Genomic DNA, 576716 nt, shown 5'->3' with positions numbered 1-576716 from the left:
CACTAATATAGGTGGTGAAAATAGCCACAAAGCAATAGAAAATGAATGCTGTGAAAATGTAAAGAACAAATTTGGACTCAAGGTAAAGATATGAGAAGATACCTCTTCCTTCTTCCTGTCCCCTTTCGCAGGAATTGGGGTCCACAGTCATTGAAAACTGTATATGACACTACATTGTTGATGTTACTTGATTTTAATGATTTCTCTTATAATCTTTCTCTTTTTCCTTAAGATCAAATGAGACAAAAAATGAAAAGCATTTTGAAAACCTTAAGGCAATAACTATTAACCATCATCATTCTTCTTTTCCTTCTCCTCATAATGTGTATCTCTCTGACAGGGGTGAGAGGGAAGGATACAGGAGCAAATCTCAACAATATTTAAAAAAAAAATAATTATGTAGGGAGGATTATTCTGGGAAGATGGTGTAGTAGGTCAGTAAATTTCAAGCTCTCCAGAGATTCCCTACACACAGAACAAATTCATGCCTCAGAGCAAATATAGACTATGGAAAAATCAAGAAGACTTGGGACAGAACAGGGATCTTCTTGGTATAACCCAAGAAGACTCAAAGAAAGACCCTAGGTTGGGGATTGACCCATGTGAAGTGCAAATACTTCTGGGCTAGCTGCCCTAAAATAGAAAGTGCAGACCCCTAGGGCAAGCTGGGTTTGGCTGGAGCCTAAGTAAAAAACAAAACAAAACAAAACAAAACAAAAAACCCTTTCACCTTCTAGACTACATGAGGAGTCAGAGGTCTGAATCCAGAAAGACTGAGGGAACCTCTGCTGATTAGGATGCCGGGCTCAACTATGCAGCAGAGATGGGGCCTCAGGTAAGGAGGAACCAGCACACCTACTGAGTGCAGAAGCAATAGGGCAGAGATGCCTTTGCTGGCTGCAGGCACTTGCATGAGGAAGGACCTCTTGGTTTTTGGTTCCAGATCAAAGGAAAGAGCTGAAGTGAAGCTAGAGATACCAACCCCTCTTCCTCTCCCTCTCCCCCTTCCCCCCTACTCTATAATTAGAGGTGCTTATACTAATATTTCTCATTAAAAAAAAAGTGATGAACTGGCAAAGAAGAATCTGGTCATAGAAACTTTATGAAAATAGGGAAGACCAGGGTTCATCTTCAGAAGAGGACACTGAAGTTTAAAAAAAAAAAAAAAAAAAAAAAAAGTTCCTTGCCTAGAGAGAATTTATAGAACTCAAAAAAAAGAATTTAAAAATCAAATGAGAGACACTGAGGAAAGGAATTAGAAATTGAGTGGATGCTCATTATTTGGGGGATGGCTAATAAATTATGGCATATGAATGTTATATGGAATATTATTGTTGCATAAGAAATGATCAGCATAATGATTTTATTTTTACTTATTGATTTATTTATTATAACTTTTTTTTTTAACAAGATATATGCATGGGTAAATTTTTTAGCATTGACAATTGCAAAACCTTTTGTTCCAACTTTTCCCTTCCTTCTCCCAGACCATTACATGTTAAATATATTAGAGTAAAAGTTAAATACAATATATGTATACACATCCATACAGTTATTTTGCTGTACAAAAAGAATCAGACTTTGAAACAGTGTATAATTATCCTGTGAAGGAAATAAAAAAAAAAACAGCATAATGATTGTAGAAAAGCCTGGAGAGATTTACGTGAACTGATGTTAAGTGAAGTGAGTAGAACCAAGAGAACATTGTACATAACATGGGGGAAAGCCATCTTCATCCAGAGAGAGGACTATGGAGAATGAATTTGCATTATAATATAGTATTTCATTTTGTTGTTGTTGTTTATCTGCTTGGTTTTTTTTTTTTTTTTTGTTGTTGTTCTCTCTCTCTCTTTTTTTTTCCCTCCTTTTGGATTTGATTTTTCTTGTGCAACATGATAAATGAGGAAATATCTTTTTTTTTTTAATTTTTTTTATTATATATATATTTTTTATAATATTATCCCTTGTATTCATTTTTCCAAATTACCCCCCCTCCCTTATTCCCTCCCCCCAACGACAGGCAATACCATACATTTTACATGTGTTACAATATAGTCTAAGTACAATACATGTGTGTGAATATCATTTTCTTGTTGCACAATAAACATTAGAATCCGAAGGTACATGCAACCTGGGCAGACAGATATTAGTGCTAACAATTTACATTCACTTCCCAGTGTTTCTTCTCTGGGTGTAGCTACCTCTGTCCATCATTGATCAACTGGAAGTGAGTTGGATCTTCTTTATGTTGAAGATTTCCACTTCCATCAGAATACATCCTCATACAGTATTGTTGTTGAAGTGTACAGTGATCTTCTGGTTCTGCTCATTTCACTCAGCATCAGTTGATTTAAGTCTCTCCAGGCCTCTCTGTATTCCTCCTGCTGGTCATTTCTTACAGAGCAATAATATTCCATAACCTTCATATACCACAATTTACCCAACCATTCTCCAACTGATGGACATCCATTCATCTTCCAGTTTCTAGCTACAACAAAAAGAGCTGCCACAAACATTTTGGCACATATATGTCTCTTTCTGCTCTTTAGTATTTCTTTGGGATATAAGCCCAGTAGTAGCACTGCTGGGTCAAAGGGTATGCACACTTTGATAACTTTTTGGGCATAATTCCAGATTGCTCTCCAGAATGGCCTGATTCTTTCGCAATTCCACCAGCAATGTATTAGTGTCCCAGTTTCCCCACATCCCCTCCAACATTCATCATTATTTGTTCCTGTCATCTTAGCCAATCTGACAGGTGTGTAGTGGTATCTCAGAGTGGTCTTAATTTGCATTTCTCTGATCAGTAGTGATTTGGAACACTCTTTCATGTGAGTGGATATAGTTTCAATTTCTTCCTCTGAGAATTGTCTGTTCATATCCTTTGACCATTTATCAATTGGAGAATGGTTCGGTTTCTTATAAATTAGGGTCAGTTCTCTATATATTTTGGAAATGAGACCTTTGTCAGAACCTTTGTTTTTAAAAATATTTTCCCAATTTGTTACTTCCCTTCTAATCTTGTTTGCATTAGTATTATTTGTACAGAAACTTTTTAGTTTGATGTAATCAAAATCTTCTATTTTGTGATCAATAATGATCTCTAGTTCTCCTCTGGTCATAAATTCCTTCCTCCTCCACAGGTCTGAGAGGTAGACTATTCTCTGTTCCTCTAATCTATTTATGATCTCCTTCTTTATGCCTAGATCATGGACCCATTTTGATCTTATCTTGGAATATGGTGTTAAGTGTGGATCCATATCTAATTTCTGCGATACTAATTTCCAGTTTTCCCAACAGTTTTTTCCGAATAATGAATTTTTATCCCTAATGTTGGTATCTTTGGGTTTGTCAAAGATTAGGTTGCTATTTATGTATCCTTTTTTGTCCTTTGTATCTAATCTGTTCCACTGATCTACCGGTCTATTTCTTAGCCAATACCAAATGGTTTTGGTGACTGCTGCTATATAATATAGTTTTAGATCAGGTACACTTAGACCACCTTCCTCTGAGTTTTTTTTTCATTAGTTCCCTTGCAATTCTCGACCTTTTATTCTTCCATATGAATTTTGTTGTTATTTTTTCTAGGTCATTGAAATAGTTTCTTGGGAGTCTGATTGGTATAGCACTAAATAAATAGATTAGTTTGGGGAGTATTGTCATCTTTATTATATTCGCTCAGCCTATCTAAGAGCACTGAATGTCTTTCCAATTATTTAAATCTGACTTTATTTTTGTGGCAAGTGTTTTGTAATTTTTCTCATATAATTCCTGACTTTTCTTTGGTAGATGGATTCCCAAATACTTTATACTCTCAACATTTGTTTGGAATGGAATTTCTCTTTGTATCTCTTGCTGTTGCATTTTGTTAGTGATATATAAAAATGCCGAGGATTTATGTGGATTTATTTTGTATCCTGCCACTTTGCTGAAATTTTGAATTATTTCTAGTAGCTTTTTAGCAGAGTCTTTGGGGTTCTCTAAGTATACCATCATGTCATCTGCAAAAAGTGATAGTTTAATTTCCTCATTTCCTACTCTAATTCCTTGAATCTCTTTCTCGGCTCTTATTGCTGAGGCTAGCGTTTCTAGTACTATATTGAATAGTAATGGTGATAGTGGGCAACCTTGTTTCACTCCTGATCTTACTGGGAAAGGTTGCAGTTTATTTCTATTGCATATTATGCTTACTGAAGGTCTTAAATATATGCTCCTGATTATTCTAAGGAATAGTCCATTTATTCCTATACTCTCAAGAGTTTTTAGTAGGAATGGATGTTGGATTTTGTCAAATGCTTTTTCTGCATCTATTGAGATGATCATATGGTTCTTATTAATTTGATTATTAATATGGTCAATTATATTAATAGTTTTCCTAATATTAAACCAGCCCTGCATTCCTGGAATAAATCCTACTTGATCATAGTGTATTATCCTGGAGATGATTTTCTGAAGTCTTTTTGCTAATATCTTATTTAAGATTTTAGCATCAATATTCATTAAGGATATTGGTCTATAATTTTCTTTCTCAGTTTTCGATCTACCTGGTTTAGGTATCAGTACCATGTCTGTGTCATAAAAGGAGTTTGGTAGGACTCCTTCATCCCCTATTTTTTCAAATAATTTATATAACATTGGGGCTAATTGCTCTTTAAATGTTTGGTAGAATTCACATGTGAATCCATCTAGCCCTGGGGATTTTTTCCTGGGGAGTTGATTAATAGCTTGTTCTATTTCTTTTTCTGAAATGGGACTATTTAAGCAATTTATCTCCTCCTCTGTTAATCTAGGGAGCCTATATTTTTGGAGGAAGTCATCCATTTCACTTAAGTTATCAAATTTATTGGCATAAAGTTGGTCAAAGTAACTCCTTATTATTTCTCTAATTTCCTCTTCATTGGTGGAAAGATCCCCCTTTTCATTTGTAAGACTATCAATTTGATTTTCCTCTTTCTTTTTTTTTATCAAATTTACCAAAGGTTTATCTATTTTATTGGTTTTCATAAAACCAACTCTTGGTTTTATTTATTAATTCAATAGTTTTTTTACTTTCAATATTATTGATTTCTCCTTTTAATTTTTGTATTTCAAGTTTAATTTTTGGTTGGGGGTTAATGAGGAAATATCTTTAGAAGAAATACACATTATTTAACCTATATTGGATTACTTCCTATATAGGGGAGAGGATGAATAGGGAGGGATGAAGAAAAATTTGGAACACAAGGTTTTGTAAGGGTGAATGTTGAAAACTATATTTGCATGCAAATATATATATATATGTAAATAATTGGCCAAGGGGAAGCCAGTGAAAGCTATAAGAGATAAAAAAAGAACAAAACAAAATATAATGAAAAAATAGAATAAAATGTGAAACATCTTATAAGAAAAACAATAGATCTTGAAAACAGATCAAGAAGATAACACATAAAAATAATTAGACTGCCTGAGAGTTGGGAACCAAAAAGGAATTTTGACACAATAATATAAGAAATAATCCAAGAAAATTGTTCTAATGTGATAAAAGTTGAATTATGTATTTTGAATCCTCCTTGCTATTCTATTGAGCATATGACAACATTCTGTTCTATTCTGTTTTGTTTAGCTTTATTTTTCTTTTCTATTTTTTATATTCTGTTTTTAAACAGAAAAAAAATAGTAAAATTAAATTAAATTTGAAAAAAAAGTATTTAAAAATAATTATATATCTACATACTATATACAGAATATATGGAAGATTAACTAAAAGAGAACACACTAGTAATAAAGATAACTTGAGCTAAGTTTTAAAGGAAGAAAATGAAACCAGGAAATTGAGGTAAGGAAAGAAAGTATTATTCCAGGAAGGAGGGATCACCAGTGAAAATGCCTGAACTTAGGAGAGAGAATGTTATTTATGTAGAACAACAGAAATATAGGTCAATATAGCTGGAATATGGAGTAAATAGAAACTAAATGTAATGATTAGCAAGGTAGGAAGAAGCTATGATGTAAGAGGTTTAATTACCAAACAGAGGGCTTTATATTTGATCCTCCAGGTAATAATGAGCTAGTGGATATAATTGAGCAGAGGAGAGACATAGTTCAATATATACCTGAGGAGAATTACTTTGGCCGTTAAGTGGAAAATAGTGTTCCTATCATTTTTTTTTTTTTTTTGGTGGTATTTGGAAATACTAAGCTAGAAATACTCCATTAATTAGGAAATAGAAGTTTAATTGTAGTTTTCTAAAGAAAAACTTCTGGAGGAATGCATCATAATCTGCCTTAGATGATACAAAACCAGTTATATATAAATTTGACACAAAGCAGATCTGTATTCTGAAAGACAATGCAAAAAAAAAAAAAAAAAAAAAAGAACACATGGTTCAATGAGATGGGAGGAAAGGGAAAATGGAGAAAATTTGGAACTCAAAATTTAAAAAAACAATTGTTTAAAAAAAAAGCTTTTTAACATATAATTGAAAATATATATATATATATATATATATATATATATATATATATATATATATAAATTTTAAAAGAATGATTACAAAGGGGTTTGTTTCAGTAAGGAAAAGTACTAGCTCCTCCTCAGACAATATAGAAAGAAATATTGAGAAGAAATATCTGAACAATGTGAAATGGGAGAGGCTAAAAAAAGAAACTTAGCAAATGGGTTCTTTTATTATTTTTAGTAATTTATTGATTTATTTTAATATTTATCGATTTATGTTGGGAGAGAAAAATCAGAGCAAAAGGGAAAAAAACATGGGAGGAAGAAAAAAAAACATAGTTTTTCAAATAGTTTACATAGTATTGAAATTAATCCTTGTTTAAATATTTGATAGAATTAACTTGTGAATCTATCTGGTTCCAGAGATTTTTTCTTAGGAAGTTCATTAATAACTTGTTTAATTTCCTTTTCTAAAATGGGACTAAAGTAATTTATTTCCTCTTCTGTTAACTTGGGCAATTTATATTTTTGTAAATATTCATCCATTTCAGTTAGATTATCAGATTTGCCACATTACAATTGGGCAAAGTAGCTCCTAATTATTGCTTTAGTTTCTTAGTCATTGGTGTTAAATTCACCCTTTTCGATTTTGATGTTGGTGATTTGGCTTTTTTCTTTACTTTTTTGGATCAAATTAACAAAATGTTTATCTATTTTGTTTTTCTTTTTTTCACAAAACCAACTTTTAGTTTTATTTATTAATTCAAAAGTTTTCTTAGTTTCAATTTTATTAGTCTCTTCTTTGAGTTTCAGTATTTCCAATTTGGCATTTAATTGGGGGTTTTTAATTTGTTCTTTTTCTATCTTTTTAAATTGTATGCCTAATTTACTGATCTCCTCTTTCTCCATTTTATTAATATAGGTATTTGGAAATATAAAAATTTCCCTAAGAACTACTTTTGCTACATCCCACAGATTTTGACATATATTGTTTCATTTCAAGAGAATGAAAGAAATTGTGGACTGTTTCTATGGTTTGTTGTTTGACCCCCTCGTTCTTTAAAATTAGATTGTTTAATTTCCAATTGGTTTTTAGTCTATCTTCTTTTGACTCTATTGAACATAATTTTTCTTTTTGCATTGTGGTATGTAAAGGAAACATTTACTATATCTGCCTTTCTGCATTTGATTATAAGGGTTTTATGTCTTAATGCATGGTCAGTTTTTGTGTAGGTATCATGTACTGCTGAGAAAAGTGTATTCCTTTCTGTTCTTATTCAATTTTCTCCAGAGGTCTATCATATCTAGGTTTTCTAGGATCTAGTTTCTTTCTTGTTTATATTGTGATTAAATTTGCCTGACTCTGAGAGGGGAAGATTGAGGTCCCCCACTAAAATAGTTTTACTATTTCTTCCTGTAATTGGCTTAAAATCTTCTCTAGGAATTTGCCTTCTGTACTATTTAATACATAGTATTACTTTATTACTTATGGTACCCTTTGTCAAGATGCACTTTCCTTCCATATTTCTTTTAATAAGATTTATTTTTACTTTTGCTTTACCTGAAATCAGAATTGCTACCATTGCATAATAATTTCTATTCCAGCCTATTATCTTTACTCTGTATGTCTCTTTATGTCAAATGTGTTTCTTGTAAAAGAACATATTGTAGGATTCTATTTTTTTAATCCATTCTGCTGTTATCTTCTGTTTTATGGGAGAGTTCATTCCATTCACATTAAGTTATCATTACTAGTTCTTTATTTCCCTCCATCCTATTTTATTCCCTGAAAATACTTTTGTTCTCCCTTTCCACCCTGTCCTTAGTCCTGTGTTTTTTCCCCACCCTATTTTATTTCCTATCAACACTCCCTCTTCTCTTACTTGTGTTTTTCTCCACCCCACCCAATACCTATCTCCTCTCACTCCTTCCCCTTCTGTTAGTAATGTTTTTTTAACCCACTCCATTCACTATCTTATCTTCTATTATCATTTCCCCATTTCTCTTACCTTTTCCCCTAGAGTTTCTGCCCTCTCTTCTAGCTTCTTCCTTCCTTTTCTTTTCCTTTTCTCTTTCTACTACTTTATAGCATTAGATAAATTTCTGAATGATTAAGTTATTCCCTCTTAGAGTCAAAATTTATGAGATCAAACTTCAGATAATGCTCCTTGCCCTCCCTTCTTTTCCTGAATTTTAATAGGTCTTTTGCATCTCTTCATGTGAACTAATTATTCCATTGTACCTCCCCTTCCCCCCCCCTTTTTTTCCTTACAGATCTTTTTCTACCCTTTAATGTCTTTTTCTTTGATGTCATTACATCAGAGTCTGTAATGTTCTTCTCTAAAATATAATCATTCTCTGGGTGTAGGTTTCTTGGGGAGCTTTTGGAGGCAGGTTAGTTTCAGTTCAGTTCAATCACCCCCAAATGCAGCCAGAAGTTAAAGTCCAGATCATTTACTGTCTCTTTCCAAATCTCATCTCCTTCACTTAGGCTTGACTAATTTTCTGGAGGCCTTCCAGATCTTGGTTTCAGTGTTCTCCTGCCACCACTTCTCAGTCTTCCTTCTTTCTGCCCGACTTGTGAATTTCCTCGACTGAATCCTGGTTCTGAATCTCCCAAAGTCCCCAGCCAGCACAAAGGTGGAAGTTGGAATGAATCTGACTCTACCTTCCTGAGAGTGGGCTTGTGGGCTTGTGACTTGTGAATCTCCTGGAAGTCCATCCTAGTTGAGGCTCCTAGCTGATATAGGCTTTCTAAAGGTGTGAACTCTAATGTGTGAACTCCTTTAAAGATGTGAACAAAATACATAAGCATTAGCACCTTGTTTCAAGTTCTGGCCCATAACAAGAGTACATTCACAACCACATCCTTAGTCCACAGTGATGCCCCTCTCTGTCTGTCCCAATGACAGATTCAATTCTCTAGAGTTGGAGATATTGTTTTTTCATCTAGGGATGTAAACAGTTTAACATTTAAATCGATATGTATTCTCCCTCTATTTAGTTTTCTATGCTTCTCTTGAACTCTATGATTGTAGATTAAATGTTCTGTTTGGTTCTGTTTTTTTCAATAGAAATGATTAAAAGTCTCTTACTTCATTGAAACTCCATTGCCTCCCCTGAAAGATGATGCTGAATCTTGCTGGATAGTTAATTCTTGGTTCTAACCCTAGGTCCTTTGCCTTCAAAATATGGTATTCTGGGGGCAGCTAGGTGGTACAGTGGATAGAGCAACAGCCTTGAAGTCAGGAAGACCTGAGTTCAAATTTGGCCTCAAATACTTAATACTTCCTAGCTGTGTGACCCTGGGCAAGTCACTTAACCCCAATTGCCTCAGCCAAAAAAAAAAAAAATAAATAAATATATATATTCCATCCCCTCAGATCCTTTATTGAAGAAGCTGCTAGATCCTGGGTAATCCTGATCCTGTCTTGAAATACCTTATCTGAAAGCTTGAAGTATTTTTACCTTGAGACTGTAGTTTTGGAATTTCACAACAATATTCCTTGGAGTTTTTCTTGTGGAATCACTTTCCAAAGGTGATTGATAATTCTTTCAAAGAGTATTTCCCCCTTTGTTTCTAGAATCTTGAGGCAATTTTCCTTAATGATCTCTTCTAGAATGCTATCCCAACTCTTTTTTTTGGTCATGGCTTTCAGATATGCTACTAATTTTAAAATTGTCTCTTCTGGATCTATTTTCTAGGTTGGCTGTTTTTCCAATGAGGTATTTCTCATTTTCTTCCATTTTTTCATTCTTTTTAGTTTGACTGATTCTTGCGGTCTCAAAAAGTCACTAGCTTCCATTTGCACTGGTCAAGTTTTTAATGTGTGATTTTCTTCAGTTAACTTTTGAATATCTTTTTCCTTTTGGTTAATTCTATAGTTTAAGGAATTGTTTTCTTCAGACAACTTTTTCTTTCCTTTTCTAAATTGCTAACTCTCTCATGTATACCTCTTATTTCTTTTCTCATTTTTTTCTTCCATTTCTCTTATTTGCCTTTTAAAGTCTTTTATAAGCAATTCCAAGAAGCCTCTTTGGGTTTGAGAGCAATTTCTTTGAAACCATTCTTTGAGATTCTCTTTCTGGACATTCTGTCCTTATTTGAACTGATTTTGATTTTGGTTTGCCCTGTCACCATATAGCTTTGTATAACCAAAGTTCTTTTCTGTTTCTTGCTCATTTTCTTTCCTTTTTTTTTGATATTTCCTCCTCCTTTTTTTTTTTTTTTTTTTTTTTTTTTTTTTAATTTTAATGTTAAGCATTGCTCCTGTTCCTGTTCAGTTCTGATCCTTGGCTTTGAGCATAGAAGCCCTTTGTGTTTGCAGAAGGTAGTTTTTTTTAGGGAAACAGTTTGGTTTCCCAGAGTTTGTCTTCTGAGCTGGGACTAGAAGCTGCCTCACTGATTTGCTCTTCCACCAAGCCAGGACTGAGTGTCTTAGTTGCTGATTTTCTATGATTAAGATCCTCTAACCAGCTTTCCATAACCTTTTCACCTCAATGAGACTGATCTTTCTTGAAGTTTTTGCAGTCTATCTTAAGATAGAGAGTGGTTTCTTTCCATTAGACTGTCCAGAGACGCCTGGTTTCATGTTTAAGGGGAACTGGGAGAACTCTAGTAACTTCCTGACTTTACTCTGTTATCTTGGCTCTACCTTTGGATCAAGGTGGGCATAACAATAAGTAGCTGGGAAAAAGTTTTTCAAATGATTTGATACTGGACTCACTTTTTAAAGTGAAGCATGAGATGAGACCCCGAGATGAACCTTAAGTGTGAGGCTTAAGGAGAGATGAAATTGTTTGGAAATAGTTACTGTGATAAGTAAGATAGCAAATTGACAAGAGTAGTTCCGAAGTATTGAGGAGAACACTTAGGTATGAAGGGGTGGGTCAACTCTCTGAAAGCCCCCAAAGCTAGGAATCATAACATACTTGAAGAAATTAATTGCAAATCAGCCTTTATTGATGCAGATGTTGCTTGTGAGCTGGGAATGAAATAAATGAGAGGTTAGATGGAAGAGGAGAGAGGTCAGAGAGTGCACCTGCCTCTCAGTCTCCTTGTATATTATCATCCTCTAACATGAAGGGATCTATTGTGCTGGTGAGAATTAGATCCCCAGCAGCCACTAGCAGGAGGCTCCCGTAACACAGAAGAAACTTATTACTGCAGTGAGGGCCCAGTTATATTACATAAATCAAATTTGAACTTGACCCCATCTATATTCAGCAACACATGAATAAGAATTATTCTTATTCTTGTGACAGAAGATAGGAATAACCTAGACTTGGGATTTGGCAAAGTATGATTAGCAATAGGACAAAAAGTAATGGGAGTCTCTAGGTAAAGGGCAGTGTGGCATTCATTGAACTGATTCTCCAAAGGATGGGAAGTAAGAAGTGAAGGAAGTGAGAAAAGTTGTAACTTCAGGGGGAATGATAGCTTAGAAAAGAAATAAAGGATAAAAGGAATGGTCATGTCTGTGAAAATTGAGAATAAGATGGGGGTCATAAGATATAGTTGGGAAATTTGGAAAGATTGTGATGGGATAAAGTGATCTCTAGCTTTATAAATCTGAAAGTGCAGCACTAGAAAGTATATAAACCATCTCTTTGCATATCTGAGGAGGAGGAAAGGAGCAGATTTACTTATTGCTACTAATTCTGCCCTTAGGGGACAAACAGGATAAATCTAATTACTTTTCTACATGTTAATCTTTCAAACAATTGAATTTAGCTATCAGGTTCCTCATTCTTATCCTCCCCAGATTTCTCTGGACTAAACATACCTTATTAAGCATATCTTATTTTCAAATGATCCTCATATGGTAATAAAAAAAAAAAAAACAAAAAAAACCAACTTCATTGATCTCCTCTGGAACGCTCTCTAATTTATTAATGCCATTTCTAATTTGCATTATCCAATCTAGACTATGGAGAGCACAGACCTTTAAAAAACCCTCTACACCATCCAAAAGAACTGGAGGGGATTGGCCCCCAAACAAAATTTCCATCCAAGAACTAAAGCTGAAAATATGAATAAACAGGAAAAACCATCAAATACAATGAATAAATTATATAGACAAAGAGAAGCCCAAAAGATAAACTAATAAGAAGAATGTGACCCTACAACAACTATGAGGAGAGCCTCAACAGAAGAAAAAAAAAAAAAAAAAAAGGTTTCTCCAAAAGAACTAAAAGAGGAGAAGAGAGGAAAGGAAAGAAAAAAGGAAAAGAAAAAGAAAGGGAAAGAAAAGGAAAAAAGAAAGGAAAGGAAAAGAAAGATGAAGTTATGAAAGAAGAAGATTGAAAAAAGGAAAGGAAGAGAAAGTTAGTAAAACTCTGTAAATTTGCTCCCAACCAAAATCTAAATTCTGGAAATTGATTTGTCCAATGACATCTAGAAGAACACATTTATTTGCATTATTTACTTATAGGATATATATTAGGAAATTTTATTCTAGCTTTTATATTAATGTCACACTTCAAATGTATTTAAATTCCTACTGGTCTTTTTGCCTCTATTAATTTTAACATAATTTACTGATTATTGGTAAAGGCAATCAACATTTAGCCAAACAGTTAAAGGCATCAAAAATCTTCACAACATCTATACTCAAATTGAGGCTAATTTATGATATATTAAAACCTAGTTGTATTTTTAAACACAGGTAGAGAGGAATTAGCTTTCAGTAAGATTTATTAGATTGGAGAGTGGGTTGCTGACTTAGCAATAAGGGCCTGATCTGCAACTGAATGAGCTTGAGTGGAATTGAAGCCCACTAGGTTAGGAAGGCTAGCTATGAAGAAAGTATTTTATAGTTTGGGCTGAATTGGCCATTTGCAAAATTCCAAAAGCATATTTTTTTCCTTTTTTATTAATTTTTATAATTATAACATTTTCTTTGACAGTACATATGCATAGGTAATTTTTTTTTTTTTTTTTTACAACATTATCCCTTGTACTCCCTTCTGTTCCAAGTTTTTCCCCTCCTTCCCTCCACACCCTCCCCTAGATGGCAGGCATTCCCATATATATTAAATATCTTATAGTATATCCTAGGTACAATATATATGTGCAGAACCGAATGTTGTTGTTGTTGCTGTTGCAAAAGAAGGATTGTATTTGGAAGGTAAAACTAATCTGAGAATAGAAACAAAACAAAACAAACAAACAAAAAAACCAATGCTCACAGTTCACCTTCATTTCCTAGTGTTCCTTTTCTGGATGTAGCTGATTCTGTCCATCATTGATCAATTGGAATTGGATTAGCTCTTCTCTATGTTGAAGATATCCACTTCCATCAGAATACCTCCTCATACAGTATCATTGTTGAAGTGTATAATGATCCCCTAGTTCTGCTCATTTCACTCAGCATCAGTTGATGTAAGTCTCTCCAAGCCTCTCTGTATTCCTCCTGTTGGTCATTTCTTACAGAACAATAATATTCCATAACATTCATATACCATAATTTACCCAACCATTCTCCAATTGATGGACATCCATTCATTTTCCAGTTTCTAGACACTATGAAAAGGGCTGCCACAAACATTTTGGCACATATAGGTCCCTTTCCCTTTTTTAGTATTTCCTTGGGATATAAGCTCAATAGTAGTACTGCTGGGTCAAAGGGTATGCACATTTTGATAACTTTTTGGGCATAATTCCAGATTGCTCTCCAGAATGGTTGGATTCTTTCACAACTCCACCAACAATGCATCAGTGTCCCAGTTTTCCCACAGCCCTCCAACATTCATCATTATTTGTTCCTGTCATCTTAGCCAATCTGACAGGTGTGTAATGATATCTCAGAGTTGTCTTAATTTGCATTTCTCTGATCAGTAGTGATTTGGAACACTTTCATATGAGTGGAAATAGTTTTAATTTCATCATCTGAAAATTGTCTGTTCATATCCTTTGACCATTTATCAATTGGAGAATTGCTTGATTTCTTATAAATTAAAGTCAGTTCTCTGTATATTTTGGAAATGAGGCCTTTATCAGAACCTTTAACTGTAAAAATATTTTCCCAATTTGTTACTTCTCTTCTAATCTTGTTTGCATTAGTTTTGTTTGTGCAGAAACTTTTTAATTTGGTGTAATCAAAATTTTCTATTTTGTGATCAATAATGGTCTCTAGTTCTCCCTTGGACACAAACTCCTTCCTCCTCCCAAGTCCGAGAGGTAAACAATCCCATGTTCCTCCAATTTATTTATGATTTTGTTCTTTATGCCTAAATCTTGGACCCATTTTGATCTTATCTTAGTATGTGGTGTTAAATGTGGGTCCATGCCTAGATTCTGCCATACTAATTTCCAGTTTTCCCAGCAGTTTTTGTCAAATAATGAATTCTTATCCCAAAAGTTGGGATCTTTGGGTTTGTCAAACACTAGATTGCTATTTTTATTCACTATCTTGCCCTGTGAACCTAACCTATGCCACTGATCAACTAATTTATTTCTTAGCCAATACCAAATGGTTTTGGTGACTGTTGCTTTATAATATAGTTCTAGATCAGGTACAGCTAGACCACCTTCATTTAATTTTTTTTTTCATTACTTCCCTGGAAATTCTTGACCTTTTGTTGTTCCATATGAATTCTGTTGTCATTTTTTCTAGGTCATTAAAATAGTTTCTTGGAAGTCTGATTGGTATAGCACTAAATAAATAGATTAATTTAGGGAGTATTGTCATCTTAATTATATTCGCTTGACCTATCCAAGAGCACTGAATATCTTTCCAATTATTTAAATCTGACTTTATTTTTGTGGCAAGTGTTTCGTAATTTTGCTCATATAATTCCTGACTTTCCTTTGGTAGATATATTCCCAAATATTTTATACTATCGACCATTATTTTGAATGGAATTTTTCTTTGTATCTCTTGCTATTGGATTGTGTTGGTAATGTACAAAAATGCTGAGGATTTATGTGGATTTATTTTGTATCCTGCAACTTTGCTAAAACTCTGAATTATTTCTAATAGCCAAAAGCATAATTTAATATTATTAGTACTTTATTTCAATGTTTAGGTGAGAAGATTGAAACAAACAGATTCAACAATATTTGTTTAGCTTCCAGATTTCTTTTTATAGTCATTGTTTAGCAGTAGAAGTAATAACTGCAGAAGCATTAGTTAGACAGAAATAGTATCACTTAGAAAGTCAGACTTAAAGAACTGGGTTGAAGTCCCACTTTGGACACATATTGGCTTTGTTATCCTGAATAAGTAGCTTTACTTCTCAGGCTTCAAGGAATTTGTCTAGGCCTGCATGGATATAGGGACCTTTCTCACCTTGAAGTCTCCTGTCCTAATAGAATAACAAGTCTGATTCCTATATTCATTATTGTTACTGCTGTTTTTATTATTGTTAAAGAGTAGGTATTAATATATGATATACCTGGATAACATGAAGTTATTTGAGTCCCTCCACCCACCCACTTCAAACATATCAAATTGTCCTTCATCTTACAGAATTTCTCCAATGATATTAAAATATCATTTAGACTCAATAAGTATAAAATTCTTAACATCTGCCAAGGAAAGATAAAGATTAAAACTTTTTAGCCTGAGTTTGAACCTCATACTGAATCTCTGTATAAAGGCAATACCTACAAATTCTTGGTTTTCTTTGGGCAAAATACATTGAGTATAAAGGTATCAAAGAGAAAACTGTGGTCAGAGTATGCAAAGATAACTTGTTAAAGTCCTAAAATCAAAGGAATGGAAAAAACAAAAACAAAAACAAAAACATGTTTAAAGAAATATTTTCCTGCCTGTACAATCTCAGTCTCAATTTCCTTTTGGATAATAACAAATTTGGAAAGGATAATAACAGAAACATGCATAATAGTAATGAAACTTAGAGCCCATCACTCCAAGGATAAACATTAACATTCTCTTGCCAAAAATAAAAGGAGAAAGAGTATTGACATTCATAGAACACATTATAAAATCATTTAAAGAAATCTACAGAAATACTAGTGAAACAATCTGATATTAGTTCACTTAGCAATAGCAAATGAGTAAATGTCATTGTTTCAGTTAAATGTAACACAAAGATGGTTTTCCTCTTGATGGATTATATGAACTGCTAAGGTTCAAGACTAGAATTAAAATCTTCTTCATGTGTGACATCTCTATGAAGTCGGTCAATAATATATTAGAACCCCTGGGACTCTGGCTCTTGTAGGTAGCTTTCTCCTTATATTCCACACTTAGCACTCTTAAGCATTCAAGACACTATTCCTATCCTGGGGGCCTCTTTCTGCATACCCCATACCATGGATTTGAAAGAGAAGCAGCAGGGAATGGAGATAAACATCCTATCTTCACCATCAAAATTCAGAGCTTTAAATCAAAAATTTTACTGGTGGTGAACCCTAAAAACGGCCCTCGAGTACAATATTTACCAGTTCTTCTTATCAATCCCTGCTATCCTCACCATTAAGCTACGGAGAAAAAGTCTGAGGAATAGAAACAACAGAGAAAGACCAAAGGGAAATGCTGAGCTTTCTTTTTCCTTTCTTTTTATTTCTATCCAAGAGTCTTCTTGGCCTCTTAATTGTTCTTAATAAACTATGATATCAGTTATGTTCTTCTCAAATCCATGTTAATTAAAACATTTATACTTGTTTATTTGCCTTTTTTCTACCTCTTCTCATGTTATCACTCGTTACTTTGTCAGATTTATTGTCATACCTTTTCATTACACTCTTTTATGATATCTCACCAATTATTTCATATTCAAAATTTATTTCCCTCAATTGCCATGTCTTTTAATTTGACCAAAACATCAAGTGCTTTCTGACTTTGGTGTTTTCTAGGTTCTTTTGACTTCCTATTATAGTGATTGTTTTGTATCAGCTAAATTTCTGAAGGGAATGGTGATAAACGCAGTCAGTATCATTATATTTTTTCTTTTTCTCATAATTTACTAGTAGAACTTATATGAAACATCTTCTAATTTGTGTCCCTTCTCTGAATTTGAAATTAATTTTGGCTTTTGCTCTGACTTGTAAGTGGTCTGCCTGCATAAAGACAATTTAACATGATACACCTTTTACATCTGTAATGAACTGGTTACTGTAAGTTAAAATCTCAATTTTATTTCCTTGATGATATTTGTTGTTCATCATTTATAATGCTTTCTACCTCTCCTCTCTTTTTAAAAATAGTATTTTATTTTTTCTAAATACATGCAAAGATAATTTTCAACATTTATCTCCGCAAAATCTTGTGTTCCAAATTTTTCTCCCTCCTTCCCTCTCCCCCATCCCCTTCCCCAAGACAGCAAGCAATCCAGTATAGGTTAAACATGTGCAATTCTTCTAAAAATGTTTTCATATTTGTCATATTGTGCAAGAAAAATCAGATGAGGGAAACAAAATAGGAGAAAGAAGAAATAAACAAGCAAATAAACAAAAAAGATGCTTTGATCCACACTCAGTCTAAATAGTTCTCTTTCTGGATGCAGATGGCATTTTTCATTTCAAATACATTGGAATTGCCTTGAATCATCTCATTGCTAAAAAGAGTGAAATCCATCACAGCTGATCATAACATAATTTTATTGCTGTTGTGTACAATGCCCTCTTCGTTCTGTTCACTTTCTCAGCATCAGTTATGTAAATTTTACCCAGGCTTTTCTGAAATCAGCCTGCTCATAATTTCTTAGAGAACAATAATATTCCATTACATTCTTATGCCATAAGGTATTTAGCCATTCCCCAATTAATAGATATCCGCTGAATTTTCAGTTCCTTGCTGCTGCAAGCATTTTTGCACATATGGGTCCTTTTTCCTTTTTTATGATCTCTTTGGGATATAGACTCAATAGAGACACTGCTGGATCAAAAGATATGCAAACTTTTAATTTTTTGGTTAAAAGTTCCATGGTTCTGAATAGCTCTCCAGAATGGTTGGATCATTTTACAACTCACCAACCATGCATCAATGTCCCAGTTTTCCTACATCCACTCCAACATTATCTTTTCCTGTCAGTCTTAGCCAACCAGAGAGGTGTGAAGTCTACCTTTCTTTTCAAAGAAAGTATTCACTGTGTATGAGATATGATGCCTGGTCTCTTTAGTTTCTTAAAGCTGAAGAATATTATCTAGTATGCTTTCCAATATCCTGTACTGATCTTTGCTATTGAGTTTAATCTCAAAATATATGTTGATTTGATTTTGAAGATCTGGCATCTTTCTATCTCTTCATCTTTTGCAAGGCGGATAAGCTACAACTTTTCACAATAGTCTTTGCTTATGTTCAGTGACAGCATTGCAAGATAAGAGCATCATAAAGTTTTTTTGTTGCCTTTGGGCACATAGTGAAATTAACTCCAACTTCTATGTTTACTTCTACTAGGCTTTAATTTCTCTGTCTTTTGGTTTAACTTACAGAATGTGAATCTTGATCTAATTCTGCTGAGTGAATAAAGTTAATGAAAAAAGAATTTACTAGGCATTTATTATGTACTAAGCATTGTACTAAGTCCTGGGGATGATACTGGAAAAGCAAGACAGTTACTGTTCTTAAGGAGCTTGTATTCTAATAGGAAAACAAGGCATATAGAAGATTTCAAATGAGGGGCAGATGGAAAGCTTATCTATAGGTCCTTAGTGCTTAGCAGCAAAACAGATGCCTTCTACTTAGTATTACTTCCATGGATGAAACCATTGCCTTGTCTGATATTGAATTATTATGTAATACTAGGGAACATAGTGATAAGAATTTTCCTTTTTTAATGTCTTGCTATCTAAAAATAAATAATCATAAGCAACAACAATAGTTTATATTTAAATAAATAATATTTCAAATAATGATAAATATTGCAGAAGTGGAAAGTCTTCCTTATTTCCCTCCTTTTAGGTTAATTTGTTGCTTTAGTTAGGTTGTTCTGAGACATTATTAGCAATGGCTGTTAGGGGTGGTGGAGTTCTCCATAGGAGTTATTCCTCTGAAAGAAGTTTGTGGGATAAGACCAGCAACAAGGCCAAAGCAGGCCTATTTCTTTCAAATATATAGTTTCTCAGTAAACTAGACCAATGTTAGAACTCATCAACTCTCCAGGATCCAGTTTTATTCAATCTGAAATTCTGTTGTTGCTATATAATAACTATCACTAGCCCATTGCTAGTTATATGTAAAGTGTGTCAAATATAAAGTAATTTGTATTCATGTATTAGCTGGGCACATAGGTTTAATAATATTGACATCACAGTGACATGCTGGGCACATAGGTTTAATAATATTGACATCACAGTGACATGCTTACTTAGAGTCATTAAAAATGGAAAGCTGAAAGTATATATAGTGGTGTTATGATCTCAAAGATGCAGTGAAAAGGGAAACATACAAATGCTGACTGATAGAGGTTTAAATATCTTCTTTTATAAAATAAATTTCACATTCATATATTTCCTTTGCTCAAGAAATTTTCAGCTCATTGGTCACATGCCATAAGACATCTTTCAAACCTTAGCCCACAAGACTACAAACCATTTTTTTGGAAAAATGATTCCCCCCCTCAAAAAAAAAAAATTGTTTTCTGGGTTGGAAATCTTGGAAATTCTAGTCCTTGTTTTTTTTTTTTTTTTTTTTTTTTTTTTTTGTTGTTGTTATTTTAAATAAAGCATCTTACATGCTTCTTAGAATATTCTTGTGGAAATGATGAAGAGATGTGGACTAGATAATAATATAGATAAATGGATTAAAACTTGTTTGGCTAGATTCTTATATATAGTTCTTGTTAAATGAAAACTGAACTAGAGGTCTCCAGTAGAGTACAAAGGATTGGTGTTTGGCCCTACTCTTTGACATTGTTATTAGTGACTAGGATAAAGGCACAGATGAAATGCTTATCAGATTTGTACACCATATATAACTGGGAATTATAGCTGATACAATGACTGAGAGTCCAGATGAAAAAAAAATAAGAGATTCTGACAGGCTGGAGCACTGGGCTTACACTAAGAAGCTGAAATTCAGTAGGAATAAGCAGTAAAAAGTTTTCTTTCAAACATCATCTCCAAAAATACAAAATTTTGAGGCATGGTTAGCAGTTTGTCTGAAAAAGATCTGGAGGTTGAAGTGCACTTAAAAGTCAATATGACAATGTCACATGGAAGCAAATAACAAACACACACACGTGTGTGTGTGTGTATAAAAAAAATAAATATAATACATTTTAGATGTTGCATTAAGAGGCATAACTTTGAGAAATAAAAAAAAAAAAAAATACTACCACCACTGTACTATCCTGTAGTCAAACCCCATTAAGAGTATTAAGTTCTAAACACTACAATTCAGGCAGGATATGACCGCGTGGGAGAATGGCTCCACCAAGGCTCCTAATTGTTCTTAGTCCTATGCCCAATGAAGTACACTGATCTGCCACCTTCCACCCTTCAATGAGCTGGGCTTGAGTCTTGCTAGATTTGTCCTGAGCCAGCAAACGAAACTGCTGAACTATGGGACCAGGAGGTGGGGAACCTGACTCACCTGCAGGCCCAGGTAGGATGGCAGTAGGACATAAAGAATCCATGACATGTGCGACTTCTGCAAGAAAGTCTTTTGAAACAGTTAACACTCGGCCTTTCTTATGGTGAGTGGCCCTGAGGAAAGGCTGTCCCTGCCTTTCCTCAGAGAATCAATGCCTGACCATGGGCTCATCCCCGCTTCCCCAGTCCCAATCTAATTCATGTTCTTTGGCCTCTAAGAAACACTGAACTATTCCAGTAACAATGTGGAAAATTGGGAAACGACAACTGATCAGGATATGAACCCAACAGCTCCCCAACCATAAGTTTTTGGGGGAGTGGTGATAATAATATTTTTCTTGATGTTTTTCTTTTTGTTGTAGTTGGATTTTTCTTTATTGGGTAGTGGTGGGGGAACTATTTGTAGTGAAGTGGACAGAACAATAATGATATTGAATATAATGAAATAAGTAAGAGTACTCTATTCTTTGGTGATAAAAACAACAATAATAAAAAAGGATAGAAATTATTGCTAACTTCGGATGTTTGGAAGATCCTGGAAGGTGAAAGAGAAATCACAGAATTTGAAACTAGCAAAAGTAATCTTTGATCTATAGTTTATTTCTCTTGACTTTAATTCCTAAAATGAATTATTAAAGGAATAGTTTGTAAATAACTAAAAAAGGCAATGATCTTGTCAAGGCATCAGCAAGATTTAAGAATAAGCCATGTTGCACTGAAGTTATTCCCACTTTTGACTGGATTTGACAAAATCTGCTCTATTATTCTTATGGAAAAGGTACAGAGAAGTAAGCCATGTGATAATTAATTAGGTGTATTTGGCAATTTTATGGTTAGTTTCAAATAATGTTATTAATAATAGATCAATTTGTAAGTCTTGGATCAGAGGGCATCTGGGGAATTGCCCTTGGGATTTGTGCTTGCCTTTAAGTCAAGATCTGCTTGTGTCAACTGTATGATATGGCACTCAAGAAAGCTAATGTAATCTTATGCACCACTGAAAGAAGTAAAATTACAAAGATGGTCTTTTTAGTCTGGTAAGATTAAATCTAGGGGACAGCTAGGTGGCGAAGTGGATAGAGCACCAGCCTTGAATTCAGGAGGACCTGAGTTCAAATCTCGTCTCAGACACTTAATACTTCCTAGCTGTGTGACCCTGGGCAAGTCACTTAACCCCAGCCTCAAAAAAAAAAAAAAAAAAAAAAAAAAGATTAAATCTATAGGCTTGTGTTCAGATTTGGTTAGCCCATTTAGAATAGGCATTAATAAAGTGGAGAATATAAAAAAGGACCAAAGGATTTGAACTGAGGTGTGTGTGATTTAGAAGACCCTTACCCAATGACTACTCAGAGTTCACTCAAAATAGAAAGCAGAAAGGTTATTTATTAAACCTCTGGAGGATGAGCCGTCCCATCACGAGATAAGGGAAAGAGAAAGCTCGTGGTAGGAGGGCTAAAGAAGTAGTAAAGATACACAGATTTTATACAAGAGATTACATCACAGTAAGAGAGCACTGAAAAGGGGAGGAGGAGGCATCTAATTTGTTGTTGATATCTGAAGAGATTGGAATGGAAGGTTTCTGTTTCCCCAAAATCACCTGATTTGTAGGAAACAGAAAATCAAGCCTTGAGGCTTCAGATATAGCTGGCCAAGGCTCAAGTAAATATGGGCCTGCACATAATCAAGCAGACAGTGGGCAAGCTAATAGACTAAATATCAGTAAATGTCAAATACTGATAAATGTCATCAGCTCAGGTTAAGTAAATATGTTTATAGCTGGCCAAGGCTCAAGTACATATGGGCCTGCACATATTATATAGGTCATAGAAGAAACATTATAATGAAAATAAAATACAGAAAAAAGAATTCACATATTCCTGTAAGTTCTTCACCTTATCTCTCTATTCCACACAGAAAGAAATAGGAATTTTAAGTCTGAAGCAAAAAAGATTTAGGACATTAAAAATATCTTTAAATATTTGAAGTTTTATCATGTGGAAAGAAGCTTAGATTTGTTCTCTTTGGCTCCAGAAGACAACTAGAAGCCAAGGTGAAAGAGGTAAAGAAGCAAATTTAGGCCTATTATCAGGAATGAGAAAGAAATCTAACAAAGTTGCCATAAAGTAAAATCAACTCTGAAGAATTTTTGGATTCTCTCACATATGAGGTCCTCAAGGAAAGACTGAATGTTCACTTGTCAGATATGCACAGAGATTCCAGTAGAAGAATATTTTGTTGTTGTTATTCAGGTATATATGAGAATTAATGACTTTTGAGATTCTTTCCAAGACTGAGTGAGAGTTTGCATCTATTATTCTTTTAGTATTATTTTTGAGAAGATTGTAAAATGCTATTTTTTTTTTTCCTTCCCTACAGGATACACAAGCCCTGGATAACAACATGTCAGTGGACTCCTAAATGGGGAGAATGTAGCTCACTCTTCATTCCATCTCAGTCTCAGGCCTATCTGCTGATACTGTCAACTAGAGGAAAGTCAATGCCAAATGTGGCTGTGAATTTTATGACCTGGACATCTGTCTAATATGTACTAAACTAAGACTACTGTTTCAGTCACATAAACCATGGAAAAGCTGCCAGATGGTAATGAACTTTAGACACTGCTGACTTCAGCTGGACATAAACCAGTGACCTGAAATTACCAGATTCCAGAGAAGAGTTAAATCATATATTTTTGAACAAAACTTGACTAAGACCTTGTAACTTTTAAAAAGTGTTTTTTGGTTCTTTAAATAATTATCTAAAAGGAATGGAAACAGATATGACAACATTTTCCCTCAAAATGCTTACCTTTTATGCTTTAAGGGTTAACAAAAGTGGAAATTCAGCAATCATTAAGAATTGCTTTGTTTATATAATAAAAGGGATTTTTCATGAATAAGGCAATAGGCACTGGACATGTGATTGGTATAGCAAACTCTCACATGAGGAAATTCAGCTAACAATGCAGCTCAGCACTTTTTGTAATGAGTTAGGTGACTTACCTAAGTTTAGCTAGTTTTTGTCAAAGGCATAACTTGAAATTAGATCTTCATCCAAGGCAAGCCCTTTATCCTTTATGCCACACTACCTCTTTGATGAATTAAATGTTTTATTGAGCTTTGTTTTTAACTGAAGATCCCCTTTTTGTTTTAACTTCCATTATTGAAAGTTCGTCTAAAACACATTAGTCTATTTTCTAGTTTTAAGTAGAGTGTGAGAATTTTAACTTAATTTTAATTTGATGATTTTGTAGATATTGAGGTTATCATTATGGAACTCCATTCTTAATAAAGTATTGAATTGTAAATGTAAAATCTGAGGAACTAGGATTGGCGTAACTTCAGGATATAAGCTTAAATGTTTTCAGACTAAATCCCAAATGAAGTTTTGTTTTGATTTTACTCTTTTGAGGTTGCGTAAAGAAAAAATAGTTGAATGAGAGTTTTGCTTCAGTCAGGTCAATTCACATATGTTTACTATGTGTCAGGCATTGTGCTTAGCATGGAAATTACAAAGAAATTCAAAAACTGTCTTGACCACAGTAAATTTACATTTTAATGGGGGAGACAAACATGTAAATTAATAGGCATATATGTGACCAATAGAGAGAAATAAAATGTAAGAAGACTGGAAATGTATACAGTGTCAGGATGATGAAGAATACTTGAAATGGACAATGGAATTTATATTTGATCCTGGAGTTCACTAGTATGTGTAGAGAGGATGTATGATTAAACCTATTCTTTTTTTTTTTTAATTAATTTTATAATTATAGTTCTCCTTTGGTCACAAATTCCTTCCTCCTCCACAAGTCTGAGAGGCAAACTATCCTATGTTCCTCTAATTTATTTATGATCTCATTCTTTATGCCTAAATCATGGACCCATTTTGATCTTATCTTGATATGAGGTGTTAAGTGTGGGTCCATGCCTAATTTCTGCCATACTAATTTCCAGTTTTCCCAGCAATTTTTGTCAAATAATGAATTCTTATCCCAAAAGTTGGGATCTTTGGGTTTATCAAACACTAGATTGGTATAGTTGCACACTATTTTGTCCTGTGAACCTAACCTATTCCACTGATCAACTAGTCTATTTCTTAGCCAATACCAAATGGTCTTGGTGACTGCTGCTTTGTAATATAGACTTTAGATCAGGTACATCTAGGTCACCTTCATTTGATTTTTTTTTTTCATTAATTGCCTTGAAATTCTTGACCTTTTGTTCTTCCACATGAATTTTGTTGTTATTTTTTCTAGGTCATTAAAATAGTTTCTTGGGAGTCTGATTGGTATAGCACTAAATAAATAGATTAGTTTAGGGAGTATTGTCATTGGTTAAATCTATTCTTTAGAAGTGTGTCAAACTCAAATAAATAGAAGATTCCTGAATACCACATATTGACTTAGGAAGTCACAAAATAAGATCAACCTCTTTTGTTTGTTAACTATTTCCAAATTACATTTTTTATCTGGTTTAGGTCAATTTGGAAGTGTTGTGGACCACATGCACCCCAGCTAGTTTGACACTTCTGGTTTATAGCTTTATCAGCTACATAGCCTAATGCAGTAGAATATAACCCACATTACTTTGAGTTTTGTTTTATTGTTATATCTTCATGTATTCATGGTGCCTTGTGCATAGAAAGCATTTAAACATTGAATTGGAAGGTACTATATCATAATCACGGAAGAGTATTTAAAGTCTTTTGATGACACTTTTTTTTTTTTTTTTTTAATTCCTTCCCAAGGTATAAAAATCCAGCTCAGTCTAGGGGAGTCAGAGATAATTTCTTAGATGAGCCAGCAACTAGGATGAACTTTGGAGGAAGATACATATACAGAAAAGCAGAATTAGAAATGAACTGCAATCCAGATTTAGGAATACATTGTGAAAATCTAATAGAGATAAAACGTAAAGTATAGAGAATAGCTACTAGTCCAATTTGTCTGAAAAATTGAATATATAAAAAATTTACACATAAAGTAAAGTTCAAAAAGTAAAGTTGGAACCAACATTGGAAATCTATAAATGAGAAATTTGTGTTTTATACTATATTCCAGAAGTGTTCAATATGCAAAAAGGTATTGTCAAGTGTGATTTGAACCAGATTAAAATGTAATTGGGTAATATTAACAAAATAAACAACAAAAAAAAATACAATAAACTATAAATAATGTTACTATATGGTTTTCCAAGTCAATATATGTCAGATTTGGTGGCCCTGTTCCTATTTCAATTTAATATCACTGCTAAGGACAGTAATATTTGAGAAAAGAGATTATTCTGTCAGCTGTATAGAGAAACAGTTGTACAAAGAAAGAAATGAAAGCAAGGATCAATTTGGAGTCCTTTTTTTTTTTTTTTCCCTGAATCTGGGGTTAAGTGACTTGCCCAGGGTCACACAGCTAGGAAGTGTTAAGTGTCTGAGACCAGATTTGAACTCCGGTCCTCCTGAATTCAGGGCTGGGGCTCTATCCACTGTGCCATCTAGCTGTCCCAATTTGGATACAAACATAATAAATGATACAGACAAAAACAATGATTGGGCCTGAAGGTAAGGAGTTAGCTATAAAAAAGTGAAAAGAAGATTCATGTAAAAAATTTTGTGGAAATAGGATTAAGGGGATTTGAGGACTCATTGTATATAATGAGGCTTGTCATGAAGTAAGTTCTGAGAGAAAACGAGGAGCTCAAGCAGCTGTCTGCCTCCACGCTGCCATCTTGGCCGGAAGTTCATTGTATATAATGAAAAATAAAGAGGAAAGTATACCTTCAGAGTTATGAATTTGAGTTACTGACTTAAATTTGGAAGAGGTCATGACATGTTTAGAGACAGGGTTGTAGGGAGAGAACTGAAACCATTGGATTGAATAATTGAGATATTATCATTAACTTTGAAGGCAGAGTTTTAGTATGATTAAGATCAAAAACTAAATGCCAAGAAACTGAAGAGAAGCTTTATGAAGTAAGGGTTACCTCATATACTATAATGGGGCACTCAGTAGGACTTTTTGGCTTATGATGTGGTTCTCCTGTTTTGATTTTGTTCAAAAAATAAATAAAATTTTATGAATTATTTTAGAACTTAAGTTATGATGTACTTTCATTTCTCATAAGGAACTAATATATAATAATTATTATTACTTATTTGGTGGTTGCAAAGAACTTTACAAATATTATTTCATTTGATCTTCATAATAACACTAAGATGTAGATGTTGTCATTATCCTACTTTTATAATCAGGAAACTGAAGAAGTTAGAGGTTAAAAGACTTTCCCAGAGTCATAGTTATCAGAGTGCCTGAGGCTGGCTTTGAACTTGTCTTATGAATTCCAGGTCTAGCTCTCTATTCGCTATATCATCTCACTGCTTCTAATAGAATATGTGAATCAAATTATTAAAGTTTAAGCTATGTTACATATTTTCTTGCTTTTCCACATTATCTTAGGCCCTTAACATTAGTGAATTTCCAGACTATTTTAATTCATTAGTCATGTGCTATCAGTTTTCAATGTAATTACTATAATTTCATCAAATGACCTAATTATAGTAAATACTTCAATGTAATTATCATAAATATAGAAAAAAAGATACCTAAAAGTGTAATAATGTTACAAAGGTATTTTTGATGTTTAGGTAAAATCATGATGAATTTATGACATGTAGTAACATCATAGAATTTTATCTTTATATGGTATAATGCTACTCATGTCATATAAAATTATATTATGCATTATATAGTTTTTCTAAATAATACAGAAACAAAAGAGACTTGCTATAATTCCAAGCTCAGAGAGATCATTGTTAAAATATTTTCTCTTTACATTTGAAAAAAAAAGAAACTATATTTTCTAGAAGTGAAGGGATAGAACAAAAGGACTGTATGAGAAAGTTAATATTTTCACTACTTATACAAATTTTGCATAAAATATAGGAAAAGCATATACAAATATATAATGATTAGTGGGTTAGACTTTGAGTACACTAGAAACTTAGTTCATATTTTGTCTCAGCCATTTACTAGCTATATGACCCTGAGCATATCATTTAACCTGCTTCAATTTCTTCTGTAAATTGATAATAAAAGTGAAATCTAATTTGCAGTGCTCATGATGTATAAACTGATTGGTTATTTTGCAAAATTTAAATCTGTTCAAATCCTAGGTGTTATGTTATAATGGCAAAGGAGGGCAGGGAAGTGGCTATGGCTCTGGAGTCAAGGGAGAGTATATTTAACATACTTGGCTGATCAAATCGCAAACGTAGAAGGGAGAAGAACCTGCTGCTGGGAGAATTGTGATATTGTGTAATAGATGTGCTTTTTAGAAACTTTGAAACATGTATAATTATTCAGTAACTGGTTCTAGCCTGCTAACTATGTAGCAGAGATTATCTTCTTTGGCAACAATTATAAAATCAAAACCCTGGATATCTTCAAAAGACCTCTTCTTTCTTAGTTGAACCTCTGTTCTCCACAACAACTTCTTTGTTCTTATCATCTAGTAAGGAACAATGCCATGAATCCTCTCCTTGGATTGAAAACTGGTCCCATGACTACAAACCTTAGATGCTTTGGTGTTTGTTCTTTTCTATTTTAGGTGAAGGAAGTTTCAGTCTGTGACCTTGTGAGTTTTGAAAGGAAATCTGAGAAATGCCCAAGAAAAATAGGAAATCTAGGAGAATAAGGAGCTGAATCTATACCAGTTTATACCTAAGGAAAGTGTAAAGAGATAACAAGATATAGGTACACAATATTGATGTATCCCATCATTTTTAGTATTTGGATCAGATTATTTTGATATATTATATAGCTTGTTTTTCCTTGCTTGCTTGATTAGTTGGTGATTTTTTTTTTTTTTTTTAAGAGCTCTTATTATGGTATAAGAGGAAAAGTATTTTATTTTATTTATTTATTTATTTATTTTTTTGTCTAGACCTCTTAATTCATCAGTGTAGGAAGTTCTCAGTGAAGAAACTCTTCCTATCAATGCAGATCATTAATTGTCCTTCAATTTATTGTCTTTCTTAGAGAGTTTCCTGGATGACTAATTTAGTAAATTGCTCAAAGTCCCACAATCAAAAGGTGTCAAAAGCAGGACAACAACATTGTAAGGGGGAAAAAAAAATACAAAAAATTTAAGAACTCTTATCAATTCAATGACCAACTATGATTTGGAGGACTGAAGATGAAGCATGCCATCTACCTCCTGACAGAGGGGTTATCTACTCATACAGAATGAGACATACATTTTCAGACAAGCCTAATCCAGAAACTTATTTTGTTTTGTCATATGTTACAAAGTGCTTTTTTTTTTTTTTTTTAAAGAATGTATTTAAAGGAGTTAGGGGAAGGTAGTACAATGAAGGATTTTCATCTATGAAAACACAAAGGCCAGAAGGAAATAAAACACATTGGACAGCCTTATTTTCTTATAGATTTAAAAGAAAAAGCAAGCTGTATATAATATATAGAGAGTATATAATATAATATAATATAATATAATATAATATAATATAGATTTATAGCTTCATTTACAATTTTATCTTTATGTTCTAATTTGTTTACAGAAATCTTAACTTTATTTGGTGTCTGTTAAGTTCATAATGAAAAGAAGAAAATTAATGAAAAGAAAACTCTTTCTATCCTTTGACTTTTTTCCATTGGGGAATGATTCCTAATCATATATTTGTCATTATACAATATCTGATATTTGACATGAAGTTTTCTCTCTTTTTAAGCTTTTCTTTTTATTCTATATTCATTTAATTTTTTTTTAATCAGGCAAAAAAAAAAGACTTTTAAAAAATTCATTGTCACTTTTTTAGCCTTGTTCCCATTTTTTCAAATGTATAAATTGTTGAATTAGTTCTTTTTGCATTCACTTTGAACTTTATGCAATTGTGCCCTTATCTTCTCACTTGAATATTTTCTTTTGTTTCTTCAGGCTTTCATTCTTGTGAGTTCCTCTCTCCATATTTTGTACATTAAAAAAACAAACAAACAAACAAACAAAAAAACAGCAGTGCAATTCCTGTTATTATCTGGGAAGAAGAACAAAGGTAGATTTAGTCTCTTCACAGATTATGAAACAATGCCAAGCTTGTTATCTGTTTCTTTATATATGGGTGCATATTCCTATGACAACACTGCTTCTGTTTTTTGTTTTGTTTTTTTGTTATATTATCATTATACTTCCCCACTACTTTCTAATTTTCCCTCATATAAATTTTAATATGTAATGTTATTCTCACTTTTTGCTGTATCTCCCCATAGCACTACCTCTTCTACCTATTAGTTTATACATATGCTATCATATAAATTATTTTTCCATATTATTCATAGTTGTAAAAGAAACAGATCAGAAGAAAAAATAAGGGAAAATATGGCATATAAAAAAAATGCTTCTATGTGCATTTAGAATTTATCAGTTCTTTACCTGCATATGGATAGCATTTTTTTTCTCATGAGTCCTTTGTACTTGTCTTGGATCATTGTGTTGCTAAGAAGAATTGAGTTATTCATAATTGATTATCCCACAATATTGTTGATGTTGTATACTATGTTTCCCTGGTTTCATTCTTTTTATTTTGCATCATTTTGTACAAGTCTTTACAGATTTTTCTGAAATCTGCCTATTCATCATTTCTTATTGAATAATAGTATTATGTTACATTTCTATATCACAGCTTTTTCAGCCATTCCCCAATTGATGGGCATCCTCTCAATTTTCAATGCTTTGACCCCCACAAAAAAGGCTATGAGCATTTTTTTCATATGTGGGTCCTTTACTCACCCACCCTTTTAAAAAATGATTTCCTTGGGATTCAGATTTAATTATGGTATTACTAAATCAAAGGGCATACAATTTGGTTTTGGGGAATACTTCCAAATAACCTTGTACATATTAAAAAATTATTTCATTTATTACTTTAATTTCTTCCAATTTTTAAAAGACTACCTCTTCATATTATTTGTCATGTTAAAGTGACAAAAGAAAGCTCAGATTTTTCAAGTTTCTTTGTATAAAAGACATTATATGGGTGCAAAGATTTTATTTGATTTGATTTGAACATGTGGAAGTGTTTAATTCAAGCATCAAAACTTGGTGATGCTACATCAGAAATAGAAGGATGGGTTGTGCATTCAGGAACTAAGAATTCTCAATATTACTTTCCTCCTGATCAATCATCTTAGTAAATTATTTAACCTCTTTCTCCTCTGATTTCTTCATCCATTAAATTTGGATGGATGAATCACATACTTGTCAAAGTGTCTGTGCTATAACAGTGATGTTTTTGAAACTGGGGGAAATTGTTATGTCCCTTCTTGCTCAGAAAAATGAAACAAGTTCCTATTATGTTTAAAGAGTGAGCTGTATTGCCTGATTTATATTGCCACATGTTTTCAAAGAAGGCAAATTGATTTTTGTTCAAAATAGATTGGAACACCAAAGGTCTTGCCAAACTCTAAATGTTTAATCAGTCTGGTAAAGCTAAACCAAACTCATGGAATTCAGGGACTATAAGCTTATAAATCATATGCTTACAGAAGGAAATTCCAGCCAGTAACATGTCACTGAGTCAAGCTAATTCTAAGCCATGAAAACAAAAGGGAATTCTTTCTAGGAGTTCATTAGTTGTTTTTTTGTAAATCTGTTTGACATGCAGTATTACTAGGGTGAAAGAATGCTACTTTGAACATATTTTGCTTATGAAAATCAATATCCAAAGGCAGTTATGCAAACCTAAAATGGGGATCTGGACCAAATGGCTCAGTATTGTTGTGAGATATCCACCATTGTGGTTTCCTATCCAGAAACTACTATTACAGTCATGCCCAATTCCCAGGCTTTCAAAAAAATCTCTGGCCACTGTCTCAGTCAGAGGTCTTCAGAGATCTCTGGCCACTACCTCATCAAGCAATGGTTCTATGTTCAGCAGAGCACCCAAGAACAGCCACATGAAAGCTTAAGATCTTTTATTTGACTTGTTCACATCCTGCCCTAGCTGACCTGCTCACTACTAGTGAGCTCCAGAGGAATTCCTAGTAAATTGCTAGGAAAACTCCACCTATTTCCTGGTCCCCACAGCTTATATAGGGTCTATGTGGTCACAGGCACAGCCAATTAAAGAAGCAGACTCCTCCCATTGATGATGTGGATCTCAATGTGACCACAGCTTCCCACGAGGCAGTCCGTGTTGGTCACAGAAAACCACATACAGGGGTCTCAGGCTTTAAGGCCTTTGTACTTCCTATTGTACCATGCAAGGCTCCCACCCCCCCAACACCCCGTCCCCTGACCCTTACACACTATTCATCTTAGATTTTTGTAAATCTGGTGAATGATTTCATAATAATACGATAGTACTTTTACATTTATGTAGCATATTTTAAAATTTCAAAGTTTTGATTATTATTTTTATTTTATAAATATGCTTTCAAATTAATTTAAAATTTTCAGTTGACAAATATTTAATTTCTCTTCTTCACTATCCATCCTAATACAAACACAGAAAAAGTAAAGAAAAACTAAAATCTCCTAGAAAAATCCAAATTGCTAATAATTCCAGGCATTTTATATCATATACTTTGTTAAAATTCAAATGGATAGATGGTTTATTCAGTAAGTCGAATTATAAATGTTACAGCAGTAAAGAAGAAAATATCAAATGCAGCTAAGATTAGAAGGAAAACAGTTAACTTGGGGAAAAAATATCTGCAATAAGTTTCTCTGCTTGTTATTGTCACTCAGTTGTAACTGACTCTTCTTGACTTCTTGGAACAACTATCCATGGAGTTTTTTTTTTTGACAAAAATACTGGGGTGGTTTGCCATTTCCATCTCCAGTTTTAGGTAGTAATTACATGGCTTGTCCAATTGGGTCAAATTTGAACTCTTGTCTTTCTGACACCAGACTCAGTGCTTTCTCCACTGTACCACATAGCTGCCCCACCTTTTTCTTCTAAAGATCTCATTTCTAGGATATATGAGAAAATAATTCAAGTCAACAAAATTTCCCTATCTATTAGGCACCCGTGTTCTAAAATTTAAAGCCCAAAGAAAACAGGTCATTTTCAAAGATTTGTGATTACACTTTCACCTTTCCATGAACTTTTTTGTTTTTCTTCAGAAATCACCCATTTAGCCAAATTAGTTTTTTCATGTTCATTACCTAGCCCCGTCCTTTCACATTTTTTAGAGGCTTTTCAGTTTCAACTATGGGTGAAGCATAAGGAAAGGCTCTAAGTAGTGCATTTCCATTCCTTTGCTTTGGAACTCACAAGATTAAAAAACATGCCTACTATAGTCTTTCAGGGGCAGAGTACTGTATTTCCTAATCATACCCTAAATTATCTAAAGAACTAATCTTCCCTTGTATTTCTCTTTTGTAATTTAGCAAAAACAAACAAAAAATCCCTCAATTTGAAACAATCTCATTTAATAGCAAACTAGTATTTTTTGGTCCTATAAGGACTTCTAATTTGCCTAACCAATTAATTCCATTATGGAAAGCCTTTAAAATGCTAAAGCTTCTCAAAAGACATTTCTAATTCTTTGTTACCTCCCTCCTTTAGGTCATTGTGAATATCTATCTCCATTATTCAAGACAAAAGGGTCTGAGCCTAGGAAATGGAAGAGATAGAGTAGGCAGTCCCTCCTCACTGATCCTTTTTTGTTATAAATCTCACTTTCCATACTTTTATTACATTTTATCATTTTAACCTTCTCCCTGATTTAAACAATCTTTTTTTCTTTTTGTGGGCAAGAAGAGGTTAACAAGACAGAGCTATTAAATTCCAGATAAATTTACAATGCCAATCATATAGTTATTTTTTTCTTTACTCTAGGATTACTTTCAAACTAGCTATCTTCATTCATTATGCTAAAATAATGGATCTATCAAATTTTTTTTCTTCTTGAATGTAAATTTCCAATTACATGTAAAAATAGTTTTTAATGTACATTTGAAACAAATGGAATTCTAAATTCTCCCCTTTCCCCCATGACAAGCAATTTGATATAGGTTTCACACACACATACACACACACACACACACACACACACACACACACACACACACATAATCATGTAAAATATATTTCCATATTATGTATTTTGTGGAAGAAAACACAAACAAAAGACCCCACAAAAAAATAAAGCAAGTAAAAAATAGTATGATTTGATCTGCATTCAAACTCTGGAGATGGATAGCATTTTTCATAAATCTTTTGACATTGTCTTGGAGCTGAAAATAGCTAAGTCATTGTATAATATCATTGTATGATATGCTTTCATATAATATTCTTCTAGTTCTACTCAATTCACTTTATCTCAGTTCATATAAGTCTTTCCAGGTATTTCTGAAAGCATCCTGCTCATCATTTCCTATAGCACAATAGTATTAAATTACAATTGTATGTAACAACTTGTTCAGTCATTCCCCAATTGATGGTTATTCAGTTGATTTCCAATTCTTTGTGGATCAGCAAAACAATCTGATGTTGGCAAAGAAACAGAGTGGTGGATTAGTGGAATAGATTAGGTATCCAATGTCTATACATAGCAAATGACTATAGTAATGTAGTGTTTGACAGACACTGTGAGAATAAGATTGATATGCCTACTCAATTTAATCTGTATTTACTCAGATCATTGTGAGTTAAGGGTATTAGTGTTTATATTAGTAAATTGAGGAAAGCATAATTAAGTTTGGGTTGATTATACTGAAAAATTAAGTTTGGGTTGGTTACACTGGTTAATGTGATAACATATATCCCAAAGACATCAAAGAAAAGGGAAGAGGATCTAGTTATCTAGCTGTTTTTATGGCAACAAAAATTTGGAAATTAAGAGATTGTCTATCAATTGGGAAATGGCTGGATGAGTTAAGGCATATGATTATGATGGAATATTAGGTACTATAAAACAAGATGAACAAGATGGTTTCAGAAAAACCTGATAAGGTATGCAACTTGCAAAATCTGATGCAAATTGAAGAAAATAGTGCCATGAAACCATAATACAGAGTAACAACAATATTGTAAGGATTGGAGGGAAGAACAGCTACAAGGGGGTGGGGGTGAGAAAATAGATACAAGAAATCCTACTGGCTACTAATGCAAGGAAAGGAAAACACACCTAGTTGCATCTGGCAAGTAAAGTAAAGCCTTATGAAGGTGGCTTCCATCTAAAATGGAAAGAGATAAAGAAATCTCTTCAAGCTACTAATCAAGTCAACCTTATCTCATAACAAATATTATAAATGAAAAATAAAAAGTTGAGATTGGGTTTTATACTACTGGAATAGATTATTGACACTAAAACAGTCATGGATTAAAGAGTGAAAATGATTCTTTTCCTTTAGAGATCCCTGAAGTAAACAAAAGACTGAACAAGAAAGAAGCTAAAGGGCAAGTACTCAGACTCAGTTTCTCTCTCTCTCCCTACCCCCCTTGACATTATCACCTTATTCACCTCATATTTTTTAGGAAATCCACATGGAATCAATTGAACTAAATTCCTTGTTTAAAGATGAATCTGCCTTCTCTCACTCTGTGTAGAGTGGTTTCAAGTGCTGCTAGTGGGGCACATAGGTTAAAAGGTGCCATTATTGGCTCTAATTTGAAGAAATGTTAGGCTGGTATATATACCCAGGAACTGACTTAGTAGAAAGCCTGTTTGGTGTTTTCTAGGCAGTTTTTAAAACCAAAGTTACATCTGAAACCATTAAACTTAGCCCCTGTGTTGACTGGGCATGTACCCAAATGGGGGGAAAAATCCTAGTTCTTCACTTGCCCTAGACTGTCTTGGTAAGCAGTTTGCAAATTGCAGAATTACATCTGTTCTTTGGAAATGATTACTCAGCTTTTTCTTTGAGAGAAAAAACTGAGGCCAAACTATCTCTTCCCTAATTAATGGAGACTATTAAATGAAATGGCTCTGTTGTAAGCCTCTGTGCATGTGTCTTTTTTAATTTATGATTTATTAATTTAATATTTTAATTTGTTTTCTTATGTAAAAATATGTTTATTTTTTCAATATCTTAGATGGAAAAAGCTATTGAGCAAGACAGATAAAATTCTACCTTAGAAAATATGTTTCCTGAATAATGAAAACTATTATGGTCTGTTAACTTGAACAATTTGGGCACATTATACTAAAGGTGAATTGAAGATTTGAAGGCATGATGACATGATCAGTCGGTACTTGTATGTGATAGAGATTTTTTTAAGTATTAATAAGGTTCAGGTTCTGTTTGTGTTTTTCATGTTTTATCCAAATCCATAATCAACATCAAACTTCCATAGCCTAGGGGGGAAAAGGACAAAATTGAGGTCTAGCTTGCAAATAAAATAGCTCTATTTTGATCTTTTCAAATAAATTACTGATAATGAAAAATGGGAAATAGATAAAAGAATGGACACCAATGTAGACTATATTATTTCCCATAGAATATAAACTCAAGAAAAATGATGACAATATATATCACTTAATGTGATCTCCTGCCAATCACAGATGTGGTAAAACTAAGCATAATTTTGGCTTAGAACATTAACTTATTTGGGCAGCTAAGTGGCAAAGACTTGAGTCTAATCTAACTTCAGATTACTAGTTGTGTACTCTGGACAAGCCATTTAATCCTGTTTGCTTCAGTTTTTTCTATTAAAAGTAAGTTGAAGGTAGAGAGGAAACTGCAAACCACTTCTCTCTCTTTGCCAAGAAAACTCCAAACGGGCTCATGGAGAATTAGATATGACTGAAAAGACTCATCAACAAATATACATATTTGCAAAACCTCATGCAAAAGATGGTAGAAAATTATGAATAGTATCACATCATAAAAGTCAGAAGCAGTGGAAGACAAAGCAAGTAAACAAAGTCAAGCAAAGTGTGTATTAGATAAACAAAGCTATCACAAGTGTTTTTAAAAAATGAAATCTGAAAGACAATAGATAAGAAGAAAAAAATATGAAAAGCAATTTGTTATATCCAACTCTTGAATTCTCAAGGCAAAAAAGGAAGTTATTTTGATAAAGAAAAATGGGAATTTTTTAAAAGGACTTATAGCAGATAGATGTGTAGGAAACTTATCAACCAACTTACTTTAAAAAAAAAAAAAAGAAATGTAAAGGAAAAATTCTATAAGACTGGAGAAGTGAGAATTTTTTCTTAAGGGCAGATTTTTCATCATGCACTAAATAATAAAAGGAAACAGCCAAAAATTTGGCCTTGACTAGAGAAATGGTAAAGGAATCCAAAACAAGGTAGTTTTTATAAAAATAAATTTAAAAAAAATGACAACTACCCCACCAGTCTCATAATTCATGGTACTCCCCTGGCACTTCCATGCCCACATCTGCCCACTTTTAAAAATCAGAGTACTTCATGGCAGACCTGCTATTCTTATTATTGGAATCAATTTAGGTTTCATAATTTTGAGGCAAATGCCTTGCCATTTTGCCAAGGGAAGCCCTGCTACTAAATCAAATTGATTATTGTGGACACTGAGAATATATAAGTACAATAAATAAAATAAAGAAGGAGGGATATATTTAGAAACAAAAATCATGTAAAATATCATTAAATATACACAGAGAAAATGAATGAAACAATCCTCACTTGCAAGAAGGTTACTTATAAATGAGTAGGTACAAGCAATACATATATATATATATATATATATATATATATATATATATATATATATGCATGGACACTAGACCTGTGTTTTCATAGAGAACTCCCAGACAAGAAAATTCCCTCTAGCCATGTAGGTTGACACTTTCTCTGGAACTTATAGTTTTTAAATAGTTACCTAGAACACTGGGATGTTTTGTGATTGGTCCAGAGTCCTGTAGTCATTATGTGACAGAGGCAGGTCCTAAATCTGTGCCCTTCTTGCTTTTAGGCTAGTGCTCCATTTCCTGTACAATGTTGCCTCTGTATAATTCATTCATTCATTCATTCATTCATAGAGGCAGTATTTATAGAACAAGGGAGCCAGTGCTGTTGTATTTGGCTCTGCTCAGACCACATCTGCAATATCATGTTAAATTCTGATCACCATGTTTAAGAAAAGGTATTGAGAAATGATTCAAGAACAGAGTGACTCAAATGGTGAAAAGAATCAAAACTATGTCATAAAAGCATAACTTGAAAGAATTGAAAATATATAGCATGGAGAAGAGAAGATTCATGGAGGATGAAATATTTATTTTTAAAATATTGGGAAGACTGTCCCTCCAAAGGACACAATAAAGAATGTAAGATGCAAAAAATAGACTTTGCTTTTTCTCCTTTCTCATCCATCTTCTTTCTTCCTTTCTCCTCCCAGTGCTTTCTGCCCTTCCTTCTATCCTTTCCTCTCCCTCCCTTCTTCCTTGCTTGCATGATATGCACACATATGTATATATTTGCATTGCATTATACTTAAATAATATAAAGGAAAAAAGAAAATCTTTTATTAAAAATGTTAAAGAATTTTTTTTTTTTTTTTATGGCCAAGGAAAGTAAATTGGATATCTAGGATTAAAAAGTAGAGTTTGTTATCTCAGGAGATAGTGACACCTGCCACTGAAGGTCTTCCAGTAAAGATTTAATGATGAGTTAATTGTTAGAGATATTATAAAGGGGATTCTTCTTCAGGAATAGTTCAGACTAGAAAATCTTGAAGACTCTTACAATTCTGAATTTATGTGATTCTCTAGTACACACAATTTTCTGCACAGAAATACACATACATGCATACAGAGGCATGTGGAGATGAGGCTGGAAGACATGTGAAAAACATTTTTTGAAGGTCTAACGTAGGGTAGAGATCTAAAGTTGTCATCCTTCACTATTGATTGTGTTACTTTCCTTGTTGGGACAAAAAAATCTACCAGAAGCATTTTAAATTCATTTAAATTCTAACAATTTTTTTTTTTGAAGCAGTAGACTTTTCCTAGAAATTTTCTCCAGTCTAATAAATAAAATTCTATGTAGTCATAATCAAAAAAGAAAGTATTTGCATTGATATGGTCAACAGTGAGACTAACTAATGGGTCAGGATCTCATGGGTTTCACTTCTGCCTGCAGAAGGAACCATCATTATTTAACCATTTTTCAATCATATTTGAGTCTGTGTCTTTTTGGAATTTTCTTGGGTAAAGATACTGGAAAAATTGCTATTTCCTTTTCTAGCAAACTATACAATTAGTTTCTTTCCAATTTAAGAGAAGAGGCTGGAAATATGGCCATCCTTTGGAAATGAACGTATCTGAACACTAAGGGATTATTAAGTGAAGGGACTGAGCATTGGAGCATGGTGGGGAGAGTTGGGTCATTGACCCAAGGGGAATCTGAAGACACAAACAAGATTCTGAAACCAAAGCAAGACAGAGATAGAGGCTGGACAAAAGCCAAATTGATTCCTGATGGGATTAAGACTGATGAGAGCTATCTGACTTAATGATAGCTTTAGATGATCCAGTCTCCTTTGATTCTAAAAGTCAGATCTTGCTACATATCTGTTTCCTTACACAAAGGCCTTTAAAACCACTAGAGGAATAATGTAATGAGATGAACACCAAAACCACTTTTAACCTTCATTCTTTTGTCCTCATGTTTTAGGGAATCCTTGTGGTCTACTGATTCTCTTGATTGTCTATTCTAGGAAAAGAAATGTCAGGATATTGAGCTTTAACTTAATGAATCTGGGAATGTGTTATGCTGTTATTTGGCTTCATCTTTTTTAGAAAACTTTGCTTAGACTAAAGAGAGTAAGTTGGATATCTATGATTCAAAAGGCAATAGAAAAACCCCGCTGTTGCAGGAAAAAAATTCACATCTACATGAATAAAAATATTCAGCAACACAAGGGGAGCATAGCACATTTTAAAATATCAGAACAGACAGACCAGGTTATTCTTTCTCCATTCTGCTATATACAGCTCCTGTTAGATTGTGTGCTAATGGAATCCTCACTCACAGGATGTCATCCACATGAAGAAATTCTAAGAAAATTGAAAAATGCAACTTGGGTTTCCTGGCAGGCATGGCTAAAGCTTTTCTAGTTTGAATGTTCTGAATGTTACCCTCAATTTCAGCACTTCTCTCATTTAAATTTCCTCTACTAGCATATCTTTATTTAATCATTTCACTTTGAAAGTCATATACTTTGTCCATTTCAAGCATTTTTTCTTTTTTCTTTCTGCTCTGAGGTTGAAAGAGTATTTTCTCTGACTCATTTTTAGTAAGGAAATAAAAGACCTTTACATTCTTTAAAAGTCAAGATACCTCCCTCTTCCCAGGGCTATTTGCCATCATATGTTCAGCTGATACCACACACACAAAGTCATATCTTAAACTTGTATACTTGATAGATGCTTCTATGCAGGTATGTAAGAGTTTTGATTTCTTAATTTTAAAACTAGGTCAGCTCAGGGAAACATTTCAATAAAACATGCACTTGGAACTATTTGTCTTACAAAAAATTAATTGCTATTTACTAGAGCAAGATCAACTCCTAAGTTGTAGAAAAGATCTACTAAGATATTGATGGGTCTACTAAGATAAGATTTGAGTGTATGCAATGGAAGGGACTTCTTGTGATTTCAAAAATCATGAAAACTTTGAAGTAACAAGTAAGCCATGACAGTTCTCTAATTTTTTATCCTGGACTCACTGCTATTTTAGGATGTGCTTTATTCATAGTAATTTGAGTAAACATTTCCACTGAAGTTCTACTTTGATATCTCTTAAACAGAGATATCTTCTGTAACAGAAAAGATAAAACTCTCCTGGAAAAATTTCAAATACAGGTCCAATTAAAGATTGTTGGATATGTTGAAGTTTTGAGAGGTTAATTTTCAAATGTTCTGGAAATGATTTTTAATTTTTAACTAGGTATATATAGATGAACAAATCTTAGTCCAATTTTCAAAAGAAAGAGGGGGATATAATTTTCAAACCAGTTAGTATTCAGTTTTTGGAGAAAATTCTAGAGTGAATTGTACTATTGGATGGATTCTAAGAATCTAGAAAGACATGTGGCAATTACAAAGAAACAATATACTCATGCCATCTTAACCTCATTTCCTTTTTTGACAAATCAAGGAAATATTTCATATATATAGCAAAGGAACATATACTTCCTTATATTTTTGTGGACGTTTGGAAAGAGATTGGATGATGTAATGTTATGGGCCAGTACTCTGAACTTGAAACAAAGATTCTTACAAAGTGCTAACTCAGGAGAATTGATAAAGACAATGGTTAACTAGTTTAACATGGCCTTAATAGTTTTCCAGTTCAGTACATGTACTTAGTACTTAATATAGTTCTACAAGATTCACACCTATGATAATGTAATTATAAGAGAGCATATAAGCTGGTACAAACTCAGCCAGAGTGAGAGCCAGAGACAGACTCAGAAGGGCCAGATACAGACTCAGAAGGGACCCAGTGACAGATTCATTCCATTGTCCACCTTTGTGGTGGCTGGAGGCTGAAGTACAAGCCTGGGGATTCAGAGACAGATTCATTCACTTCATCTCACACCAAGGTGGTAGCTGACCTTGTGCACTTCCCCCACTGAGCCCAAAGGCTCTCCAGAAAGCTGGCCCAGGCCCCAGGCAAGGAAACTAGATTGTGAAGGACATAATAAAGGATTTGGATTAATATTTGGCTATTCTTGTGGTGACTACTGAACTGAAAAGAAGGCTGCTCCCAAGACCTCCAGAAAACCAAATAAGAACATTACAATGTAATGCCGGGGCTAGCTTTCTGGAGGGCCTTGGGACCAGCCTTGGTCTCAGCAGAATAATCATCATGAGAATAGTCAGGAATAAACTCTAAAGTTTTTATTGTATCTTTCAGTCTCCCAGTCTGAATCAGCAGTCTCAGTCAGTCAACCAGTCTACAGTCTCTTGTCTCTTCCAGTCAGCCAGTCAGCCAATCAGCCAATCAGCAGTCTGCAAAACTTAGTCTCTGACTTTGGTCTGCCGCTGACCTCTTAAATACTCTATTACAATTACATCAATTTATCATGAATATAAGCCAATCATTATATCACTAGGAAGCTATTATCTCATCAATTCCACGGAGTTAATATCTTGTTGTAAGATCACATCAATCATACTGAGTCTTAAGTACACCTTTTCAGAGTTCCTTCCCTCTACAGTATGATAATGTATCTTAGCAGATTCAAAGATGCTTATTGGTAGACTACCTGGAGTCCTTTCTTGGGATCTGTATATTGAATGACTTTCATGAGGTCGCATATATATCATCTTTAGCAAATTTGTAGTTGGCAGCTTTGGGAAAGGGACTGGACCTATGATTTCATTTGTATAGGGAACCCCTAGGTAAGGAAATTCCCTCTACCAATGTGGATAGGAATTTTCTCTACATCTCACAGGCTTATAGAGTTACTTAGGGCAACATAGGATAAAGTGACCAAGTTCATATGGGCAATATGTGTCAGAAACATGATTTGAAGATAGGACTTCCTGGTTTCTAGGCCATTTCACAACCTGCCTCACTAAAAGGAATGACTATCATCTATACCAAGATTTTTATTAAAAAAAAAAAAAAAAGGGAAAAAACCCCTCTAGGTTAGAACAGTAGACCTAATCAGTAGATCTAATCAGATGTAGACTGAAAGAGTATTTTTTACTTTTTTTCTTGGTTTGAGTTTTCTTGCACAAAATGACTTAGATGGAATTATTGTTTTATATCATTGCACATGTAGAACCTATATCAGATTGCTTACTGTCTCAGGGAAAGGGAAGGAAAGGAAAAAGAAAGAGGGATAGAATTTGGAACTCAAAACTTTATAGAACTAAATCTTAGCAAACTACCCAGACTAAGTAAAGGATATACAGCCCTAATGAAGCAGGGTCTTACTTCTAGCTCCTATGCTTGTTTGGTATTTAAAAATAAAGTACATTGGTTAAAAATAAGGTGCAGGGTCAATGGTAATATTGATTTGAGTTATATTCCCACAGTTGAAAAGTACAATTGATCTGGGAGAGGGATATGTGTATTAAACACAAGGAAGAAGATTGTAGGGGCACAAAGGAATTTGAATCTAGCATTGATATTTTGTAATAATATATTTTTTGCATGCAACATATTAATGATTTTTTTCAAGGCATTCTCTTTGTTTTTTTTTAATGGGAAACTCTAAACTATTTATTTTTATAAGTAATTGCTTTGATTTGTCCTTTGTATCCATTTATTACACCTGATGTTACTGAAGGGTAAAGAGGAAGAATAACTTCTGTATCTCTTTTACTATTTAAACTGTATTTTTTTTGTTTCTTTTTTTTTTTTTTTAGCTAATAAGTGGTAAATAAAAAGATGTTTCTGAGTTTCATGTCAAATCTCCTGAGATTGTCACTTTTTTTTTAAAACAGAGATGCTTGGACTTTGGGATAGATAGCATATTTCCATTCCATTTTTTTTTTCCTTCTCTCCCCTTTTCAGTCATCGCTAATATTTCAAGTATAATATTAAACAACAGGGGTGATAATCCTGATTTTTATTGGGAAGATTTATAGTTTATCCCCATTACAGATAATGCTTGCTGATAGTTTTAGATACCTCTTATCATTTTAAGAAACACTCCACTTATTCCTATGCTCTCTAGTGTTTTTTAATGGGAATGGATATTGTATTTTGTTAGTCTTTTTCTGCATCTTTTGAGATATTTATATAATTTCTGTTAATTTTGTTATTGTTATGGTCAGGTATGTGGATAGTTTTCCTAATATTAAATGAGCCTTGAATTCTTGCTATAAATTCCACCTATTCATTGAATATAATCCTTGTGATGTATTGCTGTAATCTAGTGTTTTATTTAAAGTTTTTGCATCAACTATATTGCATCAATATTCATTAAAGAAATTTCCTTTTTTTTTTTTTTCTGTTTTTTTCTATTCCATGTTTAGGTATCAAAATCATATTTGTGTTTCAAAAACAAATTGTTTTTCCAAATAGTTTATATAGTATCGACATAAATCAACAAATATAAATTATATAATATCAACATACATTTTTAAATGTTCAATGGAATTCTATTTTGTGCTTTATCTAACTATAAATACTAATAAACTTTAACTTTATTATCATGTCTAATGATTACTTATTCTATCGCTGGATTTCCTCATACTGCTTTTAGGAGGGAAGATCACTCTGGAATCATAGGAGGTGGATTTAAATCTTACTTTCTCTCTTTCTATTGTTTTACTTTGGGCAAATTATTTAACCTCATTGAACCTAAATTTTTCCATATGTAAAATGAAATTGAAGTAGATGGTCTCTGAAGTCTTTGTTAATATTATATAATTTCTGGTTTGAAGTCCTTTTTTTGCCCTTGAAGTAAATTCTTCTTTTCAAATTATATTGTTATATTTGGTAAATTTATAAATTTGGAATCCTATATTCTATTTTATTCCACAGTTAATATTTTTCCATTTTTAAAAAAAGTTTGTTATTTAATATGGAATTTTTTTTTAAAAAGAACATTTTCTTTCACAACATTTTAATATATTTCTTTATAATTGTGTAGTTTAACAATTATGTGCCTTAGTGAATTATAAATAGCATTTCTCCTTTCTATTCTCCTATAACATCACTCAGCTTGGAGTTTTTTCTATCTTGTCTACTCTGGAAATTTTTCTTTATTGAAACCTTCATGTATGTCTTTAAACAAACAATTATGTTACTTTTAAAATCCCATCGAAGCCAATATTTGTGGTTGTTTTGTCTTCCAAATTTTCTCTTATATATCAAATAATTGATTTTTTGATTTGGTACAGGTCAGGTACATCTACAATTTTATTGATGTTATCTAGTGATCTTTGTTCAGTTTTAATTTTTGTTATTCACAGCTTTCACTGATATGTTTAGCAACTGAATGACATTGTATAATTTCCTAATTGCCCTTTCATCTCTCTTTGTGCTAAATGAAACTAATTTCTTTAATATGTTATGATCTAATTTCTTCTTTGACATTTCTTTCACTTTATCAACCGATATTTCTCTTTAGTTCTCTTTAAAAATTTTCTCCCTTAAATCTTTTAAATTATCTAAATTTTTTGTTGTTACATTATTTTAAAACATACTGCTCATTTCACTTTTCAAGGACTTGCAAATATGATCTGTATGTGAACTGGTCTGGCTGCTCCTGGGGAATGAATTAGTTAGCATTCATTAAACATCTACTATATGCCTGGCAATTTTGCTAAGATTGAGGGTTAGGGGAAACAAAAGAGGCAAAAGATAGACCCCTGCCCTCAAGGATCTTGTAATATAATTGGGGACACAACATGGGAACAACTATATAAGGATCAAGCTATTTACAGGATAAATAAGTAATAATTAACAAAAGGAACGCTTTAGAATTAAGAGGCTGGAAAAGCTTCCAGTAAAAGGTGGGATTTAGTTGGGATTTAAAAGAAGACAGAAAAAAAATGAGTAGCCAGTGCTAAGAGATGCAATGTCTAGTTTGTGCAACATTCAACTTTCTATGAGACATTAAGATAGAATATTTAAGAGAATCTTTATAACTCAGATCTAGTGTCAGTACAAGCTATAGACTCAAGAGCTAGGTCAAAGCAGAGTAATCCTTTGGGGGAGAGGGTGAATGAAAGAAGCTTTATTGATAATCTCAAAGTAATTTTCCAGGGATTTCCTTCATCCACTTACTGTATTTTTGGTTATTTTCCCCATCCTTTTTGGTCAGTTGTCAAAAGTGTTAGAAGGTGTTTTACAATCAGTAAGGAAATTTATTCAGTGTTGGTTACACTGGATTCTACTTAATTCTTTCTATGGGGCAAGTAGAATATAGCATATGTTTTATATTTTAAAATTTATTAAATGTGGTTAAGTAAACTATTATGCTAAGAATGATAGAATGATAATAATCTCATAATCATGACAATAATAGATAACATTTATTTGCTACCTACTATGTGCAAGACATGGTGCTAAGTGCTTTACAATTATCTCATTTAATCCTCACAACAACCGCTGCAAGATAGGTCCTGTTAATCCTATTTTCCTCCCAAATTAATTTTATTTAAATAAATAAAATAAGAAAAAAGAAAAACAGAAAAGGAATGCAAAACAAAAGAGAACATTGTCATGTGCCCCGAAGAACATCAGGGAGGAGTCAAAATATATAACAACAAATACCAGTTCAAGAAAAAAAAAATATATATATATATATATATATATTATATATATACATATATATATATATATATACATATTAGTAGAAGAAATTATATTCATGAGTGTCCATCTTTGGACACTGTAAGCTGTTCTTTTGTTCTCTTCTGCATACCTTACTTTATTTTGTTTTTCATTCTTTCATATCCCTCCTCTCTCTAAGAAGGGTATAGTTAAGATATATTTTTATATACATATGTAGATATATACACACACACAGAGGCACAAATCTTTCCTATGCCTGCTGATTCTTTGCATTAGTTCTGCTACTAATTTGTCTTGTTATTACTTAACCTCTCCCCACCCATGAATCCCTTTCTTATCTTCCCTCATCCTTTCCTTCCCTGTTGGCTCATTTTCCCCTCTTATTTCTTTATAGATTTTGGAGGGTGCTATACCCTTCATAGTATATATGTAATGTCTATTTAATCCATTCCCAATGTGAGTAGGTTTTCAGAACTATGAGTCCCTTCCTTTCCTCTCTAATGCCTCTATTTTTCCTCTTACTTCATTTGTATGACATAATTATCTTAACTCTGCCCCAATCTTTCTTTTGAGCTGTTGTATTGCTAATGACACTCTTAAGTATATGCTATGAATTTTCCATGTTAAAAAAAAATTATCCATGTTGAATTCCTTGAAATTTCTCTTTGATATTGACTCTTACATGTTAAATTTTCTAGTTAAGTTTGGGTTTGTTTGATAGAAAGTCTTGAAAATCTGCAAGCTTTGTTTGTTTACTTTTTTGATGTTTACTTTTTAAAAATTCATATTATAGATAATTTTACTGGATGTGATATTTTTGGCCACAGGCCTAATTCTTTTGATTGTAGGTAAATATGATTACAGGACCTGAGGTTTTTTATTATGACTGCTGATAAGTCCAGTACAATTCTAATCAGGGCTCTAACACATTTGAATTGTTTTTTTTTTTTTTTTTTTTCTTGCTTCTTACGAAAATTTTCCCTTTGATCTGGGGGTTTCAAAATTTAGCAATAATGTTCCTAATTGTTTTCCATAAAAGATTTCATTGAGGTGGTGATAGATGGGTTTGATTTTTTTTTTCTATTTCTACTTTCCCTTCATGTTTTATCACTCCAGGACAATTTTCTTTCTTTCTTTTTATTTTTTTATTTTTAAAATTTTAAAATTTATTTTTTTTCTGAGGCTGGGGTTAAGTGACTTGCCTAGGGTCACAAAGCTAGGAAGTGTTAAGTGTCTGAGATCACATTTGAACTTGGGTCCTCCTGAATTCAAGGCTGGTGCTCTATCCACTGTGCCACCTAGCTGCCCCTGACAATTTTCTTGGATTAATTCTTGCATTATTGTGTTAAAGTCCTTTTTTTTTTTTTTTTGGCCACAACTTTCAGGCAGTCCAATTATTCTTACACTTTTTCTTCTTGATCTGTTCTCCAGATCTATCATTTTTCTTATAAGATGTTTCATATTCTGTTTTATTTTTTAATTCTGTATAATCTGTTATGTTCTTTCTTGGTTTCTTATAGCTTTATTGGCTTTCCCTTGCCCAATTCTAATTTTCAAAGTTATTTTTGTCTTTGAGATTCTATCTCCTTTTCTAGTTGGTTAAATTTTTTTCATAATATTCTTGTTTTTCTTGCATTTTTTTTTTAAGTTTTTCTTCAAAATCTCTCATTTGACTTCTAAATTCTTTTTTGGGTTCTCTTTTTTTGGGTTCTAAATTCTTTTTTGGGTTCTCTCTGGGCAGGGAGCTATTTCATGTAACTCTTTGAGGTGAAAGCTTTTTTTTTTTTTAAATTTCAGTGGCCTCCTCTGAAGATGAACCCCAGTCTTTCCTGTTCCCAAAGTATGTTTCTGTGGTGGGATTCTTTCTTCTTTGATGGCTCTTTTTTTTTTTTTTTTTTTTTTTTTTTTTTTTAAATAAGAGTTATTAGGGTAAGTACCTTTACTTACTGTGGGGAGGATGGTACTTCGGGCTTAACTTCAGCTCTCCCCTCTAACCAGGAACCTCAAACCAAAAGCTCCACTCTCCAGCAACTGTTGGCAGCCAGCAGCATCCCTCCCCCACTGTCCCTGAATTCATGGGTACCACATCTAAGCAGCACAGTTGGGCCTGGCATTCCTAATCATCTGAGGTTCACTCAGTCTTCCTGGACTCAGAGCCAGACTCAACAAACAGCCCAGGAGGTGAAAGTTTCTATATGTGGCTCCAGCCACACCCAGCTTACTTGGTGTTTCTGTGGAGCCAACCTGAAGGTGTTTGGACTTCATATGGGTTAATTGGGCAATGGGTCTTTCTTTGAAACTTTTTGAGTTGTATCAGTAGAACCCCTGTTCTACTCCAAGTCTTCTTGATTTTTAGGAGTTTATGTTTACCCTCAGGTACAAATTTTTTCTATTTATGAAGGGAATTGAAAGAGCTTGAAATTTACCAGTCTACTCTGCTGTCTTTCCAGAATCCTCTCAACTTGTCATCCCTATTTTACAAATGAAGAAATTGAGACAAACAGAAGTTGAGTAATTTACCAGGGTCATGTAGCTACTAAATGTATGAAGCTGGATTTGAAGTCAAATCTTACTGTTTCTAAACACAGCCCTCTCTTTATTGTGCTACACAGCTGTCCTAATGGATGGTTTAATATAAGGAATATAATAATATAAAAATAGTATTAGTCAAAAAATGCAAATCACAATTATATGAATAGATGTAGAAAATACCTTTAACAAATAGAAAACTCATCTTTGTTAAGACAAAAAATAATTGTAAGAATGGAAAAGTGTCCTGGGCTAGTCTTGACTTAGGTCAAATTTAGATTTGATATTCAAACAAAATGAGACATTTGTAGGTCATTTAAAAATTAACAACAACAAAAGATTTACTAATCCATAGCAGTGCAAGGATATTTAATAAAGATAGAAATTAAGATACTTTCAATTAAATTAAATCCCTTGCCTCAGTTACCCATGGTGATCTACCAATCAACCATCAGACATTCTTGTAGCTCATCAATTATTTGTACCAAGACAGTTAGGATATGATGTCAGCAGTCAGAGTGTTTAATTTTCTGGGACAACTAAGTCTTAAGTGCTAAAAGGAAGGTTTAGCATATTGGTCTTAACACAGAAGATTATTCTCTAATATGATATAATGAATTTATGATTTAGAATTATATGCTTATAGAGAAACATTAGATACTCCCCCCCATGAAATGAAGGAATAAAGCAATGCTATTACTTTGACCATTGCTATTTCACACATATTTAATATGTATTAAATAAAATGAACATGTTTAATTATAGCAATAGCAAAAAATTAGAAGATTTTAATGAAGATGGAGATCCCTAAACAAGGTAACAAAAATGGAAATTTTATTTTAGCAGACAGGAAATGAATCATTACTCATGTGTGAATCATACCTAAATCAGCTATTTGTGTAGAGTAAGAACATCAGCTAAATAGAGCAAAGGAAAAAATGAATACAAAATTAGAAGAAAAATAAAAATATATTACAGTATTACCTAATTTTAAATTTTTTATTTTTTAATAATAGTTTTTTTATTTTTCCAAATACATGCAAGATAGTTTTCAGCATTCATCTTTGCAAAACTTTGTGTTTCAAATTCTTTTCAGTCCTTCCCTTCCTCCCCTTCCCCTAGTTAGCAAGCAATTCAATATAGGTTAAACATGTGCAATTCTTCTAAACATATTTCCATATTCCTTACACTTTGCAAGAAAAATCAAATCAAAAGGGAAAAGGAAACACACACACACACATACACACACACACACACACACACACAAATAACAGCAACAAAGAAAAAGGTGAAAATACTATGCTTTGATCCACATTCATAACATGTTATAGACTTCTTGAGTTAAGATGTCTGTCTAATTTGAGAAGTTAAAAAAAGCAATTGACCATATGAAAGTAGAGATCAAGTTATAAAAATCTTGTATTCACCTGTATAGAGATGGTAATTAAATTCATGGGAGATAATGAGATTATAAAGCTAGATTTTCATTTTTTGCTACCTTGTTTAGGGCTCTCCATCTTAGCTAACACCTCCTAATTTCTTGCTACTGCTATCATTATTAAACATGTTTACAAATATGTATGTGTATACATATATATATGTATACACATATACACATGTAAAGAGAAAGAAAGGAGGGAGGCAAAGAGGAAGAAGAAAATGAAGGAAGGAAGAGAGAGAGAGAGAGAGAGAGAGAGAGAGAGAGAGAGAGAGAGAGAGAGAGAGAGAGAGAGAGAGAATGAGAGAGAGAAAGGAAGAAAGAAAGAGAAAGAAAGAAGTAAGGAAAATTAAGTATAGATGGTAATTAAATTCATGGGAGATAATGAGATAGGTGTGCTTAATGGATAGGATCTGGATGAATATCCAGCCTAGTACAAAGACAGGGAGTTATCACAAAGAAAATCAAATATAAATAGTGTCATGAAAAATCTAGAGAAGATAGGAGTATCCAAGAGAAGAGGATCAAAATAGTGTCAAAAAATGCAGAGGTCAAGAAGAATGAGAATTGAGAAAACACCATTAGATTTGGTAATTAAATGATTATTGCTATCTTTTGAGGAAGCAAGTTCAGAGAGTTTAGGAGACTGAGAGAATGCACTGATTATAAAAGATTTTCTCAAGTACTTTAGCCAGGAAAGGGAGATAGGATGGTAGGTAGAAGTGATGCTCAGGTCAAGTGAAGGTTTTTTAAAGGAGTCGTGTCAAGCTCTAATAGAAATGACCTATGTAGGCCACATGCTGACTGAGAAACTCACAAATGAACATTCTCAATGTTGTGTTGTATTTTTATGTATTTTGTTAACGATTTCTCAGTTATATTTTAATCTCCTTTGGCTGCACTAGGTAGATTTGCCTGTCTTAGGTGGCCAGTGAATTTGAAACCTCTGTAAAGAATGGGAAAGACACACAAATAAAATCAGATTTAATCAATTGGAAAAATATCAAGTGCTCATGATTAGGCCTAGTGAATATAATAAAAATGATAATACTACCTTAATTAATCTACTTACTCAGTGCCATACTGTATTGTCCAGACTAGTTCTCTGGAGAATCTCTGGATGAGCCTTGGTCTTAGGTGGAGGAGAGATGACGGCAGGAGAGCCACCAGGAGGATCTGTTTCTGTCTCTGTCTTCTTTGTTTTCTCTGTGTCCTTGTTTGTTCTCCTCCTATTCATGCCTGATTTCTGCCCTTAAATACCTCACTATGATTACAAGATTATATCACACTAAATATGTATGAACTATTATCTCATCAATCACACTGAATAGTGCTTCAGTATAAACAGCCTGCAGTAAGTATCCTTGCTTCAAGTAGAACACAAGTAGTCATGTCCTCCCTTATTTCTCAGGGAGGGAGGTGAGAAATTCCATAGGGAAAATGGGGAGCTGAACTAGATATTTTTAGCAGGTTTCCTCTGGGATGAAGGGTCTTATACTTCACTCAGAATTCCCCCACTGTTTGTGGCCTTCTTTACCAATCAGACTCCCAAGAAATTATTTTACAGATCTAGAAAAAATAAGAACAAAGTTCATCTGGAAGAACAAAAGGTCAAGAATTTCAAGGGAATTAATGAAAAAAATTGCAAATGAAGGTGGCCTAGCTATGCCAGACCTAAAACTATATTACAAAGCAGGAAACTGGAAACTGAGTAGATGTCCATCAGTTAGAGGATGGTTGAATTAGTTATGGTAAATGAATGTTATGGAATATTATTGTTCTATAAGAAACGATCAGCAGGGTGATTTCAGAGAGGTCTGGAGAGATTTACATGGACTGATGCTAAGTGAAATGAGCAGAATCAGGAGATCATTGCATATGGCAACAACAAAATTATACAACGATCAATTCTGATGGATGTGACTCTTCACAACAATGAGATGATTCAGGCCACTTCCAATGATTTTGTGATTAAGAGAGCCATCTGCATCCAGAGAGAGGATTGTGGGAACTGAGTGTGGATCACAACATAGCATTTCACTGTTTTTGTTGTTCTTTGCTTGCATTTTATTTTCTTTCTGATTTTTCTCGTGCAGCAAGATAATTGTATAAATATGAATGCATATATTGGATTTTACATATTTTTGCTATGTTTAACATATATTGAATTACTTGCTTTTTAGGAGGCAGGACGGGGGGAAAGGGAGGACAATTGGAACACAAAGTTTTGCAAGGGTCAATATTGAAAAATTATCCATGCATACATTTTGAAAATAAAAAGCTTTCATAAAAAATGACTTTCCAAGTATAAGGGAAAAAAAAGAATGGGAAAGACATAGACATAATTGTCTGCAGCAGAGAAGTAGCTAATAGACCTGGAGAGAGAAAATATTAATAAGGAAGGGAGGATGACAGAGAGAAGACAATATATCAGAGAAAACATGATGGAATGGGATGAAGGATATTTTTGTCAAGGTTTGCTTGGCAAGGAGAAGGACTGTCTCTTTATGTGAGGCAGAAGTAAAAGAATAGTTGCAAGGGAAGGCATCTGGGTCATATGAGATGAAGAGGAGGGGTGAAGACCAATGAATGCTCTCATTTTTTTTCAATGAAATGTAAAGTAAATTGAGAGGATGAATGAAGGAGGTGCTGTGATATGCTTGAGGAGAAATGAAAAGGTTTGTAGAAGGTTGGTTAATGAATCAATTTGGAAAGTATAAAAGAATTGTCTTGCTTCAGTGAAGGTCAAATTGAGATTATATAACAGAACATTTTTAGGGAACCCAATCAGTACAGTTTTAGGATTTTTTTTTTGCAGCTCCATTTAGTACCATGTGAATAGGAGCAAAGCCCACAGATAGTGGAGGACTACAAGGTTTAACAATTTCACCCAGAAGTCATAATAGGGAAGGGATTAGATTGCTACCTGTACAAATATGATGGCCTCGGAAAGTACTGAGGGATGGAAGGACAGAAGCTCATAGTGAAAATGAAGAGCAGTGTTAAGAGTCAGAATGCAAAGAGAAAAATAGAACACAAAAAAATTATGATGAGATAAAGAATTTTTTTCAGAGTTCATGACCACAGAAGGGGAAAACTTATGAGTGATAGTAAGATCAAGAGAATTACTACCCTTGTCTCAGTGAAATAGAGTAGAAGAATAGGTTATAGGAAATGAATAGGTTGAGGATAGTATGCGTTCAGAAATTGAAATGGAGAGAAAATCTTTGAACTAGGTTCTGAAGTCATTGGGGAAAGAAGACTGTCCTGGCAGTTAGTAGGTAACAAGTATCAAAATCTTGTTTGGATGACAAGATGAATAGAATGAATCATAGAGAAGCAGAGATCATTCAGTGATGAAGATGATCGAAACATCTCAATGTGCTGTTGAGGAGCAGAGTTTTTCTATGTGATATAAAATGTGAAATGAATAAAAAAGTGAAATAAAAAGCATGAGTGAAAGTGAAAATGGTAATATAAAAGGTAGCCAAAGATGCTATGTTATCAGGAGCAAGCCAGATGTCAGTGAGAGACAGAAAATGAAGGAGTAGGAGAGAAAAAGGTTTAAGAAGAAAGCAAATCTATTAACTAAAGAGTAGGCATTCCAGAGAACACAGTAGAAAATATCTTCATTTATGTCATTGCTTTGATCAGAGTTCTTAAGTCTTTCGATTTTTTCCTTTTTAATGTTACTTTCTTTGTATAATTTGTTCTGGTTCTAATTATTCCATTTTGCATCAGTCCATTGTTCTGTAAAATGGTCTCTTTTTAATCATATCTTTTGGCTCAATAATATTCTATTGTCATATATCTTAATTTGTTTAGCTGGTATTCCCACATTATCTAAGAGGCAATCTGAAGTATCCACTTAGATTCTAATCTCACCCCCCCCCATCCTTTTCTCTAAGCTTTTTATTATATTTCTTATTCTTTCATAAAGAAATTTTTACTTTTTATCCATTGTTCATTTCTTCTAGGTATTCATATAGTCTGTACCATGTATTCTTAGTATAGAAAATACACTTTTTCCTATCAGCCTCTGTTTACAGTTATTATTGCCTCTTCTTTGGAGGGATCTCTAGATCTGTGGTGATTTTTCATTTAGATTAGTTTTTTTCTTTAGTTTACTCAGGCTTCAGCCAGTGCTACACTTTTGGTGGAATGGTTAACTTTAATTTATTGCTTTCTGGATTCTCTGGATTTCTTGGCTACTCTTCACCCATTGTGGTCAGTCAGACCTGGATATTTGACCTTCATAGTATTAGATCTTCAGACCCTTTTTGAGTATCTTAGAAGAATTTTCTGGTAACAGCCTCTATAGTTTTGGGCTCTCATGGTCTGAGCCATGCTGAATGCTGTCTACTGCTATTCCTTCGTACTTATCTTGTGACTTTTTGATGACCTTCACATTTTTTCAGATCATGGGTGTGGGGGGAAGGGTGGGAGGATGGGGGAATGAGGGAGGGGGTGTTTCTTGAGTGTCCTTGCCTTTGTATGCAAATCTTACAGACTGCATGTGTCCTTGGTCTTTCTCTGATAGTGTTAGGTGACTAGTCTGTGTTGGTGCTGACTTTTCCAGTGGTCCCTTTTCTAATTGCCCTTAGGCTTTTAGATATACTTTTGTGAAATTCTCAGTTGGAAGAAGTCACTTGCTATAATTTCTCGGTGATCATTTTAAGTGCAATGGAAACCCCAGAGTTTTGTTAAACTTTGAGTTCAGTTAACCTTCTAGGCTAGATGTCTCACTGTTAAATAGTTTGGATAATTATAGTATCCTTTGAGGTATGGTTTTAATATGCTCCTTTTATCCTTAATTCTTTTTCACTATTTTTGCCTTCTGATTCTAAATTGTTTATCCATGTGAACTTTGAATTATTTTTCTGGATGCACAAAATATTTCATTTATAGTTTAATTGGTATAGCTCTAAGTTTTTCAATTTATATAGTAATGCCACTTTTAGTCCAGACATAATCATTGAATATCCTTCATTATGGGCTTCTGATCAGACTATTGCATTTATATATTTCATACTTTACTTCTTTATAATGACCATTTCATAATTCTGTATATAGATTTTTAATATATCTTGACTAATGCTAAGATATTTTATGCATTTGTAGTTATTTTGAGTGGGGCTTTCCTTTAATTTTTTTTTTTTTTTTTTTTTAGAAAACAATAGTTTTCTCTAATTACATGTCAAGAAATTTTTTAAAATTCATTTTTACAAGATTTTAATTTCAAAATTTTTCTCCCTTTCTCCCTTCCCTGTTCCAAAAATGGTTGGGAGATTTTTATAGTTTATACATGTGCTATCATGTAAAATAGATTTCCATAGTAATCACATTTGTGAATGAAGAAACAGACCAAAGGGAAAAGAAAAAAAAAAGAACCATGAAAAGGAATAAAGTAAGTGAAAAAAATGTGCTTCATTCAGAACCCATCAGTTCTTTTTTTTTTTTTCCTGAAAAAAATTTCCCTTTCTAACTTCTTTATACTTGCTGAGAACAGTTGATTATCATACAATCTTGCTTGTGCTGTATACAATGTTTTCCTGTTTCTGCTCATTTCACTTTGTATCAGTTTGTACAAATCTTTCCAGGTTTTTCTGAAATCTGCCTGTTTACTATTTCTTCTTACATAGTTTTAATAAATTATATAAATATAAATTATTCATATATTTATTTAATTAATTTTATTAATAAAATATTATAAATAAATAAAAATAAAGTGTATATAATATAATATATTTAATTAATTTTATAATTAAATTATTAAAATTATAATTGATTATTTAATTATAACATAATTAATAATATATTTATATATTATTATTTAACAATTATATACTATATATAAATTATTATATATTATATTTATATGAATAATAAAATTATGTAAAAATACATATAAATAATAATTAATTAATTAATTTACTTAAAACACTAAACTTAAATTATTCATTTAACAAAAAGAAGGTTGCTATAAATATTTTTTCACTTATAGGTCCTTTCCTCTTTTTAATGATCTTTTTGGAATACAGACCTAGTCGCAGTATTGTTGGATCAGAGTATCAAACTATTTGGTTGCCCATTGGGCTTAATACCAAATTACTTTCCAGAATGGTTGAATCAGTTCACAACTCTACCAACAGTCCCGATTTTCCCACATCTTCTCCAACATTTATGACTTTCCTCTTAAGTCAGATTAGCCAGTTTGATAGATATGAGGTAATACTTCAGGGTTCTTTTAATTTGCTTTTCTTTAATCAAAAGTGATTTATAACACTTCTTCATAGTTATAGATAGTTTTGATTTCTTCATTTGCAACCTTCCTATTCATATCCTTGGGCTATTTATATGTTTAATAACTTTTCATTTTTTCAAAATACATGCAAAGATAGTTTTCAACATTCACCCTTGCAAAACCTTGTATTTCCTATTTTTCTCCTTCCCTTTTTCTCCTCTCCTAAACAATTCCACATTTATTATTGGGCTGTTCATTAATTGGAGAATAGTTTGTACTCTTATAAATTTGACTCAGTTCCCTATATATTTGAGAAATGAGGCCTTTTCAGTGACAATTGATGTAAAGCTTGCTTCTCAGCTTTCTGCTTTCCTTCTAATTTTGGTTGCAATGATTTTATGCAAAAGCTTTTTAATATAATCAAAATTATTTGTTTTCCATTTCATAATGCTCTCTAACTCTTGTTTGGTCATGAATTCTTTTTTACCTCATAGATATGACAGGTAGACTATTCCTTGCTCTTCTAATTTGCACATTCACAATTATGATTACTACTTGCATATTTTTCTCCATCCTATTTTTCCTATTGTCTGTCCTCTCTCTCCTTTCATCCTTTCCTTTTTCATCAGTGTTTTACTTCTAAAACCTTCCCTAATCTATCTTCCCTTCTATCAATTTCCTCCCTTTCTCTCCCTTCACTTAATCTCCTTCTCTCTTACTTCCTTGTTAGATGAAATAGATTATCTATATTATTGACTGTTTATCCTTTAGTGACATGATGCTCATTGTCCACTTTCCCATATTTCCTTCCACCATAATAAGTCTTTTGCACCTCTTCATGTGAAATAACTTGTACCATGTTACTTCTCCCTTCCTTTTGCACTCCACTTTCTCATTCCTTAATATTTTTACTGTCATACCCTTAAATTCAATTTATACCCATACCTTCTATTTATGTATATTCCTTCTAGCTGTACTATTAGTGATAACATTTTTGAGAATTACAAGTATTATCTTATGTAAGGGTATAAACAGTTTAGCTTTATTAAATACCTTATCTTTTATTTTCCCTTTTTACCTGTTTATACTTCTCGAAGGACTTGATATTGGAGATCAAATTTTGGTTTAGGGCTGGAATTCTTATGAAAACATGAAATCCTTCTATTTCTTTGACCATTTTCCCCTTTGATATTATGTTTAATTTTTCTGGGTAAGTGAATCTTGATTGTATTTCTGACTCCTTTGACTTTGGGAATATTATGTTCTATGACCTCTGATCTTTTAATGTAATGGCTGCCAAGTCCTGTGTAGTCCTCTTTGTTACTCCCTAATATTTGAATTGTTCTTTCAGTCTACTTGTAGTATTTTTTCCTTGACATGATAGTTCTGAAATTTGGCTCTAATATTTCTTGGAGTTTTTATTTTGGGATCTCTTTCCTGAGGTATTTGATGGATTCTTTCAAGGGCTTACTTTCCCCTCTGGTTCTAGGATATCATGACAATTTTCCTTGATAATTTCTTGAAAGATGTTGTGTAGTTTTCCTTTGAATTATTGCTTGCAGGTAGTCCATGTGATTCTCATATCGTTTCTCCTCAATCTGTTTTTCAGGTCAATTGTTTTTTCATTTTTCCCATTTCTATTTCCATTTTATATTTTTAAAATTTTCTTCCTTTTTTCATTCTTTTGAATTTGATTGATTCTCAATGTCTCATAGAGTTCCTTCCATTTGCCCAGTTCTAACTTTTAAGGAGTTTTTTTCTCAATAAGCTTTTGTACTTTTTTTTCCCCCCTATTTAGCCAATTGTATTCTTTAAGGAATTATTTTCTTCTATGAATTTTGGCATCTGGTTTTCCATTTGTCCAATTATATATTTTAAATCAAGTTACTACCTTTTTTTCATAATTCTTTTGCATCACTCTCATTTATTTTCCAAGTTTTTCTTCTATATCACTTGGGTGATTTTTAAGTTCCTTTTTGAGCTCTTCCATGAGTTTTCTGGGTTTCAGACCATTTCCAATTTTCTTTGGGATTTTGTTCATTAGTGTTTTGACATTGTTGTCCTCTTCTGGGTTTGTGTCTTAATATTCCCTGTTTCATAATAACTTTCCATGTTCAGATTCTTTGTTTTTATTTTTTGTTATTATTATTATTATTATTTTGCGTTAAAAAAAAAAAGAGCTCTACTTCCAAGGTGGAAGGAGTATTGTCTCAGGGTTCTTGTGCCAGTGGCTTTAGGTCCTGGCTGTTTACCTGGAATTACACTGATTTTGCTCTGATCCTACAAGAGACCTTTGTGTTTTGTGTTATGCTGAAAGTCTGAGGTGGTGGGTGGCTGATAGTGCTGGAGGCTGTGGGGATCTGGCAGATTACCTGGTGCTGAGCAGGATTCCTTGTGGTAGTGTCTAGAGGTGTGCTGAAGTCTAGTAAGGTGTTTCTTTCTCAGGGTTTAGTGAAATTTAGCTTTATTGAATACCTTAACTTTTAATTTCAATTTTTACCTGTTTATACTTCTCTCAGGGTCTGGCCTCTAAAGGCTTTTGGTTTGCTCAGGGATACACTGAACTGTGGTAGAGTTTGTGCCAGTGGCTGCACATTTGCTTAGGCATCCTAGGATTGGCATCCATTTGCCATTCACAGAAGCATGGAGTTCCCTGAGTCCAAGGCCTCCCTGGCTATGCTAAGACACCTGGAGGATCCTTGTGTGGGCCTTTGTCTACTCCAGTATATTGCAACTCACTATCTCCTGCTGTTTTGTTGAAATGGGGCTCCCTGCTAGCAAACTGGGAAGCATCCTCTCCTGAACTGTACCCCTACCTTCCCCTTTACTCAAATGAAATGGACTCCTTTTGCCAATCTTTCAAGGTTCCTAGGCTAAAATATTATTTTACCCTGCATACTTGATGGTTTTGCTATTACAGAATCTGTTTTGGGATTCTATTTTAAAGTTGCCTGGAGGGGAACTTGAGAACTACAGGGATTTGTGGCTTAGTCTGCCACCTTGGATCCTAGAAATTGTTCCCATTTTATTATTTTTTATTGCCATTTAGAAATGACTCTTCTTTCCCCCCCCCCAAGTTCTATTCATTTCACTTTGTATTTATTTTGTACATGTCTTTTGAGAGTTTTTTCTTAATACTATTTTAGTTTTCCAAATGCTCATAAAGATACTTTCTAACAGTTGGTTTTTATTTATTTATTTATTATTATTATTATATATTTTTATTTACAAAACATATACATGGGTTATTTTTTCAACATCAACCCTTGCAAAACGTTCTGTTCCAAATTTTCCCCTCCTTCCCCCAAACCCTCCCATAGATGGTAGGTAGTCCAATACGTGTTAAATATGTTAAATTATATGTTAAATCCAATATATGTATGCATATTTATACAATTATCTTGCTGCACAAGAGAAATCAGATCTAGAAAAAGAAAAACCTGAGAAAGGAAACAAAAATGCAAGCAAATAATAACAGAAAGAGTGAAAATGTTATGTGATGGTCCACACTCATTCCCCATGCTCCTCTCTCTGGGTGTAGATGGCTCTTTTTATTATTGGACAGTTGGAACTGGTTTGAATCAATTCATTGTTGAACAGAGCCACGTCCATCAGAATTGATCATCGTATAGTCTTAGTTGTTGCAGTGTATAATGATCTCCTGGTTCTATTCATTTCACTTAGCATCAATTCATGTAAGTCTTTCCAAGCCTCTCTGAAATCATTCTGTTGGTCATTTCTTACAAAACAATAATATTCCATAACATTCATATAATTAGACATTCTCCAATTTATGGGCACCCATTTAGTTTCCAGTTTCTAGCCACTATGAAAAGGGCTGCCACAAACATTTTTGCATATGTGGGTCCCTTTCCCTCCCTTAAGATCTCTTTGGGATACAAGCCCAGTAGATACCCTGGGTCAAAGGGTATGCACAGTTTGATAATTTTTGAGCATAGTTCCAAATTGCTTTCTAGAATGGTTAGTTTGTTCACAATTCCACCAACAATGTATCAATGTCTCCCCTCCAACATTAGTCATTATCTTTTCCTATCATTTTAGCCAATCTGAGAGGTATGTAGTGGTATCTCAGAGTTGTCTTAATTTGCATTTCTCTGATCAATAGTGATGTGGAGCACCTTTTCATATGATTAGAAATAGTTTCAATTTCTTCATCTAAAAATTGTCTGTTCATATCCTTTGACTGTTTATCAATTGAAGAATGATTTCTTAAAAATTTGAGTCAATTCTCTTTTGGAAATAAGGCTTTTATCAGAACATTTGAATGTAAAAATGTTTTCCCACTTTATTGCTTCCCTTCTAATCTTATCTGCATTAGTCTTGTTTGTACAAAACCTTTTTAACTTAATATAATCAAAATTATCTATTTTGTGAGCAATAATGATCTCTAGTTCTTCTTTAGTCACAAATTCCTTCTTCCCCCATAGATCTGAGAGGTAAACTATCCTATGTTCTTCTAATTTATTTAATTTAATTTATTTTTTATTTATTTTAATTTTTTGCTGAGGCAATTGGGGTTAAGTGACTTGCCCATGGTCACATAGCTAAGAAGTGTTAAGTGTCTGAGACCAGATTTGAACTCAGGTCCTTCTGACTTCAGAGCTACTGCTCCATCTACTGCACCACCTAGCTGCCCCTCTTCTAATATATTTATAATCTCATTCTTTATTCCCAGATCATGAATCCATTTTGACCTTAAGTTAAGTGTGGGTCAGTGCCTAGTTTCTGTCATACAAGTTTCCAATTTTCCTAGAAATTTTTTGCCAGAGTGAATTCTTATCCCAAAATCTGGGGTGTTTGGGTTTGATAAACACTCAATTGCTATAGTTATTAATCCTTGAACCTAATCTATTCCATGATCAAGATCCACTGATCTTAGCCAGTACCAAATGGTTTTGGTTACCATTGATTTATAATATAGTTTTATATCTGGTACAGACACTTTCATTTGATTTTTTTTTTCATTAGTTCCCTTGAAATTCTTGATCTTTTCATCTTCCAGATGAATTCTATTGCGATTTTTCTAGGTCAATAAAATAGTTTCTTGGGAGTTTGATTGGTAGAGCACTAAATAAATAGATTAGTTTAGGTAGTATTGTCATCTTTATTATAATTGCTTGACCTATCCAAGAGCACTTAATATTTTTCCAATTGATTAGATCTGACTTTATTTGTGTGGAAAGTGTTTTATAGTTTTGCTCATATAGTTCTGACTTTCCCTTGGCAGATAGATTCCCAAATATTTTATAGTATCAACAGTTATCTTAAATTGAATTTCTCTTTGTATCTCTTGCTGTTGGATTTTGTTAGTGATGTGTAAAAATGCTGATGATTTATGTGGATTTATTTTGTATCCTGCAACTTTGCTAAAGTTGTGGACTATTTCTAATAGCTTTTTAGTAGAATCTTTGGGGTTCTCCAAGTATACCATCATATCATCTGCAAAGAGTGATAATTTGGTTTCCTCATTACCTACTCTAATTCCTTTAATCTCTTATTGCCAAAGCTAGCATTTCTAATACAATATTGAATAGTAATGGTGACAGTGGGCAACTTTGTTTCACTTCTGATTTTATTGGGAATTTATCACCATTACATGTGATGCTTAGTGATGGTTTTAAATAGATGCTACTATTTTAGGGGAAAGTCCATTTATTCCTATACTCTCTAGAATTTTTCATAGGAATGGGTATTGGATTTTATAGAATGCTTTTTCTGCATCTATTGAGAGAATCATGTGGTTTTTGTTAATTTGGTTATTGATATAGTCAATTATGCTAATAGTTTTCCTAATATTGAACGAACTCTGCATTCCTGGTTTAAATCCTACTTGGTCATGATGTATTATCCTGGGGATGATTTTCTGTAATCCTTTTGCTAATATTTAATTTAAGATTTTTGCATCAATATTCATTAGGGAGATTGGTCTATAATTTTCTTTCTCTATTTTCATCTTACCTATTATAAGTATCAGTACCACGTCTGTGCCATAAAAGGAACTTGGTAGGAGTCCTTCATTCCTTATTTTTTCAAATAGTTTATATAATATTGGAGTTAGTTATTCTTTAAAAGTATGGTAGAATTCACATGTAAATCCATCTGGTCCTGGGGATTTTTCTTAGGGAGTTCATTAATAGCTTGTTCTATTTCTTTTTCTAAAATGGGACTATTTAAGCAATTTACTTCCTCCTCTATAAATCTGGGCAATCTATATTTTTGTAGTAATTCCTCCATTTCACTTAGTTTGTCAAATTTATTGGCATAAAGTTGGGCAAAGTAACTCCTGATTATTGCTCTAATTTCTTCTTCATTGGTGGAAAGTTCTCCCCTTTCTTTTTTGAGACTAACAATTTGATTTTCCTCTTTCCTTTTTCTAATCAAATTTACTAAAAGCTTATTTTGTTGGTTTTTTCATAAAACCAACTCTTACTTTTATTTATTCAATAGGTTTTTTTTCCTCTCAATTTTATTAATCTCTCCTTTTATTTTTAGAATTTCAAGTTTGCTATTTGATTGGGGGGATTTTAATTTCCTTTTTTTTCTAGCTTTTTTAGTTGCAAGCCCAATTTATTGATCTTCCCTTTATTTTATGCAAGTAAGCATCTAAAGATATAACATTTTCCCTTATTACCACTTTGGCTGCATTCCATAAATTTTGGTATGTTTTTTCATTATTGTCATTCTCTTGGATTAAATTATTGTGTCTATGATTTGCTGTTTCACACATTCGTTCTTTAGGACGAGATTGTTTAGTTTCCAATTGCTTTTTGGTCTATTTTCTCCTGGCTTTTTATTTAATATAATTTTATTGCATTGTGATCTGTAAAAAAATGCATTTACTATTTTTGCCTTTCTGCATTTGATTTTGAGGTCTTTATTTACTAATATATGGTTAGTTTTTGTACAGGTTTCATGAACTGCTGAGAAGAATGTATACTTCTGTCTCCATTCAATTTTCTCCAAAGATCTATCATACCTAATTTTTCTAGTATTCTATTTAGCTCTTTAACTTCTTTCTTGTTTATTTTGTGATTTGATTTATTTAGTTCTAAGAGAACAAGTTTGGGATCTTCCACTATTGCTGTTTTGCTGTCTATTTCTTCTTGCAACTCTCTTAACTTCTCCTTTAGAAATTTCCATGCTACACCACTTGGTGCATATATGTTTAATATTGATATTGCTTCATTATCTATGGTACTCTTTAGCAAGATATAGTTTTGTGCCTTATCTCTTTTAATTAGATCAATTTTTGCTTTTGCTTAATCTGAGATCAGGATGGCTACACCTACTTTTTTTTTACTTCACCTGAAGCATAATAGATTCTGCTTTAGCCTTTTACCTTTACTCTGCATATATTATTCTGCTTTAAATGTGTTTCTTGTAAACAACATATTATAGGATTCTGGCTTTTAATCCAGTCTGCTATCTGTTTCCACTTTATGGGAGAGTTTACTCCATTCACATTTATGGTTAAAACTACTAATTCTATATTTCCTGCCATCTTATTATCCCCAGATTATACTTTTCTTTTTCCATTTCCCCTTTCCCTTCTACCCAGTATTTAACTTATAAGCACCACTTGTCTCAAGCAGCCCTCCCCCCTTTAGAGTTACTCCCTCTTTCTTATACCTTTTCCCTACTATTTGTTTTCCCCTTCTATTTAGCCTTCCCCCTTTCCTTTTCCCCTTTCCCCTTTCACTTTTCAAAAAGGTAAGAGAAGTTTCTCTGTAAACAAACATGTCTAATATTTTCTTTTTGAGCCAAATCTGATGAGATAAGATTCATACAATGTTCATCCCCCTCCCTTATTTTCCTCAAATATAATAGGTTTCCTTTGCTTCTTAGTGAGATGTGATTTCCCTCATTTTACCTCCAGTTTTCCCTTTTTCTGATCCCTTCCTACCTCTAGTTCCTTTTTTATATTGTAACAATAAAATCAAATTATACATGCACTCTCTATGTTATACCTATAACAGAAATACAGTTCTCCAGAGTTCTTTTTACCTTTTTATGCTTCTCTTGAGTCCTATATTTGGAGGTCAAATTTTTTGTTTAGCTCTGGGTCTTTTCATCAGAAATAAATGGAATTCGCCTGTTTCATTGAATGTCCATCTTCTTCCCTGGAAGAATGATAAAATAGATTGTGTATGCACTGCATATCCTGTGCCTGGCCACCTCCCTCTATGCCCAACCAATCTTCGAAATTATCTTCTGATAGTAATTTGCTGCAGTTCCTATATTTGTGAATTCTGCCAGTCTAGAACTAATTCAGAGGTTGAATTTGCTAATTAGTTGAGAGTCGTTGGAGAAGGTCAGAAAGAAATGTTTGTCCTTTCCACCATCTTGGATCCACTCCCTCAACATTTATTTTAATAAGATTTTGGGTTTAAATTATTTCTCTCTCCCTCCCTTACCTCTCCCTAAGACAGCAAGCAATATGGCACATGTTAAACATGTACAATCCTTTTAAATATAATTCCATAGTTGTCATGTTATGCAAAACAAAAATAATTAGACCAATAATGGGGGGGGGAGGACTATGAAAAAGAAAAAGCAAACAAAAGTGCTCTCTTAGAATTAAATAAATCAAATCACAAAATAAATAAGAAAGAAATTAAAGAAGTAAATAGAATATTAGAAAAATTAGGTATGATAGATCTTTGGAGAAAATTGAATGGAGACAGAAGTATACATTCTTCTCAGCAGTTCATGAAATGGAGGCAGATGGCATTTTTTATCACAAGTTTATTGAAGTTGTCTTGAACCACTGCATTGCTAAAAAGAGCTACATAAATCACAACTGATTATCACATAATCTTGTTATCTCTTGGTTCTTCTTACCTCAGTCAACATCAGTTCATGTAAGTCTTTCCAGGCTTTTCTGAAATCAGCCTGCTCATTATTTCTTTTAGAACAATAATATTCCATTACATTCATATACCATAACCTATTCAGTCATTCCCCAACTGATGGGCATCTATTCACTTTCCAATTCCTTGCCACTACAAAGAGAGCTGCTACAAACATTTTTGCGCATGTGGGTCTTTCCCCCCTTCTTTTATGATCTTTTTTGGGACACAGACCTAATAGTGACACTGCTAAATCAAAAGGTATACACAGTTTTATAGCCCTCTGAGCAGAGTTCTAAATTGCTTTCCCAAATGGTTGGATTATTTCACAGCTTCACCAACAATGCATTAGTGTCACAGTTTTCCCATATTCCCTCAAACATTTGTCTTTACATGACATTTTAGCCAATCTGAGAGGTATAAAGTGGTAAAGAGGTAAAGAGGTATAAATTTCAGAGTTGTCTTAATCTGCACAAAAATGCTTTTTATTTTTTGTGGTTTATTTTATATTCTGTTACTTAACTGAAGTTTTGGTTCAATTAGTTCATTTACTCATTTAGTTCCTTTGATTTTATAATTAAACAATCACTAAATAGTAATAGTTTTTTTTCTTTTTTGCCTATATTTATCCTCTATTACTGTTATATCTAGAACTATATCAAATAGAAAGAACCAAAGAGAGATAATTTTGCTGTGTTTTAATATTTACTATGAAACAGTAAATGATAGTCCTTTACCATTGTATATAATGCTAGCTTCGGGTTTTAGATGTATATTATTTTATAATATTTAATATTATGTTTTGGCCTAAATTAGTTTTATATTTTATCAAAAATATTTTTCTATGTCAATTGTCATAATTATTTGGTTTTGAATTTTAAAAATATTGCATCATTTTGGGCTATTCTTGTTTCCCTAATTTGTAACCAACTTAATCATAAGAAATTTTTTTGATGTATTGCTGTTATCTCTTTGTCTGTTGAATTTTTTTTACTTGATATTCTGTATCTTGATACTCTGTAGCTTTTTTTCATTGCTTTGTATTGATCTCACTTATATGTCAGAACTATGCTATAAAAAAAGGTTGTTATGTAGTCTCTTTTAATTTTTGTGAATAATTTAATAAAACAATTACTGGTACAAAAGAAAATGAGAAATTAATAGAAAATGGATACTAATTAGATACATTTCCCAGAAAAGCTTAACCAATATGAGTTACTTGTCATAATGTTATAAAATCTTTCACTCCAGAACAATAGAAGATTATGATCAATATTGTCTCTTAAAATAGAAGTAATAGAAGGAAAAAAACAAAAAAAAATTCATCATCAAGGACACAATACATTTAGACTCTCATATCTGTCTCATCTTTGCTACAAAGTGGAAATGGCAGTGAAGAAGGCAAAAGTGGAAAAAGTAACCAGTCACGGAAATATGTTCCTGGCTAGAGGTAATACAGTTTTGATGTCATTGAGAAATCAATTCTCAGGATATCAAAAAATAAGCCTTATAATTTCAGTTTTAAAAAAGGAGACTTTAAAGACTCCCTCCTCTCTCTCTCTCTCTCTCTCTCTCTCTCTCTCTCTCTCTCTCTCTCTCTCTCTCTCTCTCTCTCTCTCTCTCTCTCAATATATATGTATATCTATATCTATATATAGTAGCTTCTATATGTTTTTTCTCTACAAAAAATTTACCAACATATACTATACATACTTTGAAAACGTCTGAGGAATGAGAAGGAAATGGCATGATTTCCCTGATGATTTTCTATAATTGATCATGTATTTTCAAAAACACAATTGACTAAAAAGGGGTAGAGGATGCAAGATAATTTTGTGCATTTTATTTGTTGACTAGGAAAAAAAATTGATGAAGTAGATGCCATTGTAGTGATTTTCCTTTCTCTCTCTTTTTCACTTTCTTTCCTCTTGTTCTCTCTTATTAATATCATTTGCATCCTTATATATAAATTAGTCAGGATTCCCTGAGATTATTTTGATAAACTTCCAATTATTATAAATTGAGGCAATGAGAAGAAAAAATGAATGCAAATAAATGACACTAAAGGTATTTGACATCATTGTTGATGATGCTCAATCTCTAGACAAGAAGCAAGTTTTACTATAAATGGCAAAGATTTTCTAAATGTTTCTGTCTATACATTCCATTGTTTTGATTTTGAATCTTAATATATTGCAAAGCCTGCTAAATGAGATCCATAATCATTCAAAAAAATGTAACCTAGTTGCTTAAAAAAGGGGGAAAAAAGTGGATGAAAAAGCCTATTATCCAAAACTTAAGTGATTGTATCAACAGCCTCTAGAGCTTATTCATTAGGGCATATATTTTGGACAGATATTGAAAATGGACAATGAAGGAGGGACAGAATAAATTTAGAAGAGTAGGCTAATCTTTGGGAGAATTTAAAAGACTTATCTGTTAAAAGCAATACTCTTTTGGTGATTCTATATTAATGTGCATCCCCAATTACCCCAATCTCCAAAGAACTGAAGTTGAGGATCACCCAACGTTCAAAAAGAAATGTATAATGGATACAATTAGTTTCAGCTCTTTACAAATAAGGACCTATGCAGAAATAGCAGTGACAAGGATGCCATTTGAGAAAAATATGACTGGGGGAAAAATATGGGCCAGGCACATAGTGAGAGGGAGGAATAAGGGGTAACCCATGTGCTCCTATGATAGTCATACAATGCTCGGAAATTAGTGGAAAGTCCCTAGTCCATTGAATCTATTCCTGCTATAAGATTTGTAAGAGAACTTGTCAAGAGACATACAAGATTGAGAAGGTGTAGAACATTAGTAAGCTGCTGAATTAGAGTATTCATGTTAATGAGAACACAAATCCATTGAAATATGGATAAGAACTGTATAGTTTAGAAGGGTATAATCTATATCAGTGAGCAGGTATCCATTACGGTAAAGACATTGATCTATCAAAGTATGTATTATTGCTCTAGTTAAAGTTTTTAAGCTATAAACTTTTACATATATTTTTGCAACTTTTAAAATTATATTTTAATAAATTACTGAATTTTTTAAAAAACATTTCCCATAAAGGTAGATACTGTAAGCACAATAAGCAGTTTTAGAAAAAAATCACTGCTTCAGACAACAACCTAATCTCTTTTATTAACAAACTGACTTATTATTTAATCAATTTGAATCCAGTCTTCAAAATATAACATTTCTATGGTTAAAAAATCCTCAAAAACAAAACAAAACAAAACAAAAAAACCCTAAAAGACACATTAAGAATAGTTCCTTTTCCCTATCATCTACCTTCATCTGTCATTTAAGTACTCAAATTTCAGTTATTTTTTTCCCCCAGTAAAAAAAAAAAAAGGAATTTTACAGCTGTTTTCAGCAAGCTGTCATGAATGTCTTTATTGTTACTTGGGGATTTGTCTCTGTAATTACCTCCTCCCTGATATGATAATATATTGACCTTCTTTATTCAGCCAGAATAATGCTGGTGACAATTGTACTACCCACCTCCTACATATAACTTCACTCTAAATCAGAAAAGAAACAAAGGACCTTTGAGACTTGGAATCACTCATACTTCAGTTTCTCAGTATTTCTTTCATGTGGAATCTAGAAACTCAGTGAGATTTCTTCTCAAAACTTAGAAACTTCCAAAAAACCCAACCAATCCATTTGTCACCCTGCTGGCTGTCAAAAGAGAAAAAAAGAAATGCTAGAAATGTGCTCTGGGATTACAGAATTCCAGTTTTTCTAAGTTGGCAGCCAAGGTAAAAAAAAAAAAGTTTCTAGTCATCTCTTTTATTTCATTCAAAGTAGTAAATATGTCATAATATATGCATATCTCTCTGTAGTCAATTATCTGTAAGTCAATTATCAACCTTAGCTCCAAATCTTTTGTAATTAGAGTTTATCCAGAATTCTAGAGGAAAAAGAATGAGGCATGTGCTAGATGACCTGCTCAAATCATATTACATTAATTCAATAAAAATTACCATTATTATTAGCATTCATAGAATGTAGTTAGGATATCGATGTACTTTTTTTTTTTTTTTTTTTTTTTTTTTTAAATTTTTTTTTTATTATATATATATATATTTTATAATATTATCCCTTGTATTCATTTTTCCAAATTACCCCCCCTCCCTTATTCCCTCCCCCCGACGACAGGCAATACCATACATTTTACATGTGTTACAATATAGTCTAAGTACAATACATGTGTGTGAATATCATTTTCTTGTTGCACAATAAACATTAGAATCCGAAGGTACATGCAACCTGGGCAGACAGATATTAGTGCTAACAATTTACATTCCCCTCCCAGTGTTTCTTCTCTGGGTGTATCTACCTCTGTCCATCATTGATCAACTGGAAGTGAGTTGGATCTTCTTTATGTTGAAGATTTCCACTTCCATCAGAATACATCCTCATACAGTATCGTTGTTGAAGTATACAGTGATCTTCTGGTTCTGCTCATTTCACTCAGCATCAGTTGATTTAAGTCTCTCCAACCCTCTCTGTATTCCTCCTGCTGGTCATTTCTTACTGAGCAATAATATTCCATAACTTTCATATACCACAATTTACCCAACCATTCTCCAACTGATGGACATCCATTCATCTTCCAGTTTCTAGCTACAACAAAAAGAGCTGCCACAAACATTTTGGCACATATATGTCTCTTTCCGCTCTTTAGTATTTCTTTGGGATATAATCCCAGTAGTAGCGCTGCTGGGTCAAAGGGTATGCACAGTTTGATAACTTTTTGGGCATAATTCCAGATTGCTCTCCAGAATGGCTGGATTCTTTCACAACTCCACCAGCAATGTATTAGTGTCCCAATTTCCCCACATCCCCTCCAACATTTGTCATTATTTGTTCCTGTCATCTTAGCCAATCTGACAGGTGTGTAGTGGTATCTCAGAGTGGTCTTAATTTGCATTTCTCTGATCAGTAGTGATTTGGAACACTCTTTCATGTGAGTGGATATAGTTTCAATTTCTTCCTCTGAGAATTGTCTGTTCATATCCTTTGACCATTTATCAATTGGAGAATGGTTTGGTTTCTTATAAATTATGGTCAGTTCTCTATATATTTTGGAAATGAGACCTTTGTCAGAACCTTTGTTTTTAAAAATATTTTCCCAATTTGTTACTTCCCTTCTAATCTTGTTTGCATTAGTATTATTTGTACAGAAACTTTTTAGTTTGATGTAATCAAAATCTTCTATTTTGTGATCAATAATGATCTCTAGTTCTCCTCTGGTCATAAATTCCTTCCTCCTCCACAAGTCTGAGAGGTAGATTATCCTCTGTTCCTCTAATCTATTTATTATCTCCCTCTTTATGCCTAAATCATGGACCCATTTTGATCTTATCTTGGTATATGGTGTTAAGTGTGGATCCATATCTAATTTCTGCCATACTAATTTCCAGTTTTCCCAACAGTTTTTTCCGAATAATGAATTTTTATCCCTAATGTTGGAATCTTTGGGTTTGTCAAAGATTAGATTGCTATAGATGTACCCTTTTTTGTCCTTTGTATCTAATCTGTTCCACTGATCTACCGGTCTATTTCTTAGCCAATACCAAATGGTTTTGGTGACTGCTGCTATATAATATAGCTTTAGATCAGGTACACTTAGACCACCTTCCTCTGAGTTTTTTTTCATTAGTTCCCTTGCAATTCTCGACCTTTTATTCTTCCATATGAATTTTGTTGTTATTTTTTCTAGGTCATTAAAATAGTTTCTTGGGAGTCTGATTGGTATAGCACTAAATAAATAGATTAGTTTGGGGAGTATTGTCATCTTTATTATATTCGCTCGGCCTATCCAAGAGCACTGAATGTCTTTCCAATTATTTAAATCTGATTTTATTTTTGTGGCAAGTGTTTTGTAATTTTTCTCATATAATTCCTGACTTTTCTTTGGTAGATGGATTCCCAAATATTTTATACTATCAACATTTGTTTGGAATGGAATTTCTCTTTGTATCTCTTGCTGTTGCATTTTGTTAGTGATATATAAAAATGCCGAGGATTTATGTGGATTTATTTTGTATCCTGCCACTTTGCTGAAATTTTGAATTATTTCTAGTAGCTTTTTAGCAGAGTCTTTGGGGTTCTCTAAGTATACCATCATGTCATCTGCAAAAAGTGATAGTTTAATTTCCTCATTTCCTACTCTAATTCCTTGAATCTCTTTCTCGGCTCTTATTGCCGAGGCTAGCGTTTCTAGTACTATATTGAATAGTAATGGTGATAGTGGGCAACCTTGTTTCACTCCTGATCTTACTGGGAAAGGTTGCAGTTTATTTCTATTGCATATTATGCTTACTGACGGTCTTAAATATATACTCCTGATTATTCTAAGGAATAATCCATTTATTCCTATACTCTCAAGAGTTTTTAGTAGGAATGGATGTTGGATTTTGTCAAATGCTTTTTCTGCATCTATTGAGATGATCATATGGTTCTTATTAATTTGATTATTAATATGGTCAATTATATTAATAGTTTTCCTAATATTAAACCAGCCCTGCATTCCTGGAATAAATCCTACTTGATCATAGTGTATTATCTTGGAGATGATTTTCTGAAGTCTTTTTGCTAATATCTTATTTAAGATTTTAGCATCAATATTCATTAAGGAGATTGGTCTATAATTTTCTTTCTCAGTTTTCGATCTACCAGGTTTAGGTATCAGTACCATGTCTGTGTCATAAAAGGAATTTGGTAGGACTCCTTCATCCCCTATTTTTTCAAATAATTTATATAACATTGGGGCTAATTGTTCTTTAAATGTTTGGTAGAATTCACATGTGAATCCATCTGGCCCTGGGGATTTTTTCCTGGGGAGTTGATTAATAGCTTGTTCTATTTCTTTTTCTGAAATGGGACTATTTAAGCAATTTATCTCCTCCTCTGTTAATCTAGGGAGCCTATATTTTTGGAGGAAGTCATCCATTTCACTTAAGTTATCAAATTTATTGGCATAAAGTTGGGCAAAGTAACTCCTTATTATTTCTCTAATTTCCTCTTCATTGGTGGAAAGATCCCCCTTTTCATTTGTAAGACTATCAATTTGATTTTCCTCTTTCTTTTTTTTTATCAAATTTACCAAAGGTTTATATATTTTATTGGCTTTTTCATAAAACCAACTCTTGGTTTTATTTATTAATTCAATAGTTTTTTTACTTTCAATTTTATTGGGATATCGATGTACTTTGGTAACCCTGTTACAGCTTGCCCTCTATGCATGTCTGTGGCACAAGAGAATGCTAGCAAGTATTTCAAAGCTAACTCAAGAAAAAATAAAAGTTCCCAATACATACATTTAAATTTAATCTGCATTATTACCATTTCTCCATTTTTTTTTTCCAAGTTCAGGAAACCAACAATTCTATTTGTTAGGTATAATTATCATCAGGATTCAATATTCTTGCATTCCCTACAATTGAAAATTAGTGAAAATTAGGTGTACAGATACCCTACCCTTACTTTTCCTAGATCTAGATAAGAATCTACTTGTTGCTAATGAGGTCATAGCTTTGTTATGAGATCTGTGATTTCATTGATATAGGTGAGGAAATGAAGATTCTCAAAGGAAGCTGCTTATGCCTGTGTGGAACAGCATATGAGCTTCAATTTTATAGTCATACAGACTTATATAGGGACATTGAGAGGTTAAATGACTCATCTGGGGTCACTCAGCAAATATATACACAAGGAAAAACTTAATTCAGGTCTTCCTAAATTACAAGACCTGGCTATATTCCTCTCAAATTATCTTGTATATTATTTTAATTTTATTATTTATTATTTATTTTATATTTGATATAATATAATGATATATATTTGATATATATGATAATTTATATTTATAATTATATTACATGTTTATTTATATATTTATTATATTTATATTAATATGATATTATTAATTATATAATTAGTATTGATATCTTATATATATATATGATATAAAATGAAGGAAAAACCAGGTACACAGCATACATGACCACAGCAATGTAAAATTGCATAGCAAATTAAAACTAAAACCTGAAAAATTATAATGACTAAGCTTGAGGCCCCAAAGGTTTCTTCTTGCAGAGCTGTGGATATCACCTCCTCCATCTTCCTCATCTTTCCTTCCTTCCTCTCTGCCCTCCATTCTATTAAATAAAAACCCACACAGCTGTAATACAATATATATGTATATACATATTTGTTTATATAACATAATCATATGTTGACTAAAGTCAATTTCAGGCTTTTTTTTTTTATTTTTTGACCTTACATGATTTAGTTTGAAAACTAAGGGATATCCCATTTGAGTAACAAAAGGATGTTTCCTCTTTAATTATACTTCATAAAGATTTACCTTTTAAATATGGTCACAGGTGAATTTGAGATACCCTGTAAAAATCTGGATTAAACAAAGACTCTTTCTGGGTTTTTCAACATGGAAAAGAAATGTTTCTTAGTTTTGGTGGAAATTCTCTCTCCCAGAATTCAATTGTCTTCTATTAGAATAAATCATTTCTTCCATAAAAATGAAATCAAAGACTTCAGGTAAGCTATTGTCTTCTTGACAATAGTAAAGAAAGACTGACAAGGACTTTTATTCAGAGTCTAACAAGTATTTCTAGCTAAAATACTGTCAAAATATTATTTCTTAATATTTCAAAAAATAAAAAGAGACCTGGGTATTATATGCTTAAACACACACACACACACACACACACACACACACACACACACACACACACACTACTCACTCAGGTCAGATCTCATATAATGAATCAGATAAAGTAAAAATACATGAAGTGAAATAAATCAAAATCATCTTCATTTTGTACCTGTATTGAACTTTTGAGCAAGTCCTGCCACTGTACCAGTGTTGCCCTTCTCCATTTGTTGTTTCCCCTGAGATTTCCAGGCCATCTTAGATCCATTCAAGATAGTGGGACAGAAAGAAGACCCTTTACTAGTGTTTCTTCCTTCTTGCTGCTTGATTGTTCACATGGATTATAGGAGATGGATGCCTACAACTCTGTTCCTTCTAGGATGTGAAGGACCACCATGTATTATCGCATTATAAAACCCCTAGGTCTTATTATATATTTCCATATCTCTATGTCCTACAGTTCTTAGGTACTATCATTTGATCCATTTATGTAACATAAGAACATTTGGGCTTTTCCATTTGCTGTTGAACTTCCCTTGTATGTGCTCTATTTCCTAATTACTGTATAAGTTTGTGGAGAGCAAGGAGGATTTTGATCTTTCTGATTGTATTCTCAGCATTTAGCATAGAGCTTTGCATATAGAAGTGCTTAATATATATACTTAAAAAAAATTCATTCATGTAACTTTAATTCATGCTTGAAAAATTCTCAGTGGCTTTCCCCAGCCTACAGAATAAACATAAACCAAGTTTATAAGTCCTTTCATAATCCATCTCAATTTAGATTCCCAATCATATTTTTTTTTCCTTTCCTGTCACTTCTTCATAGATTACTCATGAACTGGAACTCCCACCCTGTGGCCTTTCTCTCCTGATTGGTAAAAACCATTATTTCAGGAAAGTTAGAGTACAGTTTATTTCACTTTTTCCTTTCTTAGCCTGTTATCCTCACCTTACAGTCCATTCTTCTGATTGTGGACTGCCTCTCCTGGAACTCTATTTCAGAAAAGTCCAATATACACTACATCAGTATCCCTCCTTTCCAGTCTTTTTCTGTTCACCATTTTGTCACTGAAGATATTCCTCCCTGAAACTCTAGAAGCCATGAGAACATTAACTCATTCATTGTTCTTGGATGAAGTCTAAATTCTTCTCTCTTATTGCCCTAGCCACCATTCCAGGAACTTTCTGGAGTAAAGAGCTATCTTTGGCTATCACTTCACTCTTTGTCTCCCCATTTCTCTCTCTCATTGCTCCTTGAAGACAGGGATTATCTTTGCCTTTGAATTCATGACTCAGAGTCATGAAGACCTGAATTCAATGCTTGTCTCACACATTTACTAGCTGTGTGACATTAGCAAGTCTCTTAACCTCAATTTTTCCTCATTAAAATGGGGATAATAATAGCATCTACTTCAAATATTAAAGGAGATCACTTGTATAAAACAATTTGCAAAATTTAAAACACTATGCAATTCTAGTTATTGTTATTATAATTATTCTCCATAAAGTTTTTCCTTATTATTTCAATGCATAGTACCATCCCATGTAAAACTATCTTGTAGTCATTTTCATATGTATGTACACACACACACATACACACACACACAAAATCTTCCCTATGAAAATGTAGCCTCCTTTATGGTAGGAAAAGTTTCACGTTTTTCTTTCTATCTTTAGCAATTACTTTAGGGTCTGGCATACAGTAGGTATTTACTAAATGCCTGCTAAATGATTATTTCTTATTGTTTATTGATATGACAAAACTATTTGCTGCTGCCATTGAACTAAAACTTTCTTTTTTTCTGGTTTCTTATACAGTAAGATATTTGTACTGATTTTGATTCATTTTCTCTAGTTTTTTTTTGTTGTTGTTGTTCAGTCTAACTTTGGACAACAATTTCATATTCAGAGTAACAAATCTTTACTAATGTTGATAATCAAGAAATTATGTGATTCTTAGCAACTCTTGGATTCTGCCCCTCTTTATTAAGTCAAGGGTAGTATTACCTTTTTCTTTACTGTATCATACTGTTTATTAATATTGATTGTGTAATCTACTAAAGGTCCATATTTTAAAACATATATTCCTTACCAGTCATGTTTCTTATTTTGTTACTAGTAAAGTTGATTTTTTGAACCCTAGTAAGATTTTACATTTACTTATATTAAGTTTAACCTTATTTATTCTGATATTCTAGCCTATTAAAATCTTTTTTTTTAAATTCTGACTTTTTCATATAGTATGTTAGTTCATCCTTTCAAATTTATGTCATTGGCAACTTATATCAGTATGCCATTTATGCCTTTCAGAGGAAAGAAAGATCACTTTCACCTTGGGGGTAACCCTTCTACAGAGCTCAAGTCAGAGGAAGCATGAAAGTGCCAATGTTATTTACAAGACCCAGTCTTCATGAGTCAAGATAAATTGAACTGACAATTTTTCAGTCATAGGCAATTCTACTTCATATGTAAAAGTTCAGATTCAATTTATTTCAAATATCAAATTCAAAATATTCAGCCAAATAGAAGATAAAACTACATATAGAAAAGAGAAACATGGAAGTTACATGAAGATTCTAGAAAGCAGAGAGGATTAGTATCACCATTATCTATGCTATGATAACTTAAGTCTTATTGCTCTCCAAATAATAATGGATAAGAACATCTGTTTTTTTTTGTTTGTTTTTGTTTTTTTTGCTCACTTACTAGGAACTTCTATTTTAAAGGATATTATTATATTATGCCATATGGAAAACTTCTCTTTTCCTCAAATTATATAATATGATAAATGAAAATTTAAATAAACATGTAAATAGAAGGCTTGACTAATATTTGAAACATGCTTCTAAATTGATTTTTAGTGAAATGAATACAGTGGCATGATTTATTTTAAGAATAAAATAGCAATCAATCCAAAATATGACCCTTTATTGCTAAGTGTGAATAAATATAAATGTGAATCATTTATATTCCTAAGTCTTTACTATCAGGTTACTTTTTAATCATTAGTTGAATGAATTGAATTAAATGTTATTTATATTTCTAAGTCTTTACTGTCAGTGCTGTTTTTTAAATTATTAATCTAACTTATTTTCATGTATAATTTTATATAAGGAAAGGTAGAGAATCAGTCATGCAAAATATTTACTTCTTGAAGATAAAGACTGAGTTTTTAGTTTTGTTTTATTGCCTTTGTTACTTAACACATTTTTATGTGCACTTAAGAGGCAAAATAATCTTGTGCATAGAAGCCTAGATTTAGAGTCAAGAAGGTTTGAAGCCAAGTTTTGTCTTTGACATACTAATTGTATGATAAAGCAAAAGTTGATTAGCTTTTCAGTGCCTCAGACAATAATCAAATTTATAGACCAGTTGCTCACCTGCATCAAAAGGGGAATTTTTTTCACTGTGAGTTCTTTATAGTGATGAAATCATAGGTCTGGACAAAAACAAAAGCAAAAACATTCTTTCCTTTGCCCCGTCCCCACACCTCCCAAATAAAACCTCCAATCACAAGGTAGATGCTTGATAACTCCTTCACAACTTGGCTCCAACCTACATTCCTATATTTTATTTGTGTCCCTAATATTTAGCAGAGTGCCAAACACATAGTCAATAATTTAAAACATTAATTATTTTTTTTCTTTATTCATCCATTGGTCAAACCACTCTGGCCTCTTTTCTTTTTCTCTCACATGACATTCAACTCTTTATCTTTATTTTTATATTCTTATTATAGATTATATATATATATATATATATATATATATATATATATATATATATATATATATATATATATATATATATATATACTAGGGGAACAGAACTTGATCCTCCTCCCCCTTATATTTCTCCTTTCTGGGTGTGTGCTAGATCATTCACTATACCTGCATCCACACTAGTGAGTTCCAGAAGAGATGATTATGCTTCTAAGCTAAACTCTCAGGATTATACAGTGATATGTAAGGGCCACCATCTCTTGATCATAAATAGTTCTTGATAAAAAAGGCAGTACAAAGTAAAACAATCACAGGGTCATGTTGATGACCCATTTTTTAGCCAAAACATTGTGAGGAGGTGAGTTGGAATAAACTTGCAGAAATCTGGCAGTAGAGCACATGTGTGGGAAACATATATACCCAGAGTAACTCACAAGTATGTATTATAAGCCTTGATGACTCTGACTTCTTGATCATTGATGAAACAATGTTAAACGCTTTAATGAAAGTAGTACATACACCTTAAACTTAGTATCTACAGAAATATTCAGATCTATTCTTCTGGATTGGCTTTGAGGTTGCATTTGCTCTGTCAGCAAATTAAATCAGCTATACTATTCAAATCTGTTCATTAAGCTCTGAAGAATTTCCTCTTCTAAAGTAACAAAGTAGCAGCAAAGAGCAAGGTAACTTTGCCTTGCCTTTTATTTTCCTGTCCAGCTCTTCAACTACCAAAGCATCTCCTACTTTCCTCTGATCACTTTATATTAGCAGAGCTTTCCTCCAGTCAGAACAGTTCTCAACAGCAGTTGCCAAGGCTCTGCTGAGCTGATCACAGTTGGGCTCAAATTAAGGCATCTTCTTTCTCTTTTGTTCTGTTCTCAGCTTCTGTGCCAATTTTCTCATGTCTTCAGCTTCTGATGCCAGACCCACACTCTTCCTAGTTGAACAAGGGAGGTCTCCCAGAGTGAAATGCTTCATCACTGCATTAGGATAAGACACAATTCTCATTTCTGTCATATACAACAGAGATAGAAAATGTGCATTTGACAAGTAAGTACCAAAAAGTTCTGGTGATTAGGATTCAGTAATTGTCAATGTTCGAAACAGGGTTAGAAACATATTGTCCAAGAAATATAATTTGGGCTATATAGGATTTATTGAGTTCGCCAACAAGGGTAGTTTCACCTGAAGAAGCAAAGATTCTCCAAATGAGCAGTACACAGTATTTATATAGTAAATATATAAAGTAAGGTGAGTGACAGAGTAAAAGTTGATTGGTCAAGGTCCTTGGGTCTGGAACTTAAAGATGACCTAGTGCAATAACTCTTCTGCCATGTTTGAGGATTAGGGATTTTTTGCATAACGGGATGCTAACAACAAGGCTGACTCTTAGAATAGGTTGCACAATAGGATACCATGGCACCTTCTTTATTGTGGTACTTGCATTGCAGAAACTAATATGAGAGTATAGACAAAATATGTGAACAAACTCAAGAGATCCTTAAAAGAGACTAGCTCTGGATACATATAGTCATATGTAAAAAACTGCTGGGAAATAAGATACTTTAGCCATCTTTGACTTCAATAAATACTTTTACTACCAGAGGCTTCTTCTTGGTACTTTTAGTACTTACCTCTCAGAGACTGATTTCTTTTAGAATTGTTCATATTTCTGATCTTTTTTTGCAGATAAAATTGTTCCCTGCTAAAGGGAACAACATTGATATCTACATGATGTCTCTTTGTGAAAATAAGTTCTTTGAGGATAGGGACTTTCATTTTTATCTTTGTTTTTTAGCTAAATAAGACAGCATGATGGTTCTTGCAACAATAATTTAATAAGTTGAATTTAGAATAGGTGGAATGGACAGATCCAAAAAATGATCATTAGTAGTTCAATATGTTGTGACCAATATGAAAATATGTTTGTTTCAGTCCATTCTGTTCACCATTATTGCCTGTTAGAGATAAAGGTATAGATAGCATAGTTATCATGACTTTCTTGATTTGCTCAATTGGAAATATCTTACAAGTTTTCACAATTTCATCATCAGCAAACACAGTGTTCTGTACATAATGAACAGCTTAACAAATGATATTTGGAAAAATCATGAAAAATTAGACAGAGAAGTGATGTTAGTGATGAAATATTCCAACCCATTCATTTTTATAGATAGGTATTAAAACCTAGATAGTCTAATGATTTGGCCAAATTTACAGAACTAATTAATTATATAGCTTTTGTTTTTAAGACAAAGATTTTGGTTGCTTTTTTACAATTACTTTATTCCCTTTTTTTCAACTTCTCAACCCTAGGAGAAGTGTAGGCAGAACAAATATTACATAGACAATATAAACTGTATACATACAAATTAGTAATATCTCTAGTAAATCTTAGTGTATTCTAAGTTATTTTCCAGAGGAAATAAAATAATTTCTTCCCAAAGGCTACTAGAATATCATTTTTACCATAGCTCATCCAATTTTAAATTTTTATTTTTTATCATCTTCCTAAGTTGGATGAGTGTGAAGTGAAACCTCAAAATTCTTTTAATGAATACTTCTCTAATTATTGGTGATTTGGAGCACTTGTCACAGTAGTCCATGGTTTGTGTCGTGTTTATATATTTTTAATATCAAAAAGTTTTTAGAGATATTTGATACAAAATTTTTCTCAGAAATTTTCTTATTTTACTTTGTTGATTTTGTTCTGAAGAATGCTTTATTTTTACATAATTGAAATTATTTTCTCTTTTTTGTGCTGTCTTACAATGATTCTTCATAAAAACAAATATGAATATATTCTCATATTTCATATTGTGTGGATATATGTCTACATATATCACATGCATATATATGCATATATAATTTAAAATGTATTACATATATACAACAGATGTATTATGTATATGTGTATAATGACTTTTTATATTTAGATCAGTTATTTATTTGAAACTTCTTTTTACACAGTATCAAATGCTTACCTAAAATTATTTTTTGTTGATAAAATGGCCAATTTTCCTAATAGTTTTTATCAAATAAAGAATAGCCCAATAGTTTTGGGCTTCTTTTGGGGATATTAGCCTACTGTGTTTGCTTGTAAGTCTTTCTTTTTTGATTTTCCCACTGTTCTATTTTCTGATTTTTAACCAGTACTAAATAGTTTCCATGATTATGCTGTATGATATAATTTAAACCCTCTTAATTCAATGCAGCCTTCATTTCTACTTTTATCATTGTCTTTGAAATTCTAAACTCTCATTTTTCCTGATAAATTCTATTATAATTTAATCTAGTTTTATAAATCCTCTATTAGTTTAGCATTAATCTCTTTTCCATGATTACTATAAAGAATGTATGATAATTATTGTTATGTAAGCCCTGAATTTGCAATTGTCAATTAACTTCCACATATTTTATGTTTATGTGGATCAGGGGAGGAGCCTCACATATAGCATAAAAGGAAGTACAGAGGCCTTGAAACCTGAGGTACCAGGATATAATTTCTGTTGCAGGCAGGCATCTCCTCTCCAGCGGGAACTCTCTCATCTTATTGAGAACACATCATCAATGGGAGATGTCTCCTTCCCTTATTGGCTGTGCATGTGACCTCATAGACCCTATATAAGTAGTGGGGACTAGGAAGTAGATGGAGTTCAATGGGAGATCAGTAACAATGCAGGAGAAAGCAGGATGTGAACACATGGGATAAAGTCTTGAGCTCACATGCCAGTATATTCCGGTGTTCTATTGGAACCACTTCTCAGAGAGATGGTAGCCAGAGATCTCTGAAGACCTCTGATTGGGGTAAGATTGGTAAAGAACCACTGTATGAGACAGTGGCCAGGGATTTTCTGAAAGCTTGGGAACTAGGCAAGTCTAATAACCAGTAATCTCTGGGTGGGAAGTTATATTTATGTAGCAATTTTCTGTGAAATTTCTTTTTTTTATTATTTCCTACATTTTTTTTTTTTTTTGGTAATATACATAAAACCATTAGTGATTTTTATAGATTTGTTTAGCATCCTGGGATATTGCTGAAGCTATTAATCAACTCAAGTAATTTCTTTGCTGATTTTCTGGAGGTTTTTTTTTTTTTTTTTTTTTTTTTTTGCTGAGGCAATTGGGGTTAAGAGACTTGCCCAGGGTCACACAGCAAGGGCATGTTAAGTGTTTGAGGACAGATTTGAACTCAGGTCCTCCTGACTTTAGGGCTGGTGCTCTATCCACTGCACCACCTAGCTGCCCCTTTCTGGGGCTTTTAAAAATAATCAACATTTTGATCATAATATCTACAAAAAGGTATAATTTTGACCCTTCTTTGTTAGTTTATAATTTTAATTTTTCTTGGTCTTAGTCTTTCAAAAAATTGTCATATTCCCTCTTCATTGTAATTGAGTTGCTTTTTGTCTTCAGAATTTAATTATTGAGCATCACTCCTATCTCCTGAGCTGACTTCTGTAGAATTTTATTCTATGAGATATTATCTGTCTTTCAATTGAACTCTTTAATAGCTATTTCCCCAAAAGTCCTTGTCAGGCTATGCTAGAATTTTTACTCCTTCCCAATATTCTTGTCATTTCCTCCTCAGAAATCAACCTTTCCCTGTTAGTGAGAATGAAATCTGGAATAGAATATTTACTGATTGGTTCTTCTACATTTTAATAGATGAAAATTATTCTTAATTTGGTCTTTTTCTAGCTTTTTAAGTTGCAGGCCCAATTAATTAATCTTCTCTTTCTCTATTTTGTTCAAATAAGCCTCTAAAGATATAAAATTTCCCCTTATTACCGCTTTAGCTGCATCCCACAGATTTTGTTATGATGTCTCATCATTGTCATCATCTTGGGTGAAATTATTAATTGTTTCTATAATTTGCTGTTTCACCCAGTCATTCTTTAAGATGAGATTATTCAGTTTCCAATTACTTTTTGGTCTATTTACCCCTAACTTCTTATTGAATGTAGTTTTTATTACATTGTGATCTGAGAAGAAGGAATTTATTATTTCTGCCTTCCTGCATTTAATTTTGAGATCTTTCTGTCCTAATATATGGTCAATTTTTGTATAGGTTCCATGAACTGCTGAGAAGAAAGTATATTCCTTTCTATCACCATTCAGTTTGATGAAATTATTCTTAAACAAGTGAAGAAATTATTAGTTATTTTCCTTTCAGTAGACAGAACTCAAGAATACATCTGGATAATTTAAATCCCTTCCTTATCCCTAATCTTTCCTAACCCATCATGACTATACCATGCCTCTCTTCTAAACTCACAATCTATTCCCCAAAGTTCACAATTATTTGCTTTTTTTTTTTTTTTTTTTTTTTTGTATACTCAAATGACAAAAATCATTTATGCTAGTCCCTTTTTTGGACCTTTAACTAAATATAATTGTTCCCCTTTCTAATTGTAGGTTTTCTAAGCTTATCTTTATATTCAGTGTGATATATTGTCTATGCCTATTCTCTGCCAAACTATTTTCTAATTTTCCATTTGCTTTTTGTTAGTTAGTTCTTGTACAATAGATGGGATATGTGGGTTTATCAAACACCTGGTTACTATGCTCATTTGCTTCTGTATATTGCCTACCTAGATTGGATTTAATTTAATTGATCAACCATTCTCTATCTTATCCAGTACAAAATTGCTGTGATGATTACTATTTGGTAGTATAGTTTGAGATCTGACAATGCTAGTTGTCCTTCCTTTATTTTTTAAATTGATTCCCTTGACAGAATTGACTTTTTGTTTTTCTTTTTGAATGACCTCTTCCAGATGAGGACCTCTGTTTTATCTTGCTTGTTGTCCAGACTTTGGCCATTTGTATATACTATAGATATTTGAGGATAGGTATTCCTTTCTTGGATTTTTGAAAAAGTTTATATTAAAAATTATGGAAGTTCTTTTTTAAAAATAAAACATAGGTTTTTATTAGATAGCACTAAATAAAGTGTTATTTTAAACCAAGAAAAGTTCAAAATGATAATAATGCACAAAATGTATGTATTCACTTTTAAATTTTATTTTGATATTCCAATTTATTTATGCATTATTCTCTTTTTGAATTTTGAACTTCAGATTCTCTCCTTCCCTCTCAAGCCTTATTAAAATAACTGAAAAGGCAAATAATATATCAGTTGTGCTATGTGCTTAGCCATATTTCAAAGAAAAAGCAAAAAAAAAGACATTGAAATTTTCTACTTCAATTTGAACTCAGAATATATCTGTCCCTTTCCTGGATTTCCATCATGAATATGTGCTTAGCCATATTTCAAAGAAAAAGCAAAAAAAAAGACATTGAAATTTTCTACTTCAATTTGAACTCAGAATATATCTGTCCCTTTCCTGGATTTCCATCATGAATTGTCTTGGATTATTAGTAGCCAAATCTTTCACTGTTGATTATTGTTACCACATTGTTGCTTTATAAAATTTCAATGATCTATTGGTTTTTTCACCTATTTTTGTATCACTATATATAATTTTTGCCATGTTATTTTTGTTTCTTTCTAAAACCACCCTTTTCACCATTAACAGAAAAATAGTACTGTTATCACAATCATGTTCCAGAACATGTTCAGCCATCCTTGATTGATTTGCATCCCTTTGCTTCTTCTTCTTCCTCTTCCCTCCTCCCTTTTCCCTCCTCGATCCTCCTCCTTCCCAATAAATTATTTTTGTTTTGTTTTATTTTGGTTTTTGGTAATGTGGGACATAAGCAGTTATATCAAAATATGGCATTCTTTGTTAAATTGTATCCATATTCCACCAAGATAAATTGTTTTTGGTTTTCAAAACCAATTAGATCAATTCTTTTGTGCAAGTGTTTTTTGGTTTGTTTTTAAGGTTCCTTTTAAAAATATTTATTTATTTATTTTTAATGCACATTGCTCTATGAATCATATTAGGAGAGAAAAATCAGATCAAAAAGTAAAATCCATGGGAGAGAAAAAAATAGAAAAAAGAAATTAACTGGTATGATATACATTCATAGTTATCCATAGTTCTTTTTGTGAATGTAGAGGGCTTTTTCTGTCCAAAGTCTATTGGGATTGCCTTCGAACACTGAACCATTGAGAAGAACCCAGTCTTTCATAGTTGATCACTGCACATTCTTGTTATTTCTGTATACAGTGTTTTCTTGTTTATGCTTATTTCACTCAGCATCAGTTCATGTAAATCTTTCCTGGCCTTTCTAAAATAAGCTTGTTCATAATTTTTTTTTTATAAAACAATAATATTCCATTATCTTTATATGCCACCACTTGTTGAGCCATTTACCAGTTGATGGGCATCTACCCATTTTTCATTTTACAACAAAAAGAGATTCTACAAACATTTTTCGCACATGTGGGTCCTTTTTCTTCCTTTATGAGTTCCTTGGGATGCAGATCTGGGTCAAAGGTTATGTACAGTTTGATAACTCTTTGGGCATAACTCCAGATTGCTCTCCAGAATAGTTGGATCATTTCACAACTCCACCAACAATGCATTAGTGTTCCATTTTCCCACATCCCTTCCAACATTATCATTATCTTTTCCTGTCATTTTAGCCAATCTGAGAGGTATGAAGTAGTACCTCAGAGTTGTTTTAATTTGCATTTCTCTAATCAATAGTGGTTTAGGGCATTTCTCATATGACTATAGATTTAATTTCATCATTTGAAAATTCTCTGCTCATATCCTTTGATCATTTATCAGTTGGGAAACGATTTGTATTATGAATTTGACACAGATCTTTATATATTTTAGAATGAAAACCTTTATCAGAAACACTGACTGTAAAATTTATCTACTCAGCTTTGTATTTCCATTTTAATCTTATTTCTGTTGGTTTTGTTTGTGCAATAATTTTTTATTTAATTTAATCAAAGTTGCTCATTTTGCTATAAATTCCTCCCTTCTCCAAAGATCTCTTATTTCTTGCTCACCTAATTTGTTTCTGGTATCACTCTCTATGCCCAAATCATGTACCCTTTTTTGACGTTATTTTTGTATGAGGTGTGAGATGTAGGTCTATACTGAGTTTCTGACATATTATTTTCGAGTTTTCCCAGCAATTTGTGTCAAATAGTGAGTTCTTATTCTAGAAGTTGGAGTTTTGGGGGTATCAAATATTAGATTAATATAGGCCTTGATTATTGCTGTTTGTATCTAATCTATTTCACTGATCCACCACTCTATTTATTAATTAATACCAAATGACTGCCCTTTATAATATAATTTTAGTCTGATATTGCTAAGCTTACTATTCTTTGTATTTTTTTCCATTAATTACCTTGATATTTTTGACCTATTGTTCTTCCAGATGAATTTTGTTATTATTTTTCCTAGTTCTATAAAATAATTTTTTGTCAATTTAATTGGAAATTAACTTAACTATCTTTCCCTGGCCCTTTATTGAATATAATTTTTATTGCATTGTTGTATGAAAAGGAAATATCTACTATTTCTGCCTTTTTCAGTCTAAATTGAACAGGTAGACCAATTTAGGCAGAATTGTTATTTTTATTATGTAAGCTTGGCCTGCCCATGAGCAATTGATATTTTTCCAGTTATTTAGATCTGACTTTATTTGTGTGCAGAATTTTTAATTGTAGTCATATCATTTCTGGATTTGTTTTGGCAGGTAGACAATTTTATTTTGTCTATAGTTATTTTGAATGAAATTTCTCTCTCTCTTCCTACTGGGCTTTACCAATATATATATAGAAATACTGATGATTTGTGTAGGTTTATTCTATACCCTGCAACTTTGCTAAAGCTGTGAATTGTTTCAAGTAGGATTTTGGATGATTTTCTAGGATTTTGTAAATATATCATCATATCATCTGGAAAGAGTGATAACTTTATTTCCTTATTACTTATTCTAATTCCTTTAATTTCTTTTTCTTTTCTTATTGCTAAAGTCAACATTTCAAATACAATGTTGAAGAATAGTGGTGATAATGGGCATCTTTGTTTCATTCCTGATCTTATTGGGAATGCATCAAGCCTCTCTATATTACAAATAATGATTGCTGTTGCTTTTAGATAAATAGTGCTTATTATTTTAAGAAAAGCTCCCTTTATCTTTATAAGAATAGATGCTATATTTTGTCAAAAGCTTTTTCTGCATCTGCTGAGATTACCATATGATTTCTGTTGATTTTGTTATTTTTAGGGTCAATTATGATCATCGCTATAATCTCTTTCCTAATATTTTATTTAAAATTTTTGCATCAGTATTCATTAGAGAGATGGGTCTTCAATTTTCTCTCTCTGTTTTTGTTCTTCCTGATTTAGGTATCAATACCATATTTATGCCAAAAGTGGAATTTGGCAGGATTTCTTTACCTGTTATTCCAAATAGTTTACATAGTATTGGAATTAATTGTTCTTTAAATGTTTTGTAGAATTTATTTGTAAATCCATCTGGCCCTGGAGATTTTTTCTTAGGGAGTATGCTAATGGCTTGTTCAATTTCTTTTTTCTTAAATGGGACTATTTAAGTAATTTATTTTCTCTTCTGTTAATCTGGACAACTTATGTTTTTTGTAAATATTCATCTATTTCAGTTATATTGTAAGACTTGCTGCCATATAATTGGGCAAAATAGCTTCTAATTATTGCTTTTTCATTGGTGGCAAGTTCACTTTTTTCATTTTTGTTGCTGGTGATTTTTTTTTTTTCTCTCCTTTTTCTGATGAAATTAACAAAAGGTTTATCTATTTTATTGTTTTTTTTTTCATAAAATCGACTCAGTTTTATAAGTTAATTCAATAGTTTTCTTGGTCTCTATTTTATTAAGCTCTCTTTTGAGGTTCAAAATTTCTAATTTGTTTTTAATTGGGGGATTTTAATATATTTAATTTTTCTAGCTTTTTTAGTTGCATGCCTAATTCATTGATTTCCTTTTTTCTCTATTTTTATTTATGTAGCTATTTAGAGATTTCAAATTTCCCCTAAGGACTGCTTTGACTGTATCCCATAGATTTTGATATGTTGATTCATTATTATCATTTTCTTGAATAAAATTATGGATTGTTTCTATTACTTGCTATTTAACCCATTCATTCTTTATAGTTAGACTAAAAATCAGTTGGAAATTAAACAATCTATCTTTCCCTGGCCCTTTTTTTGAATATAATTTTTATGGTATTGTGGTCTAAAAAGGAAACATCTACTATTTCTGCCTTTTTGCATGTGATTGTAAGGCTTTTATGCCCTAATACATGGTCAGGTTTTATGTATATACCGCTGAGGAAGAAGGTATATTCCTTTTTGTTTCTATTCAATTTTCTCCAGAGATCAATCATAGCTAGTTTTAATAGGATCCTTTAACCTCCCTAGTTTCTTTCTTTTTTAACTTTGTGGTTGGATTTGTTTGATTCTGAGAGGGGAAGGTTGAGGTTCCCTACTAATGTAATTTTGCTATCTATTTCTTCCTTTAACTGAATTTGAATGATCTACTACTTGGTGCATATACATTTAATATCCTTAGTATTTCATTGTGTACTATCCCTTTATCAAGATATACTTTTCTTCCTTATGTCTTTTGTTTAGATCCATTTTTACTTTTGCTTTATCGGAGATCAAAATTGCTACCACTGCTTTTTTTATTTTTATTTATTTCAGCTGAAGCATAATAAATTCTTCTTCACCCTTTTATCTTTACTCTGTATGTGTGTCTTTGTGTCAAATATGTTTCTTGTAAACAACATATTATAGGATTCTTTTTAATCTATTTGGCTATTAGCTTTTGTTTTATGACAGAGTTCATCCCATTCACTTTCATAGTTATGATTACCAACTTTGTATTTCCCTCCATCCTCTTTTGTCCCCTGTATTTGTTTTTTTTTTTTTTTTTCTTTCCACCCTGTCCTTAGTAATTTTTTTACTTACCCTTCCCACTATCTTATTTTATCCAAGCTTCTCTTAGTAGTGTTTTTGTTTTGTCAGCCCACTATCTTATCTGTCATCCATTCCCCTTCTCTTTTTTTTCCTAGTGTTTCTTCCTTCCCTTCTATCCAGCCCCTCTCTTTTCGTTCCTCTTTCTCCTTCTACTTCTCTATGGGATTAGATAAATGTCCATACCAACTGAATAATTAAATCATTCCCTCTTAGAGCCAAAACTGATGAGATCAAATGTAAGACAATGCTCATTCCTGTTCCCTTCTTTCCTTAGATTGTAATGGTTCTTTTGTGCCTCTTCATGTGATCTAATTTGTCCCATTTTGCCTCTCCTTTCCTCTTTTCCCAGTACAATTTTTTTTCTTTTCTTTAATGTTCTTTTTTTTTCTTTGATATCATCCCACCAGAATCCATTCATAACCACACCTTCTATCTATGTGATGCCCACCTATGTCTGCCCCAGTAACCCCAGGGATGTAAACAGTTTTGCCTTTAATAATATATATTTTCCCCTGTTTACTTTTCTTTGCTTCTCTTGAGTCCTGTGTTTGAAGATTAAAATTCCTGTTTAGTTCTGTTTTTTTCAATAGAAATGATTGAAAGTCTCTTACTTCATTGACATCTAGCACCTCCCTTGAAAGATGATGCTCAGTCTAGCTGGGTAGTTAATTCTTGGTTATAAACCCAGATACTTTGCCTTCTGGAATACCATCTTCTAGTCTTTTGATACTTAATTGTAGAAGCTGCCAGATCCTTGCTCCATGATATTTGAATTTTTTTTTTTTTTTTTTTTTGTCTGAGATGTTGCAATATTTTTTGCTTGAGATTATGATTCTGGTGTTTCACAACAATATTCCTTGGTGTTTTCCTCATGAGATCTCTTTCTTTTTTTTATGGAGGAGAGAATATTATTTTTATTTATGTATTATTCTTTATTATTTTTATTTATCTTTTCAAGCATGCCTTATCTCACCAAACAGATTTAATGTTCTTCAGGAAATGGGATTATTTGTTTTCAATAGCCTCCCTCCTACAACTATAGAGGCCAGTGCTTAGCAAATGCAAGTTATATAAAGGAAAAGTAGAGAGTTTTCTCATAATCTTGATTAAGTACAGTTATGGAAGATTGTGGGACTATTAGCAACATAAATAATGTTGAGGACACCAGGAATTTGTACTAGTTCTCCATAGTTTAGGAAAGCATGTACAGTTGAAATAAAGGCTTTGAAAGATTAAATATAACTTTAAAAAGTTGTTTATTTTGATATTGCTTGTACTCATTGATTATGTTCAGCAATAAAGAAATGTGTTTAGCATCTAGTTAGCAATAATTATAATTTAAAATAGGAAGCTTTCTGGTCTTATGCTTTCTCTCCACTTGTAGGGGCTACTATATCTAAGGCTTGCTTTTCTCTAATTCTTTCAGCAGCTGAAAAATTAAATTGATAAAATTGCTAAAATTGAAATTAACAAATTTTAAAAAATAAATTCTCACTATATTCTAAGGATCATGATAGGATTGTGCTAGACAATAAGATTATTATTTTTTTCTTCAATATTAAATAGCTTTCATTTCTAGAATACTTCTAGGTCTTTAAAATCCTTTACAGACATTATTTCAGGCAAACATCAAGGCAAAGTTGTGTGAGCAGAACTATTATTTTTCTGATTTTACAAATATGGAAGACAATGTTCAGAGATGTTAGATGGCTGCTTTGTAATCATACATCTAGTACCTTATATTTTCCTTTTAAAAAAATCTGAACTTAATAAATTTCAGCTAAAATTGGCATTACCTATAAAATGCAAAGGGAAGCTTACACTTGAAACTGAGAATTTTTCTTATTGTACAACTTGTTTTTATATATAAGTATTTTTGTATTGAGTAGACAGGCTGCCATCTCAGTGAAGAGAATTTGCCATCTTGGGTCAAATCAAACCCTGATTCAAGCATCTCCACACTTGAAATGAGTATTTTCCAATTTGCTAAGATGAATATTCTTTTTTTTTTATAATATTATCCCTTGTATTCATTTTTTAAAATTTTTATTTTATTTTATAATTATAACATTTTTTTGACAGTACATATGCATGGGTAATTTTTTACAACATTATCCCTTGCACTTACTTCTATTCAGATTTTTTCCCTTCTTCCCCCAACTCCCTCCCACAGATGGCAAGCAGTCTTATATATGTTAAATATATTACAGTATATTCTAGATACAATATATGTGTGTAGAACCAAATTTTTTGTTGCACAGGAAGAATTGGATTCAGAAGGTAAAAATAACAGTTTACATTCATTTCCCAGTGTTCCTTTTCTGGATGTAGCTGGTTCTGTCCATCATTAATCAATTGGAATTGGATTAGCTCTTCTCTATGTTGAAGAAATCCACTTCCATCAGCATACATCCTCATACAGTATCATTGTTGAAGTGTATAATGATCTCTTAGTTCTGCTCGTTTCACTCAGCATCAGTTGATGTAAGTCTCTCCAAGCCTCTCTGTATTTCTCCTGTTGGTCATTTCTTATAGAACAATAATATTCCATAACATTCATATACCATAGTTTACCCAACCATTCTCCAATTGATGGACATCCATTCATTTTCCAGTTTCTAGCCACTATGAAAAGGGCTGCCACAAACATTTTGGCACATACAGGTCCCTTTCCCTTCTTTAGTAGTTCCTTGGGGTATAAGCCCAGTAGTAGTATGGCTGGGTCAAAGGGTATGCACATTTTGATAACTTTTTGGGCATAATTCCAGATTGCTCTCCAGAATGGTTGGATTCTTTCACAACTCCACCAACAATGCATCAGTGTCCCAGTTTTCCCACAGCCCCTCCAACATTCATCGTTATTTGTTCCTGTCATCTTAGCCAATCTGACAGGTGTGTAATGATACCTCAGAGTTGTCTTAATTTGCATTTCTCTGATCAATAGTGATTTGGAACACTCTTTCATATGAGTGGAAATAGTTTTAATTTCATCATCTGAAAATTGTCTGTTCATATCCTTTGACCATTTATCAATTGGAGAATGGCTTGATTTCTTATAAATTAAAGTCAATTCTCTGTATATTTTGGAGATGAGGCCTTTATCAGAACCTTTAACTGTAAAAATTTTTTCCCAATTTGTTACTTCCCTTCTAATCTTGTTTGCATTAGTTTTGTTTGTGCAGAAACTTTTTAATTTGGTGTAATCAAAATGTTCTATTTTGTGATCAATAATGGTCTCTAGTTCTCCCTTGGACACAAACTCCTTCCTCCTCCACAAGTCTGAGAGGTAAACCATCCCATGTTCCTCCAATTTATTTATGATTTCGTTCTTTATGCTTAAATCTTGAACCCATTTTGATCTAATCTTAGTATGTGGTGTTAAATGTGGGTCCATGCCTAGTTTCTGCCATACTAATTTCCAGTTTTCCCAGCAGTTTTTGTCAAATAATGAATTCTTATCCCAAAATTTGGGATCTTTGGGTTTGTCAAAGATTAGATTGCTATTTTTATTCACTATCTTGCCCTGTGAACCTAACCTATGCCACTGATCAACTAGTCTATTTCTTAGCCAATACCAAATGGTTTTGGTGACTGTTGCTTTATAATATAGCTTTAAATCAGGTACACTTAGACCACCTTCCTCTGACTTTTTTTTCATTAGTTCCCTTGCAATTCTCGACCTTTTATTCTTCCATATGAATTTTGTTGTTATTTTTTCTAGGTCATTAAAATAGTTTCTTGGGAGTCTGATTGGTATAGCACTAAATAAATAGATTAGTTTGGGGAGTATTGTCATCTTTATTATATTCGCTCGGCCTATCCAAGAACACTGAATGTCTTTCCAATTATTTAATTCTGACTTTATTTTTGTGGCAAGTGTTTTGTAATTTTGCTCATATAATTCCTGACTCTCCTTTGGTAGATATATTCCCAAATATTTTATACTATTGACTGTTATTTTGAATGGAATTTCTCTTTGTATCTCTTGCTGTTGGATTGTGTTGGTAATGTATAAAAGTCCTGAGGATTTATGTGGATTTATTTTGTATCCTGCGACTTTGCAGGATATAGTTTCCTTCCTTATCTCTTTTAATTAGATCAACTTCTGCTTTTGCTTGATCTGAGATAAGGATAGCTACCCCTGCTTTTTTGGCTTTACCTGAAGCATAATAGATTCTGCTCCAACCTTTTACCTTTACTCTGTATGTATCTCCCTTCTTTAAGTGTGTTTCCTGTAAACAACATATTGTAGGATTCTGATTTTTGATCCAGTCTGCTATCCGTCTCCATTTGATGGGAGCATTCATGCCATTCACATTTACAGTTAAAATTACTAATTCTGTATTTCCTGCCATCATATTATCCCCAGATTATGATTTTTCCCTTGACCCCCCCCTGAACCCCTTCCCCGATATTTAATTTATAGACCCCACTTGTGACACACAGCCCTCCCTTTTTTTTTTTTTAGTATCCCTCCCCCCTCCCTCCACGTCCCTTCCCTTATTCTCCTTTTCCTTTTCCCTTTTCCTCTCCCCTCTTTTAATGAGGTGAGAGAGAATTCTCTGAAAAACAAATATGTCAATTATTTACTCTTTGAGCCTCTTCTGATGAGAGTAAGATTCATACAATATTTCTCCCCCTCTCTAAATTCCCTCAGATATGGTGTATTTTCTATGCCTCTTCCTGGGATGTAGTTTCCCTCTTTTTATCACTCCTTCCCCTTTTTCTGATACTACCCCCTTCCCTTTACTACACCCCCCTTTTTTTCTTTTATATCAGTAAAATCAAATTATCCATGAGTACTTTCTATATACCCACAACAGAGATACAGTTCTCAAGGGTTCTGTGTACCTTTTTCTGTTTCTCTTCAGTCTTGTGGATGTAGATCAAATTTTTTGTTTAAGTCTGGTTTTTTTCTTAGAAACATATGGAATTCCTCTATTTTATTGAATGACCATCTTCTTCCATGGAAAAAGATGCTAAACTTAGCTGGGTAGTTCATTCTTGGTTACAGTCCTTGATCTTTTGCCTTACGGAATATCAGGTTCCAGGCCCTTCTATCTTTTAATGTGGAGGCAGCCAGATCTTGTGTGACCCTTATTGTGGCACCTTGGTATTTAAATTGTTTTTTTCTAGCTGCTTGCAAGATTTTCTCCTTTGTGTGGTAATTCTGCAGCTTAGCCACAATATTCCGTGGTGTTCTTTTTTTAGGGTCTATTTTAGAAGGAGTTCGATGAATTCTTTTGACATCTACTTTCCCTTCTGTTTCTATTATCTCTGGACAGTTCTCTTTGATAATTTCTTGTAAAATAGAATCTAGGTTCTTTTTTTGGTCATCGTTTTCTGGAAGTCCAATGATCCGCAGATTATCTCTCCTAGATCTATTTTCCAGGTCTATAGATTTTCCCAGTAAGTATTTGACGTTATTCTCCAGCTTTTCATTTTTTTTTTTTGTTTGACTGATTCTTGGGTTCTCAATGAATCATTCATTTCTATTTGTTCCATCCTGAATTTTAAGGAGTTATTTTCTTTATTCACAGTTTTTAGTTCTTTTTGTAAATGCCCAATTTTGTTTTTAAATGAATTATTTTGCTCTATTGAATTTTTTTCCATTTCCTTAATTTTTTTTTTGAGAATTATTTTCTTTTTCCAATTCAGAAATCCTATTTTCTTGAGACTTTCTTATCTTTTCCAATTCAGAAATCCTACTTTCCTGTGATTTTTTTAACCTTTTCTAATTCACAAATTTTATTTCCCTGCATCTCCTGTGAATTCTTTATTTTTTCCAACTCCAATTATTCTCTATCATAGCTTCTCTTTCCTTTCCCCATTTTTCTTCAAACTCTCTTAACTTTTTAATAGTCTCTTCTAGGAGAGAGTTATGTGATGGGGGGCAGGAATCATTCCCCTTTAGGTTGTTATCTGCTGACTCTCTGCTGTTAACTTCCTCAGGGTTGGATACCCGCTCTTTCTCTGTGTAGAAGGAATCTATAGTTTTTCTTTGCTTTTTACTCATATTTAAAAAATCTTTTGGGGTCTGTCCCTGGGGTAGGAAATTATTTATTTATTTCTTTACCAGCTTCCTCCCAGACCGGATGGATACAGCGGCTCCTGCACCTGAGCTAAGAGAGAGCTCTGGGAGAGAGTTCCCACCCCCTCACTGGAAGCGCCTCAGAGGTGATTAGCAGAACTGTGCTGTGAGGGCGCTGTGTCCTAGCAACTTCCCTGAGGTTTGAGACTGAACAGTAAAGGCAACACAAAGCCCAGCCTATGCGTTCCAATGGGGCGTGGATGTCAGCAGCAGGTGATGTGAAAAGCCCCTGCGCTCAAACTGGAAGTGTCTGCCCTGAAACCATGGTCCCTAGTTCAAAGGTTCCACTTCTCTGGGACTTCCGGGGCTGAGTTCCACAGCCTCCAGCCGAGTAAGGCACTATGAGTTACTGCCCGCTTTTCAATCTCTTAATTACCCCCAGGTGAAAGCCCGGACAGCCTAAGTCAGCCACACCCACAGTGCCGAGATCTGCTGAGTCACCCCCAGGATTGGGGGGGTTCTAGTATCTAGCTTATATTTTAAAGTGGCTTAATTTTTCTTCTGAACTGCTGTTTTATAAGCAGAGAAGAGCTAACAGTCTGTGCCAGATTCCTCTATCTCAGTGGCTTCTCTGATCCCAGAGCCCTCCCCAGTGTGATTGGCGCAGTGTGCCACCACCCAACCATTCTGTGCTGGCCTCTTTTTTTTTTTTCCTCCCCTGGGGACTAACCTTTTCTGTTGAAACTCCAAATTCTCTTCAGCTGGTAAGTCGTGCTTCCAGTCCTTGTGGTTTCTATCAGTTCAGTGCTATTTTTGAGGCTGAATTTATCTAATTGGTAGTGAGGATCGCGTCTATCTTCTCCGCCATCTTGGCTCCGCCCCCCATGAGATCTCTTTCTGATGGTGATCAATGGATTCTTTCAATGACTTTCTCTTATCTGTTTCTAGAATATCAGGGCAGTTTTCCTTGATGATCTCTTAGAAGAATGCTATCCATGTTCTTTTTTTGGTTATGGCCTTCAGGTAAACCAAACATTTTTAAATTCTCTCTTCTATTTTCAGGTCAGCTATTTTTCCAATGAGGCATTTTACATTTTCTTCCATTTTTTTTTCATTCTTTTTAGTTTGACTGATTCTTGATGTCTCATAGCATCATTAGCTTTCGTCTCATTTTAATTTTTAATATATGATTTTCTTCAGTTAGCTTTTGTATCTTTTTCTATTTGGTTAATTCTACTTTTGAAAGTGTTTTCTTCAGTGGATTTTTTTTTTCAATTTGGCTAACTGTATTTTTTAAGGAATTGCCTTTTCTTTTCTAAGCTGTTAACTCTCTCTTTGCACATCTCATTTCTTTTCTCATTTTTTTTCCTGCCTCTCTCATTTGCCTTTTAAAGTCTTTTATGAGCACTTCAAAGAAGCCTCTTGGGGCTTGAGACCAATTCATATAGCTCTTTGAGATTTCCTCTGTGGACATTTTGTTTTTGTCTTTATAAGTATTTCAGTTCTCTGTCACCATAGTAGTTTTCTATAGTCAAGGTTCTTTTCTGTTTTGTGCTCATTTTCTTTCCTTTTCTTTTGGTATTTCTTCTTTTTTTACTTTTATGGTTGAGCATTGCTCCTGCAGTAAAAGGAGTATGTCCCAAGCTTCTGGTGCAGCTCTAAGTCTTGGCTTTGAGCACAAGGGCCCTTTGTGTTTGCAGAAGGTAGCTTTGCCTTTGCATTTCAGAAAACATCCAGTTTCCCAGAATTTTCCTTCTGAGCTGGCACTGGGGATAGCCCTAGTGGTTTTCTCTGCTACTGAGCCAGGACTAAGGGTCTCAGTTGCTGATCTGCTATAATTAATACTCTCTCACTGACTTTCTGGTGGAAACTGGGAGAGCAAAAGTAGCTTTCTGGCTTCATTCCTCCATCTTAGCTCCACCTCTAGAAGTCCACTTATGATGTTCTTAACTACTATTTTTCTTCCTTCATTGTAGCAACTTTTGAAGTAGAGGATATAAATGAGTGAATAGAGTGAGAATCCAAGAACAGACAATTTTCCTCTCTACTCCCCATCCTGCCTCCCCCTCTCCCCCATGAAAGAGACAATGCCTTAAAATTATTTGTATTCCATATCTAGGGTCTTAGTCCTACTCAATGCTTTTGTTTTTATAACATGCCAATCCTGAAGTATCTGCTAATAGCCCCTATATTTATAGCTGTCTTGTCCACTGAACTTCTGTGTCACATGCCCTTTGGGGCCCCAATATCCTCTTTCCTAAAATGGGAGGCAGTCCCAAGAAAAAAATGAGCTCTTTTAATTGTCTAAGCCTATTTCAACTCTCTGATATCTTAGATTTGAAATCACATTGAAATGAAATGCTCTGGAAACATTTAGGAGTTCCAAATGAAGGTTTTCTTAGCTATAAAATTAAAAAATACTGAAGAAAAATAAAGCTTTGATTCAGTTGAGTATTGTTTCTCTCACTTTGGGTCCAATTATGATAAGGTAGCAGTTAGAATTTTTCATGCTTCTGGTACTTTATGTGCTCAGGTAAATAGGAATCCTCACCAGTGGTCTAAGCCTTAGATCTCTAAGCAATTGCATCTCAAAGACAGTTGCATTTGAAAAAAAAAATAACCTAGGTTGAATAGAGTAAACCTTAGGAAAAAGTAGCCCAATATATACTGAAGGAAACTAATGAACATTGATCCTATCAAAACCCTCTTTAGAGAAGAATGTTCTTTAATGTTTCATTCTCTTCTAATAGATCCATTACAAGGTTCACAGATCATACTTCCTATTCCCAGGAATATACTTTAATCCTGCTAGGATATTTTTTCCTCAGCTTTTTTGAACTAGCTTTAGTTTAGATTTAAAAATTCAATACTGCATGTTTTTCTCTTCTTGACTCTTTCAATCTTCATAATTTCATGCTCCTTTAGATGTTTCTTGCTTCACTCAACCCATATGAGAATTTAAAAAATTTAGGCCTTGAAGAGTGAAAGCCTTGTTTTCATTACTATATATTCTTTTGTTAATTCTAGATCTTTAGCTTTCTTGTAATTTTCTTATTTGATGTATTACATTAAAATATATTATTCAAATCTGATTTCTTGTAAAATAAAGACCTACATTTCTTCTTTTAATATACTTACTATTATCTGTATAGTATTGGATATACATTTCTTTTGCTTTTTTAGAATATCATACCAAGGTTGACTTCTCATAATGATAAGTAGATGCAAATCATTTCAGATGATTTCCATGGCAATGAAAAGCTTTTTATTAACTTCATTCAATATTTTTTATTTGATTTTGAAATTATGAGGTTTAACTACTGTGCTTCTTGGTAAAATAAACTAGGGATATCTATTTGCATTCTATAATCCTACAGATTCCATTGATTTATGCTTTGCTATTTCTAATTCTTCTGGGCAATTTTGATTTATTATTTAATAAATTATATTATTTCATCATCTCTGTAGAACACATTCTTTGATTACTTGTTCTTAAAATATTTATTCATGTTATTTCTTTTATATCACTTTTTGTGAGATTAAAATGAATTGATATATTAAAAATTCTTTGGAAAACTTGAAGTGATATACAAATGTCAGTGTTATGAGGAAATGGTTTATTTTTTCTCTCTTTGTGATTTTTATTATTTTATTTCATTCATTTATTGTTGTTTTGAGGGGGTTAGTATGAAGTTTTAGGTTATGATATAACTTCTTATTCCATTTTCTTATGTGAAGTACACACAATAATATCTTAAGGAGAATATATAGACTATAGGAGAAAGCTAAGTTAGGATGAATTGAAATAAGAATAATGTTGGAAATACTAAAACTAGTAAAAAATAAAAGATGATTTAAAAGAGGCAAGCATGTTTAACTTTTGTTTTGCTTCTGTTTTCTCTACAAAGGAAATTAATGTTCAGACTAGGAAGTACAGAGCAAAAATGATGTATAGACATTATAAGCCAGATTGTAAGAGAGCACTTACCTTTCCTTAATAATTCAAGTCACTAGACCAAAAACAAATGATATTAAGGGTACTAGAAAAACTAGCACATGTGATTTCCCAGACATCATAAGTGATCTTTGAAAACTCAAGCAGAACAGGGAGAAGTTGTTGACTTAGCAAAGGTAGGAAAACATTGTTTTAATATTTTTTTAAATAAAAGAAAAGTTTTTATTCTATAAACTAATATGCCTAAGATTGCTTCCCCTTTCACTTATTTATAATTTGTCTTTAAAAGAGTTACTTGTAAGGACTTAGAAAAGAAAGGAGTGCTCATTAAGAACCAATGTAGGTTCACCACAAATAAATCACAATAAGTTCGTCACATTTTCCTTTGACAGGGTTACTGTACTGATAAACGAGGGGGAGTTATAGGTAAATATATATATGGACTTCAGCAAATTAGATGAACAGGACCTTACAGTATCATGAACAGGACCTCTACAGTATGAAGTAGATAAACAGTTGAAAAATATATAATTGTACAATCAGGTAGATTTCAAATTTGTTGAACAAAGGTATATAATATGTTCTCAAATTTTAAATAATGTTGAAGAATCTTATGTGGCTTTTCATATAAGATATACAGACTAGATGAGCCTAGTTATAAGCCCCAAAGGATCTATCAAATGTAGCCATAAACTTTAAAAAGGTCTAAAAATAGTAGAAATGCAGACACCATATATGGCTTTCTAGGCCAGTTTCCTGTACAAAATCTTCAAAAACAGTAAAAAATGTGTCAGGAACAGAAGATCAACAACTAAAGAAAAAAAAATAAAAACAATTAATTGTAGGATAATTCCCAACAAAAGAGGAAAAAAATTGCAAAGAGTCTCCACAATCAGTCATACTGTCCTATCTGTCCCTCTTCCATCCTCAGTTCACATTAAAAACTAATTACAGTCTAAGGACTTTGCTTCAAAGACTGAGAATTCTACATGGTCATAGTCAGAATGGTCATAGTCCTGCTTGCCACTCTGATTCAGGAATTGAATTTTGCAAAGAGGTGAAGTTTACACATAACACAAGCTTAGAAGCAAAATAAATTAGAAGTAACAGCAGGTAGAGTAAATCTTTGACAGTCATCCTTAACGAATCTGCTTCTTGGCAGAGATTCAATAAAAAACTTCCCTCACTGTCCATTAGTTTCCACATTGGAGATTCCACAGTGGAGACTGTGATACATTGAAAAACTATAGGAAAACTCTAAATACAATGAAGAAACAATCTGGGTTTAAACAATTTCAGGATGAATCTCTTGAAGAAAGAAAGTAATTCTGCAATAGCTACAAGTAAGGAATGCATTGGTTACAAAAACTCTCAAAGTCTTTTATCTCACAGAAAATTAACAGATATGATAAAAATCAGGAATATTCTATATAAGAATGAACTGTGGACACATTGATATACCACTGGAGTAGCTGTAGATTGGCCCAAGCCCTTTAGAAAACAATTTAGAATTTTTTAAGAAAGTGAAAAATGTCCATATTATTTAATTCAAACTATTTAGCATATAACCAAAGGTAAAAGAAGGAAAGGACCAATATGTTTGAATATATTTGTAACAGTACTTGTTGCAGTAGTAAAAAACTGAAAAATAAAAAATAGATGCCCATTGAATGGGGAATAGCTAAACAAAAATATGGGGAATTATATAAAATGAAAAGAAGCTGCATCAGGAAATTAGTATGCACCATAGTTATAATGAAAACAGAATAAATAAAAAGAAGACAGAACTAAACAATTGGTATGATGGGTATAATGGCTAATTTTGGCTCCCCCAATAGATGAGAAAAATTTACCTTTCTCTCTCTTTCAAGGATTGTAAGAGATACTTTAGATATAAGACTTCATGCATATGTCTAACTCCATTGATGTACTGACTAGCTTTGAAGTGCTTAAAAATTATTATTTCTCTAGATTGGGGAGAGTGAGAAATAACTTTGAAAATCAAACCAAGGAAAATAGTAGGCATATTTAATCATAGTCATTGATAAAAGAATTGGAAATAAGAAGAAAGAGCTTAACATAGATGCTAGAAACTTTAGCAAAGTAGTGGACACCTTAAAAGGATGAAGAAACAAAATAAAAAAAATTAAGTAATACAAAAGGAAATACTAGAGTCGGGTCAAAATATAGCAAAGTTGGAAGAACATGTGAGCAGTCTCCTGTAAGAAACAAATTACCTACAAAACCACAGATAATTAAAAAATGATAAAACTTTGAGAAAGAATAAAAAAATCTGGATACCAAGGGTTTGATTAACATAGATTGTCACATCATCCAGGGCTCCAAGGAATCTCAATAGTGTAATCTTCTTAGTAATTTTCTCCTATCATGGTTACTTCCTATAGGCCATAATCTATGGCAATGGAGTCAAAAGGTTTAGCAATCTACTTGTCATCTTTTCATTCTCCTTATATACTTCACTACATGCTACCTTCTAAAACTCTGTAAAAGAACTCAGGCTCAAGAAATTTGATGTTTTCCACTTGTCATAATGCTGACTCAGATTTACTGAGTTTAACTGATCTCAGTTTTGCTGCTAAACCTGGATATGACACTTATGAAAGGGACCTAAAGAATTAGAATGAAATATTAACCTAGAAAATGGCTAGAGGGATGACGTGTCTTTGTATCCTTGGCCATGTTCTTTTTGATATATTTGTAACTGATATGGATGTTTTGTATTGCTTAAATATTAATTTACATGTATTTTCCTATGCAACATAAATTCTTTTAGGGCAAGAACTGGTTTTGCTTTTGTCTGTTTACCTTATTAAATAATCTAACACATATTTGGTACTTAATAAATCCTTGTTAATTGATTGGATAAAGGTATAAATAGTTTGCTTATTAAGTTTGTTCATAGCACAAAGATAGATTGGGTGATAGAATAAGTACTGAACAAATCTTAACCAGATTGGAATAATAGGTCAAATCTAAATAGATACAATTTAATAATGATGAATATAAAGTCCTACATTGACTCAAAAAGTTATCTGCCCACATTTAGAATGAGAATATTATGTCTAGACAGCACTTCATGTGAAAATAAGTTAGGAGTTTTAGTAGACAGAAAGCTTAAATATGTAAGAACAAAAGGTGTTCATCAAAGAAAGAAAAGCTAATGTGATTTTACTTTGATCTGTTGACTCCTAGTATGAGTATTAACTCCAAAGAAATATATTACAAGCATCTACATCTTTTCATCTGACATAGCTCTTGAGTGTATATTGCCCCAAATCTTTGCCAGGGTTGATCTAAGATAATGGGAATCTTCCTTTATACCCTTTGATACTGCCAGGCTTATTTTTTTTTTTTGTCCAGATTTGTGAAACTCTTGGTGAAAGTATTATGTAGATTTGAAAGCCTTCTCTAAGTTATAATCTTAGGAAAATTTCTGTGTGTACTAGATGACTTTCAGGAGCCATCTACTATTATGTATTAGAGGCAAGATTTCAACCTATATTTTTGAATGTAAAAATGGACTTCTATCTACCTCTTAGGTTGCCTCTCTCTGAATGTACATCAGTGGATAATAAGAGCTGTTCATCCTTCCCTCTAGAGACATGTTTTATGTCTCTTTTGGTAATGTGTCCTAAACTACCAAATCATACTATGTCCTTTTCCATTGTGCTTTCAGTGACCTTTTATTTTAATTTTTCAAAGAATGAAGTAGTCCACTATTCTTAGCCATATAAATTCACTAGAAGGATATTGTTGATAAGTGAATATTTGTTTTAGAGAGCACTACATCTTTTCCAAAAATTGCACATACTCTTAAATGAAATCCATAGAAATTCAAAAGAGTTTGATCTAATTGCTACACAAAAAATGTCTCATGCAATTAAATATATGAGCTTGAACACACATTGAGACTGAACAATGATCTGAATCTAGAATTGAACAAATAGAGTAACGGGAGCTGGAATAACTTTGGGAAATTTCATAGTATTAATATGATATCAGGCCATAGTAATAATGTGTAAGGCAATGAAGGTTATAGTCCCACTGAAGTTTGCCCTAATTAGTTACATATGAAGTATTGTGTTCATTTTTGAGAGCTGCATTTTAGGAATTAAAATGACAAGATGGAGCATGCCCAGAGGAAGTGATGAGAATAGCGAGGAGACTTAAAGCCATGCCACATCAACATCATTTGAAGGAACTAGGAATGATTAGCCTGGAGAACAGAAGATTTGGAGGGGAGCATGATAGCTGTCTTAAAGTATCTGTAGGGCTGTCATGTGGAAGAAGTAATAGATTTATTTTGCTTAGAACCAAAGGGAAGAACTAGGAACAATAGTTGGAGGCTGCAGAGAGGCATATTTAAACTTGATATAAGAAAAAACATTCCTTATGATTTGAGTTATTCAGAAATGACATGCTTTCTCCTCAATAGTTGTCTTTATGGATAAGTTTTAAAGAAAAATTTCTTTTCCAGTTGTGAATTGATCTAGGTGCTAGTATACACCCAAAAGCTAGGTGCTTCTAAATTTGAGATTTTGTTATTCTATGATACACTGAAGGTATTCATGAAGAAAATATGAGAAAGGAACTGGTAGGCTTTTGAAGGGGGCTGTTAGGGAGTACAGTGGATAGAATGCTGAGTCTAAAGTCTGGAAGGCTAATCTTCCTGAGTTCAAATCTGCCTTTAGACACTTATTAACACTTACTAGCTATGTGACCTTGGATAAGTCACTTAACCCTATTTGCTTCAATTTCCTCATCTATAAAATAAGCTAGAGAAAGAAATGGCAAACCACTCTATTATCTTCCCAAGTAAACCTCAAATATGCAGAATCATATATGATTGAAAAATGACTAGACGACAATTGAAAACAATCTTAAACAGTAAATCCAAAATTCACTGAAAGATATGGAGAATGCAAGGTTCCTATGGATTTATTGTTGGTTACAACAACAAACAAACAAACAAACAAAAACTCAAACCATTTTACTCAGTAGAGCAAAATGTAGTGTTGAAGACCACTCCACATTTTTGGATAGATGGCATTACAGAGAAAATTTTGTTCAATAATTCTCACTATCAATACCAAGTAAAGTAACAATATAGTAGAATATATATATAGATATATGTATATACATAAGTATGTGTGTTACAAGATTTGCAAGTGCTTTATATACATTAAAGCATTTGATCCTTACACCAGGCCTGTTTGCTACATCCCAGTTTCTTAAAAATATGGGTTGTAACACCATATGGGGTCTTCTAACTGAATGTAGGGGTTATAAAATCATAATTTATTATAAGTAAATCTTTGATTTGTATACTTATTTTATATATCTATATGCCCAGATCATATAAAAATTTTCTTATGTAAAAAGGGATCATGAATTGAAAAAGTTTAAGAAGCATTGCACTATCTGTTATTTCTATTAACAGAAGAGGAATTGAGATTCAGAAAGGCTAAGTGACTTAGACAAGTTCACTATTTGAGGCAAGATTTTAACTTCTTAGCTCTAGATGTAGTACTTTGCTAAAAATATGAAATAGGGTGGTATAAATTCACTATATGTGCTCACCATTGTCATCCAGGATGTCTTATGTTGAATCCAAATAGAGGGATTCTTTGTAGAATGAGAGATCCTCCAAATGATACTGTTTGTCAATGAAATTGTTATTTGTGTCAAGTGCTGCAACACAACTCAATGAAATTCATGGCTCTCAAAAAATTAGGACAACAATTCATACAAAAGAACCCAAGAGAATTGAAATTGATTATTGCCTAGGTTATTACATGCAGTTGGTTAGATGAGTAATCTATTGAATTAATCCATCATTACATACATTTCAGACAGGGATAGAAGCCAGACAGCAAGCTGGACTCACATCTAATTTCCCTTCAATTCAGTTCAACAAACATTTATTAAGCACCTACTATGTGCAAGGCACAGTGTTAGGCATACAAAAACATAAATGAAATAGCTTCTGCCCTCAAGGAGCTTACATTCTTGGGTTGGGGCATGGGAGGAGTGAGGATGAAGGAAGAGGATAGAACATATTAGCAGATAGGTGTATTACCAGATATATACAAAGTAAATACAAAGTAATTGCAGTGGAGTGGATCACAGGTGGAGTGATCAACAAAGACCTTGTGTAAGAGTTGGCATCTGAGTTGAAACTTAAGGGATGATGAGAAGTGGAAAGGATGAAGAAGGGAATTCTGGACAAGGGAAATAAAAGTGAAGTCCAAATGTATGAATTTCTACAAGGAAATACTTTACTTCAATTTTGAAATAGATATAGTCTTGCAAAGGTGACTGTACAATAAATTTTCTTTAAGATAGTGAGAAAGAATATCATTTAAGTCTTCTTACTAGGAGCCAATAAACCGCTGGTACAGCTAAAAATTAGAGGGTCTTTTAAAAAAAGTAATCTGATAAACTACAAAAGATACTACAATAATCATTCTTTCTGACACAGTCATTTCATTATTGGGAACATATTCTAAGAATGATACAAAAAATCTGTTTAAAGATTTATACCAGCCTTGTAGTTGTGAAAAACACAGAATAGTTCAATTCCTAAAGAGAAAAGGCTATCATTATAACTTGATATAATGAAAGGAGCATTAAACTTAATAATCACCCCCCCCCCAAAATACTTGGATTCTAGGCTCAGATTTACTTTTTCCTGGGTGTATAACCTTGGGAGGATTAGTTCACCTCCCTTGGGTCAATTTCTTTATCTATTATCAATTAATTAATTAATATTTTAAAATGCATAGGCATATGAAGTAACATATAATAAGAAAACCAGAAACAATAACAAAAAAATAAAACAGCTTACACACTAGTTATAACCATATTAAAAAAAAAGATATGGTTACAAATAAATTAAAAGACAGAGTGGAAGACAACAGGAGAATAAATACTATCTGTACAAGATTGTGCTAGTTATGAAGTGGAATATAAAGGAAATTTAAAGGCACCATCCTTGCTTTGCCCTATAGCAGCCTACAATCTAGTTGAGATCAGATTCAGAAATGTAAAATAATTTACCATACTTATTGTCACAATCTATAGTAGTAGAAGTGCTAAGTTCCTAGAGAATAGGCTTGCATTTAGCACCGACATAGAGTGTGGGTAGTCTGAGGAAAGAAAGAATGACATAAAATATAAACTCTGCCTCTGTTCCTATGCATACGATGTCCCTCATGATTGGAATGCAATCCTTCTTTAACTCTTAACTCTTAGACTCTCTGGCTTCATTGAAAAGCCCAGCTCATTTGCCATAAATAGTGGTAAAAAGGTTGTCTTTATCAAATTTCCCAATTGGTAATGTTTTCTCCTGTTTCAAATAATGGTGTACATAGTTATCTATTACATGTTATATTCATATACCTTGCCCCATAGAATATAATCTTAAGGGAATTTTTTTTTCTTTGTCTCTCCAAAACCTAGCAGTGCATTAATTGCACAATTGTTGAATTTAGTTGAATCTAACTTGACTCCATTTAACTTTTCTTGGCAAAGATAATGAAGGAGTTTGCTATTCTGCAACTCATTTTACAGATGAGAGAAATGAGGCAGACAGGATTAAGTGATTGTTTAGAGTTACATAGCTATTGTCTGAGGTTTGATATGAAATTATGAAGATGAATGAGTCTTCTTGATTCCAAGCCCAATGATTTATCCATTACACACAGTAGGTCCTTAATGAAACTTTATGGGATAGATTGGATTGGACAGTCCATGCACAGACTGAGGAAAGTAGGAAATGGGCCAAAATGTATGAGTGAAGCTAGTACATGGAATATATTATTTCACCTATAGGAAACAAATCTGGAAAGGTAGCCTGGCGCACTATTTTATCTTAGAGGCAAAAAGGGACTACTGAAATGTCTTGAATAAGTTAAGCAAGGTTATTTATGAACTTTAGAAAAAATATTGTGGCAATTATGTGGAGGATTGATTGGAAAAGGGAAAACTAAAGCTGAGAGCCAAAAGCTAGTAAGGAATCATGAGAATTTGAAAGATTGAATAAAATGTATTAAGCACATATTATATATTTTGCATTGTGGTAAGTTCTAGGAAAACAAGTGGAAAAAAAGTAAAACTGACTTTGCCTTTAAGACACTTATATTTTAATAGAAAGGAAATAACACATCATAGAGTTAATGAGTTGCAAAGGAAATGAGTTGTTTTGTGTTTTTTTGTTTTTTTTTTCCCCTGAGGAGTTAAAAAATGGTGATGGATTCACAGAGCAGTTTGTTTTCATGCTCATCTCAGAAGCAATAATAGTATTGATTTGTTACAGTTCCCAGAGCAAGAGATTAAGGGAGGAAGAGTTATACATATGATGACAAAATGGATAGCAAGAAGATTGCTTGGGTAAGTGAATGGTGGGTTGGGAGATGAAGCAACTGGGGTCTGAGTTTAGTGACTAGAGATAAAAGGATAAAAAATGAGATGCCATGAAGGTTATGCTGACCTGTTATGGCAACGTTGGGGATATAGTGAATGAGGGAGAGAATCAAGGTTCAATTAAAGGTTGTGAACTTGATCGTATGCAAAGATGATAAAGACCTCAAAAGAAATAAGGTTAGGAGAACAGAAAGATTTAGGGAGAAAGAATATGATAAAATTTCAAGTTAAGAGTTCATGAGCCACTTGATAACACAGGACTGGGTATCAGCACGTGAATTAGCAGAGGACTGGAGTACAGAGATTTGTGGCATCTATATATTGATAGGAGATAAGAGAATCATTAAAAGAAAGAAATAAAGACACTATTTAAAAAAAGCTGAATATATAACTCTGTGGCACCTTTGAGCTTAAGGAACATGATACCAATAATGATCCTATAAAGGTAACTGGAGGGAATCAGAAAGGGAGAGTATCAGGAAAGAATAGCATCATAAAAGCCAAGGGAGGAGAAAGTTTCTAAGAGCAGAGGATGGTTAACAGTGTCAAAAATATTTCTTTCCCTATGTTGGCCCTTCAAATAATTATAGTCTTCATGTATTAACTCAAGTTTTTTTCTAGGTTACATTAGATTCTTCAGTCTACGCTCATAAGACAACATATCAAGGCTAAGTTGGTTGCCATCTTTTGGAAGCTCTCTAGCTTAACAATGTCCTTCCTAAATGCTTAAAATTGAACACAGTACTTCAAATGGAGACTACCAGTGCATCATCATTACCATCTTCTTATTCTTGGATATTGTGCCTCTTATAATACAATCTAAAATTCCATTTGATTCCTCAGCTACCTTATATTGCTGACTCACATTGAACTTGCAATGCACTAAAGCTCCCAGGCCTTTTTTCAAAAAGTCAACAAGACTTTATTAAGCACCTATGTCAGGCACTATACTCTAGGTGCTAAGGATACAAAAGACAAAAGTTATTAAGTCCCTACCCTCAAGGAGCTTACATTCTATTAGGAGAAGGGGAACAACATGTACACAGATAAGTAAATACAAAATATATACAAAGTAAATACAAAGTTGAGGATAAAAATAAATAAAATAAAACATAAAAACCAAAGCAAATACAGAAAAAAGTATTTTTGGTCCTCATATCTTTTTTTTCCAGACTTATTGCTGCCTAGCTATGTTTTTCCTTTCTTGTATTTGTGAAACTAACTTTTTAAAATGAGTGTAAGATTTTATATTTTTATATTTCTTTTTTTATAATTGTATCTTTTTTATTTTTCTAGCCTTTCAGGATTTTTTTAACCACAACTCAGTTATCCATTTGTTTTAGTTACCTCTCTCTATTTTGTGTCTTCTGCAAATTTTATAAATATGGTACCTCTGTCTTTATTTAAGTCAAAACAGCATTGGCTAAGCACTCCTTGGGATACTTCATGAAACCATCTAAGTTGATATTGAATCATTACAACTGCTTTTGGCAGTAGTAAAACGTAAATCTACTTAATTATGAATACTTCAGGACTGTTTTCCCACAAATAGTAAAATATATAAAATGTTCCATCCAGGTGACACTTCTTTTATATTAGAAAAGCTCTAGGGGAGTGGTCAAAGGGCACATAGAATGCTAAGAATCACACAGTGTTGAGTCTATTAAAATTAATTTAATGAAACTATTCTAAAGATGAGGTTATTGTCCAATAACCAATTAATTGATATGTTATTAGAAGTACTGAAACACATCAATATTGATCTTTTCATGATAAGTGAGACCAAAAGACAAAAGAAATTTACAACTGAATGGAAAAATGAATCTGTTTCTTGGAGAAGCAATGGATTTTGCAAAATTGTCCTCATTCTATATCTAAAGACAATGGAAAAAAAAATCACTTCATGGAATTTATCTTGCCAAGCTTAGCAAATGAAAAAAAGATAATCAGGAAGGTAATAACTTATAATAATAATTATTGTAGCATTTACATAGTGCTTTAAGATTTTCAAAGCACTTTATATGTTTGATCTCATTTAATCTACACAGTAACTCTTATGTGTCAAAATCTGTTGCAGAAGATGAAGAGGTAGAACAATTCTACAGTGAACTAGACTAGACACTCCAAAGCAAGTTAATATATACTTTTGATTCTCAGCAACTTCAAGGCAGAAGTTGGCATAAGGGAAATGTTTTTAAAAAATGGATTGAGAAAAATGACATGTTTGAGAAATAAGAGGCCGAAGGCTTGTAGATTACTCAGAAGCCTTACACCTACATATCATGAATGCTTTAAATTTAATTCAACAAGTATTTATTAAATGCCTCTTCTGTGTAAGGCATTTTGCTAGGTATTGGAAGTGCAGCGCTACAAACCAAAAACAGTCTGCTCTGAAAGAGCTTACATTCTACTAAGTGGAAAATAATATGAAAAAAGACAAATATGCACATGAAAATTTGAGGAGGACAGAATTAACAAAGAGTTGGAATCATGTAAGACTTCCTACAGGACTTTCACCTGAGCTGAACCTTAAAGGAAGTTGAGGACATGATTATGAGACAGTGAATAATTTAATTTAACTGGAATTTTGAGTGTTTGAGATGAAACCAGAATGGTATGTTGGTTGCAGATCATGATAGAGTTTTATGTGCCATAAGTAATGTGGAGCCCCTAAAGGTCTTTGAGGAGGGGAATTATTTTCTTCAAATAGTGTTATAGGAAGATTACATGAGCAGGGGTATCAAGAATGGATTGAAATGGGACTAGATTAATTAATAGGTTACTACAGTAGTCCATTTGAAGGTTGATGAAGACCTGAACTTGGGTTGAGGCAGCGGTAGGCACTTAATTAATGTTTGTAGGAACCGAACAGAATAGAATCCATATCAAGAAATCATGAAATCATTGAATCCATATCAAAAACCATGTTGCACACATATTTATAAGTTTTAGGAAATGAGAGATGGACAAGAACTAGCAGGGAAAAAAAAGAGACATTACTTGATTCGACAGTATAATCAAAATTTGTGGCAGAGTGAGATGCTTTACAATGGGATTTGGCTGTTATTTCTAATAATATTGTTTAGTTCTAAGAATTAAACACTCAGTTCTCAGATCAAAACCAAAATATTGGTAGTGAAATCTTACAGAAAATAGTCATTTTCCATTTGAAGAACTCACCTGTATACTAAATTCTTTCAACCTGATCTTCCTAAAACAGAATTGTCGGTTGCCTTATTCTCATTTAAAAATGCAAATATGAAAGTGATTAAAGTGATGGATTGGTGTATACACATACCATAACATTCAGGTCCTCTCAGTCATGGTATTTTTAGTCTTTGAAAATCACAAAAGTGATTTTTTTTTACATTGAAAGCAAAAAAGAAATGATCATTTCCTGTTTTGTTTTTTTGACAACATGACTAAAGATCACAGTTTTGAAATAAGAATTGGGAAAAAGAAACACAGTGTAATAGGTAAAGAACACATTTGCTGTTTTTATTGGTGCCTTTTAGGGCAGTAATACTGAAAAAGGGAAATGCAAAAAAACAAAAACAAAAACAAACAAAAACAGGATGGTGGCAACCCACATCTTTTTTTTTTTTTTTTTTTTTTTGAGTACATAAACTCCGATTTTCTTTTTATTGTGGCATGAATGATAACATAAAACCAAAAACATGAAAATATACAACTTATATTACACTATGTGTTATGAACAAAATATAAATCTATAATTCTATGTTATATTTACATAATTATTTCTCTTATTAAATTTCAAGTGAGATGGTAGGTTGCACATACTTTGTTTTAAGCTCCAGGCATTTGATTGTCTCTCTCTCTTTTTTTTTTTTTTTTCCTTTTCACTTTTAAAAATCAAACTGTAAGAAGGACTAAGAGCTTTAGAGCCAATGGAGCTATATAAATACTGTTTTAGCGAACCAGTGACAGAAACACTGGGGAGGATAGAAATCAATCAGTAGAAAACCCAACATGACATCATCTTCAGTCTGTGAAACTGATAGAAGAAAAATTTTAAATGTAAGTACTCTAGAAGCCAAGCTAAACAAATACCCTTGCCCTATAAGATAAGGAGCTACTTGAATCCACTTTAAGTGAACTTATTTTTTCTTGTAAAACCATACTTTTTATTTTGTCAGTAACTTGGTAGACCAATATTTCATAAATCTACACATGTGAATACAGTGTATAATTATTTAGTTACAAGTGGACAATCCACCTCATAGAATAGGTGAAAGTAAAATATTTTTGTTATCTAAAATATGATATGAGAGGCTTCCTTGGGACTAAATAACTGCACATGTCTTTGGATTAAGAAAAAAAGAGAACTTCTGAAAGTGGAATATAAAAAAATTAAAGACAATTTACTTCTTAATATAGACTTATGTAAAAAAATTATATGCATAAACCAAATTTTTGAATTAATGTTATGAAAGAAGAACATTCTTTCATATTTATTTGCTGTAAGAGGATTTGGTAGGGCACCAAACTAATTTATAAGCTAGAACAATAGTTACTGTTCTTTCTGGGGCCTGATTAAATTGCTGTTAAATGTGGATATTAAATGTACTTAAAATTTTATTTGACTAACTTAAGGCATGAATGTATTGAGAAAAGGTTTATATTTCATTCCACTGATATTTCATTCCATTGAGGTAACCAGCCAAATTATTAACAGCTTAAATATAAGCAACTTTAATCCACTTTCTCCAGTGCTTGTCTCTTAGATATTCACCAAATGTATTACAATGAACTGCTGCTATAGGAAGGAGTATGTGTGGACAAAAGGGGAATAGTGGAAAGGAACAAGAATAGAGATGCCAGATTAACCAAAATATAGACTAATACCCCTGTTGTTAGTTGTAGGTGAAAACTACCTTATTTTTCTCCAACTTGTCTATCATGGGTACCATGGAGTACAAACAAAAGCAAGGAGAAAAATAAGGCTTTATGACATTACAATATTGTCAATCAATCAAGTACAGAAAAGGCAATGTGTTAATGTAGTAAGTTATTATCTTTCACCTATAAACTTCAAATCATCTTATAAATTAGCATGATAGTTTTTAAATAGTAGGGGAAAACTGGAACACAGAGTGCCATCTAGTAAGTCAAATGGCAGAGCTGAGGAATATGATATAGGGCTGCTGGCTTGCTTTATGCTCCAGAACACACTTGCTCGGTCTTTCTGGCACACATCTAATTTAGTAAAATTTATGTCTGAGTTTAAAATTAAAGTTTCGTTAAAGTTCACAATGAACAACAACCCAGAATAGAGGATGTGGCCTTCTCCCTTGGAGAAAAAAGTTTTGACATTTTCCACAAGGGTGTCATAATTGGCTCTAACCATGAATGCCTTGATGGCACCTACCTGGAGCTAAAACAAAGTATTCTTGTAGCCCAAAGTCACAAAATTAAAACAAAGCATATTTATAACATGGTGGAAAATAAGCATCCAGCAAACGTGAGAGGTGAACCCACATAAGTCAGAAATAATTTGTTCACAAAGACAGGGAACAAATTTTTAAAAATCTGTTTTCACATTGTACTTAATAATGATATAAAAACAAGTGTCTAGTTTTTCCTTATCCAAACAGAGTGCTTAAAAAAAAGAAACAAACAAAACAAAAAATTGGCTCTAGATGACTGTGGTAATTAAATAACTAAAATGAGTGATGAGAGAGCAGAAGTTAATTAAGATTGAACACAACACTCCCATTAATTCACTCCTTCATAATAAACATCAGAACTTGACATTGCTGAGGCCAAAATTTTTTAAAAGGGAGGGAAAAAAAGATGTTGGGATAAGTGAGTTTTTTGTATATATATTTTTATATATTTATATATATATATAGTTTTTTGTACTATATATGTAAGAAGTTGGAGAAGGGAAATTAGTTTTAAATATCTTAACAGCTTTGTTGGCTGCATTTCCAATTCAGAATAGAATAAAATAGAATAGGGGAAATAAAATAAATTATACATAATTTACTAATCTGGGAACAGCTGACCATTATTATTATTATCATCATCATCACAACACTAGCAAGAAGAGGCAGTTCAACTGAAATATACAGTCATCAAATACAAACAGAAGAACAAAGGAAACAAAATCTCTGACATGCAGGATATGAATAGCTCCTCCAAGCAGAACCCCAGAGCAAGTCTTTTGAGAGAGAGAAAAACGAAAAGGATGTTTTGTTCCTATTCAGAGGTATAAATCCAAATTGGTGGGAACAGGAGTATAGGTCAGGGAATGGTGGGGTTGAGTAAAAAGATGGAGTGAATAACATCGCACATCCAAATTACTGGTTGGTATACTATCCTGTTTCATGACCATTGTTGTTAATTTCCTTGGAAAGTCGGCATTTATTTGCAAAGGCCTCACACTTTCAGTGGCCCTTTGGCAAGCAAAAAAGAAACAAAATAATCATCACCTGTTGTCTTTCTATGTGCACACCATGCCTCAGGAGAATGTCTTTAGAGGATGTTTTTAGCAAAGGCAAGTTCAGCAGACAATGGTGGCTTGAGCTCAGATATTATCAATTTACTTTGGCTGTCGTCGCTTTTTAATTGAATCCTGCTGTCTACTTTGTGAAAATATTTGTCATTTTCACTGTCATGAAATACAAAGAGACTATCTCATCACAAAGGAAAATGGGGGAAAAATTTAACACAACACAATACCTTATAAAATCACTAGATCCAATTCCTGGTTAGAACTGAATGGAATGTTGAAGAAAAATGCTTACTCAATTTCTGCCAAAAGGCCAGACTTACTCAATGTGAAGAATAATCTTAGAGGCCAAAAGATCTTAGGGAAAAACAAAATGAAACAAAATAAAACCCTCAAATAGCCAAAGGTTAGGAAAACTAATCATCAAAGGGAAAAAGGCATCTGTAAATAGGTTGTGTATTGTTAGTGGCTTCTGTGTTATACATGCACACTTCTGTTAAATAGGACCACCAGATCCATCAAATGAAGATAATATTAGAAGTTTAAAAACATAATTTCTGAGCCCCATACTTGATTAAGTTAAGTTGTCATTTGAAGTGCAAATTAAAGGTCAAAGTTACTTCCAGACCAGTCACTTAGAGGATGTGGGATTTCATCCCCAGATGTGGGTTTTACTCACAATGGTCCAATATTATTCTTATTAGTACCATAAACATACACACATACACACAAAAATCCAAGGTCAGAAAATACTTTTCTCTAAATTTTTTTTATGTCTCTCTTTCTCTCTCTCTCTCTCTTTTCACCTGAGAACGGCACCTACAGTTTCCAAAAAAATAAAATTAAAAAAAATTAAAAATTAAAAACTTAAAATCTCACCAGCTGCTGGTATATTAGGTTCTTTAAGGGATTGTCTAAGACATAATACTGTCCTAACTGAGAAAGAACAGAAAACAAAACCAAAAAAAATGAACTAGTTCAACACTTCAGTACAAATTTGGCACTTGCTCAAAGACGCAGTGTGGTGTGCAATAGATGAACCAAGTCCTCAATGAAGAAAATAATTGCCTATTGGGTGTCAGATGGCAGAAAAACAAAAACAAAAACAAAAACAGGCTCTCTTTCCCTCTTCCCCTCTCATACACATCCACCCCTAAAATATGCAAAGGTATAGAGATGGAAACTGTGGAAGGGAGTAAAGAGAAGTTTATCTTTCTTTTTTTTTCTGTCAGGTGCATTACCAAAACAAAAATAAAAAAAAATTATTATTTTTTTTAAACTGTAGCACAAAACAACAAAACACATTCACAAGCCACTTGTTGGCACTGTGTACCTGAGTGAGAATTTCTAGAACATTGTAGAACAAACAGCCATAAAGTTTATTTAAAAAAAAAAAAAAAGAGTTGAAGGGTAAGACTTCAGTGCTTGGATATAGCAGCTGAATTACTGGCATTATTTTACCCATAGCTTATTTCAATTTCTTGTTGTTGATATTGTTGCTGTTTTATTTTTTCTCCTTCCAAAGCCTTTTGATGCAGGCTGAGGTCTATTAGTCAGCTGATGTCCCAACTAGTTAAGACTAACAGTTAAAATAACAGTCAGTGTATGAGAAAGTTAATGTGCTTGGCCACTGGTAAAGATGAACCAGCTAGGGCTTCTTTAGGTCCTCTAATGTCACAACAATTGTATGACTCTTTATCAGTTGGCTTGCCCAGCAATATGGTTTTCACTGTCACTCCCGTAGTCCACATCTGGATCATCCTCTTCTTCATCATACTCGTCATAGATTTCTCCATTGATATCGTCAGCCTGCATCTCTTCCTTGATATGTGGCTCCTCTCCTTTTACACCATAAGTGCTTTGGATCACAGGCATCCCAGGTTCTGGGCTGCTGGATACACTTGAATGCTCTGAGGGCAGATGAGGGGAGGGCATTCCTGCCATGGCAATGGCTCCAGGATATACAACACCAGCAGTAGCAATTGGGATCTGTGCTTGTTGCCTATGTTTAGAAATATAAAAGAGAATTTGGGTACTTCAGGAGCTGTGGTAAACTTACCCATCTTAAATCAATAACTTTTTGGTCATCAGTTCCTGACTTCAAGCAACAAATTTTGAATAGTTAACATTATTACACTTATTATATTCCTTCTTACAGCAATTTTCCCCTTTTCTGAGCCTATGGTTATATAGACAATAGAAGTCTTGAATCTACTTTATGATAAAATTCAAATCCAAAGTGATAGAATTTTAATTGACAAAGGTGATTATGGGGGAAGTAGAAAGAACCCAAAATTGAGACTAAAACAATGTAACTATCTATATTACAGTTGGGGCAGCTGTAATGTGAGGAATAAGGAGATTTATGGTAAAAGTCGATAATAATCAGTTCACTCTGGCTTATTCACTTATGCACAACTATTACATGTATGACATTGTGCTAGGAAATGAGAAGAATTAAGCAGTGTACTACTTCAAACTGTTGGAGGCAGTAAGGAAAACCTTTTTCAAAAGTAGAGGACTATGAGGAAGATGTGAAAATGCTTTTTTATATTTTGAATTCCAGCCACACTAGGCCCAGGATTTACTATTCTAAGAAGTTTGAGTGTCCTTAAAACCTCAGTTTTAAACATATGCACTTGCTATTTCCATACCATATGAGATGGTATATTCCATGTATAAGTACCATTATAGACAGCACATTTTAATGTCACCATTTTTTAAAAAATCTAGACTCAAAAATCTTAACATATGAGACAGAGTTGGAATCTCCTAAAATGAACATTCTCAATTAAGAATGGAAGTCTTTCCTGTCCTACAATCTCCCTGTTCCTTGAATATAATCCTTTTGCTAAATACAAAGATTCTGAAAGACTATATATTTGGTTTGAATCATATGTTATGGTTTATGATTTCCTCTTTTTCATCTAAACATTCACTCTTTACCAGTTAAGTATTTCCTTATGCCTAAAAGAGGCTTCATGACACACTGACCTCTAGTGAACTGTTACTTCTTGTTTGAACAATTATCATTATGTAGTCTTATTAAAAAATGGAACTCACAGAATTTTATTTAATGAACCAAAGAACTAATACAATTTAGAATTTGACATATATAAATCTAGTGGCTTATCCTTGTTTTCACAAATTTAAAACATTTTAGTTGAAGATCTTTTATTTTTAGACTGTTCGATAAGCAAATGCCAGTCAAATTTCATTTAAGAGTTAGATGACTTTTCATATGAATTAATTTATTTAATAAATAAATATTTTGCTAAATTAAGAGTACTACATAAATGTTTTGCTGTTAATATTATTATAAAGAATAATCATTGATATAGGTAGGTCCCTAGATGAGAAAATTTTTCCTTTACTGTTCAGGATGGCACATTCTCTGCAATGCAGTGTTGCCTAAAGCTATGAGAAATTGAAAGGCTTGTCCAGAATCACATGAATAGTATATGTTAGAACTCAGGTATTCCTGACAAGGATAGTTTCCATATTCATTACTCCATGTAATCCTTTATTATTTTACTTAATTTTCATTACCTCTAAGGGGACTTGGCTGACAGTTTTCGAACAGGCTTTCTTGCTTACTCATGTTAAAATGGCAAATTGTTACTAAACAAGTGAGTCTGCTATACTGTTAAATGTACTTTCCCTCAGTTTAGAAGAAAAAATAATGAATGGCCCATACCCAACATTAAAATATTGCCTCATCTCTTGACGTCTGTTTCGCATAATTGCTTTATATTCACCAATCCTCAATTTTTTTTCCATCCACAAGGCAGGTTCGCTTTGGCCTGGGTTTATACTTATAGTCAGGATATTTTCTCCAGGTGCTGCTTGCTAAGTCGAGCCTGTTCTTCATAGTATGGCTGTTTTTTCTAGGTTTGTCATTGCTTTCCAACGAGAGCCTTTAAAAACAAAACAAAACAGAATTAGCATTCTAACGTAGGCATCTGAAAAAGATTCTAAAAAGAAAAAAGCATTCAGAAAAAAAAATAAAAAGCAAATCTGAGATTACAGTGTTAGTCTAAATTTGGATATCCACAAATGGGTTTTGACTTATTGACATAAGATGAAAATCCCAATACTTTAAGAAGGGAGGCTTTGACTAAGTTTAAAGTATGCTACAGAAGCAATATAATGGTGCTATTTTTTTGCTTATTTCACATTAATAAGTAAATAAATTACATCAACAAAATATTAAAACTGTAATGTGTTTCCTGTAACAAATAATTATTTTTAATAGAAACATTATTTATTACTTCCTTCATCTATGATATTTACTGGCTATATTAGACAAGGAGAATGATACCAAATGTGATCCCTGCTTTCAAGAAGCTTAAATTCCAGTAAGGAAAGAAATGTTATTTACTCAAATAAATAAAATATAATGTAGAGTATTATAAAGAAGGGTACAAAGCAGATTGAGAGAAAGTAGAACAGATAAGATTTAGATGATAAGGGGGAAATAAAGTATGAGAAAAAAGAGAATCAAATTATTTTAAAAATGGGGTAAGCAAAAGTAAGGAAATAGAAAATTACAGAATATGTTGGGAAATGAGTTGTTTAGTTAGCTAGTTAGATGAAGAGAAATATCACATAAGTTGGTAATGGTATCTCTTAGCATCTCAGAGCTAGAAGTCTTCAACATCACAAAGCTGCATATTACCTTTTTTAGGCAACTCTTTTGGGAAAATTATTCTTCAAATTAAACTAAAATCTGTTACCCATTGGTCCTAGTTCTACTCTCTAGAGCTACAAAGAATACATTTTCAATATGTTGGTTTTTAAAATATTTGAATGGAGACATTATCTCTTTTAAGTCTTATTTTTTTTCCAAAGGAAGAATTCAAAATTGGATAATGAGATACTGGCCAGTGAAAGCCCAGTCCTTATGAATGTGTGCCTAGTATAAACTCTGGATTATGTGCACCTATGCTGTGACTAGTTCCTATAAAATTACTATGCATCAGAGAGAGAGGTCTTTTGATTAGTCACAGCCCAAGAAGAAAGAAGATAAAGGTTTTTCTCCTACTCAGATGCTTATATTTCATCCTCCTTACTTGAACACAGTCAGAGAGAGGAATTGATATAACTGGTCCTTGCTTTTTATATGTACCTTGCATTTTGGTCTAGTAGTCAATCACAAAATCCCTCTTTGCCACACAGTAAACAAATAGAAAACAGTCTGTATCTGTGTATGTTCCAAAATTGATATGACCTATTGCATCAGAACAAGCTGTACCTCTGCATAAGGAGAGGGCACTCTCATTGTGTCCCATGGGTTAAACATGATTATTAAGCACCATACATACACACATATAGATCCTGTTGTTTCTTTAAACTCTATGAGTCATTTTTAAGTTCCCTAATCAAAGGACTGATAGTCCTTTGGATATACTCTATCTTGTCAAAGAACCTTTGAAAAAGTGGCACCTATAACTCTAGATAAGATTTGAGGAAAGCAGAATAATCATCTCCTTCATTATGTAACTAATTGTTCAATTAATATAGCCCAAATTAGCATTAACAGAACATTAGAAAAGGTAGTAGTTTGCTCCAAAGTCAGGAAGCTCTGGATTTTAGCTCTGAAATTTACTAGATTCCAAACTTGAGTAATTTTTAAATCTAAGAATACACATTGCAGAGTTCGTGCTGATCTGCACTGATGAAGGGAGTTTCACCAGGAATTCCCAATACCAACAAAAACATTAGAGTTTTTGAGATTTGTGCCAAACCTTTCTTCCTAACAATGTCTATTGTTCATTTATCAATTGTGGCTGACTCTCACTGACTGCATTTGGGGTTTTCTTAGCAAAGAAATGGTTTGTACTTTCCTTTTCCAGCTCATTTTACAGATGAAAAGATCAAGGCAAATGAGATTATGTGACCTTCCCAATCACACTGCTGATAAGAATCTAATGCTGAATTAGAATTCAGATCTTTCTAACTGAAGACCCAGTACTCTATCTACTATGCTCTCTAGCTGTCCAATTCCCAATGACCATGGGTCATGGCAAGTTGGATATAATTGAAAAAGACTGAAAAACACGTGTCAACACTGCTAAGTGCTTAGGACATAAAGGTCCTCTGGGAGTTCACATCAAATGGAGGACAGAACATGTACAAACAAGCCCTCTATAGGATAAATATGAACAAATCAACAGAAGAAAAGCACTAAAATTAAGAAAGCTTAGGAAGGACTTCCAGAAGAAAGCAAGATTTTAGCTGGTACCTGAGAGCAGCCAAGAAATGAGGAGGGAAAACATCCAGGCAGTGAAAATATTTGAAGTCTACAAAATGTATCTTGCTCCAGGAACAACAAGGAGACCAATGTTACTGGATCCAAAAGCATATGAGGGTGGGTGGATATGTAAGATGTTAAGTCTAGGTTCAGTCAGATTTACAGATTATGTAACATGGTCACCTAAAATGTATATATAGTTACATATACATGTGCAAACACATACACCACACCCACACACGAGTATAGCCATCATTTAGATTAAATATATCCACTTTCCTTTTCAAAGTTCTTCTATATCTGATGAAGGTGTGAATAGGTTTTTTTGAGATTTGAAAAGTACAAGCTTTGGCAAAGTCTGTGATGCTGGGAGTATTTTGAGTAAGCAAACAACCACAGGACTCACATCTTGCTTGTGACAAAGAAACTTCTCATCAGTAGTTTGGTCACTTATTGGTTAATTCTTTAGCTATGGTAATCCATGAAACAAAGGAAAAAAAATACATCTTCATGAAGGGGTATTGCATAGAACAGGCAAATATGGATAAGTTGTGAGTTATTAGCAGGTAAATGATGAGATCACAAATGTATTGGAGTACTGGACTATGTTAACTTTAAAAGTTTTATTTATTCATTTATAAATATTAAATATGTAAAATTAATGAATATTAAATATTCATTTATAATTATAGGCATTGACAATACACACACATAAACACATATATATTTGTGTATGTGACCACATATATTTATTATAATTATTTATCAATAAAATTATATTTATGTAAAATAAATATACAATATATAATATTAAATATATACACATGTATACATATGCAGATTTGTACACATATATATTACATTGCAGTGGATAAATACAAAATGAGTGTGCTGATGACATTTGTGTGTGTGTGTATTTTTCTTGGGGGAGGGTAGGCTTAGTTGTTTTTCAGACATATCCAACTCTTTGTGATTTTATTTTGGGTTTTCTTGTCAAAAAATGGAGGGGTTTGCCATTTTCTTCCTCAGATACATAACTTTAATAGCTTTTAAATAATTTTTGAAGTAAAATTTCAACTTGAGTTAACCTATAATACTAAATAGAGACTATCTGTGATGACATGGGCATAAGGAATTTCCAAGTGAGGAAACTCCCTCCAAGTTGGTAGCAACAGGAGTTCTCATCTCTGAAAGAACCTAAGTTCCTAGGTGTCTTTGCTAGTTCACAGACAAGCAAAATCAACCCGAAATTATTTTCTCTTTCCCTCTTCTCTTTCCAATATCATTCTAGTTTGGATAAAACAAACAAAAAAATAACAAACTTCTTGGGAGTTTTTATTTTTTGCTGCTAAATCATTTCAATTAATTCTCCATGCAAGTTCATAGTTATATTCCTCGATCCTGCTGATATCGTTATGTTTATATTATAGCTAATATGGAGAAATAAGTTCATTTGCAGATAGGCATACCTACCTGCAAGTGATTAGTGTAATTCTCCACAAATTTGGGAAAAAACTCCAAACATTTAGGGTATTTTAAGACCATTAAGTATATTAGCTCAGAGAAGATAAACAAAAGAATGGCCCAGCTCACCTAGGAAATAATACTGTTGCTTTTGTTTGGCTTTCAGAGTCATCAAAGCAAAGTTCATAAAGCTTATTTATTTTGCTTATCTCAAGTGACAGGTAACTTCACTATTGTTAATTGCCATTTTTCCAAAGTGCCTATTTGTAAATGGTTTCATTAAGTCTAGATAATATGGTCTAGAAAGAGAAAATACCTATCTCCTTATTATATTTTCATGCTAGAAATACATGTATTTTTTAAATGTCCAGATACTCATGTGTTATATACATGGTTCTGATTTAGAAAAACAAACAAAAAAACCTAAAAACATACACCCCATCCGCATAGCATGAAAGCCTAAGCCTGAAAAAGGGTGCATTTATTATACTCTTTCTACAATTAAAAATCCAATTATTAAATAGCATACTTTTGGATTTATTATTGCTTTCATATGTCTACTGCTACAAGTATCAGGAATATGAATTCTATTGGTCAAATCATACTATTTGAATATCTAATACTAAACTCTCATGTAATACTGAAGTCTTATGTATCCAACTCATTCATGGGGAATTCTCCAGATGAGGACAAAAAAAAAAAGTCCTTAAGATCATTTTCAAAGCCATGATACTTTCTATATATATATATATATATATATATATATAAATACTTTTTCAATAGGTCTACTTTGGAATTTTTCATGCAAGGATTCTAGTATTTTAAAATGTTATAATTGTAAGAGTTTACATAGATTTGGTTAGATATTGGGCCTATCTCATAAATTCTCTTGATCATACTTTCCACAAAAATAAGAAAAATGTTTGGCTGAAACAATAAATTGCAGAGTATTCTTTGTGGTAGCAAAGAACTGGAAGCACAATAAGTATCTACCAGTTTGGGAGTAACTGAAAATAAACCTGGTCTATGAATACAGCATTTTTATGCAATAAAACATTACAATAAGTGCTTAATAAATGTTAATCAACTTTAAGTTTTGTTCCTTACTAAAGTGGGGGTGATGAAGACAATACTATTTAAATAATTATTGTAAAACAACTTTGCAGTTGTATTCTGCTCATTACAATTCAGATAAGAGTGTAAGCAATAAGCTCACAGCCTTTGAATCTGAAAGAAATATTAGGCCTATAGAAAATCAGTCTTTGGATGTGGAAGAAATTTAGTATACTGTGTTTCCACTGTATTTCTATTAATTTAGCTTTCCTTGGAATGTACTAAAATCTTTGTTAAGTTTAAATCCCAAAAATGAATCCTTGATTTTATCCTTTTTTTTTTTTTAATGAAGTCAGTACCTGTATCAGAAGCAAGTCTATTCACTTCAAAAAAAAAAAAATGTGGCATATAGTCTTGGCCATGACCAATAACTGAATAATTCAAAATTGTTTTTTTTTGATTACTATAATAATTTTTTTAGAACAGGAAGATTTGTATGAACTTTGAATAAAAAATAAATAGAACTATAAGAATATACACATAATGACTACAATAATGAAAATGAAAAGATAACTAAAGGGAAGCTTTAATAATTGAAAAACCATTTATGGTTCAAGAGAACAAATAACAAAACCTTTTTCTGCCTCCACTGCAGAGATAAAAAGGACTACTAGGGTAGAAACTTCCCACTTATAAATTCATTTTCTCATAGTTCTAGTTTTTGTAAAGTTAGACTACTTCCAATTGCAGAGTGCTATTATTTCTTAGGATTTTTGTGCCTAAATATCTGATACAGAAATTTCAAGCTCTCATTCTTCCTGCATAACCCAATTGGAGATGTTTACAATCCACTGCGAATTTTTCAAGTGCAGACATTTTTTTTTTTTTTTAACATAATGTTAGTCAATGGTATGTGGCTCAAGAATGATAGACTAGTAAATAAAATGCACATTATTTATCCTATGTTCTATGCACATCTTAGTCACATAGCATAACAAATAAAAATATCCATTATAAATATGAATATATTTGATATTCTTACCCAAGGAATTTTATATTTTTAATTCAAAGTACATTTTGGAAAACAAACAAACAAACAAACAAAAAAAACAAACTTCACTAAAGTAGACATGACTTCCAAAAAGTATTTTTTAGTGCTAGAGAAATTACAATTAATGAAATTAATAAAAATTAAACAAAGAGATCATAGAACTTCTTGACCTGGAATCAGAATTGTATTCAAAGTCTGACTCTAATAATTTGCTAGTTGTATCATCATGGAAGAATCAGTTAAGCCTTCCTAACTTCAGTGTCCTCTTCTTCAAAAATAAGGGTAGCAATACCGCCACTATCTGCCTCCCAGGGTTGATATAAAGAAAATTTTATAAACTTAAAATACTTAAGTTTAGCATTACTGTTAACTACTGTTTTTTTTTTTTTCCCCTTTTTCTGAGGCTGGGGTTAAGTGACTTGCCCAGGGTCACACAGCTAGGAAGTGTTAAGTGTCTGAGACCAGATTTGAACAAGGCTGGTGCTCTATCCACTGTGCCACCTAGCTGCCCCACTGTTAACTACTGTTAACATTACACATATAATTGTATTTCTAATTCCATAGTTTTCCATACAAAAATCCCCAATGATTTTTGTGTTGTCTCCCAGAAGAATGATGCAGTAATTATTTTTTATTATTATTTCACTTTATTCCACTTTAACTATTGTCTTTTCCAGCCATAGTCATCTTCTTACTTTGTTTCCTGATTCTGTCCTTCTGTATAAGTTATTTTCCCTAACATTTTAAACTCAAGGATCAAATCCTAGAGGAGGTCTTTAACTTCTATAATAGTGTTTTCTCCACATTTCTTCAAAAGAAATTGCTTTGTATTTGATCCTTGAATACTTTATACATATCTATATTTCTCCATAAATCCATATGTTAAATGTAAATTCCTTAAGTGAGTTTTTTTGTCCTTGTATCCCTAGTATATTGCCATTAATATAATAGGTGCACAATAAATTCTTGTTGAATTGAACCAAATTACTAGCAGTAGTAACCAGTTTTATTAATTTATTTTCTGGAATGGATGTATGTTCTCATGGATTACTCTTGTGGTCCTATTATTTTCACTTTATAAAAGTGAAATAGTTTTTTCAAAAGATACTGTTGATGCAATGGCAAGAATTCAAGATCTTCTGACAGTCTGGTCTATGTTTACGCCATTAGAATATACTGGTACTAAATGTTTTATTCTGAGTTCTTTAAGGAAGCAAAGACAAGTATCATCATTTCAGCATGTTCTTTCCTTTGATTTTTCTTGTTAAAAATAGCATTTGTCATATTGTAAAGAAATGTGTTTTGCTTCAGAAGCCTAATACTTATAAAAATAAAAAGGTTCATTATTCTTGTGATAGCTATTTCAATATTATTTTTATGATAGATATCAAATAAAAAACTAATCTTTTCTTGTATTTAATATTGAATAACTAGACAGATTTTTCCTTAGATATTTTCATATCAGAGTAGCTTTCCTTAGTCTGTATATATAAAAAAACCAAATCATTCTAACCAATTTTAGTATTTTTTTTGCATGTTATTTACATGATAGCCTAAACTTATTTGATTACTTTGATGGAATATATTTGTAAATTAATCCATAAAAATAGAGTCTTTCACAAATATATTACTTCAGTGAAACATCTATATAGAATACTACATAACATCTATATAGAATACTATATAGAATACAATACTATAGAAAACTTGAAAGTGTTATTCCAATAACTGAAGAATTGCAAAAATGGCAACTAATAAAGATGGAACAAAGTACACATAAGGAAAATCATACTATATTGAAACATAATTATAATGTAAAAAGATTTGTAATCATAAAAACTGGTTATTATTTCTACCAAATTTCATGAGATCCTCATAATGAGCTTGGTAAATAATACTTATTATACAGATGATGAAACAGACTTTGAGAAATTTTGACTTTTCTAAGGAACACCACTTTTAATAGAAGCTTGAAGAATATTTCTTCTGGCTCCTAATCTAGAAACCTCACTATATCTACTGCATATAATTTTTGGCTTCAGGAGTGAGTCACTAGGCATTTTTACAGTGAAATTTGCCATTTTTTCAAATGCTGATCAAAGTATAGAAATAGTATATTGGAGCAAAGAATATATAAAAAAAGGATTGAGCCTTTGGGGATAAAAGATGGCAATAATATGTCTTCACATCAAAACTTTCTAAAGAGGAAAGAAATTATTCTTTCTCACATGCATGGACAATGATAGCAGCACTGTGATTAATGGTGACTTTAAATGCCATACTACATATTGTAAATTTTTAAAAGTTTATTGTTTAATCTTCAAGCCATTTCTGAAATGTGTGGTTCAATCTCATTTTTCTTCTATCTCATAAGGATATTGTAAGATCATTAAAACTTTTTTTTATTAATCAATAAATGAAGTTCTAAGAAATATTTTTTATAAAGAGGTGATGACATCAAGAACAAAACAATTGCTATCTTACAAACTTCCTGTATAAAGAAAACTAAAATCATATCAATTTTTAGAACAAATAAAAATATTCAATATTAACTATTGGAGAGAAATGATGCAACCAATGCCAGATACTTTTGAAATATCATAAAAAGCATATTGATGTACATTTAGATGTAATCTGTATAGAGGGGGAAAAAAACTAGTAGAACAAATAACATTATTTGATAATGACAAGTACAACCTTTGTTTGGCATTCTAGGATCTGGTCTTGGCAACCAACCACATTGACAACATGTTTTGGTGTCAGCAAATGATTGCTAGGAATTTTGGGGGATATTATTACTCCCCAAATACTTTAAATATAACTGAAATAAGTGCAGACTTTTCTGCCAATTGTATATTTTGTTAGGTAAGTTTTATTTAAGGGTTTTTTTTGTCATGATATAGTTCATATTTTCTAAATATCCCATGAAAAATATTGACTCATTCTAGGCTATTTTCAGTGGAAACAAAATTCCTGTGACCCCTACACAAAGCTGTGGTACAATTCCCTCCAAATAAACCAAGAATGGAGAGTGAAAAGGCCATTTTAGATAACCTCACAAAGAGATGAAAATGCCTACTTGATCTGGGAGTCTCTAGTTACTCACCCTGGGCCAGTTAAGAGAGACCTGCTGATTTCAAAAGATTGGTCTTTTGCAATCAAAAGGAGACCTTTCAAATATGTTTGTTAAGGAGGACATTCAGCTATTTCTCTTGATTGCAAAAGAAGAAGGTTCAAACCAGAAAATAATATTTGACGTTCAAAATAAAGGAAACATCTCACGTTGTCTTAAAGAGCTCCCCTTTCCTTCTAAAACTGACAACAAAACAAGGATGAGCTTGGACTGAACTACACGGTCTGTCACCTCTATGGGGTCTGTAATGAATTTACACATTTTACTCCAACTACTGTATATCTAATCAAAAAAAGATGTCCCCATATCCCCCTGATCTAGTGCCAAACAGTAAAAGGTGATTCCTTATGTTAACAATTTCAGCAGAATGGCTTATTAAAACCAGATTTTAGGGTATTATAAAATGCTTAGAAGCCCTTTAAAATGTCAACTAGGATCCCCAGAGACCACGTAAAATGTCAACCCAGCTCAAGCGCCTGTTTTAAGCAGAATGAATTAGCAGCGTGCTGTCGGAGGTTGTTATCCAAAACAATCAAGCTCTCTTTGTACTTTCTATATGAAATGGGCAACTTGCTCAGAATAATCTTGTAGATTTCAATAGATGACTTATTTATTTAGGACTAGATATTTGAGAGCATATCTTCCATACAACCCCTTAATATGCTTTCTGTATAAATGATATTTCTCTAACCTCAAAAAGTACTAAATTTAGGCAATATCTTTTTCTTATTCTATAAAAGGGTACCCAACATAACTAAACTATACTAATGTAATTATAGTATGCTCTTTAAAAAAATAACCAAAAATAGTATTATCTTTCTTGTTTCATTTAGATATTTAGGAATATTTGAGAAAATAGCATTTTGTTTCATTATTACTGTAGTATTTCTGATTCTCATCATCATGTAATCTCAGATGTCACCAAGTACAACCTATACTTGAATAAGGAATTCCCTCTATAATACAACTGATAAATGATTATCTAGTCTTTCCTTGAAATGATGAAATATCATTATCTAATTAGACATCTCTAGTTCTTATAAAGTTTTTCGTTAAAATAAGCTTATGTCTTGCACTTTCTAATCATTCCTCTAATTCTGTCTTGAGTCAAGCATAGTAAATATAAATTCTCTTCAATATATAACTATCCTTCAAATACTGGAAAATATCATTCAATATCATAACAAAGTCTCTTTTTCTTGAGGATAAGTATCTCCACTGAAATAAATTCATCCTCATCTATCGTTTTGCAGTCTTGATTGCCTATATGTGGATGATCTACAATTTAACAGGATTTCCTAAATTTTGATGCCCAAACCTGAAGATAATATTTCAGATATAATCTGACTGGAGAGTAATACAGTAGATTTTAGGGACCTCCTTAAGCCTGGAAAGTATGTCTCTCCCAATGTGGTTTAAAACAATCTACTTTAACTGCCAAAATGTATTTTTGACTCACATTGATCTTGCAGTCTAGTAAACTCCCCAAAACTTATTATCTTTATGTTTTCCTCTTATGGTACTTGTGAAGTTGGTCTTATGAGCCAAGGTTAATTACTGCATATTTGTTCTCATAAGATTTTTTTTGAATAATGACTCTTATCTATAGTCTTAGATACCCCTCCTAGCTTTATGTGATTGTAGACTTGTTAAGTATTTCATCTCTTCCTTTTTCCAAGCAATAGAAGGTCAACTGTAGATCCCTATATGGCCTTCCATTGGCTGCCTCTTTCCAAGCTGACATTAAAACATTAATGTCAATTAATTAATTGGTTCTGCAAATTCAACCAGTTATGAATGCATATATATATATATATATATATATATATATATATATATATATATATATATATATATGTGTGTGTGTGTGTGTGTGTGTGTGTGTGTGTGTGTGTGTGTGTGTGTATATTTTCTATCCCACATGTCTTCATATTTTTTTCACAGGAAAAGAATGAGGGATTTTGTCAAATTTTTGCTAAAATTAACACAAATTATATTTACAATTACCTCAATCTAGTAACTATTTTTTAAAAATGAAATTACCTCAGAATGATTGTTCTTGATGAAGACATGCTGGCTCACTTAGTTTTCTATACTGGATGTTAATCTAATTAACATTAATAATATGTTCTAGAATTTTGGCTGTAATTGAAGTCAAGGTCACTAGCTGATAGTTTACATGATATATTCTCTTTTCCTTAAAAAAAAATTGAAACATCTGGTTTACTCTAGCCCCATATTTTTTCCCTTATTTATAATATCTTATTCAACAACAACAAAAACTTTTAATAAAACCATTATGAATAAAAATTTACAAATAGGCCATTTATATGTATACATACACACATCTTCACAATGTTAATTTATGTGTTTGTATTAATTTCATTTATTGTTCCATAATTCTTTTTTTATGAAACAGAATAGTTTTTTATTTAGAAAGAAAAATTTGTGTAGTTTAAAGAACTCAAAGTATTTTACATACAAATATAAACCCTTCCAAAACTTAGATGCAGAGAACAGAGATTATAAACTCACGGAAGACAAAAATGATTTGTTCAATACCTGTTGCATGGAACCTTATTTAACGTGGCTTTAAGATGACTTAACAACTGATATACATATACATATATACATATGTATATATAAATGGCAGCTATATTAGCAGCAGATATTTTCCTCAACCAGAAGCCTTGACAAGAACTTTTTAAAAATATATTTGTTACATATTTGTTACTTACTACTTTGCACATCTTGAAAGAAATGACTCATTTGATATTTATTTTCCAAGTAGTAATTTATTGGTTTAGTATAGTATTTATTTTCTGTTTTCATCATGAACACTTCTATTACAGAAATATATTTAATTTTCTCACGATGTTGAGTATATATTATTTTATGGTGATATTGATGTCAGTGACAGAAAAAGAAGACATGCAGGAAGAAGAAGAAAGAAAATGAAAAAAAAATGTTTTGCTGGGCCTTAAACTGAGGTGTTTACTTTCTGTAAACATGGTGGGTTTTCTGTTTCTTCCTTTATATATATATATATATATATATATATGTATATATATATATGTGTGTGTGTGTGTGTGTGTGTATGTATATACATTTGTGTGTTTGAATGTAGCTTTTGTTTATATTGTTTCCAAGTTACACTGAAAGCTGCAAAGACAGAAACAGTGTTATTTTGTTGTTGGTTTTTAAAATAGTTCTGCAAATCAAGGCTAGAAAGAAGTAAAAATACTTTTAGGTACAATATCATTTCACTATTCAAATTTTAGTATATTATCACAGAAAAAATATTCCAATATTTATGCATACTCTATACTCGCAGATAACCTGAATTATTTTGCCCTACAAATCTTTTTACAAACTGTAAAAACTGAAACTTCAAAGTATGCTTATTTTGTCTATTACTAATCTAGCTCTTACCCAGTATCTTGCTGATGTTGGAATTGTGCATGTCAGGAAAGGCTTGAAGAATTTTCCTTCGTTCATCTTTAGCCCATACCATGAAAGCATTCATGGGACGCTTGATGTGAGGTTCATTGCTCCCACGTCCTCTAGATTCCCGATAAATTCTGGACTCTGAGACCCCAGCACTTCCTAAAAGAAACAAACAAAGCCATATACATACAATGAAAATAATTACAGGCTTATATTTACATTTTGTCAACTTACTTAAGTAAATTTTGAGATTTTAAAAGTATGAATCCCTTCTCTATTAAAAATATTTCAGGTTTTGGGGATAGGTTTTAATTATGTCTCATGTTAATAAACAGTAGATTTATGTTTTTAATAATATTGTAACACTTCTTCCTTTAATAAACCTAGTACTTTTATAGTCATATAGCAGTAGTCTGTTGTATGATTTCTTCTCTGAGTTGGATGTGGTAACTTTAGATTGGGGCCAGAAAATCATAATTAGTGCAGTAGAAATAAAGAAAAAAATTAAAAATCCTTTTTTTCTAGAATGAAAAATACAAAATCTAGTCAGTTTTGAGTGAAACATAATAATTGGAGAGGAAATTACAGGGGAATTTAAAAAAGGTTGCTCTATATACCTAAGAATATGTATAACTTGTTTCTAGGCAAGGGTTCTTAAAATATAGTTACTGTTAGATGAAAATTTGAAAACAAATTCCAAGAGGTCCTACCTAATAAATGACAAACATGTAGTATTGTATGTGTTTGAATTTCATTTATTTATTGAAATAGCATGCTTGTAAATGTACAAAATGGCATAGTAATGATAGAGTATAAAATGAAATAGACATCTGAAAGTGATAGCGAAAAGAGCAAATGCATTAACATGTAGTTACATATGCAAAACACATAACCATAGCCTCAAAATATATAAAAACTATCCACTTAAGTAGTTTTCCCTCCTATCAGCTGAATTAATCCAAAGAAATCATATAAATAAGCATTTCTTTGGAGTAACTCAGTTGATAGAGATTCAATAAGCTAGATTTTGCCGGTATTCAGTTACAACCTTATAATGTTAGATATCTTTGGAAGTCACATTAATTCCTCTAGGTACTGAAGAATTATTTCATATTAGTACTCATTAAGTTACTATCTTATTACACTAATTACCTTATATAAGTTAATATAGCTTCCAAGGGTGCCTAACTTAGGTGATAAATATAAAGAATGAAAAACAAATCAGTACTTAACAACACCAAGCAACTGGTTCTCAATGCCTACATTTATAACAGATGCATCAGATCTGCCACTTCCTTGGTCTATGAGAATAACAGAATGAAATTTGGTAGATTATAATACTTTAGTTAATAATAAATTAACTCCTTGCATTTCTTTATATCTTCCTCAAAGAAACAATTGCAATTCACAGAGGCCAGAAGATCATTGCAGTAAAACATCTAGAAATAAGAATTTTTGAGATTAAATGACTCATCCTTGCCAACTAAATCTAGATCAAATAGGAATTTTTCATCTTCTTTTACATATAGCTGGTTTATATTCATGTCATGACCTCTGCCTTCATGAAGGTTCGAAGGCATATAAGTATGCCTGAATGCAAATTTTTAAAACAACATTAAAAAAAAATCTTTTTGATGTTTTAAAATTGAAGACTGTTGAGGTAGATTGCAAAGTGGTTATACAACTTAAAATTTACAAAATACATGAAAAATAAGCAATCTTTTTTTTTTAGTGACAAAAATAAGTTCATCTTTTAAAATGTCCTGGTGACCTTTGTGTGTGTTGTTAAATCTTACCATTCTAAGTGCTTTTGATTTATTAATTTTTTCTAAAAAAGTAAAGCTAAGAGATGGACCAATCAGCAACATCAACATCATTGACAATATGTTGAAACTGAAAGAGTGATTATATTTTGGAATATTTCTTTCATTCTAAGTATTTTCATATGCTAAAAATTTCAGTTTTTTTTTTCCTTGTAACTTGCAAAAGGTTTGACTCAAGCCTCTATCTCCTCTACCCTTGCTTTCTCTGAAACCAAATATTCTAACATACCAATAATTTCTTCCAAGGTTATTCATCCACTTAAATTAGTAGTATCTTAATTGGTCAACCTGCTCACCTCAATATCATAGCTGCCTCCCAATGTCATGGAATGCTATCTCATTCTCAAGTTAATTATAAGAAGTTGCCTATCTTAGGTTTGTGTCTAACAACAGACTCATATCTGAAGTCAAAGAAGATCTTGAATGTGTATTAAAGTCAAATTGCCCAAAAGAACAATCATGGACTGAGTAAATAGTATGCATGAACTCAACCACATGTGATTTGGCTAGATAGTACCCCTAAACTTTCAAGATTAATCATGAGGCAGGACCTATTGAAATCTTTATCACAATTGGAGAGTTTTTTCTCTAAGAACAATACATCCTCAAACTGTATTGTTGCTGAGGACTTGTAACCCCCACAGCTGCTGCATTCTCTGCACCCATTTTCAATTTGAAAGCTGGTTAAGTTATGAAATCTGCTTCAAAATCTCTACTGGAATATGTATTAATTGTACATTGATTTTTACCTTTACCTTTTAATGGCAGAGAGGTAACATTTACCACCTAACTATTCTCTTAGAGTAATGTTAGTGAATGGAATAGAAAACCTACTCATCTTTCTGACCCTTGGAATTAACCCTGGGAACCAAGAAAGACCTTTCACTAGAAAAATATTTTATGAACTTCTCCCTTTACTTGTTCTTACACCTCTATAGTCACATAAAAATAGAAAATAATATTGGCAGTGTTTCATTAAATCTATAAAAATTCCTTGATACTTGAGCCAGGTTTGCATTAGCCAAACATAGTTTTAAAAAATGAGTGAAATTATATGGATGAATTCAAGCCCCAGACATACATATGTATGAAAAAAACAGTTAAGTTTTCTCCTCATCCATAAAATTACTTGAGTTTTACTTTTAATTAGTTAGTGTAGATTTGATCTTTGAGCAGGATTAGACAAAAGCAAAACAGATGACTGACAAAAAGGTATGATCAGAGGGCTATTACAAAACTCATCTGACTTAAAATATGTTCCTCATTGGCTTGCTGTGGTGCTGGTTTCCTTGCTATCTGGCCTATTATTCCAAGTCATCCTTTTGGGGTAGAAAATAGAGATGGGGCAATGTGTCCAGGAAGAAAGTAAAGTATACATACATTTCATAGAAATAAGATTTCTAGTGTAAGTGTAGGTTAAAAGGAATTAACTTTTCCTTAGCTCATAAGTGTGTCTGATTCAACTGGTTACCACCTTGATAGTTTAAATAGTACAGAGATCTTGGAAGAAGATAGAGGATAGGGGAATTTCAACACGGGTTATGGGGAACTTAAATTTGGATAGCTGCTATGACAGCTTGGGCAAAGAAATGAAAATATGGTGACTACTGAAAGTATAAGATGATGTGAAAATGCAAATAGGGTATTCAAAATTAGGAAACAAGAGAAATTCCTGAAGATAAATTTTGATGACTGACAGAATTTTCTTAGTGTATGTTGATAGTACATGACATGACAGGAAAGATTAATTTGTATGACCCCATTTATTTAATAGATGGATAACTTTTAGAGCTGGTGGATATTTTAGTTAGAGGACCTTGAATCTAGTATCATTTTTTTTTCTTTATAGGAGAGGAAATAGGTTCAGAAAGGTGAAACAATTTGCTTAAAATCATATAGTAAGTTAGTGGCTGGTAGAAACCAGATTTCTCAACTTCCATGCTAATGCTCCTTCCATTACTTTTTTACTCATCATTTTTATAATTGGAAATATAGCCTGGTCAGTCCTTGTTCTAAGTTAAAAGATATGTATAAAGTATAGAATTGGTATAAGGCATAAGAATAAGCCATGAATATATAAAACTCTGGAAATATAAGTACAAGAAATAAAGAATGTAGGAATCCTTGTTGCTTGATTTATTTAATTTTTTGTCCTTTTATCACAACAAGTAGACCTTTCTGCACATTACTGGGAAGAAATAATTTTCACTAACCATCAGAATCTCCACTCATATTGAAATCCATCATGGCATGGCTGAATTTTCCTTCTTCATTCTGTTTCACTGCTAGTTGCTGAGTCAGGCTCTCTAGTGTTGTTTTATCCTGAAAAACAATAATGATGAGATAAATGTAGTCATGAAGAATATTCAGAGGCAAAATCATCAGGCCATTTACCAGATGAGGAGAATAAAGGTAAATGATCCAGGTAATTTCTCAAGGAATTTCAGGTTCTAGAAACTTATAGAGGTTTGAAATTTATGTTTGGTATGACTAAGGATACAAACGTTTGGCTCCTTGGATCCAAACTTCCAAAATCACAAAATGCGCATAGAAATCTCATGGAAGCAACCTGCTTTTTGACATTTCAAATGTCTGCTTCATTTCCAGCCAGACTGTTGAAGTATAGATGTGGCATTGGGCCCAAAGAGAGTCCTCCAATAGTCAGGTGACTAAATAATAGAAACATAATTCACAGTAGTGCCCTCTGTTGCCATCTCCCTAAATGCCATCTGCATTCTTCATGCAAGGGTAATGAAGATGCTTAAATATTCATTGCTAATTGCTTGTCAAGTCTCTGTACATCAAATGTGAATGCCTAGTACTTGGACCACAATTTGATTTGGACTGCTAAGCCAAAATATTGAATTGGCGAATTGTTTGAGGCACAAATATACAAAAATTAGATCTGTAAAAACTTCAAGTCATTTAAAAGCATGCAGATTATGATTTGCATTCATGTAGAACATGCCACTACAAGCTATCCTTTTAATTTTTTTGGTAAGAAAAATATTAGGTCTTAACTTTATCTATGTTGAACATGGTACTATATCAGATCAGGAAAGTGATTCATTTTAAAGACACTATAAGCCTGCAGTGGTCAGTTTAAATCTTTTCTTATCTTCATTGTATTGTTCAAAGGACGTAGGTTTCCATTGTAATTTTAAGATGTAAAAGGAGTTTAATTCAATTTGGGGCATTTCCCCCCCCCCTTTTTCTGAGGTTAACTCCATTTTCTGAAGAATATTTGTATAGTCTGTGCATGTGAATTATATTCTATGCCTGTGCAATTTGAAAAAAAAAATCACAAATGGAGATGTCCTATAAGAAATCTCCTAACTTTATTTATTTTGTATGTATCAGATGCAACCAAAATTTCTTCTGAGAATCAATGAGAACAGTTTTTTGAATTCATAAAAACATTGGTTGAATTTTCCTTAAGAAAAATCATGACATTATGATAACTACACAGTTGCTAAATAAAAATATTTTAACAATGACAATATGTACTATTCATCAATGATATTTATATAATATGAAGTAGGAATTTTTAACAATTCCAAAGAAGCTTCAGATGCCATAATAAAACTGAAAGTAGAAAGTACTTTAACTCAACTTGATTGATGTAGAACTGCCTAATTTAACTCAAATTGGTTGATCTAGAATTTTAACTCAACATGATTGATCTAGAACTGCCAGTGTTAAAAACAGATTAAGCATTTCAAATGTAAAGAGCTAATCTAATGAGATTTTTTTTGAAATGGGAGTTTTCAGGGTATGCTAAAAGTTTCTTTTGAGTTGGGAGAATTGGATACTATTGAGTTGAGTTCAACAGTACCAAGGCCACTAAGCTGAACAGATGTCTTTTTTTGCAGTAAATGTAGCCCTTAAGATAGAAAGCCGCTATACCCAAAAGCACATTACATCAAGACAATATGATAGTCCCTGGGTCAATGAATACTGTTCCGTACTATCTATGGGAAACACACTGGGTAGGGATCATCTATCAGATTTTGATTTAACAGTCTATAGGGCTGTTAATGTTACATATTTTCTAGAGAGTTTCTCATTCTGAAGGGCAGTTTTTCAGAACGCTGAAGAAAAATGAAGGAAGTAAGAGTAAAAGAAAGAAATATCAGGCAAATACTGAGATTCTGAGCTCAGCTCTATGGGTTTTGTTCTGTCTTAACAAAAAACTGGAATGAACAAGTGATCAGAGGGGGAAAGTCACACTCAGTTTTTAGCAACAAGGTGACCTCTAACCTACTACTACTAAAACATGCAGTATAATGAAATAATTCAATTAGTCCCTGTAAAGTAGAAGTTAAGATAATTCTCAGAGGATGTCACTGTGAAACAGTAGATGTCAAAACAGTCAGCTGTGCTTTTCTTCTGCCCCTTTGCGCTGTGACTTTAGTTAACCCTCGGGCACACAGAAAGGGAAATGGAGGGAGGAGGAGGTGGAGGACATGCCATGTGCCTTTAATTATGATACATTACAACAACACGTGAATTTGAATGGTAAGGTTGCCAGACTTCAGCAAACACCAGCAGAGATTAAAAGAAGACAGCAAATATGTTTTGGTATAAGGGTGAAACAGTTTCTTAACCCAAGTGGAGAATAATTATATATAATTCCACCTAAAGACTGTCAGTATACTGAAAGTTTTATATATTTGAGAGAGACTGGGTGATGTAGGAACAGCCAGAAGAGACACCTGGTTTTACAATAGTCCTGAAGGATTTAAATTCATATGACATATGAAGTGAGAGGAAAGGAAGAAAGGTGATTACATTGCCACCTGAAATAACTATGGTTATTTGGTGAAATACAAATGAAAACCAGGATTGGTTTGATGAGTAGGCAATGCAAGTATTCTGAGAAGGCTTCTGCTCTCCCCCAACCAGTTGTCACTGTACTTGAAATTATAGTACCGTAGGATTGGTCCTTTGGCCTCTTCTGATACTATAGATAAGGTAGGGGAAGAGGAAGTTTCCTCCTAGGCACTGATATCCAGGATAAGCTTAAAGGCATCAAAGGAGATAGTACTTCAGGTCTATCAGTTTTATTTAAAACCTCAATATCTATCAACAGTTATGCTGAATAGTTTTGAGAAAAATTAGCCATGTAAGTGGTTCAGTGGACAAAGTTCTGGGCCTGGACTCAGGAAAACTTACTTTCTTACGTTCACATCTGGACACTGACACTTGCTAACTTTGTGATCCTAGGCAAGTCATTTGCCTGTTTCCTCAGTTTCCACATGTGTAAAATGAGCTGGAGAAGGAAATGGGAAACCACTCCAGCATCTTTGCCAAGAAAACCTCAAATGAGGGTCACAAAGAATCTGACATTACTGATAAACAAGGGAATAACAGCCAAGGATAATCACTATTTCATAATATCAAGTGTGATAACTTTAGCCACTAAATTTTTGAAGGAAAAAATTTTCAAAATGTGTATATGCACATCATATGAATTTTGTTTTTACAAAATAATTGTCCTATAAACAAGTTCATTATAAATGATCTGAAAGATCACCTCCAATCAGGATGTTGGTTTCCCTCATCAGAAAACAGAACTAGTGTATTCAGGGGAAAATGTAAGCATGATTGTCTAAGTGAACAAGTTCTGTGTTAGAAACCAAGTCTCTATCTCGGTTTTAACATTTACTTAGATAAATAAGCCTAGAAATAATACTTAAATATATGCTGCCGTTGTCCCTTTTCTAAATGTTTTTAGACTATGTTCTGTATTTGTATGACTATATTAGTCTCCCTACATTCAGATATATCTACATATTTAATATTTTCTCTCTATATTATAAATCCTTATGCAATATATTTGTGCATGTATAAAGGTAATTATAAACTACATATATCCTTGAAAAAAAAAGAACTATATAATTTCATGACATGTTATTTACTAATGTCTATAGTTACAACTTTTCAAATTAATATAGGGTGGAAGACTGTTCAGAGGAATTTTTATTTTCCATAGCACAATTTTCTCAAATGTGTCAAAGTTTTCCCTGAGGTTTTATGATCACATTTGTGACTTATATGTTCTCTTGGTTTCCTCTTTCTCTTTTTCCTCAAGAAAACTTTATTATGAGCAGTAGTTGAACATGCATATGTTATGTGAAGCACATTGTTGACATTTTGCTTCCCATTTGATTTCTTGAACAGTCACTCCTTGGTAAATGAAGTTAGTTTAATACAGTTTACATAAAGAGTACAAAGTGATCTATATGTTTGTGGAGATGTATGCACAGGGAAAAATATTGAGGATTGTCCTTCCTTAGAAGATTATGGTCCCTCTTACTAGTATGCATGCAACTATATTGATTATTAGCATCTATCATTAAGTTATCTGTATTGCTCTTAACCCTTTACTAGATTTTACGTTCCATGTCTTAGTTAGACTTTTATCTATTTTCCAGTATTTAATATAGTGTTCATGTAGTACTTAATAATTTTGTTTGTGGAATGAATCAACAAATCTTGCATGGACTGACTATAAGTGTTATAGGATTTTATAGAAAAGGAATGCCAGAGATGGCAGGAATATTCCAAGAAGACTCCATTGAAAAGGTAGTATTTGAACTAAACATTGTAGAGATAGTAAGGACCTTTATAGCTAGATAGGGAAAGGTAGACATTCCTAATGAGACAGAGCTTGGAGGCAGAGACCTAAAGGGTATGTTCAGGGATTCGTGGGATGATGAGAAAGTTTTGCTAGAGTTTGGAAACATCATGGAGTATATTTAAAAAAAAAAGAAACAGATATTTTTAGTAGATGTTTAAAAATGTGCTGCATTGAGTTGATACAGAATGAAGGTCCTGAGGAGAGAAACCATTATTTAAGGAAACTTATTCTGACAGCTGCAAATAGGATGATTTGGAGAGGGGAGACAAATTTGTTAACTAGGATACTGTTTTTTGTTTTTTGGTTGTTTTTTTTTTTTTTTTTTTTTTTTTTTTTTTTTTTTTTTTTTTTTTTTTCTGAGGCTGGGATTAAGTGAGTTGCCCAGGGTCACACAGGTAGGAAGTATTAAGTGTCTGAGACTACATTTGAATTCGGGTCCTCCTGAATTCAGGGCTGGTGCTCTATCCATTGCGCCACCTAGCTGCCCCCTATTAGGATACTGTTAGAATAACTATTTTGAGATGACAGGGGTTTGGACTAGGGTGGTAGCTGTATAAATAGAAAAGAGGGTGACAAATATAACATCATTAACAAAATTAGGACTTAGTAATGAATGAATAGGGAGAGCAAAAAAGAAATGTCTTTAAGGCTCTGTAAAAGTCCATTAATGAACATTCAAAAACTAAGAACACACATTGACTATTTCCTTGTTTGTTTTGAGTAGGAAATGGAGTTCTTTTATTCCATTTGGAGTACCCTATTTTCTCAAGTTTCTTTCACTCCAATTCATCTTCTTTACATCTGCCAAAGTGATTTTCCTAAAACATAAATCTAACCATGTTACTCCTCTACTCCTACTGCCTTGAGAATGAAATATAAAATATTTTATTTGGCATTGATATCTCTTCACAACCTCGATCTTTCCTTTCTAGTCTTCTTACACTTTATTTCATTCCCTTCATTTTTATAATGTAGCTATCCATACTGGCCTACTTGCCATTCCTCGCACACAACATTTCTCTCTTCCTGCCACCGTTTCTATCTGTTCTTCATGCCTGAAATATTCTTCTTCCATACCTCTTACCTTTAGAATATCTGGCTTCTTTCAGGACTCAGATAAGATATCATTTTCTCTGGGAGCCCTTTATGAATCATCTCGTGTGGTGATTTCCTTATTAAAGTGACCTTCCATCTATTTCTGTATATATCCTCTTTGTACCTATTTAATATTCCCTGTTAGAGAGTGTGAAATTCCATGAGAAGATTGTTTTACATCCTTTCTTTTTAGCCTTAGTGAACACACAACACAATGTTTATCATAAAGTTAGTGCTTAAAAATGTTGTTGATTAATTGATTATTGAGTATGAAAATAGTAGCAAGATATCCAAGCAAAAAATCCAATGCCATTAAAAATTTATGTTTGAAAATTATTGTGGGGAAGAAAATATATAGTTAGAAAATGAAATTTTATTTTTTTCTTTTCTTCCCAAAATATATAAATATTCACTGTTCCCACTTTTTGCAAATAATTTGAGCCTCCATATAATGGCAAGAGTTGAAGTTGTGGTAATGATTTATTTGCACTAATTGATAAGAAAGCCTCAGACTTCCTGTGTCAATATTCTAAAAAGTCAGCAAAAAAAAAAAAAAAAAAGAAAAAAGAAAAAAGATCACTCAAAGTTTGTTTTTTTTTTTAAACTTAAATAATACTAAATTAAATACTGTATAATTAAATACTGTATCTCTTACTTCAGAAATGGCAGGAAAGGAGTTTTGTGTACAAGAAATGGCAAATAGGCATTGGCATATGTATGACTACATTATAAAAATGAAGGGAATGAAATAAAGTGTAAGAAAACTGGAAAGGTAGGAAAGATCTAGCTTGTGAAGAGATTTCAATGCCAAATAAAATATTTTATATTTGATCCTCAAGCACTCACATACATACACATGCATAGGAAAAAAAAAAAAAGGTTGGTAGATCAGCTATCATAATAGACTATTTAAATAATGCTTATAAAGCTGTAAAAATCATAAAAAATATATGTATGAGATATTAGAATAAGTCTACCAAATGTTGACTAAGTAACTATTAAACCTCTTTTGGATATACTATTTTTTTTTAAAAAAATAGTCTATTACACAAATGATAAGGGAAGAAAGAACAGAAAAAAAACAAAACAACCAAGTTTTTAACCCTCTAGTTATTTGAACTTCCTAGGCCTCCAAAGAAGATAAAAGATTATATATGTTAATAGTCATAATGATTTATCAGATGGAATTTTGCTTTGTATCAGAGTAAGTAAAACATGAAGAAACAATGAATTTGTTTACCCACTCAATCTTTAGTTTTAGTCTTGCTTATCTGGGTATGAAATAACAATCTACTCGTAGTGGAATCTAATAGAACAAATGAAGTGTGGAGGACAATTTTTTTTTTTTAATCTTCAATAGAGTTCAAAATGTATATATATATATATATATATATATATATAAATTTTTTTTTTTTTAATGAAAAACAAAGCTCATTCAGATTGTCTTTCTTGAGATTAACTTAATTCCTATTAAAGAAGCTTTGGCTCCAGTGAACCCTGCCCAAGTACACATTTATCTGTCAGCATTTCCCAAGGATTTCTAGATAATTTTTTTGTATGGTAAAGGAGTCATAATGTGGGAAGGTCCAGAACAGGAAACGTTTCTTCTAGGATTTTGCCTCATTATTTGATCCACCTACTTTAAGCAGTTATATATCAGTGGGACAGGACAATTCTCAAAATCATATACTATAAAGGCTTTCAAGATCTGTATATATTCAGCTTTCTAATAGTATATATGGTCCTTGAAGATAGAAACTGTTTTGTTTTGTTTTTCTGTTGGTATCTCCACTACCAAAGCATGTTGCCTGGCACTTAATAAATTTCTATTAGAAAACTACTATAAACACATATGTGCATATATATTTCATGATAGCATCCAATTTGCTGGTCCAGATTTGGAGGTAGCTAGGTAGCACAGTGAACAGAGCACTGGGCCTAGAATCAGAAAAATCCAAGTTTAAATTTATCCTTAGTCATATAATATCTGTGTGAGCCTGGACAAATTATTTAAGCTCTATTTGCCTTGTTTCTTCAAATGTAAAATAGAGATTATAATAGCATTGATCTCTCAGGGCTATTGTGAGGATCAAATAAGATAACAATGCTTTACACAGTGGCAGCAGTTACATAATATAAATGTTTTACCTCTTCCTTCCAAATCTTCTCAAGGGTAACTTTAAGTGGTTGATAACACATAGATCTGTTTCAGACTAAACAAACTTAAACCTTTTTAATTGATAGCTCATTGTGTCTTGAGAGCAAAGCTAAGGTCTTTCAAACAAACAAACTTCATAAGGTTACTTGCCTTTTTACCTTCTTTTATCCACAAAACATTAACCTACTCAAGGAATAAAGTGATAGTTGGTTCTGGCTTAAATCTACTTCCCAATGCTTTGGAATGGCACATATTTTCCCCCACTAATTTCTTTAAGTTAAAACATATATCTTGTGGGATAAGCAAATCTAAAATCTATAATATAATTTTGTAAAATATAAAATTTCCAAAAGATCTACGTATGAAATATGAAGTCATTGTGACCAAGAGCATATAAATTATAAGGTTACCTCACAAAGGAATTAATACATATCAGACCATTCACAGAGAAGGTACATTTGCATTACTTTTGTAATTAACAAATAACTGTTCATAGTATGCTGGGAATGGGGGAAATGTGTGAAAAGAAGAAAAATTAGGAAACATGACTAGATAATTCTAATGTAGAGAAGACAGAGTTGCTGATCTGGCTAGCATTTGACCAACTTGGCCAGGATTTTATCATGGAATCCTGTTGCTTATAGTTCTTTATGTTTTGATGTCTGAGATCCTTACCAATTCTTAAATTCGTTGTTTCTTTGATAACCTAAATGAATTCTTCATAGGCTATCAGAATTCAATGACATTTCATATAGTATTTTGCTAATTTCTAAGTAGGATCTATTAACCATTGAAGGGAGGATGTAGAAGACTAGCTTGTGGTAAATCATATGGATTCATGTAGAAAAGGCTAGTAGTCCTTCCCTTCCCCCAAAGAATAATGGGAAGAATTCACAACCTACAAAGGATGTCTAGTGGGTGGGAGCGTCTGCACATATGTAAACATAAAAATCAGAATATCATTTTGCTGGCAATTGTTTCATAAACACTGGTGGACTTAGTAACTAGACAGCAAAGTATAGTGATGATTTTTTCCCCCTCTTTTTCTTTTATACAAAATGGAAGTACAGAGTTGTTAGAAGTTTGATTCAATTCCAGCGGATCTTACTGCTGAATAAAAATATTTGAGTTTTCTTTAAGATAAGTGCCCTATTATAATAATGCCAATTCTTTCAGTGTGTTGCAAGGCATATTAAGATTGCAGTAAATTCTTGATTATCCATGACCACAGGAGACAGGGTTAATCCACACATAATCAAAATCTTCATTTTAGTCAAGACTTTCAATCTTTCCCACCTCTCCATCTCTTTACCAAAACTTTCCAAAAACAGCTAACAGTGGAAAAACTATGACTTTTGAGTTTCATTTTTAAATTATCTTTCCTCTTTGGTAGAGATGCTAGTAAATAAATAAAATCTGAAGAAAGTGCAGTAAAAGCAAGGATTTAGAAAAGGACAGAAAATAAACTAGTTTTTATCCTTGAGATAGCTGTAATTTGAATGAAATTCCTTTGGATAAGAAAGCTGTATAGGTCTGTAATCAAGTAGACAGATGACTAATGTCAGATTACACAAATAGTCTGGCCTCCATTCTTAAGTCTACTTCCTGTTCAATTCAAACGATTTAAAAGTATAAGGCATTGTACTAAGCTCTGAGACCATAAAGATGAAATGACATATATAGTAATTTCTCCTAATGAGTTTTCAATCTCACATAAAGGGTTAAACATTCATGTAAATAAGATTATAGAGTGAAATTCCATCAGAAATTTTAGACTGAAGAGATCACTTTTATCAGTGGGGAATGAGAAGAAGCTTTATGGAGAAGGTGATTCTTGAATTGAATCTTAAAGGAAGGGGAGATTTCAAAAGGCAAATAATAGGGGCAGAGCCTTTTCAAACCATGTGGGACAATAGGAACAAATCTCTTTTGTCTCTCCTTATTTGTAAAAGAGAAAATTTATCAATTTGTAAAGCAATACGTTTTTAGATAAAAATGTAAAACACAGAATACTTTTTCTGACAATTTCCCAAATTTAGCATTGGTGAAATAGACTTATAAAGTGAAAAATGACTAAATTATTAAGGAAATAATAATAATGATAATAGCATTGATACAGTCTGTAGGATGCTTTACAAATACCTTATTTTAATCTCACAATAGCTTCCCATTTTACAGATGAGGAAACTGAAGCCCCAGAAGTTAAGTGGCTTGCTCCATGTCACACAGCCTGCAAGTGTCTAAAGCTGTATGTGACCTCAGGTCTTCATAATTCTAAATCTAGTCACCTCACTGACTGGTTTTGAAGAAATTCCCTTTAAATCAGAAGAAACCACACAGAGGATGAGAAGGTCATAGATCTCATGAGGGAAATTTTCCTCCTTTTAATTATCTTTAGGCCTATGGAAATCTATCTGAAAAGGCAATTTGGCATGTTCCATGCATCTTGTTTTATTGGACAATCCTGAACAAGCCTCCCTACTAGAACGATGTAAAGAACACAAGACTCTCTGTTTGAAAACATGCACAGCTTTTCCAGGCTTAGAAATTAAACCATAAAAAGTTTACTAAAAAAAAAAAAAAAAAAAAAAAAACACCTTTAAAAAGCTCTACAAAAAGCTCACACCATAAATGCTCCCCACCAAGCGTGGGCACTTGCTAGCTGCAAGTAGTGGCACTGTGACAAATGTAGCAAAACAGAAAGCAGACTATACTAAGAGAAAGAAAAAGTCTTCTACTGGCCATCTGTGAAAATAAGGCATGTAGCCATTAAATGCAGAGGCTGTAAATATACACAAACTACATGAAGCAAATGGCAAAAAAGGACGAAACTTAAAGCTCAAACAATTCAAAATGTTTAATGTATAGTTAGCACTGCTGGATGAAAACAGCTCTGATCTTTGCAGTCTGCAAACTCGGCATGTATTTCAATTAAATGCAAAAAAAAAAAAGAATAAAAGAGAAGAGGAAAAGGGAAAGGAAAGGAAAGGGGGAAAAAGAGAGAAAAGAAAAGAGAAGAAAAAAAAAAAAGAAAAGAGCCCCCTTGAAACAAGAGGCTAGAATCAGTCTGTACTTGTTTTCTGGAAACAAACAGCCCCTTTAACTTGCAAAATCCCATGGAGAACATGAACTGGAATTATTGAAAAGGCTGACACATAGAGTGACGGATGTGTGATGACATAATACCTATTTGCTTTTTTGTTCCGGTCTTTGAAAACTGGCTGCTCTCTGCTGATAATATTCACTAAGGGGCTTTCCCCTCCTCCCTGTCCCACAAGAAGTGTTCCCCAGCCTAGATACTCAGCTGAACAGAATTAAGGTTTTATGAATGGAAAAACAAAAGAAAACCTAAGGATCAAATGCCAACTATTGTATAAAAGGCTGATCTGAATTGTCTAATAATCAATTGTCTGGAAAACATACCTTTTTTATACTGTAAAATAATTCTTAAAAGCAGAGAGAAGCCCGGACTCAAAAGGTAAAACACTGCAATTTAGGCTTTAAGTATGTCTTTTATTCCAAAAAATAAAGATTAGCTATCATGTATAAATTAATGTATTTTAAATGAAAAGCATATACATATATAGTTTGAAAAGAGAAAATATTCATCATTAATGCTATTGCAATTTTTCTAGTCAAGTTTCAGTAACATTTTGAAGGGGGCACAGTTTAGCTCTTTTAAAACACTTTTGCATAAAGCCATTGCCAGATACCACAATGACCTCACTTTTGTAAGCTCAAAGACTGATGTTTTAGCCCCTCCCTTCCTCATTCCCCTCTTCAAAATCTGCTTATTCAACCTTTAAAGCTGAATTTAATTACAGATTCTTTTTAACTAAAAGAATCACCACCCAAAATAAACAAATCAATGTTTACAATATCCTTCACTAAATTCAATGATTTCAATTTTCATATCTGACTATTCCAAAACAATTTGAATTCAAAATTCTTTACAGGCCAACCACTCATCTGGAAAGGAAAGCATGGGTATGAAGTCCGTAGCTGAGTAGATATATCGCTTCAGATTTTGAAGAGTTAATACAGCTAGTCCAAATCCAATCCATCAGGTGACCAGTGAAGCATCAGGAGAGAATGACTGATGTAAAATTATTACAGGGCTACCACCCAGTACACTTATGGCCATTTGTAACTAACTTTGGAACAGACATACTTTTTATCTTCATTACCAAGTATGCACCTTAAATCAACACTAGGTTTGCAGGTGGCAGGACAGAAAAAGTAGTGCTGGGAAAGAAGCTCATGTTTTTATAAATCATAAATAAATATATTTATAAATTTATAAATAATAAATAAATAAAATAAGATAGAGCTTATAGTTTAGCAGAATCTCTTTCAAAACCTCTTAAGGACACTGTTGTTTAAGGCACCCAATAGGCACTGGTGTTCACTCACCAAACTGCTATTTGTCTCTATGGACAATTTCTACTAATTTTTGAGGAACTGATGGAATAATATAGAACATTAAAATAAGGTAAAGAATTTTTACTCCAATGTTGCTATCTAAAGTTATGGATGAATGAGTTTATTGTGTGAATCTATAAATTGATATAAGAATTATGTATATCAAAATATACATACACAATTTTTTTTCAGTAATAAATTTGTAAGTAGTTCTTACCTTAGCATATGTAGACATACATAAAATCAATTTGCATGTAGATGCTTGTATAATATAATTCTTCACTTATATAATCCTTACTTTTACAATCATTTATAATATAGCAAAATAGTACAAGCATTTTTTTATTTAAAAGTAGAAGAATATTTAAAATATTTTGGAAACTCTTCTAAAATTGGTTAGTTGCAAATCTGACTGAGGTAGTCATATTTGGGAGAAATAGAAGTTTCTGAAAGTTTCTTTTATCCCAGTGACTCTGTGTTCTGGACCTGCACCCCCTGAGGAATTTGGAAATATATAAAAGATCAGATATGTGAGTATGAGTTTGTGTGCATATACACAATTGGTAAGTATTAATGAATTAATGAATTAATTTTATAAGTATAAGAAAGATAAGACATGGTGACATGCAACACTTGTTCTGAATTAGCAGCAAGTTCAATTTGGTTCCAGTAAGAGGCATTGCTTACAGGAACAAAAAGGTGATAGTTCCGTATATACAAATAAATATAGACCTCGTCTGTTGTATTGTGTTCAGTTTTAAGCACAATAATTTAAGAACACTGCCAAACTGAAGTGTCCAGGCGTTCCATGAGGATCATGAACAATGAATCCATATCATATGAAGAATTATTGAAGAAACTAGGCTTGTTTAACCTGGAGGAGAGAAGAATTAGAGGTAGGCCAGGGCCTGATAACTGCCTTCAAGCATGGGAAGAAGGGATTGGACTTTTTTTGTTTGGCCACAAAAGGTCAAATCAGGAGCAATGAGTTGCAAATCAAGAAGCAAGTTTAAATTTGTTGTCTGAAAAAGTTCCCTAATAATTAGAGCTGTTCACAAGTTGAATGATGTTTGGTTCACTTTCATTGAAAGTTTTAAAGCAGAGACTAGATAATAATTTTTAAAGCATGTTATAGTGGGGAATTCCTTGGTGTATGGCGTTGAACTAGGCCGATGCTGAGATCACTTCCAACTCATGCTATGGGGCTACATGCACAATTAAATCTGTACCAATATATCGGGTAGGGCAGTATTTTTTTTTTTTTTTCAGAAGAAATAAAAGAGCCTTTTTTTTTTTTTTTTCCTGATTGAGGTACTTATTTATTCCCTCTAGATACAAAGCTGCAATCTCAGAGCAATGTGGTAAAAGGTAACAATATTTGAATGCACAATCAAGCTACAATTAACTATATATGACAATTATAAATTAGACTGTGTCCCAGAATTTTCCAAGAAATCTGATATACACTGTTTTAAGGTATGTGGAAACACTTTCTAGAAAAAAATAAGAAGAAGGAATCTTTGAATCCACAATCAAAATGTATTTTAGTAAAAATGAATTTCATTATGTATTTTGATCTATATCATTGAAAAGCATAGTTGTCTGTATTCATACCTCTGATTGTGTTTGTTCAGCCCAATTACTACTTTTGAAACTAAACCCTCTTAACTTGGGACAACATTTATGTGAAGTGTAGCATTTGTAATATGTTCATCTTGGTGGTTTAATCTTTGATTTCTTATTAACTCTTCCATTTCAGAGTAACTGGACAAAGTACTTCCTTTGTCATCAACTATTGTTATTACAATAAAAAAAAAAAGTCTACAGACTTCTAGAACCTCATCCAGTTAGCAAGAAGCACAGAAGAATACATGCAGCTTAGCACATGAGGATATATGAAACTAGCGGGAATAAGAAAACATTCCCTACATTATCTGTGTGAATGATATGGATAATATAGCATAGTGATAATTCATAAATCATTTATAATTTAACATGGATGTAGCTAGTGTTCTGGGAATTCACATTTCAAGCAGAATGGTGAAAACATTCTATGAAGATCTAAGAAAACTAAAAATGATCCAGTTTCTCATTTTTCTATGACTGAGTTTTCTAGTTTAGTGTGGAAATATCCAATATCACCTTTTATATTTTTACAAATTATTCTGAACTGAACAATTTTTCTCTCTTATCTCAGCAGTTTCCTAGGTTGGAGAAATCAATTGTTTTGGTTTAAGAAGTCAAAGGTTGTCTTCAGAAGATAAAAGATCTATGAGCAAGGAAAATTAAATGAGTAACAGTAATTATAGTATCATAGAGCATTATGGCCAACCTTGCAATTAGGAAGATCTGGATTCAAATCCTGTTTTTCACACATACAAGCTCTTTGACAATGGACAAATCATTTAACATCTCATTGACCCAGGCAATTTTCTAAGACCCTAAATTATAGACAAATCACCGGTTTGAATGCAATGAAGATATTGCTGCACTTTGATCACTGCACTCATAAAATCACAGATTCAGGTTCCATGTCTCAAGTCCTTACTGCCCCCTAAGAAAAATCTATCTTCTTCAGTACTGTGCTTCAATCAGTAGATAAAATTAAATTAAAATTTGCCAGAGACAAAAACTATCATGTTCATAATGTGGCTAAGGATTCAAGTAGCTGACTATTAAACTCTAAATGGAAGAATTTAGGAAGAGACCTCATATGATTCAGAGCCTGCATGTTGATGTTTCTATGTATGGAAGCATTAGCACACTAACCTACTTCTTTCCAGAAATATTGCTATTTTGCTATGATAAGTAAGATGGGCATTCTCTATTAAATTCTTTTGTATATATAAGCATATGTGGACTTTCACCCAGAATTCCAATTATTTTTAAACTCTCTGAAAAAGTCTCAATGATAATTTGTGATAACATTGTGAATTAAACAGGTATAGCTTATTCTCAAGGACAGGCTAGTAACAGCTTGATAACTGAGTCTATAGAAAAAGAACTGAATGACAACTCAAGGAAGAGTTATAAAAGCTTCTTTACAAGGAAGAGCATCAGCTCTTCCAATGTTACTGAAGGCTATTGAGGATAGGCCAAAGAAACTTGAACTCAAACATGCTTGAAAATATAGTGTAACTTTTAATCACATTTAACACCCATAAGGAAGAGAAGTGAGGATGGAAACATGAATAAGAATGAAATCCAGTCAGCCAGTTGTTTTTTTTTGTTTTTTTTTTTTAAATATTTCAAAAAGGAGATTTAAAGTTGCCATTGACAAAAGAGGAAGGGAAAATCACTTATACTGTTTTTACTAAAATAAAGTGCTAATGGGGGGGGGATAAGCTATTACTTTAGATGGAGATGGGGGAAAGAAGAAATGAGTTTACCCCCATAATGGGCAAATAACAGAATAAAATGAATGCAGATGGTTTCACTCCTGTTACTTAATCAAAAGGCTGTGCAGAGTCACTGGAGCCGGCATAAAGTCATGTGTTAGAACAACAGCTGATTTGTATTAAAGAAGATTAACTTGCAGTGCCATGGTGGAGGGCCCAGGATTATTTTATGTACTTCCATTGCCTTACAAGCCGTCAACACAATTACTGCCCTCCGATGTGAATGACTGATCTGTAACCACAGTTAAACAGCATGTTGCTTAGGGGCCTAGGCGCTTCACGAAGATGAATTTCCATACCATCAAAGTGCTTTTAATGGGCTCCCTGATCCAACCACAAGGCCTGCTTTGCAAGTATATAGAACTCAGGATGAAGGCTTCCTGTCCAAAAGGATTTGGTCGGTTGTCACTTGACAATTCCCAGCCAGCACAGGGGAAGAGAAGGGGGGAGATAGGTAGAGTTGTCTCTGCTTTGGAGGATTAAAAAAAAAAAAGGGTACAGATGCTTTGTGAATGCAACCAACTGCTGTATCCACAGCTGAATTCAATGCGCTTAACAAATAATGGCAATTTAGCTATGCTTGCGAGGAATAGCTTGAGTCACTTTGCATTAGCATCTGGCTGAGTGTTAAACTCATTTCTACATGGGGAGCAGAGAAAAGGAATTTCTGCTCAAGCATCCTTTCAAGAATGTTTAAATATTTGAATATAAATTCCTTTATGCTTGTGATCATTTCTTCTTATAGCTGACACTTTCCTCTTCCCCTTCCCTTCTGGTATTCTCCTTTTTAAGCAGCCTAAAGTCTCTATGCCCCACCTCTTTGTATTTTAGTTACTGCCACACAGGGAGTAGAACAGTGACCCCTTCTTTGGTCTTTTCCCTAAGGAGTGAATAAAATTGGAACTGCTTCTACATCCTTGACGCCCCTGTTATAATTGGTGGAAAAAATACATTGGTGATAAAATCATACATACATTTCACATTCTTAATGCAGTCTGCTGGCTTCTCAGAGCTTATTGATCAAACTCCACATAAAACCTAGGGAAACTGGAAAGCTATCCAAATTAGCAATCTGCTCATTCTGGACAATATTGTTTGATTCATAAGCTTCCCATGATGATTAACTTTCAAGTTAGTGCTAAGTAGCTGATCATTTTTTACTTTTATTGACTTAGTCCCCTATCTGCCTCTATAAAAATGGGATTCTAGAATTTAAAAAAAAATTCAATTCAATATAAGTCAAATAATGCTGAATATAAACATATATCATTTTGAACATTTTGGAGTAATATCTTATTGTATTACTTATGAAGAAAAGCAACTCTCTCCCTAGACAATGGCCTTATAATATCCTACAGCTAATTCGGACAGAGTTATAAAATTAGAATCAACAACTCTAGTTTTGAAGTTCTACAAAAAGTTCATGGTGTTTTTTGCAAATGATTATGTCTTTCCAGTTTCATATTTGTCTAATATAACTTGACAGATCTCTGTATTAGAAACGGAGCATCATATATGACAACCTCACAAGCCTAGATACCTAGGAGATGAGCTCATGTAGCATCGGCTCCCAGCTTATGCTACTTATAGAAGCTTCAGAATTTTCAAATCCAGCTCATTGCACAAACCATGCGAGCATTTCCATAAAGTAACGTTCTTACTCAGGCCCACATATTTCAAAGACAATTTAATTTTATTGTAATTCATATTGACACATGAAACAGAGAATTAGTTGTCACCAATTGTCAAGCATTTAGAGAAGGATTTAAGTATAATTTAATTCTTAATTGAGTCTTGGTAAATTTAATTTTTGTGAGTATAGGATTGGAGCAGTTCCATAAAGATGGAGGGAAAGAAAGAGTAGGAATACTATGAAGAAAGTGTAAAGCGATACTAAGAAAAAAATAAATATGTATGTATATATGAACATATCTGTCACATTCATGTAACATATTAGTTTAAAGAACTAACCTTTTCTGTTCTGCAGTTATTGAGCCCCAGACTATTCACAACAGCCACCTTCCCATCAAGCACCTGTTGTTCCCGCCGAAGTTGCTCCTTCATCTGTCGAGCTTCTTGGATTGCCTTGGTAACAGCATCATGGTCATTTAAATAACCTGATGTGATAGAAGGAAGTGTATCATTTTATGTAGTTAAGAATAAAATTGTCTGCTCTGTAAAACTCCTTCATATTTTATTTAAGCATTTAATTAAATGAAAGAGACAGTGAAAATATCACACATATCAGCAATGGCAATGATGACAGAACATCTGAATGAAACTGGGGGGAAAAATCAGTTGATTTTTAAAAGGTTGTTTCTAAGTGTCTAGATGCTTGGCATCAAAAACAGCTTTTGAGTTACATTTTTATCTGAATGTTTGACATAGCCTTTGCTTTGCAATTAAACTTTTCTAATGAAATTGACAGTTGGATGAGAAACCCTAGGAAACACGTAGTGAAAACACTCCAATACCTGATTTAATTTTCAACATTTAGTTTAATATTAGACAGACAACTTGTGGGCTTTTGGGACAGCAGGACTGAATTTTTCTATGGACAGAGAGAATAGATCTTGAACCCGTTGAAAAAAGGTCATTTCTCCCCTAAACCCAGATATATTAAAATAAACCACAGGTGGCATGTGGTTTGTTATAGATATGAAACTCATAATGGTTGAGATAATAAATCTCATGCTATGAATGTTACCAAGTGATTGTCATTAAGTGTTTAGTAAGAAATTGTGGCTATCATAACTATGTTACACTTAATTCATGCTGCTAATAAAAGGTCAGATGTCTAATTTGAGGTTGCTGCTCCACAGTCTAAAATTTAGACAATATATTGCTGAATTATTTCTTTTAAACCATAGACATCGGAAGCACATCTACTAATACTACTTAATTTAAAATGTGACACTTTGTCATCTTTTTCTTTAGTGTAGATTATACTTATTATAATCTGCAAATGATTCATAGGATGGAATGCTGATAGGAGACTTTAAGTCCTTGTCTATTTTTCAAATATTTTAAGGGAAGCTAATATCTATCATCTCTCTCTCTCTCTCTCTCTCTCTCTCTCTCTCTCTCTCTCTCTCTCTCTCTCTCTCTCTCTCTCTCTCTCTCTCTCTCTCTCTCTTTTAACTAGGGCATAAAAAATGGCATAAAATGAATCTATAATATGAAATTGCCCAGAAAAGGGACTTGTTTGTGACATGAGGCTAAATCTAACCAGATCCATTGGTGAATTGTGACAGATGGAGGGACTGTGAGACAGAAGGCAGGCACTAATCACACATAAAATGACCGGCTTGCCTCAACATGTTCCATGGATTCCAGCAAACTTTACACCCTAATCCATTTTTAGAACAAAAAACATCTGGGCCATAAATCCTCTAATCTGCCAAAACACGCTATTAAATCCCATGATTTGTTGAAAAACACTAAGATTAAAGAAAGGAAATATAAAATGGCTAACTGCCGTGTTAGGAAAGTGTTATTAATACTCTTTCTTTGTCTCAATTATGAATGTTCTGTTCCTAAAGAGCCTCATCTAATCATGTCAGATTACAATACACATCCTCGTTGTATTGCTAGAGACTCTTCTATCTGATCTGCTGATTGCCAAAAAATGCAGAATATTATCTTGCTGCTTAAAACATTTCTATTGAAGAAACTGATGTCAGATTAGTTCACTGCTTTATAACTAGGTTTCTAAATGATCCATTTTTTTAAAAAATATTATTATTATGCATAGATTGGACCTGGTGTTCTGATCTTCCTTAAGAAGGTTGAGAGAAACGTTCCTGTTGGGAGAATGGTTGGGGTGGGGAGGAGGAGGTCTGGCAGGTCTAATAAGTATCTTGCTGAAAACAATGACATTATTTCTGCAAACAATGTGATTCCAACTCCTTGTAATTAAAAAAAAAAAGAACTAGCAATTAGACTTTAAGTAGGTTTAAAAATAATCTTTTAAGTTTAAATCTACTATTAAAAATAGTTCTATTTAATATTTTATTACTCTTATCCATCTTTTTCCTTATGAACAGTTTAAGTAACATTCCTAAAACATATGACTAGGCAATATACTTGAAAAAAGATAAATACTATAGTTCATAAAAGTCAGTGATAGTCTTAGAAAACAGTTCAATTAATAAGTCCTAAGAAGTTTTACCTCATAATTTTACCTATTAACTTGAGTTTGCCTACCAACTTGAAAGAATGGTATTCTGTGAACTATTTGGTTTTTACAGAATACAAATATACTTGAAAAGGTTTGGCACATAGCAGTGAATAAAAGCATGAACTCCTTATGTTTTTCACTGGCTGCCAAGATACTAGTGTGCAAGAGAAAAAATGATTAATATAGATGCAAAGAGAGTTTAGATTATTATGGAGGGGGTGGGTGAACTATTGACAGAAAGTAGAACTCAAATGAATAAAATGCAATCTGAAATATATGTGTATATATTTCTAATTTGGTGTGTGAAAGACGAAAAAAATAAGTTTCCATTTTAAAATAAACATTCTTGGGTTTGGAGACATAGATTTTAATTAATATATTATATGAAACCCTGACATTTGTGACTTTCTGAGTTAAATTGGAGAATTATTTCTATATTGGGCAGTTGAATCTAAATAAGACTTTATTCAGCTTTTTTAGTTATTATGTTTGCCTGTCACTATGATATTTCTGTGATGAAATAAACTATTTGTGCTTTGTTGAAGACTTATTGACCAATGATATAGTTATATTTTCTTATTATATACAGTCTACGCACACACACACACACATACACACACACACACACATTTATTCCAACAGATGTATTTATATAACTAATGTAGCAATAAATGGATATTGTGATTACTATTAAGGTAATTGATATAGTTTGTAAAAATATGTTTCAATATGTTTTTAAAAATGAGGTTGATCAGCTGGCACTCCATGTAAGTAACAGATACCAATATTGCAAATGATTTGCAATAAACATTAATTTTCACAAAATCTTTAGGTAGTTGTACTCAAAGGTACAAACTATATTTGAATTCCAAAATCTTTAGTACAATGAAGAAATTTTACTGTATTCTTTCCCATGTTAGCATCTGAACATTATATATCTTCTTAAGTCAAATTGTGAAAAAAATGAGAAACATAATTTCTCAGGCACAGTTAACTTCTCTTCTCCCCCCCTTGCTTCATAGCAATATGTTTATTTGTTTTAAAACTTGTTAAAAGCACTAAATTGTTGGACTTGAAAGTAAAACAGGTTTATCACATAGAGAGTAGCTAGGTCACTCAGTGGATAGAATGCCAGGCCTGAAGTTAGGAAAATTCATCTTCATAAGTTCAAATCTGGCCTCAGATGCTTATTAGCTATATTACCCTTAGTAAGTCACTTAACTCTTTTTGCCTCAGTTTCCTTAAATGTAAAATAAGCTGGAGAAGTAAATGGCAAACCTCTGCAGAAGCTTTGCCAAGAAAACCCCAAATGGGTTCATAAAAAGTCAGATACAACTGAAACAAATGAACAATAACATCACATTATGGAATCATGGATTTAAAGCTGAGAGGCTGCTTAGTTAACCAACCCTCTCAGGTGAGGAAACCAAAACACAGTGAAGGCAATTTTTCCAGGGAAACATTTGGTACCTCAGCCAAGATTTTCTTAAGAATGTACTCTTCTATACATCAAGCTGTCTTTACATACCATTTTGTCAGTGTGTCTCTACCACATTGTTCTAGATTCTTTGAAATTCTCTACTATAAAATTGTTGTAGACAATATAACTAGGAATGGGATGAATTAATTCAGATTCTGTAGCCAGAATAATAAACTTGAGAAACTGGAGACTTAAAGACCTAACTCTAACACTTCTCAAAGATCAACATCTTGGTCACAGATTCAGAAACCTGCTCTCTCACTCTTCTAGGAAATTCATATTTTTTAAGAACTCTACTTTTGGGCAGCTTTATCCATTTATGCACCATTTTAAACCACTATTTCTTATATTTTACACAGTAACATTGTTCTGCAACATCAAAAAAAAAAAGCCACTTTCTTTATTTCTAGTTAGCAGATATATAGCAAAGAGCCCCATGCCATTAATGATAACTTAAGTATGTTATCTTTTGGTCCACAGTTTTCCATGGTTTATTAATGGTCTAACACATTAATTCTTCTTTCAAGAGTGACCTTTACAGCTCCATTAATCCTCACAGCTTTTATCCAGCTACATTATTACTCATTACAGGTACATACAGCTTTTCAACATCTGCTTTTTGTTGAAAGGAGAAAAGCAAATTGTAGAGGTCTAAAATCTATGAAAAAATGAGATGTAGGTATGGAAAAGATTTTTCATAGAAAACCAAGAGGAATTTTACTACTGAAAAATACTAGTTAAATGCTAAACATATAGTAATAGACACTATTCATTATTTCCAGGAACAATTTTTAAACATGACAGATAGTTAAAGAAAAAGAATTAATAAGAATGCAAATAGATTATTTATTCATTTAATTAAATAATGTAGTTACACATTAAACAATGGTACATGTATAACTCAATTACAAAGCTGATGGACTTAAGTATTTTATGTATTGCAAATAAAATATTTTCTCCCTATATAATAATGTTTTTCCTCATTACCAATTAGAATGAATATTCACTACTTATTGTTTGATCTTAAAAAAATAATTTTTGTTGTTCACTCATTTTTCAGCTGTGTCATTCTCTGTAACTTGGAGTGATTTTTTGTTTGTTTGTTTCTTTTGTTTTGTTTTGTTTTTGTTTTTGGCAGAGATACTGAAGTAGTTTGCCATTTCCTTTTTCAGTTCACTTACAAATGAAGAAATTGAGCAAGTTGGGTTAAGTGACTTATCCAGGGTAACATATGTAAGTGCCAGGGACCAGATTTGAAGTGAAAAAGAGAATCTTCCTGACTTAGGTCCAGCATTCTATCCACTCTACTACTTTGCTGCTCCCAAACAAAAGAATACATAATAGTAAAAATATACAATTATTAAGCACTATATGTAAATGTATACTTTGTTTTAATTGAATGATATTTTATTATACAATACAATATGATGGGGAAAAAAAGTCTGGAGGAAGGAGTGGATGGATAAAGACCTTATTTCAAGTTCTGCCTCTGACTTATGATACAGGTGGTGATAAGCTATTTGTTTAACTTTTCCCTGTCTCAGGCAACTCTTTAAGACTGTAAATTATAGATGAGCTAGTCTTTGGAGGGAGTTTCTGTACTTCCTCAAAATGACTAAATTACAGGTCCAGATTCCTCTCCCATTCTCCCCAAAAGGCAGCAGCAATGACATTGTCTGGAGCATTTTAAAAGTCTGATATTGTATGCCTGAAATCACTACACTAGAATGACAATTGTTAAGTCTGGAACATAAGAACTATGTATGCTTCTAACTTGGATGTGCGTCCAAGCAGGATGGGACTGAACATCAATGATATCATCTGGTGATGTTTTTAACATGGCTGATAGATTTTATTTTTGCATATAATTTCTTGTAGGCAAATATGGATATTTCCAAAATTGGTAATTGGGTGAATTTACCCAGGAAGATACTAATGGAACAGGCTATGCACTGAGTTTTCTGGAAGGATTAGTTGGGCCTAGATCTCTGCTGTTTTGGCCCATAAATAATTCATACATTAAGGCCACCACTTCTAATAATGAACAGTTATGTAATGCATTAGAGATTTTACTACATGCATCTGTTTTCTTATTTGATTATCATGAAAACCTTATGAATTAGGTGCTATTATTATCTCTATTTTGCAAATGAGAAAATCAAAACTGACCAGATTAAATGACTGGCCCAGGATCACATTACTGAGGTAGGGTTTGAACTTAAGTCCTGCTGACTTTAAAATCCTGTTCTCTACTATAAAAAGAGAATATGTAATCAATCTAATTTTCATGAGTAGGAGTAATTAATAAACACAGATTTTTAAGGAGGCATCATATCTTTAGTTTCAGCTCAAAATGAGTTTATATAGTTTTCACTGACTACACAGTTCATTGAACTGCACTGAATTTGCATTGTGTTGAACCAGAACCATATGTAGAACACCAGTGGCCATTTTTAAGAACATTTTAGAACACCAGCTGTAAATTGTTTTTTAAAATAAAAAGATTAACTTACCTATTGTGCTAACTCTAGCTGAAGGACTGGCTAATGCTGCTGGGACAGAGGCTTTGAGAGAGCTTGCCCCACTGTTTATTCTCAGAGCTGGCATATGGGGAGAGGTGGGTGATGTGGGTGATTTCCCATCAGAGGTCTTGGGTTTAGCAGACAAGTTCAGTGGTTGTGCCACTTCATCCTGAAATAATTGACAGAACATAAACTATCATAAGATCTCAAGCGTCTAGAGAAATACAGGTATGTAGTCTAATATTATTGTCTCATCACATATCTATCAATTAGTGGTATTTATTGCTTCTATATCACATGGAATTTGTTTGGTATCATTAACAATATTATCAGTAGAATATCAATATGATATTAACAACCTATTTTGTGACATTATAATTACTGTTATCTTTAGTAACAGTAATCAATAAATAATAATTTGTTAAACTACCACTTGCTACATATTGAGATTAGGTGCTGACTATAAAAATCCAAGTAATATAGCCACAGTACTCAAGGAGCTTATTATATTTTACTGTTACAACATATTCTAATGATAATAATACTTTTCATTTATATAGCCCCTCATAATATGTTGACAGACATTATGTCATTTGAACCATACCACAACCCTGTAAAGTATTTAGGGAAGGTTTCATTATCCTCATTTACAAATAAGCAAATTGAGACTTGTAGGTTTACTTGCCTAATGTTTTTTTACTATATTTTTATTTCATTAAATATTTCCCAATTACTTGTAAATTTCTTCAAAATAATTAAAAAATTATTGAGTTTTAAATTTTCTTTTTCTTGTTCCTGCTCCTCCCCAACCTCTTAAGAATGCAAGCAACAGAATATTGATCATACGTGTGAAATCACTGCCTAATAGAGAAAGTTGCAGAGCTGTAACTAAAACTGAAATACAGACTTCCAGCCAGTCTAATTCTTTCCACTGTCCGTTGCTGCCTTTCAATGTATAAAAACTTGGCATGAGACAAATTATGTAATGTAGATATCTTAATCATTCTTGTATATATTCACATAAAAATCATTGTTCTGAGTCCCCTATATTATGAACAGAAGGAAACTTCCCAAGGTTTAAAAATATGAGGCAATTCCTCTTTCCCACCCCTAGACTTCAAAGAAATGTCTCTGCATTTGACCCAGACAAAAACCAACTAAATGTCATAAAGGAAATTATATTTTTATTACATTATTGGTCCTTTCAGAGACTGAAAACCTTTTCATTTTCTAAAATATTAGACAGTCTGTTTACATATGATATAGTATAGCATGAATTAGAGAAGTTCTGAATAAAAGTAATAGCTGATATAAAATATATGAAAACCAATAGAATTACTTAAGGGTAGCAAAGGTTTTTCAATTGTGTATGATGTATTACACGTTGGCAATAGAAAATTGAGCATGACTAGTTCAGAAATTCTAGTGATATCCAATTCTTGTGTGATATATTGGTATTAAATTGCATTTGACTATATGTCTATATTAATGAATACCCAACTTCATATTTGGCTCATTCACAAATTCCTCTGGTTATGACACTGGTTATGCCTTAAGACTGCATAATACATCCTAAGTTCTACATTTATTGTAAAACTTTTATATTAACTGTTCTCTCAGTATCCTGACCTATAAAATAAGATTAATTGTATGATGTTTCTTTTTTTAAGTGATGCTTGAACAAAGTACTTTAGAATGTATAGGTAGATATTATCAAAATGTTTTAGCTTTGATATTAAATAATTTTTAAAAACCCATAGAAACAGAAATTTCATATTTTGAAGGAAGCCAATGGCTATATGAATATAATCCATATCCCCCCCCCCAAAAAAAAAAGTCTTTCCCATAAGACATTTAACTAGTAGAAGGCCAGTCTCTATGTTCAATTAAAGGGAACCCACTAGTTCTAGAGGACTTCCTTCACTTTTGGATAGTTGTTATGGGCCAGAACTCTGAACTTGAAACAAGCATGCTTAGAAGGTAATAAGTGGAATTGATGAGACAATGATTATCTAGTTTAGTATGGTTCAGTATGATTGATTTAATCTTACAACAAATAATGGTTTCCTAGTTATATAATGATTGGTTTATGCTCAGTGTGGAGCATATAAGCTGGGACTCAGAAAGCCTTCAGATTCAAAGAGACAGAGAAGACAAGCGGACAGAAGGGTGGAGGCTGGAACACAAGCCTTTGGACTCAGATTCATCCCATCTCACACCACCTTGGTGGCAGGGCTGTCCTCCTTAGCTTCTCCACTGAAACCAAGACTCTGGAAGGCCTTTAAGAAAGTTGCTCAGCCCCAGGCAAGAGATAATAAAGGATTTGGACTTCAACACTTGGCTATACTCCCATGGTGATTACTTGACTAAAACAAAGGCTGCTCCCACAGACCCTCAAAAAACCAAACCAGAGAACATTACAGATAGTTCTAATAATTAGCGAATATAAGGAAAAAATTGGGGCTTTGAAATTCAAAACAAATAAAATCTTTTTCATGACAATCTTTCAAGCACTTCAATACAACTATCATGGATTGAAAAATATATGGAAAGGAAGGTATAAGAAGACTACAAAGTAGAAGAAAACTAGTTTATGAAGAACTCTGAATGCCAAACAGGGAATTTTGTATTTGCTCTTGGAGGAAGCACCACTTTATTAAGTAGGGTGACATGATCTTTATTTCAGTAAAATCATTTTAGTAGCTGAATGGAGGGTGAGTTGAAATGAGGAGAGAATTGAGACAAATGGACCTATCAGTAGGCTATTGTAATAGTCTAGGTATAAAGTGAAGAGTCTGTATCAGAGTGATAGTTGTTCTAGAGAGAAAGATAGATTTGAGAGATGTTGCAAAGGTAAAATAGACAAATAGTGCCAACAGATTGGATATGGGGTTAAGGGACAATGAGTTGTCTAAGGATGACACTTAGGTTGTAAGATAGCGAGGTGCCTAGGATGACAGTTTGTAAGCTAGAGGGCCTCAGATGGTTGCATTATTCTTTAGAGAGATAAGAAAGGTATTAGAAGTGAGATTTAGGGAAAGAATGATATACTTAGAAAATCCTAGGGAAGCAGCAAAGAATTACCTTGAGATAATTAATTATCTTTAATAAAATTACAGGGTATAATATAAACCTACAAGTTGTCACAGAATTTCAATATTATAACAAATAATTCAGGAGGCCATAAAGGGAAGTTATATTAGCCTACTAAAGCACCTTCACTACCTATGTATGTAAAAACTCCTTAAAGAAATAAAGAAGAAAGTTAAATAACTGGAGAGGTATTAATTGTTCATGTCTATATAATACAAATATAATAAAATGATAATACTGAAATTAATTTTCAGATTTAGTGCTATGCCAAACTATCAAAGGAATATTTTTTTGTAGAGCTAGATGAAAATTAAATTGAAGTAGCAAAGTCATTTTGAAAAGCAAAAGATCTGGACTATCAAGGGAAATAAAGAAATTATAGAAATGAAAGGGGAATAATACTTGTAGACCTTAAAGCAATACTTATCAAAATTATTTGGTTCTAGTTAATGAATATGGAAAAGTAGCTTAATGGGAAAGACTAGTTAGAGAATAACCAGAAATACAAAACTCAACTTAGTGTTAGATAAACCTAAAAATGGAAATTTCTTAGGAAAGAACTAACTATTTAGCCATAATCACTGACTAAATGTTATGGAAAATTACTAGAAAAAAAAAAACTGAAAAAAAAAAAGTCTTATGGAAATAAGATTTAGATCAATAATTTGTACCACATACTACAATGAATTATATATATATATATACATATATATGCATATATATGTGTATATATATATATATATATATATATATATATATATATATATATATATATATATATATATATATATATATATATATAAAATGAGTAGACAAATTCTTCCATGGTGTGAAGCAAGGCAATTGCTAAGGACCTCTGGGTAAATTTTACTGAACTGATTTTTTTCCCATCTCTTTCCCCCTTTTCTTCTTATTCTCTGACTGCCTCAGAAAGTATATATTTCTGAATTGGGGGAAGGGATCTGTCAGGAAATAAAGGTGATCAAAAATGAAAGAAAGAAAGAAAGAAATTTTTCAAGAAAAAGTGAATAGTGGAAAGAAGAATTTTAATTGAGTCATGCTTGATAGTAAATCATAATTAAATCAAATCTAAATCAAAAAAGATAGATTGTAAAGTATTGAAAAATGATTGAGAGAAAAATGGGGGCAGTCAATATCAATAACTTACCTTAAAAAATAGAAATTTGGCTCCAGAAAGAGATGGGATCTAGGGAAATAACTTGAGGAGATTCTGGGTTCAAATAAAGGTGCTTTTTTATAGTTTTATTTTAAGAATGGTAGAGACTGGGATATGTCTTTAGGCTATAGAGGAGTCTAAATGGATAGAGATTAGAAATTAGAGACAGTGGATAAGAGCATTTTGTAGAGGGATATGACCTTTTAATTTGAAACTAGTTCAAAGAAGGAGAGAATGGGGAATGCTATCACAAGATTTGGGAATTTAAAAACAAGGCAAAGAAAAAACTGATAGCTGATAACCCCAATTTTCTCAGTTGTCAATTTGGAGTGGACACTTTTCTTTTTTTTTTTTTTTTGGTTTTATTTTCACATTGTTTATTCTAATTCCTTTTTTTTTTTTTAATTTTTATTTTATTTTATAATTATAACATTTTTTTGACAGTACATATGCATGGGTAATTTTTTACAACATTATCCCTTGCACTTACTTCTATTCAGATTTTTTCCCTTCCTCCCCCAACCCTCTCCCCCAGATGGCAAGCAGTCTTATATATGTTAAATATATTACAGTATAATTTAGATACAATATATGTGTGTAGAACCGAATTTTTTTTTGTTGCACAGGAAGAATTGGATTCAGAAGGTAAAAATAACAGTTTACATTCATTTCCCAGTGTTCCTTTTCTGGATGTAGCTGGTTCTGTCCATCATTAATCAATTGGAATTGGATTAGCTCTTCTCTATGTTGAAGAAATCCACTTCCATCAGCATACATCCTCGTACAGTATCATTGTTGAAGTGTATAATGATCTTCTGGTTCTGCTCGTTTCACTCAGCATCAGTTGATGTAAGTCTCTCCAAGCCTCTCTGTATTCCTCCTGTTGGTCATTTCTTATAGAACAATAATATTCCATAACATTCATATACCATAGTTTACCCAACCATTCTCCAATTGATGGACATCCATTCATCTTCCAGTTTCTAGCCACTATGAAAAGGGCTGCCACAAACATTTTGGCACATACAGGACCCTTTCCCTTCTCTAGTAGTTCCTTGGGGTATAAGCCCAGTAGTAGTATGGCTGGGTCAAAGGGTATGCACATTTTGATAACTTTTTGGGCATAATTCCAGATTGCTTGGAGTGGACACTTTTCAAAGATGGTTAAGAGCAGAGAAGGCTAATGGTATAGGTAGCCCAGGATTCAGATTTGGCAAGGTATTTAAGTATATAATTGAACAGATTAAGCAAAAGACTGAGGTTGGAAAGGAAAGGAAATGGAGGCTATGTAAACACCTAAAAATAAAGACTGTAGAGGCTAATCAAAAAGTAGATTAAGGAAGAAAGAGGGGCAATGAAAAATGGAAGACTAAGAAACTACGTTTGAGGAATGCTTAAGGGTGATAGAAAAAAAAAACAAAAACAAAAACAAACAACTCTTAGTAAAGTGGTAAGTCATGGGACCTTATGAAGTTGATAAACTGAGAGAATAGCCTGGAGCAACATCAGCAAGGAACTTGACATCCTCAACTACAGAAGTAGGGGGAGGGAGGGATAGGAGACATGAATTAAGTACTGTATCACAAGAGAGGGGAGAATGTGCTGGGGGTGAGCAGAGGATTGTCACTAGACTTTGAATATGTATTTATATGAAGTGAATTTCAAGAGAGGAGATGTCAGCAAAGAGATGGTTCACAAGTGGTAGTGGGGAGCAAGGTATATATTTACTCTGTGTTCTGGTACATTATGTCAAGGGATATTAGATAAGACATTATGTAGTATTATAAAAGATGCCTACTCAGGGAATGTCTTATGAGGGGAAGCCAGATCGTCTGTACCAGAAGACACAAGAAACACAGATACAAAAGGTTTAAGATGAAAAGAAATTGTCAAAAATAGAATGAGGGCTCCAAAGGGTACAATGCAAAGGGAAGGCAGATCTGCAGAAGGAATATAATAGGAGTAGGACTATGTCTCTGGGACTGAGAGAATAGGTTGCAGGGAAGGGCATGGCTTTTACTTAATAAACTGTCATTCTGCATTATCAAGTTTAATAGAGGAAGAAGTCAGTTTTCTAAGCTACCAGATGGTCTTGTGCTACGTTCTCATCAAGAGAACAGAGAATATCCAAACGGAACATCAATTTTATTTCAGAGAAGAATGAAAGGGGTTTTTAGTAGGTGAGATCTTGACAATACCTCACATATTTAAATGTAAGTATAATAATAATTTGTATTCATTAGCCAAATACAAGAAAATTTAATGGGGAATAATCTAATTTAATAAGCCCTCAAAATCATTACTGGGCAGTAAATAGATAAATAAAAATAATGTAACTTTCATCTTTTATATAATGCATTTTTTAGTATTATATTATCATTAACAAATTAAGAGATTACTATAAAAGTAAATAAATTCCTTGGATCCTAGATTTTAAAAAAATTTGTAGGATAGGGAAATAGCCTAATTCAGGTCTTTTATCTGGAAACCCATTGTGTGCAGGCATATTGTGACATCTACAGATAAAGATATAGAGAAGAGTATGATAAATTGTCTGTTGGGTTAGGATCTTATCCATCTTTTTAAAAGAATATCAAGGAGCAGTATTTCCTGGCACTAACTTTTTGTTGTAAAATGGTGTCCCTGCTTATTTCTTTCTATATAGAAATGCTGGCAGGCCTTAGGGCTTAGTTGTATCTCAAAAGCCTTTATTCTGACAGCCATAGAACTTCCTTTGACATTATCACAGCTGGTGAAAAAGGTTTGGGGATGCTTTGGGGAAATAAAGGTGACTGCTGCACTTGACTAAACAGAAACACTAACCCACTATAGGGGCAGAGTATATTTCCGAATGTGGAACAAAAATAAAAGACTTAGAAGAGTAGAGGAAATAACAAATTCTATATATATGGGATGGGAAGAAGCATTTACTTGTGTATATTAGTAATAATGAGTTAGAGGGGACAATTCATCTTTGAGGTGAGAAGTCTAACGTGTCATGCATGGTACATATCTACTTAAAACATTGAGTAAAACAAAAGAAGTAGTGAATTTCTGAATACTTTTCTCCATTCTCTGCAATGCTTTCTTCTAAGGCCAAAGAGAGCAAGACCCTAAGGACATAATAGAGGTTGACAGTTATAGAGTTGATAAATGTCATTCAAAATTGCCCTTTCATTATGTGTTCAGACTAATGGTATATTAATAAGAGCTCTCATGCTTGATCTTTATACAGGAGACTGTGTGGTAAATAATTAGGACCCATTATATGATATTACTTCACAATTTGTCTGTTTTAATAATTTATACACAAATCATATCAAATATTATTCATAAAAAGGAAAAAATTCATTATTTTTGCGTGTATAGCTGAACAGCTAAAAAACTTAACTACAAGTAGAAGTGTACTATTCATAAAAGAACATTCTGATGATATTGATCATCAGGGCTAAAAGATTTTGTACTAATAGATATGCTATTCAGTGAAACTTCATAATATAAATATGCAGGTCCTGAAAAAGTGGTCTTTCTAAAACAATATAACATTATCCACCTCATACTAATAAAACATTTTAACATGTATAAAAGAATAATTTGAATTTAATAAAAAATATCCTCTTCAAATATCAAGAGGGCACTGGCAGGGAAGAAGATTTTTTGTATCTTAATGATTCATGTAATAAATGAATGATGTTAGTAAATTTTGTAAAATATTTTGTAATTATTATGTTAGTAGTAAATAACAAATCAGAATTATGTTTAACCAATTATCATCAGAATATTTATACAAGGCAACAAACTAAATTCATAAAATTAATTAATATAAGAAAATAGTAATGTCACTTTCATATAACAAAGCTTTGAACCAGATGACCTATGAAAGCTAGTACTGATAATTAATTGTATCATTTAAAAAAATATGCATATAAGATGCAATAGAGTTAAGGGACTTAAAACATATTAGTGAATCTCTTTCTGACTTGTCCTATTACTTCTTTGCTACATACACCATATAAAATTCCCTAATCCCTGTGATGAAATGCCATCTGATATTTAGATGACAGAAGTAAAATATTAAGGGATTTTTGGAGAAAGTGGTCAAATGCAAAAGAACTATATAAGGGAACAGTATCCTATGATTTGTAAAAACAGATTAACATAGATATAAAGAATTTTTTTTTTTATTATAGAGATTTAAGAATAGTGTGGTTGATTCTAAAATCATTTAAAACTTTTCTTTGAGGATACTAATGTTTGACTAATGGTTAGCTTCCTAAAACTCAAGAAATTTTAAATCTACATATATTTTAAATTCATATATATATTTGCTGATAATTACCAATGACTTAAACTAGGCAAATCAACTTATTTAAAGAGAATGATCAGTTATATAAATGGCTATGTAAGCAGTGATTTTTTTTTCTAATTATTTTCTGCTTTGGGCATTAGTTGGCATTTTATCTGAAATATACACCAAAATTGGTAAACATTTGTTTTAGACTCTTTATCATATTTAGTTAATCACCATTGAGAAATTTTTATCTAAAACAAAGTAATGTATAAGGGATAAGGACTGTACTTGTAATAAAGTCCAAATTAATTGAAGAAAGAAGTTTAATAATAAAAACTGCCAAAGCAAAAGTATTCTCTTGAATCCTGGAAAGATAATTCTGCTTTCCCATTTCTTAACCTCTTTTAGTTTCAATGTCCTCCTCAACTTGGATATATTGTCACACAGAGAATTCTTACTGAATATATAGACAACCATTTTAGCAAAAATGATACCATATCTTTTGCATTTTATTGCCTACAAATAATATAAAATTATTTTTTCCAATATAACTCAAAGTATATCATCCTTTAAAAAGGAAAAAGAGTCTACCTAGCATGAAGTCATTAAGAGTTTGACTTCCATCCAGTCAGTGGATATATCTTCTCAATGTTGTGAGTACTACCTCCATTAATGGACAATACAATCCATTCAGGTTTTTCATCCTATGATATTATTATTTACATTCTTCCATAGATCTTCCATAGAGAATCTGTTCAAAGTTTTCGATACTTTGTCTCCACTTTTTTGGTTTTTTAACCTTTAGATGTGCTAACTTGGGCTGTTCATTCCTGGTTCATTATCTTTTCTCTTAGTAATGTCCCTTATCTTTCCTGCATGTAGGACACACTGGAAATGTTCTATACCCATTTGTGCTAAATATCTGGCCCTTTATTGCCCTTAGGATCAGTGTTTTTACTATGAATTTTGCTGTGTGTGTGTGTGTGTGTGTGTGTGTGTGTGTGTGTGTGTGTGAAGTGGATAGACTTAAGGGTTTAGGCAGTGACAAAAGAACAAGCATTTTTACCTAGCAAACCTACAATCCTGAATCATTCTCAGTGAGAACACTGATTTGATCATCATAGGGATAAATGATCACATCCTTCATATCCTCTCCAATATGTATGGTGTCTAAACTCTAGGCTTTACTTGACAGTTTATTTGATTACAAATTCCTATGTAATAGGTGGAAAGGCAGTGAAGACAAGACTGTAAGTATCATTGTTTTTTGGAACCCATCCTCCATGGTACTGAAATAGATTGTCATCAATCTGTTTTTCCTCCAAATATGTAGAAGGAAGAATTGTTTAAGAAAGAAGATCAGAATGGAAATCTGAATCATTAAATACAAGGTGATCAGGTTCTCAGAGACCTTGCTGAATTTAAACTCAGTATTTATTCCCTGTCTCATTCCTCCCTCAAACTCTCTCTTTATATTAATTTTCCCTATTGCCATGATGATAATAATTGAACTCATAGTTATTGATGAAGTCACTAAGTGAGAGAGATAAAGAAACTTAGGACAAATTTCCCTTTGGGTGACTCTCACACTTGGGGGCATGACAAGGGCGAGGATCCATCAAGAGACAAAGGTTTCAAGCAGGTAAATAAAGAAGAGAAGGAGGAAGAGGGAGAGAGGAGGGAAGAAAGAGGGAAAGGGGAAGAAAGGGAGAGAGACAGACAGACAGGAGACAGAGACTTAGAAGGACAGAGACAAACAGACAGAGATAAGAGTGTGTCAGAAAGTGCAAGCCCAAGAACACAACAGTAACCTTTGCTTAAGCCCTTCCTGTTTAAAGAGAAATAAGGATTAACTGCTTTTATTTCAGCATCCTAATAGTGAAAGTAGCAGTGAACAGTTTTTGATGAGGATCTTCCTGATACCCTGAGAAATACACCCTCATCCTGACTTCGTTTTTAAGTTAATAATCAGAATATTACTAAACAGAATTTACTAAGGTGATGATTATTAGTTATGGATCACCCTTATACCTTTTTAAGTAGTTCAGTGTCTATTTTATTTATCATTTATCTTTCAACAAATATCTATTAAGTATTGATCATGTACCAATCACAGTCCTGGATAATGAGGAAACAAAGAGTGAAATGTGAAATGGTATCTACCTTCAAGAAACTTACAAACTTCCTTGAAAAGGTAATACATATTTACATAGGTAAATACTAATTCTACACACACACACACACACACACACACACACACACACACACACACACACACACACAATTGATGCAAGGTAATTTAAAGGAAGAAGATAGAGATATAGCTTATCCTGAACATTGAAGGAAACAAGGGATCTAAGAATGGGATGTAAAGACATAATTAAGTTCATGTTTTAGGGTAAGGCAGCACAAAAGAATAGAGACATGGATGGCAAGCCATATATGAAAAATAATAAGGCCCATTTGGCTAAATTGTACTTTACTTGAAGGTGAACAATGGGTAATGAGGCTGGAAAGGTACCAGATTGGGACCAGTTTGTGAAGCTTTAAGTTTCAAGCTTTCAAATCTTTACTCATATTTGCAAATCTGGGTATATAGACTGAAGTTTGTTTGTTTGTTTGTTTGTTTTTAACATCCTTAACATTAGTTTTAACATTTTTTAAAACATCCTTTAAACATTAACAAATGTTTAATTTTAACATTAACATTTTAACAATAACTGATTTCCCAGTTTCTCCATCTCATCTTTTATGAACTATATTCTTCTTGTATCTTACATATCCCAAAAGATAGTCATTTCCAAATTTCTTACCCTTATCTATAATTGAGTCACATCTATGATTTTGAAATCAGATTTTTTTTCTGATTGTTATTATTTTCTCTTATTGTTCTCCCTGTGTCCCATTTTGCTTTTACTTTGTTTCCACATCATTCTTTACTCCCCAGGGTCCTTTGCTGTTCTCCAAGTCAACTATCTCTTCTTGGATCACAGTTTTGTTTTTTTGTTTTTTTCCCTCAGAAACTTGATCTAGACCCTGAAGAAGATCTTAGACTATAGGGAAGAGAAAAAGGGGCCTCTGACCTATGCAAAGTTTAGAAAACAATAGTAAGTTTTACACAGTGAAACAGGACTCTCACCTTCCACCCTCTTCCATATATCACTGACATATCACATAACTTCCAAATTGATATTCCTAAAGAATATTTGACCATGTTATGCCCTTTTGCACAAAAACTTTCAGCTGTTCACTATTACCCTTAGAACAAGATACAAACTGCTCTACTTGTAATTTAAGCATAGATTCCAAACTACCTTTTTATTTAAGATGAAGAAAGTAAAAATAATTTGACACTTAAAGAGTTAGAGGTAACAAGAAATTAGTAATACTAATTACCAAGTCCAAGTCCTACCTGGACAAGATTCCTTTTTAAAACATTCTTGACGAGTGTTCAGCTTTTATAGATCTGGAACAAAAAAGCTAGCTATGACTAGCTAACTCTACCTGTTAGGAATTTGCTCATAAAGAGGCAGGTAGATGGCACAATGAATAGAGCACTGGTTCTGGAGTTAAGAGGACCTGAGTTCAAATATGGCCTCAGACACTAGGATCCTAGGCAAATAACTTAACCCAACAGCTTCAAAAGGGTGGGGGGGGGGGAGGAAAAAGAAAAAAAGGAATTTGCTCTTATATTGGTTATGAATCTATTTCTTTAAAAACAATCTTTATCCATTGTTTCTAGTTTTTCCTTTTTTGGTTAAGCAGAACAAATCTAATTCTTTTCCATAGGACATAACTACTTGGATTCAGCTTACATGTCTCTACATATACAATGTTTTTTCTTCCATGTGGGAAATATCTGAAGTTCCTTCAACTGATCCTCACTTCCATGTTATCAAGACCCTTTACTATCTTGATTATAATTTTCTGAAAAAGGAAATGTAATGGGTTTGAAAGAAAACAATCAAAAATTGTCTAAATCTAGCCTCAGAGCAATCTCTTCAAGGACTAGTTACTTTAAAAAACTTATTAGATTAATATATAATATCATTCTTATGATGAATAGGTAAATTTAGAGAATATGTCCATAATACTTAATTTCTCACAGTGTTTTGGACTGCAATAACAGTGATCAATGCAAATGTTTCTTTCCCTGGAGTACATTTTCCAAGACATTTGGACTATGTAGGCAGCAACCTATGCATGGAAAAAGTCTTAAGGAAAGGGACCCTGACTGGTATAAAATAGTCTACCAGGGAGGAAATGTACAAGGTGAAGTAGATAGTAAGGGGACGTTGAGTGTAATATAAAGTGGGAAGATCACTAAGAAAGAAAAGATCACAAGCTGAGATCAAGGAGAGAGAGAAAAGATGACTTCATAGAGCAGTTTAGCCATAGTGACCTAAAACTCTGATGTTACATTTGGACCATGATCATTTCAGGTTTAAAGTGAGAGCTCACAGAATTCCAGTTTGCCCCTAAAGACTGCCAGAACATATATTCCAAGAGGCAGATGGTTTTGCATTATGTTATGTTGAGAAGTCAGAAGTTTAAAAGAATGGATATATAGTCAAATATAAACCTTTTCTATATGAATTCAAAAATATTTTCCTACTTTATTTCATCCTTTTTTAAAAAATTCTTATTGCCATGTTTTAATTAAATGCTTTTGCTACTGGATTTATGTTTCTGGTTGGTACTAGCGATGGAATAGCTTACTGAATAGGGTGCCATTCTATTTTTTTGGATACTTATTATCCCTAAATAGCCACGAAGAACCTGGATTGTAGTTAAAAAGTGCTACACACAAAAAGAAAAATGTAGAGAATCCCATGGGAGATTTTTAATAGGCTTTCCCCCCCCCTTTTTTTTTTTATTAAAATGTACATGATAGGAAGAATTCAACTTTTCTTTTTTAATATTCTGAGGACAAAATCTCCGGACTCAGAATTTTGGGATTCCAATTTGGAATCCCCAAATTATTTTTCTGAAAGGAAAATGTTAACTTTCCCTCCCTCCTACTCAAGTTAATTTATAAGATCCTATTACTTATCAATATCAAATTTACCATTTGAGAGGTTCTCTGAGAAACATATAATGAAAGACTTCTATAATCTCACTTCTCTTTTCTCATCCCTTTCAGCTATCCTCTGATTGTAGAAGGAAAAAGAATTGAAAATCTACGAGAAGATAAGATAAATACATCTTTATATTCTTTCTATAACATATTTAGCTTGGAAAAGTTACAGGAGTTAGAGGAATCAATCAAAATAATATAAAAATATCTACCAGATTTATACTAGCAAGATCTAAGAAATTAGGAGTCTTTCCCATCTCTTGTCCCAACTACATACATACTTAATTGGTAGGTTACATGGGACCTAAAACCAAGGTTGTCGTCTTTCAGGTTGTCTCATCCTGAAGTCCCCTTAATGATCAGATGCTTATTTTTAGACTCACAAATTGCAAGATACCCTGTTAGCTAGACAGGAAGAGCTCCAGGAATTCTGTGATAGGTGTTTCTTAGGTGTGTTAATGCTTCCATTAGTCTTGATTGCTATTTAAATACAAGTCTTTAGCTGAGGGTAATACATTCTAGCTTCAAATTTGATTGTGCTCTATTAGTTGATACTTTTTGCTCAATGTACAAGTTCTTATTTTTGAAAAGATACCAGTAGGGCAATAGGAACCATTTGTTGCATAGTAAATACATGTAATTTAAAATTTTTATTCTTTGATCATTTATTTGTATTTTCTGTTAATCAAACTAAATTTAGCATTTCAATTACTGTTTCAAATCCTACTGTTCCTGGATACCACTTATACTTTCAGCACTCTTTACTAACCCATTTAATGTCTTAAAATGAGAGGCTGTATGATGTACCAGAGAGCTGGCCTGGAAGCCAAAAAGACTTTGTGCAAGTCCCATCTCTTTTAGATACTGGCTTTTAGATTTTTCATTCTTTCCTGATTTTTTTCTACTTAACATAGTCTTTGATTATTTTTCCTTTAGTTTATTCCTTTCTGATTTAATGCCTATGTCCTAGATCTAGGACACAAAGATAGTAGATGTTAGAATGGCCAGTAGTATATTTTGGTGGATAAATAAAAGTGAAGGGAAGAATAATATCATAATACTTTCTCTATTATTTCCTTCCTTTACCTCATTTGAAATGCTTTGGTAGGTGAGAGGTTCTATACTAGAAACCCTTAATTCAGCACTCCCCAGTATAAACTTTTTGCACTTTATTTGACAGTGGACAGAACAGAATGCAATAATAGTCAATAAAATCCTGAGCTATGTTTCATTACTTAACACCTTGCTGCTCACAAAGAACAAATAGTTTGATGATAAGAACAAGCACAGCATGATCCAGTGTTGTTAGGTTTACTTGTTATTCCAGGCTTATCTCCACTTAGTTTCACATCTGGTCCCTAGATAACTTCTAATTCCTAATAATAAAGACATTGTCCAATTGCATTCCTCACATCTGGGCCATAGCTATTTTGTTTTAATGCTACCGAGTTCTCCATAAAGAGGTTCTGTTAGCTGTTAAACAGGAGGGGAAAAAGTGTTTTAACAACAGATCAGTAGGGAATGACATAAATAACCATGCCAGTCCTTCCCTTGAAAATATCATCCTTTAACAATTAAATAGAATAACTCTCTAAACATGACAATCTTTAGAGAAATGACACAGTAGGTCACTCACTATTTCTCAAAGAACACTTTTCCAAGGAACCCGAGGAGGAATCTGCAACATGCCTATACATGAAAAATAGTTTCAAAAATCAAAGTCTTTGATTTTTTTTTATAAATGTCATAAAAAATATAACTATCACTACTGCTTTCCTGCTAGATAGGGATAAGAACTGTAAAAGAAAAATAATAAAGGAGAACAAAACAAGGACTCTTCAAAAGATGGGATGGGCTTGGGAAGAAATAAGATAGGAGCTCTCGTATAAAGCTCCTAAGCTACACAAGTACTACAAAACTGGCACATTTGAGATGAACAGGAAGAAGACAGAAGGTTCCCTGATCAAAGCCTAGCCTGCCACCTCCTCTCTGTATTAGGGATGGCGCCTTTGCTAGAAGCCCACTAGCACCTCCAAAAAGAATTACTATAAAAAGGATGTCAGACCAAAGCAAACCATATCAAAACAAATTAGCAGCAGCCCCCTTGTTCCACAGGGGTCATATAGAGGAGAGGTAAAAGTGTTGTTGCATAGAAGCAGAGAAAGTCAAATAGACAAGAGAAAGCTACTGCTGAAAACTTTAAAGGAACAAGTCAAAATACCTTTAAAGAAAACAAAAATCAAATAGTTTGGGAGCCATCAGAAGACTAAGAATCTCCTTTTCAATAGCACACCTGCACCTCTCTGCACCTTTTCTAGTTCTAGGCTCTATGGAGAAGTTTGGTCAAAGCATATTGAAAAGATAGGCATTCCATAGATGGCCAGAATGGGAGAAGGGAGGGGGGGAGGAAATTAAAGCATATCTACATTTCAGACACAAATGTAAAAGAAACAGAATGACAAAAAGAAAAGAAAGACAAAAGACCTAGTAATATATTAGTTGTGTTATTATAGTCAAATCTCTAAGTCTCTAAACCTTTCTGACCCTCAGATTCTTTATATGTAAAATGTTCATAACAACAATACTTGTACCACCTGCATCACAGAGCTTTCATAAGGAAAGCTTTTGGTAAAATTTCACAAAGTGTTAGCTACTCAATTTGGACTTATACAAAAAAAGGGTCTAAAATATCAGTAGGACAGCTAAGTATCTCAGTGGTTAGACTGTCCAGCTTGGAGTCAGAGAAATCTGAGTTCCAATATGACCTCAGTCTTATGAGCTTTGTAACCTTGGGCAAGTTACTTAACCCTATTTTGCCTCAATTTCCTCATCAGTAAAATGAGCCAGAGAAGAAAATGGCAAACCATTTTAGTATCTTTGCCAAGAAAACTCCAAATGGGATCACAAAGTCAGATGCTATTGAAACAATTGAACAACGACAACAAAATGTCAATACCCTTTGAACCAGATTCCATTATTGTGTTCATTCTACAAGAAAGCCATCAATAAGAAAAATCCCCAAATATATCAAAATATTATGGCAGTGCTTTTGGTGGTAACATTGATATAGTACATTTCCTGTGCCTAAAGCATGTTGCCTTTACATCTCAGTTTGTTGGCATCCTTCCTCTAAGGCCCAGATCAATTGTCATCTCTCCCAGAAGGTCTGCCACAATCTTCCCATCCAAAAATGGATCAACATACTTGTATCAACATACTTCTTTAAGAAAAATTGGGTCTAAGCTGTGTCCTTTTGTCACAGGTATTATTGCATCTGTTAATTCTTCTATTAGATTGTAGGTTCTCGGAAGGTAGATATAATCAGAGACAAAAACCAAAGGAAACATAGTTTTAGTTCAAAGAAGCATACTGATGAGAAATGATTTTCAGGTACAAATTGGATGAGATGATCCTCTTTCTAAAAATCATTTTACTAGTATCATTTGCCTATTAGACTATCCTGGGCGAAGGGCAGGGAGGATATCTATATAAAAGAAAAGTCAAAGTAGTGTAGCTATATGGGAAATTAAGAGATGGTAGTCCTGGACAACTCACCTATGTGGATATTCTAGGAGGGTCTCTCCTTACTAATCTCTAATCAGAGACCCCCAAGGGCAGAGGGCACTGATTCAGTAACAATACTAAGGCAGATGTGATTTTGTAGGATGATGAGGTACCTTGGGGGCATGATGGAGAAGTCCAGAGCAGTGTAACCAAATGGGAAATGAAGATAGCTAATCTGGGCACCTTCCTTAAATGGAGATTTGTGGGAATCAAAGTGTAAAGTAAGTGTAAAGACAAATGATAAAAAGGATATTTTTAGCATATACTGAAGAAATAATTTTCTGCTCTAGACAAGACTGTAAAGTCTTTGGTTTTTCTCCCTATACACTTCAAGCTATTTTACTCTATTGAGAGTAAGATCAACTAAATCTAAGTTTTTTTATATATTTTAGGGGACTTAGCAGAAAAGTGTCTTAATCTCAAAAGAATGAGGTTACAGGGTAGATTTTTTTCTTTTGGAGGCATGGTGCTGGAGGTAGTGGTATCCATTTGCCTGCAGTGATGACTGACCATTGGACAAGGTAGCAAATAAGCATTTATTAAGCAGTTATTGTATGCCATGCACTATCTTATTTTTGTTGTCATTTTTCAGTTGTGTCCAAGTCTTCATGATATCATTTGAGATTTTCTTGGCAGAGATACTGGTATAGTTTGCCATTTCCTTCTCCAGCTTATTTTATAGATGAGAAGACTGAGGAAACAAGGTAAAGTGACTTGCCCATGCTCACACAGCTAGTAAGTGTCTGAAGCCAGATTTGAACTCAGGAAGATGAATTTTTCTGACTCCAAGCCTGACACTCTATACAATGTACCATCTAATTGTCCCTTAACTATTATTGTTCAGTAGATCATGACTATTCATGACCCCATGGATCATAGCATAATGCTGTCCATGGCAAAAATACTAGAGTAGTTTGTCATTTCCTTCCTCAGTGAATTAAGGCAAATAAAAGTTAATGGCTTGCTAGGGTCACACAGCTAGTGAAACTGGATTTGACTTTAGGTTTTCCTGACTCCAGCTCAGTATTCTATCCACTGAGTTCCCTAGCTGCCTCTGACATTTAAGAATGATATGTACACAGGTAAGTCATTCAAATTTGTGTATAAAGCAAATATACAAGAGAGCATTATAACAGGTGGCAGAGACAAGAAAATACTTCATGTAAGAGGTGGTAGGTACTTCAGCTGAGTATTAAATAGAGCTATGGTTTAAAAGAGACAGTTAAGAAGGGAGAGCAATCGAGGGACCCAGGAGAAGTTGACTTGGAGACATGAGAGACCTTTGTATATAGGAGACAGAGAACAGTACAGTTCGCCTGATACATAAAGGTTAGTATAGTAATATATAAGATGTCTAGAAAGAGAGATTAGAGCCAAATTGCAGAGGTCTTTAAATGACAAAGAGAGGAATTTTTAATCTCATAGGCAACAGAGAACCATTGAAGCTTTCTGAGCAGTAGAATACCAAGTCAGATATACATTTGGGAATATCAACTTGGTAGATGTTATAGCTGACATATTAGAGAAAGGAGAGACTGGACGCACAAAGACTGTAGTGTAGATGATGAGATTCTGAACTTTGTAATTTAAACTGTTCCACACTTTTCTGTCAGTCATTTTGTCCACATATTGTTGTGTGTTTTGGTGGGGAATGTGAAGAGGCTGCCACTTAATCTCCCCTATTTAAAAAACAAACAAAAAAAAAACTCAAAAACTAGAGGCATTTTTATGCCACTTTTTAAAATGTTGATAGCTGAAAAAAATGTAATACTTTATGAATGCAAACAAATGAGATAAATAAGTTAAAGAATATGACCTTTAATTGACAGAAAGGCTGGTTTTTAGAATATTTTTTTCTTTGTTGATCAGAGGTCTATACTCTCTCTTTGATGTATGTTTTAGATTTCCATCAATTTATTTTTAGTTCTCTGCTGCCTAGCCAATATCCCTATGGAAACTGTTAAGACTTCATCTTACCTGACTCACCCCATCCCCTTAAGTCCCCTGCAAAACTTGCTGTATTTCACTGTTCACTCCTCTTGATTACATTGCTAATTCTATTCTCACCGTTACTCCAGCTCCCATATCATCAGTTATTTAAAATTATAGAAAGGAACAGGTCTTGCAGTTCATAAAACTCAACCTGTTCATCTCATACAGATTAGAAATATGAGGCATAAAAGAAAATTTTTCTGTGTCTTCTCAGTTTAAGAAGTAACTACAGTTTCTTATGCGTGTTTGTACTGATTGATAGCTTTCACAGGATGCCATAAGAAATCAAATCACCAAGAAATTTCAATCTCAACACTAAACATAAACTCTTATGAGCAATAAAGAAGAAATGCTTTACAGACCAATAAAAAAATCACTAAAAATAATCCATAGAAAGTGAACAATAGTACTCTTACTTTAGAGATTTGTACCTGTGATTAATCTTTAGCATCACCTATATAGGTACTCTCTGTGATGAGACATTTTGCAATGGATCAACATCTTATCATTCAGTGTGACTATTGTTTATATAGTCACATAAATCTTCCATAAGGGAGTCCTAACAACTGAGAACTTTGACACTTCATAGATACCAATGAAGCATAAAACCTTTGCATCAGTAAGTGCTAGGTGATAAGGCCATTTTTGGCTCTAATCATAGATCTCTCCAGTAACATATTTTATAGTACTTCTTGGAAATATATAGTAAACTACTCATATTCGCCATCTAATCTGATCCAACCAAATGCAATTCAATATTCATTTATTAAGTACCCAGAGCTAAGGAGATACTTGGGGATTAATCACGACATTTATTAAATAATAACTATGGTGGTATATATATTGTGCTAAGCACTGGAGATATAAAAAGAATCAAACGACAATCCCTGTCCTCAAGGAGTTTACAGTATAATAGGGGAGACAGGAAATAAATAAATAAAAGCAAATTATATGTAGGATAAATAGAAAATAATTAATAAAGGGCCAGTACTAGAATTAAAAATTAAGAATTGGAGAGGGTGAGTATTCTAGACATGAGGGACAGTCAGAGAAAATGCCTGGAGCCAAGAAATGGAGTAGAGGTCTGTGTTACTGGATGGAAGAGTACAAGCTAGGGAGTAAGATATTAAGGAGACTGAAAGATAAGAGGTGAGGTAATTTTTGAGGGGCTTTAAATGCCAAACAGAACATTTTATATTTTGGTCCTGGAGGTGACAGAGAATACTGGAGTTTATCGAGTGAGGGAGCGAAGGTGGAAGAAAGAACATGATGCAACTTTTTACCTGCTTTAGAAAAACCACTGTGGTAACTTACTGTAAGATGGAATAGAGTGGGAGAGACATAAGTGAGACAGACTCACTAATAAGATAGGCATGAGATGTTGAAGGTCTGCACTAGAATGGAGTCAGTGTCAAAGGAGAGAAGGAGTGCTTTGGCTGTGTTGCAGAGATGAAATCCACAGACATGGGCCACAGATTAAATATCAGGGAATGGGAAGAGGTAAGAAATAATGTGTAATCCAGGTTATAAACCTGAGGAACTAGGAGGGTGATGTACTCTAATATAATAAGGAAGGTAGAAGGTGGGGAGGGGTTAGAGAGGAAGAGAAGTTGTTTTGGACATAATGTGTTTAAAATGACTTTTGCACATGTTGTTTGAGATGTCTGAAGGTAAATTGAAGAAAAGAGATTAGCAGAGAAATTGGGGCAGGAGGATAGGTAGATTTGAGAATAATCAGTTTAGAGATTGTAATTAAGTCTATGGGAGCTAATGACAAGCTATGGTGGGAGAAGAGAAGAGAGTCCAAGATAGAATCCTGAAGGATTCCTAAAGGAACAACGTAAGTGCTTAAAAAATTCTTACCTTCTTACTAAATCAATAAATGATAAGTGTTTGTTGGACTATTGTATTCACAGCACTGAGATAGCCACTGGGGATAAGAAAGTAAAGTACAAAACAATCTCTGTTCTTAAGGAATTTACATTCAGAGATTTAACATGTACATGGCTAAGAATAGTCATTTAAGAATAAGAGCACAAACAATTAGGACAACCAAGAAAGGCTTGCCTTAGAAAAAGCAGTTAGTAAACCTTGAAGGAAGCTAAGGATTCTGGGACATGTACTTTCTTTTAGCTATTTTCTATTAATCCTGTATATAGCTCATTTGTATATATTTGTTTGCATGTTCTCTCCCCTTAGATTGTAAGCTTCTTGAGGACAAGGACTGTCTTTTGATTCCTTTTGTATTCCTAGTACAGGATCTGGCCCAGACTAGGTGCTCAATAAATGATTGATTGATTGATTGACATTTTAGGCTTTGGGGTAAAAACAGAAAGCAGATTTCAGGAGATAGGCAATGGGTTAGTTTTGCAGAAAAATTCTAAAAGCCTGGCAAGCCAGGCTAATGCCAATATATAAAGTACTTTAAAGGTCAAACTGAGGAGGTTATAAGTTCTTGATCAGATTTATCAATTACCCTTTGGGATAAAATTAATTTTAATTCTTTGGAGGCTTATATTTCATGACTCAAAAGTATGCAGCATTTTGAAAATAATGCTGGTGTTAAAAGAATAGGCCATTATTTCAGAGAGAAATTTGGCATTACTAAAAGTACAGATAAGTTTTCCAAAGACAATCTAATTCTTGCTTCTCCTCTCCTATCTCCTTCAATTTGGAGCTTATCTTATTGTACCTATGCAGCCTTAGTCCAAAATCTTTGTAATACTGAGGATTTTTGACATGATGGTATACTGAGTGTCCGCATCTTATTAGTTCTTCACTACCACAAACTTTTTACTATACTAAATGAAGTATATAGAAAAACCAAGACCCCAAAATTAATAAGTAAAACAAAAGAAGAGAAATTAAAGAAAAAACCCTTAAAGAAGAAAAGGGGAGAGGGGAAGAACCATACCATCAGCATACCACTCCATAGCCCCTATTATTTGTTTCCTGCAGCCAGGTGGCAGAGATAAAACTTTGGGCCTGGATTCAAGTATATCTGAGTTTATTTAAATACAGCCTCAAGTACTTAACTAGCTGTATTAACTTAAGGAAGTCATAAACTCAGTATGCTTCATTTTCCTAAACTGTAAAATGGGGATAATCACAACACTCAATTTGCAGGGTTGTTAGAAGGATCAAATGAGTTATTCTTTTGTAAAGGATTTAGTATAGTAGTAGATACCACATACATATTATTTCCTTCTCCCCTTCAAGTATATAGTTCTGCTACTTTATCTAAGATCCCTGTGTTATGTTTTCCAGGTGTCAATGGCTATAAAGAAAAGACAAAGCTGAGAATAAAGTAAGTAGGCACAGCCTCTATCAAAGGCCTTCCTTTTATATTTGCTATTAGTTCCCTGTTCCATCTACACTCTCTTGGCATACTCTAATCCCTAGATAGAACCCTGTTTTATAGGTTCTTTCTAGAAGGCAGCTGCAGTGTGGAAATATGGATAGAGGACTGTGTCTTTGAAACCTCCCTTTGATATTTGCGATGGTCTCCCATTTTATCCAGGATTTTCTCCAGTCTTGCCACTGGACCCAGAAGGCTCTGGAGGGGAAAGTGAGGCAGGTGACCTTGCACAGCCCTCCCTCACTGAAATCCAATTCACTTGCATGTCACAACATCACCTCCCTGATGTCTTGGTTCTCTAAGAGAAGGAAGAACAAATAACAACCTCTATGAATAACTTTGAGAAAGTCAATTCAGTTCCCAGAGTCTCAGTGAGATTGGGGCTGAATTACATGACCTCTGAGGTCCCGTTAAGCTCTTGATCTACGATCCTATAATCCTATGATTTCTGGACCTAACAGTAGTGAGATGACTTTCCATATAACGCTTATCTCAGCATCTATTAGAAACATATAGAGCTTTCTCTCACAACAGAATTCAGCCAAAGTTATAAACTTTATTTTTATATAACAAATATAAACTGATTACAAATGATACTTATGTATATATTTTACCAATTATGGTAAATATGGTAAAGAACTTTAATATAATCACTAAGTCTCATCAGATATATCGATTAAGTTCTACCAAAAAAACCAAATTTAAATGCTTACCATTGCAAATGATTTAGACAGTCTATTGGAAATCTGGAAGACTTGATTTCAAATCCTGCCTCTAATCCTTACCTCTTACATGACTACTTACTACCTTCCTACCCATATACATGCAAGTTACTTAACCTCTCTAAAGTTAAGGCACTTTATGAATACATCACAATGTATTTCAAATACTCAGGAAAAAACAAACAAACAAAAAAAAGTTAGCTTCAGAAACTGAACTCAAAGTAAAAGAAAATCTTTAGTCTACCTACTGCCCTAAACAAAAGGTATAAATCTGTCTCTGGCTTATTTCAAGTGAGCTGTGTCAAAGGTTACCCACAGGCCATTTGTAGTGATTTATAGCTGTTGTCTCTGGATCCCCTTTTATTTTAATGATAAACTCAATAGAGTCATTAAGGCAGTCTTTGTCTTCATGGCAGTGACCAGAAGCATACTTATGTCTTTAAAGAATTCTGAGGGGTGATGGACACTATTTATATATATTGTCAGTTGAGAGCAGTATTTATGTTGTGCCTTGAAGACAAAAATTGTTCTTTCTCATCGCATTGAAGATGTCAGACAAGATCTTTTACTCTGGCCATCAGTGTTACATGTTGACTCAAAGATATGTGACAAAGGAAAACTAAAATAAAAAGAAAAGACTTGGATAAAATTAATCAGAGGAGGGTATTATTTTAATGTGATTTAAATTTACATTAAATGTTTCACTGCTTATTCTAAAATTCTTCCATTGAGCTTGATGTGAATTTTTATTTATCAGCTGTTCATTTTAGAAAAATTCAATTAAAATACTTCAGAATGAAATGGTTAACGACCATTTAATTTTTTAAAAAATAATCTCTCTATATAAAACATTAAAAGTAAAAACAATTTGTATAAAATATAAATTATGTGGTATTTCACACAAAATTTCATTTTCTGGATAACTAGCAGTAGGAAAATTTCAGAAAGGCTCTAATTCTACCTCTCATATAATCAGTATCCATAAAGGATATATGGGTTTATATCTTTTTCTGCCCAATGTTAGATCCAAGAATGAATTTTGTAAATCATATGTACATACATATATGGGAAATGCAAGAATATATATACTTCCTATATATTTAAAATTATGTAATAGAGGAGGAATTACTGACCCAGAGCAGGTAAATATTTTCCCCAGCAGGTTTCCATTTTAATTTCAAGCAATAGGGCAGAGGGAAATGAAAGAAAAATTTTACCTAATTTCTTTCCTTCCTTCCACTCTCCTTTCCTTCCTCCCTTCCTTCCTCCCTCTTTCCCTCCCTTTCTCCCTATGAGGATGGAGGGATAGTGGTAGTAAAGCAAAGAAAGATTCTCTTTATAATGAAAAATTTATATTTCTTCTTCACCTTCCCCTCTCCCTGATGTTATATATATATATATATATATATATATATATATATATTTTTTATCTATAGACACCATATGAAAATCCACTTTTCTTTTTAGTCATCATTTACATTATTCATAGAGTTACTTTCTCCTTATTTTGGGAGTTCTCTAGATCTAAAATAAGTTTTTATATTGGTTGGTATTTTCTTTGATTTACTCATCTCTCCAATTTTAGTTCCCGAATTGGGGATTTGTGCCAGACTCAGGTTTTCTGCTACATTTTTGAGTATTATAGCTAGCCTATACTACTTATAACCTACCCTAACTTTCCTGTGTTCCTTCACCGACCCCTATCTCCTAGAGTTAAGACCACCTGGATATTTAAAGTTAAAATATCTGTATATCCAGGGCTCTCCTTGGCATCTTAAGACAAAGTATTCCAGACCTTAGAAAACCTAGTTTTAGGTTTTCTTTCTGTATGCTGCCATGCAAGTGTGGTCACTGTCACATTAAAGGCTTCCAAATCACTTTTCCTAGAGCTTTCTGACCTCCTTATATCTTTTTCATAGGGGGAAGGAAATGGGAGCTCTATTCTTACTGGCTGTAGATACAAAGTATTACAGATTACATATATCTCTTGTCCCTCTTCTTTGGCTGCATTGGGAAACTGCAGATTTGATTTTCTACAGTGGCACTAGCTTTATTTGATGGTCATTTTCCCATTTGCCTTTAGGATTTTGGCTGCCATTTTATGTAGTTCTGGAGTAGGAGTCATTTACTGTATTTTCTCTTTGGATTTCACAAACATTTTTTGATCTCATGAAATTTCCATATTTTTTGCAGGAGTAAGTTCCATGGAAGCTGAGTAGTACATCTCTTTGAAGCAGACATTTTTCAAGGAGTCCTCATTTTTGAACAACATTCTTGAATAGTGAAAATAAAGAGGATCATCCATATTTTCCTTGCTTTCCTTTCTTCTATACCTATTAGCTCCTATGACCTATTCTTTACTAATTCCTATTGCCCACCCAACATTCTAGCCTCATGATCTCTTTGTAAAATTTTACAATTCAATGTTAATGGATAGCTTCTCCTTGAGTTTTCAGATGCACCTAGACATCCTGATTTTCTATCCCTACCCACTCTATTGTATCTTTTGCTTTCTTTTTGTTGTTTTTTTCCCCCCATGTGTTTTGTCCTTGGTTCTTCTTTCTCTCTCTTTCCTTCCTTCCTTCCTTCCTTCCTTCTTTCCTTCCTTCCTTTCTTCCTTCCTTCCTTCCTTCCTTCCTTCCTTCCTTCCTTCCTTCCTTCCTTCCTTCCTTCCTTCCTTCCTTCCTTCCTTCCTTCCTTCTTTCCTTCCTTCCTTCCTTCCTTCCTTCCTTCCTTCTTCCCTCCCTCCCTTTCTGCCTCCCTCCCTCCTCTCTTGGAAAATGCATTCATATTTGTGGCTTTAAATATGTCCCTTCATTGAGTTAATTTAATTGTAAAAAAAACAAAAAAAAACCATGCATATTATGTGGAGATAAATATTTTTGGTAGTAAACTCACAAAAGAACTTACTATGCTATGAATTATTAAGCATTAGCAATATTATCTTGTTGAATGGATATGCTTTTGGATTTTCTTTTTATTTTTTGGTTTTCTTTACATGTAGGTATTTTATATCAGTTTTACTTTCACTTCAGTTCTGCCCCACAAAAACAAAAGTTGCAAAGAAAGGTGAGTAGAAAAAAAAAAAAAAGAAAGGAAGAGAAGAGAGAGAAATAGAAGAGGAAGGGGAAGGAAGGAAAAAAGGAGGAAATGAAAAGAAAGAGGAAGAGAGGAACAAAAGAAGAAACAAAGGGAAAAAAGAAAGGAGTGAAAGAAGGAAATAATTTAAGAATAAATTGAAAGGATAGAAGAACCTGGAAGACATTAAAATCTTCAGAAAACAAATTTAAATTGTGATTTTTCTGATGAGGGTTATCTTGTCTCTGTCCTACTCCCTTCTCTCAATAGTGTCAACTTATTAGAGCTAATATAACAGGGATCATAATGACAAATTTGGAACCTCTAAAGTCCTCTAGCCCAATCTTCTCATTTTCCAGATGAGTAAAATGAAGCCCAGGAAAGTAAAATGTTTTGTGCAAGGTAACTACCCAGGTAAAGTGCAAAGGTAGCTTTTCTACTGACTTGCTGTTCCCCTTTTAGATGACTAGCTGCTAAACCAAAGATATTGCCAGAACAAAATCATAATATTAGGAAATTGAGTCAAGAACAGTTAATCTCTGAGGATATTCTAGAAATTCTTCAGCTCCTTAGAATTAGTTTTTATTTTTTTAAGTTAGAAAAAAATCCATTTTTATTGATTTTAATTATTTATTTTTTCACATGGCTATGATGATTCCAGTCCCAATCCTTATTTATAAAATGCAAGAAGTATTTCTCATTTAACTATTTAATACAATTGGACCACAAATCCTTAGAAAGGCTTATGTTTAATTACCTAGTTGTTTAAAATAACTCTCAACAATATATGGATAAAAAGAGTCTAACCACAGGTTATTTTAGCTTTGCAACATAGAAACAAAAAAAGAAAAACTATTTCATCTGAAGTGTCAGGTTAACCCCACTGTATCTATTGACTATTCAGGAAGTGATGGCAATGATAATGGACGAAAATCACAGTTTAACTTTGTGGAATGATTCTCCTTAAATGAAGGCATCTCTGAGATATATAGCATATTAGTAGCACCCAACTAAATCATAAAATTATCTCACAGAAGACTTAAAGACAGAGGAATAATCTAGCAACTGCTCACAAAAAGGGACAAAGCAATTGTATGGAAAGAAAAATGAAGAAGAGTATGGCTGCTATTTAACTGATTTATCAAATGGTATTCAACATAATAGAACAGAACAAGGTAACAGCTATTTAAGAAATGGAATCCACAAGGATAGAAGGCTCATAAATTTTAGGACAGATTATGAATGAAATAAGATTCTTGACAAAAGTAAAGAAAATAAATCCTCTCATTTAAAAATACTACTTTAACACTGTTGGTTTATAAAGATATGACATGTGACTAGTCCTGTATGGTGAATAAAATAATTTGACATCAATTGGCAGACCAAAAGGGCTCTGGGCATAAGCCAACAAGAGTAGAATTTTCTGGGAAATTCTTGCTTTTTGAAAATTGTATCTCTGCCAATACTACTACCATCTAGCATCCTTAACTGCAGGATGAAATTTTGAAAACATTAAAAAAAGGTGATGGGTACACTAAGCTACAAAAAACATCATCACCCTATGACCATTGTGTACTGAAGTTTCTTACTTGGTTTGATAACTTTGATTGGTACCATTATAACACTACAGCAAAAATATACCAGAAAATGAAGTTCATTCTCTCTCCCTCCATCTTTCTTAGTCTCTCAGTCAGTCTTTCAGTCTGTCTGCCTGTCTCTCTTTGTCTGCCTGTCTCTGTCTCTCTCTGTTTCTGTCTCTGTCTCTCTCTATCTGCCTGTCTCTGTCTCTCTCTGTCTGCCTGTCTCTGTCTCTCTCTGTTTCTCTGCCTGTCTGTCTCTCTCTGTCTGCCAGCCTGTCTCTCTCTGTCTGCCTGTCTCTATCTCTCTCTGTCTCTTTGTCTGCCTGTCTCTGTCTCTCTCTGTCTCTTTGTCTGTCTGTCTCTATCTCTGTCTCTCTCTGTCTCTCTCTGTCTCTCTCTGTCTCTGTCTCTCTCTCTCTCTCTCTCGTCTCGGCTCTCTCTCTCTTCGGTCTCTCTCTCTCTCTGTCTGCCTCTGTCTCTTCTGACTCCCCACAACCTTTCCATTTCCCCCTTTTCTCTGTTTTTGTCTTCCTCTCTCCCTCTCACATACATATATACAGACATACCCACACCAAGTCTTCAACAATGCTTCTGTGAAGGAGAATCAGATAAGAAGCAAATAAAGTCTAAGTTCTTAACTTGTGAATTGGTACCGATATTTGTGTGGTTATTGCAGCTGAAAAGAATCTGATTGTGTCTGGTCAGCTAGTTAGGGCTGTTTCTGGCTTGTCAGAAACACATTTCTTTTCCTTGTCACATCCCCCAGGTGCTACTGCTGAGCAAATGGTAACATCACTGTCAGAAGTATTTGAAAAGAACAAAAAAATTGATTTGGACAATCTGTGTGCTGTTGCCATTGATGGAGACACAACTGTGACTGGGGTTAGGCCTAGGGTCATAGCAAGGTTAAAAGAAAAGCACCCAGGAATCCTCTCTTGTCATCACATTTTTCACACTGTACCACTCTTGGTTTTGCAGATGCTGCAGACAATGTAAAATACTTTGTCGAGTATCAAGACACCCCTGATAATATTTACAGACTTTCCCAGAAATTTTACCTAAGAGAAAAGAAATCTGACAGTGTAAAAATATAAAATGTGTGTGCTTTTATTTATCTATTTTTTTAAAGTAATGAGCTTCAATGTATTCTTACACACCTGAGATGTAGGTAAAATTCTTGGTCACTCTGAACAGTTAGCTATGTATGCTACCACTAATTTTTTCACAAAATCTAAGTATAAACTCTCTTTTTTAGAGGAACAGTTTGAGCTTGAAAAATACTAACAACTCAGAGCCAATATTTTTTACAACATATTATATGCGGCAGATGAAAAGAAAAATGTCATGCTAAAAAAAAAAAAACAACAACTATGACCAAAGCTAATAGGTATATCTGACCTAAATAATTTAAATAATCAATTTGAATATTACAGAAAGCTGATCTAAAAAGCAAAACACATCTTAACTGAGAGAATCAGGCACACTATGTCAGTCCTATGTGTTTGAATAGTGAATCTTTGGCAAAGACATTTGTCAAGATGTAAAAAATGGGCTTAGAGAGAAAATATTCAAGTGTAAGAAATTCAAGGAACAATGCTTGCCAAACTCTTAATTAAAGCACTTGTTTTCATTCTTATAACAGAGGTTGAGATTAATGCTTTTCATGCATTCAAACAGAACTGCTATTGCAGTAAAGTTCAAGCTTCCAAACTTTTCAGATGTAGATGTTTACCAATATTTGGTCACAGACTCAGCTGTGGGGACATGGGTGAGGGAGGCGCGTGTTTCTGGACAGCTGAACATATTTTCTGAGGTTTGACAATAAAATTTTGAGTTGCAAGCAAGGATTCAAAGACAACGGAATCTTAAAGACTTTCTAAATATACAATTGCGCCTAGATCAATTTTTACTTAACTTTAGAAAGGTTTGCTACATGCTGACGACCCTAATTCCATACCAGTCAGCCTTTGGCAAAGTAGGCTATGAAAAACAAATGTTTCTTTGCTCACAACTGTTAAAATGAGGTGACGCCAAAAAATAAAACTGAACTAATGACAATATGTCATGCACTGATACAAAACACACCTCAAACAGCCAACGCAAGACCCAAGGAGGCATAAACCTCCATGTAATACTATTCATGTCCTATAATGCAAATGTGCAATATGCTGGATTTCTTCTCATGTTTTCAGGCTCCTAGAACACAATTCCTTTATGCAGTATCCGGGGGTTTACTGTAAGTCCTCTAAAGGTTTCTTTATCATTTAATATTATAAATAATTGTGTTCCAAGGCTGGAGTTCAAAGCTCAGTACAGCACTCATACACTACCACAGGCAGGTCAGGTGACCTTCCTCCAATTCTCCTCTCTCCGGTGCTGAGGACAGACAAAGTGATATGTCTGTCATACGCCATTACCATTAGAAACAGAATCTTTGTTCTTTTATTACAACTGAACTCTGCCGGATTTCTCAGCAGGAATGCTAAGTGAAATCAATGTCTTGGATTTCCAGGCTGAGCTTGGAGGTCACAGCCACTCTATCATTTCTCAGCATTATCCTTTCTCTCTCTCTCTCTCGTGCACTCCCTGAGCCTCCAACTGGCACACAGCAGATTGAAAACAGCATGCATCAGAGGACTCACGCTGTACAATTTTACAGTCTTTTGGAGCCCCCTCATTTCGGTCCCCCCCTTCTATTTTTGCAAATTGCAAATAAGTTTTGTTTGTGTCCTTCTCTAGAGTTGTGAGTCAAAGGCAAAGAAACACTTAAGAATAAGGGTAAACAGTGAAATTTAAAGAAAAAGGTTGATTTTGACAGCTGCCAACAGGACCATTTTGTTTATGCCACCAGTTGGATATGCTTTAAAATGCCATTGTTACCACCAATAAATGCTGCTTCCCTGTCAGACCATCAATTCCGTTTATTTCAGGTAAGTCTACAGATAACAGAGGGATCTCAAATGTACAACTCTCTTTTATAATCTGCTAGACATATAAGTTCCCTCCTTCCCCCCACAAAACACACAAATAATTGCTTGAAAAAGAAAGGAAAAAAAAACCAATCACTAGTTTTACCTGAGGCAAAAATAAACATCCATAAAGATTTTTAAAAGCTTTTTAAAGCCAAAATATGCCATAAAAGTCAACTTCTGCCAAAAGAACTAGATTCATTTAATACAATAGTTCCTGGCTTTAAAAAAACTTATTATTTGACTATATAATTCATTAAAATAACCAATATAAAGTTTATTTGTCTGGCTATTTTTAATCTATGCAGTTTTACTGTTGGGCTTACAGCTAAAATTACAGTCAGTTTAAAGAATCTCTTATGACAAGATAAGAAGATGTGATAACATGCCAGAAGAAACTTAAAGCAAAAGAAGGACAAATTTTCAAATCTCACTATCCTTTCAACCTCAGGAACTCCTCCTCCTTTCTAACTAACATCCAACAAAATCCTTGCTTATGTTACAACATCTGAAGGTAGAGAACACTTTCAACCCATAATTATGATCACTTTTTCACAAACCACTTATAAAATCAATTTATATTCTCTTTATATTACATATTTATATTATATTTTATATTATCTTTAAAATCAGCATAAGCTTGCAAACAAAAAAAATATCAAAATTTAAACTTCACATCTTTAGAGACATACTCTACTTTTTTTATTTCACTGTTAAAGAAGGAAGTGACTACAGACCTATAAACCTGGACTATAAAAAACTACAGCAGATCTAAACAAGACTGAAAGTTCCTATCTTATTTAGAATGCTGGATTTGGAGTTGGAGAAACTAGCTATTTATTAGCTGTGTTATTCTGGGCAAATCACTTAACCTTTTTGGATCTCAGTTTGCTCATTTTAAAAATGAAGGGATTAGACTGCATGATCACAAAGGCCACTTTCACCTTTCAATACTGTGATCATATCTCAGATGTCTACAGTGTCAGCTTTGTGATTTAGAGGGGGCCTGAAAATAATAGTTTCTGTCTCCAGAAACTCGTGAAATTTCTTGTATGCATATTTTCGTGCTGATACATTGCTTTAAGATATTCTCTTTTGAACTGCTCCTTAAATTTTTCTTTCTACTAAGCAATTTTTTTATAACTTAAGATTTTTCTTCCCCAAGCCATTCATGTTTATAACCATGCTATCTTAAAGCAAACCCACTATTTGATCATATCTGATTTTTTAATTTATGTGGTCTAATGTATGTGTTCAATAAATGATTGTTTTTGTGAATAAATGAAACAGATCAGTTACTAGGGTTGTCTTAAGATCATAGGATTATAGATTTCAAGATAGAAGGAACCTTAGGGGTCATTCAATACAATCCTTCACTGTTCAGATGAGGCCCAAGGTCATATAAATAGCAAACAGAACTAGAATTCAAACAGATCCTCCGACAATTGTGTCACATTGCTTTCATGGTTATCAACATGAATGGGTTGGGGAAGAAAAAATTTAAAGTTATAAAAAATAGCTTAGTAGGAAGAAATTTTTAAAGAGCAATTCAAAAGAGGTTATCTTAAAGCAATGTGTCAACATGAAAATATGCAAACAATTATTTCATAAACAAAACAAGAAAAAACACACACCAATACCTTCCTTTCACACAAAATGACCTACAGTCGCTCATATTTTGCTGATATGACTAGCCTTTTCAATGAATGTTAAATTATGTGTGCAAAAACCTACAGATAATTACTGAAAACTCTGCTGGTCCATCTGTACACCAGAACTTCAGAGAGACAATTATACTCACAAGACTGATTTATATTTAGGGACTGTAATTCATATTACATAACTTTCTTTCAAAGACTTTGGCAATGCATTTAAACATTAATTTCATTCACAGAAGTATGAGGTCAATGAAAAACACTCAGATTATAATCATAAATGCAGGTGTTAATTCCCAAACATTATAGCAGAAAAGTGCTTTTTTAGGGCTGCACTACTCATGTCTATATCAACATGCAAATATTTAATATATAAAGACATATAAATGTGATATGATCCTATTCAAATGTGCCTTTTATTTTGTAGGATGTTTTGATCTGAATCTTTGACTTTATACATGTAAGAGAATCCCAGTGAGAAAACTCTAGCATTGTTGATCAGCAATAATTTCACAACTGTGAATCTTAAAACACTTTTGGGACGTTGAAAATGTGTTTGTCCAGGGTCACAGAGCCAAAGATCTTTCTGACTTGATAATCATGGATAAAAAGCTAGAAAGTTTAAGTAATGCATATCTATATAGATAAGATGTTTTGAGCATTCTCTGTCCTAATTTTATTGGTGGCCCTTCCTTTTTTTGATGGATGCTTCCAGTCAATCAGATCTGCAATCTTAAGAGTCATCCTAGTCATCAGACTTCCTCACCTCACATATCTAATAATTTTGTGAAGTATTTTTTTTTTCTGTAGCTGTAGGCTTTCATCACTTATCACTTGAACAACTACAATTAACTTTCTTGCCTGGTCTTTCCCTTTCCAATCTTGCCTTTTCACAACTACCAAAATCACATTAATAAAGCATACATGAGACCATATAACTTCCCTCCTTAAATAATTCCAATGACTCCCTATAGTTTCTGGGATAAAATATGAATTTTTTTTTTGGTCATTTAAAGCACTCTCCCATTTTCCCAATTCTATTATAATGTGACTCCCTTTTTGGAGTTTTTAGACTGGCCAAATTGGCCTTTCTGCTGATCTTCACACATGACATTCTTTTTTTTCTGTCCTCCATTCCTGGAACGTATCCCCATGCTCACTTAAAATGATAAGTCTTCTTCAAAGTTTAGTTCTTGAAGTATAACTGGTATTTAATAAATGTTCATTGATTGACTGATTCATAGATTTGCATCTTGGATCTATTCAATTTATCATTTGACATTGAAACAAGTCATTAAAATTTTCTATATCTCATTTATCCTCTTAATAAAAAATAGAATGAAATAATTAAATGTCTGTTATTTTTCCCTCAGGTATTTTTAGTGGTTTTTGTTTGTTATTAAAAGAAAGATAATTTCTTTAATATAGAAATTCCTCTGTCTATTGAGAAGCAGTAATGTAGAGAGATTTGAAACCAAGAATCCAGAAGTCATCTGAGAGATACTAGCTGTGTGCCAGGGCAAACTACAACTTCTCAGTGCCCTAATTAACTCTATATGATTATAATTTGCAGAGAAGGTACCAAACTGTATTGATAGAAAGAATTTCATCTTCTAGATAGTCTTTATATCAGTGAAATCATAAATGTAACCCCTATTTTCCGACTGGTACACAACTTTGAGTTTCTCTACATATATAATTTGAAATGATGAATTAGCTTGTTAAGATAATTCACATTGCCTCTGATCTAATTGTGTAGCTATGAGGCAAAATTATTCTTTTGGTAGCTAAATCATTTGACATTACATCAAAATTCTACTTAATTCTACGTATCAACAAATTTTAAAAAGCACAATGAGGAACTAGATTGTAACAAAGGAGGAATTTCACATTGAAAAGAGAACTCAGAATAAAACTCTTTTATGCTTTATTTCACTAAAATTTTTAAGAAACTAAATAACTTAACCTACCATCTTTATAAATCATTTCTAAAAGTATCACTGAAATTTCTGGGTCTAAATTTGACATTTTGTACAAATTATAATGAAACTGGAAAGTTAATATAACAAAGCACAGTTTATTTTTTAATCTACACTTTCTTTGTTTCTTCTGATGATAAAAGATGAAAATCTTTTATCCTTGAACTTATTGTTAATTCCAAAAGCAAAAACATTTTCCCCTCAATGATTACCACTTTTAACCATATGTACACACACAGGTGTGTGTATATACTTCATTACATTGATATTATTTCTAATTTACAGTTCTGTGCTTAGGCTGGCCAACTGCTTATAATCTTACTAAATGAAATAATAACTAAAGTTGGCAGATTTGGTAATTTATTTTTTCTGATAAAGCTCATACTGTAAGACAACTTAAGCTTCTTGAAATCAAGGAATATATTATTTTGGGTGCATATGACTAGAAACATGCTTATTACATAGTAAACACTTAATAAATATTTCTAAGTTGAAGCATTTGGATATACATGACATTATTTCACAATCATTTGAGGTATCTTTTTAAATCTTAAATTAGCCTTTTTCTTAGTCTCCTAAGTTCACAAAACCAAGATCGTGGTCAATATTTGCTTAGAAAATATTAATTTCAATACCAGTCTCAACCAAATCAAACAACAAGAAAAGCAAATTTGCTGCAGAAAAGAAAAATCATATGATTCATTCAAAGACAAAGATAAGGGACCTGTGGGTAATACAATGTTTTTATGTCATCAGTGCTACTGCTCTATTACATGATCATGGATATTTCAAAGTCATTCTACTTGCCTTTTACTATCAGCTTGGTAAGAGCTAAGAGATATGAGTTCATTTATTGCCTTTGTCATTTACTTATTGTGCTCTCTAAGTCAATTCATTTGATGTCTTTGTGCTTCTACCCCCCTCTGTATGTAAAATGGAAAAAATGATAATTCTAATCATTTTTCAAGGATATTATAAAAAGAAAGAAAAAGGAAAATCTCTAAAGTAATTTTTGTATCTAGAATAAGTAATAATGTTTTTGTATAAAAATGCTTCTGTACTGTACATATATGTGTATGTACACATTCACATATTTTAACCAATTTTGACACTCCATTGAATTGTATCTAATGTTTATTACCCAGTACTGGAATACATTTTAGTATTTCTTCTAAGATACACAACCACAAATCTTTAAAAGAATAGAGTGTCAAGGGGATTCCATCTTCTTCTTTTTCTTTAATACATTGAGTTAATATCAATTAAAAAAAAAAAGTAACTTCTTTGAAAAGTACCTTGCTTTTGGGTGGTGGGCTATTTGTGCTCTTCTCTGTATGAATGCTGGTTGGAGATACAGCAGCACCAAGGTTGCCTTGGGGTATACCTGGTAACTTTCCTCCTGGAGATACCTGCATTGCAGCTAGCTGGGCAGCATATAACTGCTACATAAGGAGAAAGAAAAAAAAATGAAATATCATTAATAAATAAATAAATGCAGCTTTCAAAAACTTCTACTTCAAATACAGTATTCTTCTGATGGGCATTTTTTATTTAGCACACAGGAATATTTCAAGAGAACCTGTCACCCTCAACTTTTATGGCATTTCTCTGGGAAGAAAATGACAGATATCACATAAGTTGCTCTAGCTTCTGTATTTCTAGGAGACTGTGCAAATAATAACAGTCCCTGTTTTTTCTTAGGCAGAGAGTCTATCTTAATTCAAGCTTTCATCACCTATTTCCTTGATCATTCTTAAAAACCTCCTAAGTAGTCTCTTTGTTTCACATCAAGACAAATCCATACTCTGCATTAATTGCCAAAGTGATCTTTCAAATGGATAGGTATGACCTCATCAAACCTCTATTAAATAAAGGCTGATAGTATTTTATTTCCTTTAAACATATGCCCATCTAAAGTTCTTTAAAATTTAGCATCTTCCTAGCCTTCCAGTATTTGTATGCATAATTTACATATTTACACACAATTCCCCTCTGTGTACCTTACAATACAGCCATACTGGCTTACTTCCCATTCTTCACACATAATATTCAATCTCCCATCTCCATTCCGTTGTTTTCTGTCACCTTCTTAAATGTAGACATTCAACAAAACAATATATCAAGCTCTTATTTACAACATTCAATTTCTGAGATATAAATTATCACATTGAAAATATTAATTAGTTTTCATGAGTCAGTATAGATTGGCCCCAGCATTCCCTTGAATATTTACCTCTTTGTGTATTCAAGTTGTCTCTTTCTTAAGAATATAAGTTTCTTGAGGGCCAGGACTATTTTTGCTTTGATCTTGTATTCCAATGCTTAGCACAGAATCCAGTCCATAGTAAATGCTTATTGAAATATTAGTTGATCATGTTACTTGATCTTTTCCTATAATGTATTATAGTTTCAAATATGCAGCAGCTGTGTTCCTGTTCCACTATTCATATTAGTTTACATTCTGCAAGAGCTCCTTAGATTGTTGAAATGAATACTTGTCTACTGAAGGGGGTGGCCAATGAATGGGTAATTCTTAAAGTATGCATGATAGTCTCTGCCTAATGCCAATCAATTGCTTCTAAAAATGCACTCTACAATTCAATCAAACTGGCCCTCCTCTCAGTTCCTTATACAAAACATGATTTCCTGTCTTTTATTTCTAAAATTCAAGCACACTGTACCCAAACTTTGAGAGTCCTTCAGTAACTTCTACATGAAAACATTTCTGATCACCCAACTGCTAGTGCCCTGTCACCCAAATTACTTTTCATTTAATTACTTTGGATATTTTAAAATGTATGTATTATTATATATTTATCATAATATATATCATATATTCTTGATAACATAATACATAAAATTATTATATCATACATGATTTGTAATTTTAATGTATTTATTACCTTAATATATCATATATTTATATAACATGCTTTGCTATATTATATAAATATTTTATTAATACATATTTATAAACTATTCATTATATAATACATAGTTACTTATAACTAGATATTAGCTTCAATTTTATTTACATATTATTAATGTATTTATTAATTATATACATTACACATACACAATTATATACATTATACATACACAATAACACATATATTTTTAGTCTTTGCTTTTAGAAAAGAAGCTCATTGTAAATAAGGATTTTTTTCATTCTTTGCATGTACATCCTTGATGCCTAGCAATGTCTCATAGTAGGTGCTTCATACTTTTTGATTGATTTGTCTGTCTCCCAGATTCAGAGCACATGCAGCTATCTTTTTTTTCCATTTCCTGTCGAATTGCTATGTAGTGACAAAAATATCTTTAAAAAAAAAACTGGATGCTAAGCTGGAACTGAGAATATATACAAAAGACTCCAACAGCTAAAGTCTCTTTCTTGGTGGATTTTGAGTGAGGTAAAAGAAATGCTTTGGGCCTCAGAAGTTCCATTAGCATGGAGGGAAAATGAACTATTTACTTTTTACTATTAAAGTTATTCCTAAGAGACATGAGTTCCTTTATTATCTTTGCTACTTATTTATTGTGATCTCTCAGTAAATTCATTTAATCTCTCTTTGATTTTTCCCTCTTCATATGGAAAATGGAAAAGGGGATCATTCTAATCACTGCTTAAGGATATTATGAGCGTACTGAACAAGGAAATCTCTAAAGTAATTTATCCATGTACAATCCAAAGTAGTGTCTCTGTGCATCTGTAATATGTCTGTGTGTTTATATAACTGTGTATGAGTGTAAGAGATGGAGGCTCTTGTTGATGTTGGGATCCCACACCATTTCTTCTTCCTTCTTTGAAAGACATCAGGGAAGAGAGAGTTTACTTAGCCTTTTAGATATATGGTTGGTTCTGGATAAGCAACAAAATAAAAAGTCTTTTCATTAACATTCAGCTAGCCAAGAAGAAACAGAGTATAGTTGTGATGGATTAAAGAAAAAAATGAGTGTTTTTTTATCTTACATTTTGGAAAATGGTTCATCAAAACTCCATGTGGACTGGGGGCAATCTAATAGTATTTCTCTAAGTCCTGGACACTCATTGGCTAGTTCCTTCATTGTCTGGAACACTTTTTATTAGCTAAAGCTTCTTACAAATACACACACACACACACACACACACACACACACACACACACACGGGACAACATGCATTAAGGAATATTACTCTAGCTTCTCACATTGAAAAACAACTGGATAATTGTCAAAATTCCACTTTTGAGCAAAGAGAGATCTTCTCGTACAGGTAATGTTTCATGGATGATATGGCTCACATACTCTTCAATATATACCATTAATCACAGATAAAACTCTTCAAATCAGTTGTATTTAATCACAAATCTAATATTATTTAACAATAAATTAGATCTGGTCCAATAATTTAACATAACTTTATTTTATATGAAATACAAATACAAAAATAGCCTTATATAAAACAAAGTTTCATGAATGTTACGATATTGTTAAATTTGAAGGCTTGCTTTACCTTAAAGAAGCAATATGACAAAGGGAATTAAAACCCCAGAATGTACAAATAGAGGTGAGCAGGTATATATTTCATAACATGTAGAATATAAAATTTCTTTTATCTAAATATCTGGATATTCAAGTTATTAGAACAATTTCTCTCCTGTGTAAGCTCTGACTTCTTCAGACCTTCTAAGATGGGGGGATAGTGGTGAAAGGCTTAGGAGTAGCTTTCTGAGATAGTTAGACTGTCACTTTGAGGAAAGAGACCCCCTATAACTCCCAAGAGCCTGCTCTAGGTAAATCAGATGTTCAGATAGGAAAGGACTAGTTAAAAAAAAGACAGAAATAGAAACACATGTGTATGGGCAAACTCATTTTCAAACAGACATACATATAAAAATAATTTTTTTCTGAAGTACAAAGGAGAGAGTGCTTGTACTGGAAAGCATTTTGTGACTATCAATCATTACAATTTGGATCTTCTAGTTGTAAGAAGATCCTAGATTTAGATGTGATCTAAGAGCTCATCTAGTAAAATATTTTACAAATAAGGAAACTGAAGCACAGAGGATAAGTGCTTTTTCCAATGTTGTACAGTTGGTAAATAGTAAAGCTGGGTCTCAGAGCCAGATCCTGACCGCCAGTCCAAAATTCTGTACACTAGACCTTACTGCTTCAACTATTATTGTGATGCTATTAACAGAAACAGTGATTCTACTCTAAGAGTCATCATGGCAAGATATTAACCCTGAGTTCTAGGGAGTACATAGAATAGTACACATTGTCTACCCTACCAAACTAAACAGGCTTCGAGTATAAGATTAGTAACATCTTCAGCTGTTTGTAAGCTGTCCAAGACCTTGTCTCTTTGGAGAAACTCATCATCAGAAAGTTAATAACTAAATGATATTTTTTCTGACTAAAATAGAAACAAAATGGCAATATGGTATGGATAAAGAGATAACAGCTAGACTAAAATAGAAACAAAATGGCAATATGGTATGGATAAAGAGATAACAGCTAGACATCCACCTCATCTATGAAATGTGAAAAACAGAACTTCCAATATATCAGGTTGTTGAAGATCTATAGAAGAAGTTGGGCAAAGATTCTACAGTATGGATGGATGATGATATCTACCTATGGTGTTCTCACTGATCAAACCACAGATTAACTAGTATCAAATCACTAAATCAACTCAACAAAGGATTCTAATGACATAAAAGTGTTGAGACCTGTGTGAGAAGAGAAAATAAATGAATCAGTGAAATAAGGGATCTTTGAAATATTGAATAATAATAATAATAATAATAACAATAATAATATAGTACTACATATGTATATACTGCTTTATAAGGATAAAGTAATCCAAGTGAAAATTAGGTGTGATAAGCATAATAAACTTATAAGAAATAGCATATTCTTATTTTATAAATTAGAAAATTGAGACTAAGAAACATTAAGGGATTTGCTCAAGATAACAAATAAAATCAGTGGAAGCTTGGTTGCTTAGAATTCGGAAGTCAGTCAGAACTGAGTTTGAATCCTGACTTAGATACTTACTGGCTGTATGGTTCTGGAAAAGTCATTTAACCATGTTAAACTTCAGCATCCTCGTCTGTAAAATAGATATGACTTCTACCTTATAGGGTTGATGTAAGGACCAAAGAAGATAACATATATGAAATATTTTGCAAAACTTAAAGTACTACATAAATTACATTATTATTATTAATTATCATCATCATAATTATTAGTTTTATGTGGCAGAATTGAAATTCAAAACAGGTCTATTGGCTTCCAATTTGATGCTCTTTCTAATATAGTCTTAATGGAAAATAGATAATAGGTATTATCATAAGATTACATAATTTACAGTTGGAAGGAAACTTAGATTTCATCTAGTCTTATAAAAATTAGACTTTGTAAGATCAAGCCAATTTAAAAGAAGATTCCTTATTGATAATGAAGTTTATGAAAAAGGTAAATTATCTATTGAAAAGGAATTCATAAAACCTAAAGTTAGACAAATTCCTCAATATGCTTAGTAAAAAAAATTTCTTATGAAAATTACAAGGAAAGATAGTTTTTTTTTAAGTTTTAGTCCCCAATTTGTAGACAGAGAGCTATGAAAATTTAACAAAAATATGATGTGTGAAAGTTTGCTGATTTCTATTTAAGATGAAGAGATGTTCTCATTACATGAGTTAAAAAGCAACTGGTTACATTTTGCAATGTGAAAATAGTATCATCTGTCACAATTGAACTTTGCTCTTATAGTCATTAAGCAGACATCCCTCTTTCTCCCAGGTCATCACCTTGAAAATTTACAGTTTACCCTGTATAGTAAAGGGTAAATGCTATTGAAGTTTACAAAAGGATGTACCATAACAGACTGGCTGGACGCCTAAACTGTATATCAACAGCTTAATCTTGAAAACTATTCCTTGGAGTATTGTTACAAGATGTTAAGAATATTTATTACTGGTTCAAAATACACTAAAAACGATTTTGGTTTTTATTACAAAGAAAAGTAAGAATAAGGTCATTTTAAAATTTGCATATAAAATCAAAAAGGTAAAAATTATTATTAAAATGTTTAGAATCTCATGAAATATCAAAAGTTTTGTCAATTATTAAAAGTAATGTTTAATCTTTAAAAATAGTATTAATAAGCCAGAACATGAATAAGATTCATGTAACATTTTATTATTTGTAGCTGTAGAGAAACTCAATATCTTGATTTCTTAATTATTCTAAGTTCCATCACAGAATATATATACAAATAATTTTTTGATTTTATGTTGTATATATTTTATTGAGTTCAGAGTATCAATTGTTTTTATTTTAATTTTAGATAATATGAACTAAGAAGTGATGCAAATATGACTCCCTTATTCTAAATACATCATTTAAAACTTTTCTTATATAGCATTAGCTCTTTCTCAAAGAGAAAATATCTTAAGTACTGCATATGAATTTTAAAGCTTGAGAAAGAGAAAGTCAGGATCCTTTTAAATAGAGAAGACTGTTCCAAACAATCTGATAATCTTAATAATTAAAAAATACTTTAAATTTCCATCATTTTACAACCAATCAAGTATTCTATAGACAGTACTACAAAAACAAGATTTTTAATTTTCTAGGGCCATTGACAAAAGGAATAAAATTGACAAAAGGGATAAAATCACCTTCTGTCAATAGCCATGTGATACTACCTCTTTCCATATCCTTGCTTCCACTTAGGAAATTCAATAAGATTTGATTTTTCTCACACTTCAGCAAAAGAGCACACTCATTTATCACAGGACTTTGACTTTTTATTCCATTATCTCAATTCTTTGAGACTTTACTACCTACCTACTTATTAATTATATCTACTGTAGTTGGAGAGGCAAGGGCAGGAAGTAGGAGTGGTTAAGATTTTTTAACCAATTCATTTCAATCCTTAAAAAAATGTTTAATTAATTGGTTGGTCAGTTGAACTAGTAGATACTGAGTAGTTGGTCAAAAGAATCAAAAACCATAAAGAGATCACAGAGTGTGAGAAAGTTAGATTCAAATGCTCCTTCTTTCATGGAGCTTGATTTTCTGTGGGCAGTCAATCTTCTTTCTCCTGTGTTTCATATAACAGGTCTTTAATGTACTTTTTGTGATATGCAATATTCTTGTTATCTGTTTCCTTTTCCTACTATTTCTTTCTGATGGCTTTTTGTTAAATTCATGCAAATAAAATATGTTTGTAATCCTTTAAAATTTTATATATTTTATATGTTGTTGAGTCATTTTTCAGCTATATCTAATTCTTTGTGACCTTATTGGGGTTTCTTGGCAAAGATACTGTAGTAGTTTGCTATTTACTTCTCCAGTTCATTTTTACAGATGAGGAAACCAAAGCAAACAGGGCTAAGGGGCTTGTCCAGTATCACACAGCTATTAAGTCTTTGAGGCTAAATTTGAATTAAAGGAGGTGAATCTTCCTGACTCCAGACCTGACACTCCATCTACTGCACCATCTAGCTGCCCTTAAGCATTCACAGCATAAATAAATATGCAGCTTTTGCTACAAGAGTCTCACTCATTTAAAATAAGTCTATTTAGCTATCAGGGAACAGAGAAAGTGTTATAATCAAGCAGGACTAGATCCTGGTTTGGTCATCCATAGTCATTAAAGAACAATCAAAAGGTTTAAAGAAAGTCATATAAGAATTCTTCAATTCCATGATCTATAGAAGAACAAGGCTATTCCTTCTAATTAGCCATGAAAAAGCTTGTATCAAGTTATACTTGTTAATCTTTGTATTCAAGTTACATGGGGTAATCACACCTCAAAATTTTGTTCTTTCTTTCTAGACTTTCTGTATACAAAATGCTTAAATCTTCTCAAAACTTGTTACTTGGTCCCTCCATATTTCAATAATTCAACAAATATGGCATCCTATCAATGTGGACTTTCCTTTTATTGAAATGGCTCAAAATTCATTTTTATCACATCATATTATTCTTGTCCATCTTTTCAACTTTCAACTTTCCTTCTTGTCTTCTCTGTATTACACTGGTGATTTTATCCACTTCTTAAATCTTCTCAATCCTTTAGATTTTCATGACAAAATTCTTCTTCTGGAATATTTTCCTACCTTACCAGTAGCTCCTGGAGTCCTTGGTTTTCTTCAATACTCCATTAACATGCTACCTTTTGCAGCAGGCTTTTTCAAGTCACAGCCAATATCTCCTAGGTATACTTCCTTTCCCTTAAAAGGTAACTTTCCTTCTACTCCATATTTTACATATACTTATCTATATCTTTTCCTATAGTTCTTTTATTAGGAAAGAGATTAGTTTTGCTTTTTAAAAAATATCACTAGTATTTAACAAATGCTCTTTGATTGATTAAGTTCTTAAAGGGGTGGGAGCCATGTTCTATTTCATTTGTATTAATTAACTGACCAAAAAATTAGCTCGAAATTATGTAGGCATGATTATCAAACATTCAACAAAAGGAATAACCTATCTAGTCTTAGCTTTGAAGAGACTGTCTAAGGTGAGGAAGATCTGTTGGAAGAGTAGTCAAAAATAAGATTCAACATATAGTATGATATTAGATGAGAAAAGGTCTTAAAAGACAGATTTAGATTCAAGAGGTAGACAATAGCAAGTCTGAAATTTTGAGGCTTAGAGAATGGACTGATTAATATATATTAATATATACATATACATATATAATAATAATTGAATCACTGGGATAAAAATCAATCAATTAAATATTTAATAAATGTCCACTATATGTCAGGAACTTGCTAAGTGTAAGTATGCAAAATGAGGCAAAAGACAGTTCCTAAAATCAAGGAGCTTACAACTAAGGGAGGCACAACAAAATGAGTGGGGAAAAAAAATCGAAACAAATAATTGTTATTCGACATATGATGTACATAAGTGTTCTTTATGAATGTTATGTATTCTCATATTTGAATTTGTAATGAAATTGTTCTTCATGCTATCTTTATAAAATAGGTAAAACCCATTTTATTTTTCCAATTTTACAAACAGAGTAACTGAGGCAGAGGGAAGCTGATTTGCCTAATATCCAGTGTTCTGCTTATGATACTACTGGAATTAACTTTGTTCAGTGTTATGAAGATAATGCTACTAGAATTAGCCCTAGAGGGAAACAAGAGAAAGAGCCATGTTCTCTCCTTAAAGAATATCTCCTTGGAGATAATTTTGAATTATTATATATTAAAATCAGTCTACATGAGTTTGGTGTTATCTCTTCTTGTCTGGGCCTTATCTGTATTTCCCTTGTAATTTACCCCATATGAATCCCAAGCATTACAAAACGGGGGGCTGAGAATTCATTAAGAAGCATTCTCCCTGGTGAGTCTGACTGAAGTAATGACCCAGCACAGAGAAGGGAAATGTGTGATAGAATGAAAAAATAGAGATGTAATTACTCATCATCTTGTGTTCCTTGTTCATCAAAATCTATTTAGTATAATTATATTTTAACAATCTAACTGCTGCATCCCTAGTTATTTATGGTTGCCTTTTCTTATGAAAATATCTATTACATGAGTTTTAACTCAAATAAGATGTCCTTTGCTAAGGGTTATTCCTTCTCTATGACTGATCATATTCAGTAAAAGTATGATTTGAAAAGCTGCAAAGCAGGTAGGTAAAATTCTCACAATGTCAACCACTTAGGAAACATTTTATAAGGTGTGAGGGCAGGACATAGCTACTGCTTTCTAAATTTCAGACTTTTTGGAGTGAAAGTGATTTCAGTGGCATAAGGAACTCTTAATGAGGAATGCCAATAACCAATATGATCAGCACAATATAAACACCACAGATATGTTCTGCAACTAATGGACTTGGTTTTTTGAGGGGTAGGTGGAAGAATGTAAAAAGGAGAGGAAATAGAGGAGAAGGAAGAAGAAAAAAGAAATGGCACGAAAGAAGGAATGGAAGAAAGACAAGGAAAGAGAGCTATTATAAATAGAAAACTAAACTACAAGCTGTAAGAAGCACAAACATAAATAGAAGAATTTAGATATCGAGAAAAGCAGTAGGACAAAAAATAAAGTATACTAGAGAGAAGTAGGAAAGCATGCAGGTCACCAAGGTCATCAATTGTGTGTGGTTATGGCTAAGTGTTGGACTGAAGCTAAGGCATGGCTATGAGTCAATCTAAGACCTTGGGAAAAGGAGAACTTTAAAATGTGATCATTTCTATTTTCTCTGCTATTTCTGCCTTAAGTAAACCTGTTTTCAGTTAAATATCTAAGTAGCCCTATTACTTGCAGGATACAACAGGGTTTCTAAAGAGATATCTTCTGACCCTCAAAAGAAAATGAGTCTATCACAATTATTACCATAAAGAGAGAATTTCATGCTGAAATAGTACTCTAGATAGAGACTGAGCCATTAATGAATTTTTTTGAGGGGGAAAAACACTTCAATTTGAACTCAGAAAATTATATCATAGATAATATGGAAATTTTCATCCTCACCATCCCATATTCAATGCAGTTCACTGAAAAGACAAGTAGGTAGATAAAATGATTACTTTTTGTAGAAAAAAATTATTAGCATATAAAGTCATTTTTATAGGCTTACCAAAAAGTACCTTTGGGAACTTCAATATCATATAAAGATGATATGGGCATAAACCTATTCCTACATGATTTCGAATTTTGGTTTATTTTGCTACGTATTATCACCACCATCATCATTACTATTGTATTATCATTATTTTGGTTTCATCTATGATTTTATTAATATGAGGAATTCCCCTCTACCAATATAGGTTAGCAGCTGTTATGTCCGGGGAATGGTGAGGTTAATAACTTATCGAGCATTACACAACCAGACTTGAACCCACACATATCTAACTACAAAGGATCCTACTATTAATATACTGCCATACTGTGTTAATTATTCTCAACAAAACAAAGCTCTCTATCCTGTCCCAATATTAACAAAGTAAGAAAAAAGAGGCCTTATATAGCCTGTCAATAAAGTATGTGAAAAACTGTAAAATTCTGAAAATAATTTGGACTTAATGTTTCTCATGTTCATGGCATGAGGAAACTGGGCTCATTGAATATTGTTAAATCAATAACATCTGTATCTTATATAAAGTGGTATCACACAGTAGGATGAACCACATTCAGAGAACATGAAGTCAAACTTGGCTCTGTTTATCTCTCTTGAGCACCTGGGGAAAAAAAATCACATTTTCTATGGGTCTCAGGTTCTTCCTCTATAAAAAGGAGTCAGACTAAATAATTTTTAAGGTCCCCTCCAGCCTGCCCACATGTAACTGTAAATAGCTACTTCCTAGAAGGAAACACTGTGTTGCTATCTGCCAAAGATATTTTTCAGTACATGCTTTACTTGGCTTGTACCACATAAAACAATTCATTTTTTCTCCATTAAGTAACTAGTATGGTTAATAAGCAAACAATGTCATCAGATGTACAATGAATAAGATTCCATACTTCTCAAATTGCTGAGCTGTAATCAAAGCATTTTAGTATTTTCAACACATTTCCTTAAGTGAATGCTTTTTCAGTTTTTTATTTATAGATTTTTCTATTGGTGCTTTAAGTTGTAATATTCAACTCAGAATAAAAATAGGACCACATTCTGGTTATTTCAAGATTGGTATTGAATCAATGATTTCAAGTTAAACAATGATCTCAGTTTTATGTCAGGACAAAACTCACATAAAAACAAATTACAGTAGGAGTTTTCATTATAATGACATGAAAAGCTTTATTCTGTCTATATCAAAAATAAGAGCAATACTGATAATACAAAATGATATTGATAAATATCTTTATTTGCCTACCTATGAGGGAAAGAAAATATGGAGAACATGTATCTACAAAGTGTCCTTAGAATAAAGTAAGAGATAATGCAGAGACAAACTAATTTACTCATTGAAATCACAAGTATAGAAGTAAGGAGACATTTCTAGTTTGGAATAATATAATGGAAAGACTGCAAGGAAGGCAGAAAAAAAAGTTTCTAGAAAAGGTTAATAGTTTGATAGCTTTTGCAAAGCCAGTAGGACCACCATTTCAAAAACACTTTCTCTTTAAATTTTATTGAAAAACAAAACATCTTTTCAAATGAATACATACAATCTTTTTTTTTAAATAATAGCCATGAATGCTTATTTTAATACATGAAAAAAAATCCACAATCTATGGTAGTTGGTACATATTAAAGTAGTCACTGGCATCTTTCTGCCTCTTCTGCCAGGCTCAAAACCTTAATTTGCTCTTTGAACTAAGTTCTATTATCAGGTCTCCATTACTGTCGGTCAAACATTCTGGATAAAGGCACATGTGACAGTGATGGTGACAGTGAAAGACATTTACTCTGGAGCAAGAAGCATTCAACAGAGCAATATAAGGTTTGATTCAACTCTTCTCTTTAGTTCAGACAAGAATTGAAAGAACATGACACTTGTGCCTTTGGGGAAGGCAGAAAATCTTGAACATGTGCATAAAGAAACAGATGAAAGATATAATTAAAAATCTCTTGTTTCCTTCTTCATAATGAGTAATGCTAAATAATTATTGAAAAAGATAGTATATTTGAGTTTTAACCAGAAATTTCTAGATAACAAGATTTGCTCATTTCTAAGAGAGCTGTTACATCTTTTCATTGCCTCTTTCTGAACAGAAGGTGCTAAGAAGCAGTGACCACTGTGAGCATGAAACTTTATTCCTAAAAATAATTTTTATTTATGGAAGACTTACAACAACATAATATGTAGAGAAAAGAGTGTGAGAAAGGACTAGGGTGTTGGAATGGAAGGATTAGGGGAAAGCATTTGAAAAAGAAAAACACAAAGAAATGTCAAGACTGTTATCAGTCTTTACTGCTTAATTTCTGCTTCTTAATGTAAGTTAAATGTGGAGCTTAAGAGGAACTAATGTACTGGAGAAAACTTTCAAAACATAACAGCATGTTTCCATGTAAATCAATTGGCTTTTCTTTCATATTTCTTCTGAGCCAATTATCAGTGTTCCACTGAAGTTTTCCAAATATTGCTTATCTCTTGTCTGTTGTACCTCAACTTCCTTGGATTAAAAACAACAACAACAACAACAACAAAAACTAGTTCTCAAGAAAAACGAAAGTAATGGTAAAACTAGAGACAGCCAGCCAGTCTGGTGAAAATTTCTGTTTTAAGATGAAGTGGAAGAATTTCCAGAATAAGGACCAAAATAGCATATATGTACATTACTATGTGCATAATACTTTCTGAACAAATGAAGATTATAGTTTGGATCAGTAAACAAAGCAAGTACATCCTTCTCTATTTTCCTCTCCTTTAATTTGGTGGGCTTAACCATTCCTAATTTGGCTGTGTTGATTTAGAGAACTGCCCCTTTCCTCCCTTGTAAAATCAATCAATGAACATTTATTAAATGCTTACTGTTTGCCATAAATTTTGTTAAGCACTGGGGATACAAAAGATTGCTATTTCAAAAGCTCAGAAGATGTTGTCTAAAGTGGACTGGATTGAGATTCACTTCTGAAGTAATCCTGGCATATGGAGACATAAAGACTGTTAACTTTTGGCTTTCTAAATATAAATAAATAGCTGCTGTGACTTCTGCAAATAAGGTTACTTATCCTGATTGCTATTCCCTATCGGGGGAGGTAACTCTGTAGGTTGCTAGGAAAATGAGACTCCATGAGAAGGAAGAGTCAGTGTTACAGAGGTTCCATATATTTTTTTCCTTCTTGGGAAGATGGTGGAGGTAGTATCAAACATAAAGAAGTGCCCTAAGTGAAGAGAATCATATAGATTACTGAAGGATATGGAAGCCCATCAATATGGGAAAGATAGTCATCTTGAATCTTTATAGGTACCAAAATGACTCCTTTGAGATTTTGTTAGGTAAATTAAAGCCTATTCTATATTTTATGTATTTGCTTAGGAGTTGAAGATCTTTTTCAAATTATTTTAGAGACCAAGATATGAGCCAAATTCTGATGTGCTTGAGGGAAATCTTGGTTCATAGCATATATCAAAGAAAAAAAAAATCTTAAAAAAAAAAAAAAAGAATCTAGTTTAAATAATCCCAAAGCTTCACTCTATAGGGGAGAGGCCTATTAAATAAAATAGAACTTATAATGATTGTAATTCAGAGAAATATAAAATACAATACAATTATATAGAGAGATTGCATTGTATATTATTTGTTTATGTAAAATTATAAGTTTATATCTAAATTATATATAAAATATAATTATTAATAATATTGGCTTATTTTGTTCATATATATTTTCATTATTTTGAGGAAATCCCAAGGAAAAAAGTCTTTCATAATATTTTAATCTCAAATACAAATTGGAAAAAAATTTGCATGTCAATTTTGGATATACCAGTTTATGCAATATTATCTGTTTTGGATTTGCTGCCTCTAGGTGAGGAAAAAAAAGGCCTTAAAAAATCAAAAGAGTCATGGGTTGTAACAGAAATTTTAATTTACTAAAATCCAGATTATTAAGTGTTTTATTGTCACTAGTTGATAAAAATGAATACAATGTACATTTTTGTTGATGTTAATGAGAAATATTAAAGGAATTTTGTTAAGCAATCTTTATAAACTGTGCCTGAAATATTCTGATAAATTTAGAGATCAAATCAAACTTTGGCAATTCTCTTAGAAAACTGAATGAGCAAGTAAATTTCTTTGTCAATCACATTAATCTCACTATTATTCAGTCTGATATAATAGAAAAGAAGAATTTTTTGCCATGGTCTAAGAGGTCACCTAGGGAAGTTCAATGCTTTAAGAAATGGTCTCTAAAACTGGAAATACCTCAGGCTTCTTCTAACTTTTTTCTATATATAATTGAAACACTCTAGCATAAATATAACATAAAAATCCTGTTTCAATTCTCAAGTGAAGTCTAAAATAGAGCCTAAAATTAAAGACTCCAAAAAAATTATTTTGCCATTCTACATGACTTTATATTTACTTTGAAACATTTGAAGGCATTTTCTTTTCCCCATTTTTTAACTCTCTCTTCCTTGGCTTAAATCTTGCCTATTTCTTTCATTCCTATCAGCTCAAAAAAGATACTCATATTTTAAGAAGATTATGGAGGGGAAAGTTGAGGAACAGAATTCTAGCAATGAGGCAAGCAGAATAATAGCATGCTGAACTGGGAGTCAGAAAGACCCAAATCCAAACTCTACCTGTGACATATATTACCTATGTGACCCAGGACAAAATTTCTAATTTCTATGCCCCATTTTCCTTATGTGAGGAAATTAAACTTGATTACTAAGGATCCTCTGAACTTAAAATATAGTTTCATGATCCAAAACAAAGTCTATTTCTATTCAGTTAAAATAATAAAACCATACCACAGTCAGATTTTCATTATGGTTGCCATACAAATTGATGTGTAAGATGATGGATCTTCTCCAATTTGATCAATAAATCATCTCCTTTCCCCATTCAGTCCTGCCACTTTTATCAATTGATAATACCTCCACTGAGTCAGTCAATCAATCATTAATGATAAATATGAACAAGGATTAGACACTTCTATTAAAGCAAAGATTTTGGAGATTCACAAGTTCAAATTCTATAGAGGAGTGGGTCCTGTGTATTTTGTATAAAATAGCTAAACAGGAATTTAAATGTATGGCATTGGTAATAGGATTCCAGTTAAATTCTGAAAAGGAAATGTTTTCAGGATTGAAGAAAAATCCTGGATCCAGCTTAGTTGTGACTATTTTACTCCAATTCTACTTCCCCTCATCTTGCAGAAGAGCTTCAGAGGTCAACAAATTTGTATTTTTTTTCAAAAGTATCCTAAAAATGTCCCTTTTAATTCTTAGCCAAAAGCTTACCTTCTGAAGGAAACCTTTGCTGGTCCCCAAGCCTTAAACTTTCAGATTATCTACTCTCTATATATTGCATATATGAACCTAATTTTCTACGCAAATAGAATGTATGCTCTTTCAGGGCAGAAACTTTTTTTTTTCCTTTCTTTTTCTCTCTTATGCTTTCCCGCCTGCCTGGCAAAAAAGAAGAGTTTGATGAATGCAAAGTGACTGGATAACTAGCAAAAGCATCTTCAATCAGGTAATGAAGAAAAACTAGACACATTGAGAAAAGACAGTTTCATGATACTCCAAGAAGCTCAGTAGAAAGGCTATAATGCTCTATCAAGAGATTTCCAGGAGTTGTGAGTTATCCTGTATGTGCATGTGCTTTTAAAGCTGAGCTAGGTGAATTATTCCTGGACTATTGTCATAGACTTTCAGGGGAACACTTTATCAATTGTTTTTATTATGCCACTTTAATTAATACTCCTAATTAAAAGCTCATCAAATCTGATATTGCTAAAATTGTTGCCACCGATAATCATAGAGGGAAGCACACTGGTGGGGGCTCATGAGTAATATTTTTCCCCATCCTACCCACTCAAGAGTTACCCCAGAGCATATATTTAGCAGCTGCCCTCTCTAACAAAGCCTTTTGTAGCCCAAAAGCAATTAGAAGAGTAGCTCCAGAGTTAGTGGTACATAAGAGAACAGAGGACTGAAAACCAAGATGAGAGCTGTATCTCTACCATTAAATCATAGAACTTTGAGCAAGTTTTTAAAAGTCTCTGGGCATCAAGTTTTAACTTGATCCTTCCATCTTCAGTAGTTCTTGCTTAAATTTTCATAAATTGACTCAATTGGAAAAGGATAAAAAATAGCATAAAAGTTGTACTGTGGTCTGTTTGATGGCAATTGATAGCAATGACAAAAATTTTAACCATTAATATCAATCAATTAAAACAGTGATATAAATAAAAACATTTAATCTTCATTCTACATAGACAATTTATAAATTTTGATTACAGGACATAAAAGTTAACTTCATATAATTTATAAACTAAATTTAAAGGTAATTTTAGAAGTAAAAATATTTAAAAATAAATTATTTCTGCTGGCTGGATATTTAATACAATGAAAAAAATTTAATAACTTTCAGATTGCTTTTTAGTAGCTAACACCATTGCTTGCCCATAAAGAATCAATGAAAGTTTTAATCTGATGCTAACTACATCACCCAGTAAAAATAACATATAGATAACTATTTCCCACAAACCTGATTTCTTAATTCAAAATCATTTTAATTTGACCCTTTAGACTGATGATCATTTCACTCGAAATAATGATATATTGATTAAACATGAAGATGACAAATTAATTGAAAAAAAATCAGAGAGGAAGGGTAATTTTTGCATTAACTAGAATCAAAGGTTCTTTTCTACATGCTTCTTCTGTATTATCACAAATACTTATGTATATAAATAAGAGAAATTTGTAAATAAGGGATATTATACTACATTTAGTACTTCAATATTTATTCTTTAGAAAACATCAAAGTATCAAATTATACTAGAACAATGAGCCCTAATCAATATGAAATACCAATAATTGAAATACTCCATTAAAATTGCTTGTGTGCATATACATGTATATACGTATGTATGTATTTGCCTCATTTAGTAATTACAAAAAATCCACTAAGTGATCATTTCTTTTTCCTCTGCCTTCCTCTTTTCTCTACTCCACAAGCTATCTTCATGTACTGCACAGTAATATATTACAATATGTTCCAACATCTGCCTTCCCATATGATGAATGACCTATTCAATTGACCCTTTTTATGCCACTCCAGACTGGCTGTTCATTACTGTGGGAGGATGAACACAACTAATCCATTTCTCAGGTCATCAACAAGTAAATATATCTCCATTTGGAGAGGCAAGGTTGGATACTGGAAAAAGTTATTCTCTATTTTCTTTATATATCCACAAGTAGGATTATATTAGTCTAGTCACCACTTTTAATTAGTTAAATTAAGAACAGAGAATATTTCCACAAAAAATTCCCTTTAAAGGAAAAAAGAAAAATATTGAGTTTTTCCTCACATTTTCTGTAAGAGAAAAATAATCATAGTTCCATGTTTGTGATTTGATAAAGAAAAGCTGAATGTTATTATAAAGATTATAGCCTTTCTGAAATCAAATGTTTCTCACTAAATTAACTGTCAAATCACCATTTTTATACCATTCTTTCTTATCTTCATTAACTGAATGTTGGTTGGGATCTAATAATTGTAGAAAGTATAAGCACTAAATGGATATGAAAATAATTATTGGTTTAGCATAAAATCTTATTACATATCATTTAGTGAGACATGCAAATACATATACTTTCACAATCCATATTTGTTGTGTTCTTGAAGTCATTTGGTGATAACTGGTCTTCACTTTCAAGGATTACAAGTTAAAGAAACTATCTCTGAACAGATAGCCTCTGTCCACCCATGTAGCATACAAAATAGAAACTCATTAAAATTTCTCCCCCAAGCCTTCTCTTTCTAATTTTGCTCTTTCTGCTGAGGAGACCACTTATTTTTCCATTCGTTCATGTTCACAACCTGAGAATCATTCCTTATTTTTCTCTCCTCTTCCCTCGTATATAATTAATTACCAATTTTTGCTTTCTCTACCTCTCATCTCTTGGCTATACACCTGGCTCTCTACAGAACTTTCTTTACTACACCTCCAAAACATCTTTATCCTGAAAGCTCACTGCATCCCTAGATTATTTCTCATAATGGAAATACCTTTCACTCTTGAATTCATTTCTGATTTCTTCCTTGACCTCTTATTCCTCTCCAGGCTACAATCCTGACTCTCTCTGGGCTTTCTCTTCCTTCATGTCATCGTATCTAACTCCCCCCTCCTAGCTTCCTTTTATGTGTTATCTGCCCCAATGGATGTAAACACCTTGAAGATAAATGCTATTTTTCTTTCAGTTTGGTATTTATATTTATAGCACTTAGCAGAGTGCTTGACACCTAGGAAGTACTTAATATATGTTTGTTGTTTGATTGATATTCCCCCTTTTAATCTCTTCATATAGTAACTTCATTCACTGAATTTTTAGTTCAGGTTTTCATGATCTTACACCTAGATTATTGCAATAGTCTCCTAACAAGCTTTCCTGACTCTAGGCTCCATGAAGCTGCCCACTTTTCAAGAAAAGCTAGTGTTCCCTCTTGTATCCCTATAAGAAACTTCTGCCAAACTCCCATGTTTGGCTTCTAAAGTCCTTGATGGCTTCACTGAAATCAAGATTATTGCATATCATACTCCTCCATATAGTCTATTTGCTGTCATAATGACCCTACTTTCTAATGTCTATATTCACCATTCTGTCTCCCATTCCTATCACTCCATCTTGACACATTCTGGAAGGTACTTCTTTCCTCCCCCCTTAGAGAAAGAATTTCTAGTTTCCTTCAAAGTTTGTACTATAACTTAAAGGCCCTTCTTGATCCTCTTCCCAGATACTATTTATTTTTCTACTTACCTGTTTTTTTCTAGAATAGAATTAATGTTACTTGAGGGCTATTTTGTTTTGTTTTGTTTTATTTTGTTTTATCTCCCTAACACCTAAGCATCTTCTGACATAGTAGGAAGTAAATAAATGCTAATGGAGTGAAGGAATGAATTCAATTCTAACCTCAACGAATGAACTTAATTCAAGAAAAACTATCATTGTGATTTAGTTAATTATGCATTTCAAAATGTTTTATTTTGTTTGAAGCCTAGAATGTACGGACAAAATGCTTTTCTTATCCCAATTTGCTTAGATTGTAAAATTGTGCCCATCTCTGTTATTTTTTGCTTTGTGGCTTTTGTTGTTACAAACTCCAAAGTTTTAACAACAATCCAGTTTATATAGATATTCTTTAAAAAACATATATATAAATTTAAGGAATTTTTAATTCTTAGTATTCTTGGTCTTGTTTTTTATTTAAATATTTCCTTTTTTTTCTCCTAGTATCCACTCAGCTTTGGCATTTCACATGAACTGTATTCTCCTGAAGCCCAGAGCAGTAATTATATCCCATCTATTATTTTACCAGGCAGCCAGAGCCTACCCAACATGGTTATCTTGTCATATACATTGACATTGTACATAATATTCTTTCTTGCAGTTTTCCATTGTTCTAAGAACAGAATCACACCAATGCTACTATTGTTTGTAGGAGAGATATGATAATGAACTACACTATTGGTTCCACTCACAATTTTTGTAATCCACTGACTAAAGCTCCCTTCCTTGAGCCCTACTCTCTTAGACATTGTTATGGCTACCAATTAAGAGATGAACTCTTTGCAAACAAGGATTTTCTCTCTTTTCTGTTTGTATACTTAGCACCAAGCACAGGACCTACTACATAATAGTCACTGATTAAATACTTGTTCATTCATTTATTTGTTCTGTATACTTTTTACCATTTGCTTCAATTCATAATTTTGTAACTGCCTTGATTTTTCTAAGTACCCACCTATGTATGTGGGTGGTAATTACTAAACCCTGTTTTCTGTAGACTTGACTGGGCCCTGTAAAAGGTGGGAAGGCCATTTTGCTTCCCTGAGGCATGTGGATCAAAGGCCCAGCCTGTAGCTAGTATAGCTATAGAGTAGCTAGACATAGATTTTATAAGAGCACTATCTATGTTCCAAACAACTTTCTTACCTATCAGGCCAGATAATATGATGATTATAGGGGCTGAATGGAATTGCATTTTATATTAGTCAGTATTAGTTTTAATTTTGGATATTATATTATTTAACCTTTTGAAAAAGTAAATTTTTTTATTTTTTAAATTGTTGCAGAAAACTGATATAAATTACAAATATTGAATCCACCTATACCACTTCATAGTATTCCCTATATTTTACGTTACTCACTGAATTTATTGCTTTATGAAATATTTTAAAAAGTAATTCCTGAATAAAACCTTCAATCAAAAGTAAGAGAATAAAGCCTCAGAAAAACTTAACCTCTATCACGAAATTTAAATTCAGGTGAATTATGAATTACCAAAAACTTTGCTGTCTAATTCAAAAGATAATTATTCGTCACAAACCTTTATTCTTACTGAATCTGACAAGCTGCAACTGCAATACTGGCATCAATTGTAAAAGGATATAATTAGATCAGTTAATTACTATTGCTTAAATGTCCCCAAATCAAACTATTTCCTATTTCTTTTCCCAATGTTTCAAAGATTTGGGGAATTTTCATTTTACCCCGGAGCTATGTGGTGGCCATTCAGCATAGACTTGGACATTGCCAAAAGAGTCCATGATATATATTTAAAAAAAAAAAAAAGGTTAAATACACCCAATTTAAGGAAAAACTAATTTAAAAGATGATGATGATATATACTCTGGAAACAAATAAGAAGAGAGAGAAAAGAGCTCCAGATTCTAAGTCCACCACATCTGCCAAGTCTAAAACAGAAGCTCGGAGATGTTATCTGTTCTTCAAAGGCTTAGGGAAAAACTTGGAATTTGCCAGTCCTATTGTGGATGTAGTTATCTCTTCACCTCTTTCCCCTCCTTTTCCCCAGCCAGCTTCTTTTTCATATTCAGATGATTGTTTATGAGCTCAATCTTGTTTCAACTGTCACTCTTTACATCAAGGAAAGATAGATGGGACACACCAACCCCAACCTAAATGACCTTTGGATGTGACAGGAGTTTTAGGTCAGCCTTACTAAATGGAGGCCGTGGTGTATGGAGACATGCCTCGGGGGTGAAATTTACAGTGAATTTATTATCTCCCAATGCCCTTTGGACTGCTTCCCACCATCAAACACCATGGCAGCACTTGGAACAGGAAGAAATACATTAACTGGAATTTGATCGTTTTAAAAGGTTACAGCTGCCCAAATATAATTTAATTTCATACTTGCCCTTTGAGGGTTTGGTGTATATTTTCATTTTATGACTGCAAATGATAAAGCTCTTAAGATTCCAGGCAGTAAAAAGAGGGGAAAAAGTATTTTAAGGGTTAGAAGTCTATTCAGTTCATACTCCATGTGTGAAGTGACAAATTAGTTTAAAAAAAAAAATCTAACATTTCTCTTTTTTATTTGGATCCATCATCTTTTTTCTTCCTCTTCTGATCCTGCACATTGGATGAAATCAAGTCTTGGAATATCAACCTGAGATCTCAGCCAATTTGAAATCACAAAGGGTGATCAAAAACAGAAGCTTAGGCCAATTGAGTTTGATTTGGAAATACTTCAATATAGGGGACAAATATTTCTTCAGTAGTTTCATCTCATGTGTTAATTGGCAAACTTGCCAACAAATGCTCATGCAAGCGAGTTTACACGTAGAAACATTCCTTCTTATTATGTAGGATTATTTAGGGAGTCTGCATTGTAGCTTTAAAAAAAAAAGATATTTTAATCCTCCTTTACCCCACACACATTTTTGTAGAAATTTTTGAACCTAGGTAACCATGCTCCTCTATAACCATTATCCTAAATATATTTCACATCAACTTCATTAACATGTATGATAATGAGTTTAAGAATAGAGTCAAAAAACTTCCAAAAGCCATGGTAAATAATAATATATTATAATTACATTTAGAAAATAATAATATATGTTGTTATATACATATAAATAATATATGATATATATTTATTACATGTATATAAATAACATATAATAATAAAAAAGATGATAGGGGTTCTGACAATCTCAAACACAATAAAAGTGTTTTTTTTTTAAATCACAAGCTTTGTTTTGTTTTCTTCCCTTAACTCAATATTCTGTCAGAGTTATAAGATTTTCAAATGTCAATCTAGTAGTTTTTGAAGCAACAACTTTGGTGACTCTTCTAATACCAATCAAAACCATACTATAACAATTTTCATCATAGACTAGACAAAAGAAATTTTAAAAAATTATTCAACAAATGAATGCCTACTATGTGCAAGACATCTCAAATTAGATGTCCCAAAATCATGTCCAAAACAGACCTTTCCCTTCAAACTCAATCCTCCTCTAAACTTCCCTACTAAGACCTGAAGAATCTTAATCTTCCTAGTTACCCAACCTTACAGCCTTGGTATTGTTTTCAATATCTCCTACAAATTAACTTCATATATCCAATCTACTGCCTAGTCTTTTCATTTCTGTTCTCTTGCATGCTTTCTCCCTCTTCAGTCACACAGCTACTCTCCTGATCCCTGGACCTTATTATCTCATGCATGGATAACTCCAATAGGCTTCTAGGTGTTCCGACCTCACATTTTTCCCTCCTCCAATCCATCATTTAGCAGCCCTGTCCTGACCATATCACCACCCCACCTCAATAAATTCCAAAGGTTTCCTTTGAGCTTGAGGTTTAAGTATAAAATCCTGTTTTACTTCACAGTCTTTCACAAGTTGTCCCCTTCCTATTTTTCAAGTCTTCTAACACTTTCTCTGCTTTTTATATTCTAAAATCTTGCAAGAGTGGCCTTTTTGCTGTTCTGTGCCTTTTCCTCAGCTGTTCCTCTCCATGCCTCTGGATTCTCTCCTTTGACTCCTGGCTTCCTTCACGGCTCAGTTCAAATTCTACTTTCTATAGAGGGCCTTTCCCAGCACTGCCCATTACTACTCTCTTCCTTCTAAGATCAATTTCCATTGATACTCTATATATCTCTTGTATAAATCCTTGATGGACTGTGTTTTTGTCTTTTTGGGGGGGGGTATTTTTGGTGCTCATGCACAGTATTGGGGACAATTTGCAACTTTCAGTTGTTTCAATTGTGTATGATTTTTAGTGACCCCATTTGGGGTTTTCTTGAGAAAGATAAGAGTGGTTTGCCATTGCCTCCATTGCTCTTTTTTTTCTCCCCATAAATCAGGAAACTGAGTCAAACTGGGTTAAATTACTTGCCCAATTTGCTAAAATCCCTAGCCATCTTAGCTGCTCTGATACATAGTAAGCATATAATAATTTCTTGACATCCAGCCAAGCTAAGATCAGCTGTACATTTAGAAATTCTTGCTATTTTCTTCTTTTCTCCAAGGATATGCCCTATCACTGCATCATTGGGGCATCTAGGTGACCCAGTGGATAGCATTCTCGGCCTGGAGTCAGGAAGGCCTAAATTTAAATCCTGCTTCCTAGTTGTGTGATCCGGGTAAATTAATTTATTATTTTCATTTGCCTCAGTTTCTTCATCTGCAAAGGAATGATGATAAAAATTCTTATTTCCCATGTTTGTTGTGAGAATCAAATGAGATAATAATTATTTAGTACTTAGTTACCATAGTATCTAACACAGTGCTTCATAAATGTCAGCTCTTCTGCTGTTGCTGCTACTCTTTACTAAATAACTTTTGGTGTTTATAAGAGATTAATGGACAAATAGCTAGAGAAAAGAAATAGAATTGTGACTTCTGCTCTAAATTCTCATTATCTTCTTGGCCAAAACCTCTCTCTGCCATCCTTTCACGTAGTTCTGTGTGACTGTGCACAAATTATGTAACCCATTTAAAGCAAATTTTTGTCATTGGTAAAGTGGGGATCAGAATACTTTTTGTTGTTCAGTCATGTAGTTATGTCTAGCTTTTCATGACCTCATGCTCCATACTGTCCATAGGGTTTTCTAGGCAAAGATACTGGAGAGGTTTGCCATTTCCTTCTCTTGTGCATTAAGATCATAAACAGAGATTAAGTGACCTTCCCAACTCCATACAATGAGTAAATCTGTGAGGCTGGATTTGAACTCTGGACTTTTTGACTCCAGGCCTTTTTACTTCATGAAGTGGTTGTTTTTGCTTCATTCTTGAAAATATTTAATCAATATCTTAACTAGTGGCAGTTTCCTCATTGTGTATTTCTTACCCATAAGGCTCTACTTGAACTTCAATCTACTACCAATTTTGAGAAGAACCCTATTTCTCTTAGTTTTTGTGACCTTGATGAGCAGGGTCCCAGCTAAGCATCCAAAGTTATTCATGGTCTGAAAAATCTTCTTCATTAAAATATAATTTCCAAGCAATACAAGAGCTTCTTGACTGAGTAGACTTGCTGCCATATTTATTTATTCTTTTCCGTACTACTATGTTCCAGATACTATGCTAAAAAAATAATAAAAATAAAGTATAACATATAAGTTAATATAATAAATATGCAAGGAGAAAAGTAAAGTAGCCCCTTACCTCAAGGAACTTATATTTTATCATCATAAAAATAAATTCTTGGAGTCACTGAGAATAAATCCTCAGAATCACCTTGCTCTACTGAAAATATGGAGATTCTATTTTTACAGTTTTTTGAATTAAAGTGAGAATTAAAATCATTCACATAAGAGAGAATCAGTGAAGCAGCATAGTACTGTACTTAGAAAGTTACCCCAAAAAGATAAAGGATAGAAAAGACACGAGTTCAAATCTAGCCTGAGATACTAGCTGTATCACCTTCAGATGCCATTTGATCTTTCTGTCTCATTTTCCCCAACTATAAAACAAGGATAATAATAGTACCTAGCTCTGCAGGCTGTTGTGAGTATAAAATAAGGTAATATTATATAGAGCACTTTGCAAATTTAAAGCTCTATAAAAATACTAGCTGTTAAACAGGTTCAATTATCAAAGATGGTATAGTTGCCAGTTAAATTTTCAAATTAAATTTGCTTTTAGATAGACTTTTTCTTTTGTCTTGCAAAATTATCATTCTTCCGAACATCATTTTTATTTCCAGTTCACTTCTGGAGAACCCATTCTTTGAAATTTTTCTCTAGTACGAGATGCCTTTCTGTGGTACCTAATAATATCTTTGTCCTTCTTTGGGGGAATTCCTCTAATTTTGCTTCATTCTGACCCTGATTATATAAACAAGAACAAAAAAGACTTCTTCATATTTTATGTCCAATAGACACACAGTTGATTTTTTCATATTTGTAAGATTATTTTTATAGATTTTACTTCTTAATTTTCAAGATTTTACATGAATCAATTTGAAATTTTTTTTTTAAAAAGAAACAATGAAACTTAAATTGTAATATTGGTTACTGTATCAGATGTTAGCCATGATAAATATTCAATGAATATTCAATGAACTAGTTTATGAAAAGTAGGTATCTTACAATTTTACATATGATTTAATATTAATTTCACTCTGTGGCTGTCACTAAAATATTATTACTTGAACTAAAACTGGAAGGAAATTTAAGAAAGATTAATTTAAGTTGAGAATAAAAATAAATTTAGAATGGACCATTTCGGATCATACCTGGTTTTCATTTTCATTCTGCTTACATATTTTAGCTTTACCTTTTATAATAATTAAATGTAAGAAATGTAGTAATTCATCTGTGTAGACTAATTTACCAGTGATAATTTTTTTTTTAAAAGCACAAGAAAGAGACAGAAAAAGAAAGAAAAGGAAAATGGCTTCTATACCCAAGGTATTACATGTGTTGCAACCCATTCTGCTAGATTTCTTTTTTTTTTTTTTTTTTTTTTGATAAACCAGATGTAACCCTCTGAGAGCCCTAAGAAGCTGTCACTTCTCTGTGGAAGAAAAGTGACAGATTAGAATTCCTAAGGAGAGGGCCAGGTTTGTAGTGGGAGGAGGAGTAAGAAAGGGGTCATGGACCAGGCAATGAAGAAATAACTGCAACAGGAAGAGGCTTCTTTGCTTTGATTTGCCAACCTAGAAAGAAATTTTACTTTGATATTCCTCTCCTTGACTGGTTTAAAAGTGCACTTAGAGAGTATGAGCCTATTTGTTCCCACTTTGGGTATTGTAGGGGCTAATCTCCTAGTGATATCCACTAACTCGTTTCCCACTGAGGCAAACGACCTTGGTAACCTAGACATCATGAGTCAGTGGTCCCATAGTGATGGACATATTAGCATCCTGACACTTTTGCTTTTCAGAGTTGGACTTTAGGTCTAAGGGGTTAGTACCACCAGACTGGATTCACCATTTTCTATACTTAGGTGACTGGAAAGGGGGGAAGTTGGGAATATTTGCTGATGATATTTTCTCAATATACAATTGTTGGTATTTTAAGTATACTCTTTTTCTTTTCTTTCTTTTCTCTTTTCCTTCCTCTGTTTTTTCCCCTCACTTTCTTTTTCTTTCTTTTTCTCTTCCTTTTTTCTTCCTTCCTTCTTTCATTTTTTTCCTTGCCTTCCTTCCTTTTTGCCTTCCTTCCTTTTTGCCTTCCTCCCTCCTTTCCTTCTTTCCTCCCTTCCTTCTGGATCTGTGGAATAGCATAAGGAAGTATAAGAAAACTAAAAAGATAAGACGTGGCCAGATTATAAAGGGCCTTAAAAGGCAAATTCTTTGTAATACCTTTTTTTCCTCAATATTTTCACCTTTCTATTTTCTCTCTCTCAACCCCCAAATAGCTGTCAGTTATGAGATGATAGAGACACATAGATAAGAGCTATTAGGGGTAGTACAACCCCATTTGAGGTAATATGATCACACCTGGGAGAGTATAAATCATTGTAGCTTGTTTTTAAAATTACATTTCAGACCCTGTATTTGGGATGCCAATACTAGAGAAACTCAGTAGTCCAGCAGAAACTAGAAATGTGTTGGATTGGCAAGTTGTCATGCTGGAAGAATCTATAAGACTCAGTTTTCACATTTCATGAAGACTAATTAGTCTAACAATACCCCAAACTGTAATATATTTTTCTCTTGGATTCTTCTCCCCCAAGAGTTCTCCCAACATGATTGAAAAATGTTATCTGTATGATTATATAATCTTTTTAAAATATGATTATCTCTGAAAGATAAACCATCGATAAGAATTGCAATATAAACAATCTTACTTTGATCCTCCTATATACAAATACATATAGGCATGCCTCATTTTGTTGTGCTTGAAGATTTTTGTTTTAAACAAATTGAAGTTTTATGCCAACCCTATATCAAGCAAATCACTGACACTATTTTTTCCCCAGTAGCATGTACTTACATCCTGTTGCTAAATCACATTTTGCTAATTTTCACAATATTTGAAATTTCTCATGATTATTATATTGTGATCTGTGATCAGTGATCTTGGATGTTACTACTATTAATTGTCTTTAGGTGCCAGAAACATGTCCACATAAAACAGTGAACTTATTTAACAAATGTATTTTGACTGTTCCACCAACCAGACATTGCCCATCTCTCTCTCTCTCTCCTCAAGTCCCTCTATTCTCTGAAACAAAGCAATATTAAAATTAGGCTGATTAATAATCCTACAATAGTCTCTAAGTTGTTCAACTGAAAGAAATAGTAAACAGATGCCAAAAACTTTAGTCTATTATTTTAAGAAATAGCCACAGCCATCCTAACCTTCAGCCTGATCAACAGCAGCCATCAACATTGAGGCAAGACCCTTCACCAGCACAAAGATTATGATTTGTGGAAGGCTCAAATGATGATTCGCATTTTTTAGCAATAAAGTATTTTTAAATTAAGGTATATACATTTTTTTAGACATAATACTATTGTACACTTAATAGACGATTGCATAATGTAAACACAATTTTCATATGCCCTAGGGAACCAAAAAATTCATGTAAGTTGCTTTATTGCAATATTCTCTTTATTGCAGTAGTCTGGAAACAATTCTGCAATGCTTCTTGAAGTATGCTTGTATATAATACTAAGTTGACTTGTTTTCCAGATTCTATGATCTTTTAACAATCTTCCTTAACAAAATTAATTCACAAAGTCCACTCATTGCACTTAGTAAAATGAAAGAATTCATAGTTTGCAATTATTACTAATATTCAAAATCTAAATATTGTTTTATCTGCTTTATATGCAAGAAGTTATTTTTCTCCTCTTCTAGCCCATTTATAAACAGTAAGATTTTTTTTTTAATGTTCTCACACAGACCTGACATCAGGGATCAGATGATGATAAAATGAGGCTCTCCAGGGTCATTGAATAGTTTTACTTTGTTCTAACAAGGAAAGGATGTGCACGGATACAGTGGGACTCCGTTTTTATATAAATCTTCCAACCTTTGTGTAGAAACTTTTCAGGTGAGCAGAGCAGGGGATGGTGACCAACTCTATCTTACACAGATGGAAACTTTTATACCTCTGGGTGACCAGGAAGTCAGGCCAACAAGGAAGGAACTGTTTGAGCTTTGCACTACCACCAGCCTAGTCCATCACTAGATCAATCAAGTCTGGTTCTCTTAGCTTTTAGGACATACATATTCTACATAATGGGGCAGGGCATATCTAGGGGATATGGAGCAGAGGAAGACTCCTGGTAGACATTGGTTCTATCACAGATATACAGATAGACACTTTTTAATCTCTTAATATGTGCCAAATATTATGCTACAAGCTAGAAACTAATTCTGGTAGACATTAATCCTGTCATAGATAAACAGAACATTTATTAAGGGCTTAATGTGTGTCAAAGACTTCGCTAAATGTTGGGGATATAAATATAAGTAAGAAAAGTCTATATTTAAGGAATTTATATTTTTATGGGAGAAGAAAATACATAAAGGGAAGAAAGGGCAGGTGGGGAGAAGGAAAAGATTGCTAGTAAGAAAGTAGAGAGGTAGAACCTGGAGAGAGGTGAGCATGTCCTGGGAGACTCATGAAATGGTAGTATATACAAGGGCCTCAACAATAATGAGAGGACCAGAGGGTAGAGGTATTTGGCATTTATATAGTGTTTATATAGTTTGTATAGTCTTTACAGGCTTTACATAGTCTAGTTCTTTTGCTCCTCCAATAACCTTGTGAAATGTTATTACTTCTGATATTCTGTTCTTTCACAGCATTCCCAGCATTCAGCTTCTATTTCTTGCTAACTTTTGACTGGCCTTTGAAAAATATTTAGTGATATTAGTTTGCACTGAAAAGTCTCTAAGAAAAAAATAAATCATCCAGGTAAGGAGGAAAACAAGTTACAAAACAATCCTAATGCAATCCTTATGAAAGATAAATCAAGGAGTTATTGCCACTCTGCTTTTGTTATGGAGAGAGTTCTACATGATCTTTATTAATTTGTGATGTTTCTCCAAGTCTTCTTCTATTTCCTCTTTCAGGTGATCTGTAGCACACTTAGTTTACCAAATCACTTGTTTCTACCTCCATTATCTTCTCATGCAGATATCAAACTAATATGCATAATATGGCTCCTGTCCTATCACCTTTATCAATTGAAAAATTTTTTTGTTTGTTTTTAGAGTGGCTGGATGATTGGCACATAAGCACTCGATAAATGCTCTCATTCATTCATTTTGAGACAACATGATACAGTAGAAAAGTCACTATTTAAAGCTATAAAGGCTCTACGTTTAAATTTTGTCTCTGATGCTTTCTTTCTGGGTCACTTTAGGCAAGTCAGTAACCTCCTGGGATCTCAGTTTCTTCACTGAAAAAAATGCAACACTACTCATCATATACTTGAGGGTTGGATCAAATGAGATAACAAGGGAAAGTGCTTTGTAAATCTGAAAGCACTATTTAAAAATCTAGCTATCATCATTATTATTCACTTAGTCCTGTTTTTACATCAAAATAAAATTTGCATAGTAGATCAAAGTGATAAAATATACTTCAAATTACTCTTATTTCAAAGGTTTATTTATAAATCCTATATTGATTTGCTAATAGCATTCAATGAGAAAATAAACTGTTATTTTGAAAAAGAAGGGTTATTATATTTGTTACCCCACATGAAAGGACAGGTAAACATATAGATATAATAGTAATAATAAAAAGGGGAAAAGAAAAGATACCACATGCAATAAATTGAAATGAACTTTTTTGGATGATACTAATTAACAAAAATAGGTAGTCAACATGTATAATACACACACACACACACACATATTCATTACTGCAGTAGTACTAATTGTGGATATGGAATTGGCAATGCTATCATTCATATCAACTATATTTTTAGGTTTCTTTGATTTTTTTTTCTGGATTGGATCCATGAATTCATCTGAATAGGGAACTTCTGGTGGGGAATTCCCATAGTTTAGCACCTGCTGTGTAACTTGAATCTTAAAGATTTGCCTATATCACTGAGAAGGTAAGTGACTTATTTACTCCAGGTCACTCAGTTAAGACTGATCAAAGGTAGAACATGAGGTCTTAACATTCAAGCCAGATCTTTAGCCATTATTCCACAATGTCTCTCATTAATGACATTAAAGGTAACTTTCAAGATATCATAAGATATTGTGTTAATTTTTAAACTTTAAAACTTCACTTTTCTTAGTTTCTTATTTGCATTAAAACAAAAATAGGATCATGGTAAGAGCATGTGTGTACTGATGCTTCTGTTAACATGTAGTGAAATAACATGATGAAGCTGAAAGCAAGGCAATACAAAAATAGCATGCAAAAGACACTGCTTGTGCTGTTCCCATTGTCCAAATGTCAAACACCTCCTGGGAACCCTAGGGGTAGTAATAACTATGTAAGCAGCAACTAACAGGTTCTTCCTAAAGGGGATTCTTAAAAACTGCTGGGCTTTGACTCTAGCCCATATGGGCTTGAAAAAGTCAGAGAAAACGTTGGCTGCACTTTTCCAGGCCTATTTGCATATGTTCTTTAGTATGCAGAATGTCTCTGTATATAATTGAATTGTTGTTTTTGCCTCTATTAATACATATGCAAATGAGTCAGTCCTGCAGCTGTGCTGTATTAATCATATGTGTGCTTCTGTCTGTCTGCCCTGCAGGCTTAGGGTCGGAGGGAGGGGGAAAGAGAGAATTCAGACTCTTAACCTACGAGAAAACTCACTCATGCAGACAGAGGTCTACTAGCAAACAGCAGGACAGGGTTGGAACCGAAATGAAGAGAAGCTGGTCATTTTTCTTACTCTGTATAGATATGGATGCCATCTCAAACTTAAAGCAGGGAAATCAGCATGCATGTCTGGATAGTTTACATTCATTCTTATTGCTAATTTCTTCTATAAAAAGATAAAATATGGCATCTATCCCCTCCATAAATTTATTTCTATCGTATTGATTTTCTATGGATTATCTCTTGGCTAGACAAGTAAAGATATGCTCAGACACACATGGCGCCCTGGGAAATATGAAGCATTTATCTGTGTCCTGTCATCATTATTGACCTCCTTCAGAAACTGTCAGCAGGCTGATAAAAAGATGAAGTAGAGTTTTCATCCATGTCTGCCTTGAAAAACATAGTGTGCCTACCTGCAAACTGCATCACTCTTTATCAGAGACATGTGTGTGCCATTTCTACTATGACAGCAGAGTAGCTTTAATGGTATGAAAAAAAGATTGATTTTAGTTGATCCTTTGTGTGAGTGTTCTATAAAGCAATCACACGTCATCTATCACTTTCCCCAGCTCACAGAATGCTTTCTACAGACAAGTTACTGAGAGCTGGATTCCGATGATGTCTTAGTATGATTCTTTGGAGATTTGAGCTTTCAGAAACTCAAAAATCATTCAAATAAAGCTTAAGAGAATATATTACCTTTACTTTTTTCCTAAGTTTCTAATTAGAGAAAATTTGATTGTATTAAATGAGACTATGAAAAACATCAGGAAGAATCCTGACCCTCCTTATCCATAGTAATCATTGGGAAGGATATTTTTGATTACAATCAAAATCAACTTTTGGCCAAGATAACTAACTGCATCAAATATAAGCATGGGAAATGAATGAGAAAAAAAATTCTGATATTCCCAAGGAGTCGATATAATAGGAATTCTATATTTTGCTGTATGATTATTATTATGATTTGTAGGCACCAATCAGAAACATGCATATTAATACAACTGAAAAGAACAAATGAATGGTAGAAGGACTGCTGCCATCTTTTGCTTTGTTAATTAGAAGTTTTGTAGTAACTGTATCTAGTTTTTCTTTTCAACCAGTCATTAAATATCTAAAATGTTAGTAATGAAAATCTAATTTAACTATTTGGGTTTAAGTAGACTATACTTGCTTTTTAATATTATGGATAAACGAGCTATTTCCATGATTACCACCATAAGCTGTAACAAAGCATTCAGGTAAGTGTGGAAAAAAAAAGAGCAAAACAAGTATAGTATTCTTAATGAAGTAATCTTATAGACCTAGTACATGATAAGGTTTGCCATTATTGACCTTGCAATGTTAGGAAATGATTCATTTTATAAAAATTCTTAGAGAAAATCTCTTGAAGTGAACACATGGGCTTATTGAATATTAAAATATTTCCTTATAATATTTATAATACATATGTGACCAGGAATATTTTAATAATACAATATTTACATTTTTACCCCTCTTTTCTCCCTATAGTTTTTTGGAAGGTTAAAATTACTTTTAAAAACGTAGCCACATTACTATGTTCATGATATATCAATAAATGCTCAAAATAATTCTTTAGGCAGTTTCTCATAGTTATATTGGAAGACAGAAATATTAGGGATACTCAATGGAATATCCCTATCTTGGTAGAGAGGCTTTTTTTTTTCCCCATTCATCTATCTAACCCAAATTTCTGGATCTATAACTGTGTGGCTTTTGCACATATGAATGCAGAGAAAAGTAAATTTTTACTATCAACAATATGATAAAATGTTACAGAAGTTTGAAACATTTCAATTCCTGAAAATACTGCATAACTAATTGGTGCTTCTACATAAAACTTATGATATCTAAGAAACCCTAGAGGGTGACCAAATGAAATATCTAAATAACCAATTAAAAGAAAATAAGGGTCATGGTTACAGAATACAGTAGAAAAAACACTGGATTTGGAGTCACAGAACCTGGATTATTCAAGTGGTGACTCTGTAATTTATTACAAATTACAAATGCAAATTATTATATGTGATTGTGGGCAAGTTGCTTAGTTTTTATGGGTTTAGTGTCCTCATTTGTAAAATAAGGAAGCAAGGTAGATTCTATAATTTTTAGTTCTCTTTCAACCCTAAATCTATGGTCCTATTAATATTAGGACTATGATACTAGTCTAGTTTTATTGGAGTTAGAAATAAACATGCACCAATATAAAGTGAATTTATCTTGTATTTTAAGAAAATTTAAAATAAATTCTCCATCTCTATTTTTATCTATTTATCTGTTTATATATTTGTATATGTTTTACTCGCTAGCATCCTCAGATATATATAGGATTTTGATTATCGGTATTATCGGTGTTAATCTCCATGAGATAAGCTATGGAAATACTTACATCCCTATTTCCAAGAAAAATAGATTCCTTTGAGGAATCTCATATTACCAGACCTAGATGCTTAAAAAGAAGAGAATGACTCACAATTTGTACTTAAAAAAAAAGACATGAAATAGAAATTTGAAAACTAGAAGATAATTGTAATTAGATTCTATGGTTTCTTTTGATATGGCAATATGTATACAATATTTCTATTTTATGAAAATCTGTCTGAATTGTCTTAATTTAATTAATATGTTGTGATTAGATAAAAATAGGCAGACAGACAAGACAGATATGTGAATGGGAGGGGAAATCAGAAAGATCTGGATTCGAGTCCTGTCTCTCTCACATGGTAATTTTCTGTGACTGTAGGGAAGACATTTAACTTGTTGGGGCCATAGATTATGCTCTCAGAGTCATGCAGAAGCTCTATACATTGATAAAAATATGTAAAATATAAGGTATGGATGGATCTGTACTGGTAGAGGAAGTACCCACATCAGTGAGATGTCAGATCAAAAAAGTAGCTATGTAACAGTCATCATAAAATGAACATTTAATTGAGTCAACTATTTCTAAAGTGCTAAATCTTATAGAGGCATTTATTTGTACATCATAAGGTCATCTGAAGGTACAATGGACAAGATTAAGTGAATAATTTTGCTAGATATCAAGAGAAGAGTTGTGAGATACCAATTTTAATAAGATACTGCAATTGGATTTTCTTTGATTCAACAATTAAATTCAACAAACTTGTATTCATTAATTATTATGCCATGTGATATAATGGGAAAGTTCATGGCTTTTGGAAACAGTAGACCTGGTTTTAAATCCAGCTTTAGCTACTTCTTACAGTGACATTTGGTAAGTGACTCAATGTAGCTGAATCTCAGATTCTTCATCTGTAAAATAAAGGGAGTGAGCTATATGACTCCAAGGTCCTTTTCAGTTCAAAATTATGAGCCTATAATCTTATGTGCAGCCATTGTCCTAGCTACTGGGGATGCGAAAACTAAGACAAAAGCTGTCAAAGAGCTTATTTTCTATTGATCAGGATAGAAAGTATAGAAAAGGTGGATTTTCTGTTACTATGCAAAAGAGAGTAGTGAAGGAAGGCATAACATTACAGGCATATTACATTCCTTTGGAGAGGGCTGAAGGTAAAAAGGAATGAATAGACATAGAGGTCTTTAAGTAGGTGTGTCTGAGATTAGTAAATGGAAAAGGCTGGGGAGTAGGCTGAATGGAGGTGAGGTATTCCTGGCATCCTGGTGAAACCAAGCAATCCTTTCAGAATGATCTTTGAAATTATGTTCTTTTGAAAAGAGAACTATTTCTGAATCTCTGTAATTTTTCTTATGAGCAAAAATGGCTGCTAATGTTTTTATTACATAAAAGTTTTTACTATGGCAGTTTTGAATTACTCGTTCTGTTGTGTCCCATGTCATTACATTTTTCTAACTGAGACCAAAATGTTTTAAGCATATATTACTAATAATATTAAAACAAATTCATACCTTTGGAGATATTTTTAAAAAAAGAGTATAGATATCTTTTCTCAATGCCTTCCTGATTTTTTTGTGTCTTCTCTGGTGTATAATATCGATCAGTCATTTTCTATCCCTCACTTTAAAAGGAGTATAATATTACAGATTGAATTCTTTTAAAAAATGCATAAGAATTTATTTTTTAACATGTTTTAACGTCATTCTAGGAAAAGCATTTCCCTTTGCAACTTAATAGCAACAATCTATGTCTGTTTTTGAAATGAAACACATGAAACTCCTCTGACTTCCCTCAATCCCCTTTCCTACAGTGAAAGAAAAACAGACTCCTCCCAAATACTCTGATGTTTGACAGAGAAGCTCAGTAGGATCATTCAAGAAAGACAACTCTGATCTTTCTTCCTCTCCCATTCCTAATTCATTTTTAGATTTTCTTTCTCACTTCCTTTATCTATATTCCCACTATTCTTTCTGTTTTTACTGGACTACAATAAGCACTTAATCAGGACTGTTGGTTATTTCCCAGAATCATTTCAAAAGAATGACAACTTTAGATTACTTGTATGGCCCCTATGGCTCCCAAACTGCTTGTAGCATTTATTTTTTCACTAAAAAAGATCATACATAACTGCATATTTAAAAAAAAAAAGGTTCTAATGGAAATAAATGTTATAGTGACCTAGATTTACTAAATCCTTTGACAAAGTTTTTTATAATATTCTTGTGGACAAACTGCAGAATCATGGGACAAATGACATGCAACATTCATTGAATGACCAAATTTAAAGAAGAGTTGTTATGCCAATTTGAAGGGAAAAAATCTGTCAGGGATCTGTGTTTGGCCCAGTGCTATTTAACATTTTTTATCAGTGACTTGGATAATGGCATAGATAACATGCTTATCAAATTTGCAAATGACACAAAGCCAGGGTGAATATGTATATGTATGTGATGGGGGTAGGGAGGAAGTAGAGACTGTGGTATGAGATGGGATACAACATGTTGGATAATAGAGATAGGATCCAAAAGTCTTAATAGTCTACACTATTGGAACAAATGATGAAATTTAATGAAAATTTAATGCAGAGGAAAGCCAATGCAAATAAATTTAAAGTTGTCCTCATGAATATACATCTCAACTCTAAACATCTATAGGGTAGTGAAAGTATGGCTAGACAGAACTTTGAAAAAAAGATGTAGTTTTATTGTTCATCCAACTTAATATGAGTCAGTAGCATAAAATAGCAACTTAAAAAAAGCTCATGCAAATTTTATCTCCAGGTTATCTATGATTGAAAGTCAAATCAATAAGCATTTATTAAGCAAAATAAAAATACAAGCAAAACCCAGATATTCACCATCTTCGAGGAGCTTATATATATATGTATGTATGTGTGTGTGTGTATATATATATATATATATATATATATATATATATATATATATATATATATAGAAATTTGGACATAGGCATACACATTTATATAATTATCTTTCTACAAAAGAAAAATCTGATCAAAAAAGAAGAAAAATGAGAAAGAAAATAAAATTCAAGCAAACAAGAACAAAAGAAGTGAAAATGCTATGTTGTGATCCATTCAGTTCAAGTCTTCAAAAATATATTCTAATGGGACAAGACAACATATAAAAAGGAACTGAAAAGCAAGTGTAGGGGAAGTTAGCAAAGTAAGGGACAGAGAAATGGGCCCTTAATCAAAAGATATCATGTCTTACAACTGGTAAGGAAGGCCATCCCTTGAGGACACAAATCCATCCAGTTTTGCTCTTGTACAGCCATACTGGGCTGGGACAAATGGCTTCCTACCTGCTGGCTACTCTTCCAGACCTACACATTGTGAGTGACACACCAGTAAGGAGTGCTGGGGCACAGGGTTTCCCTGTAATGAGGGTCACAATGTCATTAGAATTACCTCAATTGTGAAAGGACTATAATAACCCCCTGACCAGAAGTGTATCACCTCCTACTTATGCTTGAAACCAGGCAGGCTTCTAAATACCTTCCCTGGTCACAGCAACTGCGTGCACATCTGGCAGATGAGGACCCTGTTGATATGTAGAAAGTTGTCATTCAACTTTCCAATGACGTGCCTTCAGCAGCAAGCCTCCCCGTTACTTTGCTTGGATGTATTCTCCAGGTGTTAGCTTAATCCTGCCCCCTTATTTCCTCACTTCTTGCATTGAATTCCAAACTGTCAAAGAACAATGCCCCAATCCTTCTTAATATTTGTTCAAATGTAATTTGAAAAAAAAAAAAAAGGCTATTTCTTTACTAATTATGTAACAAAGCTAATGAAAAAATAAAGAAGTATATATTAGTATCTCATCCCAACCCTTATGGGACTTACAAATCCAGGAAGAAATATAGCATAAATAGAAATATGTAATACAAGAAATATGAAATTCTATATATATATATGTATGTATATACACATATATACATATACATATATATATATACACATATATACATATACATACATACATATATATATATATATATATATATGAAAGGCTGGAAATTTTATTATTTTATTTTTATACAGTAAGTTTGATATGGAGATAGTACTGATGATATCTAAATGTAGCTTGAAAATTGTTTTGAAAGCTGGACTCAAGTAAGACTTGTAAAAGAAGAAAAGTGACTTAGTTGATGTCACTAAGGTAGCAAGTGGCAGAGCTGGCTCTAGAACTGAGTACCTACAAAACCTCAGGGCTCTTTTCACCACATAATTTGACAACTACTGTCCCTACTTACCCACTAGCTTACAGTATCATTAATGGGGAAAAGGGTTTTACTTAAAAGAAAATGGAAGAAAATTCTTAAAAAAAAAAAAAAAAAAGATACTCCTTTGAATCCACCACCTCCAAGTCTTTAGAAAATTAGAGCCTCCAAAAAGTCATGAAATTGTTTCTTTAGTTCATTGTTCTGGAATCCTCCTTATTTATTGAATTAGTTCTCACAAGGTGATCAGATGGCATTTTTTTTTAATAACATGTTTTTCCCTAGACTATCAGGGAAATATATGTCAGGGAAAATGTTGCTGATAGAGTAACATAATAACAATATATTTCTACACTGCCTTAATATAAGCAAATTATATACAATTTAAGTTTTATGGTAATTTTGTGAGTTAAATAATACCATTTTAGTATGAACCACATATTTCTTGAGAGTGAATGGCATGTTCTATTAAAGTATACCACATTGTACAATTTTTAATAAATATTAATGTTAATTCCAAATTGTATTAGTTCTCAAACGCTAATGGTTTCCAATTTACTGATCTGCTCTGTTTATGTATGAGTGGTTGTTCCAATATAATTTAACTATAAAATTCTAAATTCATTTGATATTCCTTCCTCTCTTTGCTCAGTTATCAACTGTTATTTTTTCCTATCTTGTCTTCAACAAACAGTAACCTCTATTATTTAAGGGATAGTAAACCATTCGATGGCTGTTATGTTCTGTATTCTGCATTGTCCAATGAGAATACCTAGTTGGGGGTATGCCATTTGCTGCAAGTGTGATTGATCTAGATGGGAATGGGGCCCAGGTGGATGAAATTTTGTACATTTCTCTTCTCTTTTCTGATAGGATCCAGTGATACTTCTTTTCTCTTCTAATCAGCTCCATCTTACAAAGTCTACCAGGAGAACAGATGAGAACAGAATTCTAACAAGGTAGGGTTTTATTATAGGTGCAAAAATTAAGTGGGAAAGAGGATGATTCTTCTATGGAAGAAAAGGATACTCTGTTGTGGTTTGAGGACTTATGTATCATCTTCCACTCAGATATCAAAATAATGTGATGTTCCTAAAGTCCAGGCCATACCATGATCCTTCACTCCCCACATTCAATAAACTCCAGAGGCTCTTTATTTCCAGGATCAAGCATAACATGCTCTGTTTAGCATTCAAAGGTTTTCATAGTCAAATTTCCTCCCACCTCTCCTTATACCTTATTCCTTCCTTCCTTATTCTCAGCAATCCAGGGACATTAGATTCCTTTCTTTTCCTCTCCCTTTTCATACTCCATGCATTTTCACTGGCTGTCCTTAAACTCAATATCTGTATTTTTTCTTGAACTCAAACCCTTTAACTATTCTGGCATCTTCATTCCCAAGGAGTTCTTTCTTTGGGCAACCAGGAACTATCCACTCTTCTGTCACACACAAGCACATAATTAGCTGAATTAACCGTCAGTGCCAGAATTCCTAGTTATTATTCTGGCTGTGATAAGTGTTAAAGGCACTGGGCTCACCAACTGTAGGGCTAAAGAGATTGTCAGGTAGAGGGAAAACTGATTGCTCAGCCAGACCTGGACAGTTCACTCTGTATGCCAAATTAAGCTTATAAATTGGCTTCTAGTGGCTACTACTGCCTCAGGACTTGGGATAAGTCTACATATTTTGTGATCTGGGTTGGATCAGATTACATGCCAGTCACTGGGCTAAGGAGACAGAAATGGAGGTGGAAGGTTATAAGTCTACTTATGATTCCTAAAACACAGCAGGACTTGACTTTTCCTGGTATTCAACCCAAACAGAGAATTCCCCCTAATCACTGAAATGAAAATACAAGCTCTTGTGACACTCAGGGTTTCTTTTGCTTTTGACTGCTGTTTCTGTGTGTTCATATTATCAGATCTGGATTGCCCAGTCAATATTTATCCCAACATTCAATCCTTTAACCCACCTTGGTTTCAAGAAGTTGAAATATAAACCACTTCAGTTTAGTAGGAACTCTTTTCAGTTAATAGAAATAATTACTCCAGAACCCCCAGGAAATCCCACGGTGATTTTTTTTTTTTTCTCTTCTCACCCTAACCATATCACATGGGCTTTGTCAAGATATAAAGAATAGAACTAGGGCTTCAAATGATTTTCTTCAAAAAATTCCACAAATCCCTCAACTCACATTGATGGTAATTCTTCACATTTGTCAGCAGTTAACTGAGGATATATAGATTTACTCAGAGGCCTGGCATTTGATATAGACTTTCTAAACTGATAAGAGGAGGGCAACATCTATCCCAGCCCAAACTATTTTAGACAAGAAAGAAAGTGCTTGAGAATTTGGTCTAGAATTTATGTGAAACTTTGTTTTAGGACAAGTGGTCAGGAGGCTGGTAAACTTTATTACACTTCTTTTTTTCTACCTTAGAAAACTAGGGATGGCCCAAACGATCCTATCAGTAGAGCAAACTAGGAAGTCACAACAAGCAAAAATAAATAGTATTTGTGCTTGACTTTATATCCTATTGGATATAAACCTTGTAACAGAATGACCAAAATTAATAATAAAAGCAGAATTATTGGTCATCCAGGTTAAAAATAACATTAAAACATCTAGAACTAACAACAATGAAACTTAGATAGTACCAGGGTTAAACAAATAAAATGAGACAGCTTTTGCTGACGACTGATAAAGGTAATTTTTTTTAATGGGCCAGACAAAATCACTAGCCATTTTTTTCCCCTATAATGTGATAATAGACAAGAAAGCTGTTTTCCATGTTTACTTAACCTTTGCCTCTTCCACATTGTTTCCAGACTTACCTGCAGTTGGAGTGGGCCTAAGCCTGGGGTTGCCCCGGCAGCAGCTGCCATGGTAGTTGGGATCAGCTGAACAGGGTAAGGGTCACCTAAGTAAGAGAATAATAGAGGCGTCAGCACCTTTTATCTACTCTCCACCTGCAAATTAAACTCCTGCATTCACTCTTTCCAAAAGCCTTCTTTTGTGTGCCTTGCCGAGGCCTAATGAAAAGCTCTATTGTGCAGCCTTTTACTAACACTCTTTTCACAATTCTGGCTGAGAGAGGAATGTGAATAAAAGGCACAAGCAATTAAGGCGGAAACCTCATCCTTTTTTCATGATGTATTTAGGGAAATGGGGTGGGGGTGCACATTGATCAGAGGTCTGCACTTTAAACACACACACACACACACACACACACACACACACACACACACACACACACACACACACACACACACACACACACACACAACCTTCACAACCTTGATAGAATCCCGGCAGCTGAACAGCAAATTTACAGTCTTATCCAGAAAATGAACTTAACTCAACTGACTTTAACATTAACAAACTAAATCCCACCAAGAGTCACACTGCATTTTTAACCACAAAAAAGCTTTTCTCTGGACTGCTGTATATTCCCCAGAATCAAACATCCACTTCTATGTAGTCTCTTTAAAAGACAGATTTTTAATAGCCAAAAGTCAATTCAAATTAAAACAAATATTACAAATACAATTGATATCTTCCATATTTCAGAGAAGTGCTTTGCAAAAGTGTCTAAGGAAACAAAATACAGGTGTCGATTTCTTTAAAAATAACTTTTATGTCAATTGATACAGACACTAAATGCTGAAGCTACAATATAGTGACATTAAAAAAAAAGTCACAAAACACAATTTTAATGTCTTTGGGCCTCCAGCCAGTATAACCAAATTTTCTCCTCAATTTGACTTAGCAGACCACTTGTAAGAGGCTCAATTTTCTACTAATAAATGAGTTGCTATAGAATTAGTCATTCAAAAAACACAACAGTAAATAATAATAGTGGAAAAAGAATAGTCATTTTTTTTAGATATGATTTAGCTTACTCAATTTACATACATGTTAAAAGAAAAATTCTATGTTCTGGCCTTCACTCTAATTAAAGAGGCAAAACTCAGGAGAAGAGGGTAAAAGGCATTTTATTAATACACCAAAGCAGCATGTCTGGCTGGGAGAACTTTTTTATAGATAGGAGTAAGCATCTTCCATAAAAGGGCAAAAGTATTTTGATTTGATCATATTGGGATTAATTACCTTTCAACAACTCTTTAAGTATTTTGATTGACCCAGGTTTCAAATAAAAAAGGGTTAATGATCTTGGTAGTTTGCAGCTACCACAAGTTCATTATAAGGAGATAGGATTAGTGCTGAGGAGATAACAGAGAACATTCCTTTCCCTACAGGTTGGCTGCACAAAAATCATAATCAAGCAAAGTTAAAACATGAAGTTATATTAAGATGCCTCTGTACTAGTGACTGATTTAAATATATAGTAATATGTGTCACCAAAGCAAAATAAATAAATGCTATTTCTTTAGCATTGGGGGAGAAGTGGGGGGACTTATATATTTAATAATTTAAATAAACTTAAAATTACTGACATGCAATACTAACAATCTTAGAAGGAACTAAAATTAAGAAAGCAAATATACATATTGGAAAGTGTACTGAATTTGGACGCAAAGGACTTTGGTTCAAATCCCTATTCTACTACTTAGAGATCTTGGGTAAAGTTATTTCAACTCTATGTCTTTAAATTTTCTTATCTATAAAATGAGGTTGTTTGACTAGATAACCTCTAAGGGTCTGTTCAAGGTTTAAATCTATGTTACTATGATCCTTATCTTAACTTAATTCCACTAACTTAATTGCACAGAATTGGGAAATTTTTAAAATAAAGGAGATTTTCATATTATATTAAGTCAAGAAAAATAAAAAAACAGGACTAAATTTTGTTCAGTACTTTTCAAATGCCTGCACAGAAATCCCTTTGATTCTCAGATAGCAGTTCAAACCTATTATGATGGAAGTTTTCAGAAAATACATATATTTGAGAGCATATCTACCTGCATATAGAAGAGCTCTATTTGTACAGTGAAACAATTCTAATTTCCCACTTTAGAAACTTTGTACTTACTCTTTTTTCTTTCCTACCCTTCTGTTTTCTTTATTTACTGTCACCAACTATTATTGTTTCTTATTTTTAAATATCACTAGGATTTGCCCTTTCTTTTCCATGGCCACAATTAGCTTAGTAGAGACCAGTATTACATACCTAAAATAATTGCAGTAATCTCATGTGGCCTCCAGGAACCTCCTCTTTTAATTCATTCCAACACTTACCATTACTTCCCTAAAGTCAGTGTCTTTACTTCCTCATAAATCTATTACATTAATAATGATTAACGATGTGGTACTCCTTCCATTGGTATAGATCATAATTGTCCATGGTTTCTCATTCTTTGCTTTTTTGGCCACATGCTTCTATAAATCCTCCATGCAATAAGTCTTCCTTCATTTCCCCTCCATTTAGCAGAGCATCCACCTATGCTAAATAGTAACTATCTATTTTATCTATCTAAATGTTTTTTCTTTTCCTGTGGATTCAGAGCAGATTTGCTTTGGAAATTTCTTTTTAAGACCTTATTTAATGCAGGTTAGACAAGTGGAAAGTCTGATTTTTAAAGTTCAACCATGTTTTAGGTTACTTAAACTACCCTTCAACTAGTTAAATGTAATTTGTTTTTTACTTTTGCCTAGGTCATAACCATTTGAACAGTTTTCCTTAAGCTCTTCCAAAATAAATTTGCCTTTTATTTCAAAGTCAAACATGGAAAATTCTAACTCAGAAAGAAATAAAAAGTTTTAATATGAACAAAAAAGCACAAAACAGAAATTAAGAAACAATATAACATAAATTATAGTGTATATTCTTAAATATGACGAAGCAAACATAAAATAAAATATCATAAAACATATAAAAACTTTTCCATACAATAAACAATAAATATATAGACACATACACATATGTTCTTGTTCAGTTATTTTTCAGTCATATCTGACTCTTCCTGACCCCATTTGGCATTTTCTTGGCAAAGATAGTAGAGTGGCTTGCCATTTCCTTTTCCAGCTCATTTTACAGATGAGGAAACTGAGCAAACAAGATTGAGTGATTTACCCATTGATCTTTCAGTTTCACCTGCCTATTCACGGCTATCCTTGGTTCTATTGTCATATAATTTTACTTTTTATAGGACAAATTGTTAAATTGATGGAAACATAAGAAGTGTGAAAGGTTTTAAGCACAATAATTATAAATGTAGCAAGATTGATTTGGCCTACAGGGACCATCCCATGGAGTATACCTAGAGGTGATATTCCTCTTTCTATCTGACTATATTCTTTAGCTCCTGTTTCTCTGGTCTGGAGTGCTAAAAGGCTTGCAATTTGATGATCTTTTTATTAATTAAGAAGTTGGAAGAACTGAAGAGTCAGAATAAACCTACTGACTACTTATCTTCTGCCATTTTTTTCAGATGAGAGTTGTATCAGTACTATGTTTAGGTACTTCCCAAGTAGGGAAGAAGAAGGCACCTCATATATCAGTGTATTAATACATAGCAGTTAACACATATGTCCTTCCTAACTGAGACTGAGATCAAGTTTGGGCTTCCCTTTGTGTGTGTGTGTGTGTGTGTGTGTGTGTGTGTGTGTGTGTGTGTGTGTGTGTTTTTCTTTCATGATGTTAGAGAAATAAGGATTGTCTTATGATGGATGCATCCAGGCTTGGAGAAAATCTTGTGAGTATGAGTGGTAGACAGCCTTTTGAGTTAGGACTAAATGATATTAGAGTAAAAGTTCTTGGCAACTACTTGTTAATTAGAAAGAACAATTAGTGACAAAAAACTGCTAGTTTTATCAGCAGACAGATACTTGGAATTGTTTGGAAAGAGCAGAGCTAATATGAAATATAACATTAATAGTCCTATAAACTGTTTTATATTTTGATTAGGCTTACATATTAGCTTTGCAGTAGTTAGAAACAGTAATTATAAGCTAAGCTACTGAATCCTGTTTAAGGTGTTCCATTAAAGCATGGTGTTTCTTTTTATGTTTAGCATTTCTTTTATGTGTGAGAATAAATTACCTGTCTCATACCTGACTCATGTTCAACACTGAATACCTTTTTACTCCCTATTTCAGGGGAAATCTAAGGGCAAATCATATCTAAGCTCCAAGTCAAATCATCCCTACAACATTGGGGTTGGAATTTAACAAAACTGAATATGAGAATAGGGAACCCATTTCCTTTCTAATTATAGACTAGGATTCCCAGGAATTCACAGTGAACCAAAGATTTCATCAAGGTGTGCTGAGCATCTAAAACAGATGATTTTTCTCATTTTTGCTCCAACATATGGCAAAAACGTGTGTGTGTGTGTGTTATACCAAAGAAATTTGCAGAGTCTAACTTGATAAGCATTTACCAATCTATTATTATATCATTTATTTTGTGGAGTAGATGTGTATTTAAAAAGTGGAATAATGAATATTAATTTATCTTACCTTTTCCCCCTTGCTACTCTATTCTCAAGTCTAACATTAACAAAATTTTCTTCAGAACTATTGACCAAATGATTTGGCCTCTTTAGTTCAAAAACAATTCTTTGAAAAACTGAACTCTAGCAAACATAGCTTACTTATCTCTGAATCTAAGCCAAACTTTTTTTTCTTAAAAAACAAAACAAAACAACCCCCCCCCAAAAAAAAAAAAAAACACTCATACTTCCTCTCATTTGTCAAACTTTTTTTTTTTTTTTTTTTTTTTTTTTTTTTTTTTTTTTTTTTAGGGAATAGGGGAGCCTGTCAAAATCACTTTTTATGCAACATGCATACTCACACAGAAGCCTGAAAATAAAATTTCATCTTCTTTCTGCTTCTTTACAAAGAAACTATAGTATGTGGTCTTGACAACACATGTTTCCTATTTTTGCTAGTTTAATAAAAGCATACCATGTCAATGGTTTTTAGCCTGTGATTTAGTGATTTCTCTAACCCTGACTGTCAGTGACATAGTAAAATAAGAAATTAACATGTAGCCTCCTTGAATGCCAGCACATGGATGCTTTGTACAAGAAAGATTATAACAGAGCCCATATGATATTCCTATTTGACAATGAAATATGTAACATTAATTAAAAAGAGGAATATATCCTTAAGTATGCCTAAGGAAATTTATGGCATTTAGGTTCTAAATATTAATTGTATTGTAGTAAATGAGGAACTAATTAATTGAGAGTTTCTTTTTTATTAAATGAGGAAATAACAATTCAGGAAAATGATGAACAGCAAATACAGAATATTTTAACTTTCTTAAGCTTGACTTATCTACATTTATTTAAGCCAGTTTTCAAAGACAATTAAATATTGTAATCAGTAACTTTATAAAGCTATTTTAAAAATTAGTCAATTAACAATAGTGAATTACTGGGTAAATAATTAACATTTTTAAAAGTTTGTGACATTTTTTAATCAAGTATTTGAATATATGTTTCCCCCCCCCCCAGTTTTACATAGGCATGAAATAAAAATGTTCCCTAAAATCCTATTTTTTTTCCCAACATAGATAACAAAGAAGAATAGAGAATAAGTGTCAAAAAACCCAGAGATGTTTTCACTTGGAACTTTTAATAAAAAGGAAAAGAAAAATTTGTGTCTAATGAGGAAAATGTTTCAAACAGTGCTCTACTATTTAACCCATAAATAATTACTTTTTCTCTGTCTAGGAAAACCCATTTAGGTGTGGCAGAGTGATAATGATCTTTGATCAGATATGAAAATTGAATTAGCTACTTGGCTGGTCAGAGATCCTACTAAGGAATATGGAATAGGTCCAATGGTTTTGTCATTTTGTATTTAGCTAGTTATTTTATTTATTATTTCCATATGTACCAAGGATAGAAAAATTTGAGGTTTCAGACGCAGGAATATCTTAGCTAACAACTAATTAATTCTTTCAAATAAACATTGGTATGATACATTTCTTTAGAGTGGATGTTGTTTTGATTTTAAAATTTTATTGATAATAGTGTCAGCTAATCCATTGCTGTCCCATTTGTTTGCCTTTATGGAAGTATGGGTATGGTCTATTTGCATTCTTGTTAAAGAAAATTTATTTAAAAATTTGAGTGTCAAAAAAGAGAATGTAAAATATGAAATACAGAAAAAAAAGTCCATTTTCTTCCTTTCCACTTTCTGCCCTCCACTTAACAAGTTTTTCTTTTAAATAGAAATAACTGTCAAAGTAGGCAACATAGTTGAACTAGTTATAATGTAAACAAGTTGACAACTCTTTAAAAATATTTATTCATGCCTTACCACTTGTTTTTATCCTATGCATTCCATGGTACAGCATTTACCAAAGGTCATTCATTATTGGCAACTGTTGAATCCATAGTTTTTTTTTTTTGCTCCTCATCTTTTCTCTGTATCATTAAACTCTGGTGACCATCTACTTCTTTCTTGATTTCTATGATATAGATTTCTAATAGTTCTTCTACTATTGTGATATTTCTTTCTTCTTTACTACTCACAATCTTCAATCTCTTTAAAATGAGTTTTTTCCCTAATTTTTTTTCCTATTAGATCTTTATCTATATTCTTTCCCCCAGTGATCATAACAAGTAATGTTGTTTCATGAAGCACATCTCTGTAAATTACTTTCAAATCTAAATCTCTACTCCCAAATCTTCTTCAGAATTCCATTTCTTAAAATGCAATCTTAAAAGCTTGGATCTGAAAAGTTGGATGTATGTTGTATCAGTCTTTGTATCTTCAACATTCACCATACTGCTTTGGACTTAGAAAATAAATGATGGTGCCATAGAGAGAAATATTACAGTCAAAAAGAGGAACAAGTTTATAAGAAATTATAAACTCTATTTGAAACATTCTTATTTTGAGATATCAATAGGACATTTTTTTGGGAAGGTCTTTCTACAAGAAAGCTAAGGTTACAGATATGGTTCTCAGAAGAAAATTAGCACTAGAGATACCTATTTGGGAATAATTTGTAGAGATATTGTCATTGAAATCATGAGGGGGAATGAGGGTGAGACAAATCTATCAGCTTCTTCATTTGTATAATTAGTATAATAATACCACCTATGTTTTCAGATTTTGTGGTAAAGACAAAATGAGATATTTATAAAGTACTCTGCAAACCTCAAAGCTCTATAGACATGTTAGATATTATTATAATTTGAACATCTATCCTAGCACAATGGTTATTTTATATTTAGTAAGGACTGTTAGATGCATGAAAAATTTTTTTTATCAATGTGAATGAAATAGCAGGTCAATTAACATCTAATTTCAACATGTCATAAAAATATATACTTAAATCCCCATCTTTGATGAGTATATTAACATATTTAACAGTTTTATTCAATTTGTCAATTTGATCAATTTATCAATTTATTTTGAATATTGATATTTCATATCATTAATTTCAACTCTCACTTGTGACAAAGAAAAACTGTTAAATGAACATGATCAATAAAGTATTAATCTGCTAATTCACATAATACTCTGAGCTTTGTCTAGCTTCTCTGTGTTTTCTAACCTAAAGGACATTCAATGTAACTCTAATTATTTGATTCTCTCATATTACTAAAGACTGTTTAATAGTTATATTTAGATGTCTCACATCTAGTATAATAAATCAATTATTTTACATAATTTGTAGTTATTTTAAAAGTAATTTCTGTTCTCATTTTTCCTGGGTTTTATTAGTACTATAGAGAAGAGCTCATTTAATTTTTTTATCTGGTCATAGAAACAATCAGTCATTTCAATTAATTTTTGTTTTTGTTTTTGTTTTTGTTTTTTTTTTGCAGATTTTCTTGGGTTTACTAGGTATCTGTTATGCAATTTGAAAATCAAGTCTCTTTCCATTGCCTTATTCCTATAATTAAGATTTTTATGCTATGTCATATAATAGTTAGGAAATGGAGCAATCATCTTTTACCCTTATTTTACTAGAGTTGTCCCATTGTTGTTGATCACTGGGCAGCAGTTCTTAAAACTTTTTGGTCTTAGAAACTATACTTTTAAAAATAATTTAAGATCCCCCAAAACTTTTATTGATGTGGCATATACACATACACATATGTAATTAAAATTATTAATTTAAAATTTAATTGATTTTAATTGATTTATTAAATCAATTAATTTATGTATCTTCTACTCTAATTAATTGATTTAAAGTAAATAATAAACTTACTCTGTAAATAAGATTTAGCTGAAAAAATCTGGATAAAACATTTTTGCTCATATTTTCTAAAAAGTGTATGATTTTTGCAAAATTTTTAATGTCTTAGAGAAAATAAATGGATTCTCACACCTTTTCTGCATTCATTCTATTGCAGTATATTCTTTTGGTTGAAGAAAAAATATAGGTAGAAAAGGAAGTATTTTCATGGGCCAATGATGTTTTAGGATTAATAGGAAAAGAGTTTTAACCTTGCATATATCCTAAAGGGGTCTTAGGAACCCTTGACAACTTTTGTGAACCACACTTAGAGAGTGTCCCTATATAAAGTAATATTATAGAATTAGTTGTAAATAAAGCCAGTCATTTTTCCACACTTTCACTTTAGCACACTTTTTATCTCATCTAGAAAGAGTATAGAAGAAATATTCTCAACCACAGACTTTAACAATACATTAAAAAACTGTATTATTTCATTGCTATTAAAATCTATGAAATGATATTTGTATTAATGGATCATACCTCAAAATATAAGAATGACAGGTTCCTGGCCAGGATTGGAGACCACCTAACAAATTCTGATAAAAACACATTTGCTTGGTGCTTTGTTACACTAATAAATATATAAAACTTTATAAAAGATGGAGAAGGGAAAATTTTGGCTAAGTAAATACACCAAGTTAGATAACCAGAGAAATATAATTACAGGAAAGAAAATTGCTCTTTTTCTCTGAGACACTCAGAAATTCACAGGAGGAAAAAAATGAAAGGGATAGATGAAGAGATAGGTATGATTCAATTCTGATGAGGGACTTCAATCTGAACTCTGTCAAAAGCTAAGCAGTTGATTACATCTTGGATTGTCTTAATGATAACTTCATAGGCAGCTAAGTGGGGCTGTGGATAGTCCTGGGCCTAAGATCATGAAGACCTGAATTCAAATTTGACCTCAGACGCCTTTTAGTTATGTGACCCTCAGAAAGTCACCATTTGCCTCAGTTTTCTTGTCTGTAAAAATAAGATGGAAAAAGAAATGGCAAACCTCTCCTGTATGCCAGCAAAATCTCAAATGGGATTATGAAGAGTTGAACATGACTGAAACTACTGAATAACAATGATAATTTCATGCTTTAAAAGATAGGAGAATTAGGTAGGAAGAATTTTCTTCTGTAACTAATTCTTGGAATAAGGAGGAACTTTTTGCTGAGTTGGAAGTAATAAGAACCTTTGTGAGGGTGGCCACTGTTTCTTAAAGTTTATGATAGAAGAAAAAAGTCCTGATTATAGTTTGATATATTCCTAGATTTTTAGGAGAGCAGATTTCAAAGCATTCAAAAGAAAGGAGGATAGGATTCTTTGAACTCCTATAGGAGTTCAAATACAACATATAAAGAATACAAAAGAATATTGTGACCCTGTAAGGATAATGTTAAGAGAGTGAAAGTTCAAAATTAACTGAGGTTGGATAGGAAAATTAAGAGCAACAATATTTTTTTTTTAAAAACTATATAATAAGGAGAAAAGGAGTATCAAAAGAAGAGAAAAAATGCTGTTCAGAGTGGATTAAACAGTGAAAACTGGCGACAAAGAGAAGGCAGAGTTACTCAATTCTTGCATTGCTTCTGTTTTCTAAGGAGAATAACCTTTGAATCTGGAAAGAACAGAATAAAGATGGATAATAGGAAATTAATACACAAGATCTATAAGAAGATAGTAACTAGGCCTTCTTATTGCCCTTAAAGAATGTGCATCACCCATCACAGATGAACACCATCAGGTACCATAGGACCTGGCAGATGTGATTGCTGAACTAAAGACAGGGGTATGTGAAAGATCGTGATAAATTGTGGAGAACAGGAAAGAAATGTTAAAAATGATTCCAGTGCCTGAGGCTTTGCCAACATAGCTTCAGGCTAAAAAGTATTTATAAAGTAGAATTGTAATAGAAACTGTAATTTTCTAGAGGGGAATCACAGAATCACAAAATTTCAGAGTTCAATGGGATTACAGTGGCCAGTGAGTTGAATCTATATCTGAAAAAGAATCCTTGCTAAAAACACAATAGTCATTCAGCCCTTGGTTGAAGAACTTCTACTTTCAGTGACAGGATATTACAGTTTTGAAGTGTTTTATTGATTTAGGATGTTTAATGTCTCCATCAGCATGTCTGCTCTATTTCACACCCTACAGCAGAATTCAGCTTTCTTACATCCCACCAATCCAAAATCCTTGTTTTCCACAGAAGCAGTGACGTTAAGGTTAGGATTAGCCCTATTCCCTTCCTCTCCTTAGGGGAAAGAAGTAGTGTTGTCTCACTTTAAATTCTGTTCCCCAAAGGCTCTAGAGATATTCTGGCATAACTAAAATAATAATTATCTAGCATAACTAGAGAAAAAAATGTCTTTGATTACTGAATTTATATTATATTATTCTATAGTATATTATTAAAAAGATGGTTAGTGAACATCTATAAAAGGAGATGGTAACCATAAAGAAACAGCATTGTTTTTTGAAGAATAGGTCATTTCAGACTAATCTTAGTTCCTTTTTGATAGAGTTTTAAAACTGGCAATAAGGAGAATGCTTATAGATTTAGTTTCCTATACTTTAAGTGAGCATATTCCTTTTATGGAAAAGATACAGAGATATAGGATGGACATATAGGATGGACACATATAATTAGGGGACTTCAGAACTAGATTAATGAATAGACTAAGATAAATAGTTCCCAGTGGTTTCATGTCAACCAGAAGGGATATCCCCAGTGGAATTCTCTAACATTCTATATTTTGCACTATGCCATTGAACTTTTTAATCTATTACTAAGATAACGGTATATCTAGAATCCTTGACTATATAGAACAGACAGATTTAAGAGAGACAGCTAAATAACATCTAGAATCAAAAAAAGCTTAGCAATTGAGAAAAATGGACCAAATACTATAAGATAAAATTTAGGGATAATGTCTACATTTTTGATTATATAGGCAGAAGGGACTCTTTTTGCTAATATAAGTTAGCAAGTTCTCCGCAATCTATGGTCTTAGAAAGTTGTGATGGGAAATTCTCATTTTGTCTCTATTCCTACTGTCTTTTGGGTGGACAAAAATATCTCCAACTGGATTTTGGGATCTTTCCTTCAGGTTTAGTATGGTATCACCCATCCATTCCAGTCTTCTTATATCTCATTTCTGACTCCACCCAATTTGTCTCCCCCCCAACCCTTCCCCCTCCCCCCCCCCACTCAGTGACATTGGCCTCTTTATCAGTTCTCAAGCAAGACACTCCATCTCTGCATTCAGGGCATTTTCACTGGCTGTCTTCTATATCTGGAAAGTTTTGCCTCCTAATTTCTAACTTTTAGTTCCCTCAAGACTCAACTAAAAATTCCACCATCTAGAGGAAGTCATTCTTCATCCTCTTTAAATCTGATGTCTTTATTTTGTAAGTAACTTTAAAAAATACATAGTAATTTCTATATTGTCTCTCCCATTATACAATGAGCTTTTTAATGAGCAGGGACAATCTTTTAAATTTTAAATCCAGTGCTTAGTGCAGTGCCTGGGTCATAGTGGGTATTTAATAAATGTTTGTTGACTGATTATTAATAACAATTAAAAACAAAGTTTTAAGCTAGAAGATGTATGTTCATCTAAGGTGGTGGCAGAAAAATTCATGCAAAGAAAAGACAAATGTGTCTTCTCAGTCCTCATTCTTCTTGATCTTTCTACATTGGACACTACTGACAGAGGATTTTTTTAGGTTTTTCAATATACTGCTTTCTTGATTTTCCTAATGTGATGACCATGTTAGCACCCTGGATACCTTAGAATCAGTCTGAGTCAGAATAAGCAAAAGTCTTTATTCTTGGTCTTTAGCAGTAGAAGTCAAGGGAATGGACGTGTTGGATCTCCATGACTTCATCTCTTTCACTCCTGCCCAGAAGTGACCCCGGCTAGTCTCCCTGCACCTCCTAGTCCCTCCCATAATTCTCTGTATACACCAAATGATTGGGCCAGCACAGGATAGTGGGAAGGGCCATTTTCTAAGCATATTCTTATAGAGTATTGTCCAATTGGCAATTAGTCTCAAGTGCTCCATTGTCTGACCTCAGTGCATTAACTTAAGAATTTCAGCCTTTTATATCCTCCCACTATAGCAATGCTCTTTACTTCTTTGCAGCATCATGATCAATATATCATTCCCCAACTATGGGCATACCCCAAGGCTTGATCCTATGAGCTTTTTCTCTTTTTACTCCCTCCCTTGACAATCTCATTAGCTTTCACAAGTTCAAATATTTTCTTTATACAGCTGAATCAAAATTTTATATATCCAATCCTGGTTTCTTTTTTGAACTAGTATCTCAGACTCAAAATGTTTAAAAAACTTATCTTGTTTCCCCAAATCCAATCCTCTTTTAAGCATTCCTTTTTTATATCAAGGCCACTAACAATCTTACAATCAATTTATTTGGCAAACTCAGAGTCATATTTGACTCAATGACCCTCTTGGAAGGTGATATTGTATTAACTGTATTCTGCTCTGAAGTCCTACAAAGTCTTTACAATATTGTAAAAAACAGAAACAAAACAAAACAAACAAACAAAAACCAGAGATAGCAAAGTTAAATTGCTTCACCTATCTTTCCTCCCTTTAAACTATTATAAAACAAAGGCTCCCATTTTATAACTATTCTGCCGATGATGCTTTATGACAACAAACTACAAAATACTAGTTCCTGAAGGTTTAAAACTTATAGAATGCCTAAAATGCAATGCATGTAAGCATGAGTAGGTTGAAATACATGACCTATCAAAGAAGGTTTAAAGAAGCAGTATAAAGGATACTATCTGAAAGACTTATAACTTGCAAAGATAGATGGTCAATCTTATAATAAGAGAGGGAAAATAAATATCTAATGCATAACTCATGTGTTCTAATAGTATGTGTATATATATATATATTCAAAAGATGTAAGAGAAGGCCTAAGCATCCTGGGTGGCTATCTTGTTGAAGATTTGCAGAAAACCATAGGTTAAGAAAGCATAAATGGATTACGATCTGTATCACTGCATGGAATGCTCATGTTAAAAAAACATTTGGGGACCACTAAACTACCAAAACACACACTACAGATAGAAAATGAGTTGGGCACAGATTGATTTGGTGGAAGAAACTGGGCTGAAATATTATAGGAAATTTCTCAGAGCTTTCAATGATTCCAAGTTGCATATATGTGTGTGTACAGTATATAAATACATAAAATATCCATATATATGTATATATATATATATACATATATATGTATATATATATATATATATATATATATATACACACACACCATATATTTATGTTTAGATAGGTAGATATATTGCCTAGTTTGGGAACACTTGTTACAAACTTAAACTTTATATGGCTACACACTACACTATTTTCAAAAGAATCAGAATTACAAACTACTCAAATAACTAGAAAAATATAAGGCAGGTATATGTTGAAGACTTGGAATCAGTGAAATTGGAACAAAGACACAAATGAACAGCAAAATAGTTGACTAGGTGATATGGTGAGAATGCTGTATTACCTTTCTGGCTTTTGACTCTTTCCAGCCCACCATTATGCTCCAGGGTTTTTTTTCCCCCTTATTTCTTTAAAAATTTTCTCTGATCTGAGGTTTCTGAAATTTGGCAATAACATTCCTACCTGTTTTCCATACAAGATCTTTTTGAGGTATTGTACATATCCCCCCCCCCCCCCCCACCTTCCCTGTCAGCTCTCTTTTATGTATTGTCTTCCCCCATTGGAATGTAATCTCCCTGAGAGCAGGCAGTGAATTTGATGAAGAGATTGCAATTTTCACTAGAAGAAGGTTCAGTTACATGAGTATGATCATATATCTAAATATATATATGTAATTTAAATTTGCACTTTTTTCTCCAGTAAGAATAGAAATAATCCAAAATAATTTCAAATCACAATTTCTAAGTATTTCCTACATGTACTTAGGGCTTTAAGATTTACAAAATTATTTCCTCACAACAGTCTTCACAATATAGTAGTCATTATTCCTATTTATCACCTGAGTAGCTTGAAGCACAAAGAGGTTAATTGATTTCCCATAATTATGCAGCCATTTAGTGACAGAGATTGCATTTGCACCCAGATCTTTTGACTTCACATCCATTTTTCTTTTTATTACATGATAGCAATATCTCTTATACAGGTTATATCATTATTAAAGCTACCTTATTTTGATTGAATTGAATTGCCAAATAACCATCTTCAGTTTGAATGATTTGTGTTCTTAATTCAATTTTCTGAATTGACTAATTTAACAAGATGTTTTGACGTGGCTATAGATAAAATCTTAGTTTGATGGCAAATTAATTTTAAATTTCTCATTTTATCTTTAAAGACTTAACTTCTACAATATCCCTGTTATCAGATTATTTTAACCATTGCTGACCTTATGTGACTCAGTTCAGCTTAAGAGAGCTGTTAAATTTTCAGCATGAGAATTTATACCTTACAAGTTAGCAAACAAGACAGAGCTTGATTTATTGTTTTATTTTTGATGGTCTAGTCCTAAGAAAAAGTGATGGAGAAAATATTAACAATGCATTTTAAACTTAAAAGTATGTGGTGTATATCTACCCTCCCCACCACCAGAGACCTGATAATTGAACTTTTACCAGCATACCTCTGATTTCAATCTTTTTGCTTAGCTAGTCTAAAAATACATTTAGATTAAAATAGTGTGATTTTATTCTGAGATATATGATTATAATTTGAAATTAAAATAAAATTCTGAAAGTAAAGTATTAATGTTATTATGTTAATTAAATGCAAACTCTTTTTGTAGGACCTCTCATATTTCTATTAAAGTATAATAATGACCACTGTGGTAGAGTCTGATCCTTACTCTAAAGCTATAATATTGTGACAATGAAGCTATGCTCTACTAGGGCATCATAGGATTGTGAGACAATTCATGAATATATGCAGCAAGAGAAGTAAGAGCTGTCACCATTCTAGGGAAGCCATTATCAAGTAAAATGGGAATAGTTTACTTGTGGACCAGAGTGTAGTGTTTATCTTGAGGTTAGAGACAGAACAATCAGGTAAGAGATCTACTAGGTAGCACAGTGGGTGGAACATTGGACTTAGAACCAAAAAGACTTATCTTCATGAGTTCCAAGTAAGCCTCAGACACTAGCTGTGTGACCTCCGGCAAGTTGCTTATCACTACTTGCCTCAGTTTCTCATTTATGAAACAAGCTGAGGAAGAAAATGGCAAGAAAAGTCAAGAAAGCTCCCAAATAGGCTAACACGACTGAAATGTTTGAACCACAACAAGAAATTGTGACCAATCAAGATAACCTAGGTCATGAATTCACCACCACAAAGGACATTGACCTTTTTAGAGTTATAGCCATGAATGGAAAAGTCTTAAGGAATAACAACCTTCTTCCTTCCAATAGAAGGTGCCAAGGAAGAAGTATGAATCTAAGTACCTGAACATGCTGTATGAAATTCTGAGGTTGGCTTACTTGTTGACCAAAATGGGTATTATTGCTGGGTCTAGAAGGAATATAGACATCAAGAGTATGAGGTGGTTATTTAAAATATATTTGAATTTTCTTTTCTTTTCTCCTATGGCTATGTTTTAAAAAAAGGAATATACATGCTATGTTTGAGAATCAGTGCTATCATGCTATGTTTATGTGATTTAGTTCCTTTAACATATAACAGGGAAAGGAAAGGAAAGAAGTTATTGATTTGTTTTTGTTTATTAACTAGTGCATGTTTTGGTGCCTAAGGAGTCTAGTTCATGAATCCATTCTTGGAATAAGTAGAAGAGTGCTATCATCCATTAAAAGATGGCAATCTGGTAAAGAGGTAACTAGTAGATAACTACAGAGCTTGGTATTATCCCATGAGTGCCTTTTGAGTTTGGGTAGAGTACATAATGACTAGAGTAAACACTTGTTTGATGCTTCCTTTTTCTTTTTGTTATAAAGATGTAGATAGGAAATTATACTACATGATGTAGATAGGAAATTATACTACATTGCTAACATAGTAAGGAAGGGGAAAAAAAAAGAGTTTTATTTTTGTTCATTTTCTGTTACTAGCCCATTTTCCAAGTTGATGTTACTTAAAAGAATGCATTTAAAGGACTTATGTCTCCATAATATTTCCTTTTATGTGATATAAAATGAAGAGACAGTAGTCTTAATTTGACTAATTAATTCAATAATATAATGTTAATGCAATATTTTTATAGCATTTATTGATCTTTCAATAGTTTTTGATACCATTGATAATATTGACCATACCATTAACTTTGGCCTACATACCATGGTATAGAATAAAGAACTAGTTAAATTAAATCAACAACTAATTTTATTTTTTTCTATGTAGCACACATAGTGAAAAATGTTAGGCAAAATTGAACAAAAACAAAAACCTATCATTCTTTCATATTTGACAAAACTGAAAGCATATGAAAGTTTTTTAAAATGATAACCTTCCATTATCTCTCTTCACTTGATTTTCTTTCAGCTAAAAAGTTCCCATCACCACTGTAGGCCACAATAATTTCTATAAAGTTTACATAAATATTGAAATAGCATTAGAAAATAGAAAGGAAATCATTCTCCTTAATGCCAAGAGCCTAGTTTTATTATCTCTTAACTAGGAATGATCTTAAGAGTTCTGAAATATGATGAAACACAGCTATTGGCTTATGTTGTTAGAAAAATAAATTAGCTTCAACTAAATCACATTAAATTTGAAAATGCATTTGGCAGATTAAAAAAAATACTTAAATGGACAATGCTAAATAACTCCATTAAACAGGTGAATTTATTGAGAACTTAAGGAGCATATTTTGAAACTTACTAATTTTGTGGAGTTTATCAAGATGTAGTTCTATTCAGAATCATACACAGAGCTCAAAGATTTCAAGATGAGTCATGGCAGCCTGGAAGGCAGGCCAGATATTTCAACTAGCTCAACAAACAAGATTTGAGAAATCAAAGTATCTGACTCTTGAGCACAATAGGCTTAAGTTGACTTGGAACTTGGTAGTGATCTTCTAAGCTGTGAATCTAATCCCACTCACTATTAAATGAAATAATAATTATAAAATGTTTAGCACAATGTTTGTCATATGGTGCTTTAGAAATGCTTATTTCTTTCCCTTTGCACCATTATGAACACTGAAGTAGTATTGGGAGTAGTATTCTCCCTCTCCCAGGTGTTATAGGATTTGTTAATATGCTTGTCCTTCCTGTATCAATGATGTAAGTATTAATCTATTATGCAATAAAATCAAATTAGGGCATAGGAGACCCCTAAAACTGAAGAAATAAATCATTGTGAGCTGCAGTCAGTGGCACAGAAACTGGATACTCCTAAATTCCTTTAAGGTAGTTCTGTTAAATTAGAAACAGGGGCTATGAAACTATACATAAGAATCCCTGTAGGTCATGTATTGACTTAGAAAATTACATATGAACAACATGACTGTTGGGAGGGCAGGATAGTCATTGTTACACAACACATACTAATAGCTTCCTTAAGACATTAAATATGTTGGAAATATGTTTAAAAGAATTGCACATATTTAACTTATATCAGACTACTTGCTGTCTTGGGGAGAGGGATGGGGAGGAAGGGAGACAAATTTGGAACAAAGTCTTATAAAAATGAATGTTGAAACTATCTTTGCATGCATTTGGAGAAATAAAATACTACTGAAAAATTTCAAAAAAGACATTAGCTATTTAAGAAAGATAGATTTATGCCTACAGCCACTGGGCTTAACCACTTGTCCAGATTCTCTAAACTTAAGTCCTATGTTATATTCTCAGAAAGGTTTACAGTGTAACTGGATGATAAGCAATATCTTCATTAAGTTAAGATTTTTTCATCTCTAGAGTTCATTTCTATGAAAGTATCTTTATTCTTCTTATCACATAACAACAGCACAATTCTATATTTCCCTAGGTGCATCTGAACTTAATTCAGTTTCTAGACATAGAAATGAATATTCCAATGACTCAACACATCTATTTTCCTGCTTCTTTTTACTTATTTTTGTCTTTCATTTTTTTGTTAATTGTCCAAGTTGTATGTGTCTTAACTTTAAAGGATATTTCAAACCTTTTTTGGAAGCAGGTGGAGTATACATAATAAATATAAGCATTTATGTATTTGAAATACTAGCATTCCTTTGGTTTGCTTTGCTTCTTAACCTATTTTTCCCCTTGACGTGATTCCAAGATTTCTTTATAGTTCCAAAAAGATGAACACATCATATCATAAAAGAATATGAAAGGAATAAAAGAAATTGAAAGTTCATCATTATAATAATAATACATTATATTATAACTTTTCTATTAATAAAAATATAACATCCTATAAAATAGGGAGGAATAAGAAGTCTAATTGTCCCCATTTATAGGAGAGGAAACTAAATCTCAGAAATAGTAAATTATATCTCCTTAGTCACACATAGCAAAAATGTGACTTGAACCTGTCTTTTTACTTGTATACCAATGCTTTTATTCTCCCATATTCTTTCCCACTTGAATTTTGGTTAAAAGCATGATTAAACTGTGGATATATGCTTGTCAGGAGCTTGACAATGACATTAAAAATTCTGTTAGTATTACTTATACTGAAAACCATTCAGTATTATCATTAATTAAAGCAATTATAAATAGGAAATTCTACATATCTTGCATAAGGTCTTTGTATAAAATACTATATATTACTATTCATCTTTTTATTCTTCCTCGTCCCTTTCCTTATGTAAAATGTGATTAAAGAGAATTCTTGACTACTTTTCACTTCTGCTCAGCTTCTCATTCAAACCAAGTCAATTGTGCCAGGGAATCAACAAGGGCAGAGCTTCCTTTTTCTACTGGCTTCTGCTCAGTTCTAGACTTTGGCATGCTACTAGTACCTAGCTTGCCAGGAGCAGCAGAGACTTTATTCTGTTTGATTTCCAAGGTTACAAAAAAGACGGTATATTACTTGAAATTTTAAATACTGAGGTACCATATGAACATCATATGCTTAACATATCAACAACTTTTAGACAGGGGGGGAAGTCACATTGTATTGACACAGAACAAATTAAACTGTTTGATGAGAATGAAGTAAAAGTATTCTTGACCTTTTTCAGGCTCCTTGTTAAGGTAGCATTCATATATAGTTAGTATTCCTTTGGTTAATATTCTATAGGTGAATTTAGTAAGAAAGAAAATAACTGGAAGAACTAAATGAGTCTGCCCACAGATTTTGCTACTGCTGATTGAAATGATTGATGGTTTAAACAATGACTTCATAATTATCAGTATACAATGAATAATCAAAATCATTATTAAAAATAAATAGTACCTCCTTAGGGAAAAAAAAAAACATTTAAAATATTTTTAATAAAACAACAGAATAGAACTTGTATTTGAGGAAGAGGAAAGGGATAGAAAGGAGATGAGTGAGGTTTAGATCTGTGATTTCATCTTGGTGGGCAACTCCCCTCCACAAGTCCAAATCAGCAATTCCTTGGTAATTTATAATTTTAGAAAGTTTCCCTGAGGAATGAAGAGATTATATGACTTGACTGAGGTTATATAAGTAATGCAGAGAAAAAGTTTATCCTTAGGTCTTTGAGGTTTCAGATTTAGCCCTCTATCCACTTCCTCTATTTTCACAATACTTTATTATCACAGAAAAATTCAGGGATTTATCAACCAATTTGTGATTCAGTGTGCAAATCATAATGCTAGACAAATTTAAGAATAAGCATAGTCCAAACTAGATTGGGAACACTGGAAAAAAATCATGAGAAAACATACGCTCATAGGCATACATCTAACTCATATAAGATTAGCAGTACTAAAATTCACTAACTCCAAAATGAATTGTTAATTTTTTTTCTGACACCTACACCATATTTCTTTGAAGTGATAGGAACACAGGAACAGTAACACAGTAACATTATGAAAAAATAGAAAAATAACACACTTGTAAAAATGCTGGAAAACTTTTGAAGAACATGTAGAAATAAGTAGGAAATATGGAAATAAAGAAACATTGACTTATAGGAATCTGCATTAATGCCAAAGTTGAAATTGGTGTTGAATTCTACATATACAATGAAGGCTAAAAGAAAAAGACCATGCTATGTTCAGCAGACCCCAAAGTACTGACATTTGACTTGCCATTTCATTCCAAGTATGCTTAGGTTTTGTCTTTCATCCTGTTGCTATACAATATGGACGACTAAGGCCTTTTCTTTTGACTTGAAACTAACCTTCCTATATGTGCTATCTCCCCTAAATAAATGTGAGCATTTTGAAAGCAGGCACTGTCTTGCTTTCCATTTTGTATCTTTAGCTATTTGCATAGCGATTGGTATACAATAAGCATTTAATAAATGTCTTTCATGCATTCATTTTCCTTGCCAAAGCCAATTCCATTCTAGTAGACATAAACAATCCTTATTTAAGAAAAAGAACAATAAAGCTTCAACTTATTAACATACATGAGTTCAATTTTACTAGAATTACTTGAATAATTTTTTTATTCTAAAATTTAGAGTGGTATAAATCATATCTATTTTCACAAAGATTCTGCAATTATAAATTCACATTATTATAAATGCATCATTTTTATACTCTTCTGACTTACATGGTCATCATTGAATATAATTAAAATTCAAGTTAAACAGTTTGATTTAGATTTTAAATTGTTCATTTTGATCCATCAAAGCATTAGTATAATGTGTAATTTTGATGTTAACATTTCAAATTTTGAAATTATATTTTTTCCAAATTGATTTCAAAATATATACTTTAAAATATAGAATATTGTAAAGTATGTACATAAATTATACAGAGCATTATGTGGACCCATATTACTATTTTGAATAAATATAATTTTTAAAAAAACATCAATAATTTGAAAACATACTGACAATGAGTTCTAGTTGAAACATCGCAAAGAAGTATGAAACTAAATAACATAGTATAAATCTCTTCAATAAACATATATGATTTATGATCTATTTAATATTAACTTAAATTCCTTTCCACACCCTACTAGTATATCCTTTCTAAAATAAATGTGATATATCTGTGAGCTCACTTCTTGGTGGGGCATTAATAGCAAATGGTGTGAACCCACCCTCCACCCACTCCCAAATGGAAAATCAACAGTACTTACTACATCCTGCCTTGTAGCTGAAGCCTGGAGGAAGGAGGAATCCTTGCTGGGCAGCTGCTGCCAGTGTTCGCTGGTCTGGAGGGAATACTGGAATCATTAATGGAGGCAGCTGACCTTGAACCTGCTGAACATGAGAAAACGAATCAAAGAGAGAATTCTTTTTTTTTTTTTTTTTTTTTTTTCCTTTAAGGAAAATGAAGTATTTGGTTCATTTATTACAATGGACCTTCTCATTCAAGGTACAAACTGTGTAATCACCTTAATTATAGAATAATAAGATAAGTGACTTTAGAAGTCACTTAGTTCAATCTCCCATCAAGTTGAGGAAACCTTTCTACATCATGCCAGATTACATGGTCATCAAACTTCGCAATCTGTCTATTGATATAATGCTCTAATTACTTAAAGGTTCTGTCTTATTTTCTTGGTATCTCTTCTAATGCTTAGTACAGTGTTCTGCACATGACTAGCATTTAATAAATAAATCAATTATTTGGTCCTTATACTCTCTGAAGGAACACAGGGTAAGTATACTTTTCTTCCAAATCACAGCCCTACATGAAGTGGGGACGGTTGTCATGTAGGGATAGTTGTCATGTCAACACTTAGTTTTATCTTTTCCAAGCTAAACAACCCAACTCTTTTTCATATGACATGCTGCAGACTTCCAAACACCTCACCATCCTTATTGTCTGTCTCTGGATGTAGTTTAGTCAACATCTTTCTTAAAATGTGTCATTTTAAAACATAATAATTAGTCTGAAAAATACAGACTAGAGAGGTAGTATTAATATCTCTTCTGATATTGGACTTCTTTGAATACTATATAAAATTTCATGTCTTAATGGAATCAAAAATACACATATAATTTTTCAAACTAGCTTATTTTCAGTCAATCAATGCTGAAAATTATCTGCCTTTAGTAAGGAACATAGAAGCTATTTTAAAACACATGGAAACAGAGCAAAGGATTTTCTTATATATCTAGAAAAATTCAATATGCACACAATCATTGGTGATTCATCAGAGTAATTTGCATTATATTCAGTAAGTCTGCAGAGTTCCCCCCTTTCCTCAAATCTTAACAAACATTCAATTTTCAAATAGGCAAGACTATAAAGTGAAATCTCTTTCAAAATTTCTAATTAAGAAAAATATACATTTAAACTGTTTTCAGTCAAAGAAAGGCTATAATTGATTTTTCTTAATGTAAAGAGGATAGAGTTAAAGGGGGAAAACATTTTCCCTGAAGATAGAAAAATTCAAGATGAATTAGAAAGGACCTTTCTTTCATTTAAAAAAATTCATAATATGTTTATTTTTAGTATTAACACATAATATTTATAATTATTCAAGATGTACACAGTATATGATTTTTGCACCAATATAAAAGTATATGGAAAAAATTAAAATCTTTATGAGTAAATGGCATTCACATTTTTCTGTTTTTCTATTATAAAATGTTTTAAGTTTCTTCTTAGAAAGTGGGTATGAGGAGGGAAAGGTAAAGATTATCACCTTGTTTTCTAATTAGAAAATTGCACTGAGACTAAATTTACAAATCTTCAGCTAACAGGAGGTAATTTTAATTCAGCTTGAAACAATTAAAAGTAGTTAAAACTAAAACTTTTGCAAACTTTTCTAAAGCATTTATTCTTTTGAGTGCTATAGCATTTATACACACATCATCCATGGGGATCAGCTCACCCACAGCTGAAATTCATTCACCTTCAGTAGGGAACGTGACAGCTGTTTAAAAGCACATAGCAACATTACACAGCAGTTTCAGCCAGAAAATGAAGAATATAATATCGAAATGAGATCACAAAGGGAGTTTAGGTAGGCAATATATAATTACCCAAATTGGAGTTAAGCCAGGATCAGGATGCTAACTCTCATATTAGAGGGAAAAAAAAAAAAAGTGTCATGGGATCTTCAATGACCACTAATGATCTGTTATTTCATACTTAATGGAAAAGGTAAGGCATATTTGTCAATTGGTTGAAGCATTCTTGGGGAAAAAAATGGTATGAAAATTAAGTAGAAAAGTAATTTCCTTTCTAATTAATGTAGTAGTATAGTTGAAGAAATCTCACTGAGAAAGCATTTATATAGCAATAGAAGCAGATAAAAATGAGCATTGTTTCGAAATTTGCTGCTTAAAATTTGATCCACACCTCTCACTCCCCACCAGACACTCTGGCTTGTCCCACCTCTTGCTTTATTTGATTCAAGACAAAGACAAAGTAGCCATATTCTTTCAGAACAAAAATGAACAGCCATGTGGATTTTTACATAGTACTCTTCTTCGGCAAAGAGCCACAGAACTTTTTTAAAAATCGTTTCCAAGGATGAAAGTGACTTTGCCAAGCAAAGTGGCTTCAAAACAGGACTCAAAAATACTAATAGAAAGACAGATGGTTCTACTAAGAGCTTGGCTGCCAAAAAAAAAAAAAAAAAAAAACCAGGAGAAAAAAAAGCAGAAAAAAGGAATGATGTTATTGAAGCTGACTGCAAAGTTCTCTGATGACTGCGAATACTTTTGTCCCATTGCAAGTGCTAACTCTGCCTTCAGGGCTGATATAGCTAAAATACCAACCTCCCCACATTCTACCTCCCTGTGCTCTCTCCCCTCCAAAATAAAACCTGTCAGTGCCAAAGCCCACAATCCAGCAAAATCCTACACTTGATTCTGACTGACTGCTCAACAGAAGCAAAATATTGCATGGAAGGACTCCCATTTAGGAATAGACCCACAAGGAAAATTACTCTTTTTTCCCTCAAAACTGTCTGTCATATTTTCTTTTTCTAATTCCTCTTTTCCTCCTCCCTGCCACAAAAGGGCCCTTGGGCCCTATGAGTTCAGAAGATATAAACTCAATTTGTGTAAGGGGTGGGGGAAGAAGTAGCACTGCAGAGACATGAGAATAGTTTGCAAGGATTTAGAAATAATCCAGTCAAAACACAGTGCAATTTTCCTTCCAAACTACTACTACAATAATATCTCCACTTTATTTCCTTCAGGGCAACTGTCATTTCTTTTTAACTAGATTGCTACCAGATATAATAGAAACTGAAATATTATATGGTCACTGACTCTTCTTTTATATGGCTCATTTCACTACTGCATTTTAACTTTTACATGATGTGTTTGTTAGCATTGTTGCTAGGATATAGCCATTTAAAAATGATATAGAATTAAGTCTTCCTTTTCAATTTTAAAGCAATGAAGTCTATTTTAAATGCCATAAACAATTGATTTCCACATTTTCTCAGTAAATATGATGTTCTTTAAAAATGAATGATTCATGTACATTTGGCATTTTCTTATCCAGTATATTTCTTTAATAAGTAGAATTCAATTTGTCTAATTTCAACCAACAGAATAATGAAAAAAATAAAATAGCTGTATTAAAATTCAGTGACATTTGTTTACTGTAATTCAGTATAATCTCTATGTTCTAAGATGATAAGATAATTATTTAGGGTGACAAGACAGGGTGACTGTTTACCAAGAGAATAATTGTTGGGGAACAGACAGATGTTTTCTTTGCTAAGGGAAACTAAAATCTTTGGGGGTATTACACCAGTCATAAATAGCACCTGTTTTTGAGAGCACTTAGCTGCAAAACATTCCCTGAAGGATAACCAGGGTATTGATCATAATCTCTGAAGCTTGAGGCTTTACTTTATGATTGAGATTTCTTTAATTTCTTAAAAACAAAACTTAATACAGCTGTTGCTTAGAAAAAAAATAATAAAAATTCATATATTTTTCAAAAATATATGTGATTTTTTTCCTCTATCTTTTTTAAACAATAAAATATCTTGATTCATGCATATGTGGTTGCCTATCACACAACTGCTTTTTTTTTTTCCTTTGTTGGCAAAAATTCACATTGTTTTATTCACACGGTACTATGTCAGTTATAAATAAGCAGAGGAAAAATAGGACATAAAATATACTGGGCAAAGTGCAATATGTTGCAGATAACCAGTTTTAGGAATGGATTATACAAATAATTTCATTACAAAATCTACCTCTGAAAGGTTTTCTCATGCAGCATGTTATTGTTTTAAGGTTGTCTTCACTAGTTCATTATATAATGTTGCTGAAATATTATAAGCTTTGAATGCCTAGAATATCTGGAAGTCTGTCTTCTAAGCTATCCTCAGGAATTATATGAATTCAACCCAGCTAGATAACTCAGTAGATAGAGTGCTGGACTTGAAATCAGGAAGGCCTTATTTCAAATCCAGCTCAGACATGTACTAGCTGTGTCATCCTGGACAAGTCACTTAACCTCTGTTTGCCATGTATAGTATGGATCATGAAGAATTGGATATGACTGAATGACAATAAATAAAATGCTTTTTTAAAAAACACAAATAAAGCAAATATTACATAGAGGGACATTAATTGCTCATGATTGGATTGTGCTAATATGATAATAATTTTAAAAAGCAGCACTAAATTAATTTACAGATTTATGAAAGCAGGAAACTAGTCTAAGCAACATCTGATACCATGTACCATAAGAATATCTTAATGGATATATGCCCTGAATATAAAGTCACTTTATAACATTTTAAAAAGTAAGACATCTAGAGGAGAAAGGCAGTAGATACCTTTCTTTTGTGAATTATATGAAATTATGAATGTTCACAAAAACCAGCAGGAAGAATTCTTATGTAAACAAAGATAGGGATGATACTAATTTTTTGTTGATGGACAATATTCATTGTATAAAATTAAAAAAAAAAACTTTTTATAAGGAAAATGGAGTTAGACTTAAAAGGAAAATAAATATATGAAGATATTTTCATAGCATCTTGACCTGATAGTTCTATTATGTAAGATAAAGAATTCATATATATATATATGTGTGTCTATATGTAAATTATATCTATCTATTTAACTATCTATCTTTCTATCTATTTATCCATCTATACTATTATCCTAATAAATATTATTCAAGAGATAAGGATCAGTAATTTTCAAATTAATAAATAAAAATTATCAATAAATGTATGAAGATTTTCCCTAAATCACTAATAATAAGACAAATTAAAAAAACTCTTAATATTATGTCTTGTCCATTAGATTGGCAAAAATGAAAATAGAGGAAAATAATAATCGTTGGAGGAATTGTGTTCTTATAGATATACAAATGTATTACTGATAAAGTTGTAAATTGGTAGAACCCTCCTGCAAATTAATTTGAAACTATTAAATTTGAATTTGAAATTATAAAGATGCTGAACTGTACAGGCTCTTTGACCTAGTGAAATTATTATTAGACATTTGCTCCACTGAGACCCACCAAATTAATAAAATAATCAAAGAATGAGATGATGAGGGACTTCACTAGAGCAGGGGCAGTATCAGAAGACGATGATACCACCCACCATGAGGGGGTGGTATTTGAGAGATGTTGCAAAGGTAAAATTGGAAAGCTTCAGCAACAGCTTGAATATGGAAGGTAAGAGAGTGAGGGATCCAGGATGGTTCCTAGGTTGCAAATCTGAGTGAATAGGAGGATGGAGTTGCCTTTCACAATATTTAGGGAAGGTAGTGGCAGGGGTGGGTGGGTGGGGGTTAGGGTTTAGGAGGAAAGACGATCAGTTCTCTTTTAGACATAATGACTTTAAAGTGTCTACCGGACTGAAAAGGAATTGAAATGTGTGATGAGAGATCAATTGGGGCAAGAAAGGTAACTTTGAGAATTATTGGTATAGTGATTGTAATTAAACCTATGAAAGCTGATGAAATCACTAAGTGGAGTAGCATAAAGGGAGAAGAGAAAAGGGCCCAGCATGGAACCCTGAAGGATACTTCAGGTAAAAATACAGAAGAGATTCAGGACAATATTTACCAGGGATAGAAGGATCAAGTGGAGGGGAGAGAAAGAGAGATAGAGATTGAAAATAAATGCAAGAGTGGAGATGACTAGATGATTGAGGGGACAATTTGATGGAAGAGATGAAATGGAATGGGATTACTTAAAGCAGGTAATGGGATTAGCCTGATTAAAGAGTAAGGTCATCTCATCATGTGAAACAAAGTAAATTTTAGTGAGGCGATTTGAATAAGGTAAAGGAATAAAAAGTAGCACCTGTGTGATGAGAGATGGAGAAAGGGTGGAAAAGATGGCATTCATAGCCAAAGACTATCTGTAGATTATGGAGGAAGGTTTTATTTGAGAGAAAGAAGAGAGGGGAATCCATGGGAGGTTTGAAGAGGGCTGGAAAAGTTTGGAAGAGTTGCTGTAGGGAGAGGAATAGTGAGTTTAGGAGATATAATAGGATTCACTGGCAATAGTGAGGTCCAATTAAGGTTATGTAACATAATTTTTTAGTGCACTCAGTAAAACAGTTGCATACTTTTCTCCACCTTCATTAATCAGGATGAATATAGATGAGAAGGTAACACTTGTAAGAGTGAACCAAGGCTGAGGCATAATCAGATAAGGGAAAGATATAAGGGAGGCAGGGAATTCAAGAGAGAAGGACAGGGTAGAATTAAATTTGTTCACCAGAGAGTCAAGATGGGGAGAAGAGGAAGGAATGACTAGTGCAGAAGAAATGGTCTGGGAGATCACTGAAAGGTCAAGAATTGGAAGTCCCAGTAGAGGAAGACAGGCATTTATTAGATCCCCAGAATGAAACACAAATTGATTTCTTTTGCTTATTTATACATATTTATTATAAAGGATAACTATTACTTGGAGAGTCAAGAAAGAACATTAGAGGGTCATACGTGACATGAAATAGTATCAATAAAATAATAAAAGAGAAAAGATGGAGATCATAAACAGAGCAATTTTGCCATTCTCTTGTTAGACTTTTTACAAGCTGCTTGACGCTGGGCAAGTTACTGAATCTCTGTTTGCTTCAGTTTCTTGATTTTACAACTGGGGCTAATAATAGCATTTACCTTCCAGACTTGTTGTTAGGATCAAATGATATAATAATTGCAAAGTACTTAGCACAGTACCTGATACATAGTAAGTACTATATAAATGTTAGCTGTCATTATTATTATTAAATAACATTTCTTTTTTAAAAATATATATAACATTTATACTTTCTAATAAAATTCTTTTCTATTTTTCCTATTTTGAAATATTTATAAAAGTTGTTTATAAAAAAAAAAAGAAATTACCCAAATGTGTCAGAGGTATCTCCAACCCAAGATGTTAAAATAGAACTCATTATCTTTCTCATCAACCTCACCCTCTTATTAAGTTCCCTGTTTCTGTTGGTTGTCCCCCATTATTTATTCCCTTCACTCTAATCCATAAACTTGGATTCATATTAGACTCAGCCTTATAGAATATTAGAGCTGGAAGGGAATGCAAGCTGTAACATTATATGAAAAGAATCCCTACTTTAATGTACCTAAAAATGGTTATACAGATTCTGTATCCTCTGGTTCTAAACAAGAATAATTTCTCTTCAAATGACAATTCTTCATATATATAAAATCAGCTACAATTTCCTCTTCTCCCCTGCCCCACTTATTCTCCAGGATAAACATCTCCAGTTCATTCTTTTCCTTAATCATTCCTCACATAATATTTATTCAAGGTCCTTCCTTTGTCCAGTTGTCTTTGTAGTTGTCCTTCTCCAGATTAGTAAAGTATTTCCTAACTATGGCACTCAAAACTCACCATGATAATACAGAAACAGTATGACAAAGACAGTATACTAGGGCTGTCATCTCTATATTCATGAAAGCTATGCATATCTTAATGTACTTTTAACATATAATTTTTTGGGGGGAGGGGGCGAGGGGGTTGGTGGTCACATCATACATAGCTGGCAGGAGCATTTGATCTGAGTTCTGAAGAAAGTCCTAGAATCCATAAGATGGAAGGGAAAGCATTCTAAGCATGAGGAACAGCCAGCAATGATATACAAAATCAGGAGATAGAGTGTTATGTACTAGGAAAAGCAAGCAGGTCAAGGCTGTTGATTGTATACTAAATAGAACAAAGTAAAGTGTTAGAAAACTGGAGAGTTAAGAAAGGGGTCAAGATGTAAAGGACTTTAACAAGGAAACAGAGGATTTTATATTCTATCCTGGAGGTTTAATAAGAGGTACTACAGGTGACTGGGTAATCCAGAGATATGTCGGTCCTTTACTTCAGGAAGATCACTTTGGTAGCTGAAGGCAGCATGGATTGGGGGGAGAGAGACATTTAATAGACTTGGAGTGAAATGATCAGGTACTGCCCCAGAATACTGATAGTGTGAGTATTCAGAAAGGAACATTTGAAAGACCCTGTGAAAGTAGAAATGACAAGACCTGGCAACAGACTGGATATGTGGGGACATTGTTAGAGATAAATTAAGAAAGATCATGCTGAAATTGTGTGACTAGGAGGATGATGGTGCCCTCAACAGTAATTCATAAGTTTGGAATAGGGTTGGAAAAAGATAATGAGTTCTAATCTGGAAATGTTGAGGTTGAGTTAATATGGGACATCTAGTTTGAGATGTTCAATAGGAAATTGGAGCTGTAAGACTGGAAATCAGGAGAAGGATCAGGGTTGGAAAAATATATATCTGAGAATTACATACAAAAATGATAATGAAACTCAATGGAACTGATGAGATTACTGAATGAGATATCCTAAAGGGAAAAGAGAAGAGTGTTCAGTACCTTAACAGTTAATGGACATCATCTATAAGAAAACCCAGCATAGGAGATAAAGAATGAGTGGTCAGATGGGTAGGAGAAGAACTGGAAGAAAAGACATACCACAAAATCTGAGAAAGGAGAAAGGATTCAGAAGAGGGTGTTTGACATTGATGAAGGTACAAAGAGGTCAAGCAAGATAATGATTGAGAGAAAACCATGAGATTTAACAAATGAATGGCAAGGGTAAACGATGCCATATTAAATCATTAGCAAATTTAGAGGAGAATTTTCAGCTGAATGAGTTTGGAAACTATATTTTGGAGGATTTCAAATTAAGAGAGAAGAAGAAATAAAAGTACTGATTCTATCAGGCTTTATCAAGAAGTTTGGCTCAAAAGGAGAGAAGAGAGATATGATAACAATTGGATATTTTTGGAGAAAGTAAATTTTGTTTTGTTTTGTTCTTAAGATGAAGAGACATGGGCATGTTTGTAAGCATATAGGGTGTCAATGAAAATTAATGAAAAAGTTGGAGTAATGGTTAGGATCACTTTATTTTAATTTCCAAGGCCTGTTGATTCTACCACAATATCGATTGTATCTTTTGCCATTTTCTCTATTAATAAGATGACCATGTCACATGACTTTATCACCTTTGGTAGGTATATTGTAATTGTTTTCTAATTTGGCTCATTGTCTCCAATCTTTCTCCTCATTAATCCATCCTCCTTTCTTAACTATATCTACGTGGATCTATGATCTCTGTGATTTGTAAGTTCTTTAAAATGATGCAGATTACACCACTATATCCATACCTGTCCATCTCCTGTGACACTTGTCTTGAATTTACCATAGAGAAGCTAGTCAATACATGAGAAGCATTTGCCATATAATCAACCCATCTTTTTGTTCTACTATATAGTTCCTTAATGACACCTTTTAAAATTGCTCTTCTTTGACATTCCTCATTAGTTACATGGTATAGTCTATGAACTTCCACTATATGTCTCCCTATTGCCTGAGGTATGATGATCAGATACAATTTTTTCTAAACTATATTCTTTGACCTATTTCCACATAGCAATTCCAACAAAAATATCAGCAATTGAAAAGACAAAACGTTGTTCTTCCCCAGAGAAATCATGGAGTCCTTATTTTTCCTGAATGTAGTTCAGCCTGCTTGCCTCCTACCTGCCTAACTTTAGACCAAAATTGTTGTCTATGTCCACTGTCTGTTCTAGATATATGTGTAACGAACAAATTCTATGTTTTGTCCATTGAAATGTGTCATGATCTAGGCAACAAAAATTCTTCATCCACTTGATTTTTCTTGTATACATGATCAGTCTCTTCCTAGTAACTATGCAATGGTTCAAGGCTTGAACAAACAAAATGCAAAAAGAAGGATTTGCAGAATCTAATAATCTAGAGAAAATCCCTCTTCAACATGGATTCCACACAAACTTTTATATCACGGTGAAAACAGTTTGATGAGAATACATTTCCCTTTTTTATGAATTGATTTTATATTCAGAGGCTGCTAAATAGGATTATGAATTATTATAAGTTTTAGAGAATCTTAAAGGATTTTAATCTGGATGAAAGTTACTGTAAAAGTCTTTTAAAGAGGTGGTTTGCTGTATTGAATGAAAATTTTTTTAACATTTACTAAATACTAAGCACAGTGGTATCTATTCTCTACACAGCATCATAGGATTAATAGATTCTGATCTTTGGAAAAGAAGAGGACTTAAAAGCCATTGATTACAAATTCTTTATTTTAATAATGAAAAAATAAGTCAAAAGGGGTAAAAGGAAGTTAAGTAATTTCCCAGAGTCACTGAAGAAGTAAAAGTCAGAGACAAGATTCAAAAAACCTCACCTGCAAGTCCTGCATTATATCCTCTATATCATACTGCCTTCATTTATTTCACTCAACTACAAAACTGTAAAGATATTTCCCATTTTTAAAAATTGATAATACTCTCATCAAGAATGTATTTGATTTATTCATAGGTGACTAACTTAAAGGGATTATTTAAATGAAAAAGTATCCTAATAGAGGTTGATACATTCTGTGTTGCCTTTAAAATTTATTAATATGGACTAAGATTTTTTTTCACATATCTTTGGTATTTTCTTTTCCTTCATATACTTTGCATATCAATCCCTTAATTTTTCACAATTACATTGTCCCCAGAATAACTTTTCTTCAGTTATACTTGGTTCAATCTAGCTGCTTTCCTCAACTTTGTTTTCTCAAGATCACCATTCTCTACACAAGTGGCAAATTGCTCTTCCCAAAGCAATCATCTGATTATGTTTCTCCCCTGCTAATAGAATCAATAACTATTGTATTTAGGATTTAAAAAAATATTTCCTGGTTTGGCATCTAAAATCCTTCACAATCTGGCTCCAGCACACGTTTCTGGCTAATTAAACATTATTCTCCTTCACTTAACTGTATGTTTCCCATACATAACATTCTGTCTTTAATTTCTACCCTAGCATAGATTGCTGAATGGACTTAACTCTCCTCAACCTCTTAACACTAATTCCCCTTATGATTCAGCTAAAGTGACACTTTATGATTTCTACCTACCTTAGGTATTAGTACCTTTCTCTGTAAAATTACTTCATACACACACACACATGCACACACACATGTGTATGGAGATATATGTATGTATATATAATTTACTTATATATGTACATATACACTTATATTTATCTATATATGCTTTTTTGTATGTGTACATACATGCATACCTACATATGTAATTTACTTATACGTGAATATATTTTTTTAAACGTTATAAGATTATTCAAGGAAGTGACTCTTTCTTTTCTGTGTCCCTAGTATTTATCATAGGACATAATATGAAGATATTTAATAAATGCCTTTTGAATGAATGAATTAATGAATTTAATCTCTTGGTTTCTAACTTTTTAAAATGCTTTGAATTCAAAAACAATATGGATACAGGAGGATTTTTTTTTTCTATCTACACTTGTGAAACATAAAAAAATGTAAAAAGTTCCTTATGAGTACACTCTCTCTGCCAAGGTGGATCAATAACCATTTTAAAACATATTCTTAGAAGATGTGTGAAACATTTAGAGATTAACTGACTTTTATAGGGTCACAGAATCATGAAATAGAAGAGTTAGGATTTGAATCTAGACAGGTCTTCCTGATTGTGAGGCCATCCCACTGTCTATACCATCCTGTCCATCTTTAAAAAGAATTTTGTATATTCATTTTAGGTATTAAAATAATTATAAATATCAAAATGAACAGTAAAAGACCTTCATATAAGTGCTTTATGGTTTACAGATGCTATGAAATTTTATCTCAAGAATCCTCTGAGACAAATGCTAAAAATATTATTTCCATTTTACAGTAAGGAAAATGAAACTTCAAGAGCTTAAGTGAAATGTAATTAGGAGATTAGGTCACATAACTAGGAAGGGACTGACCCAATACTTGAAATGAAATCATCTTATTCCTAATTTCATACTTTTCCTGTTTCATCACAGTTGCTGCTTTAAAGCCTATGCTTGCTTTGTCATTTCCAAATAAAATATATGCAGTACAAAATTAAACTCAACAAATGTGTTTGCCACCTTTGAACATCATTTTGCCTCTTTTTAAAAAAGACAACTGCTTTTCTGTACAAAATAGCATCCACATAATTGGAAAACTGGCTAATTTTAATGTTTATGTCAGTGGTATTTTGAATTGGAGCAGGACTTTCTTCAAGATCCAACTGAGAGTCCACTACCCTCATGACACCTCTCTCATTTTCCAATCTCAAAATAATCTCTCCCCACTCAACTTTTCTTTAGCACTTTGTCTAAAGCAATAGAATGTCCATATTGTAATCTACCTTACATCATGATAATTTGAATATTTTATATATGTATATATGTAAATGTGTAAACATATATGCATATATGTTTATATATAAATTTATGTTACAAGTTTTGTTTAGGGGAAGAGGTAGTAAGGTGTTAGTTCTATGGGTGGAAATAGTTTTCCTAGTCTTGCATAAGTGTTTAATAAGCATTTATTGAATTTTAAAATTAAATTGTCTATTTAAGATTTTTTTTCCAAATAAGGAATATAACTGTAATCATATAAAGAATTATACATTGATGGAAATAGGTCATTAGGGAAGTTTGATAAAATAAATGAACTGATAATTCCTTCTAGGAGGCTATTCAATTCAGATATTATGAAAATATAAGCAGTTTTTACATAAGATAAAGAAAAGGAAATACTTGCTCTTGGTGGGCACACTAGGCAAGAAGAGGTCCTAGCTTCAGGAATATATAAGATCAAATCTAGACATTTAGAGACTTAGTAGCTCTGTGACTTTAGGCAAGTCACAATATCTTATTGTTCAGTTTCCTCAGTTGCAAAATGATGACAATGATAGTACTTACTTTAAAAAAGGGTTACTTATTTATTTATTTATTTATTTTTTCTTTTTGGACTAAGTGAAAGAGGAGATTCTTCACTTCAATTCCTATCCAGTCTTAAGCACTGAATGAGTCTGGTCTGAGGCAAATTGAGAACAGTTGAAGCCTTTAGCCTAAAAAGACCATGAACTTCCATTGCATCTAGGGCCATCTCCAGTCATCCTGATCTACCAGATGATTCTGAAAGGGAAAATGAGCCAGGTGACCTTGCACTGCCTTCCCTCACTTAAATCCAATTCACTTTCATGTCATGGCATCATGTCCTTGTGGTTATGATCCTCTTTGAGAATGAATGACAAATAATAACCTCTATTGTGAAGATCAAATGAGAGAATATTTATAAAGCATTTAGTATAGTGCAGAGTATATAGTTGGTATTACAGAAGCATTTTGATTTGATTATTTAAATAATTTACACCCCCTAACCCCCCCCCCCCATTGAATGATTTGCCAGGCAACTAGGTAGTATAATGGATATGTGTATGAGATAACATAAAAATTGTCAAGCATTTTATAAATGATATAATAATAATTATTATCACCTTTCACCTAGATGATTGTTTTCTTCTAAGGTCTATATACATTCTTATAAGAACTCTGTTACATTCTAGGTTCTGTCAATATTTTACTAAATTCTTTTTTTTTAAACCTCAATTTTATTTCTAATTTCTTAGGTTTTATCTTATTTTTATAACTTTTCATTTTTAGGCTTTAATACAACATATGGTTCTTTAACTATATTCATAACTTTACCTACATGAAAGTACAGAATGGTCTTGATTACACAATGCCAAACTTATCAACAAATTCAAGTAGAGAAATCCAGGAGGAGGGAAGACCAATTCAAGATTGCTCCTCCCATCCTTTAAAAAATTCCATGGAATTCTCCATTTTTAACAAATTGTTTCATCATTCTATGCATTTTACCTCTGTATTATTAAATTGCAATAACTGATCCTTTCCCTACATGAAGAATGTACTAAAATGCTCAGGTAAGGAGAAAGCACTAATATAGATCAATTTAGCTTCTTGGAGGTTGTCCAGTCAGAAATCCATTATGTTGAACTCCTGAAGTCTACCTGGACAGTCTCACTTTGCCATGTCCTGTCAGAAATACCAATCCAAAATGTCTCTAAGGTTAAATTTTCCCTATAAAATCTACTTATGGGCTATAGTTTTGCTGCTGCCACAGCACTCTGCCTTGTGGTGTTTTTCTCCTTATCCCTCCCTCATGCCACGTGATCTCTCCTAACTCTACTATGCTTTTTAACTTCACTTCTCTTTACAGATAACTAACTCTTTTAGGGTGTTAAATCCCTTTCTAGGTTTAGCCAAGGACATATACCAACCTCATGGGGTGCTCTCTTTCTAATGGGTTATTGTGAGTTTCACTGAAGAACTTATCCTTCATGTACTCTCCCAACTTTATTTCATATTGCCATTCCTGGTGTTTATTGTATCTCTTCATTTCATCTGAAAAATAAATCTATCTTTTGTCAAAGAGAATGGTCATTGTGAATTCTTTACCTGACTGAACCCCAACTTTTGCTGCCTACCATCATCTGGTGTTTACGTCACCCATATCACCATGATGTATTTTCATTCCTTCAATAAAAAAAAAAAAAGCTATCAACATTTCATTACCAATAGCAGCTTCTTTATGGGATGATGATCTTTTATTTGGCATTGCTGAATTTTGTTTTCCTGAGAGTACCAATAAATTGATCCTTTCTATTTTTTCTAATAAAAATATAATTTGATTATTGGCTAGTAATCATTTTCCTAAACACACCTTCTTTCTGATGTATCTTTGATAATTGGAACAATTAAATTTTTTTCTTTACTTTAATTAATATGTAGGTGATGAACAAAACTTAGAGGTTATTTAGTATCATGCAGTAGGAAGCTATTCAGAACCTTTACATCTTGAAGACTTTGACAATTTATGCAATATTAAATATGTTCCCTGAATCCTTTGATTACTCTCCTAGTGTTTTCATATCTTGAAAAATCACTTTTAACATAGCAAATATATGATATGCTATCGGTTAAAATTACAAAGGTACAAGGCTGTGTAGGTATTGTGCCTAAATTTGATAAAGCAAAAAAAAGTACTGCCCCTAAGATTTCTTATCGTAGACACTTTCCTTTTAAAAATTCAACAAATTCTTAAATATGATGGGCAAAGAGTTAGGAAAACTAAGACCAAATGTTAGTGGAAATTTCAGTGGTAAACATATTTCAAGTATTGGATAGCCTCTAATTACTGTCAAGGGAAATGCATAATAAAGACCTCTTTTCAGACTTTCAGCTGTTCAGCCTTGTTTTTGATTATCCCCTCAGCCATTTCTTAATAGAGTTCAGTTGTACCATTAACTATCCAATTTAAAAAATAAAATAAAATTAATCAAGATCTCTAAGAAAACTTTCTTAAAGGCCTCCTATTCATAGTTTACATTAGGCTATTCCATCATAATTTATAGCTGATTTGGAGAAAAGCCAAGGTGTTATATACATATTATTTCAAGTTCATTTATCTCTCATAAAATGCTTTGCTTACATTAGTTAATATTTAGTTAGCATTAAAATATTACTCTTGTTACTGGTACTACCACTGCTAAACTGCTTAGGTTTCTGCATAGGCTGTTCCCAAACTTGGTATAAATACAACCCTTGTTCTTATGGAGACCATATCCTGCAAATGGTAAATGTGGTAAAATGCTATGATAAGTGAAGGTGCCCCAAGTGCAGTAACATATGTTACCAGTATTAAAAAGAACAAAAGAGAAAGAAAATAATTTTTAAATTTTATGGGCAATTGACTATTTGAAAGATAGATAGATATAGATATGGATACATAGACTGTTTCCTTACTAAACCTTTCTCAACCTACCCCAAACAATCTGTTGTTTTCTTTACAATTTTGAAGGGGGTGTGTGTGTGCATACTGAGCATACAATGTCTAAGTTAACATAAAGGAGGCAGATTGAGAAGATTAAGTTGGCTGATGGGAAAAAGACAGGGATACCATAATGAATGCATAGAAAAAGAAAAAAAATAAAGAATATGCATTTTCAACATTTCCCTCCTAATTTCATGTCTGTAGTAAATGTACAATCAAGACTTCTACCTTTCTCCTTTTTAACTAGAAGCATAGTTTACTTTTAGTTGAATTTCAATGCCACTATAGGTATTAGAGGACAATTTACATGTGATTTGCATTTTTTTTGTACTTGTGGTTTTGATAAGTCTTCCAAACCTAATGACTGTTCCTTTGGCCAGCAGCATAAATGCTGTAATCACACAATTATTGTGCTGGGAACAGTTTAATTCAGCATTTTGTTCTCAACCACAGAACAATTACTCAACAATTTTGGTTAACCAAACTAGCTAGCTGCCTGGAGAGGAAGAGGAATATTAACAATATCTATTGTCTTATACAAAAAGCAGTCGCTAGATCCCCTGTAAGTTTCTAGTATAGTAGAACTCACTCCAGCTCAACTAGTTCATCTTTTCAAGGAACTTTCAGATCCATTTTTTAACAAAATGAAAAGCTATAAGTTTTCATTTTTGGATTTCTTCATTTGTTCAAAATTTTTAACTATATATAAGTGTGTATATGTATATATACATACATATGTGTATATATATATATATATGTATATATATATATACATAAATGCCAACTTACATAAATACATACCTACTTAAAATACATATTTAAAATGGAATTAAAACTGTGATCAAACATACAGACATGTAATATATCTTTAAATATTTTATTTATAGCATACATATACATATATACACATTTATAATATATGTATGATATATAACAAGCAGTAACAATGTATAACAGACTTAGATATAACCAATGGAATAAGTTTTTGAGCCACATATCATTGCAGTCATCTTAAAGTATATGGCTTACTCTGATGCTTCATCATGTCTTAGAAGTGACCCAGGTTTTTGAAGACTATGCAAATAGAACAGAAGGTCTAGCAGATTCTATTGTGTTAAAAATACTTAATGTAAAGTTCCATCAACAGATTGTGTCTGCTTTTTGAGGACTATTGTAGATAAGTTTGACAGCAAGCGTAATAGGCTGACAACTAGGTAACTGGTCATGGAAACTCATGGAACAAAGGAAAACATGCAGAAGAGAGTTGAGTCCTGTGTCATCCTCATTGTGCATCTTTAATAATGGAGGCAAGGTGATGGAAAGGAAGGGTTTTGTTAGCAGTATGAAAATATAGGGAGGATATATATGATGTGCGTGTGTACATGTGTGTATTATATGTAAACAAACTGTTTGCAGAGAATTTTTGAGCTTGGACAATTTCAGCCCACAGCTTGATAAAAATCTTTCTAGTTTAAATTACCATGTATTTTCAAATTTTATGTGACTTCAATGAAGAAATGGGCATATGAAAAGAATGGCAGAAAAAACTACATTGTAAAAGTATGGTTTTAGAAATAAAAAAAATGAAAAAAGTCCCAAAAGATTTACAAATTACACAAAAAATAAAACTGCTAGATATAAATAATTTACCAAGTGAAATCAGAAAAAATTAAGTAGATTTTTAGAATTAAGTAGATTTTAAATATGTATTTGTACAACTTTCTATAGTATCTATATTCATAAATATATAAAATCTCAGTATGTGTGTCTGTCTATATCATCTATCTATCTATCTATCTATCTATCTATCTATCTATCTATCTATCTATCTTTTACTTTTGGTTTATTGGTATCAGGAGAACTCAATGAAGAGCTTCTATTTTCAGCATCAATAAGCATTTATATTCCCCTTAAAAAACTTAAAATCTTCCTAAGGCATCAAGATATTAAATAAATTATATTCAATCCTCAACTTTCATGGAGATAACATTTCTGGAAAGCTGCAAGAAAGTCAAAAGCCTGAATAATGATACACTGAACCTATAGGAAATAAGGGCTTATATTCCTGCAACCATCCAAAACTATAATTCTTCACTAGAAATTGCTGAAAATAACTTTTTTTGAATACACTTTTTAAAATTTTTTCTAACAATATATATACTTTTTCATAAACACAGTAAACACTAAAAATGACCCCATAAAGGGCCATCCATAAAAAAATATGGTGGACATAGAAAAAAACATTTTTTTCTTGCCAGTAATTGCCTAGAATTCTGAAACTTTTTAATGTTACAATTAATAATAAAACAAACAAACAGTGATTTCAAAATAATATTTACTTTTTTTATAAACACATGAAAATATTACAGTACCATATTTTTCCTCATTATTGTGGATCCAATGAATCATGGATATATTAATATCAGACTTGATACTGACAGCAGTTAACTCTAATATATTTATTTTCCTCACTAAGCTACATCACCGTCTTTTCCAGAATTGGGATTAGAAAAGCAAAAGGACTTGGGCCTATACTTTTGGGAGCATTTACTGCAGAACAGAACTTGTTTTAAAGACAAACAATAAAAATATGCAATGAATACACAGGGAGCTTTTTACAACAGTAAGCTGAACAAGACCTATGAAGCACATCATAGGATACTAGGTACTCCACAAACTTGTGAATATGTCATGTGGGACTGAGAAGCTGGAAGTGAAAATGAAATAATTAATAAAATCAAATGCTTGATGTCACAAAAATTAAACAAGTGAATATGGGGGATTGACTATACATATCTTGTATCATATAATCAATGTATATTAGAAGTAGGACTTATACCTGCTTCTTCCTGACTCCCATGCTAACTCTCAGTTTCTGAATCAGCTGTATATGTGTATGTGTGACTATTTACACATTCTATAACAGAAGAACATGAATGTATATACGTATATACAAAATGTATACAAAACATATATGTGCTAATTTTTCATGAAGTAGCATTTGTTGCTAAAAGGATCAGAAAAGGCCATACAGAGCATATAAGATTTGGGCTGACATGTAATTACCTAGGAATTATAAAAGGTAAAGGGGGGTGAGGGCATTCGTTCTGGGTAAAGAATGTGCTATGACTATGATGTAGGAGATGGGAGATGGTCTTCCACTTGTTAGATGGGCATATAAGTAAATATTTTTTAAAGTATGTGAATATATATGTAGTTTATATATATTATATATAATGTACATGTATATGTATGTATATATACATATATATATATATATATATATATATATATGTAGCAAAGCTTTCTGTCTCTGTCTCTCTCTTTTTAAATGTCCAATTAACTTATTACAACAAAGTTTAAAATCAACACCAAGTAAGAAACAACACAAGTGAGATGAACAAATAGTATGCATCACAACAGTTATAACCTGATCTATCTGCTAGGCACAAAAGAGGTGCTTGTTTATTTACTGACTCAAAAATGAGAATGCAGACTACAACTATATTCTATGGAAGTTTAACTGAGTAAAGCAGTTGTTATAATAATGAGGCTGCAAAGCTCTAGCCAATTCTTTGGTCAGCAAATACTTGATCTTTTGACCAAGGGATAAAATATGTTAATTAAGGACTATATTGATTTAGAATCAAAACTCATTTGTAAAATTTTACATCCTTATTCAGGATAATAATGAAATATACTAAGAAATACCATCTCATTAAACTGGAAGAATGACTGGACAAATGATGTTAAAGAAAACATGGTGTGAGATAGAATTAATACAGCTTATTTTAAAAAATGCAAGCAGAAGGCAAACAAAACTTAAAATTAAAAAAATATTCCTATAAAATATTTTATCCATCAATATACTAGGATCATTACATTTGGAATCTAATATCAGAGTTGTTGATTAGACTTCCCTAATGAAGAAAAATGGACCTAGATAAAATAAAGATTGGAACAATCTTTGGAACAATGTATGCATGGAGAATGTTTGTGGTGGAAGTAACAAAATGTTGAGGGTATTGAGGAATCAGTTCTCAAAAGTGTCCAAAAGAGGATAAGATCAAATGATTGGGAAAATTATAGTATTTTTTTCCTAATAAAAGAGGTGAGTGAGATGATATAAAAAATTACTCATTTATATTGACACATATATTGAGGTCACTTGATATTCTATAAAGTAGAATTCATATTTACAATTACCCAATTAAAATGTCCATTTTGAATGCAACAAACATAGTCACTGAATTAACTAATAGTTGTAGACATTACAAAATTTAATTCTGATTATTGTTTGTTGACTAAAAAAAAAATTATTTAGAAGAAAAAAATTCAAGGCTCTACTCCAACAAGGCTTTCCCAATGCATATGACTAATCACATGATGTTCTATGATAGAGACAAAATAAAGATAATTTGTTTAAAGGAAGTTGGGTGACTCAGTGGATAGAGGACTGGATGTGTAGTCTAGAAGACCAGTAGATGGGTAAATCTGGTAAAGTCACTTAACTTCTCTGTCTCAGTTTTCTCTTCTATGAGAAGGGGATGATAATAATTGTACTAGGGGCCTTCCTCTACGTGACCTGATATTACATGGATATCAACCCATCTCCTTTTCTGCTCCTACATATCTTTGATATTATATTTTACACAGTTTCATGCACACAGTTCTTCCTCTCTCCTGGGCTTTAGCCTATATATACCCACCATGTATTGTCCTTTGAATTTTCCTAAATTTTTATTTAAAGGATGATCATATGAAGATATATTTAGAACTGGAGGGAACCTTGTACAATGTAGGGCTAAGCCCTAATTTTACATATGAAGAGTTTGAGAAACAGAGAGATAAATTCAGTTGCCTCGCTTCCCAGAGATAGTACGCAAAAGGTTGGAAGCCTGATCTCTGTACTCCAAATCAATTCCATTTAAAGAAATTTCTCAGAAGATTTCCTCAGAAGATTGTAGTATCCAATGACTCAGAATATTGATAATAGGTTTGTGAAGCAATCTAAGGTCATTGAAAACAATGTACACTTTCCCAAATACAATTGTTTACTTTCTTTTTCCTATATACTTTTGAGTCTAGTTTATGGTGTAATTATAATATCTTTCCAAGAGGGACGTACTATTGAATGCTGATCCTCACCATAACTATTCCTAATTTCCTTCAGTGTTGTTGTGAAGTCTAGATAAAAGACTATTTGCAAAGTGCTTTGTAAACTCAAAGCTCTATCTACCTGCGTACTATTATTAATAATCATCTGCTTAAAAACATCAATGAAGGCAAATAGGAAGAGTATTGCTTGCTCATATGGTACTGCCATGAAGGCTGTTCAGTAGAGAGAAAATTGAAAAAAAATATATTCTAAATATAACCCATATTTAGAATATATATTATATGAACATATATTATAATACACATTTAGTATATATGTTCTCTGTAAATGTATTTGAATATGTAGAGAATACAGTTTCTCTCTATGTATGTGTGTATATGTATGTGTGTATGTATGTGAATATATATTATCTAGAGGAGAATTTTCTAGATGCCTTGTTTCTAGATGACAGTAACTTTGCACAGATTTTGCAGAGATTCCAAAGAGAAACTCAGAATCTCTAAAATATTTTGCTTAACTAATCACTTAGGAAATATGAGTATATATGTAACACAATACATATAACTAGTGGATGAATAATAGCTATTGTCAAATTGTGAGAGGTATTTGGATGGAAAGCTTCCTGTATAACATTCATCAGTACCTTCCTATTGAATAAATTCTATCTATACCTGCAAGATAAAATAAGCCCCAAATTGCACAGGAGAAAGAAAATAAGCTGGATTGCATTTAGCAAAATGGACATTGCTTTCAGTGATCTCAAGTTTCTTTACAAGTATCTCGTACATCTTTTTAAATAACATTCTGAATCATGAGACATCATAATCATCTAAGTAACTTCTTATAGAGGAAAAAAATGGGATTGATTTGGAATTTGATAGTCTGGTATCAAACTTTCCTTTCACTTTCTGCCTGTAAGAGGCTTAGGTGACTCAATTTATCTCCTTGTTTTTCAAAGTCTTTATACAAAAAATTAGAAGTTAGCCTAAATGGTCCCTAAAGTATCCTCCAGCTCAAAATTATAAGAGCTCATGCTCTTATATTCAATCTTTAAATGAAAATTTTGTATGATTCAAGGGGCAATAGGAACTTCATGATGGGTTACCCAAATTAAACCATAGTACAAATGAAGAACTGTGTGCAAGAAACAATGTAAAGATAACACCAAAGATGTTGGAGCAGTGAAGGAGATGAGCTGCTAGTCTAAACTGTTGTGTTCCTTTATTTAGATAATAGCTATTTAGAGGAAGACTCCTGGTACTATTGGAGTGGTATCCATAGCTGTGAGAATATGGATCTTTTGAACTATTGAAATAGAAAGTGAAGAAACTAATAAAAAGCTAATACAAAAACTAAAAATTCAAAGTATAAATTAAAAACTCATTTTAAGGTTATCCTGTAGTGCTTAAAATAATGCTAAAGATTTCTGTACCATTAGTGAACTAATATATAATCTAAGCTATAATCTTCCTAATTGACTTAATTTCAACCTTTGGTTAGGATTTTTATTTTTAAAAATAGAAATGGAAGTGGCTGATTTCACCATGTATATTAAAATTCTTTTTATGTTGATATTTTATTTAATATTATATGATATTCATATATATTAACTATAATATTTTACATGCATGCTACTTATTCTAAAAAAAGCTAGAAGTATTATTAATTTCTCTGATATACAATATGGGTATTACATTATAGTGTACTTTATTCCAAAGATAGAAAACACTCAACAAAATTTGTCTCTTAAAATACCATTGAATGTAAGCTTAAAAGAGTTAAATGTGGAAAAAACAATGTTGGACTTCAGTAATGACACATCTTCAGAAGCAATGAAATTCTTCAGTATTAATAGAAAACCCGTTCAGGCCCATTTGAAAGTATCCACCTCAGGAATAGATGTTCTGGATAAAGTTAGAGAAATCAAAAGAAAATTAAACTTTTCTTTTTCTCTCATGAATATATAATTCTTTTTCTGCATTTCTGTTTCTACCAGAATTTATGATAGTATTATGGGGAGATAACAGTGTGAGAAGTTTTGAATGCAAAATTTCAAGTTCTCAGTAATCAGCAGGGCTAGTTATACAACAAAAAGACTTTATGAAAAAGAAAGTAATAATAAATAATTAAACAAAAAAAATCAAAAGGGAGCTAGTCAGTAACACATTCACTAAGACAGTCAAACCTATCTAATGGATGATTTCACAATTATAAAAGTGCTTGAGAGTGAGGTTGGATGAATAAGTAATATCAATAAAGTTAAGTGAGGTGACTAGACATCCAAAATATCTGATTGGTCATACATTTATATAGCAGGAGGTCAAACGACAATGGGGGCATTTAGCATATTACTGCAAACTTACTTCTAGGAAATAGCTTAGCCAATGTCTACTCAATGCCAAAACAACCCACAGGTTCAGTCAATTCAGTGTGAAAAAAAAATGAACAGACTGATTGGTGTCATGTGGACAAAACAACTGATAGACTACTGTTTTTTCCTATTTAAAAAAAAGCAGTTGTTGTAAGGTCATTTAATCATAGCCTTATACATTCTATGGCAATGGCAGAACTTGAAATAAAGCACAGCCTCATGCCCTTTGTGTCTCAGAACCTAATTCTGTGCTCTAATATTAATAAGGCACCAGGAGAGCAGCTGATTTTTCTAGTCCATGCATTGATGTGTGTTAGAATCAAAGGGCAAAGTTGTATAGCACAGAGGAGGGTACATTTTATGAAAAGAGAAGCAAAAAATAGTATCAAGGATCTTCTGAATGAGAATAGCTCAACTTGGTACAAAATTTATGCTCAGAAATGAGCCAGCCAATTGAATTCAGGATGGAAAAAAATAGGATATATACATATATGTATGCATATATGTATATATATATATGTATGTATGTATGTATATATATTTGTCATTTCTGAGTTTATTTGTCTATGGGCCAATTTTCAGATATTGTGACCAGCCTGTAGCCCAGTAAGTTTATTTATTTATTTATTTTTTGCAGCACAGAAATAACAGCTTAAGAAAAGATAATATGAAATGGATGACATATTTTAGAACAGCTTCTCCCAGAATATAAAAATATTCCCCAAAGCAAAACTGCAACAAATAGTAGAACTACTCAGCAATGCCAATTGGCGGTTTTAGAATGCCATTCAAACTTTACAAATACTGGGCTCAGAAATTGATTTTAATTATTCAAAAGAAAATTAGGAAATGATTCAAACATCAAATCCCTTTTACCAAAAAAAAAATCTAGTCCTCTTTTATTTAAAAAACAAATCTGGGTGGGAAGGTACCTATACTTTTAAATCTTGCAATATTTGTAGGGATTACTTTTTTGGGTTTTTTTGCATTTTTTTCTCCTATAAAAATCACCAAAATCATATCATTTCTCTGAAATGTTCCTTTATTTTCATTAATATGGAATAGGATCCTTGTAAGATAAACTATTTACCTTTACAAACTGATGAAAGTGGTATTGAATAGACAACTTTCCTCACTATATTTCCAGGTGCATTTCCAATGGAAACACATGATGAAGACCATGAAAAATAGTCACTCTGGGCAGGTGGTCTCACAGACTATAAGGTCTTTGTCATATTTTCAGTTATGGGTTATCATAACCCAGAGACCGTGGAAAACTCAACTTGTTCCTGAGACTGAACTAAGCTATTTTGCCAAGGATGGCTGCACTAACATCTGATGAGGCAGCAGTATGGCACTGAAATGTTTTCATATATTTTGTGAACATAAGGATATATAATACCATTATATAGCAACAGAAAGATATCTACATGTGTGGTCTTTATTAAATGAAAAACAGCTGCATATCTTGATCAATACAGAATAAAGTAGAAAAATAAGTTGGGAATCTAAATACTTAGGACAAAACAATTTTTGAAGCAAATTCCTATTTTGTTGAATATTATTATTTTTCAAATGAATGGTATTACAATGTTTTAAGTTTATAAAATAAATATAAGGTTATGACTATAAGGTATAAGAAAGTAATCAAATAACATTTTAAAAACTAAATATATATATGTATATATATGTTTATTTTTTAGACTAAGTAATTTAAAACCAAATGACACTTTTAGCAGATTAATTCATAGAATGTAGTTCATTTTAAACATACCAAAGTGTTTTCAGAATGGTAAATCATTAGACCAGGGGTTCTCAAACTATGGCCCGTGGTCCAGATGCTGCCGCTGAGGACTTTTATGTGGCCTGCTGGGTTATGGCAAATGGGCTGAGGGGCGGAGACAGAGTGTGAGGTTTTGTTTTTACTACAGTCTGGCCTCCAACAGTCTGAGGGACAGTGAACTGGCCCCTATTTTAAAATTTTGAGGACCACTGAATTAGACTGTTGATCAAGATGACTCATTCATTCATAGGAGGCATATGTTGCATGAATAGCTTATGGTACCACTCTAAATGAGTTACTCATATAATGGAAAGCTTATACAATTGCAGTAGTCCATGTCCACTAAAACTTCTTTAGAGTACAGAATAGCATAATATATTTATAATAGTTTAGGAAGAACCTCTAGACAGCTGCATACCATATCTGACCTGTGCTATCTTTACAATAGTTATTAACCATGAAAGGAGGAATCATTGGAGACTATTTTTCCTAAACTTCTAGAATTAAACAGACTCAGTTCTCATGTTTTTTTTTAAAACAAATACTTTCCAATCAGCCTTCCACTGATCATCCTTCATATATTAGCCTCTGCCCTAGAATACTTTGGACAATAGTATTGGTTCCATCTGTGCTGTCCATTAAACCCTGGTAATCCTTCTAAGACCAGCTGGGCATTCAGATTCCACACACAGGAACTCTTTCTATGGATCCATTTGGCTACAATTATGCTGAGGCTGCACTTGATTCTTGTTTGCAAATGCCTTCTGTATGGTCCTTTGGGTGTATGAAGTACAATGTCTTGACATAACAAATTCAGCAATCCATTTAAGACCCTGATGTGATGTTCAGTCACCTCTAAAACCAAGCTGCAGTTAGAAGATTATTTTCAGACAAATGACAACATCAATGACAAGTTCCCAACTATACCATGTCATTAAATAATCACGAAATAACCTTTCCAGCTAAAAACCATCAAATGGTTTTTGGTATACTTAGTACTGGGAACACTAAAAACCTTTTATTTTACTTATGAGCAGTTTCAATAAGTAAAAGAAACTTGTTGATACTGCCAGCTATAAATGAATAAATAAACTCAAGAGAATCATCTGATAGTGCAATATATTCATCGTCAAAGCCAGGAAATGATTATGTGGGAGAAGCAGTAAGGTCAAAGGATTGAACAAACCTATTGGTGTACCTGGTACTTGCTCAGGTGATATTTTTACTCTTTGCTTGCTATTTCTTAAGCACTATTTTTAGCAAATTTAGTAAACAACATATATAGCACTATTAATATTCCTCATATATTCTTACTAGAAAGTAACATCCAGTTGGTCCTCAAGCATGTTCTGAATGAAAGCCTCAAATTTAACTCTTGAGTCATTTCTCTAGATTCTGAGGATACCATAAAATGAAAAAGAACACATCCTTTAGCCAATTTTCAAAGATAATTTATTCCCAACCTATATGAAATTAAAAAAAGATATTCACAAACAAAAAAAAATTAATGAAATATCAACAGTCCTTTCTCTTGTACCCTATAGGACACTAGCTACATGATATTGTTTTAATACTATTTTAGTCATGGCCATACTTAGTCAGAAAATAAGATATTCCCCGAAGCTATGATTCCTGCTCTGTGTCCCTAACAGAATTGTGTGCTTTCTGAGTACATGGCAAGGATTCACCACAGAAGCAGTGGGGAGCATACTTTCAAGAATTTATATATGATAATGTTGGACTGTAGGATTGTATCTGATTAGGGTAAATCCTGATTAGGATTACCCCTTTATGGAAAACAAAAATTCAGACTCTATAACACATTCTTTTACATTTTTAAACTGAGCAAGTAAGAGAGCTAGGGAAAGATGATGAGCTGATATATTTCATCCCCCAAACTTTCATTAGGTTCACATTTAAACCATCCCATCTACATGACAATGCACTTTTCCTTTTGAAAAAGGCTAAATGAAAAGAGAATGGGAAAATTATTTTAGTAACCTACCGAAATTTTTTGGATTAGATCCCTTTCAGGAAATGCTTTCTCTATTTTACTTAAATCCTTCCCATTGAATTTTAGATCCATTTTTCTTGTTTTCCACTCAAAGATGATAAAAAAAACACATTAATTAATAGTCTATTTTGTTACTTTCTTTCATATACCTAAAATCGAATATCAAATTAGTAATTAGATGTTTCTTCCTACTTCCTTAATTTATTTTGAATCTAAGTCCATTTTCTATGATTTTGACCAATCTTTCATCGCATCTTTTATTATCTGTTTGTATCAGCTAAAAAAGTTGAAGAACATGTTTTTGCTTTTATGTTAAGTTTAAATTGGGAAAAGGTGACCTTACTTCCTACAATTGATAGTATTAGCTTTGAGGAGAAAGTATTAAAAGAGAAAAATAACAAGAAACCAAAGAAGGGGAGAAATTGAGAATATGGGAAGTCTGGGAATTGGGATGGCACTTCAAAATGATTTACTTTTTTAAAAAGAATGGAACAAAATTAGGTCAACTGGAATAAGTATACATTAATACTCCCTCATCTTATATCTCACTTAAATGTTCATTTACTCTGTGGATGCAATTATTAATTGATGGTTTCTTACTCAAAAATTTATAAATCCAAAGTTTTTATTTTCCATCTCTTGTGACTGATGCTGTGGTGGTATAAAAGAAATGAAAGATAGAACCCTTATCCTGAGGATGTTACAAATCTATTAGTTAAGTTATTTAACACATATATTATATAAAATTAAAATATGATTTCAGTTTTGTAAATCAACATTATTTTATTTGTGTTTTTTTATTCACGAATGACCTAATGAAAAAAAAAACTTTTTTTTTTTTACTTTTAGAAAGAAAATGTCACCAAAATACCAAATTGCTTGCCCAAAGCATATGTCATTTGCCAATACTCCAAAATTTTAATTTTTCCTAGATTGTTTTTAATTTCTTTAGAATTCACAACAAAACCACACTAGCTTTATAAAAAATGTAGTAGTAAAACAATTGACATCTTTCTAGTGCCAGATTGCTGTATGCTGGACTACCTCTTGAATAGTTTTTCCCTAACATGTGTGTATGTATAAGCATCTTTAGTACATATTATCATCTGATTGATACTACTACATTTAATCTTTCAAAGTGTATTACTTAAAATTTGAGGATATTTATAACATCTAATGAAGTCTCTTAAAAACAATGGAATCCATTATAAAAAAAATTAAACCAAAAATAAGTTTTTTTCTAAATTTTTAGAGAACTCTTAAAGAAATACTAGGAGCCATATATAAAAGAGTTGGGCCATTTATTTTTAATTATTCTTAATTAGAAGAAAAAATAAGTAAATGTGTGTAAATCAAAAATATAATTAACAAAATGCTTTATTACATACTGCTATGCCACTTCATGAATCCAGATCACACCTATTTGGAAAGATTCTTAAGATGTAAAAAGTTCAAAACTTTTGCTGTTATAGATAAATATCACATTTGTGAATCATTATTCTCCAGGGTAAATTTGTAGTAAATAGTGTTTTTTTCATTAGTTAACATCATTAAAACAAGCATAGCCTATTTCTATGCAATGTTTTTCAATAATATCATTAATATATTACAATCAAATCCCAATATGACATTTTGAAATACTACTATAACATTTTTCATCCAATTACTCATTTATAATATTGTACTTAAACTACTAATTGCCCCTATAATGTTGTTTCACATCACTTCATGTTTTCATGGAGCCAATTAATGGTGTTGGTATTTGCCTTGCCCATTTGTATTAATCACAGCCTTAACTACTAGCAAACCTACCTTTCATAGTTAGGTTGGCCTAGAAATTGATACATCTAACAACAACAAAATAAGATGGTCTGCCATCTTATCCTGCTTGAACAGTTGATTAAATAAAAAAGGAATATTTCTAGAATGGCAGAGATGACTGTTGTTCTCTCCTTACTGGCTATTTAAAGTTGACTGACTCATATATCCTATTTTTTTTGACTCTGCTACTTCTTCCCCAAACTCCTAAACTTTTTTCTTTCCCCATTCATCCACAAAATTCTAGAAAGTCTAGTCTATACAAGATGTGTTAAACTCACATTGCCCACAGAATAGCTCACAATATTTCCCAAGTACATCATGAACCAGATTAAAATGTAATTGAAACATATTTAACAAAATAAATACAATATAATAAAACATAAATATGACTTTTAAAAACTAAGTCAAGATATGACCTGTAGTGATCTTTATGTATACATTAATAGCCCTTTTTTCAATTTCAGTTCAACACAAATAATCATGCACCAATGAACTTCTTCATCATCTACTATTAAATCACATGCAGTCATAGTTCTAGTCCCTCATTTTATTAAAGTCATTTTATAAATCATATAAATATTCCCAATTCAATAACCTTTTCTCTGTTCTCATTCTTTTTAATTTTTCAATTATATTTGACACAGTGACTACCTATTCCTTCTTGATAATTTTTTCTCCCTTGGTTTCCACCACAGAATTCAAGCCTGATATACTACCTCCCTTATTGAAGGATCATTGTCTGATTTTTCTTCCTTCCTCCCTCCCCTTATGAATGATAAACATTTCAAGGTTCAGACTTCAGTTGTATTCTTTTCTATACATTATATTTGACAATTTTACTAATTCACATGGTTTCAATTATTGCCAATGTTCAGATGATTCCTAAATCTATATCTCTAAGCTAGAGCTCTACTCTGAGCATTAGTTGCATATTTTCAGCTGCTTACTAAACACCTCCAAATGGTTATTCTCCTAGAACCTGAAACTCCACTCATCTAATATTTGACTTAGCATTTTCTTGAACTACTTAATAGTACCACCATGCTTCTGTTCATCCATATGTAAAACCTTATAATATAAGATTCTTTTAATTTGATACAAGTGATTTGTCCAAATTTATTTCACAGTACTCTCCTCTATGTTTTCTACAACCCAGCCATACTCTCCTTCTACCCTCTCTAGAATCTCTATATTTGTACATGCCATCCCCTTCTCTGCTTGGTAAAATTTCCCTCTTATATCAAAGTCTTTCTCAAGGGCAACCACATTTAATAATTCCTTATTCCTCCAGGTAGAAGTGATTATTCCTTCCTCAAAGGAATCTTTGTTTAATTCCTCCTATGTTCTAATTACATTCTAGTTTATTTTATAGTGATTTTGTACATGTTTTATTCTTGATTAGACTATATTCTCCTTGAATATGTGGAGTAATTTATTTCTTCACAATTGAATTTTATTGCCTACAGAGACAACAAATATTTGCAGAATTGGTCTACTATATGCATTATTGTACTACATATGAAATTTTTTTTTTTTTTAAATCACTCAATAGAGATCATTTGGGTTGGGAGTTCTTAATCATTGATTGTGCTAAAAACAACTTTCCTCTACTAACTAACCATATGAAGCTCCTATTCAGACAATCAGTTAAAAAATAGCGGTTAAAGTTCAATGCAGGCTATTCAGTAAGTTGTAGAATAAACTATTCTTGGACAATCTCTTACACTTGGCCAGGTACCATGGTAGAAGAATAGTTAAAGTGAATAAGGGAGGAGTTTTACTTGCTAATACTGTGACTCTGGAAAGATCTCTTTTACTCTAACATGTACACTACTTTCCCAAATTTTGTCTTCTCAAAATTGAATGGCAAATAATTAAATAATTACTTGCAATGGGATAAAATATTTTAATAATGATTATAAATTAAATAATATTAATTAACAAAACAGAAAAAAAGTATTTTAGGTAAAGCAAAAGTCATTTTAATATAATTGTATCAAAAACAAGCTAATTTTTAGAGGTAAAAATTAAACATCAATATAAAATATCAGAGCAAACTTTTCTTTTTTAAAAATAATAATAGATTTATTTTCACCACTTAAGTAAATTTTTATCTTGGATGAATTCAGAATTAATAAATCAGGGTACTCTAGGTCTCACAAGACCTTTGACAAATTTAGCTTCTTTAAAAAAGACAAGTCATTTTTGATATGTGCTCATCAAAACTGGCCTATTTAGCCATTTTTGATAGATTTCTTAGTGGTGGTTGTATCTAATTACATTTGGATATAAGCCAAATGAAGCTATTTCTTCATTAAAACTAGGAAAACCATATTTTACTTTGACTGAAAACAACACTTAAACATTAACTCCCACTGATATCAATGGGAATCCTGACTTCAGTTCAAAGACAACATTTGGCCCTACCAATAAATCACAAGTATCTGAGTATAGTGACAAACACACTTTTGAAAGCCAGTGGAGAAAGAGGGTATAAAACATTGCAAGTACAATAAAATTCCAGAAAGCCTCCTTTTTAATGCATGTATGAAACATATACAATGAATGAGCTCAACTTCTGAAGAAAAAATTAAGAGTCTGTGTGTATGTGTATGAATATGTGCTGTATATATATGTAAATTATAGCCAAGAGGATGAAATGGCTTATAGTTAAAATCTGAAAGAATTCACTTACACCTTTTCTAATCTGGGGGGAAAAAACCTATGTTGTAAGCTTTGTGAATTTCTTACAGAAACCAAAGGCCTTCTTATTATAATGTGCAATTGTCCGTGGGTAACTGCACATTCATTTGAATTCCTGAAAGACTGAATCTTGTAAAGAGAACAAGATGGGCCCATATTAAAACTTTTAATGACTTTAGTTTAAAAAAAAAAAAAAAAGGTGGAACTTTGCAGCCAGCTGGCTCCATACCGAAAGCCAGGCGGCACAGCTTGAACTTAAAGCTATCTTAACATAATGAATAAGTGCCAATAATTAGCATATGTAGTGTGAACAGGTTTGCTGGCACAAGCAAGTGAAAAACTCCAAGGTAAAGTTATTATTAGGGAGTAATTAGCTCTGTGAAGTAAATGAGTGAAACAATAGCTGCCAGCACTGACAATATGGCTAACATCTGACTATGTGGAAGATAACATTGTAAAGTATTGCTCCCTGAGCTAGAATCTGTTAATAACCATATGTTAGTGTAATTAATGCAGAGTCTTTCTGACCTGTTGTCACAGAAGAACAATACTTTCTTGGAAACATTCAAACAGGCAGTCCCACACTAGTGGTAAAAAATTATTCTGAAAGTTGCTTGCAAACAACTCTTCAATCTTTCCTTTTAAAAGAAAAAAAATTAATTAAAATAATCATTAACTAAAAAAGCTGAAGGGCAGAGAATAAGACTAGTAAAAAAAAATTTCTGGCAGATGACGGAGACATTAAGAAGTCAACTGTAACTGAACAGATCCTTCAAGGTGACTGAAATGTAGCAGATATTTGGACAGACTAAATTAGAAGAGGACATTCTGATTTTTAAATTGAATCTCATGAGACACATGACAAAAATTTCCCCTCATTACTTACAAGACATAGATTTGATTTATAAATAAATTTAGCAGAATACAAAAATAAAAGAATTCTTATTTTATACCTCCTTAAAGTTAAACAAAGCATTTCCTTCAAAACAACTAAATTAGGTTTTCTTCACAGGAAACTGCAAGCCCATGAGGACACAAGTCCCACTGAATATAAAGCCCTGCCTTACTGCAGATATTCAAATAGAATAAATGCTATTAGATGAATAAATGCTTACTTTGGGTTTACCAATAGTTTGTCATTACCAACAACAACAAAAAGGAGAGGAGTGGGGGAGGTTGAATAAAAAACATTCTCCTTCCTTCTTATCTTCATATGTATATGTGTTTATACAAAGTGTTCAAAATCTTTAATGTAGTTTTAAAATTTAAAAGCTTAAATTGCACCAGATTTTTGGGACACTGTGTATATGGGCATATATTTGTATCTATATATATGAATACCATGTAATGCTTTATTAGAAAACAAACTTTTTTAGTAATAATTTACATCTATATTAACTTTTTATATATAAGATGTCATTACATCATTTAGTTGCTTAATTCTAAACTCTTTTCAATACTTTTCAATACATTCATTTTCATTTATTTCCTTGTTTGATCATAGTTAGCTCATTCTAGATCCATACATCATTCTTGTGGCTCTGATTTTTCTCCTTTGAATTATTTCACAAGGATATTTCCAGATGTCTTTGTATTTTTCATACTTGCAAGTTTTAATTGCATGACTGTATATACTTACTTTAGTGAATAAAATTTATTTGACCATTCTTCTGCTGTTGGACATCTTCATTGGTTCTAGGTTTTGTTTTGTTTCCAATTACATATAATAGTAAATTTCTATGAGCATCTTTGAATATATAACTCTTTTGGTTTATTATACTGTTGTTCCCATAATGGCATTGTTGAGTCACAGGATATGCTTAATTTTGTAACTTACTGAATACTGAAGAATTCTTCTCTAAAAAAAATTTATAAATTTGCATCTGCACTAGATTTCCATTTGCATTGACTAACTCGTGCTGCTTCAGTTTAGGCTTGGAATTAGAACTAAATAAAATATGCATAAACTATCCAATAGCTAACAAAAAGAGGTTTCTTAATTGCATGGGAAGAATACAACATTGATTAGATTGAACATAGCTCTTCTTCCTCCACATTTGCAATGCTGTTTCACCTGGTCAGAAATTTATGTCAAACCTGAGATTACTTGACCTTCGCCTTTACTTAAGAGATGTTACCAGGAAGTTATATCAATGATTGGGAGTCTATGAAATCTCAAAAGACAATTGTGTTATTTTTTAGATTAAAACTAGTCCAATTTGTATGGGGGAAAATATTATTTCTATTACAAATGATATCCCCATTTTCCATAAACTAACCAACATAAAAAATTTGTCTTTTTCAGTTGATTTTGCCAATTTGATGGTTTGAGATAGTACATCAAAAGTTATTTTAATTTATTTCTCTTTGATCATTAGTGATATTGAGTATTTTAAAGGACCATAGGTAGTATGTGATTCTTCATTTGGAATTTTTCCATATTTTTTGACCATTTATTCACTTTGGATTGATATTTGCTTGCTAATTTAAAAAAAATTCTTCCTAAAGTTCCAATATTTCCTATCACTAATCTATCTTCCATACTGCTACCAAACAGATAATCCTAAAATACAAAACAAACTACATGTTATTTCCTGCTATCTAATTGGTATTTATAATTTACTCTCCTCAAATACTATTTAAAATTATCTCTATTCTTTTCAAGTCTTCAAAGCACACTTTTTTTCCATTCCTCTCAGTGAAGGCTTTTATCTAATCCTTTACCAAGAAAATTCAAGTTATTTGTCACGTTATTCCTTTTCTCTCCTTATAACTCCTTGGCATCGTCCCTTATTGTTTCTTACTTTAGTCTCTATTGGAGATGGTACCCACTTTCTGTCTAACCTTGATTTTATCACCTCTCATCTTCTCCAGATAACAAACTTCACTATTCTTTTAATTTTTATTCTCCATATACTAGTTTAGGTTCCATGGTATCTAAAATCCAGTCTTATAAACATCTTTAAGTGGTTCTAAAATCCTTACTAGCTATTGCCTTATATCTCTTATCTGTTTCTGTGACAGATTCCTTTAAAAAAAGAGGTCAACAATTATTGTTTCTACTTGTTTTCAGTTATGTATGACTTTGTAACTCTATTTTAGGATTTTCTTGGCAAAGGTATTGGAGGGGTTTACCATTTCCTTCCCCGGCCCATTTTTACAGACGAGGAACAGAGGCAAACAGAGTTAAGTGACTTGCAGCGTCATGCAACTAAAAAGTGTGTGAAGCTAGGTTTGAATTCATGAAGAAGAGTCTTTCTGATTCCAAACCCAATGCCATATCCATTGTGGCATCTAGCTGCCTATTCATTGCTTGTTCTTAGTCTCCTCTACATCTCTTCTAAAATTCTGCAATTTGGCATTTGACTTCATTTCTCAAATGAAACTCTGTCCTACAAGCTATTTGTGATCTTTTAATTGCCAAATTGAATGGCATTTCCTAAATCCTCTTTCTACTTGGCCTCTTTATAATATTTGCTACTGTAGTTCAACCTCTCTTATGATGCTCATTCCTCTCTGGATTTTCATGGATATTCTCTAATGTTTTCTCTCTTGGTTTTCCTCCAATCTGTGTAACCTTTATTTTTTCAGACTTCTTAGCTTCTTCCATATCATGTCCACTAACTATGCCTATTCCTAAGGCCCTTTCCTCTTCTCTGTCTACATTTTTTTTTAATTTAGTGACTTTATCAACCTTCCACACATTCAATTATAATCTTATTTTATTAGCTAATTTCCAGATCATAAATTCACCTCTCTCATAAGCTCTAGTCCTGCCTTACCAATTATCTATTTAACATTTAGAACTGGGGATATTCCATAGATATCTCAAGCTCAGCATATCCAAAAGAAACCTTTCCCTGTTTTTCCCCTGAAACCTAACCCTCATCCAAATTTCCCCATTACTAGTTAAGAGTACCATTATTCTTTCAGTTGTTCAGCTTTTCATGCACAAAGTCATGCATGACTTCTCTTTTGAACTCAATTCCATATTTCTTAATCATGCCAAATCTTACTGTTTTCTCTATAATATCTTTCACACTTTCCCCCCTTTCTCCACTCAAAATTCTACAATCCTAATTGAGGCTTTCATCATATGTACCTACACACATGCATCTTGTTTAATCCATTAGAATATTAATTCCTTCAGGGAGAGATGATTTCACTTTTCTCTTTCAGTATCAATTACCCAGAACACAATAGGTGTTTAATTGTTTATTGAGTTATTGGTTGATTTAAAAAGTTCAAGAGTTTTCTGTTATTCTAGGATCAAATGAGGACAAATTCCTTTGTCCATTTTTTAAAACCTTTCTTGCCTTGGCTTCATTTGCCTTTCCATATTGATTCCACATTACTCATTCTTATGTCCTACTTGCTGTGTCCTGTGTACTACATTCCATCTCCTCTCTCCTTTGCATAGACCATTCTTCATGTCTAAAATGCTTTCCCTCCTTAATTTTTTTAATTTGGAATCACTGACTCCATTCAAGATTTGGCTCAATTACCATGACCTTTCATCTCCTTCCTTTTCAGGAAAGTATCTTCTAGTTGTTCTTTCTCTTATCCCACCAAAATAGGGATATATGATATGAAATAGATATAAATCCCTTTCTCTCTAAATTGTCAACTAATTTTTAAAATTGCATTGGTTAAATAACAAATAGCTTTTATTTTCTAACATTGTTTTTAATTGTTTATATACACTTGATTGGGTATCTAGGATATTTTTGCATATCATTGTGTTTTCTATATGCATATACCTATGTGTAAGTGTGTGTGTGTGTGTGTGTGTGTGTGTGTGATTGTTTGCTCCTAGTTTTGCTGATAATTTCTTTGTAAATTGTTTTTGAGTCTAGGAGTGGAGGATACCCTTTCTTCAGGATTTTTCTTTATTATGTCTCTTAATATTTCCCACCTCTTCCTCCCCCTTATAAACTTCATTATAATAGTCTTCTACATAACCAAATTTTTATCATTTTGATTGCTATTAGATTAGCTATATACATTAATTCAGAAGATTTGGGGTTGGAGTTGAACATGATTGAAGAAGGGATATTGTACATAAGAGATAGGAATGTAATATATTTTGCTACTATATGGCAATGATACATTAATAGATGAGTAATATGAGAAATAGGTAAGGGATTAGACAGTAGAAGCCGACATTCTAAATATGTAATAAGTGTTTGGATAATTTATTCCAATGATATTATTTGTGATTTAGATTTTTAAAATGCTCATCCTTCTTTGATATTGAGATTTATAATAAAATTTTGGGATTTTAAGGAATGTTGAAAAACCCTAGGTGTCAATCAAAATCAAATGTTAAAGTTATCATTTCATTTTTCTTAACATTGTTTACAGGATGCTCTAAACCTGCCTAATGATATTCTGAATAAATCTCACATATAAATGCCACATTCATATAGGCAATATGGGGACCAGAGTAGAATATATCTTAAACATACCCATAACATTAGGATAAACAATTTCACTATGCTTATTCTTATCAATACAAATCTTCAAATAAGATCCTCTACACAGAGAGAGCCATGACTGATTATATGATCTATATGACTAGGATAAAGGAAAATTATAATAGATTTTTGGACTAATTTTTTTTACTCAAATTTTGTGATTTGAGCTAGAACTGAATTATTATTTTTAATTTTAATCATTTATAAAGAATGATTTGTTGTTGTGTATTATAAAAAGTTGGCATTATTTACTATAATTCAATAATTTTGAGAAACTACATTTAATTTTATAAAGACAAACATTCAAGTATAAAAATTTTATGTATTTATATGCATGTGTGTAGGTTTTTGTAAAAGTAAAATGCTATAAATGTTATCTATTGGGTTCAAATACTGACCTACATCCTTATTGTGAACACATGTCAAACCTCTCAGAGATTCATTTACAAAAATGGAGATAATAATACTTGTATTAAGAGGAAATATGGTACAGAGAAAAGGGGGGTAACTTTAGAATCAGAAAAATTTAGGTTCTGCCTTTGACATATACTAAATATATTATCACGCCTTAACTTATTATTTTGACCCATCTGCATAATACCCTGAAGTATACACAATTCTAAGCATAGAAACTACAAATGACATGGTGTAGAGGGATTTTCTATAGTAGAATGCTCCTTTAACTTTGATAACATGGGTCTGAATGAAAAAAGTGAGGGGAGTAGTATACTCATATCACCTATTTGAAGAGAAGGAAAACAATGTAAAGCTTAAATTGTTATATAAACATGAGCTGTTGAAGATTTATGCCACAAGATTGCATTTATTTTAATTCACCTATTCTCCTATTTTAGTTGAACATCTCATAGAAATATATATATGCATATATATATATACATATATATATGTATACATATATATATATATATATATAATTAAAGTGGGAGCATTCATTATTCCTTAAAAATCATTTTAGAGGATAAATAAATTGCAGTCATTCTTTCCTAAAGAAAGTTTCATAATAGTCAAATCCTAGCTCTGTTTAATCTTGATTATTATTATTTTTTAAATCTCAGCTTTAATGGAAGCTTGTTAGTAACTTTCCCATTTAAAGTGGGCCAGTTAAAAAAAAAAAAAGCAGTGTTTAATTCTTCACAGGCTAAAATGGCCAAGTAAAAGAGCCCTGTGTGTATGAGATCTTATACATTCATCTTCTCACTAAACATCTGTTTAAGGCCTGTGTGATCTACCTGTCAGCACCAGTGATCCATAAAGTGTTTGAACCTCCTGCCACAAACCTCAGTGCTAGTTTGATCAGAGGCTTTGTGCACACTAATCACCCCCTTTATCTTTTCTAATGTTAGGAGGAGTAAACACACACACACACACACAGACACACACCACACACACACACACTCACACACACACAGAGTAAGGCTGTCTTCCCAACTTGACTGTAATTAATCTTTCCATAGGGGGAAACTGTCTGGTTTGAAAAAGAAAGATCTGATGGGCTGCTGTTCTTTTTTGCAAAGGCCTTATTCTCCTACCAGGCATCTTTATACTTGGGTGGTACCCTTTACAAACCACCTTAACTGTAGCTCAGTGACAGTAAAACAACCTTCAAGATCACCTTATGAATGAACCTGTTGGTAACTTTACCTAAGAAAAGAAACCAATAAAATCTACAGGAGCTCACTTAAATGATTCTCTCTTTTTAACTGCATGAAGAAAAAAAAAAGCCAGAATGAGAAGCGCTCTCCTTTTCATGTTCCCTGTAAGCTTCTATCTCCACTAATAATCCCACTGCTACTTTTCTCTTGCTCAGTTGCACACAAATGTATCAAGAACTGCAGGAGTTCCTAGAAAGGAAACATTTAACATCTTTTTTTTTTTTTTAACTGTTTAAAGTAATGCTTTATGCATCTTGCCTTTTGCTACTATTTGCTTTTTATTACTTTAAATGAGATTAATGCCATGGTTGAAATAACTATGAATGGGATTGATATTCAAAATGTAATAGAGCATCCCCAAGGCATATAATCCTCTGTGTAACTGTTTTAAAACAATTTGGGATATTGTAAACAAAAGGTAGAGGAGGAAAAAGCACTCTGATGCAGCAAACCTAGATAAAGGAATTCAAAACATTGTCATTTTTATCATCTTTCCCAATTCTTGGCAATACTATGAAATGTTAGTTTCAATTTGTTCTCTATCTTGAAGTGAAAGAGCCAGAGTAAGTTGTGCATAAATTAAAGAAACAGGATATTTTGCTCAATAATTGGATACATTTTACCTATCATACATCATTTTTAAAGACAGTTTAGGCATATACAATAAATTGGAAGTTTATTCAATTTATAGCCTCGTTTGTTTTAAATCTGAATTTCACAGGGTAATTAAATATTCAGAATGTCTTAGACTATACTAGAAGTAGAAAATCTTATATCTTAATTTTAGCTGGAGAAAGAATTAAAATTTGAAAGGATAAATTATTCATATTATTTTGAAGGAAAAGAAAAATGATGATTTGAAATAGGGATAAAATGTATTTTAAAACAATATTTTAACTCTAAATAATTTAAATAAATGATAAAAAGCACATAATCTTTCCCTATATTCATACTACCGGTATAGGATGTCTGTTAACAAAGTCTCAAGTTCTTAGTAGCTAAGAAAAACATTTTTAAAAAGAAATTTTACTCTGTCACCTTCTGGTTAATGTCAATATAAACTATTTCTTTAAAGTGGGTAACAATTACTCAGACCCAGTTTCATATTAGGTTTCATAAACATATTAGAAGTTGTTTCAAATGGATATATAGGAGTAAGTGTATGTTTTTCTGCATATACAATTGAAAGAACTATAAATCACACTTCACAATATGCAGGACCAAGAAGCTATGGTCAGTTCTTATCCTGTTTGCCCTTTCTATATTCTTTGAACCTATTAATACTCTCATCTCCTAGATATTCCTCTCTTCTCTAGATTTTTAGATTTTTCTGGTTCTCTTCCTATCCTATCTGATAACTCCTTTCTAATCTTCTTGACAGGATATTCATTCAGGTCACATCTGCTCACAGGGCTTTGCCCTGGATCATCTCTTCACCTTCTATATTATTTCATTTAGTGATGTCATCAGCTGCCATGGATTTAATTATATTCTCCATGAAGATGTTTCTCAAATCTTCTTATCTAGACCAAACCTGTATGCTGACCCCCAGTCTTAACAACCATCTTTTTGTCATCTCAACCTGGATGACAAACTCAACATGTTCATAATTGAACTCATTATTTCCCCCTTCCCAAACGTCCTTTCTTACTAACTTCCCTATTACTGTTGAAGGTACCAACTTCCTCCCATTTTTCCAGATTTACAGTCTAGTTGTCATTCTTGATTTCTCATTCTGTCATAATCTCCATCCCCATATGCAATCTGTTGTCATAGTCTGTTGAGTTTACTTTTGTAATATCTCTCACATGTCCTCTGCCACTGATAATACCTTTGTGCAGGCTCATATCATATCACACCTATAGTCTGCTAGGTGGTTTCTCTGTTTCAAGTCTGTTCCTATCCTAATCCATCTTCCACTTAGTTGTCAAACTGATCTTCCCTATCATCTCCAGGTTCCAATATAAAATCCTGCTTTCATTCAAAGGCTCCTTATACATTTCCAGTCTTCTTACACATTATGTCCACTTCCCTCAGCATGTTTATGATACAGGAATGATGTTGAATTCCTTGCTAGTCTTTTGTCCAAGATTTCTTTCATTTTGGGAGAGTCAGAGAAGGATTTAACAAAGAAAGTTAAACTCAGGTTCCTTCGTTCACTGAGCCTGAACACAGAGAAGAAAAAAGGAAAGGAATTTTCTTACAGGAGCAACAACTCTTTGCTCCCTTCCCATCCCACCCTACCCCCACCCTCACCTCTGTAACTCTAATGTTTGGCCTCAGGCCTTCAGCTTCTTATAGAACATTGAAATTGGTAAAAGGCATTCAGGATGCATTGTTAGCATTATACTTCACTAAGAGGCAAGCTAGGCTTTAAAAAATATGACTTTCATAATATCCTACTTGAACAAAAAAAAATATATAGGTTTGTAATGTGAACTCTATTTTAAATATCACCAGCATCATGAAAATACTATTTAGGTTAACACCTTACACAGGTTAGCATTGAAATGATTTATTCTAATATCATCACCACAGTGCCAGTACGTCCAAATACTCCTCAGTCAGTTCAGTCTAAAACATAGTCTGTCATTAGGATATTTTGTCTACACAAAGGCAAACTGGCTTGATTAAGTATTTGACTAAATTCACCAGATGTTTTAGCATCATGTAAACCCAGCTTGACACCAATACACATTATACATGTCTATCCAGATAAATGGTCAGGTATACATTGAGATACATACATACACACATATTATGTATGTGTATGTAACATTTCAATTATTATAAATTTTAAAATGATAATTTTGTACATTATCTATTATTTGTATGCATAAAATAATGTTTATGTATATGGTTAAATATCCCACTTATATAGAAACATTTATATGTTTAGATTATTTATACATAGTAATGATAATGTATCAAAGTAACATTTCAAAAATTATAATTATTAAAAGTGCTTTTTATTTCATTTTTTTCTTTAGCTCTAAAAGTAGGGATTAGCTGTTTTTGACCCTTAATCTAGATTTGTATAGTGAACTTTCCAGAGATATCTTGACTATAATTAGGGTCAGGATCCATTTTCCTAATAAGGTCATTAGAATTATCAATAATTCTAATTCTCTTATAAACATTTCCACTTAGCAATCCTCAGTAGATTAGCTAAAAATTATAACCCAATTTAATTTACCTAATGATTCATATTTTATTCCATTGATTTTGCAGTCTATCTAATTGAAAAAAGTTCTCCAATGATTCCAAAATTCAGGCTCCAATCAGGAAAAAAAAGTGATTCATTTTAATCACAAAATTTTTAAAATTTATCTTTTAATTAATTACTAGGTTCTTTGACTACAAACATTAATTCTCTAGGAAAGGAAGCAGGTGAGTAGTTCAGTAGAAAGAGTAGTGGGCCAGGAATCAGGAAGGCCTGTGTTCAGATTCAGCCATGGGATTCAGATTCAGATTCAGATCCATGGGATCCTGGGTAAATCATTTAACTTCTACTGCTTTAATCTACTGAAGAAAGTAATGGTAAATCAATCTAGTATCTTTGCTAAGAAAATCCTATGGATTGTATAGTCCATAGAGTCACAAAGAGTTGGACATGACTGAACAAAAACAATAAATATTTTTGCTTTGACTAGTTTAATTTTTAGTTGAATTCAGGGAAAGTATAGGCAAAGTACATTAACTTCTGGGGAAGATTTATATGAAAGCCTTCATTGAATTCAATCTCTCAGCACTTAGTAGCTAAAACAAATAAATAAACAAAAAACTTGTAAAGCTTGTTCTCCCCAGGAAGATTATAATTTTCTCCTAAATCTAATAAGAAGAATAATGGAGTAAAATTTTTCTTTTTGGAGAACAAAATTCAAACCTCTTTAATAATCCATAAAATGTTTTAAATAAATTCTTCTATAGCTATGCCCTGCTTCAAGAGAGTTGGAATAATATGAATAAAAATCTAAACTTCAAAAATAAAAATGATAAATTTGAGGAAAATAATTTTTATTTACAAAAATAATTTTTACTTTTTTATAAAGTAGTTGGTTTTTACTATACTTTTAAATGAAAAAATCCTCATAAACATTTAAATTACAATTAAATTTACAAAAAAATGCATTTTTTACATTTTAGTTTTAGGAACCAAAATACATTGAGAATGACAAATCTCGTTAACTTTAGTTAACAATTTTTAATATAGTAAAATCTCATAGGATATGTTGTAAACATGTTTTTTTAAATTAGCACAAGGTCACAGAGTAGAAAACTATATACATAGTAATAATAAAATGTGACTGGGAAATAAGAAATCTAGAGAGACACCCATATAACATAAATTACATATTTATACATATGCAAAAATATGGATCACAGGGTCATAGATTTATAGCTGGAAGGTAACTTAAAGCCTATCTGGTTCATCCGTATTTTAAATATGAGGAAACACAAGACCTAGAGGTGTTATATGTCTTGAGCAAGCAAGGTCTTATGAGTAAATTGACACAGAGATGGTATTTGAGCTCATAGGTACTACATGTCTAAAGATGGTGCTTTTAAAATTGTATCACATTGTCCCTTGGACAACATAGTGATAGAAAATTTGGAAATATTTATTAAGCATGGAATCCTGTTATGAAAAATAAAATGATATGGTGTTAACAGTGAACATATTTCTTACATTATCTAAATCACATAGAAGTATAAATCTTTTATATCATTATCAAATAAAAAATGTCAGGTAGAAATGACCGAACCATCAACTTTGTAGAAAACCCATTATTATAGAAGCTTCCCTCACAGATTTTAGGACCAAGAACAACATTAGTAGTTCTCCATTAAAAATAGTTATAATAGTTATAATAGATGCTGTGAGTAAGGTGCCAGTTATGAATGAACAACCAACTGCTCTTATGTGCTTTGTCAAATGAATGAAATAGAGAAAATTTTTCATAGCAAATCATTTATCTACTCAGTGCAAACTCTAACAAACTATATTTACAGGGAAATGCAGTAATAGCTCAAATGGAATACATTAACTATATAATTTAGGCAACTAAGTGGCATAGTGGATAGAGTGCTAGGATTGGAATCAGGAAGATTCATCTTCATGACTTCAAATCTGGCCCTGGAGTCAGGAGGGCCTGAGGTCAAACTAAATCTTGGATACTTGCTGCCTGTATGATACTGGGTATGTCACTTAACTCTGTTAGCCTTAGTTCCTGATCTGTAAAATGAGGTGGAAAAGCTCAGTGAACCACCCCAATATCTTTGCCAAGAAAACCGCAAATGGGATCATACAGAGTAAGACATGACTGAAAAATGACCCAACAATATAAAACTATAAAGTTCACAGGCATACTATTATTAAAAATATTTAGAATATGATAATTATCATGATTCATTTTCTAATACATAATAAGAATACAACACAGCTTTTCATTTAACACAATAGTTTTACAATTATATGTTAATAGAATCCTACATGATCTAGGATTGGCTCATATTCTTTTCTGTTTTTTAAGGACCTGTTCCCCAATAGATCACTGGATAATATAATAAGAGATGGAAAGAGAGAGAAAGGTAGGATGGGGGTGGGGAGAGAGACATAGAGACACAGAGACAGACAGATGAATACACATGCATACATACACACACACACACACACACACACACAGAAATGTGATGTTCTTTTTCTCTTAGGAAAGGGACCCATGATTTCATCGATAAAGAACACTCCAAGATTAGCAAACTCACTCTACTAATGTAGAACAGCAACTTTTTTTTTTTTTTTTTTTGCAACTTGTATTTTTAAAGAGATGTTTATCATGGGGAAGGTTAAATGTTTTGCTTAGAGTTACATATTGAATATATGTCAAAAGCAGAATTTGAACTCAGATGTTCCATGTTCAGAGGCTATTAATACTTTATCCACTATACTGCTTCTTCTCCTTTTTAGTTTGCTTATCCCTATGTAACATATCTCTTTTTACTCAATTTAAATAAATATGTGACTATAATGAGAAAAAAATTATTATAGAAGTAGTTGTATACTGAATAATTGAAAATAAGTTTCATAATGGAGGGGAAACATCAAGATAGACTTAGACCTATTTTACCTAAATTTAGCAATGCAATCTCAACAAATGACCCTGACTCAAACATAAAAAGGAAATTATGGTTATTCAATATGAGTTCCCTAATCTCCCCTAATTCAACCTCAAAAATCCACATTTATCTTCATTCATTTTTTATTCCTTTTCATGAGTGTTGGAGGTGAGGAAATACTTTTTATTAAGTCAGCAAGTCAACAAGCATTTATTAAGTACTTGATGTTTCCAAGGCATTTTACTGGGGATATAAAGACAGGCAAAAACATCCACTGCCCAAATAGGGCTTACAATCTAATTGGGAAGACCACATTCCAACAACTACGTAAAGAGATATGTGTATGTGTGCGTGAGTGTTTATATACATGTATTTATAGATATAATAAGCAATATGTATAATATGTATGTGAACATACACATATAAATAGAATGAATTGGAAATAATCAACAGAGGAAAGGTGATAACACTAAGGGAAACCTGGAGAGACTCCTTACAGAAGATGGGATTTTAGCTAAGACTTGAATATCTAAGAGAATATCTAAGAGAAGAAGGAAATCATCAAGTTATGAAGAGTCTGTCCTTTAAAAACTACTATAAGTATCGCTGAAAACAGCAAAATCCTTCTGTCCACTCCAGATAGTCTCTCTCCTCCTTTTCCTTGTCAATGCCTAAGAACTGTGTCTTCTCACCACCTTTTCAGCACCTTATAATGTCTTTCTATTCCCCCATCTCCTCTCAGATTCTTTTCAGATTCTTTTTTGCTTCTAAATCATATATCTTCCAAACTCTAACCACAAATAGTTTTCATTGCTCTATTTTTATTTTTTTTAACCTCCTTACTTTTCAATATCTCACTTGGTTAGGCTCCCATCAGTTGCTTTATCATCTCAATACAGATAATTCCCAAATACATACTGTTGACTTTAAGCTATCTCTTTAACTTCTGTCCTGAATCACACATTGCCATATAATTCATAGGATCCTAAAAAGGATTTCAGAGCTCATCTCCTTATTTTATAACTAAGGAAACTGAGACCAGAGGACATTCATCTCCACCTGGATATCCAGTCAGCAACTCATATTAATTATGTACAATGTGGAATTATCATCCCTTTAAATCTGTCTTTCCCAAAAGTTTTTCTTATTTCTATGGAGAATAACATCTACCTCCCAGTCATCTTTGAGTATACCTTCTCTCATCCCACAAATTCAAACAGTTGTTAAGTTTTGTTAATTTATTACCTTTCATTATTCAATATCTTGCACACTTTACCAAGAAAAATAAAGATCATTCATTACAAACTCTCTTTTCCCCCTCTTCTCATCTCATGGCTCCTGGATATTCCCCTCTTTTTTTCTTCTTTTCCTCCAGTCTCTGATATAGAGGAAGCTTTTTCTCACTTATATTAGTACTTTACCTTATTCCCCTATTACCTTCATTTGCAAATTGTCCCTACTTTCATCTCTTTCTAATACTTAATATCTCTGTTTGTTCCTTCCCTGCAGCCTGCATACAAACTCCAATTTTCCTCATTCTTTTGAAAAAAAAATCCTCTAAAATCTTATTTAATTTTGCCATCTCTGCTAGCTAATATGTTCTCACTTCTCTCTCAATCCCCTTGAATAAGCTCCCTATATTCAATGTCTCCATTTCTTCTCCCTTCTAAATCCTCTTCAATTGTGATCTCCAAATTCAACATTTAATTGAAACTTTACAAAGTTTCCAATAATCTCTTAATTGTCAAATCTGATGGTGTCTATTATACCAATTTTTCAGGTACTTTGTGCAGCAAATGAAATTGTTAACTACATTCTCCTTCATGATACTCTCTCCTCTTTGGGTTTTATTTCTCCTTTCTCTTCCTATTTGACTGACCGAGTGGTCTCTGTTTTTTTTGTTTTGTTTTGTTTTGTTTTGTATGTTTTGTTTTGTTTTGTTTTTTGAATTGCTAGTTATGTCATGTCACTTGACAATGAGATATATTTCTCAGCCTTGCCCTGGTCCTTGGTCTTTTTTTCATTCTCAAGTGGTGACATCAGCTTCCAAGGATTCAATAATCACCTCTATTCAGATATACTCCTACATTCTACATTCCAATTCTGTATCACTAATTGTCCTTTAAATGTTTTAAACACTAGCCATTGCAAATTCAACAGAAAACTTTTTTCTTTCCCCCATGAAACACAATGCTTTTTTTTTTTTTTTTTTTTTTTTTTTTTAGTAGCTATGTAGTATAGTAGTAATGTAGTATAGTAGTAATGCTGGATCTAGGTAGGAACACCTGATTTTATAATCTAGTCTCAGGTACTTAGTAACTACATGTGATCCTAGGTAAATCAATTAACTGTATTGCCTTAATAATGGTACCTAATCCTTTCCAGGGTGTTTTGAGGAACAATTAAACCATTTACAAAGTGCTTAACATACATGATAATCATAAATTCTTAATAAATGTTTGTTTTCTTTCTTCCTCTTCCAAACTTTCTTTTTATTATTGAGGGAACCTCTATTCCTTTAGTTAGACCAGCTCTTAACTTGTGTCAGTTTGAAATCCTCACTCTTATTCACCCTATATATCCAAATCATTTGCCAAACATGCATTTTTATATCTAGGATATCACTTGTATACATTCCCTTTACTTATATAGCCATCACTACAGTTCAGACCTTTATCACCTCTCTTGGAACTACTGTCTTAATATATCTGTCTCAAATATTTGCCCTGCTCTAATCCTTTATCCACACGGTTGTCAAAATGACTTTTGCAAAGCAGAGTGACTTTTTATTACTTCTTAGGTCAAATACATACTTTAATTAGTTTATCATTTAAAACACTTGTCAAAAACAAAAACAAACAAACAAACAAACAACAACAACAACAACAAAAAAAAACACTTGTCAATATGGTCCCAATTTATTATTTCCAATATTTCCTTTTCAAGAATATTGTGGCCCAGTCATGTTATCATTTTAACCATTTCAAGTCTTCATCACTTTTCACCTTGCCTAATGAAATGGACTTTTTTTTAGTTGCCCTCTCTCTAATCTCTTCCCACTCTAATCTATCCTCAATACAACCACCAAAATCAGTTCATCAAGCACATACTTGATTATGTTGCCCTCTTCCCTGTTCAATAAAATCCAGTATTTTCCTGTTACTATTAGTATAATTTAAAAAACTCTCTGGGACTTAAAACTCTGTATATCCTAGCCCCATTTTACCTTTTCACTCCTTTTCACACATTCTTAGATCAAATCTTTATAGCCTTCTTGTTGCTCTCCACACTTAACCTCTTTTTCCTTTCCTGACTTGATTGGGGCATAGCATACACATACACACACACATACACACACACATATACACACTGCCCCCTTCCTACCCACATGTGTGTATGTGTATATGTAGGTGTAACTCTTGATTATTCCTGATTTCCTTCAAAATTCAGTTTGAGTTCTACTCTCTACATGAAATCTGTCTGCACATCCTCCCACACAGCCCATTCCTTTTCAAGTTTATCATGTGTCTTCTTAGTATATGTTTTATATATATTGTTACCCTCATTAAAATTTAAGATAATTGAGGGAAGAACCTGATTTACTTTTTATTTGTATTTCAAATATCTAAAACAATGCTTGATACTTGATAAATGCTTCTCCATTAAAACTGTATTACTTAAATAGAATGTAACTTCTTGACAACATACTTCTTCATTTCTACTTTTGTATCTCTATTATACAGTCTAATGATTTGCCTTTTCAAAAGTTTTTTTTTAATGGAATATATTATATATAAATTATGTGTATGTAAGTTTATAAATATATAACTAATATATATAACTAATATGTGCGCACACACACATATATCTATGTACACAACACATTTCAGTATTTTAACTACTTTTTAATAATAACAAAAGCCACAAATTGTGGTAGGTTATTAAAAAATGAAACAACAAACATTTTAGAGAATCAACATTGATTCTTTGTGGGAAAAAATGTAATGGGAAAAAATGAGTTCAAGAAAATATCCTTCATGAAAGCATTTTTGGTTTCTTCTTGAAGCAATAATAACCTTAGAGATAAGAACCAAACTCCCTACTCTAATCTTTATCTCCAGAAAAAGGGATTGGACAAATATGCTCAGCATCTTAAGTTCTACGTTTTCCTGGGATAGGATAGAATCAGATCTCAGTAACTTAATCTAAATCAAGCTAAGAGAGTTGTCAAAAAAGTTTTTACAAGCTAAATTTAATCCCTTCTTTTCCTGTGAAAACTCAGATAAGTTAGATTTTTGTAAACTAACATTTACAAATGTTTAAACTATTTCTGTTCAGATATTATTTCAACATGAATTAAACTCTATAAAGATGTGTTTTTTTATATTTTTCACATAAAAACTTTACAAAAAAAATAAACTTAGCAGGTAATTTGGGTGACTTTGCATCTAGCCCTTCACATTTTTAGACATTTTAATTGACTGATTCTGAAAATTAATGAAACAAGTAAGGTACAAAAAACATAGGGAAGAACTGTGTATGTCCTTAATTCATAAAGGCTGGAAGATGGAGGTGGTGGAAAGAAAAGAAGATTGTGGGGAAATATAGTGATTCAATTGACATTCTTTAGCAGACATAGTCACAGATATAGGGCAATAAACTGAGAAGGAATTTCCTCTTTTTTTTTCTTCTTAGTCTATATTTATTATGTGTTAAATATTATACTTATAATAATACATAATTATATATGCTATACATATATGAAATTTGTTATATATATGTGAGATTTGTGATGAATAGAATGGTAGAGAAGGGAGTCTTATCTAATTTTTTGAGTTTATTAAACTAGGCATTAAGAATATAATGTTATTGGACAAGATAAAAATATGCATTATAACTCTAACTAGAAAAAGAGGTAGCTTTCTTTTTGTTCTTCACTCTCAATATTTTCTTTCCCCATTTTTGGTATTCTTTGCCTTCCTTTATTTTTTTTTATTGCAGTAAGTTTATTTACTTTTAATATGCATTACTTTATAAATCATGTTGGGAGAGAAAAATCGGAGCAAAAGGGGAAAACCATAGGAGAGATTAAAAAAAAAACAACAGAAAAAGAAGCAAATATAGCATGTGTTAATTTTGGTAGGTTATAAAAATGAAATAACATAAACATTTTAGAGAATCAATATTCTCTAAATTTTCTGTTCAAAATCTATTGGGATTGTTTTGGATCACTGAATTGCTGAGAAGAACCAAGTCTTTCATAATTGATCATTGAATATTCTTGCTGTTATTGTATATAATATATTCCTGATTCTGCTTGTTTAATTCAGCATCAGTTTGTGTAAATATTTCCAGGCCTTTCTAAAATCCATTTGTTCATCATTTTTTATAGAATAATAATATCCCATTACCATTATATACCACAACTTGTTCACCCATTCCCTGACTGATAAGTATTCATTCCTTTCCCAATTCTTTGATACCACAAAAAGAGCTGCCACAAACATTTTTGCATATTGGTCCTTTTCCCTCCTTTATGATTTCCTTGGAATACAGATCCAATAATAGGACTCCTGGATCAAAGGGTATGCCTAGTTTTACAGTTCTTTGGGAATAATTCCAGATTGCTTTTCAGAATAGTTGGATCATTTCACAACTCCACCAACAATGCATTGGTGTCCTAGTTTTCTTACATCCCTTCCAACATTTATTATCTTTTTCTGTCATCCTAGCCAATCTGAGAGGTGTGAGGTGATATCTTAGAGTTGTTTTAATTTGCATTTCTCTAATCAATAGTGATTTAGAGCATTTTTTTAATATGACTATAGATGACTTTAATTTTATCATCTGAAAATTGTCTGTTTGTACCTTTGACCATTTATTAATTGGGGAGTCTCCCTTCATTTATTCATAATCTCTTCATTGGTATTCTCCATTTCTTCCCTGCTCCCCATACTTAACTGTCTCCTCAAAATTTATTTCCATTTCTTATTTGAAAATAAATAACAGTCTGACTTTGATCCTAGTGATTGAAGTCAAAGAGAATGTTTTGCTAGTCAAAGAAATTGAGGACTTTCTGTATTTTATTTTTGCCCCAATTCTACAACTGAGTGATGAATGCGATAGTGTGCCCAGTCACTTGAGAGGGACCAATCAGGTTTGGGGTCAACCATGTCATTGTAATATGTTGTATTGTATACTAATTAATTCAGTGATATTCTGTTATTATTCTTGTTCTTTTCACAAGTTATATATGACCTCTAAAAGGAAATCATGAAGTACAATCACATTGCATGAATATAATTAGAAAATTAAAATATTTAGATAAATACTTAAAAGTTCTCTGCTGTACAACAATAATATATTTAAATTTTGTTAGCATTATGTATCATAAGAAGGTCTTCACATAATCATTCAACAAAAATTATGCTACTATAGCCTGTTAAAAAGAGTGTCAGACTTGGAGTCAGTAGAACTATTTTCAAGTACAAATCTCAACTTACTACTTAATAATCAAGTGATCTTCAGCATAACATCACCTATTCCAGTTCAATTTTTCTCAGCTTTAAGGGGAAAGGAGGACAACTGGTGGCATAGTTGAAAGTGTGCCAGGTCTGAAGTCAGAAGACTCATCTTCCTGAGTTCAGATTTTCCTTCAGACACTATGTGACTCTAAGCAAGTCATTTAACCCTATTTGTCTCCATTTCCTCATATGGAAAATAAGCTGGAGAAGGGAATGACAAACCACTTTAGTGTCTTTGCCAGAAAACTGCCAAATGGGGAACAACAAGAGGGGAGGAATATCTACAATATCTAATTTAGAGGGGTTGTAGCAAGAATTACATAAAATAATATTTGAGAAAATATTTTGTAACTATAAAGTACTTACAAGATTGATCATAAAAGGCCATCAATATATGATAATAGGTTAAACTATAATTTCCTAAAGCATAAGCTATCTTACTATTATATATTTTCTTTACTTTCTGAAGCCTACAAGGGTTCATTATTTTAAAGTAGTATTTAAAGAATAGTAACTGAAAAAAAAGGGTTTTTTTTTGTATCTATGTCACCAAAAGAGACAATCTAGACCCTAAGTCTTGTGGAATAGCAGTAACTGGTGGTAGTAGTAGAGATATGAGCAAGTTAAAAAATGTTCTTAAAATAAAAGCAATATAATGAACATGTTGATGAAACTATTTATACACTTCAAAGTTATGTGTGAAATTCATTTAAAGGCAGTAACATTTTATCACAAAGGAAGGTTCAATCAAAGTCTCAAGTGATCAGATACAGAAGTTCCTTTTTCGCATAGTTTTATGAAATATGAAATACACAGAATAATGAAAAAGAGAAGAGCTAGAATGAAATTATAGGAATTAAAGATATAAAGTATCCACTAAATGATAGATTAGCAGTATATAGTAAGTAAAAGAGAAGAAAAACCATTTTCACAGCGTACAAAAGTAAGAATGTATATGAGTTGGGAAAAATTTCTATCCAATTAAAACTCAAACCACTCCACTTCCTAAAGCTTCAGGAATGAGGTGGCACAATATATTTTAAAGGTTTACTATAATATAATTTCATCTTTTTTTTCTTGAAAATCTCTCTTTCTTTCTTTCATAATTGGGGTTGAGTAATTTGCTCAAGGTCACACAGCTAGGAAGTGTTAAGTGTCTGAGGCCAAATTTGAACTCAGGTCCTCCTGACTTCAGGGCTGGTACTCTATCCACTGCGCCACCTAGCTGCCACCCAAAACAGTATGTTTCTAAAAAGAATTTAATAGTCTTGAGGTAAGACTAATAATTTTTTACCTTTATAGATGAAGGAAGGGAAAGTCTGTTGCTATAGATTTGTTTTTCATATATATCCTGCTCTTCATTACCTCAATCTGGAGTTGTTTATGCAAAGGTACTGAAGTCATTTCCTTCTCTGGCTCTTTTTATAGATAAGGAAACTGAGGGAAACAGGGTTAAATGACTTGTCCAGGGTCATCAGTTAAGAATTGTCTGAGGCCAGATTTTATCCTATAAAGGTAAGTCTTCCTACTTCAGTCCCAGTACTCTATTCCCTGTGGTGCTTAGTTGAGGAATCTATAAATTGTTCAAAATTGTTGTTTGGTTAATTTGGATCTGAATAAAACAAAACAGATATTCTTCTTTATCTTTTCTGTGGAAAACCACAGGCTTCTTAGTAAGGTGCTTAGAAAGCATTTCCTCCCAATTCTCTAGACAAGTAATACAAATTAATCAGCCTTACTTTTTATAAGAGAAATTTGCATTCAAAAGGGAGATATGGCTTGTCTAAAGTCATATAACTAGGATGTGGGATCATGGATTCAAACTTCTGCCTTTTAACTCCATGTCCAGGACTTGCCAGCAAATGAAAGTTATTTGAGAGCTTTTTCATTTTTGTTTTTGTGTTTCTGGTGACTGGAAAATAATAGACACTTAATTAATGTCTATCACTTGATTGCATAGTTGCTCTACTACACAAACAGAGGAAGTATGCTGGGAAAGAGCTTGCCTCCAAAGCAAGAAGCTCTGGATTCATGATCTTCTTTGACCGATTCTCATTCTGTGACCACGGGCAAGTTATTTTTCTCAGGTTCAAAGTGGCAGAGCAGATACAGATATGTATTTTTAGAGGGAATTTACTTACTGAGATTTCTTAATGCAAAGTCATCAGTATTACAATCCATACATTTAAGAAAAAAGTTGATGAAAAAATTTGAAAAAAACCTTGATTATGGCCATATTGTTTAAAACTCTTCTACGACAGAATTGAATGTAAAAATATTAGGAACTTTTGGGAAAGTCATTTCTATCAAATTTGTACCCAGTGAATCAATATAAGTTAAATCACATTCTAGTAACCTCACATTTCCTCTGCAATTTCAGGAAAAGAGTTCCTCTCTTTTAAAATTTGCTTTCTATAAGTATACTGTTTTAATTGGGTGGGACTCAGCATATTTTTAACACATACCTTGAAAAGATAATGAACACTTGCAGAAAGGGAAAATGAGAGCTGAGATACTCACATCAGATATAAAATACTATACCTTTAACTAGAATACATTTGTTTTATTTAGATACTACCTGATGCTCATTAGCATAAAGCCAATTTATTATGTAAATCATGTCAGCCAACTATACCAATATATTTTCGAGTTTATCTTGTTTAAGTAAAGGAGGAGAACCTCTTGCAGACTCTCATAAAAAATTTCACTATTAAACTCATTAAACAGATTATGACCCTAAGAATGCTTTGACTTTTAAAGTCTATGCCTATGATTTTCTTCTCTACTTTCTTCATCTCTGTGTGTCTATCTCTCTGTGTATATATGTCTCTCTTTTCCTTTCCACCCCTCCTCTTTCCATATCCCTCCTTCCTCCTGTCTGTCTCTTCCTCTCTGTCTCTGACCTGTCTGTCTGTCTTTTTCTCTTTCCCCATCTCTCTGTCTCTGTTGCTCTCTTTTCTCTCTCAATATACACACATATTATATATGTGAAATATGTCCACATATATACATATAGACAGATATACAGACATATACATATATACAAGCCCTTTTATGCATTACTTTATTTTGAATGTCTTTCCGGGTTCCAAGTCTGACTGATGTAAGATGTTATTTTGAACATGCCGAAGCATCTAAACGGCCCTAGTCTTTTCTTTTCAGTGTGCATTCCTTGATAAGTGGCAAAGCTTCCCACTTATCAGTCACTCAAAGTGACTGAGGCTGTCAGTTGTGTACAAAGCGCAATCAGTTTGGAAGCAGAGACACCAGCATTTTTCTTCTCAGCTTGAAGCAAACACGTTTTGACTGCTAGTCATTCAATTTTAAATCATCCTCAATTAGGGGCGGATGAAGATATAAAGAAAACACATCCTAAACACCTCCACCAGCCAACAGAAATTTTTTATTGTTATCTCTTGATTTATATTACAGCAGCACTAGCCCTCCTCCTCCTTTTCCTCCTCCTCCTCCTCCTCCTCTTCTTCTTCTCCTTCTTCTCTCTCTCATTCTGATTGTGTGACACTGGTGCTTCTCACTATATACTCTTTATCATGAAAAGATTGTAATAATATACTAATATTTTTGAACCTGAAACTAACTGCTTATATTTTGCTTCGCCCTCTCTCTCATACCATACCCTGACTGTGATTATAAAGTATTTTCTAAAAACAAAACTCATTTTTTTTCATATTTAGCACTTCTATTACTAGTGATCTACTTTAAAAAAAATCAATGCTAGTATAAAAGGCAGCAGAATAATGGATAAGAAGAGCGGCTAAGTTAGGGAGAGGAAGGCAATAGGGGAGGGAGGAAGAAATAAAAGGCCTGATCGTAGGGGAGAAAGAACTGGTAGCTGACTGAAGAAGGCTGCTGAGCAGTGGGTGTGAGTGCGGGGGTGGAGAGGAGGGATAAAAGTGGAGAGTGAGTGAAAGAGAAGCTGGCATTTGAGAGCTATATTGAGGTTGTAATGGAAGGGGGAAAAAGAAAGAAAAAGACTGGCAATAAAAAGACAGAATAGACACATCAGGAGGAAGGAACAAGAGAGTCAGAAAGACAGGCAGATGTGTTCAAACACAGAGTCATGGAATTCAATTCAATTCAATTCTACAAACCTTTACTTCTATTGTGCAGTATTTTATTAAATGTTGGCGGAGAAAACAAAGTTTGGATAAGACACTGGACCCTGTCATCATAGATCACGCATATATGATGTGAAGAAAAATCAAGGATTGACAGAATGCCAAAGAACCTAAACATAGGGAGCTTATGTGCATTAAGTATATTGTATTTTTCCCTTTTCTCATAAAATGTGAAATGGTTGAAAATTATGGAACCACAATCTCCAGAATAATAAAAAATTGTATGCTGCCCAAAGGACAGGGGAAGGATACATGCTGTGTTTAAATAGACTATACCATATTATCAAGAGCAAATTGTGCAAACCTGCAACACTCACCTTCCCACATAAATATCATGAATGATATCATCAAAAAGATGATAGCCAGAAAAGGAAGTAGTCTAGTCATATAGATAGAACAAGGATTACAGATGAACAGTTTGAATATAACATTTATATACACATATGAAGGGAGAAAAGGCCTTTGAATAATCAGTAGTCATTAATTATCTTTTTGAACATTTGTGTGAATGGGGAGAGTAAATCTCTATTTCGGATGAAATATTTTGTAACAACTATTGTATTATACCTCATTAATAAATTTCTTTTCTAAAAGTTAATTGATGACTACTGGATAAATAGAATACCTTGATGGAGACTTATAGGCAACTGCACAGGAAACATAGTCCTTCAGATTTATCCCTGGAACCTCATCTTTCTGGGGAACAAATTGAAAAAGGGTGATGAGCTACCAGGGTTAGGTACACTAACAGCAAAGAGAAGTAAAAACCTGAAGTCTGACACTGAAGACAAGGAGATTACAAAACATTAGAAATTTAAATCCATTGCATCTGATGTAACTATCAGATATACAGGGTATATGGCCCTAAAACTTCATTTTCTCTGATAGATTGTTCATTATTTCTATAATAGTGTCCATATTGATGACACATGAAAACATCATGATTGTATTATTAATAGAATGTAGACACATATTTTAGAATAATTCCATTTTGGATAAAGTTATATAAGCTTTGTTACTAAAAGATATATATTGTTATATCAAAATTACCTGATATGAAACACCATTTCCTGCAGATGTTAAACAAATGAGTGAATACTATAGTTTACATCTTTAAATCTAAGATTGGTCATGTGTGCCCAGGATACTGTTTATAAAAGAACTATTTCTTCCTTGATCTGAAGTAGAAAGGTCAGCTGAAAATTTTTAATTTAATTTTAAAAATTATAATTCCAATTTAATAGCTGCCCTTCTATTTATCTACTAATATGATTAGACTAAGCACTCATTTCTTAGAGATGCTCTAAAGTCAATTGCTCATTGCTAGTAATAGAAGTTGAGAAGCAGATGGAGATTTAGAAGACGTTGTAATACAGTTTTTTTTTTTTTTATTTCCTGATTCACCAACAGGCAGGTGCCATTATGTACAGGTAAATTCTTACGGAAACCTGCCTATACCTATGGAAACACAGGTCTATCAAAAAGTTATTCACATGTCCATTAAATTAATGATTATAATAAAAACTGAATAATAATAAAAATAAGGGTTTTAACCAGGACTATGATTCCTACTTAGGAATCCCAGCAAAAAGAACTAGAACACTATTACAGTATGCTAATAAAAAGTACTAAATTGTCTAGGGTGCCATAATATAATAGATAACTATTTTTGGTTGGTTCCTTAAACTTTGAGATTTACTTTAATTATATTATTTTCTTTTATCAAAAATATTTGCAGGCAAAATATACTGCATAGATATAGTAGGCAGATAACTATTTCCCATGACAAAATATAATTCTTTTTTATTTTTTTTTCATTTTCTTGTAATAACACAGGACTGAGCTATCCCTGAGGAAAGTGTGAAGAAATTTTGATAGGAATAGCTCACCATTCTTTGGACAAAGCCAAGATATTATTTCCCTTTCCTCTTCTCTATTTCCTACTTTGTCCAAAAAAGGGAAGTTATGAAGTATAATGATCAATTTCCTATCATATGACATGACTGCTTGAGAGTTGGAATAAATTTTCAATGTATTAGCTACTGATGATATCTGTCACAATATGATCTTTATGTAAATCTATTGTCTCTTTTTTTTTTTTTTTTTTTTTTTTTTTTGGTCTGAACTTTGCATATGGGCATATGGATGATAGAGAAGGAGTTTAATGACCTTTTTTAAAAAGACTTTTTGTGGACAGAATGCTACCATAACATATACCCATATATACTCCCCTATGCTTTAGGAAAGTGTGAGTGTGGTGAAAGACAGAGTAATTTACTTTAAGTCCTTCCTAAGTCTAGAATTTTCCAAATTCACTTTTTCCCTGGGAATTTATCTGAAAAGAGTTGAGTGGATTCTATTCTCATAACTGACAGTGTTTCAGTTAAAGAGTTTCTCTGAGAACCAATTGTTTCAACTTTTTGAGACAGCCTCAGTTGTTTGGGAAAAGGTTGCAAAGTCATGGGAAAAACTGTTGTCTGACTGTTTTTTGAGCTCATCTCAGTAAATTCAGTATGCCCATGTTTATAAGTTACAGAAAAACAGCTGTTCCTGACACATGATGAATTTAGACAAAATGTCCCTAATTCTAAAGTCCATCGAGTATGCCTCTGCAATTTCAGTTTACAAATTGATCATATTCCTTTAAACCATAGCAGTAAGAAAATGCAAAACAAATTGTCAAAAAAGGTAACGTGCAAAATATTTTGCAAATTCTAAAGCACTAGATCACTGCCTGACAATATAATAAACACATGACATATATCATTTTTACATATATGTACACATTCACTTTCGTAGGCCAAAAAAAAAAGTCTCTGGAACTCAACTTTCACTTTTCTGGATTTTTCCTATTATTATAATATATCCTATTTCCTAAATTACCCATAGAGCTCATGGTATGTTTACTATTAGGTTATATCCCCTTTCATTTGTCAAAATAAAATGATTTGATAAATCCATTCATGATTTATAATGTAGGACAATTTAGAATGTAGGTAGAGGGATTATTTCATTTTTTGTATGTGTGTCCCTCATGCCTGACACATAGTAGTCATTTAAATAACTGTTCATTATTTGATTATGGCACTTGCAACATATTATCTATCTATTACAGCAACATTTTCACATTAAAAGAAAATGGTAAGGTATTAAGAAAAAGAAGAACTGGGACAGTACCAGCTCTGAAGTCAGAAGGGCATTAGTTCAAATCCAGACTCAGATATTTAACAGTTACTAACTTTATGACTCTGACAAGTCATTTAATCTCAGTTGCCTCTACCAAAAACAAACAAACAAACAAACAAACCAAAAGGAACAAAAAGAATAAAAAAAAGCAACTGCACTAATCAGTAAGAGAAGAAATATTTTGGGGGGTTGATATACTAAAGAAGCCTTCTTGGAGCTTTTTAAAATCATATCCTATAGACTGACACCTATTCTGTCTTATTGTTAAGGCCAGTATAGTCCATTGAATTGAATATACACACATAACTATGATTTTCATCTTTATTTTAGAATTGATTCTCAGTCTTTAGATCAAATTTTAATTTGTTTTTAAAAATACATTTTCCCTCTAGTGATCTATTTAAAAACATGTAACTTCACCTGAAATGAACTGTAAGTTGAATGTTTCCATCATGACTTCTTAAAATAAGTTCTCTTATCTTTAAAAATATCTAATACAAATGAAAATTTACTAACATGGTCTTTGGAGGGAAGGAGTTATTTTATAGAAGGATTTTTTTGCTGTTTCATCAATAAATCTACCCTTCTTTTTAAAAGTTACGTATGATTACTGATTATACTTCCCAACAGCATTGACTAAGTTTTTAAATCTCTAGTTTTAAATAAAACCATTTGATACCTCAGGAAGCACTGGGGGGAAAGTTTTTGGATATTAAATGCATTGAATTTTAGTCAGTCAGTCAATAAGTATTTATTAAGCACTTAAGTTAGATTACTAAAGTAACATAGGTTACTTTGAAAGCTGAATTGGCGATAGAGTAGAATGCAATGAGACTTGTTGCAGATAGACCAACCAGCAAGTTATTACAATAGTCTAAATGTGGCAGTATAAGAAGAGAAAAAGAGGCAGATATGAGAGTTGTTGCAAAGGGAAAATTGACAGATATTGATAACAGATTGTTTTGTTACAGGAGTAACAGAGTGAGGATTCAAAGGGGATACTTAGGTTCTGAGCCCAGGAATATGATTGTACCTTCAAAAAAATAAGGAAGTCTGGAATTGGGGAAGGCTTAAGGGGAAGAGAACAAGTTTTGTTTTGGATATGTTATGCTTTAAGAGATTCTTCTCGAGATATATAATAGGTAATTTGAGATGCAAAGTTTAGAGACAGAAGACGTGAGTTCAAATCTTGACTTCCCTATTTGCCATCTATGTTATTTGGGCAAGTATCTTGTCTTCTCTCATCAGTTGATGAGTTTCTCATCAAAAAGCTGCATGGCTTGGACTGGATGGCCTTAAAGTCCTTTCTAGCTCAAAATCCTTGTCAATGAAATCCTATTATGCTGTTCAAGCTCCAACTAAAATTCTGCTTTCACTGAAGAGAAAAAGTAAAGGGGGAAAGGAACCTTGAAATTGCTTCTATTTAGCACTCACTTGATCATCTAATAATATTCTTTCTCTATTTCAAAGGGACTAATATATACTGTGAACACTGTGGCATATTTTATTCCATGTGATAGATACAGCAATTGATATTCAAGTAGTTAATGCATCTTCTATATGTTGATGTATAAGGTATTTATATTTCATATTTCTAACTCTCAAATAGACAAGACTACTATGGAATCTCTTTGTGCTCATGTCTGTGTGTGTGTGTGTGTGTGTGTGTGTGTGTGTGTGTGTGTGTGTGTGTGTGTATGTGTGGAGGGCATATTGATATTGTCTGGCTTGCTAGAGAAACCATTTCAATCATATCTCATTTGAAGAAAGAAGTCATAAAGCAGCAAGTCAGGCAACTTAAAAAAAACCTTCATATATAAATGATGTTTTCAGAGTAATATTTAATGGATTTCTTTCTGCATAATAATTTATCAAGATTTACTGAAACTCTAATGAGTTCAGAGAAATCTGACTCAAATAAAGTAAATCCTTTGTAGTAATAGATTTGACTCATGACTAACGTATCTACTTCTTAAGGTTGTTGTGGGGATGAAATGAGATAATTATAAAGGATTTTGCAAACATTATGAAATTATATAAATATTATAAATGCTAGCTATATCATCTACTATGTGCCAGCTACTATGCTATAAAGTTAGGTCTTTCATACTACTAGGGAGATTACATTGCTTGGTAAATACCTCATCATAAGTGAAGTGGAAAAGAGAGGTTTTTTTCGACCTTGTAATAATTCACACATATAAACATACACACATACCTCCAGTAGCTGAAGAGTAGAGAATTTCCATCTAATTTCCATCTAAAAAAATACCTACCAGAGAATATTGGACAATGTTAATTTTGCTTCTCTTTGCAATGAGAAGAACATTCATTGGATCAGAAATTCTTCTGTTATATCACTGCTCATCTCATGCTAAAACCAAACTTTGTTAATTTGTTTTAATTTTTTTTGTAAGAAATTGAGGTTAAGTGACTTGCCCAGGGTCACACAGCTAATATGTATTAAGTGTCTGAGACTGGATTTGATCTCAGGTATTTCTAACTTCAGGGAAGATGAACTATTCTAGCTGCCCTTAGAACTCAATTTTTAATGGGAATCTCAACATCTGCTAAATTACCTTCCAGTCATATGCTGCTAGAAGTTGCACAACATGCTATACATATTATTGTTATCTAATCTGAATTTGGCCCTCACCATGGCAATCCTTTATTCCTCTTTAATTGATTCTTTTTTCTTACTCCTTCAACAAATTTTTCCAATCCCATTGTGGCTCTTTTCACTCCTTGCCTCACACACTGAGTCACATAATTCTCCTATTATTTTACAGAGAAAATTTAGTCTATTTAGAATGATCTCTTTCCTCCTTTCTCTTTTTCTCAAAATACCTTGACATTATACCTCACCTTCTCATCACTTCCTCCAGTTTCTATAATAAGTAGACATTCTTCCTTGCAAAAGTCAGTTCCTCTATAGTCATCCTTTATCCCCATTTCCTTTAATCTTCAACAAAACTGTCCCCTCATTCCTCTCCTCTTTCTTAATTTTCAACCCCTTCCTAACTCCTAGTCTCTTTTGTATTATCTTCAAATATACTTGAACCTCTACCATTCTTAAAACAAAAACCAGACACTTACTAGATCCTTCTATCCATCTATTCAAGCTACTGCTTCATATCTCTTTTCCCTTTCTCAAATTCCTGAGGGATAAAAAAAAAGTATGTATATTTCCTCTACTTCCTCTTCTTTCAACTGTTTATAATCTGAATTCTTTCTTCATTTAATTATAACTAATTATTCTAAATTATCAATGATTTCCTAATGGCCAATTATGATTTTTTCTTACTCTTTATCTTTATTTGCTTCTCTGTTATATTTAACATTATTGACCTTTCTCATGTTCTAGATAATTTCTGCTATCAGGATTTTCATGACAATATTCTCTCATATTCTTGGGTTTTTTTTTTTTTACCCTGTCTGCTCCTTCTCCATTTTCTTTACAGGTTCATCATATGTATTATATCTCCAATTGTATATATACTGTATAATTTAAGACTTTTTCCTGGGTCCTTTTTTTTCTCCTCTCTCTATGATTTTAAATTACGGTGGTCTTCCACTAAAAATCCCAGCTCTGTTTCTTACAAGCTACTGTATAACCATGCCTGTACCATTATATACTGGTAAAAATGTGTTTTTTTTTTTACTAAAATAAAAGATATTACCTTAGTATCTGTTGAATATTTCTTACTACATTTAGTCCAATGTTATAATGAAGATTGCTTTAAAGCTTGAAAATTTCTACTTTTACATAGAAATAAAATGATGAAAAGATCACTAGTGTTTCCTCATGCTATTTTTCCTCTGGAGAACAGTATCCCTAATTCTCTTTAACTATGAATGCCCAAAGGAAAATATAGGATTAATTTATCATTTGAAATTTCAAGTGACCAAAGGCTGATTCTTATTTAATACATTCATATTTAGATATCTATGATAAGAAAGTATGTCTGTGATATTTGTATAAACTAACACATACATATCAGTATATTTATTCCACTGAAAAATTCTTCTTTTCAAATGGGAGCTGATCTTCTAAAACAAATCCACTTATAAAGAATCATATAAGAGAATAAGAAAAATGTTTGTAACCTTCACTCTTCCTTTTATATAACACATCCATTAAGCCAGAAAGCTTTCCTCACTTTTACTTTGTGAAAATTCCTTTGTATCACCTATCAAGAGAAAAATCACTTTTTCAGAGAAAACCTTTATTTGTTATAGCTTCATGTTTAATAATATGTATATAGATACTTATGTGTGTAAATATATATATATATATATATATATACATATAGATAACTATAAGTCAATGTTATTTTTATAGAGATCAGGAATCATAAAGAGAATTATAGAATACTCATCTTTCTAAGTAATAAGTCAAAAAAAGATTCATACATTACTATTCATTCATAGTGGCTAATATCTGAACTTTAGGAAAGGAAAAAAAACTATATATTTCAAAGTAAAGATTAGTGAAAATAATGTTAGCTAACCATCATTCCAATTTAATTCAATCAAAATCCAACAGCCATTATATAATTGCTGTAATTATTTTAAAAATATAATTTTGGTTAATTTATAAGTTAGTAAACCACCATTATAAAAATATTTGATATAAATTCAATTTGATGTCCATAATTTAAGATTTAATTTGTTTTCTTCACCCAAGGGAAAGGAAATAAAAGACAATTTTTTTAAGTGAAAGATATTATGAAGAAATCTGAAGTCTCTGCATTTTCTTTATGTATATCTACACATGTGGCCAATTATTATCAATACTTTCTAGAATTTCTTAAACAGCTTTTTACTGAAGTGAACCATTTAAAATATTTTATTAATTTATAAATTATCCCCTTGTCTTCCTCAATTATTTTCAAAATCATTAGGAGATGGGAAGAATTTTGCACCAGTATAGCTGAGCATTCCACATTTCCAAATCATTTTTTCAGCTTTTTCTTTCTTTCTTTGCAAATAGTACTTTAATTTTTTCCAATTACATGAAAATATAGTTTTCAACTTCATTTTTATAAGATTTTGGATCTAATTTTTCTTCTCTCTCTCTTATCCTATCTCCCTAAGATGGCAAGCAATCTAATATGGGTTATTCATGTGTATTTATGTAAACATGTCTTATATTCATGTTGTGAAAGAAAAAAAAAACAACCAAAAGGGAAAATTACAATAAACAAAAAACTGAAAACAATAGGCTTTGATCTACATTCAAATTCATAATTCTTTCACTGGATGTAGATAGTATTTTGTATCATGAGTCTTTTGGAATTATATTAGATCACTGTTCTGCTGAGAAGAGCTAAGTCAATCATGGTTGATCATTACATAATGTCACTCTTACTGTGTACAGTGTTCCCCTAGTTCTGTTCACTTCACTCAGTATCTGTTATTATAAGTCATTCCAGATTTTCCTGAAATGCACCTGCTGATCATTTCTTTTAGCACAATAGTATTCCATTACATTCATATAACACAACTTGTTCAGTCATCCTCAATTGATGTGTATCTCCTTGATTTATAGTTCTTTGCCATCACAACAAAGAGCTACCATATTTTTGCACATGCTGATAGGGAAAAACCTTTTTATGATTTCTTTCTGATATAGATTTAGTAGTGTTATTGTTGAATCAACATATACACGTGTGTATGTGTATATATATATATATATATACACACATATATATATACATATACATGATATATATGTATATATATATATATATAGGTATATATATGTATATATATATATATATACAAATGAAATTATAAAAAATTACAAAGACTATAAAAATCATATCATAAAAGAAAGTGATAGCTAAAAGGTAGGAGCTCTCCTATTAAGGAATTGAAGAAATTAAGAATGATAAAATCACAAATCTTGATTAACTTTGACTTCTCATTATATAGGAAGAACAAAATAGTATACATCGCTACACTAAAATTCTAGTACAGAGAGAGCAGAAACTACTAGTATTCAAAAAAGAGTTTGTCTTCACATTTTTATTTATGTACTATTTGTATAATGATGCACAATATTTCCTAATTTTAAGAATTTATATTTAAATGAAAAATATTATAGTTTGGAGTCACAAATTATAAAAAAAATACAAATTATGTCCATGCCTATGGAAACCACAGATATATAAAAAACATTTAAAATTCTAGTTGTATTATGGGATAGAAGATAGCAATGTAATAAAAGATTTTTTTTTTTTACTCCCCATTATAACTATACAAATTTTTACTGGCATTTACCTCTCTGACCTAGGGAGCTCTGATTCAGATATTGGCTAATAATACATACACAAAAGAAGAAAGACTATACCTGATAAGAGGAAGCAAAATATTAAATATTATAGCTACCTAATATTTGTTATTAGTAGTTGAAATTTCCCAATATCAGTGAAAAGAATGTTTCAATGACACTCTCCTAAAAAGGAGTTAAGATTTTCTCTATAGCCTGTTTATTTTCTCCTCATTCATTTTCTCTAATTTCTAGTAACTATTACTTATTCTATGCCATTGGCTTGAGTTATAGCAATACAAAATCCTTTTATAGACTCCTTTGTCAGATGTGGATAATTAAGTCTCAGAGGTTAATATATGAGACCTTACCAAAAAATGTGTTAAAAAACCTTAAACTATTAAAATGTCAATATGAATTAGTATCACTCAATAAAAAGTAAATACACACAAAAAAGGTCCAAAGCAATATTAAAAAGAAATAAAGTAGTCAAGAGATGTATAAATCCTTTAAATGAAACCCAACTTTCTCGTCTGTCAAAAATATTTATTCTTTTCAATAGAAGTCTGCAGATTTTGAAAAAGGGCTACTATACATTAGTATCTGTCCCTGTAAATCCTAGTAGCTTTTTAGTTTGAAGACCTTTGCACTACATTTATCTAGAAGTTTACCTTGGTAATTTATCCTTTGTTGTGCTAATTAAATTTGGAATGTAGTTTCCCCAGCAGTTAGGAAGACATAACTTTACAATAATTGGCACAGTGCCTTGCACTGTGCTATACCTAGTATTTATAATTTTAATAGGTCTATACTATTTGCAAAGATTTTTATAATAATCTAATTTCATCCTCACAACCTTAGGAAGAATGAACTATTATTATTAACCTACCAGTGAGCAAACTGAAGAAGACAGAAGTTAAAGGATTTCCTCAAGTATCAAAAAGTTAGTAAAATGCATTCTAAGGTAGTATTGGAACTCTGGTTTTCCTACCTCTAGGTCCAGCATTTTATCCATTGTATCATCCAGCAGCCATGAATGCTAGTTATTTGTTGTTCTTGAAAACTACATCAATGCACACAACAGAGAAATTATCCATAAACTATATAAAGCCAATGCTTTTGACTAATTTTTGGCAAAGTTCTAGAAAGTATTATTTTAAAAGGAATGATTATTGAAAATACAGAAAAGGAAATTGTGCTGAAAAACTTCATAGTTTATCCAGAGCAGATCGTGTGAATCAAAGCACATTTTACTTTTTGGATACAATTCTTTTTATGTGTAGTTTAGAGAAAGTTGTAGCTGTAGTTTACTTTTATTTTAGAAAAGCTATGTATTGCTCATAAGAATAGTTACATTGGTAAAGTCCCATAACTATTGTTATGAGCAATACGTAGTCTATGGGCTATATGATGGTGAAGTTAGATTAAGTAAAAATTAGATAAATAACATCTCAAAAAGGAGTTTTGATTCAATGAAAGATAGTGATGCCACATGTACCAAATTTGTAGATAATACAAGACTAGGAAATATAGATTACCTGTTGGATGATAGAAGAGATTGAACTATTATCTGCAATGCATATGACTTTAAGATCTACATATTTAGTTCTAGTCTCTCTCCTGAATTCCTATTAGATATTTTCAAATGAATATCCCAAAGGTATATCAAATGTAACATTTCAAAATAGAAATCATTTTCTTCATCCACAGGAACATAGACATAGATCTAAAGCATATCTTAAGGGTATCATAAAGAAACTGAGACCCAAATAGGTGGATGGCTTAGTTAAGGTCATGAAGAGAACAAGTGTCAGAACTGAAATTCAGCCATAGTTCTGACTCCAATTTATTATGCATTGCAATGTACCATGAGGCATCACTGTACATTTTCTCTCCATTTGGATGGCCTCTACTTTGTACAGCTCCTCAACGCTGCTCTCCTAGGTTACTGTGATCTTCCTATAATTGATTTCTCTCCCTACAACCTATGCCAATCCATCAATCCATGCAACCATCACAATTATTTTTCTAAAGCACAAGCTTGGCCATGTCACTCCACAAATTAATAAATACTACCTTTAGGAACAAATATAAACTTTTCTTCTTGGCATTTAAAGTCCTTCACAACTTGGCCCCAACCTAATCTGGTTCTTTTACACATTATTACTTTTCATGAAAAATTGGTCTTCTTACTATTTATCATACATAGTGCTCTATCTCCCATTTCTAATTTATTTCCATTGGCTGTCCCATATATGTAGAACCTTTCTCACAAATTTATCTTGTTTTAACTAATTTTGATGACTCATTTTGTATCTACTTTATATATCCCTGTATATGTGCATGTTATCTTCCCTGGCTGTACTGAAAGGGCTGTGACTATTATATTTTTGGTTTTATAGTACCTGCTATAAGGTAGGCACTTTAAAAAAAATTCTTGTTGATTTCATTTATTTGTAGATAAAATTAAGAGCATCTGAAAGGGATTGACTAGAATGGTGAAGAGTCTCCAGATCATATCAAATGCAGAGTGGTCAAAGAAACTGAGAATGTCTATTAGATGGATTAGGGGCACGTGAAATGCATTCTCTAAAGATGTGTTACATGGATGAAAGATTAGATCTATTCTGCTGGGGGCCCAGAAGGCAGGAGTGAGAAGTTAAAAAGAAAAAATGTTTGATATAGGGATAATAGGAACTATCCAAAAATATAGTGGGTTACTTCAGAAGGAAGTGCTCTGTTATCCCTCATTACAGTCTTTAAGCAAAAGCTTGATCATGGGGCACATATGACTTGGAGGAGATTTATGTTCAGGGACAGATTATATTAGATGACCTCTGAGGGCCCTTAAAACATTGGATTCTTAATGGTCAACAATCCTATGCTTATCTTTACCCAATGACAGTCCAAGTTTTCCAAACTATTTCCTACCATTATATTGAATGCCACTTTAGCATACAATGCTATTTTTTTTCCTCTGATAATTGAACTTCTAGTTTAAAAGCATCAGATCTCTTATCAATTTGAGGTTTTTTTTGCCTTTGTTCTTTTGCTTTTGCCTTTTAGACATATTGTTAACATAACTTAAGAGAATGGATTTAATTAGGTTTACTTAGTAACTTTCTCACATCATTGAAATAAAGAAATGTAGCACTCTTGATTTGCCACAATTAGTCTATGGAACTGAACCAAAAAGCTCAGAATTCAGGGACTCTTGAAAGGTATTAAGATAACAACCAGTGAGTCAGGCTATAAATTATAATTCCAAAGGAAAGTCCAATTAAATAAATATAGACCTACAAAGCAGAATAATCTTAGAAATAGGAGGAATATGTGGGATGATCTCTGACCTGGATCTGTTGTTGAAGCAGATTGATTTTGTGTTGCTGCTGTAGAAGCTGCTGCTGTTGTCTTGCAATCTGTGGAGAAATTGTATGTGAAAACTCAAAAACAATCTTACTTTTTATTTTAAAAATATTACCATTTTTTAAAGACTAATCCTATTTTGTCCAGAATGGAAGTTTAATGGTCTCTCAATTGCTTAATTTCATGATTGATTAGCAGGGAAGGTTTTATCAGCTCCGTTCCAAACCTGGGCCAATTGCTTTCTTTAGGGAGCCTAGTGTTCTCTTATTCTCAAGGGATCGCTTTATTGAAGTTGGGATACTGTCCACAGCTATAGTCCTACTGCAATTCAGAATTCCCAAAGTCAAGCAATCCACCAATATCAGCCTCTTTAGTAGCTGAGACAATAGGTGTCTACCACTACACCAGACTTATGGCTTAGCTTTGTTTTTTCCTAAACAAGAATTTTGATAGTCTCTAATTATGTAAAAGTCTACTTGATCTTGATTTAAGTGATATAAATAGCATGAATGTCTATCTAAATTGTCAGATTTTGTAAGTAATGTCAGGGTTTGAAAGTCTTGGGGACAGTTAATGTTTATGTAGCCTAAAATAAGTGAAGCCTAGAATACTTCTATAGTAAACTATTCAGGAAAATGGCATTGTAGTGTGGACAGACTTCCAGATTGATATAATCTCCTCAAGGTTAGGAGCATGCATATATTGTTTATCTTTTAATTCTTCAGAAGTCTAATATAATAGTTTAATAAATACCTATTGAATAAATAAAATTACCTTTTTGTCAATGCAAGAAGCAAGCATTGCCACTAACAACATTTAGGTCTTTCTTGGTGATTTTACAACAGAAAACAGGAAAATTATGCAAAAATAATACAACTATGTTTCATTAAGGAAGAGTACTAAACATATAATCTGAAATTTCTTCTTACATGGGATAGATAGCAAGAATAAAAAATAGGAACAAAGACAACCTATTCCTCAAAAAGATATGGTATTTTTTTAACAATAAACTTACTTCTTAAAAAATAAAACAACATTCATTCCTATAGCACTTTAAATATTGCTAATCCATTTATTTATAATATTAAATATTATAAAGGCAATCTATAGTAATAGATAAAGATCTAGCCTTAAAACCATAAAACCCTCTGTTTGCCTCTCAATTCTTATGTATATTATAGCTATATGATTTTGGGCAAGTCACTTAACCTTTCAGTAGTCTAGGCAATTAATTCTCTAATGGTATAAGCTTCCAAAGAATTGCTAACTTCCATTGATAGTTTCCTCACCTCAAAACTCCCTATATTAATGAAGTCACAGGTACATTCTTTATCTCCCTAAAAAGGTTATTGAAACTAAATGTTTATCCTCAATATAACTGATTAAATTCAGAAATTATTTTCATTAAAATCAATAATATTTAATTTTAAATTGATAAATTTCATTGTGTAAAAGATGGTAGCTAACATCCTCATCAGATTTCTTTGTCCCTTTCATTCATCCCTTTTTAATTTTTATATAGGATATGATTTTTTCTTTGTTTTTTTTTTCATTATACCTTTCATATACCAAGAAAAAAGGGAGAGTTTGGTCTTTTAAATTTTATCTTGTACTATACTTGGTCATTATAATTAGATGACATTTAGTTTTAGTTTATTCTTTTCATTTTTGTTGTTGTAGTTAAAGCATCAAATATATGATCAGCAATTCATTATCTTCCCTTGCACCCTTCTCCTCCTCAATTCCCTCACTGCATTATAGCCACACAAAAATAAGTTACATAAAAATGCTGATTAATTTTTATTCTTTTATTCTGTATCTTGCTACTTTCTAGAAGTCATTATTTGTATCAATTAGATTCTTATTTGATTTTCTGTGGTTTTCTAAATACATTGTATTATCTGTAAATAATGATAGTTTTGCCTTCTCTTTGCTGATATTTAATCTTCATTCTATTTTTATTTAGCTACAATCATTAGGATTTCTAGAATGGTGTAGAATATTCATAGAGAAAGAGGGGCATTCTTGTTCTGCCCTTTTATTTTTTTGAGAAATATTCTAGTGTTTCTCCAGTGCAAATAATTGTAGTTTGACATTTGGTTCTGTTCTCTGTTTCAGTCTCTGCCTCTCATTGTACTCTCTCTCAAACTTATACTTTTTACAATTTAATTTTAATACTAATAATTAACATTTATATATTTCTAAGCAATGTGCTAAGTTCTTCATAAATAATATCTCAATAATATCTCCCAATAACCTTGGGAGATAGATAATATTATTATCTTTTAGAGTTGAAAAAAACTAAGGCAAATAATGATTTTCACATAGATAGTAAGTATTCAAATCCAAATACTTCAAGTGTAGCATTTTATCTACCAGGTCATGTAAAACTCTTCTTATTTGAAAAATAATATGGTATTCATACCATATTTATCTCTCTTGACATTGGATTTTCTTTTATCTGATATAACAATTGTAACTGCTTATTAATTCAGTTTTGAATTATCTAAAATTTATCTGGATCATTGGTTAGCTCATTGGTTTTGGAGTTCCTTCTAATGCCATACATCACATAACCCAAGAATGCCTCCCCATCCTGTGTTATTCTTCATCATATTCTCCCATTCTCACAAACTGCTAGAGATATTTCTCAATTACTTCTGATATTTTACGGCTATTGGCCAACTTAATTAGTTATCTACCTGTCATGCTCTATCTCTGCCACCTATTAAAATGACATTCATTCGAAAATAATATAGTGAATTTATCCACAATGCCTAAAAAATAGTAACAAAATAAAAATTTTTGCTTTACAGAAACCTAGTGGTAAGCACTTCAAATTTAAAGCTAAAAAAAAAAATGCAATAAGTTTGATCACTGAAAAAAAAAGTGTTTAAAAAGAAGGTAAGAGAGATTTCAAGGATTTAGTTTCAGGTTTTCTACAGTATTGTAAAACAATAGTCTCCAAAATCTTTTGACTATATACTCCTGCCAGTGAAGAAAAATGTTGAAGACTCCCCCCCCCCCATATATTTATATCTAATTATTAGTCCAGTCTTTTCCTCATTGTGCGTGTGTGCGTGCCCGTGCAAGCTTGGAAAATACCATAAGTCATTATATCCCAAAAGAATATTCCTTATCTAAAAGCAAAAGAACAAATTTGAATGAATGATTCCTCAAGTTAGACTAGTTTATCTCTACATACTTAACTTACCTGTTCTTGCTGCTGCTTGGCCAGTTCCATTTGCTGGCGCTGTTTCTCAATTTGGGAGGCAGCCAGCTTCTTCTGTTCATCATGAGCTGCCAGCAGCTGCTCTCGCAAACTGGTCAACTGATTGATCATACCCATGAGCTGCCTTTCTTTCTCAGCAAGGCTTTCTGGAGTTCCTAGTAAGCATATAACAATAACAACAAAGAGATGTATGTGAGAAAAGGATGATTGTCAATGACAATAAATCTGCAATTTCTAAAATTCTAAAAAATTAAAATGTCCACATATGTGCACATCTCCCAACTTCATTTTGAATGATATTTAATTACAAATAAAATATATAATATTTATCACTTAAAATACTCTCCAAATTAAAAACTGTTTCTTTTTTTTTTTCTTTTTATCTCAACGAGTAAGTTTTACCACCAGCATATTTCATTTTGCAGGATTTACTGCCTGGTCATACAATCTAATTGGTATACATCTCAATCTCCTGTGTAGAAGAATCCTAGATTCCGATGAATGTGAATAATGAATGCTGCAAAGTGGACATATTGCAGTTGAAATTATATTATTCAAAATTTAAATTATATGCATTGATTTGGGCCCAAGATATATCACAAATATAACAAATGCAACCACTTCAAGAGACTGATTGCTTATGATAGTCAGTTCCTAACCAAAAAATGTATTGGAGATTGGGGAGTTCAGAAAAGTATGATACAGTTCCTTTCCTGAAGGAGATTATAATTAGCAAGTAAATAATATATAAACCTATGTAAAGTTAAATTATAATAATAAATAATAAGACTATCTCTTTGAAGAAGTAACAACTGAAGAGAAGCATATAAAATGAGAGGTTGCTAAATCTTGGATCTTTGAAACAGAAACTAGTTTAACTGCTTTCTCCATACACACACACACACACACACACACATATACATATTTATACACACACATACATATGTCAGCAAAAATGCTCTCTATAGTTGGAGATAAAACAAATTTGAAGGAAAAGAAGTCAAATTTGATTAAAATTTTTTAATATATTCAACAAATTTAAACTACATAACTTACATATATATATGTATATATTTGACCAGAGCATTAAAATACCAGTTGAAGTATACAGGAAATGTGAAAATTTCCTTGACACAGAAACAGTACCACATTTTAAAAGTTCTATTAAACCTCACCAGATAGACAAGACCCCTATGGTAAAGTAGTAGCAATAGGGGAGAAAATACTTTTTAATTATAATTTTCACTTCAAATGTAAGACACTAAGCACTATTTTAATAATGCATTTGCCACCTGTACATGTAATTAGGTAGAAGGGCCTGTTATAACTCAGTCACTTTTCCCCACCCCTCTTCATTCTGTCCTTCTATTTATGCTGAAAAAGCATGTACCTTTCTCAAGATCCACACCTATAGTTAGTGGCTTAACTTTTACTTGTCCATTAGGGATGGGAACTCATCAATTTATTTTACATAAGCCAGTAAATGAACATTAAAGAAAGATCTATGTATGATTACAAACTTAGAGATGATAGATGGCACATATCTTTGCATTTCTAGATCTTATTATGGGGTGGAATTTAGACTCTAAATTCAGTAAACATTAAGTGCCTACTAAGGGTCAGACATAATAGTAGGTACTTGGTAAAGGTGTTCACTGATTATATGTCAGGCAGCAAAATTGCTACTATTTGTATTCATAGCAGAGTAGAACTGATTCAATCACAGTGGCAATTAACATAACTAGTTTTATTAGATCCCCTTTACTATTAATATTGGTTGCTAAAATATTCCATCAAGAAATACACGAAAAAATGATTGAGATTTGAGTTTCAAGAGATTCAAAAATTTTTAATAACTAAGTCTACTTAAGTGAAACACCAGCTTAATATTGATTTAAAATTATGTTCATATAACAAGATAATAATATTCTTTATGTCTATGAATTTAGGTATGCAAGTATTATTTTAATTTTAAAATCTATTAAAATGACATTCATTAGAAAACAATGCAAATAATCTATCCATGAAACCTAAAAGATATTAGTAAAACCTTTTTGGAAAGCTATGGATAATACTTAAAATTTAAAGCAGAGTACCATCACTGAAGGAAAAGTGTAAAAAAAAAAAAGGTAAGAGACATTTTAAGGATTTACTTTCAGGTTTGCTACTATATTCTAGAGCAGTAGTCTCCAAAATCCTTTGAATGCACACTCCTGTCACTAAAGAAAGTTTTTTAATGAGAATCCTTCCTCATAATATGTATATTTATTAATTAAAAATTATATGCATGTACATATACTACTGCACTAAAATAATATACATTTTAAAATATGCAAAACAAATAAAAAAGGATGAGATAAAGATGAAATATCTAGAAAATATTTCATTAATGCTACAAAGCCATTTTTCTTCTGATGACATCCTTAATAATGATATTTTAGTGAGATTAATGCTTCATTAGTTTTGAAAAGTCTTGATTTAAAACTTTGTGATGTAGCAATTCAAAATTCTAAGTTCAATTTATTTCAATACTTGGTTTTAATAGATGTCATAGTTGAAAAAGGTAACTCACAAAGACATGTTGATCCAAATGGAAGAAGTGCATCATTGGATATGCTTACTAAATCATGACACTCATTTTTCATTCCCATTCATAAATTATACAAATAATTTTATTGAATTTCAGTTAGTAAAGCTCTGTGTTCCTTGATAGAAATAAATAGTTCTTACATACTGAATGAAAGTTATTTCACTTTATACTTTATACTTTTAAGAACTGGGTTCAGTTGCAGTAATTTGAAAGATCTTCTATTAAGTTAATAAAAAGTCATATATTAATTAGAAAAAGTAGTATATTAATTTAATAACCTTAATAAGCCCTTTCAAATTGATAAGAACCTAAAATAAACCTAATGATAGGCATTCAAAGTTTAAAGCTAAAAATGCACTATGAACACCACTATTATTCAACGATTTAGAACACCACTATTATTCAACAATTTAGACATATGGAAGAATAAAATAAAATAGAAATCTTGTCTTTTTGTTTTAATTAAATCTTTATCTATTCCCTTCTTTCCACAAAATACATATTTTATTTATTTTATTTTTGCTTACATAATTATTGGAATGCTGAGAAAATATATTTAATATTTCAATTCAACATCAGAGTTTGGATTTATCCAGCTTTGAGATAAAATATTAAAGTATCATCTTTTTAATTGTATTAATGTACTTTGGTAATTCACTTTGATTTTCTTTGAAAAATTTATGTGATAATATTTAGCTCTTTTTTTGTCTTCTTTTGCTCTATATAAGTTTATACAAATTTTCCTACATTTCTCAGTATTCTTCATATACAGATAAACTTTTGCAACACAACTACTTCATAACTTGATCATCATCACCATTACCAATGCTACTTTGTCTACTACTAATTACAGTTACTTGCTAACAGTTCTTTGTGGTTAATTTATTTAATATTTTGAATATTAAAGTATGTTAATATTTGGACCAATATTAGTTGCAATTCGAACAGTTCTAATTTAAGTTCTAAATATTAAATACTAAAATGAATTGAAGTATTTGAAGAATAACTATCATTTTTAACATTCTTTTCCATGAATGGTTCTTCAGCATAAGTAAACCACACCAGTATTTTATCATTCATATAATGAAGATAAAGGTTACATGTATGATGATATCTTAGTTGTCATAAAAATATGATCACAAACATTTTATCACCAATGAAGGTTATAATTTACAGAAATTCTACAAAATGATCAGGTTATATTCATATTAAGGACAGTTATGAAAGACTAACAATTATTTTATGATGCTGACAACTCTTCTGGGTATTTTATTAAGAATATAAACCTAAAATACTATATTTCTAAAAATTAATTATCTTATATTTTGATAGATCCAAACTCATAGTTTAAAATACACATTTAATTTATTATGGACAGTTTTGGTACAAAATAAGGAGTATTAAAGGTCATTTTATCAGTCAATACTTTGTGTTTATATATATGTATAGATATTAATTTGGCTTTAATATAATAAAACAAAATAATATAAATTATTAAGTTTATTTTTGGCCATATTCATAATAAAATATTAAACCAAAGAGAGAAATCTGTTTAGTAAGACATAGCATTTGTTTAACTCATGAGCCACAGAGATTTATTTCTTAAGTATTTCCAAATAACTTAAAAGCAGCTGATAGACATCTTCAGGTATATGGCCTGAAAATATTCCCTAAGTACTAGATTGATTCCTAGTATGCAGGATAAGTAAGAATAGCCTTAATGAACTTCAATATCTGATTTCCCTCTTCAAACAACCAGTTATGCTATTATACTGATGTAGGGAAACCAGCACTCTCTGACCACAGAATGAAAATCCTTGCTGCACTATGCTCATTCTCTACTTCTCTAATAGATGCCAAGGTAACTGTTAAAAGCTTATATTCTACATGTCAGGTTTTTTTTTTCAATGTCAATGGAACATTTTTAGAAGTGAAACTAGAAAAGAGAAGATATTTAGTAAATTAAAATTAATATTTCAATCACCTATTATAGTAAAAAAAATGCTGGACTTGGAGTAAAAAAGAAACATAGTTTCAAATGCTACCTCTGAATTCTACCTATAGTATTATTACAATACAGACATCTTGGCGTATCATTACATTTAGACATCTGTAATTTTTATAGTATCTGTTGAGAGTTTTAATGAGATGTGTATGTAAAAATCTTTCTAAACTTTACATAAATGAGTTTTGATAATATTTATTATAATTATTAATTAGCAATGATCATATGGTTTATAGTTTAACTGTGACTTAAAATATCTATCCATCAATCTAAGTTCTTATTATGCACATATATATATTTATGTTATCTTTATATATCTTTAACTGTGGCTTATGTGTACACATATACACACACAGGTACAACATCTATTATATTAAGCTTAATATACACATAAAGATACTGTGGTTCAAAAAGTTTAAGTGACTTGCCTCCAGACATCTCTCTAACTTATGATAGGAGCAGAATTTAAAGTTAAATTTTCATGACTCCAAGTTTAACATTTCTGTTCCCTATGTCACACTGTTTGCTATTTTTGTTTGACGCATTTTAAGGAATTATTGTAAAATCTTGGAATTTGATGCATGTTTGACTTGATATATTTAAGGGAATTATTGTAAAATCTTGGAATTGAAAGGGTTCTAAGAAGCCATTATAATCCAAGCTCCATTTCAAAAAGGAAATTGCTTCTTATGACCACCCCAACAAGTGGTCGTCAGCCACTGCCAGATAATTTAAACCCATTATTTCAGTGATTTCATCCCTGATGCACCAAATGATAAAACCTGTGTCCTTATCTTAAATTTATAGATCACAAAGAACCATAAACTCCTAATTAGATTGTTATGTGTAAGCTAGTTATTGTCCAAATCTACTTCAATTGATCAATTATCAATGAATGTGTATGGCCTGCTTACCTCAAAATATTATGTTAATGAGAAAATTATTTACTTTAATTCATTCATTAAAGCTGTGTGCCATATGAGCTTTGAAAATTCATAAGCTTTGAAAAAGTAAAATATCTATTATTCACATTCACAGAATTTAGTGTTTCTTTCATGCATATTCTAGTATCCTGTAAAATTAGTCTTTAGAAAAAGTCTGTTTCTACAACAAATGCAACTAACATTTTCAACACTTGGTATAATACTTATAAACTCAAGTTTTAATTATATAAGATGTTAGTACAAAAAGAGAATACATAGTTCAGGAATTTTTAAAAGAATGAAAAGAATTCAGCAAAGATAGATGAGAAGTAATGGAGACCATAAACTTCTTCAAAGGAAAGGTAAAAAAGTAAGGCTTCCCTAAAAATTTTGGGAAAGGATTTCAATAGGATAGAAAGTTGTCAAACAAGGAACTAATTTTTCCTATAACTAACCAAGCTAGGAATATTTATAAAATGTTTAACATGTGGATGTTTGTTTTATAACTGAAAAACATATCAAATCAGAAAAAAATGTAATATCAACTGCTAACACTATTTTGTTTTTCAGGGCTTTATTTATTTATTTATTTATTTAGAATTGAAGAATAAAGCTAAAGTAATTATGTTTTTGAATTTACACACATACACTGGACATAGCTTATCAGAGAAGACTTATTTTGCAAAGCCTCATTAAAATCAGGATTGTCCTAGAAACCTAGAATCACTATAGATATAGTCAGATACTATACTATGTTAGAGTTGCAACTACAATGAAGTAACCCACCCTTCACTTTTTCTGAAATTTATGTTAGTAAAAAGGATGTATAAAACTAGCTTTTTTGACCTAGAAACATGTCGTGAAAAACATTGTTTGGCTAAATAGGAATCTATCCAATAATGATTTCATAGTAATAATGTATGACCTGTATAACCTATGCTGAAACATGCAATGTAGAATTTCTCCCTTTCTGAACCTAACTATAATATTAACAAGTCTACTTCACTTCTACCAAGTTTTATAACTTGAGTTTCATTTTATTTGAGTTTCAGTTAAAGACAAAAAATAAAATTAAATTTCAGAAAATTGCAATATATTGGTGATTTGGGAGTGAAGTATCAACAAGTCAGTTAATACATTATTAAACCATTAATTTTTAATATATCATATTTGAATATTATAATTTATAATTATATATTATAATTGTTATGAGTATTCATGTAGTTCAGTGGAAGACAGAAAAAAAATCTTCCACACTTAAAATCTTAAAAATCAATCAAAAAAAGTATTAGGCACTTATTTACATGTTCTAGGTATTATGGGCCAAGTACTGAGGATGCATGTATAAAAATGGAACAACACCTCTTGTATTCTAATGGGAAAGGCAGTAAGTACATATTAAATATGCACAGTATAAGATATGGATACCTATAGACATGCACATATATATATATATATATATATATACATACATATATATATACACACATATATATACACACATATATATATATATATTTACATATATATTATATGCATACAGCATAATTAAATATTTGCTAGTTTGGAAAAGAAAGTACTAAAATTTTGGGATGGGAGAATTAGGAAAGGATTAATATAGAAGATGCCATCTGAGTTGATCTTAAAGGAAGAGAAGAACTTTTGAGGAGGAAATAAGGAAAGAGAGTATACTGGGTAGTACAGAGAGTTAGTGAAATAACATGTGGGTAGTAGATGGAGTATCATGTGTGAAAAATATATAGGTCATTATTCTTGGGGGGGGGGGCAGTGAGATAGCACAGTCCACAGTCTGCTGATCCTGGGGTCAAGAAGTACCTTCATCCTGAGTTAAATCTGGCATCAGAACTTACTAGCTGTGTGACCTTGGCAAATTACTTAACTCTGTTTGCAATGGTGATTGCATTAATTGGCAGCTGCATGTGTGGATATTGGGTAGGTTAAAAAAATTAGCAAGATTTGCCTATTGAATAGCTATTTGCATTGAAAATGAGAAATCCAGGATTATGTAGAAACTAAAATAGTGACAATTTGGTGAAAATATGGAAGTTTGAAAGAGAAGTGTTTAAAATGAAAGACACTGATTTCAGTTTCAGGCATATTGAAGTTGTCTCCAAAACATCTAATTTGAAATATCTAATAGCCATAGAAGAGAAAGATTGGAATCATAAACATAGAGATAATAGCCAAACTCACTGAACTGATGAAGTTACCAAAAAAGCAAAATTCAGAAGGAGATATAAAAGGAGTACATGAAAGAAATTTGGAGGAAAACTGGAGTTAGGAGTCTTATATGGATTATAATTCAGCAAAGGCAAGAGCCAACTATTGAGAGTATAGGAAGGAAAGAAAAGAGAGGAGTGTCATGAAAATGCATAGGGAGAAAAAGCATCCAGGAGTAAAGAGTTATGTTTTAAAATAAAAAGCAATGGTAAAATGTAGCAGGGTGAGAACAATTAGTACTGAGAAAAAACTTTCAAGATTTAGTAATTAAGAGATCATCTATAATTTTGGAAAGAGCTATTTAAAAAGAATGATGAGACTGAAAGCCAGATTAGAAAGGGTCAAATAGTAAGGAAAAAAGAGCGAAAAGGAAGAAGTGCGTACAGACAATTTTTAAACCTTGGCCATTTGAAAAGCAATAGGAAAGGAACCACTAAAAAGTAAGAAGTTGAAATTTCTAGAGAAGAGAGGATGATTGAGGATTTAGTATACTATCTCAAAGTATTGTTATGCATACCTTTATTACCACAATGTTTCTTTAATACTAAGACTTATTCCAGGTAGAAATGATGGTAATTTACTCACATATTTGTTAAATGAATGAATGAATGAAAAAAAATACAGATGTTTAGACTATAATGCAGCCTCTTTTCCCCATTTATAAAATTTTGTTATTTGTTCATAGTAAAGAAAATAAAATTCATGCCTTAACTAAGTTCTGATTCTGATTTTTAGACACAATTCTATTCAACAAATATTTCTAAAGTGCTTACTATTTGTTTATGTGTGAGATACTCTGCTAGCCTCTGGGGATATGAATGTGACACATTTTGTATTCTACTTCTCCCAAAGCATGCTCAGTTGCCATTTTAGGTAATACATGGAAGCTGGGGCAGCTGGGTAAGAGTGCTTTCACTTTATTATGACTCATTGATAGGTTGAGTTCACATATTTGATTGATGAGTCCAAATTCCAGAGATATACAAAAGAGCTTCAAGCCATCATTCCTTCTCCCAGCTTTAAAACATCAAGACTCTGTTGAGCCATTCAGAAGGTCAAATAGGCTTTATGGTTAATTACACCCAGCTGTAAGGGGGGCACATGTGTTTTACCTTGGCAAACTTTTGTTTAGGATGTAGTTATCTACCTTTTATGTATTTTCCCTTCATATAGGTCCTAGTGAGAGGTAAAAAGCCAGAAATCCAAATATTGTGGTGCTAAAATCTTCCAATAGCAGAGACTAGTGAACTAGCTATTGTGATGACTGCAAGAGAAGCAACAATAGGGAGGGTTAGCATTGGAAAAAAAAAGCTTATGTAAAAGAACATACTTAACATTTGATTGGACTTTGCTTAGTAAAGGTGAAGGCTAAACAGTCTGGCAAAATTCTTTCTTGTCCTAAATTAAGCTTGAAATCAAGCCTTCCAATTGGTTTTGTAAATAGTAATGTTACTGAATCCTGTTCCATTCTTTAAACATGTTATGATATTTTATGCTTCTCATTACCTTTTCTGTAAAGTATATATCCCATAACCAATTTATATTTACACATTGAGTATCTTTTCAAAATCTGTGTGTGTATGTCTATGCATGTGCATAAGTATGTAAATATTAGAGTAAAATTGGCTCCATAATAGTCATGATGGGGATTACAAGTATGAGAAATAGATGGGCATTTGGTTTCCAGTTATGAAAATTCAAGTGAATAAATGAAACTTAAATCAGAAAACTGAAACCCACAAGGACATTAAGGAATAATCAAGGATGGAAGTTATATTCCAGCAAAAGAATGTAAGCTCCTTGGAGGCAAGGACTGACTTTTGTTGTCAGGTGTGGTGGCCTGAGATTTGAAAAGAAAGTAGCTTTCTTCTGTTACCTCTCCCTTTATAGCATGTAAGCTCCTTCATGGCAGGAACTGTCTAGGCAATGAGAGATGGAGATTTATGTCCTATAAGTTCTGTGACATCCAATTAATGTGGAATCAGGGATTTGTGCTTCAGGATAGGAAATAAAATGCTGCCTTTGGAGTTTCAAAGGTGTGTCTACTCACCTAAACCCCCATTCTTACAAGAATGTAAAATAAATCTTTTCTGCTTTCATCAGTGAGTCAGTGGAGTGGTAAGATAATTTATTTCTTATATAAGTCAATGAAAGAATGTGAGAATTGGGATAATCAATCCATTCTTATGAAATCAAGTTTCCCTACCAAGGAACCCCATATAGGACTATATATCTAGGTACAAAGCAAGGAGATCTAAGGACCTGAAGTCTCCACAAATCTCAGAAACAGTTGTCTCTCTGTTCTCTATTTTAGATCAAGATGAAAATTAACATTGTTCCTGCTTTTAAGGTATTTATAATCTGTACAATGGGTGGTGGTGGAGGAGTACAACAAATTTCATTTTATTTTAAAATTAGTACAATATAAAGAATGTAAAACAGAACAATAGAATAGGAAAGATCTATAAATAAGGTGAACAGGGAGAGATTATTTTTAGTGTGCATATAAGGAAAGCTTCATGGAGGACACTGTAACTGACTGTCTTCAAAAGGAAACTTTTGATAGGTTGATATGTAAGGAAGGTATTTCTATGATGATAGTATTCCACAAGGTTTTTATGAAAAAGCACTGAGCTAAGGGAGCTTAAGACAAGATAAGGGAAAAAATTATAAATCAAATCTGGATGAAACATAAAATGAAGGAAGGAGAATAGAATGAAATCAATATGGGCAGCTAACTGCTACAATGGATAAACAAGTGCCAGGGTTGAAGTCAATAAGATTCATTTTCCTGAGTTCAAATTTGACCTCAGATACTTAGGATCCTGAGCAAGTCAAGAGTTTAACTTGAACTCTGGAACAATGGTTTGTAGTGAACACAAGTTCTCTTAAAAAGAACCAAAAGAAAAATCCTTTTTTTAAAAAAAATGAAAATACAGTTAAAATTTGAACTACTGCAGGGAAAAAAAAAGGATTTAAGTACAAAATGATTGGCTGAATAACTTTAATGCCATAAACATGACAGTGTATATATAAATAAGATAGGATCTGATGAACATTTTATTTCAAAAATCATTGATAGTAAAACCAAAAAAAGTACAACTTCCAGGGTAAATATATAAAGACAGAAATTTAGAAATAGCCACTGAACAAGAAGACATAATGACTGTGGAAAGAGTATTGGCTCCTGAGTCAAAGGATCTGCTTTCAAATCCTATCTCTAATGTATACCACCTGTATGACAGGTGAACAAGTCACTTACATTCTATAGGCCTCAGTTTTCTTACCTGTAAAAGGACTAGATGGTTTGGACCACATAGCCTTTGAAGTCCCTTCTAGCTCTTAACCTATGATCCTATTGACTTCATAGTTCCATATTAAAAACCAAATGTCCATGTGCATTCCTTTTATCTGTTTCATACTGCAGATGTGAGTTATTGTTCTTAGCCATCTTGATCAGCATTGGTATGCAAACTTCATTCTTAGCTACTACATAATCATCCAGCCTGAACCCCAACAATTTGTAGTAAAAGTAATTTGTCCCCCAAAGAGCAAAACACTATTGTACCCTCTTTGCTTTTTAGTCACCTATGAACAATGGGAAGTAATTTTAACTGTCACAGGCAGTCAATAGGAAAAATAATCTAGCCTGCTTTCACAGTTTATTGCCAAACCTGATCCAAACACCTAATAACCATGCCCCTTCCTCACAACAGACCTACAGTTGCTTTAAAATGCATTAGAAAGCAGACTTTTGAATAAAACTATAAAACAATAACTAAACTTGTGCTCCAAATGTAAAGTGCCCCAAACCAAAAATTAAAGACACAGAAACTTCTTTTGTGACTGTACTCCAGTTTCCCATCCTCCCCTTGGGCAAGACTGAAAGGGTTGCTGAGTTTCTTTAGTGTTAGCTTATCATTGCTGCTGTTTCTGCTTTTAAGTTTGACTTGTGAAGGAAAACGAGGGAGGGGTAAAAATGATTACTCTCCAACAGAATGAGATCACACAGACTTGGAACAGACAATCCTCTCAGCTCTGTATACTTCATAGGATTTTTGACTCAGTCCAAAAGAGAATGGAGTACCTTTGAAATTACTTTCTAAACTTCAGGAGCTAAACGGTTGAAGAAGAGCTTCTACTTAAAATTAAACATCAAAATGGAAATTCTCAATTTCTAAACTTAGACTTTGCCTTCTATCCTTTTAGGTCACATTTGTTCCAATATATTTCTTTGAGTATGATATGGTTTATCTTTTTTTTTTTTTTCATTCATGGTTAATTATAGGCCATTTCTATACAACATTAAGCATTTTTGTGAAACTGAAATATTCAGTCAATTATCTAAATGTTCTCAAACACCAAAACATTCTAAACACGTTAATATCCATACACTTAAAAGATTTGTTTCTTAATTTTTTGCCTTTTATTTGGATGTTCTGAAAGAAACAAAATAACCAAAAATACTCTTCACAAATGAAAATGTGCCATTTCTTATTTAATGAGACAATAATGGGTATACATGTATGTTTGAGTATTTATATACGTAACATTATGTATATTTATAGGCCTATCCCTATATTCAATGACACCACAGAATGTTGTATAGCATTTCTGGATAATATAAATTCTATGTATGTAATATGTCACAGGTAATATTAATAAATTGATATCTATTTAAGTTCAGTTCAATTTAAGAAGCATTTATTACATTTCTACTAATTGTAAGTTACTGTAGTTAGTTACTGAGTATACAAAATAGCTGTTCTTTTCCTTGGTTAGAGGCTAATCCTATTTAGAAGAAATCATAATTTGTATCAGATATAAATAAACAAATGAAATGTTCTGCCCCATAATTCTATTGATATAGTTTAGATATGAACATTCTAATGATAATTTCTGTCTTTGGACTTGTTCTCTATTTTTAAAATCTGTACAGGATCTATCAGTTTCATTTAATTATTGATTCAAGCATGTCCTTGATAAGAATATGTATATAGAATGTATTATTTCTGTAATATTTCATTAATTCTGAGTTTGAATATAAACTATATATCTATGCATTTTGTACATATGGTCTTTTCTCATGAAGTTTTCTTATTAGAAATAAATCATTTAAATAAAGAGTTAAAATGCAAAAGTCTGATATGTGAATATATAACTCTATTTGTTGATATGTCTATATTCATATAACTATTTGTTTTTTACATATATGGATATATACATTTGTGTTTCTGTATGTTATAATATCACATGCAAATTATAAATAAGGGATGATCTTGGTCATTCTCTCTCAAGTTTGAAATAAAAGCCACTATAGAAAGAGAATACAGAAGATAATAGAAAATAATAATGATGCAGAATAAAACAAAAGTAGGAGCTCCTTAGCATCATGAAAAAAAATGCATATAGCATCTTCTTTTTGGTACATTTTGGATCAAGATGATTACAAAGATTTTACCTTTTATTTCTCCAAAGTTCCCTGATCCCATAGCAAGAAGCTTGTCTTTCCAGTCCTTTGATAGGAGCTTTTCAATACTGGGAGTTTCTGTGTGAAGAGAGGGTGGAAAAGTAAGAAAATCAACATAACTGTTTTTACAATAGAGCTCATTAAAAATCTATCTGCTAAAAATAAGGCCATCCCTATCCAGTGCCCCAGTTCATAATGACTTCATCAACAAACTGATAAGAGGGGAGGAAAAAAGAATGCTTTTTGTCACCTGCTGTTTCAAAATCATTAGCTTTTTCCTCTTGCAGAACAAAGCCATACTAATTCTGTATAACAATAGGTACATATAAACCTGCAGTTCATTGTTTTCCAATTTAGTGAACAAGTTCCTGCTTGTCAGTTTCAGGGTGTTAGTCTGCAGTCAAAAAATAATTATGTTGATAAAATGCACAGTTAAAAAAAAAAGCAAAAGAATTAGCACTTAAATCTGCTACATGTAATTATATCCCTCTGTGTGTTTACAATTCCATCCACTTTATAATGTGTGCTTAAACATCGTGATGTTGGTAAGCACACTGAGGAAAGATTTGCCAGTAATACGAATATTGTAAGTAATTTCCTTAAGTTAGTGTGAAAAAAGCTTTTATAAAATTGTAAAATCCAGAGAGAAAGTATTTCCTAGAATGGAAACCCATTATTTCGCTCATTTCAGATTTACATCACTCCCTTAAAAATGTTGGCAGAAGTATTTAGAGAAAATGCACATTTTAGACCTCAAGATTGTGGATGGGTCTGATATTTGTATCGCAGAAACACTTGCATTGTAACCTTTTCTTTTGTGTTCAATCGTAATGTATAAGTAAATATAAATGCTAATAAAATTCAGAAAAAAACATTAAACTCAATTCCAAACAATGTAATTGTATATTCTTGTCAGCATTTAGATGGGTACACAATTACAATGGCTTTCAATACCACGATTAGCACTGCATTCAGTCAGAAAATGGAGTGTACTAAAAGATAAGTGTCCCAGTATGCTCCATCTAAATAACAATACTCACACTTATTATCTGGATCTAAGACATCCACTGCTATTCTCCACATTTGTGTTTATGTGTATTTGTATTTGTTCAGACATTTGTTTACCCCCTACTAGGAGCATAAAGGGAGTACATGTTAACTTATCAAAGGGACCGTCTGGCCCAGAGACCATGTGATTATTAGAAACTGGTTAATTTTCCCCACAGTAAAATGCATTTTAAGGGATCTTCATTATCTCATTTGGTTAACGTTTCTACTTTTTCGGACCCCCAAGTTAAAGCTATCAACTATTAGTATCCCAAAGTTTGTAAAGAGTTTTTAACAAAACAACACTGGGATTTTTTTTTTTTTTTCATGGAGAAGCAACAAGACCACATTCAAAAGGTTAATAGTAAAGCAAAACTGAGAAACTGAGTCTGACGTTATCCTGTTATAGGTTCCATATATATAAATACAAACATACTGTGACTGCACATATTTACATCTATATGTATATCTACATATATCTCTATACACATATGTGCACAATCCCTTATGTGTGCATTCTTGTGTTTGTGCACAATGAGGTTTTTTTTAATCAAAATAGTTTTTCTATCTATATATACAAACATCTTTACTACTGAAGTAGAATCTCTAACTTCTTCAAAAACCAACTTTCTTTACTAAATTCTTTAAAATGATAGAGGTTATTTCATAATAATGAATTAGATAAAATATTGCTCATTGTAAACAAGGCTACTATTCATGATCTTAGATGACCTTACTTTAAACACTTTTTTGTAAATACTCCCAAAGTTTATATTTTCCCAGTAAACACTTTTTGAAGGGAATCACTTTTAGAATCTATCTGGGTAAGTCAAATAAATATCACCGTTTCTTTCTTTCTTTTTTTCCCCTTAATACTCTTCAAAATTTCCAAGGTTCATGTATACAGGGTGCAGCCAATGTGGTATTTGCAACAGAGTAACTGTCAGTCATTAAAAGCTAACAAACCTTTGCAAAGCAGGAACGCAGCAATAGAAATCCCTTGTGAACTAACAATAGCCTACAGAACCCCTAGGCACCAAAAGCAGACCATTTTACTTTTAAGGCTATTGTCTGCAAAGTCCATGACAAAGTTTTTCCCCTGCAGCTAGACAAAATATTCACTGTAGTGTGCTCATAAAGAAACAGAAGTCTTCTGTCTAAATTACTGTTAAAGGAACAGTAGCCTGATTTCTGAAACCTGCAGAACACTCCAGGTCTCTCTTTATTGACTATTATAAAGATATAAGACTTAGCTGTAAAACAACTTTACCCAAGAATGCTTTTTTTTTTTTTTTTTTTTTAAGCCTCAAAAAAAATGAATGGCTTCTTTAAAATAACAAACCCCATGATATTTGGACATGATATATCAGAAATTCTAGTTCAAATCTATGGATAAATGATGACAAAACTGTTTTCAAATGGCATAAGTTAATTTAAATAGTGATGGTTAGGGCTCTATCATCATCATAAATATTAACATTTATCAGGCCCTTTAAAAGTTTATAAAATATTTTACATACATTCTCTCTTTTAATACTCATAAATACTCTGTTAGGAATAAGAGCTCATTTCTTTAAAGTGTTCAGTTTTGGAATAAAAGGAGCTTCTTTCAAATCCCAATTCAGCTACTTGTGACTGGTATGATTTGGGAGAGTCAACTAACATTTCTTTTATGATTTTTTTTTTTGCATCCCTAGTGCCTAACATAGGGCCAGGGACATATGAGGCACTCGTTAAATGCTAATTGATTGAACTGAATAAAATTTAATTCTAGGTCTTGGTTTCCTTATAGAATAAGAGAATTGTCCCAGATAATCTTTAACATCTCTTTCAGTATATAATTTATTATTTCAAATTAACTAATGAGGAAACTAGAAATTCTGAGGGAATATGTGATTTTCTTTGTCTAATAAGCTTATCCACCCATACATACATACATATGTGTATATATATATATATATATATATATATATATATATACGTATATATATACATACATACATACATACATACATATATAATATATTTACACACAATACACACACACACAGATACACTCAGAGAGACAAAGACAGAGACAGAGAAAAAGTGGTATTTAAACTCTAGTGGTTCTGACAACACTTTTCTTCTCTCTCCTTGTTTTTGTATTTGCCCTTATAATCCCCATCTCTTAGAATCCCTTCTGGTGGTTGTCTTGAATGACTCTTCATGAGCCCATTTGGGATTTTCTTGGCTAAGATACTGGAGAGGTTTGCATTTCCTTCTCCAGTGCCACTGCATTTACAGATGAAGAAACTGAGGGAAATAAGTTTAAATGACTTGCCTGGGCTTGCTCAGCTAGAAAGTGTCTGAAACAAATTATGAATTCAGGTCTTCCTGACTCTATGCCAGGTGCTTTAATCACTCTTTTGAACTTCTAGTTTTCTCAAAAGCTGAGTACATCCCCACCTTCTATATGAAAACTTTCTTATTCCCTCAAATCCAGCTATTATTCCCTTATTCCCCAACTATTATTATGTGTTAATTTCTCTCTCTGTCTCTCTCTCTCTGTCTCTCTCTCTCTCTCTCTCTCTCTCTCTCTTTCTCTCTCTCTCTCTTTCTTTATATATATATATATATTTTTTTTTCAATTATTTACACAAATTCCTTTCAACTTGTGTACTGCCTTACACAAGGCAGTTAAAATAAACAAAAAACACCTCATTGATTCAATGGCTCTAAATGTCTTATTCAAATAACTCAAAATAAAATTAAATTAAATTTCACTGCATTTTGCATATGTAAAAGAAATGCAGAGACGCTGACTGGACAGTGCAAAGAAGGCTAGATTTTCTATCAGTAGTTTGATTGAGATGGGATCTGAATACAAGCTTTTTACTTCCTATGGAAGTCACAATTTCCCTGGATATGTTTTTCCTCATCTGGAAAGTGAGGCAGATGAATTAGATGAATTTTCTAAATCCATGGTATTTAACATTTTAGTTAGGAAAATGGTATGTCAAACAAGATGATAGAACTTGTTATCCAATAAGCATCCCCACCCCAGAGGAAATAAATATCAACTCTGCACAAATAAAGTTGAATCCATAAGGTGAAACATGAATTCTATAAAAGCTAAAAGCATAATATCTAAAATCGAAACATTTAAATTTCTAATTCACTACTCTTAACCTCAAGGTTTCTGTTTCAAGGTCTAGATGAACTGGACTCGTCTGGTCCTCCTCAAGAAGTGATTTTGTTTCTATTCCCCCACCACCATATCCTATAGTAGATTGAAAGTATAGATTATGCTTAGTCATCAAAAAAGAAAGGGATACACTTTTTCAGTATGTGTAGCGGTATGTGTATATAAGATGGACAAGGTGGCAAGAAAAGTAATAGAGCGAGCCTGAGAAAACAATGATTCTGAGACCAAAAGAACAGGAACAAGAAAATTCTTTCCCCACAGGGAATCAGTCAGCATCCCAAATTCCTCAAATTGAGGACACTCAGGCTCACAGATCTGTGCAGGAAGAGAAGTACTTGCATTAGTTATGGAAGGGTCCAAAGAATGAGGAAGGAGTCAGATGCAAGTTACTGAAAGTATAAGAAAAAAGTTTAAAACACATAAAATTCAATCTCATAATCAAATCAGATAAATTAACAGTGTAACTCATAAAGGCAGAAGAAAAAAAGGAATAAAAATTCACAAAAGACCATAATATATTGAGGACATATTGTGCTATGAGTGAAATTGAGTCAAAACATTTCAGTGAGGAGAATTCTGGAGGTCTCACAGATCTCTCTAATGGAACAACTGTAAGAAATTTCAGAATTTTTCAAGATAGAAATAAATATCTGAGAGAAGTCACAGAGTGGATATTAGATCCCAAATTAAAGAAATAACTAAGAAAAAAATAGATCAGATAATTTAAACTCAGAGTAAAAAAATCTCTCCAAAGAAATAGATATCCTAAATGAAAAGAATGACAGATATGAAACTCAAAGTTACATAAGTAGAAAAAAAATCTGGTAGAAAAGAAGCAAAAGACAAAGATTTGAAAAGATTTAAGAATTTTATATAAGCTAAAGCAACTAACTTGAAGTAACTTGAGATGATTTGAAGATATTTAATTTGTAAAACAAGATAAATTTTCAAATCTATATCTCACGAGAGGGGTAAAAAAGAACATTACCTGGAATCTTTGAAAACAAACAAAAATGCAGTGTCTAGAGATTGCTACTGGGAAAAACCACATACTTGAAATTGTAAGACATATAGTGTTTACTCTTCAAAATCTGAATATAAAATAAAACATTTAGAAGCAACAATGAGAAAATCCTTCAGCAGCTATGAAAAATGCTAATTTGAGTCTGAAATGACCTCATAATCCAAGGAATCAGAGAAAATAATAGAATGAGACATTTTCAAAAGGTAACAAAGTTCAAACTCTGACAAAACAGCATATCCTGCAAATAGAGCGTTTATTACCAATGATGCCCTTCAAAAGAAGAGATATGTAGGAGACATTTTTAAATAAGCAACAACAAATTGTATAAGAAAGAAGTGAGCCGGCAACAACAAGATTATGTGATGATCAATTCTGGTGGAGTTGGCTCTTTTCAATAATCACATGATTCAGACCAATTCCAATAGACTTGTGATGGAGAAAGTAATCTGCATTCAGATTGAGAAGACTAAATATGGATCACAACATAGTATTTTCACCTTTTTTTTGATGTTTGCTTGCTTTTTTGTTTTTCTTCTCTTTTTTTTTACCTTTTTGATCTGATTTTTCTTGTGCAACATGATAATTATAGAAACATGTAAAGAAGAACTGCACATATTTAACATATATTGGATTACTTGCTGTATAGGAAGGGGTGGAGGGAATGGAAAGAGAAAAAAATTTTGCAAGGGTGAATGTTGAAAACTGTCTTTGCATATATTTTGAAAATAAAAACTATTATTAAAAATGAATAAATAAATTAATTAAAAATAAAAATGGAGTGAGCAAGTATTCAAATTGTAAATATTTTAAAAGAGAAATGTAGGAAAGATAAATTAGCATAATTATGATTAAAAAGACTAAGCAAGGAAATCAATCCTCTCATCTTTCTAGATTATTAAAAAAGAATTTGTGTCAGGAGGTGAAAGAATGAATACAGGGAGAAAAAAAGATTTAAATATTGAAGGGGATCTTAGAGTCAGCAGAAAGGGGGAAAAAAACTGAATTAATAATTCTGAGAACTAAATCTCATTCTCCTTAAAAGGAAACCAAAATATTTTGGGAAAATATAAGACAATGAGATGTCTGAATACAGAGGGTAGAGGAAAGGGAGGAGAAACTGTAAATGTCCTATCTCCACTAGATGAAAGGAGTAAAAAGATATGTTTTCACAGGGAGAACATTCGAGATGAAGGTAAAAAGAGGAAAGGAGAGGCCTGTAGCTCTCATTCCAGAAGGTGATATGAATTAGGCATTAAATTCCCATAGAAGTTAGGCATGGCATCACCATAGAGACATTTTTCCCAGTGAAATCTGGAGTAAATTAAGGATGCCATTTCCCTCCTATTATTTTACATGATACTAAAAACACCAGGGATATCAATGATTGAAAAAAGAAAGTAACTTTATTAAAGAGAAGCTAGAATTGTCCCCATTTGCAGATAACAAAATGGTTTACTTAGAAAATCCCTGCCAATCAGCAAGGAGATAGGCACTTAATAGGTCCCATAAAGAATGCTACAAAAATAAATCTATGAAATTTCTCAGTATTCCTATATAGCAATAATGATGAAATGAAAGAAGGGGAGATTTCATTTAAAAACAAATTCAAATTACATTTAACAGCTTGACAACAATCTACTAAGACCTTAAAGACATTATATATACATACATATATATATATATATATATATATATATATATACACATATACATATACATATTATATATATATATATGTATATATATATAATTACAAAGCACTCATTTCATAGAAAAACATAATTATTGTAGGGGATATTGATTATTTATGAATAAACCATCCTCATACAATAAAATGAAAATAGTACTGAAATTAATTTATAGTTTTGATGTTAAACTAAAGTGTTATTTTATTGGGAGAGACAAAACAACAAAATTTATTTGAAGTGATATAAGAATAGCTCTTTAGAATTTCTAAATCAATTCACAATATTTAATTTCTTGATAAATATAAAATGCAAAAGAGCATGCAGGAAACATATTACTATTTTGAAAATGAGAAAATAAGATTCAGATAAGTCATGAGACTAGCTCAAAGCTAGTTACCCAAGAAGCTCAAATATGCTTATGCTTTTACCTCTACCAATCATATTGTGTTTTTATGGATGTCATATAAGTGAAATATTAGATTTTTAAACAAATATCTACTCTGTGTGTCTATCAGAGTCTAACACAAAATAAGGTATTCTGAGTAGCTAATGCTTCAATCAGATTCTACTAATATATAAAGGGCTAGAACTGAGCAATGCACTTGGATAATGAAGCATGTGAGACTAATTGCCAACTGGACAGTTCCTTATTAACTTGTTTGAAGGTTGACCCTCCCCAGCTGTTCTGTGCTGACTTGATTGGTGGGACAAAGAGGGGGAAGTGACGTGTGTGGGAGGAGTAGGAGGAGGAAGAGGAACTGAGACACAGACGCAGGGTCAGTCTCTCTGGGTGTTTGAGGGAGGAAGGTGTGTGTGAGGTTGCTAGGCCTAAGCCCCTGACCTTGACTGTAAAAGATCAAGAATAAAGACGTTTAGTGATCCTGACTCTAGCTGATTTCTGGGAAGACAGAGTTCCAGCATTTTGGCGCCCAACGTGGGGCGCTATTTGTAACATGCCCTCTTGGCAGTTACAATTACTAGTCTGTCCTAGGCCCAACAGAGTACCTTTGACCACTGACCTTTGCAGTGTCAACTCTACCCGGCTCGCCTCCTCTGAGGCCTTCAAAGGTCTCTGGCCATGATTTCTTAAATCTATAGTTTAATAACCAGTAGCACACTCAAGAACAGCCACGTGTAATCTTAAAAGCCTTTATCATATCTACTCACATAATGCCCTGACTTGTCAGCTCCCTAGTGAATACCTGGTCTGAAGACCCACGTGTTCTCTACCAAACTCCTTACCTCTTGACTATCCATCAGCTTGGCTTGGCTTGACTACCTCAGGTTAGGGAGCCAGGTTAAAGAGCATGACTGCTGCCTGCAGTGGGCTTTTAAAGGGCCTGTGAGGTCTCACACACACAGCCAACCAGCGAGAGAGCCGTCACCCATTACGAAGCTATCTCAATATGGCCAGGATCCCACCCACAGGGTAGTCCTATATCCACAGAGATTGATTACTTCTGGGCCACTCAAATCTCCTGTTGCGCTGTGCCCGCCCATTTAAAGGGCCCTTACACTAATATATGAAGAGCTATATGAAATGAACTGAAAATAATGAATGAAATGAATGGTCATATTATCAATAACCAAATTTTCCTATGAATAGTTCTCACTTGGAAATTCATGATTAGAGACTTGAAAGGCCAAATGGCAAAATCCCAATAGAAACAACGCATCTGTTCATTAATGTGTGAATCTAAGTAACATGAAATTTTAATATAATTCTAAGCCCTGTTGCAATCCTGATGTTATAAAATGGAGTGTAGAAATCTAATAAACATCCTCTGTTCTTAGATACTGTGTGTTACTTTTTGTTAAAGGAGGAAGAAGATAAGAAGGAAACAGAAGAAGAGAAGGACAAGACAGAGAAAGAGAACTAAAGGAGGAGAAAAAGAAAGAGGACTGAAGAAAAGGAGGAGGAATTGTATTTAGGGTTGAGTTTTATATGTATGTGTGACTGCATACACACATACACACACACACACACACAAATGCACCTTCTTGCTTCAATCATCATGGCAGAAAGGTGACTCCATGTTCTTAAAACTAAAATTAACAGAACGGAAATACTAAGTTCTAGGACTAAAAATCTTTCTAAACTAGCCTTCTCATCCATCTCACCTACCTTTCTCCTTGAACCATCACCATCATAAACCTACTTCACAAAATCTGCTTCTTCGAAGTCAGTTAGAAACTCAGCAATTCAGCAATAGAAGTTTTATAAAAACTCATCAATGGAAGGTAGGCTACAAGGTGAATTTTACTATTTTATAGTTTGAACAAAAAAAATCACAAAGCACAAAGGATTATGCTGGGGTTGCAACATGCTTTGGCAGAAATTTCATCTTCAACAATAAAATCACAAATATCTTAAATGCAGACATGATCAGACATGGAGATTCTCAAGAAAAAGAAGAGGCTTGTGGGAGACTAATCCTGACCATAACCATGTATAGGATTGTGGAAGGAGATCTTATGGTGCTCTTCTCCTCTATTCCAATTAATTTTCATGTTGCTCATGTTTCATCTATGTACAGGAAGCCACTAGAACCCTCAATTGCTTCTTTCTTCGAGAGAGACAATATTTTCTCTCTTACACATAATCAGTCTGTGGAGAGGGAGACCCTTCAGAGAATAGGCAAGATGGTTTCTCCATCACTTAGAAGATCATGGCTTCCTAGGCACATGTGTGCTTCTTCCAAACCAATCTTTTTCTTATCCACAAGTTTTGCCTTTTCTGTTTTTTTAATTCCTTCCAGGCACAAAAATTGGAAGCATGTGGTAGGTTGTATTGTAAAAGGAGAAGAAAACAATCCAGTAATCTTAGGCCCTATAATCAATGAGACTATGCTTAAAAGTGAAGAAAAGGGTTTTTCAAACAAAAGTGTTCTCTCCTATCTTTGAATTTATGGTTCTAGAGAGAGGTGGTTGGAGGTAGAAGGTTGGGGTAGGGGACAGTTAGCACTTCAATCCTTGGTGGAGATTCATGCCTTTCTAGAAATGCCTTTATTTCCTTTGTTTCCCCCAAATTTTCACCTTTCTCAAGCTATTTAACCCATAATCTAGGGTGTGAGTTTGGGATCATGGATATACTAGAAAGGATTTTGACTTGAACTATGATATCAGGTACTATTGTTCTAAATATATTATTTATTCCCTGAGAGAGATAAAATTTCAAAAACCCTGTTGAAAATTATTGTAAAGGGCCACTACTCTGGAGAAGTATACTTACCACAAGGTGTTAACTCAGTGTGACTCATGAGATGATGGTTCTTTAGTATACATATACTTGGCACTTAGCATGGTGATGTAAATGGTTCTTTAGTTCACACATATTCAGTATACTATAATGGTGTATTGTAATAGGGTATTTAAGGGCTAAGAAGGACTGGAAAAGAGACATTCTATCTTTGACCAGTCTTGTGGTGGCCATTCTGCCTTCATCACTTCTCCACTAAGACCAAGGACTCAGGCTGATCCTCCAGGCTGATCCCGAAAGCTATCTGGAACATTACAAAAAATGTTGACCTAGGAGTCAGGAAACTAAGTACTAACCTCTGTTCTGATATTACTTCTAGGTCTCTGCTTTTTATCTTTGATATATAAAAACATTGAAATGTGTTCTCTGTCAGTTTTAGCAAGTCTATGAGTTTATTAGCAGGTCCATTTATTGTCAACTAAGGGCAGTCCCAATTTCAGTGAATAGAATACATCCTGAGCAAATCACTTTCCTCTTGTAAACACTTAATTTCATTCTTTGTGAAATTAAAGGGTTGGATCATGTGATCCCTAAGAATCCTTACATCTCTAACAAAATACATGAGTGATTATTTTGTGTGTGGGGGGTGTAGGTGGGGAAAGTGGTGTCTTTAAGACATCTTTCAAATCTTTCTCAAAAACATCTATCTGTCTGCTCACCCTCAGTATTCAGACTTCTTGGTTGCTAACTGAAAGGAAACAACTGACCTTAGCATTTAGTCATCAAGATAGTAAGTTATTTTTTTTAAATAGAAAGCTATAAAATGGTCATCATTATCATATCATGCCATAGTGTCTCTCTTTCTCTTCCTCTATCAACTTAGCATAAACACACACACACACACACACACACACACACACACACACACACACACACACACACACACACATACACTTTTTTCCACATCTTCCATTGATTACAATTTTTTTTTCTAGGGGCAACAATTTATAGTTAAAGGTATTGTAGTGTATAATACACCCCTGAGAGGGAGCATGACATTGTAGACAGCATTATTTGGATTCAGAGAGGTCTAAGTTCAAATTCTCCCTCTGACACTTAATACCTGTTATCATGATTAAGGACTCCCAAGCATTTTTCTAAGATTATAAGCAGGTGCCTTCTCCCTCTCTCCCTCTTTTTTCACCTTTCTTTTGTGTTTTATTTTATCCCATAAGACTGTAAGGTCCTTAAGAACAGTCATTGCCTTTCTTTTTTAGGATAGAATAATGCAAAGCTCAGAACACTACCCAACACAAAGTAATCACTGAATAAATATTTATTGAAGTATAGATGATTTGTAGATCTACATCTGTTGTGGAAGCTTCCACATCTAGTTGCTCCTCACATTGATGAAATTATATAGTTCTGGACAAGTAAAAACAAAAGCATAAAGACTAGCATGCAAATATGGTTCTATCTCTACATTTAAATACTGTGAGGAGTTTGAAATGTTATATCTATTTGGAAATCTCTTTGTACATTATCAATGATTATCAAATGAAGCTTTCAGTTTGGGGCATCACTTTCAACTTATAATATCTTTAAACTTGGGATTTACTTTTTAAAGTTGTTAAGTTTTGGGGTGATTATTAATCTTGATGTATCTATTCTATAAGAAAAAAAGTAAAGAAAACAAAATCATCAGTGTTGTATTATGTGTAATGATTTGAACTGTATTTAATCATATTTGAGAAATAAACTTTTTTATATAAAAATTAAGACAAATGAGTAGAATAGTAACATTAAATAATGCAATTTTTATGTATTTAAATGGAGCTCTCTCTATATGTATATTCCTATATGTAGACATTCCTTATAAAACAATTCTGAATATAAATTCTCTGTGGGAGCAGGCAACTCAGAGGATATAAATTCTACTTTCTACTAACTCCCAACAATAGTCTGGTTTCTCAATGCCTTGATCTGAACCTCACAAAGTAAATATTAACTTTTATTGTAAACAATTGCCAAGATCTGGGAATGACAAATAGGGACTCAGTAAGTCAAATAGAGATAAACATTTTTTTCAATTAATCTCCAAATTCTAACTTTTCATTTCCTGAAGATTTGAATTAAAAATATCACATCTAGGCTAATTTTAAAATAACAATTTTGCACTGTCATTATCAAGGTAGCAATAATATTTCTATATAATAAAATATAAGAGATTAGATAAATGAAAAGATTTATAATAAATTTAGAAAAAATTAAATCAGTACCAATAAACACAGTATAAAAAGAATACATAATTAGGAGAAATTATGTGAGAAAGTCTCTAATCCTTATATAATTAGTATTCACATTAATCCATTTGGATTATTAATGCCTTTTTCCTATTCTTTATTTACTTATTGGTCACCATACTCTTATGACACATTTCTACTGCATTCTTTTTCCTTTTTTTCATCCCTTGCTTCTTTTGCTCACATATGCTTCTTTGCATCAATGCCTGTAGCAATACCCACCGGTGAATGGCCCTCCAACTGTGCCAGCCATTGTTACTGCAGCATCCTGCCTCTTCAGGGCATGTTCATTCCCTATAACTCTCCCTCTTATTCCCCCTTAGTGCCAAACACTCTTAAGACTGACTCCCTCATCTGGAACAATGAGACTAGGAGACTCATGCCAGCATACTGTAATTCTCCAACAGGCTTCTAGTGCCAAGAATTAAACCACATTCGCTCCAGTGCAGTAGCTTTACACACTATCCCAGGTTTTTTCTGTTTTCCCTTGAGTTGCTGTGGCAGCGATTCACAGCTCAAGAGCCCATCAACAATCAAAAATAAAGTAACTCTAAAAAACACACATAAAACCACTTTTTAAAACCAAGTCCCAGCAGACAGATTCTATGTAACATGCTACTTCCCTCCTTCTTTTTAGCTGAAATTGAACTACATTGTTCCTGACATGTGAGAGGTCATATATTTAAGAAACAGTTCACACATTGAGAAATAATAAAGATGTCTCTAAATTTCAAAGGACACTGAGTCAAGAAGTAAAGTGTTAAAGTAGACTTTTCATGCTATTGAGTTAGACTTTTAGAGCTAGCTTGATAAATGTTTTCAGAAGTTAATTGATTTGAATAAAGATAGACCTCACACATTATCTACTTCACCTACATTTTTAGAAATGAGGAACCTGAGACCAAAGAGATCATGGTCACCAATAGCAAGGCAACCTAATATTTGATTCAAAACAATAGGTATCATGCCTGGGTTTATTTATTGAAAAAAAATTATGAAGCTATCTATACATTTGCAAGTTCATCTGTCCAAATAATCCTCTCCCCACTTTCATCCCACAATATTCACTTCAACTTCTTAAAATATATAGATTTTAAAGTATGATTTTCCCCAGAGAGTTTCATATAGACTTTATAAGTTCAAATCATCTCAAAACAAAATTATCTTCTGTGATCAGTATAAATGAGTATGAATATATTGGAAACAATAAAAGGGAATCTTGCTTGACAAAATGAAATTATTGTTTTAGAAATTACATACAAAATGCCTATCATCTGGTTTGTGGCAAAATAAATTATAATACAAGAGTGTAATGAGATATTATTCATCTTAAGTGATGGATGTAGAAAATTCAGAGAAGCTTGGGAAGACATATGAGGTGATGTAGAATGAAGTAAGCAAAATGAGTAAAACAGTTGGAATAATGTAACTGGAAGGAATGTCAACAAATTAAAAACAAGGAAGGTAAATGCTGCATGTTTATGATAATCAACTTTAGCCCTCAAGAAGATTTGTGACTAGGTAAGAGATCATTATGTAGTTCGGCAATTATAGTATGGCTGATGTATTTAGTAGTTTTGCTTATAGACAGAGGGATAGGTGTGTGACTTTAATGGTTAGGTAAGGAAACTTCTATGAAAGCATATTCTCTTATCTTATGAAATCTTGCAAAGTTACCTAGAACTTAAGTGACTTCTTGCATCACAAGCCATTGTGTAGAGATAACATTTGATGCTTGGACTTTTGGTTTCAAGAGTAGCCTTTCAGTAGTTTTTCTGAACTTTTTTTCTCTTTCTTTTAAGATATTTACTAAAAGGAAGAATTCTTTATTTAATGTTAAAGAAGAAATATGTTTAAAAGCAAATATATTAAAACAAAAGATAACAATAAAAATAAAATAACATTTTAATGAAGAAACAATGACATAAAGATGTTGATATTATATATTTTCACTGATTATATGATCTTATTTTCTTAAGAAGAAGGCAAAGGAGAGACTGGAAAATATATTACTAAAATTTATATTAATGTTGACAATATTGACATTTCTATCCTGATTTCTTTTCATAGTGAATATTAGTGCAATTTAATGGACTCTAAAATGTCTACAAGACTGGAAAGTTATTCTTAATCCAAAGGCCAGGAGGCACTGCAACATCTCCATTAGCTAACCATCACTAGTTTGCCACTGGAAATGTCAAGTTCTTCCAGGAAATATTAAAAAGAATAACAAACAAAACTGAAAAACATCTGGTATTCTTAAACATCAAGATTTCCATAAGCCTTATTTTTCTATATAATTATCTCAAAATGAATTAACCTCTGGAAATATTTTAGTTTTGGTGTTGCCAAAATGCTTATTTATTTCAAATTGAAAGTTAATAAGAGCTTATTAACAGAAAAAGCTATGTCTTTGGCTTGCTGATTTGTTTTCATTTTTCCAAAGTCTGCAATCAATTTTTGTAATATGCAATACCCAAACTAGTAAAAACTTATCCAAATACATGCCCTATCCCTATAAAGCAATTAAAATTATCATTAAAAGTGTTATTCTACCCAATAAAACTCTACTGATTGTGGTGTTATTAGCACCAATTTTGGTACAAGTACCAAATTTGCTAAGTATTTTCCCAAACAACTATTTTCATCATGAAGATGTAGAATTAGAGGAAATTAACTGTTTTATAATCTTTAATTGTACATGACATCTCTTTTTTAGACTAAAGTTTGTTCTTGTTTCTCTTCTTCAATAAGAGTTCACAATGTCACGTTTTAATGTTTCCTTCTTCTTATTCCCCAGAACACAGGTGGTGCAATAAAGCAGCAGGTTTGAGGTTAGGAGGATGTGAATTCAAATGCAGTAACTGGGCAAATCACTTAACCATGTTTGCCTCAATTTCCTCATCTGTAAAGTGAGCTGGAGAAAGAAATGGCAAACTATTCCACTTTCTTCGCCAAGAAAACTCCAAATGGGGTCATGAAAAGTTGGGTGTGACTAAGTAATTGAACAACAACAAATGTGTTTTTATTAACATTTGAAAAATTATTCTCCATGACTACTATTCACTACTGATATGATTTATGATTTGTATTAGTAATTTTACAAATAAATTATTTGTAATATGTAATGCATATTTGTAAAATGTAATGCATAACTACATCTGTTCAAGCTGCAATACTCCAGGAGTATGAATTCAAATAGATAAGAGATAGAATAAACTTGAACTTCAATGTCAGTTCATCAGAATAATAAAACCCATCCATAATCTGTACTATCATCAGAAAATAACTACTTTCATTTATAAGGTTTTATTTTGATTTACAAACTCTTTTCTGGAAGAAAAACACAACATTTAGTGACTATTACACATTCAAATAAATTTTTGGATATGGTTCATGAAGTTTTCTTCTTAAAAGAAAGCTTGACAAAAGGATGGAAAAGGTTAGAGGGATAAGGGAGGCTATATCTTGTCTTAACATATAAAATATCCCACTGAAGCCACAAGAAAATACATACTACTGAAGTAATCATGGGTCTTCCCTCAGTCTCTTTCTCCCCCTTTTGACAGCTGTCTTCCTATCATCCCAACAGGTGCTATTAGGTCCAGAACAATGGCTAAGGCTTTTAAGCCAGTGCTGTTGACAAGTGGAAGGGAACAACAAATGGCTTAGTAGTGCTCTTTTCCCCGGGTCACTCAACCAATGGTAATAGTTATTATTTTTATTTATTAGCACTGCAATACTGTCCACTGTCATGTCTAACTCACCCTCCCTTTTCCCTGACAGCAAGAACATTTTAACTTTTAATAAAAATGGGAGAGTGCAGCACTCCTGCACTAGGCTCTTTTTGTAGAGTGCACAGCTAATGAATGTTGTCCATTTGGATCTGGATAATTTATGATGTCAGCAGAGTATGGGTGGAGAGATATGAATCAAGTTCTACCCATTAGTTACATAGTGAAGAGTGCTAGGATGGGGGTGGTGCAAGTGTAGGATAAGAACTAGAGGAGGAATAAGGGTGACTAAGGAGAGAGACACATGAGGTCAGAGAGAGAAATAGATGCTCAGAATAATTTCTTCAAGATTTGTAGATAGAAATAAAATATTCACTTTTCTTTTACCAGTTTCACTACTTTATTCATTAATCATGGAACTTTTAGAGCAAGATGGCAATTGTTATTTTCTATATTATAAAAAGAAATTTTTTTTCCAAGTGTGTATATTTGTATGTCAGGATATTCCTGCCCTTGTGTATATAAGAAAAAGAAATAGCAGGAAATTTTAAAAAATGTGTTTATTATGCTAAACAATCAAGTATGTTTGAGGCAAATGAGTTTTTAATATTCAGGAGTAAATTAATACATTATCCCTATCATTTTTATTATGGCATAAGAAAATATATTACTGCCTACTAAAATGCAAGATATATATATATATATATATATATATATACACACACACACATATATATATATATATATATATAAATGACATCAGACTACTGATGTATTTAAGAAATAGGTTATCAAGATATATATTTTAATTTTAGTGAAATAATTGGCTTATGGTGAAGAGTATATTCAAATATTTATTAATGCAATTAGAGTTCTAGAACATATTGGTAAAAACATTAATGATAGTATTTGTAGGATCTTATTTTAAAATTCTTACCAATTCAAAATGTGGTAGTAGGGAAGATAAATGACATAGAAAGTGTATGGGAAAAGAAACAGCTAAAAATACATTAGGATAAGAATTCTAATATATTTTAAAATATGACAGAATGTTTTACCACTGGAAGTGAGAATTAAAGCACATAAAGCCTGATGCTAAACAACTACACATCCTGAATCTTCTCTATCACAGCATATGTGAAAACAAATCACAATCTCAGTTTGCCAGATGCCAGTAAAAGGGATGAACAATAAAATTGACATGATTCTTATGATAAAGCAGAGATTGTGAAGTGCAGGTAGTGGAACTAGTTGAACAGAAGGTTAGTTCTAATTCAGTTAACATTTCTATGAAATAAGTACGTCACATTAGATAAAAATTAAGACAAATGTCATCTTTTGATTTGCTTCAAATACTATATCAAGATTTGCACATAGACTTCTCAACCGGAGTATTCCATCTGCCTTAACAATTTGTTATATTTGTTCTCGCTTGTAACCTTTTATGGATTTTGGATTGTATCATTTTCAGAGTAAATACAATCATTTCTGCTCTGAAATGACATTTAACTTTTGTGAGTTTAGATGCATGATATAATCAAACAGAAGTGTTGGAGTCAGGTGATGATTGTAATATGTTACATGCCACAAAAGTGCTGAACACTAAAATAATTCATCCTAGAACAGGTCTCTTTAGAAGTATGTATTCTGGAGGGGACAGGGGAAAGAGAAGGAGAGAAAAGGGAACATAGAAGTAAAGTTGTAACAGATAGAAATAGCTAAAATTTTTTGTCATTTGAAGTATCATCACAGGTGTTTATATAGTCCACTTCTACTACCATTCAGGTATTCATTTCTCATTTCAACTGTTTTCTATATCAATAAAATTAAGGGGAAAATAATTGTATTCATTGAGAAAAAACCTAATACAAGGCCAAGGATTTAGAATATGCTATTATAAAAAGAATAATGAACATTTATTAAGGTGCTTTAGATTTCTTATACAATCTCATCTGATTTTTAAAACAATGCAGTGAAGTAGGTGCTGTAGATGTCCCTATTTCCACTTTAAAGATGAGAAAACAGAGGCTTGGGGAGGCTAACTGACTTGCTTATGATCTCATAACTAAAAATTTTGGGATTAAACCTATACTTCTCTTGATTTAACTAAAATAATCTTTATACCACACTATATGGCTATGTGTTGCCACAAGGTAAAAAATTTAAGGAATGTCTTCACTCTTAATGTTTGATTTTTAATTGTTTTGAAATGATTTGTCTTAGCTATTGAGTAGAATGGAAAAGGGGAGAAGAAGAAGAATTTTTACTCTCCCCCCCCATTCAGATTAGTATCTTCTTCAGTTACAGAGAGTAATAAATATTACATGAGAAAAATTACAGATTTTGTGAGAATCTCCAAATTTAAAGATTTTCAGAAACACTGTAACAATTTAGACATTTCCAGTTGCGAAGAATAGTATTTGAAAAGGAATGAATTTGAAATGGCCAAATATTTTCTTCTAATCATTCTCATAAGAAAAGAAAGGTATATGTTGTTGTATAAAGCTAACGGAAATTTCAAACACATCTAGAATTTAAAATAATTCCTCCACAAAGAGCTGCATTTTTATAAAGATGTTTTTTTTTGGCAGGAGGTATGGTTATATGAAAGATGAAGAAGCAGTTATGCTACTCTACAATAGATTAAATTCTACAACATAAACATTATATATAGTAATTGCTTAATAGATGTTTCTTGAATTGAATATGGTTAACTGAATAGAATTCCTAAACCTGAGACTTAATTCTCATTTTAGTTATGCTTTGAATTTTTATTGAAAATCTTTATTTGAAATCAATGTGAATTCTTAAACCAAATTAAGACAAACTGGTAGTGGATAAAGGACTGTAGCAGAAGTCAGAGGATTTGAGTTCAAATCTTGATTTTGTTATTTACTACTTGTGTGACTTTGGGTAAATTACTTATCCCTTTTCAACTCCCAAAAGACCACTTATCCAGAATACAAAATGTTATAAAAGAAGCACCACTCCTCCCACCTTAGAAGTCTTTTTGAGTCTATCTATTTCTTCTTGGGAAGGTGCTAGAATTTTAGCATTGTTATGATGGCATTTTATAGTGATACTTTTAGATGACAGAAAAAAAAAACGGACAAAATCCAGTTTAATCCTGAAATATTTTGTCTTTCAGGTTCATTCATCCATCAAATGTCACATTCAGAATGTGACAATGTGATAAAGAGCTATTAGGGACTTCTACATGGACTGTATCAAATCAAGTAGTTCATAAAGAAGAAAGATGGGATTTTTTTTAATCAAAGTATAAAACTGGCAAATAAAAGACTGTAGATTATATGAATACATACAAGAAACACATATGCACATATACGCCCTTTTCTCTCCACTCCTCCTCCACAGCATCCATACAAATAGTAAAGGGGAAAGAACATCCCAGATGTCTGGCAAATGGCAAGTACAAATTCTGTTTGCCTGAGAACTGAGGTGGGGGTTTAGGAGAATTATGGCAGAGTGTTACAAGGAATTTGGTAGATCAGAAAAGAATGAATGGGATAACAGGTTCATTATTCAGAAAGTTCTCCTTTGTGAAAGGTCTTTAAGGGAATGCCAGGACAACAAATGACTTAATCCTGGGAAGGATGCTATGACAGACAAGAAAGCAGTCAATCTATACCTTGAAAATGAATAGTACAGATTGCTCTATCACATCACTAATTTGACTTCTGCTGCTCTTAATGATGCCTTAAAAGCAGCAACTGGCAATGGCCCCAGAACTGTGCCTCAAATCTAATAACTTGGAGAAAAACAGACACATGAATGCTTAACTAGAATAATTAAATAAACTCTAAAGACACAGAAAGGAATAGATTTCTTTTTCCTCTTTTTAAGGCATGTGAAATCAACTCTGACTCCTTTTCCCATGACAATTATACAGACTGTCATTAAATAAAACAACAAAAATTCCTCCTCAATCACAATATTCATAGATGCACATATGAGTAAGAATTAGCATTTTGACCTTACATGTATACTATACTTTCTTTTCTAATGGTTGGCTAATATTAAATAATTTTAATTTTTGTTTAAAACAAACCAGAAACTTGTAAAATATTAGCAGTTTCCATATTAATAATATGATAGCATTCTCTTATAAATGAAAGCTGTTTTATTAACTACCCCCTTCTCATTTCTCTGCACTAGGGGGTAAGAGAGCAATTTTTCATTAACTTTTGAAAGTTTTTACAAAGGCAGTCTATTTTTGTGTTCTCTGGGTAAGATATGAGTGCTCTGTTCATTTCTCGGTATTTATCTTTGGGGTAAATAACGGTCCCTAAAGACCCTGGTATATCACTCCTTTTTGAAAGGTTCATGGAAATGTTTGAACCAGATAGGCTCTCTATCACAGGGCATTAATCTACTCCTTCATCTAGGCTCCATGTAACACTGGAAAAGATATAAAGGATGCATGGCTTATTCTGCTCTCAGGGAATAGTCATTTTTAGGCACATTGTGAAAAGTGAGTTTAGATAAAATGTATTCATGATTTAAAGTAAATGTGGATCAAAATCTCCAATAATGCTATAATTATAATATAGTTAAGGTGGGGAACGATGTTTCTAGTTGGGTTGTGGATATTTAAAATCCCAACATATACTTCTACACAAATATACAAATAAAATCTGGCACGAACTCTTCCAAAAAAGTTATAAAATTTACTATAAGAACTTTTGTTCTTGTAACATTCTTAGTTCAATTTTGCACTTTTAGATGTTAATCTTTATTATAGTATTTAGGCAAAAATATTCACAAGAAATATTATTGCTTTCTTTACAAGAATCTGTAAAACAAAAAAGCTAATGTGATATTCCAGCACTTCAAAAAATAGATGAAGAAAAAAAAATCAGTTTCCATATATGCTACAATTTTTTTAGAGAATTAGGAGGAAATGGCTTTGCTTAATAAACATATTACCATATTCTGTAGGAATTTTCTCAAAGTTCTTAAGTGATATATAAGTAGATCTTTTGATTTAATAAATCTAATTTCAAAAGAAATTATATGGTTCAGCACTTATTTTAAGTTTATGCCTCTGAACAACATAAATGAATTAGTTTCTTTCTGCTTTCTCTTAAAAAATCAGTTTATAGAATATCACCCTTAGAAAACATATAGCAGGAAAGCCAATTCCCAAAGAGTGCCAATGACATTTCATAATAAATTGAGTTGCATAAAAGCTATCAAACAAGAGAGCAGACAGAGAAACAGAGAGACAGAGACATAGACAGAGAGACACATAGAGAAACAAAGACAGAAAGTGAGAGACAGAGACAGAGAGCCACAGAAAGATACACAGAGACACACAGAGACAGAGAAAGATACAGAAACAGATGGAAATGGAGAGAGACAGAGACACAGAGGCAAAGAGAGATAGAATGAAACAGAGACACGGAGGGAGGGACAGAAAGACATATATAGAGAGATAGAGAGATGGACACAGGCAGAGGGACACAAAGGCAGAGGGAAACACATATGGAGACCTATACGGACAGAGAGAGAAACAGAACCAGATGGAGAGAAATAGAAACAGAGAGAAAGACAGAGAAAAACAAAAAGAGAGAGATTCAGAGACATAGAGAGAGAGACGGAGAGAGAGATAGACACTTGCATTGGAGATTAATTGAAACTCATGTTTTCATATAAATTTCAGTCCATTATTGTTGCAACCAAAAGAAAAAAGAAAAGTTTCACAGGATGAGAGAAAAAGAAAAGAAGAAAGTTCTTTCTGTCCTATTTGAATCATATTTGAATCAATCTCTATGGGGCTACTACAAAATCCTTTAAGCCCACTAGCCTCTTAGCTACATAAAATTAATGAGGCATCTCAAGCATTCATTTTTCTACAGCAAGCAGCTTTAGGCTCTCCAGTTGGACACCTACAATTCACAAAATTAGAAACACTGAACTAAGGGAGGTATTTGTGTATTATCCCTGCATACCATATAGTATTGTAATGTAAACTAGGAAGGATATTTGAGGGATTAAGATGATAAGATATAGGTTGAGTTGCATTTTCTGGGGTTAATAGGGGCAGGTCTCCAACTCTGGGTTCTTCTCTTGACCATTAAAAGTTTCCATTTTCCCAACAGGATGTAAAGTCTTACACAGATAAACATTACAAACTACAATACTTATAAACTATCCAATCCTAAGAGTCTATTATTCCATGATATTAGCTACCTCCATACAATACTCTGATTAAGCCTCAAATACATTAAGCCTGATTATAATCAATTTTTTTTTTCATAATACTACCTTCTTGCTAATGCTCATAACACTTGGCTCCCAGGGATGTACTTATAATGAGATGGCAGGGTGTATTTTCCATTAAAGGCCTCTGTTGGAGCTACCATAGTGTTTCTTCTCATGTATTACAAGTTCAATACTCTTTTTTTTTTTTTTTTCCCTGTTTGCCTCATAATAACCGGCCCCTTTCCAAATGATTAATTTTCTATTCTAAATCAGTGTGCTCCTTTTCCCCATTGTTTTGCCATGGTTTCTATTCTAATAACCCTCTTTTTTCTTTCTTAGTATTTGCTTCCAAATATCTTTACTCACAAACTTCACTCCCCTCATAAAAAAAAAATCTTAAAAGCAAAACACAACCTTCTTTTCAGTGATATCATGGCATGAGAGACTTAGGATTGTTCTCTCAGAGTTTCCACACTGTTTAGAAGAGTTAGCCCATAAATAAAACAAAGTCCTGTATTATCAAAGCTGTAACTCAGGAGGTGCTGCAGCTATTTATGTTCTATGACCTCAGCAAAGGCTCTTGATTGAATTGCAGCCGTGCATTAAATCAACCATCATGTATATGCTATTTGTGATATTTTATAAATACTTGGGGGAAGGAGAATTTTTTTTTCTTTCTAAAAATCAAAGTTATAAAATTTCTCACATATAGGTATTTTCAAAGCACCTTTGATTAAAACAAACAAACAAACAAACAAAGTTTAACTTTGTTTAGGAGCTTGCACAAATTATCCAAAAAGATATACTTTAAGAATGCTGAAATGACAGAAAATAAATAATGGAAGCATAATATTTTACAGATGGGAACTGTCATCTTATGAGTGAACAACACCTAGACGGTGAATACTATAAGCTTGTTAAAGGCTCCTTTATGAATTAGGCACTGAGTATTCATTATATTGCATATCCAAATCATAATTCTTTTTGATTTATTTCTCCAATTTTACTAGAATAGAAACAGTGAGCTGTTAGTTAGGCTAAGTCCATAAATATCTCTTGGCCTGTTTCCAGTAGGTTTGAGCACAGAAGGTGGGATGCTTGTTGCATAAAGTAAAATCCACAACAGGTTTATAAAAATGCTATCTCCCTCAGTCATAGAAGAGACATTCAGAACAGACCGTCTTTTCAGCACTACAATTTTCATAGTGGAAGGAAGGAAAAGCTAAAAATGTCTTGTTCAGGAATCCATTTCTGTGAACCAAATTAAACTGCAGATTTCTCCAAACGTCTTATATTCTGTTAAGGGACATCAAGGCACTATTCCTATCTAGAAGAGAATTTTGTAAATTTGCTTTACATAGTTTTAAAAAAAAATCTGAAGGAGGAGGTGTGGACCAACAACTCCATACAAACTTAGTAAGAAAAAGTTACAGTAAGTCTCTTTTCCCATTTTCTTATATTTGTGTAGCTGTTAGACATTTTGCAAAGGAGGGGAGCACCAGCCAGCCTTTCACAACAAAAGGGCTACTGTCACTGAGCCAGTCCCAGACATGGTGGAAACCAGCCCACAGGAAAAGGCCTGGCTCCAATGTTAGGCCCTGGCCGAGTACAGTCACTATATTCACTCAAATTGGCAACAGGTCTCAGTGTTCCTGGCTTTGAGCTGCGAACAAGGGTCAGGATTGAATAACCAATTATACAACCGCTGACTGAGTTTATCCAAGGTTTGCAAACTGCTATAATAGCCCAGTATTCAACCAACTGTTTTATCCTTTTCCAGATATACTGTCATATCTCCCCTTGAGCTCCATTTACATGTCACTTTATTACATATATCCATTAAAAAGGTTAATACGATGTCACACTCAATGCCTAAATGTTGCCTTTCAGTATCCTTGCCTCTTTCTAGCATGTTTCATATAGGCACTTTTCTCTCTGTAAGTTAAACCAGGTTTCTGTCAAGAATAGAGAACAGTGTTTGAAAAGAACAATAGTCAAATGTCAACAGTTTCAAAATTACTCCACTATGCTATTAGACAGTATGAAAACACCTTCATATATTAGTAATTTAGAAATTTAGGAGATTGGCAGTTCAGACTAGCACTTCTAACTTAATGAAGGTCCTTGTATAAACTTACCCAAAAGAAAGTATATGCAACTTTCTTCTTGGTCTAAACTCAAACTCTCACTTAAAGTACAAGAATCTAATGGGATACTTAGCTTTTCATAAAGTATTTGCTCATGTGAATATTTGGTTCTGAATATATAGAGGGATTAGAGAATGAGATACAAACAAATTTCAAATTAATTCTCTAAATAGTTAAAATCTGAGTCTTGTAAAATTGAGTGGGGATTAGGGAGAAATAGCAGTGAATAATGAAGTAATTAATAATTTTTTTTTGATTGATGAATAACTAGTTTTTTTAATACTAGGTTTTCACAGGAGTGTTGTAATAGAAAGACTGAGGCAGATAAGTGGCACTTTGGATAAAGCACTGAGCCTTATCGCCATGAGTTCAAATCTGGCCTTAGACACTTACTGGCTGTTTGACCCTGAGCAAATCACTTAATCCTGTCTGCCTCAGTTTCCTTATCTGTAAAGTGAGCTGGAGAAGGAAATAGCAAAAAAAAAAAAAAAAAAATCAGTATTCTTCCCCAGAAAACCCAAAATGGGCTCGCAAAGAATAAGGCAATTGAAAAATGACTGAAGAACCACAAAAAAGATTTTTGCAGTTTTGAGTCAGAAGCCTTGTATGCAAATCCAGTTTTTCTAACTAATCGAATTTTGTTTATTGTATAAAATAGTTACTTTAGTTCAGTTGGCTCAATTCTAAAGGACAAATAATAATAATAATAATTACACTATTTCCCTGAATTGTTATGGGGAGTACACTTCAAAAACTTTATAATGCTTTATAAATGGAAGATTATTTTTAATCACTTTTAAATCACTGATATATGTTTAATGTTTTTCAAAATCATTGACACAAATAGCTCTTAAGAATTTCAAGTTATCTCAACAATGCAATGATTCAAGGCAATTCCAACAGATTCAAGATGGAAAATGCCAATCTCTTCCACAGAGAACTATGGAGACTGAATGTGGATTAAAGATAGTATTTTAACTAATTTTTTTTTCTTTCTCATGGTTTTTTTTTTTCCTCTTTGGTCTGATTTTTCTTGCATATTACAAATATGGAAATATGTTTAAAATGGTTACACATATTTAATCTGTATCACATTTCTTGCTATCTTGACAAAAGGAAAGTTAGGGGGAAAAGGGATAAAGAATTAGAATGCAAAGTTTTACAAAAATTAGTGTTGAAAACTATGTTGACATGTATTTGAAAAAACAAAATACTGTTTAAAAAAGCACTACAAGCTAATTGAAAAGTTTTGTTTTGTTTTAATAATGTAAGAATAAGGATCTCTATAATATTATTCTGGTGCTAGAATGAATAAGATGGTTATCTCTTAAAGCGCCTTAGAAGATAAGTTTACAACTCTTATTGACAACAATAAAATAAAGCATAGCTGAGTCAATTTAAGATAATGCCAGCCATTAAAAAGGTATCATAAATTTTATTTCAATTTTGGTTCATAATTTTTTTCTCATTTTTTTCCCGCAAAGATATGACGTAAAGTTCTAAAAGGAAAAAAAAAATGCAGAAACATGCTTATCAGAATTTTGAATAACCCAAAATAATAAATAGCCGAAAGCCTTTACTGATAAGAATTTTAGCTTTATTTCTAGATCCTGAATCAATAATAAATAATCAATTTCTGAATTTTATCCAAGACATATTTGGGATATGATATAATTACAAATTGATAGTTATGAATTTCAGGCATGACTGCTGAAAACATGAAAAAAAATTAAAACGCTTATCTTTTTGTGACTAAAGTTTATCAAGTTTATAATAATTACAACTTACATAGTTCTTCAAAGTTTGGAATTAAGTTTTATAATATATTACATCATGTAATCCTTGTAATTTGACCACACTGATAGTAGGTGTTAATATTATTTCCATTTTATGGATGAGGAAAGAAGCTCATAGAGATCAAGAGACTTGTCTGGTTTATGTGGCTGGCAGATGTCTGAAGGTTTTTAATTCTTAGTTCCAAATCTAGCACTCCATCTACTACATCAAGTTGACACTAGACAGGCATAGAGGATTATATTCTAGGAAATAGAACATAGAGAGGAGATTCATTAAACATGTAAATATGAAGAACGATTCTAAGAATCAATTTCTTAATGTAGCGAGGCTAGTCTTGTTAATTCTAAAAACCAGTTCCTTGTGACCAGATTTAGGAGGTATCAGTGACAGCATTTAGACCAAGGTTTTAATCTTTTTCTGTGTCTTGGATCTCTTTGGGAGTCTAGTTAGTCTTAGTAAAATAATGTTTTCAAATGTACAAATAAAATAAAAAGGATTACAAAGGAAAATAACTATATTGAAATATAGTTATGAAAACATGTTTTTAAAAAATTGCAGATTAAACATTAAGAATTTGACTTAGATGAAAAATTTGGTAGAGATCAGTGGAGGAGTATAAAACTCTCAACTTTACTCAGATGCAACTTCAGTGATGTGAAGGGACAAATTAAAAATTTTACAAAATTTTGTCTTCTATCCAAGAATGAGCTTGAGTACTGAGAAGTTCATCGCCATATATTAACCACTGACAATCTGGCTATAGTAACACATGAAACAAAGAAAATTAAAAAGTGACTCCCCACACTTTTCAATCCTCTTCCATTTCTTTGTAGTAATAAGAGTATTGGAATACTGGGCAGAACAATACAACTTTCAGACCATCTATAAATAATTTAAATGTCCAAACTGTAAGTGTGAGATTTGTATCAAAGGACAAGTTGACATACTATGAATCTTTTCAAGATTGACATTTTTGATATAAATGGAACCAGAAGAGAGAAGTTACAATTAAATTGTTTACAGGTTTTCCTCTGAGAGACATATAAAGAGTTGGAGAGCTGATTTCACTTTGTACTTAAAGAGAAAGTATAGATATAGATATAGATACTTGGACATTTTACTTTGTAGTCACCATGATAGGTATAATCAAAAAATGCCATTTTCATGATAATCATGGATTATTTACTACCATCTATGTCAGAGGATGAAAATGCCATGAAATTCTATAAAGAATGCATTAAGATCCTCTAAAACAATTCAACATGTATGAGGATTTCATATAGTTGGTGATTTCAATGCAAACATAGGCACAGGTGAAAGTGATAATTAATAGGATTGAAAGATAGTTCAGAATAAAGTTAACAAAACAGGCTAAAATTGTTTGCAATAAATGTTTTGGAGAAAAAAAGGTAAATTAAAATTCCATGGCTATACAAAAACCTCTAAGAAGACAGAAAGTGCTTGAGAATTATGAGTAAATATATTTAAATGACCTTGACTATATCTTGGACAATTACTTTTGAATTGTTCTTTTTAGATCATCTTGTCTGTATTGTGCCAAACCACTGACATCAGAGAAAGGGTTAAAATGAAGAACATATTTCAAGAAAAAATTAAATTATATAGCTCTTCCTTGGAATTTGTAAAAGAAAGAAAATGTATTGATTCTGATTATAAAGAGAAATGTCAGTCAGTGATAATATTAGTTTAAATTTGTTATTACCATGAAAAATTATTAATAAAAGCTAGCATTTATATAGTGCTTTAAAGTTTGCAAAGAATTTTATATATGTTATCTCATTTGAACAATTCTGTTAGGTACATGCTATTTTTATCCTCCTTTTACAAAGAAGGAAGGTTAAATAATTTCACCAGGTCACACAATTAGTAAGTATTTGAGGCAAGGTTTAATGTAGGTCTTCCTGGTCCTATAATTTTTACTATTTAACTACTTCATTAGCAGAGCATTCTAGGAAGTATATCCTTACTATTTGCTGAGTTAAAATAAAGAAAAAAATGAAAAAAAAAAAACAGAATTGATAAAGCAAAAAAAATCATCTTATAGTTTCTTATTCAACAAAAGTTCTTTCTATGGGGATACTAATGTAAGGTAACGATGGATACAACATAGTACAATTTTAAATTCTTTGAGGATTAATGTAAAACAAGGAAGCTTAGTAAATTATACATTTCTTGAAGATAAGAACTGCTTTGTTTTGTCTTCTACAAACTTAACAAGACACCTCATAATTCACAGATATTTGATTTGTATTTTACAAACTGAATTCAATAATCACTCAGAATCCAAATCAAAGATGAATTCCCAAGAGATAGTCCCTAAATATTTTTATTTGTAGATGACATTGACTAACTAAATCAAGGCCTAACATTCTACACCTTTTTAAGCATAGACATAAGTACTTAAAATTATTTGGCAGGATTATCCACATCTCTATTCTTTCCCTTCTCAGGCACACCTACACCTTTCAAAGAACATTAGTCTTACTCATGTTTTATTTGTAAACCAAAGAAGAGCATAATTTCCAAAGAATTAAAAGGTTAACTAGCAGGAAATGAAGAGATGTACAGTGAAAATATGAAGGCTGTAGTATATAGCTGTGATGAATTGCACACAAATTTCATAAATGATACAATCTGAGAAATATCTGATTGCATAGAGAAGTAGCTTATTTGTATAATGAGAGGAAAAGGTAACAAATAGTTTGAATACTGTAATGATACCCATGGATCATGAAAAAGCCTAACATGACAAAAAGTTAACATAGTTATAATTAAACTGAGTTTTGAGAGAAATTAGGGATTCCAAAAAGTGCAGTGAAGAGGTAGAGAACAAGCAAAAACTAAACCTATTTTCATAAAGATTATTAATCTTCCAGAGTTTAAGAAGGTATTAATAATATGAATAGAATGCAAATTTAATAGAATGCAAGCTTCTTAAGGGTAGACATTACTTTTTTTGTTTTTAGTTAAAAACAAAACAAAACAAAAGAATTGCACAGCAGCAAAAGCAGAGCTGCAATAGGAGATAGACTTGGAGACAGGAAGACTAGAAGTCTTAAGTTTGTCATATGCTAATTCTGTGTCCCTAATAGATTGCATAACATTCCAGGGACATGGACAACTCTAAGATTAAGATATTATTGAGTTGTTGATCTGTCCACACTGAAATTTCCCTATTACTGCAGTATCTAACATAGTATAGAAGAGAATTAACACTACATAAATGCTTTTTATTCAATAAAATAACATTTTAAAGGTAAAAAGCAAGTTAGTCATCCATGATATAGTGGAAGAAAATATTTTATTTTTTCTCACTAAGCAAGCTGTTAGTATATAGGAGCAATGAAGTTGAAGGGAAAATATAAATGAAAAATGCTTAGGATTCTGAATCCATGATGTAAAACTCCCCCAAAAACAAAAACAAAAATCACAAACTCTGTTCTTCACTAAGGGCCCAGTTTCTTTTTGTCACTTTCTAAAAGGAAACAAAAATAGCTGAAACAGTCCACCAACCTAATGGAGAATTATGAAGAAGCAAATGATTTTACACTATTTGCTGGGCTTTTCCAGAAACCACCTTTATCTCCTTATCCAAAGAACATTTTTTTAAAAGGGTGAATTTTCTCTGCAGTACTCTCTGTAAATAGTCCTGGTTCAGCTGCAGATCTCCTGTATTTTTTTTTGCATCACAAAAGGATTTAGGAACCACATTGTCTAGTTCTTGCAATAGACTCATGATTGAGTTGAGATCTAAATAAAGTATAGTGTGGTGAATGATAGAAAAGAAGCCACAGAGAGAATCTGTTTTTCTTTTACTCCTAAACCAATTATATAACTGCTAAGTGTAATATAAAAATTCATTACATTATCCTTTTATGGAAATCTATACTATAAAACTATATCAACCCATAATGTACTTTGTAGTCAATCATATAAGGTTTTCCCTATTATCTGTTTGTATATTCATTCATTATTTCATTAAAAATATATATATATTTCTTGAAAACCTAGTATGTGAACAGCATTATGTGAGATGCTTTGGGGAATACCAAAATTAAAAAAAAAAAGAATAAGATATTCTTTTCTTTCACATCCAAGAGATAATTGGTACTATTGCTACAAAAGCAGAAAGCAAGGTACAAAATTCTATTAGGGTTCAGAGAAAGGAGGCATTACTTCCAGGTAGAGTGATCAGGATAGATATCATGGAGGATATTCTGTTTGAAACTGGCCTCAAAGAGTGGATTGGAATTGGGCAAGTGTATCTAGGACAGAAGAACATTCTGGGCAGAAGAATAAATTTGAGAAGCAGTTTGCCGTGTCAGACAGATTACTGAACATGAACTCATGAGACCTGGGTTTGAGTCCCATCTTAGATGCTTACTAGTTCTTTCTCATATTCTCACTAAAATGAGAATAATGCAGAGTGAAAGACCTCCCTCACAGGACTGTCATGAGGAAAAGCCCTCTGCAAACCTTTAAGTGATTGTCTTTATACTTTTATGAACAAATGCAAAGTAATTTGCATAGAAAAATGACATACACAATGACTACAACAATTAGAATGAAAAAAAAAAACTATCATAAAACAATTGAAATTGAATGCTATAAAATGATATAATTATATATATATATATATATATATATAAAATTATATCATTTTATTTCCAAAATTTAATAGGTAGGATTGAACCTATTATTTAAAACTTAATTTCTTGTTATCTTTGTTTTTTTTCCACTTTTTCTTTCTTTCTTTTTTTTTTTTTTTGGACCTATGATTTCAATGGTATAGAAAAGTACTGATGAGGAATCTCCTCTAACAATGATCAGTACTACACGTATATATATATATATATATATATATATATATATATATATATATATATATGTATATGTATATATATATATATGTATATACATGTATATGTATATATATATGTATATACATGTATATGTATATATATATGTATATACATGTATATGTATATATATATATATATACACACACATATATATATGTATAAATATAAGCACATTAGAGTGTTGGCTACTTAGTCCAGTGAGAATCTAAGAGTCACATTCAAAGTCAAATAGTATAAATAAGAGGCACAATTTGTACTCATTCCTCCATGTTATAAAGAAAACTATTATGCTACATTTTCTTACTTCCTCTAATTAGAAATAATTGTTTTTAGATGTATAACTTTAAATATTTTACTAAAACTTTTTCCTTCAAATTTTGAATAACAAGTAATTTTTCTATTTTTCCTTCAACTTTTTGAATAACAAGTAATTTTTCTATTTATCCAAAATCATATTTCTAATAAAATACATTAAACATCCTAATATATTTGAATCCTTACACAGAAGAAATGCCATATTATTCAAGAAAAAGTTATGAAATAGTGTTTTTAAATTAAATGAGTAGATTTATAACAGGATCAAAAAGGGGGACATTAAATAAGCAAATATTTATTGAACCCCTACTGTGTTCTCATCAGAGGGTGAGGTCCTATGGAGAAAGTGTATGTGCATGTGTAAATAGAGATATAAATATAGATAAAAGATAGGCAGATACAGAGACATGATTCCTTGTCCAAGGACTTTACAATCTAAGAAGGGAGGGGAAAAATTGAACTTACAAGAAATAGAGACAAATTTACTCAAAGACCAAAACATGTTGTTTCCTTAATTTTAACAGTACTTATTATCTTGGTTTATGGGGGCTAAACCTCTTCTCTGACACTTTCTCTGGTCATCACACTTTCTTTCCACCTTTGTCCCTAGTGCTAACTTCTCAAATCATTATGTTATATTTATTTATCTGCAGACATTTCATGTCTTCCCTAGTAGATTATAAACTCCCTGATGCAAAAAAAGGACTTCATTTTTATATTTATTTCCCCAACATCTAATATATATGATCAACCAACAATTGTTGTAATGTTTGAATTGTTAGGCTAGTTAGATTGAAAAAAGACATGGAAAATGAGTGTAGACTCTAGACTACGTTAAAGAATAAATAGGGGGGAATCAGTGAAAAAACAATCCTAGTAAATATATACAGGGCAACTGGAAATATTGCAAAAGCTTATTAAATTAAAACGTTTTAAGCTAGTAAATTAGACTTGTAGTGAAATGTAAAAATATATTAGAAGGAGAAGATTCTATAGAAAATAGGCATAAATAAGGAGTACTTGAACTTGGATGAAGACTGTGGGAAGAGGGAGAAATGGCAAATATGAGGAAAGATAATATTATAGAGGTGGATTCATACTTTGGTTAGGAATTGGAATACATGACCTCCAATTCTCTTCCAAATCTTTCCTAGGGCACTAGAAGAATTGTTCTACAGTGGAGAGAAATGGTGTTGTAGGGAAAAAGAGTTAACCTCAGCAAGTTGATGAACCATATAATTATTGTTCCTGGTGGTGGTATCAATATTTGTTCTTTTACTACTCTATTCATCACTGAGGGTCACAGAACTTTGTGAAGATTAGATACTACCAGTTAAAACCACAAAAGAAGCTGTTTTATCTAAAAAATTAGCAGGGGTTTTTACACCTTTCCATTCATTCTCTCTGTCTCTGTCAGACTGTCTTTCTTTTCCTCCTCTCTCCCCCGACCCTGGCTCATGCTATTACCACATGGGATTAATTTTTATCTTTAATCTCTACTCTGGCCAACTGTCAGATTGTCTCAAAACTGCCTGCTTTAAAAATCTGTGGGTTATCATGCTGCTGTTCCTAACAGATAAAGGTGAAAACAGCATAGAAGGAAAGAAAACACGCAGGTGTGTACACACAAGAGCTGATTGTTAAAAGCATCTGTGCTGGCCTTTACCTGAGAGAAAAGAAAAGGAAAACCTGTTTGTATTTTGCTACTTGTTATCCTCTGCTCAACTCACTCAGCAATCACTCTAAGACTATGAAAACAAAACCAAAAAAAAAAAAAAAAGATTGGAAGAAAAGGAACTTTTATGCACATTACTGGAGATAGATATAAAAAGAAACAAGAGAATGGGCTACCTAAAGTATACTGAAAGCATTTATTTAAAATGTTGTATAAAAATAAAATGTTGCATAAATTTTCCATCTAGTTATTTAGCACAAAGTAAACTTTTATGGGGTTGGGAGGAATGTGTATATATTAAATATGTACCATGTGGCAAACAATGTGCTAAGTGCTGGGCATACAAAAAACTCCTATTTTTATGGGCTTCATAGTTTAGTGCGGGGAAATAAGATGAAAACAACTATATAAAATTAATTTTTATATATGATAAATTGGATATAATCAACAAAGGGAAAGTATTTGAACTGAGGGAGCAGGAAATATTTCCTTCAGAAGGTGTGATTTTTGCTGGGATTTAAGGAAGAAAAATGAGGGAGAGAAATAGGGAGGAGAAGAAAAGGGAGAGGGAGAAAGAAAAAGGAGGGAGAGAGGGAGGAGAGAGAGAGAGAGAGAGAGAGAGAGAGAGAGAGAGAGAGAGAGAGAGAGAGAGAGAGAGAGAGAGAGAGAGAGAGAGAGAGAGAGGGAGAGAGGGAGAGAGAGAGAGAGAGAGAGAGAGAGAGAGAGAGAGAGAGAGAGAGAGAGAGAGAGAGAGAGAGAGAGAGAGAGAGAGAGAGAGAGAGAGAGAGAGAGAGAGAGAGAGAGAGAGAGAATGAGAACACAAGAGTGGAGGGGGAGGGGAGAGCATTCCAAGAAACATCAAAGTGACTTCATAGAAAATTTGAAAAAATGAAGGCAAATTAAAGGACAAATCAACAATTACTGTTACTTAGAGTTACTTAAATGAAAGAATGTATAATGATCATTATGAGCGAATACAACCACTTGATAAAATTAAAATAAATTTTAAACAAAATTAACTATCTTAACTATAATTTGATAGTAAGATAACTTACAAGGCCTTTCTAAAGACATTTCCAAAACAAAAGCCATTTTAAACATTCATGCTAAACTCTCCTTAGAATTTAGAACTACTAATAAATATAGAATTAATGGTTCTATGAAAACAGAATAGTAGTCATAGAATACCCATTTGAAAATTTTAATAAGATGCCTTTTTTTTGTTGATCATGATTTTGGAAGTTAAAGTTAAGTTTTCATAGTAGCCAGATTATCATCTATCTATCTATCTATCTATCTATCTATCTATCTATCTATCTATCTCTATTTATCCATATATCTATAATACGATCTATAATAAATAGATATCTATTAGTAATGTATCAAATAGGTTGAGATCAGTCCATTCTGGAAGTTCTGGGAAAAAAAATTACAAAAGGAGGAATGTGAAACAGTTGGGATGAAACTTCATTTGGATCAAAAATAGTTTTAAATTTTAACATACATTTTGTTTATATTCTAGTAATCAGAAAAAAATTACAAGAACATAGGGGCAACAATGTAAGAGAGAGTGAAAAGGTTTAATAATTCACAGGCTATACAATCAGCATAAACACATTTGGTACAAGAACATGTTTTAAAGATCTGTAATCTAGATAACTTGGATATTAATCAGTTGTTACCCAACAGTGGAACTAGTTATCTGTCCATCTCCTCCTATACATTTTCTTGAGGGAGTCCACCTTATGTTCTGTGGGTTTCTCTCCAATTATACTGATATTATGTAGATAATAATGGAGTATGTAGACTATTATCCCTTGCTCTTGACTGGGCTGTCCTATTAAACAAAACTTTTAGCCTATCTATCTATCTATAATTTTCTTCCAGATGATTAAAATTTTTTAAGATAAAAAAAGTTACTCTTTTTTTTTTTTAAACAATGAAAGAAACAGAAGTGTGACAAGAGAATTCCTTCTACCAAACTTATTTGAGAGTTGCCAAGGGCATTGAGAAGTTAAGTGACTTGCCCAGAATCACACAATAAGTGTGATATACATGCACACATATAACCATACACACAAGTACAGTGCATATATTTATCTGTGCACATATATGCATGTCCATATATACAACACATATATACACACAACAATATACACAAATAAATACACATGCATATATACATTGTGCATAGAATATACATCTGCATGTGCATGCATATAGACAAAGAACTCCAAAGCCAAATTTTTATTCATGAAGCTGTGCTGCTTCTCAATGTCCCATTTTCCTTAATCTACGCTAAATTTTAAAATATTTCTAGTCTAAAATAAAAACCATTTTACTTGAGTGAAATCATTAAGATCAGCATTTTGGTGGAAGATCAATATTTTGGTGGGAATTCATGAAACTATAAAGACTGTTGAATCAGGTTTTATTGACCATGTTAAAAGATGATCATAAGCTATCAAACAAATCAGGGAATGGCTGATCCAATCATGGCCATTAAGATAATAAGAATAAGTAGAATGAACCATGGTCCAATTATTTTAATCATCTTAAGCTGATTGAATCACACATTCAGCAGCACAGTAATTACCTCTGGAATTGTCAAATTATTGTACAGACTTTACCCCATACTGGTGTAAAATAAAAGATTTTAAAATGTCATAAAGAATGACTTTCACATTTTTGACATTATATTAGAAAAATATTTAAGGTTAACATAAAATAAGCAACACAATTAGTTACAAATCTGATTTAATCAGTGGTATTTTGTATGTATACTAAACAATTATTAAAATTAATGAAAGTAAAATTATAGCTAATTAATCTTTATGTATATATTGCACACATTTGTGGGGGTATATATGTATACACATTATACCTACACGCAAACACATAGATACATACACTAACATGAAAAGATGACTGCTTCTCTCTGTACTTTAACAAATTTTCAACAGAAGAATACTCTTTGGAATATGATTTTGCATAGTAACTAGCATATTTTGGGATACTTAATATCTGAAATATCAATCCTGTTTTAGTCTCTATTAAATAAAGATAGGAAAATTAGACTTCTAATCCATCAATTCCAACATGTGAATAGGCATGCACTTTCCACATTAAATCGACATGCTTGTCTGACACATTTATCAAAAGTTAGGCAGTAGTAAATTTTTCAACACAATACTCATTTCTCAAAAATATTACTAAATAAAACTAGGATTTGTGTTTTTGTCAAGTTATCAATTGTCCTTTCATGAGCCTCATCTTGTTAGGAATAATAGATATTGGTGATAGGAAACAAAAGAAAACCTACTGTTATTTGATACATACATATAAATATATACTTAATAGTCTTGTTCTCTTTAGTAAGAACTCTTTTAGTAGAGTATAACTCTTAATTTACTGCGCTTAAAAGCTGTTTAGTAGTAAAATGGGCAAAGAAGAGAAAATTAATATTTTAAAATCCACTAATAATCTCCAGGTTATTCTTTCAAAAAGCCCAGTGTTGATAACCAATACAATTTTTATTGAATTGATGTGAATGTAATGCTTCGACATCAAATAAAGAAATATACTGGTGAAGGGAAAAAAATTAGGTTAAGAGTCAAGAGACAAAAGCTTTAGCTTTGATTTTGTCATGTCTTAGCTATGTGATCTTGAATGTGAATCTTCAAGACAAAGGCAAAATGGAGCCAGATGACTGACTCCCAAATTACCTTAGGGATACATGATTTATTGTTTTCCAAGTTAAACAGCCAGGTGGTATAGTGGATGCAGTAAGTAGTACCCTGAGCCTAAAGTCAATAAAAAACAGCTTCAGATATTTACTAGCTGTGTGACTATGCAAGTCAATTAACCTCTGTTTGCCTCAGTTTCTTCAACTGTAAAATGGGGATAATAATAGCACATATCTCATTTATGAAGATAAAATGAGGTAAACATTATAAAATAATTAATACTGTGTCTGACATAATAAATGCTATGCAAAAGTTAGTTAATATTATCTATTAGCTAAACTATCAAATCATATTATTTAAGCAGATATCCAACCCAGCAATCTTAGCATTAGAAGGCATACTCTCTTCTATGAATGATGTATAATAATAATATATTAGATTTCTGGCCAGTCACTGAACATTGTTGCTTCATTTTAAACTTATAGCCAGACAAAAACGCTAAATAATTTTTCACATAGGTTTCTATTGTGTATACACATAACAAATGAGCCATATGTATACATTGGTACTATGTTATTAATGTGATTTTAGGAATTTTGGAAGATATATTACAATTATGTTATATGCTATAAAAAGTTTATTCATCTGCTTAAATGGTCCTTCTTCTTTCACCAGGGAAGAACATAACAGTCCACATATTTTTCAATCTCATTATGAATGATTTATTTAATGGTTTTGCAAAGCATACTTTATAATAAATAATTATTGCACTACCTATGAGGTAAAACTGATGATTACTGCTGTTTGTGTGGGCATGTGCCTAATATTTCTTTTCCTCTTTTTCTTTTAATGTTTAAAATGAGTTTCTGGATATTATAAGTTGAAATGTGGTTTCTCAAACACCAGATTTTCTCCCTTCCATGACAATGGGAAGACTATTTTATAACTGCACTGTGATTTATTTAAAAGCTGACTTTTTAAAATGTGATGGTGATTCAGACTTGAGAAACATAGCATACAATATTCAAACTACAGAGGTAGTGTATAAATGGAAAGAAAGGATTTAGATTCAGAAGAGCTGGGTTTGAGTCCCAGCCTTGCTACTTAATAACTTAGTAACCCAGAGCAAATTATTTAGCTTTGTTGAGCCTTGGTTTCCTCAATTACAAAATAGGGATGATACTGAATCTTAAATTACTTCACCAGGTTGGTGTGAAGATTAGTTTTATATGTGAAAGCACTTTATAGATTATAAAATATATTAAACCATATTGGTTATTTTACATTTATAGCACTTATTTCTAAGATATATTGTTTAAATAATTCAATTATTTTATTTTATATTGATAAAATGTGGGTAACATTTATAAATTCCTCTAGTAATATCTCACTGTAGAATAGAGGAGATCCTGGGTTCTCAAAAACTATATTAAAAGAGCTCAATTTTTATAGGTTCCATTGTCAGCCTAGAAAGTATTCTAGTATATTCCTGTCAACAGACTAATGACCAGTCAAAGAAAGTACAGAACGATTTTTAATCAGCAGGCTATCTATTTAGTGGAGATTTTTTTTTGGGTGGTATCATGGGGTAACTCATGAAAAAAGTACAAAAATGTCCCTGAGTACAACATAATCTTTTTTATTTATGCATCTGTAGGCTTAGGGGCTGAATGTTGAACAAGCTTGTATGTCAAACACCAAATAGTTGTAATTTTAGACTTTCTCTTTCTTTTTCTGTCTCTCTCTCTCTCTCTTTCTCTCTCTTTATATATAATGCTTTTATATATATATATATATATATACATATATATATATATATAAAAACTTAATTGCCTTAATTTTCAATGTGAGATTCTTGTCCTGTGAGTTAATATTCTTGGAAAAACCTGATAATATCAATATTAACATTCTTCTTAAAAATGATGCTAGAAGGCAAAATAAAATTAAAGCTAAATGAAACACTGACTATAGGATTTTTATAAGGAAACAAATGAAAAGTTTGGAGGATTAATTTTATAATGAATCCAAATTTATTAATAAATATCATTTTATGGGCACTTCAATGATATTATATTGACATAGTTATCCTAAGTGATTTGTAATTCCAACTTAATTGTTAGCCATTGAAACTCTACACTGTCCTCTAATCTTGATTTCTTTTTCCATTGGTCATATTGTCACACAGCTCTTGCCAAAACATGGTATATTATCACCATTCTCCTTTTCTACTTCTACTCAAATGGTGCTGAATAGTTAGAAGGAAGTCATACAACCATGCAGGCTGAATATTTTATAAATATTGTCTAACTTCTGTTGTGTTTTTATTGAAACAAGAAAATGCTTTTATTAATCTCTATATATTTCCTAACATTTTTCACACTTCACTAAATTATCAAAATATAAGTTAATAAATTGTAAAAACTGCTATGGCAGTAATATAATAGTAGAGACTTTTATATTCTTCCCTTGGAGCTAGAAAAATCCAAGAGAAAGATAATCAATAAAGAAAATATAGAACTTAATGAATTGTGAAAAATTAGATTTGACTATGGTGTGGCTACTTCTGTATAAAAATCTAAATTCCTCTGGGCCTATGAAAACACATATTGCAGAAACCTAGAATATTTTTAAAAATTGATCATATTTTAATTATAAAAGCACATGAAGACATTCAAAATAGACATCTGTGCAGATGATAAGAAAATATAAAGTTATTTACAAAATAAATATGAGTAAAATAATTACATATAAATGGACACTAAGTTATAATATTCTAAATTATGAATGGATCAAAGAACAAATCATAGATATAATAATCATGTAAAATATAATGAAAGCAATCTATAAATGTACTAAGATTCTGGGATATAATTGAAACAGTTCCTAAGAAGAAAATTTAAAACCACTAAAACTTAAATAACAATAACAGAGAATATCAATGAATTTAGAATGAAATTTTAAAAGATTAAACTCATGAGTAATCCTAAAACAAATATAAATAAATAGCAATTGTTGAAAACTAAAGGAGGAATAGAGAAACATGAAAATAAAAAAGACTACAGAACTTACAAAACTACTGTTTTAACAGTAAGTAAAATTGATAAACCTTTAGCTATTCTGCTCAAGAAAAAGAGTTGAAGATCAAATTACTAAAATAAAAAAGAACAAGAATTAATAAAATGGAGAGTAAATAAAAAGACTTATGAAGAACCATTACATATGATTATATATGAATAAAACTGATTATTCAAAGATGAATAAATTAAAAAATTACAAAATAAATAAGCAGATCAGATTAAATAAATAAGAAAAAGAAGCTAATGAAAGTAATAGACTGGTGATGATAAACTGTAGTACTTAAATTATTATAGGGAAGACTGTTGGAAAAGAACTGAGAAAAGGAGAACTCTATCCAGCAGAAATTGGGTTTACATCAACTTCATATATGGACTACAACAAGCCCAACACAATTAAATAACCTGAATGTATTCTGTGCAAAAATTGTGAATAAACATGAGTAGATATCTTTTGTAAGTATGATTATAGTGGAGAATACTTAATAATATAAATGATAGAAGAGTAAAAAAAAAAGATAAAATAGATTATTTTGCCTATGTAACATTAAAAAGGATACTGATTTGAATAAAATAGAAATAGAAGATAAATTTAAAATTAGGGGAAATATTTACATTAAATGTCACATACAAAAGAATGATATTCAAAATATATAAGAAATTGATGCTAGATATAGATATATAACACCAAGAACCATTCATCATTAGTGACAAAATGACAAAAAGAAACAACTTTACAAAGAAGAATTAAAAAAATACTACAAATGATCACATGAAAACATGTTTCAAAGTCCCAATGGTAAAATAGTTCAGAGGCTTCAACTCTTCTATTCTCACCATGCAAACTAACAAAAATGACCAATGGGTGGATACCCTTTGATCCAGCAGTGTTTTACTGGGCTTATATCCCAAAGAGATCATAAAGGGAGTTTGGGAAACCCAGATGTGCAAAAATGTTTGTGGCAACCCTTTTTGTAGTGTCAAGGAACTGGAAACTAAGTGGATGGCCATCAGTTGGAGAAAGGTTGAATAAATCATTTTATATGAATGTTATGGAATATTATTGTTGTATAAGATGTGATCAGTAGGATAATTTCAGAGATGATGAAGAGGCTTATATGCACTGATGCTAAGTGAAGTGAGCAGAACTAGGAGATACATGGTAACAGTAAGATTATACAATGATCAATTCTGATGGACTTGGCTATTTTCAACAATGAGATGATTCAGGACAGTTCCAATGGTCTTGTGATGAAGAGAGTCATCTGCACCCAGAGAGAGATCTGTGGGAACAGAATGTGGATCACCACATAGTATTTTCACTCTTTTTATTGTTGTTTGCTTGCATTTTGTTTTCTTTCTCATTTTTTTCCTTTTTGATCTTGTTTTTCTTGTACAGTATTAATTTTAGGAATAGCTAAAACAAGCAATGGCATATAACTGTAATGGAGTATTGTATATTAAGAAATAACATATATGAGGTACTGAGAAAAATATAGGCTCATAAACATAGAAACTGTAAGGGATCTATGAAGTTATCTGATTCAAATCCTTATTTCACCACCACAGAACAGAATTTGCTCTGAGTACATATGATTTTAAATTCAGCATTGAAATTCCACTAAAACAAAGCTTCTTAAACTGTAGATCACAACCCCATGGGGTCATGTAATTGAATGTTGGAGGCCAAAATATGATTTATTATCAATAAATATTAGATTTGTAAACCTATTTTATATATCCAGGATTGAATAAAAATTTCTCAGTGAAAAGGGGTCATGAGTGGGAAAAGTTTTAAAAGTCCTTCATTATATCATGAATTATCTAATGATAAATAAAGTTTTATAACAAGTATGGATATACTTGAAATGCTGGAAGAAATTGAGAACTGTTCCCTAGCATGCTTAGGAAAAGCCTAGAAAGAGTAGTATATGGTGGGCAGATATACATAGTTTTGATTTGCATCATTAGAGGAAAGATCAAATCAATGCAATCACAGATCCATTTGAATATCTGAGCACTGAAATGAAATAAGGATAGTAATGTTAATAAGTAATGTGTATCTTACCAAAGATACTGCAAGGCAAAATAAATTGTTGTTTATAAAATTTTGAAAAAGTAGTAAGATATAACATGCACACAATGTTAGTATACATTGAGAATGTCTTTTGCTATAAAGAAAAGTTATTAGTTTTGAATTTTAATAGGCTACTCTGAACTTTCCTAAGGCTGAAGTCTATGAAATTTAGCCACAAGAGAATTGGAGATTTTTCTTACAACTGCTTTGGGAGGGGAGCCTTGAAGGGAGAAGACAGAGTTTCTTCCTTTTTTCTTGTTCCTTGTCATGGTCTAGCCAGTTAATAAACTTTTCTTAAATGCCTACTTTGTGCCAGGCACTATGCTAAGCACACTGAATACAAAGAAAGGTGAAAAACATTTCCTGTTACCAAGGAGTTCACAGTAATGTGTGAAACAAAATGAAAACAACTAGCAAACAAGATATATCTCCAGAATAAATTGGAGAGAATAAACAGATTAAAAAGCATATTTTAAAATTGAGACTAAAAGGAATGACACAAAAGTTAAATCTGTAAAAAATTTAATATATTTAGAGAAAACAAGTTACAGAAACTTCTTTGAATCTTAACCTAGAATATTTTAATAATTTGATATGGGAAATTACAGGGTTTTAGAAGAGAATCTGTATATTACCCTCGTTTTACAGATGACATAAACAAGGCCATGAAAAAGTTGAATGGTACTAAGGTCAGAGGACTGAGTCTTACACTAAGTTTCTCCAAGTCTAATTCAATGAAATGACCTGAAAGATGCTCCTTTGAAAGCAGGAATTTATTAAAATATGGATCCTTAGAAAGAGAATAGCAAATAAGAAGTCACTCAGTGTCCTGACATCAAATGAAAAAGAATTCCTCACAAAAAGGACTCATCATTTTCAAAACTTTTAAGACTACATACCATATATGGATAAGTAGCAATATATTTTAGATTTCCTGTATGCCTTTGGCAATTTACGTATTTTCTACATGTTTTAACCACTTCAGCTGGAAAATGAAGGATTTTGACTAGATAAACTTTAAATTCCCCTTATTCTAAAATTCTCTGAATATCTCTTTTTCAATTGAAAATGTCTTGAGGAATATTTTTTAACATTTCTACTTATGGACCTACATATTTTATATGTTAACAAGTATAAAGTAATATATCATGAGTGGTATATGGCAACAAATGATATTAAAATGAGTATGTGGGAATTAAGGTAACACAAATGTCTGCTTTAAAAATGTAAGCAAAATAGTATAGTAGATGGTATGCTATCTTTGTATTCAAGAAAATCTAGGTTCAAATCCTTCCTCCTGATAATTACTACCTGATTGGATATGGACATATTTCTTAATCACTTGAAACTATACTGCCTATACTGAAGAATTCTGAATTCAAAATAAAGTTTCCCTTAACAGTCATTGCTCTCATAAAAACTATAATTCTATGTTTCCTCTCTTTCTTAGCCAAATTCCTAGGAAAAGTAGTCTATGTGGTTTTCCCCTACTCATTTCCCACTTGCTTTAAGTCCATGGAATCTGGCTTTCTTTTGTATCATAGGAACTGCTCTCTCCAAGCCCACTAGGGACATCTTTATTACTAGATTTGAGGTCTTTTTTCTCACACTTCCTGTAATATTTGATACTGTTGGCTAACAATAAGGGAAAAAAAAACATTCTCTGCCCTTGATTTTTGTGATATTCTTCTCTCTTGAGTTTCTTCTAATTTTTCTATCCTTCTGGTGTATTATCATTTATGCTTTACACCCCTCCCCCCAAAATGACTCTGGGCCATTTTCTCTACTTCTCCTGTCTTGTTACCCTTGATATTACCCTTTCTCTTCTTTTTCTTTTCCTCCTCTTTCTCCCTCATATTAGACTCTGTCCTGGTGATACCATAAATCTCCAGAGGTTCAGCTATCATTTCCATGCAAAGCCACTCTACAAAAGCCTACTATAAATTTCTATCTGAATGCCCCATCAATACCTGAAAGTTCACATATTCCACCTGAACTAATTATTCCCCCTTTGAACTAGTTTTAGGATATCTGAAGTACCAGATGTATGGTTCCATTGTATTGTTCTAGGCTTCCAATCATCTTTGCAATACTGCCAAACTAATCTAATTATTACTAATCTGTATAGTACATTACATTTTCTACCTCTTTCTATTTTTCCTTATGGCATAAGAATCTCTCCCTACTCACCTCTACCTCTTAAAACTCCAGTTCTTTTGAAGGCACAGTCAGGGTCACCTCCTTTAAAGGGCTTTTACAATTGACCCAGGTTTTAGCTCTCTCTCTCTGTCTCAATGACTTTCTATTTATTCTGTACATATTTTGTACATATGTGGATATTTAAAGACATGTATTAATTGAATAGAATATAGATAATTTGAAGGCAGAAATGATGTATTTTTAAAAATGTGTGTCCCTAGCACCTATCAAAGCAGCTGGCACATAGTAGGTACTTATTGAATGGTTATCACTTCTATAACCTATGTAACTATATACCAATAAAATCAATCTATTAAAATAATATCTCATTATTTTATAGTTATGCTTCATATTTATTCTCAAAATGTTATTATAAATAAGAACAGGACCAGTGATATTATACCTGTCAAATGGAGGAAAAATTGGATTAAGATTTAAGTGATCATTTAAAAAGGCAATACTGTGAATTAATGGTAGCAAATGGACAACATAGGTTTTATAAAATTCTAATGTTCAGGCAAACTTCTCTAATCCCACAGAATTCTTTATTTGTTTTGATATAAGGTTTACACACAAGAAAAATACAACCATCTGAAATGCATTCATCAATAGCAGCTTAATCATAATCATCATTATGCCTCCCATGAGGAACACCTATTGCTAACCTTGGAATTTAAAGTTGACAATAGGAGAAAATAGTATTGTGTAATATAATATGTTATTTGAGCAACAAAACATACAGCCTGCTGCCTTCTAATCAATCAGTCTCTTTAACTTTTTATAGATGTATGACAAAATTATTGATTATTTTGAAATGTGAAGTAACAGTGATAAATCTATCACATTATAAAAATTTAAGTACCATTTTCTTAACAGAGACAGAGTATAAAACAGTAGAATGTTTAAAAGTACATTAATTTGAACATGAAATGTAGCAAACTAGATAACTCACTGGGAGTTAAAAATACTTAATACTCTTATTAAAACATGCCAAGGATCACAGATATACTTACTATATTGTTGGTGGTGATTCATCTTTGTTGTTAAACTTAGCTTTATGTTTATGTTTGTTTTTTGTTTGTTTTTTTGTTCTGTGCTTTTTATTCATTCAACAAACATTTATTAAATGCCAGCTATGGGCCAGGCTTTGTACTGATTTTCTGCTGTAAAGTAGGTGCTTAATAAATATTACTTATTGACTGACTATTAAGGAGCATTTCTATAAATAGTACATTCTGTATAAATGATAATAGGTCATATAATAGATGTGGAAGTGCTTTGAAAAACTAACTGTTTAACACAAATGCAAGGAATTCTAGGTGTCCTCCAACATCATTTTAAATGTAGTTGATTTTACTGAAGAAAATTATTAAATACTTCCTTCCTATAGAACAGTGCGATAAATAGTGGGGGAAGTATAAATATTAAGTAAGAGAGTGCTTTTGTGAATCTATTGCTCTAATAACCAAAAACAGAAGTTAAATTGATATCTATCAATAGGGGAATTTCCAGGAAAATGTATTCAACAGTTAGTATTTTATCTTTTCTATAATATATTTTTGAAAAACTTACTTTAAAATATAGAATTAAAATATATTTTTATGCTATTGATTTTCTAGGGATTTTTCCCCCTAAGAAATTAGAATGCCTACTGATAATAATCTTATCAATAGTAGAGATAATGGATTTATATACCCACAAAATAGAGCCAGACATTGTATACATATTTCATTTGGAATTTTCTTTTAACAAAAGAAACATTTCACAGTTCTATAACATCAGCATTCACATAATATCAATAGAGCATTAATTTAGAACCACAAAATCCTATAATGTGGTCTCTTCCAAGGAAAGCCTCTTGTTTTTTTTGTTTTTGTTTTTGGATGAGGCTAAAGTAGGTGGTAAATTGGATAGAATATAAGATCTGGAGAAGGAGGATTTATCTTTCTGGGTTAAAATTTGGCCTCAGACACTTAACTAGTTGTATAACCCTGGTAAGTCACTTAACCCTGTTTGTCTTATTTTTCTCATCTATAAAATGAGCTACAAAATGAAATGGCAAACTACTCCTGTATCTTGGCCAAATAAAGCTCAAATGGGGTCACAAAGTAAGACTTGACTGAAAAATGACTTAACAACAACAAAACATGTAAGATATCAATTACCAAAGTGTTTTCATTTATTCTATAACAAATGATATTATTACTAGTACTTTTATGGCTAACGTAATTAAAATGGTACTTAGTATTCTTGATGATTCATATGCATAAGAACTGTGATAAATGTATAATGAAGGGAAACTGGCTGGAACTCTGATCTTAGAACTTATACTGGTGAAACTTTAAAGGTGATGCCTCAATTACATCCTGGAATATAGGATTAAAATTATCATACAACATTTTTCAATAATTGTTGTAAAATCTGCTCCTAAATTAGAGCTGAACAGGTGACAAGAGGTAAACCTAGTGGAAAAGTCAATTTGAGACTTTGCTTAAGACATTTTATCTTGGAGAACTCTCTAAATTGAATCTCTGTCCCCTATCACAAACAAGGACTAAATCTTTCTCTAAATTGTTTTCTATTCAGTTCTCCCCTTCTCTGCTAAAAGTGTGGTCAAACATTCCCATAATGAATATATTAAAAAAAAAAGACACCACTTTTCCTTGACCCTACTGCTACTTCAAACTATCATACTCTCTTTACAGCACTTCATTGTTAAGCTTCTAGAAAAATAGCATAATTTCTCTGCTCTGATTTCCTCATTACTCACTAGTCAGTCCCCTGGAACTTCACATCTATTCTTAGAATATTAATGAAATTACCCTCTCAAAAATCACCATTGACTTAACATTTAAAAATTATATATATATATATATATATATATATATATATATATATATATATATATATATTTTTTTTTTTTTTTTGCAAAAAATATGTTGGGAGATTTGGGCCAATCTTGAATTATAAGTTCATAATATTGTTCCTGCTAATTTATTTTTAGATTTAATTGGTTCATAAATTAGAGAAAGTAATGTCAAATTATCTGAAGGGAAGTACCTACTATGGGTCAGATGAGTAGTAAGTGGCACAGTGAATAGAATATAAGACCAGGAGTCAGGAAGACCTGAGTGCAAATCCAGCCTCAGCTGCTTACTAGGTATGACATTGAGCAAATCAGTTAACATAGTTTGATTCAGTTTCCTCATTTGTAAAATGAACTGGAGAAAGAAATGGCAAACTACTCTAGCATATTTCCTAAGAAAACTGTTAAAAACCCAGCAGTCCATTATTGGGTCTATACTCCAAAGAAATCATAAAGGAAGGAAAAGGACCCATAGATGCAAAAATGTCTGTAGAGCTCTTGTGGTGACAAAGATTTGGAAAATGAGGGAATGACTGAGTAAGTTAAGGTATATGAAAGTAATGGAATATTATTATCCTACAAAAATGATAAACACGCTGATTATACAAAGACCTAGAAAGATTTATATGAACTAATGCTGAGCAAAACAAGCAGAACCAGGAATACACTGTATATAATAGCAACAACAAAGTGTGATGAACAACTCTTCTCAGTGGTTTAGTGATCCAAGGCAATTCCAATAGACTTTGAATGGAAATTGCCATCTAGATAAAGAAAAAAAGAACTTACAGAGATTGAAAATAAATGAACACATGCTATGTTCACTTCTTTTTTCTGTTTTTTTTCTTTTGCATGGTTTTTCCCATTTGTTCTGATTTTTCTCTCCTCACATAATTCATAAAGCAATGTGAATTAAAAGTAAATAAATAAAAAAGCAAAAACAAAGAAAAAAACAAAACAAATCAAAACCAAAAAAAGAAAACCTTAAAAATAGGGCACAAAGAATAGAGCATGACTGAAAAAAGACTAAACAACAATAATGTGCCAGGAACTATGTTAAGCACTTTACAAATATTATCTATTTGGTCCTTGAATTTAAAGGATGTTACTTCATGTTCATGACATTTGGTCCAAGATTATACTCCAAAGAGTTCAGGACAAAAAGAAAGGCCCCATAAATAGTAAAATGTTGCAGCACTTTTTGTAGCACTAAAATGCCTATTGATTAAATGAAAACAAATTGGATGCCATTATTAGGAGAATAGCTAACAAATAATAGTACAAAAATGTATTGGAATGTTACAACACTACAGGATATAATGTCCATGATAAATACAGATAATCATAGGAAGTCTTATAATATGAACGGATAAAAATTGAAGTAAACAAAAAGTTTACATATAATTATGGTACTTCCTCAAATTTATAAGTACTTTTTTGGGACCTCTCATGTTTTTATCATATATTATACATTTCTGAGTATATATTGTATATTTTCTGCTAGAATGTGAATTATTTGAGGACAAGGGCCATGCTCTTCATCTTATATTCTTAGCATTCAGCACTATTACATATGCATTATAGTTATTCAATAATTTAAAAAAATAAAATTAAATGATCGCATAAAGTCTTCTTATATTCTCACGCTGCTCTTTTGTTCAGGATCTTGACAAACTCAGGAGAGATATGAACTCAGATTCTATTTCTGACACTTCCTAAGTGTATGTAACCTTGAACCAGATATGTTACCCTTTGAGTCTCAGTTTACTCATGATAAAAATGGACATAACTCCAAAGTTGGTTTACTATATCTAAATCAATATTTATTACTAAGAAGGAGAGGAATAGGGTCAGTGCAGTAACTTGAAAATTTTAAAACAAAATAGAAATGTCTAATTAAAAGTTCATTTAAAGTGTATATATGTTCAGATACCACTGAGTTTCACTTTTTAAAATATGTTTTAAAAAAGCTCTTTTTAATACTTTGGTATTAAAATGTATTTTTCATTTTCAGATAAGTAAGAGGTTTCATTTTAGATTGCAGTGAACATACTCTTATAAGGGAAGCATTCAAAGTAACACTTTTTTTGTTATTTTATCTTTTTTGATGCTTGGCAAGATAGATGATCTTCTATTTTAAGTCTATTGAGAATTCACAAAAATAACCACTAAAATATTTGTGGATTTCAAGTTTAAGAAAGTATCTTTAAATTTAAAAAAAAATCTCTGCATTTTATCTCACCCATACAGTCTCAGCAATAACTTTAGCTCCAGGTAGGTCTACTGAAGTACACATAGACAACTCATTCCTAGTCTTGTGGGTAAACTGGGGACAACTTGGTGCCAATTGTAATGGTGGTTTTTGTGATGTGGATAAACATGTGGGTGTGCTCCTATGTGTGTCTAATAACTATTCAAACCATCCAGGAAAATAGAGAAAGGTTGACCAGGAATCTTGTGGATAGAAATGGCACATAGAATACTGTCTTTGCTATGCATCAAGGTAGTGACTTTCCAGGGTCTGCAGCAACACAATGAAGCTACAGTTTATTCCAGGCCACCCTGAGGAAAATTTGTGAGAGTGTGTGTGTATGTGTGTGTGAAAACATAAAATTATTTGTGGCATTTCTCTGGATTACCATTTTCCCTCTCAAAACATTTCTTGAAAAAAAAAAAAAGCATGTTGGTATTTAAATTACAGAGGCAGTATTTAACTAATAAACAACAACAACAACAAAAATACACTGGAGTCTGGACGACAAAACCAAAGGGAGGGTGTAATTTAATAGTCTGAACCTGCCTGAAATGCAGTTTACATTCAGCCACATTAAAGACAGTCTGGAAAACCTAAACTGTTACCTATCAATAAGCAATGGTCCACCAGAATCTTTTAACTAACAGCTCGCTTAGGATGAATCCTTTTAAGCCCCGATTAATCCATGTTATTTACAACTCAAATTACAAACTGCCATTCCATTCAAAGTCCCTTTGCCCAATGCCTTGCCTGGCAGCTAAATTACATTTTTTTTTCCTTTGTGGAATAAACAGTAGTACAATATTGCACAGAGCCCCTCAGAACCCTACCAGGTAGGGCTATTCATCTTAAGAAAATCAGACTTGTGAGCAAATGTATCATTATTTTTAAATCTTCTAAGTATCCTAGGGTGGGCAAACTGAATTTCAATGAAAGGGAATAATGAAAGGATCTTTTAAAAGGAAGCTTAACTTTTATAAACTAGCAATACTTATAATGGGATATGTACAGAGCTGATTTGCATCGTTTCCATCATATTATATAGGTATAAATATGTATATAGATATAAAATACATACCTATACAGATATAACATATGCCTATATGTCATGCACCTATATCTATGTATCTCTATATATTTATGTTTTTACATCTCTTTTTATCTACTTCAACAAATCCCTTCAGCCCATGCTTTGCAATTTTGTATGTCTTTCTGTTTTCCACATAATGGGGTCTATCTGATATCTTCAGAACTTTGCTTGCTTTCTCTTGACATTTAGAACATATCAATATAATATGGGAGAGATCCATTACTTATTTCTTTCTCTTACTATGTGACCATTTTAAAATCTTCAAAATTTGCTAATCTCAGGAAATATTACAAAAAAAATTGAAGTGAATTTTCACATACTTTCAAGACTATGCTTAATGTCTTTAGTTAAAGTCTAAGGACACTCAATCAATCATCTACTGAATGCAGTGTGGAGATATTCTTAAATCTGTGTGATCTTATGTAAAATCTTATAAAAGAACTTGCTGGCTACTGATTGCAAAGTTGACTAAAATCTGAAATCAATTTCAAATTACCCTTAGTGGAAAGTTTATTCAAAGTATATAACCAAAGAATTTTAAACCAAATAAATTATCCTGATAACTTTTATCTTATTTAAAATGCTTAAAAAGGAATTAGTAATAACATTTATATATATTAAAAATACAAAGGAGGTTATACCATAAATGTCCATTTTAAAGAAGAACGCATTTTCAATTTGGTTTCAATTGCTATCAAATGTCCACTGCCCCAAAACTATAATATATAAGTGGTGTTTCTCAACTCTTTAATTTTAGTTGATTTTATCTGAACTTTACAGTGGATTATAAGTTTAGTATAATCAAGAATAAGACATATGTTGATATGCCTATGTTTCTGTAACATTTATTCTCTTATGTTATTTTTGTCCATTTCCTCCCATAAATCTTCCATAGGACATTCAAATAATGCCCTGGAAATCTACTTGAAGATTTTATCATGCATAACTTTCATTTTGTGGGTACTAGTGCAGCACTCAGGCTGTCTATTTAGTGTATATATTATCCTTCACTTTTTAAATTATGATCAGCCCACCCTTCTTTACTAAAATATGCATTTCTTGGATGATAGCTTTTATGTCATTACTTATTAGCAAGTCATCATAGGTAACAAGGCATTTTACTTATGCTGACTATACATACATTACCCTATTGCCCTTCAGGTCAACTACAATTTTTACTTTTCAGAGACTGGTATAGCACAGTCTGAATTTTAAAAATTGGTTTTGGTTTCAGAAAACATTTTGATATCATTATAAAACATGGTTCAGTGTCCCAAATGCAATTTATCTCATTCTCTTCTGTTCTTTTCTGGGTCCACTCATTTGTATACTCACAATATCTAAGATTTTTGTATTAATTCAATGAATTGTCCATCTAGCTGCCAACATAGTCTGGGAATAGTCATTATTCATTCATTCTGCTCTGTCCCATATTTTCTATTCCTGAGTGGATTTTAGGCTGAATTCCTTAAAGTGAGTGAGGATCTCATTAGGAAAATTCAGAAATATTTGATGTATTTGATGTATTAAGCACAATATTATCCATAAAGAAGACTACTGGGATGGGAAAGTGGTGCCGTGGATAGAGAACTAGAATTAGAATCAGGAGGATCTGAGTTCAAATTTCGATTCCGATACTTGACATGTAGTAGCTGTGTGCCCTTGAGCAAATTACTTAATCTTGATTGCCTCACTAAAAATACCAAAACAAAATAAACATTTTCTACTTACCATTTTTTGCATGAGAAATTGTAATGTAACATAGGGTATATTGGTATATAAAATAGGCATACAAATAAAACCTTTCTATTTTCCTTTCTTTTCTTTCTTTCTTTTTTTTTTTTTTTTTTGGCTGAGGCAATTGGGGTTAAGTGACTTGCTTAGGGTCACACAGACAGGATGTGTTAAGTGTCTGAGGCCACATTTGAACTCAGGTCCTCCTGAATTCAGGGCTGGTGCTCAAACATTTCTTTGCAATAAATCATAATTTCACAATTCCCATATTTAGTCACAAGACACTAGATGGGATTGTGTACCAGAGTTTAAGAAGCTGAGAACCAGAGGGCCTCATCATCTATAGAAACTCCCTCTATTATTTGCATAATCTGCTAGATATTTTTATGGCTAGTAAATACTTTTGGCAAATATATGTCACATGATCACAGAATTTTTTTAATGAGCCCCAGTGGCCATCTTGTTCAACACAAGTCTGAAAAGAGTTCCCCTCCATCAAACTCTGCAAGTAGTCACCTGTCCCTTCTTTTAAAACTTTCAGTGAAGGATAATGCATGATATCCTGAAATAGTATTTTAATATAATCCTACTTGCTAAGAGGATTTTCTTTAGATTTAGCCTAAATTTGCCTCTTGGCATCTGTTCTGCTGCCATTTATCCCAGGTCTATCCTGTGGAACGAAGTAAAAAAAAACAAAGTCTAATGCATCTCCTACTTGAAAACTCTTCAATATCTTAAAATAACTCTTGTGGTCTTCCTAAAAACACCTCTTAGCTCCATCCAATATGTCCAGTTTCTACATGGTAGGTGCCTGATAAATGTTTATACCTTCTGCTACCCATTATCACATGGCTTGAGATCTCTGTCACCATTTAGTCATCCTTTTTCTATGCTCTTCTGTTTATTAACATTCTTCCTGAATTGTGGTGTCCAGAAATAAACATAATTTTATAGGGTAAAGAAAAGAAAAATTATGATGTCTCTCAGAATAGCCTAATATTACATTAGATTAGCTTGATGTTCACTAAAATTTCCAGTCTTGTTCTTGTCCTTATAAAGTTGATTTTCTGAATGCAAGAGAAAGACTTTAAAGATATCTTTATTAAATTCCATTCTATTTTATTAGGGTAGCCTGTTGATATCACTTTAAATCCTGGCTCATAATCTAGCGTGAAACCATCTCTCCTTAGCTTTTTGTTATCTTTAAATTTGATAGGCATTTCTCATCTGCCTTTATCAAAGCCATTAAAAGGACAATGTTAAACATTGGATAAAGAGGGAAATTGGAAACAAGATACTGAAGACCAACTGACATCTCTTCCTGGGATCTAGTCAAACAAATGCTTCCAAAGCCATTTAATTTTATTATAATCTAGTCTACACATTTCTAATATTTTTATATACATGGAATGAAAGATTTAATCAAATGCCTTTTTGATTTTGTGCCCTGTAAATTTTTGGTGTCCCAAATGGTGTCCCCATTTTATATAACCTGGCCTCCCCCTTTCCTTCCTATCTTTTTGAATGATTTTGCTCTGGACCTGAAGTGATAATGATTATACAATCAGGCCTCTTAACATTTTAGTGACATGGACAGATTTGGCCACCTGGAAAAGTGTATAGACTTCCATCTCTGAATAATATTTTCAATGTATAAAAATTAAATCTATAAAATTATAAAAAACCTAATTATATTAAAATATATTTATGAAAATGGTAAAAAATAAAGTTCATGCCTACCCTCCTGGGTTAAGAATTGCTTCTTTAAAGACTTAAAGAAGTTTTCAACTCTTTTTCTCTTCAGTCTCTCACAGTAACCTTTCATTCATTCATCATCTCTATGAGGTTCTGTGTTTCAAGCCCCAAATTCAATCTTATTTTTCAGCTGTACATCACCTCATAACTCATGTTCACCTGGATGTCCCAGAGTATTTCAAATTTATTATGTCCAATGTAGAGCTCAACTTTTCTTCTTAAGCTCAGTCATTTTCCTAACTTTCCTATATATAATAAGAAAATTATAATGTTTCCAACTACCAACGATTAGAACTTCAAAGTCAATCCTGGCCATAAATTCTCCCTCAATTCTTACATATAATCATTTGTTATGCCTTACTGATTTAAGCTCCACAAAATCTCTTGCATTCATCCTTTCTCCTTCATTCACAAGGCCACTAGCCTTATTTAGGGCTTCATCAACATTCTCCTGGACTATCACAACAGCCTCTTAATGAATATTTTTGATCCCAGCTTCTCCTCTCTCCAACATATTTTGTGTATAGGTACCAAACTGATATTCCTAAAATATAGGTTTGAGCACATCAATCTATTCTTCAAAAACTTTTTGGTTTTCTCACTACTTGAAGAATAGTTTTTGATGTCTAGTCCCAACCTGTATTTCCAGATTGATTTTATATTAGTCCTTCTTCTGTAGTCTATATTTCAACAAAGCTGTCCCACTTTTCTCTCCATGAATAACATTTTGTCCCTTGTTTCCTTGCCTTTGTACATGGTCTATCTCCCATAGATAGAATGCTTTCCTCTTTACTTATATTATTTTCAATTCCTATGAAGGCTCAACACAAGAGAAATGCAATGTACTTTGTGGTTTGGAAGAAGGTTATTACAAGTTTATTTATAATCTTTATTGACATATATGCAATATTTGAGTTAAGAGTAATTTATATTTAGTTCCCAGTCATTTCCTGCCTTATAAGAATATCTTTAAAATAATTTACCATCATTTTCCAAAGACAAGAGATTATAAAAATAAAATTTTAAATAAAAATGTCAACTTTCAAGTTATATAATTCAATAGCTCTCAAACTTTATGATCTAAGGACCAAAAACATTTGTTTATGTAGGTTACATTTATTGATATTTACCATGTTAGAAATTAAGAGAGATCATTTAAAATATTGATTGATTTAAATAATAATAAATCTATTACAAATTAATGGGAATATGTTATGAAAGATGAGTCATATTTATGTAATATTCAGTATGCATATTAGTATGTGTATTATGCATATGTATATTAGTATAGATGCATATAAATATACATATATTTATTATACATAAAATATGTTTACATATACATACTATATATTCAATCTGACATGATATGTTGTTTTGATAGAAGTATATGAAGAAAATTCAGCCTCACATAGATATGCCGTTAGAAAAGAGAGGATCATTTTAATGGGGGTTGAGGTCCCTTTAAGATTCCTTTGTAATTGCCCAACCCATGGCTGACCTTGATTCACAAATCCTGGTCAAAAGAAACCTTTTGAATATCCGGGGCCAGCCCTCACTATCAGCTCAGCTTCCCCTAGCCCTCACCTGATCTGAACTAACTGAAAAGCCCACCAAGAACTTGGGGGGTACCGCCCATCATCTTCTAGGTATAAAAGAAATGAGCTGGAGTGCTCTCTTGGCAGGAGCCCTCCCAGCCAACACATGGTATCCTTCCAGCCATGTAAGGGTTCCTGCCTGCCCAGCGGCCACCTTTGGCCCTGGCGTCTTTCTAACTGAGCTTTACTTCCAAATTCCTACAATAAACCTTTTATGTATCAATCTAGGTTTTTGGGCCTGTAAATTCATTTACAAGGGACACTGAGCCTCATGGGATCTTTGCACCGAGAAACAGGGTTTCTTACTATCTATGTGCTGCGCTGACAAACGGGGTTCCCCCTTTCCTTTCCCTCATTAATTTTAATAAGTAAATAACATCTTCATGACACTATAATAAATTTGGAATTTGTAAAACTTCCAAAAAGATTGTGGACCTTGGGGAATTACAGAGGTTTTCATCCCATATTTTGAGAACTGTGTTTCTAGTGAGATAACACAGAGATTAAAATGTGAGACATTATAAGTGTGTGTATGTGTGTGTATATATATACACATATATATATAGAGAGAAAATCAAATTAATTCCATTTTGTATCATCATTGACATTTTTTTAAAAAACAGTTGCTGAAGTTACATTCTGTGTCCTTGAGATTAGTTTGCTTGTTTGTTTGTTTTTCATAAATCATACCATTTCAAGGAAATTAAGCTATTATATTATCCTGAACTAACTTGCAGTGTTCAGGTTGATGCAACCAATCAACATGCTCAAGAATTGGAAAGCCCCCAAATTTATTAACAGAAACTATTCTTTACTATATGTATGTATATGCATATGCAAATGTATATGTGTATACATGTACATTTTATATATCATATACATACATACATATACATTTTATATAATATGTATATATGTATAATACATACACACACATCTTCAGGACTGCACCAGATATTGGTCTCCTTCTTGATCTCAACTTAGTCCCCACAACAATTCCCTAGTTAAGGGAAATCTTCACTTAGTTGAGAAAGAACAAGTTAAAGTAGGCAAACTTGCATATCACTGAATGTCCCTATAAGAAAATAATGGGATGCAGGATTAGCATACTGAAGGGACCTTGATGGAGAAATTCATGATAGCTTGAGAGCAGAAGAAATTCCTTATAGATCTAGAAATGACTAAGAAACAAGGAACTAAATAATATGAAATTTGTGAGAGATTCAGCTGACAATTTGTTTTGGCCTCAAATTGTCACCTTTGCATACTGTAAATTAAAAACATTTAAGGATAGCCATAGGGGATAAACATCCAAACCAGATGGGATATTTGGTTTTGCTGGATTCTCCTTTCGGATGGCATATGCCTGACAAATCTATAGATATCATCTCTTTTCCTCTCATGTCTGTTCTATTTCCTACTCCTTTGTAACCTCTGTCAGCTATTTTTTCTGCCATTGCTGCCTCACTTTCTCCATCCTCTGCACCCCATCCTATTCTCCTTCTGAATTAACTGGAGATTTGATTTCTTTTGAATGCAAAGGGCCTGTAATTGCTCTCTACAAGAAATATTTGTACATAATTTAGCAAAGCCAGGTCAGATGGTCAAGATTAGAAATCATCAGCCTTTCAGTACTTGGAGATGAGACACTTCCAAATTAACAAAGATTCAGGGGTAGTTATAATGTAATTTCAGACTAACTTGAAAGTTCCATCCCATCTATGTGAATATAGTCAACCTGAGGGAAACTTTACTTTCTCCCAGTGAAAGAAAGCTGCCGGCATTATGTAAGTCTGGCCCTGCGGGTCTCTGAAATTGGCTATTACAAGTCCTGTAATGAAACTACAACTAGCCTGCTGATTTTAACAGGCTACTTTAGGCTAAATAATTATTACAGATATAATCACTGGAAGTATGGAGGCATACGCCATTTACCCCCAAAAAGGTAGTAAATTCCAGGAGACAATTCAAGAAGAAAATGAACTCCCCAGCCATTTTTATGATAGAATATACAAAAGTGCTAAGTGGTATGCATGTTTAGATCCAAGAGATGCAATAATGTAAGAATTACAAATTCAGCATTTGTCAGTCAATTCTAGCAAGAAATATGAACATACTTTCAAGAGTTCCCTGGGGTGATTATGAAAATATTATAGACTAACTTAAGAGCTATGCTTATAGAGAAAAAGATAAGGAGAAAGAGAAATCTGAGTCATAGGGACAAACTGCCATACTTGTCTTTGCACAGATTATCTTAAATACTCATGAGTCTTATGCATGTTTTTATCTCCGTAAGAAGGGCCATATTGCTCAAGAATGTAGGGGTGGGGAGAAAGGGACCTAAAGAATAAAAAATGAAATGGATCTAGAAATGATCAGGAACTCCAACTGCAAGAGAGGAAAAGGATAAAAATCTTAAAAAGGGCTCTAATGTCTTTGCCATAGTTCATGCCTTCGAGAATAACTTTTGCCATCAGGATCCATGCCTTTCCTTGCATTGGTGATACAGTCTGCGATTCCTTACTAAATACTGGAGTTTCTAATTTTACTGAGTTCTAATTCTACCATTATTGGATTTCTGAATGTTGTTGGAGTCTCAGGAAAACCTCAATCTTCCAAAATTGTCTCATCATATGGTATTCACTGGTCCTCTTTTTGTTAATGCCCAAATTCCCTGTAAATATGTTGGGGTAAGATCTCCTTTGTAAACTTAGAGCCACTATTTCCTGCTTCCCCAATGGATGTCTGTTCTTGCACCTTATTGAAGATTCATTCCTTTTATACGTTGTATAGAATGCCAGAGACCTCTAATGACACTTCTGGGATTCTATTTAACATCCCTGATTCTCTATGGGTAACTTCATCCCCAGATGTAGGACTGTTAAAATCTGCAGTCCTACTTATCATTAAAACTAAGGAAGGACCCCCACCATTCATTCTTCACTATACTTTGTAAGGGAGTCCATCAAAGGCATTTTACCTATCATTGACTGTCTCAGAGATCAACGTATTATGGTTCCATGTTAATCCCCTTGTAACACTCCTATCCATTGAAGAACGTAAGCCAGGTCTAGATAATAAACCTGTTTATTGCTTTGTACTGGGTTTACATGCTCTTAACGTTTATGCAATACCCAAACAATCAGTGGTCCCCAAGCCTACAATCATCATTCCCTTTGTTCCCTGTGAGGTTATCTTTTTACCATGATAGATCTTTATTCAAATTTTTTTTAGCATTCTCCTTCACCCAGATAATCAGTACCTTGTTGCCTTCACCTGGAAGAACATAAAATAGATATGAATTCATTTATCTCAAGAGTACATAGGAAACTATAACCTATTTTCTCAAATCTTATAGCAGGGTTTAACTTCCATCACTTTTTTGGGGGGAAGGGGAGGCAATTTGTATTAAGTAATTTGCTTACAGAATTAGTAAGTGTCAGATTCCAGATTTGAATTTAGATCTTTCTGACTCCAGGGCTGGTGCTGTATCTAATACATCACCCATCTGCCCCTAGTTTCCGTTATTTTATAGGATTCCTCTCTGATCTCGTATGTCTTCTAGGTCCTGATACTATATTTTCTTTAATTCCTTCAAAGGGACACAAAGTATATAAGTCAAAAATTCAGTGATGTTTCCCCAAAGTAGAATGTCTTGGTTTTATTCTATCTACTAGGGCTAGTTTCCTTTTTTTTTTTTTTTTCTTTTTTTTTTTTTTCTCCTAAGCATGTGTAGGCTCTGCAGAACTTATCTCTTTCCACTCACAAGAAAAAATGTGTGCTATCCTTAGGGTACTTAGATATTGTAGATAGTACATCCTATCCTAATGGAATATCACTAAATTCCTTGTTTCTGTGACTAAAGACTCTATTCCAAAACCTTTACAGCTTGATTGTCAATATCTTTCCACTGTTACAGATCTTAAGGAAGCTTTGTTGCCTGTTATATATGTGCTTGTGGGTATGCATATTAAATATGTCTCCAAAATCTTAACTACAATAGAGAAATGATACCACAATGTACTAATAGAATGATTACATTTTAGGAACAGTTTTAATGAATATCTGGCTAATCATTCTCCATAATCCTGACAGATAAATTTGTGGCACTTCAATGCTAAACTACTGAGAAGGAAATATGCTCACGGATGATAACAGAAGAAACGTGAGCAAGATTTTCATTCCATTTCATAGTTGGTTTGGATCTAAAGTTTGAATACAACTCAAATACTTTTTAGACAAACTTCCATGAACTGAATTTTGCTTATAAAACCATTAAAATTCTTTTAAATCACTTTTATAAAATCACTAACATTTTTTATCTTATTTCCCTATCTTTCTCTTTTCTCATCCCCAGTATTCACAAATTCTGATAAATGAAAAATTTATTCCCTTATTACTTTTACTATTGTCCTCATGTTCATCCAACCAACTCTATTTTTTACCTAGTTCTACTCTGGAATTTACTTGAATTTCTCCCCTCCTTACTATGCTGTATCATTTGTAATTCTCTCCCAAGAAAATTCATATTCCTTTGTTCTTCAAACTCAAAGGATCATGAGGAGGCACCTTGCTTCTTCTAGGTTACTGTATTGTCAATGTTATTCAACAAACAATATTTTGGAATCACTATCAAGCAAACATTTTCTCCCCATCTACCAGTTTTTAAGACACTATCATTTTTCTCAATAACTTTAATATTGAACTCAAAAACACATCCATTGCTTTACTTTTTAAAGTATGGAACTATAAATTTCTGTAATTTACTATTTATTTTTAAAAGCATTTATTAATTTTACTAGAGGAGTGACTTCAAAACAATCACACTTTCTAACATCCTGTTCCTTCTTCTATTGCCTCTCCCTGAAGACATTTAATCACGCTATACTTTATCAATATCTACTCCTGAGCTCTGCCTAACATTTGGAACTAGAGCAGTTTTAAGATCTTCAACTTATGCCTATAGAACCTCCAATAATTTCATGAATAAGGATTAGGAAGCATTTCACCTATATGATCTCCAAGTCATAGCAAGAACTTGATCATATCTAAACTTGGTAATTAAAGATCCTTTATAATTAGTTGATATTTATTTAATTTTATGTAAAATAATTTTAATGAAACTAAATTTGTTACAATTAGTATTTTCAGGAAACTTAAAGAAGACCCTGCATATTTAAGCTGATAGTATTTATGGATATTGGTGTTTTTGTTGTTCAGTCATGTCTAACTCCCTGTGATCCCATTTGGGTTTTCTTATGAAAAATTAGCACTATAGTGGTTTGCCATTTCCTTTTCCTTTCAATTTTATAGATGAGAAAATTGAGGCATACAAGGCTAAGTGACTTGTCTAAGGTCACACAGGGTCACACACACTTGTCTGGGTCAGATTTGAATCCAGGAAGACTTATCTTTCTGACTCCAGGCCCAGAACTCTATCCACAGTGCTAATTGCTCTAATATTAGTGTATTAAGACTAAATAGCTGTGTCTCCACATTGTTCTACAAAATAACCTCAAAATATATAAAATAAATGCACATATGTGTATATATTATGTATACATATATAATATATATACATATATATATTTATAATACACATATACAGATGCATAATTTCACACATATTGACTCAATCTACATCCACCACTGCATGTATTTAAGTTTTAGGATAATTTTGTAGAACACTACATGTGGAAGCACAAATAAGCAGCTTATCAGAACTTTTATTTTTCTGCAATGACTACACAATTCTTCTCAGCACAAGTGGAGTTCACAGATTATTGTGTTGCATAGCAACACCCTATGCTACTTTAATGTCCTTACTAAGAATAAAATGGCAGAGACAATGAGAAACATTCTTCATATTCTTTCTCACTCTTATTCTTCCCCATTTTTCTTCATTACTCATTTTCCAACCTGAAATCTGCATGTCATTTAACTTCCAGCACATGATATAGGGCTACTAAAGCACTTTTCATTCACACTTTTTACCTTAAGAGACAGTAACTGTAATAATCATATTAATGAAAAGTACAGACAACTATCTGGATACTGTCTTTAGGAAAAAGGATTCAGTAACATCTAAATTTCTAAGGATATGAATTAGAGTTTAATTATTCTCATAGCAGAATAGAATTCTCTTATTTTTTAAAGGATTTCCTGTAGGGTTTTTATAAATTGTGACCATCTATCGTGTGTATAAAATATGGTTCATTACCAAAATTTGATATAACATTAAAACATAGATTATCTGTAAGTATGCATAATGAAGTACAATAAATACTTTTCTTAAAAGAACTAGGATGTTCCTATAAACACTGACCCTATAATCTCACAATTTATAAATTCAAAACAAAAGACCATGTGGAAGAGGGATGAGATTTGTGCTGTTTACCCCAGGAGGCAGCACTATGAGCAGTTGGTAGAAGTTGCAAAAAGGTAAATTTAAGCTTAATGCCAGGAACTCCTGCCCAACAATAAAAACAGTATGTTCTGTCTTGAGACTTAGGGAATTCTTCTTCAATGAATTTGCTTCATTACTTTCTACTTTATGGCCTATAGAAAATGACAAACTATGCTTTGGTTTCTTTTCTATGAAATAGAGACAAAACTTATAATACCTACTTAATAGGTTTGATGGGATATTCAAATAAAATATTTGTAATATACTTCATAGTCTCAGAATGCTATATAAATGTAAATTATTATCATTACAATTATTGTTATGGTAATGATGGAACAGAGATAGTCAGATTTTACTCTCTGTTCCCTCCCATAACCCTTCATTTCTATTTTCTATCCTCTATTTCTCTTGATCAAGGAGTCCAGAAATGCTCCTCATAATCTATGTGTATATTATCTATATGGCGTATATGATCTACAGAATTAGTGAATCCAATTCAATTATTTCAAGTGATATGGTGTTGCCCTGGAATATGTACTTTTTCTAATTGGTAACTTGACTACAGCAATCAAAGATGAACCTTTTTTTCTAAATAGAGTCCTACAAGCATAAAAGTTGGTACTAAAGGTGCCAATATAATAATAACTATCACCTATTTAGAATGAATATTATAAAAATACCAAATGTACTATTTACTCATTTAAAATAATATATGCATGAGTGCATATACGTTTATATTATATATATGTATACATCTATATACATATACTTGTGTTTGTATATATACATACATATAAAATCACAAATGCATAAAAGTATCTTTGTATATATACATATGGACAATTGCATTTAAACATGGAAAATATTCTTGTGTAAATTCATTAGAAAATTGTAAAATATAGGCTCGTTAATCTAAAGCTATGAAAGCATGACTGTTAAACCTTGATATAAAATAGAATATTATTCATAAGTGAAGGCAATGAAAAAAAGAAAAATGCTTAATGGGACATTTTTGTCCCATTTTTTGTCATTAACCCACATCGAATACGTTTAAAACCTACATTTTTTTATTCTGCAACAAAGGCAGTATTAGAAGCTTTAAAAATGGATCTTTCATATATATATGAAAATTCAACTTCTAAAATTTAGCTGTACAAAAATGAGCTTAAAAGGTATAATTTTTCTCTCCCATATAGGGAAGGGTTAGAAGAAGAAGAAAATACATTGGTTCCAGATGGTTACATCAGTGACAAATAAAAGTCTTTTTTTTTTTTTTGGTACAGATTTGGGATTATTGCACATTTTTACCAGCTTACAGTTTCTGCTGAAGGACTGGATTTCCTAATAGCTTTGTCCTGCTTCTAGAAAATTAACTTAAAATATAGCTATTTAAATATAACACCAGCACTGAAAGTATGTAGTTTACATGCATTTTATGATTTGATTTTATATTATATATACAAGAATAACATATCTTGTAAAATTCATAATTTGAAAGCTTATACTAGAACAGTAATTTTTATGTATTTACTTCAGTAGTATAAAAAAAATCAAAACCAAGAACCTAGTAAAAGAAGATATTATTTCTGGGAGCATGGAAATGTATCCAAAATAAGTATAACCTCATTTCCTAATTGCTTCACCCATCCTTTGCATCTCAACATAAAAACATTAAGTTACATATAAAGTGTATCTAGCACAGTTTAATTCTATATTCCAGAGCTTCCCATAATGGTGTTTTTGTTATTATGAGCACTATGATCAATTCAAATAAATAACACTACAATAGAAGTCCTCTTAAAAAACAAATTATTACTGTAGCGCCTTCAGAAAGAAACTCACAATGCAGACTTAGAACTTGGCAACCTGTAAAAGTGCCCAGTCGAAAATTACTAACAGCTGGAGATGACAGTTGTTTTAACAGCTGAGCTGACAGGATTAATTTAAATGCACTGAAATCAAAAGTAGATAACACCTGTTTAGTCTTCCAGGGCCATTCGACAAGGTAGGCCAAAAGAAAAAAAAAAAAAAAAAAGCAGAGCCAGAATTGTCTCTTTCTCTCCTCGAAGGACAGAGGGACTTCAGAAAAGAATGTCACCTTTTGATGGGGGTAGAGCTATTTTTTAACAGGTTGGCCTTTATCAGTTTTTAACATCTGGTTTCTATAAGATCTCTCTCCCTCCTTTTTTTTTGTGTTGTCCAAGGTCTTTGACCCAAACCCCAAAGTGGATAAAGATCACTGGATTTCAAAGCTACAGTTTCTTATTGCAACATCCCAGAAATTCTCCTGGGTTAATTAATTTATTCTCTTTGAGCTTTCAGCCACTGCAACTGCTTTCCTTCTTCCTTTCTTATCTTTTATTTGAAAACACCTCATGTCATACAGAGTTTTCCTTTTACCTGGTCAACAAAATAAAAATTTCATTGTTAATATTTGTGAAGAACTTTGTCAATATTTATATGATTTTACTATTCCCCCAATATTTGGAGCAAGAAGAGCACTATTTGACAGAAACACTTATATTAATTTTTTTCACTGAGAATATAAGAAGTCAATTTGTAATCAGAAGAAATGGGTTCAATTGCCAATTCTGTCACTCAGTAGCTCTATGACATTGGCCAGACCACTGAATTTCTGAGCTTTTTTCTTTCATCTCTTTAAAAAAAAGATACAGAAAGGTCAAGTTAGAGGTAGAAATGCTTATCCTAATTCCATGTGATAAGACAAAAAATTTATTGTGGAAGGTTTGATTTGATAATCTCGATACTTATGAATTTCATAATAGGTTTCTTCAGAACAAAGGAATCTTTTGACCTAACATTCAGAGTTTAATGTTACATAAATAAAATAGCATCCCATTACATTAGTTTCCTCAAATTAAATTAATACTATTTGCATTAGACAATACAATTTATGTATACTATTTTCAGCTATGAATGTAGCCACTCTATATTTCCTTCAAATTCTGCCACATTTCCATTTAAAATAATGTTTCTTGTCTTATGAAAAAAGAAAAAAAAGGAGGTATCTAATAAATATAGTCTTTAGTCATTTGTTGTTCTTGTGAACACAAGAAAACATATAAGATGGGAGTTTGCACTTAACGGTCAAAGGTAAGGAAAAAGAAAATGCTTTTCATCAACCAGTTTAGGGGTAAAATACAAAGGAAGACAGACTATTTTCATTAAATTCAATGTCAAATATTCAGGAATCCCCAGTCATTTAATGCAAATGATTAAATAGATATACCTTATAATATTTTGAATTTTAGGTCTAATTTTGAAATGGCATATATTGACTTTTCTGATACCAATCTTAATAACCCCCTTACCCAGTTGATGCAAATTAAGTTGCACAGTGAAAATACTTTCCTTTCAAGAGTTATTATTATACAGAGCAGAGCAGTGAAGTGGTGTAATGATTAGAGTGTCAGCCCTAGTCAAGTCAGTTAGAGTCAAGAAGCCACATTTTCCTAAGCTAAAATCTAGCCTCAAACACTTCCTAGCTGTGTGATGCTGGGAAAGTCTCCTGTTTGCCTCAGTTTCCACATCTGTAAAATTAACTGACAAATCACTCCCATATCTCTGGCAAGAAAATCCCAAATGGGGACACAGAGATTTAGATATGACCAAAAATGATCCAAAACATGACAGAACAGAGCATCTACCAGAGGAACACTTCAAAAATAATTTTCTTTCCCACTTGTACTTGGAAATCGTAGAAATATGCAAATATGAGGCAGCGAGGTGGCAGAATAGAGTATGGGGCCTGAAGTCAGGAAAATTTATTCTCCTGAATCCAAATCTGGCTTCAGATACTTACTAGCTTGGTTAGCATGGTCAAATCCTTAACCATGTTTACCTCAATTTTCTCATCTGAGCTGGAGAAGGAAATAGCAAACCATTCCAGCAACTTTGCTAAGGAAACATCATATGGGGTCGTGAAGAGTCATATTCTTTTTTTTTTTTTTTTGAGGCTGTGGTTAAGTGACTTGCCCAGGGTCATGAAGCTAGGAAGTGTTAAGTGTCTGAGACTAGATTTGAACTCCGGTCCTCCTGAATTCAAGGCTGGTACTCTATCCACTGTGCCACCTAGCTGCCCCGAAGAATCACATTCAATTAAAATAACAACAAATAACAACAGAACTATTCCTGCCAAATGACTACTTCTCACAAACCAGATTTTTTTTAAGTGATTGAATTTGTTTTCTTCTACACTTCAATGCCCTACAATACATGTAGATAATTCAGAAAATGATAGCATGGTAAGACTATATATATATATATATATATCAGGAACTTGGTATTCTATCCACCACAACTTACAGCTTCTTCCTACAAATTCAGCAAAGATTTTCTTCTTCCAGGTTAGTTAGGTAACTTTTTCCTTATTAAGTTAATTTTATTATGCTAGGCTCAGAAAGTTTCAAAAATAGGTTGTTTTATAAATTTCCCTTTCTTAAGCTTCCAGTTTCTACACTCTTTATCTAGATGTTTCCTGAAGTTATATGGTAGATGTTAACTAAATTGTAAATCAATTTTATAGCCCTATTAGGTTGTTATTAAAAGTTGGAAAAAAGTAAAATCTTTTAATCAAATAAATGATAATATTTTCTTGGCAACATCAAAGGTTTGGTTTTCATACTGATTATAAGCAAGAAAAATAGCACTGTTGTTCAGTCATGTCAGACTCTTCATAAACCCATTTTAGATTTTCTTGGCAAAGATATTGGAATGGTTTGTCATTTGCTTCATCAACTCATTTTACAGATGAAGAGACTGAGGAAAATAGGGTTAAGTAAATTATCCAGAACCACATAGTCTCATATCACATTTGAACTCAGGAAGATGAGTCTTCCTGATTCCAGGCCTGATACAATATTCATTTCACTACCTAACTACCTCCAAAATTGGATGGCACAATTAAGTTATATTGGGTAAAAATATGCTGAATAACACTTCCCTTTATTAACAGTTTCCTAAAACAATATCCAGAGAAAAAAAGCAGATAATACATGAAGTGAAAAATGTATATTGTAAATATCAACTTGTTACATGTAATTAATTATGAACAAACTTACTCTTAGTGACAGCCAAAATAAAATTTGCCTCCCCAAAATATTTGTGCATGCCTAAAGCCAAAACATAGGGGATGTTGAAATGAATTATTTATTTTATTTCTTTTTATATAGAATATCTTTACTTCTGTATTTTAATAGAGATCAACACCTAGAGTGCAAATATTTCACTAGTAAATCCACTTTCTTCCTTGAGTAGATACCATACAGATAGAAAATTTAAATTAAAAAAATATAGCAAAATACTGACCAATCTTAAAAAATATACATTAAGAGAATTCTCCATCCATCTATCAATATGTATTATGTAAACATAGTGGAATAAAATAAAAGTGATTTAAGGAAAGAATAATAGTGACAAAAATCTCACAACTGAGGTGGGTAGATAATGAAGGGAAAGAGAACCAGGGACAAGTGAACAAAAAAAAGAAGGGAAAAGGGAAAAAGGAACATCACAAAAAGGATCTGGATAAAAGAAGGGAGAAAGAAAGAGGGAAGGAAACAGATATTACTTTCTGTGGCAGTTATCAATGGAAACCAAAGGAAACAAAAATTGCGTTTGCTAAAGGCAGTATACCAAAATTCATTTTTCTTTTATAGGCTTTCCTCTTTTAACAAAGGGAACATGTTTCAGAAACTCTAATTGCATTGCTAAACCATTAACTTCAAGGAAAATCTTTGGCTTTTTCTCTTTTATGGTTATTTCAAAGTTTTCAGTCTATTGGGCATACAACAATAATTGTTGTTCTATTCTGCCTAATGATAGATTCCTCTACTTTGTGTAAAACAAGGAGCAGTTTCTTCCTTGCTTTTTGTTTCTTTACACAACTCAGAGGCTCAAAGTCAAGATAATTACAAACAATGCCTGAAGAATGGTTCAGTTAATGTTAATTTATACAACAAACTAATTACTACCAAATGGTAAAAATCACATGTGGAAGTTCCTCTCTCCCACACACATAACTAAACCAGCAGCCATCTGTCTCAGCTTGGGAGCTCTATCAGTGACAACCAAGAAGATAAGAAAATGCATGTGTCCAGTGGCATTAGCTCATTCACCTACATACAGATCCCAAAGTCTGATAAGTTTTTGTATAATATTTTTTTTCAGGGATAAACAAACAGAAAAGGTAATTATAGATGAGAATTTATGTGCTTGCAGATTTTAAATGTATTAAAATAAATTTATAGCTCAGGTGAAAACATCTAGTCATAGGTGTATTTATTTTTCTCTAGAAACTATGTTTTCTTGAAACTATTTATTTTCTTTGACATGCTATCCTAAATTAATAAAACATTTTCAGTCACTTATTTGTTTCCTTAAGTTAGAAATATCTGTGATATATTTCTATATATTTATGTATCTATGCATACATATATACAATAGCATTGATTTGTTATATTGAAATATTTTATTAGACTGTTTCACAATTCATAAACACTTTAGGGAATCATTTTAAAAACACTATTATTATTTGAAATTTACACATTCACAAAACAGTAAATTATTCTCCAAATGACTTAAACTGTGAAGTGGATGTGTCTAGTAAAACAATCAGATTGACATTTATTCTTAAAAATAAGAAAATGAATATTGAGTGTTTAAATTGTGATGTCTTAGTATGAATGTTTTGACTTTGCAGACCACTAGAAATGATCTCAGGCACCCCCAAGAATTCCTATACCATTCTTTGAAAACTACTAATGTAGTTTCACTTTCTCATTTGAGAGGTGATGAAAGCAAAAGCTGGATGACCATTTACTGGGCATGTAGATAAAGGAAATTTTGACCAGATAACCACTAAGATACTTTCCAATTGTTTTTCCCAGAGTCAAGCTGCTAGTTTGTGTCAGAGACAAGTCTTGAACCCCATTCTTTCTGATTCTAAGTTCAGTACTCTATCCATTCCATCACCACAACTAACAATAAAAGGAGCAATAATAATAACTGTAAGATGGATCATTGCTGATTAGGAAAGTATCTTTATAAAAACTATATTAATATTAATCACATGGGGACCATTACTTTGTCTTAGAAAGGTTTACTTTACCAAAAAAAGTCACTTACTACATACATAAACACAAGAAAGTGTGCACACATGTTTATACACACACACACACACACACACACTCACATTCAAGACCTGACTGACACACACTTTTTGTGTTAGCATGATCAAATTATTTATTTCTTCAGGGCAACAATTTTCTAAAGACATAAGTTACAGATCGGTTGATACTCTGATTTGGTGGAGAGTTTCTATAAGCTGAGTTCTCCAGATTTTTATGGAATCACAGGTCTACATCAAAACATATAAAATAAAGTAACATTAACAATGATATTTTTCATAGTTTATGAGTTCATATGAGTTCAAGAAACAATTTTTTATAAATACTTGCACTTTATCTCGCAGAAGCTCATTAATGTTTGTGTGTATAATATGTACTTATATTTATGTATATGTGTGTGTATATATGTGTGTGTGTGTGTGTGTGTGTATGTGTGTGTGTGATCAAAAGCACCTCCTGAACTTTAGTCTTCCAACCTTGGCATGCATGGCATGGGAGCTATATGTATCAGGGCAAGGGGAACAAGGACAAAAAGGCAGGATAGAAGGGTAAAGTTAATTCTATGTGCAAAGAAGAATAAACTATTTACTTTTGCAGTTATATAAATGAACTTATTAAAATGTCTGTATGGTTCAAGTACAATTACATGCTTCTAACATTAAGCAAATAAAATGGCATGTTACATTTAGATTGTCAAACATTCTTCTATCTTGTGTCTTCATAATTTCCAGCAAATTTTATAGTAAAGAGCTTCCCTATATCTATACATTAATTTTTTTTTCTGTCTTAAGGAACTGTAAGCATTTTACTGAATTCATCTACACCTGCTATTCATCAAATCCTCTTAAAGTGTTCTTGCCCAGTGTGTCTAAAAGATGGAACAGGTTACTTAGGGCATTATTTTCAAGGTTGTTGCAAAGTGTTGATCCAGACATTGTGTAAATACTGGAGTGCATGTTCGGTTTACATCTTTGTTCTTATAATATCATATAGAATAGAAAACTAAAATGTATAATTTATACCCCAATTCCATATAAATAAGTTCTCAAGATAATTTCATTTGTTTTCTCATATAATTTTAATTGATTTCCAAAGGTCATTATTTTAAGCAATTTTCTTTAAAAAGAGAAACAGAAAAGCAATTTTTTTGAAAGTGCTATATTGTTTTAATATATGGGTTGCTTTTCATACAGAGACATCAAATTCTAATGGAAATATGCCTTCATTCACAAAATTTCTGATTGCTAATAATTTGTGGTATCTTTATCTGTGGACAAAACATCCCATATTAGCTTGATACAAGTTGCAGATAGACTTAAATGCTGAGCAATTCTCAATAGTCATTAATGTAAAGGAACATAAGGCAATACAAATTTAGTATTATTGAAATTTTGCCACTACCAAACCTATGGATAAATTTATAACTCTTCTTTGAGTTCACATACAATAAATAAAGAGGTCCAAAGGCAATATATGCAAGTGATGTTTTGGAAATAACAGATTAGCTGAAAATAATTTCATTGTGCACTTTGGACACATTTGTTTAACTGTCATAGAAGTTAATAAGCCATAGCATGCTTGAGCAATTATACTCACATATAACCTTATCTTTGTTGACAAAAATCTGAATATTTAGAGTCCCTTAAGTAGTGCTATTTCTTCATGTCTAAAGGATTCTTAAGTTAGAAAGGAGATATAATTTCCTGTCCAAATTATTTCCTATACTTTTCCAAATAAGTGATTTTGTGTGTTTAAGCACCTGAAGTAGAATGAAAAGAAGGAAAAAATTATTAAATGACAACTATGTGCCAGGCACTAGGTTAAGCATTTTACCAATTATGCTGTATGATCATCACAAGAACCCTGGGGGTGAGTGCTATTATTGTCTTCATTTCATAGTTGAGGAAACTGAGGCAAACAGAGATTAAATGACTTTCCCAAAATAAGTGCCTGAGGCCAGTCTTCATGACTTCAGGTCCATGTGAGTATTCCATTCATTGTGCTATCCAACTGCTTCTACTTAATTTAGAAAGAAAGGAAAAGAAATACCTTCATGGAACATATATTCAAATGAGTTTTATTAAAGAATATTTGTTATAGGAAAATGAGTAGAGATAGAGAATATTATAAGTTTTTGGTTCATTGTATCAATCTGGACATCCATTATCTAACTGGGTGACCTATACATCAGATTAGCTTATGATGAGCAAGAGGAAGGAAGGAAGATTTGTATTTGTATTTATTAAGAACCTAGTGCATGTTGGACACTTTGATAAGTGCTTTATAAATGTATTTCATATATGTTATACCTCACAATTCTGAGAGATAAATGCAATGATAAAAGGAAGTAGCGGCAATAAAATTGTTTTTCTAAATCTCTTTTTATATGAGAAAGGACTTATCTCTGATGTGTTAATTGAGTTTTCCAAATTTCCCAGCCATTCAAGAGCAGGATTACTGGGGAAGCAAGATATTGTTTGTTACTTCTGCTTCAAAAACTATGTTCTGGGCATTCCACAGTGCCCAACAAATAGGTGCTTAATAAATGTTTATTGACTTACTAATTAATGATGGTGGTAGTGGCAGCATTGGGGAAGTAAAGAAAAAATAATGCGAGAGAGAATGACTCATTTCAAAGTTGACTTTGGATGCTTTTTAAATAAGAGATCAACTTTAACTCTGAAACATTCCCAGAACTTAATAATTCACTCCAATACAGAGTTAGCAATGACCTCATAAGGGGATATATGGCAAAAAACAAATAGCAAAAGGCCCAGTATTTATTCATTGTCTGAAATTCTGATTTAAATCTTAATTCTCCTATAGGATCTAAATTTTTTTTTTAGGTACAGTAAACAGGACAAAATTCATTCAGAGAGCTTTATTCATTACTCAATATCCTAGGGAGTCCTGCATCCCTGAAATGAGCTGTCAGCAATTAGAAATATGTATACATTACGTTAAAGAAAATATTAAAGTATTTCAGTGTCTAAGGCCAAAAATATCACTGAAATACTAAAATGTTTTCTTTAATTTAATGGCAGTTAATTCCAATGAACTCAGTATGAAACTTGTTTAAAATTTTAAGTCAACAAACACTATCAATCAACTAGTGTTCTCTTTATTTTTATATCAATAATAATTAAGAAGAAAACTTTTAATTTAGGAACATTTTTATTAGATAGTGCCATACTTAATATAATCTCCAAACTACATGGAATGAAAAATATCCAAAATATAGAGACATAACAGCGGAGATCAAAATTGTGTAGAAACAGGTTTAAGTGCCTTTTGCCTTTATTGTCCTATTTAAACCTTAAAAGCAGTTACTTTACTCACTTTACTCAACTATTTACTAGTTTACATTCCATTAAATATAAAAGATTAATAGCAGAATAATTTTTTATTTGAGAAATGTTTCTATTATAGCTGTCCCCTCTCAAAAAATTGAGAAGAGTATGATAGAATTAAAAGTTAGATTTAAACATCAGGAGCATGTTATCTTCTATACATTAGAAAAAGGGATTGAATCTGTAATATGTTGATAGAATTCCCAGATAATGAAAATTATCCTACCAGGCTAAATCATTTTCTGCTACTTTGATTTTTAAATTTGCCTAAATCAGTGGTGTTAAACTCAAATAGAAATAATAAAAGTTTGACACTTCTGGCCTTAAACACTGAGAGATTAAATGACTTTTCCAGGGTCATGAAGTCATTATATGTCTGTGACTGAACTTGAACTTGGATATTTTTGGTTACAAGGACAACTTTCTATCTATTATGCTATGTTTCATCTCTTTGGGAACTAAGAGAAAAAAAGAAAATTGTCCATACTTCAAATGCTAGATATGGAAAAATCCTCAAGGACTCAATAAACAAACCATATTTGAAGTAGATTGTTATTATTGTATAGTATATATGCTATATTACATATACATATATGTAATGTCATTACAAAAAAAAAGAGAACATTTTATCTACCTGTACATTCTCTATATAACTATAAATATATAACAATAAATGTCGGAAATATTTTCAGTGTTTAAGAAAGGCATTTGATTGATCAATCATGCCTAATATTTGATGCAATATATGTTGAAATATACTATGGTTAGGAAAGGTCAGAATTGGTGACCAGTCACAATGAGTAAAGAAATTGGTCTGAATGTAGAGAAAAGTCTATAACTGGGCATAATAAGACTTCCACCTGTAATCCTATTTTCTTCGACATTTTTGTTGTTTATTCAGATAAAGCCACAGAATGCAAACTTATCAACTTTTTTGACTATCTGAAATGGAAAGGATAATTAATAGCTTGGATGATAGAATCAAAATAAAAAATACTCAATAGGATTTAATGATAAGGCAAATCTAATAAGGTTCACTTGGATAGAGATCATTATACAATTATAATAATAAAATATTATAAATTAATTGCATATAAGAAAGGCATGGGTAAATATAGTTAATGTGAAAGAGAACTAAAAGTGACAAGGATCAGATAACATCCAAAAATGTATAAGATGAAGCTGAAGATTTTCCAGAGAAAAATTATTTATATGTATATATATATATATATGCATACTTATATATGAATACATATCACTAAATAGAAAAATAGATAATCAAGTTAAGCATGAAATTTAAAAGACAAGAAAACATACAGATGAATATCCCTAAAGCAAATTCAGAAAAAGAAGGCTTTAAAATAAGGGGAGAAATAGATAAATGTGACCCTAAGAGAAGCTACCTGTTTTTAAAAGACTATTAACCAGCTACCAGTTAACCTGATTAGGAAAAAAAATAACATTTACCAAAATTTAATAAAAAAGGTAAAGTACTAATAGAGATGAAATAAAGTTTATTATCAGAAAGTCTTAGAATTACATATCAAAACAAGTGAGAATTCAAAGGGAATGAATTCATATGTGGAAAAATGAAATAGCTGAAAACTAAATATAAAGATTATAAATAAACCCATCATCCCCAAAAAGTAAATTGAGTAAGCCATAAATGAATTGTTAATGGAGATTTAACAATAAAAAGAGCAATAACAATAACAATGATAGCAATGATGATGACTTTAAGAAAGATGAATACACAAATTAATTCTATCTGACATTTAAAGAAAAATTAACCCCCAAAGAGAAATTTTCCCTTAAAAAGCTATTTTGATAGAGAGAAGATATTCTGTTAAATTAATTTTTTGAAGTCAATATTATTCTGATATTCAATCCAAGTAAATACAAAGCAGAGAACACAATCAATAAATTTGACTAATGAATATTAATGTGCCCACTTAAAATAAAAAAAAAAAAAACTTCCAAGGATACTGCTGTATTCTATTCATAAAACAATTTGCTATGACTAATTTGATATCACAGAAGGGATACAAGAATGATTTAATGTGAGTAATTTTTACATATATATAATTCACAAAAAAACAAAACCAATAATTAAATAATGACCTAAATATTATTATTAATTAGTTATATATAACCTCTTTTCTTTTCTCTATTAGATCATAAGGTCTTGGAAAACAGACATTTTTGGTTGCAGTTTTATTTCTGCATTTTCATTGCCTAAAGAAATGATTTGCATGTAGCAGATGCTTATTAAATGTTTTGTTAAATTGAACTGAATTGAATAAAGGAACTAGCATTTTTTTAGCCCTAGAATGAGTGTTTATGCACTCTGGAATTACTACAGATAACTCCATCTTTCACTTAGTGTTAGTGGTACCTAACATCAATATAAAATGATATATATTATTATTATGTTTTCTTAAATAGACACTTTCATTTAATCCTCATGAAAAATATCATGCTCAGAACATATATTAATTTATTTTTAAATTTTTTCTCTTTCCATAAATGGGGAATAATTCAAATAATAATCAAATAATTCAAATTTATATTTTAGTTTAATTTTTATAAACCATTTAAAAAGTGAATATAAGTGTACTAGTTCAAAATCACATAAATTGTAAATGGTAGAACTATATCTTCATACATATTCTCATCTCTCATGCTCACTACTTTTTCAAATCAATCAACATTTATTAATCATATACTATGTGCAAGGAACTTGGCTTGGTGCTTGGAACAAGTATAAAAATGGAGTAGCTTGTGCCTGCCAAAGTGGTAGAAATAGAATTCCTTCAGTGATGCATGCTTAATATATAAGATACTATTGTTATTGCAGACTTTTGACACACATAATACATAATTTGCACATATATGTAAACATACATGTACACATACACATAAAATCTATACAAACTATCTCATGCTTTGACAGAAAATAATTCAATAGTGTTGGAAAGCTGCAAAGTGCCTATTATGTAATTTAGGCATGACCATTCAAGGGAGAGTTAGTCTTTTATAAACATCAAATTTTTATCTTAATTCTAATAATTTTAAAATAGCCAACTATATCATATATTAAAAAGTTCTATACTAGGTCAGTATTGAATGTCCATTTTGAAGCATTGGAAATATATTTATGTAGCTAATACATACAGAAATTTTGCAAAGTACAATTTAAGGTGCAAGGAGAATATGTGGCCACAAAGATAAGGCTTACAAAATTTGCTATTCCTTTTATTGTTTCTTTATTGTTACCTACTTAGGTAATACTTCAAAAAAGTGATAGATAACCACAATCCATTTACAGTTGGGTTAATCCATTTTTTAGAATTTATAAAATATAAAAACACAAGATGAGAAGTGTCAATAACTTTCTGATCCTTATCATAAATTAGTGATAGAATTCAACTAATCCCTATTCCAACCTGTCATCTTGCAATAAATGTGACTCTAGATTTTCAAAGCTATTGCAATAGGAGCATCAGCTTGGATAAATCCAATCAAACTGAAAAAAAACAAAAAAACCAAAAAACTTATGTATGAAAGAGTATGGAAGCTAATGACATCTTATATATTTTTTTTTGTCTGAAAACCAGAGTATCTAATTTCAGATAGTCCATCATCTGGTTAGCTGCAGAATAATTAATTTTTTTTTTTACTATAACAGGACCATCCTCTAATCAGGGTTTCTTAAAATTTATATTACTCTGGTTATACATGTATATAAAATAGGTATGCAAATCAAACATTTACTACCAATAATACATAATTTCATGACTCCCACATTCAGTGAGGAGATCCCATATAGGGTCATGACCAACAGTTTAAAGAAGCTCTAAATCATAGATGGATTGTCAGCTTTATTATAAGAGGAAATAAGCCAACAAGACTGTGTATTGAAATGTAAAAATTGTAGGATCTATAAGAAGATTGGTTTTGAAAAGTATAGGAGTTAGGACAAGCAACAATATATCATTTAGGACCAATTTTATCAATGCTAATTTTTTTGTTTTTAAGTTTTTTTTTCTTGTAAAAGTTTTGGATTGGTCATTCCTATTTATACTGTGCAATTTCTAGTTATCATTTGAAGATTGTTTACCCATAATTAAAGGAATAGAGCTTTATTCCTTTGAAAAATACATAGGTAAATTATAATATTTAAAAATTGTAGAAAATTTACAATAAAATTCACATACATATACCCATATGTACATATATACTTATATGCATATGACAAAAGAAGAACAAATGGAAAAAGAAACTATAGGCATTCTAACTAAAGAAAAACAAAGAATGAAAAAAGCATTAGGATTATTAAATTTTTTTGTTTATTATTATCTTCCAAATCTTTAACATGATTAATGTCAGGTTGAGGTATGAACTTTGGGCACATTATACAAACAAAGCATAACTTGGTTTCAGCAATTAAGGTCTAAAGGAACAGTGATTGAATTCATCTCAAAACAACAAATCAATCCTTCCCTATCAATGTCCTAAATTCCAGTGTAATAGCACTGTCCTCTAGCAATAAGCAGACGCGTTCAATTACTGTCTGTTTTCCCAACTACTGCTCTCTTCAGTAATTACACCATACGAAGCATTCTTTATTGATACCTCATTAATGTGTAGGGAGGAGATATCTTAAATACAAATTGAGTTAAGTCTAAATATTCCAAGGAGGCTAGTGTGTGCAACAGTGAATATCATCAGCACATTACATGGTAGGAAAAGTTTGTATTATATCATATGCCATTTTGTTTTTCTAATGAGAACTTTTAAAAGAAAAAAAGTAAAAGTGTTCCAGAGTATTGAAGTAACCTTGAATTTTAGATACTTGAATGTCCATTTCATACAAATGACATGAAGCTATGCATGATGCTTCATAATTTTGTGCTTGTGCCATAGTCACTGAAATAACAATATTCAAACCCACTCTTAATAGACAGTTATAATAAAGAAAGAGAACAGCAAATAGAAAACTTTTTCTACTGAGACAAAACAAAAGGACAAAGGTTCAGGAAAAGGTTGCTCACCCTTTTGCAGAACTGTCAAACAATTTCTTTTGATCAAGAATAGTATCACAAACAAACCAAACAAAAGAAATGATGAAAGATGTATTTACTTGTTCAGGATCCTTTTTTACCCTCTTAATTTCATACACACCTATACTGAACAGTTTGCATTGTGTTATTAAATAACTAATAGCAACTGAGGTGAAATAGTGGACAGGTTTCTATGATGCTATCAAACGCCAGTTGTATAGTTTTGTTTTGTTTTATTTTTTACATTTGGGTTGTACAATACCATAGAAATATATAGAAAGGTAAATTCATGGATATGCATTTATCCTTGAAGAATTTTTTTTATCAGATAGCCTGAATTTTGCTTAGTAGCTAGAAAATTATTAAAGTGCACTTTTTTAGTTTGAGATAAGGGGCACTTTAATCATAAAGGACAAGGTGGGACCAGAATAGTCTGTTTTCCCAGGAGGACTACAGAGAATTCTCTGTGATTACGATAAGTTGATCCCAAACAAAGCAAAACTTTGAAGAAATATGTTGTATTTGAAATTCTTAACTATTAAATTCTACCAAAGAAGAAATATAATATTTGGATCAAATGTAAGCATTTTGAGGCCATTTGGCTACATATATAATTCATATATAAAAATACAATGAGGTAATTTCCACATGAATGTAGTTTGGAATCCAGGGAAACCTATACAATTTTTTAATACTGATTACTCACTCATAATATCAAATTATTATAATTTATAATTACAAAGTAATAAATTCACTCACTCATAATATCAAATATACAATCATGGCAACTTTTCTGTTATATTTGATGAGGTTTTTAAAAACAATATTATGAGTTTCCCTTCTCATAATATTATACATGTTTTCTTGGATAACTATTCATCTATGATTGTTTCAAGCATCTCCCTTGCTCCTCAGAATGAGAAAGTAAATCCCCAATGTGTAGTGGACTGCATCCAGAAATTCCCATAGTAGCAATTATTTTATATGTATGTAAAATGTTTATCTCAAGTTGCTTGCACCTAATATAAATGGATTACTTAAAAACTGAATTAAATGGATCATCACTAATACATTTAAATCTAGGGCATCAAGGAATGAGAAAATTGCTATGCTTTTCAGCCTCAGCCCTTTCCTAAATACTCACCATACTTCATCAAATCTACAATCATGTTTTGGATCTAAGAAACAATATGGGCTCACTTAATAGCATTAAAATATACAAGTTGGGTCTTCATTTTGGTTTCTAGCCTTGCCCTAGCCTCAGTGATACTTCACTCCCTGGCCATATTTTTCATCCACATTAAGGATAGTTTAGAAAGGCACCCTGGGAGTCCTTTAGGCTTCTGAAATTTGGGCGCAGGTGGTGAAGAAAACTTTGAAGTGAGCTCTTCACTAACTCTAGTGCTGGTCGTGCCTTTTTCATAAGAATCTCCCATTAAAATAAAAAAAAAAGACCAAGTACCCACTAGAACAAAACCAAGCAGGCCTATTTAATTAGAACAAACTCTTGATATCCACTTCTTTATGTTAAAACACAGAGGCAAACAGGCCTGGGAGGTCTGATTAATTTTAATATGCACGGTCATGACAAGTGCCTTCAGGGTAACAGACTGAAACATATACACATTTAAAAAAATCCTCCAGCTAGCTTGACAAATCAGTTTTGGGTAATTGTTGTGTATGTTGACCAAGATTAGAGTGTTACTATTCAACAAGGACCTGAACCTTTAATATGAAGGACAAGAGGCCTCAGAAACAGGTGGCTTGCTCTTGTATCTTGAATAAATGACATCCCCCAAAGCTGTGGCTCATAAGCAGACAAAAAGAGCTGGCACATTCCTCTCATGTGTATTTTTAAATTAACAGTTTCAGTCAAAGCCTCTTCTAAAAGTGGTCCATGCATTAAAAATAACATTCTGCAACTGACAGCTTTTGCCAAGGACACAAAAAGCAATGCTACTCCATTAGTATGAAATGTTTGGGGGATGTCAGAAAAAATTGGGTGAAGAGAGTTTTGGAGAGATTTGTAAGACAAACCCATGTTTTGGTCAGTTGAAAAATAAAACAAGAAAATGACAAGCAAAAAAAAAAAAGTAAAGGAGTTTTTTAGTCTTCAAAGAAGGAAAAAGGGTGAAGAATTAAATCCTTAGGATGGTTGACACCGTATAATAACTAGGGTCTTTCTAACCTAAAGTAAAATACCATTCCTTTTTTTTCCCAGCAAAAAAACACAAAGTTCCCCAACAAATTATAATCTTCTTTGACCGGAGTGCTTCCTGGTACAAGTAAAGTGCTATATCAGCAGCTTAGATATTTTATCAAAGAAAAAACCCCAAAGCTATGTCTGAACCTTTACAGATCTAAGTCAGAAAGACTGGGATGAGAAGCTGAGTAAATTGTTTAAAGTAGCCATTGAAATCAAGCCTTATCAGGATAAACTGTTAGAACTTTATTTCACTTAAAAATGGAGGTGACAATGAACAAGTTTTACTTTTTCTCCCCTTAAAGTAAAAATTGTCAAGGCTTCAACAATGATAATGCTTGTTTCTGAACCATTCAGAATTTATCCTTTTCCTCACTGTTTCATTTTCTTTTTTTATTTAACATTTTTCTGGTTATATTTCCTTATGATAGTCTCTTAAAAATTAAAGTCTAGCTAGTTCTTCAAAGCAGAGGAAATTTGAGGGGAAAAGCTTTACAGGTAAGTATAATACTGCAATGCATTAAGAGTATCTTTTTATAATAACAGAGTGCAAGCAAAAGAATAGAAAAGTTTTCAATTGAAAAATGTCCTTGTTTGTCCTTCAGTAGAACATAATATACAAATCTTTTTGATGAGTACTTTGTAAAAATGCCAATGAATAACTAAAAAAACCAGAGAGAACCCTTAATCAATTAGAGTATCATTAGGATTTCCTTTTGGATTCATTCATTTTATAATTTCCTGCCTTCATCAGATGTCATTTTAAAACAACAGCCAATTTTGAAAGAGCCATTAGCAGTATGCTTTGAATCTTTGCACCCCCAAAAAAGATAGAACTGATGTCCTTATCAAGAATTGCTGACTAAAAGTTAATAAAATCAGGAGAAAAGTCTCTATTTTTCTTAACTAACTTATTACTACATATATTTCACTTTATTTTCTAAAGGACTCCTGAAACAGCATCCATTTAAATTACAGTGAAACAGATGTTATGATTTATAACATAAACTTAAACACAAAACAAATCACCTGTAGGGGATGTTCACAAGACTAAATATCATATACCAGGGAATCTGTCTTCCTCAAAAAAAAAAAAAAGTATACCTGGCAATGTAGCACACAACAAAAGATAAAAGTATAATAATATTTACCTATTTCAGGATATGCAAAGTGTTTCTTACAAGTCAGCATAAGCTGTATACCCTGCAGGTCTTATGCTTTTATATGTGTAGGCATGTTTCAAAAAATGAATGTACTGAGAAGATAATGATATCTGGGAAAACATTCACATAAGATAGTATAACAAATAAAGGTAAATCAAAATTAATGATTTCCATTTTAAAGTTTAAAAGATATAAACTTTATTGCATCTTTGAGAATTAAAGAGAAGTTAAAAAGTGTCCTGTAGACAAGCATGTATTAAAGACAATACACTAATTTTCTACTAAATGAAATACACGATGAGCCAATAGAACTAATAGTTCAAAAAGTTAGCATCTTCTTTGATCTTTGCTGGCATGAATTTGTGTTGGAATTCATGACATCAAAAAGTTTCCATTTAATATTTTAAGCCAAAAGTAATAAACGGTTTCTGCCATTTTAAAATGACATAATAAAATAGAAAACAAGAACTCTCTATTTCATTCCCCTAATGATCTTAGCTACAAAAGACACCCCATGGTCAACTGATGATGCTGAAGATGAAAGCTTAAAGCTTCACTTCCCAACTCCACTACATTATCTTCATTATTATACACCAGAAATAAAAGGAAAGTTGATTCTTCTTCTGAAATATGGTCTAGAAACTTTTGTGTTTCATGTAAAATAACACTGTGTGACTTCAATTATAAGCTTATGCCTTTGGTCTCTTCATAATAAAGTATCATACAAAGATTTTTTCTGTAGAATTTAAGGAGGCAAAAGTCTGAAACCTAAGTGATGACAAGAATTTTAGTGTCAGAGAAGAAAATATTCAAAAAGAAACCACCTTTCATGCAGAAAGAATTTAATGATTCAACTAAGCTAGTGCTGATCTCTAACAAAAGAAAGAAATAGAAGAGATAGATGTTGGAAAGAAACAACTTTACTTTGGCTGAAACTATAAAAAGAACAATCAAAGTAACACAAATCTTAATCTCCTCAACTTACTAATTATGTCTTGTATTCAGAAAGAAAAACACATTTCTTGTACTGAAGTATTACATATAACTCCATGAAAATATATTTAAAAAGAAAACCCAAACTATTTTCCCAGTCTTAAATCATTGATGAATCCATTACTCTGACAATTTTCAATTTTCTCTACCTCATTTTAGTTTATAATGTTTTAATTTGTCAGTATTTACATATTCTCTTTTTCTTTCTGATTTGTATATATATGTATATATGCAAATATATATATATATAAAATTTATTTATGCACACACATATTTTATAAAAATATCTATATGTGTACACATGTTATATGAAGTGGGCATTATTTTTATCTTAATGCAGCTTCAGACCATGTTTTTGTGCATTCCATTTACTATGGTTGATTTCCATTCCATTACAAACCCTTAATTTTTTCAAATAAATTGCTTTTTAGCCATGGCATTTCATTTTACATTTCTGAAATTGACTCACTAGCTAATAGTTTATTCTTATATTTCAACATACTTAATTTAACTCTATTGAAAAAAAAATTGGAATACCTTCTATCATCCCATGCTAGACTTCTAGTATATATGGTTTTACCTGCAAACTCATTAAGTATAATGATCTATTCTTTTATCTTGCACAAGGGGTCTAGCAAAAACCTCTAGGGAACTCCAATGGAGAACTCTCAGTGACTCATCCATTCCAGAATTCTTTTAAATGTACTATCTCCTGGATAAGATCTTTTTTATTATTGTTGCAAGAATAGCAAAGAAAGACTTTGTCACATATATTTCTCAAGTCTAGGTTAAGTATATTTATAGAATTTCCATAATTTATAAGTCAAGTAATCCTGAAAATTATGACACTGCCCTCCATCTTTCAGTATTTATTCCTACTCCACTGGTAAAAGTATTACTGTTAATGGTTCAGGAACTATGTCTTACAAGGTGTTTCAGTGCCATTGGATGTTGTTTATCTGTTCCAGATAGGGGACATGCCCATAAACCCCTGAAGGCCAGATACATGTTCTCTTGCTGCCTGTTTACAAATCTTGACATATACCCCATTAGCCAGTTCAAAGACTAGTCTCCTTGGCAGAAGAAAACAAAGAAAAACAAAAGTTAAGCCTTTGTCTCCTTTCTATTTTAGTTATCACTGGCCCAATGACTCCAAGCAGCTTCATTGAAATGCCTCTTTGCCTCAGAATAACCCTTTTTGTTACAATTTGTCTTTCTTACTAGCCCAAGCTCTTTATAAAATTTAGTACTCTATATAACATTGTTATAAATTGCATTTTGCATTCATTCTCTGTTATCTTCTCTTGTTTTCAACTTCTGCACATGATTTAATTTTTTTTTATTTGGTGAGGTCACTGTACTGGTTGCCTTTGCTTCATAGTTTCATTTCTATAAAATTCTGTGGGTGGAGAGAAATATTGAGATAACTGTAATGTTAAAACACTATATATAATGTTCAAAAAGAAAAAAAAAATTAAGCAAACAAAATAAAAGAAAGGCTAAATTGGTGGATTTTCCTGCATTTTAATACCAAGTCTTTTGGACTACATTGCTTTTTTTTCTTCTCATCAGAATTATTTCTCTTTCCCTTTCATTTTTTTTTCATGAATTTTCAGTAAGAGCTTCCAAATCCTCCTAGGCTCACTTTCCCATAGAATTTTGGAATGTAGGGTGATACCTACCCTTTTTCTGAATACTTGAAATTAATTTTGTCAAAATCTAGAATAGATGTAGACTATAACATTTTAAAGCTGAATGTATATGTGTGTGTGTTTCTAATGTATACATATACATAAACATATATATATATATATATATATATACACACACACACACACACACACACACACACACATATGTTCATTAGCATGGTTATTCCATCTAAACAAAGTCAATAAAGATTCTTTTTCTCCATACTTCATTTTCTGTTAATATTAGCTACTGGTCAACCTTCAGGTGATGAAGTACCATAATCACTTCACATAATATTGTTCTTAATAATCTCTCAATGAAGAACTGATCTGATGCTATTGTACCGATATGAGGTCTTGAAACAGGATTTTTTGACAGTATGGTGACAATAGATCCAAACACATCAATATCTTCATCTAGCATTACTAAATACATCCAAATTAATGGTAATAGTAAAAGTAAGCTTTGTAACTACAAACATTCATTTATTTGCTGTGTGTAGAGATTTTTATATTGTTATAATTATCTTAGTCTGATAAGAATCTATAAAAGGACATATTGCTTAAAAAGGAGATTTTCGAAGAGACAAATATAATGGTAAAAGAAAGTAATGATATGAATAAAAAAATAAAGTTAAAACAGATGTTTTGTTCTATTTACAACTTGAAAAAAATAATTTTTTCACATCATAAAGATAAGCTATTTGAGGAAAGGAAGAACACTAGTGAGACCAAACCTTTAAGAAGCCCTTATGCAAATCTAATTTTTATTCTAAGAGATTCACCTTAGTGGCTTCCTTTTCTGTGACACAATTTCTCATTTGCTTCTAATTTGTTAAGTTTAGTTGGTTTGCTTCTGGTGAGAGGAGGCCAGAAGGAATCTTTTATATTTTTATTCTTCATTTCTTTGGGGAACACCCTCATAAAGAATTAACTGGGGCTTAATGAAATTTTCATTACAACTTGATCTTCATTTTAATGTCCTTTGAAAGACAATGGAACAATGACTAAATGAAAGAAATGATTATTTTGTTACATATATTGTTAAACTTAAACTTCAGTATTTGAAACATATTCTGTATTGGGACACTGATACTCAGCAGGAATATTTGGTATGTTGATATATATTAAAAACAAAGTTCTTTAAATTTTCAACAGATCAATGCTATGTCTGGTATCAGTGACCTAGTCATGAAATTGATCATAAACTCTTCTGTTTCCACAAATAATCCACATAACTCAGTCATCTATTTAGTGCATCTTTGTGGACATAATGTAGTCTGAGTTCATGTAAGGATCACTTGAGGAGAGCCTTTTAATTGTATTCTTGGATCTAATCCATATTGTAGCCAACTATCTGGAGTTAAATCACTTTTAATTACAAATGACAATCCCAATGACATATTTAATCACTGCCTGATAAATAAAATTTGCCTATTTCAGAATTTTTTCTGGTTTTGAACTGATTACCATGTGATCTGAAAAGGTCTATCAACCCGCTTTCTCTTTTCTGATTTTTTTAAATAACTATCTTATAGTTATAGGCACTATATTGCATTACTTTTGATGATGCATTCTAAAGACATTATGGTTAATTTTGTAGATCGCATATTATATTTTGAGATTGATATTAACTATAAATTGATTTAAATGTTTCCTTTCCATTCATCTTTGATTTTAGGATGCCAGTAAATATCTTAATGTAATTAATCATCATATTTGCTTCATTTCTTCATACTTGTAGTGTCATGGCTGAAGAAGACCAAAGTATTTGTGGGTAGTGCCTTCAATCACTGGTAAATTATGGCCTTTAAATTCAGACTCAACACCTTCAGTTTCTATCTTTCTTTGTCATTACTTAAGAAGCTTACAATTATCAAGGCCAAAAACATATTGATATCATTAAAAATAGATTCCTTAAGATGAAGGCTCTGTTTAATATATTTCCTTGATGTCATCAATGTAGATTATGTAATTTTTTATTGTAATAATTTTATTTATTTTTACTACACATTGCTTTATAAATCATGGCTATGTGGTTAATAAACTGATTTGGTTCTATTTTCTTTTAATATACATATCTTTATTTGGTTGATGTGATAATGAATTTAAAGTTCAGCAAAACTGCAATGAGCTTATACTATTTTCTTCTAAATTGTCACATTTAATAAAATCATTCTTGATAATATTGTGTTGGTCATAGAAATTAAATATCACCAGTATAGGGAACAGTTTTCCATGTGGATAGCCAATATTCTAATGTTCTCATTAAACTTGGGTTCTACTTCATATATGAATAAGCCATAGATATGAAAATGAGTCATGAGTTAGTTGGTAAGATAGATACCATAAATGTTATGGAGTTTTGAATAGCTGGTACCATGATTACCGAATTGATCACTTTTGTTATTCAGTTGTTCAACTGTATCTGACTCTTTGTCCCTTTGAACTATACTGTCTATGAGTTTTTCTTCACAAAGATAATGGAATGATTTGCCATTTTCTTCTCCAGTGGACTGAGGCAAACAAAAGTTAGGCAAATTGCCCAGGATCTGAGGCTGGATATGGACTCAGGTCTTCCTTACTCCATGCAGCATTTTATTCACTGAGCCATGTAGCTACTTCTGAAGTGGTAATAAGTACATCTTTATATGTCTGTCACTTTCTGACACATATTTTTGGATACTTATTCAGTATATTAGGTTCCTGTGTTTATAGATTTTTAGTGATATAGAATCGTTACTATCATTGTCACATGTAATGAATAATAGAATGACTAAAAAAGAAGACAAAGAAAAACCTTGTGGAAGTACTAATAGGAAAACATCAGATTCAACTCCAGAAAATACATATAAAAGGATTATGTTAAATATAAGGATTCTTTTAGAACCACTGTTAGTTTAATTAACAACAAAAAGAGCTTCTTTTTATATTCTGAATGAGTGTAAGAATTTTGATTACATAATATAAATGTGGCTGCTTCTTAATATTTAAATGAGAACATGAACAAAATCAACTGTTAGTCTCAACAAACTCTTAAAGAATATATGGGTTCTGTCCTCATTTTCTATTATTGACCCACCAGTCATTATATGAATGGGCCAAAGTTACTAAGCTGTCTCAGTATGCTAACAAAACTGATTTCTCAAAGTAATAATTAAGTTATGTTTGATGATAGGAATCAACAGCATTTAGTGTGCTTGATATTATTATCATGTAAAAATCTTAAAGTCATATCTCTTTTCTCTTAGAAACATATTTTCCTTATAATTTTTAATTCCCAATAATTTTAACATCAATTTCAACACATAACTTAGTAATTTACATAGTAACAAAATTAGGCATTTTTTTTGGATAAAAGAAATTGGTCTGCTATGACAGAGGACTATTGCTATTGTTGTTTAGCTGTCTCAGTTCTTCCTGACTGTGATTCCATTTGGGATTTTCTTGGCAAAGATAATTGAGGTGGATTGTCATTTCCTTCTCCAGCTCATCTCATAGATGAGTAACTGAGACAGAGTTAAATGACTTGCCCAGGGTCATATGGTTAGTAAAGATGTGAGGCTAGATGTGAATTTAGAAAAATGAATCTTCTTGATTCCTGGTCCAGCACTATATCAACTGTGTCATCTAGTTACCCTAAGAAACAGTAATGCCTTGCACCTAAGCTGCTTCAATATATATTTATTAAATGAATGAAATTATAAATTGATTGCTTAAATCATATATACATGTATATATGTATACATAAAAATGTATTTTACCAATCCTGTTCACATTTAATACTATTCTAATCATCCTGCCTCTGTCAGAAATGAGTACAAATTACCCAAAGAAGGCTAACAAAAGCATTTGGAACCATTTTTAAATCAATTTAAGATTCTTTCATGTCTATATAATTAATTTTATGAAGAAATTAATTTCTTTCTGTTTCTGGAATCTGAGATTCACCTTAATTTATATGGTCACAGAAATTTTTTTTTGTCAGGGGCCTCTCTATGAACATTAAATGAAAGTTTAAAAAAATCACCTTTTAATATAACATTTCAATTTATTCAACTTGAAAAAATATGTTTAAGAACCTACTACATGCAAGATATCAGAAAGACACAGGGGATTAAGAGACTAAAGGGAAACAATTTCTGTATAAAATAGAATTTGTGTTCTAGGGTTAGGGTAAGAATGAAGTTAAATGATTGTCTTCTATATGTTTTGTGCATGTCATTTGAAGCTATATTAATGCTACTTTTCCAAAATGTCGAGTACAATGGAAATGTGGAAAAACTGGATAGACTTGTTTATAGCAAACTTTATACCATATATGAGTTGAGATACAATATTTGTACTGTAACATGAAAATGACAAATATACTACGAATCTAAATAAAAAGCATGCATATAGAAGGTTGATATTCCATTATTTTGTAAGAATTAATGAATGAGTTTCAAGATATTTGAAAGGGGAGAGAGAGAATACTAAATACCTAGAAAAGAGAGAGAATACTAAATACCTAGGAAAACTCATAGAACTTCTTATTACTGAAAAAGGCACATAATAAGATATCAATAAGCATCTATTTATAATTTTTCCTTCCCTACAAAATCTTAAGAAAAATAATCTACATACATGCAAAAGAGATCCATAGTGAAATATGAGAAAGGGTATTTTTTTTTGTAAACAACATTCTAGAGAAGACCACACCATTACAGTCACATAATATCAATACTAAGTACAGAAAATGCAAAATCGTAGGATTTTTACTATTAGGATAAAAATTATCCAGATTTCAAAGTAAAAGTATCCAAAGTATCTGCAGAAAAAATATCCAGATTTCAAAAAAACCCTAAAATATTAATATAATTGCAAAGGATGGAGGAATGTGTTTGCAGGCAGCAGTAAGTAACCAATGGTTAAAGAGAGATTGAAAATTAGGGAGAGAGAAGGAATGCTCTTGAAGCCAAGAGAGAATAATCTTTGAGGATAGGAGAACTTACAGGATCATTTCCATAAGTAAAGAAATTATCTTTGACTAGTGGAAGTTGCACCCTTTCCTCAGAAACTGTAATGAAAGAGTTAAAAAAAATGAAAGAGATCATGTTTAGTTTACGTGGGATTTGGATTTGGAAAGGAAAGGTAGCTCAGAATAGATGGTATTAATTTTTATCCAGTAAATTATGAGACAAAGTCTATAGAGTTTTAGGGAATAGTATAGTTTGAGGGAAGAAAACAACATTTGGAACAGAAAGTTTGGGGAAGGTGATAGAGAATCAATCAAAGAATAGTAAGAGGATTCCTGTGCAACACAGAAGGCCAGATTGAGGTTAAATAACAAAAATCTATGACACAATCACTTACTGGTTGTATGATTCTCCCAGAAGCGTTCAGAAGCATATAAGAGGTAGCAAAAAAGTAAGGTAGGTTGGATAACCCAGGGTTGGGGTTTAGTGACTATATGATGACGTAAGAGACTGAAAGGAAGAGAACTGTGTAAAACTGAAATGATTATCTAATGTGTTCTAATTTGGAAGCAGAGGAAAAAAATCCAAAACTAAGGTGGGGGTCAGAGACCATATATTGACAAAATATTGTAGTGAGGTTAGAGGTCAGGTTTAGGAAAAATAAAGCACAGGAAGAGCTGGAGGACTGAAAGATTATGATTATACTGAAGCATTTCAGAGTTACATTGATGCCTCTCAAAAATCTTTATATCCAGGTTTCTGAACCTCTTTAACTCCCATAATTTTTACCTTCCACTTCAGCCACCCATGCAGAGAGTGCTGTCATGAATGACTAAAAGGGAACACAGGAAAGGACAGAAATGATGAAAAATAAGAATGATGTGAGGTCTAGCATTATTATATCTCAATTTATATCACAAAGTTATAATCATCAAAACTAATTTTTTTCCTGATTAAAAAAATTAAAGTCTAAAGAACAGATTAAATAAGCAAGACGCTGATATAATCAGGCATAGAAGTGGTGTTCAATAAACCTAAGACAAATAATAGGTCTAAAAACGCCTTTCTCAATAAGAATTTCTGGGAAACACAGAAAGTAGTTTAGTAGATATTGTTTGTAGTAGCATCTATTACTGATAACAAAAAAATTCAAATGGATAGGGATTGCATCTATGATGTCATTACATGATGCAGAAACTTCTTTTAATGTTAGTTGACATCTTCTGTGCAATTTACAATCTTGAAAAGTTGCCTACAGAACAGAGAGTTTAAATGATATATCCATGATTACAGCCAGTATGTAAAAGGGATAGGACATGAATCTGAGTTTTCCGGTCCCAAGATTATCTCTCTCTGGATTATGGCTGCAAGCCTCCCCTCTTCTAAAATATATGCAACCTATACCTAAAAAGTCATATAATATTTTAAAAATAGAAAATGAAATTATAAATTCTCTAGAGAGAAAACTCTTAACCACACACAAAAAAGAAGTGATAAAAGATACAACTTATACTTTCAAATACCGAAGTTAAAAATATTTTGCACAAATAAAATGAATGAAGGTATAAAAAGAGGATCTGTTCATTGAAGAAAAATCTATAAAAATATCTGGAGGAACTATTAATTGATAAAAAGGTTCTGGAAAACAGTTATAAATGATATTAGAAATGCACTTTGATCTTATATATCACCGAACCTATTGATACAAAGACATCCAAGATATGTGAAAAAGTGCCATATATTAGATAAATATAGAATCACTTGTGGTAAATGGATTTAGTGTACTATTATTATATCATGAGAAATGATAAAAATGATAAAGTTTGTTATGTCCAAGATACAATAATGCAGTGAGAAAAAGAGAAGTTACACATTAGAAAATAGCATTGCAAAGAAATCACATAAAATTCTAATGTTCAAGATATAAATGGGATGGATATAGAAATATAAGACTGAGTCAGTTATTATCCCAAGTGATAAATGACTATTTTTCATCCCTGGAATATCTTCCTTCCTCACCTCTGACTCCTGGCTTCTCTGGATTTCTTTAAGTCCCAGCTAAAATCCCACCTTCTACTGAAAACCCTTTCTAATCCCCTCTAATTCTAATGTCTGCTTTCCTTTGATTATTTCCAGTTTATCCTATATATAGCTTATTTGTACATAATTGTATATTTACTATTAGATCTCCTTGATTAATTAGATCTCCAGTGTTTAGGAAAGTGTTTGGCATATAATAGACACTTGATAAATGTTTAGTGACTGACTTCAAAAGTCTTCAAAAAGAAGTCTTCAAAAGAGGAAAAGCAAGTTTATCAACAGTCAAATGAAAGAATGCTTAAAATCATAAATACAAGAAATACAAATGAAATCATTGTGAGAATCTGTACTACACTTATCAAAATGGCAAAGACAAACAAATGAAACAATAAATATTGGAAATGCTATGAGGCATGGGCACACTGTGAACCACTGGAGGAACTATTAATTGATAAAAAAAAAAAAAGGTTCTGGAAAACAGTTATAAATGATATTAGAAATACACATTGATCTTATATATCACTGAATCTATTGATACAAAGACATCCAAGATATGTGAAAAAGTGCCATATATTAGATAAATATAGAATCGCTTGTGGTAAATGGATTTAGTGTACTATTATTATATCATGAGAAATGATAAAAATAAAGAATTCCTGGGATTTTTGGTAAGATCTGTATGAGCCATAGTTAGACGAGCCATTCATATGTTGACATATAAGAAAAACCTCTAGATAGAATATTCCAGGAATATTCTTTCAATGGCAAGATATGCGTATTAAGGTTTCTAGTCAGACTTCTTTGGAGGATTTGTGAAACAAAAAGAAAAAGAGTTGCAAAGGATAAAATGATGTTTTTGTGTTATAATATAGAAGCCAAAATAAATTAAACACATAAAGAGAAATTAACAAGAGTACTAGAGACATTTGGAAGAAATAGTTTTAATACTTGGCTCTATAACCACAGTTTCATTTTTGTTCTTTGAAATAAATTTTTCTGTACCTCAGTTTCCCCAGAAATAAGATGAAAATAACTCTATTTAAAATTGCAAGTAAGTTATAAAGATAACTTTGTTAACTTTTCAGGACTCATGTATTAATGAGAAAAATATATAAAACACTTGAACATATCTGAAAAAAGTAATACTTGCATTGTATTTATAATGTTAGGCTTTCAGTATTCAATTTAATCATAGCAGTACAAAATGCAAAAAATAAAATAAAAATAGAAGGCAAAAACCATCACCTAAGACTGATAAAATCCACAAGAAGTTAAAAAAGTAGGTCTATTTTTCTAGTCTTTACCTTCTGGTTCATTTTTGATGAGCTCTTCCATTTTTCTTTGTTTCAAAGTATCTACAACATCCGCTAAGCTGCCTTTGCGCCTTTCTGGGGTCCCTAGTGCTGTACTGGACAATGACTCTCCGCTCTGACGCCCACCTTCTTCTGCCTTCAGGGGTGAGGTAGATGAGTTATGTGGGGCAAATGAAGACATCACTTTATTGCCATCAACTTCCTGAAAAAGATCAAAAGATTAAGCCATTATTTCAAAAGCAGAAGAAAACCACACTTACACCATTTCATTGTATTTTTTAAATGCTGTTGCAATCTTTAATTAAAAAACAAAACAAAACAAACTTCTTACAGTATAAAAGAAAAAAAAAAAGCTACTTCATAAAAGAATTCACCAAGTTCATAGGCTAAGCAGAACAGTCAAAGATTAGATTGATAGAAACAATAAAATGCGTTTTCTCCATCTAATTGAGTATGAACATTTTATTTATATTGTAGTAACAGCTACACTTGGGGGAACAATACCTGTGCACTTAAAAAAACAAAACAAAACAAACAAACAAAAAACACTCCAGGAGCATTTTCTTATAACAGAAAAAAAAAGATTAGCAGCTTTTTTTGTTTGTCTATTTTGGTCACTGAGTCAGGAAGACAAATCGAATCTAGCTTCAAATGCTTCTTGGCTGTGTGAATTTGGATTAATTACTTAACTTCCACCTGAATTTGTTATGGGTAATAATTGCATTTACCTCACAGAATTGTTGGGATGATGAAATAAGATATTTATAAAGTGACACATAGGAGGCTTCTAATAAATGTTTGTTCTTTTTGATTTCCTCTTAGCATAGTGCCTGTCAAATAGTAGGTACTTAAGACTAGACTGACGGTCCAGTAGTATTTGATTCTCTATGATTCTCTATGAGCCCCTTTGTGGGTTTTCTTGGCAAGAATACTGGAGTGGCCTACCATTTCCTTCTCTGGCTGATTTTACAGATGAGGAAACTGAGGCAAACATGATTAAGTGAATTGTTCAATGTCAACTAATAAATATCTGAGTCTAGAAACTCAAGAAATTGAGTCTTCCTGACTCCAGGTCTGGTACTCTATCCCCTGTGCCACCTAGCTACATTTGACATGGGCCTTAAGGGAAGACAAAATTTCTACAAGGTAGAAATGTAGAGGAAAAGTGATATTTGCCTGATGTAGGTGGCCAGGGCAAATACATAGGAGTGATAGAATTAATAATAAAATTAGGAATCACCCAAAGTCCATCAAGAAAAGGAAGTGGACTTATAATTTCATTTTTATATAAAGCAAACAAAAAACTACTGAAGTTAGAGGGCACTTTCTCTGCAACTTCCAGATGGTTGTCTGGAGCAGTAAGAATTTCAATGACCCCTCCATCTCAAAGCCAATATGTATTAAAGGGAAGAATGACTCAGACCATTTATGGTCTGAAAACATCTGAATCTGAAAACATCTATGCATGCACTACAGTATACTCCTTCTCAGTAGTTCAATATGGTTATAAACAATTAGATATGTTGAGGAAAATGGTATGAAATAAGGTTGAGAAAGAAGGATAAATTCCTATTTGAGAGAAGCTAATGCTTCATGGAATTTATTAATTTATTTTCATCCTATAAACAAGGAAGAAATCAACAGGAGAATAACTGACAAACTATGTTACTAGAAGAAATATCATTTTATATTATCTTAAAATTTAATTTCAAGTTTTTTCTTTGTTATTAGTCTATTCATGTGTTTTGTATCCATTGCCATAGGATTGACCTAGCTAAGACTGAAAATTCATATTAATATGTTGGCCACAGCAAAGAAACTCCTGAAAATCATTTACTAAACTATAGACCTATACTAGTGGGGAGATTATGCATTTTCAAAATCATAACTCTTACTGAAAGGTAGTTATTTTGAAAGAATGAGCTCTGGGACTATCTCTGACAATTCCTACTTGTGTGACCTGAGTCAATCACTTTAACAATTCATTCTTAGTTTTCTCTTATATAAAAGAAGATAATAATAGTACTTCCCTTATAGATGCTTAGAGATGAAATAATGTATGTAAAGTACTTTGTAAACCTCAAAACTATATAAATCCTGTTATCGTTGCTGTTGTTGCTGGTACATCACAAAAATGTGTAAGGATTCAACAAGATAATGCACACATAAAATTGAAATATTACCAATTACAATGTTCAAAGATCCTAAAGAATCATTCTGGAAACTCTGGTAACAAATTACACCTTGTAATATGCTTCTCATTTAGGTAGAGTGTTTAGGGATTGTCTTTAACTTTTATAAAAGCTGCAATAACAAAGATTTTCCTTACATTTTTTGCTTGGGCAAAATCCCCCTCACAACTACATTTGTGACCTGTCATTTATGTGTATATTGTGTTATTAGATTGCTATAGAATGATAGATATATAGAAATGAAGAAGTCTAAGATTTTGTCAGTCTAGTTTCTATTTCGAGGAGAGGAAACTGAGGCAAAAACTAATGGAAACTATCTAGAAACATAGTAATTACCATTTAGTGGCAGGGCCATGATTAGAATTCTGTATATTGATTAACTCATCACAGACTGTAGCCACACATTATGATTTTATCACAGATCAAAGCTGATATTTATTTTTTATATTCTCTTATGTTTGTAATTCATTTTTTATTTTCTCTTTTTCAATTAGGTATCATACACTTATATTAAAGAAAAGACATAAAAGAAGAGTGTACTCTAACACTTGTATTGTCATTGCTTTGCCAGATTTTATCAAACTATTAGCAAGCAAATTTTGCTGTGACAATAAGAAACTAAGGCCTTATTTTGTAATATAATAGCTTATATTTGCTCAATTTCCTTTTTTTTTTTTTACATTAAGCTATTCTTAAAAGTTATCCTTCATTCCTTAGTAAATGAGCCATTAATCTAATATTGATTGTCTAACTATCTCTAAGATGAAAAGTTTCCACAAAGACTGAGTGCCTATGCTAATTAATTTGATGATCATCAGATTGGTATGTGGGATATCTCTGTTTATACTTCCAATTAAATTATTTATGAATTTTATTTAAGTGCTGACTTTCTTATAGGAAAATCTTTTATTATGTATTTTATTATTTTGTATGCACTGTTAGGGCTTTTAAAAGTCATCCCTCCCTCTTCTCAGGAGCCCAGCTAGACAATATCAATAGTTATATCACCCCAAATACATGGAGTATGGAGAAAAAAGAGATGTGTAAATACTATTTTTTTAAAATTATACTTTTAGTAAGTTTTAGAGTCTAAAGGATGGCATAGGACTATGAATTCAGAAATTTTGCCTGTGAATCAACTATAACACCTTTGTTATTTTTTTCTCTTTTTTAAATAGAATTTTAAAAAATTTCCTCTCAGATACTTATGTCCTTATCCATGGTTTATTATTTAGTATACTTATGGTAGTTTTAATTGATTCTCATTATGTTTGCTTTATATTCTAAAACCAAGCTTTACACACTAAAGTCAAGCTTCCTGTTTTCTACAAAATTATGACTTCATAGACAAACATCCACTTGAGTCCTAATATTCTCATAGTACTTGGGATTCCAGGAAACAGAACATTCTTCTCCTTATTAAAGGAACTTGAGCAGTTATAAAAGCAATTAATATTCTAATTTTATTCCCTTCATCCCATTTAACCAATTACAATGTCCAAAGATCCTAAAGAATAAATCTGGAAACTCTGGTAACAAATTACACCTTGTATACTCTCTCCAAGAATTATTGCTCTAGAGTTTCTGGAAGTAAGGGAAAATTAATCAGCACAAAACAAAGAAAATTAATCAGCAGAAAATAACATGTAGGACTTTCCTACATGAAAGAAGAAAGCAAGGAAACTACCCATGAATTACATTGCACACAGACCTATGGTTTTGTGGTACTCTATTTCTACATCTTGTCACCATTATGCTAGACTGCCTCTTGCAATAGAACTGGACTCTTCCTTGGTTCTGATAGGGAATTTTCACATTGTTTTGCCTGGAACAAACCTTCTACATTCATTCATTCATTCATTCATTCATTAATTCACACCCTTCTGAGGTCTCTATTAGCCATAAAGAATACCTTTCAAGAATTCTCACTTGGATTCATATTTTAAACACAGATTTTCTTTCCTTTATTCTAGCACAGATGCTTATTTGCCAAAATATTGTTCATTGTCACAATTTTTAGAGGTATTTACTCCCTCCTCCAACTGGAGGAGTTAGAGAAGACCTTTTATAAGAATTTGATCAATTATTTCCATTTAAAAGAAAACTTTTATGAATCAAGAGAAAAAGAATCAATTGTTATATTATAGTGACATTAACCCCTTAGGTAATCAGATTTATTAGACTGAAATAGATTGAAGTTAGATATAGATACACATGCAAAAGACAATATACATTTAAGTTCCTGGAGCCTAAGAAATCAATTAGAAAACACTTGTTAAACTCCTATAATAATTTGAATAGCACTGAATAAGATGCTGAAAATTTGAAGACCAAAATGTAATAATCTGCTTTCAAGAGGTTTCTATTCTATAGCATGTACCAGTTCGTTTTTCATAACTGTTGTAAACTGATATGCGTTCTGTAATCTGAAAATATGTCAGACACAGAGGATCTAAAAGCTTGTTTCATATACAGACTTCGGTGAAGCAAACCTCTGAGTACATCTCCATGAAAGATTTCCTTATCACTTCATCATTCTATGAAACAAATAGAAATAGTCAAATGCGATTCTTTTTCCACTAAAGATATTTCAGTTTTATTTTTCCCTAGTTCATATTACATGATGATTTTTTAAAATAAATAAGATTGTAATAGGTGTTGCCTCCCTTATATGATAAACATCAAGGATTTCAGAGAAATCTATTTTCTGAATTCTTTCCAAGTTGCTTCCTAGGGGAAAAGCATAGTGTACAATATTTTATACTATGAAGAAGAAAGAAAACCATAAAAGAATAAAATTCCATCATTTTAATAATTACTTGTTCCTTACAGAGAGACAGAAAATATACCAGAGAGTTTGAATTCTGCACAAATACTGGTTACCACAGCAGTAGAAAGCTAAATACCAAAGCTATTTTACCCAGGAATATTCTCTATTTATTATATTGCCATTTCACCTGTTTGATTCCATTTCAGCCTCTGGCACTGCTAATCCCTTTAACAGTTTTATGCATTTAACAGCTGTTTCAGTATGGGGTTCCATTGTTCATTTACATGGTGAATAACTTGTTAATATGTGCTGGCACAATATCCAGTAGAGAGATCCTTTTTTTCCTTTAGTGTTTCTTCCCTGGGATTGTACTTACCAATACCTGATGTAATGGTTGCTTGTTTCTCTTTACTTTGTTGGCAGTTAGACATCTACAGAGATTCTGCTAACAAAGACACAGGAGGTCCAGGGGAGGAAAATAGAGATGCCAAAAATTTGAGTCTTCAGAGTAAAAACCATAAGGAGATTCAATCATTTACATGGCAGTTGTCACTATATTTCCAGACCAGTTTCTGCCAAGGTAGGGAATGGCTTCCAAGGTTTAATGATAAAACAGATTTCTAACCTTTCAGATAAGGTCAATAATCTTCCTTTGTTAATCTTGGTCAAGCTTTATTTAATCTATCCTCCCTGTCACCTTTGCAAGAGACAGAAAAAGTAATGTTCCTGCACAAAGGATTTTTAGTCTGAGAAATGTTTCTTTTATTGTTTTTCTTCTAGAATGTAGCCTTTTGTTATTTGTTATTGATTTTTTAAAGTTTTGTTTCTTGGTTTCATATTACACTCATTTCCAGATATGCCCTTCACTTCATTCACAGAGAGTGTGTCTCCTTCTGACAAGAAGTAAGCAAGATCCATTGACACAGTGACCAAATCTGATAAGCATATTCACTGTCCCATGCCCATAACTTCCAACTTCTTAAACCTTAGTAGAAAAGTTATGTTTCTCTCCATGATCAAGATTGGTTCTTATAATTAAAGAATATTCAGATTTATTTTATTGTCCTTTTCAGTTATTATTAATTTTATAGTAATTTTCATTCAACCTTTTTATTCAAGTTCTGTTTTATATAATATTTTAATTAAGAAGAATTATTTCATTAAAAAAGAACAGATTACTTGTTATTCAACAAGCTATATGTGTCATCTTTTATTATTCAAATTAGATCTCATTTTTGATGTCTAATCTCTAGTTGAAGTTTATCAAAGTTATTTTTCAGCACTGTTACCAAAATGATATCCAAACAAAGGGTAAATTAAATTTCAAAAACATTACATTTATGTCTAAACTACCTGACAAATAAGGATTTCAATACTAAGACTGAAAAGTAGCTTTCCCAATAATCTGCTATTACATTTAAAGTTTCTTTTCAATATGATCAGCTCCCAAAGGAAAGCAGAGAATACAATTCAGTTCATTAAAAATGAGTGAGCCAACACAAAACATATGGAGAGTTGTTTTAACAGACCCAAGTACAGAGCATTAAGATGTACATCTAGTAGACCTCTTAACCTCTTAGATTAGTGTCTGTGGTGAAATGGTTCTCAATTTTTTTCCCCTCAAGCTTTATGCGCATCTTATTATTTTGCCATGTCTTGGAACAATAAAGAAAAGAAACCTTATAATCAAGAGAGTAACCAACACAGAAAATAAGAAATTCTTCTTTCCTAGGGAGGTGGGGATGGAGAAGAGAGGAAGCTTGATGGTATGGTCCATAGAGCACTGAGCCTGGAATCACAAAAACTTGAGCTCAAATACAAACTCAAAAATTCACAAGCTGGGCAAATTCTTTTTACCTTAGTTTCCTCTTCTGTGAAATGAGGATAATTAATCACACCTACATGCCAGCATTATTGTGAGGATCAAGTGAGGTAATAATGGTAAAACACTTAATACACGACTGGCACATAGAAAGTGCTATATAAACTTTGATTTTTATTATGATCTTATGGTCTCTATATACTTAATTAACATATTTGTTTAAGTAGTCTGAAATAAATCACAGGCACATAATCCATGTCATGTTCTCACACAATCTATATATTGCTATTCTAATAATGGTATCTCATAAATGTGTCTAGAGTGAGGTGAAATGAGATATTAAGGGTTTATCTTAAAACTTATGTCATTCTGTTATTCCTTAAATCCTCTGAATACAACATAAATCCATTTTTGTCACAAATAGTAACTTTGAAAAAAATAATTCAACTACTTATGATTTATTCTGTCAAATCAGGAAACAGAAAGCAAAAATTTATATGAAAGCATTAAATGACCAAGAATACATAAAGGGTAGGTATATCATGCCCTAAATTTAGCCTATTTGCCATCATTTAATATTATATTTGCCATTTTATGTCATTTTAAATGGAGAAGAGGAAACAAAACTAAAACATTTGTTAAAAATAAATGTCTTCCTTTATCACCAGAAAAAGAAAAGAACAAACATGATTATCTTGAGTATGTATTCAACAGATGTTGATAAGTACTTTGATAGGACTTAATGTGAAGATGGCTGATTAAATAAGAGGTGAAACTGTTGAACTCCCACAAACTTTGTATCAGGCTAAATAACAATTAAGAATAAAATGAGAAACTTGAAGAGCAGAGTGTTGAATCTCAAAGATGCAGGAGAAGGGTGATTAACCCCAGGAAGAATAGGGTAGTCTGGGAATTCAGAGAAGTCAAGCAAAGCTCACTACCCTTCCAAATCAGCATAAGAATCCTAACACAATGCCCCAATGTGGGAACTAAAGCTAGACAAGTGAGTAAATCAAAGAATACAATTCAGATCAAAAAATATTATGGATCTAGAGATAGATTCCCCCTACCCAAATATCAGAAAAAATATGCTTTAATATGGACAGAAACATATTTTTAAATTAAAGTTTAGTTAAAGGAATTTCTAAAAAAAGAAAGAGATAAAGAAATGAAATAAAAGCACTTGAAAAAAAATTGGAAGAAGAATATGTAACTCAGAAGAGAAAGTAATCAATCTTACCAAAGAAATTTACTCCCTGAAAACTAAAACGGACTAGATAGAAACCAATAACTACATAAAATAGCAAGACATGTTTAAAGATAATTAAGATTGAAAAAATAAAAGAAAATATAAGATATATATGTATATATATATGTATTATAGATGTGTGTGTATATACACATACATGCATACAGATACTTACCTGGAAAACAGTTCAAGGATAGAAACCTTAAAAATCACTAGATTCACTGAAAATAATGAATAAACCTGAACACTATAATTCAAGAAATCATAAATAAATTAAGACTGGGTGTCAAAAACCTACAATCCTTATAATCTTTTGAGATCAGGATTTCTGAACTATATAGGCTTGCCATCAAATGTTTGTACCTAATAATATTTTATTGTTATAAGTGACCATGAGTGCCAGGAGTGACTGAGTTACTTTATGCATACTGAAAAAAGCAGTTCCACTACCAAGGAACTATAGGCAGGCTCATACTATCCTGGAAGCTTCTATTATAAACTTTTTTATAAGCAAAAAGAAAGATTTAGCACCCAGAAGCTGAGTATAATTGTAACAGGAAAAAAAGTGTATTATTAATAGATTAGAAGACTTTCAAATTCTGCTCGTGAAAAGACCATTTGAGTAAGAACTTTGAAACACAAGAGCCCAGAGCAGCCTTAAAATAAATTTATTTAGAAGTTCTATGAAGATATAGTGCTAATATTCTAATAAATGAAGAAGTATCTCTTTTAAAATGTTCATTTCTTTAACGAGGATAAAAGGAAGGGAATTAAATTAGAAAAAACAGAAGCCATGAGGATGCTTTTGTTATGTTCTGACAATCTGAAGTGGAAAAAGAGAAAGAAGGATAAAGGAAAGATGCTAGGAAAAAGTGAATAGAACTAGCTTATTTCTCAAAATTAAGATAGATTTTAAAAAGCATACAAACTTGGGGAAATAGATGAAATAAAGGGATAGTGAGCATTAAATGAACATCATCCACAAATTGACAAAAGAATGTTGAAACGCCAAACATATCCACACATTTTGGGAAAATATAGAGGAAACAGCAAAACAAGTAAGGGTATGGTGGTTAATATGGAACATAATATGGTGAAGCAATAATCATAAGCAAAATACTTCTAAAAGGGAACTAAAAGGGAGGGTGAGGGGCACAAAAGACCCAGAATCTAACAGAAGGTATTAAAAGTTAAAAGTATGTGTTAAAAGTGTAGTTAAAATTATATAGAATCAGTATAGATAGTATCAATATAATAAATTTATAAAGCAGTCATAGAAGGAAATAACATGGCAAAAGAAAATCTAGAAGTCATGTACAAAGGATCAAAGGAGCACAATTTGCAAACTGTATCATATATTACTCAAAAATCACAATCTGAAAATGTTTTAAGTTAGGGGAAGTCATTGAAACCTTTCTTTCATGGCCTTTTGGATTTATGATATGTAAATCTCAAGTTTTTCACATTCACTGCAAGACCAGAAAAATACCAAAAGATGCTTATGATTTTGAAATAATGTAACTAAATTAACTTTAAGGAATTACTGACAACTCTGAGATGATTTGTATATATTAATGAACTAACCCCAAATTAACAGAAATAAACTCTATATCTGCTCCCCAAAACTCTATAAAATGAGACCTCAAACTTTTGCCCTTCCCAATCTGAAGAATCCATGATGCCTAAATGTTCCCAATCACTGATCCATAGGTTACACAGGTAGTTTCCTCCCTCCCCATTCTCTTCCCTACATTGTCTGCCTCCTCCATACTATTCCTGTCTCCTTACCATCTGCTTCTGTATCCCAGCCCACCATTCACTTTTTGCCTCTATTGTTTATGCATTTTGCCCTTATGCCCTCTGTGCCTTATTAAAGTGTGATTGCAGACTTGCTTTCTGTTGCCATTGTGGTCTTTCCAAGTGAAAACCCAAAGAATCAAAAATAAACATATAATATTCATATTATAATTGCATAAATCAATTGACATTTCATATTACCTCTTAGATAATTGGAAACTGGTTAAATAATACTTTAAAAATGTAAAGGAAAATATTGTCCAACATGAAATGAAGAGATGATATCAGAGAATATTGGTTATCATGAATTAGGTTTGAATCTTGGCTATACACCTTACTAATCTGCATCATGGGCAATCAGATAATCTCTCTGAGTCCTAGATTCCTTATATATTAAATAGAGATTATAATATTTGTAGTACTTCTTTATAGGATAAAATTGACAAATGCACAAAAATGCTTTAAAAACTTGAAGCTCTAAAAATGAATGTAAACTATTATTACTTAGTAAAATTTGTGGTTCAATTAGTTCAATTCAGACTCTTTGTGACTCCATTTGGGGTTTTCTTAGCAAAAATGCTAAGGTGGTTTACCATTTCCTTCTCCAAATCATTTTATCAAAGTATTGAAAAAAATTTTCTATAATATTACATAGATGTTACTAACTTGGTCTGAAGTCACAGGTCAGTGAACAATTCAACATTAAATAATAGCCCAATTTAAAAGAGAAATTGAGATTGAATCAAAACATATTGCCTACCATATAGTAAATCAGTGGGAAAGGAAAAATTATATAGTGTCTACTATGTGCTTTGTACTGTGTTAAACACTTCACAAATACTATCTCATTTTATTCTCACAGAAACATTATAAGGTGAGTTCTGTTATTATCCCCAACTTTACATTTGAGGAAACTGAGGCAAATAGTTTAAGTCACTTGTCCAGGATTGGAAAGTACCAAGTGAGGTCATATTTGAATTCAGGACTTCCTGGTTCAAGGCTGATTACTCTATTCACTGTACTATCAAGCCACCTCAAACTACCTAATAATTTCATATTGATTGCTTAAATGTTTTAGATAGAAAGGATGATGATAACTGAAATCAAAAGAAGGTATAAATAATCAAAATTTCTTTTAGCTAAGAATAATGATCTTTACAAAGGAAAGAACAAAATAAATATGGCTAATAGGGAGTTGAAAACTAAGCCAAGTAAGGAGATGGTAAGATATGGCCTTTCTGTCTTCCATGGGTTCAGGTCACCTGGTTCACTGAATTACAGGTTCTGCTTTTATCTGCATGTGAATATCACTATTTTCCTTCCATTTTTAAAGCATGACTTGTCATTAGAAACACACTGCACCTTATTGCATTAATCAAATAAATCTCCAGTACAGCAAGGTGAGGCAATGAATAAGAACACTGGCTTAAACTCAGGAAAACCTGAAACCAGCTTCAGAAACTATTCACTTTGGGCAAGTTACTTAATCTCAGTTTGCCTCAGTTAGGACATGTAAAAATAATAATAAGTTGGAGAAGGGTATGGAAATCTGCCATATAGAGTTGTCATGAGCATTAAATGAGATAATATTTGTAAAGTGCTTAGCTTGTGGCTGCTACATAATATTAAAAATTTTATTCTCTTGTCTTCCCTTCACCCACTTAATAGGCACCATGCTCTGATTCAATCCTTTCTTTGATCTCCTTTTTCCCTTCAAAGTGGTATTTATCTTCTCAGTAGTATTTATCTTCCTAACTATGCTTTATCTGAAATCTTTAAATTCTGTTTTACCCAAATTTAGCTCATTCTCAGATTTCTTTTCCTTTTCCATAATATATTGCAAGACAAAGTAATCCCTTTCCAACAGACATTCTATTATTCCCATCCTACTTATTTCAGCCACACAGATATTTCCACCAATGATGCAAACGCCTTTGCAATTTACTGAATTGTTTTCACTACTTGATTCATTATCTAATGGCCATTCCTTAAAGACACTATAATCTTATAGGAACTTGTAGAGTTTACATGTACTAGCTTAACTTTCAAGAATCCAGGATGACAACCAATACATAATGGAGCATAATTGCATTGTTTAAAAAAAGAATCCTCTCATTATAGTGGAAAAATTGTGTCCATTATTATAAACATAACAAATAAATGAAAGATTTAATTTTTTAGGGTAGAATGAGGTGAGAACAGTCTGCATCTGTGATCTATATCAATGTGATGACTTCCTAATTTAGACAATCCTTCCTTTCTAAGTTTTCATTTACAAAATTTTACAGGGTTCTAAGTGTTTTAGTGACTTGATATGTAGTATATACATAATATGTCAGAAAATGGGTGTGAAACAAGTTATCTCTTTTATCCACTTATAATGCTGTTAATATATTTTACTTAATAGCTTTAAACTATATTATTAATCATCAAAACTTTAAGGTTTAATTTAATTTTGTAGAATAGCAATTTTTGAGCAAAACTATTTATTTTATATGATATCATTTTAATTTAGCAGCTACCACATAATATATGAAGATTTGAAATGGAAGAAACAAAAATCTAATTGTTAATCTTTAAAATGACTACAGCACAGCAAATCTTTTTTGAATGCTAGGCTCACTCACATCAATTCAATTTTCAAATATTAATTTGCCTGAAGACAAAATGAAAACATCAAAAGTGAGCCCTGAAGCAAATGCAAACCCTTTCAGAAGTTCATAAAGAACACCGAACAAAAGCTTTTCTTTGGTCACTTCTAACAAACTGTAAACTCAGGACATGCTTTGGTCAGAGCTCAACACCTGGAAAACACAAGTCTGCACTTAAGGACAAATTTTCAGGTGGAGTCTATTATGGTTGTGATTATGGTAGGTATTAAAGCAATCCCATTTGAAATCCTCTGCTTAACCTTTGACTAGAAAATAACTGCTTAAAGTCTAGCTAAGTTTATGTTTCTCAGAGGAAAACTGTTCAATTTCTGACAATAGATAAAATAGCATTTGTTTTATATTTCTAGTCATCCATGGGCATGTTTCATATATAGTTAAATAATATACTTTTTCATCATTAAGTGGGCTAAAAACACTTTGTTTTTAACAAGTCAACACAGTAGAAAGCGCACTGACTCAGGAGTCAGAGCACCTGATTTAAATCTGCCTGATACACTACTGGTGTGATTTTGGGCAAATTGTGTAAATCTTCCTAGACCTCCATTTTTCCATCTGTAAAATGAAGGGTTTAACTAGATGGTGTCTGATTGAAACCCTAACCTATGACTACATGAACAAAATTAAATATTTAATGACTGGAAATTAGATTAATTTGTAACCCTAAGTCTATTTTGATATTATCCCCCCCACAAAAAACACTAAAAATTCTCCTTTATCCCTAAGTTAAACAATATTATTTGACTCTTACACATCAGTAAATTCATGAGAAACTCCTTAGAAGTGCCAAATTCAAGAACTGTAACAGCTTTTTCAATGACGTTTCAGGATTATCAAATGCTATATCCATTGTTTGCTTTGGGGCAAGTCTAATTGCAGGCAATTCTAGTTTCCCACATTTATCTAGGTGATTTAAATGCCATTGAGGAAAATGACAGTTTAGATTTTAAATGTACTATTTTGCTTTTCCTGATGTAACAAAACCCTGGAATTAACAACAATAAAATTCCAACAACATATAATGTTCATTTTATTAAGCTACCTAGAACACATACGATGCAAGTTTCATGGTGTACGTGCAATGAAAGTTCAGTGATTAATATTTGGGGCCCTTTTCCTAACTCACTCTGGTTAGAGAATCCTCTATCTGTTCCATTCTACCAGATAATCTGGAGGTGTTTGCCTTTAGATTATACCAAAAACAAGGGTACCTTCTATTGATGCACATTAACAAGTCCCTAGTTTCACATAAATATTATAACCAGGCAGAATCTTTAATGTTCTTATGAATTTTAGTCATTTTTTCCTTGAGAAATGACATATTATAGACTGAAAAATCCAATATGCTTCACTTGAACATATGATTAGAATTATTTCATTTAATCTATTTTTTATTATTTTATAATGGTTGAATCTAGACTTATTAAAATAGCATATGACATATTTAATTTCTCCTGTAAAGAACACATAATAAGATTAAGAAATATGAAGTAAAAATATTATTAGAGTATTAGTATGAAGTAGCTGAAATCTTAAAAGAAAGTTTTAGTAATTTGGTTTCTAATATAAAATAAAGATTATAATATTATTATTTCTTTGAAAGTACACCATGAAAATGTTCACAATGGAATGCACCCTATATCCTCTAGGTACTGACGTGCCTTTGCTGTGAAGCTGTGAATTAATTATATCTTTTGGCCAACTATCTAAGATAAACACATAAGTAGAATGGAGAGCGGAATAGGTGAGGAGAGTGTTAAGTTATGGTTTTGAGTGGATATGGATCCACCAAGTATTCTGAAGCTGCTGTCACATTTTCTGGGGGAACCCAGCTATTCCTAGATGGTACATCAGAATAAGATAAAAGCCCAAATGCCATAATAGGAAACTACAATCTATCGTTGTGGTTGTTCAGTCAATTTTCAGTTGTGTCCAGCTTTGTGACTTTAGGGTTTTCCTTGGCAAAGATACTAGAGTACTTTGCTATTTTCTTCCAGCTTCCATAATCCTAAACTTCTTGACACAAAATGATCTTATCAAGTGATATTTTCTAGCTGTGAGTTATTAAAAAATCAAATTTATAAATGATCCAATGGTCAATAGAAGGGGAGGGCAGAAGAATAAAGCATAGGAAAAGGGAAGTGGAAAGGGCATTCATATAATCCCAATTAAATGCCAATCACTGGGCTAAACACTTTATAAATGATATCTCATTTGTGTGATAGGCCCTATTATTATCTCCATTTTACAGGTGAGGAAACTAAGGAAAAGTGAGGTTAAGTAATTTGACTAGTCACACAGATAGTAAGTGTTTGAAGCTGGGCTCAGGTTTTCTTGAGTCCAGGCACAATTCTCTCTCCTTCATGGCACTTAGCTGCACTAAAGATACATTCAATTGTTGCAACAGGTTGCAATGTGTTTATATGATAATTTGTACATAAGCAATAGAACAGAAAAAGCAGATAAAATCTACTCATCCAATATTTACTTATTGTTATGTTATCACATAGACATAATTTCCAAATTTCCTGATTTCCAGGAAATTGGTTACTTCAAGGAATACTATAGGTGCAGATATGTGTTTATATATTTACATATATATGTGTTGTGTATGCATGTGTGTATATATATATATATATATATATATATACATATATATTATATACTTGCATTTACCCTGCAAGTACCCTTGTTGCTTCTTTACTCCTAATCAGTGGCTAGAAAACTTGATGAGATAGCAGCAATATGTTTGTGGGGTGGGATGGAGCTATTATCCAGAGTTCTTCATGTTCCCAAAGCTTTTAACTTAGATTTTTGCAGAGAATCAGCAGCCACTTGAAGAAGCTGAGGGGCTAGGTTGGGCTGACAAAAGCTGAGGAAGGATCACTTTCTGAGATTCCATTCTGGACTATCAAAACATGGAACTGACAGTAGCTATTACTCATCTGGCACACACTAGTGGGGACAGTGTAGCTTGAGATCTGAACAAGGTGGTGTCCAGATGTAAGTGAGACAGACAGACTGTGAGGTAAGGAATTAAGAGCAGATTGTAAAGCTGTGAGGTCTGTGACATATACACACCCATTGCAAAGGAGCTTTCTTTCCCTCTCCATTCTGATCATGCTTTCCATTTTACCTATTCATCATTCTCCATTATTTCCCTTCCTCCAAATGGGAACAAGAGTGGGGCAGGAGGGAGAGAGCTATTTGTCCCTTCTTAACTGCAGCCAAAGAAGCTGGAATTTGGAAGGTCTATTTTTTTTAACATTTTATTCTTATTTCTATGCTATTTGAACCTTTTAATAAAAACAAATCCAAAATTGTTATCGAATATAAGCATGTTTGATTATTGATATACAGAATGAGAGAATAAATCTAATAAATGGAAAAGAGTGTAGTTTGGAAGCACTGAGAGATCTCTTTAGTCATTAATAATTATTTACCACAATGTATAATTGTGCACAAATGTATAGATGTACAAGTATGTGGGTGGTTGTGTTTGTGATCAGATCACATTATAGACATTTTCCTTTTAAACCCAGATAAATGCAGTTATTTAGAAGAAAAAGAGTCAACAAGTCCTGTGGGATTTAGTGTATTTTTTTCTTCAAGGATACCCTGACCCAGATGCATCTGAGGTTGCTGCTAGCTTTGTTTGATATTGAGGATTTTTGGCATACCCACACACCTCACACTTCTGTTTTACCAGGTTTCACACTACTCAGTATACTGATTAATTCAAATTCTTTGACTACATCATCTTATTTATTAGACATCTTTGGGAAAAATCAAAGTGAGGATGCATGATTATTTTGTTTTCAAAGTTAAATACTTTACTATTAAATTCATGACACTGTAATACACAATTTAAGGCAAATTTTTCTTTTCAATAGGGGAATATTAAAATTTTAAAAATCATAAAAATTCCTATATATTAGAAAATACATTTGCATGATGATGCTTCAGGCAGAAGTTTCTCAGATTCCCCCTCCCTTTCTTTTAGAAACACATTTGTTAAGAATCTCAGAAATGCTCCATTCGGGAATAAAACGTATGTTTTCATTTGCTCTTAAAATCTCTTAATAAGCAAAAGTGGCATTTAGAGAATTGCTAATACATTAACTAATAGAACCTGTAAAAACAAAGAACATTTTGTGCTGTGACAGTCTCATTCTCTTCCTGCTGTTGATTCTGTGTGCTGTGTGTTCCTTATGTTTTAAAACCCCGCAAAAAGCACTCCCAGACATGATGATCTCTTCCCTGAGGGCTTAAAGGTCAAACTTAAGACATTATTAAGTAAAAATAGGTCAGAACATCAAAAATGCTTTATTTAGAATAGACTACCCTCTTCATCATGGCTTTTCATTTATTCTTCTTATGGTTTCTATCATTTCTGCTTCTCCAACAAATTCATCCTTGTTGTGATAAGAATAGGATTAGAGGTATAGAATAGACATGGGATTTCAATAATAGAGGAATGCCACGATAAGGAAATTGTTTACTCTAATACCAATCGTTATCTTTTGAGCATTTATAGAGTATCCTGGACCACTGAGAGATTAAGTGCCTTAGCAAGTATGTGATAGTGTTGAAGCTTGAATGCAAGTTCTCCTGGGTCTGAGATCAACTCTTTATACCTTATGCCATGCTGACAAGATACAGAATGCTATTTCCCTGTTGCCTCCTCCATCTTTTAGAGGATGTAATCTTTAAGGCAAATCAATTAGTTACTTTGCTTTGGGCAAAGAAAGCTCTAGTAGATGTTTTAAAAATTGAAAGTTTGTGATCAGTATCCTGATCACTTTATCTATTTCCTCTTTCCGACTGGGTGGAATATAGTCTGCTCTGATATTAATATTGATTTCTGCCTTCACTGATTTTTCCCAAATGCTCTCTACTATACTTCTTTGTTCTGGTTCCTAGATGTATTTGCTTGTGCATAACTTAAGATATAATATTACTTTGTTTCTTCCCTCCTTTTTTAATTTACCCTATGCTTTTGCTTAAGGTAAACCATTATAAAGCTATTGTGATGGGAAGATAAGCTTTATCATCTTTATTCCAACAAGTTTTCTAGTTTTCCTTTGTCTATTATTCAATCAATAAACATTTATTTATTTAGTGACTACTTTGTACTAGGCACTGTGCTAAGCAATGGGCATTTAGTTAAGACGTTCTTTTAGTGCTCTTTTTATTTATACTCTTGAAGTAATCATATATATTGTTGTGCTTAATTTATTGGGCACCAAATATACTAATCTTCCTATATTTCTCTGAATTATTAATATTCCTAATTTTTAAAAACTACACAATAATCTATTAAATTAGCATACTACAGATGTTTTTCCAGTCATTCTCCAAAAGATGGAAACACATTTTTTTTTCATATTCTTTGCACCACAAAGAATAATGCTATGAATGACTAAAAAAAATCTTACTATCCCTGATTACATATATTCCATGCTTGACCAGGAATTTCTCCTTTCAAAATCAGAATCTAAAAATCCAAAACCCACCTTTTTAAGCTAATATTTTTGTCCCAAATCTGCCTTTCACTTTTAATGTCTTTACCTTGGACTGACAACTTTGATGAAGTTGCAAATTTGTTTGCATAAAGTCTTCGATTTCTTGCCTAAAATTTCATTATCCTTAGAAATAAATTTTTTGATTCTTTCTGGAAGTATCACTTGTGCCTATGTGAATGTGAAAAAGTATATAGTAATTATCAGATCAGACATAACTAAGGAGGTTCTTAATCATCTCATAGACATATATAGCTAAAATATAATATATCTGTTTATTTTTACTGTGAGGCTGACAACTGCTCCTACCCTTTGTCAGCAAATCATTAACTACCACTCTTATTTATTCCTTGTTCTTCTCTTTGTTCTGGCTCTTACTTTTCTTACTTTTCTGAGAGGGCTTGTAGAAACACATCATCATTCCTAGGAAAATAGACTTTTTTTGTTTCTTTGCTTGCTTTTCCCAAAGAAGGCCAATTCCTTTGTTGGTAAAAGCTTCACATCTTCATACAATTCATACAGATAAAAAACATACAATTTTTGTTTTGACATAATGATGCTTGATAAATTTTATTAACTAATTGATGTGTGAAAGGGAGGCTAAATGGAGAAAGCATTTGATTTGGAAAAGTTTGTTTTGATAGCAATATCATAGAAATATGACTATTATACTTTTTCCTTCCTCTGACAAAGCAGAATGAGTTGTTATGGTACATTCTTGATAACACCATGGCTCGTTTTAAATGACTAAAACAATCCCATTATTTACTCTATTTCCCTTAAGAAAACACTTAACGGATGCTCTTAGTTAAAGTTTCCAAATAGTCATGTACTCTCTTTTACTTTTTTCTAATTATAATTCTCCTGACTCATTCTAAATTACTGCTTTCACTCTTGGTTATTAACTCTCCTTTATGTCAGTATTTATTATTTAAACCATAAAAATGAATATATTGTCAAATGTACCTCAGCAAAAACCTAATATAACAAAAGTGTAAAGCCTTCACATTATTTTTTGAACATTTCTTTTGAACATTTATTGGGCTAATTTTATTCATTTAATTCTTTTCTTAATTCTTAATGTCAACTATCCAATTAGACTTACCGTGATTTTAGCTATTCTACTAATAGGGGGAAAGAAATGAAAATTCACAGTCAAAAGATAGGAGTATCTGATATGAGGAACAGCACAATGTTATGTTGTGAAATATATAGAAAGGAATAAAGTGTAAGAAGACTAGACAGGTAGGACACAGGTTATGAAGGAGTTTATAGGACATGTTGAGCTTGGGATGTCTATATGTCATTTTAATTCAAGATGTCCAATAGGCATCAGATGATGTGAAATTAGAAACAAACATTGGATAAATAGATCTGAGAATCTGCATAAAGATGGTAATTCAATCCATGGAAGCTGACAATACCAGCAAACAAGAGAGTAGAGGAAGAAGAAAAGAGGACTAAGGATTGACATTTGGACATTAATAATTTTGTGGCTTTGATTTGAATGAACATTTATCAAAGGAGACCTAGAAGGAGTCGTCAAATAAGTAACAGAATCATGAGAGAAAGAACTGTCATAAAAATCTATATACAACAGAAAAGATTCAGCAAAAGGAGGTAATTGACAGTGACAGAGGTGGCAAAGACATCAAATAAAGATTGAAAAAAGGCTATTTGATTTTACAATTAAGAGATCATTAGCAACTTTGGCAAGTTTAGTTATAGTTTGAAAGATGAGGTTGGTTTAGATGAGACTGAAGAGAGCAGATTAAAGATAAGATTTCTCAAGGTGATTAGATATAGGTTTACATGTCTAACATTTCAAAAATAAATATATACTAGCAGCTGATAATTTGATAGAGACTAAGCTTGAAGTCAAAAAGAAAAAGCTTCAGGAATTCATATCTGATCTGATGCTGTTTGGGTGGCCATGGGCAAGTCATTTAATCTACTTTCCTCATCTGCAAAATGAGTGGAGAAGAGATTGACAAACCGTTCTAGTATCTTTGCCAAGAAAACTCCAAATGGGGGTCATGAAGAACCAGACACGACTGAAAAACAAAAACAAAATGGGGCTAATAATAGTATCTATCTTTCAGGGTTGTTGTGAGCATCAAATGACATAATATTTGTTTTTAAAAAAAAAAAGAAGCCCTAAGCATAGTACCTGACATATATTCAGTACTACATAAATGCATATGTCCTTCTCTTTATTTCATATGTAATGCTGATTATATTTTATCCAAAACTCATAGCTAGAACTTGTAATGCTTTTTAAAAAATAAATTTATTAACTTAATATTAAACACACATATAATAATCTTGACTTATTTTGCTATAAAATAGGGATAATATTGATAATATCTTTCTCACAGAGATTTATGAAAAACAAATTAAATATTGTATATAAACCAATTTTTAAATCTTAAAGTACTAGATAAATGTCAGGTATTATTATTATTTTATGAGCTCCTTATAGCTTCATTCACATGGAATTTTGAATGGGGGTACAGGAATGAGCCTAGGAGTTGCAGGAAGACAGACAAGAAAAATGATTGAAATTAATAAAAAAGTGACAGATTGTGATTATGTACAAATGAATCCATGATACCATTTGCTTCTTAGTCACTGTCAGCATCTTCAACTATCAAGGTTCTTAAGGCAAATTATTTCCAATTTCTATGATTTCTTAAAATTTTATCCCAAGAGAAACATAATAAAATAAGAGGTACTGATAAAATAGAAAAGTTCACCGGAGGGGTTGGTGGGTGGGTGTACAAATACATAACCTGAAAAAAAGGAAAGATAAAGTTGAAAATATGAAAGTTATGAAATATAAACAAAAGAGCTTATTAAGATGATATATGATATGATATTATGGAAAGTATGCTACCTGGCTTTACAACCATAGAAAGAGGGTTTGAATATTGGCTCTGCTGCTAACTAGCTCTTTAGCCATGACCAAGTCATCTGATTTCTAATTCTCAGTTACTTTATTTGTAAAAGGAGAGTGTTGGCTACTCTGTGCCTCTAAGGTTTCCTTCTAGCTTTAAATCTATGACCTATGATCCTATAAAGTTAAAGATAAAGTGATTAATGATAGGGAAAACAGAATGCTTTTCTTTCCTCATAATAAGCAAACTCTTGAAATCCTAACTTCTTGATGTGAATTTCATGTGTTTAGCATTTAAAATTCTTGCAGCAGAGAGTTGTTTGGTTAGAGAGAGAACAGTATAACTGTTTATGATAACAAATCTCTACAAAAGCCCCTTTCTATCCATATTTACAGAATTTTAGATCCCTACTAACAGCCTTAAAAAAGGAAAGAGAATTGCCCAAGTTATAAAAATACTATGATGAGGCCATAACAAGAGAAGTAGCAAAATATTTTATAAAATATGTAGAAAATTATCCTGAAGTAGTATATGAATATTCTTTCTTTCTTATTCATGTTGCCTTCCAAGTTTCTTCTTGAATCATTGACTTTTGAGCATATCCTAGAGTTTTGTGTCATCTTAATGTGATAATGCTAATGCTAAATAACTCACAAAAAACACCAAACTTAAATAAAAAACATGATTTTTCTCTTCTTTCCCTCTCTTGAACACATAGTAGTCTCATTTTTGTCATGAACCAACTACTGCTTGACAAACAGAACTAAATGGAAAGAAGTTATTTATTTATTTAAATCTGAAAAATACCAAGACTAATCAGATATTACTATACCTACCAGGATAGAAATGCCACACAGAGACTTCCTACAAAAAGTCTTTTGTAATCCATTCATTATAATTAGCAACATCAAAAAGAGAAAAAATAATTAAAAAGCTCCTATGGAGTACCTAGAGACTTTGAACATATACTATACATATATGTATATATATATATATATATATATATATATATATATATATATATAGAGAGAGAGAGAGAGAGAGAGAGAGAGAGAGAGAGAGAGAGAGAGAGAGAGAGAGAGAGAGAACTCAGCTATAAGACATGCTTCTTTTTAAAAATTTTTTTACATTATATTTTTGGTTTGTCCATTATTTAACCCTTTGTGTTCTAATAGGTATAATACATATGTGATATATGTGTGTGTGTGTATAGATAGATAGATAGATATTTCATTATGAGGAAATATAAAGAGTTATATTTAGTTAAGATGTTGCTATTCACAGAGACCACATGTTTAAAAAATAAATTGTCTGAATAAATTCAATTATTTAGAGCATCACATGCAAATGACATTAAATGTGGAGGCTATTTTGACAATTTCATGCTTATTTTTATTGTTTCAGTCAAGGGAAGGCAAAAATTGTCAAAAAATGTACATCTTTTCTAATTTAAAGGTGAGATTTCTCTTATATTGAACACTAAATATACTTTAGTAGCAAGGAAAATATCATGTACACTATTGGAAGCAGGATAAAATTCCCACTTTCTTCTACTATTCCCCTCTTCTTATTGACATGTTTGTGACCATGAGGCATAAAGATCCTATATTACAATATTTACATTGAAAAATGAGGCTTTGTGTTTACATGAAAATAGTAAAAGCTATTTCATTCATTAAAAATTATTATATGGTCACTTGTGTCAAATGTGAATAACAATGAAGAGTTAAAAACCACATCGCAGAAGATTGGATGACTGAGAAGTTATGACACTGAAACTGATTTTAAGTATAAATAGTTGCAAAGTAAGTTTAATTATATTTATTTAATATTAACTTTATAACAGATAATCCAGAGCATTTATTTAACACCTGGTGTATCCCGGGCAATGTGCTAAGATTGTCAATACTAAAAAAGGCAAGAAGAGGAGAGCATTATTAGTTTCAGTTGTTAACAAGGGACAAAAGTCAATAGACATTTATTAAGGCACCTACTACATGTCAAGCATTGGGTTAAGTGCTAAAAATACAAAAAGAGGTAAAAGACAGTCTGGTATCTAGAAGCTTAAAATTTATTGGATATAGTAGCATAGGAAAAAATAATATTGTATATTAATATCTGAAATATCTGTGATATATTTTAACATGTCTAACATATATTGAATTGCTTACCATCTAGGGAGGGGATAGAGGGAAGGAGGAGAAAATCTGAAACACAAAACTATTCAATGATCAATGTTGTTAAATTATCCATGCATATATTTTGAAAATAAAAAGCTTTAGAAAACAAAGAAAAAAAATAAAATTGAGGGAAAAATGAAATATATGTGAATAGGGATGTCTAAAAACTTGAAGACATTCAAATTATGAAATTAGATTGTAACAGATACATGTCCTCTGACAAAAACATTAAAAATAATTTTACTGTATTTCCAGTATTAATTTTGTATTTTGTCAAATGAGACGGATTAATCCTTATATTCTATATTTGCTAATAAGTGGTACATGGAGGAAAGTGTGGAATTACAGGTAGAATAGGTGAAAAATATTCATAGCATGTTTGAAGTATTAACAAAAATGATTGTTTTTCTCCTTGTTACCTAAAATTTCCTGAAACCTAGAATATTTCACTGTCTTATATTTTTTACACTCTTAGGAAATAAAAAAATGCATTTATTTAAAATAATTTATCATTGACTATAAAAGTCAATAGCAGCTTTGTGTGTGAAAACAGGGGTAATCAATAGAAGCTCTGTGCATGGAGCAACTACACAAATTTGTAGAAAGGACAAGAATTTGCATACAGGATTTTTTGTGTTTAATCTAGATTACTTTAAAATCACTTAAATAATGAAGGTTGTTTTTTTTTAATCACTTTCTCTTGGGAATCAGATTCACAATTTGGCAAGTTGTATGTCTAGGAAATGTCTTCTCTCCTACTTAATCAACCAAATCTTTCCTGTGCTTAATGTTAATGTTAACCTCTACAGATGATTGGTTATAAGAAATGGAAAATTAAATAATTTTTTCTCAACATACGTTGCAACACTCCCAATTGGTAATATTCACTTCACAACTTCTTATTACTATATCCCATTGTTCCCTATTTTTATATTAGTCATTTGTACATTTCTAAGGTACCTATTAATTATTTCTATAGTAATCAATACTAAAGATATTAAGTATATTGTAATCACTTCTGCTCTTGTTTTGCTTGGTGTTTCTAGATTTTAAATCTGTTTTAAAGCATATTTATGGGAAAGAAAATTCATATATCATTTGCTATACAAATTCATACCTAAATCCATCTTAATTTTATTGCTTTACAGATTTCTTGAATCCTTGGTTCTATAATGTGAGTTTGGAGGGATCAAATAATTCTATTTTAAAAAATTTAACCTCATTTCCTATATCTCACTTTATTTTCTTACATATATATATATATATATATATACATATATATATATATATATATATATATATAATTTATTTTAGAAAGAAGTCCCCAAATCTTCAGTTTTGTTTCAAAGAGGAAGATAATTATCAGAATTAATTTTCATCATTAATTACTTAATTAACAGATATTGTACAGTACAAAATAATAGTATAACAAATTGCAAGAAAAATAGAAACATTTGCATAAGTGAAGCCAAGTAAAGTGAGAAAAAGTAAGAAAAAATGAGTATTGATTACGAGTCAAAGTTTGAATAATTGAAGAAACTAGTGATTGTCTTAGAAAACAGATCATGAAATACATCTATTCCTTCCTAGAATAGAAATCGAGAGCTACTAGGAGTATTACAGGAGGAATATTGGGTATTTTATCTGATTTAATCAGATATTTTTTCTTACTTGAATAATATAATATTTTGTGTATTTGGATATATAAGATGGCTGATATAAGATATTTTTGTTTATTGGAAGATTTAGTTTGGGAATAGATGAGAAATTATTGGGAAATAAATACAAATTATATAAGTAAAATATATTTTTAAAAACTTGATTAATCAAACATTGAGATTTCATATACATATACACATGTAACCTATATAAGTAGTATGGAAGCATTGTCCAAATGTACTCCATAATCTTGTTGTTAAGGTAGAAATAAAAATTTTTGTAAAACTTTGTGAATGCTTTTCATTAATTTGTTCACTCATTCACTCCAACATTCATTTATTTATGATAAACAATTATTGCTCAACTGAATTTTGCATTGCACTACCTTACACTTTGTGGGGAATATAAATAACTTGTTATCACAAAACCCAATAGACTTTCTTTAGTCTTCATTCATTCAAGGTAGCTCAACTGTACACTGATTAGAGTTCCATGCTTCAGGATACTGAATTATAACCTGTTTCATATACGTAATAGCTATTTGACTCTTGGCAATTAATTTAGTCTCAGGTTTTTCACCTCTAAAATGAGAGGAAGTCTACTACCTAACTTATAGGGTTATGGTGAACAACTGAGGCAAAATATACTTTGCAACCTTAAAGTGCTATGTAAATTCTATTATTAATATTAATCCTTTAGCAGGATTCAATACAGTTGATAACTATGAAACTTCCTTCTTTTTTTGGTTTGAATGATAATGATTCTCTTCCTGTATCCCTAATAGATCCTTCAAATTAAATAGTGATTTCTCAAGTACCTATTTATAACTCATCATGATCTCAATGATCTACTGCAATATTTCATTATGTTCTCTATACTCATGTCTCAGTCTGAATCTCCACTTCTATATGTCTGTTCCATCTACTCAAACTTAATATCCCAATTCATTATTCATCATGTTCTCCTTAGTTATATTAAAGGTAGTTGCAATTAATTCTTTATCACACATGGAATCTCAGAGTTATCTTGATTCTTTACTCCTCATCAATCTACATATCACATGAGTTTCCAAGGCTGTATTTCCTCTTTCATTTTTCTCTTATTTACGTCTTCAATGTTTCATTGATAGGATTCAGGTTGGTTCCTTCTTATCTTGACCTTATATTACAACTATAAGCTACCAATTTCTCTACCCCCCTTTTCGTATGTCATCACCTACCACATTAACTTACTAAAATTGTTCAGATGTTTCAGATTCTTCATGGCCAGACCAAATATGGAGTTTTCTTGGCAAAGAAATTGTCATTTCCTTGTCCAGCTCATTTTATTGATGAGAAAACTAAGGAAACTGGATAAAGCAACTAGAGCACATAGCTAGTAAGCTTCTAAAGTAAAATTTGAACTTAGACCTTTCTGATTCCAAGCTCAGCACACTATTTATTCACTGTGCTACCTCACTGCCCAACTTATTAAAGTATTTAAGGGCATCTAGATGGCAAAATGGATAAATTACTAAGAATTAGGAAGACAACATACATCAGTTACTTACTAGCTCTGTGGCCTAGGGCAAATCACCATATAAACTCTGCCTCAGTTAAAAGGGAATCTATTTCCTTGAATTGTTGTGAGAATGAATTGAGATGGTAAATAGTAAGTATATAATATAATATACTGTATATATATATGATTGCTAGCAATTATTAATAATTATACTATTATTAATGATTTACTAAGAACTTGAACAAAGCCTGACAAAATGCTAGCTGCAGCTACTACCACCACCACCATAAAATACATAAACTCATCAAAGTCAGTTAAAGATCATAGATTTAGAGCTAAAATGGAACTTAGAGAGTATCTAAGTCATTTTATAGATAAAGAAAACTGATATCCAATAAAGTAAAATAGCTTCAGGTTACTATGTGGCTGAAAGGATTTTAAACCAGTTCCTTTGACTACAAGTCCAATTTTTTTTTCCCATGGTACCACTACTAGTGAGGACATATTTTCATATTTTATGTGTCCCCTTGATATTAGTAATCAGAGTAACAAATTTATCTCTGTAGTAACTTTTATCAAGAAATATTTTTGTTGTTCAGTTGTGTCCTATTCTTTATGACCCCATGAACCAATTGTCCATGGGTTTTTCTTTGCAAAGATATTGGAGTTATTTACCATTTCTTTCTCCAGTTGTTTTGCAGGTAGGGTTAATGTTACTTGTCCATAGTTACAGAGATAGCAAGTATCTAAGATAGGATCTGAACTCTGATCTTTCTGACTACAAGTCCAGTATCTATAGACCTAGCTACTTCATCAAGGAAATTTATGGTTTAACAAATAGGAGATACTATTTGAAGGGAGATCTTTAAGGTTGCATTTTGCTTTGTTATATTTTGCTATATCAAATTTCATTTTGGAACTTATAGGAAGTCACTAGAATAGAAAAGTGACAGGTGATACCCATATTTTGGAAATCACTTTGTCATGAGTATGGTGGTCAGATTAGAAAGGTGGATATTTAGAGATAAATCAATTGTGAGATTATTGTAATATCTTAGATTCTCACCTGATAATGAAGTCCTGAACTGGGGTTGTAGAAATATGACAAGAGAGAAGAAAATAAATGCAAGAGAAGTGAAGACAAAAATATCATGATTTGTTAATTGACTGGTAAAGTAGTAAGAAGGAGCTATAGGTTGTGAGCAGGGAATAATTGGAAGAATGGTCATACTCTTAAAAACCTTATAGGAAAATTTTAAAAAGGTGAGAAGAAAAGAAATATAAAAATAGCTCTAGGATAAATTATACCATTTATATCTCTCCATCCCATATGACTCTGTGTTCCATTCTAAACAACAAAAAAAATGGGGTGGGCAGGGGAGCTCTTATTCAATAGTTATTTGCAAAGATGGAAAAATAAAACCTCTAAGAAACATTTGTGAATTGGGCTTGTATAGTTGTGTGACCAAATTTCCCTTCTCCCCTTACCACCCCAATATGATGTGGGTTGAGGTCCCTTTAAGATTCCTTTCTGATTCCCAACCCGGACAAATAGCTTCCTCTATCTAAAAACTAATTTCTATTCAATTCTAACCCTGGCTGAAGCTGGAGCCAGAGGCCAATCTGGGACTCCACCCACCTTCAAGATCACCAAAAGCACCCTTTTGAATTCCAATGATATCCCGGCTTTCCAGTCCCCACCAGATCTGAGCTAACTTGGGCTTTCCCAGCCCCACTCTAATGATCTGCTCAAGTTTCCCCAACCTCCACAACCCCATTATAAAAGGGCAATCCTGGAGTCCACTCTTTTGCAGGATCCTTAAACATGGTGTCCTTACACTGACCATGTAAGGGTTCCTGTCCGCCCGGCGACCAGATCTGGCCCTGTCGTCTTTCTACCTTTACCCTTACTTCCAAACCCCTACAATAAACCTTTTTTAATCAATCTAGGTTTTCGGGCCTGTAGATTCCTTTAAACGGGACTCTGCGCTGTCACTAGATGTATCCTTGTGCCGAACCAAAAGGGGTTACCCCTTTCCTAACTCTCATCAAATATGTTAGGAAAAGGAGAGAAAGCTAAAACTTGATTGGCTAAGAATAGGGAAAGTTATGTGTCCTTTGATATAGCTTCCTAGTGAGTCCACTCTGTTGACATGGTTTCCTACTCATCTGGGAGCATGAAAGGACCCACCAACATAGAGATAGGGCTCTCTGAATTAATGGGCACTTGAAGATCATACAAGTCACCATACCCTGCCCTACTAACAAGATTCATAGGAGGATTGTCTATAGAAGCTAAGCACATATCCTTGGACTAAATAAACTAAATAAACCTTCTTTATGAAAATAAAGGCTTTATGAAAATCTCATTTGTCCCAACATTAAACCTGAATTGACAGGGTGCAGACATTAACCCAGTCCTTGTGGATATGCTGGCAAAGTGAAGAGAAGGGTGGAATTTCCCAGTAGCACTTCTATAACTGCTGCTAAATCATAGAGAAGGCACTAAATGGAGGAGTGTTGTTTTAGAAACAAGCTCCACAATTGGCTACTATGGGGATGATGGAATGACAGCTAATTTCCAACACTCTGAATAGTTGATCATAACTTTAAGTGTCCACCCTCCAAAGGCTTTGGCCCTCACTTTTGAGAATATTCAAATCTTCTCCACAAGTACTCCCAATAAATGTAAAACACCATGGAGTCACATATTATTCAGGTTAGGTTCTAAAGTCAGTGTGCTAAGTGAAGAATGACCGCACTAAAAATTTATCTAAAAAAAAAAACCAAAAAACCTTATTCTGTCATTTTAGTAAGGGACTCAGGCTTCTTTAAAAGAAGGCAGTCTATGTCAGAGAGCTGATGGATCAAAAATGGTTGCTATGGGAACAATTAAATTTAAGTTTTAGTTTTCATTGCATGGATATAATTAAGATGTCAAAGAGGGGAGACTTAGGAACTAAGACATTTGTTAAAAAAAAACAAAAATCAAAAACAAAAACAAACAAACAAAAAAAAAAAAAAAACCCACACATACAGGTAGAGCTGTAGCTAGCAGGAAAATGAGTGATTAAAGAAAAATATTTTTGAAAAGACTTTCCACTAACCATGTAACTATTTTTTCTTCTTGCCTTACCAGGAGAGGATTGATAGTTAACCATGGATTCTAGAATGGCCAACTAAGGCTGTCCTCATTAATTCTACCAGACTAAACAAAAAGAATAGACTAACTCTATGCTCACACTCTGAAAGGCATAGGAACTGAGGATACCTGAGGCAACAGAAGATTCATGCTTGCTCTTTCAAGCTCATTTTATAGTATATTTACAGTAACTGAATGGGATAGCAGACAGAATCATCTACTCTATTCAAATGGTTAATTCTTTCTCATTATCTTTCTCATGTATATGTGTATGTCTGTATATGTGTATGTGCATATATATGCAAAAATTAAATTCATGGAAGATATTTCAATGGATAACAAAATGTCAAAGTTTTTTTTTTTGGATAAAAACCTCAAAGAAACTATAAAAGTAAGTTAAAATTACAACTCAAAAACAATATGGCAAAATTGCTAACAAGGATCTGTCAATGACTCATTTAACTCTATTCAGGAATCTTCTGGCAATTTTAAAATAGATTTATTCACAAAATAGCTGTAGCACAGGAATGCAATTTCATTCAGTAAAATTCAATTAATTCAATAAATATTTAATAAGAACCTACTTATGAACAATGAGGGACCCTGTTTCTTCTGGGGATATTAAAAATACATTAATTTGTTATGACATAGTCCTTGCTTTCAAGGAGTTTACATTCTACTTGGACAAAGGGTAGAGGTGGGATGAGACAGGTAAATACATAACTACCAAAAAGTAGAATATGAGAATTACAAAAGACAGTGATCTTATCAAAATACTGTGAGAAATATGAAAATGGAATGACATGTCTAGCTGGACAACATCTTTTGAATAAAGTTTTTTCTGATTTCTTTAACCCATGATTATTTTATTGATAGTCCTCATCACACGATTTAGCATAAAAGTGAAATACTGATTTCTAGTGTTTGCTACTTATTCTATAGTCTTTTAGAGTGTTTTTCCAATGATATTTTTAGGTTCACCAAGGTCATAAAACATTGTTGATTTTTGTTATTTATTAGCATTTACTAATTAGAGCTCAATTTTTCTGGGACAAATAAAACCAACCAATCCAATTATATTATAGTCATTTTGTAGCAGGATGATTATTAGACTATAGAATTATATATACTAATATATGTGCATGTCTCTCTCTCTCTATATGTGTATATGTATGTATACACATACATAAATGCATACACATCTATCATTGTTTATATACATGTGTATATATGAATAACCATTAAAATAAATATATTTACCTATCTGTTTTACTCCAGAATATGATTTTTATTACTAATTTTAAGGAGAATACATATCTTGATTAATCCAATATTTCCATGGTATGAGAACTCCAAATTATGTATAAACTACCTAATGCTTAATGATCTTAAATGACTTGCCCACAGTTATATGTTAACAAGTGGTGGAAGTTGAATTTAAAACCAATTCTAAATATAGTACTATGCTACATATGTACAGGTTACATATGATTAGGAAAGTCACATGTGGCATTGTTTAAATGCTATGGTTTTCTACATACATTTACAGAACATGGATTCTACATTTCTGCAAAAAAACTATTTGCTTATTATGATTTTTAGAATTATAGTATTTCTAGGTAATTATTATATATTCAGTATTAATTACCCTACTATAAAATTTTTAAAAATAATTCATAGAGCATGGAACCCATTAGGAATTTGTCTAGAAAATAGACAAATTCCTAATGGGTTCCATGCTGTATGAATTCTCTAAAAACAGATCACTTTTCTTTAGCAAAAGAAGAAATAAACTTTAATTTAGACCCAGAGTTTTAGAGTCATAATTGGCCTGAGGAGTCATTCAACTCTCTTGGTTCAGAGATGAAAAAATTGAGGTCCAGATTTCCTGAAATAATTATTGACATGTTTATGACACTTAAAGCTTTGTAACACTTTGACATATTTATGCCACTTAAAGCTTATATGATCTCATTAAAGCCTCACAACTATCCTGTTGAAATATATCCTATAGCTATGATCACCCTAATTTTCCCATGATTCTATAGTTAGTGAGCATCAGAAGTATATTTTTAAAACTGATCATTCTTTCCCCACTTTGTACCAGCTGTTTTGTTTGGTTTTAAGCTTCATGACATACTTTATGGTAGTCTTTTCTTCCATTCTCTGCTTCTTTCCTTTCATAGTCTTTCTCCCCACTCACCCATTAAATTGTAAGCTACTTGAAGGAAGAAACTGGTTTTCTTTTAATTAATTATATATCCAATGTTTAGCACAGTTCCTAGCATGTAGTATGCATTTACTAAATATTTATTGGATTAGACTGGATTGAATCCTTGCTCCAGGTTCAGGACTCTATTGATTATGCCATGTTTACTAGGATCATATAGATAGTAAAAGAGTGAAGTTTGGATCCAGCTCCTCCTCCTCCTCTCAAATTTTCACATTGCTTCCCAAATTATTTCTGCTTTCAAAAAAACAAAACTCGAATTCATTGATTTTCCAAAAGATAAAGTATATGTAATTCACTAACTCCCTTTCCCCAACACCATTGCGTTTATTCCATACATTATTTGACTTTTTCCTTTCAGGATAAGTATGGAATAAGTGATAAGAACTGTGGGAAAATGAGGGTGATCATAGCCGTTGGACATACTTTTAAGATCATTTACAACTCTAAAACTCTGTTTATTGATTTTTAATAACTATATAACTACATAGGTCCAATTTTTCTATTAAAAGGAAAAGGTGTATATATTAGAAAATATAATTTTAAAAATAAAAATCGTGAATGAAATATTTAAAATAATACAAATTAAATATCTTAATTGAGAAAAAGAAATGTGCTGGCAGGTATTTAATGGCTAACTTTTTGGGCAGATAGTTATTCAAAACCAATAAACAGCAATGATCATATCTGAAAGCATAATGCTACTTTTCAAATCTCTTCTCTGGGAAGAGGAAAGCAGGCTTCAATATTAAAACTCTAGAAACAAGATTTGTCATTACATTTAATCTGCATTCTATTTGATAGAGTTTACCACATCCATGTTAAAATGTTTTCTTACTTTTGAAAAATTTTACTGTTTAGAAATCTCAGAGAAATTTGGAGCTTTTGAGTTTATCACAAGTAAAATACAAAAAGACAAAAAAAAAAAAAACAAAAATCACAGTATCTCTGAAAACCTGGTAAATTTTCTTAAAATCTAGAGCTGTAATTTAGTGGGGATCACTTAATGCAGGACAGGGAATTAGATTTTCTTCTAAATATAAATAGGTGAGAGGTAAGATTTAAAATTAAAAACACATTTGAAAAAATTTATGTATAAAAGTGAAGACTTTGCAAAAATAATAGCACTTCACTAAGTAGGTCTGAATTTCACATTTAATAAAAAATATACATGGAGCAAGATTGAAACAATTATCAGCATTAGGAGAGATTGTTCTCTTTTTTCAAGTATCAAATATTTTAAGTACTGTTTAGTTTGTTTTGGGTATACATTCATTTCCTACTCTTAATTTTCTGTTCTCCTAATGCTGTTTGATCATATAAAACCAGATTTCTAGATACTTGTTTGACATTGTTCCAAATACATTATAATTCTCTAATTTCTTTTTGGTTTACTGGGTGAAAACCAGAGAGATTTTCATTGGATATTGGTAGGTGTGATATTTCTTAGTAGAAATCAATCAAAAGTCTCTTGGCTTCCTATTCCCAAACTTAGCTTCCAAAATGTTCCTTCAGCAATGATTTTTCTCTCTTTTGCAGAACAGAAGGCATAGGAAAAAAGACTCTCTCTCTCTCTCTATCCTATATGTCTAAGTTCCATTTTAAAATACTTCCAATCAGGATATATTTGTCTAATTAACCATATGTCTAATACATGAAGCACCTAATCTTTTTTATCTTTATGATACTCAAGAAATAGCTAATTAACATCAAAAAGCTTTATTTAATTAAATTCTGTTTTTATAGACATTTTGGGGTGCATTTGTGTGTGACAATTGGGGTTAAGTGACTTGCACAGGTCACATAGCTAGGAAATATTAAATATTTGAGGCTTCATTTGAACCCAGGTCCTCAGGGGCTGGTGCTCTATCCACTACACAACCATAATGCCCTTAAAATATCTTTTCCCCACATTTTTTTCTTTGAAATATAGTTAAAAACCTTTATTTTCCTCAACTTTTCAATATTTTCAACAAGAGAAGAGATGATTCTTAAGTAACATATTTTTAATCTGGACAGGTCTTAACAACAATAACAACAAAAAACAAACAAATCTGAAATTGGATTAAATATCTTGTGCTTTTAAAATAGACCTGGGATTATGTAAAAATTTTGAGTACATATTTAATAAAACAATGTACATTTATAATGCTAATAATAATAAGCAACATAAGAAGAGTAGATTGTGATATATAAGATTAGGTTCAGATTTGAGCTTTTCCAATACATTGCATCACCTTGGATATTCAAGTATCTGTTAGTGGAGGAGGAAGAGGAGGAGAAGGAGGAAAAGGAAGAAGAGGAAGAAGAAGAATATTTAAGAAGATGAGGGAAATAATGAAGGAATCTCACTGCTAAAACAGAAATTTTGGGAATCCAGGGAAAGTGAACACTTTAGTGGCAGTTTATAGCACAGTGAACAGACTCTGGAGCCCAGAAAACCAACATCAGACAGTTCCTTTATGACCTTGAACAAGTTATTTCTGTTTCCTTGAATTTTCTCAAATGCAAAATGAGGATTATAATAGTACTAATCACTCAGGGCTTTGGGGAGAATCAAGTGACATATTTGTTAAACAAATTAAAAAACAAAAAACAAAACAAAACAAAACAAAACAAAAAAACCAACCAAACAAAAAAAACACCTTACCATAGTGCCTATCACATAATACATACTATATACATGCTTGCATTTCCTACCATTCTTTTCCTTTTCTTCCATCCCAAAATAATTAAATATGTATAAAATAAGATGATTGTTAAGAGTATACTGGAATACATTCTACTTTTGTAGATAGATTTCTAAGAGTTCAGACAAAGGTTATAAAAAATTGCAAAATAAATATGATTAATTGAGAGATAATTCACAAAATTTAATAAGGAAACAATAAGAGATTAACTAATTATGCCTAAAGAGTTCAAATCATCTAGTTCTGATGAATTCTATATGTGGGTCCTAAAAATCATTGTGAATATTATTGTTCAGCTACTTTTGCTGGCAGCTAGGTGATCTCTAGTGTTTCAAAATTAGTGCCAAATACTACTTTAGAATAATAGAGTCAGTCTAAGGACTGATACTACTATGTTTTTTTTTTCTTAATAAATTTCAGTAATTCTCCTGAAATTCTGGACCTTTTCTTCTTCAAAAAGCATTTCATCATCATTTTATAATTATTATTAATTGAGACATATAGGTTGTCCAGTAGAAAGAGTGGTGGGCCTGGAGTCAAGAAAACCTTAACTCAAATCATGTGCTCAGCCACTTATTTAGCTGTACGACCCTGAAAAAGATATTTAACATCTTTTTGCTATAGTTTCCTCAACTTTAAAATGGGAATGATAATAGCACAAAGTTGTGATTAGGATCAAAAAAGATAATATTTGCAAACTGATTATCACAGTTCCTAGCACATGTTAGGTTCTTGGTAAAATGATTGATACCTTATTTCTGATTCAATTTGTGAACTACTTTGAAAAGATTTAGCAATTGATGAAATCTGGATCCTGATCCAGATGGATTTAAAGGTTAATTTTGTCAAATATTTAAAGAATAAATTGTTAGAATTACAATGTGAGAACTCAGGTTGTCTGGGCAATTCTCTAGCTCAGAATTCACACCTTTAGTTCCAGCCTTTAGGGGGAGTTTACACCTTTGAAGTTCTGAAAAGGAGTTTACACAACCTTTAAAAGGAGCAAGTTCATTGGTTGAAGTAATTTTCCCATAAGCCCCTGAGTTCTCACATGCCCCTTTAAAAGGAGCAAGTTCATTGGTTGAAGTATTTTCTTACAAGCCCCATTGAGTTTTCACTACAGTCTCTGCTAGGATAAAAGAGGAGGGCAGGAAGGCAAGGAGCTAGTCTACTCTGGGACAGAGTTGGGACAGCACTCTGGAGGAAGAAGAGTCTAGTCTGGGATTGAGCTAAGACGGCAGTCCCCAAGGACAACTTAGAGACAACTGGACCTTTACAATTCCGGACTTTTACAATAAATAATACTTGCAACAAAAATATTTTGAAATAGTTAAAGTGAATATAAAATTCCCAAAACATAAATTTATATTAATAGATAAAGAAAAATCTTGAAAAAATAAAACATTTATGCAAAGAAGCCCTAATAGTATAGTCAAAGAAGGAAGATCCTTTGAAAAAAAGATGATATAATTGCGTATCTAAACTTCAAATCTAGTGTTATTTGCAACACGAGGAAACACAAGAAATCCCAATAAATACAGAACTAAAGCAAGAACACCCCTTTTTTCTTTATTGCTATTAGACAAAAATAATATAACTAGGATAAGATGGGAAGGTACTGATTAATGGAAAATTTTTTTTTGTATTGAATATCACTGATAAAGTTAGGAATTAACACAAATCTAATATTATGAGTCATTCTTTCAATGGATATGAAGAAAACTATTCAAAATGATTTTCAAAATATTAATGATCATTTGAAAAAAATCTTTTAGATCATTAATAAGCTAAATAAAACAAGGATAAGGCTTAATACCATAACTAGCAAATTACTAAAAACCAGAAAAAGAAAATAGTGAGTGTTGGTGTTATAGTTGAAAGACCAAAGACTTTTCTCCTGAACTCTACCCCTCAAACCCTAAGCAATTGGCAAAGGCTTATCTGAAACACTTCTCCTTTATTCAAGCAGATGCTATAATGCAGAACATAACCAAGTCTCTTTAACCAATAACAGCATGTCTTAGAAAAGTGTAGATTCATTTTATCCAATATTTTTGTTTCTAATCTAATGCTCTTTTTTGACCAATGGATTGGGATGGGGTGGTTAATTAACTGATTCAAGTTTGTTTTGTCTATAGTGAGGTAACTTTAGGATCTGCATTTGAATATTTGTTATGTGAGTGTGTTATTCAGTTAAAAATTGATGCGCTATGTCTATAATCTATCTGCTTGTCTGTTTATCTGTCTATCTATACATCCATCCATCCATCCATCCATGCATAGTGTGAATGTATGGGCAAAGTATACTCTATTATTCTCAGTTTTTTTGAAATTTAATTCATCACTTACACTTACACTAAACCAAATATAATGCTGAATTCACAGGCTTATTTGTTTTGTCTAAAATGAGATAACTTTAGCATTTGCATTTGAATAATTGTTATAGAGGAAATAAAGGGTCTCTCAACCATAGTTCACTGTATATATATATATATATATATATATATATATATATATATATATATATATATATATATATATATATATATATATATATATATATATATACATATATATGTATATATATGTATATGTATATATGGAAGAAATATATATCTTCAATAACAAATATTCAAATGTAGCTGCTAAAAGCTATCTCACTATAGAAATAAACAATGCAAAGACTATGAATTTTGTATTGTTTGATTTAGTGTGAGTGCAAGCAATGAATTAGATTTCAATAAAAATGAAAATGATAGAATATACCTTGCCCTCACATTCACAGCTAGCTTTTCTACTACTTTTCTGACCATAAATTACAGTTCAAGTAATTATTTATGCCCTTTTACACAGTGTCATAATTGACATAGATACTGTATCCATTGTTCTGATCAAACTATCATGAAGATTGACCATTGCTAATCAATTTGACTGAAAGTTATATTTTGCCTACCGAGTATGCAGAAATTGCTGACCTAATTGTGCACTTAAGCTTATTGCCATGTACAAATCAGATATATTTTCTTGTTTGGCACCCTGTATGCAATATGTTGAGCAAATGAAAAATTAAATCACTTTAAATGCTAGATAATTTCTACTCTCATATAAATGCTAAAAGGCACATTTTTCCTCACCAGAACTCCAATTGGATTCTATTTTTTCCCCTTTTAGAATACATTTGATCCCCATGTCAAGTTTTCTATATCATCATTATGGAGTCAAACAAAAGGGGGTGGGGTGGGAGAATTGCACAAGAATGCTAGTCATAAAATACAAGTTTTCAGTTCTACTAGACAGAAATTTCATTCTCACCAGAAACATCATTTGCCAAAACTCTTAACTACAGTTTAGTATCCATTCTCTATTTTTCCCTTCACCCAATCAAATAACTACTATTATTTTTGATCGAGGTATATAACCTTATTCTTGCCACAAAGAATACAATGAAAGCCTATGCATTATTAATTGTTAAATGGAAGAATAACTGTAGTCATGGAAGTTTTCTAGGATTCTACTTCACACCTAGTAAATTGACAAAGGTGAAAATAAATAGTAAATTTCAATACTAGAGAGGCTATAGACATAACTGTTCATTGGCTCTCCTTTTAGAACATAAGTACCTTTTTGTCTAAGAATCTTTTCATTCTTTGAAGTTGCCTCTCCAGGCCTAGAACAGTTCCTGCCCTATATGCATTTAATATTTACCACTTGATGTATATAATCATGTGTCTCTTCCATGCAGGGGAAAAAAACCCCAGCATATTACATAATGACTTTCAGCTATCATTCTTTCACTTTCCTTCCCATTTCAAACTTTTCCATATCTTGACTTTTCTCTCAGTCTCCTTTAAACTCTCTACAATCAACATATTAACAGAACTTCTCTCTTCAAAGTTACAAATTATTAACTATTGCAACTAATACTCTATTGCAACAATGGTCTTTTCTCAGTACTTATCTTTCTTGATATCTCCAGTAGCATTTACACTACTGACCACATCTCATCATGAAAATATTTTTTTGATGTTTTTGTCTAATTGTTCATTTTTAATCTTTTTTGCTAGATCTTCATTCAAATTATATGAATGTATTCTCCCCAATATTACAAGACATTGTATTTAGAAGGCCAGGTCCATTTGAGGGTCTTATTGAGTCAATAATCCAGCTCTACTTATCTCTGCTAACTTTATTGGATAAAAATATCTTTATTGGGTCAGTTAATCACTCCATGACATTTAAAGCATCTATTATTTAGGTATGAATAAGTTTGAAACAGAAACTTAGCTATTTGATTCTAACTAATAATCATTGCTTAACTCAGTTTCCTCATTTGTAGCATAATAATACCTGTTTTTCAGAGTTGTTACAAGGAAAATGAGACAATATTTGTAATCTCTATGGAGATCTTAGAATACTATATAAATAGTAGCTATTATATTATTGTTGATGCTATTTATTAGAAATTAGTATGAGTCTGGATTATACAATTATAGTAATCAAACTTAACTTAGAAAAAAGATAGGAAAGTGCATTTGTCTTATATGTTTAAAGATATTGTTTACTATAAATATGGAATGCTGTTTATAAAGTCAATCTGTTTTTGCTAAATAACTTTAAAAATCTTTGGTTTATTAAAAGGCTCAATTGATAGAAGAGAATGGAATGCACAATGAATATGATATAAAAACAAAAGGCATCAATGAAACTTTTTTTAAAAGGATGTAATTCAAACTAAGAATTTGGATGCTATGAGTGGAAGTGAATAGATTCTGTACTTTAGAATTATATAGTCTCAGAAGAGGGAGATTAAGGAAAAGACAATAACAAAAAGAAGCTAATCTAAATGCTAATAAAATTAACTATGTAAATGAGAGAACATGTATCAAAATAAAATATCATTCTCAAATTATTGTTTCTATGATTTGTTCTTTGCCCCATTAATTCTTTAAGATTAGATTATTCTAATTAACCTTTAAACTATGCTTCCAAGGTCCTTTATTAAATGCAATTTATATTTTATTATGGTTTGAAAGGGGGGCTTTAAAAATCCTGCTTTTCTACATTTGATTGTGAGATTGTTATGCCCTAATACCTGGTTAATTTTTGCAAATGTGCCACGTATAGCTGAGAAAAAAAATACATTCTTTTCTATTTCCATTCAGTTTTCTCCAGATATCCATTATTATCTAAGTTTTCTAAAATTCTGTTCATCTTTTTACCTTATTTTTTATTTATTTCATAGATTTATCTAGATCTGATAGGGAAAGCTTGAGATCTCCCATTAGAATAGTTTTACTGCTTCTATTTAGTGGGGCTTTGAAAGGTTTTGGTGCTATTAAAATGGTGTATTCTGGGAAGATGGGTAGTCACTGTTCTCCTGGTCTGCACTCAGATTCTTAACCCAAAACTGCCTCTGATCCTTTATGATTGCAATTAATATTGCTCCTCAGGGCTCTTTGAGGCTAGAAGTGATACTGTCCCTCAGGGTTTCCACATATTCTTAAAGTACTCCTTGCTTTTGAATTATGAGCCAGAAAGGATATAGATAGACAATGAAACTGCCAAACACCATCTGGTCCTGCAGCCAGTGTTTGCAGCACAAGGATCCCCCATAATATTTTTCTGAAATGTTTCTAGGTCCTCTTACTGTCTCTGTTTTGAGAACTCCCCAAATGCTACTGATTTTATCACTACCATGTAGCCCCACCACAGGTGTTTCATCTACATTGGATCTGGGCCAGTCAGCTCTCTCATGGTACAGGCCTCTCTTTCTGGCCTTCTTTTTTGTTTTGGGTTGGAAGAATATTTCACCTTGACTTTTTATTGACTTTACCATTCCAGAATTCAATTTGAGGCATTATTTTAAAATTGTACGGAAATGCTGTTTGAGCTGGGTTCATTGTTTCCTCTACTACACAATCTTGGATTTGCCCCAGAAATAATATTAAAACTTTCAAATCAAAGGCCCACTATGTGGCTCATTCTCCTTGTTGTTTTGTCTATTCCTTATTAGTAGAATTTAAGGTCCATAAAGGCAGGGATTGCATTTGTCTTTTTTGTATTTGTATTCATAGAACTTAACATAATTCTCAGCACTGTTACATTTAACAGATATTTTCCCATTTATTTTTTCATTTCTTAGGATAATTATCACAAACTACTATGCTTCCCTTTATATTACAACAAATTTAATAATTTAAATGAAATAGATATAATGTATAAAATTACTAAATATCTAAATTAAACTAGAAAATTGATATAGCAAATAATTCAATTTTTAAAAGATAAATAGCCTAAATTATAAATGAACTATTAAAGAGGAAAAAATACTGTTTTATAAATTAATTTAACAGAATGTTTTCTTGAACCATTATTGAAGTCAAACAATGTAGTACAGGAGTTAATTGTTCTTTATTTTGTTTATTTATAAGTGAATTTTAGAAACATTTAAATCATTAATATGCAAACCAGGGAGAGATAAAGAAGAGAAAGAAGTAAAATTCAATATCACAAATAAGGATTGATGCATAGTTTCAGCAAAATAATTATAATATCAAAATTATTCAATATCAAGCTTTATGTATAACACTAATACAATTAGCATAAATTACTTGATATTTTAAAAAATATATATTTAAGAAGATATATCATCTTCATTTCCTAGCATTTCATTATCTCTAGAAATTTATCTTACCAGAAGATGAAATCAATTATTTAATTCACATATTCCCAGATTTCCCCTACTTCCAGCTCATACACCCCAAACAAGTACATATTTTTCTTTCCTTTCAGCTATTAAAAATGTATTGTCTTCCTCCAGATTATGACCTTCTTGAAGACAAGTACTTCAATGATCACCACAGTGCCTGACCTATAGTATGCATTTAATAAATAATTATTGATAATAACTCTGAAACATCTTTAACAAAATATAATGCTTATTTTATTTTATAAGAAAATATAAAATGCATATTCATAGAAAGGTTTTTATTTAATATAATTAATATATATCTAAAGCAAAGGTTTCATAAAATATAAATTCACTGCCAACCTCTGCTATGAATAAGTTTTTTAAAACAAAGAAATAAATAATAGCAAAGAGATGAAATTAATCCTTGTTTATATATGACATAGTTGTTTCACTAGACAACCTCACAAGTTTAGTGAAGAAACTATTCAAGATTAATAATAGAGCCAGTTAAGCAGACTACCAAATAAATTCATGAAATCATAAGCTTTTCTATATATTAAAAAGGCTTATAGTAAATAATAGGAAGAGAAATTCCAATTATTAAAATTGCATATGTCTTGTAGTTAGCTTATTGAGATATATATTCTACATATTACTGTAACTAAATACATTTTGTACAGACATAAAGGAATGTCCAACTAATTAGAGAGGTACTCAATGTTCATTGTTGAGCTGTGTCAATATAATAATGATTACGCTACTTGTTATACCAATCAATGCTAATCATGTTACATCATGATAATTTCTATAAAATTATAAAAGATCATACAATTTTAAAAGCTAGAAGAAAGTAGAAGAGGATAGCTAGAATAAGAAAAGATACAGATCAGGGTTAAAAAAAAAAACCTTCACATCTCTATGATAAAAGATTAGGGAATTGATAAAAATATATAACTAAAAGTCATTTTCTCATAAATGATTATTTAAAGCATTAAAAAAAGAAATGCATGTTAACAACCAAATAAAATAATTGCTCTAAATAATGAGAAATACAAACAAAATCAACTTTGAGGTATTGATTAATAATCACTGGATAAGTTATTAAAGAAGAGTGAGATTAATATCCACAGATGACAGAGAACACAATGTTCTTGTGCATAAACCATAAAAACTTTCCTGATCTGACTCTAAAAACCCAAGAATAATGCAAAATATAAAGACAGATATTTCCTAATTACCAAGTTCACTTTCCAACTTTGCCTTTCTCTTAGTTACTATACTTTGAATGCTAATATATAAAAGATACTAGATAAACCTCATAGTATTAAAGGGAATAAACAATTAAAGACAGGAAGATTTCATTTTATATTAGCTTAATTTTTATGATACAAAAATGAAGGATTAAAATAGTGAGACCACAAATATAGTTTAATTCCATTCTGTGGGTATGGCATTCCATTTTTGGAAAGTTGTCCAAACAAAAGTGTAATATTCTATAGAAAAGTGCTTATTAATCAAACAACAAAGATCCAGTTAACACCTATTTGCTCTCACCTTGATGTAAAAAGCTTTTCTTTTTTATATAAAAAGTGCAACATTTTAACCCAGAAGTGCCTTAAGGGCATAAAAGGGGAGGAGGGAAGACTAGAGAGCTTCAGAAAAAGTCTTAAATACCATCCCTCCTCTAGGCAGCAATTTCCACAGATGAAGAGGTCACCACTGTTTAACAGTGTGCTGCCACGTTAATTTAGTATGACAAGATAAAGCAGTAATCTCTGCTCGAAGAGGCTGTAAACCGCCTGCTATCCAGGGACATGCTCAAGTCGATTTGCACTGTATATCACTTTATACAATTGCCATGACAAAGCCCCCTGAGTTCTCACATGTAAATCTCTCTCTCTCTCTCTCTCTCTCTCTCTCTCTCTCTCTCTCTCTCTCTCTCTCTCTCTCTCTCTCTCTCTCTCTCTCTCTCTCTCTCTCTCTCTCCCATTTCCATCTCTTCTTCCCTCCCCAAGAACATCAAATTGGGATAAAGATTTAATAATATATACAGGGAATAGTAGTCCTATAACATATGAACTTTCTCTTTTACTATCATCATTATGTCAATTTAACAAACTCAGTAAAGGGTGCTTAAGAATTAGATAATCCACTGATTCTGGTTTGAAAAAGAGTGGGTCCTATTAAACTGAAGCAGGGATTAAGAGCAGGTGATTAAATTGATGTTTCATGTTTTCAGATTTGTATTCCAAGGAACGATCATTTTCAAAAAGCTTTTCTTGCCAGGTTCTGCTTAAAGATTATCCCTAAGAAAGCTGATGTGAATATCATTATTGGTATAAACCCAGTAATAAAACGATAAAGTGTTTGAGGTAAGGACATTTTTAGTGATATACAGGGTTATAAACATAAGAGTATAAAGCTGGATAAAATTTGGAGTGGTTTTGTGTGTGTGTGTGTGTGTGTGTGTGTGTGTGTGTGTGTGTGTGTGTGTGTGATTTGTATAGTTCTCTCTCCATGAAGCAAAAACACCATATGTAAAAGGGAAAAAAAATCATCATGTTTCTATCTATGTAAAACAAAAATAATTATAGAATCACAGAAGAGGGCATGAGAGAACTGTGAAGAGTACATATAATATAAAATAGAAAGATTATACAGATCAGTTTTGCCAGAAGAAAACCACAAGTTTGATCCAACAAAATGTAGGTAGAAGTCTATGTTTAATTATCCACTCTAACAGTTGGAGTAATACATATTTTAATTGGGTGTGTTACTTTTAGTTGCAACATGTCAAAATTTTTACATACCATCTCTTGATTCTTAGATATCCACTTTCAATGTACCTCTTTTCCATTTCACACATAGTATATATCATCTCAAAGTAGTCTCCAGGTGTAACAATGTATAGAAAAAAAAAAGCCAAACGATAAACACAGTATTACGAATCCCAAAACCTAAGTAGATAAGTGTGAACACATATATACCTTTCAGTACACTAAATACACCTTTTATAACCTTAGTTTAAATCAGGATCTAAAGTGTATTTGAATATATGGAAAACATGGCCAAATATCTGTGATAAAAAAAAAAAAACAACTCAGTTCAATGACTATTCCATTGCTTCCATATGCTTAATATAAGAAACATTTCAAAGTACTAGACACTTTTTTATATGCAAAGGAAACTGAAATTGAACTATAAAAACCACTTAATTCACAAGACGGACAGACACACACACACACACACACACACACACACACACACACACACACACAAATGTTCCTGCAAAAATAATTGTGGTTGAAGGGATTTCATTGATTTCATTGGTATGGGGATACAACATAGGGAAACATTCTTAACTAATGGAGATTGCCAGCTCCTCTGTATACAGTTGACTCAGGCACTGAACAGTTAAGTAACTAGCCTATGGTAACTTAACTAGTATATGTCAGATGCAGGACCAGTGTTCTTAACTCAAGGTTGTTGTACAGCTGTTTCTGACTGTTCCTGAACCCATTTGGGGTTTTCTTACCAGAAATAGTGGAACAGTTTGCCATTTCCTTCTCTAGCTCATTTTACAGATAAAGAAATTGAGACAAACAGGGTTAAGTAACTTGACCAGGATCACATAGCTAGTAATAGTCCAAGACTGAATTTGAATTCAGCTCTTCTTGACTCCAGACCTGGTATACTATCCACTGAGTCATCTGCAGTTCTCTTGACTCAAAGATTTACCCTCTATTCATTCTGCTATGCTGAGTTTCACAAGCTTAAATGAGCTCATGACAAAAGTTCAGTGCTCAGGAACTAAAGCAGTTAAACATGATAAAGTTGAAGATTAAAAATAATTTTAACCTTTTTCTGTTATTCTTTTGCTGGGTTTTCATGGGAATTTTTATCTCTGGAGAAACCTGGAATGTGTACTTATACAGATAAATGCTTATATTCTTTTGGTCCCAGTTATATAGACAGCAGTAAATTGAAATGGTTAGGATCTAGGGATAGTAGTCCTGATAAAAGTAGCTTACTACTAACATGTGACCACAAAGCAAGGTTGCTGTTTATGTCAAGGTTATATAGAAGCTGCAACTTCCTCTATCACCATTAAGGATTTTTTTTTGAGAATCCATTGCTGCCTGGGGAAATTAGAAAGCAGAATACACTACAGAGGCTAACCAAGTAACACCATTTACTTTTCTTACAGGAAAAAAAAATTAAATTATTTTTTTTGACCAGAGTCTTATCTTACAAGTGAATTAAAATACAAAGCTCTCTGGGAAAGGAAAGCCTATTTTATAGTGATTTGATATCACACACACACACACACACACACACACACACACACACACACACACACACACACAGAATTAAAATACAAAGCTCTCTGGGAAAGGAAAGCCTATTTTATACTGATTTGATATCACACACACACACACACACACAATGTTTAAAGTAGATTCTTAACATCAATAAGTCTAAAGTAAAATTTTCAAGTCAGATTTGAACTTTGGATTTTTCAATATGTTTTAGGAATTGTTTTATATTTATGTACTAATGATCATAATGCATGAGGTCTTAATTTTCTCAAATGTAATTCCTGAACATAGAGGGAGGCATTTAGAAAGATAGTAAAGCATAATTTCTAATTAAATTATTCTTTTCATTAACAATAATAGGGACAAGAAATATCTCACTAAAGAATCACAGTAACATAGGTTTATAGATTTTAGAGATAGAAGTAAGCAGGAAACTTGAATTCAAATCCATTTTCCTTACTAGATGCATAATAAATGCAAAGCATTTAGGGATAATAATACCTCACATGGTTGTTGTGAGAGAAATGCTTTATTAATCTTAAAATAATATGTAATAATAGTTTGTATACTGTATATGTAAACATTTGTGTAGATTATAAACTTTGTTCATGGAAACTACTGTTAGCATATTAGTATTATTCCCATTTATAGATGACATTGAGATTCAGGTTTTCAAATGATTTGGCTTGTTCTTGGTTGCAGGTATAGAAAAGATCTGAGATGGGATTCAACCACTGTTCAATTTACCAGTGTATATAGTATTTGCCTCCTAGTATATATGAACTATCATTTCATATCTGAAATAGTGAAACATTTTGGCATTTTTATTAACATTATACAATTTTGTATGCTAAAATAGATACAAGCTAATTGAATGTATCAGAAAAAAATAGGCAGGAAGAGTATAATTACCTCAAATAAATTGAGTAGATATTTCATGAAAAGTACATATAACTTAATGACGAGGTCAGGACCTCAATTTAAGTACTCATACTAAAAGAGATGTTCCCTAGTTTAAGGTTATTTGAAACCCTTCTGCGAGATGAATACATTTATAGAAATCTAGAACAACTGACATTTTAACATACTCTCTACTGCTCCACCCTTGATCCCACTCTGATTAGAGGGCTTAAGACATGACTAGCTGGTGAAAACTTATTATGATGGTTCTCTGCAAAAAAGAAAAAAATAATGTTCATATTCTGAAATGATCATATAGTCCCTGATAAGTATTAGAACTATATACTAATCCTTGCATCCAATCTTTGCCTCCATTATAACTATTGCCCTAATTATCTATCATTTCTAAATGCCTATGGGGAATCTTCACCTGATTGTTCTGCAGTAATTCAAACTTAAGCTGTATAAAAACTAAATTTATTATCTCCCCACTCCACAAACTATCCCTTTCTCTTAACCTTACTAGTTCCATTTAACGTATATCCATCCTTCCAGTTTCCCAGGACAAAAATTTCATTTAACTTTAATTCTTCTCTCTCTGTTACTTGCTTTCCACATCTAATCAGTTGAAAATCCCTATAAATGTAATCTTAACCATATCTATCACATAACTCTCCTTTTTTCCTCTTACTGAAATAAAGTTCTTAATATTTTTCACATGGATTCCTTTAATTTCTTATCCATTAGGCTCTCTCCTCTCAAAACATCCTTCATATAGATGTTAACATAAAAGACCTCAGTGGCTTTACAATAGCTACAGCAACTATTATCTATCTTGGGACCAAACTTTTTGTTTTTAGGACACCTTAACATTCTTTAAAATTATTGAGGACCTCAAAGCGTTTTTGTTTAAATGGTTATGTTTCTCAATATTCATCATACTAAAATTTTAATTTAATAAAAAATTTAAAACATGTACTTATAAACTCATTAAAATAGCAAACCTAATACATGTTAACATAAATAATATTTTATGAAAAATAATATTTTACAAAAAATAGTGAGAAGAATGGTACTGTTACATGTATTTTTGTAAATCTCTTTAAAGTTCTGTTTAATAGAAGACAGGTGGATCATATCTGCTTCTGCATTCAATCTGTTGTGATGTTATTTTGGTTGAAGTATATGAAGAAAATCTGGACTCACACAAATATATAGCTAGAAAAGGGAAGAGTATTTTAATAGCCAAATATTTATTATTAAAATAGTTTTGACCTCCTTGCTGCTCTGAAAGAGTCTCAGGGATTTGTCAGGGTCCCAGGGATATAAAATGTCGACAACTATGCTCTATAATATAACTCCTTACTTTAACATTCAAGATCCTCCACAGTTTGAGTCCAACCTACCTTTCTAGCATCAATTTAGTCTCTTCTCCTTTACATACTACTTTCCACACAAAAAAGGCTACTATTTCCCAGTTTCTATTTCCTTCCTCCACATAATAGATGCTCTCCATATTTCTGCTGTTGAACCTTCAAACCTCAGTATAGATGGTTCTTGTTTCATAAAGTCTTCATTGATACACTAAATAGAAATATCTCTCTCCCCTCTTAAATTTCCCATCCCTCTCTCTTAAACTTTTCCTTCTACATTGATCATAGTACAATGCAATAAACATTTGTTGTAGTTACTTATACTTAATAGGTCATTAACAAATGCATGGTGAATTGGAAAAAAAAAATAGAATTCTAATGTGAAAAGGGATCTTAAACAGTTCCCAGTTCCTAGTTTCTTAAACTGTAGATCATGACCCCACTGGGGACTTTTTACCTGAATGTGGGAGTTGTGAAATTATGATTTATTATCAGTAAATGTCTGATTTATATAATCTTTTAAATACCTATGCATCTGAAGTCACATAAAAAATTTCTTGAATAAAAAAGGGGTCACAAGTAGAAAAAGTCTTAAAAGCCCTCATCTAATTTAACAGTACATGTGATTATCAACTGTTATTGTTATTATCTACCTAATTTATATATATATATATATATATATATATATATATATATATATATATATATATATATGTGTGTGTGTGTGTGTGTGTGTGTGTGTGTGTGTGTGTGTGTGTGTGTATGACTTTAAGCTAGCAAAAAATAAATAAAATTAGTAACCATATGGGCATTTCTCTTCTTTTTAAAGATATTAAGAGATTTCAAAAGTCTTTCTATACCATACTGATCACATATTGACTTTATAATAAAAAAAAAAATCTTAGATCTTTTATCAAAATGGATAATTATCTAGCCATGTCTACTCTGTCACATATTTGTGAAATACATTCTTAAAACTCTTTTTTTTGTTATTTAAATATTTTTATTATATATTTTTATAATATTATCCCTTGTTTTCATTTTTCCAAATTATCCCCGCCTCCCTCCACTCCCTCCCCCCGATGACAGGCAATCCCATACATTTTACATGTGTTACAATATAACCTAGATACAATACATGTGTGTAAATACCATTTTCTTCTTGCACAATAAGCATTAGATTCCGAAGGTACATGTAACCTGGGCAGACAGATATTAGTGCTAACAATTTACATTCACTTCCCAGTGTTTCTTCTCTGGGTGTAGCTACCTCTGTCCATCATTGATCAACTGGAAGTGAGTTGGCTCTTCTTTATGTTGAAGATTTCCACTTCCATCAGAATACATCCTCATACAGTATTGTTGTTGCAGTGTACAGTGATCTTCTGGTTCTGCTCATTTCACTCAGCATCAGTTGATGTAAGTCTCTCCAAGCCTCTCTGTATTCCTCCTGCTGGTCATTTCTTACAGAGCAATAATATTCCATAACCTTCATATACCATAATTTACCCAACCATTCTCCAACTGATGGACATCCATTCATCTTCCAGTTTCTAGCTACAACAAAAAGGGCTGCCACAAACATTTTGGCACATATAGGTCTCTTTCGGCTCTTTAGTATTTCTTTGGGATATAAGCCCAATAGTAGTACTGCTGGGTCAAAGGGTATGCACAGTTTGATAACTTTTTGGGCATAGTTCCAAATTGCTCTCCAGAATGGCTGGATTCTTTCACAACTCCACCAGCAATGTATTAGTGTCCCAGTTTTCCCACATCCCCTCCAACATTCATCATTATTTGTTCCTGTCATCTTAGCCAATCTGACAGGTGTGTAGTGGTATCTCAGAGTTGTCTTAATTTGCATTTCTCTGATCAGTAGTGATTTGGAACACTCTCATGTGAGTGGATATAGTTTCAATTTCTTCATCTGAGAATTGTCTGTTCATATCCTTTACCATTTATCAATTGGAGAATGGTTCGGTTTCTTATAAATTAAGGTCAGTTCTCTATATATCTTGGAAATGAGACCTTTGTCAGAACCTTTGCTTTTAAAATATTTTCCCAATTTGTTATTTCCCTTCTAATCTTGTTTGCATTAGTATTGTTTGTACAGAAACTTTTTAGTTTGATGTAGTCAAAATCTTCTATTTTGTGATCAATAATGACCTCTAGTTCTCCTCTGGTCATAAATTCCTTCCTCCTCCACAAGTCTGAGAGGTAGACTATCCTCTGTTCCTCTAATCTATTTATTATCTCACTCTTTATGCCTAAATCATGGACCCATTTTGATCTTATCTTGGTATATGGTGTTAAGTGTGGATCCATATCTAATTTCTGCCATATTAATTTCCAGTTTTCCCAACAGTTTTTTCCAAATAATGAATTTTTATCCCTAATGTTGGTATCTTTGGGTTTGTCAAAGATTAGATTGCTATAGATGTACCCTTTTTTGTCCTTTGTATCTAATCTGTTCCACTGATCTACCGGTCTATTTCTTAGCCAATACCAAATGGTTTTGGTGACTGCTGCTATATAATATAGCTTTAGATCAGGTACACTTAGACCACCTTCCTCTGAGTTTTTTTCATTAGTTCCCTTGCAATTCTTGACCTTTTATTCTTCCATATGAATTTTGTTGTTATTTTTTCTAGGTCATTGAAATAGTTTCTTGGGAGTCTGATTGGTATAGCACTAAATAAATAGATTAGTTTGGGGAGTATTGTCATCTTTATTATATTCGCTTTGCCTATCCAAGATCACTGAATGTCTTTCCAATTATTTAAATCTGACTTTATTTTTGTGGCAAATGTTTTGTAATTTTTCTCATATAATTCCTGACTTTTCTTTGGTAGATGGATTCCCAAATACTTTATACTCTCAACATTTGTTTGGAATGGAGTTTCTCTTTGTATCTCTTGCTGTTGCATTTTGTTAGTGATATATAAAAATGCTGAGGATTTATGTAGATTTATTTTGTATCCTGCCACTTTGCTGAAATTTTGAATTATTTCTAATAGCTTTTTAGCAGAGTCTTTGGGGTTCTCTAAGTATACCATCATGTCGTCTGCAAAAAGTGATAGTTTGATTTCCTCATTTCCTACTCTAATTCCTTGAATCTCTTTCTCGGCTCTTATTGCCAAGGCTAGCGTTTCTAGTACAATATTGAATAGTAATGGTGATAGTGGGCAACCTTGTTTCACTCCTGATCTTACTGGGAAAGGTTGCAGTTTATCGCCATTACATATGATGTAGTCATATAAAAACAGAGTTTGTTGCTGCGTCTTTCATAGGTCTTTCTAAACATATTAGTCCCATAGAACACAGGAAAAGAATATCAGATATTTTTTTCCTTTTTTTGTGAAAACAAAATGAAACAGAGAACCACAAATCCCGAATCCACAAAACAAAACAAAACAAAACAAAAAACACAGAAAGAAATATGCTCCCATACTAAAATAAGGTAAAAATGAATACTTGATTTGGGTATAAAGGATGATACTTAAACAAATTAGGAGGACAAGGGATACTATAACTATAAAATCTTTGGAGAAAGAATGAATTTATGACCAAAGAAGAACTAGAGAACATTATGAAAGGCAAAATGGACAACTTTGATTACATTAAATTAAAAAGGTTTTGCACAAACACAACTAACAGAAACAAGATTAAAAAGAAAGTACAAAGCTGGGAAAAATCTTTATAGCCAGTTTTTCTGATAAAGGTCTCATTTTAAAAATATATAAACAACTGTGTCAAATTTATAAGAATACACATCATTCCTCAATTGGTAAATGGTCAAAGGATATAAATAGACAATTTTCAGATAATGAAATTAAAGCCATTTATAGTTACATGAAAAAATGTTCTAAATCACTATTGATTAGAGAAATGCAAATTAAAATAAGGCTGAAGTACCTCCTCATACCTCTAACACTAAGATGATAGAAAAAGATAATGATAAATGTTGGACAGGATGTGGGAAAACTGGGACACTAATACACTGTTGATGGAGTTGTGAAATAATCCAACCATTCTGGAGAGCAATCTGGAACTATACCTAAAGGGGTATAAAACTGTGCATACAATTTAACTCAGCAGTGCCATTGTTACATCTGTGTCCCAAGGAAATTATAAAGAAGGGAAAAAAGGACCCATGTGTGCAAAAATATCTGAAGCAGCTCTTTTTGTGGTAGCAAAGCATTAGACAAGGAGTAGAAGTTATTAATTGGGGAATGGCTGAACAAACTGTGATACATGAAGATAATGGAATATTATTGTTCTATAAAAATGATGAAGAAACTGATTAAAGAAAGGCCTGGAAAGATTTACATGATCTGATATTGAGTGAAACGAGCAGAATCAGGAATACATTGTGCACAATAACAGCAAGAATGTGATATAATCAACTATGAAAGGCTTGATTCTTCTCAATAGTTCAGTGATATCAAGCAATCTTGGACAGAAAATGCCAGTTGTATGCAGAAAAAAAAAGATCTAAGGAGACTGAATGTAAATCAACACATGTTACATTCACTTCTTTTTCTGATTTTTTTCTCTCTTGTGTTTTTTATTCCTTTAGCTCTGTTTTTTCTCTCCCAACACAATTTATAAAACATTACAAATAATAAACTTACTACAGTGAAAAAAAGAAAAGAAAGAAATATGCTAGTGAGAAAATAATATGGACTCCAGTGAGAGACTTTGAATAGCTTCCAATATTTAAAAACATAATCCCAGAGGGAAAAGGGACTTGGAGAATCATTTTGTCGTAGCTTCCATTTACATTGCTATAGCCATTGTATATATTGCTTTCCTAGTTTTCTTTCTTTACTCTGACTATGTTCATATAAGCCATCTATCCATTGCTCATTTCTTATGATGCAGTAATATCTCATTATACTTTGGTACCATAATCAATGGATATCTATTTACAATTCCAAGTTACCACCAACAATTATATTCACTGTCCCTCTACCTTCCTCCATAATAGCTCAGTCCAGGGTCTTACACATTTATAGAAATATAGATGCCTAGAGATGGCATGATTTTTAGAGTGGCTTGTAGACTAGCTACTAGTTTAAGGAAAAAGGGAGGCCACTTGTGTTTCTTAACACTTCTAGGACAAAAGGCTTATCTGAGGGGTAACTGTCACATTTTTACTGAAGCTTTTCTGGAATGCCTCCCTGACCTAATTTGACCAGTTGCTATAGAGACTTCAGAGGTAAAGGGGAAGAGTGTTTGAGTTTTATCTTTTTTTAAGTTTAGAAACTACATTATTTCAATTTTTTCTCAGGAATATTATTTTTAAGCCTGAATCACTATTTTAGGCCCAGCCCAGAATACCTTTGATAGATGAAATTATCATTAAGGAAAGTCAAGAAGTTGTTTGCCACTGTTCCAGTTTTGGCAGAGAGAGAACTCCAACAGATACCTGGAACACTTAAGTCCTCTATCATTACTATACATGCTTCTGTGCTTGGCTTATTATCCATCTCCCAAATTCATCAATCGTTTTTTTTTGTCCAGTTATTCTATGATCTTCAATGATAAAAATGTTTCCATTTTTCCTGACAATTTATGGACCCGAGCATAGCCTTTAGAGAGAAAATTTAGAGTTTAAACAGCATTTGCAGTCATTCATTAAGGAAATTGAACTTAGTACCTGCTTAATTAAAATAATGAGATTTTAAAAATGAAGTTATTGGGTAGTTTACTTCCTTTATCCCAGTGGTCCCCTCTAGAGTGAGCCTCCAGGTATCATAGCATCTTTGACTTCACCTCTCATGGATGAGTATACCAGGGTCTTCCTCCTTCCTTCTTCATAAGGGGAAAAAAAGAAACCGTTGAATATGTCTTTAAAAAATTGATTTGAGGATTCACCTTAGGACACTTGTCTGAGATGCTTTTTGCTCAGAATCTAAACACTGAAAAAAACCATTGGAATTAACTAATGTTTAACATTGTATTTGATTTGTATGTAATTTGTAAAGTAAAAAGATGGGAGATAGATTCACTCTTGAAAGGATTGTTTATCTGACAATTTTACAGGCATTTTTCCTGCTGTCTTATATCTCTACATAGATATTTTACTTGCATATAACACATACCAACCAATATGGATATGGATCTTGGAGAGAATTAGTTATCTAACTTTATCATGTTATAAGTCTGAAAAAAAATAGTAGCCAGGAATTAAAAGAGAAGGGCACTGACAAATTCATTGATCTTGGTTGAAATGATCCAGGGCTTCAACTTCTTTATTACATCTAAACATTATAATACAGAATGCCCCCCAAAAAAACTTAATGTAGTTTTAAACTTTATAATTTTATTATGCACTAAGACTTTTGGGACAGACTATATATCTGCTTTCTATTTTTACATGGGATTAAACTATATTTGCCATGAATTTTCAGATTACTTGCTGAAGAAAAGTTACTGAATCCTTTGTAGTTATATTTCCTCCTCATATTGCCTTAGGCAACCATTAACCCTTTGAAGACTAGCATTTTAAAATGTAGGGATATTTGGCATAGCCAGAGTTAATACCCCATATATATTGTCTTTTATCTTGGGGTTGGCTAGATTTCTGAGAGCTCTGGAGGAACACTGAAGTGAAAACTCTTTCCAGACATAATGATAGCATTATTTACAGTTCCACAGCAGAATCAGCTTTGCTTAAATAAAATACAAAATCCAATAAGTAATATCCAATTGCTTGAGTTGAGTTAACTTTAGGGCCTACTGAAATGTTGTGTTTATGTAGATAGAATTTAAATGGACTTAAAAACAACATTACTCTATTTTTATCTTTCATTGCAAAAACTTAAGACTAAATAGTAGTTGAATAAATATAATTTAATAATTAGCATTTTATATAAATATATATTATTGTTTTACTTTCAAAGTCCTTTACAAATAATAGCATTTGCTAAATGTGATGATCAAAATGTGATCACATGCTACATTGTTATCACTAAACCAATCTTTTTTTCCTATTTAATATAAAAAAAATTAGACACCCTCATTAACTCAGAACATAAGAAGGTAGCAGTATTTTAATATATGTCCTGTGCTTAACATTTTATATATTGAATTCTATGTGACACTCCTATTCTATAGAAATATTAATTCACTTGAAAGTTATTTTGACTTTCCTAATAGATTTTCATAACACAAGCAAAATTTTTATGTTATTGACTGGTCTTTTTATGAAATCTAAAAAGTATTTTGGTATGTCTATATTTATATATAAGGAAGGAAATACTATTTGAGTACTAGTGGCAAAAATTTTTTTTTACAAAGTAAATTATTTAATTATATTAATTATTTTCCTAAATTTGGATTTTTTCCCTTAAACTACAAATAAATGTTGACATTTGTATTTCTAAAATATGTTACTAGACATGGAACAATTTTATTTTTTAAGTTAAAGGAACAGGTAAAATTGTGCCCTGTTCTTATTGCAAAACAACCAGTAGAAGGACAGATCTTGAAATATCTTAACATTCAATGATACATGGGTGAGTGAATCATATTCTGACCTAGGAATCAGGCATTCATATTACAGTTTGTATTGTCTTTCAACTAAGCAGATTGATCTTTATGATTACCAAGGAGGAATATCAGTGATAGCTACTATTATTATTTTACTGATATTAATTTGATATGTGGACATCACCCAAAATAATATTTAATTATGCACAAAATGTATAGATTCCTGATCCTCATAATTTTCTTGACAACTCACTTAATAAGCAAGTTCTATTTACTATTAAGATATTTAGAATGATGAAAATTCATATAAATAAGTTTGGCAGCCAGGACAAAAGAAATCACCAGAAGTTATTAATATGTTTGTGTTATCATATAAAGAAAAAAAAAGTCTGTAAAGGCAACTTTAAGCAGGAATTAAAGACTAGTAATTCCTTCCAAAATTTCCTCCCTCATATCTAAATGAGAATGGAAATGCGATAGTATTTGTTAACAAAATTAGAGAATATCAGTCTACAAAGAAACTGATTGGCTATTTAGTCAACTCTCCACGTAGGAATTCCCTCTAAAACACCCCTGACGGGTGACTATTTAAGTTCTCTTTGACATTCAGTGAGACAGAAGAAAACAAGCACACATGTGCACACAGACCCCCACCATAGAAAGATCTCTTAAAGGAATGCAACTTGTTTAAAAATATGACTTGAAAAGAGAAATTTTAAGGAACATATGAAAACTGTTTATAAATACGTAAAAGACATTCTATGGAATAGAGAGAGGACATAGACTGGTCCTATTCCATTTCACGGAAAACTATGTCCCAGATCATGAAGTTCTGCATGAAAATCTCTTGTGAAATCATACACACTATTTTGATATGATTTATTTTCTCTACTAGAAGAGTTTCTCTTTTTTCTCTTTATTTCTTTTTTGGGGAGGATTACCAGTGTTTTAAGATAGACTACTCACTGCTTTAGAGAACTCCAGTAGTAATGCCAACATTCAGTGCAAATCAGCATTTCTTTTATATTTGTATTTATATTTCTTTTATAATAGCTTAGGGCATTGAGAAGCCAAATGGCTTGCCCAAAGTCAGACAGTCAATATTTTCTAAAGGCTGGAACTGGTCTCAGATCTTTTTGATCTTTAGTTCAGCCCAATATGGCATTATTTCTTTTTGATAGGATAACAAGTATAATTACTCTGCTTAAAAAAAAAAAAAGGAAATAAGGTTGTGTTATGAACCTCAGTAAACTTGTACTAGCTACTAAAAATTATAGTTGCTTTTATAAAAATGAATGTCATCTTCTTATAATTCTAGAATTTGCTAAGAATAAACACTAAATAGTTGTTATTTTTTAAAATTAGTACAAGATTTGGTTAATGCCAGTATTAATATACTTGTGTTGTTCCCAGTAGTTGATCAAGACTCCTGACAAGGTTTCAATGAGTATACAGCATCTAATGTTTTTTGTTTGTTTGTTTTTTAATTAATTTAACCTTTAGCCAGAAACTCAAATTCATTTAAGTTATAACAATACTATAGTACGTATCTTTAGCTTTCATTCTCTCTTCACCATCCTAACAATTTTGATTTCAAAGGATCCTAGATAAAGTTGAAGCCAACTTGAGAAATCACTTAGTCTTTCATAAATGAGAGTACTGAGGCTTAGGGAAGTTAGGCCCACTGTCATATATTTAGTTAAGTGGCAGGGCTGAGATTCAGTTGGAGGGATCAGGCCCTCTGATTCTAAATACAGAACTCTTTCCAATGTACCAAATTGCCTCCTTTGAAAGGAAAGCTCCATGATTTAAAAAAAAAAAAAAAAAAAAAAAAAAAGAAAAGAAAAAGAAAAATAGAAGTTGAGTTGTTCAGCTGTCTCTCTAGCATTTGATAATATTACATAATCTGTGTGAAGCAATGAGCATAGTTGCTTGCTACTTGTTCTTGTTGGCTTGAACATGTTTTTTAAAAAAAATACAGCCCATTTTTCCTAAGCCTTTATGCTGACTTTGGGGTTTAGTCTTTCTGACACGAAACTTGGAGGTTAATGGAAAACTGTTTTACAATAAAGGCAGGCTCCATAATAATTTACATACTTTTAAAATATAGTGAATTGATTTAACTATTTAAAATAAAGCAATTTGGATTGCAAAAGAGAGACAAAAAAAGGTGTGACGAAAGAAAAAGTCAATACCATTTGTTTCAGTGTCCCAGTGGCTAGACATAGATACCGAGAAGACTCAAGACAGAAAGAAAAGTACCATTTATGTGAACATACATAGCAGCACTTTTTATCATATCAATAATGTCAGTACCCAAACAGAAGCTCAAGAATGTAATAGGTTATCACTGTACCATAACAAATGATGGACAGGAATAATTGATAAAAGCATGGAAACCAGATTCAGAGGGAAGAAAAAAGAAGCAAAAAGGCAATATAACATATAAAAGCATACTCTCTCCCTCATTCCACATGAAAGACACATACTACAAACTCTTCACACATCAGAAACATACTTTTTCTTCTTTGTCCATTCAGGTATTTCTTACCTGTCACTTCCAACTGATGTGACTTACTCTCTTCTCCTATCACGAAGAAGTTACTATAATTCCGAGATTTGCTAGAAAGGAACTCTTTATCAACCCCCATTGTCCATTCCCCAACTTCTGGCTATCTTTAAACAATCTTTTGAGATATTGGTTAGCATCTTTTGGCCAGTCTGGGGCCTGAAATGTTACCTGGCTCCTTGACCCTTCCCTTTGAATTCCTGCTTTTACTTCTCTGGTCTCCTTGAGAAAAAAAATGCTGTATTCCCCCTAAAATATCTGCTTATGATTAAAATTGGTGCTTTGTTTTCTTCAGGACTAAGCCTGAACTCTCTCTCTTTCGCAGTGACTTCCTTTTAATGGTGTCTTTCTCTTTACTTTGGCTAACTGATTAGTCTGCTAAACTCCTCTATGGATGTAACCTGATAGTCAATGACATGTTTAGGCTTCATGGATTTTTCTTTAATGGATTCTTCTAAATTTCTTTGCTTTCTAACTATATGTTCTCCCTACTCTATTTCATATTTGCTACTTCTGAATGTATTGTTTGTGTCTATTTTACCTCTTCATTTTATGTGTAACCTCTTCCCTTAAATAAATCTGCTTTTTGCCAAAGAGAATGGCCATTGTGAATCTGTCACATGTTTATTTTGAAGTAGGTATCGCTATCTTGATCATATCACAACTACTAGTGTCTTCTCACAATATTCTATCAGAAATCTTAAAGCTAAAATAATAATAATAATATCTATAATATCTAAGATATAGACGTTCAAAATAAGGAAAACATTTCTTCCTCTGGTCAAAAATTTTCAGACCTCTGAAAACAAGCTAATGTTCCTTTAAATAACCAGTAATATTAATATTATATTAAATGTATGTAGTTTGATGAAAAGTATTTTTGACAAACTGGAGTTAAAGTGGATAAAAGCAGTATTAGTAATAATAAATAGAATTATATTTATATGAAGTGAAAAAATATTATATATTACATATAACTTAATACTGAATTATGTGTCTATGAAGGATTAAACAGTGTAACATTATCATAAAGGCAGATAGCCTTTATGGTGCAGCAACTAGAGTAGAACCTGGAATCAGGAAGAATTAACTTCCTGAGTTTAAATCCAGCTTCAGAAACGTCCTAGCTGTGTGACTCTGGGCAGTCTCTTAATCTTTTTTACCTTACTTTCCTCATCTGTAAAAAAATGAGCTGGTGAAGGATATGGCAAACCATTTCAGTATATTTGCTAAAAGAATGGGGTCTTGAAGAATTGGACTTGATTTGAAACTGAACAACAACAAAAAAGGCTCAAAATGTGTTATTACTAACTTTTCCCTTATTATGATAAAATCTAGGTTTTTTTAAATTTTTGCTATATACAGATATGCACAAAAGTTATTACTGAATTTTATTTAAAATTTTACATTACTTTGAAAACTGTGTATTACTACACATTCAATTTATTATGGATTTGTCTTAGCATGTATACTTATATGAAACTATATATGTAAAAAAAAAGGTTTTGTATATTTGTTGAAATGTCCATGAAGCATGTCAATATGTTTTCATGTATAGTCACATAGGAATTGGTGAATGAATTTTTAAGTTTTAAGGTGCCAAATATATACCTTTCTTATAATTTTCTGATTATTTTCTTATAAAAATAAATGAAACTAAGACAGTTGTCTCTCCTCAATTTCACATTTAAATCACTATATTTCCTTATTCTTCTTCAATAGGAACTTAATGTCCCTAACCAATCTCACAACATATCCGGAAAAAACTAGCCTTCTTGGTTCAACTTATTATGAAATGTAATATTATACAAACAATGAACATTCTAGAAATGTTCTTAACAGGCTACCACATATCTCCATACATTCATATACATTACTCAAGAGTCAACAGTAACATTTTACCATAGACTCGGTGAATTGACTTTATCCTTCTTAATATCAGACCCCCTGGATCCAAAGGGAATTGGAGAAGAGGGTGAAATGATGCATTGTATAACTTCTCCAGCTGCTTGATGGACCCCAAATGGTTCTAATTTTTAAAATTTGTCCCCATTCCTGACAACTCTGGGGGAAATTGTCTGAAACAATGTAAGAATAAAGATTGAAAAACTCATTCTCACATACAAGGCTGGGATTATATCTATGGAAACAGCTTTCATGTGGTATTTTGTGATGACATTTATAATGTAATGTTTGTAACAATGTAATTTCATTGTATGATAAACATCAATTTACCATAAAAAAACAAATACAAACTTGTCACCATTTTCACCTTGTTTCAATTGAATTGGCCTTGTTCAGATAAGCACGCCTATCTCTTACAGAAACAACAGTTTATAAACTGTATGAAATCGTGTATGTGTATGTGGAATTATGCTGCCTACTAACATAATTTTATACTGACACATTGTACATATGGCTTCCAAGCTTGCTTTATCTGAATCTTTGCGAATCTATTCTCCATGCTATTAAACCAAGCACATTCCACATCGTTCAAAAGTAATTACACTTTTGTTTAGAGTGTAGGAGACTGCTCTCCCTAAACAATGAAATTCTCATTATTAGAACTGGCACAATAACGACCCTGGTGTTCACAACATAGTGCATTGTGCCATCACAATAACTTATGCTAAGCTTGATGTACAAAGGTACATCAGAAATTTAAATATATCTTTAAAAACCAACTCTATAAAATAACAGAATTACTATTCCAAAAGTCAGATTTTAGTCGGACTTTTAAAAAGCTGCAATAGCATCTTTATATGTTCTATGCATTGTCACTTTTCCTAAACAGCAATTGTTCTGCTTAACAATCACATTTCCCTTAATCAAATATCCAAAATATGTATCTGAATAGTAAACTTTAAATAAACATTATGGTGATTGAGAATTTGAAGATATAGTTAAAATATAAAATTTTAAAGTTGTTTTGAAAAATTCTGGGAGAGAATATTGTCTGACAACAGATAAAGAGTCTAGTTGTCCTATAAGTTTCATATATCATTTAAGGATAGATTTAGTATACTAAATCCTTATTCAATACTCTCTTTGAGGTTCATGCTGTATATTAAACTTAGAGGGAGATCGTCTTTTTAAAAGGATCTTTTTGATATACAAGCAAAAGTTCTGAAAGTAACACCATATTGTTTTATAGAAAATAGTGCTATAACAGTATTCCAATGAATATTTTGATGTATAAAATCATAGTTTCTATGAGTATGCTCCCTACACACCCTTTCACATTCCAAAAATAAGCCATAATATAGACAACAGTGTAGATAATATTGATATGTATTACTATCATACTTCAGCTCCAAAATGTCCACTTCTAACCACTAGCAAAAAGAGGGGAAAGGTTTGAATCTTTATCATCCACTCACTGGAATGGGGAAGTTGACTTAGCTTAGGAAAAATCAAAAAAGTCAAAATATAAATTGGCCAAAATGACATAATTTTAGTTAAAAAGACAGATGATCATTAAATAACTAAAAATGGTCATATCACATATGTTACTGGAACAATATTCCAACACACTGAACTATCCTGCAACTACATAGGGATTGAGTGCCAAAATGGTTAGGACACAGCTTCCCAGCTGCCCCTGATGCTGCCACTTCATTCGCCTCCAAACTTACCATGATCCCTGCTGGTGCCTATAAATATCCTTGTCAGTTGGCATTAAGGCATAGTTTGGATAGTCACATGCAAGACCAAGCAAATCAACCCTAATCATACCCCAAACAAGAACTGTTGTTGAGGAAGAGCCAAAAAAAATCGTGATTGTGGTCTTCCAATAAGAAAGACTGAAAAGGATCAAGCATACTCTTGATGCTAATCAAACAATAGTAAGGACAATGATGACATAAGAAAAACAGTGTCTCCAACCATAAATTCCTTAAAGGCAGATCAGGCACCTATACATTACAGATAATAAGACATAAAGTAGTTTGGCGAGGTATTTTGGAAATAGGAAGACATAGATTCAAATTCTTTTTCTGATACTCATTAGCAGTGTTACAATGGACAAATTACTTCTCATACTTCCAATCATCTGTCAAATGGAGCTAATAACTCTGGGAGTACCTGCCTAAAAGAGCTATTCTTACCCTCAGATATGATCATGTGTGCAAAGCACTTTGTAAACTTCTAAGTATTATATATATGGAAATTATCATTATAATCTCAATGCTTGAATTTTATTCAAGTACATCTATTAGAAGAGATGAATTTTTTTTTCCTTCCGATTCCAACTAGACTACATAGCCTATGATTCACTATCATGATTTGTGCACAAAACCATTGAAGACACAACAAAATCAATAGAGGCCAAACTTACAAGTTGATAAAATCTAGGATAAGTTATATTATAAACTGCCCTGAAATAACTTTTTAATTTAGAAAAATATGGCTAAAATTAACAACTAGGATGATATTCAAAAAAAGAAAAGAAAGTTTAAAATCCATAACACAATATTCATTCTAAGGGATATTAAGAATGTGGTTAAGATCACAAATAAGAGTGTTAAATAGTATCTCAGAGGAAATTTATACCAAAGCTATCCTTTTACAGATCAAGAAACTGAGAAGTATTTGATAAGTGACTAATTAAAGATGAAATTAGGTGGTATTTGAACCTGGTACTTTTTACTCTAAAGTCAGTATTCTTTCCATGAAAACATATTACCTCTTTTAGGGAACCTTGTTGTCTACCAGCTAAAGGTCTTGGTGTTTTTAGTATTATACCTTCTTGTTCTGGGAAGTGGCAGGCCCTTGGAAATCATCCTAAATTCGTGTACTCTAAAGCTGTCTTTAAGAGAAATTGTTGAATGGTTGTATTATTATCCAAAGAAACATATATAGAGCTTTGCTAAGGAAAAAGGAATGGGACATTTAAGGTTGTAGGCTACCTAATGCTGTGGATGAAAAACTGGACTGTAAGACAGGACACTGAGGTTTTAATCCTGTTTTGCCATGAACTAAATGTTTGACATTTCACAAGTAATATCTGACCTCTATTAGCCTTCTTTTCCCCAACTGAAAATTAAGAAACTTTATTGTAGATCTTTTAAGATCTTATTTTAACATAATTCTACATAAACAGACACATAAAGAATTTAAGGAACTTAAGTTAGGAAAGAAAGATGTAAGTTAGGGAAAAAATATTAATTCATCATTATAAAAAAGCCCTTCCAACCACAGGTATGGCTGGAGTGCCATTGGGGAGGTGTGTTGTTCCAATATATCACATTGAAAAGAGCTCTGGCCCTGGAAGCAGAATGCCTGGGTTCAAATTTCCCTATAAAGGTAAAGATCTGTATGACAACGAATAAGTCACATCTCATTGTTAGCTTCCTCATATGTAAAATGTTTTATTTATGACGTAGGAAAATGTGACCCACATTCAGTGTACAACTATATTTCCAACCACATTGCAATTATATTCTGTAATAATCATTCACAGCAACAATGCAACTTGATTCATAATAAATGTCAAATATGACATCAAATATGATAAATTTAATTTGTGTTCAATTATGTGCAGGTTGTCTCCTGAGTTATACTGCAAGCTCTTTTAAGCTATAATCATATTTAAAAGCACTTTTAAAGTTGGTTACATGGCATATTCTTAAAAACAAAATATTTTATACACAATGAAATTTTAACATTAAATAATTATAAGAAAATGTATGAATTATGTAGACTTGAATTATAGAATCATAAGTACATAGACATACATATATGTGTATGTATGTATGTATATATTTCTATATGTGTGGGTATTTATATATGTGCATCTATTTCTTTATATATAAGTAGGTAGATGTAGATAGATGGAGAAATAGATAGATTATAGCTTTCCATTAAGCATGTTCTCACTTTAACCATAAGCCTGGATTTGAATTCAATATAAGCACAAAAGGCTAAAATAAGGATTGAAATCATAAGAAAGAAAGTTCAAACTTATGTTTTGGTTAGGTATAGTTTTAGATGGTCTTAAGAAAATGCATATAGTATAATATCAACATATAAGAATAGATGTCGTTACTTTTTTTTTTTTTTTTTTGGTAACTTAGAAAACTTAAGTTAGCATTTCATATTATCATGGTGTCACATATGACTAGTAACCACTATTTTGAGTACTAGCCTGAATGCCAAACTACTATAGAAGAAACACTGGTCCAAGAATGAATGTAAGGACAAAAGACCACAAGAAAACCTACCACTGTGTTGTGCTGAGAAGTGGGAGTCCTATGGCCACAACTCTCTTGCGTCAGAAGAGAAACTGGTTGAAATTCCTCAGAGTGAGGCTTGTTGGGAAAACTCACATGCAAGGGAAGGTGAAAGGCTGGGAGCCCGTCACTCTCCTCTTCTTCCACTTTCTGTCTGCTTGTCACCATGGCTACCTCTCCATCTGCTTCCCCATACGGAGAGGCTGGTCGCTTGGAAGACATCCTGGAAGGAACAAAAGAGGAGAAAATAATGAAACCTCCATATAAATCCTTAATGCCGTCATTGTGTGGTTAGGGGCCATTGTAACAGAAATGCCTTTTTGTGCTGGCAGAGAGCAGGAAACCATCCAAATACCACTGCAAAGCATACACAATCAGAAACAATGGCCAAGCAGGTAGCAACAGAACAGTGCTTGTTTGTTGTGAGAATAATACACTAATATAGCACTCTCTTGTATTCTGGCTTCTTAAACAAGAAAATTCACCTAAGAACACTGTATAATGAAAGACCATTCCTTTTTCAAGGAAAAAAAAATACCCATCTAGTTTTACACTTTGATAGGCCTTATTGAAGAAAGAACATCTGTGAATAACAAATACTGTTTGCTATTTAGAGAGGAGAGGAAAAGATAACATTAATAATTTCTTTTATTTTTAAAAACCAAAACTGATAATGCTTGCTATCATCTGGAATTTGAGTTCCATTAAAACTGAGATTATTTTAAAGAACAAAACCATATCTGATCTTAGGAGTTTCATATTTATTACTAATACCAGAAATATTTAAAATGTTTCTGAAATTTTGTCATTCTTGGTTTGAGAATTCTGCGAATCTTCTATTCTGGCATTTAATTCTAATTTCTGAGTTGTAAAAGATACATAATATGAGATATATTAATATTTTAATTTTTTAAAGCTAAGGATAGATTACTTAGATTTATGTTCTTAGAATTTATGTGTTCATTACTAGAAATTCAGAAATTAAAAAAAGAAAACCATAAAAAAAGAATATTTTATTTTAAAATCCTAAGGTTGGTATTGTAGAGAGCTATATGAGTCTCCTTCCCCACAAAATAGATAAGGGCATTTTCTTCAAACTTTAATGAGATTCAGAATATTTTCAGAAACTGAAAAATATATAGCAAAATATTTAAATATAAATCTTAATATTTCTCTGAGCACAAGTTTTATAGAGAAAGGGGATTAAGATAACACAACTCAAGACCTCCATCAAAATATTGAAAATTAACCCAATCTTGAAAGAATGAGGAACCCTGGATACATGCATGCATACAGATACACATACACACATACATACATACAGATAGACAAAGAAGATTAAAGAATATTTTTATCTTAGAACAAAGAAAATGATATAATGAAAGAATTCTTTGCTTCCAAACATTAAAAATAAGATAAAAAGTATTAATCTCTGTTCTCCCATTCTTCATTATCATTTAAAGATGACCTTTCTATTATATATTCCTCCCTCATCCCTATTTCATATAATGAGATGGTCTTACTCTTTACCAAGGCTAATTCCTCTAGTAGTTCAAACTACCCCTTCTGTCATGCCTACTCAGTTTCTCCTTCTTTGCTAGCTTATTTCCCACTATCTACAGATATGTACATTTATCCAGGAAAAAAAAATAAATTACAACAAAAAAACCAAAACCTTTATATGATCTTTCCTTCACTATTAACCATCATCCTACATCTCTTCTGCCCTTGTAGCTAAACTCTTTGAAAAGCCAATCTAATGAGGATACTTCACCTTTTTCTCCTTTCACTCTTTTATTAATCTCTTCTAATCTGGCTTCCAACTTTCTTATTTCACCCAAACTCTCTCTAAAGCTACTAAAGCTCTCTTAATGGTCAAAATGTAATGGCCTTTTTTTTTCAATTGTCATTCTCCTTGACCTCTTCTCTCTCCACAGCCTTTGACACTTGATCACTCTCCATGGGTACTCTCTTCTTTCTGGGTTTTCAAGATACCATTATCTCTTAGTTTTCCTCACATCTAACTGACTTTTCCTTTTCTTCCCCTTTGTAGGACTCTTCTAAGATCATCTCCTCTAACCAAAGATGTGGTTCAGGGTTCTGTCCCATGCCTTCTTCTCTTTTCTCTCTCTATACTTCACTTAGTGATATCATTAGCTCCCACAGAATTAATTACCATCTCTATACCACTCTCTCCGTTGACCTCCAATTTCACACCTCCAACTGCTTTTAAGACATTTCAAACTGAAAGTCCAGTAGTCATCTTAAACTATGTCCAAAATGGAACTCATTTTCTTTGATTTTAAACTGTCCTTCCTTCCTGCCTTTTCCATAACTACAGAAAGCAATACTATCCTTTCGGTCCCTCAAGCTTGCAACCTATGAGCCATCCCCACTATCTGTTTCTGGTCCTCTCCCCCCCATATTTAAATAATTGCCAAGATCTGCTGATTTCACCTTTGCAACATCTCTCAAATATTCACTTTTTTCTCTTCTGATACTGCTACCACCCTCATATATACTCTGATCACATCACACTTGATTATTGCAATAGCCTGTTAGCAAATCTGTCTCCTTCAAATATCTCTGGGCTTTAATCCATCTTCCCTTAAGACACTAAAGTAGTTTTCTAAAAGTACAGGGCTAATCATGTCATCCATAAACTACAATACATTTCCTATTGTTTCTGCTAAATATATAGATATAGATATAAATATATATTATGTTATGTATTATATATATGTGTATATATATTTAAATACCCTGCTTAATCCTTTGAAAAGTCCTTTATAACCTCATCCTCCAGTCTTCCTTTGTTTTATTCCTCCAATATGTACTCTTTGATCCAGTGACATTGGCCCTTTGGCTGTTCCATAGCAAGATACTCCATATCTATGTACTTGGCATTCTCTCTGACTGTCTCACAGATATTGAATACTCTGCTTTCATGACTCTGACTTTGCTCTAAATGCCTAGTTTCTTTTAAGTCCCATCTAAAAACCTACTTTCTACTCTGGAAGCTTTCGTCAATACCTCTTAATTCCAGTGCCTTTCTTCCATAGATCCTGTAAATAACATCTAAATTTTTAAAAGTAACCTCTAAAAATGTAACCACTAAATTAAAAAAAAAAATAACATCTAATTCAAAAGATACTTCTTTCAGTGAGTTTATATAATCTAAAACATAATGTTTTTGATCAAAGAACTTTCAAAGCAAGCACTCAAAAGTATTATGTTCCAATAGTCCTTTCTAGTTCTGATAATGCTGGACTTTATGACTGTCTAATCTTTACTCTAATATTCTTTAATCATTCTCTCCCAGATCCTATGAGGAATTGTCTTCTTGCATTGTGGAGACTCTGAGAAATTTAATATGACAGGAAAAGGCTGGAAGTTGAAGTCAGAAGAATTGAATTCAAATTTTGGCTTGGTCAACCACTACTGAACTTTAATTAATGACTTCCCCTCTCTGGATCTCAGTTTCCTCTCTGGTAAAATGAGGATCCTAGATTCAAATTCTAGATTAGATAGTGTATAAACTTGAAAATAAAGTTCAGTTAGAAGGGAAAAAAGATAAGAATGAATGTGCCTAACTATTTACATTGATTAAAAATCTGGGAACCCTTATCTCATAACTTCATAACATTACTTTTATGTAGATTAGCCTTTATCCATTTCTCTGTCTAATTAGTAATGAAAACCTGTAGGAAATCTGTATAAAGTCCCTATCCTTATCCCAGACAGAGGATATTATGAATCTGAGGCCCTTTTTATAAAATAATTACAGGATATCTGTGCAAGAAGACCTCAAACAGAAGAAGAATGGGTGCCAAAGAAATAGGCAAGCCAGAATTTAAAACTAATAGGAGATAAGAAAAAGAGAGCAAGGGGTGTTATTTCGAGATAGAAGTATCTCTCAGGGTTTTAGTCCAAGTTGCAGGCCTTTCCTTATCCTCTCCCCAACAGAATCTTAGAAAAGGAAGATTACTCACCAAGTACCTAATACAATCCTGTAGTTGAAAACAAATGCCTTGTAGAACATTACCAGTGAAGGACAGTGTAGCCTTTGATAGAGGATCTCTTAGTAACAGGGAACCTATGACTTTTTAAAATAATTCATTCCACTTTTAGATGGTTCTCATGGCAAGAAAATTCTACCTCTATTAGTTCTAGAGTGAAATACAAACTGAATTTGGTATTTAAAAACTTCTACAAAGTGTTCCTGCTTTGTCTCCAGATATTTCTTTATAAAAATGTTAATGATGCCTTTTGTGTTTTATTCCAGGTCATTTCCTCATATATTCTTCTCTGATAAAGGAAAAAAAAAAATTAAAGAAAACTGACTACCAAGACCTTGTCTGACAGCATGTGATAAATAATAACTGCCATTTATCTGGTGTTTTAAGGTTTGCAAACTATTTTATAAATAGTATGTTTTATCCTCACAAAAACTCTGGGAAGTGGGTGCTATTTTCATGCTAATTTTACAGATAAGGAAACAGAAGCAAGTAGAGTTATAGTTATTTGTTCAAGATCACACAACTAGTAAATATTTCAGTTCAAATTTAACCTCAGATCTTTATAATAGTATATCATACTGTATCTATTGCACAGTGTTCCACTATCCAGAGAGGAGGGAAATGTTTTTTCCTCATTTGTTCTATGAAAACAATTAATCTCGGTTCCTTTTTAGAGATAATTTAATTTATATTATTTATATTACATTACATTATATTATAATTTACATTATGTTCTGGTTCTGCTCTTTTTGATCTGCCTTAGTTCTTAAATGTCTAGACATGCATTAATATCGTTATAATTGAAAGGGACTGTAATAATTTTATAACTGGGGAAATTTAAACTCAGAGAAGACAAATGACCTGATCAAGTTCATATACCTAGTAACTGCCAAAGTGAACATCTGAATCTGCGTACTTGGCACCATAACATAATAAAAATAAGAATTGTCATTATCATAATTGCTGTTCATCATTTTTTGTCAAGAAGGACCAATGATATCATGGGGTGAAGTCTTGAGAAGCCCTTGAATTGCATTTAAGTGAGTCAAAATTGAGTCAACTATTCTTTCTCATTCTCTTTTCCTAGGACATTGAAACTAGTGGCAGTGGATGGTCTTAGCATCCTTCATGCCTGACCAAGTTCTAAGCACTCCATAGCACCTACTTGGATGTAACCTCGAACCTGTTAGGGACATGTCTACCCCAAGCGTGGGGAGGTTTTCCTTGATGGAATGGGAGGCTGAAAACAACTTGTTCAAAGGGCCATGAAGGAAGCCAAGCAGGTAGAGACATAGGCTACTTGTGTATGACCACTGCACATGCTATTGATTCTTGGAGCTATAGGTAACATTTGGATGAAGGAGGATACCAAAGGTGGATGAGCAGTCCTGACAAAAGTTTTTAGGGTATGTAGAGAGGACTAGTACCTCTGGTTTTAGGGAATGACAAATAATAATAATTAATATTTATATAGAGTTTACTCTGTGCCAAACACTGTTCTAAGCCCTTTTCAATTTTTATCTCATTTGATCCACACAACAGATAGGTACAATCTTTAACATAACAACCTTTCAAAAAAAATCTTTTTCATGTCTTGGCTCTAGTATTTACTAATTATATGACACTAGCAAATTATTTACTTGTCAGTCTCAACTTCCTTTTCTGTAAAATGAAGTCATATTTGAACTACCTCCTTCACAATTATTTTGAGGAAAGTACTCTATAAAACTTAAAATAAAACTCAGATATGAGCTATTATCGTTTCTCAATATCCTACAGTTGCCTAGATAGAAATGAAATATTCTTTATTCTAGGAATACAATAATAGACATTTTATATAGCTAAGTTGAACAGATTTTTTCAGTTTCCACACCCAAAAACCATCAGACAAGTTATTTTCTAGAAATATCTAGAAATATTAATTTTGAGAAATTTCAAAATCTATCTGTATTTTCAAAACACTTGATCAATCTAATTACCTCTCCTGATTGCTATGGAAACTTACAAAGATCAACTTGCACTTGGCATATTTGGGATTCAATATCAGAGAAAATTTAGAGGAGGGGAGCATAGACTAAAATAGTTTCACCTGAAATACATTTCATATAGTTGATAAAATATCTCCTGGAAAGAAGGGAGAGTTAGAAATACCTAATCCAAACAATTTGACCTGACAATAAATTCCTTCCCTTTCTTTCCTGTTCATGATGATTTTGGTTTCCCCAATGCCCAAATATTTCACTGGTCCAGATGGACCAATAGAATGTCTTAAAGTTCTCATTATAGGTTAGAAAGTAGTATGAGAGTATTTGTACCATATAGGAGTATAAGGATGATACCACAGTTATTAACTAAGTATCAATCATCTACTGTTTCCTACATTGATACATAATAATTGTGTCATTCTTATATTATGTCTATAACTTCTTTGTATTTTTAAATGAAATTTGGCTTAGCAGAATCCATAGCGACTAGGTAGTATCTTGGGTAGGGGTCTGAACTTATAGTCAAAAGATACTTGAATTCAAATCCAGACTCATATATTTCTTAGCTTTGTGAGTTTATGCAAATCATTTGACTATCTCACTTTTCTCACCTGCAATATGTAGATAATGGTGCCACCTCTCAGAATTGTTGTGAAGATAAAATGAGGTATTTGTAAAGGAATTTTTAAATGTTAAATTACAATATAAATGCTGGATGTTATTATTGCCCCATTAGCAAAAAAAAAAAAAAAAAAAAAAAAGTTTTCCTCTAACAAACACTTTTGATCTGAAGGGATTTTGAAAGTTCTATTCAATGTCTTTCAATGTACCTCAGAAGTAATTCTAAAAGGTTTAAAATACACATATGGAGACACCAAATTTAAATAAGTTAACTAAAATGTATAGTTAATATTTGAAAATACTTTAAATAAGTACCTTGTATTACAAAGGAATGGTTCTCAAAGTGTGTTCCAGAGAACCCTGGGGGTATATAGATTCAAAATTTTTTTCAATAGGTGTATAAATTCAAAATTAGCTTTTATCTCAAATATGGTAAATGTGTATAAATTTAACTCACAAAAATAAAAACTCTTTGGACAGATCCTCTTTCATTTTGAGTAGTATAAAGGTACCAAGAACAAAAGTTTGAGAACTATCATTGGAAAGAACTATCCATAGCTATAGATTTTAGAATAAACTGCCTTTTTAAAGTATATTATTGATTAATTTACATTTATTTCTATAATAACATATTGGCATAGAACTTTAAAGTCTGCAAAATACTTTCTACACAGAAACTCTGTGATTTATGAAATAGCATTAATTCCGAGAAATTTTTAAAAAATAATATTGTTATTTAGTCCAAATCTCCATTACCCTATGAGAGAAGGTCTTCATGACAAAAATACTAGAATGGTTTGCCTTTTCCTTATCCAGCTCACTTCATAGATGAAGAACTAAGGTAAACAAGGTTAGGTGACTTGCCTAGGGTCTCACAGCTAGCAAGTATCTGAAATTGGATTTGAACTCAGAAAGATAGTCTCCTTGGTTTCCAGCCCAGTGCTTTAAACACTGTGCCATCTAGATGCCTTTATTTTTATAATACACATTTAGAAATATGGAAACAAAAATGAATGTTAATCAACTACCTCATGGCTACTTAATCAGTAAGTGTTTGAAATGGGACAACAGGGGTGCTCCAGCATTTTTCTATTATGCCATACTATATCACAAAATGAAAAAGATGAAGGGAAGGAAACAAAATATTTATTAAGCAGCTACTATATGCTATGCACTATCTCAAATGCTTTTCAGATATTCTTCCACTTGAAAATGAAATGGAATTCTACATTTTAATGAAAACAAACAGGTTCATATTAATTTTTTTTTCTTTCTGAAAATTTCAAAATTTTTTCTTTACATAGTTGACCCTCTGGATGTATAGCTTCTGAATCAGAGATTAATTGGAATGCTAGGGTATAGTGCCTTCTGCTGGTTATTCACTTTGAATAACAAGCTTATTTGTAATAGGAATAACACTTAGAAAAGTATTTCAACTTCCACCTGACTGGTAAAGCCTTTCCATATTATTCAAATCTGAAGGGAGCTCATCTGTCCTCTTACATATAGCATTCACAGTCTACTCTATACCATGCATTAACTAATTAATTATACTCTACTTTACTTGATCTTAACTATCCATTTAATTATATTATAGCATATGTGTGTGTGTGTATAATTAGTAATTAATGGTTACAGGCTTAAGATACCCATATGTGGGCCCTCGAATGTCAACTATCCATAACATAGTAATAAAAAGTTATCCTAGTCTTAGAGATGTTTAAATTACTTTCCTGTGACCACAAAGGACTAGGAAAGGTAGTATCTTAGAGGAATATGAATATAGATCTTTTTGATATAAAGTATAGAACAGCATTTATACAATGCCTACAGCTATGACAGACACTGGGCTAAGTTTTTTTTTTTTTAATTCATTTGATCTTTACAATAATCCAGAAGGTAGATATTATCATTTCCCCATTTTTACAGTTGGATAGAGTCAAATAGAGGTTAAATACCTTACTCAAAGTCACAGATCTAGTGTCTGAGGCTAAAGTTAAACTCAGGACTTAATGACTTTAGGCTTAGTGTCCTATTCACTTTGCCCAACAGTTGCTTCTAACAATTGCCTCTCATGTTGAATGCACATATTTATTAAATGGAAGTATTTGTCAAATTGTTAACTACCATTTTTGGTAAGTTTCTAGAGGCTAGGGCTATATATTCCACAGATATATGTATTATTGTAGTCCCCAACATAGGACTATCATACTGTAAAATCTCAATACATATTTATTAATTTAATTCATGGTCATATCCTTAAAATTAAGTCTTCTTAAGAACAAAATTAAAAAGTAAAACAAAACAACAACAACAACAACAAATCCCAAGAAGGCAAAATAGAAATGACAACATATATAACATGCACTTGAAAGAATTCAATCTGGAAAATTTTCAGCAAGTAATTGTACCTGGGAAATAGAAATGGACATTTGGAATGACATAATCACCAATTATAATAATTTTGTAAAGATATTTAACTGATCTAAATTTACTGTCATAGTAATATGAATAAGAATGCTGAAAGGCCATTGGCCAATAAACATTTGGCTTAATTGACAAATCACAGGACATGACAATGAAAAGCAACATTAATGTAGAATACAAAATTATTTGTAAAATCTTAGAATATTTTGAACAATGTTCTATAAAATGAAAAGAAGCAAAAGAAGGTAAAACCAGCTTAAAATAAGATTGTCAAGAAAACTAAGGGCATTTAAAGATTAAAAAATAGTAGGACAACAAAAAGATAAAACAGAAAAGATCTCTAAATATATTTATAAAAAACAATTTTTTTATTATCAAAGACAGGAATTTCTATACTTGAAACTACCATTGTATTTTAGTATATGCTTATAAGAGAGGCACAACTGGCACTAAAGTAGATAAAGGCAGAAAGAGTCACCAGATTGGCATAAAAATGTATGTGTGTACACACATATAAATATATGTTTATATGTAGACATGTATGTTTATACATTTACATGTGCATATATACTTATATGGGTATAATGCATATATAGACATATATGTATGTGTATGTATAAATGTATATATTATATATGCTTGTGTGTATTGTGTATATATGCATACATATATATATATATATATATATATATATATATATATATATATATATATATATATATATATATATATATATATATATATATATATATATATATACATATACACACATTACACATATACACACATATATACAAATAAACCGAATAACTGCCATACAAGATATTTGAAGCTAAGGAATGTATTAAAGGGTGAAGGAAATGTTTTTTTTCAGAAAAAAAATATCTATAAAATTTGATTTACACAACAGTGACAATTACTAAGATATATGTCTATTCTTTCAGCTACATGAAATCAATGTATGAGTCATCTTTTTGTGTAATGAAGATATATTTGAGGTTATTAACAGAGAAAAACTTTTGTATATTATATTTAACAATGGACTGTTTTTTTTAAACATTGAGAACTGAAAGAAGTAGTAAATATAAGAGTCCATAGAGCTTTCTGTTTATTAAAATGAAAAAAAATTGATTTGATAGATTATTCCATCAAATTATCCCATAATCATATGTCAAAATCATTTAAGATTCCTTGAAAGACATAGCAAGTGAAGTAATCCTGTTCAATGATTCTCTGACGACCAAGAATGTTCATTGTGATGGATATCCAAAGGTCCAAATTGGAATGGATTTTTCTGGGGATGAGATCCTCTATTTTATGGGTGATAGCCAGTAACCAAGCACTGGAATATCACATAGCTTCCTAGAAGAAATCTATAATCATTCAAAAGAATTTGGTTCAACCATTCATGCAGAAAAGTTCAACTAGTTAAAAGACTATTGCCCAGATTATGGCATGTGTTTGAATGAAAAAAAAATTATTGAGTTTATCCATCAATATATACATAATTTGTGACAATATCCGTGAACAAAAATTGGGCCTGGAATTATACAAGAAGAAAAACAGCCTAGATTACCTTCAGTTAATTTAATGTTTCCACCAAAATAAAGGTTCATCCTTTTAATTCCAATATTATACCAGTATTAATGTATGACAGCAAAAGAAAAGGAATATAGCAGTCTCTAAAGAATTAAAAATGAATTATTTTATAAAAGCCGATGGACAGTCTCATAGTGGATACAAGTGACTACAACATATAAATAATGGAAAGATTCAAAGAATAATTGAAATAAAAGATTACTGTAGGAAGAGAATGGTAGCAATGAGATGTTAGTCAGAACACATTATAGGCATTCTCACATTGGACTGATACTATCAGGAATAAACAAATAAGACAGTAAAACAGAGTATAGAACCTCTGTAGAGAACTTGTTGGAAATCATGGACAAGAGGTATATAGGACAGGCGATCATGGATGGATATGGATTTGCATTGTTGTAGAAAAGACCCAAATTTTCATGATCATGGATGCATTTAAGATATTTATGTTAATAGTAAATATGTATTTACATGAGAACATATAATGATAATTATAGCTAATGTTTCCATAATGCTTTAAAGTTTACAGTGTATTTTACACATCTTGTCTTATTTGTTATTCATAATAAAGAAGATGTTTCCACAGTAATACTGCTGTAACTGAGAAAGATCTTTCTGATGGCAAGTAGAATATTCACTGCATTATCTAAAACTACATTGTAATTTTTGTTCCCAAATGTTGCTGTTCTCTTTTCTGTTTTATATATTGAATTAGCAAAAGTGCTAGAGAAATAATATTCTATCTAGAAATTGTTGTTAAATCAACAATTAATAAATTTTTATTGAGTTTCTTGTATGTGCAAGTCACTTATATAGTGCTGTCAAAGGTAAGATAATACCTCTAACTTTAAGGAATTTGAAAAGTTAACATATACATACATGAAAAGATAACAAGACAATAAAGTGAATGAATAAAGAAAATTAATAACTAATAGAATTATTTAATGCTGCAATAGTACAGAAGAGGAAATATGATTCTAGCCAACACATTTTAAAAGCTTGGATGAAGTAGGTTTTAGATAACCTGTCAGGTTACCTCTGTAAGAACAGTCTAGGAAGGAGGAATAGCTTGAATAAATAAATATATAGGAAAACAACCCTAAGTATATGAAACATCAATTCCTCCTATAGTTTTATAAAAATGGAGAACATTTTATGAAATGTGATCCTATTATCTGACATACACTTTGCTCTCTATTTGTAAGTACTTCTCAAAAATTCACATACTACACTTTCTGTATTTTCTAATTTTTTTCCTTAATGTCACACATTTAATATCTCTTCATCTTCCTATTAGATGAATATATGGCATTGAATTAAGCTTCCTTACTATTCCAAGAAGTGAAATAAAGATATTTACAAAAAGAAGAGCTTTATAAGCAAAGGAAACAATTTTAGCAATAAAATAGGTATAAGAACAGAATTAAACATGTTCATATGGGTACTGTATATTAAATACAGATGTACAACAAAGATTATATTTTAAATAATATCCAGATGCCATTTAATCAATTTTAGTCACTTGTATTCTTTAAATCTTTAAATCATTTCTATAATTAAAAAAACACTTTATCATTAATTTTGACATAATGTATGCCACCCCTTCTTATAACTTCATTTTTATCAAGTTTTTTAGACTCATGACCAAGTTCACCAAACTAGAAAATATTAAAAATATTAAAATTACACACAATTTATGGAAGCATGAGGCTATTCTATATGTTCTTCATTTTATATTTTAGCTGAAAGATGACAAACAGTTTCAAATGTATAAATAGCTAGGTATTATGTATAAATGACAAAGTAATAAGAAATAGTTACTTATGACTCAATTTACTCAAAACATCTGTGAATGAATGAAAAACATTCCACTTAATCAGCAGAAAATAAATTCTTTATTTGAACATGAAAGGTGAATTTATTAATTAAAAAAACAGAAATCATTAAAAAAACCCAAATCCAAAGAAAACATGCTTTACCAAGATTTCATGGTAACTGAATAACAAAACAGACTGATGTTTTGTTTATTCTTAATTATCACCAGGATATGGTATAAGTTTATATCAAGAACTTCATTAAACATATTCTTTCTCCCATAATGAATAAGCAGTACTATTTTTCATTCAAATACATCACTTACCCTTCTATTACAAACATCAATCCACTAACAGGACTACTTCAAATATCTTTGTTTGGCTACCCAATAAAATAGTAATGGAAGGGTAAAATAAAATGAATAAATGAGAACCCAAAAGCTGAAGTGCAGATACAGAAAGAAAATGACAAACAAGAAATCAAAGAAGATAAAACAAAATTCATACAGTGGTTTATCCTATAAAAACAGCATTTAATTCCTATCATTTACCCAAAAGAATTATTGCTTTTGAAAAAAAAAATTGAGCAAAGAATTAGGTTAATAGTGAAAAAAAGAAATCCAAACTAATTTATCTATAGATATGAGAATTGAAAGTTACTTAAAAGAAATTGAAATGAATAATTTTTAGAAATATCAGAATAAAAGTCATTCAAAATTTAATATGTTCAATTAATTGTATACATACAAAGTTATGTGTAATTCATTATGTATAGTAAATTTTGACCAATTTGGCTATATACATATGTATAATATCATGAAGACTTATAATAAATTATTAAAATGATAAATCTTAAACATATATATGAGAATTTCAGGATAAAAAATCAAAGTGTATGTATGTGCAAATATGTATATGTACATATATTTCTGATATATATACAAATTTTCACACACAATGATGAATATTATAATTCTCCTTTCAAAAAATAGCAAGGAATGTATCAAAATACTGCTTAAAATGTGATTTTCCCTAGAGACAAAATATCTTCTGATATATTATTAAAATATTTTGCAGAAACTCTTTATACAATTGATTTATGATATATGATTCATGTTTTTAAAGAAATCTGCTGCATTAAATTACATTTTTATTATTGCACCTTTCTCCCTTCATTTAATAATTATTTGTTCCAAATGTTATCATTACCTTAAAATTAAAAGACCATAGTTAAAAATCACAAAACTTCATTCCCCATATATTCAATTTTAATTGAATTAACTTTGGTTTAATAATCCCAAAATGTTTATTTACCAAAAACATACATTATTTTCAATGAAGCATTTTCATTTAGAAATGAAAAACATGAATGTCTTCAAAATGCAAAAACATAATTTGTAACTTACTTTATAACTTATTTTCCCACATTTATCATATGCAGAAACAGTAAGACCTTTCTCTTTTATTTTTATTTCCCCACCTCCTTTTTTTTTTGCTTTTTCTTTTCTTTTTTTGGTTTCTTTCTTTCCTTCCTTCTTTTCACAAAATTATGAATTTTGCTTTGTTCAAAATAAAATAAATGGGACCCTATAACTCCCCACACATGAGAAAAATAAAGATGCCTATCCTAGGGGATAGGAGAAGAAAGAACATCATTCCAACAGGAGATGAATGACAAATTTTGAGTCAAGTAATTGGGAATAACAATATAAAAAAATTTGAAAGACAAAATTTCCAAGGGAAAAATACTAATTTTAAGCCTTATTTTGAAGTGGACAAAGCAAACAGTGAAACTCATGAAGATAAAAGGAAAAGTAAATGGAAATTGTAAACAAACAAATGCCCACATAGTATATAAATATTATAATATAAAGGAAAATGAACCCAAAACCACAAATGTAAAAGAAAATTCTGTGAATTCCCCAAATCTCGGAACATCAAAAATATTTAAACATGAAATAAAGCTTTCAAAAGAAAATTAGGATAAAATTTAGGTAGAAAATTAAATTTCTCAAAACTAAATTAACTTTAAAAATGAGTAATTTAGAAGACATACTTTCTTCAAAGTAGTAGAGGCTTTGAAGGAGAGTAATAGAATTGCAATTCAACAATACAGAAATAAAACCAATATTCATTGAAAGAAGATATGAACAAAAGTAACTGTCCTTGAAGACAGGTTTGAGTAGTTAGTTAAATTTAGTAGTAACTTTCATTTGGTAGTTAAATTTCAGAATTATAAGATCAAATAACAGAATTTACAAACCCCTAGGGAGGAAAAACCTTAAATTATACAGGAATGCCAATTTAATTATTCCTTCATACTCATGAGAAATCAGAGAATACAATGGACTAAAATATTCTAAATTTAAGAATTTCTCCAGTTATATCCCAAAATAATATGTTCTATCAAGCTGAGTTTTGAAATCAATGAAAAAACATTTACCTTTCACAAAAAAGAGGCATTCTTGCTCCTCTCTCCAAAGTTTAAACAGAAACAATCAGGCTATTTTAAAAGGAATTAATCTAAATTGGAATAAATTTAAAAGAATCATAAAGAACCAAGAAAAGGGAGGTGAAAGTCCATGTACTAAATTTCAAATTTGATTCAGTATCTTTAAAGGGTGAAGATAACAAAATGGGAAGGAACTCAAGAAAGGAAAAGAGAGACAAGAGGCATATGAGAAATAGAACTATTTCCTTTGATCCAAGTCCACAGATGAACAGAAAGTGGAGTCATTTCTTTTTAGTCTTGAAATAAAAGTAAGGGAATTGTAGGAAATCAAGGTAAAGTCATTGGAGAGAAGACTGGGATATGGGGGATTGATTCAAAAGATCTCATGCTAAAAAAGGGAAATAAAAAATGCCGCTAAAGAACTTTCCCATGGAAAAAGAAGGCTTATTTCTATGATGAGAGACCAGGAACTGATAATGATTTCAACATCAGAAGCATAAGCACAAAAGGCAACAACTATTACTGAGCAAAAAGTCTTTTCCCCATGAATTCATCTTAATACAGTTGAGAGAATGTTTGAGTTTTCTGAGACACAATCATTCAGAATTATAGGTGAATGGGATATACATCTAGAGAAAAGATAACCTGAACTTAAAAGAAATGAGTTTGATAAGGACAGGAGATAGGACTAGGTACCATCATTTAGGGTACAGAGTTATTTTTACCACATCATATTATTAATTCATTAATGGATATTTCTATTATTGAGACACTATACAAAATCACCTATATATATATATATATATATATATATATATATATATATATATATATATATATATATATATATATATATATATATATATATATATATATATATATATATAGGGTGAGAACAATAAATGGAATAATAGAAATTGGATACAAGAAAAATTTCAAATATGGTATTTTAGCAATTCTTCCTCTTATGGGGAAAATAGAAAGAACACAGAAAACCCAATAAAAATCTAGTCCAAAAATGAGAAAAGTTAGAATAGACTCAAACAAAAAAGAAGTTAGAATAGATTCAAAGGAAAGAAATACAATATACAGTAAATGAAAAGATCGTGGAAAGAAGTATCACAAAATAATTGAAGCAAAAATGTTGGAAAATTGAGAAGGGAATATTTTGGAACACATTATCTAAGTAAGGAAAGGGAAGGGCATATCAGAAAATGAGAGAAAATCTAAAAGAAAGGAAAGGAACAGAAGGGATATGATATTCTATAATAGAAGGAGAATAGAAAAAAACTTTGGGAATAAAATATAATCAAAATTTGATAAACAAGACTAAATGTATGGATGGTAAAAAAAAAGGATGGAGTAAAATCAATTCAAAAGGATAAACAGATGAAAAATGATGAAATAATAACCTATTTTTAAAATTCAGCATGACTAAATTCAATTTATACTGTGTATGTACTTAATTCATAAATCTATGTTGTCATCAGTGAGTAAGTCAATGCAAATTCTCAGGAATCACTGTATCTACATGATCCTAAAACTTGTTTCATGACTTACCACACCCTATTATGTTACCCTTTTCCATCCTTCCTTATGCTTTTTTCCTATACCTAGCTTTCCATTAATTGCTTTATGGTCAGTTAATATCACAGTAACTACCTGAAAGATTGGGTAAATTAAGTTTTCTTATGATCCATTTACTATTGCTGTAACTTCTTAAAGCTAAATATTCTTTTAAGACCACTACTCTGTGGTATCCCCTTCTACTAATATGAAACATTAGCTCTTTGAGATGAGGAATTATCTTACTTTGTATTTATATTCCCAGCACTTAACACAATGCTTGGCATAGAAAAGGTATTTAGTTAATTCATTAATTCATTTATTCACTCATTCATTGGACAGAAAAAATCCCAACATAATCATACTTATGAAGAAACCAATAAAATAAGACATTTGCATCAATAAATGTTTAAAAAAATCCTTTTTAAAAATAGAGCAGTCATTTAGGCTAAAAAAAGTAAAAAGCATAGTCATGGGAGAATATTTCTATAATATATTATATGAAAGAAATATTATTTTAAAGGGAATACGCTAGAATCAATCATTAAGTTTTTTATGAAATACATACTACATGTTAGGAGCTATGTAAATTTTTCATATATTTTGGGGTAAAACAAGGATGATCCTCTTCTCATCATTATTTAACATAATTCTAGAAAAACTAACAACAATAAGGCAAGAAAAACAAGTTTTTAGCAAAGATAAGATAAAATTATTTCTTTTTGAATACTACATGATATTTTATTTAGAAATCTCAAACAATTAACAAAAAACTAATTTCATTTATGAAATTTAGGAAAATAGTAAGATATAAGTTAAATGCATAAAATTATTACTCATTTTATTGATCATAAGAAAGCAGGGAGAAAATGACAGAAAGATAAATCCCTTTTATATATAAAAATATCTGGGAGTTAATGTAATAAGACATTCAAGTTATGTCCATGAATTCACACACAGGCATACATATAAGTTTTCTAGATGGCAACTACTAGAGTAAATAGAAAACAACGCAGAAAAAATGTTTATTCTAGCATCTTATACAGTATGCCACAACACTATATAAATGAACATGAAGTCTAATGTGAATAATAAAATATGCTATGATATACATATTTCTATGAGGAAGTGAATGGAATTCTTTTAACAGTTATACTTAGAAAAAGAGAAGACAAAAAGTATAAAAATCAATTTTATATAAATAAATTTAGAAGGTTATTTTTTTACACAAAATCAAAGTAGATAGGATAAGAGGAGAATTTTAAATTAGAGAAAATCTTTGCATCATATAACTGATGAATCTCTGATATACAAATATGGCCTTTGTATGAGTATATGTATATGTATGCACACACACAGCTATGTTAGACTAAAAACCATTATTTGGATAAGTAATCAAAGGATAAGAAGAATTAAAAAAAAAAAGAATTGCAAACTGCAATTTAGGCTCTATAAATAAAGGATAAAGAACACTAATAATAAGAAATGCAAATCAGTATAACAATGATTTTAAGTTTTATACCCAATTTTCCAAGATAGCAAAAGATGGAAATAGTGAAGTGCTACAGGAAGATAGTTACAATAGTAAATATTTTGGAATTATGCAAAAAAGTGAATTAAATGTTATATACCCTTTCTTCAACATAGAAATCTATGACACATCTATGCCCTCAAGGAGTTCAAAGATAGATAATAGTTCATATACATATATAGATAGATAGATAGATAGATAGATAGATAGATAAATGTTAATAGCATCATTTTATGATTATCATTTTATGATATCAAATAAATGAACATTAAATAGGCACATATTAAAATGAATTATTGATAAACAAGTTATAGTATGTTCATGTGACAGAATATTTTGTCAAAAAATAATAAATATTCAATATTTTGATAATCATAAGATTTATATGAATTGATGCAGAATACATGGAAGAAAATAATTCACACAATAATTACAAAATACAAATGGAAAGAATGAAAAATTAGAAAATGATAAGTAATTATAGTGGCCAAGCTTGGTCTCAGTAGCAAAAAGCGATAAGAAAAATATTTTTCCCTTCTTTCACTGGAGGTTAAAGAGACGATGAAGATGGGAATGGAACCATTAACATTTCTGTAAAATACAGTATAGAGGTTGACTCTGATGAAAATTTTGGAAAAAAATAATGTATGAACAGAAAGTTAGCAATGGAAGATTGGGACATATTTAGAAAATGTATATGGTATAAAAATATTAGGCACCAAAATGACCTTTTGAAAAACTTCCAAAATCTACTATTTATAATTTGTTTATTACTTTCTTGAATTAAGATTTGTGATTATAAAAATAGCTTTAGTACAGGTTTCTATAATTATGCATAATGAAAGTCAGAATACTTTTTTAAAATTTCCATTCAAATATAAGCTTTGTCATTTTGAGAACTCCAAATACATAGTATGAATAAAGATAATTTATGTTATATCAACATTGTAATTATACTGCCTTTCCCCCTTTCCCTTCTCAAGAGTGGCATTGTTCCGGTTTTGCCATAACTAGGCATGACAGCGCCAGACTGGAGTCACACGGCTGGTTTCTGAATCAGCGTGAAAGTACTCACCTCCTGAGTTTCTCCAGATGCTAGTCTCCTTATGAGTATGGCTGAGGATTGAATATTCATACACTCATTCATGGAATATATCAAATCCAAGGAAAAGTCAGGGATATAAGAAAAAGAAAACATAAAGAAAGTACTCTTCTAGCTTGGAAAGGATCTTCTTCTAAGGTAGTAGGAAATGAAAAAATAGTCTATTTTATAATTTAGACCAATATTTAATTGGTCTAGATTGAATATGGGAAGAAGTATGGATTTTGTTTCTTATATAAATATCCATTTACCTCTCTTAGTGGACTTGCTATGTATAGAAGCTATTTGTTTAATAACCTCAAAATCTAAAACTCTGAATTGTGTATGAGTATATGTATATGTATGAAGGATCTATGTGAAGAGTCACTGCAACGAGGGCAAGAATATATTTTAGTCTTTTACCAAATCTATTGCTGGCTAGATGAATATACTTTTAGAGAACAGCTGAGGTTCTATTGTATTATTTTAAAAATATATGTGAAATATACATGAGCATATATGGGAGGTTTGGAATATGCATGTAGATGATGAGAAAGGTTAATATAAGGATAAAGCATTGAGATGCTTATGTTAATATTACTAATGGGTGGTTAATGCAATTTTATTCTTCTAATTTTTTTTCTTGTAGAAGTATGTATAGAACCCATATTGAGAAGTATGGCACAGATCTTTAGACACCTTAAAAATCACTGCCAAATGTTACAATATTTTCCCTGCTTGTATATAAATTGACTTTTTTTTTGGTTTACTGATTTGTCCTTGGACATAATAAACAATGTTTTCAATTTACTGAATGATAAAGGTTCTTGACAGAAAAAAATTAATATGTAAATTCTTAAATGTCCCTCCTGGAATAAGGAGGTACTAATCTGTTAATTATCTCTCTACATAAAGATAAATTTATTAACTTTTAACAGTTTCTAACATGCAGGTAATTCCTCTATAAGTGTTTCAAAAATATTAATTTGTTCATAGATGAGTGATATATTAGAAGACATTCTGAACATAATACAATTTTTGAATTTGTTTCTGCATGATTTCTTCCCTAAGGAAAAAAAATAGAGAAAATGGAAACTGCTTCATTTTGAAATGACTCACAAGCAGCACCACTTCTGATGCCTACTTCCAAAAGCAAACTTTAGGTCTTTATTAAAGTTCCATATTTATTATACATTTTGGTACAGTAGAAGCAGTGGATGGAAGAATACTCATTCACCAACCTTTACTCTTAAGCCTTTTCATCTTTGTTTCCCAGGCCATATTTGCTGACAGTCCGATTTGTTCATACAGAATAGGGCATGTATCAAAGTTGATGATGGGCATGGCCAATGTTTATTAAAATATTTATGTATTTAACAAGTGCGTCTACTTTTATTAGATTCTAGATTTTTCTAATGCATCACTGTGAAGATTTTGAAGTTTGAGTTCCAACTCCATTTTGCATAAAAGTCCTCTGGTTTTTAATTGCAATGATTTTGCATAGCACAGTACTTTGTGATTATACATTTTTGTGTTATTGCAGAACTATACATAAATATATGTAGTAACTCATAAAATGCTTGGTTTTATGGTAGATGAAGGCAGTTCTAGACTAAATATGAATCGTATGTCTATATAATAATTATACTGTATGTTATAAAAATCTATTGTATTATAAAGTATTTATTGTCTATTATATTATAATTTTTGTATCTTCAAATATACTCTATATTCTGAGACAAGAAAAAAAAATAACAAAGTTTAATATAACTGTTTCTCTAATGATACTTTGATGTTCCCAAGGAAACAACAGTAAATAAGTAGTTGAATGAGAAAGCATATAGATTCCTCATTTCCAAAATCTAAAGGAAAAGCACATATCTCTTCTTGGCTCTCTTCCTCTCTTTTTTCTTCCTTCTTTTCCCAACTTTCTTCTTATTTCCTCTCCATTCATATTTGTTCTAAGCACATTATTCTCTAATGAAAATAACCTTTGGATAGTATATACCTTGAAACAAAACTGATATGTTTAAAGTATTTACTATCTAATGACAATAAAATAATAAGACAATAATCTGGTTATTTATTTAGCCCAGGTTGATTTTAATTTCTTTTGTTTTCAAAGGCCATTTTGAAATCAAGGAAATTAAGACTGCTAAAACAATCTTCTTGTTAGTGCTATTATTTTTTTCCTTGGAGAAAAAGAAATGTGAAAGTGAGATCACAGCTAACATCAGAGTTAGATTTCTTGAGCTCTGAGCTGCAGTCTCTGTAGTCCAGGACAAGAAAAGGATTACAATCCTCTTTCCAAAGAGATTACAATCCAAATAACCTTAACAAGGAAAGGGTTATGTGTTTCAATTGATTGCTACAAACAGACCTATTTATAGATTACTATTTTTTCCTATTCCCTATACAGGTTTAATGGAGCTTGGTTTTTTACAGCAGCTATTGAAAAATACACAAAATTGAAAACATTTAACTTATTAAAAACAGACAGCTTACAATGTATAGAGACTACATACCATTTGTTGCTAGAATTGCTCTCATTGCAGGAATATAGAGACCCTAAATAAAGGCAATACTTCAGAATTTAGACTGTTTTCTAAGAAGAGATATATCTAAAATTCAGTCTAAAAAGCTCACAATTATGTGAAACATTGCCAATGTAAAAAAGTGTCAAATGAAATGAATTTTTATCAATATAAAATCTGCAAAAAGCAAGATATAACTAGTATTGGTGTTACAGAAATATTGACACTGCCCATTGTTTCCTCTTTTGTCAGTCTTTGCTTGAATGAATCCATATTAAATCCATAATATTATTTATTATTTCTGACTACTAATCTTACCTTATTTACTCTTCATTCCTTCCCCCCATTATTCTTTCTGATGTTAGCATACTCTCTGTTATTAGATATCTTTGTTTCTTAAAGTTTTTTTAAAAGATGCACTGGTACTATAAATGTATAAGGAATTATATTAGGTAAATGGATAAAACTTTACAATAGAATCTGAATGACTACTACTATAGCACGAAACATTCAGCTTTGAATTCAGGAAGTACTGAATATCCATGCTAGGCAGAGGAGATAAAAAACAAAATCAGGTTTCACCTTATAGGAGCATAGCATACACAACAGACAATATACAAAAATAAGAAAATAAAATATATATTTAAAGTAATGCAAAATGTTTGTGGTGGATGGATAATAATAGTTGAAGGAAATAACGAACGTTTCTTAAAAGAGGCAACCTTTGAGTTGAACTTTAGAAAGATCAAGGGATTCAAAGAAATTGAAGTCAGTGTGCCTGGATATTTGTAATTAGTATAGAAAGGTAGGAGCAAGATTGTGAGGGCCTTTATATACCAAAAGTAAGAGTTTTTATTTTATCTTAGAGGAAAAACAGAATTCAACTTTTAGAGACAGTCCATGATATGGTCAGATCAAAGTTTTAAGCACTTTTCAATTTGACAATTAATAAAAGTATGAATCATAGGAGGGGAGGGAGAGGAGAAATTTGGATCAGACCAATCAACTATAAAGCTATTATAGTAGTCCAGCTTAAAATTAATGAGGCTCTAATCTAGGATACTAGCAAGGTAACAGAGAAAAGGGATTGCATTCAAAATATGTTATAGAGATAAATGATTCAGATTGGAATTGACTGGATATGGGGGAGGATTGATGGGATAGATATGAAGAAGAGTAAATAGGTAAGAATAATCTCAGAATTAGGAAGCTAAGTGATTAGGAGGAGAATGGTATCTGTAGGACAGGGAAGTTCACAATGACTGGTAAGCTTGTGGGAGAAAAGGATAAGCTTTATTTTAGAAAGATTGAATTATAGAAGTCTATGAAACATCCAGGAAAAGATGTACAGGAGGCAGGACTATGGCTCAAAAGAGTGATGAGGGCTTCACATGTAAATTTGTGTCATCTTTAAATAAATGATAATTGAACCCATGGGAATTATTGCCATAGTAGAGTGAAGAAAAAGAAGGCCTAGAACAGAATTCTTAAAAAGGTAAAATGTATGTTGAGATTAAAACTAATTTTTCCTCAAAATTACAATAAAACCTTAGATTTACCATTCCTCAGAATTTCACAGGAACTAAAATTAATGGCATAATTAAGTGACCATGTTTTTCTGAAAAGCTTTTCTAATTAGTCTTTTATACTAACTAGCTTCTATGGATAAATATACATATATGAACAACTTTGTCACATTATTGATGAGAGCTACTATAAAAACAAATTGTAGCAAGATTGTAGAGGATACTTAATAACATCATAATTAAATTTGGAATGAGATCTTCTCCAATCATGATATTTATTTTAGTTCCTGTTGATTCCAATATTTGATGGAGTAATAAATAGTCATTTAAATAAATTGGTTAACATGTAAATAAAACAAATGTAACATAACTTTTGTTTATGTGAAACTGTGAAAGATGAGATTTTATTATAATTTAATACAATGTCACTCAAAAATGAAAGACTAAAACAGGTAATAGTTAAAACAGTTAACAGTTAATCCAAGAAATATCTTTCATGCTAGGAAAACTTTGAGACAAAATCTATTATTTGACATTGTATAGATACTCTATCTTGTTTTTTATTGTTATATCACCATATCCACATATTTTCAAAATGATCCAGATCTGCAACCCAGTGTTATCAAAAAAAAAAAAAAAAAGTTAAGAGATAATATAGAGGAGGATGTTGAACATATTGACCACAGACTAATATTACAAGGATAAAGACTTGCAATTGAGAGATGTTATAATTGATTACTTTTTATTTTACTTTACTATACTAGCTTTTTTTTCTCATCACCAAAAAATTCTCTCACCTACACCTTCACCAAATCAAAAGATTTCATTATTTAAAGAGGTAAAAATTTCCCTCAACATTTAAATTTTGGTTGTGAGATAGAAACAGTGAAAAGATTGGAGGCAAGGGCAAGTGACAATATAAATATAAGTATGCTGCAGCCCTATCAAAATAGTTTCTTGTGCTAAAACTCAAATCATGCTAGGCCTGGTAAGGAAAATTAAGGACAACAAAAGGAGTGTTTCTTTTTCTTTTTTTCTTTTTCATTTTAAACTATATTAAGGAAAATAAGAGAGGTAAAACTTCTGCTTTGCACAAATGGGATGATAACTATCAATAGAGATATGGTGATGAAGTTCTGTTGTCATCTTGCTTCTCTATTCTCACCCAGGAGAATGAACTTTATTAGAAATGACAGGACAAAAGTGGCTAAGAAAGCACTTTACAACATTTAATGAATTCAGATCACCAAACCATTGTACAATGGCTTGTCAAAGAGATGATTAGAAAGGAGATAGCATACTTGCATAAATAGGCAAACTAACCTTTTCCCATTTTTGATTATACTACTAAGTGGCTTAAGTGTATCTAGATTTTAGCAAAACATATGACAAAGAATCTCAAATTATCCTTATGTTAAAGATAAAGGTATGGATCACTTAGCCTTGAAGAACCTACTTCCTCATCTATAAAATGGGGATAGTACTATAAACATTGCCTTTCTTAATAGATTGTTGTGAGAGTTCTTTGCATAATTTTAAAGAACAATAAAAATAAGAGTTTTTATTTATGAAGGTAAGTTCACTTTATCCACAGTCTTTTTCATGAGTTGTTCAAATTTGGTCTTGAAAAAATTTTTTGACACTTATATAATTTTAAGCCTTTATATATCATTTTATGAATTTAAGAACATTATTATAGAAAGGGATCCATTGGCTTCATACCACTGGTAAATGGATCAATGACATCAAAAATGTTAAAATGTTTTAAAAAAAGATTTTCCTTTAGTTACATCTTAAAATGTTTTTCTTTGGGGCACACCATCCACACAATAATATCTAAGAATACAAATTTAAATGAATGGTATGTGGATTTCTTTCACTTGGAGTTCTTTTTTTAAAGTACTACTGACAGACTAATATTCAAATAATTTCTACTAAGGACTCAAACAATGTATTATATATTATCTTGGGTGGTCATGTAAATATAATTGAGTAAAATCTTGTCAAAAACATAAGTATGTCTTCTGCTTTTATAGGATGGCATTCTTTTTTCATAAAGCATATTGCCGGTATGTCATCTGGTTGAATCTTTAATGGATGTGTTTCCACTTAGAATTTGACTCTGAACAGCAGCTTTTTATTTTTATTTTTGAGATGAAGAAAGTGATTTTCATAACTGACCAGGTGAATCTTTCCAAAACTACAGTTTTTCAAGTGACCAACATATTAGACCAATGAATTTTTCCAAAGATTTTTCAGGGATTAATTAGTCATTTCCTATTTTCAATTTTCTTTAGTTTCACATACCATCATAAAGTTATTTACAGTGACTTTAAAGTAAAATATACCTAATTCTCAACAATTGCAACTGTTGTATGCACTTAGCTAAATAGGCATATAATATCCAAGGATCTTCCTTGGACAGAATTAGTATAATTTGTATTGACTTAGTTATCAGGAAAGCAAATTCTATTCTACAGTATCTTTTGAGAATGAGAAAAATATTTGAAGATTTTAATATTTTCTATCTATCTAAAGCTTCTTCATCTATAGGACAAGATTTCTCCACATTATTCTAGTGATCAAAAGGGATTATCCATTTTCAGATAGGGTAAAAAAATGTGACTCACTCATTAATTTGTTTATTTTTCTACTCAATGCAAAATGAATATTTCTAATATAAAATACATATTTATTAGTGCTATTAAGTGCTTAAAGTTTCAAATGCTACATTTTCTCTTACCTAGAGATATTAATTCCATGGCAGCAACCTCTCTACCTCATCATCTATTAATGTCTAGTTTTTGAAGGAATTTAATTAATTTAATAAACCTTTAGTTGCTAGAGAATTAGAATGTATTGAAATCTATCTCAAAGCACTTTATAAGTAATGATTGTGACCAGATACCTAAAACATAGAGATAGATAATTATTTTATATAAAGGAAATATATATATATATATATATGGAATTCAACATTGTATTCAGTAATAATGTTGAGTCAAGGCTAAAAAACCTTTTCTTTATAGTCAAAATATTGTATTCTAGCCTACCTGTCAGTGAATCAATGAGTTTTCTGCAAAAACAAACTGATAATCACATAACTATTTAAAATATGATAGGGCTTTCAATCATGTCCCTGCATTATTCTTTATTGTCTTAAGAAAATTAACATTGGTTGGAAATTTTATCAACAAAGCTGAAATTTTAAAAGAAAAAAAAACATATAAAAATATCCCAGAAGTTTTGGAAATAGAAATGAAAATGGTTGAAAGAATATACAAAATAGCATCAGAAAAGTATGCCAAATTCAAAGCACACAGAAATACAATCTCTTTGTTTTCTTATTTCTGTATAAAATTGAAAATCTAGTAAGAGTTCAAGAGTAGTCCCTCTACATACAAAGGAAAAAACACCAATATGATATGATATTATAAACCATAACAAGGCAAATAAAAATAATTATCTCAAAGCAATATGTCCCACAAACTGAGCATAAATAGAAAAAAAAGGAGATGACTTCAATCAGATGGAGGAATTTTAACTATTCCTAATAGGGAAATAAGGGGTGATGGAGTTTACTTAAGGAAGATAAAGAAAAATAATCACATAGCATTACAAGATAAGTATAAATTAATAGCTAAATTCTAGAAGTAAGATTATAGCAGAGAAAATAATTGAGGACACATCTCATAAAAAAGAGAATATGAATATTTTATGAAAAAGTGGGATGTAAGAAGATTAAATAATTTACTTATTTTGGAACAGATTACTACTTATATAGGTTATTCAAAGAGTTTGTGGCAGGATAAAGGTTTATTTGGATTCAAACACTGAATTAATCAGTACTTCTGATTAATCCAAAGAACAGGAAATAGTGGAAGGGAAGAAGAAGGAAATAAGGAAGAGAAAAATGATACAGATATTTGAGAAAAAGAAAGAGATTAGTTTCACAGTGGAGGAAGGAAAGGGAGGTTATGGTGGAACTGCCTATAGGTAGGGAGTGGTATTAGATTATTTCAAACAGAACACATTTAAGTTATCTATTTATCATTTTTGAGGAAATATCGGAAGTAGATGAGGAAAATACAATTATAACTTTGAATATTAATGGATAAATTCACTTATTAAATAGAAGAGAATGCCACACTACATTAGAAAATAGAACTCAACAACTTGATGGATACAAGTCACCCTTAAAATGTGAGGATACATTCAGAAAAAAATAAGGACCTAGAATTAAATTGTTTATGCTTGATATAACTCGTAAAAAGTAGGCATTTCAATCAGATTCTGAATAAGGCAATTATAATAGATACTATAAAAGTAAAAGAGAAATTCCATAATGATTAAAATGTTTAAAAGTATTATACTTCAAATTACAGTTCAAAGCTATGTTAAAAGTATTTGCACAAAATGGCACGTCAACTAAATACTAAAATTTTAAAAAATACTAAAATTAAAAACAAACTAAATTCAAAAGTCTTTGTTAATAAGCCAATAATAATAAAAGAGTTTATTGTTCCTCTTTCAGAATCTGATAAATCTACCAGGAAGATAAAATAGAAGAAAATTAAAAGGTAATCAAGTTAATTCTTGAAAAATATATTTGATAGTCCCATAACAATTATTTAATGAGTATCTTAAAAAATCTATAATTTTCAGCAACACATGATATCTTTATCATGTCAGATGCTAGAGAACAAAACTCAAAAATATATTTACAAAGATAGAAATACCAAATACATCTTGTACAAATGGTGATATAAATTCTAATAAGTAATGGGATTTTAATGAGGACTAAATATAAATTAGTAAAATATGAAATCATAAACCAATAAAAATTATATTATAGAGGAAGTTATAATGAAATTATATATCAAATTTTAAAATTTGCACTTCCTTAGAAGAAAAACTACATTTCTGAAAATAAGCATAAACAAATAAGAGGACTAATTAAATGAGTACAAATTATTTAAAAAGATAAAAAATTTTTAAAATAGCAAGCACAAAAACCAAAAAAAAAAACTACATAAATCTGAAAACAAAAGACTTTTGAACTGATAAAACAAAGCATTCTTTTTGTAAATACAAGCTCAATAAGTTATTCCTTTATTTGAATTTATTTTGCAAATCACAAAATTAAGAAATAAAATTTATCAAAATGAAGAAATAAAATAATAAGAAACCATTTAATCTCACACAAGTAATAGGTTCCTGAGAGAGAAGATTGTAGTTTAGGTCCTTTGATTTTAGAGTCAGATTCTTCTTACCCTACCATGCTGCCTTCCAATAACTTTTATTATGTGGTAAATAAAGATGTTTCCCAACTAAATTTTTAACCTGCAAAGGTAATATTTTCCTTATTTATATAAATAATTTGATATTGCTTTTTATGAAATTGTATGTGCATTCAAAATTGTGCTATCTTAGATTCTAGAATCCTCAAATCATAAGTATGAAATCGCACAGCATAACATTGAGTTAAATACTGATTCAAGAGAGTTAAAATATAATTTATAAATTTAGACTAAAAACAAAGTTTTGTTTTGAATATTAATATATGTTGATAGCTAGCTGTGTAAGATGATGAGACTCTAAGCTTTGGGGTATTTTTGCAGAATCCAATCTTTTAGGTATGTGATGTTACCTCAGATTTGTTTAATTTTCTTTTTTTATAATTAATAATGATTTAGAGAATTTTATATGACTACAGATATCTTTGATTTCTTTAATTGAAAACTGTCCATTCATATAATTTTTCCACTTATGAGTTGGAGTATGTATCTTATTTATTTGACTCAGTGCTCTATATATTTGAGAAATGAGGCCTTAATCAGAGAAGCTTGCTGTACATTTTTCATGGTTAGGTTAACTACATGTTCCCATTCATCCCATTTCTCTCCTATTTATTCTATTTTTTCTCCTTTCTTTCTATATATCTTCAAAAGCGTTTTACTTCTGCATACTACCTCTCCCAATCTGCCCTCCCTTATATCTGCTCTCTCATTCTTTTATCCCCTCTACCTCCTATTTTCTTGTAGGCTAAGATAGATTTCTGTACCTACTAAATATGTTTGTTGTTAACTCTTTGAGCTAATTCTCATCCTCTCCTTTCCCTCCAATTTTCATAAGGTGTTTATGCCTTTAAGTACTTATATTATGGGAGACACTTTACCTTATTTGACCTCTCCTACTCCTTTTCTCAGTGCAACTTTTACCCGTTAATTCTATTTTGTTAATATATCATCCCATCATAATCCACTCATATCTGTGCTTCTGTTTATGAATATTACTTTTAATTGACCTAATAATGATAAAGTTCTTAGGAATTATAAATATAATCTTCCCTGTAGGAATGTAAATATTTTTCAACCTTATCAAATCCCTTATGATTTCATTTTCCTGTTTACCTTTCTATGTTTTTCTTGAGTCTTATATCTGAAAATTCAAATTTCTATTCAGCTCTGGTGTTTATATTAAGAATGTTTAAACTTTTTCTTTCACTTAATATCCATTTTTTCCTTTTGAAGCATTATACTCAATTTAGCTGCATAGGTGATTCTTAGATGTAATTCTATCTCTTTTGTCCTCTGGAATATCATATTCCAAGCCTTCCAGTCATTTAAAACAGAAGATGCTAAATTTTGTGCTATTGACCATAGATTGATAATATCTAAATTGTTTCTGGGTGCTTGCAAAGTTTTCTTCTTGATCCCTGGTCTCTGGACTTTGGCTATAATATTCTTGGGAATTTTTGTTTTGGGACTGCTTCCAGGAGATAATTAATAGATTCTTTCAACTTCTATCTTAATATTTGATTTTAGAATATCAGAGCAGTTTTCATTGATGATTTTTTGAAAGATGGTATTGAGGCTTTTTTTTTCTTTTGTGATCATAGCTTTCAGGAAGTCTAAATAATTCTTAAATTTCCTATTTTCAATCTATTTTACATGTTAGTTATGTTTCCAATGAAATAATTCACAAGTTTCTTTTTTTCCATTTTTGATGTGGTTTTATTTTTTCTTGATGTCTTATGAAGTCATTAACTTTCCATTGTCCTATTCTAATTTTTAAGGAATTATTTTCTTCAATGAATTTTTCTACATCTTTTCCCATGTGGTCAGTTCTGCTTTTTTAAAAAAATTATCTTCAGTAAATGTTTGCTCCTTTTTCATTTCTTTTCCCATTTTTCTACCTTACTTATTTGGTTTCTAAAAGCTTCTTTGAGTATTTCTAGGAATTTCTTTTTGCACTTGGGACCAATTCAAATTTTACTTTGGGTATAGAAGTCTTCACTTTGTTTCTTCTGACTTTGTTCTTTGAACATCTCTGTCTCCATAGTAATTTTGTTGTTTTTTGCTTATTTTCCCAGCCCATTCATTCACTTTTAGCTTTATATTAAAGTTGGTCTCTACTCTCAGGATGGAGGGGGACTGTCCCAAATTTCAGGTTTTTTGTGTAGTTCTTTTCAGAGCTAGTTTGGAGCATCATCACATTTTCTTTCAAGGTATTATTCTCTAAGGAGAGCTGTGCCACTACTCTCCTGAACTATGCTCTGGTCTTTGAGGGACTTAAATACTCTTTTCTACCTTGGAAGTATGACAAGGGTCCTGGTTCACCTGTGGCCACATGATTTACTATGTTAGTATTCCTCCTTTCTCTTCAACTATGACCCAGATGTGCATAAGGGATATGCAGCAAAGGGACTATTGTAATTTTCTTCTCACCAATTTTCTGACCCCTTACCTTCTGTTGGCTAGGAATTCTGGAAGCCTCTGCTACTGATTTACTTGCTATATATTCAGCTGCCCTAAACACTTCTTCTTGCTGCTGGTTTACCAGGTGTTGCTTTGTTGACTATTCCACTCTGATCCCCATGCAGCAGATCTTTCTAGTCAATATTCTAAATTGTCATAGACAGGAAATTGAAAAAAAAAATTCCTATTCTTTGGTAGGTTCTGGCACTCTAGAATTATTTTTAAGCACTATTTACAGTTGTTCAGAGGATAATTTGAAAGAGCTCCAGCACATCCTTCTGTTATTTCATTTATCTTGGTTCTGCCTCTTCCTTAGATACTTTTCCATAAAGTAAAGGTATGTTCTTATTGTATACCCTTTTGGCACTCACAATTGCTTACTATTCAAGAAACAAGCAGCAAAAATTTACTTTTCTAGATTCAAATTTTTTATATATTTTTTAATCTTTGTATATCTCATTTTTAAGAATTTTTGGCATAGCAATGTCTCAAATGTAATATCTGCTAGATAAATTCTTACTGAATTTAATTGCATTGTAAACTAAACCAACTATTCTGAATCTTTTAAATTGTTCTATAAATACTTTTAAATATTTTGTGTGAATTCTACTTTTGTAAACATGAAACCAAACTAGTAAGAAACTGTAAGCATGACAAAGGCACAATAGACAAATTTTATTTTTTGCTGAAACATGCTTAAAAATTACTGAAAATATTATTTGTATGTAATATCAATATTCTTCAAATTACATAAATTCTTGTCGTGGAAAAATTCAAAATATATTTTAGAATTGTGATTTTACTCTCCATGTGTGGTGTCATATATTTCTATAATTTTATGTGTAGGAAAACATATTTTCAGACAGATACATACTAAGTAAATTTCTTCTCCCTCAAAAAGGCATCATTTATTTATTTCAATTGATATTTGTCTTACTCCAAAAAACCCCATATTTATATTTATATCTCTTTTGATTATCAAATAGTTAACATGTACTTTTAATGAAAAATGCCTACCATATTTTAATTTATCCATAATTGTCACATAGGACAGGTGTTAGCTGTTCAAGTGACAGCAGTCAATTTTTATTACTATTCTCTGTTCACTAATTTCAATAGTTAAAAAGATTTGTATTGATTAGGTATCACTTTAAACGCACATGGATTTTATCTGTTTAGCAAAAAGTAAAAGCCATAGGCAGGTCATTAAAGTTCAGTTTGTTCAACAGGACTTGAAAGAGAAAGCATTTGTAATTTTTGTCGAATAACTCTCTAAATTAATTATGAATCATTAGTTTTTATTGTATGTTTCTTCCATAAGAAGCACTGGGAGATTATTTCATAAAAAAATCAACTATTGTGGAAATTATTAGCTGTAGAGAGCTGGAATGCTGGAGAAGTATACTTGAAACAAGGTGTTAACTCAGTGGAATTGATGAGATAATGGTTCTCTAGTTCACACATATTCAGTATACTGTAATGATGCAATTATAATAGGGTATTTAAACTGGGGACAAAGTCAGAGTCAGGGGGGAAACTGGTTGAGACTGGCAGACTGGCAGACTGCTGGAGGAGACTGGGTCAGACTGAGACTGGTTCAGACTATGACAGACACAGACTGTAAGAAACAATAAAGATTTTGGACTCTATTCTTATCCATTCTCTTGGTGTTTATCCTACTGAGACCAAGGCCCTTCCAGAAGACCCCCAGAAAGCTAGCCTGAATATTACAATAAGCTGTATGATCAAGTTTTTTAATAAATAGGGAAATTATAAAGGAAGGATTAGAAAGAACAAGTAGATTGTGCTTTATAAATGTGTTTTCCAGTACTTTATATATCCAATCTCTCCATCACTTTGAGGGAAGAATATGATGCTCAATTATTAATATTTAATTTAAAATTCTATGATGCCACTCACTTATTGTCTATAATTAATTTAGGGCAATTTAACTTGGGCTTAATAAAATAAACATTGATTAGTCCAGTAAAGTTACTTTAAACCAATTTAGGGCCTATATAGTGCTTATTTAAGGTACTTCCAATATCACTCCCAAGTTTAATAAATAGAAATAATCTAGCATAATGGAAAGCATGTACTGACTTAAAAGGATGATGACATGTTTTGAGAAATAACAAAACATTATTTTCACAAATATGACCCGGGAAGATATAATAATTGATAAAATCCCAAGAAACTGTTAAAATAAAAAAAAAATTGTAGCCTTATTAGAAATACATAAATAAAACCAATATTACTATAAAATTTTCTAAGTTAAAAGTTTATTGACTATGTCTTAATTTTTACTTTAATATTATTTCATATAAGTGCAAATAAGCTACTATAATGGTAAAGTTACATATATATATGTATATATATTATTTATTCCTATGATTGTTAAGTTTCCAATATACAAACAAAATGACATTTATTCAATGATTAAGTGATTCTAAGGACCAACTATGATCTAAGCATATGGTAATTTTATCAGTGAATTTAATTGAATTTTGAATAGTGATATTAGAAAAACAAGGTGAATATTTGATTGTATTACAAATAAAAATATCAAGAGTTTCCCAAGATACATCCAAATACACATTTTTATTTTCAGTTTTATTTGAAAGATGCTAATGGTTGAACAGTTACTAATAACCCTCAATGTGTACACTTTCGGGCTTTTCCGATTATCTCACAATTTTAAAACTTATTTTAATTCATTTTAATTTAGGCACAGATATGTATATGCAAAACATAATAACTAGCATATTGGAAACAAAAAATCAGATTCAATTGAGCTTTTAAAAATGAGATTGAGGGGGCAGCTAGGTGGCGCAGTGGATAGAACACCAGCCTTGAATTCAGGAGGATCTGAGTTCAAATCTGATCTCAGACATTTAATACTTCCTAGCTGTGTGACCCTGGGCAAGTCACTTAACCCCAGCCTCAGAAAAAGAAAAAGAAAAAAAAAAAAAAAGATTGGGAATTACTGTGCTAGAATAAGGTGCTTCCGACAAATATTAATTACTAACTGAAAAATGATCAGCAAATCTATCGATTTTAAGATCACATATTATTACATTTTTATTTCATCCTTTTATTTTCCATTTAAGTTTGTTTTATTCCTAAATTTCTAGTAATTATTATTGAAATAGCATATGCATATAACTTACAAAGAAGTCAAATGCATATATTTGGATGCAAAATTATTTTCAATAATAGAGCTGTCATCAAAAATTTGCTTTAAATTATTTTTATAGTTTCTTCATAGGACTTTTGCTTCCAATCTTTCCTCTTTCCATACAATTTCTCAAAAAGCTTCCAAAATAGTCTTCCTACAACATTTTGTTGCTACTGCATTGTTTACAGTTTAGAGTCCAGCTATTCATGACCTCATTTGGGGTTTTCTTGGCAAAAATAGTGGAATGGTTGGCCATTCCTTTTTCCAATTCATATAACAGATGAGGAAAAATGAGTTAAGTGACTTGCCAGAGTCACAGAGTTAGTAAGAGTCTGAGGCCATATTTGAACTCATGAAAAGAGTCTTCTTGACTCTAAGCCCAAGCAATCTATTCTCTGTGCTGTCTAGCAGCACCTTCAACATCATGGCTGAGCATCCCACTTCCTACTCAAAAATATTATGTTGCTCCCTATTCTAGAATAAAATGCTAACCCTTTACCTTGCTATTAAAAGTCCTTGACAGTCAGGTTCCAGACTACCTTTTCAGAGTCATTTCACATTACTCCATTTTGCATATTCTAAATCTCAGTTCAATGATTTACTTGATGTTTTTCAAACAGCATTCTACCTCTTTCCTCTGCACATTTCCATAGGATGCTCACCCATGTCTAGAATGCACTTGTTCTCTTTTAAAATGCAATACTTTGCTTCCTCCAAAACTTAAAATCATTTCCTATTCAAATTAGTTGCTAGCATTCCCTAAGTTCTGAAATTTCCTTGTAATATACAATTGTGCCCTGCAAACTCCTTGGCAGAGTCCATTTCTACCTACTCCTACTGTCAAGTGTTTAGAACACTGCCTTTTATATTTCAATAAATAATTTTTTTAAATTAAGTCGAATGATCCAAGACTTGGAACATGGTATTGCTTCATATATTTTCATTCTTAACAGTTTGTAGATAAATGCTACCATCATTTTCTTTATTGGAAATTGAATTTGCTAAGGATCCAAGAAAGTTAGGAGCCATTACTATAAAATTCAGTATTCATGAAGAGTTCATTAGTGACTCTTGTTTATGTAAATTGTTCCTCGAGTCATTGTGTAGGACTTAAATCTTTCAAGCAAAAAAAATGGGTTTTTATTATAAATAAAGATGTATTACAAAGAGATTTGTTGTATAGGTGCACTCACTGCACTTGCATTGTTAAAAAAAATGCAGAGTTTGAATTAGATTGATATCTAGCATTTTGTGGGGCATTAATGGACAGGGAACTGAACATAAAAATGATGATTTTTGTCTACAAGAAAGCAATCTATAGCACAAGATAAAATAGGAAGAACAGGAAAATATTATACTAGAAAAAATTGTCTTTTAATCTAAATGACTGTTTTGTAACTAAAGGGATGGACTCTCACTACTTTTTCCCTATAAAATATCATCAATTTGTTTAACCACAGTCATTTTCAAAATGACAAATTAGCTCACTTAATTATTTTTTACTTCTATGAAATAATCTTAAGAAAAGGTAGATCATCATGCATGTCCCCTCATAAACAATCTGGTTAGAATATTTCATCATTAAAATCAAAGGGGGTAAAATAATATATATATATATATATATATATATATATATATATATATATATATATATATATATATATATATATATATGGATATAGTTGAGGTAAAATGCATACTTTGCTCTTAGGACCAAGGAAGTCACAAATGAATTGATTTCAAGACAATTAAATTATTATCTATTTTTTTTCACATGAAGTTTATGCCCAAAGACAATTGAATACATAGAATACTCAACCAACAAAATGTGTGGTGTTGATTGTACAGAATCATAAAGTAATCACCCCTAATTATATACTTCAGAGGACTGAACTGGATAATGTGTTAACAAGGTAAAAAAAAGTTTAAGCTGAATAAAATTATTATGTCAAAAGGGAGATGTTTTATTTTAGTGTTAGTAGTAATGGTAAAGCTTATATGTTACACACTCAGCTCAAATGCCTTTTTTTTTTCAAGGAAACTTCCCCAATTCCTTTAGCTGATAGTGTCATATTCCACTCACCTCCCAATCAATGTATTTATTTTGTACATATTCTATATTTACTCGGACATTTTGTACCTCTTCTCATACTACACAAACAAATGTAAGCTCCTTGAAATATGGACTCTCTTTTCTATTTCTATTCCCAGGCAAATAGCAATTAGAATAATAGTAGAATCTTTAATATGTTTTTTTCCTAAAACTTAATAAGTCATGGATGTGTTTGCTCTCTATTGATACAAGGAATTCCGATACTGGGAGTTTTCCAGACTGACAAAACCATAGATCCCTCCTCTGAATATTTATGTACAAGTATAACTCAGAGATATTGTGGATTTGGTTCCAGACTACCATAATAAAGCACATGCCACAATAAAATGGGTCACATGACCTTTTCTTGTTTCCCAGAACATATAAGTTTTGTTCATACTACACTGTTGTCTATAAGGTATGTAATTATATTATGTTCAAACTCTCCCCAACATTGTACATATTTTAATTTAAAATAATTCACTATTAAACAATGCTGTCACTTGAGTGAACATTCAGCAAGTTGTAATTTTTTGCTTGTGTAGAGTCTTGCTTCAAAGTTGATTGCTACTGACTTAACTGCATGGTGTCCCAGCTTTCAGCCTATCTCACCTTTTGACAATACCTTCTTAATAATTTCTAACATTTGATTTAAAGTGAGAGGAGTGTGACTCTTCCTTTCATTAAAACACAGAGGCTATTACAAGATTATTAATTGGCTTAATTTCAATATTTTTGTATATCAGGGAATTGGGAATGCTGGGGAGAGGGAAAGATGGGAAATAGCCAGTTGGTGGAGCAGTCAGAACGCTCACATTTATTAAGTTCACCATCCTATATCTTCAACATAAAGAAGATGCAACTCACTTTCAGTTGATCAATGATGGACAGAAACAACTACACCCAGAGAAGGAACACTGGCAATTGAATATAAATTGTTAGCACTACTGTCTATCTACCCAGATTACTTATACCTTCGGAATCCAATACTTAACATGTAACAAGAACATTGGATTTACACACATATATTGTATCTAGGTTATATTGTAACACATGTAAAATGTATGGGATTGCCTGTCATCTAGGGAAGGGAGTAGAGGGAAGGAGGGGAAAATTTGGAAAAATAAATACAAGCAATAATGTTATAAAAAATTACTCATACATATATACTGTCAAAAATTTTTATAATTATAAAATTTTTAAAAAATTTTAAAAAAAGTTCACCATCCTATATGGACATGGTTCATGGTGTCTCCAAATAATTACAAGAGTCACATCAAAAGTCATTCATCATAAATCACTATACCAGATATAATAATATTGGGGAAAAGTTTGAAATATTGCAACAATTACCAACATGTGACAGAGATACAATGTGAACACATGCAGTTGGAAAATGGTGCTGATAGACTTACATGATGCAAGGTTGACATAAACCTTCAATTTGTAAAAATGCAATGACTGCAAAATACATAAAGCAAAACACGCCAAAAGGAGGTATGCCTGTATTAGAAAACTAAGATAGTTCAGAATTGGTCATGAGAATGATAAAAGAAAATAATATCATATAAAGAAAGAGTGATCAAAAGAAATGGTAATGTTTACTTTAAATAAGGGAAAAACATGATAACTATCTTTTAATGAAGGGTTATAAGAAAAAAGAGAGCACAATCTTATCTGTACTATTCTAGGAAGCAGAATCAAGAAAAAATACAATGATAAAGATAATTTCAATATAAAAAGAGTTTGTAAGAACTCTAGCTGACTAACAATGGAATAAATTGTCTAGGATTCTAACTTTGCATTATTAAAGTTATTTAAACACAAACCTGGCTGACTCTGTCAGTACTGCTGTTCAAGAGTTTTCTACATTGATTGTAAAGTCAGTTTAAGTAATACATTTTCTGATTTTCGGTTCTACATGTGAATAACAAATACATTCTTATCTAAAAATAAATGCTTGTTGACTAATTCTTTACTCAATTTAGCTTAGGTACAACTCAAGGGATATCCTTAAAGGTGTTAATCGCTTTATTAACACCTTAACTAGGGATCCCTGTCTATGGAACTAAGATAATTTTAAATAATGTAATAAGCACAGCTATAATCTTATACTTTGTCTGTGAAACTAGCTTTGAAGAGCAAAATGGGAATTCTTGGGAATTACACTCCAGGAACTTCTGAAAATTGTATTGCAATTGTACATTAGCTAAGAATATAATGAGCCTTGAGGGAAAGTATAAATTGGGAAGAGGAAAATAAACTGTGCTATTGTAAACAAAGGGTTTCACTAAAAATGAACAAATCAACACATTTTTAAGCACCTACTATATGCTCATTTCTATTGATATTCTACATGTAGGTAACTGCAAGATGGGAGAGAGTATTTAAATTTTGAATAAAATATTTTGTTTCATTTTTAAGATTATAATATTGACCTACTAAGATCATATTTGAGTTATTTTTAGTACCAGGGATAAATTTGCATTGGCCTATCCATTCTCATTTTTTTTGCACAGCATATATCCAATTTACCCATAGGTATATTTAGTATGCATATTACAAAAAAATTCTCTCTGAATTTTATTGATTGGTTGCATGATAGGTTGAATAGATGAGATGTAATTAATATAGAAAATCACCAGTAAGAAAACTTCTGTCAGTATAAACCAAAAATTGTTCTCTAATTTGTAGTTTTAGAGGATCCCTAAAGGATGTTGAGAAGGTCAAATATCTTGACTAGGGTCATTTAGCCAACATTTGAAAGAGAGAAGACTTAAATTCTGTCTTTGCTCATTCAGCATCTAGCCCTTTTTAGTATAACATTCCTCCTATTTTTAAAAAATATGTTAACATACCTGCTAATGGACATTTCTATTTTATTATATTGTCCATTTTCATTTTCTTTTCAGATTTTATATTCAATTTTGAATTTAAGCATATAATTTCAAATTTTACATATAAGTCTTAGAATATACCAGTAAAGAGTATTCTACTCTTCACTCTAAATTTACTTTAGGTCTTATGAGTGAAAAGAAGGCTGGAAGGAGTAATATCATAGTTCTGTTTAGATCCTGATTCTCTTACCTGCTACCTGTGTGACTTTAGAAAAGTCACTTCACCTGTGTAACTAGCTTCCTCACTTTAAAATTATTGGATTTCTAAAAATATTTTTGATGTTTTTAACCTTGGATCTGGCATAATATGTACTTTCACTGAAAAGATAGACCTGATTTTATGGTTTCTGTCCTTAGGGGAAATGGATAATACTTGTCTGATAGTCAAAGGACATAGATTATTCTCTATGCTCTGCCAGAGAGTTAGTCAGCAACTTGGGGTAAATAATTATTCCTTGTGGAGTTTATTTATGTTCAAAATTTTATTTTACTAGATGCACACAAATATTCAGACTATTCAAAATAGTTTTCCCCTAATGAATTAGTATGAATTTTCCATTTCAGGAAAGAAAGATGAAACTGTATTTTCTGACTTTTCATGTAAAACATCATGTACATAATTATACACAATGTGCACAAAATGCCAATTCTTTTGACTTATCTTATTCAACTTTTCATTTTGCTCCTTGTACTCCTTCTAAAACTATAGGAATATAGTTAATGTTAAAAAGGAAAGTTTGAGGAAAATAACAGTAACTTCTGATATTTTAAAAGAAATTTCATCTACTATCCTTTCATCATTTCTTATTTTCATTGGCTGCCCTACATTCACAAATCCTACCTAGTACTTCTCAAATTTCCCCACTAGGCTCTATTGGATAATCCTTCTACATCTTCTAATTCTAATTCACTTCCCAATTGATGATTGTTATTACTATTGCTGATAAATGGTCACTTGGGGGTGTGGTTTTCTGGCTCATGGATTTCCTAATTCATGGGAATGGCAAGACAGTTGGAAATCTGTCGATTTTTCTAGTCTCTACATTGTTTTAAGACCTTAAGTAGCTCATTGGAGGATATTAATGCCATATAAGCTTAGACTTGAGAAAAAATATCTGTTTTCTTATTTCTAGTTTTTTTTTTTTTTTTCCATTATGGATCACACTAAGTAGTAAGCAATAGATTTGACAATGCACTATGGCATGTACTTGTTGGAGCTGAGTTTTCTTACACTGCTTGAAAACTTATGGAACTTACTGTCAGAAAGTAAAGTTAGAGTTATTCCAAGTATTAGTGACTTTCTGACCATATATCCTTTGCATTCTAGAGCAATACACACATGGGGTATCTTTAATTAAGAATCTATTTGCTCATTGAATAGCTATGTAAACTTTATATTTCTTTAAGATAATTTACCACCTTTTTGAGAGAAAATTATCCACTTTTAGTAACAATAATTACCATTTAATTAGCATTATTTAATTATTATAATATTCCTTAATGTTATTAATAATGATACATTTTTGTTTATTATTATTGGTAATACTAAAGAAAAAAAAAACAACAACAGAACATTGATAGTCAGTCTTAAAGCCAATAAGAATCCAACATCTTATACATAGAGACTGTATGTCTTTGGGCAAGTCAATTAAACTTTCTGTGACCAAGATAATTGTCTAATGGTGCCTATTTTCACTGATAGAGGGAGTTTCTTCTCCTGGAAAGGTTCCTATTATCAATGAAATAATGACTTTAGTCCCTAGGACTAGGGATCTATTAGTAATAGTAATATCAAATTATAACTCTTACTACCTACTTCCTCAATATTCTAAGCAGGGATTTCAGAGCTATTCATATCTGAAAGCATAAAAAAATGAAGACAAGTTAGTAGAAGTAGGTAAAATTAATAAAATATAAGCTCAATTCCTAAAAATATCAGTTGGACTTCGGCTTTCCAAAGTCACCTCAAGAGAAAGATTAGCCCTCAAAAATCATCTATAATTTTTTTTAATTTGGTAGAACAATAAAAATTCTTATAAAATAAATAATCTTATATTTACTGTGAAGGGATATTTTAGGAATGTTGTTAAGCCTTTACAGCTAGTTGATATGTAGCCAGGTAATCCCCCAAGGTAACAAAGATCAGGATCAGAGGATTCTTGATCTTCGACCACAAAGAGCTCTAATAATCCAAAGTCTTTGTTTTACTCATGAGCAAATCAGCCTTTGGAGGATAGGTGATTTATCTGAGGTTATTTGAATAGTAAGTGACAGAAGTGAGATTTGAATTTTGATCTTTGGATTCCAAATCCAGTATTTTTCTAATACATAACAGTAACATACCTTGAATAAGTATTTGATATCTTTCTATTAAAAGGCCTCCCATTAAGTCCAACACTAATGCCTGATTTCTTGAAGGTGTCAGTACATCACAGGTAGGTCCTGACAAACTAAGAAAGATGTTCATTATGGGTTATATGTGATTATGGTTTTACTTCAAGACCAGGCTAGCTAAATTTGGATACTCTCATCACCAACTTGGCTACAGGATGATAAATTTTTCAACCACAGCCATTTTTATGTCCTTTGTATTAATAAATATGTTGTGATTGTGTTCATGGAAAAACTACTCATACCAAAAAGATTAAAAATCCACAAAATACTGAAGAAAGCATGAAAAATATACATCTATCTCTATGGCTAAAATACTCAGGACAGTTCAAGGTATGTAGCTTTTTTTTTTCATGGCCTTTCAAAAGGAAAAAAAAAATAAATAGTTTCTGTAATGCCAAGGGATCCTCTAAAAGAATTGTAGCAAGTGGAAATAGAAGCAACATTGCAATCATAGCAGGTCAAATGTGATTAAATCTGTGTATTAAAAACTTCCTAATTTATGTCTATAAGCAGAATTCAAGTAATTTGTTGAGTATTAAGCACAGTCTACTCTAAAAAAAAAGATGAGAAACAGTAGAAGAGTATAAAATAACAGAAGATAATAATAAAACTAATAAATATGCAATACTATATAGCAAGACAAAGGTACTCAGAGATAATGTGATGGAATAAAACAATAAAAATTCTAAATTTTTATATATGATGCTTCATACAGAAAGAAATTGGTGTAACCTCTGGACCTTTGTCCAGTAACGTGAAGCAAGGCTATTTTCCTTAGAATCAGAGGTCTTTGGAACATGCCTATCACAGTTATTTTCTATTTCATTTGTCAGCAAACTTTAATTTCAAAACAACAACAAAAACGAGCCTCCTCAGCTCCTTGAAAACCAGGGAGGTAAAAACAAGAAATATTTCAAAGCAAGAAAGCAAACAGACTGTGAGGACTGAAACTCAGACCAGAGGCATCTGCTCTCCAACTCACACTCCCCACACCCACCCTTCCTTCTCATGATCGTACAGATTTTTCTAAGAGATATTGCCATTTAAGCTTTGTTTTTCCCTAAAATCTGGCAATACCTATCACTTCAGGCAAGGCAGCAAAGCCACAAACAGTATCCAAACCGGAAAACAGAAAAGCTGTTCAGTCTTTTCTTCCCCGCCAATCCATTACTTACTTATTTATTTTCCCTGAAGAAAAACTCCTACATTCTACTTAAAACTATACTCACTCACTTCCAAAGAAGACTAATTATACCATTAAAGCAAATACCATAGGACCGATTATTATATGAAGGAATAAAGGAAGGTCTGGTCAAATAAACAAGGCAATTCCCCCCTGGGCTTTCACTTTTAACAGAGGAGGAAAAATCTTGATCTTCTCTTAAAAAAAATACCAAAGAAATCTTTGTTTTTCACTTTTTTCTAGTATCCCTCCTCCTTCCTTATACTCTTAATTTAGAAGCTGCCAATACAATTTCCCATTCATTCTTCATAAGGGGAGAAGGAAAAATATTAAGAAAGACAGAAAGGATAGTGAAGAAGAAGAAGAAGAAGAAGAAGAAGAAGAAGAAGAAGAAGAAGAAGAAGAAGAAGAAGAAGAAGAAGAAGAAGAAGAAGAAGAAGAAGAAGAAGAAGAAGAAGAAGAAGAAGAAGAAGAAGAAGAAGAAGAAGAAGAAGAAGAAGAAGAAGAAGAAGGAGGAGAAGAAGAAGGAGGAGAAGAAGAAGGAGGAGAAGAAGGAGGAGAAGAAGAAGGAGAAGAAGGAGAAGAAGGAGAAGAAGAAGGAGAAGAAGAAAGAAGAAGAAGGAGAAGAAGAAAGAAGAAGAAAGAAGGGAAAGTAGGAGGGAAACCTCTCCTTAGTTTTGAGTAAGGCAGTTAGTTCAATAACAAAACTGCCTAACATCATGGCACCATTGCACACCAATGCATCACCAGAAAAGGGAACTATAATGAAATACTCATCTCTAAAAGTAGAGGTAATTCTCCAATTCAAATTTATATGAATTCTCTTTTGCTCTCATCACATTCAAGTCTGCATTCTTATATGCAATATAAAAATCTATCATTTCCTATGATGACTGATAACAACTTGAGGAATAGGAACTTGCTGTTATTTTCATCTTTATATGCAACAAAATTTGCAGTTTATAATAGGCACTTTAAAAAGGCTGGTTTGAATTCAAGTGAAGGATTTGTCTGTCTGCCTATTTCCTTTTCTAATTCCTTTTGTCATAAATGAGGATAAAAGACAATTAAATATATGGAAATAATGAATTTCCTATTATGAAAAATATTACATATATTTGCTGTGTCAGAAACACAGAAAGATGATTACAACCTATTTAAGTGTTTAAATTATAAACTTCAAAGGAAAAATTAAAATAGATCACTCAGTATCTTTATCAGTTCTCATAATTTCAATTCTATTACCTCTGTATATGACTCCCAAATTTCTTTCTCTGTCCCAACCTCTTTTCAAAACTATATGGATAATCTCTGGGGCCTCTGTCACTTGGATATCTGTCCCACTACACTGAATGAAATAAACTAACTTGGTTTGTGATTTACTCAATGTTTACCATATACAATGTGTTGCTATATACTTTTGAAATTAAAATATTCAGTTAGGTCAATGGTATAATTCTAGTAGGCATCCCATTATGTTGATATAATTAGTCATTGTTTATTAATAAAAGTTCATTAAATGCAGACTCCCTTTCATTGCCATTATAAGGATATTGTATAAGTACAAAATGAACTATGTTAGTAAGTGAGCAATCAACAATTTTTCATGGGACCAACTTGGCCCTACCACATACTTAAAGAGAACTCTGATTTCATCTATGACCTGCTGAAGTCACTTAATCTATGGTTGCTCAATTGCATTGCATATGACCTTCCAATCCATCTGATCCTAATCTATGTATATCTCCAGAGATGATTGAACTTTGAGCAGCTGCATGGAAATTATAGTTGAGGACTTTCTGGAAAATCATCAGCTCAGACAGAAAGTACCTAACCTTACAAAATTACATAAACAGTACAGGCAAATGAATGAAAAAATGTGTATTAAGCAATTAGTATGTATCAAATGGGGGCAGCTAAGTGTCTTAGTGGATAGAGTGCTGGGCCTGAAGTTAGGAAGACTGAGTTCAAATCTGGCCTCGGATACTTATTAGCTGTGTAACCCTGGGCAAGTCACTTAACCCTGTTTTCCTCAGTTTACTCATTTGCAAATTGAGCTGAAGAAGGAAATGACAGTATCCTAGCCAAGGTAACCTAAAATGTTTTCATGAAGAGTTGGATATGATTGAAATGAACAACAAATGTATCAAACAATATGCAAAGTATTAATAATACAAGTAAGAAAAGTGAACAATTGCTGCCCTCAAGTAACTCCCACTGTAAACAATAAGAGACAGGACATAAAAGAAAGTTCAGTTGTGGGCTGCTAACTAGAAGTCCTAAAGATTTAATTGCAGGGAAAGATGCCAAAGCCTAGGGATTGTTCCCAGTTCTCATGTGCCTGATATTCTTGTTTAATACTACTTGCCCTCCTTGTTGTGACATATCTAAATTTACATCTTTTGAAATCTCTAAAAAATTCCTTTAGGATTTAAAACAATACAACAAAACACATTTTCTATATTACTTTTGCTATCAAAAAGTTAAAGAGCAAAACAACAACAACAAAAATCCAATACCAATACCAATATTTCAGATTGATAGTATTTTCCTAGTCAACTGGGTTTGGAACCTTACAGTGAATTCTGATTTTTCCTCTTCCTTATGTTTCACCTTTAATTACCTACCTAGACCTATTTATTGCACCTACCCTATGCATTATTTCTCATATCTGTCCCTTCTTTTCTACTCTCATTAATGCCATTAATCTGTCTAGGACTTCATTATCTCTTATATGGACTATTTTAGTATCTTTCTCTATCATTTTTCTGCTTAGAACTTCAAGATTCAGACCCCAGCATTCTTACCATGAAAAAGATTTAGTCATTATCTTTTATTTACCAATAAAACCAAAACAAACCAAAACAAAAATATCTTAGCATCCAACATCCTTTACAATCTAATTGCAATCTATTTTTTCAACTTTATTACATACTTCATTATACATACTTTTCATAAATTGAACATTCCAGTCACAGCAGGCTATTCAGCATTGCTGGATCTTACCCTGCCCAGTGTGCTTATGTAAGAAATAGTCCCTCATATGACTGCCTGTTGAGCCCTTATTTTCCTTCCATCCTCAGATGTCATCTTTTCCCTGCAGCTTTCCCTGACTTTTCCAGCTATTATACAATTTCTCTTTTTATAGATCTCTTAGCTCCTCTATTCACATTCTCATTGGCACTTATATCATAACTTGTAATGTGGTACTTTCTTATTTATCTTCTTCCTCCAGTCAGCTTACTTTTCAGCTTCTCTTTATGTGTTGTCTTCCTCCATTAGAATGTAAGCTTGAGACAAACAATTGTCTTGTTTGCTTGCATTTTTATTCCCAGTATTTAGTACAGTGCTTGGCACATCATAAGTGTTCATTATTCCACACTATGAAATATGCTACACTTGTCTTATTAGGATGCGTTTTTCAGTGGCACAACAGCTTGGGATTGTTGAAAGTACTGCAATCTACAATCTACAATCATTCTCAAACTCTGTCTCATATTCAGTTCTAGATTTGTGTGTTTGTAGTTTTTATTCCTCACAAATGTTCTGATTTACTAATTCACTGGACTGATGATCATTCAACTTTAGGCTGTAACAAAGATAATAAGCTTTTCTCATCCATTGAGTTTTGTCTTGTGGAGTTGTTATATCGATCACTTTTGAACAATTGTGGAACTCATTGAATAGGCACTGTAACATTCTGCCATTTTTTTTCCAATCAGAAATGAAAGACTATCTTCAAGCAATAGAAACTAGAAGACAATAATTATGAGAGAGATTCTTAACTTTTGTGCGTGTCACTCTTTGGCAGTCTGGTGAGTTCTATGGACTCCCCCAAACAATGTTTTAAAATTCATAAAATACATAAGATTATAAAAGAAACTAATTTTGTGGAATAGTTATTGAAATATGTAAAAAAAATTCAAAGACCCTAGAATCATTGACCTATAAGGGAATTCTTTCTCCATTAGGGCATGGATAGAAAATCCTCCATAAAAGTGGCAAAAGATTATATTTATACAGTTAACAAAATGATAAAAGTTGCAATTTTTCAATTTAAAAATCCAGGTATCAAAAGAAAATAATGTTAGCCTATTTATGTATTTAAATTAATTTAACTAGGACTATAATTAAATTATAAATCCATAAATATATTATATTCAATTATAGTTCAAAGAAATAAATTTGAATTAAGTGATATGAATATAAGATTCTCTTTGTGGTGAAAACATTATCTTTATTCACACAAATAAATTCAGAATTTGATACATACAAATTTACAAAGAAAATTCTAACAATATTGTTTCCAAGATTTGTTAGAGAAAAGGGAAAAATAGCTTATTTAATATGAGCATGATCCATACTTTTGTTCAAATGGCAAAACCCCCCCTTTATCTATATATTTTTCCAAATATGGCTTTACATTTATGTAAAAATCTGTCCAAAGGCTGCCAAAATAAAACTAAACAAAGCTCCCATTCAGAATTTTGATAAATTTAATTATGATATATTTATACTTAATGATTCCTGTTAACAATAGAATGTATATTTTAAAATAATCAAAGGTTGCAGAAATGTTTATCCTGATTATATCTTTCTCTTTATTTCATAATTTTCTTTAAAAATTAAAAGTAAAATATGTCCTGGGATTTGAATGACATGCAAATGGTAATTAAAATCTGGAAGGTTTTAAAAGATGAGCCAAGTTTATAAGTCATTAAGTTGGTCCTTTTCTAAATATTTACCAATATGTATTCAAAAAGGCAAAAAAATGAAATCTCCTTAATTCATAAATTATTTGTTTTTATCATGTTTTAAAATTACTTAAATTGAGTTATCAGATAAATGTCATTAGATATCAGATGATATATGAAACATTTATCTTTATTATAATATTTTTCAACATATATGTGCATATATGTGTGGCATATACATACACACATCTTCTCATCTAAAAATTCTAGTCTCTCTTTCTAAAAAAGTTTTAAAACAGTCACTGTACTATTTGAGAGTTGAAAAGTGGGACATAAGGCTACTTGTTTCAAACCAACAGAAAATGGTACATTTAAAAAATTTTGTGGTAAGAAAAAAGACATAGATTTCCATTTGGTCTCCATCAATGGGCAGGGCAACATCAACTTAACAGTTTAATCAAATTTACTCTCCCTGCAATGACTTGAGTCTTTCTATTTAATACTCATCCTCATTCCACACATACAATCTCTCTTTTCAATTCAACATATTACCCATGCATTCTGGAGCTCCCCCCAAACCATATTGGACTGGAAAGTATTAAAAGTAAGTAAACCACCAATAAATGTAACTGCATTACTTAGTCAAGTAAGGAGGCAGACAACATGCAGATAAAATGACTCAATTGTTCACAGAAATGAAGCTGACTTTGTTACCTAAACTTTCCAAGAACTCTGGTGGACAGCTCTATTTTGAATTCATTCAATAACTTTTATGCTTTTTCTGAATATAAAAATTCAGAAATGCTATTTTGTGCTCTCTCCAAAATTCATCTTATTTATGTACCTAAGAAAAATTCTACCAAAATAATATTGAATGTAATTTGCTGTCTTCTACTTTAAAGGTCAAGCTCATGTAAATCTACAGAGCCATGGCCTCTGAAAGTTTATAGAAGCCCTAAAAAGGCAACTGCTACTTCTCAAAATTTTGCAAAGTAATATCTTGAAGAGGCAATACCCAGATGGTGTCCTCAAATATTAAATGGGGCACATTTTCATATGCACATCATCTTATCTAATTCATAAATGTTTTCATAATTTCATAAGAAGCACAGATAACTGGCAGCCACTGATACAATCAGTTCAAAGTTGGTCAAGTTTTTGTTAACCTGGAGTATCTTGGAAACATCTTGTTTTTGTTGTTGTTGCTATTGAATTAACCCATTCATTCCTACTGCAAGGAATCCACCTTATTCATTTAAAACAGAAAGTTATTGTGGATAACTATATAAAATAAACAAGTCAAGTATTTTATCTGCATATGAGAAAAAAAAACTGCTTAACAAGAACTACAAACTGAAAAGGAATATTTAACGTCAATTTGCATGGATCATGTCACATCTTTACTAACTGATTAACACTAATTTAAGAGGATGATGATGTGCTCTCAATAAAAAAGTTTATCTTCATTCACAAAGATCCTGTAATTTCTGAAACCAATTATCTTTAGCCAATTGTTACCCTAACTGATGTAACAATTTTCACTATGACTTTTGTGGAATTAGTGACATTAATTTAAGGTCACACCTTACATTAATCCTCTGCTGAAAATCTGCCAGGTAATCTTTTGCCTATAATATATAATTAGTTCCTCATTAATTCATGAGACATCCATGATGTGTTATCATATTTATTAATTTCTGAAACTTGAATTTTTTCATAGTACTACAGTTAAATAAAAACACATTGAACAAATTCATTGCCTGATATACTTCAAAAAATCCCTGACATCACAAGGTGGCATACTTAGACAAATATCCCATTGTGAAAATCCAAAATAGTTAATGTACCTCAAGAATTCTGGCAGTAAGACTCCTCTCCAAAAATAATAAAAAACAACAAACTTGGGGGTCAAAAGAGACCTCTGTTTGAATTCTGCCTCTCATACTTATGACCACAAACAAGTCATTAAACTTTTCAGAGCCTAAGTTTTGCAATCCATAAAATTAGAATAATCACACCTGCAAAACCTAACAGAAGTGTTGTAACAGCTGAATGAAATAATGTATTTAAAGCACTTTTAAAAACCTTAATATATAAATGTCAGCTATTGTTGCTAGTGATAGCAGCAGCAGCAGCAGCAGCAGCAGCAGCAGCAGCAGCAGCAGCAGCAGCAGCAGCAGCAGCAGCAGCAGCAGCAGCAGCAGCAGCAGCAGCAGCAGCAGCAGCAGCAGCAGCAGCAGCAGCAGCAGCAAACAGTAGTAGCAGAAGCAGCAAACAGTAGTAGCAGAAGTACCAGTAGAATTAAAAGTGATAGTGGTAGTGATAGTGGTGGTGGTGGTGGTGGTGGTGGTGGTGGTGGTGGTGGTGGTGGTGATGGTAGTGGTAGTGGTAGTGTGTACCTCGGAGTTCTCTAAGATCAAGGAAATTAGAATTCTAAGTCAAATTTAGGGGTAATGAATATCTTTCCAAAACAGTTCTAGGCAACTTTGGATACTGGAAATACCATAAAACAATGATATTTTCCCTCTTCCCCCAATGAAATTAATAGAAAATGACCCAGATATCATTTATGGTTGACCTAAAAATGAATATCAAGTCTCTTTGGTTTCTCTTAAATTCAAACTAATAGTATACAACGAGAAACAAATACTGAGACATTCACAAGAGAAAATAAGTTACAAAAACTGAAAAAAAATATATATCCATAATATCACATAACCTCAAAAAATATGACAATGCAAAGAATGCAGGAATTGAAGTTAGAAGGGACCATAATTCAATTTCTGCCTCTGGATTTTGTATTTTAGAGTGTTTTGCAAACCTTAACTCACTGCCTAATTATAAATTATTATTATTAAAAGTCAGAATACCTTTTCACAGATAAATAATCTCCTATTTAACCACTAAAAGTATAACATAAACCCTTTCCTTTAAAATTTGGAAAACCTGGTAAAATCAATTGTGTTCCAACTTTCAAATAATTTAGATAGTGATACAGAGTTAAAAATGCAAAAAAAATTCAAAATTACTATCATCACTATTTTCAAAAAAGGCAAGAGTTGTGACAATAGCAGCCATTGTGGTATTTTTCTGCTCATCATTATTGGAGAGATCCTGGTTTGAATCTTTCTGACTCAAACTACAAGAATAATAATATGGATTGAGATCTCAATTCTCTTCTCCCTGCAAATAATTATGAAAAAAAGATGAGGAACATCTTCACACGCCAATGTGTCTAGTTTATTCTTCTCCATGGAGAATAGAAATTAATATATATTTTTGAAAACCACAGGACAATTTAGATAAGTCAAACATTAATGTTAAATAACATGACAACTGATTCTACAAATTGCTTGCTTTGTATTCTATTTTTCCTAAAATATGAAGATACAGCATGTATATTTCGTATAGGTACAAGTCACAGAAAATATCTTTATAAATTGGTCCACAGTTTAAGATAGGAGTGTACTTGTTAAAATTCACCTACTAAGGACTTTAGGATTTCTCCTTGAAGTTAAGGTGAGTAAAATAGGTCAAATAAGAATACCTTGTCTAATTTATGACAGAAATTGTTTTTTTTCTCTCACTGAAGCAATAATGGAATAATATTGCTTTGGTTTAATGCTATAAATTCAGATCAAATAGGAAAGTGTGAAATCCAGAAGTGATGCTGTTTCATTAACTTGCATGCTGATTTGACATGCTCCATAGTATACAGGCAACAGACTTGATGATACAACCTATTCCTATAAGCAAACAATATTTTATATCATAAACCATCTGGGGTTCTCATCCTCAGAGCTACTTGCCTAGAGTAGACTGGAACATTTGAATATTTTGAGGTGCAGCAGAAAGAATTATTTATTAAGAAAATCTCATTTGTTACATTCAAGACATTATGGAGGGAACAAAATTTTGGCTAAAGTACTTGTTTTCATTATTCAGCTGAAAAAAATCATTAGTTATACAAGCTTTCCAAACCCTATGGTTTTTCTAAGTTACCAATAAAAGTGATACCATTCATAACCTGGACAGTAGTCTCTTTCATATATTGCCTATAGTCACAAACTTAAGTGCCAAGCAGATGGTTGAAATCTGTTTTGTATAAAATGTGTGTGTGTGCGTGTGTATGTGTGTGTTTAAAACTGTGTTCTTTGTATTCATATTCAGACCTAGGTTTTAGCCATCAAAACACTGGCACTGTGTCCATCATTAGCAGCATTTTAGACAACTGGCAACTAAGGTATTCACTGTTCTCCACACAATGTTCAGTTAATATTTCCCAGATGCATAATTAAGGCAAAAGATCATCTTAAATTGGTATCAGCACTCTGGATGGCTTCTGGCTTTCAATACACTATATGTGTGAAAAACAATTTCACATAAAAAGTATCTTTTTTCTTATTTTCATTTTTGTTTTAGATTTTTTTTTGGTTTCCTTTGTGATTTTTTAAGGCCTTAAAAAAAGGTATACCTTTTTCCCTCAGGTAAGCATCAATTTTTCAATCTGGTTTTATAATTTCAATTTTGAGTTATTTTTAGGTTTTATATATACATATATATATATATGTATATATAAAACCTAAAAATAACTCAAAACTGAGTTATATATGTATATATATATATGAGTATATATATATGTATATATATACATATAACATATATATATATATATAAAATAATAAGAGTTTTAAGTTCAATGATCATCTATTGATTCAGAGTAATTGATATTTTCTTATTTGAGGAATAGATACTTGCTAGTAACATTTTACGATGGATATTTCTTATATATTAAAAACAAAAAATATAATTTCCAATATATTTCACTATTATTAAATATAATCTGGGCTTGATGATAATATGCTAATTTCATGTAATAACAATAATAACCATAATGATTTTTATCATTTATTTTATTAACAAATAGTGGTCTCTGAGGACATAATAAAGTAGATAGGTAATCTTTTCACTGCAGTTACTCATTGAAACTTTTTAATCCCATAATTTTTCACTTTTAAATATGTTAACTGTTTTATATTTGGTAAAAAGTGAACATAATTCTTACAATTTGCGCTCCGTGGCTTTCAGCCAGAGATATCTAAATATTTTGTAAATAATTAATTAGCTATGTTTCTTCTTTAGCATGAGGGGGTAAGTTAGTGGGGATGCCCATTTTATAGATGTGTGGTTGAAGAAAATAAGTTAAGTAACTTTCCCAACATAGTTTTAAATTTTTGGTTGAGAAATTACAGGAACATATGCCATCCTTGTATAGCACTAGGTGCTAGATTATAAAATATATTAGCAGTAGGATGCCTGATTGGATGGTTTCCAGATTTTCTTTCTGTTTTAAAAGTAGGATTTTTGCACATTTCCTTTTTGTCCTCATTTTAAATACATGTTGGGTTCAAACTTTAAAAAACAAAAGCCTCTAGTTCTGTAGCAAAGGAAGAACACTCACTATTCTTTCCAAAATTAAAGATGGCTTTAATAGTCAATAATTCATCATCTGAATTATAGCACAAAGAATTAACCTTAACATGAAGCTAATTCTAATTCTTTCAAATAGTCCAATAATATTTATTTTTAAAATTTCACCAATGCATGCATGTATGTGACTTTTAAAATCCGATGTATTCATGTGTAAAATGAGGGGGGTTCACTAGATGGTCTGAAAAGTCCTTTTATGCATAAAGCCCATACCCTGACTGACTGACCTGTCCACTTTGAAATTAAATATACTTGATTATGACTGCTACATGTGGAGAATACACAAAGTTGTTCAGATTCAGGTATCATATTCATGGTGCTATGGATAATGCTTAAAAAAAAAAAAAGAATCCAGACTATACCTCAGTAATTGTTATATTGTATTTATCATTTTTAATAGTGGTAATTCATTTGCATGAAGTACTCTGTGGCAAGATACTCTGTTCTATGTTATCTCATCTTTAACTCACAACTTTATGAAGTGAATATAGTAAGAGTAATCAATATCCCCACATTCTAGGTAAGGGAATTGAAACAAAGAGAGTGTAGGCAATTTGCCTAAAGTCAGCAACTTGTAATGTGTCAGAACTTGAACTTGGGTTGTCTGACTTCTCTAACATATTTTCTAACATTAGGAGAACCATTCTTTCTGAGTCCAGTGGTAATTCTCATAGCCTAAAATGTCTCTCGTGTAAAGTTTATCTTCTCATAATATACAACTGATCCTTAAGGAACATTATTTGTGCTCTGTTCCTTTTTTTTAGTAGCTGTACATTCCTTTTCTTTAAAATAACAACATAAAACTAGTTTTCCTATTATTAATATTCTCTAATAATCAAAGGATGTGCTGCGTTCTAAAGTTTGTCTTTGGCATGACTTTATGATTTTCTTGTTCAGCTAATGAAATTCACTTGAGCAGACCCTGTTTTTTTAATGTTACATTTATCTATATAACAGAAACTTTAGCTTATATATAACTAAATCACATAGCTTTTAGAGAAGTAATTTACACATAATAGGCACTGAAAGTTGCTGCTTGATTGGTATGTTTAATTGTTTTGATACGATGTACAATAATTTTTTATTAATTCTGAAAATAAAGCCATGTATTTTGTAAAATATATAGACACCAAGCATCCAGAATTCCATATTGTTGAAGTACTTTGCCCCTGTATAATAATCCCCAATTCACATGAAATAGTTTAAAATCTAAATTCCTGGCTGATTATGGAAATGCTGCTCCCTTCACATAAAAAAGCAGAAATGTATGCACTCTGACTGTTTTAGCAGCAAAAATGCTGCATATTGTACAATCATTATAGAAACTTTGGAAATAGATATATTAGAATATAGTAACATAGAATATTAGAGTTAGAGGGGTGGGGGCTAGAGATTAACTAGTCCAAATCCTTATTCTTATAGGTGAGGATATGAAATTCAGAAAGGAATAAAAAAGATCAACATCAAACAATGAAAGGTCTATTAAAAAAAAAAAAAACTTTTTTACAGAAGGGAAAACTTCGTATAAATGCTTATGTAATCCAAAAGAAAAAACATCATTTGGGAATGGACAACATGAGCTAATATAACTTTAGGCTAGTCACCCTTTCTGAGCAAAAAAAAAATGTGTGAAATAACAATTATAGGCAATAAATAATATCATTATTCATGTAACTCATTACATTAAATTCAGGGCTAAAATTCCTCTTTCTACATCATATTATACTCAATTTCTTGTTTTCATTATATGAACACATTACATACAATCTATTGATCATGTTAATGCAATAAATATTAGTAACAAAGAAAATACCTATCATATAGAATGTTTATTTTCTTTAGGGAAGTATTTTAGAAAAGTTAAACTTTTCCTTTTAAGGACAAACTTCCAATATTACACTCAAGTTTTAATATCAAGTATTGTGATTTATGTAGCCAGTTGGAAACAAATTTTTGATTAGAACTACATGCTTTAAGACCAATTTAGGTTTGGAAAATTCAGGTGTTATTACTTTTTTCTGTAATCCATGCCATAGACTTATGTGGTAGAAGTAAACTTTATTTATATGTAATGTTATTTGTATTCATTGTGTGCTTAAAGGTAAGAATCACTTTACTTCAAAGTCTATAAACTGTAGTTGATTTTTTACTTTGGGCAACTCATTTAACTTTTATGAAACTCTATTTCATGATATGTGAAAATTTGAAAATAGTGCTTTAGTACTCACTAAGAAGTTCAAATAGGATCATATATATATATGTATATATATATATATATATACATATATATATATAAGGTACTTTGTAAACTTGACATGAAAATAAGCATCAGCTATCACTATCTTCCTCCTATTAAAATCTTTTGGTCTTTTGACCATTGTACTTTAGACAATTAGTTTATCCATAAAAAATGCAGACTTTTAATTTTTTTTATAAAATGTTCCTTTTCTGCCCTTTATCTTTGATTCTTATAATACCTTTTAGAATTGAAATTATTTTATATTCATTAGAATATAACCTAATCTTTGTAATTGGGTGAAAATGCCTATAAAATAAAGCATTTAAATTATAGGCAAAATTTCATGCATTTGACTTTTTGAGAATTATAAATTTGTATGTCAGCAGGCTTCTAGATACTTGTACACTATAATCCTTTAAGACTACTAAAATTTTCAGCTATTATTATAGAATTGGAATAGAGGGGTACATTTCACTCAATCACAACATTCCTTACTGTACTTGATTTTTTGTTCCTAGTTGTTTATTCTAATTTGATTAATAGCACTTTGAATTTTATATAAAAGCTTTCTTCTGAACTCTTCCAAACACCTTTCAAATATTATGTGATTAAATCGCATGATGTCGCTGTGAGAAGGATTACAAATAATGCAAAGCCAATTTATACATGTAGTCATTAAAACAGAGATTAGTTCATGGTCAAAGATGAGTCAATGATAGAACTAGAAATAAAATATTTTGACTTCCAGTGCATTCTACTGTTTCCTAAAACACTGTGACACTTTATATATCCTATGAGATGTTCAATGTAGATTTCTCATCCAGATGGCAAAACTTAGGGAAGAGATTACCCCTAATTTTATATGACATGTCCATACAAATGTTCCCTTTCCCCTTAAAATCTTATGAAACTCAATAATAAAATCATATAATGAAAGAGACACACACAAAAGGTCAGCAAGAAAAAAAAGGAAAATATTTTCACTGCAAACTATTGTCTAAGACACTCTAGAATAAGGTCCCAGGATAGATGGCAAGTAGAATTCATCTATTTGTCCATCTTAACACATAATTATAAAAATGTTTTAAAATTATATATTTAAATAATTCATGGCAAGAAGGAGCAAAAATATTAATAGAGTAGATAATGAATCTTGTTTTCATTTAGAACAGTATTGTACAAAGGGATGATTGTAGTACTATAAAATGATTGATTCTTAATTTTTAAAAAGCTGAATGTAATGTATGCCAAAAATGGATTAATTACAGCTCAGTTACTAAATAGCAAAAAGGTAACTTTATGAATTAATATACTTATCTGTATGAAAGTAAATGTTGTACCACATTTTGAAACTAATTATTACAAAAATACTAAAATAATTATGTGATTTGATATCTTCTCTTTACTATAATATCAAAGAAACATACACAAGGCAGTTACAACCATTTAAATAACTTTACTTTTGTATCTAGTTTCCTAACTTTGCAAAAATTTTCATAGCCAGAAAGGAACTAGAAACTATTCACACTTGGATTCCTTGAATCTTCTTGGTAAAACTAAACATATCCTTAAAGTCATCATTTCAAACAAAGTTAAAAAATGTTTTTGTTAATTTTCATCTCTGGTCTATGAAATTCATTTCTGTATATTAGGCATATTCCCAATACAAAGAGTACATCGAGAATCATGTAATAAGGTGAAGAATTCTATGCTACCATGAAAAGAGCTATTATGGTAAAAGTACATTTATATAGATATAGATATGTATATATGTGTATAGATAGATATGCACACTAATATATACATATACACAAATTAAGAAAAATAATATGTTCTTTATACTTACTTTAATATTATGTATACAGATACATGTATGCATATATATATATATATTCTTTTAAAAATAAGAACAGATATAGAAATGCTGTTACAAATGAAAGTTTCAGTGTTATTTTTTCCCTGCCAGAAGCTTTTGGTTATAGTGTTACTCTTACCTACTATATGTGTTAATTCTGGCAGGTAGCCCTAATTTGCTGGTAGCCAAATTATTTTTGTCCCTGAAGTATGAGAAATCTAAAAAGTGTAAAAATGAGACACAGTTTACTAGTTTACATGTATCCCTATAACTCCAAAACTAACAGTCATTGAAAACTGCATTCAGTTTAGCAAGGAAAAAAACTACACAGAGATACCACCTGCATTTCCTCCATGACAAGGAAAGAATAACTTTTTCAACATTAGTAAGAAACTTTGGTCCTTAGTGTGAAGGAAAACAAATCACATGCTTCACATTTGGCTTAAAGCAGTACACACACACACACACACACACACACACACACACACACACACACACAGCTATACTATAGATCTACCTATGTGAAAAGATAGTCATTTGATAAAAACAAAAAAAAAATAAAAACTATTGTTTTCAGACAAAAATACTGTCACTATATCACAGTAACTTAAGATGATAGCAGAATAAATATCCTAATGTTTCATGATTACCTATCACATTTTATACTCAACTATGTTACATTCCTTAGTTGTCAAGGAAAACTGGTGAGAAAATAACACGTGAGATATACCTCTTTGTAAGATTAAGCAACTTCACCAAGGATTAAGCAATAACAAAAGTGTTTCTGAATCCAAATATAAGGAAAAAGTAAAAGTACAATTATTATATAGTCAAGCGATTGAGTTATTACTTTGATTGAAAAGAGAGAAATCTAAAATCCACTCAATCCAGTTTGGGTTTGGATAGATTTGTTGTTCAAAGCTAATTTCAAGTGTCTATGAACAGTCACCAGCTTTTGTTTTTAATTTTACTTCTGTCATGTTTTATGGGTAAAAAAGTCATTATACCACCTTGTAACAGATTAATTACTTTCAAGCTGGGTGACAAAAGGGCATAATGACCGGAAAATTTTACAAAAGGAAAAGCAAAAGCATGTTGACAAGTTTATCAACAAACCTGGGCAAATCTCATGAAGTACAGATTAAGGTTCAGTGGTTCCAAACTGGCAGCATTCAAGTTGGGTTCATATTTGGGTTTTTTGTTTTGTTTGTTTTTTTAAACCACCTGTCCTAAAATGATATTGTTTATGCTAATTATCTTTGTTTATGCCACAATTCTGTTTGTTTACTACATTCTTTTAAAATACCATATCCCCATAAACAGTTCTCACCAGAATTCTTCTAGATCTTGTTCCTGCCTGGTCCTCTACAGTCCACTGAGGAGAATTCAGTGCTATATTGGAGGCGCAAAAGATTGGGAACAACTTTGAGTCTCTAACGACTCAAGCTGGCAAAGGCTGGGAGTACCGCTGAGTTTTTACTCTCAGTCTCTAGAGGGAATGGATACTGAGTGTGGTGCTCAAAACAAACCCCTATTGGACAGTTAGTACTAAACAACTAAAACAATTTCCTTTTGAGAGGAAATTCAGGACACATGAACATATTTAGTAAAGATGAACAGGTTATACTAGTGATGTCTAAGAAGCAGATATAGACTTGGAGACAGAGGGACAGATTAATAAGCAAATTGAAATAGCAAATGGTCAAAGACCTATCATCTTCAAGTCTGACCTGCTGTCAGTGAATGCTATCAAAGGATATTAAGTATTTATTTAACATGCCCCAGTAAGTAAGTTAAGAGTAAAAGTAAAGTACAATATTTTTTAAAAGTTGTTTCACAAGTCATTATCATCTGATCAGGCCTGTCTAGATATTATAATTATTATTTAATCATAAAGAATTGATAAAGTAATTAACAATGAAATGTCATGTAAAACATATAGATATGAAGAATACAAATTTGCTTGATTTCAGAGAGCTTCTTATTTTATTCTAATGGAAATGCAACTTTAAAATTACACAATACTTTCTCACTGGACACTAATATATAACATTCACATCTACTACATATTGACAGTGTCTGTGTTAATAGAATACAGCAACGTGGGCTGGTTAACTTGACTTAAATTATAAATAACTAACATTATGAAGGAGAAAAAGAAAATCCATCAGTTATAGTTATTTACCTAGTTTGTAAATGGAGAGACATTCAACCTACATAATGTGTATTTTCAGCACACTATATAATCATTAGGTTGCTGAAAAATGAATAGTGGGAAGACTAAGCAATAAAAATCAGACTTTACCCATGAATGTAATTTCACTTTCTAAATGCATTATGAATTTAATCCATTTGAAACAGCTCCCAACTCTATGGAAGAATAATGTGCTTAAGTAACAGAACAGGTCTTATTTGGCTCTCATGCAAGATGTATATATGGTTCTTAACAAAAAGCTCCCTAAGAACAGGTAAAAATACTTTATCATGTGCTTATTATGTCTGTGAGCTCTGATATAACAACTCTGCAAAAATAAAAAAAAAAGTAACAATGACCCCCATACATTTATACATCTATCAAACTTATTTCACAGTGAACACTACAAGATGCTGCTTAATATTTTAACTCTTAGATGCTCTTGATAGTCATCCAGAACACAATCCTACCAAATCTTTCATTTTCATCTTTTTTTTTTCTGTTTATTGCATTACAAACTTATAGCTTCATTCCAGATAGTGGTAAATTATTTAAAATCTATAATATTTTACAGTCAACTTTTCCTTTATAAACAAGTATAAGTACAAAAAATGAAATGAACAAAGCAGCACACCCTGGAAATATTCTGAATATGAAACTATAACTTTGCATCCAATTTAGAGATCTCTCTTTCATCCTTATCTTATGAACAAATTAAATACATAAACCATTATAAACAAGTTTACCTTAGTAATGGAAGAGCATACTTATGTGCAAATTTGAGGTAATCTGAAAGTGTCACTGACAAGGTGTTCTATTACAATTAGCTAGGATATAGAAAATCATTTCCAAATAATACATGATAGGACAACTAACTTGTCACAAAAGTTGCTAGTATATTTTTGTAAGAAATATGTTTGAAAGCAGTTTTCTAAGGACATGATTTTTGCTTTAGGCAAGTGCTAACAAAAGATCAAACTAAATTTGATGTAAATCTAAAATGAACAATAGCTAAGCCTATTTCTTATCCTCCCATCAGAGACTTTTTGTCCTATAGCCATTCACTCCACATCTATCTATGTAGGCATTCTTCAGTAAGCACTCGTTTTGAAAGATATCACTGAATAGGTGACACCAAATGTTGAACCTGGTGTCATTTGTACCCTCCACAAACACTAACATACCCTTTCTTCTCAAACAATCATCTCACATTTGATACTTAATTAAACACTAACATAGCATAACTAAGAGAAAAGTACAGTTAACTTAGGTATCAAACTGTTGCATGTTATATATACAAAAGATATTTGGAGAATAAAAGAGTAATAGTATGCAAATATATGTATGACAGTGTTAAATATTTATTTTCCTATTTATTAATATCACAAAAACATTTTTTAAAAGTTTTGATAGTTATTTTGGTAGCTCTTTGTATTTCCAGAAATTTTTAAATGGATATGCAGAGTCCTAAAAAAAACAAACAAACAAAAAAAAAAAACTCCAAGCAAGTCAGATTCGTTTGTATTTAATTACATGAACAAATCTACAAGTCTGCAAAGGTTTATATTGTAAGAGTTCTAGTATGCATTTAATGTGATAGCTATTAACATATAGTGCATGCTGTCAATTATACTGACTCTAAGAAGACATAATAGGTCCTAATTGCCAATAATATTTCCAAGAATTCTTTAGAAATGCTTCCCTGACTTCCATTCCCACATGGAGTCTACATTATCATTTTAGTTAAGGGAGTGAATACTTACTTGCAAATAAAAACTAAAAGATGGAATTCACTTTACTTTTTAGAAAAAACTGTCCAGTTTGATAAATTTTTAATAAATCCTAAAGGACAATTTTTAGCAGTCTCTGCAATTGCTACAACTTTTGAATGAATTAACAATCATTTAAATGACAGTCCTGAACATTTTCACCTCTAGAGCTATTATCACAGTTATGTACCGATCCAAATCAAACAGTTGTCATCTCTACATTTAACTTTTAATTGTACAGCTTGTAACTATTCTGTAAAGTTTCAAAACAATATGGAGGTCTGGAGAACAATGAAAGAGAGTTAGGAATCTCTCAATGGAAATAATCTAAGATGATATAACTTCTATTTCTAGTGAGAAAAAAACTAAAAGTAAGTAACTTTGTTGACTTCAGTGATCTATTTCACAAGTTATTTTAGAAGGCTTCTTTTATGAGTTCATTGGTGAACATAGATTTTTTTTAAAGCTTCTATCACAGGTATTTTTATGCACTATAAGTAATTTATATGGAAACAGTTACAAATAATCAAAGAAGCAGAAAAAATTCCGCTGTATACATGTAGTAGTGTAGGGATATTATGTACAAATCTTTTGAAATTTTTTAAGTGGAGATTGTCAGTTCTATAAGATATGCACTATATCTAGATATACATACATTTACCTTTATATTCATCATGTAAACAGATGGTAATGAGCTATAAAGATTTGGGGTTGTATTACCAATTATAATTAAGACATCTTACATCACGGGGTATCTTTCTAAAATATTTAAGTTGTTAATATTTTCAAATTGTCAGCAATAATACCAATACTATTGATTACCACTTGCCTATTTAACTAGTCAGTGAGAAGTGCATGCCCCTGAGTGATAGCAAAAATGAAACATGAGCCAGCAGTAAAATGTTAAGAGATTCTAGTTTTAGAATTTGGGGATTTGGAGTGAGAGTTTTTAAGTAACTCATAAGGAGATAATTGAAAAAATACAAATAAAGCTGACAGAAGTAATGTTTTCCTATGTATAGACATAGAATATAACCTTTTTTAATACATAACTACCTTTTACAAGAATTATTTAACTGACACAAATCAGATTTCCAGCATCATTTTCATAACATACAATTACAGTTAAAGAATATTATAGTTTAACTCTTACTCTGTACCACATAGGAAGCTGTTATTCTGTTGAACTGGGAAAGTATTCGTTACTTCAAACACTAATAATTTCTAGGATAAATAGCAAATCTGCCTTTGTAAAATAAAGTATTCTTCCCAAGTAAAACATTACCATCTTAAGTAGTTATTAGTAAAGTGAGAAAACATAATACTTAAAACCATTAAAGAATTTCAGCCATTTAAATGAGTATATCTGGTCAATAAATCCCTCTGTAGGAAGAAAAAAAAAAGAAACCACTGCTAAAATATATTTTGTGCTATTTTACTTTTCTCTGTAATGTCATAGTATGCACCTCTTAATACATAACCAATTCAAGAAGCATTCTACTCTCAGTACTCTTTTTCATCTTCCATTGCTCACTGATTTACTGCAATCTTAAAATGTTTTAATCTTTGTCTTCCTTTTTTCGCCTTTTCATATCAAATTCAGTCATTTGAGCGATGAACAGCTTGACTTAGCATATTTTTAACCAGCTGGTCTAGCACCTAGCTTGCATTGCATAGTCAGATACAACAAATGTTTATACAGAAGGTAGCTTTCATGAAAATGAAAAAAAATATAGCCTATGTATCATGCATCCTGTCTTTTTTTAGATTACAAAAAATTCACCAAAGAGAATGCAAAGTTTGAATTATTTTAAATGGCAAACAAGATCCTATTTATAGTTTTCCCAAAAAATTGAACTTGTGGTAGAATAAGAATAAAAATTTTTAAAAAAATTACAGTATATATTAAGATGCACATGAGGGGGACTAACATTTTTGAAAGCCCAACTCAATTTGAAATAATACACAACTAAAGGAGCTAAAAATACTTTTCTCAATAGTAACAACTTAATTCCAAATACACATGCTTCTGTCTTGGCAAAAAAGAGAAACATCATAAATCAAAATCGAGCTTTCGACAGTCAGTGCAAAAAGTGTCCACTGAAACTTAGGAATCATCAGTGTTAAACTTTTTTGACACTTAAAAAAAATCTTCTGATGGATTGTTGTGATGTTAACTTGAGTTGTTGTTCTTGTTGTTTTTTTAAATGCACACCCTGTTCCCTTATATCAACAAAAGGTCATGTGCTTTATGGAGCTACTTCCAAAGTTTTGCAGAACTTAAAGCCTTAGTTTTAATCATCCTTAAATTCTTCTGTCATCCAAGAAAATACATCTGAGACAGAGATGCTAAAATTGTGAATGCTTTGCATTAAAAAGATTTAGAGAAAGACAAGAGATGAGAGGGGTATGTTGCTTGATATTCATTAAAATCTACCTTATAGGAAAAAACCTAAAATCATCAATAGTAAGCTTGGAGACTTTGTAAATTCCTTCAATTTGGTTCAGAGAACAAGAAGATTCAGCTAACATATAGAATCATATAAAAGCTTCTCCGGCAAGCATGATTTTTAAAAAGCATCTCACAACTGATTCTAAGCCTGTAAAATGGGAGAGTTAGACTTTCATATTTTTAAAAAGAATATAACATCCAAAACAAAACAACTCAACTCACCTTTCAAACTCCTGAGGTAAATCAGGGTCAGTTAGCATGCTGGAAAAGCACAATTTCCCTTTGTCACAGCAGCCACCTATGATCGTCTCCAACTGAACCTGTCAAGTGAGTCCAAACCCTCTAAACCAATTGATTCTCTCCTCTCCTCTCTTCTCTTCTTCCCCCCTCCCGCTCCTCCCTCCCTCCCTCCTCCTCAATCTCTCTCTCTCTCTCTCTCTCTCTCTCTCTCTCTCTCTCTCTCTCTCTCTCTCTCTCTCTCTCTCTCTCTCTCTCTCTCTCTCTCTCTCTCTCTCTCTCTCTCTCTCTCCCTCTCCCTCTCCCTCTCCCTCTTTTCCCCTCTCTCCTTCCTTCCTTCTTTTCCCTCTCCCTCTTTTCTTCCCCTCTCTCTCTCTCTCCTCTCTTCTCTCTTCCTCTCTCTCTCCCCCTCTCCCTCCCTCTTCCTCTCCCTCTCTGTGAACTAGGACTCCTTGACCAGTCTCTTAAAGGGGTAGCACACTTAACGGCACAGAGTGTTTAGAAAGCTTCCCCCACAGCTGAGCAGCACGCTGCGGCTGCTAAGCACTAGACAACCTCAGGGTGCCTGTCCTTTCCTTTTAATTCTATCATCCAGTCATCAGAGAATGTGAGAAGTCAACTCATTTAACATCCCCCATACACACTCTCCCCATTAATAAAATGCATATACAAATAATATTAATCAAGAAAAATATATTAACAGTGGATTAAAAAAGAATCTATAATAATAGCCACCCGATTAAACTGCAGTTATTAACTAATTAAAGGGGAAAAAATGGAAATGTCAGCAATAGTATTTTTTACACATTCATTTCTTCTTCCCCCCCCCAGCCTTTCTCTTTGCCCGCACACGGAAGCACACACTCACACACACTCACACACATACATATACACACAACAATCAGGCATTGTTCTGAGGGAAGAAAAGCAACTTTGACAGATTGAAATATAGCAGAGGCCCCTTCAAGGAAACCTGTAAACAACTTGTCACTCACTCTGTCCGTCTCACTGTTAGCTCTTGCTTTCCACAAAGTGGTGCGAATGTCCTGGCAACACAGCCAAAGTTTCCTCAGCTCCAAACTCCATAAAACATCAGTGCTATGTGAAGGGGAATAGGTATCCACATCCCAAAATAACACACATAAAACACAACAAAAATCACCCCCTACCTCCCCAAATAGTAATAACTTTTGATTTGTTCTGATTTTTGGTTGCTGGGGGAGGGGGTGGTTGAGAGGAGGGAACAGGGCTAAGTCCCTTAGCGGTGGATCTCTTTAATTTCCTCTGCCCAGGCAGCCACAGATAACAAGGTGGACAAACTATGGTTTTACAGATTCTAAGCTGGCTGGCAGAGAACAGCCTCCATAGCAGTTCCAATTATCTAGATAAAAATCTGGCAGATGAGGAAGGTAATCAGGTAATGTACCTTTGACATGAAATGACAGAGGCACATAACACACACATACACCACACACACACACACACACACACACACACACACACACACACACAGATGACTATCCCCGTGCACTGCAGCATCTGGTCAGAGTAAGCACACCCTCACAAACACAAGACTGTGCATTCTCTCTCTCTCTCTCTCTCTCTCTCTCTCTCTCTCTCTCTCTCTCTCTCTCTCTCTCTCTTTTTTTTTTTTTCTCTGTCTCTCATTCTCTCTTTCTCTCTCTCTCTTTTTCCCTCCCTTCCTTTTTCTCTCCCTCCACTCCTACTGGGAGGGTTCATTCTGCACAAAAGGCTACATTACAGAGTCCGCCCCAATAAGGGAAAGAGAGAAAAAAAAAGCCTTCCATTGTTGAGAGGGCAGGTCAGTTGATTAGATTTTCTGTGGAGAATTCCACGAGGAAATTCCCTTCAAAGCCGAAGTGATTAACTGGGGGCTATTCTGGAAATGGAGCAGACAATGGCCTCAATAGTCTGCAGCAGCCAATGTCCAGGCTGGCACTGAACTCACTTTAAAAAAAATAAAAGCCAGACTCCCTGTTCTTTTCCACCAGCCCCCCACCCCCCACTCCTTCCAACTTCCCCTCCCAATTCCTTTTATTAGCAGCTGGACAACATTAAGGGCCTTTAAAACCACAAGGGTTGACCCCACAGTGGTTTGATTAGGTCCCACTTTTTTTTTTCCTGGCGACAGGCAGACAGCAAGTTTACTTTTTTAGACATACAAAATGACACACGCAACATTCACATACTCCCTAAAATAGTACCTATCACTTTTTAGCCTTTTTATACTGATAGATTTATTTTTTAATCTCCATCTTCACCAAGCCACTGATATCGTTAAAAATTCATTGATATGCTTGGTAGTAACAAGCATAAGATATAATAATCATACTTTATCTCTTAATTTTCTCCTTAGATAAATCTTGCAAAAAACATATATGTGTGCATATAGATGCATGGATATCTCTGAATGTGATCCCTAATCAAAATTAAACTGGATTTAAACATGCTATAATATAGTTAAAGTACTAACAATAAAAAAAATATAAAATATCATCTACTTTGGCAAAGCAGTTAATCATGGTATGTGACAAAAATTGATAGCTATGTGTTTCTAGTAGGGTTAGCTGAAGAGATAAGGATAGTGATGGTTACTTTAACAGTATTCTTTTTAGCAATTTGTCTCAAATCTTGTTTTTTAATGAAACTATTTCTGGGCAGATAATGTTATAGTAATATATGGTTTAAGTGTTTTCATTTATTAATTTTTAAGAGTCTATATACATATTGTTCAGAATGAGGCTAAAAGACACTCTCCACCTTTAAAAAGCTTGGAGAAAACTCAAAACTTCAACAAAATGATCTCCTTTTGGGAGTAGGTATCAAAATATAAAGAATTATGGATGTAAGGTTACATAAATAATTTTCTTTAAAAATAACATTGTATAAATTTGCCTAATTTGGGAATCTTGTTTCAGTTTTTTTAATATTAATAAAAAAAACAAAAGGGGAGGGTATGTTACATTGAGAAGGCAGATCTAGAGTCAAGAAACAGAATAAGAAGGAAAGAACTAAGGGGGAGAGTAGCAAGACATAGTGTAGTATAAAGATAGAAACAAAGATAGTAACCAAAAGGTAAGCTGCTTAGTTGTGTGCGGCCTTAGCTTGCTATGTCTTACTACAGCTTCTACTTTTGGCTGCATCTGCAACTCTAATCTAGAAGGTCAGAAGGATAGATAAAAATTAAAAACTTTTATGAGTCTGATGTTTTAAACTATGTTTTAAAGGCATGGTGACCATCTTTTTAGTATGTTTGGCATACTTTTTCAGATTCAATAAAACCCAACTGATTTTATTTGTGTCATATATCAAAGATAAATGTAAAGAATTCTATGACTGCATCTTAGATGTCTAAAACATTAAATTAAGTTTTTAAAATATGATTATAAGCATTGTCTTGAAATTTTTTAATCATACTCAGGGACTTAGAATGCACCTGGAATAAAATAAGTTTGCTTGAAGAAAACCTATGTGTAACTAACATTTTAGGATAAGCACTGGATCTATGATTTCATTAGAAAAAGAAAATCTCAGGTAAAGAACTTCTACCAAAACAAAAACTCCCTAGAAATTAAGTGACTTGCCTAGGATCACAGAGACAATATATATCTGAGATGGGACTTGAATTTAGGTCTTCCTGGTTTCAAAGACTACTTCAATATCCACTATGTCACAGAGACAATATATATCTGAGATGGGACTTGAATTTAGGTCTTCCTAGTTTCAAAGACTACTTCAATATTCACTATGTTATGTTGCCTCTCAATATAATAAGCATAATAACATTTCAAATTTACATAGAAGTTTATAAGGTTCTCAGTTTCATATCTGTTACATTATGTGGCAATACAAGGTATGTAATGGTTAAGTTTTCTTTTAATCTTAAGATAAGGGAGTTGGAGACAGTGATAGGAATAGCAGTTTCCTACCACAGCTTCCTGGTCTGGGGGCAAAAAAAGTATCATCTTCATGTAGTTGGCACATCTCAGAGTTGGTGGGTGCTGAGACCATATGAGATCCTGTTACAATCACTGTCTGACTAGACACATTTCCAGATGGAGATGATAGGAGCTGTGTCCAGAGAAGCTCAGTACTACTCATTCCCTGTAGTATATATTTGCTATTCTAGATAAATCAAGAAAGCTTCCTCATTTATTAAATATTCAGTTAATTTTGAGTGCCTCATTTATCCAAACACTGAATCTGAACCAAGAAGGTATTAGTTCTGAAGCCATGCCTATAATGAAAAAAAATTATTTCAAGTGACTATTCTACATCAATCAGTGTCTGAGTTAGTACTTGGAGTTAAATCTTTTATACCTTGTTCTTTTAATTTTGAGATATATTTTTAACATAGAATTAATTAGTACTAAATGAGAAACCCAATATGGTTCTGGGTCTCTTTTCAGGAGCTTTCAGATTATTCATATGTAGATTTTTAAATCAGATGCTTGCATTGGTACTTATATCCAGTACTGTGTTTAATAGATAATTAGAATAACACTAACTATTCTACTCTAAACTAGCTGGGGCAATTTTCCTCATTTGAATCCTTGGAAGGTAAATTGATAAAACTATTAGATTTTTAAATAGATTTACCAAAAGGGATATAAACTTCAAAATGTTCTAGTAGTTTTGTTTTGGATAAATTAATTGTACTATTCCAGCTAATCCATATAATTTCTCATTTAGTATGTGATGTAAAGTATTTTTATAGTAGCATTTATTCTTTAATATCATCATTTATGCTCAAGTCACTCTTAAACAGGTGAAACACTCTCCAAACAAGTAGATAAACATTTAAAATACTTTATAAAATGTTATGTATGATATTCCAACAACCTAGTGAGATATTATCTTATAAATTGCTATTTTACTTTAGAGTTCTCCAAATCACAAAATCATAGAATTTCAGATTTAGAAAAGATTTTAGTGGATGTGAAGTACAAACTATTCAAAAATCAATTTATACTGTATTATATGTGATAAGTTAGGCACGCAATCTTTACTTGAAGACAGCTAATGAAGAATAATCCCCTTCTTTCAGAAACAGCCCATGCCATTTTTGTGGCTTTAATAGGAAGTTTGTCTTTATGTAAAACCAAATTGAAGTCTTTGTGGTTTTTACTTTCTATCTATTGTTTGTATTCCTTCCTTCTTGGACCAACAGAATGAATTAAATATGTCTTCCACAAGATAGTCTTTTAAGATTTTTAAGATAGCTATCATATCATATGCCTTCTCCTTTCCTCCACTTCTCCCTTGCACACCAGCCTTCTTTTTTGCAAGATAAACATCCTTTATCTGAAACTTACATGACATAGACTCAAGGACATTTTTCCATCTGCTATCATGATGACATCTGGATCACACGGTACAGATATTGTCTTTCCAGAATTGTGGCTCATAGAAGTGGACACAATCCTAAAGATATGGTCTAGTACAATGGGACAACCAACTCTTCATTACTAGAACTATACCTGTGAATGAAGCCCAAAGATAAATTGACTTTTTGGCTTTTATCATATGTTAAAATTCAATTAAGTTTTTAGTCCATTAATATGTTCATAACTTTTAAAAAGTTTATCTACACTATCTCATACTTAGAACAAAATTTTTAACACAGGTAAACATTGTTTTAAATGTATTTGGACTAAATTTCCTTATATTTCACTCAGTCTAATTTTATAGACTGTTTAGATATTTTTGAGAATTTGACATTGTGTTATACTGTGATATCTATCATCCACAAGCTTTGTGTAATTTAAAAAAAATCAATAAAAATGTTGTCTATGACTTTGTCATTACTATAAACAACTATATATCACAGATCTCTAAGGCATTCCACTGAACACTTCTTGGCTCACTAAGGAGATATGAATGGAAATATAGGATAAGATAAAGATATGAAAGTCTAAAAATTGAAGCAAGAGAATGAAAAAAAAAGTAGCAATGAGGAAAGCAAAAGTTCTACCCAAAAAAATCAGATAATATTCTATCCTGCTACAGTTATTTTTTTCAGTCATTGAGACACATTGTTGCTTTCTAATAATCACAGCAAGATAGTTGTTAGTGCAAAGGAAGTTTGCACTGGCTAATTTATCCAGATATGAGAAATAAAGATGTATTTGAAAGCAATTATCTTTTAAAAATGCAAAATACTGTACATGTGACTTGAACAGAACATGATAAAATGGTTTATGTTTTTAATATAGTCCAATATTATTTTGTTTTTTTAATGGTAGCTATATCATATTTTCACTCTAATAAAATATTTTAATACATTTTTCCAATCATCTCTCCACCATCTTAATTTTTTGAACCCATGTAAGATTTTATAATCACTGTTATTAAAGTTTACCTTATTAGATATAGTCAAACTTTTTAGTCCTTTGAAGTCTTTTTGATTACTCGCTATAATTTAGAAGCTATCCCTATTACCTTTCTCTCAACTGAAAATTTCAGATGCCAGTTATCTATGCTTTTGTCTAAGTCATTGATAAATATTTTAAACAGCCCAAGGTCACACACAGATCCCTGAGCCCTTACATTGGAAACCTTTACCCAAACTGATGTAGTATCATTAATAGTTACTTTGTGTCAGGCCTTTCAATCAGTTCTGAATTAATTTAACTTTGTTTCAGCAGGTAGGTTGTTCAGTGGAAAGAGTATCAGGCTTGAAGTCAAGTAAATTCATTTTCCTAAGTTCAAATCCAGCCTCTGACACTTATTAGCCACATAAAATCACATAATCCTGTTTGTCTCAGTTTCCTCATCTCTAAAATGAGCTGGAGAAGGAAGTGGCAACCACTCCAATATCTCTGCCAAGAAAACCTCAAATAAGCTCACAAAGAGCTAGACATAACTGAAATGACTGAGCAATAACTGTTGTTTAGCCCATATCCTTTATCTTTTCCATAAGTACAGTATGAACAACTTTATGGATTGTTTTGCTAAAATTAAGTGCAACAATATTTACAACATTTTGCTTGTCTATAAGTTTAATAATTCCATCAAAAATGATATGAGGTTTTTCTGCCATGCTCTCTCTGTGTTTCTGTCTCTTTCTCTCTTGGTCTTTCTTTGTCTCTCTGTCTCATTGCAAGTATGTTTGCACTTTGGAATCACCATTTTCATAATTTCCTTTTCTAGTTGTTCATTCACCATTCCTTTAATAATACATTTTATAGTTTTACTGTTTTTTTTTTAAATTGGGAAAATATTTGTTATTTTTCAATACTATGGTCTCTCTCCTTTTTTCTATAATCTTTCAAATATCAGTGGCAGTAATTATATCTGAAAGTCATTTCAGAAAAAAAGTTTTTTTTTTTTTTTTTTTTTTAAGGATGATATATGTAAACTTGGAATTCATGGAGACTATTCGTTTACATAGACAGGAAATATTCTAAGCTGTAGGTAGGTGCCATGTCAGTTGATACAGATCTGGGAAGGGGAGCAGGTGGAGAGTGAATCTTTACTGCCTACCCTTAAGAAGGTTAACATATAATAGAAAAAGTAGGCTATATTACTTGAAAAGTTAAATATTACTCAAAGAGCTTAATAACAGTATCAATCTCTGAGGATAGGATGAAAAATTTAAAAATTCAAGATCTGCAACTGTCTATAAAGTATAAACATTTTGTAAAAAGAATTATAGTTGCCATTATGTTGATACTACTAGAGCAAAACATATTAAAATTGATATTTAAAATTCCAGTTAAAGTCATGCCATAGTGGATAGAGTATTGGACTTAGAATTTGCAAAACCTGGGTTCAAATTCTACTTCTAGAATTTATTAATTCTATGACTCCATAGAAGTAATTTGACTTCCCAGAGCTTCAAATTCCTAGTTTATAAAATGAAGAGTTTGGACAAGAAAGCCTCTAGGGCTTCTTCAAGCTCTAAATTAAGAACCTTAAGGTGCTTAAAAATAACATTTCTTGACAGTTTACTAAATAGAGTTTTTTAAATTGATTTTTGATATGGAACACATGAAATAGAATATGAAGATCTCTGTTCATTAGTGATTCATTACCCTATGATAATTTTCTAAAACATTGAAAAGTTAAGTGACTTGTCCAGGCTCATAGAGTCATTCATTATACGTTACAGACTTTTACTGTTTTGAGGCCAGGTCTCTATTCACCACGCTACCTGAACTTTATATCTAAACTCAAAATGCATAATCCGTGAAAATCATTATTTTAAATATGCGTTCGTGTATATGTATGGATAGTGATGAAATTTCAACTTGTTTTATTGTTAGTGGCCAACATAATAGCAACCAAATATGAATCAAGTTGGACTAAAAACTATGCCCTAATGTGTAAACCATATATTAAAATGATGAGATTAAAAGATTGAAACATTATAAAGAAAAAAAAAAAAGTTTTTGCTAATTTCATGCTAAAGGTTTAAAGAAATAAAATAAAATATTCATATATTTTCAAACAAATTAAAATGCACTGGATATAGAAAACTTATGAGGAATAATTCAAGGAAATTAATATATTACATGAAAGGTGAAAAGCTTAAAGTTTTAATTACTCTAGATATAGCAAATGTCCCAAAATGTTAAATATGAGGAGGAGATCAAAAGGGAGATGTAACTAGAAATTAAGCAAACAAAATTTAACAAATAAAATTTACACATGTATAAAAATGTATTGGTAACATACATACATTATATAAACTTATAGATGTAGCAGTACAAATATAAATTCCAAGAAAGAAAAAAAGTCAAACAAAAGAAACATCATAAAACTATATTTTCATTCTCCCTGTGTTTTTGTAGCAATTGTACTATAAAAAGTAAAATAAATGTAGGGAAATGTGCTTTTGAGCTTTTGTTGTTTCTATTGCAAATAGGAAAAAAAAAAGGAAAGAAAAGGAGACTCACACAGGCTAAAGAAATATAAGATCTTCCAGAGAACACTGCTGGAAAATTCTCAAAGAGAATATCAGAAACTGTTAAGATCATAAACAAGTTCAGATTTAACTCTTCTTCAGCTACAGTTTTAGGTATGTGTCACCAACATTTCTTAATATATTTTAAATGAATTTATGCTTTCTTTTTCACCTTGGAGACAATTTATGCTGTAAAATTCTAAGGTTTATAAAGAGTATGTTTATGAAAGAAGTAATTTGGTGTACTTTTCTTCCTTTTTGTTACTTGTATCCTGCCTACAATTTTGATTTGTGCATGTTTGTATGTGTGTGTAGAAATCTTATCTTGTATTAGCATATTATTTGAAATTATTAATGAAATATAAGGATCAGACTTCAGCAATGTATAAAAGATTGAACCTCCAACAAATAAGAATGCAAAAATAGAGGAATTATGAACAAGTTCAAGTCATTTCTTTGGTGTGGAGCTATGTGATTTGCTACTTATAGCATTGAAATTAAATATATATATATATATATATATATATATATATATATATATATATATATATAAAAATTCGGCGCAGCTAGTGGTGCAGTGGATAGGGCAACAACCCTGAATTCAGGAGGAGAATCTGAGTTCACTTAACACTTCCTAGCTATGTGACCCTGGACAAGTCACTTAACCCCAATTGTGGCAGCAAAAACAAACAAACATTATATATATATATATATATATATATATATATATATATATATATATATATATATGTATATATATATATATATATATATATACATATATATATATATATATATATATATATATATATATATATATATATATAAAAATATGTGTGTGTGTCTGTTGTGTCCTGCTTTCTAGAGCCCCCAAATTGGGGTGACAAAACATGCCATGCTTTCTAGAGCTCCCATTCTGGGGAGGATAAAGCATACTATCTTAGTGGAGGAGTGATGAGGTGAAACTCCTAAGAATAGTTAAAATATGGAGTTCATTTATTTCAAGACCTTCCTCCTTTATATACCCTAATACCCTTATGTAACCAAAACAACACTGGGCATGTGCTAAGTATATATTGCACACATGAGAACACATGAAAAATTTGCCATTGCATGTATATTGCCACCTGGTATCACTCTATGCCACCTGGTATAGGTGAAGCATTCTGCTTCAATCACAACACAGGTTGTCACTGCCCCCCACTGTTCTGGAAGGCTGAGAGACCTTAGGGGAGATGAGAAGCCAAACCAGGCATTGTTAGCAGGTTCCCTCTGGGCTGAAGTGTCTTATACCTCACCCAGAATTTCCCCACTATCTGTGGTCCTCTACAATAATCACTGTAAATCTGTGAACTATTCACTAAGCACCTCAAGAGTCCACTACTGTACTTCATTTGAGCAGACTATTACAATATGCTAGATATTTGATTACTTTTGAAAAGTAAATTCCAAGTTCAATGGCAAGGTGTTAAAAAGAGACTAAGATATAACCCCCCCAGTCTTAGTTTCTTCAAAAAGTCAACTTCTCTGTACATTGTGGCAGTAAATTGGAGCATATTAATTACTTTTCTTTAGTCTACATATTCATCAAAACAAAAGTAGAACCTATAGCATGATTTGTTTCCCTGGAGTTCCCTTCTCCAAATGGTCATAAAAAATCCAAACCTCAAATGAATTTTTAAATTATAATATAAAATTCATAGATAAAGGATAGCTACTTCAGCAATTCTATTTATCATTTCAGAGTGTGCTAGAGGCAATTTAAATCATTTTTGTTGATAAACAAATAGGATTCCTAATGGGGAAAAGTATATATTCCCTGATGAAAAGAGGTATTATAAACATGATGTTACAACTAACCAAAAAACAAAACCTTTCAAGTATAGTACTATATTGTGGTGGAAAGACAGTAATCCATGGTTATTATTTGACACCTATAAGATCTTAGCTTCACTTCCTCTCTGTTGGCTTTAGTTTTGTCATCTGTAAAAACTGACAGTTAGCCTAAATGATCTATTTCTGAGGCATGGCTCATCTTAAAATCCCAAGAACAAAGGTAATATTGAGTATATAAGAAACAATGATCAGCCTAAATGAAAAAACAATTTAATAGAAATATGTTTTTATTTTTATAGTTATACTTTTGATAAGCCCTTTTGTTTTCCAATTTGAAGTTAAGATATTAATTTCACATTTTATTTCTAGCAAAAAGGATTTAGTGTTTGACAAGTGATCATAGCTCATGAATTTATCCTGACCAAATTTCTGATGCAAACATTTTTACTCATTATCAGAAGTCCATAGGTTGTTATTTGTGGCTATAATTTTTTTTTACTTATATTTGTCTAATTCATGTTTTTTAGGCTACATACATAAACTTATGATAATTCAGTCAGATTTTAACCATCCATCCAGATTCACTCCAATCACTCTCTAAATAATGTGATTATAAAATCTATGTAAGGTAGGAACCAAATGAAAAATTAATAGACTATATTTTTGACTTCTAGGATTATAAATTTGTTTACAAAAAAAAAGACCTAATGTAGTGAACTGTGGTGAAGTATCAGGAAAAAGGGAAGAGGAAGCTATAGATTATAAACTTTTGTCTAACTACTGGTATTCCAAATGTGATATTTGTTCAATGAAAAATGAGATGACATACTATTTAATAAACTATAGTTCCAGCAATGACATGAGAATAGAAAAAGAGAAAGATGTTTTACATACATCTCTTAGAGAAGCAAAGAAAATAGTCTTCAGAGTTGGTTTCAGCATGAGAAGAAAGGTCCAAATAAAAGTAATTTTATTGGATATATCACCATCACATCTTATATTCTTCATTATAAGCAAAAAGGCCATCAGAAAGATTACTTAAGGACTTTTAATAAAGATGAACATATAAAAGACTCCGGATAAACCTAGACACTTCATAAACATACCTCAAGAACAATAACAGTAATGAAATGCACCAATTGAAACAAAAGATCAGTGAATTTTTAAAAATCCCCTTTCCAAAATAAAAGACAAAAACTATAAACAAAAACCCACATTATTGGCTTGGATTACCAAATTTCTGTTTCATTAGGACCTTAAGGAGAAGGTTACTTAGGCCAATCATTACCCAATCTAGACAAAATCAAAAGTGTGTGTGTGTGTGGGGGGGGGGGGAACAGAGATTGCTTTAAAGCAGCTCAACATATATCCCATAAGAGCTACTGCAGAAAAGTAAGGTCCAAGACACTTTTATCAGCAGGATCTGCTGGTTTCTTCACTTCAAAATAAGAACTGGAAGCTTTGTTGTGCTAGCAACCCTCTTTTTACATGTTGTAACCTGTGCTGATGGTCCAGCATAAGAGTAACAGTCACAGCATTTGGAGAGCTCAGATCAATTTAGTTGACATGGAAATAGGAAGGAGAATTTAAGGTGAAATATGGTAATCATCTGTGGTGGAGAGATAGAAGAAATGGGAAAATAGAATGAAAACCCTAATATAATTAAGAAATGCTAAAGGATAAGAGCCCCCCAAAATAAAATTCCAGAATGTAATTCTGCAATAATTAAAACAACACACTAAAAGTAGAATTGTGAGAGTAAATAGAAAGTCTACTAAAAGAAATGAATGCAGAGATGAAGGAAGGAATTGGAAGCATAATTAGAAGTCTAAATGAAAAACTTGGAAGGAAAATAAATGATTTAACTAGAAGCTGGATAAGCGTACCAAAGTAGAGGATATTCTGAAAAAGAGAGTGGAAGATATAACAAAAATAATTCATCAGTTGATTGAAAAATGTTACAGCAAAGAAAAAAATGACCAAAAAATGAGCCTATACTGTGTACCTACTTTAAAAAAAACAAAAACAGAAAACCAACAACAACAAAACTTGCCTGTGAAACAAAACAAGAACAGAAAAATAAACAATTGATCATTTCCCAAATGGATGATAAGGGGAAAAATATGGATTGCAGAATGGATGAAAAAACAAAATTTTGTTACAGCTTGTAAAGACTCAACTACAATTAAAATGAAGTGCTGTTTGAATATGTCATTTGTCATAAAGAGATGGAAATCACAATGAAGGCAAGAATAAAAAGAGACAAAGCTAAGATTGTTAGACAGAGAAATTATATTGTACTTAAAGCCATTATAAATATATAGCCACATAGCAAACACTTTGATAATATTTTCAAGTTTGCAAAAAGCTTTAACTCTCACAAGAATCATATAAGATAGGTGCTATTATGCTCATTTCATATATGAGAAGACTAAGGCTAAGTAAGGTTAAGTAAGTTGTCCAGAATCACACAACTAATAAATGTTTGAGGCAGAATTTGAATATATACACACATACACACATACACACACACACACGCACATATATATATATTGAATACACACACACACACATATATATATATATATATAAACATATACATATGCACATATATAAACTATGATCAGCCTAAATGAAAAATTGTAATTTAAGAGCTTTTTTTAAATTTTCATAAGTATAATTTTAATAAGAAACCAAAATAATTTAATATGCCCTTTTCAGAACTAGACAAATTGAAATCAGGAAATATGTTATGATAAAAAGGTAATTTTTTTAAAAAATGATAAAACTTTACAAATAACTGAATTGCAATAAAAAGGAATAGACTTCTTTGGAAAAACCAACCATATGCTAGGGTCAAAAACTAAAGCACAGTCAGAAATTTTAAAATGATTTACAAATTACAATGTAATTTTGTGTGTGTGTGTGTGTGTGTGTGTGTGTGTGTGTGTGTGTGTGTGTGAAAGAGAGAGAGAGAGAGAGAGAGAGAGAGAGAGAGAGAGAGAGAGAGAGAGAGAGAGAGAGAGAGAGAGAATTGGGATTAAATGACTTGCCTGGGGTCACACAGCTAGGAAATATTAAGTGTCTGAGGCCAGATTTGAATTCAGGTTCTCCTGACTCTAGGACTAGTGCTCTATCCACTGTATTATCTCGTTGCCTCTAACAATGTAATCTTTAAAAATTATGTTGATAAGAAATTTGAGTAAAATACTTAGACAAAAGCCAAATAATCTAATACTAATAAATGGATCAAAGAATGTCAGAAAAACAGAAATATTTTTCAAACAAAATTATAACAATGGGAAGTAATACCAAAGCATGGAATGCAACCTAATCAATTATACACTTACTTCAATAATAAAGAAAGGAGATATCAATAATTAGCTTGTAATTAAAAAAAATTAGAGAATTATAAATTCTCAAATTTATTCCAAATAGAAATCATGAAAATAATAATACTAAAACTAAAATTATTAGGTGATTTTTAGGATCAGCAAAACTTTTCATTCCATAAATCTTAGTTTGCAGCAGCTATTTTTTTTTACAAGATTTATAAGGATATTGTGTTGTTATCTAGGATTTTGTAAGTGCCACCTTTTCTTTGGGAATATAATTCCACTGAGTTTTAAAAATAGAACATGAATGTTCACATTTACAGATATCTATAAAAAGAAAAGCAATTCAATACAAGTGGGAAAACCAGTATATTCGGAGTCAAAGAACCGGTGTTTAAATTCTGACTGTCCAATCTGCTTGGATAGGATGGAATGATAACACTGTGACCACCAGTGCTGATCCTTAATGGTGAGATGAAGAACCAGCTGGCCTTTACCTCTTCCTGTCTTGAGGTCTTTTGGGCCTTCCTTAGGAGATGTCCTTTTTCGATGCCTTCTAAATTCTTATGTACTATCATCTGACCTCTTTGTTGTTTTTTTTTTAAACTGTCAGCTATATCATCAATATTATTATATCATTAGGTCTTCTAGGCCATCCCATACATTCTATACCTGGAGATCATTTTATATAACATCTCTCACTTAGAATTAGTCTACTTTGAAAAACTTGTATCCCTGATAAATAAAACCACTTAAATGCTTCTTCATTTATATACTTGTTAGAACCAAAATTTCTAACTTAGATAGCTTCTAAGTTCCCTCTATCTTTAAATCTTTAATCCTATAGTATAGATAATTAAGGCCCATTGTGTGTGTGTCTGTGTGTGTGTGTGTGTATGTAATATTATGATCTAGACTATAGCCTGGCATTCATATGTAGAATTCCAAGAGAAAGCTGTAAGCCCTTGCATCAAAGGGCCTTTGTCCTCTCCCTCTAAAAGACATCCAGAGGCTGTACTCCTGATACTTCCCAAATAAATTAGATATAGAATTCTTTGAGGATACTTGTACTGATAGGCATTGTTTATTATTTTCCAAGTTCATACGTTTTTTAATTGTTTCACTTTATCTTTGACTTATTCCCATAAACCAACTGAGAAGGTTTTTTCATATTTCCATAAATTCTGACTACAAAGATCTGGGCCCAAGAAGCTACATAAAACCTGGAATCACAGATAAAATTCACATTCCCCTGTTAATGGATTTTGAGTAATGACAGAGTAAATGAATATTTATTTCAATATTATATTCCTCAATAAAAATCCACAAGCTATTCAATAAGTCCCTACTTTGTGCTGAGGGGTCCTCATTGCAATTACCAATTGCAATTCCCAAAGCATACTTTGAGGAATAAGTAGGACTTTACTTTCTCAATAATCACTCTCTGGAACTTCTGGGAAGAAAAGTAACTGACATATCAGAAATTTTTCTTGCAGAGAAGGAGAAAGCTTGGGAGCCATTTTAGGAGGTGCCAACTATTACCTCTACTAAAATCCCAACATATAGCAGTTGACCTGACACTAATTTGTACATTTTAAGTATTGCCTAGTATGAATTTCTGATCACAACTCTGTTGAGAGAGCTAAACAAATAAGAGACAGAAATATCAGGTTTAGTCAATCAATCAATAAACTTTTATTATGTGCCAAGCATTGTACTAAATCCTGGAGATAGAAAAGAAGCAAAAAATAAAACTTGCAACTTTATTTCATGGATGAAAACCTATGTGTGAACAAGATCAATGCAAATGAATATCAAGATAAGGTGTCAATTGAGGAATATTTACATCAAATAGCTTAACTTCTCCAAGGGAATGAATCCAAGGGCTTTTCTAGTGATTTAAATGATATAGTGAAATGCCTGAGGGAGAATTCTCCTTTTCAATGCAATTCATCTTTTGGAGTTGACACTTCTTTACAAACAACTCCAAAAGATGTCCTGAACACTGAGAGGTTAAGTGAGCATACACTATGACAAAGGCAAGATGTATACCAGGTATGCCTGATATAGAAAAAATATATATAGAATTGTTCAATGTAAAAGGATTAGAACAATTCAGCAAAAAATCATTAGCCAATGTATATATACAAGTTTTTATGGCTAGAAAATATCAACTATTAATAATCATATAAAAGGATGCTCCAATCATAAAAAAAAAGAAAAATGCAAATCAAAACTAACAAAATTTCATCTCACACCACTGAGACTGGCAAAACTGACAAAAGACAAAAATAATAAAATATGGAAGGCACATTAATTCATGCTCTTTTTATGGACCAAAAACTATGTTTAAAAAAGTCACTAAATCATGTATACACATATTGTATTTAACTTATATTTT

At 32.0% G+C, this 576716-nt stretch overlaps 1 protein-coding gene across 1 annotated transcript; it reads right to left on the bottom strand.

Annotated features, from left to right (window-relative positions):
* Positions 1 to 110452: 110452 nt before the first annotated feature.
* On the bottom strand, positions 110453 to 560369 carry SOX5 (SRY-box transcription factor 5). Its single transcript, XM_074268831.1, is given in 18 exon segments — positions 110453 to 115459; positions 117155 to 117231; positions 117233 to 117289; positions 117291 to 117341; positions 117343 to 117374; positions 129844 to 130017; positions 133895 to 134003; positions 151369 to 151514; positions 157571 to 157748; positions 193410 to 193556; positions 234243 to 234328; positions 255782 to 255902; positions 324367 to 324435; positions 327597 to 327769; positions 340835 to 340921; positions 432720 to 432930; positions 496618 to 496849; positions 560201 to 560369. Coding segments are annotated over 18 exon segments (2292 nt in total). The 5' UTR covers positions 560239 to 560369; the 3' UTR covers positions 110453 to 115155.
* Positions 560370 to 576716: the final 16347 nt, after the last annotated feature.

Source organism: Sminthopsis crassicaudata, chromosome 5 (genome assembly GCF_048593235.1).
Source record: "Sminthopsis crassicaudata isolate SCR6 chromosome 5, ASM4859323v1, whole genome shotgun sequence".
Lineage (NCBI taxonomy): Eukaryota > Metazoa > Chordata > Mammalia > Dasyuromorphia > Dasyuridae > Sminthopsis > Sminthopsis crassicaudata.
This window is presented reverse-complemented; position numbering and strand designations above follow the sequence as displayed.